The 519,230-nt window shown below is 44.7% G+C and overlaps 6 protein-coding genes, 1 non-coding gene and 5 pseudogenes across 20 annotated transcripts; 5 read left to right on the top strand and 7 right to left on the bottom strand.

Moving 5' to 3' along the window:
- The first annotated feature begins 51,229 nt into the window (after positions 1-51,229).
- SLC1A7 (solute carrier family 1 member 7) lies at positions 51,230-105,992 on the top strand. 3 transcript variants are annotated; one of them, XM_050803103.1, is made up of 11 exons: positions 51,230-51,553; positions 59,372-59,451; positions 78,764-78,979; positions 87,641-87,683; positions 89,850-90,072; positions 99,614-99,713; positions 100,380-100,613; positions 102,371-102,565; positions 103,241-103,375; positions 104,180-104,282; positions 104,950-105,992. In XM_050803103.1, exons 1-11 carry the CDS (start codon positions 51,377-51,379, stop codon positions 105,166-105,168), a joined length of 1,725 nt encoding a protein of 574 aa, XP_050659060.1. In that variant the 5' UTR covers positions 51,230-51,376; the 3' UTR covers positions 105,169-105,992. The 3 variants fall into 3 exon arrangements, with proteins under 3 accessions (XP_050659060.1, XP_050659053.1, XP_050659061.1); XM_050803096.1 differs by having other exon boundaries at positions 102,194-102,565; XM_050803104.1 differs by lacking the exon at positions 78,764-78,979 and having other exon boundaries at positions 104,931-105,992.
- A 1,718-nt stretch (positions 105,993-107,710) lies between these two features.
- On the bottom strand, positions 107,711-131,772 carry PODN (podocan). Of its 4 annotated transcripts, none has more exons than XR_007728605.1 (11): positions 131,531-131,772; positions 122,887-123,253; positions 121,438-121,531; positions 118,420-118,484; positions 117,119-117,228; positions 115,740-115,896; positions 115,408-115,523; positions 114,191-114,848; positions 112,335-112,518; positions 111,014-111,224; positions 107,711-108,695 (listed from the first exon to the last, which is right to left on the bottom strand). XR_007728605.1 is itself a non-coding variant. In XM_050803065.1 (11 exons), the coding sequence occupies exons 1-10, from the start codon at positions 131,683-131,685 to the stop codon at positions 111,041-111,043; spliced, it is 2,055 nt and encodes a 684-aa protein (XP_050659022.1). In that variant the 5' UTR covers positions 131,686-131,759; the 3' UTR covers positions 107,711-108,695; positions 111,014-111,040. The 4 variants fall into 4 exon arrangements, 3 of the variants coding, with proteins under 3 accessions (XP_050659022.1, XP_050659041.1, XP_050659029.1); XM_050803065.1 differs by having other exon boundaries at positions 112,335-112,483; positions 131,531-131,759; XM_050803084.1 differs by having other exon boundaries at positions 112,335-112,483; positions 131,623-131,695.
- LOC126951275 (HIG1 domain family member 1A, mitochondrial-like) lies at positions 119,700-119,978 on the top strand (annotated as a pseudogene).
- A 10,296-nt stretch (positions 131,773-142,068) lies between the features above and the next one.
- On the bottom strand, positions 142,069-266,183 carry SCP2 (sterol carrier protein 2). 4 transcript variants are annotated; one of them, XM_050803132.1, is made up of 16 exons: positions 265,960-266,183; positions 244,976-245,033; positions 237,586-237,657; positions 234,809-234,940; positions 230,957-231,021; positions 223,006-223,132; positions 212,631-212,694; positions 210,692-210,778; positions 209,132-209,282; positions 206,927-207,074; positions 200,153-200,260; positions 176,542-176,695; positions 165,790-165,892; positions 154,906-155,035; positions 145,709-145,788; positions 142,069-143,071 (listed from the first exon to the last, which is right to left on the bottom strand). In XM_050803132.1, exons 1-16 carry the CDS (start codon positions 266,026-266,028, stop codon positions 142,976-142,978), a joined length of 1,644 nt encoding a protein of 547 aa, XP_050659089.1. In that variant the 5' UTR covers positions 266,029-266,183; the 3' UTR covers positions 142,069-142,975. The 4 variants fall into 4 exon arrangements, with proteins under 4 accessions (XP_050659089.1, XP_050659094.1, XP_050659099.1 ...); XM_050803140.1 differs by lacking the exon at positions 154,906-155,035 and having other exon boundaries at positions 143,059-143,071; positions 265,960-266,141; XM_050803137.1 differs by lacking the exon at positions 154,906-155,035 and having other exon boundaries at positions 142,069-145,788; positions 265,960-266,141.
- Positions 190,437-199,661, bottom strand: LOC126962353 (tubulin beta chain-like; annotated as a pseudogene). Its single transcript, XR_007728668.1, has one exon. The product of XR_007728668.1 is annotated as a tubulin beta chain-like (transcript).
- A 251-nt stretch (positions 266,184-266,434) lies between the features above and the next one.
- ECHDC2 (enoyl-CoA hydratase domain containing 2) lies at positions 266,435-316,229 on the top strand. 3 transcript variants are annotated; one of them, XM_050803277.1, is made up of 12 exons: positions 266,435-266,653; positions 287,149-287,268; positions 290,445-290,673; positions 299,780-299,847; positions 299,928-300,015; positions 303,787-303,873; positions 305,112-305,201; positions 306,624-306,680; positions 306,879-307,066; positions 313,563-313,613; positions 314,984-315,031; positions 315,864-316,229. In XM_050803277.1, exons 1-12 carry the CDS (start codon positions 266,510-266,512, stop codon positions 315,939-315,941), a joined length of 1,248 nt encoding a protein of 415 aa, XP_050659234.1. In that variant the 5' UTR covers positions 266,435-266,509; the 3' UTR covers positions 315,942-316,229. The 3 variants fall into 3 exon arrangements, with proteins under 3 accessions (XP_050659234.1, XP_050659241.1, XP_050659224.1); XM_050803267.1 differs by having other exon boundaries at positions 266,556-266,653; positions 305,109-305,201; XM_050803284.1 differs by lacking the exon at positions 313,563-313,613 and having other exon boundaries at positions 305,109-305,201.
- On the top strand, positions 267,194-268,164 carry LOC126962603 (ATP synthase subunit ATP5MJ, mitochondrial-like; annotated as a pseudogene).
- A 1,653-nt stretch (positions 316,230-317,882) lies between the features above and the next one.
- ZYG11A (zyg-11 family member A, cell cycle regulator) lies at positions 317,883-379,204 on the bottom strand. Of its 3 annotated transcripts, XM_050803021.1 has the most exons (14): positions 378,967-379,204; positions 367,055-367,220; positions 359,854-360,605; positions 354,611-354,751; positions 351,173-351,349; positions 347,783-347,847; positions 346,403-346,502; positions 346,264-346,314; positions 335,449-335,610; positions 335,323-335,367; positions 331,738-331,932; positions 326,636-326,697; positions 325,192-325,289; positions 317,883-319,679 (listed from the first exon to the last, which is right to left on the bottom strand). In XM_050803021.1, the coding sequence occupies exons 1-14, from the start codon at positions 379,054-379,056 to the stop codon at positions 319,504-319,506; spliced, it is 2,280 nt and encodes a 759-aa protein (XP_050658978.1). In that variant the 5' UTR covers positions 379,057-379,204; the 3' UTR covers positions 317,883-319,503. The 3 variants fall into 3 exon arrangements, with proteins under 3 accessions (XP_050658978.1, XP_050658987.1, XP_050658997.1); XM_050803040.1 differs by lacking the exon at positions 326,636-326,697 and having other exon boundaries at positions 319,592-319,679; positions 378,967-379,144; XM_050803030.1 differs by lacking the exons at positions 331,738-331,932; positions 335,323-335,367 and having other exon boundaries at positions 378,967-379,144.
- Positions 379,205-397,984: 18,780 nt separating this feature from the next.
- On the bottom strand, positions 397,985-501,862 carry ZYG11B (zyg-11 family member B, cell cycle regulator). The gene is made up of 14 exons (XM_050803053.1): positions 501,632-501,862; positions 472,004-472,169; positions 455,868-456,622; positions 448,106-448,246; positions 442,423-442,599; positions 437,082-437,146; positions 431,315-431,414; positions 430,922-430,972; positions 425,857-426,018; positions 425,698-425,745; positions 412,520-412,717; positions 412,342-412,394; positions 409,256-409,353; positions 397,985-403,841 (listed from the first exon to the last, which is right to left on the bottom strand). The coding sequence occupies exons 1-14, from the start codon at positions 501,659-501,661 to the stop codon at positions 403,651-403,653; spliced, it is 2,235 nt and encodes a 744-aa protein (XP_050659010.1). The 5' UTR covers positions 501,662-501,862; the 3' UTR covers positions 397,985-403,650.
- LOC126944710 (U6 spliceosomal RNA) lies at positions 422,493-422,597 on the top strand. Its single transcript, XR_007722159.1, has one exon. It is a non-coding gene; the product is annotated as a U6 spliceosomal RNA (small nuclear RNA).
- On the bottom strand, positions 425,154-425,302 carry LOC126944366 (uncharacterized; annotated as a pseudogene).
- On the bottom strand, positions 474,142-474,295 carry LOC126944284 (uncharacterized; annotated as a pseudogene).
- Positions 501,863-519,230: the final 17,368 nt, after the last annotated feature.

The following is a 519,230-nucleotide window of genomic DNA, read 5'->3' as shown; positions in this document are numbered from 1 at the left end:
AGACACGCAATTATGCTGCCTGGCTTAAGCACAACAGAATTCCATTTTGGGAACAGAACTGCCCTTTAGCCCTGTTTGGGGCAGCCAAGTACATTCTGTCTGTTCCATAATTGGCTGAGCAGAGCCAGAAGCTGGAGCACACCAGAAAGAGTACTGGATTGGGAGTCAGGAGACCAGACTTTTAGTTTCAGCTCTTTCTTATCTAGTTAGGTGACGTCAGATTGAACAGGAAGATCACTAACCAGCTCTGGCACTCATTCAGTGGTGATCACAAATGCTTAACTCATTTCCCGTTTAGAAAAAAACAGTGCAGCTTACTGCCAGCACTTATTTCTCAGGGCAAATGGGAAATGTCTTAAGAACTAAGCATGAAATTCAGAAACACTGAATATTGAATCCTTCTCTCTTGAGGGGAGAAAAGGCCCAACTGGCCCAAGTCCAAAACACCAGTGCCATTTGCCTGTAGTGTATAAGACCAGAGGGAGAATATAAAACTCTTTCTGAAAAAGAGCAGTCTGCTCTGAATCCTAATCATTTTCAGAGCCTTGATACCTGAGGCAAATATCGAGATCTGTGTAGCGCTAAGGGAATCAGAGGACCAGGAAGAAATAGTGGGCCCAGTAGAAAAGCAGCAGCTCTGTTCTAGAGACAGAGGGCCAAAAAATTGAGCCCATTCAATCTAACAGCCAAAAGAGGGACTCGAACACCTTTGCTGTGTGCATGGCCAATAGGAGCAACTCTAAGCCTTTAGGCTGGTGTCCAAGGCCTTCTGAATTCTGACCCCCACCTACTTCTCCGATTCCCATCATGTCACCCCAAAATACTCTATGCCGGGGTGTCTAATCTTTTGGCTTCCCCGAGCCACACTGGAAGAAGAATTGTCTTGGGCCACACATAAAATACACTAACACTAATGATAGCTAATAAGCAAAAAAAAAAAAAGAAAAAAATATTGTAAACGTATCTCATATTTTAAGAAAGTTTACTAATTTGTGTTGGCCTCATTCAAAGTTGTCCTGAACTGTGGGTTGGACAATATTGCTCTATGCTGTAGTAACACTGAACCACTTCTCATTCCCATCCTTTTCCTTACTCTGTGACTTATTTATTTATTTATTTTAGCTGTCTCTGCTGCCTGGAATGTTCTTCCCATGCATCTCTGCCTAGTAAACTCTTACTCATCCTTCAAACCCTATTTCAAAACCCACAACCTCTATGAAGTCTTCCTCAATCCTCATCCATCTTCCTCACTGCAAGAATGAATCCCTCCCACTGGGATTTTACAGCACTTCTTACATTCATTTACAGTTATGTACATGAAACACAACTGTATTAGGGCTTTTAAAATGATCAGCTATTTAATTACCAATTCATGTCTCACAATAAATCTTGAGGTCTTCGGGCAGGGACCTTGTTTCCACTGTGTGTCCACTGTGTCTGGCACAGGCCTACTGTGGGGAGGTGCTTTGCCTCCTTTTCCTAGGGATGGCCCTGGGGTCTGGACCACATTAAGAATAACCATGAGCTGGTAGTCCAAAAAGACCATATATTGCTGTGTAAGGGTCAAGAAAATTCCTCTACTTAGAGAAAGATCCTGAAGAATACATTGTTTGTATTGAACTAATCCCCAGAGTTCTGCTTTGTTTTGAGTTAACTATGAAAAAGCAGTACATCATGGCCAGGTTAAAGTAATATTCATCTTTAAAATCAAAGTTCTGAAAAACAATGAACTTTAACTGGCTAGCAGTAGAGTTCACATTTCAACAAAAAAGAAGTCCAGTGCAGTAAGTATGACCAAAGAGAACAAATGTGAACACCCAAATATTTAAAGAAATGTCAGGAACTAGTACCTAGAGTTGGCCTGGCAGTCCCAAGTTCTCAGGTTCTATTGCAGCTTACCTGGACTAAACGGTGCTTGAAATGAGGAAATTCACAGGCAAGACCTTGAAAAGCCCTGCCTATTTAATGGGATTTGCTAAAATGAACTCTAACCCTTTTATAAATATTGAGTATGTGAGAAAGTATTTAAATGCAAAAAAGTGAAACCAGAGTATTAAAAAAAAAATGCTCTCCCTGCCCCATAAAGGAACTTTTAAATTTTACCTGTGGACACATTAGATATTTTAACTAAACTAATCAATGATAAATTCATGGTATGTGGGGAAAAAAATCTGTTCCTTTTAACTTTACAATGAATCTGATGTTTTGTTTTTGAAGCATTGCTCAGAACTGCTGGAGAAAAAGAACCAATGGACAGAGCATGAAGAGCTTATTGCTTGAAGGGTCTATGGGGAGTGACAAATACAGTGTACTTTTGAAGGATCCAGAGGACCAAATTTATGCATCTCAAACATGGTCCTGGTTATCTGAGCTGGCAAGTTTCTGGGCTCCTGGTTCCAAGGATGCAATGGAGAATAGGGGTTGGGGAGGAGGTAAAGACTTCACCCATAGCTAACATCTTCTGGGGAAGGGCCCTAGAGCAGGAAGGCCCTGCCCCTCTCTGGCCCGTCTGGCAGCAGATTCCTGACTTCTGCTGCACTCTTGTGTGCATTTAGTCTTCTGAATTGAGGAAGGCTAAGCTCGACTCCAGCACCCTCCAACTGTCACCATTTTCACTGTGGATTTTTCCTGTGGAGGCAGGCCTCACCCACCTAAAGTCCCAAGCCAGTAGCCAGGTAGAAAAAGGGAGGGCGACTTTCAAAACTCTAAAATAACAACCTGGTCCAGCCTCCTAGGTGTGATGGGATTATTGTAAAAGACCAGTTTCCAGTGGAAAGTGAAACATTGCTTCCTCACTGGGTCCTTAGGTTCCAGTTTTCTTTATGCCCCTTTGCCAATTTCATTGAAGGAAAGAACTTTATTGGGGCTGTGTGTGTGTGTGTGTGTGTGTGTGTGTGTTCTGGGTTAGTGAAAACTTCACCAAATTCAGCCACATAGAAACCCCAGTCAAAAAAATTTTAAGATTGTAGGAGAAATGGACAAATGATGACAAATGGAGCTGAAGTCAAGAGTTTGGTATTTTAGCTAGGCACGGTCCTAGTTACTTGGGAGGCTAAGGCAGGAGGATCGCTCGAGCCCAGGAGGATCCCTCAAATTTAAGGCTGCAGTGAGTGAGCTATGATCATGCTCCTCTAGCCCGAGTGGCAGAGTGAGACCCCATCTCACACACACACACACACACACACACACAGAACACAGGCAGATGATATGGTTTGGATCATGGGGGCAGATTTCCCCCTTGCTGTTCTCTTGATAGTGAGTAATTTTTCATGAGATCTGGTTGTTTAAAAGTGTTTAGCACCTCCTCCTTCACTCTCTCTTCTTCCTCCTCCAGTCATGTGAGATATGCCTGCTTCCCCTTCATCTTTTGCCATGATTGTAAGTTTCCTGAGGCCTCCTCAGCCATGCTTCCTGTACAGCCTGTGGAATCATGAGTCAATTTTTCTTTTCTTCTTTCTTTCTTTCTTTTTTTTTGTTTTTGATGTGGTCTCGCTGTCTTGCCCAGGCTGGAGTGCAGTGGTGTGATCTTGGCTCACTGCAACCTCTGCCTCCCAGGTTCAAGTGATTCTCCTGCCTCAGCCTCCTGAGTAGCTGGGATTGCAGGCGCAGGTCACCACATCTGGCTAATTTTTGTGTTTTTAGTAGAGACTGGGTTTCACCATGTTGGCCAGGCTGGTCTTGAACTCCTGACCTCAGGTGATCTGCCCACCTCAGCCTCCCAAAGTGCTGAGATTATAGGCATGAGCCACCATGTCTGGCTCTCTCTTTTCTTTATAAATTACCATGTCTCAGGTAGTTCTTTATAGCAATGTGAGAATGGGCTAATACAAGGGGACAAGATGATTATTCAGCCTCTTCACATATGAAAGGGGATGAAAAAGTCTGGCCTCCAGGGACCCTGGCTGTCTGACTGAGATGCCTCTTTCTACACTCCTGGAAAGCACTCCTTGGAGGAGAAGGGAACCCAGCTGGGGATGAGGATCTGAGCTGAGGTATCTGCCCCTTTTTTCCCCGTCCCCATCCCTCCTCATGTCGCCTAGCCCATTTCGTCAGGGACTAACTGATGATGGACTTGTTGTTTATTTATTTATTTTTATTAAGAGAGAGTCTCAGTCTATCACCCAGGCTGGAGTGCAGTAGTGTGATCTCAGCTCACTGCAACCTCCACCACCCAGGTTCAAGCGATTCTCGTGCCTCAGCCTCCTGAATAGCTGGGACTACAGGCATGTGCCACCAACCCAGCTAATTTTGGCTGGTCTTAAACTCTTGACCTCAGGTGATCTGCCTTCCTCGGCCTCCCAAAGTGCTGGGATTACAGGTATGAGCCAGTGCTCAGCCAAGACATGTTATTTAAAACAACAAGAACCTTTCCCCAGCAGTCTGCCTTGGTTGAGTTTCTGGATGGTTCTGTTGGCATAGCAGGTGGCATTACAGTTAGGTGTCATCCTGTACTGAGTATGCAAGCCCAAACCCATAGGCACCAATGGCAGGAAAGCCCCCACCTTCCAGGTTGGGCTGGCCAGCTCCCTTGTGGTGAGGATTCTGTGATCCATCTGGACGTAGGCTGAGATCAAGAAGGCTGTGTAATCAGCCCCCTTTAGAGCCAGCTCAGGTCTGCAGAGCAAACAATATCTGTGTAATTCCTGACCTGTGGGTAGAAAGAACAGAAGAAGATGTTGGATCTCCGGGGACTTCCCTCAGGAACCGGCCCCAGACTTCCTTTCCAGGATGATTTATCATTTCTCTCCTTCAAGACCCATTTCCTCTAGCCAGGCTGTCTTTTCACTCTCCCTGGAGTGTCACAAACTCTTGCTGGCTTCCAAAATGTGGGCATACTTTTCTCATCACCTGGATTACCCTTTCTATCTCCTTGCTTGTACAATTCTTACTTTCCTTTCAAGGCCTCCTTCTATCTGCCATTCCCCCGAGCCCTCCCTGACCATTGTGGCTCCCTCAGGAACTGCTTCCTCCTGTCACCTCAGGGCACTTCCCATCAGTCACCTTCATTTCCCACTCATCTGCATGGCAGTTCCTGAGACATCCTAACATCACAGACTGCATCAGGCCTGAATTCCTGCAGCGGAAGCTCACTTTTTGTGTGTATATCTTGTTATCCCCACTTGAGGGCAGTCCCTGGGGCTTCTCATACTTTCCCAGCGATGTACCCCCAGTGAGTGAGGAAAGGGGAAATGCTCCTTTGGGAGGGTCAAGGGCATAGTCCCTATGGCAGTGGTCCCCGACCTTTTTGGCACGAGGGACAATTTTTCCATAGACGGGGATGGTGGGTGGGGGGGTGGTTTCGGGATGAAGCTGTTTTGCCTCAGGTCATCGGGCGTTAGTTAGATTCTCACAAGGAGCTTGAACCAGGAGGTGGAGCTCAGGCAGTAATGCTGGCTCATGGCTCACCTCCTGCTGTGCGACCCAGATCCTAACACGCCACTGACAGGGGTCTGCAGCCCAGGGGTTAAGGACCCTTGTCATATGGAATGTCTGTGCAGCCACCAATTTTTATCTCTAAAATTAGTGAGGATTTTTTGGTTTTATGTCATAACATGTCTATGTTTGTTTTAACAGAAAAGTACTTCTTCAGGTTATATGAGCTTCAATAAGTTATTCCACCTCTCTGATCTTCAGCTTCCTTATCTGTAAAAGGGAGATGGTAGTCTTCACTTGACAGAATTTATGCTACACCTAACACAGGTCCTGACATCTGAAACACCAGTCACTGTAACTTGTTTTTCACACAGCTAAACCATAAGCAAAGTCTTCCCCACATATATGAGGATATATGAACGATGCTGCTGGTTGACTGACCCAGCCCATCCAAAACACTTCTCCTTAGCTACCTTCCAGCTGTAGGCGGCTGTGTGAAATGAGATGGGCACAGAATTCTGCTGGGTGTGGACTCCAGGAAAGCTTTTGTCTTCTTGATAGAGAGTGGCAGAGTCGGCTGGCAAGGCCCGGTTTTCCCCTTTGCCCTTCTTTCTTCTGCCTACCTGGAGGATGCTTGGTGATGCATTGCCATCTTGCAGCCTTTGGGCCACAAACCAACATGTCAAAGGTGACAGTGTGAAAAGACAGAGGGGCCTAGAACACTGACGATTGTGTAAAGCGGCTGCTGCTCTAGCCTACAAGTACCTTCCCCTGCCTTCTTGCCTGTGAGACAAATTATTTGATGTGTATCATCTCTGTCTATGTTATATGTTTAAGCCAAAGTTAATAGTAGCCAAACAGATTCCTCACTGATGCACTATCCCCCAAAGTATGAGACATTAAATAACTAAGTTTACACAGAGACAGTCCATGAAACATCAGACAAACCAAAGTGTGGTAAAGGAATCCATTTGTAAGCCATTATCAGTTCTCAAAGCGAGTCACAGTAATCAGAAGGCCAACTTTGAACTTGAGATAATCAGAGACAGTTGTCAGACGACAGAGGTAAAAATCAGATTAAACCTTCCCGTTCCTCTGTGAAGCGTGGGTGGAGTTGTTTATTAACTCTGCAGGGCAGTAGCTTGAGAATATGGCAGGACTAAGATGAGGTGGCCCTTTAAGGATGAGTGAGGTTGGAGCAAACTTGAAGCTTGAGAGGCGGAGCCAGGGGGAAGGCAGATATTAGAGAGAGGTGGAAATTAATTGATGGAGAAGAGGGAAATGAGGGGAATGAGTGGAGAAAGGGACATGCCTTTGAAACAGAGATGAAGGCAAGGATGGATTAGGATAACTTCCCCCACCCCTGCCGACTGCTCCAATATCTGTACTTCCATCGCTACTTTGCTTTCGTAACCTATCAGCTCTAAGACTGTGTTGGGAAAAGCTGGGAGCCCTTGATGGGTTCTTCTCAAAACTGTCTGAAAATTCCAGTGTTGAGACTCTGGCTCCTATTTCCATATCTGGGAATGTCGAGTTAATGATAACAGAGTTGTTGAACTCAGGGTCCCTTTATTTATTTTAAATGTATTTACTTACTTGGGAGGGGTTCTCACTCTGTCATGCAAGCTGGAGTGCAGTGGCCCAATCTCAGCACACCACAACCTCCGCCTCCCAGGCTCAAGCCATCCTCCCACCTCAGCCTCTAGAGCTTGGATCACAGGTGTGTGCCACCACGCCCAGCTAATTTTTTGTATTTTTGGTAGAGACAGGTTTTTGCCATATTGCCCAGGCTGGTCTCAAACTCCTGAGCCCAGGTAATACATCTACTTCAGCCTCCCAAAGTGCTGGGATTATAGGGATGAGCCACCGCGCCTGGCCTCAGGGTCCCTTTAAGGTCACACCAGTACACCCCACATGCCAACCAGGAGGGGTTACCCCACCCTTCCCAGTGTTCATATAGAATGTCTACCTTACAGGAGGCGGCCCAACACAGCAAAAGGAATGCCTGGTGTTGAGTCAGATAAACCAGAATTGCTCACATGCTTGTCATGTGACTGTAAATAAGTCAGTTCATTTCTGAGCCTCAGTTTCCTTTATTAGTAACATTGGACCAATGTTTATGCTGACTCCTTCTCAAGTTTGTTATACGAAAGGATTTTGCAAACTGCTACGTGCACATGAGAGTGTTTAAATTATTGCAAGAACCATGTCTTCCAAGTCCTGCCAAATCTACCTCCTTCATATCTGTCTCATTCCTTGACTGGGTTACTATGATAGTTTGTGACCACTTTCCCTGTTTCTAGCCTAGGTCTCCTGTAGCCCATTCTCCATCCTACTGTCAGTATAATATTTCTAAAACACAAACCTGGTAATAATAATAATAGTAACATAATAATGATAATGTTGAGGCTGAATGTTTGTTTTGTGTTTGCTATTTTCCAACATTCAGTCTTCTTAAAATCCTAGCATTCAGGATGAAAGTCAAACTCCTAACTTAGCAACCCTTCATGATCTTGTTCCTAATGTCTTCTCCAGCCTAGTTACTTACCCTTCCCTTGAGTGAACTCAAGTCTTTTCCAGCATGTTATGTTATTTTATGGCTCTTCTTATTGTTCTAACTTGGTTCTGTTCCTTCTTTAAACTCAGTCCTACCCTTACCTCCCACAGAGAAGCCTTCCTTGCCTGTGACCAACCAAGCTGGCTAAATCACCACACCCGCTGTCCTGGGCTCCCATGCAAGGCATCCCCTGCCCAACACTTGGCATATGCCCTGTCATTGCTGGTTTTTTTGTTTGTTCTCCTTGCCAAATTCACTGCCTGGCAGAGAATAGAAGCTCAACAAATATCACTGACTGAATGAATCAGAATTAGCTGGAGAGCAGAATTAGAAAGAATACAGCGCCTTAGGCCAGTGGTCTTCAGTCCTGGCTGAACACTAGAGTCATCTGGCTTGCCTATTAAAACTGTAAATGCCTGAGCTCCACCACTGGAAATTCTGATTCAGTAGATGGAGTGCAAGAGCAGAAAGCCCATACTTTATAAACCTCACTAGATCTTTTGAATGTGTAGCCTGGGTAAGACCACTGTTCTAGACCTTTGCTATTCAAAGAGTTCAATGAATTGGAATCACCTGGGAGCTTGTTAGACCTGTAGGATCTCAACCATCATCCTAGACCCGCTGAAACGGAATCCACAGATCAACAAGATCCCCAGCTGTTTCTTAGGTACATTAGAGTTTGAGAAACACTGGTCTAGTCCATTGGACTGGTACCTGCCTCATCCTAGCAACTAGCATCTGTCACTTTGTAATTTACAATGCACATTTCAAATAGTAAAAGAAAAGGCAGCTAAAAATTATTAACTGCCCACCCTGTGCTCTTCACTATATCTATGTCATTTCATTTAATCCTCATCTTTCCCATAGAATGTGATCTGAGTTAAGTGTTTGGGTCCCTCACACGCACATCACTGAGACACAGGCTGACTTTTTTCACTGCCACGTTCCCAAGTCCCCTCTCTTCACTGCCTCGTGTTGCCGTTGCCCACCAGCTTCTCCCTCAGCCTCGCCCATGCGTCTCAGTTTTTTATTGTCAGGTAGGACAGGGGACTGTGGGTGGGGCTGTTGTCTAAGAGTACGTACTTCAAAGGAGCCTGGATTTCTGAGGCCTCACAACAGTCCATAAAGCGTTGGAAATGTAAAAATAGCCCTACATCAGCACCAAGAGGTGTTGAGTCATTTCATCAGTGTAAAGTTTGTCTTGCCAGAGCTTGGATTGCTGGCTTATGTTAAAAAGCAGAAAATGGAGTCGTCCATGGGGAAGATTCTGGGCATGGAGGCTCAGTGGGCCACACCAATGTTAGGGAACCACTGGATTAACTTCTAAAAGGTCAGTCATATGGGGATAGGGATGCAACAGCTCAGATTCCAGACAACCACACCAACAGGATTCCAGAAACTCAACTAGAAACAGTTGGGTTGTAGCCCTGGTTGTCATACTCAGCTCTGGGATCCTGATGGAATGCCAACCATGCTTCTCTATAAAATATGGTTGAGTTATGGCATCTTAGATAAGAATCCATCTGCATCTCTGGAAAGGAAGGACAGTGGAGATGTGTGGGAGGCAAGTCACCCAGGTGCCGAGGCAGGAGCCCGAAGGCACAAGCTGTTCCAGTATAATAAAGAAAATATATAGAATAAGAATAGTTATACTTGAAATAGATTATAAATACGATTATATATGAATATTAATCATTAGTTTGTAGCATTACTCTTTATTCCAATATTATAATAATCTTTGTTCTACAATTATAACGTAGGAAAAACCAGGCCATACAGAGATAGGAGCTGAAGGGACACGGTGAGAAGTGACCAGAAGACAAGTGTGAGCCCTCTGTTACACCCGGACAGGGCCACTAGAAGGCTCCTTGGCCTAGTGGTAACGCCAGTGCCTGGGAAGGCGCTCATTACTTAGCAGACTTGGAAAGGAGTCTGCCTTTCCCCAGGGAAGTCAGAGAAGACTCTGCTCCACCACCTCTTGTGGAAGGCCTGACATCAGTCAAGACTGGCCACAGCCATCCAGAGGCCTAAATGTCTCCTTCTGTGCTTCTGATGCTGTGCTTCAGCGGTCACGCTCCTGGTCCACTTTCATGTTCCACCCTGTACACCTGGCTCCACCTTCTAGATAGCAGTAGCAGAAATAGTGAAAGTATTAAAGTCTTTGATCTCTCTGAGAAATACATAGAAGAAATAATGACGTAAACTGTCCCCTCTCTCCGCCTTGGCTGCCAAATAGGGAAGGACCCCCCTATCTGGTGGACACGTGACTCGCGCAACCATACCCATCATTGGAGACGACTCACACTCCTTACCCTGCCCTCTTGCCTTGTATACAATAAATAACAGCATGGCCAGGCATTCAGGGCCACTACCGGTCTCCGCGCCTTAGTGGTAGTGGTCCCCCGGGCCCAGCTGTTTTTTCTTCTATCTCTGTCTTGTGTCTTTATTTCTATGATCTCTCATCTCTGCACACGAAGAGAAAAACCCACAGGCCAGGTAGGACTGGACCCTACAGAGATGTATACAGAACAGGAGGAATGTGCTCTAACATGGGGCATGGAAGAAAAAAATCGTTGTCTTGTCAAGACCAGACCACTGAAACTGTGGCCTTCCTGGAGCTGCTGCTTCACTTCCAAGCACTCGCTCTGTGTCAGTTGCACAGGGATAAATATGGAACGTCGCACGGTCCTCAAATAGCAGGCAGATTCATAAACAATTATATGACAGTGCAATTTATGCAGCAATAGCAGCATGCCCAAGATGCTACCAAAGCACAGAGAAGGGATGCTGCTCCCAACAACCCCCTCAGTTATGCACACCAGGAACCCGGGAGCCAGCCTAGACTTCTCCCTCACTCCACACCCCTTGACAGTCTCCAGGTCCTCTTTATCAGAAATGCCTTTGGACTCTTCATCCCATCTTCCAAGGCCCTTGATGTCTATTGCTCCCTTATCACTTGTCAACTCTGTCTGGACCTCATGGCTTGCCCCAGTTACGGCCTCATTTCCCATCTTCTCCTTTCAACCAATTTCCCCCAACAACTGTTTGTACTTGCTGTCTGCAAACACTTAATTTCCATTCTCTGTTAAATCTGCTCCCTCAGCCTTGCACACCCACCACTCCACCAAAACTGCTCCAGTCTTCTACATTGCTAAACCCAGTGATTCTTATCTTCAGCTTACCTGACCTATCAAAATTTGATGCACACCTCCCTCCTCACAATGCCTTCCTCCCTTGAACTCCAGGATGCCATGTCCTTCTGGTTTTCTGCCTACCTTGCTGTCCACCTCCTCTCCATTATCTTTGTTGGTTCTTTCTCCTCTCCTTAACTTTCAATGAGCTCTCCTCTGAATGAGGCTTACAGATCCTACTGTCTAATACTGAATTCTTCATGCTCCCCTGAAAACTCATTCTTCCACAGCTTTTCTCCTCTAGGTAAAGAACAACTCCATTTTCCAGTTACTCAGACAAAAAAGTTAAAATCTTCCTGAATTTCTCTCTTTCTCTCCACCCCGTATACAAATCATCCGAAAATTCTGTTTGCTCTACCTTCAAAATACGTCCAGAATCAGATCACTTTTTATTACTTCTACCAGCATAACCTGGTTCAAACCATCATTGTATCTGTCGAAATGACTGCATTAATAAAAATGGCTACCATATATAGTGCTTACTGTGTGCCAGGCACTTCCCATGTGCTTTGCATATATTGATTCATTTACTCTTCACAACAGCTCCATAAGCTAGGTATCATTACACTATTACCCCCCACAATTTACAAAAGAGGAAACTGAAGGCCAGGGAGGCTGTGTAACTTGCCCAAGGTCACTCAGAGAATAAATAATAGAGTTGGTTTCCCTACTTCCACCCTGGGCCCCCATGCAGTCTATTCTCACACAGCAGCCAGAACAATCTGAACACAACATCAGTTACAGTGTGCTCCTTCTTTACTCAAAACCCTGTGATAGCTTCAAGTAAAACTAGGAACTTCAGTGCCTCTAATGTCCTGCACCGGGGTTGGCAAACTGTGATTTGCAGGCCATTCTGACCCATCACTCATTTTTGTAAGTAAAGTTTTGTTGAAACACAGCCATGCTTATTCTTTCACATTTGGGCTGTGGCTGTTTGCACACTACAGAGTTCAGCAGTTGCAAGAGAGATCCCGTGGTGCACAAAGTTTGAAATATTATGGTTACTGTCCGGCCCTCTATAGATAAGCTTTGCCAACCCCATCCTACACAGTTTGCCCCCCTACCCGCCATGTCTCTGATGTTGCCCCTGGCCCCCACCCTGCCTGCCTTGATTCTGCTCCAGCCACGCTGGCCTCCTTGCTTTTCCAAGATCTCACCAGGTACCCGCTCTGACCTCAGCCTCTGCCCTCACTGTTCTCTCTGCCTGGAAGGCCTTCCCTGGGACCTGGAATGCTTTCTTCCTTCACTCCCTTTAGGCCTTTTAATCCTCTTCTCACCAGGGCCTTCACTGATCACCTTATCCAAAATTGCACCCCTGCCCACGTTCTCTATCCTCCTTCCCTGCTTTATTTTTTTCCCGTTGCTTTTCATATTACCTGAAACACTATATATCGTATTATTTGTGTGTTTGTTGCCTGTCTCCCCCTAGTAGAGTGTAGGCTCCCAGAGGGCAGCAGTCTTTGTTTTGCTGTCTTACAGATCTCTAATGCCCAGAACAGTCGCTGGCACAGTGTGGGCATTCAGTAAGTATTTGTAGAATACATGAAAGGATAGGAGACGTCTTCAATAGTCTGCTAACTAGTTTCCCTGTCTTTGGTTTCTTCTCTCTTCTAGTCCAACATCCACCCTGCTACTGGTAATCTGTCTAAACACAGACCTGCCTGTCCTTCAGTGACCTCCACCCCTGCAGGAAAAAGGCTCCTTCTCATGGCATGTATGGCATTTTCCACCCAGCCCTAACCCTCCTCTCTAGCCCCAGCTCCACTTCCACTCCCCTCTCGGGACATAAGGAAAGAAGATGCAGAGCTGATGACTACCCCAAGATCACACTACTGGGAAGTGATGGAATTAGAATTTGAACCCAGACTGTCTTAGTCCCTAGTCCATGAGCCTAACCACCAATCAAAACAGCAGCTAAACACCCAACCTTTCACCAATACCTCGTGTCCTTCTGTGATGTTTTTGGCATTCTCTACTCTGTTCTCTGTGCCTGGAACATCGTCTTCCCTTTTCTCTGCTGTCCACTTCTGTGTATTCCTTTGGAAAACTCTCAAAATGTGACTCACAGGTCACCTCCTCTGGGAGCCTCCCTACACTTTACCTCCTCCCCTGGGCCCTGTCATGTCCAGATGTCCAGCATATGCCCAAATCCCAGCACTCACCACATGGCATGGAGGGGTCCCTATCGGCCCAATTTAAATGATAGGAATTAGAAATCGTGTGATACACGATACTAATAAAGTCTGACTTGACGCCTACAACTTTGGAATAATGCAACTCTCACCAATTAAATAAAAAGAAATTAAGGCTCACATCATTTCAAAGCCTCCTATCCAAGTCCATCGCAAATAGCGTTTACATTCTTGCCACACGGTGGCGCCACTTTAGCCGGTAAGTAGAACCCGACACTCCAGTCAGTGTTGTCTGAATGGGGGTGTTGTTTACACACACCGAGTGATTGTGGTGGCTTTTATTCAGGTTTTATGCTTTTAAATCTCTTTAAATATCTTGTAATAATGTCATTCATACATTCCATAAGCGGTAGTTCTATGACAGTGCTGAGAAACACTGCGGAAGATCAGTTAGGATGGAAGGGAGGTTGTATGTTGGATGTGATGAAACCTCATGGCATGCTCTACTGTTCAATGAGCAGGCAGCCCCCCACAAAATAAGAGATAATACTGAGAATATAGGAAGTACGGTGATAGATTGATGTTTCCCTAGAATATATTTATCTCTTTTTTTGTCAGCGAAGGCGATGGGGTCTCTCTCTGTTACCCAGGCTGGAGTGCAGTGGTATGATCACGGCTCACTGCAGCCTCGACTTCCCAGACTCAAGTGACCCTCCTGCCTCAGCCTCCTGAGTAGCTAGGTCCACAGGCACATGCCACCATGCTGGGCTAATTTTTTTATTTTTTGTAGAGACAAGGTCTCCCTAATATGCCCAGGCTGGCATCGAACTTCTGGGCTCAAGCAATCTGCCCACCTCAGCCTCCCAAAGTGCTGGGATAACAGGCATGAGCCATTGTGCCCCCCCAGAATGCATTTCCATAAGAAATATTCTTCAGAAGAAACGTGCACTGAATGACATGCACTTTGACTCTAGTCCTGCATGGTAAAGATTTGTTTTTCTTGCTTTCTCAGCCGTAAGCTGGGAGATTCCTAATGACCCGGCTACAGTTGAGCTGCTGTTTTGATTAGTGGTTAGGGTTATGGGCTAGAGTAAGGCAATCTGGGTTCAAATTCTAATTCTACCACTTCCAGTAGTGTGATCTTGGGCAAGTCATCAGCTCTGCATCTTATTTCCTTATGTGTAACATGGCCACAGAACCGCACTCAGCTCATGGGGTGCTGCTTGAGAGGTAAATGGAGCCAGTCTATGAGGGCTCAGCGCAGCGCTGGGACAGTGTCCGTGCTGGCTGGGCGTGAGCCATGCTTCCCTTCCGCAGTCACATTAACGCAGCTCACAGCTGAGCCAAACCCCCAGACAGGGAGGGTTCCCATCACCTAGAGAATTGTCTCGCCCTCCTCTCTTGTCCTTTCTGACTCGGAGCTAGTGTGCTGACTGTGCTCATCTCAGAAAACCAATATGGTATTCAGCTCCTTGCCAATCTCATTTTGAACTCTGTGGGGAAAGTTTTGCATTTTTCTGCAATAGTAGGAAAAGGCCATTATAGCTCTGGTGAATCAAGGCTGGCAAGATGTCGGCAAAGCCTTTGGGGACCTGTCTCTCCCCTTTGCCATGTCCACCTCTCCTTCCCTGGGCTGTTATGACCAACTCCTCACATCTCTGGAGACTTCACAAGGACCTGCTGCCTGACACATGGCACCCCGTGAGCCAGACTCAGAGTTCTCTCCTCCCCCCACCCCCAGTCAGAGCTCAGAGAGCGGGGCTCCCTGGAGACGCCCTTGCTCCTCCTCTTCGGGAGGCACTCTTGCCATCTTTGGGGAATAGGATATTTTAGGGACAAGTAAAAGGATGATAAAGGCTGGAAGAGGCTTATGGGGACACTGCTCCTCCCTCTTCTTGGAGTGCCATTGGCTAGTAAGATTTGAGATGGCCGATTTTGAGGGCTGAGGGTGGGGGTTGCTTCTGATTGCAAGACTCTGACCCAGAATCACTAAAGCAGCTGGGAAGGCCTGGAAAAGGGAGAACAGGAACGGATTATCAGGCTTCTCCAGAGAAACAGAAGCAATAGGATGTGTAGATATGAAGAGATTTATTATAAGGAACTGGCTCACATGACTGTGGAGGCTGGGAAGTCCCTCTTCCTGCCATCTGTAAGCTGGAGACCTGGGAGAGGCAGTGGTGTCACTCAGTCCAAGTCTGAAGGCCTAAGGACCAGGGCAGCCTATGATCCCAGTCTGAGGGCAGGAGAAGACAAATGTCCCAACTCAGGCAGCCAGGCAGAGGGCAAACTCTGCCTTCCTCTGCCTGTTTGTTCTATTCAGGCCCCAACAAATTGGATGGTGCCACCCACATTGGCAAGGGTTGTCTGCTTTACTCAGCCACCAATTCAAATGCCAATGTCATCCCAAAGCACTCTCACAGATGCACCCAGAAGTAAGCCAACTATCTGGGCACCCCATGGCCCAGTCAAGTTGACATGTAAAATTAACCATCCCAAGGAGGTTTATTCCTTAGAGCTTCATCTCTGCCAGGGTTCAGAACCTTTTCCCTTTTTTGCCATGGACCCTCTGTCCAGAAAGATTTTAGCTACCAAATTGTATTTTTAAAATAATCTCCTAATTTCATTTCTCCATTGCACACATGCACATGGGTGAGTGGGTAAACTGGAGAGGAGTGTGAGGGAGGATTGTCAGAGCAGAAGGTGAGACAGGAGGTACCAGCCTTCCACTGCTCTCGGATTCAGAGGTACTGGTGAGGCAGGATAAGGAAGGTTAGGAGGCCACACTGGCTTGTCCCCTGGTGTGAAGCCCAAAGCAGGCCTCACTTGTGCATCAGCACCTACCTGTAAGCAGTCCTACAGGCTACCGGCAGAGTGCCAGATGGTTGCAAGTTTCTGATACCTAGTACCACCGGGGAAAGAGAACAAAAGCCCCTTGTTCATGATGTGATGTACCTTCCCTGATCTCTAGCTAATCAGCACTAAAACCCCAAGAAACTATTAGCTACAAATTCCAGGCTTATGGGGGTGGGCTAAGGACTTCTCCAGGGTCTCATATGAGCAACTAGTCTCAAGGTTTAGTTTAGTGATTTTTCCTCATTTTAATAAACACACCCCTGGGTGATTTTCTGTGCTAGTGATAACATGCAATGCATGTGAGAGCATGTAGACGCTGAGTGCATACACCAACCACAGGTCAGCCTTTGCACTTGACCTCACCCGGATTTCAGGCATATGTATGTACAGCGCTCATAAAGGGAATTCCCTTGGGACACTGGGGGCTGTCTCTGCCTCTGAGCAGCCCGCTCTGCCTCTCAGGGTGTACTTTCACTTTGCAGTAAGCTTCTTAGACTGCTCTTACTTTGGACCCAACCCCAAATTCTTTTGTGTGGTGAAGTCAAGAATCTCAGTTGTCCCACCAGTGACACCAGCTTGGGTGATGCTCTCAAAAGGGCCCTGGAGACCTAGTCAGTTGCCCTTAACTCAGCCCCTAACTGGCTGTGTGACCTTGAGCAAGTCACTTCTTTCAGCCTCAATTTGGAAGCTGAGGAGGTCTGATAGCATCATCTCTGCAGCTTCAGATGAGGGTTCTCCCCTCCCGCTGCCATTCTGTCCCGTCTGCTATGCTCAAGTTCCTGAGAGACACCCAGTCTTTGTCTCTCCCATGGCTCCATCCTGCACAAAGTGGGCACTTGGTACATTATTTGATCAATGAGGCAATGATAAAAGGAGCTTCCATTTCTGCAGCATCTCCCATGGGCCAAGCACTGTACCAGGAACCTTTATGAATGTTGTGTCTAATTCTTACAGCACCTCAGGATAGGCATTTAAAACATTTTCTGCTGCAGGAAATTGAGTTGGTTTTATATCTACGTTAATAGTCTACTATTATCACTGATCTATGCAATGCTCTTCTCTTTTCTTGTTTTAATCTATACCCCCAACATTATGATTTATAGTAAGATTTTTTTTTTTGTTCTTCATCCATGGTTCCTGACACAGAGCTCCTAAAACACTTGTAATTTGCAATAAGAGTGCTAGGTGCATCTTCTGTTCTAATATTTTGTCTTTGACTCCAGTTTCTGACACAGAACTCCTAATCTGTTGGAATTTTCTGGGTGATAGGAGTGTCTTTTGTTCTAATTAGGTGACTCTTTTTTTTTGTTTGTTTGCTTGTTTTGAGATGGAGTCTTGCTCTGTTGCCCAGGTTGGAGTGCAGTGGCACGATCTTGGCTCACTGCAAGCTCCGCCACCTGGGTTCACGCCATTCTCCTGCCTCAGCCTCCCAAGTAGCTGGGACTACAGGCACCAGCCACCACATCTGGCTTTTTTTTTTTTTTTTTTTTTTTGTATTTTTTTTAGTAGAGACAGGGTTTCACCGTGTTAGCCAGGATGGTGTTGATCTCCTGACCTCGTGATCCGCTGGCCTCGGCCTCCCAAAGTGCTGGGATTACAGGTGTGAGCCACCGCACCAGGCGTACCCAACACTGTTTTGAAGAATTCTCCTTGCTACTCTGTGTGCATCTACACAGAATGGAAGAAGTCCATTGCTTCTGCCTGCTGTCCGGAATTCCACAGGCGCATCCACTGTGGTTGACTTTTCCATTCCCTGGTGGTGAAAACCTCCAGTATCTCCCCTGTCTGCTACCATAAACACCACCACGAAGAATACCCTTCTACACATCACCGTACACGCCTTCTGGGATATAATCCAAGAGCAAGATTGCTGGGTCCAAGGGCATGTACAATGTGGAGATTATGACCCCAATTTTAGAACTAGAGAAATGATGCTTAGATTACACAAACAGCACTTGGGGATTCATTTCCAGAATTTCCGCCTCCAGAATCTGTGCTAGTCCCAAGGTGTCAGCCCGCCTCTATGAATAACTAAATCTGGTCCCTTCAGTGCAACACTTAATTTCCTTGCTATGTAGACCTCACATCTCAATAATGAACTGAGATAAACTAAAGGGATTGTCTAGATATCTTGGCATGGCTGTGACTTGAGGAACTCTTGCTTCTTTGAATTATTGCCACTCTCTCACATGTTTTCAGCAGAACACAGTTACAAGCATGCCCCATGTCTATTGTCTTACTCCACTAACAACCCTATGATGTAGGAATGATCATCATTTCCATTTTACAGCGAAGGAAACAGAGGTTCAGTATCATTTATTTCGCTGTAAAGTGGCAGGGCTGAGAATCAAATGCAGGCCTCTGAATCTAAGTCTAATGTAATTTCCACCACTCCAGAGCTGGTAGCCCAGGAAAATAAACCTGTTCCCCATAGCCAGGCACTTGGATGAGATCACAAAAGCTCAGAACTTTGAGCCAGCTGTTTGCAAACCCTGTCTGCAGATGTTTGGCATTCAGCAGGGACAGCTCTGGCCAGGAAACGGAGAGAGCCCAGCTGGCACACAGAAGGGAGAGGGGCATGGTACCAGGGATGGCCCCCTGCACAGGCAGTCCCAGAGCTGCAGAGCTCCATGCTGCTGTCAGTGGGTGGCAGCAAGGCGCTGTGGCCTTTTCCAACGATGGGACTACCTGACTTCTCTCTCCTGGCTCTCGCCCCACACACTGAGAAACATTAGTGGTGGCAAGAGAGAAACCAATGCCCTCTGCTTTTAAAGTCTTCCCTGGCAAACCCCTCAAGTTGATTTTATTCCATTCTGTTCAGCTTACACAGCCCAGCATTTCACAAACACACTTCCATTAGACAAATATTAGCTCTCTACTCCGTGCCAGACAAGTACTCAGCAACTTGAGATTGTGAAATGACTAATTTCACGAACCATGAGTTACTAAGCAAGACACTTACACCCTGAGCCAATGATGATACGATGGTACCCGCCCCAAAGGTGGTTGCAGGGTAAGCACATGTGCAGCACAGTGCAGATGCTAGAGGAGCGGTATTTGGTAGTATTACTTGATGTAATAAAGGAAGAAAGTGGTAAATAGAAAATATGAAGGAGCACTGGGAAGGGAACAATGAGCTAGCTCTGGACAGAGCATGGAGGTGGCAGTAGATACCACTGAGTAGAGAGGCGGTATTCAGCTGCAGGATGAGATGTTCCTGGGGCAGAGGTGCAAGGCAGCAGAAGGAAGAATATGCATAAAATTAAGATGTTCCCTCCCTCTGCAAAGAGCCTTCACCAGGGCTTCTTTCCTCCCCTCTGTAACCTGGACGTGGTTGCACTTAATCTGTTTCCAAGCCTCTCTTTCCCCTAGATTCTGAGCTCCTTGAAACCTGGGACCACGTGTTCTGCCCTTAGCACAGGATTGTACACAGTCAACCCTTATTAGAGATTTTTTGGTGAATGAAATACACAGAGGTATAACAGAGCATGGGCTCTACAAGTAGCGGGGAAGGGTCTGCATGCCTGATGCATAGAGTAAATGCTGGGAATGAGAGGAATGAATGCTGAGAGTTAGACCGTCAAGGGTCCCGTGTGATGGGCTGGGGATTTCCATGGATGGCTCGGATTAAGGAGTAGCAGTGAGAAAGAGAGTAAATGTGGAAAGTGGGAAGGGTGGGCCACTACACAGATTGATGGGGACGGAAGCTGGAGGAAGAAGTCAAGGATAACACTTTGCTCCATCCTGAACTGGCTTCCTGCTCTTGAATAATTCGCCATGTCTGCCAAGAGGGCACAAACATTCATTCGAATGAGGCCCCACACATTCTGCTGGAATTGATTGGCTTTCATTTTGGCAGGGAAAGAGAGCCAACAGGATGTGTATCTATACCTAGAAAGAGAGAGGTCTATTTTAAGGAATTGGCTCGTGTGATTGTGGAGGTGCAAGTCAAAAGTCTGCAGGACAAGCCAGCAGCTGGAGACCCAGGGAAGAGCTACAGATCGAGCCCACAGTCAGCCTGCTGGCAGCACTGTTCTTGCTCAGAGGAGGTCAGTCTTTGTTCTTCAGCTTATTAGATGACACTCGCCCACGTCATGGAAAGCAATCTGGTTGACTCAAAATCCACCCATTTAAATGTTAATCTCTTCCAAAAACACTTTGACAGAAACATCCAGAAAAATGTTAGAATGTTTAACCAAAGATCTAGGCACCATGGCCAGGCAAGCTGACATATAAAATTAACCATCACAGCACTCTAAGAATTCAGCCACATCCCTCACACAGTCAGTTCATCTGCAGCTGATCTGCAAGCGTGCTTTCTCGCTCGCTCTCTCTCTGATATCTCTATACCCCAACAGAGTCACTATAGGGAAAATCAGGGGACCACCTGATACGGTTTGGCTGTGTCCCCACCCAATTCTCATCTTGAATTATAGTTCCCATAATCCCCACGTGTCATGGGGGGAGCTGGTGGGAGGTAATTGAATCTGGGGGTGGTTACCCCCATGCTGTTCTTGTGATAGTGAGTGATTTCTCACGAGATGTGATGGTTTTATAAGGGGCTTTCCCCCTTTGCTTGGCACTTCTTCCTGCCACCCTGTGAAGAAGGTGCCTGCTTTTCCTTTTCCTTCTGCCATGATTGTAAGTTTCCTGAGGCCTTCCCAGCAATACAGAACTGAGTCAATTAAATCTTTTTCCTGGCTGGGCGCTGTGGCTCACACCTGTAATCCCAGCACTTTGGGAGGCTGAGGCAGGCAGATCACCCGAGATCAGGAGTTTGAGACCAGCCTGACCAACATGGCGAAACCCTGTCTCTACTAAAAATACAAAAATCATCCGGACTTGGTGGCAGATGCCTGTAATCCCAGCTACTCAGGAGGCTGAGGCAGGAGAATTGCTTGAACCTGGGAGGTGGAGGTTGCAGTGAGCCAAGATCGCGCCACTGCACTCCAGTCTGGAGGATAGAGCGAGACTCTGCCTCCAAAAAAAAAAAAAAAAAAACTTTTTCCTTTATAAATTCACACCATCTCAAGCCGTATTTTGCCCACATGAGCCATGACACCCCATTTATCATTCTCCTCACATTCCCAGAGTCAGACACATCCGTAAGGCAGCAACTCACGAAAAACTCCTGAGAATGTGCAGGGAGCAAATCCTCTCCACTCCTGGGTCCCCTCAAGTTCCAGGGGAACATTAACGTGTGTCTCCTCGGCCAGGGATGGAAGGGCAGGGGCAGGGAGCCAACGGTATGTTCAAATGGTGTGGTTTAAAGAGAATTAAATACAGAGATTATTTATGAAGGTGTGGATAGGGTGCAGGGAAATCCACGTCCAGTGCAGTATCCCTGAGCTAGCTAGTAATGTAGGTTCTGTTACCACCCGCAGCTGCCATGACCAGAGCCACGGGACCTTGGCAGAAGGAAGCCCTGTAATAAATACCCACCCTCACTTTCCTCCTGCCTTCTTTGTCCTGTTACTGTTCCCCATCATCTGAATCCAACCAGAGGCATGGGTCTCAGGGGCCCATTGGTGTGTTTATAGCTCAGCTTCCCGGGACAGAGAGCCAAGCGGAGAGGGTGAAGAGGGAATGTGGAAGGCGACCCTGAAGCTATCTGGCCAGGCAGGGTAGAGGTCTCTTGACACTCACATCCAGAGCTCTTGCTCCTTCTCCAAACCCTCCCACCTGTCTCCAGCGCAGAGTCGAGCCTAGTGACAGGGGATGGGGAACTTGTTCTGCCTTTTCATTTCCTCCTTGAAATATCATCTTTCTTATACCTGTAGACCTAGACCAGGCAGCTTGCCCTTCAGAGCTGAGGATTTGCCATCTGTTTCAAGCTGGCTCATTTCTGGCATCTACCCCTGGGGCAAACGGTGGCCTCCAGGTCAGTCATCTCAAGTGTGTGTGTGTGTGTGCACGCATGTGGGTGTGAGTGTGTATGTGGGTGTTACAGTGTGTGTGTGAGTGTGTGTGAGTGATATTGTACGTGAGTGTGTGTGTGTGAGAGAAAGAGAGAGGAGGAGAGGGGAGAGGAAAACGGGAGGGGAGGAGAGGGGAGAGGAGAGGGAGGGGAGGAGAGGGGGGAGGAGAGGGAGGAGAGGGGAGAGGAGAGGGAGGGGAGGAGAGGGGAGAGGAGAGGGAGGGGAGGGAGGAGTAAGCAGGGGGAGAGGAGAGGGAGGATTCTGGTAAACTTCTAAAATAACGAATCCCAGAAAATGGTGAATGTTTACTGAATATTTGCTGTGCACCAAGCCCAGAACAGCTCCTTCAGCCCTCCCCTATCTCCATCAGTGATGTTATTTTTTTCCTACTTTACAGGCGAGGAAACTGACTTCAAGAGTCCAAATATCTTAGTGTTCTTGAGCCAAAGGTGTGAGTGAAGGAGATGTGGTCCCTGCCCTTGAGAAGCCGGCAGTCTTTCTGGGGAGACAGACGGGGAGCAGGTGAGCAGGTGCGCAGTGTGGTAAGTGCTGTCATGGATGGGTGAGATGCCATTCCATGCACAGGGGAGGGAACGATTTTATACCGGGGTATGTCCATGGGGACGTCACAAAAGAGGGGACATTTGTGTTTAGGCTTAAAGTCTTATTTGGGTCACTAGATGGACCTAGAGGGCACTCCGGGCAATGGCAAGAGCATGCAAAGACTCAGATAAGAAAGGGCATGGTGTTCTGGGAAAATGGTGAGAATTCCATTGTGGATGGAGCAAGAGGAAGAGGGAGGAGGGGAGGAAAAGCCGAGGGATGGAGGCAAGGAGAACAGTCTTGGCCTTTTATGTTAAAATAAATTCTCATTGCAGAATTCTTGCTGATGTGCAAATTTAAAATTTTATTCAAAACATCGGCTCTATAGTGATCAACCAAAGACCCACACTGGAAGTGTTAAGTAAATTTCATCTGTTCAGTCTGTCCAAACACAGCTATAAAAAGAGCTAAACAGGGCTTGTAAAGCATGTTTTGAATACTTAAAAAAAAAGTGGAGTCAGAAGAGCCTTTTGCAGTTTCTAGGAAGATTGACTGCTCTGTGTTTTAGGAGCGGTGCCTGCCACCTTGCATGGATAACTGAGCTGGAGGACCCTGCGCTTCCCGAACCTCGCAGGCAGAGCAGCCTCTCAGGAGCCCCTTCCGAGGCTTCCTCCTATGGGCATGCTGCTTTCTCATCACTGCTGCTGCTGACCTTTCTCCCCAGCAACCACCAACAGCCCGTTTATCCACAGTCTAAACAACCAAGAGAATCAAGGAACCCCACGGTGGGAGGATGAGAGCAGTCGGTACTCAATTTTGTGATCAGTAAATAGTTCAACAACAGTTCCCAGGTTGCATGTGACCCCACAACCAGCATTGTTTGACTTCTGCATCTTTTGTGTGGCTAGCCCTGTTCTGGGCACTCAAGACATTTCACAACAATATCTGTGAAGTTATAACATGCCATCTGCATTTTTAAGATGCATTATGGACCAGGAGTGGTGCTGGGAGTGCTTTGGGGGGCTGTGCTTTGGGAGGTTGAAGCGGGAGGATCACTTGAGGCCAGGCATTCCAGGCCAGCCCAGGCAACAGAGCCAGACCCCATCTCTACTAAATTTTTTTCTTTTAAATCAGCTGAGTGTGGTGGCACAAGCCTGCAGTCCCAACTATTTGGGAGGCTGAGGCAAGATGATCACTTGAGTCCAGGAGTTGGAGGCCACACTGAGCTGGGATAGTGACACTACACTATAGCCTGGACGACAGAGAGAGACTCCTACTTTAAAACAAACTAACTAACCAAACAAAAGAGAAGCATGATGGTGTGCCAGGGAGGGGTCTATTTGAAGGCATTTAGACCGGATTCAGCCAGTCAGAAAGTTCAATTAACCAAAAAATTCCATTTTCCAAAGAATTCAGAATAACTAGGAGTTCATTGGAATCTCCCTGAAGGTCCTTCTGGATTTATTCTCATGGACTTACCCTACGAGTGTGGAGCTGCAGCAACGTTCTTCACTTCTGGGAGGCACAGCAACCCCTGGCATCACCATGCTCTCTGGTCTCCAGGGATGGGGATGTGTGCGGCAGCTCAGGCTTAGGCCTCCTGGGATGCGCAGGCTGCTTGTAACAAGGGCCCAGCAATGGGTGCTGGAGGCTGAAACCTGTGCACATTCTTTTGTCTGAAAGTCATAATCAGCCAGGCATGTAAAGATGTTGTTCATAAGGGATTTATTCCAGCCTTGTATATTAGAGCAAAAAATCAGAAACAAACCAAATTTCCAACCCTCAAGGATTAGTCAACTAAACTGTGGAATAGTCGGGTAATGTACTATAAAGCAGCCACTAAAAAAGGTGTTGGGAAAATTTAATTATTCATCTAAAAACATGTTCGTAATAGGTTAAGTTAAAAAGCGGTATATACAATAGCTAGAATGTAGATGCAATCCAAGTGTCCATTGAGAGGTGAATGGGTAAGCAAAATGTGATCTATACATACAGTGGAATATTATTCAGACTTAAAAAGGAAGGAAATTCTTTTGTTTTTTTAGACAAGGTCTTATTCTGTTAACCAGGATAGAGTGCAGTGGTGTGATCTCAGCTCACTGCAGCCTCAGCCTCCCAGGCTCAAGTTATCCTCCCACCTCAGTCTCCTGAATAGCTGAGACCACAGGTGTATGCCGCCACACCCAGATAATTTTTGTGGGTTTTGTAGAGATGGGAGTTTCAACATGTTGCCCAGGCTGGTCTCGAACTCTTGGACTCAAGGGATCCTCCTACCTTGGCCTCCCAAAGTGGTCGGATTATAGGAGTGAACCACCATGCCTGGCCTTTTTTTTTTTTTAAATTAAGAGACAGGTTTTCACTCTGTCACCCAAGCTGGAGTGCAGTGGTGTGATCATAATTCACTGCAGCCTAAAAGGCAGGAAATCCTGATATATGCTACCACGTGGGGGAACTTTGAGGACATTGTGCTAAGTGAAATCCTCCAGCCACATAAGGACAAATATTTTATGATTCTACTTATATGAGCTAAATAGAGTGGTGGAATTCAGAGAAAGTAGAATGATAGTTGCCAGGGGCTGGGAGGAGGGAAAATGGGGAGTTATTGTTTAATAGATGCAGAGTTTCCATTGGAGAATATTTTTAAAGTTCTGGGCCAGGCACGGTGGCTCATGCCTGTAATCCCAGCACTTTGGAAGGCTGAGATGGGTGGATCACTTGAGGTCAGGAGTTTGAAACCAGCCTGGCCAACATGGTGAAACCCCATCTCTACTAAAAATACAGAAATTTGCCACGCATGATGGTGCACACCTGTAATCTCAGCTGCCTGGGAGGCTGAGACAGGAGAATCGCCTGAACCTGGGAGGCGGAGGTTGCAGTGGGCCGAGATCGTGCCATGGCACTCTAGCCTGGGCAACAGAATGAGACTTTGTCTCAAAAAATAAAATAAAAATAAAGTTCTGGAGATGGATAATGGTGATCGTTGCATAACAATTTGAATGCATTCAGTGCCACAGAACTGCATGCTTAAAAATGGATAAAATTGTAAATTGTAAATTTTATGGGAAAGTTTTTTTTTTTTTAATTTCACAAGGCCCTTTTTTTTTTTTTGAGAGAGGAAGTTTCACTCTGTTGCCCAGGCTGGAATGCAATGGCATGATCTCGGCTCACTGCAACCTCTGCCTCCTGGGTTCAAGCAATTCTCCTGCCTAGCCTCCTGAGTAGCAGGAATGACAGGCATGTACCATCACGCCCCGCTAATTTTTGTATTTTTTTAGTAGAGACGGGGTTTCACCATGTTGACCAGGCTGGTTTTGAACTCCTGACCTCAGGTGATTCACCTGCCTCGGCCTCCCAAACTGCTGGGATTACAGGCATGAGCCACCATGCCTGGCCCACAATGTATTTTTTAAATTGGCAATGATTTTATATATTTACAGGGTACAATGTAATGTTTTGATATATGTATACATTACAGAATGATTAAATCAACCTAATTAACATATCCATCATGTCACATATTTGCATGTGTGTAGTGTGAATTTGCTTCTTATTTTTATTTTTATTAGTGATGGGTACACTAGAAGCCCAATCCCCACCATATTGAGTTTTGCCCAGATATTGAACATTGTACACAACAGGGAATTTGTCAATCCTCCCCCACTTTGGAGTTCCTGCTGTCTATTATCTCCATCTGTATGTCCATGTGTACCCATTGAGAACATGGAATATTTGACTTTCTGCTTCTCAGTTAGTTCCTTAGGATAATGGCCTCCAGTTCCATTCATGTTGCGACAAAGGACATGATTTCATTCTTTTCATGGCTGCATAGTATTCCACAGTGTATATACTATATTTTCTTTATCCAATCAACCACTGGTAGACACTTGGGTTGGTTCCATGACTTTGCTATTTTTGTAAATGTGTATTTTACCCCAACAGAAAAGAAAAAAAACAATATGTATGTTTCTCCAAAACAAAAAATTTACACATAAAAAAATATTTGGGAATATGAACTAAAAAGTTATTTCCTGGGGTTGGATTATGGGGTATTTTCTTTTTTTCTTTCTTTCTTTTTCTTTTTTTTTTCTGAGATGGAGTTTTTGTCTTGTTGCCCAGGTTGGAGTGCAATGGTGCAATCTCAGCTCACTGCAACCTCCACCTCCCAGGTTCAAGCAATTCTCCTGCCTCAGCCTCCTGAGTAGCTGGGATTACAGGCACCCACCACCACACCCAGTTAATTTTTTTTTGTATTTTTAGTAGAGATGGGGTTTTACTATGTTGGCCGGCCTGGTCTCAAACTCTTGACCTCAGGTGATTCACCCACCTTTGCCTCCCACAGTGCTGGCATTACAGGTGTGAGCCACTGCACCCGGCCTATGGGGTATTTTCATTTACATTTTTCTTAGTTTTTGACAAAGAACATGTATTACTTGCAGTATTTACTTTCTTCATTGAAGGAGATAGGGCAAGATAGGCACAAACTGACTCAGCCTGTCCCCTAATGGGCAGTGGTTGGAGGCAAGAGTGCAGCACCACCTGCATGTGTCAAAACAACCTTCATTACTGGGCAGACACTGATTATCCCTGATGGGACCCCACCTGCCTGGACAGAGAGCCCACGCCCATTCTTCCACCTTTACTCGTGTGGACACTCAGACAACAGCAAGTCCATGGAGAACCACAGAAGCTGTGAAGTTTCCAGATCTCTCAGAAGTCTCACTACTGCCTTGCTCTTTTTCTATCCATTCTCTCCCTTATTCACCTGGACAACATTCATTCATAGAAACTCAGTCCAGCTGACACCTCCCCCGGGAAGCCTTCCCTGACCCTCTGAGCTATGTCTAGAGTCCCAAGCTCTCTCTGTGCAGAACATATCCCACAGACTGAGCTCCTGGAGGCAGGCCCAGAGCTCAGCAGCTATGCAGCCTCAGTGCCCAGCCCAACGCCCAGCCCAGGCAGGAGCTTGGGTTGGCTGAGCTGAACAGAAACTATCTTGTTCCTGAGATGTAGCTAGTTTCTTGATGGAGGTCATCCAGTGCTAGCAGCTCAGTTTCCAACTCCATTTTGAGAATTATGGCCAATAATTTGTTTTCCTAAAGCAAAAAGGTGAATCATAAATCTGAGTGGTTTTTGTTTGGAGGACTTTTTCTTTCTTTCTTTTTTTTTTCCTTTTTCAGACAGGGTCTTGCTCTGTCTTGTCACCCAGGCCGGAGTGCAGTGGTACAAACACAGCTCACTGCAGCCTTGACCTCCCTGATTCAATTTTTAGCCTTTAATGCTAATATCACAGTGGGTCATTGATTATTTTTAAGGGGAAAGGTAACTTTTTGGCAAGTGACTCATATCCACACACACCCCATATTTGAATTTCACTTGTCAGTGTTTCTTACCTGGACTTGAGCTGCTCAAGAGCTGGGAGCCCACCCACTGCACACCGCGTAGTAGGTCTTCACCTGTGTGCCAATCATTAGAGACACTGGGGTCCTGAAAGCTGCCGATGTTGCCCTGTTGCCATTGGCTTTCACTCTTTCTTGTGCTCTTGCCACATGCCAGGCATTGTTGTAGGTGCTGAGGAGGCAGCAGGGAACAAATCCTGCAAAACACGAGCCCACCCTTCCCACCAAACGACACTTACAATCTCTCACCTGAAGCTGGGCCCATGGCTTCACCCATTTTAAAGAAGAGAAAGAGAGAAAGGCGGGAAAGGCTGCACTGCAGGACGCTGAACAAGTGTGGATTAGGACCCAGAAGTCCTCAGTTTATTTTGAGCTTTCCAGCTGTGTGACTTTGGGAAATCTACTTGACCTGTAACTACCTCAATTTCCTTATTCGTAAACTAGGAATAATGATAATATCTAATAAGATGGAGAGGATTAAATTAAACATGTAAAGTGCTTAGACTAATGCCTGGTACATGGTAAACACTTAGTACAAATTACTATTTATTGCAGTTGCTGTTATTACTAACCCAGAGTAGGTCCTGTAACATCTCAGCTTTAGTTTCTTCTCCTGTAACCGGAACAATACTAACACCTCCCTCACAGGTAAAAGGCTAATGAGATGAAGCAGGTGAAAGCACTTTATCAACTAGGGGTATAAACCACGGATTCAAAGCCTCCAGCAGCAAGCCACTCAGGGAATCCAGATAGATGAGGGGTGGGAGGCAGAAGGTGGTCAGGAGTCATGAGGTTTGGGATCAGGAACAAGCAACTGACTCTCAGCTCCAGCACTTGTGGTCATGCAGATGTTTCCAATGAAGCCACAAATCCAGATTTTTATATAAGATCCCTAGTTTTTAAAAGTTGGCAACTAAGTCAAGTTTTTGTAAGTCACTTCGAGTGCCAGTCAAAACAAGGGTGCCGCCAATTCGTGACCTGTTAAAAACTTTTACAACTATTACTTAGTAAACCAAGGGGGAAAACTATGAACGTAGCTGATGCAATAACTCAACTGAAAAGCCGAGAAATAACTAACATTTGATTCTTCCAGTAGCCCTAAGACACAGGCATGAGCATCTCCATTTTACAGATGAGGTAACTGACCGGAGATGGGAGGTCACAGAATTGCTGAATGGCCAATGGGGCTGGATGCTGTGACTCTGTGACTCCCTAACCCAATCTTTTTTCACTCTGACTACACAGCATGATCACAGCACACTGTCACCTGAGCCCACAGGCCCCACAACTTCATTGCAGAACTAAAATGCAGTGGGGCCAGCATCCAGACTCATTGTCCTGCCCTGCTCCACAATGGGAAAAACCTACATGAAGACCATTAACACCAACACCAATGCATTTTTTTTTTTTGAGATAAGGTCTTGCTCTGTTACCCAAGTTGGAATGCAGTGGTAAAATCACAACTCCCCACAGGCTTGACCTCCTGGGCTTAAGAGATCCTCCTGCCTCGGCCTTCCAGGAAGCTGGGACTACAGATATGCACCACCATTCCCAGCTAATTTTTTGATTTTTTGTAGGGATGGGGTCTCACTATGTTACCTAGGTTGGTCTTAAACTTCTGAGCTCAAGCAATCCCCCTACTTCAACCTCACAAATTGCTGGGATTACAAGCGTGAGCCACCATGCCTGCTACGGGTTTTTGTGTTCCATCATTCAACATCTGAATTGGTCCTTGCCTAAAAGAACTGCTAGGCCATTAAGGTGTCTTTTCAGCAAGGCTTCCAGATCTGTAGGCAACTGAAAGAGAAAAGAGAGGGAAAGGACGTTAGGGTCTCCAGATCAAAAAGAGCCTCAGAACTAGTCCCCAAAGCAATGTACAAAAACACAGCAAGGTCTATATACTAATACACTCACTTTATATGCATAATCCAAACCATAAGTCTCTACATAGCTGTGGTTTAGTCCAGGGGCTCCCATCACCCTCAACTCAATACTGGGCCCCACCCCCAAACAATTCGCTCAAAACTGGGGATTTGATGGGGATATGGGTATGTTTTAAAAGCTCTCCAGCAGAGATCACTGATCTACTAAAGACTGAGAGAATTCATTCATTCACTTTATTCATTCAACAGCCCTTCCTTCCTTCTTCCCTTCCCTTCCCCTCCCTTCCCTTCCTTCCTTTCTTTCTCTCTTTCTTTTTTCGAGACAGAGTCTTGCTCTGTCGCTGAAACTGAAGTGCAGTGACGCCATCTCGGCTCACTGCAACCTCCACCTCCCGGGTTCAAGAGATTCCTCTGCCTCAGCCTCCTGAGTAGTTGGGATTACAGGCATGTACCACCATGCCCAGCTAATTTTTGTATTTTTAGTTGAGAAAAATACATGTTGGCCAGGCTGGTCTCGAATTCATGACCTCAAGTGATTCGCCCACCTCGGCCTCCCAAAGGTTACAGGTGTGAGCCACCATGCCTGGCCAAACAGCTATTTCTTGAGTACCTACTATGTGTCAGGCACAATATTAGTGTTGGAAATAGAGGGGAATATAAGACAATGTCCTTACCCTATTCTAGTTGGGGGAGAAAGTAAAAAAAAATAGCATAATTTTAGGTATAACATTAATTGTTATAAAGAAAAATAAAATAAGGAACTAGGGAATGACTGAGGAGCAGCTTATTTTATTGAACATTTTTAATGTTTTTTGAATTTATCTTATTTTTGAGTAGGTAATAGATTTGCAAGTTTTAAACAAATCAAAATAGAAAAGATGCACCCTGAGAAGACCTGCTCCAGCCTCTAACTCCATTCCATTTTCTGACCCAAACTTGGTTCCCTGACTGGCAGCATCAGCACCCCTGGGAACTTGTTAGAAATGCACATTTTTAGGCAGGCCATGGTGGTTCACACCTTTAATCCCAGAGCTTTGGGAGGCCAGAGTGGAAGGATTGCTCAAGCCCAGGAGTTTGAGCCTGCATCGGGCTATGATTGCGCCACTGCACTCCAGCCTGGGTGACAGAGCAAGATTCTGTCTTTAAAAAAAAAAAAAAAGAAAGAAAGAAAAAGGAAAAAAGAAAAGAAATGCAGGTTTTGGGGCTCCACTCCAGACCTACTGAATCACAAGCTGTAGGAGTGGGACCAGTGGTTTACACTTTAACAAGCCCCCACTGTGATGCTAATCCACGCTGAAGTTTGAGAACCGCTGCTCGTCTAATAAACACACATTCCTCTTAGTTTCTTATGTGTCTTTCCAGTACCAGTAACAAAGATGTTCATTCTTTGTTAAATACTGGTAACAAAGATGTTCATTCTTGTTTTCTCGTTTCTTACACAATTACTAACCTGCACCATAGTTTTATTATTTAATGTATGCTGGAGATCTTTCCATTTAAGTACAAAGTTTATTATTTTCTATACATTCCTATCATGTCATCGTGTGGATGTATCACAGACTAACCAATTCCCACTGAGTGATCGTAGCTTATTTCCATCTTTTGCTGTTACTATTTGCTATTATGGCAGTTGCTAACCTTGCACATGTGTCACTTTGTGCTTGAGCATATCAGAGGATGAAGTCCTAGATGGGAGATGTAGGATCAAAGGGTAAATAAACTTGGAAATGTCATCGATGTTGTCAAATTGCTGCTCCTTAAGGATTCCCATCTGCAATGAATAAGAGCATTTTGTTTCACCACAAACTTACCGACACAGTGTGTTGGGATTTTGCCAATCTGTGAGGTGAAAAGTTGTAGCCTAGTGTACTTTGTCTTGTTTTGTTTTGTTTTTGAGACAGGGTCTCACTTTGTCCCCACTGGAGCACAGTGGCATGATCACTGCTCACTGCAGCCTCGACATTCCAGACTCAAGAGATCCTTTCACCTTAGCCTCCCGAGTAGCTGGGACTGTGAGCACAAGTCACTGTGCCCGGTTAATATTTTATTTTTTGTGAAGATGAAGTCTCTCTCTGTTACCCAGGCTGGTCTTGAACTGCTGGATTAAAGCAATCCTACCACTTTGGCATCCCAAAGTGTTGGAATTACAGGTGTGAGCCACCTTGCCAAGCCACCTAGTGTAGTTTTGATCTATATTTATTGAATGAAGTTGCCCACCTTTGCATATGTTTAAGGCCATCTGTATTTCTTTGACTGTAAACTGCCCTTTTGTGTCTTTTGCTCTTTTTTCTGTTAGATTGATGTATTAGTTCATTGTCATGCTGCTAATAAAGACATACCTGAGACTGGGTAATTTATAAAGGAAAGAGTTTTAATTGACTCATAGTCCAGCATGGCGGGGGAAGCCTCAGGAAACTTACAATCATGGCAGAAGAGGAAGCAAACATGTCTTTCTTCACAAGGCAGTAGCAAGGAGAAGTGCCAAGCAAAAGGGGGGAAAGTCCCTTATAAAACCATCAGATCTCATGAGAACTCACTCACTGTCATGAGAACAGCATGAGGGTGACCACCTCCTTGATTAAATTACCTCCCACAACTCATGGGAATTATGGGAACTATAATACAATTCAAGATGAGATTTGGGTGGGGACACAGCCAATAATACAATTCAAGATGAGATTTGGGTGGGGACACAGCCAAACCACAGTAATTAATAATCTTGTATTTCTCTATTTCGAGAAGCTTTTTATATATTAAGGGAATTAATCCTTGGTGATATGAGCTGCAAAGAATTTTTCCCAGTTTGTCTCTTGTTTTTTGACTTCTGCTTAAGTAGTTTTTGTTTTGTTTTTTGAGATGGAGTCTCACTCTGTTGCCCAGGCTGGAGTGCAGTGGCATGATCTTGGCTCACTGCAACCTCTGCCTCTCAGGTTCAAGCAGTTCTCCTACCTGAGCCTCCCAAGTAGCTGTGATTACAGGCTTGCACCACCACACCCAGCTAATTTTTGTATTTTTAGTAGAGACGGGGTTTCACCATGTTGGTCAGGCTGGTCTCAAACTCCTGACCTCGTGATCCGCCCACCTTGGCCTCCCAAAGTGCTGGGATTACAGGCATGATCCACCATGCCTGGCTGCTTAAGTAGTTTTTTTAAATTTTGGTTTGACTTTTAATTTTTAATATTATTTTCTACCTAGAATTTAGTTCTTGAAAATCAGAATTTAGTAACTTATTCAAAATTTATTACAGGGCTGATCAGGGCCTATCAGAAGCAAATGACCAGGCCCCTTCCCTCAAGGAAAAGGCACCCATTTTTCCTTTCCCCTCTACTCCTCTCTGGGTGGGCACCTGCAACCAGGATGCCATGGTTCCCTGTGGACCAGCCACAGGCAGTGGAAATAGTCAGGTGGCTGGAGGAACACTAGGCTCTCCCCATACTAGCTTTATGGCCTCAGCTATGTGACCCCTGCCCTGTGGAATCTGAGTGAGCATGTGCACAACCCCACTGTGGCCCAGGGCTAGGTGCCTTCTTGCCTTCACAGGACAATACTCTCTGGCCCTGGACCTTTGGCCCAGGTCAGGCTTCCCACACCCCACGTGACTGGTAGCAACGATGCCTGGGCCCCTGCCCTGCTCAGAAGTCATTCAGATGTTCTCATTCTGCTTCAGGGTCCAGCAGACCTCTTTGGCCTCATCTCCAATCTCTGGCCTGAGCCCTCCACTTGGACTTGAGGGAGGGAACCAGCTTCTCTGCCTGTGGCCCTCAACTACCTTTTCTTCCTTTAATCCACCTTATGCATCCACTTTGAAAATTAGAGAAGGTAACAGATACCGAAAGAAAGTTCATTTTATCTGTAATATTTGTATACATATATTTACGTAGTATCCACTCTGTGTCAGGCACAAATAAAGTAGTATTTTTTTTGAGCTACATGTTTTCTCCTATAATTTTTCAATATAAATATTAATATATATCACTATACAGGTAGTTCCCAGCCTAGGATGGCTTGATGAAACCATTCTTTGACTTTATGATGGATTTGCAGAGCCGTAACCCCATCATAGGTAGCTGTAAATAATTATCTATAAAGGAAGAAATGTTTTTCTACAATGGAGCCAAGAATCCAATATACAGAAGAGTGTATAACTTTTTTATCCCCCAAAAGAATAAATTATTCTAATAACCAAACATTGATTTACAAGTGAAATTCTGGAAGGCAGCCCATTTGCAGATTTGTAACTGGGTTGGTGGTACATTTTCCATCTGCTGCTCAATGCTAAGCTCTGAGAAGGCAGAGGCCAAGTCCCCACAGTGCTCACAAAATACTTCTGGGAACAACTTACTAATGAAGGAATCATGGAGAAGGTGACCTAATCAAACGCTTTTTGTCCTTCAGTGCCCATGTATGTGCACATTCTGGTCCCCTGGTCTGGAGCCCCTCTCTGAACTCATTCTCAGAAGCCTGGGCCTGGAGCCACATCCTTGCGGCAGGGCCTCAGGCTGAGGGCCTTTTCACGTCCAGATCATGGCCTCTCTGCACTGTTGGTCCTGGGGCATCCAGAGTTCTTTACCATTAGAGTTCCCTCACCCGCTTCAGCTAGGGAGCCCCCTTTGACCGTGACACCCACCATGAGGCCAAGATAATCTTTACACTTTGGACCTTCTAGAAAGGGATAGAGAAAGAAAAGAGAAAATAAACTAATATTTACATTTTACATATTTGATCTTCAAACTCATCCCATTGAAGCTGGAGTCACATGAATCCTTATTGGAAGGATGAGGAAACAAAGGCGCAGAAAGGAAAAGGAATTTGCTGATGGTCACATCGCTAGTAGGGGCCCAGGTCTAGAAGAACAATCATAGTAACCGTAATGGCCTGCAATTCCTGAAAGCCTCCTAAGGCCAGAAACTGCTCAGTGTTCTTCATGTGTGATGCTGCCTCATGCTTGCGATTTCCCTGTGAAGGAGAAATTATCTGCACCAGCCCCACTAGTTACTGATGAGGAAACTGAGCTCCTGGGAGGTTAAGGGGCTTGCCCAATGTTGCCCTCTGGTAGAATGGTGGAGCAGGATTCATATGTGGGTCTCCATTGCTCCTGAGCCCACTGTGCCACCTCAATGTCCCCTCTGCCAATTACCAGGGTTCAGAGGAGAGTAGGAGACAAGGTGGCCACACCTCCTTCTCCTGCCCCCACCAGCTCTCCCAGCTGCGCAATGTGGGTCAAAAACTCTTCTCTACGGAGGTCAAGTTCTCTGGTTTTCCCTCAAACAAGGAGGGTAAAAAGAGCTGGGTTCAAATCCTGGCTCTGCTGCTTATTAGCTGAGTGCCCACGGGCAAGCCAGTTTTTCTAGGCCTGAGTGTTCTCATCTATAAAATGATGACAATAATACCTTCCTCATGGGGTCAAAGGACTTGCCACAAAATAGGTGCTGAATATGTGGGTTTTCTCTTGGTGCGTGGTTGAGACCACAGCCTTCATCCACACTGGAGGAGACTGTTACTGTCAGGATGCAGGTGTCTCCTCTCCTAGCCCAAGAAAGTTACTGAGCATCAACCAGTAGGGAGGAGGAGGTGCCCTTCCCTTGGGTGTCTGGGCAGGGAGAAGATCTCACCCGCATTTACCTGACAGGTCCAACTGCCTCTGAGTCTGTTTTGAATATGGGCTGTATATACTTCTCTACGGCGTTCAGGTGAAATTGCAGGAGAAGCTGGCAGGGGCACCAGTTTCTATGATTTACATTCCACATATGTGGAGGCAGAGTACCTTAAACAGGAGATCCAGGCCCCAAGACATTTCACATTCCTCTGGTACATAGAAATACTTCTTTTTGAATACAGAAGTTTCCTAGATGTGCCTGGCTTTGAATGGAAGACCATTCTGTCACGTTTTTGCTTTCTTATACCAAGTATCAACTAGTTTTACTAACCTGCTAAAAATTGGTAGTATTCTCTGGCATTCCAAGAAAAAGATGCTGCCTGCTCAATTAGGAAGTCTTCAGATTTATGTAAGGACGTGAGCCTCGCTGGGAAGGCAGGGGAAGGAGAGGTGCTATGCAGAGACACTAGGTTTTAGACAGTATTTATTACCTCACCAGGTCAACTCTTCCAAGTATACAGTCCCTGGACTTTCTCTCTGAAAGATACTACTATCAGGCAGAACAGACTTTTTAAATTTTAAATTTTATTTTATTGAGACAGGATCTCACTCTGGACTGGAGTACAGTGGCAAGATCACAGCACAGCTCACTGAAGCCTTGACTTTCTGGGCTGAAGCAATCCTCCTACCTCAGCCTCCCGAGTAGCTGGGACCACAGTCACACACTACCACGCCCAGCTCATTGTTGTATTTTTTATAGAGAGGGGGTTTTGCCATGTTGCCCAGGCTCGTCTCAAACTCCTGGGCTCGAGCCATCCTCCTGCCTTGGCCTCCCAAAGTGCTAGGATTATAGGCGTGAGCCAAGGCAACTGGCCCAGAATAGACTTCAAGGGAAAAAGTATTGTTAGAGATAAAGAGGTTCACTACATAATGATAAAATGATCAAATCACACGGAAAGCAGGTATGAAACTCAATTACACGACCTTAAAGTATATAAATTACAGCTCAAGAGAACTACAAATAGAAAAAGACAAATCCACTCTCAGAATGGTCAATTTTTTTTTTTTTTTGAGACGGAGGATGGCACCAAGCCATTCATGAGGTGCCCATCCCCATGACCCAGACAGCTCCCACTAGGCCCACCTCCAACTCCAACATTCGGGATCACATTTCAAACATGAGATTTGGAGGGGACAAATATCCAAACCATAACACAAGGTTTTCCAAAAATTGTGCTGGAACAATGGTTATCCTCATAAAAAAGATGAGCTGATTGATTTATTGCTTGAGATGAGGTTTTACTCTGTCACCCACGCTGGAATGCAGTAGCATGATCATAGCTCACTGCGACCTTGAACTCTTGGGCTCAAGCGATCCTCCTGCTTCAGCCTCCTGAGTAGTTAGGACTGCCAGCATGCACAACTACACCAGGCTACATTTCAAAATTTTTTTAGTAGAGATGGGGGTCTTACTATGTTGCCCAGGCTGGTCTCAGACTCCTGGCCTCAAGTCATCTTCCTGCCTCAACTCCCAAAGTGCTAGAATTATAGGTGTGAGCCATCACACCCAACCACAAAGGTGAATTAGATCCTTAACTTATACAACACAGAAAAATTAATTCAAAATGGATTGTAGACCTAAATTTAAGTGCTAAAACTATAAAACTTTTAGAAGAAAGTGCAGGAGAAACTCTTCCTGACCTCCAATTAAGCAGAGTTCTCAAATATGACATTAAAAGTATAATTCATAAATGAAAAAAAATCAATAAATTGGAGTTAATAAAAATTACATACTTTTATACTTTAAAAGTCACTATTAAGTAAATGAGAATGATAAGCCACAGACTGGGAATAAATATTTGCAAATCTTAATTCTGATAAAGGTTTTTTTTTTTTTTTTTTTTTTTGAGACGGAGTCTTTGCTCTGTCACCCAGGCTGGAGTGCAGTGGCGCGATCTCCGCTCACTGCAAGCTCTGCTTCCCGGGTTTACGCCATTCTCCTGCCTCAGCCTCCCAAGTAGCTGGGACTACAGGCGCCCGCTACCACACCCGGCTAATTTTTTGTATTTTTAGTAGAGACAGGGTTTCACTGTGTTAGCCAGGATGGTCTCGATCTCCTGACCTTGTGATCCACCCGTCTCGGCCTCCCGAAGTGCTGGGATTACAGGCGTGAGCCACCGCGCCCGGCCCTGATAAAGGTTTTTTATTTTATTTTATTTTATTTTATTTTATTTTATTGAGACAGAATCTTGCTCTGTTGCCCAGTCTGAAGGGCAGTGGCATGATCTTGGCTCACTTACAACCTCCCCCTCCCGAGTTCAAGTGATTCTCCTGCCTCAGCCTCCTGAGTAGCTGGGATTAGAGGCGCCTACCACCACACCTGGCTAATTTTTGCATTTTCAGTAGAGACAGGGTTTCACCATGTTGGCCAGGCTGGTCTCAAACCTCTAACCTCAGGTGATTCGCTGGTCTCGGACTTCCAAAGTGTGGGATTACAGGTGTGAGCCACTGCGCCTGGCTTTTAGTCGAGCCCCCAATTTTTAAAATAGGAAAAAGATTTGAGTAAACACTTCACCAAAGAAGATATATGAATGGTTAATATGCACATGAAAAGATGCTCAACACTGTTAGTCATCAGTAATATACAAATTAAAACCAAAATGAGATACCACTTTGTGCCCATTAGGACAGCTGTAATAAAGAACACAGACAATAATACCTGTGGGCAATGTTATGGAGAAATCAGAATCTTCATACACTGGTGGCAGGAGGGTAAAATGGTACGGCCACTTTGGAAAATAGCTTGGCAGTTTCTTAAAAAGGTAAACATAAATATATCAAGCAACCTAGTAATGGGACTCATGGGTAGCTACTCAAGATAAATGAAATATGTCTACAGAAAAGCTTTTGCATGAAGGTTCATAGCAGCATTTTCATAAAAGCCAAAATGTGAGTACAAATGTCCATCAATTGGTGAGTAGAAAAAAAAATGGGGCACGTCCATGCAATGTGGTGCCTACCATTCAATGCTACGATGGAGTAACTACTGATCCATGCTGCAAACATGGATGAGCCTAGAACATATGCAGAGTAAAATGAGGGGAAAAAAAGAACACAGACTGTGTGACTGCATTTTTATAAAATGACCAGAAGAGGCAAATCTATGGAGATGAAAAGCATATTAGTGATTGCCTGGGGTTGGGGATGGGAATGGGGATTGACTAAATGTGGGCATGAGGGGCTCTTGGGGATGTGGAAGTGTTCTGAAATTGGACTGTCATGATGATTGCACAACTCAGTAAACCTACTAAAAACTATTGAAATGTACACTTTGAAGGGGTAAATTATATGGTATGTAAATCATACCCCAATAAAGCTTGTTTATAAAAGGAACAAAAAAGCCTATGTTGGGAAGTTATGAAACATAAATAGTTATACATAATGCATAAAAATAAAAAAATTGAGCGGTGGCAAGCAGACAGCTACATGTACTGGGTTTCCTGGTGGCCCAGAGTTGTGGCTTACAGAAGAGATGAACTATGGTCTGAGGATAATATGAATTGGAAAGACTTCCAGGAGAATGAGGGCCTCCTCGACATCCTCCCAGGGATGGCTACTGTATTAGCCGTTCTCTCACTGCTATGAAGAAATACCTGAGACTGGGTAATTTACAAGGAAAAGAGGTTGAATTGGCTCACAGTTCTGCAGGCTGTACAGGAAGCATGGCAGCATCTGTTTCTGGGGAGGCCTCAGGATCCACCCACCTCAGCCTCCCAAAGTGCTGAGATTGCCGGGCCCATTTTTTATTTTGCACTAGAGATGGGCTCTCTAAAATATCTTAGTTGTAATTTTTTTTCCACATGCAGACCCTCCTAATCCATGCTTATCTTTTTTTCTTTCTAAAATTGTTAGTGACGGCAAATCTGTACAGGTGTGCAGCAACCTCAATTCTTGCGTCCTCAGAAGAAAGAATTTGGCCGAGGGGCACAAGGCCGAGGGAGAGACTGAGGCAAGTTTTAGAGTAGGAGTGAACGTTTATTAAAAAGCTTTAGGGCAGGAATGAAAGGAAGTAAAGTACACTCGGGAAAGAGCTTCCTAGGCAGCTTGAGAGATGAAGTGTGCCATTTCACCTTTGACTTGGGGTTATACATTTTGGCATGCCTCTGGGGTCTTGCGTCCCTTCTCCCCTGATTCTTCCCTTGGGCTGTCCCAAGGGAAGAAAGGAATTGAATCCTGGGACTAGAATATTTAGGGAAGAGGACAACATTGAGGGGGGAAAGAGGAAAAATAAGATTTGTTAGTTTTCCACTGTTTTTTAGTATGCCCAATTGATGAAATAAAATTTTCATTGTCTTACATAAAGCTTTGATGATTAACTAGAGGAATGCAGATATTGTAAAACTTTTTGTCAATTTTAAAAGTGCAATATAAAGCAATCATGTTTAAATAAAAATAATGATAATAATATTAAGAAGAAATCATGGCCAAGTTGTGTTTATTTCTGTTATACAAGATTGTTACAATGTTTTACAGTTATTTAATATAATTCACCACATTAATAAATTAAAAGAGAAAAATAATTTGTCAAAAATTTGACATCTGGCAGGGCACGGTAGCTCATGCCTATAATCCCAGCACATTGGGAGGCTAAGGTAGGTAGATCACTTGAGGCCAAGAGTGTAAGAGCAGCCTGGGCAACATAGTGAAACTCGTCTCTACAAAAATTAGCCAGGCGTGGTGGCGTGTGCCTGTAGTCCCAGCTACTTGGGAGGATGAGGTGGGAGGATAGCTGAGCCCAGGAGTTGGAGATTGCAGTAAGCTATGATCATGCCATTGTACTCCAGCCTCGGTGACAGAACGAGACCCTGTCTTAAAAAATAAAAATAAATAAAATAAAATTCAACATCAAAAAACCAAAAAGCAAAACCCCTTTTTAACAAAGTATGACTAAAAGAGAACATTCTTATTCTGATAAAGGGCATGGGCAAAAACCCCTATAGCAATGACAATGCTAATGGTAAAATGTTGAAAGCATTCCTCTTAAGATCAAGACCAAGACCTGAGTGCCTCACATCATGATTTTTATTCAGTTTTGTACTAGAGGACTCAGCCAGGGCTGTAACGTGAACAAACAAGCAAGCAAGCAACAAATAAAAAATAAATAAAATATATACATATATATATTTATATATTTTATTTATTTTTATATATGTATAATATACATATATAAAATATGGTGTAAGGATTGAAATGGAAGAAGCAAAGGTATTATTGTTTGCTGATGATATGCTTATTTACATAGAAAACCCCAAAGATTAAGAGAATATAGTCAGTCAACAGAATACAAAATCAAGGTGCAGGCAAGGCGTGGTTGCTCACACCTGTAATCCCAGCACTCTGGGAGGCCAATGTGGGCGGATCACGAGGTCAGGAGTTCAAGACCAGCCTGGCCAATATGGTGAAACCCCATCTCTACTACTAGTACAGAAATTAGCAGGACATGGTGGTGCATGCCTGTAGTCCCAGCTACTCGGGAGGCTGAGGCAGAAGAATCGCTTGAACCCAGGAGGCAGAGTTTGCACCGAGCCGAGATCAAGCCACTGCACTCCAGCCTGGGTAACAGAGTAAGACTTTGTCTCAAAAAAAAAAAAAAGAAAAGAAAAGAAAAGAAAAAAAAAGAAAAAAATCAAGGTGCAATAATCAATTTTATGTGTATACACTAGCAAAAAACAGAAAATGCAATAAAACAGAACACTATTTTAGTAGCATAAAAAATAAGATATATGAGAATAGATCTTTTAAAAGATATTCAACACTTTTAGGGAGCAAAATAAAACTATAGAAACAAGATCTAAATAAATTGAAAGATATGTTCACAAATTGGAAGAGTCAATATCATAAAGATGTGGATTCTCTCAAATTGATTTAAACGTTTCCATGCAATTACAATAAAAATCTCAATTTTTTTCTGGAACTTGACAAGTTTTCCTTTAAAATGTTTTATTGAAGACTAATACTTTCCTTCTCTCTCTTTTTTTTTTTTTTTAGGCGGAGTTTCGCTCTCGTTGCCCAAGCTGGAGTGTGGTGCAGTAGCGCCATCTCGGCTCACTGCAACCTCCGCCTCCCAGGTTTAAGTGATTCTCCTGCCTCAGCCTCCCAAGTAGCTGGGATTACAGGCATGCGCCACCATGCCCTGCTAATTTTTGTATTTTTAGTTGAGACAGAGTTTCACCATGTTTGTCAGGCTGGTCTCAAATGAATTCCTGACCTCAGGTAATCCACCAACCTCAGCCTCCCAAAGTGCTGGGATTACAGGCGTGAACCACCATGCCCAGCGAAGACTAACACATTCCTGAAGAAGACAAAGATAGGACTTGCCTTGCAAAGTATTAAAAATGATCATTAACTTATAGTGATCCAGACAGAGTGGTATTGACAAAGATATAGACAAACCAACCAATGGGAACCCAGAAACAGACCCAGACATACACAGAACTTGATTTTATTTCAGAGCAGCCATTTTAGTTTCAGGTGTAAGGATAGATTTTTCAATATGTGATACTAGGACAATTAGTAGATCTTAAAGAAAACAGGATATTAGACTCTTACATCAGTCTTTAACCAGGTTAGTTAATGACCTGTATGAGAAAAGGAAAAGTATACTACTCTTAGAAATTTACACAGAAGAATAACTTTACTGGAATGGGGAGGTTTTTAAAACAAGACAGAGACAAGTCATAACAAAAAAGATTCAGTTACATTAAAAGTTGTAACTTCTGCTTATCTAAAGACATAATAGATAAGTCATAAATAGGAAAACATATATAAACAATAGAGAGTTAATATGCAGATTACATAAAGAATATTTATGATATATATGAAAAGATAAACAACCCAATTAAAAATAGGTAAATGAACAGCAGTTTCACCAAAGAGGAGGCACAGATGACTCATAAACATAGTGCAATATATTCAGTCTTGGTAATCAGGGAAAGGCAAATTTTAACCACAGTAGAACACCATTTCACACCTAACAGATTGGCAAGAGTTAAAAATTAATCAATATCAAATGTCAGTAAGCATGTGGAACAATGGGAACTTACAGGTATTGTGAATGAACGTATTAGTTGGTAAAACTAATTTGGAAAACAGTTATTACCTACTAACTTTGACCATCTACATAATCTGTTGCCTAGCAATTCCATTGCTACGTATCTATCCTAGAGAAACTCTTGTACGTGTACGTTAGTATTCAAGAACGTTTATAGCAGCGTTGTTAAAATGATAGTCAAAAATTGGAAAAAACCCACAAATGTCCATAAACAGTAGATGACATATAAGATTCCATTCGTATCATGGAATTCTATATAGCAGAGAAGAAAATTAACATTGTTTCAACAACATTGATGAATCAACAACTCAACAACTGCATTGATGAATCTCAAGAGACAGGCTGGAGTGAAAAAAACATTCAGTAGCTGTGCCTTTATGATGGGCACCTATAATCTTGGCTACTCAGGAAGCTGAGGCAGGGCCCAGGAGCTAGCTGTGCAAGGGCCCAGGAGTTTGAGGCTATACTATGCTATGATCTCGTTGTGAATAGCCATTGCATTTCAGCTTAACATATCAAAATTCTGTCTCAAAAAAAAAAAAAAAAAAATCGATGTGATTTAGTTTACATAAATTCAAAAATAGGCAAAACTAATATATTAAAAGTTATCAAGAAAAGCAATGTAATGATAAAACACAACGGAATGATAAAGCACAATTGAATATTTGGGATTGTGGTTACTTTAGGGAGGCAAAACAGACAAAATTAAAACTCCTCTTTTAAATAATCAGCCCATGAGATGGTTAAGATTTACATTCTTAATAGTGGCCTCCCTGGATTTTATTGATTATAGTCTGGGGCTGGGGCCAAGGGAAGCACATGGCCCTCTGCCAGAGTGAAATTGCCCTGACCTAACCCCCTCCCAAGAGTCTGCATGCTGTCAGGAGGAAGGGGCAAAGCCAGCCTTACTCACCCTAACAGGAGTCAGACCCTGACCTTGACCTCTGGACTCCAGAGCTAATGGCTAAAGATTCTTAGCACTGTTGCCAAATTGTCTTCCTCAAGTACCACATTCACCATCAATCAATCAATGCATTAACAAGCCCTAGACTTAAGGAGTAAAGATGAGATTTAATTACAGTTCAGTGACAGCTCGCTTTTCTTTTTAGAGATGGGGTCTTGACCATGTACTTTTTTGGCCTTGCAGCCTCATTGTAGCTTCATGAAGGAAGGAGTCTTTGAGTTGAGAAAACTGAAGCTCTGAGAGGTTGACTTCCCAAGAGCTTTGGTGGCTGTGAGAGCCCAAACAAGAGAGAAGCAGTGGGCTGAGAAGCAGTGAGAAATCACCTGCACCACAGTCTGTTCTGTGCGCTCTGTGGGTGAGGCCCCAGGTGCCTGCTGCCACAAAGGGGCGAGGCAGACATCAGAGAAGACAAGCAACGAGGAACCTCAAGCCGCTGACCCTAAGTTCTAGAGCAACCTCACTGGAGATAAGATGTTAGGCATTTTACACAAGAAAGAACAGAAAACCAAGGTTTTACTAAGCAAGCCATGCCAAGAGCTGAGTGCCTGGGACAATGTACTAGATATTTTGCTGTGTCTGTCCCATGTATCCACTTTTCTAATTGCTACCACACACATCTACAGAGTTACCATAGAAGCAGCAACTGTAAATAATATGACCCTGCCCCCTGCCCCTACTGCTGCAGGTGATTGGTCTAAACTGGGCCAATCAGAACCTTCCCTGAGAACTGTGGCACTGGAGTGAAACAGAGCTGCTGGTGGCCATGCTTCCTCCCTGTGGACCAGAGCAGTAGTGGAGATGGGTTCATTAGAGAAAGAATAATGTAACACAAATGTCATCACCAAATGTAGGCTCTATAAAAGCAGGGATTGTTGTCTATTTCTGTTTATTACAGTATTCCAAGTGTCTAGAATATGCCTGGCACATAGTAATAATAATAGTAACATAGATAGATAGATAGATAGATAGATAGATAGATAGATAGATAGATAGATAGATAGATAGATAGATAGATGATGGATAGATAGATAGTGCCTACTACGATCAGACAACTGTCCTAAGCTTCATATATGTAATTCATTTGCTCCTTATAATAACCCTGTAAGGTAGAATATTATTATCCCCACACTCCATTTGAGAAAACTAAACTTGGGACACAGAGTAACTTTCCTACAGTTCCAAAAGGAGTAGGTGAAAGACCTAAGAGTCAAATCAAGTCATTTGGTTCCTGAGTTTGTGCTCTGAATCAATTCCTTATGCCACCTCTCAATATATATGTGTTGAATGAAGAATGAATGGACAAATCAGATATGTAGAAAGGAGAGCTGGTGCAAGAGATAATTCCATTAACAATCAAGTACCTTGTTCAGAGGGTCTTTGCAGCTCAGTTCTGCTCTTGTCCTTGGGTTCTGTGAAACTCATGCTCACCTGGTCTTATAAATTGGACCGGTTTCATGGTTCTACGCCCTGCCATGCTCAGAAGGGCCCCTGTGCTTGGTTTAATGCTCTGTTGTTACCATCACTAAATTCTTAATAATTTTATCTTTGAACTTGTGTCTTATAAACAAAGTATGATGGGACAATGGAGTATGCATGCAAACAGAGAAACCACGTCCAATACACATGCTGCCACTGGTCCTTGCCACTCCATCCTCATACAGCATGTGTGATGCCCCATAAGCACAGAATTCCAGTAAACTGGCAACACATGGGAGTTCAGTAAGACTCAAATAGATGTCAGGTAAGCGTGTTCTGTCTACAACTAAGTAAGCAGAGGCACTAACACTCATGAGAAGCCTCACTTTCTTCAAACCAGAACTTGTTTCAAACACAGGAAGAACAAAAAATTGCATTCTAAAAATGCAAACGACCAAGGAATCTTATGATATCCTTTCTTACTAGTGTTACTCACCTGCATTAGCCAACTACTTAAATACTGAAAATGATAACATCGACAGCAAGGGAATGAGAGGACCACCAGAGTTTCTTTTCTTTTCTGTTCTTCCTTACTCATCAGTGAGTCAAAGGTAGAGAGGACGAAAGGAATGGATATGCATTGAGAAGTGAAATAAAAACAGTTGGATTAGTTTTGTGCAGCATTTCCACCATCTGGTAAAAATGAAATACATACGCATGTATGAGCTGCGAAATACAAACTGTATAACTTTGGTGACTCTGCATGTGAGTTAAATGCTCTTATATTTGCATTTAAAACTGGCATTGCACAGTGAATGTAAAAATCAGGGGCCAGACACGGTGGCTCACGCTTGTAATCACAGCACTTTGGGAGGCCGAGATGGGCGGATCACTTGAAGTCAGGAGTTCAAGACCAGCCTGACCAACATGGCAAAACCCCATCTCTACTAAAAATACAAAAATTAGCGGGGTGTGGTGGTGTGCACCTGTAATTCCAGCTACTTAAGAGTCTGAGGCAGGAGATTCTCTTTAACCCGGGAGGTGGAGGTTGCAGTGAGCTGAGATCACGCCACTGCACTCCAGCCTGGGTGACAGAGTAAGACTCCGTCTCAAAAAAAAAAAAAAAAAAGATGAATGGTAAAGTTAATGCCAGTAATTTAAAATTGTTATTTTTATTTACTTAAGAATGACAAAATCACAAATAAAAAGCATCATGATAAGTTGAGAGAGAGAAACTGTGGAGGAAACAAAGCTATATATTTTAGTACATTTGATGCACTTTTTTTCCTGCTTTTTGAAAGAAGAACCCCACGTTCTTATTTTGCAGTGGACCCCACAAATTATATAGTCAGTCCTGCTTATAAATTCCCTTTTTACCAAAGCCAGCTTGATTTAGTTTCCTAGTATTTATTAATAAAAGTCCTAACTAATTTGGAAACCTAATCTGAACTGGCTGGAGGGTTTAACTTTATACTTTGTCCTAACTTTTATATGCAAATGAGAGGAAGTATGATGCAATGTAAAGGGCATGGGCTTTTACAGGCACCGAAAAGAGGCTCCGAGGGGTTCACTAATTTGGGCAAAGTCGCACAGCTTCCAAGCAAAAGGGCTGAGCTTTGCATTTGCTTCAGGGTGACTGTAGATAGTTCAGTAGAACTTTCTGTGATCATGGAAACGTTCTGTAACTGTGCTGTCCAACATGGCAGCTACTGGCCACATACGACTATTGAGCCCTTGAAATGTGGTTAGTGCAACTGAGGGACTGAATTCTAAACTATATAAATATTTTTTTGAGACAGGATCTCACACTGTTGCCCAGACTAGAGTGCAGTTCTATCACAGCTCACTGCAACTTCAAATTCCCAGGCTTCAAATGATCCTTCCACTTCAGCCTCTGAAGCACCTGAGACCACAGGCACACACCACCATGCCCAGTGAATTTTTAAAATTCTTTGTATAGGCAGAGTCTCTCCACATTGCCCAGGCTGGTCTCAAACTCCTGGGCTCAAGCCATCCTCCCACCTCAGCCTCCCAAAGTGCTGGGATTACAGGCACGAACCTCTGGGCCTGGTCCTATTTAATTTTGATTAATTTCAATTTAATTAGTGTAACTGATGCTATGTAATTGTGCTGCACAGACTTAGAGCGCCCAGGCTTGACTGACCCAGTGAATGTGGAGGGCTCCCCGGCTCCCTCTGGTCAGGGCCCTTCTAGGTGAAGGTGTCAGAGTACCCAGCCAGAGCCTGGTACACAGTCAGTGCTCAACACAGAGCGGCTGAGGGGCTTATGGGCACCCAGGCCTCATTTCCATTAAGTGACAGATCTAAACGGGGGGATGGAAGGGAAGAAGGAAGGTGTGTGTGTTCGCTGCCATCACAGAATCACTTTCCCCCATCCTCTGAGGCAAATGTGGGAAAGGACTAGCCCTCAGCGAGGTCAGGGCAGCCCCTTGGTGACTAAAGCTCACAGGAATCCACACCCAGCTGGATTTGTTGCCCAAAGAAAACCTTCCCAGAAGGGCCCAGCTTCCAGCGAGCTGGGAAGACGTGTCAGGGAGATTAAGGCGCCTCTGGTATGTCTCTGGAAAGCAGCCAACATACCCCGAGCTGTCGTCACGACAGACCCAGATGGGAGCTCACCCGGCCAGACCTAAATCATTCTGATACATGGTGGAAGGTGTGAGGCCCCAGCCCCGATGGCCACTGCAGCCCACCGATGCACTGCTAGCCCTGGGAGGCCCTGCTGTCACACCTCCGGCCTAAATCAGGCTGTCCTCTCCCCTCTCCCTTGACCAGCAAGCACCCCCTTCCCTGGCTTATTGAGGCCTCTGACTAAACCACATCTCGTCTCCTCTGGGAAGCCTTCCTATCCCCGCCTTCCCAGGCTGAGTTGGCCCCGCCTGTAGCCCTGGCGAATCATTAATCATTAATCGTTAGCAAATAAGTCAACCTCTGCTGCTCTCCCCACAGCATAACCCGAGCAGAGGGCCCCATGAAGGACAGCTCAACTGCACGCCACTTCCACAGGGTGAGGCAGCTGCACCTGTGACTTGGCGCTCATGCTTGCCACCACGATGTCTCTTCTCCGCCATAGCATCTCCGTCTGTGCAGCTCAAGCTTCCCCAGAAGCATCTCTCAGGCCACCTACTGCCCATTAGACAACTCCTTGCTCCTCAGGCTATTCCTAGCACCCCCCTGCCCCTGCCCCTGCCCCTGCCCCTGCCCCTGCCAATATACCCTCCAACTTTGAAGATTCTCCATCGAGGTGTCTTCAAATGACATGGTCACAAACAGAGATTTGATTTTATTTTCATAGATTCTTATTTCCTTGTCAGAGTCACTTAAAAGGGAGCTAGGTGAATCTTCAGCTGGCGACTGTGCAGGGCCTGAGTTAGAGTGAGAAAAAGAGAGGGTATTATATCTAGGGTAATCAGGGAAGGCTTCGAAGAAGAGGGGGATTTAACCTGTGACTTTAGTGACAAGGAAGGACATTCTAGGCCGAGGAAATAATACGGGCGAAGGTGCGGAAGCCTGAGACAGGATGCAGCATTCCAGGACCCTGCAGTGGTTTGGTGGCATAGGAGCTGGAGGGGTGACGGAAGGAGTAGGAGGTAATGCTGAAGAGGTGAGGAAAAGGGTGAAAGTGCCTTGCAGGGGAGCACAGACTCGATGCTGGAGGCTGGGGTTTCCCAGGCTTGTCCTCCAAACACCAGGCCCAGGGAGTTCTCTGCTCCAAAGGAGGGGTGGGATTCTCTGTTCTCCACGTGGAGACTTCCTGTGACACGGCTGCTGCTGCAAATGCTTTCACAGTAACTACCTGGGGCTATCTGCAAGGCACCGGGCCATGCTGTAACCATGGTGCGTGCAGCACTGTATGACCCACATCACAACCCTATGATCTAGGTACTGTTGCATTATCCCCATTTTACAGGGAAGTTAAGAAATGTTCTCAAGGTCACACAGCTAGTTGATGGTAGAGCTGAGGTTTTAACTCTAGCAATCTGACTTTGAGCTGTCTCAGAGGAAATAACCTGCTTAACTTTTTGTTTCATCCAGCATTTCCCAAACTTCCTTTTTATGTAATTATGGAAAAATCGTTTTGCACATCTAGTGACATTGTAAAAGGCAGTTGATTCTTTATCAATGGTAAGTTATTATAGGGTTCTGACCCAGGAGACTTGATTTGATTTGCAAATATTCTTAGTAAACTCATTATCAGTCACTTACATTTTAGTGTGAATTAGTCATTTCTTGGGGTCTCTCCACTTTCTTATAAGCTCCCTGAGGGCAGGGCAGGTACTGTTTGATTCACTGCTGTGTTCCTAGTACCCAGGAGGTGTGGCACTAAATGGTACTATAAGAACATTTGCGAGAATGAGTCGGAATTCTCCTGTTGAAGACTGTAGGAACAGTGGAAAGAAAGGTTGTAGTCTGGTAGGCAGGTAGTGGTAGTGTCAGCATGTGGGAGAGAGGAGTCAGTGATGGCTGTGGGGGATGTCCTGGGAATCGGAGTCATGGAGCCAGAGTAGAAAGCAAGACTCACCTATATCATGGCACAGGTAAAGGCCAGGTCTGGGCTGGGTGTGGTGGCTCATGCCTGCAGTCCCGACACTTTAGGAGGCCAAGATGGGAGGATTGTTTGAGCCCGGGAGTTGAGCAAAACACAAATCCAAACGTTTATTTTCTCTTCTAGGAAGTAACTAACCACCTGATTATTTGGAAAGTGAGGCATTTGTTGGAGTTGAAGGTGTAGCAAGAAACTTTTGGTTTTAAGAGTCAAAGTCAGAGAAAAAAACCTCTCAGACTTGTATTCACCCCCACCCCCCACCCCCAAGCTACTGCAAAGAGCAGGGGCTTTGGAAGATTGGTTTGTTGAAATGAAGTTCCTTAGACGAACGTACCTGGGCCCATTTCTCTCATTCTAAAAAAGGCAAGACTGAGATTCAGAGACGGCAAGGTCACAGAGCTGATTAAATTGGAATCAGAATCTTCCCAGTTGGGAGCTCCGTCCATGGCTTCAGAGCCTGTGCCCCAGTGCCCTCTCACCGCCTCTCCCCCACGCCCTGCCTTGGCCCTGTCCTCTTCATCCTCTGCCCGTCTCCTATGTCAGGAGGAGGAAGCCCCTGTGCGCACCCGACCCTTTACCTCCCACCCTCACTGCAGACTGCACTTCCCTCTCCCTGCCGCCTGCCGCCTGACTGCCCCTAATGAGATTACAAATCTCTGGTGAAATAGACGAGGGTTAATTCCCCCTGGCTTTACAGGACAGGGCAGGCCAGGCCACAAGAAATAGCAAAAAGACACTCTTTCTCCAAAGCACTAAGTGTGATAATGACCCTAAGAGTCTGTTCCCCTGTTCAGCACGCCAGGGTTCACACTGCGCTTCCAAATACCCTCTGGGTGGAATCTTGTACCAGCTCTAACAAAGTAGATGCTGTTATCATCTCTATTTTACAGATGGAGAAACTGAGGCACAGTGAGATGAAATGCTTGTCTGAGGTCACACAGCTAGTAAGTGGCAGAGCTGGGACCTGAATGCAAGTCTCTTGGGCTCTGTCATCTGTAAAAAATAATAGGTCCAGAGAGCCTGCAGGGTGCCCAGCACCAGGCTTGAAACAGCCCTGAAGCATCTATGTTTTGTTTCCCGGTGAGTGGCACAGCCCACCTTTGAACTCAGGTCCCCTGGACTCGAATCTACATTCCCCGCAATACTGCCAAGCACCCTTGAACCTACCTGCCTGCTCATGTGGTGGAAACAGACTGGCCTGGCCCCGACTTCTGACCTCTGTGACCATGGCCAAGGGACTGGCTCCTGGGGTCTCAGCCTCCCTTTCTGAAAAATGAAGGTGGAAACCCTGGGGTCTTTGGGACGATTCCCTATGATTAGCATAGGTAAGGCAGCCAGCACAGGCCTGGCCCACAGCACATGCACTCACTCACCTCAGTTTCTTTATCTGTAAAATGGTGATATTGATAGTACTTATTTCTTGGGATTGGTGTTAGGATTAAATATGCCAGTACATGTAACTTTCTTCTAGAATGGCACCTGGGGCACAGCAAATGCTTAATTAATGTAGAGGATAACTGATGTCTTACTGTCTTGTTTTCGATTCTTTCTGGAAGGAAGCGGGGTAAAGATCAAACCAAGCAAGCGAATGTTCCTCTTGTTCCTCCCAGTACCTGGCCCACTCAACTGTTTAAAAGGAACGCTTGGCTTTGAGGGCTGAACTCCCAGACCACGTGGTCTGCTCTAATTTCCCAGGCCCTAATCTGCTCCCAGCTCCTAATGATGCAGCTGGTAATAGGATTGTGGCTTCCCTCTAGGGCGGCCACACAGGCCTGGCCGTGGGGCTGGCGACTGGTGTTAAGCAACTCTGACCACCTGCCTACTGAGGGGCTAGAGCCCTCAGCCCAGACCCTGTGCCCCCGGCCGGCCTCTTGTGCATGGAATGGTGCTGTGCCCCTTGCCAGCAGGCCAGGCTTGCCATGGTGCTGCATGCCATCTTGGCGCGGGGGAGGGACGTGTGCAGGCGGAATGGACTACTCATCCTGTCTGTGCTGTCTGTCATTGTGGGCTGCCTCCTCGGCTTCTTCCTGAGGACCCGGCACCTCTCACCACAGGTCAGCCACCCGGAGCATCTCGGGGTCCCCGTCCAGGAGGGGTGTGTGGGCCTGAGGGATCTGGGGTCACATTCTCGTGTCACAGCTCCCTGGTGCCATGACAGTGTGTGAGTCCCTTTGCTCCTCTGGGTTCCGGTTTTCTCATCGGTAACATGGGTGTGATAAACACTTTGCAGGACTAGAGGGAAGAACCAGTCACGTGGCTGGGGAGTGATTACAAACCTAGCACCACCAGGTGAGAAGAGGCAAGGGTGCCTCACGACGACAAACACAGGGCCAAGAGTTGTGGCGGGGAAAGAGGGGGGTCTTGTGTGAGTTCAAACAGGCACCAGAGAACACCTAAAGGCTGCTCAAATGACAAGAGATCCAGGAAGGGCGCTCTAGGCAGAGGTGACAGCAGGTGCCAGGTGCAGGGGCCGGAGCACAGAGGCCAGCTGGCCCATAAGTCCCATTGCCATGCGTGGGCTTGCAACAACCATGAGATGCTTTTGGGCAGAAGAGCGACAGGCCAGTTGGAGCTTGGGAGACCCCTCAGGTGCTGAGTGGAGAGGGGATGGTATCAAGGCAGGCAGGGGGCCAAGTAAGGGGCAGCTTGAGGGAGACCTGGTAGTGCAGATAAAAGGGATAGACGTGAGAACTGTTTTCAAAAGGAGAAGCTTCAGGATGTGGGGGCTGATGGGATGTGGGCTGGGGGACAGGAAGGAGAGCCAGGTCCCAGGTTTCCAGCCTGTGTAACTGCCATGGGGAAGCTGCTTTGCCTGGGAAAGAGCCCCTTTCTCTGTCAGCCCCTACCTCTTACAGAAGAGGGAGGGACATTCCCATGGTGTTAAAGAAAAAATCCTCTGCCACTTGTGAAACTGGTAAGGAAGGTTGTATGCAGGACTATTGTGGTGGGGGTAGGTGTCAAGACCTCCTGGGGAGAGAGATGGGACCCAACCACAAAGACAACAAAGCCGGCTGGAGATTTACAGCCAGTGAACAGAGGGAGGGGGTCGGGGACAGCAAATGGCTGCAGGAGACATCAGGGTAGGGGGATTCTTGCTGAAGGCAGGCCAGGGTGACCAGACATTGATCTGGGATGGGGAATCTGATCCAGTATCAGGATGCTGAAGGGTGAAGGATCCTCACTAAACTGACTCGGCAGGACTTTTGCTACAGTTGGACTATGCAGGCCAAAGACAAGGCCCAAGGACAAAGCCCAGTGGAAAAGAGGGCTCAGAGGAGACTATCTAAAGTGTGGTCAAGGAGAGAGCCTTTGTCAATGGGCTCCTGGAAGAGTCCCTATTCCCAGAAAGTCCTCTTCCCTGCTCACTAAGGTCTAACGCCGTCTCTACAACTGGCGTCAGGCATGAGACTTTGTCTTCCATTAAAAGGAAAACATCCTGGAGAACTGAGCCACGACTATGGTGACCCTGTTAAGCCTCGAGCAGTTATTTAGAAAGAGGTGTGGACTCTGGAGGCAGAGAAACCCTGAACTTTGACTCTGCTAGCAAATGGCTGGGCAATATCCTCTCTCCTCCCTGGGCCTCAGTTTCCTTATCTGTAAAATGGGATATGGGGCAGTATATGTCTACTGGAATTGTTATGAGGAATAAACCAAGGATTCATTAGTGCCCAGCATACAGTAGGTGCTTACTACATGTTACTCCCCCTCTCTCCCTTATCTACCTGTTAAAGTCCTGTCTACATCAGGAACCATCTCATCTCCCATAGCTGATGAAAAGTAACTGTAACCCCACTGCTGGCCACCTGGCTTCAGAGCTGGCTATGTGGGTGTCTCTTTCTCCCACCAAGCTGCACACTGCTGAACAACATATGGGTTTGTTTGTTTGTTTTTAACCAAAACCTGAGCCTAGCCCTGTGTCAGGCACAGAGAGAACGCTCAACTATTTGCTGCATTAAACTGGCAATGGAACAAAAAATCTGCAATCTGTTCTCTTTAATTTTCCTCAGCAACAAAAATATATCTCCTGCAGGAAGATTATTTTGTGAAAACAAATTGGAATGCCTATTATTAAAAGCCAAACTCATCTGGGGCCTCCTTTGCCAAAGCTGCCTTTCCCATCTGTTTGGAAATGCAAATGTATTCCGGTCTGGATTAACCTGCCAGATAAATTGAAGGAAGGATGTAGAGGCTTAGAACAATTATTTGGCAGGAACTGGCTTTCTCAGCATCTTACTTTGAAATCTGGGATTTCTCTGTTTGATCTCTTTGCCTGTGACTCAGAAACTAAACCCTTCTTGTTTTGTAAGCTTATGCAACAGGCAAAAATCATAAACAATTTGGAAAATGGTAGAATGTTCTATTTGTGAAAAGAATTTACAAAATCACAGGATTTTGTCTTGGGATATGAGTATCTCATTTAAAAATACTGAGCATTTTGAGACTTCAGTTAAACCATGGTAAATTACAGTTGTATCCATTTTTTTCCCTCCTTCCTAGAATTCCACTAACATTTTAGTAATGGGATTTTTAAAAGATAAAACCACCAAGAATAAAGGGAATATAAAAGGAGACAGTTGAGAAAAGAAATCGAGAGGCTACAACAAATTAGACAATACGGAGGTGGGTGGAGCTTATGACCTTGTTCACAGAAAGCTGGAATCTTAGTCAGTCTGTGGAAGTCGATACCAAGCCAGTTTGCCTTGTAGACTCCAGAACATAAAAGAGCAAGATGCTGCACTAGGCAGGGTGAGGCTGGGGTTGAAAGCCCGGGCATGGTTTGGAATTTTGTAACCAGAGCAGTTAGACCCCTAGGGACCTTCCAGTTCAGTTGGGGAACTCATCCACCCATCTCCACCCCACTGCCTGCCCCGAAGAACCAGAAAAGCTGGACTTGGGGGTATTGGGCCACCCCTGTGTGTGCTGGGGAGAGGGCCATGCTGAGGTACCTACTTCAAACTAATTAGCAGACATTTTCATCTGAATGGGGTCCCCAGCACAGTTTCAGATCGCTGTCAGCTGAGCTTAGGCACCATGTCATTCCTCAGGCAAAGGCAGGAAGAGACTTCTCTCACTGAAGCCTCAGAGAAAAGATCTCTAAATTCTGCTATAAAGGAGACTCCTCTACCATCCCACACAGCCCCAGTGAAAAAGCCAGATCAGCACCTGTCGCCCTGCCCTGACAGCCGTCAGTTGACAAGCCCCACTCATATACGCAGAAGTTCAGCGCTTCAAACTTACATATGAGCTGAAAGCCACGCCACCAGCAACGTGAGGAGACTGCTAATGTGAAACAGAGTAAACGAAGAGAAAAGGGGGTCTCTAATGAGAAAAACAAAGAGAAAAGGGGGTCTCTAATGAAGCAGAGACAAGGCGGGGAGGAGAAGGAAGCTTTGTAAATCTCCTCTTAAGCTTTCCGCAGTGAAGATATAGTTACCGTACAACAGAGGGGATGCAAAAAGAAGGAACAATCAGAGAACAAAAAAGAATCTGGGGAAATTAAAAATAGAAGAACTAAGATAAAAATGTGAGTAGCTGCCCAATACACAGAAAGGATAAATACTCAAAGTGTTGGAGACCCTGAATACCCTGATTTGAACATTACACAGTGTATGTAACAATATACCAACTGTACCCCATAAATATGTAAAAATATTATATATTAATAGAAAAACTTTGGCTAGACCTGGTGGCTCACACCTGTAATCCTAGCACTTTGGGAGGCCAAGGCGGGTGGATTGCCTGAGCCCAGGAGTTCAAGACCAGCCTGGGAAACATGGCGTGAGACCCCCATCTCCAAAAAAAAACCCATTAATGTTAATAACTGGGATAAAGTTGTAGAAATCTCCCAGAAACTAGAACAAAAAGAAATGAAAATAGAAAAGAAAACATAAGAAAATTAGAATGTTCAATGTCCGGCTACCTAATGACCCTTTTAGAGAGAGAGCTAACAGAAGAAAAATAGAGGAGAAACAGTTTGCAGAGAATCTAAGCAGTTTCTCAGAAGTGAAAGGTAAGCATAGCACTGTCAATTTTGTTTAAAAAAGAAAGAAAACCCCATACTATGGCCCATCACCATGAAATTACCAAAAAGTGGAGATAAACAGATGATCTCTGGATGGTTCTGGTGGAATAAAACCAACATCATTTAAGGAACAGGAAATCAGAATAGCTTTGAACACCTTAAGCAAACTGGAAGCTAGAAAACAAACGAGAAACATCATCCAAACCTGAGGGGAAATTATTTCCAACGAAGTATCTCACATATGCTATTATCAGAGGTAAAGGTAGAATAAAGGCATTTTTACTCATGTAAGGACTCAGAAAAGTTTATCTCCCATCCACTATTACTCAGAAAGCTACCAAAGGAGATGTTTCAGCAAAACAGGGAAGTAAACCAAGAAGACAAGGGATCCCAGAAACACGGGGCCCTCTAAAGGATAAGTCCCAGAATGACAATCAAGAAGGGAACCATGACAAGCACTGGGCCTAGAGAGCAGTCAGTCCAAACTGGAGCAGGAAGGTGGAGAGCTCACGGACCAAGGTCCCAGGCAGGATAAAAGAGAGAGCAGAAAATACTATCTGCTTGAGAGAGCAGAAAATACTATCGTTAGGTAGTTTAGTAGACATGTTAAAATGTTTGGAAGAAATTAGTGGGTGATTCACAGAAAGCAAGACAAATAAAAATCAGTCAATTAACTGTAGGCTACAAGCAAGGAGGCATGGTTGTAGTACATTACTTGGCTCAACGGTAAGCACTATTTGACGATCAAAACATTGTAAATCTTGACTATTGATTTACCTAAAAATTGATATAAATATAATGGTGAAATAGGTGGAGAGAAAGGGAGTAAGAACTAAGTTTTCATCACTCATGGCAGGGAAGTTGATAGATGTCAAAATGATGAATCAAGAAATAGCATTATGACCATATTATCTAGAAATACTGATACTATGGGAAACAGCTAGAAGAATTGAGCGTGTTCACTACTGGTAAGTTGTGAGATAGGGATAGAGAGAGATAAGGAAAAAGCTGTCTTTTTATCAGTAGAGCACTGTTTTATTTATTTATTTATTTATTTATTTATTTATTTATATTTTTATTTTTTTAAGATAGAGTGTCCCTCTGTCGCCCAGGCTGGAGTGCAGTGGCGCGATCTCAGCTCACTGCAACCCCTGCCTCCCGGGTTCAAGCGAATCTTGTGCCTCAGCCTCCTGAGTAGCTGGGACTACAGACACACACCACCATGCCCAACTAATTTTTGTATTTTTAGTAGAGATGGGGTTTTGCCATGTTGGCTGGGCTGGTCTCAAACTCTTAACCTCAAGTGATCCACCTACCTTGGCGTCTCAAAGTGCTGGGATTACAGGCATGAGCCACTGAGCCTGACTATTAGAGCACTTTTAACGTAAAGAATACATGCGGGTGCCAGGCGCAGTGGCTCACGCCTATAATCCCAGCACTTTGGGAGGCTGAGCTGGGAGGACTGCTTGAGTCCAGGAGTTTGAGACCAGTCTCGGCAACGTAGTGAGACCCTGTCTCTACAAAGAATACAAAAATTAGCTGGGCTTGGTGGCACACATCTGTGGTCTCAGCTACTCGGGAGCCTGAGGTGTGAAGATTGCTTGAGCCCAGGAGGTGGAGGTTGCAGTGAGCCAAGATCGCACCACTGCACTCCTGCCTGGGTGACAGAACGAGGCCCTGTGTCAAAATATAAAAGAAAAAAAATATATATATATGTGGACTAAAGTTAATTAAAAATATATCGTTGGCAGGGTGTGTGGCTCACGCCTGTAATCCTAGCACTTTGGGAGGCTGAGGAGGGCGGATCACAAGGTCAGGAGATTGAGACCATCCTGGTCAACATGGTGAAACCCCGTCTCTACTAAAATACAAAAAATTAGCCGGGCATGGTGGCACATGTAGTCCCAGCTACTTGGGAGGCTGAGGCAGGGGAATTGCTTGAACCTGGGAGGCAGAGGTTGCAGTGAGCCAAGATGGCACCACTGCACTGCACTCCAGCCTGGCAACAGAGCAAGACTCTGTCTTAAAATATATATATGTATATATATATATATAGAGAGAGAGAGAGAGAGAGAGAGAAAGAGAGAGAGGGAGAGTCATGATGGGTATATTTCTTTAAAAAGCAGATTTTCTGGTGCATTGGAAATGGTAGCAGTACAGGACTAGGAGGCCTGATTCCTGGTCCTGTGCTGCGGTTAACATTGGGTGGGCCCGTCACCTCCCTTTTGCGGTTCAGCTTCCTCATCTATCACATGAGTGGGCTGGGCTAGAAGATCTCAAGAGTCCCCTCACAGCACCAACATTCGATGATTTGGAGGTTTTTAAAGCATCAGATCATTAACCAAGTATGTTTGGCTTTGGTTAAAAAAAAAAAAAAAAAAAGTTGCAAGTACAACAATTTAACTTGGATGATGTTTGAAAGTCCATTTGCCTGCCTCGCCCACAACCTCACCCTCTGAAGAAAGTGGCCCCACGCCAGAGTTGCCAGAGTAGCAAAACTGAATTAAGTTAAAAAATTTTTTAAAAACAGCACACCCAGATAAACTGGAGTTTCAGATAAACAGCAATTTTTTTTTTTTTTTTTTAAGTATAAGAATGAATTACATGTTGTTATCTGAAAGTCAGATTCAACTGGGCTTAGCAGCCCTTCTGCTTCAGGTATCAGGTCCTGGTCACGTGACTGTTACTTGGGCGACAGCTTATTGGGCAAGGAATTGGCTCCTTAGTCAAAGATCCGTGGACAGGCTGGAGCCAGCGGCCTAGGAAGGAGTCAGGCCTAAGAACTCTGCTAAAGGGGGCTGTTTCTACTGCATGGTGTCGTACCCGTTCAATCTGATCCTCTCTCTCAGCATTTTCGGGGAGAAGCGCTAGAGAATGGACCCAAAACAGATGGAGAAACTGACTTGCAAGAAGGCCATGGTCTGCTTAGGAGTGGGTCTCCTCACCAGCTAGGCTGGGGATTTCTCGGGGCAGGAACCCTGCCTAGTTCATGTTGGGGTGCTCACCATGATGCCTGGTGTGATGCGGGTTGAATGAACGCGTGAGCAGTACTCGGCTCTGTCCTCTCATCACTTGCCATCTGCTACACGAGAGAGATTTTATTCCATGGCTAGGCCAGATGCGTGGTGCAGATGGGAGGAGAGCTGTTATTCACAGGATTATCGAACATTTACTGTCATCCAGGCGCTGTGCTAAGTGCTTGCATGCATTCTCCCGTTTAAGTCCCCCAATGACCCAGTGAGGCAGAGTAGTCCCCCCTTATCCACTGTTTCACTTTCTATGATTTCAGTTACCAGTGGTCTGAAAATGGGTGAGAACAGTACTGTAAGCAATTTTAAGAGAGACCACATTCACATAAATTTTATTACAGTATCTTCTAATCGCTCCATTTGATTATTAGTTACTGTTAATCTCTTACTGTGTCTGATTTATGAATTACATTTTATCGTAGGTATGTACCTATAGGCAAAAAAACATCCATAGGTTCAGTCTCTGTGGTTTCAGGCATCCACTGGCAGTCTCGGAACACGTTCCCTGAGAATGAGTAGGGACTACTGTAGTTATTACCCTCATGTTATAGACGAGAAAAACACAAAAACTCAGAGTGGTCACAGAAGATGCTTAAGGCCACACAGCTTGTGGTGGATTGGTGGTGGTGGTGGGGGGGGGGGTGTTTACCAGGATTGGAACCCAGTTCTGTGGCTCCAAAGCCATTTCTTTCTCCATGGACTCTGCTGCCATGTGCTAGACAGGGGAGTCAGACGGGATAGTGCTTCAAAGACTGTGAAGAATGGAACCACTGTGCAGTCTACATCTCTTGCTATAACCCCAGTTCTTACTGTGTTTTCAGGAAATTAGTTACTTCCAGTTCCCTGGAGAGCTCCTGATGAGGATGCTGAAGATGATGATCCTTCCACTGGTGGTCTCCAGGTGAGAGCGGAGTTTCGGCCAGGCGGTCTGGAACCAGGAGGGGAGAGGATGGCTTCTGTTGCTGCCCTGCTCCTGCTGTGGGTGGCTGAACAGCAACCACAGGCCGTGGGAGGAGTGTGACTTCAGAGCCTTTATGGGTGGTGCTGTGGGCTGCTGGCTTCTGAGTCATTTAGTGGCCCCAGTTGTTGGTTCCATCCAGTAGAATTTTTCGTGGGCAGAACAGGTGATTTGGAGTCAAAGGACATGACATGACTCCAAGATAACTCAAGGCCAGGGAATTGAGGGATGACTTCCCAGAGGAGGGGCTGTTCATGGTGACGCAGCAAGGCCTGGAGAAAAGAGAACTAACTCTGATGATATTCCAGTGATCATATCCTGGCTCGGCTGTGTAACTTTGGACACATTATCTCACCTCTCTACGCCTCAGTTTCCTCATCTGTAAAATGGGAACAACACCACCTACTTTGAAGGGTTTTCATGAAGACTATGTGCTTGTGTATCTGAGCACTCAGGAGGTTGGGACTTGGGACAAGAGAGGGACAGTGGGAGATGAATTTGGAGGGTGAGCTCTTCCCCAGTCATGAAAGACCTTGAACACCAGGCTGAAGAATTCAGACCTCACCCAGTAGGGTGCGGGCCACAGAAATCATAGGAGATCACTTGGTCCCTTTCACTGATGTGCTAGGGTGACCTTGAGCAACCCTATCCCTGTCCAGGCTTTGAGTTTTCCAGATGTATAACGAGTGGCTGCTCCAGTTGGTGTCTAAGAACCTTTGCTCTGAGGCCATGAGAAATCTTCATCTTCCAGGACTCCTCTGCAGACAGGAAAGAGGATGAGCCTCTGCATGGGCTCTGCCTCCCGGCCTCCCTGCTGCTGAGCAGTGAGCCAGCTCCTCGGCCCTCTCCCCTTTGTGAAGTGGAGATAATCCCCAGGCCAAGGGCGCTTTGTATTTTCTGCACAGAGGCCTTTGCAAGCAGCATTTAAATCTCTCAGGACTCAGCCTTCAAGGCTCTGCTGAAATGCTACCTCCCTCAGGAAGCCTTCCCTGACTCCTCAACTCACTCTAGTGACTGTCTCCTCTTGCTACATCTTTGGAGTCATTCACTGAGCCAGTGCATCTGTCAGGGTCAGCAGTCCTGTATGTTGCTGAATCTGTATGACACGTCCGGTTCCTCCACATGGCCTCTCCACAGCCACGGGTGCAGCTGATTACTCTTGCCCTCATGAAATGCCCTTCCCTGTGGACTCACACTCTCCTAACTTTTTGCCTGCTTTCTGCCCATCCATCCTGGTCTCTCTCCTTCTACTCAATCTCCAAATGTTCAGTTTCTCCAGCCTTTTCTCATCTAATTTCATAGCTTTAATGTACCACCTACAAGCCCAATGCCCCCAGATGGAGATCTTCCCAGACCTCTCCTCTGAGCTCCACGCTTCATTAGCCAACTGCCTATTTGACATCTCCACTTGGATGTTTCACAAACATTTCAAGTTTTGTTTTGTTTGAGACAGGATCTTGCTCTGTCGCCCAGGCTAGAGTGCAGTGACACAATCTCAGCTTACTGCAGCCTTGGTTTCCTGGGTTCAAGTGATCCTCCCACCTCAGCCCCCCAAGTAACTGGGACCACAGGCGCGCATCACCACACCTGGTGACTTTTTTGTATTTTTTGTAGAGGCTGGGCCTCACCATGTTGCCCAGGCTAGTCTCAAACTCCTGAGCTCCAGCAATCCACCTGCCTCAGCCTCCCAAAGTGCTGGGATTATAGGCATGAGCCACCGTGCCCAGCCACACTTCAAGTTTAATGTCACCAACTTGAAGTTTTACACAGCAAACTGCCTCCTTTTCCTGTTTTCTTCTTGTCTGCAAATGGCAGCTCCATCACCCAGGTCTTCCATCAGGCCTGTCGTTGGCTATCCCCTTTCTCTCAACCCCACAGCCCCATCTGCAGCTCCAGCGGATTCTGCCTACTCAGTCGAAGAATGGAGCTTCCTCCCCACCCTACAGGCCAAGGCACTCTCTTCTCACATCCGGACTCCACTGTCACCTCACTGGTCTCCTCGCCTCACTTCTTGTCCCCTCCCATCCATTCCACCCAGTGGCTAGAAGGATCTCGAGAAAAGTAGATTGGGCCGTGCCCCTCATTTACCTTCAACGGCTTCCATGACATGTAGACTCAATCTGCAGACCATTAACCTGGTCTAGGAGGCCCTGCGTGATCTGCCCTGCCCATCCCACCTCATTCCGTGTCACACACTCCAGTCCCCACCAGCCTCGAGTTCCCTAAGCAGACCAAGCCCTTACCACCTCAGGGCCCCCACACATGCTGTTCCTTCCTCTGGAACACGCTTCCCCAACATCTTATACCTCTTCTTCCTCCTCTTTTTTTCCATCTCAACTTGCACATCATCTTCTTAGGAAGGCTGTCCCCACTATCCCCTTCACGCCACCCTGGCTCTCCCTCACTGTACCCTGTTCCTGTATCATATATTGTCATTCTACATGCATTCACTTGTTGATTAGTTTCTTTATCTCCCATTGGGCTGTCAGCTTTGCAAAGTTAACGAGGCTACTCTGCCTAGATTTAACTCTGTGTTGTCAGCACCTAGCCAAGTGCCAGGCACATAGTAGGTGCTTATTAATACTGATCAAGTGAATTAATGAATGGATCCAGCAATCATGCATTGTGCTTTCTGGACACTTGGCCCTGTGCTGGGTGCTACAGACACAGAGATGATGGAGAGATTGTCTGTCTCTGGAGAGACTATCTTATGGTGTCCACAGACTGCTGGGAAGACTGACAGGAACATAGACAATCACTGAACAGCTAAATAAGTGCACTGGTAGAGGAAGCTAGGACCCTTGGCAGCAGCTCTGTCTGCCCTTTCCTGCTGACTGTCCTAACTGCCTGGGCGTTGCCTCTCTCTCAGAACAGAAGCACCTTAGAGGCCGTTGTGTGGACCCTGGAATCACACAGCCTGGCCTTGCTATGTATTACCTGTGTGGCCTTGGACAAGGCACTCAAAACAAAACACAAAAATCCTGTTCAGAAGTCAGAGGCCTGGGTCCTCAACCTGCCTCCTCCACAAGCGATCATGCGATCTGAGGTGAGGCCCCAACCCTGGGCTTCTTTACCCAGCAACAAAGGCCCGTCCAGCTCTCCACTTTCTGGCTCTCAAATGCCTGGTCTCCCTCCACCAGACTCAGTGTTCTCTTGGCTGGAAATGCATGTGGTATTAAGTTGAGAAAAGCCAGGACGTGTTCATACATTTCATTTGTTTGTTATAGAGTTTGGACTGGTGCAGAGCAACCGTGTCACTGAGAAATGGAACTGCTTTAACATTTTCCTATGAAGGGAGAATTAAACCTTCATGGGGGAAATATGACGCATTTCTGAGCCCTAAAACCCCTCATTCCTGAACTCTCTCTCCTTTGGCCTCAAACTGGCCTATTATCCATGCTGGCCAGGAGTCCATCCACACTGTCCCCTGAGCTCTTGCTCTTGGCCAGCCCAGGGCTGGGTGTCCCTGCCTTTGAGGAACAGCCACTCTTGTGTGAGGTTGTTACTCAGCGCAGGGCAAAATCACCAGAGCCGCTTTGAAAAATTCAGATGTCAGGCCTGACCCTGAGCTGACTGAACCAGAACCCCAAAGGGTCCAAGCAGAGGTTTGCTTTCAGAGCTCCAAAAGTGTTCTGAGGATTTTAAACCTCCTGATTGTCCTGGGGTCAGACCTTCTGGCTCCACATCTTCGGAGCCCAGCAGGAGGCTGTGGTACTCCCATCCCCAGGGGCTCCACGCGGTGACCCAGGAAGGCAAGGTTTTCTGCAGTGTGACCTGGCTACAGGGCAGTGGCGGGAGGGCAGGGGTTACATTTGGGCTCACCAGCTTCCAGTTCTAACCACCTGCAGGTCTGGGCCTCAAAGCCTGGCTCCCATGACATCTGTTCCCACCTTCTCTCCAGGACAAACAACCACCCTTTCCCCACACCAAGCCCTGGAACGAGGCTGGTCACCCATTAGTCCCGCAGCATGCCACAGGGGTCTGTCTCCACACTCCTGTTCCTGCCCAGCCCCTGCCATGCACACCCTCTTTTCATTTAAAGTCTCACTCTGTATTCAAGACCTGTCTCAAGGTTCTGTGTGGGAAGTCCTTTCACCCCCCGCTGGTTGGTAAAATAGATGATGACCTGTCTCCAATGCTGACGCTGTGTGTGACCTACATGAGCTGAGTGTCGTTAGCTCAGTGACCTCGCGGTCGCAGCTGGCATGCCACACAATGGGGGACAGGCATTTTTTAGTCCACTAGTGACGTCTATGTGAGCAAACAAACTAACATCCCTATGTGGGAGAGGCACTCATCTCACTGAACAAGAAGTGCCCCTGTTGAGGGGTCAGGCCGGTGGCGTGGCCTGCTCTGTGGGCAGGGTCGTGTGCATCTTTGTTTTTGTCTGAGATCCCAGGAGGGGATCAGGTCATTGACTCCTCTGTCTTTCACACTGACCTCTGCCAGGTACTCAGCGTGACAGATTCGTTCAGAGGCTGGAGAGCTAAACAACAAGCAAAGGGAGGTGGTGAGGTGTAAAGAAGTGTGGGTGACTGCAAGGGTGGACGTGAGGGCTGAAAGGCCCCTGGGCTGCGATGGAGGGGTCATAGACACACCTTGCTCTGGAGAAGGGAGGCCCAGTGGGCGGGCAATGGGGCCAGGAGGGTTGGAGCCAAGTTCAGTCACTCTTCCCATAATCTGGCATCTTCCAGCTGTGGGCTCCTTTTTTCTAGAATTTCTCCGGCCCAGCCTCTGGCCCAAGTCCCTCCTCAGACAGGTGGGCTTCAGTCCAGCTGAGTGCAGCCCACGCTTGACCAGTGGTGGCTTCATCTGTCACAATGTGGCAGGGGAGCAGGCAGCATGGGCGAGGGTGGCTGAAATCTGCAAAGGCTACAGGGCAGGAACAGGGCTTTGGAGTCACTCTCTAGACGTGCAGACGTAAACAAGCCTTTTAGCATCTGAGCCTCAGTGTCCTTATCTATAAAGTGGGAATAATACCTCCCTCACAGGGTTATTATGAAAAGTAAATAAGAGAATGTACATGAAGACCCAGCATGGCTCCTGGTACATTATGGATGTCCCATGTTTTTCTTTCTTCTTTTTCCTTTTCTTTTTCTTTTTTTTTTTTGAGACAGAGTCTCACTGTGTTGCCTAGGCTGGAGTGCAGTGGTGTGATCTCAGCTCACTGCAGTCTCCGCCTCCCAGGTTCAAGCAATTCTCCTGCCTCAGCCGCCCAAGTAGCTGGGATTACAGGCGCGCACCACCACGACTGGCAAATTTTTGATTTCTTAGTAGAGACGGGGTTTCACCACGTTGGCCAGGCTGGTCTCAAACTCCTGACCTCAGGTGATCCACCCACCTCGGCCTCCCAAAGTGCTAGGATTACATACATGAGCCACCATGCCTGGCAGATGTCCCATGTTTTTATAACTTATTAAAGCATCACCAGGCTCCTCAGATGTGTCATGAATGCTCCCCCAGCCCGTGGCCACCTCTGTCCCTGCTCTCAGCAGGAAGCCCCTTGCATGGCCTCTTCCATCTTCATGGTTCTAATTAGCAGCGGCAGCTCACCTGTCCCCTGACCTGGAAAGCCACCCTTGACTGAAGCACACCCGGGTGCTCCCTCAACACCAGTACAGACCGTGCAGCATGCCCTGCTTCACTGGAGTCGTGCATACCTGCACACCCACAGGGCCTCCATGGGGGCACTGGCCAGGTCCCGCGCCTCTCCATGATGCACTCACCTGGCGCCCAGAGCCATTTCTTGTGCCATGGCAGTCAAAGCCTCCTTCTCTGTCATGAATTCCTATTCTTTTTCTTTTTTTTTTTTTTAAATTGAGACAGGGTCTCGCTGTCCTCAGGCTGAAGTGCAGTGGCATGACCACGGCTCACTGTAACTTTGAACTCCTGGCCTCAATCGATCCTCCCGACTTAGCCTCCCAAGGAGCTAGGACTACAGGCACACGCCACCATGCCCAGCTAATTTTTTTAAATTTTGGGTAGAGATGGGGATCTCACTATGTTGCCAAGGCTGGTCTCGAATTCCTGGGCTCGAGGAATCCTCCTGCCTTGGCCTTTCAAAGTGCTGGGATTACAGGCGTGAGCCACCGCACCTGGCCCAATTCCTATTCTTACTGCCTCTTGCTTTTCTCTGCCCTTCACTCCTACAACCAAGCAGCCTTCATCAACTTCCCATTCACATGAGCATTCCTTGCTCCAAGTAGTACCTTCAGCTGTCTCCTGGTCCTCTGTGTGTATATCTGTGTATTTGTTACCATTGCTGTGTAACAAATTATCACAAACTTAGTGACATAAACATACTTCATGGTTGCCTCAGTCCCTAGGTCAGCAGTCTGGGCAGGCTTGGCTGAGTCCTTAACTCAGAGTCTCAGGCTGCAATCGAGGTGTCCTCTGGCTCTGTTCTCATCCAGAGGCCCAACCAGGGAGAATCTGCCTCCGTGCTCCCTCAAGTATGGACAGAAGTGATTCCCCGTGGCTGCTGCCTGAGGGCCCAGCATTGACAGCTGTGCTGTGGAGCCACTCAGGTCCTAGAGGCTGCCTACAGCTCCCTGCCCAAGCCGTCTCCACAGGCGGCTCACAGCGTAGCACTATAGGTCATCGAGGCCAGCGGGAAGCCCTGTCCTCGCCAGTCTTCTGAGTCAAAGTCTTCTACCACATAACCACAGGGAGATATCCCACCACCTTGTCATGTTCTCATAGAAGTCACAGGCACTGCCACACTGGGGGAGGAGGATACACCAGGGCTCAGGTCGTCAGGGTCACCTGAGTGCGTGTCCACTTCCTTCTCTCTCCTAGATCCTTCCTTCTCTCTTCCTCTGTCCCCAGAGCAGCCAGATGTCTTTCGGAAGTCACTTCTGCTCACCTCTCTCCCTGGAGCCGGCTTGGGTTGGGTGGAGCCTCTGCTCAGCTTCTGTCCAAGTAGCTCATCAAGAAATTTCTTCTGAACAAGGACTGCTCCCTTACTGTAAAAGTAATTCTGAAGAATATAACTCTCTCCCTTTCATCTGATTTCTCATTGCCCCGTACAGGGCCTGCTACTGCCGGTGCCTGATCAATACATTTTCAATGAGTAAGAAGTGGCGGAGGGCAGCAGCAGCAGAGTTCAGGGAAAGCCTCACCACCAGCATTTGAATGGGCCCTGGAAGACAGTTAGGAGCTGACCTTTAAAGATGTTTTCATGTTTTAAAAAATTAGATAAAGCCCTGGCAACATAGTGAGACAGACCCCATCTCTACAAAAAAAAAAAAAAAAAAAAAAAAAAGCTTTTAAAATTAGCCAGGCATAATGGTGGGCACCTGTAGTCCTGGCTACTTGGGAGGCTGAGGTGGGAGGATTGCTTGAGCCCAGAAGGTTGAGGCTGCAGTGAGCCATGTTAATGCCATTGTACTCCAGTCTGGGCAGCAAAGCAAGACCTTGTCTCATAAAAAAAAAATTAGATAAGCAAATTACAAACATTTTGGATAACAGAGAAGAAATCATCCTCTCCACATTGCTAATTCTGCCACTGTGATTTCTTCTCCATAAAGTTTGTTCTTATTCTTTCTGGTGAATTCACCAGATGCAGGGTGAGGTCCTTGGCTGATGGGATCAGAAGCCCAACTGTCTGGGCCCCAGAGCGGGTTGGGTCTGTCCCCCGATGCTAATAAGGGGCAATCAAATATGACAAATACCCATTTATTCATTCCCAGAGATCAAGACACCTGCCAGCGAGGACAGTCATCTGCAGGGTCTGGCTAAGTCTCTCTATGGGCTCACCATGCAGGGAACCCACTGGTTAAATCTGCTTGCTAGTGGGTCCATTTAATTATTTAATTGTATAACCCAGTGTAACTCCAGGTTTGCCATTTTCAGTTTATTTCAGCCCTCCCCACCACCCCCGCCTTATAGTGGAGTCCCATCATGTGTGCATTTAACTTAAGTGAATTCAATTACATGTGCTCTGAAAAAGGGAGAAAATCATTTAAATGAGACAGGAGACTCCTCGTTCCAAGGGCTCTGCCCCAGGTGAGGGCCACGAGAGAGGAGGGCCTGAATTGCCTCCACTGGCCTCAGTGCCCGAGAACCTGCCACACAGTGAGCACCTCCCTGAAGCCAGGGAGTTTCCAGGGCCTGCAGAGGGGCGGTGTTTTAGATCAGGCCTCTAAGTGTATGCGGACGGTCTCATCTGGTGTTTGCTTAAAGAAACAGCAACCCACTGCAAGGCTGGAAGGAAAACTGTCTTGAATGAATGTACACAAAACTATACCTCCTGGACTCTATGGGCAACTTAAGAGATTTCCAAGGGCAAAATTAATTATACTTGGTTTTTGCTTTATTGAAACTGAATACACTGAATATGGTCCTACTCCCCTGTACAAGCAGGAAGCCCAGTGTCTCCCTCTGGAGGCCTCCACTCCATGGCCACAGTCAGCTTATTTCATTCAGTGGAAGCTTCTGGTGTAAACAGAGCCGGAACATGGGGTCCTGCCACCAGCTCTGCTGCTCTGGTTCCCTCCACGTGGTGGCCCTGTGGAACGCAGGTCCTTCGTGGTCTGGTGGAAGTCTGCACACTGCCCCTTGCACGTGCACAACGCTGCTCAGGCCACAGATGCCTCCAGACCCCTAGGTCACCCCAAGTCACCCCAAAGTGCTCGATAATTGTTCCTAAAGCAGCCTCAGTCATGTCCTGAGATCAGTTCCCTGGGAGTTGAGCCCCAATTCCCATTTCCCTCCTACTGGGTTCATTTTGGGGGCCTTGAGTGCCAGGCCATCTCGGCTGGGGGACTCTAGCGAACCCTGGTGCTAACTTCAAATCACAGGGAACCAGGGCTCAGGTCTTAGTCTTTTTCCTCTCAGAAGGCCCTGATCCTCTGGTGCAAATGGGCACAGTTTTCCATAACTCTGCAGATGTCAAATTCTCAAGGAGGGGGTTTCCATCAAACCACAACAGTACCTCCCTTCCCCGGACAGTGCTGCCTTCTCATCCGACATTTGCTGCTCAAAGATTCTTTGCAAAATAAAATTGCCTGCAGGGGAACTTGCTCTGTCCACCCACGAACAGAGAAGCCTTGGACAAAAATTAGAAAATTCTGCCTCACATTACATTAGTATAGGAACGAATCGTCTAGACAGGACCTGCACTGGGGTTTGCCCATGTGCAGGTCCTGTCTTCCCATGGGTTTGCCCTCCTCAGCTCTCTTCCATGTGCTGCCACAGTTCACTAACATCATGCCAACTACATCTTTATTTAGAAAAGTCAAGCCTTTAGGGCCTGGGGGCCTTACTTTCCCATTCTCCCCGCAGCAGGCCACTTGTCACTACCCCAATCCTTTTTGCTTTCAACATACAGTGTAACCCAAAAAGTATCTTCCACAAAAATAAATCTGTAGCCTGCTTGCTTTGGTTTTCCCCCAACATGATGCCATAAGAATTTCCACGCTGCACCTTCACCTTGGTGATCCTGTTTCACTGTCCCACTGGGGAGGCACAGAGTTTGCAAAGCGCCTTTCCTGTCACAAGACACTTGGGAGGCCGCTAGACTCCTGGGGGAGCTGCTCTGCCCCAGAACTGTGGGTTCATCTTGAGTTCACCCTCTTAGACTCAGCCATAAAATAGGCACAGTGCTGTCTGCTAATTTACAAAGCAGGTCCCAGCAGGTGCTGTGTGTGTGTGTTTGCGTGCGTGTGTGTTTGTGTGTGCGTGTGTGTGTGCGTGTGTGTGTGGCCCTTTATGGCCCCATTCCACTGAGGCTAGAGTTTGCACCTAACCTTGGGAAGTCAACTGAGCCTTGTTTTCACACATCCTCAGACAAGCTTGACACAAGGAATTAGGGGTAGGTCAGACCAGCATCTGGATCCAGCTAGAGCCTCCAATTCTCCGCTTGCTTTTTGCCAAACCCTTCTCTCCCCTCATTCTTCAGTTTCTTAAACCAGGCGTCGTTCAGGGGAAACTGAATCCATGTGTTTGTGATTCACTAGGGCTGCGCATGGTAGAGTGTTCTGTGAGCTCCACATCACAGCAAACACAGCCAAGTGTGGGTGTGGGTTTGTCTGTGAAGCTGTGTTGTGTGTGTGTGTGTGTGTTATATTGTGTATGTATTGTTTTCCTTCCTATTTCTTGTAAGGACTTTAAACTGATTTTTCTTAGAATTAGGAAATCATGTTTGGCCAAAGAAACTCAACACTCCCTTCTCCCCTTCCTGAGGAACTCTAGTTTGGCAGAAAATTCCCCAACACCCACATTCTAACTTATTGGAAATGGGCCTGGGCCAAGCAGCCGTCAAAGTCTGGTTTGGGAGCCAGTGTGCAGGGGGCTGCCCGGACTCCCCAGGACAGGCCATGAGTGGGAGGAGGCAGAGGAGCGGGTGGCCAGAGGGCCAAACCGGCACAGCCTGCGCTTCAGACGCTGCCCCCCGAGTCACGGGGCAGCCACAGTTCGGCGAGCTCCACGGAACCTTCTGGTGTGAGCCCTGGGACCTGCGTTTGGCCCTCCTGCCCAGTCAGATGATTTGCCTTACTCATCAAGAGGGGAAACGTGGCCCGCTGCGGGCTGCGGGTGGGGTCAGACCTCTAGCCTGGTGACTCCGAAAAACTCCCAGGCTGTATCCTGCACCACAGACTTCCACGCTCTCACTCCCTTCCAGTTAGAGAATTCCTGCTTGGCCTTCGAGGCTCTGTCCAGCTGTGCCCTCCTCTGGGAGGCCCAGCCCGATGCCCGGGGGGCTGGCCCTGCTCTGGCCGCTCAGTCACAGCCACCCCCACCCCCGGGTTGGTGTTGCTCTGCTGCAGGTCTCCCCACCTGCTGGCCAGAGTGCCATGAAGAACACAGACCCACCTCGTTCACTTCTGAGCCCCACAGCACCCAGAGCAAATGTTCAACACCGGGCAGGGTGAGCACCTATCTCAGAACCTGGGGAGGTGGGCGAGGTTTTATTGTGCTGCCGCCCTTCTCTGTGGAGAACCACCGCGCTGGAGAGAGGCCCACAGGATGGCCCCGCCCCCGCCCTGTCCGGGGCGGACTCCAGGGACCCTGCTGGTGCAGGGAGAGGAGACAGGAGACCTGAATTTCCCTGACTCCTGACGGTCTTTGCCACATGGGCAAGGAAGGGGTAAGAGGTTCAACTCACGTGGAGTTGGAAACTGGCCCTGGCCCTGATTACTTTAGGGAATGCAGCCTTCTTGGTGGGGAATGGTTGAGAATGGCTGGAAGTCTGACGGTGAGCTCTGAGGGCTGCAGCTGTGGCTCCTCCAGCTTTTGCTTTTGATCCAGTTCAAGCCTGTCATTTGCACAGGTCCCAGTGGAGCGCCCTCTTGGCACCCAGGCCTGGGAAGGAGGGACCTTCAGAGGACAGCAGGGCATGCCAGGGTAGCAGCACCCACTGCCCATGCTCTGAGCCCCGCCCTCTCTCCCACCTTCCCTCCATGGAAATCAAGGTGGAGGCAAAGAGGTTTGGTCCATGTGGCTCCAGAGGGCTGGCTGGGCCCAATGTGGCCCAATGCTCTTCCCCGGAGGCAGATTTCACTGTGACACCAGGAAGGACTTCCTAATAAGCATCACCAGCTCATAGTGGAGGGGCTGACTCAGAAGGTAGTGAGTTCTCTGTCCTCTGAGATATGCAAGCAGAGGTGGTGGAGGAATTTCTGCCCTTGGGAGGGGGTGCTGAGACCAGATGGCCCAGACTTTAGCTAAGTGGGAGTCTGGGCATGCTGCCTCAGACCTCAGGAGGAGTCGGCTTGAGCGTGGGGCTTTGGCAGAGCCATCTGGGAAGCATGACTTGGAGCTGGCGCTAATGGGCATGGTACTGGCTGTCAGCTGCTGGGCCTGCCTTCTGCTCAGGGGAAAGGAAGAGTAAGCCATGATGCTCAGGTGGACTGAAGGGACCCCTCTTGCCCACAAACCCCCAAAGCCTCCTTCCTGCGGCCTGTCTGGTGGACTTCCTGCAGCTGCATCCCAGGGCCAGCTGGGGAGAGCCTCTGCGGCTGGGTCAGCCGAGGCCAGAGCCCAAGGACTTGGCTGCAGGGCTTGGGGCTCCTCACTGTCCCTCAGGTCTTCCCAGTGCCAGGAGGTTGTGACTGGATGCTGTCATGCTAGCAGAGTAGGGCTTGAACCCACTTACTGTGTGACTTTAGCAAGTTGCTTGCACACCTCCAGTGACTGGGAGGTCACCACTTTTCAAGGTAGTTCCTGCCAGAGCAGGACAGCTCTGCCGAAAGTTATTCCTGGCGCTGAGCTGAGAGCCCTAGGGCTTTTCCCGTCGTCCCCAGCATTCCCAGGTCTGCTGTGCTCTGGACCACATAGCACCTGCCCTCCAGCCCCCCAGCTGCTCCCCCCAACCAGGCACGTGCCTCTGTCACCTGCTACCTACCCCAGCTGCCCTCTACAGGACACACACACCCCACCCCGTCCCTTTCCCAGTGAGTCAAGGCAGGTCTGCAGCAGCCTCCACCAGCCCCCAGGCTTCTGAAGCCACAGGCGGGGGGCCCACCAGCCCTTTGGCAGCCCCACGTCCCAGGTGACTCACTAGCTGGCAGCAAGCAAAACCCAAAGTCCCCTCCCCACGTGTGCAGCCACGGCTCGGCCTCCCCCTCCCACCCCGGTGTTTGTGCACTCCAAGCTGTGGAAGCCAAGTGTGGCCCAACACATGTCTGTGTTCAGGCTCATTGTGTCAGAATTGGCCCATGGTCCCAGCCTGCTGGGGTCTGCTTGGATTCCCAACTCCCTCATCCAACACATTAGCTGTTCCTCCCAGCTTCCTGTCCTCTACAAATCTGCTCCACATGCTGTCGGGGGCCTTGGCCAAGCCATTGATTAAAATGACCAGAAAGGAGAGGGCCAAAAGCAGAGTCCTGAGGCTCACCTCTAGACACCCATTTCTACTGCCCAGGACAGTCATTTGGCTCCTTGTCCCTTCACCAAGCTCCCATCTCTTCCCAGATTTCTGGTGCTAACTGTCTCGATGTCACACAGACACACAACGCCACGGGCATTCCCCTAAGCCCATCAGGGGGACCAAGGCTGGTACTGGTGATCTGTTTTCAGGAAACCTTCAATGGCTGCTCAGTCACCAGGGCACACAAGCCGTCCTTTTCAAGTCTGATCTAGAATGTCACCCTGGTTTAGCATCACACACATCAGCAACCCTGCACCCAGGCCTGTGCCACACCTTGGGTTCTGAGGACCTAGAGCCAAACTAGGTACACAGTTGGAGGAGTTCCAGTCTGCTGGGGCAGGTGGCCACAGACGACAGAGGAAATTCTAACAATTGAAATGCAGTGCATACTTATCACATGCCAGGCACCACTCCAAACCAAGGTTCGACCTCACAGCAAACCAGCATCATCCCCATTCATCCTCAGTGGAAACAGAGGCACACCAAGGCTCAGTTAAATGCCCAAGGTCTCCCAGCGAGTGAGGGATGCTTACTCACGAGAGCTTCCTTGTCTTGCCTAAGGGTTCAGGGAGGCCTTCAGAGGGCGGTGGTGCCTAAGTGGAGACTTCAGAGCTGAGCTGCGTCTAGAGGACAGGAAAGGAGAAGCAGGTGGGGACTGGGCTCCCGGCACTCCCTGCCAGCCCATCCTGTGCCAGGCACTGGGTCAGGCCCTGGGGATTCGGGTTGAGCCCACTGGCAGGGTGGTCCGTAACAAACTGGGAAGCACAGGTTGCCCTGGGGAAGTGGGTGAGATGACTGCAGTCAGGGAAGGCTTCCCAGAGGCAGTGATGTCTAAGCTGACCCAGGGTTGGGGACATTGGGCTGGGGTCAGGGAAGGGATGGTGGATGGAGAGTTCCAGGCGAGAGGAAAATCCGGTGCAAAGGTACTTCCAGGAGCAGAGTGGACGAGGAGGAGAATGGCCCAGCCACACTGGACCCAGGGCAGGGAAGGAGCTGGGATGGTTGCGGAGGGCAATGGGGAGTCACTGGAGGACTTAAAACTGGGGGAGAGGCACCCTGCAGCCGGCAGCCTGCAGGCTCTCTTGGCTCTCTCTGCAGGGAGGTGTGACTTCGACTTCGACTTCCTGGGGCGTGGTTTCTAATCCCTCACCTTTGCAACCAGCTCTTGGCAAATGGCAGAGCTGCTCAGCACCTCCCAGTGTGAGATGGGGTCAGGAGTCCCACCTTGGGGGTTGGGAGAACCAGGGGAGGGTCAGTCAGCGGCCTTTTTCTCCCTCCATGGGGAGCCTGGCAGCCACCGCCTCCCTTCCCCCACCCCTGCAAGGGGAACAATTACCAGATTGAGACAGGCTGGGCCTCCCCACTGCCTCTGCCGGTTAATGTCTCTAATCACTGCAATCTCTTGATCCACAATCCCTGGGCTCTGAGTGGTGGCCAGATGGTTTAGGAGGGAGTTCCAGGCCTCCAGACTCCCAGAGGCTCTTCCCTGGGGCCCTCAAACACCTCAGGTGCTCCCAGGAGCACCCAGCCAAGCCTGGAGTGGGAGAGAGGTGGTTGCCTATTCTCCCCTCACCATAAATCACAGAGCCACAAGGAATGTTTGAAGTCATCCTCATGGAACCCCCCACTCTATCTGGAAGCCTCCATCCAGTATCTCAACAGGTGGCTATCAAGGATCCACTTGGATGCCTCCAACAATGGGAAACTCCCCACCACAAATCTGAGGCTCATTACCACAGGCAGGCTGTGAACACTGAGATTGAACTAAAAAGGCTTTACATGGACTGAATCACATTAAAATCATAGTTGGCTGGGCTGGGTGGCTCACACCTGTAATCCCAGCACTTTGGGAGGTCAAGACAGGAAGATCATTTGGGCTCAGGAGTTCAAGACCAGATTGGGCATCATCAAGAGACCCCATCTCTACTAAAAATTTTAAAAAATTAGTCAGGCATGGTGTTGAGTGCCTATAGTCCCAGTTACTTGGGAGGCTGAGGTGGGAGAATCGTTTGAGCCTAGGAGGTCAAGGCTGCAGTGAGCCGTGATCGTGCCACTGAGCCCCAGCCTGGGCAACAGAGTGAAACCCTGTCTCAAAGAATTAATAAAAAATAAAATCATAGCCCAAACCAGATCTTTTCCCCCACCACCAGAGTCAAACCAGATCTGTACCACAGAGAGGCACTGTGGGAGGGGGAACGCCACAAGGTCCTGAACCAGAAATCCCTGTTCCAATCTTGACGCTATGGTTCACCAACTGGGGGGCCTCGCCAGTTGCCTCCACCTCCCTGTGCTCCATTTTCCACGTCTGTAACTCAGAACTATTGTATTGGGCTGTCCAATACAACAGCCATGAGTCAGAGGAGGCTACTGAGACCCAAAATGCGGGCAGTGCAACTGAGGAACTGAACTTTTAATTTTATTTAATTAATTTAAGTTAAAATTTGGAACCTGAAGTAGTATAATTTTTTTTTTTTAAACGGAGTTTCATTCTCGTTGCTCAGGCTGGAGTGCGACAGCACAGCCTCGGCTCACTGCAACCTCTGCCTCCCAGGTTCAAACGATTCTCCTGCCTCAGCCTCCCGAGAAGCTAGGATTACAGGCATGCGCCACCACACCCAGCTAATTTTGTATTTTTAGTAGATATGGGATTTCACCATGTGGGTCAGGCTGGTCCTGAACTCCTGACCTTAGGTGATCCACCCACCTAGGCCTCCCAAAGTGTTGGGATTATAGGCGTGAGCCACCGCTCCTGGCCTAAAAATTTTTATATTGATGACACATTGAAATGATAATATTTGGGATAAACGAGGTTAAATGATGTATTAAACTTAATTTCACCAAAAAACTAGTTTCACCTGTTTCTTTTCACTTTTTAATGTGACTACTAGAAAATTCTAAATTACAAATGTGGCTCGCAGTGGAACTCCACAGCGCCTCACTCGGAAGGTTGTTGAAGGATCCAGTGAGCTGGGTGTTCAGGTGTCTGGGGAACAGTAAAGTCCCAAAGAGATGATGGCTTCTGAGGCTGCTGGGTCCTCCGGGAGGTGTCTTCTCCATCACACAAGAAGACGGGCTCAATCTAGAAAGAATAGAGAATGTGAAGGACTATTCAAAACAAAATGAAAATTATTTATAACACCCAAAGATAACGGTTACATTTCCTATAGAGTTTGCTTGTTTCCGTGCCCGTCCGTGCGACCTGGTCTCCCACCACTACTGGGCACCAGCTGCAAGTTCTCAGAAAAGTCACCTTTAACAGCTTGGTCCTGAAGCCTGGGACCTTGAGGAGCCTCAGCAGGGAGGAACTCCTCAAAAAGCCAAAGGGCAGGGCCTTACACCTCCTTTCTGTGCCTGTGAGGGCTGTGGAAGCCAGGCCCTCTGCATGCCCAGCCCCCGTTCTTCTTGGCCTCTGCCCTCACCTGCCATGGCCCTGGCACTCTGGGGGAGGCTGACCTATGCTGCCAGTTGTCACCAGCAGTTCCCGCGGCTGTTCACCTCTCCCTTCCGCCATATGTGGGGAGGGAGGGAGGCTCCAGCACAGAACGACTTGGGTCCCAGGATTCTCTCCATTTCGTCCATGGGTGCTCTCCTGTCCAGAGCCAATGGGGGCCCCAGGGTGCAGTCAGGGGTCCCTCTCGCTCTGTCTAGAACCTACACTCCCTCCCACATCTCATTCTGTCCCTGAGTTGGCGCCACCCCTGTGTTAGGCTTCTTCTTCCCCGGAGGGGCCTTCTGAGGGGCTTTTATCCTTTTCTGAAATCCAGTCCTCACCTGCGCCCCACTCCATGCAATCCCTCAGACATGTCTATGTGCCTAGACCGCAAATCCAGAGGGGGTCCTCCATCCCAGGAGGTTCCAGGGCTCACTGCAGAGATGCAAACGATCTGGTAACTTGCTTTTCCACTTAGCGTTGATTTAGGAACATCCTTCCAGGGACATGACCCCTCCTGATGGTTGCTGTGCCATCCCTTTCTATCTAATCTGCATCGGTGAGTTCTTAGGTCGGGTGAGTTCTTAGGTTTTTGATCTTATAAATACTACTTCAGTGACCCTCCCAGTACACCATGTTTACTTTGATCTTCTCAAATCTAAGGAATTGTTAGTTTTCCGTTCTAGACATTCAGCAAATTCTGCCGCCTGAGTTGTGCTAAACGCCACAAGGCCACCCTATTCCTGAGCTCAGCCTATCTTCTCTATCCCTTCTATCACCAATCTGTCACCAATCCTCAGACATTACCTAAGCTCAGGCCACATCGAACAGCACGGTGTCTCACACTTTCCAGCCTCCCTTCTGCCTTCTGCTGTCTCACTGCCGGGCATGTCTGCCCCATCTCCAAATCCTCTCCCATTTCCAAGAGCCAGCTCAAATGCCACCTCCTCCAGGGAGCCCTTCTTGACTTCCCTAGCTTGAAGTGATTCCCTCTTCTCTGAATAAAGACAGCATTTCCTTGTGCCCCCTTCCCTTGTGGTTCTGATGCTCCCACATAGTCCAGGGGCCATTTGAGTGCACTTGTGGCCCAGTGTCCCTTTCCATCTCCCTCCCCATTCCCTGGCAGACTAGGAGCTCCTTGAGGTCAAGGACAGGTTCTGATTTCTTCCTGTGGGCACAGGGCATGGCACACAGTGGGCATGTGAGAAAGGTTTGAACACATATGAATGAAGGAGGACAGGCCTGGGTCTGGCCCTGAGTTCTGGCCCAGCCGGGCACTGCTCTCCTGTATGACCTCAGGCAGGGCCTGCTCTCGGGGACATGGCTTCCCTGTGGCCTGAGGCAGCTGGACCCCACTGTGGGGGTTCTGTCATGGTGGGAGGACTGTTTGGCCCTGGGGTTGATGCGCCGACCCTGCCTGGGATAATCTCTCTTGGATAATGATTGCAGGGCAGCCCCCATTTCCTCTGGCTGCACAATCCCATTATGAGCCCTTCAGGATTTATGTCTAAGACCCACCCTAAGCCCATCACTAACATATGGCATCCTGGCAGATGAGGATGAGCAGAGATTGTAAACACTCATTCATTCATTCATTCATTCACTCCTTCACTCAGCAGGTCTGCTTCCAAACTGCAGACCCAGCATTCAATCAGAACCTGGACAACCCTGGAGGCGCTTCCGGTAAACAGTTCACAGTTCAGTGAGGTGGGGACAGGGACAGTGGGAGGCACAAGGACTGTGGAACCAGAGAAGGAGGCTTCACTCAGCTTGGTGGTCAGAGAAGGCTTCCTGGAGGAGGGGACGCTCAAACTCTGTCTTACCAGAAGAGTAAGCCATTGTGCCAGCGAGCAGGCAGGGCAGGGCCCTCACAGGCAGTGGCTCCCGCTGCAGGAGGGGGCCGGTGTTCACGCTCAGCCCGGGGCTGGATGCTGCTGCACCGAATCTAATGATAAGAGGAGCGTGGCTGGGGATTATCTGCTCTTGTTTACATGATTAAAACCAGACAAATACTTCTTTATCTGAAAGAATGAAAGGGCTTTGGGGAAAAATCCTTTTGGCAACAAAGCAAAGCACAAGCATTTCCTTAATTAATCTCTCACGTCCCCCCGCCCCCCACCATCCCACACCCCCACAACAGCTGCAAGAAGAGTCGCTCTGGGGCTCCGGGGCTCCAGGACTTCGGGGCTGACCTGCACTGGCAGGCAGAGACCGAGGCCAGGGTGGCTGGGGGTGGAGAGGAGCTGAGAGGAGAGAGACCCACAGCCCTCTCAACATAGCCACCTATGACAGGGAACCTGGGCCCAGGCACAAACCCAAGATGGCCTCATTTTACAGATGGAGATCCTAAGGCCCAAAGATGGGGGAGTGACTTGCTTGCTGAGGCCACACAGCCAGTTGGCAGAGCTGGGACTAGGACCCGGGTCACCAGTCCCCAGCCCAGCGCTCTCACTCACTCCCTCATTAGCTGGTCCAGGGGCCTGCAGGAACCGCCTGCAGTGCCGTCCTCTCAGGACCCACAGGGAAGTCAGACCCGTCCCTCCTTTCACAGACAGACAGGCAGGGTCCTGATGGAGCAACCAGCGGCTGTGGGAGTCCTGGAATGGGCTCCTCACTTTGGGGGAGAGGCAGGTAGACCTCAGAGGTAGCCCGAGCTTGATCCTGCCTGGTGGGCAGGCGTTAGGAGAGTGAAGGAAGCTTCTAAGAGGACATCAAGCATGGGAAACGGCAGGTGCAGAGGTCTCAAGGCGCGGGGCCTGCACCCCAGGGCATGGGGCAGAAGGCAGAGCAGAAAGAGAGGCTGGAAGGAGCACAGGACTGGATTGTTGAAGGAACGGGGTTTCCTGGAGCACTGTGAGGCAGTTGGGCATAGCCAGGAGGGGCCGAGTGAGCAATGAGTGCCCAGCCAGGCCCTGGCCTCCCCACCACAGCCCCTGACCCCCTTGCCCTCCCAGCTTGATGTCCGGACTTGCCTCCCTGGATGCCAAGACCTCCAGCCGCCTGGGCGTCCTTACCGTGGCGTACTACCTGTGGACCACCTTCATGGCTGTCATCGTGGGCATCTTCATGGTCTCCATCATCCACCCAGGCGGCGCGGCCCAGAAGGAGACCACGGAGCAGAGTGGGAAGCCCATCATGAGCTCAGCCGATGCCCTGCTGGACCTCATCCGGTAACCATTGCCACCCACACCCCGCTCGGGAACGCCAGGCCCAAGCCTGCCCTGCCAGGGTCCCCAGAGGCCAGGACGGGGTGTAGGGATGGGGGTTGAGCTCCGGGCTGCCCACCGAGATCATGCTGCAGCGTCTGCCCCACCAGGCTGGAAGCACCTTGCAGGCAGGACAGGGTCTGCCCCTCTCTACCTGTGGCTGGGTGCAGAGCAGGCGTCTGTGAGCATTTGCTGATGCCCAGCCTGTAGGATGGGAGGCTGGCGGTTGTTGGCCCCTCCCTTTCTTTATTGGTCCTCTTTTCACAGATGAGGAAATGGGGCTCAAAAAGGTGCCATGACTTTTCCAGAGTCACCGGTAGGTAGGTAGTGGAGACAGGATTCAACCTAGGCCTGTCTGACTCCAAGGATGGTGCCGTTTGCCCTGCGGTGCCACCCGCTAGCCACGGCAGTACAGCTGACGTTGCTTCTCAGACCTAGGCTCCCTCTCCAGGGAAGCACTGCAGACCCAGCGGCACAGCCACCTTCCACTCCCCCTCCTTGGGTCCCCTGCAGGCCACCCCTGCTCCTCTCCTTCATGCATTCGCTCCCTCACCAGTGGAGCTCTGTGCCAGGCCCTGGACCAGGGGACTCAGAGCCAGCCCTTGCCCTGCAGGAGTGGTCAAACCCTGGAGCAGACAGGGACAACGTGGGGGCCTGGGGCTGCAATGGGGAAGCTGGGGCTGCCGCTGAGAGCAGGAAGCCACCGCCCTTCTAAGGGAGGGGAAGATGGGGAGGCAGGGAGGGCAGGCCCGGGGGCGACAGCTGTGCAAAGGTCCTGAGCTGCAGGGAACCGTGTGGGGGAGAAGGCATCGCACAATCAGTGTGACAGAGCAGAAGGGGTGAGAGGCGGGCAGAAACTCCTGCGGGAGAATCCAGGTGGGGACGGACCTCAAAGGGCACCGTGAACCAGGCCAAAAGTTAAGTTTTATCCTAAAGGCCACAGGAAATGGGTTTTACACAAAGGAGTGACATGATCCAATTCAGAAGATTCACTCTGACCAGGGGTCAGAGTTGTGGGAGAGGTTGGAGGGGAAGGCAGAGCCAGGGACAGAGCCAAGTGGTGGCACTGGGGATGGAAAAAGAGGCACATGGCAGGGCTGCTCAGGAGGGACCCTCAGCAGGAGGCGGGTGAGACAGAGGTGAGGTCTGCTGATCACCCAGCATGAAGGTTTCTGGCCCATGCATCCAGGTGGATGGTGGTGTGGTCACCAAGTGATGGATGGTCTGCAGCAGGAGCAGGCATCCTGGGGTAGGTGTCCACTGATGGTTGGCCAGTGGTTGTGACTCTCATGGAGGAGTCTAAGCTGGAGACAGAGGTTTGGAAATCACCAGGGAGAGGTGTTAGGTGCAACCCTAGTGGCAGAGGGGCTCTTGCAGGACAAGTGGTGAGAGAGCAGGGACTGGGATGGAGCCTGGGAAGCCCCACCCAGGAATGGTCTGCTGGGCTCCACAGGCTACCCCACTAAACCCACTCAGGGAACTCCTTCTAGGACTTCTCACTTTCCGATCAATTTCAGATCTAAGAAGTCTAGGCCTAACATTAAAACCCCAAACTCATGCAGTTTAACCCTGTCCTAGTCTTTTGGATCTGACTCAGACTGGGAAAGCTGCAGTGTGAAGAGGGTCGTGGTGAGTTCGTTTCTCTTTCCTGCTCTGCCTGCTCCCTGGTGAGAGGTGAGGGAGTTGGCCAGGACGGGTTGCCCAGACTGGGAGTGGGGTGAGCTGGAGCAGGTGCTCCCTGGTCATGTCTCTCCAAGAGTACTTCTGCGGGTTCTCTGGAGCCTCTTCTCTCTCTTGCATCTCTCACCTGCTGTCCCCTGGACTCAGGCAGTCTATTCCATCTGGCTACTTACAATGTCCTCCCTAGACTGGGGCTCTGGTTGACTCCTCTACTGGGGTCACCTCACCCCCTGGGTGACCCTGTTGGGTCATATCTGGCCCATGGGAAGCATACACAGCCCTATTAGAAGTGCTGGCCTTTCCCAGGGCCTTTGGACATGAGTCAGGCACCAGCCCCTACATTCCTCAAATCCTAAGAGACTCAAGCCAAGGTCTCTGAACAGTTCTCTTGGCTTGAGGTTGTGGAGAAGCATTCCTTTCCTCCCCCGTGGGGATAGATGCCCATACACAGGCTCCCACCCGCTCTCTAAAGAAACTCTCATTCCCTGTATCAGCTAGTTACTGCTGCATAACAAACCAACCCAACATTTATCAGCTTAAAACGACAGCCACAAGTCTACAGGTCAGCTGGAAAGTTCTGCTGATTTGGACTGAGCTCACTCACATGTCTGCAGGCAGCTGGTGGCTCAACTGGGGAACAGTTGGTCTAGGGGAATCTTGGCTGAGATGATTCAGCTGCACTCTTTGTGGTCTTTGTACTCCAGCAGGCCAGCCTAGATTTATTTCATGGTGGTGACAGGATTCCAGGAGAGAGCTAGCCCAGGCATTTTTTTTAATAACAAAGGTGGAGGAGCAAGAGAGGAAATCAAAACATGCAAATGTTTCTCAATCCTCTGCTTTCAGCAAGTCCACTAATATCCTCTTGGCCAAAGCAAGTCAGGTGGCCAAGTCCAGAGTCAAGGTGGGAAGGGACCACAATGTTACAAGGGAAATGGAGTCTACAAACCAAGGCCATCAATGCAATCAGTCTACCACTGCCTTCATTACTCCAGGAAAATCTTCAGCTTCTCTTTTACCCTTTAGAGTGTGTGATGAACTAAGGATCATGAAATGCTTGCCATGTTGTTCCTATTGCGTGGTTGTCACCTATAGAGTCTGGAGCCAGAAAGAGATCCAGGCAGGGTCTGTTCTGTGAGTGCTTACTTGGCCAGCGAGACTTCATCCAGTACCAGTGCTTTGAACACCTTCTGGACTCTGGCACTTCCGAATTCAGTCTCCGGCCTGGAAACCTCTCACCTGAGTTCCAGATTCTCACATAAAGTGTCTAGAGGCATCTCAAAATTAACAGGCCCAAGTTCAACTCTTGATTTTTTCATAAATCTGCCCTTTTCTCGCCCTGCCCATCTTGGTCTGACATCTCTCATTCTCTCATACCCTGCAGCCAGTTCCTCAGCAAATTTTACCTTGAAAATGAAATCCCAAGCCATGGCCCTTCCACCTCCCCTGCCACTCCCGCCATTGCCGCCCCTCCGGTGTCCGGCCTGGCCTCCGCTTCCTCTCTGCTTCCTGTGGTCTGTTCTCAGCACTGCAGCTACAGGCATCCTTTTCAAAACCTGCTCTCAACCCAGCACATGGCAACAAAATCGTAGCCTGCACTGCGGCTTACAGGCACTTGCTGACACACGTCAGCCTCTGACCTCCGCCCCGACTCTCCCCTTCCCTGCCCTGGCTCCAGCCCCACCTGCCTCGCTGTCCTTCCCATCTGGGTGCCATTGCCGCCTCTCTGGATGGCCCTCCCAGCAGAAAGCATGCAGCTCCTTCCCTCACTCCATTTACATCTCTCCTGGGTGTCGCCTCTCCTGGGGCCTCCGAGGCTCTGTCTCTCTGTTGTCTTCTCTTGCGTCACCTTTCCTCATAGCCTTTCTTAGTACCCAACATGATCACATCGATGTGTTTCTTTTCTTCCCACCTCCACTGGAATGTAACATGCCCTGTGAAGCCTGGCTCTTTAACCTCTGTTCCCTGCTGTATCCTGGAGTCTAGAACAGCACCTGGCACAGAGTGGGTGCACAGAGTTTGCTGAATGCACATGTGGGTTTCAGGTCATCAGTGGCGTTGGGGTCTGACCCCCAGGAGGAGCTGGAATGGTCCAGGGAGAACGTGCCCAGCAAGCAGGTGCAGAGGCCTAGGAGGGGCCTTGGCTCACGGCTGCACTGTGGGCTTTGCACAGCAGACAGAGCAGCGGCAAGCAGAGAGGCAGGAGGAGAACTGGGAGAGTGGATATCCTGGAAACCGAGGAAAGAGGAACTTCAAGAAACCTCGTTTCTGAGATCTGTTATTTCTAGGATGTGGTGATTCATGGTTTCTTGGATCTTAATGATTCAGAACGGCTTCTCCACGTGGTGGAAGGAGGTGTCGGTGCTGCCTGCCTCACCACTGCCTGCCCCTGCTCAGGGGCTGTGGGGCTCGGATCAAACACACATGCCACAGTCAAATGTTCCAGAGTGTTTCCTGCTCTTGGGTTGCTTTTCACGTGGTGAAAATGGATCCTGCTGCTTAGAACAGAAAATTGATCCTGCTGCTTAGAACCGCACCCCCTACCCCCCAGCGCTACCCCACCCGCTCTCAACCCTGAGGCAAGTTGTTCTGCAAAGCTGGGTGTTGGGCCTACGCTCTCACAGTTTCTTGGTCAGAGAGTGGGGCTGCAGGGAGAGAACACAGGCGTCCTGGGACAGGAAACCAGAACCTAGGAGACCTGTGGCCTCATCTCCACTCTGACAATAATAAGTCACTGTGTGACCCTGGGCAGGCCAGTTCCCCGCTCCAGGCCTCAGTTTCCCCAGTGATTTTCAAGCTCCCATCTAGCTCTGTGGTTCTGAAACACAAAGGCCTATGAGCCAGTGAAGAGGCTACAGGGCGTGAACCGAAGCTTCTGGAGGAGGGTTCTGGGAGATGAGGTTGAGAGGGCTGGGCAGAGTCCAACCTTGAAGACAGGAAGCCCAGGTTGAGGGGCTGGCTGTTAGGCTTTCGGAATGGGAAGCTGGTGGGTTTGGGAAGGATGGATTAGAGCAGGGTGGAGTGGACAGGTGAGCAGAGGCATGGATGGGGTGCCCTGGGAGGGGCACAGTCACTTCCGTTCCATTCAGCCCCCCTGTATTCAGCTGCTGCTCTGGGTGAAGACATTGTGCTGGGAGCTGGGGAGCAAGTACAAGTGCCCCTCACGCCCCCACCCCAGGGCTGCCCACCATCTCAGGACAGACGGACAAATGGGTGCACTGACGGTGACTCCTGATGCTCTGAGAGGCTGTGAAGGAGATGGGGACACTGGCAGTGAGGGACCAGGGGCCTCCTGACCCTTGCCCGGGCCCACAGCAGGTGTCTACCAGGCACTGAAGACTGAACAGAAACACAGATGACCAGGCAGAGAACTGAGAACCAGGGCAAGTGGGACAAATGAAAAGTGGGAGCCCACTGTGTGGGGACATAAGGCACACCTCAGGGGCAAAGATCTGCATCTATGTCTCAAAGATGATTCCAGAGGAACACAACGGGCCATGTCCCTGGATGACCCGCCAAGACAGGAATTCATTTTCCAGGGCTCCAGCGGGGGCTCCAGAACGCTGGCGCCTGCTCCCAGTGCAGCGCGCAAAACAGAAACCCAAGCAGAGCACTAAGCAGGGCTGGCCCCTTCTCTCTTTTTTTTTTTTTCCAATCTTATTAAAACACCACAGAGATTAAGTAATGACTGGGCTCTATTTATAGCTCCCAACTACCCTCTCAGGGATTGGAAGAAGCTTCCAGGAGCTGTGCTTGGGAAGGAACAATTCCCACCTTTAGGACTTGGTCTGGGGACATGTTATTAGGGGTGGGTTTGGAAGCATCTCGGTGAGAATTTGCAAGTAGCAGGGGAAGAGGGGAGCTGAGAGATGGACTCTGGCTCTGCCTGGAAAACGTGCAGAGAGGCACAGGGCAGAGTGTGTGGATATTTGATAGGCATGGCTATTAATGTCCCCAGGCACGTTCTGTGTTTTATGTAGCTGCCACCAGGAGCACAGACCTCATGGGACAAGCAGAAAAGTCTTCCCGTGAAGGCTCAAAGCCAAAAGAAAATGTACATTTCCCCATTTAATAATCAAAGGTATAATTCTTGATTAAAATCTGCAGGATAAATTCATTGGTTATTAGTATAAGAACACACTAGTCAGGACTTGCTTTTGGCTGCCAGATCAGCAGAGGCTTAAGTAAGGTAAAAGCTTGCATTTGCTCCTGAAGAGCAGTCCAGAAATGGGAGGTGGGCAGCTGGCAGTCGCCAGGGTCCCATGCCCCGCCCACCCGTGTGCTGTGCCATGCTTAGCACCTGGCTTTCATCTGAGTCTCATGGTCCACGAAGGTTGCTCAAACTTTAGCTATTATCTCCGTGTTCAAGGCATAAAAGAAGAAAGTTGGAGGAATGGACCAAAGGGTCCTGGCTGAATGGGCATCTCCTTAAGAGTTTTCCAGGAATCACCACCCAACAACTTTCACTCACTTCTTGATGGCCACCCCATTAGCAAGAGAATCAGGGTTTGATGGCAGTCCCATTTGGTCCCCACAATATAACAGGACTTCTATTAAGGAAGGATGGGAGAATGGAGACTGTGTAGGCAACCAGCTAACCCTGCCAGGGCCCACATTTAAAATGATTGTAACTGTAAAGGAAGTTGTAAATAAATGTCTATACAGGTACAAGTTCCATTTGGCTTCTTATGACCTTCCACATGTTCTCCATGTGTGTGTGAGCTGAGTCTTGAAAGATGGGAAGAGAGGAACTGAGGACAAGAGTGAGTAGGAGGCAACCCAGGTGGAGGCAGTGTGAGTGTGGGGCCGCAGGTTGGAGGAAGAGCAGGCACGCAACGGAAACCTCTTAGCAGATGCTAACCTCAGAGGTGGCATTTCTCACAGGACACAGTCCTAGAAGGGGACTGTGAAGACAAAGATATAAATGCTTTTAGAGAAAGGCTGCTGCCAGGACCACGTGAGGGTGCCCATCTCTCACCAAACCTCCCACACCGTGCACTGTCGTTTTAAAAATACTTTGTCAGTTTGACAGGTGGAAATATCTTGAATTTGTTGATGAAACTAAACATTTTAAAAAGCGTTTTTGGCCATTGCCTGGTCGTATCTTTCCATCATTTTCCTGTCGGATTTTTGTGGTCTATTGGTTTACGCAGCAAATATTTACTGAGTGCTTGGTATGTGCTGGGAACTCTTCCCGGGGCTGGAGACACAGCAGTGAACAAACACAGAGTTTCCGCCCTCCAGGGAGCTGATATTCTGATGAGAGGAGCTAGTGAAGGTAGAAACCAGGCCAAGATTTGTAAAAGCTCTTAGTAGATTTAAGATGGTAGTGCTTGGTCACGCAGTCTCTCCAGTTCGTCACTTGCTTTGTGGTTTTAGCTGTATTGCAATATGTCTCGGAGAGCTTCTCAAGCATTCAGCTTTGCATTTTAGCCTAGTTTTAGGTTTACGGAAAAGTTGTAGACCGTACAGAGAGATCCCACACGCCCTTCACCCGGCCTCCCCTGATGTTAGCGGCTTACATAACGAGGGTACATTTGTCAAAACTAAGAAATTAAATTGGTTCAACACTATTAACTAAGTTACGGATCTCGTTTGGATTTCATCAGTTTTTCCACGAATGTCCTTTTTCTCTGTTGCAGGATCCAATCCAGGATGCTATGTTGCGCTTCGGGATTTCTTTATTTTCATGTAGTAAAATCTATTGATTTATTGCTCATTTTGTTCTTAGAGAGTCATTTCCTATACTGAGACCTGATAAGATCTCAACCTGTATTTCTTCTAGCTTTTTATGGTTTCTTTTTCTTTCTTTCTTTCTTTTTTTGACAGAGTCTCACTCTGTCCCCAGGCTGGAATGCAGTGGTGTAAGCTCAGCTCCCTGCGACCTCCACCTCCCGGGTTCAAGCAATTCTCCTGCCTCAGCCTCTTGAGTAGCTGAGACTACAGCAAGCACCATCACACTCAGCTAATTATTGTATGTTTTAGTAGAGATGGGGTTTCGCCATATTGGCCAGGCTGGTCTCAAACTCCTGACCTCAGGTGATTTGCCTGCCTTGGCCTCCCAAAGTGCTGGGATTACAGGCGTGAACCACCATGCCCAGCTGGTTTCATTTTTCAAGGAATTATTTATTTCTTTAAATCATTTGGAATTCATTTTGGTGTAAGGATCTGACATCTATTTTTCCAAATAGTTGGTCAGCTACACAGTATTCTATAAAGAATCCTTCATTTCCTCACTGATTTGTGAAACAACTTTTATCAAGTATGAAACACTTAGATGTGCTAGGTTCTGTTTCTGGGCTACAGCTTCCCTTACACGGACTATTCCATTGACTGCTGTGTCAGTATCACAGTTTTGACAGTTATATCTTTACAGTTTTTTTATCTGGTAGGAAAGACTCCTCCACCTTTAGCTTTATAACAAAATATGTTACTAAGAATAACGAGCCCCCCTGTGTGAGAGGTCCCGTGTTGGGCCCCACAGATAGGACATGAACAACCAAGTCCCACCTGCAAGGCGGCCCCTATGTGGGGGAGGCAGACAGGTGAGCCAGCGACCGCACGGTGGTGTGGCGGAGTGGCAGTGACCCACACACAGAAGGGCCACAGGGTCTTGTGGGGCAGTCAGGGAGGGCTGGACAGAGGAAGAGGTGCTTGATCTGTGGTAGATTTGAGGAGTTCACCAGACAAGAGAGGCAGGCAGGGCATTCCAGGCGGAGGGAACAGTGTAGACAAATGCCTGGCTCTGGAAAGTATGTGGCACAGTCTGGGGGCGGCAGGTGCTGGTGGTGTGGAGTGTCCATGATGTAGGGGATGAGACCTCAGAGGAGGCTGGCCTGAGGAAGGCCTGACCACCAAGGGAGATGTTCAGATTACCCCAAGGACACGACCCCCAGGGCCCTCCTGTCCTGGGCTCTGGAATTTTTCAATTGCTGATTCTCTTCCCAGGAACATGTTCCCAGCCAACCTAGTAGAAGCCACATTCAAACAGGTGAGTGAGTCCATGGGCGGTGGAGGGGAGGGAAGGGGCAGCCGGCAGGAGGGCAGGCAGCAGGGCTAGTGGCATGGTTGGGACGTGACAGGTGTGCTGGTCAGTCACGCTGTCTTCTGGAGGTGGGATGCTAGAGGGGAGGGCACGTTGGGGATCCTTAGAGCCCCCCATGGCCACATCCCTGTCCTGGGTTCCATTTTTCATGATGAAAAAGTGTGGGGGTGGAGAGAAGCCTTCACTGAGTGCCTGCTCTGCTTACACATACACTCTCTCGCCCATCCTCACAGTAACTCGGCACTAGCCCCACTTCCTGATGAGGAAACTGAGGCTCCGAGGATTCAGTGATTTGCCCAAGGTTATACCACTAGTAAATAACAAAGCCAGTAGGTAAACCCAGGCCTATCTTCTTAGCCTGTCTTCTCTTTCCTTTTAAAGTAATCATTTCCCCCCAATGAGAATAATAATGATGTTCACTGTAGAAAATTAGGAAAATACTAAAAAATATAAAGTAGAAAATAAAAATCATCTGTAGTTCTAGTACATAGTCCCTGGTAGCAGACGGTATATTTCTAGTCTTTTTCCTCTATATATTTTAAAATAATATTATAATCATAGTGCATATACAGTTTTCATCTTGCTGTTTTTCACTTCCATTATATCATGAGCATTTTGCCCGGATATGAAATATTTCTTAAAAGTATACTGTTTAGTGATACTATAATGGCCTTTAATAAGGCTAGGCTGCCATTTATTTCCCATTCCCCCTTTCAGTGTTCCCTTAGGTTGTTTTCAAAGTTTTTCCTTTGTTGAAATTGTGGTGAATGTCCTTGTGCATCAGTCTTTGCCTGCCCTTTGAATAATTTCCAATTCTGTTTCCCTTTCTAAATTGTCAGCTGTTGGTTAAATCCAGAGTTTCCTGAACCCCTTTCCTTGGCTGGGCCCTACGTTGAGCCTGGGGACACAAGGAAGTGGCTGAGGGGTAGAGAGGAGGCTTCTGAATAGGGAGCTGTGAAAGCTTCGGCAAGTCGCTGCGTCTCTCCTGACATGTATGAAATAAACCAGATTGTGAAGGGGACCAAATCCTAAGCTAGGGAGTTTCTATTGTGACTGGGAATCATTGAGGGTATGAGAGATAAAGAGAAACAATGTTGCTCTACTTTGTAACTATCTGGAATGCCCTTTTTCTTTTGGCAAACTCCTACCCACCCTTCAGGACTCAAGTCAAATGTCCCCTTCTTCGTGAAGCTGTCTATCTCTTTCAGCCAATTAGTCACTCCCTCCCCAAGGCAGAAATCATGTCAGGTTCATTGTGTATCTCCAGCAACCAGCACAGAGTGTTCAACAGGATGATGATGATGATGATGATAATGATGATGATGATGATGATAATGGTAGCAGTAATGCTTCCATGGGGCTTAACATGTGCCAGGAACTGTTGTAAGCACTTTATATACATCGTCTCATTTCATCTCATGTGGTAGATGCTATCATGATCCATTTTACAGAGGAGCAAAAGGAAGCAGAGACTTCAGGTCTCATATGTTTCCTAGGTGGTTGGTCTTATCGATGCAGTGATGTCTGAGGGGAGAGGAAGCTCCCTTGTTGGGCTCCCAGTACCTGAGGGATGAGGGAGTGAGACCCATGAATGCTCTGGGGGCAGAGAGGGAAAGGTACGTGGCTCAGGAGGGTCATTTTCTCGTGCATGGGCTTCATCTCATCAACAAGGCTTGGGGCAGGCTATGCTTCTTCAAAGAGAAGGTCCAAGTTTCCACCTGGTGGGCGGCAGGGCCAGTGGGCCACCAGGTGGATGGATATTGGATGATTGGGAGGGGACAGATGGGCGGAGGAAGGGTTATCTGGGTGGATAAGGGGCTGGGTGGGCAGTTAAGAGGGACTCAGATGGGGTGATGAGGTGTAGAAGGGAGAAGAGGAATGAAGGCAGGAGGCAGCGTGGCTGGGTGGTGTGGTTGTAGAGGAAGGAGTTGCAGCTCTCTTTGGATAAAATATCAATAGCAATCCCTGCTCTGCCTGCTTCACAGGGTTACTGTCAATCAAATAGGATAGGAGTGGATACAAATGTGCCTTCAAGATGCTATTATTCTTGTCGTTAATATTAATAACAACCCTTGGCCCTGACTTCTCTCTGGGTGGGGTGTCACCCACCAGTACCGCACCAAGACCACCCCAGTTGTCAAGTCCCCCAAGGTGGCACCAGAGGAGGCCCCTCCTCGGCGAATCCTCATCTACGGGGTCCAGGAGGAGAATGGCTCTCGTGTGCAGAACTTCGCCCTGGACCTGACCCCACCGCCTGAGGTCATTTACAAGTCGGAGCCGGGCACCAGCGATGGCATGAACGTGCTGGGCATCGTCTTCTTCTCCGCCACCATGGGTACGTGCTGCCCACCTGCCGAGTGGTGCCATGGAGCTGGGCCCCCAGCCCCTCCCAGCAGCCTGCTCCTCCACCTCTTACTGAGGTCTGGGGAGAATGCTAGAGAGGTTTACTGTGAAAAACTGTAAACATTGATCAGCCCTGTTTATTTAAATCCCGCACCTCCCCACCCCACCCCAGAGTCTTCTCCCTGGCACCTCCCGCTCAGGCCTGTCTGGGCCATTTCTTAGGCCCACAGCTGGCATCCCTGCCACACCCTTCCTTTTGCTGCCCTCCTCTGGGATGCCAAGTCCCTCGCCTATGCAAGCTACTTGGAGGCCCGCGCCTTGGTTTTTAAATTTTGTGTTATTTTTCTTAAAGAGGGGTCCCAAATTATACAAGCTTCAGACCCCAAAAAGCCTGTGGAGATGTCCTGCCTGCCATCCCCGACTCCTCCACTGGGTTTTCTTGTCAAGGAAAAGACCTCACCATCCTCCTCATTCATGCAAAAACTCCGGGAGTGACTTTCTACCTCATCCTCTGCCTTGGCCCCCACTTTTGCATCCTGTCGGGTCTGCCCCCAAGGTCCCCTCCAAGCCACGTGTTTCCCACTACTCGGCATCACTGCCTGGGTCAAGGCCGTGTGGTCTCTTGCCTGGTTCCGGTGAAAGCTGCCTAGAAAGCTTTCAGGGCTGTCCCTGCTGGTGTCTCCTATTCAGGAGGTCACAAGTCTGATCGTGCTCTGCCCATTGCCCTGGAAAGGGACTGAACCCCTAGTGCCAGCTGAAGAGCCCTGTGAGACTGGCCCGTGTTCTCCTCTCAGCACAGCCCCGCCACTCACAGCCACTGCCTCCCTCAGCCCGACTGCTTTTGCCACTCCCCCTCCACGTTTGTTATCTTCAGGGTGCTCCCCACAAGCGCCATGCCCTCAGGAGAGCCCTCCCCAGACTAGGCCAAGTGCCCCAGGCTACACTGCCTGGTTATTCCGTAAGCACTAGACTAGATTGTGAGGATGCCATTGCTTGCTGTCTGCACAGCCACTACCAGCCCCGCGCAGGCAGATGGGCTTCTCGCCATCCACCCCAGAGCCCACTGCTGCCATGGCCAGAGCAGGCACTCAGCAGACCTGGTGGGGAGATGGGTGGGTGGCTGGATGACAATGGGTAATGGAGCTTTTCTCATCTGGGCCAAAATGCCAGGCGTGAAGAGGGGCCAGGGCCTCAGTGAGCCAAGTGTGTGAAACGACAACGTCTGAAAGTGCCTTTCAGCACATCTGACAAGCAGTCCCCAAACGCAGCCTTTCTCAGGGCCAGGAGCACAAGAAAAGGGCATCTACTGGCAGAGCAAAAGAACAGGAGACCCCTGGACTTAACTTACTGAGTGTTCACTGCGCATGTGTAACTGTCCGTGCATCCATGAACATTTGTGTGAGTGTACCAAGGTGGGGCATATGAGGGTACCGAGGCGGGGTGTGTGAGTGTACCAAGATAAAGAGTGTGAGTGTACCAAGGTGGGACATGTGAGTGTACCAAGACAAAGAATGTGAGTGTACCAAGGCGGGACGTGTGAGTGTACCAAGACAAAGAGTGTGAGTGTACTGTGGCGGGCGTGTGAGTGTACCCAGGCGGGGTGTGTATGTGTTCCAAGGTGGTGTGTGTGAGTGTACCAAGGTCAGGTGTGTGAGCATACCGAGGAAGTGTGTGTGAGTGTAGCAAGGCAGGTTGTGTGAGTATACCAAGGTGGGTTGTGTGAGTATACTGAGGCAGTGTGTGTGAGTGTACAAGGTGGTGTGTGTGGGTGTGTGTGGATGTATGAGTGTTCTGAGGTGGGGTGTATGAGTGTGCTGAGGTGGTGTATGTGAGTGTACCAAGGCAGGGGTGTGCGAGTGTACCGAGACAGGATGTGTGTGTATCAAGGCAGTGTGAGTGTACCGAGACAAGGTGTGTGAGTGTACTCAGACGGGGTGTGTGAATGTACTGAGATGGTGTGAGTATAACGAGGTGGTGAGGTGTGTGAATGTACAGAGGCATGGTTTCTGAGTGTACTGAGTTGGGGTGTGTGAGTGTACCAAGGTGGTGCGAGTGTACCGAGGTGGTGTGTGTGAGTGTACCGAGGCAGGATATGTGAGTGTACTGAGGTAGGGTAAGTGTACTGTGGCAGTGTGTGTGTGTACTGAGACAGGGTGTGTGCCAAGGTGAGGTGTGTGAGTGTAACGAGGAGGTGTGTGAGTGTACCGAGGTGGTGTGTGTGAGTGTACCAAGGCGGTTGAGTGTACCGAGGCAATGTGTGTGAGTGTACCAAGGTGGAGTGTGTGAGTGTACCGAGGTGGTGTTAGTGTACCGAGGCAAGGTGTATGAGTGTACCAAGGTGGTGTGAGTGTACTGGGGCAGTGTGAGTATACAGAGGCAATGGTTATGAGTGTACTGAGGTGGTATGTGTCAGTGTACCAAGGCAAAGTGAGGGTATAATGGCGGGGTGTGTGAGCGTATCAAGGCGAGGTGTGTGAGTATACCAAGGTGGTGTGAGTGAGTGTACCGAGGCAGTTGAGTGTACCAAGGTGAGGTGTGTGAGTGCATCGAGGGAGGGGTGAGTAGGGGTGTGTGAGTGTACTGAGGCAGGTTGTGTGAGTGTACCAAGGCAGGGGGTGTGTTTCGAGGCAGTGTGAGTGTAATGAGAGGTGGTGTGTGAGTGCATCGAGGTTGGGTAAGTGTACCGAGGCAGGGTGTGTGAGTGTACCAAGGCAGTGTGAATGTAATGAGGCAGAGTGAGTGTATCAAGGTGGTGTAGGTGTACCGAGGCAGTGTATGTGAGTGTAATGAGGTGGAGTGTGTAAGTGTACCAAGGTGGTGTGAGGGTACCAAGGCAGGGTGTGTGAGTGTACTGAGGCAGGGTGTTTGAGTGTACTGAGGCAGGTTGTGTGACTGTACCGAAGAAAGTTGTGTGAGTGTACCAAGGCAATGTGAGTATACCAAGGCGGTATGTGTGAGTGTACCAAGGCCAGTTATGTGAGTGTACTGAGGCGGTATGAGTGTACCAAAGCAGAGTCAGTGTACTGAGGTGGTGTGTGTGAGCGTACTGAGGCAGTATGTGTGAGTGTACCGAAGCAGTGTGTATGTGTGTACCAAGGTGGGGTGTGTGAGTGTACTGAGGTGGGCCATGTGAGTGTACCGAGGCAGGGTGTCTGAGTGTTCTGAGGCAGTTTGAGTGTAGCAAAGGGTGACGTGTAAGTGCATCAAGGCGGGATGAGTGTACCGAGGTGGGATATGTGAGTGTACTGAGGCGGTGTAAGTGTAACGAGGTGGAGTGTGTGAGTGTACCAAGGCAGTGTGACTGTATGAGTGTACCAAGGCAGGGTGTGTGAGTATAACGAGGCAGAGTGTGTAAGTGTGCCAAGGCAGTGTGAGGGTACCGAGGCAAGGTGTGTGAGTGTAATAAGGCAGTGTGTGTGAGTGTACCAAGGCAGTGTGAGTGTACCGAGGTGGGGTGTGTGAGTGTACCAAGGCAGGGTGTGTGAATGTAGCAAGGCAGGTTTTGTGAGTGTACAAGCGGCGTGTGTGTGTACCGAGACGGGGTGTGTGAGCCTGAGGCAGTGTGCGTGTACTGAGGTGGGGTGAGTATACTGAGGCGGGGCATGTGAGTGTACCGAGGTGGGGCGTGTGTGTGTATTGAGGCAGTGCATGTGAGTGTACAGAGGCAGGGTGTGAGTGTACCGAGATGTAGTGTGTGAGTGTACTGAGGCATGGTGAGTGTACCAAGGCAAACTGAGTGTACCAAGGCAGGGTGTGTGAGTGTACTAAAGCAAAATGTGTGAGTGTACCAAGACTGGGTGTGTGAGTGTACCGAGGCAGAGTGTATGAGTGTATTGAAGCGGGTTGTGGGAGTGTACCAAGGCAGGGTGTGTGAGTGTACCAAATTGGGGTGTGTGAGTAATGAGGCAGTGTGTGTGAGTATACAGAGGAGGTATGAGTGTACCAAGACGAAGTGAGTGTACAACAGAGGAGGTGTGAGTGTACCAAGACGAGGTGTGTGAGTGTAGCGAGATGGGGAGTGTGAGTGTACCGAGGCAGGGTGAGTGTACCAAGGCGGTGTGAGTGTACTGAGGCATTGTGAGTGTACTAAGGCGGTGTGTGTGTATGTACCGAGGTGTGGTGTGTGCATGAACCGAGATAGGTTGTGTGAGTGTACCAAGGAAAGTTGTGTGAGTGTACTGAGGCAATGTGAGTGTAACGAAGTGGGGTGTATGAGTGTATTGAGGTGGCGTGAGTGTACTGAGGCAGTGTGTGTGTGTACCAAGGTGGTGTGAGTGTAACGAGGTGGAGTGTGTGAGTGTACCAAAGCGGTGTGAGTGTACAGAGGCGGGGTGGGTGTGTGTACCAAGGCAGGCAATGTGAGTGTACCGAGGTAGGTTTTGTGAGTGTACCAAAGTGGAATGTGTGAGTGTACCAAGGCAGGGTGTTTGAGTGTACTGAGGTGGTGTGAGTGTAACGAGGCACTATGAGTGTACTGAGGTGTGGTGTGTGAATGTACCAAGGTGGGGTGAGCGTACCAAGGCGGGATGTGTGAGTGTACCAAGATAGGGTGTGTGAGTTTACCAAGGCATGCTGTGTGAGTGTACCAAGGTGGAGTGAGTGTACCGAAGTGGGCTGTGTGAGTGTACAAAGGCAGGTCATGTGAGTGTACCAAGGCATTGTGTGTGAGCGTACCGAGGCAGGGTGTGTGAGAGTACTGAGGAAAGTTGTATGAGTGTACTGAGGCAATGTGAGTGTAATGAAGCAGGGTGTGTGAGTGTATTGAGGTGGGATGAGTGTACTGAGGTGGCATGTGTGAGTGTCCTGAGGTGGTGTGAGTGTAAGGAGGTGGAGTGTGTGAGTGTACCAAAGTGATGTGAGTGTACAGAGGAGGGGTGGGTGAGTGTAACAAGGTGAGCAGTGTGAGTGTACCAAGGTGGGTTTTGTGAGTGTACCAAAGTGGAATGTGTGAGTGTACTGAGGCAGGGTGTTTGAGTGTATTGAGGCAGTGTGAGTGTACCAAGGCAGTGTGAGTGTACCAAGGTGTGGCATGTGAATGTACCAAGGTGAGGTGAGTATACCGAGGTGGGATGTGTGAGTGTACCGAGATGGGGTGTGTGAGTTTACTGAGGCATGCTGTGTGAGTGTACTGAGGTGGGGTGAGTGTACCGAGGTGGGGTGTGTGTGTGTACAAAGGCAGGGCATGTGAGTATACCAAGGTGGTGTGTGTGAGTGTACCGAGGTGAGTTTGTGAGTGTACCAAGGCAGTGTGTGTGAGTGTACCTAGGTGGGATGTGTGAGTGTACCAAGGTGGTGTGAGTGTACTGAGACGGGTGTGTGAGTGTACTGAGATGGGGTGTGTGAGTGTACCGAGACAGGGTGTGTGAGTGTACCAAGGCATGTTGTGTGTACTGAGGTGGGGTGAGTGTACCGAGGTGGGGTGTGTGTGTGTGTACAAAGGCAGGGCGTGTGAGTATACCGAGGTGGTGTGTGTGAGTGTACCAAGGCGAGTGTGTGAGTGTACCAAGGTGGTATGTGTGAGTGCACCTAGGCGGGATGTGTGAGTGTACCAAGGTGGTGTGAGTGTACTGAGATGGGGTGTGTGTGTACTGAGACTGTGAGTGTACCGAGTCAGTGTGTGTGAGTGTACAGAGGTACGGTTTGTGAGTGTCCTGAGGTGGGGTGTGTGAGTATATTGAGGCAAGGCATGTGAAAGTACCAATGTGGGGTGTGTGAGTACTGAGGAGGGTTGTGTGAGTGTACTGAGTCAGGTTGTGTGAGTGTACCAAGGCAGTGTGCATGTACTGAGGCAAGGTGTGTGAGTGTACCATGGCAGGGTGAGTGTACCAAAGCAGGGGTGTGTGAGTGTACCTAGGCAATGTGAGTGTACCAAAGCAAATCAGGTTGTGTAAGTGTACCAAGGCAGTGTGAGTGTACTAAGGTGGTGTGTGTGAGTGTACCTATGCAGAGTGTGTGAGTGTACCTAGGCGGGGTATGTGATTGCACCATGGTGTTGTGTGTGAATGTACCGAGGTGGGGTGTGTGAGTGTAATGAGGTGGGGTGTGTGCGTGTAACGAAGTGGGGTGTGAGAGTGTATTGAGGCAGCTAAGTGTACTGAGGAGAGTTGTGTGAGTGTACCAAGGCAAGTTGTGTGAATGTACTGAGGCGGAATGTGTGAGTGTACTGAGGTGGTTTGTGTGAGTGTACCAAGGCAGTGTGAGTGTACCGAGGCAGTGTGAGTGTACCGAGGCAGGGGTGATTGTATTGAGGTGGGGTGTGTGAGTGTACCGAGGTGGGTTGTGTGGGTGTACCAAGGTGGTGTGAGTGTAACAAGGCAGTCTGTATGCACGTATCACAGAGAAGTGAGTGTACTGAGGCGAGGTGTGTGAGTCTTGATGAGGCAGTGTGAGTGTAACAAGGCAGTGTGTGAGTGTACCAAGGCAGTGTAAGTGTACCGAGGCGGGGTGTGTGGGTGTACCGAGGAAAGGTGTGTGGGTGTACCAAGGCGGGGGTGTCTGAGTGAACCAAGGTGATGTGTGTGACTATGCCGAGGCAGTTGAGTGTACTGAGGAGAGTTATGTGAGTGTACCAAGGTGACTTGTGTGAGTGTACCGAGGTGGAGTGTGTGAGTGTACCAAGACAGTGTGTGCAATTGTAATGAAGCAAGGTGTATGAGTATACCAAGGCTCATACATGAGGCAGTTGAGTGTACTGAGGAGAGTTATGTGAGTGTACTGAGGTGGGGTGTGTGAGTGTACCAAGGCAAGGTGTGTGAGTGTACCTAAGCGGGATGTGAGTGTACTGAGACGGGATGAGTGTACTGAGAGAGTGTGAGTGTACTGAGTCAGTGTGTGTGAGTGTATGGATGTGTGGTTTGTGAGTGTACCGAGGCAGGGTGTGTGAGTGTATTGAGGCTAGGTGTGTGAAAGTACCGATGTGGAGCATGTGGGTATACCAAGGCAGTGTGTGTGAGTGTACCAAGGCAGGGTGAACGTACCGAGGTGGGGTGTGTGAGTGTAACAAGGTGGGGGTGTGTGAGTGTACCGAGGCAGTGTGAATGTACAGAGGTGGTTGAGTGTACCGAGGCGAGTTGTGTGAGTGTACCGAGGCAATGTGTGTGGATGTACTGAGGCAGTGTGACTGTACCAAGGCAGTTTGTGTGAGTGTACTGAGGCGGGTTGTGTGAGTGTACCGAAGCAGGTTGTGTGAGTGTACCGAGGCGGCGTGAGTGTACTGAGGCAGTGTGAGTGTACCGAGTTGGGGTGAATGTACCGAGGTGGGGTGTGTGAGTGTACTGAGGCGGTTGAGCGTACCGAGGTGAGTTGTGTGTGTGTACCAAGGCAGGGTGTGTGAGTGTATTGAGCCGGGGTGTGTGAGTGTACCGAGGCAGGTTGTGTGAGTGTACCGAGGCAGGTTGTGTGTAACGAGGCAGGGTGTCTGAGTGTATTGAGGCAGGGTGAGTGTACTGAGACAGGGTGAGTGTACCGAGGCGGGTTGTGTGAGTGCACTGAGGTAGTGTGAGTGTAACGAGGCGGAGTGTGTGAGTGCACCAAGGTGGTGTGAGTGTACCAAGGTGGGGTGTGTGAGTGTACCAAAGCAGTGTGTGGCTTAGTCTGTGTGTGCTCATGCCTTCATGTGCCCACATCTGCCAGTGCCTGTGTCTGTGTGCACGTGTGTCTCTGTGTCCCCGCATCAGCGTGTGCCTGGCCTGTCTGTGCCTGTGTCTGTGCGTGTGCACCTGCATCCCTGTGTTCCCCCATCAGCGTGCACCTGGCTTATGTGTGCCTGTGTCTATGTGCACCTGTGTCTGTGTGTGCTCACGCCTGTGTGTGCCCACATCTGCCTGTGCTCACGTCTGTGTGCAGCTGCATCCCTGCGTCCCTGCATCAGCGTGTGCCTGGTCTTTCTGTGCCTGTGTCTGTGTGCACCTGCTTCTGTGTGTGCCTGTGCCTGTCAATGCCCACATGTGCCAGTGCCTGTGCCTGTCAATGCCCACATGTGCCAGTGCCTGTGCCTGTCAATGCCCACATGTGCCAGTGCCTGTGCCTGTCAATGCCCACATGTGCCAGTGCCTGTGCCTGTTGGTGCAGATACCAGTGTCTGCCCACGTGTATGAGTGAGCACACTTGTACAGTGGCTCCGAGCAGGGCTTTCTTTGGTTCCCTCAACCCAGCCTCCTTTCCCCACCCTATCCCTGGGATGTGGCTGGTGCTAAGGTCCCGCTGGCCCTGCCGTGAGGGAGCCGCCTCATCACATCAGGGTTCCATGCACACTGGTTCCCAGCAGCCAGTCCTTGGATGCCCCTGGGAAAATCCAAATCGGCCTGAGGAGGGGCAGGAGCCTGGGGAGGGTGGAGCCAGCAGGGGAATCTGGCTCCACAACAGCCAGGCGGCAGGAAGACAGGTGGACAGGGGTAGGCCCAGGGTCACCTCCAACTCCAGCCTCTCCTACCCACCCTGGCAGGGCCCCCACCTCACCCCATTACCACAGGGTAGCTGCTCCAAGGACTGTGTGGCTCAGGCTTCTCAGGACAGGGAAAGAGCCCTTCTCTGGTGTCCCACAGGCCATGGTTTGAATCCCACCCTGCCTCCCTGGCTGAGCCCCAGCACCATGACAGTGGGCCTCATGAGGGCAGCTGCACAGGGTGCCCTGCTCCCCTCGTCGGTCTCACCAGGAGGCAGGGCAGCCACTCAGTCCGTGTTTCAGGACTGGCCTGATGGAGATCACCCCACAGAGCTGTTCCCACACCACCCTTTCCTGGTGTGTGCGAGCTGGGGAGGAAGGCCTGGAATGCCAGGGGAGGTACCAGGAGCATCAGGGAGGGCTTTTAGTCCTCACTCACCATTGATCACTGTGCATCTAACATGCTCCAGCTAAGGAGATGCAGTTCTTGCTCTCGCTGAGCTAACCTCGCAGAGGAGATGGGGAAAAACCCAGACAGTTATGTTGTAATAAGCCCTAAGAGGTGAGATACTGAAGAATAAGTGGGCGTTTGCAAAGGGGAGTGGGGATGGCTTCCAAGCTGTTTGGAGAGCGGGCAGCCAGTGCCTGGGGCATTGTAAACAGCCTGTGCAAAGGCCCTGAGGCAGTGAAGAGCTGGACTCCCTCCTTCCAGAAACTTAAAGAAGGCCAGTGGTGCCAGGGCACAGTGAGATGGGCAGGAGAAGGAGGGAGGGGCAGGCAGGGCCCACTGGAGTGGGGCTGAGGCATCAAGCTGGGTGAGGCAGTGGGGAGCTTGTCATGGCCTAAGTGAACAGCAAAGCCAGGGGTGCGCTTGGCAGGGAGCATTTTTATCTTGAGGAGATAACATTGGCCGCTTTGTGGAGGAAGGTGAGAGAGGAGGAAGACGTGAGAGCACTGTGGGGTCGATGGTGTAGTGGAGGAGGAGAGAGGGAGAGAGGGAGAGTGGGGGAGTGTTGGAGCATCAAGGCTGCTGGGAAGCCAGCCATGCTGAGACCCATGTGGGCCTGTGGGTCTGTCCCTGCTTTACCACAGTGTGGCTGCACCCCCGCATGGGGCATCCGTGACATGCTCTTGTGTCTGTGACCCGCAGGCATCATGCTGGGCCGCATGGGTGAGAGCGGGGCCCCCCTGGTCAGCTTCTGCCAGTGCCTCAATGAGTCGGTCATGAAGATTGTGGCAGTGGCTGTGTGGTAAGCCTCCTCATTTACCCACCTCACCCCCGCCAGCCCTGGGTGGATGGAGGGAAGACATAACCCCACCCTCTTCTCCCCTAAAGTGAGCAGAAAGCTGTGCCCAGGCTCAGCCCCGGGCCGGGGCCTCCAGAGCTACATGTGTTTCCATGGGTCCCCCAGCCCCAGCCAGGCCTGGCTCCGGCCCTGGGCCCCCTGCCCCTTCCAGCCTGGTCTAAGAGCTCAGCCTGGCTCTGTTGCTCTCCTGGGCTCAGTTTCTCCATCACGTGGAGACTTACCAGCTCAGCTTCTGCAGAAAGGAAAGCTGGCAGTGAGAACCAGCTGCTATTCCTTGGTCCAGAGTTCAGAGTTCAGGAGCTCAGTGGGGAACACAGAGGTCGGCCTGCGCAGGCGCACTGTGTAGGCTCTGGTGGTGTTGGGCCTGAATGGGGGCCTCCCGAAGGCAGGGCGGGGGAAGGAGTGGCAGAGGTTGACGGGGGCTGGGGCGGTGGAGGTAACGGCATGAAGGACGCCATATCTGAGCCTGGGCCGGGCACCTTGGCACAGTCTCGCTCTGTCCTCGCAGGAGCCCAAGGAGGCTCAGGGAGAAGGCGGCGCAGCGATGTGGGGCTGGGGCCGGGGTGTGTCTGCCCGCCTGGTTCCTGAGCCTGGCTGCCCCGCCCCCAGGTATTTCCCCTTCGGCATTGTGTTCCTCATCGCTGGCAAGATCCTGGAGATGGATGACCCCAGGGCCGTCGGCAAGAAGCTGGGCTTCTACTCGGTCACCGTTGTGTGCGGGCTGGTGCTCCACGGGCTCTTCATCCTGCCCCTGCTCTACTTCTTCATCACCAAGAAGAACCCCATCGTCTTCATCCGCGGCATCCTGCAGGCCCTGCTCATCGCGCTGGCCACCTCCTCCAGGTAGCCCCGGGGACGGACAGGACGGTGGGGAGCTGGGAGGGGCTGAGTCCTGTCCGTCTGGCCAGTCAGCATCTGTTCATAGCCACAGAACCACCAAAGCACCAGTGTGGCCCACCTCACAAACGCGGGGATGGCTGGTGCTAGGGTAACAAGACCGACGCGGGGTGGGAGGGTCGATCTTTCGGCCTCTGTCGAGGCCTCCCCCTCCCCGACGGCCCCAGTCCTCAAGCTCACTGAGTCCCCATGGGGGCAGCTTCCGAGCCAGGGCAGACAGACAATGCAGTGGATTCTGTGGGAAATCACATTAGCAATGCTGGCTTTTGCCCCACAAGGTGCTTCTCCTGCAGTCGGGCCCTGCGTTGCTCTAGGAGCTCGGCCTGTCCACTGCTGCTGGGATGTCCCGGCTGGGTGCCCTGTCACAACCTTGGCAGTGTTGCTAGATCTCAGGGACTTGAGCCATGGCTCTGTCACACACTCGCTGTGCCTGGGCATTGCTTTCCTCATGCACGAACTGGGGGAGATTCCAGCTTCCAGCTCACGGGTTTGCTGTGGAGGTTGAGCTCCTCCTTGCCAGGCTGGGCCAGGTGAGCCAACACTTGGCCTCAAGGATCCCAAACCGCAGCCCAGTGCAGAGACCTCGGGAATTTAGAGTTGTGCAAACCACGTCGTCGGTAGAGGGGGCAGGAAGGAAGTGGTCCCTCATGGAGCATTTAGTGCCGTGAAGGCAGGGTGGCTCTCCCCATGGCAAGTGTCTGAGCTCCACATTAAGGGAGTCACAGGAACTTAACCCACATCTTTCTGGCACTGAAGTCCTCACTCTTCCCTCCAGCCCTCACTTGGGCCTCAGCTTCCCCATCTGTAAAATGCCCTGCAGGCCTCTGTGCACAGCAGTCATATGACACCCACCCTTGGCAGCAGACGCACCTCCTGCAGGACTCAGGAGGAGCAGATCCCAGTGAAGAAAAGCCCAGGAGCCATTGCCAGGAACACCCTCCTGAGGATAGGGGGTCAGGGGGCAGGACAAAGCCCCAAACATGCCGGTTCCCATGCCAGGGGCCAAGCCTGCCAGAGCCAGCAGCCCCCTGGCCATCTCCTGCCAGCAGGAACCGCAGCCTCGAGCCCAACAGGTCTGGAGCTCCTGAGAGGCTCTGACGAGTAGAACCGGACTTCCAGGCAGAGGCCCAGGAGAGAGGAAGACTCGGGGGCCACACCGGACTGTGTTTTAGTCCCAGCACTGCCACTAGGAACTCTCATGACAAACATAGTAACAATAATAGCCATGGTCACCATTGACTGAGTGGGTACAACGGGCCAGGTGCTGTCCAAGCCTGTAGTCGTTTAATCCTCCTAGTAGCTCTGTGACCCCGGTCTTTTTGGGACAAAGATGCTAAGGCACAAGGTTCAGGAACTTGCCAGGGCCACTTGACAGGAGGCTGGAATCTAAGCCCAGGCAGCCTGGCCCAGGGCCCTGCTGCTCAGACTTCCATATCCCTCCGCACAGCAGTGTGACATGAGTCAGCCCCGCCCTCTGGGCGTCAGCTTCCTCATCTGTAAAATGCACCCAAACACCTCCCTCATAGGAAGAACCAAGTGAGAGCACTGCAGTGCCCGCGGTCCTTCCCTCCTGCCGCAGCAGCGCCGCAGGAGCACAAACACTCCTGGCGGGGTGGCTGCCTAGGGTGGGGTGAGCTTCCCAACGGAGGCCCTGGCCATCCTGGAAGAGGGTGCTGGGCAGACACCGGCCCCTCTAACCGTAGCTCAGCCACACTGCCCATCACCTTCAAGTGCCTGCTGGAGAACAACCACATTGACCGGCGCATCGCGCGCTTCGTGCTGCCCGTGGGTGCCACCATCAACATGGACGGCACTGCGCTCTATGAGGCCGTGGCCGCCATCTTCATCGCCCAGGTCAACAACTACGAGCTGGACTTTGGCCAGATCATCACCATCAGGTGCACCCTGACACCGCACCTGTGTGGATGGGGTGGGGGCTGGCGGCCTTGAGGATTCCCAGGCTCCGAGGCCTGAGGGGTCTCTGAGACAAGCAAACCTGGGCTCGGGGCATGGCAGGCAGAGGGCCAGGGCTGGGAGCTCCGAGCCTGGAGGACAGGCTGGGAGGGAGGGCATTGCTGGTGGGCACAGGGCAAGCAGAGGCCAGGCACAGGATTCAGGACCTCGGAGAGGAAGCCGGTGCGGCAGGAGCCAAGGAAGGGGAGCTGGGGTGGGGCTGAGGCTGACGGAGGCCTCACAGGCCAGCCAAGCACACAGGTCTGACCCTGGAGGCCAGGCCCCAGAGGGAGGCAGGCAGAGCCACGTGGTGGTCAATGAGTCCCTGGGCAGCTCCATAGCAATATAGCTTTCTGGAACCCACAGAGACACAGCTCCAGACACAGGTGTTTGCACATTCCCCAGGGGTTCTCCTGAGGCCAGGAATGGGGGTCCATGGGGCTGCAGGACTGTGAGGAGGGACTTGTCCCTGGGAGCTTCCTGGCGTGGCATTCCTACCCACCCCCCACCCCAAATGGCTGTCCCAGAAGCCCTGACACTCAACCTCTTCCTTGGAGCCAGACCCTGACAGTGCACCCCGCCCCTCCTGCTGCTCCTCTTCCCCTTCCCACCCCCTGCAGTATCACAGCCACTGCAGCCAGCATTGGAGCAGCCGGCATCCCCCAGGCCGGCCTCGTCACCATGGTCATCGTGCTCACCTCCGTGGGACTGCCCACCGATGACATCACCCTCATCATTGCCGTTGACTGGGCTCTGTGAGTGGACTTTATCTCCAGCTCTAGCACTTTGGGAGAGGCTGACTTCAGGGTCAGCAGGGATCAGGGTGAGGGGCTGAGTCCCTTCCCCAGGGTAGAAGGCTGGGGACTGCCCTGCTTGGCACCATGGGAGTGTGCTACTCATCAGCACAGGCCTGGCTGCATAGTTTGCGGAGTCCAGTGTTCAAAAATGAAAATGTGGAACCCAGTTCAAAAACTGTAAAGGCCAGGTATGATGACTCACGCCTATATGTCCCAGCACTTTGAGAGGCCAAGGCAGGAGGATTCCTTGAGCCCAGGAATTCAAGACCAGCCTGGGCAACATAGCAAGATCCCCATCTCTACTAAAAATTAGAAAAAAAAATTATCTGGGAGTGGTGACATGTGTCTGTAATCCCAGCTACTCGGGTGGCTGAGGCAAAAGAATTGCCTGAACCCGGGAGATGGAGGTTTCAGTGAGCCGAGATGGCGCCACTGCACTCCGGCCTGAGTGACAGAGTAAGACTCTGTCTCAAAAAACAAACAGCAAAAAAACTTAAAAAGAATTTCAAGACAGAAACAGCAGAGGATTAAACCAAGCCTGACACTTCTAAGCATGGGGACCTGCTGAACCCACAGCCACATGCCAAGAAACTGCTTCAATGGTGCCAAAGGGTGGGCTTGGGAGGAGCCAGGAAGCCATCTGGCTGCAGGCTCTGCACGACAGCTGGTCACCGGCTGTGCTGTGCTGTGGTGGGTTGAGCACTGCCCTCTTCCAGCTCCCCTTCAAGTGCCCACCACTCATCCCCCACCTTGGCTCACCAGGGACCGTTTCCGCACCATGATTAACGTGCTGGGTGATGCGCTGGCAGCGGGGATCATGGCCCACATATGTCGGAAGGATTTTGCTCGGGACACAGGCACTGAGGTGAGCGCAGTGAGGTCCAGAGGCTGCCAGGAGGGTGGAGCCAGGCGGGGTGGGCAGGGCACCAGATCTTCCACCAACCAGCTGGGCAGCCTCCAGCCAATCCCTCCCTCCATGCCTCTGGGCCTCGGTCTTCTCCTCTGTTACAGGGTGACTAATTCCTCTAACATCTATGTATTGAGCACCCGCTGTGGCTGGCGCTGATACAGACACAGGAGGAACAGTGGAACAAAATATGATAAAATTCCCCGCTCTCATGGAACTTACACTCTAGTGTAGGGATGGTCTGTCCAGTTTAGCCACGATGTGAGCATTGGTAGGTTTGTGCAGGCTGTGTGGGCTTCAGGCTCCTTCTACAGGCAAATGGAGAAGGCTGTACCCGCATCATGGGGAAGAAGCTGAGGTCAGGCAGGGGAGCCACTGATTCCCCAGCTGGACCCTGTGGATTAAGTCCCCTCCTCTACTAAGGCAGCTCTAGTGGGAGGCAGGACAGCTTGGGAACAGGAGCCCAGGGAGGCCGTGACCTGCCAAGGTCACACAGCATGTCTGCAGGAAAATCCATCTTGTGGTTCCTAGCCCTGAGCTCATTCTGCCCCACTGGCCCTCAGTCCTCCCTAGTGTCTAACCTTGTTCCCTCCTGCCGCTACCAAGGCCTGTTTCCCTTCACCAGAAACTGCTGCCCTGCGAGACCAAGCCAGTGAGCCTCCAGGAGATTGTGGCAGCCCAGCAGAATGGCTGTGTGAAGAGTGTGGCCGAGGCCTCCGAGCTCACCCTGGGCCCCACCTGCCCCCACCACATCCCCGTTCAAGTGGAGCAGGACGAGGAGCCGCCCGCTGTGAGTCTGGACCACTGCACCATCCAGATCAGTGAGCTGGAGACCAATGTCTGAGCCTGCGGAGCTGCAGGGGCAGGCGAGGCCTCCAGGGGCAGAGTCCTGAGGCAGGAACTCAACTCTCCAACCCTCCTGAGCAGCCGGCAGTGGCCAGGATCACACATTCTTCTCACCCTTGAGAGGTTGGAATTCACCCCGCTTGACAGAAAATGGATCTCAGAGAAGGGAAAGGCCGCATGGGGGAGCCCCAACCAGGGAGTGATGGGCCCGGCATTGCCCGAGGCCCCGCCATGACAGTTTCCCCCGTGTGCGCCCGGTGAGGGCAGCTGGCAGGGGTTATCCGGCCCCACTTTCTGGATGACAGAGCTGAGGCCCTGAGAGCTGAAAACACTTGTCCAAGGTCTCACGTTAAGGTCAAGACACTAACTCAAATCTTTCAAGCCCCACCTCTCCTCTTGGAGGACAGGGCATCCTGTAGCTGTGTCCAGACCCAGGCCCCACCCCATAACAGGTGGCCTCAGCCACATAGCTATCCCCAAGGGGAGCAGCCCAGGGCCGAGCCCTACTGCCTTCCCCAGGCCACAGTGCGTCCAGTCTCCTGTCCCACCACGTGTCTCTTGCAAAGCTCCTTGGATGTGGAGATAGATGTCTTTACTAGAGTTGAAAGGCCCCCGTGACACATCCAAGTCAACCTCCCACAGGATAGGTAGGCAAACCAGGACTCCGGGAGGGAGGTGCAGCCAGGATGCTCTGGTGGACCTGCCGATGGAGCCGTGGTGTCAGAACTCCCCAAAGGCCTGTGCATCCAAGTGGAGTCAGGTTTTCTATTCCTTTCTGTGTTTGCAAATTCAGTGTTGACTAAATAAAGTTATTTTGTTTTTTACTTCTTGTGGGCTTCAACACCTTATGCTAGCCAGCGAATATGATATTAGCTACTGGGCTATTAATACAGGCAGCCAGAGTGCAGACGGGCCTGTCTGGGCAGCCAGGATATGGACAGGCCTATGCAGGTGGCCAGAATCTAACAGGCTTGTCCAGGTAACTGGAGTATAGACAGGTCTGTCCAGGCTGCCAGTGTGGACAGGCCTGCCAGTGTGTGGGCAGCCAGAGTGCAGAGGAGCCTGTCCTGGTGGCTGCAGTAAGGACAGTCCTGTCTGAGCTGTCACATGCAGAAGACAGAGTACAAGCTAGCCTACCCAGGAGCCTGTCCCAATAACCACAGGGCAGCTGGGCGTTGTCCAGTGTGGACAGACCTCTCTGCCGTGGTCTAGACTCTGCTCTGCCGGCAGGGCCTTGAGATCGGTCCCCAAAGAAGAAACACATTTCCTTCCCAGTCTGGCTCCTTGTGGTGAGTGCTTTGCTTTAGAGAGGGGCGTGCCCAGGGACATTTCCAGATGGTCTCCCTCATTCTCCCACCCCAGGCTGCCTCCAGGAGGCCTGCAGGGCACGCAGAAGGGTCCTGGCCACACAGCCTGTTCCAGATACGCCCTGGGGAGAAGATACAGCTCCTGGGTCTGGAGGGGCTTGCACCATGATGCCCATGAAGACACTGAGTTCCAGGGAGGGGACAGGCCTCCCCCAGTTCACTAGCGTCAGGAGGGCACCTGCTCCCAGCGCCCCACTCCTGAACTCCTTCCGCCCTCCTCCCAGGGGCGGAGTCTGAGGAGTCTGGGAAGAGCATGACCCCAGGACACCTCCTCCCACTGCAGGGCTGGGGGCTGTAGGCCTCCATGAGAGCATCCTTCCTTCACTGAGGCCTCCTCACCTGGGAGAGGTCAGATGTCATACAATGAGTCATTCCACCTTCATGCGGACAGGCTTACCAGCCCCTTCTCGGTGTCACATCTCTGAGACTCCTTGAGCAATCGAGTCTGTCCCAGCACAAGGCAGGAGTCTGCTCTTTAGTGGACTTGGTAGGCGCATCCTCACACACCTCCAGCAGCAGGGAGGTCACCACTTCCCGGGCATCTCAATCCACCGTGGGGCAGCTCTGCCCATCAGAGGTTCTTCTTAGCTCAGAGCTGGGTACCACCTCCCAGTGGCTTCCTCTCCCATTCCCAGCTCTGCCCCCCCCTGGGGTGGGGAGCACACTGGGTGCATCTGTTAGCTCTTTCCTGGTAAGGTCTGCAGAGACCTGGGCCCCCACGTCAGCCCTGCTCCAGCTCCCAGGCCTGCCTCCAGTCCCCTGCTCTCCTCTAAGGGACAGAACCCACTGGTAACGCCCCCTCAGTGAAGATGACCCGTGACCCTCCAGGTGAGCCCTTAACAGGCCCAAAGCCCAGGAGGTCCTTTGCTTGGATGCTCCACCTCTGGGAATGCACAGTGAGCTCATAGGCCGTGTGTGCTGGTTCAGGCCTCACCTACTATTCCCAAGTGGGCCATCTGCACACACCTCCAGGCCCCATCACCGGGGGCTATGCCCTCTTCTCCCGGGATGCCTGCCCGTGCAGCTACTCTGCGGGCCCCAAGAACTGAACTTTCCACTGATGCCTGCTGGTCTGGCCGGGGCGCTGAGGGGCTTGTATCCTGCCCCCTCCACCTGGCACCAGCCCAGCACCTGGCAGGAAGCACGCACAGACATAGCCACAGGCTGCAGGGATAGGGATAATGCTTTTATATTAGTTTTTCTATAACAAGAAAAATCAGCTTTGAGATTTTTATCATTTTTTTCCTTAGAAAAGAATAAAAAATAAAGGCATCCGGAACTTCCCCCACGGGCCTGAAGAATAAAGGTGTCTCCTAGGTGCAGCTGGGCCCTTCCTCCCTGGCTCAGCCCAGCCCCATCGCCTCTGCTTCACTCCTGCTCCAAGGCCCAGCAGCACCCAAGGGGCTCTCCCGTCCTGCCTCCGCTGGGCTTACCCATTGGAAAAGTGCCTGTGTCCTGCCAGGGCGTGGCAGGGAAGGACTCTTAGCAGAGTGACTGTCCAGCACCTGGAGGAGCAGGATGGGCCAGGCCAGGCCAGCAGTCCTGAAGGCTCCTGTCCCCAAAGGGTGCGAAAGGAATAAAAGCCAGCTCTTGTGAGTTCCAGAGGGTGGCAGGCACCTGGCCACAGAGCATGGAGATACCCTTGTGTCTTCTCCAGGGAACGGACGGACAGATGGACAGGGCAGACGGCGAGCTGCTGTGGCTGATTCTGGCTGGGGCAAGAGCTGTCTGTGGCATAGGCTTTGGAGGGCTGTTTGCATATGACTTGTGCATGTGTGTGCGTGGTGTGTACACACACATACACATGTCAGCAGGGGGAGGGAGTGGGTGCCTGTGTGTGCTAGGGCAGGGGCAGACCCTTCCCTGCATGATTCAGAGGGTGTGGCAGTGGTAGTGGGTGTGTGGCAGAGACTGTGGTGGTTTGGAGGGCAGTGTGTAACGGGCTGTGTGTGGCTGAGCTGGGTGTGTGAGGGTGTGACGTGTGTGCACGTGTCTGGTGGTGGGACATGCTGCGGGAAGGGGTGGGGATATGAGACTGTCAGCCTGTGGCATGTGGGATGCCCGTGTGTCCAGCTGGGTGTGTCTGTGTGAGCACAGCCGAGTAGGGGGCTCAGCGCACCGGCGTGTGCTGCACAAAGGAGTCCGGCAGTTCATCGTCCTGCAGAACAAGTAAGAGAGTCAGGGGCTAGCTCAGGGCAAACCCGCCACCCCAAGCAGCCTGAGGGGGGCCTGCTGTGGGAGCCCTGCTGGAGGCGCTTTGGACAGGCCAGGCTACTGTGAGGAGGGAGGGAGCGTGGGCCCTGGGAGCCCAAAACCAGTGGGGCGCTCATGCCACAAGGCCCTTGGGTCCCACCAGCCACTCCCTGGGGCCTCTCCCAGAGCCCCACTCCATTGACCTGAGATGGAGCAGATTCTCACCCACCCCAGGACTCCATAGCCCCTCTCATGAGGGCTGTGGTGTCCTCACTGAATGGCCCGTCATCTTGTCGCCAACCCCAACTCTGTGTGAGGACAATGCCTCAGAGAACGGCTCCACCTTCATACTCCCGGGCTCTGGGAGCTGAGGAAGGTGACCCCCAAGCTCAGCCTCTTGCCAGTCCCTCCACACGTGTGGATACCCACCCCTGTGTACACTCTTCTCTCGCCATCAACTTGCGCCCCTCTCCCGGCTCCCTCTGTCACCCACCCAAGTGGCCCTCAATAGCCCCCTCTGGTTCCTCTTTGCCCCAGGCCCTACTTCAGTCAACACTCAACAGTGGCCCAGCAGCCCCTCCCACAGCTACGCCCTGGCCCTGTGACCCCCAGCCTGGCTCACTAGTCACCACCTCTCCTCTCTCCTCAGACCACACCATCGTTCCTGGCTCCTCTCCAACATCCTTCTCTGAGTCCCTGCCCACCAGCCCTCCTGTCTGCACCTCCTTCCTTACCCAGCCTGATCCCGGGACCCACGCCTGCAGCCAGCCTCCAGCCAACACACTCCCTTGTTCCTTGCCCTCCTGTCCTGAACTCTTGGCTGAAAACCCAGCTGTGGGTGGATCCACCTGTCCGTCTTCTCCATACCTGTGGTCTGCGGAGCACCTCCCTGCTGCACAGAGAAAACGGAAGACTGGAGGCATCCGGCTGACATGGCTTCACATCCGGCCACCAAGCTACCAACCTACCTGTGACAGCAGCCACCCTGCCCTCTGTCCCTCCTGCTAAAGCCAGCAACTTCTATCATTCCCACGGGGGCCCTCACAGTCAGCTCTTTCCTACATCGGTAACTCCCCCTCCAGGCCAGTCTCTTCCCACCAGCACCCAAGCCGGCCCCTTCCATTAAGAGGATGCGTGTGGAAGATGCATGTGTGCGTTGGGGCATCTTCCCAGAGCCCCTTACACAGGGCTTCCCTCGAGAGGCCTTTGCTTCCTGTGAGGCTCAGAAAATGAGCGCTTCCTGAACCTCACACCCCATTCCCACCTCTGCCCTCTCTCATCTCTCACAGCCAAACTTCTCAAAAGGCTTGTCTGCAGTGCCTGGACCCACTTCCTTTCCAGCCACTCTCCGCACCCCAGCTTCCCCTGTGGCTACAAAGTCACAGACAACCTCCAGGTGGAAAAATCCAGTGGGCACTCCACAATGCTCAGCCCCCTCAACCCCTCAGCAGCACTGACACAGCCAAGACCCCCACTTCTAGACAGGCCTGTGCATGCACGCATCATGTGTACGTGTGGGCAGGCAGGTGTGTACGTAAGGGCCTGCGTGTGTGGGTACGTATGGGTGTTTTGTGTGCATGTACTCACATGCATGTACACATGTGTGTGCAAGTATGTACATAGTCTAGGCCTGCAAGTATGTCATGGAGTACAAGCGTGTATGTGTGTCTGTGTGCATGAGTGTGGTGTGTGTATTCTGCCTGTGCATGGTTTGTGGATGTGTGTACATGTTGAGACGTGCGTGCACATGAATGTATGTGTGTTGGTGCATCCGTGTGCATTTGTGTGCATGTGCACTGTGTTACATACATGTGCAAACGCCCTCTGGCCATGGCAGTCTGGGGTTTTCCTACCTCTTTTCCTAACTTCTCTGTCTCAGTCTCCTCTCCCACGTTGCCTGCCCGCCTCACTCACTCTTTCACGGCAAGCTTCCCCAGCTCCCTGCAGCTTCAGTGATTGTTTCAAGGCTGACAATGCCTGGAGCCCTCTCTCCAGACCAGACCTCACTCCTGAGCCCAGACCCACATGTTCAGTGCCCCCCGGGCACTCCCTTGACAGCACCCACACCCTGGGTGAGAATCTTCTGGAAGATGTGGGCCTCCCGTAGGCGTCAATCTTTCACTCAGGGCCTGGTACATCCCAAGTGCTCTTATAAATTTGCTAAATGGGCAGATGAAGCAGAGGCCGGAGGGTGAAGAATGGACGGAAAGACCCCTATATCGGGATCAGGAAGGGGAAAGAGCAGTGAGCAGAAGTGTGTGCTGCCCCACACAGGCCACATACCTAGGTCACATCTGGGTCACCTTGTCACTATCTTGTTTCCTCTTCCTCTTCCTCCTCCTCCTCTTCCTCCTCCTCCTTTTCCTTCCCCAAGCGGCCACGGTCCTTGGAAACGTCACCAAACTCAAAGTTGCCTTCAATGTCCAAGACCTGCAGGTGCTTCAGCCTCCGGAAGGCGCTGTCCACCACGGAGCCCACAGCCAGCTTGTTAAACCTGTGGGAGCGTCAAGGCGGAGTCAGTGCCAGGAGCCCAACCCCCAAGGAACCCTCCCTTCCCCCAACTGGCCTCTCCAGAAGGTAACAGGGGAGGGAACGGCCCTCCTGGAAAGTGGTGCAGCAGGCGGGAAAGGCCAGGGCCTGAGAGCACGGTGCATGATGGAAGGTACAGGCTGGTCAGGGCAGCCGCAGCTTGGGGTGGGACTGGCACTGGGCCAGTCTCTGCAAAGTGAGGGGTCTCTCTCTGCACACAGTCTCACTGTTATTTTGGAAGCCACATCTTTGGGGGCTGTCTCTATGCCATCCCTGGCATTAACCCCAAGGCCTGAGGCTCCTGGGCCGCGGTAGCCAGGGGTCACCACAGTGCCTGATGTGGAGTGGCACACAGGCAAGGCCAGCGCTGAGCCGGGCCAGGGCCACACTCAGGGGTGGGAAGGTGGAGGCTGTGGCTCTGATCTCAGGCTCCTCACTCTCTGTGCTTCAGCTCCCCTGCAGATGCCTGAGGCACATGTCAAGCCATCCTGATGTCATCAAGCCCTGGGCCTTCTGGGCAACTAAGCTCCTGGGAGCACACACTGCTCTTCTCTGCCCTGTCTCCTTCTCTCTGATTTGGGGGCAGGGATTATGGGAAGTGCTGGGAAGAACCATCCTGGCTCTGCTGGATGGAAGCCCCTCATATCCTCAGGGAGCTGCATCCCTTGAATCATTCCAAATCTCCATCTCTTAGCCCCAGAACCCAGGGAGGACCTGAACATCTATCCCTGAGTGTGAGGCCCGGGCCTAGCCTGGATGACTGCAGACACGGCAGTCACCTGCGCTCTCAGGGCCTCAGCGCTCTCAGCTGCAAACCAGGAAGACGCTGTCCGGCATCCTTTCTGCCACAGTAACATTCACAACACCCGTGAGCACTGGTTTCTAACGCTTCCAAAGCCCTTTGACAAACCTAGGAACCACATCAGGCCTGGCCAGACTGTCCCCACCCTTGAGAGCTGAGCCGTGGTTACACAGTCAGCAGTGGAGCCAAGCTGTTCCCACGTGCATCAGCTGTCCCGCTGGAGCTGGGGCAGACCCCACGGGGGTGTGTACAGGGCCTCGAGTGGCCTCCTACCTGAGAAAGATCCCCTTGAGGTTGGGTGTGGAGTCGAAGGCATTGGCGGGCACCGCACTAATCTTGTTGTTCTGCAGGTATAGGTACTCAAGTGACTCGGGGAGCCCCTCGGGGATCTCTGTGAGCTGATTCCCGGCGATGTCCAGCAGCTGCAGGGGCGACCAAGGGAGTCAGGGACTCCCACCTGTGCAAAGCACTTAACAGCTTACAAAACTCCCACCAAGTCCCCAGCCTATCTAAATCTAACAACAACCCTGTGTGGAGGAGGGGGTGTCTATAACTATCCCCACTTACCAGATTGGGAAATAGAGGCTCAGAGAGGTTCAGTGATCTTTCCAAGATCACATAACCCGTAAAAGGCTGTAGCCGGGTGTGCCTGACTCCAAACCAGTATTCTAATTGATGAATGTCCTACCCAGCTTCTTGTGCCTTCCCACATAAACTCACAGCCAAGACGTTTGGGTGTCAGTCCTACCTCCTGACACACTTGTCATTCCCATTAGACTTTGTCATTCCCAAAGATCTCAAATGGGCAGAGCCCAGGGCTCCTCCAGACTCTGAATCTCGCCCCACTGGCCCTGGATGGGGCCGTGGCAGGTGCTCGGGTGGATCTGCTCATTTATGGACCTCAGGGGCCACATGTACAGAGGCCAGGAGCAAGGGCGTAAGACCCACAGTGACCCCAGCACAACAGCCAGGCCCCAGGCCGTTCTCCGATCATCACATGCCTGGCATCCAGGGGAGGACAGTCAGGGAAGTGGGTTCCCACAGGGAGCTGCTGAAGCCACTGGGCGGCCCCTAACCTGGAAGCACCCCACCTTCCCGCCCAGGTTCTCTGATGAGTTTCCTTTTTTTTTTTTTTTTTTTTAATTTGAGACAGGGTCTCGCTCTGTCATCCAGGATTGAGTGCAGTAGTGCGATCATAGCTCACTGCCAGCTCTATTTTCCCTAGGCTCAAGTGATCCTCCCACCTCAGCCTCCCAGGGTAAGTGGGAATACAGGTGCATGCCACTGCACCGGGCTAATTTTTTTTTTAATTTATTTTTTTGTAGAGACCAGGTCTCACTATGTTGCCCGGGCAGGCCTTGAACTCCTGGGCTCAAGTGATCCTCCTGCCTCGACCTCTCTAACTGCTGAGATTCAGGCATGAGCCAGCGTACAGAGTGGATTTCTCTTTCACCCACACTGGTTGAGTTGGGGGTTTTGTTACCAAAGTGAACTATGCGCCCAGGCATCCCTGCCTAATTCTGACCATGTGGTCACAGCAGCCACATCGACTGGCCAGCCCCAGAAAGCATGAGTAGATCCCCACCTCCAGCCCTCTGCAGACTGGTGAGGTGGGCCCACAGCTCAAGCTGGCCCCTCTACCTCCCATCCCAAGGCCCAGACTTCTCCACACACCTACTCCTGTGCCTGCAAAGGGGTGAGCTTGACTCTCCCATACATACCACCTAAACTGGCCCCTGGTCCCCCTGAGCCTGGGGCCCCTACCTGCAGCCATGACCTTCCTTGCCTCCACAGCCCTTCTCAAACCTGTATCTGCAGGTGGTGAGCTCAGCTTGGCCATAGCAGCTGTACTCTGCCCCTCACTCTTGTACCTGCAGGTGGGCTGGGCTCACCCTAGCATGCCAGCCACACCCTCTGCCTGACCCACCTTCTGCCTCCCCTAAGGCCTAGCTTCGCCCTAGCCAGCATCCCCACAGATACCTGAAGGTGAATGAGCTCAGTCTGGCCATACCAGCGGAACCTCCCTTACCACCCAGCCCTTCTCCTCACCCTTCAGACAGGTGGGCTCAGGGCAGCCATGCCAGTACCCCCCTCCATGGACATGGCCCAGCCTCCTCCCTTCCGCTTACCTGCAGATGGGCAAGGTCCACCCAGGCGCGGGGGCCCAGGGCCCGGCTGCGCAGTCGGTTGCTGGTGAGGTACAGCTCACGCAGCTGGGCCATGCCCGCCAGTGCCCCTCGTGCCAGGGCAGCCAGCTCATTGCGCTTGACCTTCAGCACATGGACATTTCGAGGCAGCCCAGGTGGCAGCGTGTGCAGCCGGTTGCCCGACAGGTCCAGCGAGCGCAGCAGGCGCAGCTTGCGGAAGGCGTCGCGGTGCACCTGCGGGCTGGTGATGCGGTTGTAGCTGAGGTTGAGCTCCTCCAGGAAGTAGGTGGTGGCAAAGTCTTCGCGGCCGATGCCTGTGATCTGGTTGTGCAGGATCATGAGGGTGCGCACGCGGCGAGGCAGGCCACTGGGCACGCGCTCCAGCGCGTTGTTGTACAGGTGCACCGTGTGCAACCGCTTGAGGCCCTGGAAGGCCCGCGGGTGGATGCCCTGCGCCTGCAGCTGGTTGCTGTGCAGCAGCAGGTACTCCAGGCTGCGGATGGGGGTCAGCACATCCGCGTCCACGCTCCGGATTGCGTTCTTCTCCAAGTGCAGCAGCACCAGGCTGCGCGGCAGCCCAGCTGGGACCCGAGACAGGTTGTTGCTGGACAGATCCAGGTACTCCAGGCTGGAGAGCTTCCTGGGGCAGGGAGGGAATTAAGACGGTTGGCAGGAGCCCACATTGTGCTCGTTTCCACCACGATTCCCAAGAGAAGCGGCTGGGGAATTGCCACTAGCTCCTCCCAGCTCTGCCGCTCACTGACTGTGGGCCCTCAGTCCTCGCTCCTCGGGTTGACTCAATGATATTCTGGTGTAGGAAGGATCCGGCATTTTCTGACACACAGGAGCTTACTTGAAGACCACCGTTTAACCTTTTGATAGCCTTTTATGGCTACCTTGATCCCTTATAAAAATGAAAATGTATTTGCCTTCAACAAGAATGCCCAAGTCTATATTTCGTACCAAGAAGCCAGCCTCTGCCAATGCTTCTTTATCTCACTGGAATCTCGGAAGGCCTTACTTCTGCATAGTTCTTGTTCCCAGGGACAGAAATGTCAACAGAGGCACAAGGCTTAAAGTTCCTTCTCCAGGGAAGGTGGGCAGGGGACGTGTGTGAGGGGCTGGGCTGGGTGGTTGGCCCTGAAGGAGCTTCCCGGGCCCCGTGGTCACGCCAAGGACCTGGTGAGACAAGGACTCACCAGAAGGTCTCATTGTCCAGACCCTCGTCAGTCAGGTAGTTGTTCTGCAGGTACAGCTCGCGCAGGCTGCTCAGCTCGCTGAAGGCCCCTGGGGGAATCTTCTCCAGCTTGTTGTTCTGGGGGATGAAGGGAAGGGAGGAGAGTGTGAGGAGGACTGAGGGCAAGGTCAGGGCCTCGGGATGAGGTGTGGAGAGGAGTCTGGGAAGCCACCAGGAAGGGACCCATGTGGGCACCTGTGCCCATGTGGGCCTGAGCTCTTCCCCTGCAGGCCCCCGCCCCAGTGCCCTGGCTGTGGGGTCTGCTGTGCCCCTCCTTACTTCTTCCCTGCCCACCTTGAGGTGCAGCTTGTACAAGGCAGGCGGCAGGTGCTTGGGCACGTGGCGCAGGAAGTTGCTGGACAGGATGAGGACCTCGACGTTGCTGGAGCCGTTGAACATGTTGTCCGGCAGCCCGGCGTCCGCCAGCTTGTTGTTGTGCAGGTACACAGACCTGCGGGTCGAGGCACAGGTCCTCACCCACCTGGGCTCCCTAGGCCCTGAGCCAGCTCACCTGGTGAGCCTCCAAACCCTTGCCCAGGCTGCTCTCCTTCCATCCAAACTCAAGAGTAGAGAGTCAGAAGGACCTCAGATGTTGCCTACATAGCCAACGGAACTAAGGACCAGAAGGAGGCCGTGCCCCACCACAGGTGGTCCCATAAGCTAGTGGGAGAAATAGGATTTCCTGACCCCTGGCAGAGGCTCCCCCACACCTTTCAAGGTCTCAGTGGACCCCTGACCCTTTCAGCCCTGGAGTCCTTGCCTGACTTGCGGCCCATTCATCCCTGCCTGTCAACCCCATGCAGCCTGGCTCTGAGTTCCTAGGACTTCCTAAACACAGGGCCTATCTCTGCCTGCCTCTTTGGCCCTAGTGCCAGCACAGGGTCTGTCTCAGAGGAGGTGACCCTCATCCATTCAGCAAATATATAGTGAATATATTATGTAATATAATATATTAAATATAGATATATACATATACATATATGAGGTATATAAATAAATAGATATACAAGATGCCAGAGCTGTTCTAGACTGAGGGCATAACAGTGGACATGACCAATGAGACAGACCCTGCCTTCGTGGAGCCAACATACTAGAAGGAGGGAAGATAAGGAACAAGGGTCATCTGTGACAGACACAGCTCAGTTTTGCTGTGTGGGCTCTCTTGCACCTCCATCTGTGGGATGGGGCCATGCACAGTGGCCCTGGGGTCCTCAGACAGATGGAGAGAGTCAGTGAGACGGCAAACGCAGGGACGGAAGGGCACTGGGGTTGTCCAGCCCCCAAACTATCCTGGGGGCGGCTCCCCAGCAGCCCCCCACCCCGCCAGCACCACCCTGCTCTCTCTCACACCTATGCCGCGGGGCGGTCGCTCCTCCCAGTGCAGCTCAGTGAAGGGCAGTTCTGCCTGTTGAAAGATGCTCCCCTCCCCCCCCAGGGTTGGGAAAGTGGGGACATCCTCACTGGTTCCCCACAATTCCTGTAGACCACACTCTCTGTCCTCGCCTCCTGGCCCAAGTTGTCCTCCTCTGTTAGGGCCCCTGGGTGTCCCTTCACCACAGCCCTGAGCACAGGGCCTCCTTCCAGGCCTGTCTCTGCCTCACATAGGATGGCCGCCTCCGCCTCAGCCCCTCCCCTTGCCCCAGCCCAAGCCCAGACCACCCCCGACCTCTGACCTCAAGTTTGGCTTCTGGCCAAAGGTGAGCCCATAGATCTTGGTGAGATAGTTGGCAGCAAAGTCCACACTGATCAGGGCGTTTGGCAGGAAGCGGGGTGCCAAGGTCAGCTGGGAAGGGAAGAGTTGGGGCCGAAAGAGCAATGGAGGAGCAGAGGCCAGCTGTGGGTCCCACTGTCTGCTCACCACCGGGTCCCCTTCACTGTGTCTCCCTGCAACCAGGCCATCTTTCTCAAATTGAAACCTGTCCCACCCCCTGCAGAAACAAAACCCAGACCTCTCTGGATCTCCTCAGCACTCAGCTTGGCATTCAAGGCCCTCAGGACTTGTCCCCTGCCCTGCCCGTCCTCCTGGGTTCATCCCAAGTGGATAAGAGGTAGAGGCGGGTGTGACTTTTATACCTGATCTTAGCCAAAAGGCCGAGAAGTGATAGGTGTGACTTTAAGGTTGCTCTGGCTGCTCCAAGAATTGGGGGCAAGTGAGGAGGCAAGTGTCAAGGTGAGGAATGGGGGTCAGTGCGGTAAGAGCTGAGGACCTCAATGGGATTAGACATGGTGAGGAAGCTCAGGGCCCAGAGGCACCATTTGTGGCTTGGACCAGTGGGGTCGTAGGTGGTTGGAGATGCCCCTTAAAAAGCTGGGAAGACAGAGGAGGACTGGGTCTGGGGACTATGGGCGGGAAGCTGTAGCTTCCTTCCACTGGACGTCTAGGGGAAATGTCAAGGAGGCAGGCAGATCTCTGAGTCTCAAGTCCAAGGAGTAGAAAGGGTTGGAGACAGCCACTGGACATGGCCATGATGCAGATGGGAGACGGAGTCTGGGAGGGCACAGGTAACCTCCAGAGAGTGGAGAGAGAGGAGGGGCTGGGACAGCGCTCTGGAGCATACCAAATATTTGGAACATGAATACCTTTGTGCCTTCACTCATGACGTTCCTTGTACTGCAGTGCCCCCCCTACCCTGGGGCCCCTGCCTAGAATCCTATTACCCTCCATGCCCCTGCTCAAATGCCATCTCCTCCAGGAAGCCCTCCAGGTATGACTTCCCCAGTGGGGACAAGCTCTTCCCCCTCTACACTCCTGTGGGCCTTGGCTTCTGTCTTCATGACCTGACACACTCTGATGTCCTGAGTTATAGGCATGGGGTCCGTGTCTTCCCCACCTCCAACCCGGGGCCATGTCTGAGCAGCAACAGGGACCCAGCAGCCAGTCTAGAAAGGCCCTGGTGAAAGTTCATGGAACTCAGGGAAGACAGTGCCTGGAGGACAGGGCAGCATACCCCCCACCCTGCCTCGAGCCCCTCACCTTGTTATTGGCCAAGTACAGGTAATTGAGGTTGGTCAGATGCTCAAACGCCTTCTCTGGGAGCCCTTCAAAGGACAGGCATCGGTCAGAGCCCTGGATGAAGGAGACGCTACAGGGAAGCATAGCAAGCACCCACCCTCCTCCACCAGCCACCTGCCAGGACTGGGGAGGCAAAGGCAGCTCAGATCCCCTCCCAAGCAGTTGGCGGGGCCCGCCCAGCCCTGTTCTTTCTCCTTGCTCACATGAGCCCAGGCTCAGAGGAGCAGGCAGTTACTGTCTACTGAGGGACTGACTCCTCACTCTGAGCGGGGATGAGCCCTGAGAGGTCAGGCCAGCAGCAGAGCACCCAGCCTGACCCTTTTCTGCCAGGAAGAAGTGCTCCCCTCTGGGAGAGCCCCAGAAGGTCAGAGCCCCGTCCACAGGCAGGTGGGCTGGGCCGGGAATGGCTCCACACAGGGTGGGGCTGCGGCTCTGGGCCTCCTCACCACCTGGCTCACCCCAGCTCCATCTGGCAGATGAGTCAGGACTCGGCTGCTGCCGGGAGCCCTGCCAGGCTGGCCTCTGACCCTCGTTTCCCGGCTCCAAGACCCCCAGATGCTGGACCTCACCCACTATCTAACAAGAGGGAACAGTTATATAAACTGGCATGTCTCTCCACGGAACACCCTGCTGCCGCTGTGTAAGATGACGGTCAACGAGAGGCTTTAGCAACGCGAGAGAGGCGGCCGAGCTGACGGCTAAGAGACGCAGAGCAGGCTGTGATATCATAGCATGTGTTCAGCCACGAGTTTAAAACACAAAGGAAAAAAGACCACCGGACTGTGGTGATGGCTGCCCCACTAACTACAACTCAGCCAATTGTACCTTTGAATTGGGTAAATCTTATGGTATATAAATGATACTTCAAGAAAGCTGCCTTTTAAAAAATGGAAACAAATACACCAAAATGTCAATAGTAGTTAATTCCAAGTGGCAAAATTAGGAGAAATTTTCTCTTTCCATTTTATTTTACAAAGTTTCTATCCCAATCAGATGTTATTTTCATGATCAGGAAAAACAAAATCTTTTTAAAATATGAGGACTCTACAACTCTTGGGTCCTAAAGGCCCTCGGAACCGAAGAACCTGCGACAAGGTTCCGGAAGCTCAGCTTCTCTGAAGCCTCTCCCTGTGCATCCCCCAGGTCTTAGAAACACCCGCCTGGGGCGCACAGGAGGGATCAGAAGCTGGTTGGCGTGTAAGAGGTTTTCTCACTCTAGAGAGATTCTTCAAGCAATCACTATGTCAACAGACACAGAGGTTTCCCAGTTTTCACATAATGAAGATCAGGGATCCAAACTTCTTCAGAAAGCTAGAGGCACCGTGTGTCCCATTGGAATGGCAGACTTTGCAGCCATTGTTGCATAAGGATTACACAAACTGAAGAGCAGGGGAAATATGAAAATGTCCCTTCATCTGATCCACATGCATGTGGCAGCCCAAGGCTTTGTTGTAGGAGCCATGACTGTTGGTATGGGCTAGTCCATGTATCAGGAATTCTGGGCAAATCCTAAGCTTTAGAAGGAGAGAGGCTCTCTTGGTCTTGTTGGAGGAGCTTGTTTTAGTTAGACAGCTTTTTTCTTTTTCTTTTTTTTTTTTGAGATGGAGCCTCGCTTTTATTGCCCAGACTGGAGTGCAACAGCAAGATCTCAGCTCACTGCACCCTCCACCTCCTGGGTTCAAATGATTTTCCTGCCTCAGCCTCCTGAGTAGCTCGGAGGCTGCTGAGTAAGCACTCGTCAGCACGCCAGGATAATTTTTTGTATTTTTAATAGAAACAGGGTTTCACCATGTTGGCCAGGCTGGTCTCGACCTCCTGACCTCAGGTGTTCCACCTGCCTTGGCCTCCCAAAGTGCTGGGATTACAGGCGTGAGCCACCACACCTGGCCTAGTTAGACATCTTGAAACACGTCACCTGAATGCACTTGATGATGTCCACTTTCTTAAACTGTTCAGATGAAATTAGTTGTAAAGAAGACAGGGACGTCTAGGGGAAATGTCAAGGAGGCAGGCAGACCTTTGAGTCTCAAGTGCAAGGAGTAGAAAGGGTTGGAGACACAAGGATGGGAGGGCACCGGGGTTGTCCAGGTAACCCTGACGTATTCCCAGTTTGCTACAGAATCTCATGTTTTGGATGTTATATAAGGGTCCTATTTTCCCCAGTTAATTTACCTTTTTTCTATCTGTCTTGTGGACTGGCTGGCTCTTTTAGAACTCTGTCCAAAAGTGCATGGAATATAACTTGTAAAGCCTCCCACAACTGATATTACCTATGTGTGTGTTTAAACCAAATTTAGAAAGCTTGCGATAGAATTGCACAGTAATAATATTTATTAAAGAATCACAATTGTAAACATGAAAATAACTTATGGATTCTAGTTTAGTTCTTTTGTAATTGCAGAATTATATTTTTGCTGCTGTTGTATTAGAATCATTTTGAAATGTCATCTTGAAATAGAATCATGTATTTTAACTCATGCAAAGGTAAGTGAACACTTTAAAAATGTGTGTGTTGCTTATTTTCTCCTTAAGAATTATAAACATTTAACTAAACAAATGACTTGTAATGGAATTGATGAATGACTTATGAGCATGCTGGTTTGGCCAGACAGTATACACAAACTTTCATGTACAGAATGTTATTACACTTGTGAAATTCTCTTGTCTAACCGGAATTTACATTCCATGGTGATAACATGGTATATGTATTGTTATTAAAGTAAGTGACTATGTCAAAAAAAAGAAGAAGAAGAAGAAGAAGAAAAATACCCGTGTGGTATTCAGGCAAGAAGAGGGAGCCCCTTGCCCGTGTGGAGCTGGTTCTCATGCAGCCCCACTGCTAGCCCGGCCCGGGCCTGCTCTCTTCCATCCACACCCCAAGATCCACAGGGCCAAGCTCTCCCCCGGGCACCCAGCATTGTTCAGGCCCCCAAGGCCCCACTCAGTGTCCCTGACCCTGGGCTCTGGGCGGCCCCTCACCTCGGGAAGTCAGGCGGTTGTTCTGCAGGTTCAGCGTCTCCAGCCGGTGCAGCCGGGAGAGCTCCTCAGGGTAGATCTTTTCCAGCTGGTTGTTCTAGGGGGTAGGGGGTTGCGAGGAGGCAGCATCAGCCTAGTGGGGTGTGCCCTGGACTCCATTCGTCACCCGTAGCTCCAGTCCTAGAATCCAGTCCACCTGCTGGGTGCCTCCCTTGGAATTCTCCCCCATGGCAGCAGACCCCCAGTGCCAGCTCTGGGCCAGGTCTGGATATGGGCTCTGGGGCACAGCAGTGACCACAACAGTTGTGTGGGTCCTGCCTTCAGGGAGCCCACACACGGACATCTATGGGCAGTTCAAACTCGACATGCTATCTCCTCCAGACCTGCTCCTGGAGCCTTCCCACTTCGTGACAGGCAGCCACAGCTGCTCCCCAAGTCAGAAACCACTTTTCCTTCCCCTCCTTGGCCCTGCAGTCCCCTTTCCCCTTGGAACACATGGAAAGCTGGGGCAGGTACCACCTCCTCCAGAAGCCTTCCTGGATTGGGTTGGGGCTGGATTAGGAGGCTGCTCTGGGCCCCACACACAGTCCTTCCATTTCCATCTGGTGCCTCTATCTGTTTAAGTCTCTGCCTCACCCACTGACTATAAGCACCCAAAGGGCAGGGAACGCCGAGCCCTGCCTCCATGCGCAGCCCCCACACAGGACCACAGGCCCAGTGCAGGCACTTGAGAGAGCTGGTGTGTGGATGAAAGAGCAAAGAAAGCGACAGTAAGAGCTGTGCTCAGCATGGTCCTTTCTCTCAGTGGCTGCCCTGGCCTTGGGCTACCACAGCTGCCAGCTCAGACCCACCAGTGTGGATGACGGAAGGCAAGTCACTCTCCCGCACCGGGCCTGATCGCCTCTGGGAATGGGTGCCGCAGCCCCTCCATCTCCCAAGGGCTGCTGGGCCACACAAGGCGAGGATGGGTGCGCCTGCACTCCACGGTGCTCCCGGTCTGGACACTGTGTCCCACCTCTCAAGGTTCCAAATTCTAGCCTGCCCCTTGGCTGGAGACAGCACTCCATCCTAGGAGGCCCCACAGTATTCTGTCAGGTCTACATTGCTCTGGGGTTTCCTGGCCTTGTAACGGTGGCTGTGCATTCAGAGGGTCAGCTGCTAGGCAAGTCTGCGTCCATTTTCAGACAGAGCCTGGCTCCACTTGGCCCAGCCCGGACGCTAAGTGAGCAAAGGGGGTTTTATTGTACTAACACAGTGCTCCGTGACTGGGACATCAGGAGGGGTGTCACCTGGTGCAGCCAGGGCGCCAGGAATCTGACCCTGTGGTTGGGAGTGGAGAGCCGCACATACTGGAGGTTCTGGTGAACAGGTTGCTGGGAACGTCGGGGTTCTGGGATGGGAGCCAAGGGTGTGTGGGCAGCCCCGTGACCACGGGTGCAACGCGGACCTCACCTGCAGAGACAGGTGGCTGGTGTGTTCAGGCAGGTCCCCCGGGAACTCACGCAGGTCGATGCCGCCACAGTCCACGACGCCCTCCTGGGAACAGGCACAGTCTCGGGGACAGCTGATCGCGGCTGGGCCAGGCCCAGGCTCCTCAGGGCTCAGGACCAGCACGGGCTCCTCCTCCGCAAATTCGTTCTCTTCAGGGCTCAGGCTGTGGCCGCCGCTTCGACCAAATCCTGGGGCTCTCATGGCAAGCACAGGTCCCAGGTGCAGCTGTGGCAGCAGCAGCAGCAGGAGCAGCAGCGCCCGGCTCTGGGCCATGGTGCCTGCAGGGGGTGCCGAGTCAGATGCGCCTGGGCGCCAGGGCTGACGGAACCTGTGAGATACAGTGGACACAATTGGGGCCCTTGAAAGTCATGACGGGGCCCTCCCGAGCACAAAGCAGGGCCCACTCTGGGCCGTCCTCAGAGCCCAGCCGATGACTGACTGCCACCCTCCGCACCTGCCCAACCCCCACCAGGCTGCCCTCCAGAGGCCGGGGACCAGGTAAAGCCCTGTCCTCTGGCAGGTCTGCAAAACCTTCTGCAGCCTTCATGCAGCAGGCTTGACCCTAAGGAGTCTGTACCCCTATTTCCTAGAAGGGGAAGCTGAGACAGGAGCTGGACTGTGCTGAGCCCTTGCTATCCTGGCACTGGTGGTGTGGGAAGACCCCGTGCCTCCTCCAGCAGCCACAGGCCATGGTGAGCCAGCACCGGCAAGGTGCGTCCCGGCTCTCCAGCTTGCCATTCTCAGGTCCTCCTGACTTGGTCCTGACTCTCTTCCAACTGTCCCCTTAATTGCCCCCAGTTCTACAGGACTATGGGATAGCTCCTCCCTCCAGGCCTGCCCCCAGTTCTGCAGGACTATGGGATAGCTCCTCCCTCCAGGCCTGCCCCCAGTTCTACAGGACTATGGGATAGCTCCTCCCTCCAGGCCTTTGCACATGCTGTTCCTTCTGCCTAGAATGCCCTTCCTCTCTCTTGTGCAATCAGCATTTTCTTTTCTAGGAACCAACTTCAGTGCTATGAACATGGGAAGAGGAGGAGCAGGAGGACACTGCGATGCCCTGGGGCTCCCCGTGACTGCGTTCACCCAGAGCTTAGCATTAGCTGGGTTGGGTTTTGAATAGCAAAGGTGTGTTCTTCCCACAGAGAGCTGTGAGCAACTCTCTGTGTCTGGACATAGGTCAAGCCCAGAGCCAGGCACAGAGAAAACATCAGTGACTACAGCTGCTGCTGCCCTCATGGCCTCCCAAGTCCCATTCCTGATGTGTATCCCCTCAGCTGCCCTCACCAGGGCTTGATGTGCTCAGTGACCACTGCCACCTGCCAGAGACCACTCCCAGGCATGGCCCCCGGGTCCAGCAAGGACGGGGCACAGGGGATGATCTCAGGCCCACAGAGGAAGGTGCTGGAAGATGTCATTGTCCCAGCAGTCCCGTGGCGTAGGCTTGGCTTCTGGTGGGTTCCTGGGTTCTCTTTACAGGGACTCAGACATCTCTGGGCTGTGATAAGACATGCTGGTAGCTCAGGTTCACTGACTCTCAGGTCCCACAAATCCCAGTTTGAGTCCCACCTCTGACTTGCTGAGCCTCAGTTTCCTTGTCTGTACAATGCAGATAATACATCTAAACACACAGCTTCTGTGGAGTAAGACGCAAAGCACCTGGCTTTTAGGTGATGAGGTGATAAGGTGATGCTATTAGGTGATGAGGAGCTGCTGTCACCACTGCAGCAATCACGCATAGGAACATGCGGCACTAAGTGAGCAGCAGGGACGGCGGCAAGGACCTGCTGGGGATGCCTCCAGCACGAGGGACATTCACTCCTGAGCTGAGTGGCCACAAGTCCTGGCTCAGGCTGAGCCTCTCTCCCCACCACCAGATCAGAAACCATGACCATAAAGCAGCTAGAAGGGTCTGGCAAGACCCTGGGCCTAGGAGGGTTTTGTAAACGGGGAGCTTGACAATGATGTTAATGTCTGGAGCTAGCGGCCACAGCTGCAACCTTTGCTCTGGCCTCAGCTCTGGCTCTTATGTGACTATAATTGTCTAAACCTCAGCTTTCTCCCCCATCCTTGGGTATGATAACAACACTATCCTTGTGGGAAGACCATGAGGGGTCAGTGAAATGCATGTACTGCACATAGTAAGTGCTCAATAAACGTTAGCTTTTCCTGCCACTCACTAATTGTCTGTTCCATGCGCATGGTCTGCACCCCTGCCACACCACTGCTCACTCCAGAATCCTCTGCTCCTGCTCCTTTTCCTTCCCTTGTCTAGATCTTGTAGATCTTGCTGGGCTTTTTTTTTTTTTTTTAAGACAAGACCTCACTCTGTCACCTAGGCTGGAGTGCAGTGGTGCAATCATAGCTCACTGTAACCTGAGCTGCTGGGCTGAAATGATCCTCCAGCCTCAGCCTCTCAAGCAACTGGGACTACAGGGGTATACCACCATGCCAGCCAAATTTTTAAATTTTATGTAGAGATGGGGTCTCTCTATGTTGCCCAGGTGGTCTCAAACTCATGACCTCAAGTGATCCTCCCAAAATGCTGAGATTACAGGCATGAGTCACTTCGCCTGGCCCTTCGTGTGTGCTTTCTGACCCAATCCCAGGCCCACCTCCTCCCAGAAGATGTTGCAGACATTGTAGCTGCCTCTGAGTTCCTGCTGCCCTGTGGTGGCTGTGGGATTTCAGATACCACTTTGCCTCACTTGGTGGCTCAGCCAGTTATCTGAAGTAAGGGCCCATGGTGCCTGGGCCTGTACTGGGCACTGGGACACAGGTGAGGTGGAAAAGATCCTTGTCCTCCATCTGGAGGGGGCAGCAGACCTTGGTACCAACAACCACTCCCCACCCAGACTGGGGGTGGGCGGGGCAGCATAAAAGGGGTCCCAAGGAGTAGGAGGTCCTAGAGGAGACAGGAGGGGTGGCAGCCAGGCTTGCTTGACCCTACAGATCCACATGGTTTATGGAGACTCAGGTCTCAGCCACTGGCCCAGCAAAGAACCAGGGAGCCCGGCACACCTGCAGCTTCCAGGCTCCAGGGATCAGTCGGTAGCAGCAAGTGGCACCCACAGCAGCCCAGCCCTATGCTGGCTCCGCCACACCCCTGCTGCCCCTGCCCCCTGCCCCAACACCGGTCTACAGACCATCATTCCCGCAGCACATTATAAACTCCACAGCTAGCTCAACAGCCGGCAGGCAGCCCCTTGCCCATCTGACCCCACTGCAGTCTGGTGTTCTGAGAGCGGGAGTGTGGGCACAGGCCTAGGCCCCAAATTCAATCAGGGCAGAAGGCCAAGGAGAAGAATCCAGGGGAAGGAACTCTGGTCTCACATATCCTGTACACGCACCAGGCAGGCTGTTCTGCCTCCTCGCCTTCTGTTTGGTGTCTGTAAAAATCTGTAAACTGTATCCATAAAAATATTGAATTTATATTAACATTGTGCACCATACTGAAAATGTTATCATCACCACTTTACAACTCAGGGAGCTGAGGCCCAGTGGGGTCAGCCAGTGAACAGCTGTTAAGTGGCAAAGCTGAGCTCCCAGCCCACATCACATCAACAATGCTACGCTGCTCTCCCCTAGGCCAAGCATGACGGGGAGCAGGGGACCCAGACAGAAGACTCAGCGTGGCTTCTGCCCTTCAGAGAGCCACAGCTGCACTGGCCACTCCATTAGCCACTGGCCACACGTGGCTACTGGGTACTTGAAATGTGGCTGGTCCACATAGAGATGCAAGTGTAAAATGTGGTGTCCGTGGATTTCAAAGACGTAGTACAAAAAATAATGTAGGATGCCTCATTAATATTAATATTAATGACATCAAATCCCATTTATTGTTATATTGATTACATGATAATATTTTGAACAGGTGAAATAAATGTTACCAGTTTCATTTTACTTTTTAAAATGTGGCTTCTGGCTAGATAAGGTGGGTCATGCCTGAAATCCCAGCACTTTGGGAGGCTGAGACAGGTAGATCACTTGAGCCCAGGAGTTTGAGACCAGCCTGGGCAAGATGGTGAAACCTCGTCTCTCCAAAAAATACAAAAAATTAGCCAGGTGAGGTGGCATGCACCTGTAGTCTCAGCTACTCAGGAGGCTGAGGCAGGAAGATCACCTGAGCCCAGGAGGTTGAGGCTGCAGTGAGCCGTGATCACACCCCCGCACTCTAGCTTGGGTAACAGAGTGAGACCCTGTCTCAAAAAGAAAAAAAAAATGGCCCCTCTAGAAAATGTTGCATTGCATATGTGACTTGCATTTATGGCTCACATTATATTTCTACTGGACAGTGCTGGTCTGCAGCTTTATGCATAAGCTGAGTATTATAATCCCATTCTAAGGGATGACTACCAGGCAAAAGGGAAAGGGTCATACAGGCAAGGGGGTCAGTGTGTGCAAAGGCCCAGAGGCAAGACAGTTCACACTCACGAGACTGCTATTTCATTTAATTCTCACAAGTAGCTCCCAACTCCATTTCTTAGACTAGTAAACAGAGGCTCGGAGCGGTAAAGTGACTCATCCAGGCTTACACAGCAGTCAGAGTTGGAACCCATGCCCTTCTGTCTCTAAAGCTCTCCACATGAGAAACACTCACGGCTGGCTGAGCTGCCCCTCTGTCCAGGGGTCTGAGTTCTTCCTCACCAGGTGGACTTCAAACTCCTGGAGACCAGGGAGCTCCCCTGCTCTTCCCCACACACCTCCCACACGGCTGGATACACAGAAGGGGCCTTAGGGGGCTTATCTTGCTCCATTCTTAGAAGAGCAAGGCGGGGTACAAATTAGCCAAGTGCCTGTGGGGTGTCTGGTGGGGGATAGGGACTGGGAGTGATACAAACAGGCACAGTTGCCACAACAAGCCCAGGCCACGAAGGAGAGATGTGAAGGCCAGGTTAGGGAGTGTGAGCCTTATCATTGGAAGATGAGGACCACTGAAGGGCAGGAGCGTGACACAGGGTGGACGTGAGGCTGTGCAATTGGGATGGGTGAGGGCTAAGGGGGCCTGACCCTGGCAGAGAGAGAGGTGCTGGACTGCAGGAATGGAGGGAGAGGTAGGAAGGACAGACAGGGCATGGAGAGTGGTCCCTCCAGCTTGGCCAGCCACTCTCAGGGCTGTGAGGTCCTGGGCAGGTCCAGCCCTACTTGCTGTGTGACCTTGGCCATACCACTGACCCATCTGCATCTAAATTTTCCTGCTTGTGGTTTTTTTTTTTTTTTTTTTTTTTTTTTTTGAGACAGAGTCTCACTCTGTTACCCAGGCTGGACTGCAGTAGCACAATCACAGCTAACGCAGCCTTGGGCTCCTGGGCTCAAGTGATCCTCCCACCTCAGCCTCCCGAGTAGCTGAAATTATAGGCATGTGCCACCACACCTGGCACCTGGCTAATTTTTTATTTTTTGAAATGGGGTCTCACTATGTTGCCCAGCCTGTTCTTGAACTTCTGGCCTCCTGCCTCGGCCTCCCAAAGTGCTGGGATTATAGGCATGAGCCACTGTACCCCGCCTTGCTCTTCTAAGAATGGAGCAAGATAAGCCCCCTAAGGCCACTTCTGTGTACCCAGCCGTGTGGGAGGTGTGTGGGGAAGAGCAGGGGAGCCCCCTGGTCTCCAGGAGTTTGAAGTCCACCTGGTGAGGAAGAACTCAGACCCCTGGACAGAGGGGCAGCTCAGCCAGCAGTGTTTCTCATGTGGAGAGCTTTAGAGACAGAAGGGCATGGGTTCCAATTCTGACTGCTGTGTAAGCCTGGATGAGTCACTTTACTGCTCCGAGCTTCAGTTTACTAGTCTAAGAAATGGAGTTGGGAGCTACTTGTGAGAATTAAATGAAATAGCAGGCTCAGCCTGTCACCGCTGGCACCAAGTAGGTGTGACATAGCAGGGGTTACTGTTACTGAGAAAGTAAGTGGGACCCACCGTCTCCTCCAACCCCCACCAGGGAACCAAACCTCAAGGCCCAAAGTGTGAGGTTAAGGTAGGACTAGAAGAAGGAAGGGAAAGGGAGACCCAAATCAAGAGGCAGATCCTCAGCCCCCAGCACTACCTTCCTTCTATACTCAAATTCCTTACAAATCGACTGCCCACCTGCTCGGTGCTGGGCCCCAAACAGCTGCATCTTATTGACTCTAATAGAAATCCTGGGACAACATGTTTGTCTTCCCATTCTGCAGATTTGGAGCTCAAGCAAAAAGGGCTGGCATTGTTGCCCATCCCTAAAAAGCTCCTGCTCAAATGCTCCCGCTCAGGGAGGCCTCTCCTGCCGCCTTGGCTGGGTTAGGGTGTTTCTGGGTGCTTCCACAGCAACCTTGGCCGGCTTTATCCTTCAAGTCTCAGCTGAGCCTGCCCTGTCTCCCCAAGCCTGGAGTGGATGCTGGGGAAATGTTTGCTGAATGAATGACTTTGTGAAAGGCAGAGTTGGAAAGGATCTTGAGATCTGCAATACGATCTGCTCTGACTCCCCCAGTTTGCAAATTAGTGTGTGAAAGCCAAGGCCAAGAGTAAAATGTGGGTCTTCTGACTCCTGCCCAGAGGCTTGAGTTGGCCTTGAAGACTGAGCAGGAGTTCTCCAAGTGGACAAAGTGGGAGAAACAGCCCTCTAAGCAGAGGCAGGGTGTGATCAAAAGGCAGGGGCGGGGCTAGAGGAGAGGGATGTGTGTTTAAGGAAGGGTCAACAGGGTGGGAGGCCTAGGTGGCCAAGGGCCTCCACAACCATGCTAGTGTTGGTGACAGGGACTCATTAAGGGTTCCAAGCAGGACACGATCAGCACTTTCATGTATGACTACACCAAGCCTAAAAGTGCCACCATTAGTAATCCCTTACCCTAGACTCAGGCAGAAGAGATAAAGTGTGCGCTCACAGATGACACGAAACACAGTCGTGTGACTCTGACACTTCTTAACTTGCACTCGAGGCTAGAGTAGACTGGGTCCTGGGCCCTAAGAGTGGACATGAGGGAGCAGAACCCCCAGACCAGTCCCCACGGGTCTTTCCCAGGGCAGTCCCCAGGCTCTTCTGAGTGACCTACCTCGGAATGCTGTGCACCTGCAGACCAGCCAGCCTCCTTGCTCACCATGAGCCCTCGCTGCCTTCCCACTGTGGAAGGTTTCTATACAAAGGAGGGATAGGGGACGGGACCACCCAGGGGCTCTCCCGGTTCACACCAGTGCCGCCTCTTGGAGCAGAGCAGACCACAGCTTCCCCTTCCCTGGCCAGCCGGTAATCCAAGGGCAGACAGGTCAGTAATTCACTCCAAGCGCTGGGGGCGCATCCTCCGCGCCTCCCGGACCAGGTCAGTCAGTGCCGCGCGCACCCGGGCCAGGGTGCTCGCCTCTTGCTGCCGCGCCTGCTCCTCTCCTAACCCTCCTCCCTCTCCTAACCCCAGCCCCCGAGGCTGCCAGGAGCCTCGCCGCCCCGCCACCACCTCCTCTTCCACCTGACGGCACGTCAGGTATTCCAACGCCACGATCTCATCCCCCGCCCCAGGCCGGGCTGTGGCTCGGGGACCTGGAACCTGGGGCTTCCGCTGCATTCGCAGAAAGGCGCGGACCTCGCTCCTAGCGCTTCGCGGACCCCCACCCCCTCCTCCGTCCAGTTGTACCGGCTGGGAAGCAGCCGAGTAGACAGACAGACGGACTCCAGGCCGCCAGTGGTTGGCACTAAGCTGTGGCGGCACAGTGGCCGGGGAAGCCGAGCCCCGGAGGGGACCCACCCGGCGGCCGACACGCCCTGGAGGCCAGATCTCTGCCCCTCTCCGGGCCTCAGTTTCTCTATCTGTAAAGAGGTGGAGGTTGGACTCGCTAGGGGGCCTGATGAGTCAACGTGGAAAGACGCGGGATACTCCGGGCCCAGGCTCTCCTGACAGGGGTCCCCGCCCCTACACAGTTCCACCTGCCCCCCACATTCCCTGTCGCCCGCCGGAGTCCTCCCACTCCAGCCCCCGCCCCCATCCGCCCTCAGATTCTTTCCAGATGTGCGCAGCGGGAGGGGCCTGGGGACGGGGACCTGCCTCTGCTCAGAGAGGAGAAGGCCCCTGCCTGAGTCCTGACTGCGCAGGGGTCGCACTCCAGAGGAGGAGATCTCCGGCCGTGCCCTCAGTGCAGGGTCCTACAGAGGGGGTGAGATGCGGCGGCTCCGCCCCAGGCAGCTGCTGGAGCCATCCGGAGAGGCGGGGAAGTCTGAGTGCGCTGCCCGGGCTCAGCCCCTGGACCCCCGGCCCACCCTGGCCGCCAGAGCCCTGTACCTGCTGCGCCCCGGCGCCGAGCCGCGCCCAGCCGGCCGAACGCGCTCCCCCAGGCTCAGCTGCGCTCCGCGGGCTCGGGGTCCTTCCATTCAAGTCAAGCAGGGCGCTCCGCGACGCAAGTTTTGTTGTGGGTTTTCTCCTCCCCGCCTCTCTCCCGCCCCCCTCCCCCACTCCCCACCCCCCCGCGAGCATCTGCTGGACGCCGGCCTCCTTCGGACACAGGCGTAGGGTCCCCCCAGGCGCGGGCAGGAGAAGGCCTGCCCCCTACCCGCGCGGGACTTGGCCTGGCCCCACTTTGCGGGGAGGCAGAGCAGTCTCACCGACCCCTCTTAGCCCCGGCCGCCGCACCACGCCCCCCCGAACCCCTACCCGGGAGACCGGGAAGGCGGGCTGTCTAGTCCACGACGCTTCCTAGTTCCCAGCCTTCCGCACTGGAACTGGACCCCCTTTAGGCCCCACACCTGAAAGAAGGGCTGGGAAGAGGGGTCCTTCGAGCCAGTGCCTCTGAGCTGTATCTGCCTCATTACAGAGGATGTTGCAACCGCTCCAGGCACGAGTACCTTTCCGTTCACTCTCCCACCCTGGGGTCCTGGGCCGTGGCTAATGGGGCCGTCAGCCAAGACCCTGCTGGGCCTCTTCCCGGAAAAGTTCCCCACGCTCCACCCCACCCTCCACTCCCATCCCTGTTGGCCCTGGGCCCACAGCCTGGTGAGCCTTGAAGAATGGTAAACTGGGCCGGAGTCGGGGGCATGCAGATCCCAGTCACAGAGAAACAGGGCGGGTGAACAGAGAGACCTCACGCCACCATATTGCTCCCAGGAGCTGCAAATGTTTCCAAGTAAAGGAGCATTAACTACTACCAGCTGAAGCAACACTGTTTGGCGCCAGGGGCTTCGGCGGTGGAACAGGCAATGGGGCTGGGCTTAGGTGGTACTTGGCACCTCCACTGTGTAGCAAGCCTCTTCTCCTTACCTGCTCTGGCCTGTGGGCAGGGCACCCACACCTGCCTCACCTGGCTGCCCTCCCACTGGAGAGGGAGAAGGATACATAAGTCACACGTGGGACCTCTTGCTCAACCTAACCCTGAATGAATGAATGAATGAATGGCCCCTGTAAAGCAGCTCCAGACCTTTCACTGGCTGGCACCCCCATGGCAGCCTCTGCTTATACCACATGCATGACGCCCGCTTATACCACATGCATGACGCCCTGCTTATACCACATGCATGACGCCCTGCTTATACCATATGCATGACGCTCTGCTTATACCATATGCATGACGCTCTGCTTATACCACATGCATGACGCCCTGCTTATACCATATGCATGATGCCCTGCTTATACCACATGCATGATGCCCTGCTTATACCACATGCATGATGCTCTGCTTCACAACTCTGCAAAGGAAGAACTGCTGCTGCTCCACTTTATAGAAAAGAGATGGCCTCAGAAAGGATACTTGACTGAGTAAAATGCCCATTCACTGGCAGAGCTGGGGTTTTGAACCCAGGTTTACCCTTCTCCACAGCCCAAATTCTTCCCATGATGGAAACAGGCAGGTAACTTGAGCAGGCAAATGTAGAGCCCGGATTTGAACCCAGGACTGTCTGTTTCCATTACACCAATAACTCAAGCACTTAGCAAGAATGGGGAGGGAAAATATTTTGCCTTCTTTGGCCTCAAATTCCAGTCCTTTCAGAGCTCAAACTTACAAGAGTTGGTATGATTCACAGAATTGGACCTGGACCAACACAGAGATGCATCTCGTGTCTTCTCCTGAACACTGAGCCTAGATTCAAGTAGAGCTAAAAGGACAGCATTCTACTAGCTTGAATACTTATGAACTAAAATTTTTAGGACAATGAGAGCCAGCACATATTGGGTGCCCAATAAGTGACAGGCAGCATCCTAAATCCTTAAAACATTTTAATCATCCTAACCCTGTGAGGAAGATATTCTCTATACCTTTAACTGCTAAGGCCAGGGTGTTTCAGGGGCCAGCTACACGGCACATCACACATCCAGTCCCCACCACCTCCCAGAGAAATAGGCTCTTCTGTGGAATGCTGAGCCAATGCCCACGTGTGCTTTGTGGTTGGCTGCTACTATGGACACAAGCTGCAGGAGGAATCATTTTGAGTGCCTCTAGTGTAACAATGGAGGCAATCTTGGTGCTCTAGAAGCAAATCCTCTTTCAGAAGGATTGTAAAGGCAGAGTTTGAAATTGAGGTTCCCTGAATCTACTTGTGCTGCTTCAGTTCCTTCATGCTGCCCCTCAATTTCAGCTCCTGTTTGATATTACTGAAGTACACAGTGTCAAGTACAACTTTAAGCTTGGAGCTGGGTTCAAATCCTAGCTAGGTTCAAATGAATATAAAAATAGTACCTACACCTCACAGTATGTCTAAATTGGAAAATGCAAGTATAGAACTTTACATAGTACCTGGCACATGGTAAGTGTTCAGTAAATGATAGCTATTACTACAAAACTATCACCCAGACCTGACCAAATAGCCAGGAAACATTATTAAAATAGAAATGGCAAGTGGCAAGAATTAAACAGTAACCTCTGCACTGCCCAGGACAAGTGCTTTCTAAATCAAAACAATAAGAAACAAGAACACTCCAAAGAGAAGGGAGGAAAGACATACATAGATACGGTAGAGAGAGCTAGGAGTAAAGAACATTCTAGAAGGCTCTCAGTGGGGTTTGATGATGGGAAACAGGAGACGAGGAACAATGAGCTCTTGTTATGCCTCATCATCAGAGAAGAAAATAATTCCTCCTACTTTGAGCTGAGGGCTGAAGACCTTATTAAGCAGTAGAGTCCCAAATAGCTATGGCAGCAGCTTGATTTTCTGGACATTTAAGGAATCCAATTACATGGTGGTGTTTGGGGTATATGAATTCCATCTGAAGGACCTTGATGAAAGGCAAGACTCATCAGGAAACAAGAAGAAAATAATGAAAAAAACTTCAGTCCAAGTCAAGTACACAAGGAGTCTCCTGGACTCCTATAACATCTCATACAGACTCTTTATTATTGGAACTTTCTTGCTGTTTTTCCTCTTTCTCCCACTGGATTGTGAGTCCTCCAGGGCAAGAATCTCATGTTCTGTAAGCTCTCCTCTCTCACTGTAAAATACCACTGTGATAGGCAGAATACCTCCCTACCCCGCCCCAAATATATCCACACCTTAATCCCTAAAACCTTTGAATTATGTTACATGATGAAAGGGACTTTGCAGATGTAACTAACGTTATGGACTTCAAAATAGGGAGTTTATTCTGGATTATCCTGGTGGGCCTAATCACATGAGCCCTAAAAAACAGAGAACTTTCTCTAGCTGGAGAGAGAGGAGATGAAACAGAAGAGGAGGTCAGAGACATTTGAAACATGAAAAGGACTTGACTAGCTTTAAAGATGAAGGGGGTCATAAGCTAGGGAATAAGGTAGCCTCTAGAAGGTGAAACACCCATAGGCTGCCAGGAAGAGTACAGGGACTTCAGTCCTGCAGCAGCATGAAACTGAATTCTGCCAGCATCTGAATGAACATGGGAGCAGAGCCATCTTCTAACCTGGAGCCTCCAGATAGGAGCCCAGGGCAGCAACACCTTGACTTCAGCCTTGTGAGACCCAGAGCAAAGAAACCAGTCAAACCCAACCAGACTTCTAGGCTACAGAACTGTGAGATAATAAATTTGTGATCACTACTTTGTGATCATTTGTTTCAGCAACAATAGAAAATAAAACAAACATGAATAACTAAAACTGGTACACACTTGCCCACACACCATTTCACTTGATCTTCACGGCAAACATGATGGTATTATTGCCCCCTTATTTTGGAAAAGTGATGCTCAGGGAGGATATGCAACTTGCTCAGGTGACCCAGCTAATGAGTGCTTGGGTCAGAATTCAAACTCAGTCTTCAGGTTCCAACTCCAGCGAGAGTTGTCTCCCACACTGCAGCCAGCCAACTAGCTATTACCTTAAGCTAAATAAAAGTGGATGGAAAAAAAGACAAAAAACAAACTCAGACTGCTTTCATACTACAAAAACTTGAAGCTTTTGAATTCTCATTTCTTTTGAAGACTGTTTCTTCCAAAGGTATGTCATGTTTCTTCCAAAGTAAGTTATGAACCAGTCAGGGTATAAACAAGTAAGCAAAAAGATCTCAAGTCTTCTCTCTAGCATATAGAAGAAAAAAAGATTTTGATCAACTGCAAAAGGAGAAATCCTCAAGAGCAGCTGTCAATGAAATACCACTTTCTCCTGTTCAGATGATCTTTCAGCCACTATTAAGGTACATCTCCCACAATGAAATGCCCCGTTTTTGCCATCTGGGTCTAGGAACAACTCTGTGGTTGGAGCTTCTAGTCCACTCATGAACGATTTTTATTGTCTGGAAATTCAATGGTATTCAGTCTGAAATTTATCTTTCTATATGTCTTTCCCTTACTTCTAATAACTAAGCAAAATAATTCTTCTCCCTCTTTGGTCTTTCCATCTCTTGAATATTCGTGAACTGATATCACACCCTGCGTCTTGGTATCATTTTGCCAAGCTTAAGGTTTCTTTCAGCCTGCATAGTCAGTTGTTCCTGTACTGTGTCTTCATGTCTAATTATTTTCTATTTCTGTTCTAATAAAGTGTCTAATCTTGAACAGAGTGCTCTGTACACAACAGAAGGTGCCATATTCTAAAAGGTGAATCACACAGCTTCCAGAGAGAAAAAAAACATCACTGGTAGTTGGTTAGACAACTACCTGAAATTTAAATAAACAGCAGACTACAATCAATTTCCCCCAATTCTACATAAAAGTTTATGGCCATAAATTCAGAAACAAAAAGGTCAAGCACTTACTACATGCTGCTGGTAACAGTACTGTGAATATTTACAAAATATTTAAATGAGCACGAATAGAATAGACCAAATGCACATGACTTTTTGCAATAAATTTTGGTTACATTTTTAAAAAATTATTTCCCCTAGAAGTCTGGCTAAAATTCCATACCAAATTAAACTTCCAGCCAAATGGAATCAGACTCCACATTTCTTAAGGGCCAGAAATCTGGTCCAATATTCTTTGTTCTTACCAAGAACTAAAGAGCTGTTTGTTTGCAGCAGTCTCCAGATAGATATAATATGAGACTGTTCCAGAAGATTTTGTAACTCTCTATTGAGAAAAACTCTAAAATTTGGCCAGATGTGGCTGTGGTTCCTAATAGCTCGTAAATATTTCAGGCCCCTCATTAGCTGTTTAGTACCATACCCAACATTCCTAATTCATATCAGTGTGGTCTCTAAACAAGCTTACTCCCACAGGGTAATTTGCCCAGAGGTACAATCTGGCTGATTACCATTTTTTTTGCTAGTCAATAACATCAAGTGACTTCTTTCTGTTCAAAAAGTAATCATGGCATGGGCAGCTAGAATTTAATCTTTGGCTAAAATGCAAACCTTCTGAAAGTCAAACTAAATAATTCTATATCCATTCACTTAAGTATAGAGACCATTAAATTTTAATGTTTCTTGAGGAAAACATAAGGATGTAAACAGTTAATAAAAGCAAATTGTCCTCATTCTGAAGCCAGCTGATTATGTGAACTCAAAAGATTATCACTGGCCGGGCGTGGTGGCTCACGCCTGTAATCCCAGCACTTTGGGGAGGCAGAAGGCGGGAAGATCACAAGATCAGGAGATCGAGACCATCCTGGCCAACATGCTGAAACCCCATCTCTACTAAAAAAAAAATACAAAAAATTAGCTGAGTGTGGTGTTGCATGCCTGTAGTCCCAGCTACCTGGGAGGCTGAGGCAGGGGAATTGCTTGAACCAGGGAGGTGGAGGTTGCAGTGAGCAGTGATCACGCCACTGCACTCCAGCCTGGTGACAGAGCGAGACTCCGTCTCAAAAAAAAAAAAAAAAAAAAAAAAGATTATCACAAAATGTTCTAATGAATAAATTTCATGTTACAAAAATTCCTTAAATAACATTTTGCAGCATCTAGTCAGAACCTACTATGTGCTTGACATATTACAGCTACAATTGCTCATCTTCCTAACAAGCAGGAAGGCAGACATTATGAGTCCCTTTTCACAGACGAAGAAACAGTCTCAGAGTCTTTCCTTATTATTAGCTCAAGGTGGTCCCAAAGTTGTGTAAGTGCCACAGGTAGAACCAAAACCCACATCTGATGGGCCCCAAAGTTTTCTCATTATACCAGGCTGTTCTAAATGTACTATTTTCTTTCTTTATTTTATTTTCTTTTCTTTTTTTTGAGACAGAGTCTCGCTTTGTCGCCCAAGTTGGAGTGCAGTGGCGCGATCTCGGCTCACTGCAACCTCCACCTTCTGGGTACAAGCGATTCTCCTGCCTCAGCCTCCTGAGTAGCTGGGACTACAGGCCGGTGCCACCATACCTGGCGAATGTTTTGTATTTTTAGTAGAGACGGGGTTTCATAATGTTAGCCTGGATGGTCTCGATGTCCTGACCTCACTATCTACCTGCCTCAGCCTCCCAGAGTGCTGGGATTACAGGCGTGAGCCAGTAAGCCTGGCCAAATGTACCATTTCCTGAGACTGCTAAAGTTTCAGAAGATAGAGCTGTTAATTGTAGGATTTAATTTCATATTTTTTTCCTAAGATGACATATATGGGGAAAACAGAGGGAACTTATATTTATATGTGATTGAACCTTTCACAAAGTATTTTATAATTTAAAATTAACATTAATGATCATTTTCTAACCCTTATTTGTCCGAGAAACAGTTATTGATGCTACTCTGGTGGACACTGCATTAATACTAGAGACACAGAGATGAGTAACAGAATTACTGCATTCAAGATGTATACAGTCTAATGAGAGTGACTGTAAAAAAAAAAAAAAAAAAAAAAAATTCAACAGTGTCCCTCCTTTGCAGAGGAAGAAACGAAAACTAAATGCTGGTGAGGCTTAAATGCCTTACCCTAACTTAGCTTCCAGGAGGCAGAGACAGGACTTTTTGACCTGAAATTCCTCAGTGACTCTTTTGTCATACCCCCACCTCTACATGGACTTAACATGCTAGTAATGCTTTCCATTATTTTTCCTTTACACATCCAACAAAAATTGTAGAAATCTGAGAGTGTGAATTCATCTGAAAAAGCACAGCAACAAGACTAACAATTTTAATGCAGAAAGAACCCACCAGGCAACTTTTTATTTATTTATTTAAGACAGGGTCTCACTCTTGTTGCCCAGGCTGGAGTGCAGTGGCAGCAATCTCCCGGCTCAAGAGATTCTCATGCCTCAGCCTCCCGAGTAGCTGGGATTACAGGTGTGTGCCACCACACCCGGCTAATTTTTAAATTTTTAATTAAGACGGGGTTTCACCATGTTGGCTAGGCTGGTCTTGAATTCCTGTCCTCATATGATCCGCCCACCTCGGGCTCCCAAAGTGCTGGGATTACAGGCGTGAGCCACAGCGCCCAGCTGCCACTTGGTTTTTAAAAACATAGTAAGACCATTAATAAACAGATTTTTCTTACTACTTCCAATTGTTTCAGTCTGAAATTGAAATTGAAAGATTGTTATGAGAAGCTGCAAATATTTTCAAAGAAAAATTAGGAAAAGTTAGGCTAAGGGAAAAATGTTTAATGTTCTCTTTCATCATCAGGGCTACAAAAAGTCTTTGTAATGGAGAATGCAATTCTGTGACTAGGCTCTCATCCTCAGAAAAGGTCCCTCTGTGAATATAAAATTGTTATTCGCCTATCTCCTTCATTCATTTAACAACAGTCAGCCAAGACTATGCTGGAGATCTCAAAATGGATGCATGAGAGGCAGTCCTTTCCTTTAAGAACCTCTCTACTGGCTGGGAGACTGAAACAAATGACCAGGAAGGAATGATTTGCTCTACAGGGTAACAAATGGGGACAGCTTCCTGAAAGCAAAGGTACCTAAGTAAGTCTTGAAGGATGAAGAGAATTTGCCAAGTGAACTGTGTGGTGGGGGGCAAGAGTGGGGAGGGACAGAATGGTGAGGGTGGGCGCAGAGAATAGCGTGTGCAAGATGACGCAGCTTAGACCTGAGTTAGCTAATGTGCTTGCTCTATATTTGTCACTTGGAAACTGAGCATATCACTACCAAATGGAACTCTTCTGTTCCTATTTTTCGTAGAACTTTATGAAACCAATTCCAATATAGTTTTATCCCTACTGCTCTACTGGTTTTTTTGTTTTGAAACTGATTTTGCAGTGGTCACCAGTGACTTTCATGTCACCAAATTTAACCAAGTAGACACTTTTCAGAGATCATCCTACCTGACCTCTCTATTGGGGTCAAGTGACATAGTTGGCCATTCCCATTTTGGCCATACTCTCTTCTTGGAGTTCTCCCTCTACCTCTCTGGCCCCTTGCCCTCCTCTACTAGACCTCAAAAAGCTGAAGTTCCTCAAGGATTACCCCAACCTTCCTTTTCCCCAACCCAGGTAATATCCATTCCTGTAGCTTTAAATTCAACCCATATATTCATGACTTCCAAGTGTGTATCTCCAAGATGACCTCACCTCTAAGCTTGTCAAATCCAACTGTCTCCTCAATATCTCTATTTGCAAATCTCCCAGGCATCTCCAAGTTAAAATTTCAAAAGCAGAGCTTATTTCAACTACTCCCCCTGAAACCTGCTTGTCTCACTGCCAGTCCAGTCACGATCCACCATTCGGCTGGCCCGTCACTAGAAGTCATTCTTGTCACCGCCCCCTTCCCCTGGCCCCCGACATTCAGTTACCAAGTTCTGTCAGCTCTACTTCTGCCTGTTTTTCCACATCTATCTCTACTGCTGACACCCTAGTCCAGGACGCCATCTTCTTGTACCCCAACATCCATTCTCCAGCCCTCTGCCACCAGTACATTCTCCACACACCAGCTACACTGTTAAATTATTTCATTCCCGTTTGCAGTCCTCTGGTGGTCATCATTTCTCTTCACCTATATTCCAACTCTAATTTCTCCTTCTGGTACATGTTAAGTTTCTGAAGTTAGGTGGGGCATGTGACTTTCTTTGGTCAAGGAGATGGGAGCAGAAGTGGTATGTATCACTTCAGGCAGAAGCTTTAAGAGCCAACATGCACTTCACCTTTTTCTCTTCATCTGCCATGATGGTCATGATGTTCCAGGTAGTGGCTACTCCATTAGTCTGGGTTCCAGACCTAGGATATGATGGCAAGACGAATATGTAGCCTAAGAAATAAACACCTGTAAAGCTATATTGTCAACAGCTCCTGACTTCACTAAGAATGAAATACAAAAAAAGCCTTACCATAATGAACAAATCCCAATGAAACTAGCTTCTGTGTATCTATCCAATCTGATCTCCGGCCTGTCCTTCCTGCTCACTATTCCACTCAGACTGGCCCCCTCGCAGTTTTTGGAACAAGTCAAGCCTGTTTCTACCCTTTCATGCAATGTTCTTTGCATGGTTTGCTCCTTCTTAACCTTCAGATCTCAGCTTAAAAATTACTTCCTCGAAGACATCTAACTACTTTATCAAGGTCCCTCACTATGACTGCTTATCACAGCACCCTAACCATTTCCTGCTGGGCACTTCATAGTCAATAATAATTGTCTCTTTGACTGTCTTCCCCATGTAAGCACCTTGAGAAAAAGAGCTGACTAGTATCTCCGGTGAGACTGTACCTTCTATATATGGTAGGCACTCAATAAATACCTGTTAAATGAACAAATGAAAGACTCCAGAAGTGGGACATAACACTACAAACATCATTATCACATATCCCAGGAATCACATATCTCAGGAGCAAGTGGTGCTGCTAATGGTGAGAAGAGCAAAGGAACTCACATGTACTGAATGACTACCCTCAACTAGCAACTGCTGTAGGTACTTTACGTGTTATCTCTCTAGCGTCTCATAATCCTAGGAGGCCAATATTAGTATCTCCACTTTATCAATCAGGCAACTGAGACTTGATCTCTTCAAGCAGCACAACTAGTAACGGCAGTTTTAACTCAAATTAAAACTTAATCTCCTTCCCCCAAACCATAATACCAGAAGGGGAAAAAAAATCAAACTATTTTATCACTAAGTACTTTTCTATCATGCACACAAATTACATCCTATATGAACATATTCCTACCCTGAGAACCAGTTTTTGTTTCTCCTTTTTGTTTTTGAGGTTTATCCTAAAGCCTATTTCAGGTATCTCTTGTTATGTGGGATAAGTGAGGACAGAATGAAGCAGCGAATCCAAACTACAGAGAAATCAGACATTTTGTTGAAACTCTTTTCTTGAAGTCTTTTTCTTCTCAGAGTAAGAAGCTACTATGATTAGGAAGTAGGTCTGTGTTCTGAATTCATTTTATGGAACTTGGGATCAACTTCTATTGGCTTAACGTATCCTCTTGCCCTACCACCAAATGCTGTTCTGCTGGTCACAGAACATGCAAAGCTAAATGGTCTTAGGAGACCTGATCCATAGTCCTGACTATATTAGCAAGGGCTCCAATCACCTAAACAAATGAAACCAGCTTGTTTTCTACCTCTGCCCACCTTTGGGTGAAGTAATGACAACAACAGCAAGGCGGGGCCTGGATAATTCCCAAACCATTCTACTGGGCTCTGAGGAAACTCACAGGGATTCGGAGCAGAAGGTACCTTTGGATCATCTACTTAAATCTCCTAACAGTTTAGCAAACGGGTCCAGGCAGGCAGTTATTTGTCTAAGAGAAGCAAGTCTCTTGGCTCCTAGTCAAGTGCTCTATCATACCACACTGCCTCCCCAGTCAAAAACTAGTGATTATGTCCAGATAACATTCAGTTTATAAATCCCCCAATGTTTCTCTTTATTCTGCATTATCTAGAGAACCCTGAGCAAGAAGAACACACATAATATAAATAAGAGAGGCCAGAAAAAGCTATTTTAATTTTCTATTAAACATTCTTCTCAAAGCATTATTTTATCCCATATCTCACTGAATTGTAAGAAATAACATTAGTATTAGAAAAACTAGGAAAAAAGATAAATGCAGATAATTAAACTTACATGAAAAAGGAAATTGTAACAAAGGACCGAGGACTTTATATATTTGAAGTGAGATTATAATTTGAAAACTGTGCATCTCAAAGCAAACTTTATTGTTCAATTATTCTTAATGATAGTGTTTTATGACTAATACACTGATTTTTCAAGAAGGAAACCCGTTTTAAAAATATTTTTGTTTTAAAAACAAGCCTGTGTGCAAGCTCTGATCATATTTATTTTGATTTGGGAAGAAAATACTGTTTCTGATAGCATGACATGCAAAATGTTTAGACTTTTTTCTTAATCTCACTAATTTCAAGAACTATTGAGAAATTGATTAAGGACATTAAGTGCACAACACTAATTACTGGCCAGCTGTTGGCATTGTGTTTCTTACTTAGTTCTCCCAAGGAAAACTCTTAAATTGAATCTTCAGCAGAATAATCCTTAAATATACTTTGTAAGCAAAACAAAAGCTTTTTTGTTTACATAGTTCTTTGGATTTTACTGTTCCTAATTTTATTCTGAAACTCAATTTTACCCCAGACCATAATTACCATATTAACTTTGTAATGCACAGTTGTATGCAATTCCGCAAAGCAGTAGTCTACCATCAGGCTCTATTCACCCAGAGCACAGGAAAAACAGGATTGGTCACACCCATTTAAAAACAAATCTATCCCACACTATTTGCCAATGTGTAGTTTCAGTCTAAATTCTGACAATGAAATGTATGGATATATATCTATATATCTCATCTTGATTTTCAAAGTAGCCAAAGGGAGTTCTTTAGAGCTTAGCGTTGCCTGGCTGAAGCTGAAGATTCTGTAACTTCATAGCCAGACCCATGTTGCCAGTGATTTTCAATTTCCCTTGAAAGAAGGCCTGTAAAGAAGAAAGAAAACTCATTACTCGGTGTTTTTAAGATTGCTGATGTTTCTATACTATCTAGCCGTGAGATCATTTATTTATCCAGGTCACATGACTTTCTCTAAAATATGAAACTTGGCTTTCTACAATAGATTTGGAACCAGATTCTTCCAAAGAATTTGAAAAGGCCACACTTTTCGCAGAGCAGCAGAAAGGAGCAGCCTTCCCAAATTTCTCATAGAAATTGAGCCTGTTTTTACCTGTCCTCCTCAAAGTGGGTTACTAGACTGATTCTGTTTTAAAACATTCCCGTAGGTGGGAAATACTAACTGAAATTTTTAGCAGGCTGCTGAGAGAAAAAGCATACACAAAAAACACAGAAACTCTTGGGGTTCAATCTAACGTGCATGTGGATGAAATGCCACCAATGATAAAGGACTTATCCCTACAGAGGACACAGAGCCTGCTGATAATGGGGTGCTTGTGTTACTCTTTGGCTCAATAAGAAGAATCAAACCAATCTGAAGTGCAGAGCCACAATTTGTTCCATTTAACAACTGCCTGGGATTAGATCACATGATGTTTGCTAAATTTACCATGTAACAAAATCCCAGGAAAACTTAAGAGAAATAGCAAAATTGGGAACACAGCATAATTTCCCTGCCATGATCTCAGTATTTTAACTGAATGTTTAAAACAAGGAAGGGCTAGATTTTAAAAAACGTTTCTGGTAGTCTTAGGTTTTTAACAGTACATTAAGAAGCTAGGAGCTCTTCTATATCATCCATGGGAATGTAAGGAGCTCTGTTTTTTCTGTACCTCCTGGTAGGGGTGACTAATTCTTTTTTTTCCCCCTCCTCTGTCTGGACAAACTAAATATGGCACAAAGCCTTCTGTCTGATGGCTTAAAGGTCAGGTGACTCAGAATACAATATATTGAACAAACATCATTAAAAAATACAGACCAGTAGTACAGGAGAAACTCACCACCTTTCCCCTTTGTAAGTTAACAAAGAAAATCACTTTTTATTTACTAACAATGGAGAAAACATGAATCTTCACCCTTTAGAGAGTCCATACATAAAGATGATTTCAGTCTGGCCCCTAGGTGTTCTTCATGTATGCTTGCTGCTGGAGTCAAACACTGAAATTAGAATTTCCACTGCATTTAACGATTTCCAGTCAAATCCTCTGGAAATCCTCTGAGCATAAGGGAAGTCCATTAGCACATTAATAGAAAGGTCTGCTATTTTTATCTTTAATTCCTTTGGGTGTTAACAGGTGCTGAAGGAAAATAAGCTGACACCTTGCCCCCAAAATGGGCAGTACAAAGATAAATTGAGAGAATGAAGGCAGCTGATGTGTGAAGTCTGAACAGCCTGCCAGAGCTGTGCATAGCATGTGCAGTGGGTGGGAAGCAGGATGACAGCCAGCTCCTATACTGGTGGCCTCTGTTCTGTCTAGATTTCTGGAGCGAGCTCAGTGGAAATGTCAGTGCCAATGGTGTGTATTCAGCGGAAACATCACAGATACAAATCTCACTTGCCATGGCATCAACTAAAATGTGCTTGGTTACTTAGAAAAAGCATTTTAAAAAAGCAAGTGGGAGTGAGATTTAGTTGTTTTATCCAATCTTGCAAATTACCAGAGAACCACAGGAATAAGACCTAAAACAAACCAGACTGAGACAACAAAAAAATTAAGTTACATTGGAAAGAAACATCTTAGTTTCTTTTTTAATGGAAAGCTCAGTATATCAAGTTGACAGAAAGCTCACTGTATCAAGTCCATTCAACACTGCAGCTGAAGAATCTAAGAGGACCCTTGACAATCTGGGGACTAGGAAAATCTATACAAGGCATAAACACATTCTAGACAAATGCAATTTAGTCCAACAGGTGTTTACAGAATACCTAAAAATGTCAGAGACTGTGCTAAATTCTGGAAACATAAAGACAAATAAGATGTGCTTTGATGCTTTGAGACACTGACAGTCTAACAGGGAAGAGAGAGAGGCATATTATGACTAACACAACACAACAGGCACTAAGCTGGCAGTCCAGTACGTGGCTCAGGAGAGGGACTGGTTACAGCTCCGCAGCAACTTGGAAAGAGGTCCTTGGAGATAACATCTGAGCTAACTTTGAAAGACAAATCATTTGTCAGGTAAGAACAGGTCAGGCAAAAAGAAGAACATGGGCAAATAAATAGAATGTAAAAGGTCATGCCTTTGTTCATGCCACCACTCCCTCCTGCTGGAACACTCCTACTTTCCACCTGGGCACTAAACTTAAGAGCTGCTTCCTCTGTGGGGCTCTCCCTGATGGCCCAGAGAGATATGGCTGCTCCTGCCTTCATCCTCCCCTGACCACAAGTCAGGTGTGGCACCTTGGATCTCTGGCTGCACTGACTCTTTTCCAGATCTGTGGATGCCCTGAGCGTGGGAACTATTTCTTATTCTTCTGGGCACTTCCAGCACACAAGACAGTGTCTGGCACATAGCTTGCTCCGCAGACATCTGTCACTTGTTTGGGGAACGCTGCAGAGTTTTGTGTGTCTGACCACTTTGCACTTTAGAGTCTGAGTCAGGAGATGGAGTAGAAAGGGCTGAAAACCTACCTACTAGCAGGATATAAGCTCCATCATACTTACCGACTGAGGATTCATTTTACCAGTCATTAAAGCCAGGAAGTCTGAGTCAGCCATTGTGATTGTGCAGTCAGCCTTCTTATCTAAAACAGATACACAGGAGAAGGAGAAAAGGAGGTGTTCAGTTTCACATATACATTTTTGTCAAAAGCCACTGACTGCAACAGAATTACAACCAGCACTGAGGCAGTATGGGGAAATGGGCACTCACATATACTTCTATGGCAGGCTGGTAAAATGTGACACAAACCACAAGCAATCCTGATATTTAACAAGATGGAATTGATTAAATAAATTATGGTATATTCAAATAGTCAGGTATGATATAAACCACAATAAGAAATGACATGGATCTGGATTTACTGACATAAAAAAATGTTCATGTTACATTATTCGTGATATTATTATATATGCCAGTTACAAAATAAACTGTATGATGCCATTTTTGCTTAAAAACAGAATTCAACTATATAAATATAGAAAAACATCTGTAAACTGAAGACACCAATATATTACTAATAGTAACTGTGACAGACTCTAAGGTGACCCTCCTGATGTACATCCCCTTCCTTCCAGTGTGAGCAGAACCTGTGACTTGCTTCTAGTTAACAGAATATGGCAAAGATAATGAGATGTCACTCTTGTGATTTTGTTACATTAAATGATTCCACCTTGCTAGCAGATTTGTTCTTGCTCTCCTGCTGACTCTGAATGACTTCACTGCTATGTTATGGACTTCCTATGGAGAGGGCTATGTGGCAGGGAACTGGCCATTAGGAGCTGAGGACCAGCTCTGGCCTATAGCCAGTAAAAGAGGAAAGCTATCATTCCCAAGGCCACAGGGAAATGAATTCTGCCAACAACCTGAATGAACTTGGACATGGATCCTTCCCCAGTGAAGCCTCCAGATGAGAGCCCAGCCTTGGCCAACACCTTGACTGTAGCCTTGTGTGACTCTATGCAGAGGACCCAGCCAAGCTGTCCTCAGCCTACTTATCCAAGGTAACTGTGGGCTAATAAATGTGTGCATTATTTTAAGCTACTAAGTTTGTGGCAATCTGTTATACCGTAATAGAAAATGAATACGGTTATCTAGATCGAGGGTTAACAAACTTTCTGTAATGGATCAGACACTAAATATTTTAGGCTTTGCAGGTCAGTAGGTCTCTATCACAACTACTCAATTCTGCCCTTTAGTGCAAAAGCAGCCATAGATAATATATAAACAAATGTTGGCTGTGTTCCAATAAAATTATTTTAAACAGGTGGCAGTCAGAGGAAGGAGAAGATACTTGCAACTCATATATCTCTGACAAAGAACTTGTATCCAGACTATATGAAGAACTCCTGTCGAAGGTACAGTGGATTATGGGAAAAAAAAACCAAAAAACTCCTACTCTCCTACTGCTCAACTAGAAAAGGTTAGACGATCCAAAATAAAAATGGGCAAATGACACATATAGGCATTATATAGAAGATCTCCAAATGGCCAAGAAACACATGAAACAGTGCTTCACTTCCTTAACCATCAGAAAATTCACATTAAAATCATGATGAGTGCCACATACCTACTAGAACAAATGGCTGAAATTTTAAAAAGAAAAAAAAAAGGCAATACCCAGCATTAGTGAGGAAGTGAAACAAATGAAAGGTCAACATAATATCAGAAAGACTGTAAAATGATACAGCCATTTTCGGAAAACACTCTGGAAGTTTCACATAAAGCTAAATATACACATACTACATGAACTAGCAATCCTATTCCTAGGTAGTCACCAAAGAAAAATGAAAACTTATGTCCACACAAAAACCTGCATGTGAATGCTTATAGTGGCTTTATTCATAACTGCCAAAAGCTGGAAAAAACCCAAATGTGCATCAACTGGTGAACGGGTAACCATTCAGCAGCAAAAAAGAACAAAACACTTGATGATCCATGCAACAACATGAATAAATTTCAGTGAAAGAAGGAGGCTCAAAAAGCTACATACTATATGATTTCACGGGTATGACTTCCTAGGGAAAGCAAAACTACAGGGAGAGAAATCAAACTAGTGGCTGAAAGGGCCTGAGGGGGCTGACTATAGAGGGACATGAGGACACTTTTGGGGGTAATGGAAACAGTCTGTCTGTATCTTGATTTCTGGTGATAGTTACACAACTGTATGCATTTGTCTAAATTCACAGAATTATACATCTGAAAAGGGTTGATTTTATTGTTTACTGTTAATTGTACATCAATTAGCCTGATTTAAAAAAAAGCTGGCAAGTACCAAGTACCGTCAAAAATGCAGAGGAACTAAAACTCTCATATAAGGTGGAAGGAAACGTAAAATAGTACATCCACACGAAAATCCTGTTTGGCTATCCTGTACTTTATCACCTAGCCCTGGGTACATGTCCAGTGGAAATAAGTACAACGGAAATGTCCACTAGAAGACATCTATAAGAATATTCATAACAACATTATTCATCAGGCCCCCAACTTGAAACAATGCAAAGATACATCAAATGCACTAGGAATGAATTCTGGGGTATTTGCATAGTAAACACAAACTATTGCCACATGCAACCATATGAATGAATCTTATGCTGTTGAATAAAAAAAGCCAGACCTAAAAAAGAGTAAATGTTATTGGTCTATAAATAAAATCAAGCTATGGTGATAGGATTCGAAATAATGGTTCGTTTTGGGAGTGAACAGTGAGAGCAGGCGGGCAGGAGGGAGGCTTCTGGAGTGCTGGCAACATTCTGTGTCTTAATCTTGGAGGTGTATTCATTTGTCAACATTCATCATGTGGTACACTCTGGAATTATGCCCTTACTACAGGCTAGACTTCAATAAAAATTTTACAAAACACAAAACGTAAAAACAGGTGGTAGGCTAGGTCTGCAGGGCATAATTTGCCAACTCCTAACCTGGACAGTGGAATTTTGGCAGGGTAGTTCTTCATTTTATTTGTCTATCTTTTCTAATTTTTTTTACATCAAGTGTATGCAATTTTAATAATACAAAGCTTTTAAAATATTAATTTTATTATCAAAGTGAAATAGTGGAAAAAAGACTGGACAACAAAGACTAATACCTCATTGTTAAATCAGCCGTGTCTACCTTGTCCAAATGAGAGGTTTCAAGTGCAAAAGGAAAAATTCACCAAGAAATCAACATTTTCAGCAGTCAACGTTTTAGGCAATCAATTAATATAACAATAGGATTCTAACAGTAGGCTCCTCCTCTCATTAAGAATTAGCTCAAATTAAACCTGGCCTCTCCCTGAAATGAAGTCACATTTTATTCACAGGGCACTGATCTGAAACTACTCTACTTATATGTGTATATGTTTTCTGTCTGTATTTGTCCAACAGAATGAAAACTTCAAGGGGCAGAGCCCTTGTCAGTGTTGATCACTGCTATATCCACAGGCCCTTGAAGAGTACTTGACACATAGGAAATCAATAAACAATTGTTGAATAAATTAATAGATTATGTGAATTTCAAAAGATGATCAAATTATGGCATAATAGCTAATCAGATAACCTGTACCTTAATAAAAGAGATGGAATAGAAGCCGGGCACAGTGGCTCACACCTGTAATCCCAGCATTTTGAGAGGCTGAGGTGGGCAGATCATCTGAGGTCAGGAGTTCAAGACTAGCCTGGCCAACATGGTGAAACTCTACCTCTACTAAAAATACACAAATTAGCCGAGCATGGTGGCGGGTGCCTGTAATCCCAGCTACTTGGGAGGCTGAGGCAGGAGAATCTCTTGAACCCAGGAGCGGAGGTTGCAGTGAGCTGAGATCGCACCATTGCACTCCAACCTGGGTAACAAGAGTGAGACTCCATCTCAAAAAAAAAAAGAAATAGAATAAACTGTTAAACCATAGTATGCCTCTGTTATTAAATAACTGAAACAAGATAGAAAAAAAGTTTTTATTATATGTCTTACAACTCAGGAATTGCCCCTAAAAAGACTGAGATTCAATGGTTATCCTAACTTAGCTGCTAACAAAATTTTCTCTTAAAACTGGAAAAAAGGTCTAAATCCTTAAAAAATAAACAAATTTACAGCCTAGAAAATCCAGTTCTCTTGCAGATATATAACATCAAAGAGCACGAGGTAAAAAACAAACTGAGATCGTTGGACCTGGTCCTAACAGTCCAAGAAAGGACTCTTGGTCATTGAAAGGGGGCTTCAGGAAGTAAAATCTGCTACTGCTACTGCTGTAATATCAGCATTTATTGAGCTCTCACTATGCTGAACACTTCAACATACCTGGTCTCATCTGATCTTTATAACAATCCTATAAGGGTCAGAGGGACCAAATAACTTGCCCAAGACCACATAGCTAGTAAGTAGCTGAGCTACATCTGAATGCAGATTCCTGTTGCCAAAGCTCATACTCCCTATTCCTATGCTCTATTGCTTCCTTTTGTTGTAGGAAGTATGTAAACATTCAACAGCTCAGTTTTAACTGTGCCTTCACTGATTTATCAGCATTTGATGAATCCCAGATGGTTTCCAAGTTTTCAAAGTCCTTTTGGGAGCCTTAGACAAACCTATATGTCTAAGCACAATTAATGTTTAACATGTGGTTGGGGAGGAAACAATGATTTACTGAGCACTTACTAGGTGCTCTATCTTCCTTATCTCATTTAATCCCCACAACAGTTCTACGGATACAAACTATTCTCATCATATTCTAGATAAGACCACTAGACTCAGGGAAGGTATATACCCTCTAAGTGACAGAGCCTAGATCTGAACCCAGTTTTGGGTGTTTCTAAAAGGCTATGCTCTTTCTAGTGTACCTTGGGGTTAGGAGACCCTGAAGCTTTCTGTATCATGCTGCCCATAAAGGGAGAAAGTTGAGAACTCAAGGTGCTGAAGGGGCAGAATAAAAGAATGAAGGAATAATATCTTATGCTAGATTAATCAAAGCTGGCTTCCTGGATATATGCTATATGAGTCGTTTCAAAGGAGATGAGGCAAAGGCAGAACTCGTGGAGGAGATACTAAAAGGTACCCAGGCAGCAAAAACAGATGATGGAAAATGCACAAAATCTAAAAATCCATAATATATTCATCTCAATAATCATTACCAAGCTCTTACAAAATACATTTAAGTAAATCTTACTTTGTTAACAATAAACAAACCCCCTAACATTATGTATATGCCAAATGAACTAGCAATTCTCCTTAAAATGCCGGTTGAAACTAGGACAGGTTATTAATGCTTTAATGTAGCTAATCTCTAACAAATAGCCATTTGTTGGTTGATGTAAAAGGAGCTGGCAATTTCCAGTGATGGCTTTTCTTGGTAAGTCTGTATTTCAGCACCACTCTTGGCTGCCAACAAGTGTCAGTTTCAGCAGAAATTATCCTGCCCCAGGGTAAGATCCCTTGGGGTCTGGGGTACAGCACCTAATGTGGGAAGAACATGGCAAGAACCTATCTGGAGGGAACACAGCTTTTCCAAAATCATTCAACAGCTTTCCATCAGCATATGATCTTTGATAACAAACCAACCCTATCAATCAACAACAACAAAATAGGAGAAGGAGAAATTTTTTTAAAACAACCTTAATATCAGTATGGAGATATCTAAATACAAAAGTAACATTAACCTTCAGTCATTAAAAAAAAAAGATCACAAATATAATTCCTGAAGTTCTTTCTATTTCTAAAAGCTGGAATCCAGATAAAGCCTTTAGCTTTTCTTTGTACACCACCTTAGAGTGGCGGCTCATAGAATGCAGTTATGATCATTTTTTTTGCCCATTCATTTTGGAAGGAAAAAAAGGGACTCTGTATAATTCAGGAACCTTCCACAACAAAGTCATGCTGCCCACACTAGACAGATGCCCTAACTACTGCTCAATTTTTCTTTCATTCATCTCTCATCAATCCCTTATTCAACCATGCACATTAACAGTACTCTTCACTTTTTCTCCACACTCCAAGCTCTATACTCTATTCCAGGAGCTTGCCGACCTCCTCTCCTCTCAAAATGCCCCTGAATATTTACCTGCCCTTTCAGAGAAAGAAGTTTCCATCCATCCCTTTTCACTAGAGGTAACCTTGCTTCCACCTGTGCTCCTGATGTCGTCCTTTCCAAAAGGACCTCCATCAAAAATGTGTCAGTAATAAAATTTCACCATTTTTGACAGACATGCTTCTTCCATACAATTCCCAGGTCCCATTACCTTCACCTCTAGTATCTCTGGCATCTACTCTCCCAACATTCACTTTTCCCACTGCCTGCACAAAGGCCGGCCATCCTCTCCGCTCACTTAGACAGTGGCAACATCTATCCTCCTGATGGCTCTCTCTGCTTCTGATCTCACCCCTTTCAATTCATCAGGTCTAATGTACCAGTTTCATCCTCTAAAACACAGCTCTGATTTCACTTTTCTATTTAGGAAGCTCTAATGCATATTAAAAAGCTTTGGTATACTGGTTATATACCAAATGACTTTCAAAGTTCCTATCATGGCATTTTTTTTTTTTTTTCTCAAAACAGAGTCTTGCTCTGTTGCCCAGGCTGGAGTGCAGTGGTGCCATCTCGGCTCACTGCAACTTCCGCCTCCTGGGTTCAAGCAATTCTCCTGCCTCAGCCTCCCAAGTAGCTGGGATTACTGGCATGCACCACTACACCCAGCTAATTTTTTGTATTTTTAGTACAGATGGGGTTTCACCATGTTGGCCAGGCTGGTCTCGAACTCCTGACCTTGTGATCCGCCCACCTCGGCCTCCCAAAGTGCTGGGATTACAGGTGTGAGCCACCTTGCCCAGCCCCTATCATGGCATTTTAAGCCCTCCAAAAAGCTGGTCCCAATCCATAGTGTTTCTAAATTACCCTAGGCTCTCTCCAACAAGAGAAGCATAACAGTACAGTACAGCTACCACTTACTGAATGCTTACTCGGAACCATTCATTCATTCTGTTGTCCATTTTTAAATTATTCATTTTTGAAGGCCTACCATGTGTCAGGTACATTCTAAGCACTGGGAATGCAGAGTATACCTCAGACAAAAAGCTCTGTCTTCAAGGAACTTACAATTCAAGTGAGAGAGATGGACAAAAAGAAAGTAAGTAAAATATTACATGGTATATCAGATAGTAATAAGTGCTATGGAGAAAAATAAGGCAGAAAAGGGCAATAGGGAATGGTAATGGGGGTATATATATATATATATTTTTTAGATGTAGTCTTGCTCTGTTGCCCAGGCTGGAGTGCAGTTGCGTGATCTTGGCTCACTGCAAGCTCCGCCTCCCAGGTTCACGCCATTCTCCTGCCTCAGCCTCCTGAGTAGCTGGAACTACAGGCACTCGCCACTACACCCAGCTAATTTTTTTGTATTTTTAGTAGAGATGGGGTTTCACTGTGGGGGTAAGATTTTAAAAAGGGTGGTTAGGGAGGGGCTCACTGAGAAGGTGAAATTTGAGCAAAGATCCAAAGGAAAGGAGGGAATAGGCCACAAGGATACCTGGGAGAAGGTAATTCTGGACAGGGAACAGAGAGTAGAAAAGTCCCCAACCAAGAGAATCCCACATTCATGCAATAGCAAAAAAGTCAGTGTTACTGGAGCCAAGTGAGCAAGGACATACATAGTAAGACAGTGAAAACTGGGGCCAGATCATACAGTACAATTTTAAGAACTTTGCTTTTACCTGCAGTGAGACAAAGCTATTGGATGCTTTTGGGCAGAGGAAGGTAACAATTCGGCAAGTTTTTAAATGATCACTCTGGCAGGTGTGCAGAGTAGTGGGCAAGAATAGAAGTAGGGAGACCAGATAAAACAATGATGCTGGCTTAGACCAGGGTGGTGGTGGCTACAGAGGAGGACAAGATGTGCCGATGTGTTAAACTGTGGAGTGTAAGAGAAAAAAAGTGGCCAGAGATGACTTCAAGGTTTTTAGACCAAGGAACCAGTAGGACACAGGAGCAATTTACCAAGAATGGGATAATAGCAAGAGGAGTACACACTTACAGGGGAGAAGAAGAAAGATCAGGAGTTCAGTTTCACATGTTAGCTCTGCGATACCTATTAGGTGTCCAAGTAAACTTGTCAGTTAAGCAGTTGGATATACACCTTGTAGTTCAGTGGCTGGGTCCACGCTAAAGACAGTCATTAGTGTAGAAACTGTTTTAAAGCATGGGACTAGATAAGATCCCCAAGGAATTAAGGCAAATAGAACTGAGCCTTGGAACACTCTAATGCTTAGAAATTTGAAGACAAAAAGAAACCATCAAGAGAGGCCGAGGAGGAACAGCCAGTAGGCAAGGAAAATGTATAAGTGTAATATTATGAGGGCTGGGAATTAACCACTGAATTTAGCAATGTGGTAGTCACTGGTGACCTTGACAGGAACAGTCCAGGGATAGCGATGAGGACAAAAGCTGACTAGAGTGAGTTCAAGAAAGATTTGGATGAGGATAACTGGCGATAGTGACTATAGACAGGTCTTCCAAGGCCACTAGCCATGCATTGGACCATGTGCTTTTTTTTTTTTTTTTTTTTTTTTTGAGACGGAGTCTCGCTCTGTCGCCCAGGCTGGAGTGCAGTGGCGCGATCTCGGCTCACTGCAAGCTCCGCTTCCCGGGTTCACGCCATTCTCCTGCCTCAGCCTCCCGAGTAGCTGGGACTACAGGCGCCCACAACCGCACCCGGCTAATTTTTTGTATTTTTAGTAGAGACGGGGTTTCACCGTGGTCTCGATCTCCTGACCTTGTGATCCGCCCGCCTCGGCCTCCCAAAGTGCTGGGATTACAGGCGTGAGCCACCGCGCCCAGCCTGGACCATGTGCTTTACAGGTTAATTAAGAGAGAATCCTCTTAATCTTCATACCAATCCTATGAAAAGGGGCCATTTATTAAGCCCATTTACAGAAGAGAAAACCGAGTCTCAGAAAAGTTAAATAACTTGTTCAAGGTCAGAATATGTGAATGGCATGGACGGGACTCCAACCCAAGTTTGCCTAATTCCAAAGCCTAAGATTGGCAACTCTGTGATGGAGCCTGCAAATCCTTGGGAGGAGGTGGCTTTGACCTCTTCCTGTTCCCTGGAATTCACTGGTTCTTTAACATTAAAAGCCAGTCCTTTAGGGGAACAGTAGAGCAGACCCCCATTTTCCCAGCTGACAGCCTTTGTAAACTTGTCAGTGCTCCTAGAAATGAAGTCATTCCCAAACTAACCTGAGTTAGGAAGTACTGATCCTTTGCCATTCTTCACATCCACCACCCAGGTGGCCTCTTTACCCCCAGGGCCATCTTTCACCTTGAAGGCAAAAATACCACCAATTTTCTTCACAAACTGTTCCCCTTCCTGGAAAGAAAAATAACACTGGGGTTACATTAAGTCCATTTCTCTGGCTTTCTCCTCAAGCAAATTCATGTTTAAATAGATACATGATATGAGTATCTGGGCCAGGGAGCAGTCCCCAAGGTCCTTTATGATCTTTTACCCAGAAAAGTCTGAAAGGCAAGCAGGCAACAACTCCCACATCTGCCAAGTCTTTTATTAAAAATAAATGTGGAATATATGTAAGGCTAGCTGTAAAACCAGCCATGGTGATCATTCCTGTAATCCCAGCACTTTGGGAGGCAGAGGTAGAGGGATCACTTGAGCCCAAGAATTGAAGGCCAGCCTGGGCAGCATAGTGAGATCTGGTCTCCACTAAAAATAAAAAAATTAACTAAGCATAGTGGGGCATGCCTGTGGTCCCACTTACTCAGGAGGCTGAAATGGGAGTATCACTTGAGCCCAGGAGTTTGAGGTTATGGTGAGCTATGATCATGTCACTGCACTCCAGCCTGGGCAACAAAGCAAAACCTTGTCTCAAAAAAAAACCAAAAAGGCCTTTTTAGATACAACTGGTATCTAAAAGGGAAGGAGGGACAGGGCAGCATTTTCTGCCAAAATAGCCCTCATATGTTCCAATAATTTGGGAAAGATTCACTCTGGCATTTCTAAATGTAAAGATCCCCACCTTCCCTTCTCTCTGTGTGTGTGTATACACATACATATAAATGACATATATATAAGCATATAAATGGTATCTATATAAACACATATAAATTTTATATATATATTGTTTTATTTTCTTTTTTTTTTTGAGACAAGGTCTCACTCTGTCACCCAGGCTGGAGGGCAGTGGCACAATCAGGGCTCACTGCAGGGTAAATCTCCAGCGCTCAGGTAATCCTTATACTTCAGCCTCCCCCAAGTAGTTGGGACTACAAGCATGTGCCACCACAACTGGTTAATTGAATGTGTGTGTGTGTTTATGTGTGTGTGTAGAGACAGGATCTGGATCTGTGTGTGTGTGTGTGTATGTGTGTGTATGTGTATAGAGACAGAATCTCCGTATGCTGCCCAGGCTGGTCTCAAACTCCTGGGCTCAAACAATCTTCCTGCCTCAGCCTCTCAAAGTGCTGGGATACAGGGGTTAGCTACCACAGCTAGCCTTACATATATTTTTGGTTCCTCGCAATCAGGACTTAAAGACAAGTGGTTCTGAAATCAAGGCCTTTTTTGTTCTTGTTGTTCAACTCATTTTCTCTATCAGTATAAAGAATTATATGAGTAATATACCATCCACCACTTGCTTTTGGATATTGGGGAAAGAAGCTGCCTAAATACAGAAAAAAAACCTTAGACCTATATCTCTGCAAGGGGGTTTCCCTTCTCCCTCACTTCCTCTTTTTTTTCCTTTCATTCCCAGTCTTTCCTTCCTGAAGCATTTATTGAGCCAAATATTGTTACAGGCACCAAGTATATAGAAATAGGAGTCAGAAAAGTAAGTAATAACAATACGCTATAATCACTACGACAATACACTGGGATCAAGGGAAACACGGGACTGCAGGAGCACAGAGGAGCAGCTAAGCCAGCTGGCAGGGTGAATAATGAAAGAATGACAACAACCTCACATATCTTGTTTAAAAAAAACATGAGCAACATAATAATTTTATTGAAAAAAAATTTTTAGAGAAGGAATATTTATTTCACTGTGGAAAAATTAGAAAATATCAACAAACAAGAAGAAAATACAAATCATTTGTAATTTATTATATTATTATTTTTTAGACAGTCTTGCCCTGTCACCCAGGCTGGAGTGCAGTAGCGCGATCTTGCCTCACTGCAACCTCTGCCTCCTGGGTTCGAGCGATTCTCTTGCCTCAGCCTCCCGTGTAGCTGGGACTACAGCACGTGCCACTATGCCCAGCTAATTTCTCGTATTTTTAGTAGAGACAGGGTTTCACTACGTTGGCCAGATGGTCTCGAACTCCTGACCTCAAGTGATCCACCTGCCTCAGCCTCCCAAAGTGCTAGGATTACAGGCGTGAGCTACAGCACCCGGCCAAAATCATTCATAATTTTATCACTCAAAGAAAATCATTTTGGATACATATATATGCAGAGAAAAAAAATGAGTTTTGTACCAAAAACAAGAATCTTTCTGTAAACAGAATAAGTAGATTACAAAATATGATCTCATTTAAGATATATATCTTTTAAATGGAATCTGTTTATATTAAACAGAGAAGATTATATATATATGTATCTTACATGGGATCTAATTATATCAAACAGAAAAGATTATATATATATGTCTCTTAAATGGGATCTGTTTAATTATATTAAACAGAAAAAGTAGATTACAAAACAATATGATCCCACTTAAGATATATATATAAGATTTATATATGATATATATGCTATATATATATTATATACATATATATTCAGGAAGGTCTAACAACTTGGCTAGGTTTGTAGAAGTACAAGGAAGAGCAAGAATTCAAACCTATTTTGATACCTAGATTTGGTGTTCTTAATTAGCAAAGTTTAATTCTAGGTATTTACCCTTAAATAAATGAGGCTCTGTAAAAATATTTAGATATGAGAATGTTATTCATAGCACTGTGATAAAAGCCAGAAGTTAGCATAAGCCTGAATAACAATTAACAGGGCACCGATTAAATAAAATATAGTATACATATGTCATATATAAACCTTTATATATATATATATCTTAAATGGGATCATATTGTTTTATAATCTACTTTTTTGTTTAATATAATTATCCTAATTACTATGTCACTAATATTCTACATAACTTTAAATGGTCACATATAGTCTTTAATTGTAAAAGTATACCATATTTTATTTAACCAATACCCTGTTGATTGTTATCAACAAGTTAGCCAAGTTATTAAAACTTTCTGAATCTCAGTTTGCTTTTTTTTGAGATGGAGTCTCGCTGTGTTGCCCAGGCTGGAGTGCAGTGGTGTGATATTGGCTCACTGCAAGCTCCACCTCCTGGGTTCACGCCATTCTCCTGCCTCAGCCTCCTGAGTAGCTGGGACTACAGGCGCCTGCCACCATGCCCAGCTAATTTTTTGTATTTGTGTATGAATCTCAGTTTTCTTATCTGTTAAATGGGAATAAAATAGTAACTACCCTTACAGACATGTATGAGAATTATGTAAATACCCACAACACACAGCATACTCAATGAATGTTAGCATTTTGTTGATGATGTTTTATTATATGATCTAGCTGCTATTTCTGTGCTAATATTATAGCTTTATAATACACTTTACTCTTTGACACAGCAAATCTCAATTATAATTCCTCTCTACCAAATATTCTTGGTTATTTTGTATTTTTTTTTTGGACACATTTTCCTTTATATGTACTTTACAATCACTTAGTTCTTCTCACAAAATGTTGTTGGAGTTGGATGGGGTTACATAAAATATACAGATCTGTTTAGGGGAGAGGTAGTATCTTTACAATATTAAGTCTTCCCATCCATGAATATAGTAAACCTTCACCTTTTCTTTAATGTCCTTTGGGAAAATGTTGTCTTTTTTTTCCCCAACATAGACTTCTGTACATTTCTTGATAAGTTTATTCTTAGGTATTTTATATTGTTTTTGTTAATAACACATCTTTGCATTACATTTTATGGCTAGGTTATTGCAAATATATAGAAAATATACTAATCTTCTAATGTTTATTTTGGAACTGGCTACCTGTTGAGTTCTCTTTAATTTCTAATAGCTTTTATTTCCTATCTTCTTTATTTCGGCCTTACATATTTGCAATAATTTACACACAAAATTCTTCCTTTTGGTATCATAATATTAATTTTTTTTTTTTTTTTTGAGACAGAGTCTCACTCTGTCGCCCAGGCTGGAGTGCAGTGGCACAATCTCGGCTCACTGCAAGCTCCGCCTCCCGGGTTCACACCATTCTCCTGCCTCAGCCTCCCAAGTAGCTGGGACTACAGGCACACGCCGCCACACTCGGCTAATTTTTTGTATTTTTAGTAGAGACGGGGTTTCACTGTGTTAGCCAGGATGGTCTTGATCTCCTGACCTCGTGATCCACCCGCCTCAGCCTCCCAAAGTGCTGAGATTACAGGCGTGAGCCACCGTGCCCAGCCTCATAATATTAATTATTTTAAGAAAGACTTAAGTGTTTACAATGTTCAGGCACTGTGATAAGTACCTGAAATACTCAAAACTGCCCCTGAGGAACTTACATAAACTGACATTAGATACTAACCTCTGTTTCTAAGTATGCAGAGAGCCTGGCCTAAGTTTACTATTTCTTTTTGTTGTGTTTTTGTTTTATAACAGCATTGAGACATAATTTATATCCTATAAAATTCATGCTTTTAAAGTATTCAATTCAGTGGTTGTTTTAGTATATTTAAGGTTGTACAACCAAAACCACTATCTAATTTTAGAGCATTCTTATTAACCCCCAAAAAAACTCACAACCGTTAGCAGTCATGTCCTGTCTCCTCTACCCCTCAGCCCCTGGCAACCACTAATCTACTTCCCAAATCTACAGATTTGCTTATTATGGACATTTCATATAAATGAAATCACACAATATATTTGTGACTGCTTCTTTCACTTAGCATGATGTTTCCAAGGTTTATCCACATTGATGCATACATGGATCAGTCTTTCAATCCTTTTTTTTTTTTTTTTTTTTTTTTGAAATGGAGTCAGTCTGTCACACAGGCTGGAGTGCAGTGGCATGTTTTGACTCACTGCAACCTCCTCCTCCTTGGTTCAAGTGATTCTCCCGCCTCGGCCTCCCAAGTAGCTGGGACTACAGGCATGCACCACCACGTGCCAAAAAAAGTACTAAAAGTTTTTGTGTTTTTAGTAGAGATGGGGTTTTACCATGTTGGCCTGGCTGGTCTCGAACTCCTGACCTCGAGTGATCCACCTACCTCGGCCTCCCAAAGTGCTGGGATTACAGGCATAAGCCACTGTGCCCGGCCTCCTTCAATCCTTTCTACGGCTAAATAATATTCCATTGTATGGGTGTAACATACTTTGTTTATGTATTCAGCAGTTGATGGTTGCTTCCATTTTTTCCTATTATGAATAATACTCCTACAGACATTTGTGTGCAAGTTTTTGTGTGAACACAGGCTCCTAATTTCTTTTGGTTACATATCTAGAAATCGAATTGCTAGGTCATAAGGTCATGTTTAATTTTTTAAGGCACTCCCAAAGTGGCTACATCATGTCACAATCCTACCAGCAATTAATGAGGGTTTCCAATTTCTCCACATCCTCACAAACAATTGTTATTGGCTTTTTTTATTTTAGTCATCCTACTGGGTATGTCAACCTTTTTTTTTTTTGAGATGAGTTTTGCTCAGGTTGGAGTGCTGTGGTGCAATCTCGGCTCACTGCAACATCTGCCTCCTGGGTTCAAGCGATTCTCCTGCCTCAGCCTCGTAAGTAGCTGGGATTACAGGCACACGCTACCACACGCAGCTAATTTTTTTGTATTGTTGGTAGAGATGGGGTTTCATCATGTGGCCAGGCTGGTCTTGAACTCCTGGCCTCAAGTGATCCACCCACCTCAGCCTCCCAAAGTGCTGGGAATACAGGCATGAGCCACTGTGCCCAGTATGTCAACCTTTTTCTTATATACAGGTAGATCCCCTGAGAGCCACCTGGAATCTTGGACATGGGTCTTAGGACAAAACACTTGTTTTGCCCTAAAATATTTAGTCAGGGACTACTTATCTCAATAGTCATGGAGGCATCTCTTACATATGAGTATCCTGAAATTAACTACCAGTATTTTCTAGTTAAACCAAGAAACAAAAATGACTGTCAGGTTTTTCTTTTAAGTGAAAAAGAAATGCTCTTATGTTGGCTTCCCTTAAAAGAGCTCACTTAAATTATTTTAACTGTAGAAAAAACTACTAACAACAATACTAATTATTTTGAGGGGCCTTCAAGTTTTTAATACTTTTGTATATATAATTTCTTTAATCTTCACAAAACCATACAAATAGTTGGGCAGACATTAATATTAGCTCATTAAGCAGAAAAAGCAATTGAGGCTCATAAAGATTAAGAATGCTTCTCCTCTATACTGCTGCCAAGTAGTACATCTAACACTAACATATCCATCTGGCACTCTCAGGCTTGAACTTCTTGGTGACTCCTCACAGTCAACAGGATGAAGTCTGTCTTTACATATTATCCTAGAGTCTTCAGATCTGAAGGATATTTGTCTGAACTCCAGCCACTTTCTCTTCCTCTTCATCTTTGAATTCCATGAACATGTTGAATTCCATGAACTTATGTGCCATGTGCTTGTATGCCTCCATGCCCTTACTCCTACCCCATCCCAGGACACTCACTTCTTCCTAGCCTCCACTCCCACCCCTGACCTCCTCATTCAAGTCTCAGCTCACATGCTAACTCTTTTGGGAAGGAGTCTCTATCTCCACCAGATACTTCGATGGCCCTCTGCACATAAACCCATGTTACTTTTTTCTGGAAATATTTTTCCATGTCTCTCGTCCCACTAAACTCTGTGTTCCCTGAGAGGCAGGGACATACGGCTAGTGGGTAGTACAACCAGAACTCAATCCCAGGTTGCTTTAATCCCAAATTCAATGCTACTTTCATTTGACCATACCACACTGAAACGGTAGGTCACACCAATATTTCTAAACTTTAGCCGATGACAGCAGAGCTGTATCTGCCACCATAAAATGAAGAAAGTTCAAAGTGTTCACATTCCTTAAAATCTTTTCTCTCAAGGTTCTGTGGAAATAATCTATGAGAGGGGGTTAATAACATTAGTGTGCTAGGCCACCTGAGAGGAAGACTTCCTTTAGGGCCAGAGGCCCATGAATGACTATTTCCAGGTGCATCCATGCCATCTGCTTGCACAGTGCCTCAGGAATACAGCTATGTGCAGACACCAACAAGTTACAGCAGGAAAACACCAGCAAACATTTAGAAATTCTACCTGCATACTTGAAGATAAATTCCTATAACCTTACTGCTTATCCTCCCACCTCCTTAAAATAGATAAGAGAATAATTTGCACTTGCTGTTACTTTTCAGAAACAACTGATCCTCTTATAAAATCACATCCCTTGGACAATAAAACATTTTCAATTGAAGTAGGGGAGTGAGAGAGGGTAAGGAAACTGATGAGGAGAGAGAGTTAAAAGGGAAAATAAAATACAGTTGTGAAATTGGAGATCATTAGTACTAAAAGTTCTGAGTGCCTCCTTGCTTGAAGAAAAGTACTTTTTTCTGAGTAGGCAAAAGGTTAAGGAGTAGGTCCTGTCACAGACTTAATAGGGACAAAAAAATTAAGACAAAATTCAAAGAAGGGCAATGGAGAATTGCTAACAAAGACAGAAGTGGAAATAAAATCTTTGGCCAGGCTGCCTTTGCTAATGCAGAAAATGCATGAATTGACAAAAGATTCCAAGACTTTAACTTTCTAGTGCTGCAAACACTTAGGAAACTGACAATCGTGGGAAGGAGAAAGAAACAAGGGAACAAGGTTGGTAGGGAGGTTATAGAGAAAAGAATAAAAATGGAGCAAGAGGCATACATTTGCAAGGCTAAAAGAATACTGTAAAATAAAAACCACTCTACTTTGTTAATCCCAGTAATGAAGTATTCAATGATTGATATACTGCCATACCTCACACTTCATAGTAGATAGTCTCTACATTAATTTATTTGATTTTTTTTTAGATGGAATAGGGTTGAAATAAATGAAGCAACTTGTCAGACACAACTATCCTATGTGTTCTTCTGCAGGAATATATTGGCAGCATTTTAAAAAACCAAAACTTTTAAGCTGAGACTTTATAGAGTGCAACTTCATTTTATAGGAACACTTATAATGAAAGAAGTTCAAGAAACAATGAGATATTTTTTCCTACTAGGTTGGCAAAGACTTTTTATTTTTATTTTATTTTATTTTACTTTTTTTGAGGTGGAGTCTCACTGTGTCACCCAGGCTGGAGTGCAGTGGCATGACCTCGGCTCACTGCAACCCCCGCCTTCTGGGTTCAAGCGATTCTCCTGCCTCAGCCTCCCTAGTAGCTGGGACTACAGGTGTGCGCCATCATGCCCGGCTAATTTTTGTGTTTTTAGCGGAGACAGGGTTTTGCTATGTTGGCCAGGTTGGTCTTGAACTCCTGATATCAGGTGATCCACCCGCCTCAGCCTCCCACAATGCTGGGATTACAGGGGTGAGTCACTGTGCCCGGCCCAAAGATTTTTAAAAACCAGCCAACACAGTATCAGAGGTGTGAAGTAAAAATAGTTACTCTCCAACATAGCAAGACCCCATCTTTACAAAAATAAAAGTAAATAAATTTTTTAAAATGAAAAAATAGTCACTCTCATGAATTGGTAATGTTTGTAAATTAGTACCCTCTTGCTGGTGTAGTTTGGCAATATGTATCAATATACAAAATGCACATAGCCAACCACTCAACAATTTTCCTCCTTTATTTATATTAAATTGATCATAGCTTAAATATGAGTGCAAAAGGATATTTATTACAGCACCGTTTTACTTGAAAATGTTAAATACAACCTGATATTCATCACAGGAAGCTATTTAAATTATGACAAATACATATGAATACATACTATGTATTAAAAATCAGGGTAAATGGCCAGGCACAGTGGCTCATGCCTGTAATCCTAGCACTTTGGGAGGCCAAGGCAGGCAGATCACGAGGTCAGGAGATAGAGACCTCCTGGCTAACATGGTGAAACCCTGTCTCTACTAAAAATAAAAAATTAGCTGGGTGTGGTGGCACGTGCCTGTAATCCCAGCTACTCGGGAGGCTGAGGCACGAGAATCGCTTGAACCAAGGAGGTGGTGGTTGCAGTGAGCCAAGATTGTGCCACTGAGCTCCAGCCTGGGTGACAGAGCGAGACTTTGTTTCAAAAAAAAAAAAAAAGAGGGTAAAGATTTAGATTATGGCCATGGAACATACTGTCCAAAGAAAAACACAGGTTATAAAACAGGTAGCCCCATGTGGATGCATCCCAAGATGGTTGCAGGACAGGTCTGCGGCTTCTAGGCCAATGGCTGGCCCTGCTCTCCCTCAGGATGGTTGTAGATTATAATGAAAGTCCTGGGAATGTTGGGTTCTTTCACAAGACACATCAGTTATATCACCTGTATTCCCATCCACAGTGCAATCATCTCATATATTAAGTAGTCCTTTGGCCTACAATAAGGGTTATGAGATAAGCACAATGTTTGCCTTTCATACCATGGCTCTAATGTGGTGAAATACAGTTTAAACATTCTATTTATTCCAGCCCACTTTGATCACCTTAATAGATGTGTAATTTGCATTGTGATTATGGCTGTAACCATGCCTTGTATGGTCTGAGATCTAAAATCAATAATGAAATACATCCAAGCAGAGGCTCATGACTATAATCCCAACACTTTGGGAGACCAAGGTGAAAGGATCACTTGAGCCCAGGGGCTCAAGGCTGCAGTGAGCCGTGATCATGCCACTGCACTCCCATTCTGGGAGACAAAGTGAGACTCTGTCTCAAAAAAAAAAAAGAAAGAGATCCCAAGATTCCTCTAAGTTTAAAACAATGAAATAAATATCAATTTTGCCTGGAGAGTTATTTTTAGATTGCCTTAGTATGACTATTACCTATCAAGAACTAATTATTGTACATAAAAAATAGATCAGCATATATAGTATAATAAAAAACAACAGGTGTTGTGGTGGGCGTGGTGGCTCACCCCTGTAATCCCAGCACTTTGGGAGGCCAAGGCGGGTGGATCACTTGAGGTCAGGAGTTCAAGACCAGCCTGGTCAACATGGTGAAACCCTGTCTCTACTAAAAATACAAAAATTAGACTGGCGTGGTGGTGGGCGCCTGTACTCCCAGCTACTCAGGAGGCAGAGGCACGAGAATTGCATGAACCCGGGAGGTGAAAGTTGCAGTGAGCCAAGATGGTACCACTGCACTCCAGCCTTGGTGACAGAGCAAGACCCTGTCTCAAAACAAAACAAAACAACAAAACAACAGGTATTATATGACCCTAGCTTAAAACTATAAGTTAATATACACAGAGAGAGATGTTTGAAAGAACGTTAACCACTGTTAACATTTCAGTAAACTCTGAGTGGCAGAATTTGGGGAGATTTTAAACTTTTGTTTAAAAGGTTAAAACAAAAGTATAGTATAAAATTTATATTATTCATAAACATACATTTCTGTATAGTATAAATTTTTTAAACTAGCATCATTTTTAAAACAAAAAATTTTTAACTACTTTAAGAAATCAAAACAATTTCTTTTTACAAAAAATTTTGATCTATGTACAAAAAAGGCTCGTTTTAAATATTATTCTTTGGAATGATTTTAAGTAAGACCTTTTTAATTCAAAGGAAATTATACCAAAATAAATTAGAATCCCTTTACATTTGAACTTTGCCCATAACTGAATAACCCTCTGACAAAGAGGACCTAGAAAAGAGCGACAATTTTAACAGTATTTATCATGGTTTTTTAAGCTCAAATCTGGAGATTTATACATTTCTGAAATGCATTTCTTTTAGAATTACAAGGAAGCCTTAATAGACACTCAGAAATCTAACTACACTCAATAGTTGAAAACATGATATAAATTTTCAATTGTACCACCTCGTGGCAACACCTGTGTCTGCTTCCTCTAGCCTCAAGGTCCTTCCTGGCAATATTTTACATAAATCTTACCTCTTCAAGTTTCTTCTCAATCTCCTTAAAGACAAGATTTGCCTTAAATCCATCACTTGCAGAGTTGGTTGGAGCCGCTTCAATTTGATGAGTTCTAAATGAACTGGGGGAAAGAAACCGTTTCAATTCATGGAGTCACATAGGTACTAGGTTTTTCAACATTTATAAGATAGTAATTTTCAAAATTTTCAAAAACCACAAGAACAGAGATGTTGCAAATCTTATCCAGAGGAAATCTTTAGTAAGCATATAAAATAATTAAGCTTGGCCAGGCGAGATGGCTCATGCCTGTAGTCCCTGCACTTTGGGAGGCTGAGGCAAGCGGATCACCTGAAATCAGGGGTTCAAGACCAGCCTGACCACCATGGAGAAACCCCGTCTCTACTAAAAACACAAAAATTAGCTGGGCATGCTGGTGCATGCCTGTAATCCCAGCTACTCAGGAGGCTGACGTAGGAGAATCACTTGAACCTAGGATGCGGAGGTTGCAGTGAACCGAGATCGCGCCATTGCACTCCATGCTGGGCAACAAGAGTGAAACTCCGTCACAAACAAACAATTAAGCTCTTCTTCCCATTTTTTCAACACATAATCAGCTCATTAGGAGCTAGAATTTTTTCTTGAAAATACAGTAAACCAAAGAAGCTACCTTCATGAATCTTACATGCTAGTGGAGGAGACAATTTAGAAACAAAAAAATAAATAACATAGTTATCTGGACACAGTGGCTCACACCTGTAATCCCAGCACTTTGGGAGGCCAAGGCAGACAGATCGCTTGAGCTCAGGAGTTTGAGACCAGCCTGGGCAACATGGCGCAACCTCAACTCTACAAAAAATACAAAAATTAGCCTGGTATGGTGGTGCCTGCCTGTAGTTCAGCTACTCAGGAGGCTGAGGTGGAAGGATCGCTTGAGCCTGGGTGATGGAACCAGACCATTTCTACATAAATAAGTAAGTTATTTATTAACTCTATTACGGTGGCATGTGCCTGTAGTGCCAGCTACTCAGGAGGCTAAAGCGGAAGGATCACCTGAGCCTGGGAGATAGAGGCTGCAGTGAGCTATGATCGCACTGCTGCACCCCAGTCTGGGTGAGAGAGTTAGACCCTGTCAAAAAAAAAAAAAAAACAGTGCTCCTTTCTCTTTCCCTTTTCCTTCTATCATTTCATACTTTTTTTTTCTCTGTTTCTCTCTCACAGGGACTCCGTTACCCAGGCTGGAGTGCAGTGGTCCAATCATAGCTTACTGTAACCTCAAACTCCTGGGCTCAGGCAATCTTGCCTCAACCTCCCGAGTAAGCTGGGACTACAGGCGCATGCCACCATGCCCAGCTAATTTTTAAGATTTTTTGTACAGACAGGGGCCTTGTTATGTTGCCCAGGCTGGTTTCAAACTCCAGGGCTCAATCAATCCTCCCACATAGGCCTCCCAAAGTGCTGAGATTACAGATGTAAGCCACCGTGCCTGGCCTCATTTCATAAATATTTAATGACTTCTTGCTACATGCCAAGCAAGACATTTCAAAACACTGGGGATATGACGGTGAACGGATCAGACCCAGTCTCTGCACTCACTGAGTTTATATTCTTCCAGTGGAGGAGAAAAAGAAGTGAACACAAAATAACTGCAAACTGTACCAAGTATTATGAAACGGAGGAGTAAGGTGACCATAGTTTACTATACATTTATATTTCTAAACAGCAAAAAAGAGAATAATTCAAAAGAGAATAATTCAAATGTTTCTAAAATAAAGACAAGACAAATATTTAAGGTGATGGATATCCCAAGTATACTGATTTGATCTTCACAAATTACATGAATGTATTAAATTATACTTGTACCCTGACACTATGTACATCAGTTATGCATCAATAAAAAATAATTTTAAATTAAAAAAAAAGGAACCTACTTTAGGAAGGACAGTCAAGGAATGACCTCTAAGACCTTATTAAAGGAAGAAAAGTAGCTAGCCATTCAAAGAGGAAACTGCAAAGATCCTGAGGGAGACAGGAGTATGTTAAAAGAAAGTTAAGTAAGACCAGAGTCTCTACAATACAGTAGGTGTGGGGAGAGTGACATGAAATGAAATTGGAGAACAAGGCAGGCCAAATGATGATGCAGGTAGGCCAAAGTAGGGAATTTGGAAATCCACAGAAATGGTAACAAGGAAGTGAAATTGTTTGATTTGTGATTATTCTTACAACAGTGTGCTGAATGAATGAGGATGGAGAGGAGCAAGAGGAGCGGGCACTAGTTAGGAGGCTGTTGGAATAATCCAGATAGGAGGTGATGGTGGCCTGGACTACAGAGGCAGTCTGCCAGTAGATAGAGAGTGGGGATAGATTCAAAATAGAAATAGAATCCACAAGCCTTGCTGTGGGGGTGAGGGAGATATAAAGAGGAAAGGGCAAGGATTACCCAGGCATTTGGCCTGAATAACTTGGTGATGGAAATGCCATTACTAAGACAAGGAGGAATGTGGTGGGAATAGAGGGGATCCAAGTTCTGTTTAAGGCACAGTAAGTATAATATCTTACAAAACAAGAAAGCCATTGGATATGAGAGTCTGGAGCTCCGTGGAGAGGGCCAGCTAGAGATAAAATGGAGTAATCAGCAGCATAGTGAAAGCATTTAAATCCCTGGGCAGGGACTGTAAGAGAATTATAGAGAAACAAGAGAGCCCTGGACAATGCCCTTTAGACCTCCAATACTCAGAAGCCAGGGACAGAAGGGAAAGAGCAGCCAGTGATGCGACAAGAAAACCAGAAGAGAATGGTGTCACAGGAGCCGGGAGCAAGATTTCAGGAAGGAGGGGCAAACTGTCAAATGCTGCCCGAAGGTCAAGTACCCACTAGATGTGGCACATGGAGAGTACAGATGACCTTGACAAAAGCAGTCTTCAGTGGGTGGAAGTCAGATTGTATAGTGAATTGAAGAGTGAACAGAAGAGGGAAATAGACACAGCGTGGCTCTTTTGAGACATTAGTTTTAGTGGAACAGTAAAATGAGGTGGTCTCTGGAAAGGAATGTGGTGGTATCAAGAGTTGTGGGTTTTTTTGTTTTTGTATTTTTTTTGGCGGGGAAGGATAAAGATGAAATCTTTATTTTGACTAATCTCTTAAAGAAATGTAGCATTTCTGGGCAGGCGTGGTAGCTCACGCCTGTAATTCCAGCACTTTGGGAGGCCAAGGTAGGTGGATCACCTGAGGTCAAGAGCTCGAGACCAGCCTGGCCAACATATTGAAACCCCGTCTCTACTAAAAATACAAAAATTAGCTGGGCATTGTGGTTTGCGCCTGTAATCCCAGCTACTCAGGAGTCTGAGGCATAAGCATTCGCTTGAACCCAGGAGACAACTGCACTCCAGCCTGGGCAACAGAGCAAGACTCTGTCTCAAAAAAAAAAGAAAGAAAGAAAGAAATGTAGCATTTCCTCCTGGATGTGGGCATATGAGAGTCCTGTAACTTTTAAAACATATTTTATTTTCCAATTTTTTATTGTGTTAAAATACACATAAAATTTACCATACTAACCATATTTAAGTGTTCAGTTTAGTAGTATTAAATACAGTCATAATGTTGTGCAATCATCACCACCTTTCATCTCCATAACTCTTTTCATCTTGCAAAACTGAAACTCTACCCATTAAAGAGTAACTCCCCACCTTCCCCTGCTTCCAACCCCTGGCAACCACTGTTCTACTTTCTGTCTCTATAATTTTGACTACTCTAGGTACTATGATTCTAAGTGGAATAATATAGTATTTGTCTTTTTGTGACTGACATATCACTTGGCATAATGTTCTCAAGGATCATCCATCCTGTAGCACATCAGGATTTTTAGAAAGGCTGGGTTTCATCTAAGATGAACAAATCAGAACAGGTATGCCTGATGATGGTGAGGAACCTGGAGCAAGGAGATGGAAGGAGAGAAATCTTGTAGCCTGTGACAGGACGAGGAGACTCAAGCCAAGAAAGAGGATCAGATGGGTGTAAGGTGTAGTGGGTCCGTAGGTCTTGGATGGAAGTTGAGGCAGTTTGGGTTTCATGGTTTCTATTTCTCAACAAAGCATAAGGCAAAGTAATCAGCAGAGAGTGAGGGTGAAAGGGAGGGTGTGGAGAGTCTAAATTGAAAAGACAGCCTACTAGAGGAATCATAATATATGAACAAGGAATGGAACCTTAGCTCTAGCAAGCAGATTCTGTGCAGTCCTCAGAGCACAGAATGCCACCTCACACCTCTATGCCTTTGCCACTGCTGCACCCTGGGTCCAGAATGCCTCCACCTTAGCAAACTCCATTTCTCCCTTCGAGACCCAGCCCATTCAGGAAACTCCTATTCTGTGAAACCCTACTAAATGTCAACAGCTTAAGAGCAGATACCATACTTTTTCTTAAAAAAAAAAAAAAAAAAAAAAAAATCTCTGTATTGCCAGTTCCCAGCAAATCGTAGGCATTAGTGAATAGTAACTGAATGGAACTGAAGTTACACTGAATTCTCCCTTGCCTAACTCCTAATTCCTTCCTGTTCCATTCAGAGCAGAATTATCTATGGTACACTATTTTGTCTTGGTCAAAAGTCTGAATATGTAACCTAAAATCAGGTAGCCACAACTAGTTCTCCACAAGCCAATTTCATTTCACTGGTCCAATTTTTCAGTCACTTTTAATCATCATTGTGCCCTTTTCCAAACTTGCCACGTCGTGCATGTTCCCAAAGGTCACAGATGTGTCTTTTATCTTGCTTGTTTTGAAAAGTTCATGAAGTTAGTGATTAACCAGCTTTTCATCCAGATTAAGATAAAAGTTAATATATCAAGTTTTATCAATATTTTCTGAAAACACCTCATTCCTTAAAATTTATATATGTGCCCTGCCCTAAGAAAACTGAATGTATCAAATTAAACTCAGAGAGTATTCACATTCACAAATGGATGTTCCTCATGATTTCTTTACATAAAAAGTTCTTTTATCAGAAACTAAATTCCAATTGGTTTTATTTTTTTTATTTGGTTTATATATGTTTCCTGGAATAAATCTAGTATATAAACATTGAAAGGAAACCTGAAGATAAAAACCAGCAAATATCTTACTTAGTATATGAATTCCCTCCATGATTCTTTAAAATTTTCATTCTAAGGCCTAAAACAGGCTCTGCTACAATGTCAAAGACTGAGAGCACAGAGTAGCCAGGAGAACAGAAGCACTGCACTCAGCTAGAACCTTGATTCCTACCACTCAAGGCTCTCTCTCCTTAGATAAGTTATTTTAACTCTGATCATCAATCTCATCTATAAACAGGAATACCTAATGTGTGGGATTTTTATGAGGATTAAAGAAAGAAGTACATGTGAAACACCTAGTGTGGTCCTGGCACACACCAGGCCCTCAAAAAGTGATTGTGAAAGAACTCTTACAACTCAATAATTAAAATACAAAGACTCCAATTTTCAAATGCCAAAGGATCTGAAAAGGCTTTTCTCCAAAGAAGATACGCAGATAGCCAATAAACATGAAAAGATACTGATCATCAATAGCCATCAGGGAAATGCAAAGCACAATGAAATACCACCTCACAACCACTAGGATGGCTAAAATTAAAAAGATAACAAGACGTAATGACAGAATGTGGAGAAATTGGAACCTTCAGCCATATAAAGGAATCAAGTACTGATATATGCCACAACATGGATGAATCTTGACAACATTATGCTAAATGAAAGAAGGTAGTCACCAAAGGCCATATAATGTATGATTTCATTTACATACAATGTCCATAACAGGCAAATCCATAGGGACAGAAAGTAGGTTAGTGTTTGCCAGAGACTGCAAGGAGGAATTACTAATGGGTACACACTTTCTCTTGAGGTGATGAAAACATTCTAAGATTAATTGCAGTAATGACTGCACAACTTTGTGATAGGCTAAAAACCACTGAACAGACACTTAAAATGTGTGAATTGTGGGCATGTGAATTAGGTCTTAATAAAGTTATTTGAAATAATTTTTTTTAAATGGTTGATGAGGCCAGGCATGGTGGCTTATGTCTATAACCCCAGCACTTTGGAAGTCCAAGGCAGGTGGATCACATCAGGCCAGGAGTTCAAGACCAGCCTGGAAAAAATGGCAAAATACCGTCTCTACTAAAAATACAAAAATTAGCTGGGCCTGGTGGCCTACAACTGTAGTCCCAGCTACTCGGGAGGCTGAGGCACAAGAATCGCTTGAAACCAGGAGGCAGAGGTTGTGGTGAGATGAGATCATACCACTGCATTACAGCCTGGGTGACAAGGCAAGACTCTGTCTCAAAAAAAAAAAAGAGAGAAAAGAAAGAAGAAAGAAAGAAAGAAAAGAAAAGAAAAGAAAAGAAAAGAAAGAAAGGAAAAGAAAAGAAAGAGAGAGAGAGAGACAAAGAAAGAGAAAGAAAGAAAGAAAGAAAGAAAGAAAGAAAGAAAGAAAGAAAGAAAGAAAGAAAGAAAGAAAGAAAGAAAAGAAAAGAAAAAGGCCGAGCTCGGTGGCTCATGCCTGTAATCCCAGCACTTTGGGAGGCCGAGGTGGGAGGATCACTTGAGGTCAGGAGTTCAAGACCAGCCTGGCCAACATGGGAAACCCCACCTCTACTAAAAATACAAAAATTAGCCAGCTAGGCCTAGTGGTGCGTGCCTGTAGTCCCAGCTACTCAAGAGGCTGAGGCAAGAGAATTGCTTGAACCCAGGAGGCAAAGGCTGCAGTGAGCCAAGATCGCACCACTGCACACTAGCCTGGGCGACACAGCAAGTCTCCGTCTCAAAAAAAAAAAAAAAAAAAAAAAAAGGTTGACGGCCAGGCATGGTGGCTCACGCCTGTTATCTCAGCACTTTGGGAGGCCAAGCCAGGTGGATCACTTGAGCCCAAGAGTTCAAGACCAACCTGAGCAACATGGCAAAACCCTACCTCTACAAAAAAAAATACCAAAATTAGCTGGGCATGACAGTGTGTGCCTGTGGTCCCAACTACTCAGGAGGTTGAGGTGGGAAGATTATCTGACCCTGGGGAGGTAGAGGCTGCAGTGACCCATGATAACATCACTGCAATCCAGCCTGGATGACAGAGTGAGACTCTATCTAAAAAAAACAGTGGTTGCTGTTATTCTTAGTGTTTGGGAAGATTATAAAGTCCTGCACTGTAATCAAACCTTCATCTCTAAAACTAAAATTTAACCAGTAATCAGTTTGTTCTGATTGGAGATGGTTGTACAGTACACATAAGTTTCAGGGAATATCAGGTTCATTTGTAATCAGCTACTCCCCATGACCTCAGAGCAGGCACATGGTTCCATCACACATAGAAATACAGCCCACAGAGTTGAGAGCTGGAAGACAAACAAAGAAACCTCATAGAGGTATGGTGGGAGATATGATAAGATCCTCTTTGGCCAAGCTGTGGGCTTCAATGAGTTGGATATGTTCCCCATTCTGTACTAAAAATTTAAGTTCATTTTTTCCTAAACCCCTAGGTAATATTTGTAATTAATAAATAAAACCATTTTCAGGCTGGGCACAGTGGCTCACATCTGTAACCCCAGCACTATGGGAGGCCAAGGTGGGCAGACTGCTTGACTCCAGGAATTTGAGACCAACCTAGGCAACACAGTGAAACTCTGTCTCTATAAAATTAAATTAAATTAAACTAAGATAGAACCATTTTTGACCTTTAACCAGTGACACGACTAGAGAAATAGGAAAGAAGAAAGGAAAATGCATTGGGAAATAAAAAACCAACAGTTTATTGAGCAACTACAATGTGTGGCAGATATTTTTAATTTGATATTTTCTGATCCCTAAAGTACGTATTTTCAGTATTTTCTAAATAAGGAAAAGGCTAAATTAATATGCTCAAAGCCAGTAGTGTGATCAAAAAGTTGATAAGGTGCTCTTCCCACTGATCAAAACTGTCTCTGATGGCACGGCGCAGTGGCTCACATCTGCAATCCCAGCACTTTGGGAGGCCGAGGCAGGTGGATCACTTGAGTTCAGGAGTTTGAGACCAGCCTGGACAACATGGCAAAACTCTGTCTCTACTAAAAATAAAAAAGTTAGCCAGGCATGGTAGCACACGCCTGTAATCTCAGCTACTCAGGAGGCTGAGGCACAAGAATCGCATGAACCCAGGAGGCGGAGGTTGCAGTGAGCCGAGACTGTGCCACTGCACTCCAGCCTGGATGACAGAGGGAGACTCCATCTCAAAAAAAAAAAAAAAAATCTGTCTCTGGTAACTCTAGTCTATAAAATTTAAAAAGTTGTCACATACAAGTGACATTTAACTAGTTTTATAAATTCCTCATTCTAACTGCTAACAAACTGGTGACTACATGAGTATGGAAACAGATATACATCACATTAAGATTATTATGTGCATTCCTTAAATATCTATTTTAAAACAAAACTAAAGTAATGCTTGTGTGTGCTACTGCGCTTGCTGAAAAGGCCTAGAAGTAATAATAACAAGCACACAGCTAACAGCCATTTGTGGTTTCCATATACCATTCTCTACTGAAAGGAACCAGGACTCAGAGAAATGACTGATCCTAGGGCTGAGGCTGGAAAGCACAAGATGAGCCTGGAATCTCTTCTTGTGCTAGAAAGTAAGGAACTACTAAAAGGAATCATAGGGAAAAACGAATCAACTTGATCAGGTTCCCACTGGCCAAATCAGGGGCATTTTGAAAATCAAAATAATTGATACCACTTTACTATAACCCAGTGAATACAATAAGAATTCATGAGTTTGTATGTATGTATATATAAATACATGAATAAATTTTGAAATGGAAGACAACGGAAAGTTCTTCCTTACAGAATAATGCCAGGTAAAAAGTAAAGAAAAAATGGTATCATCTCAAAGCATCTTGCTGCAAATTCTCATTAACTACAAAGAAAAGAACAGCAACTTTTCAGAGGAAAACATGGTAGATGCCACATTAAGTGAATAAAGCTAACACCACCAATATGGGTTAAACAACCTCATGCACCTCCAGATATAATGCACCTAGAAGGATACAACATCACTTCATGCTGCAAAAAATGTGTAATTTGAATCATTTCAAAACCATAATCCCACTTTGTCCCTCTACCCAGACACACACAAAATAATCTACTCTGTACCCACACAGCACAACCCCTTGTCAAACCTCCTTGTATTTTCAAATTTCTGTACCTATGTACAGACTTGGAATGCCCTTCTCCTGTACTTCTGCTGGGCAATCCTAGTCATCTCAGCTCAAATTTACTTTCTTCATAATAATTTCTTCCTCTGAGCTTCTACAGCATTTTGAAAAAGAGTACGTTGACTCTGTCTCAAAAAAAAAAAACCCATAAGAACTTAAGATTCAATATCTTTTATTCCAATTTAATAAACATATGAGAGATTCTAGGAACAAGAGATGTAAGTCACAGTCTTAGGCCTCAAGGATTTCATATAATAAAGGGAATTAAAAACTGGATATAGTGCAACCAAACCAACTAGATAGTACCCAAAAACGTACAAAGTGCTGTGGATATTCAAAGAGAGATGGTATTTGAGACGGGCTTTAAATTATAAGTCTTACAACAGAAATTGTATTCTGGGCAGAGAAAGAGGAGAGGACAAGAGAAGAGATCCAAGAGCTTACAGAAGAATATAATAGACTCAATAAAAGAAGTGTGTCTCCATGTATACATATGTAACAAACCTGCACATTGTGCACATGTACCCTACAACTTAGAGTATAATAAAAAAAAAAAAAGAGGTGTGTCTCATATCCTTTGTTGGAGAAACCAAAAAGTGTGAATAAATGATTAAATAATTACCAAGAATTTCAAAAAAGGGAGCCAATTAATGTCAAAAGCTACAGCAGGGTTAAAGAGAGTAAATAGGGAAAATAAAGACAAGGTTATTCAATTTCATTTAGATACTGGTGGCCTTACCTGACACTGACCTCAATGGTGAGGTAAAAAATTAGACTGTGAGGTATTCCAGCTTGAAAAAATAAAGGTGGCTCAACATAAAAGGGTCATCATGAACAACAACAATTAAGGCAAGGAAAAAAAAGAGATCTAAGGGAAGACCTGAACATGTATGCTGACAGAGGGAAAGGAGTCAATGGAAAGATAACCAAGTTACAGAAAGTGACTGGAAACAAAAGCAGGGAACAAGGAAAGCTGAGCCTTTGACATGAGGGGTGCTTTTTTCCTCTGGGGAGGAGGACTTCTCTGAGAGATGAGCAAGGGAGTTGAGGGATCCTGAGTGGGATGGGAAAGAAAGTGCCTGCAAATTGAGAAGCATGGGCAGTTGAAGGAGACGAAGAAAGTCAGCAAGAGACAAAAAGAATTCTAGCAGCAACGAGGGCTTATTAGCTGGACTCGGAAATACAAATTTGCAAAGATCCAATCAGCACATTTAGTGACTCCCTAAACCACCTCAGAAGCCTGGAAGGCCATGAGGGACCTGCCTAAATAACTCAGGTTGGGAGGGCCGAGATCCATACCTAGCCAGCTTAGGCTGGTTCAGTACTCTCGTGACTATCCTGGGTCCTTTTTCAACAGAATTCTCCTAAAGTTTGTTAAATTTAAAACCTGATGGCCACTTTTAAAGCCATGTTCTTAAAACAATCTAATGAGATACTTTTCCTTAAATACTAAAACAATAAAATAAGAAATTTTTACATGTAAAACATCATCAACTGTGAAAAGTCAGAAGGATTAATTGACACACAAAACTCAGAATGTCACTCACCTGGCGGCTTCCGGAAAACCCATCTTGTAGAGTGTTACAACCACAGCTCCTCCAAGGCCTAAATTATGCTGCAGAGCCACCTTTGCACCAGGAACTTGCCTCTTTCCGGCTTCCCCTCTCAGCTGCCAGCAGAGTTCTGCACACTGAGCAAGACCTAACAAATCGAACACAGAGCACTGAGTCTGTTGGATCAGAAAGCTGCTTCCACCAGCTTTCTCAAGCCAGAAAAGGGATGTTTGTGACTTTAAATTAAAGCATTTGATTAAGCCGAGACAACGTTTGTGTAAATAGTAACTTCTCTTAAAACACTGAAGGGTTTTGCAGCTAGTTATTTTCTCTCTAAATTTCTTTCCTGCACTCTTTCAACTTACTCAACCTGTCGTTTTCTGGCATGTTGAAAGACAAAACACTGAATCTACAATTCTCTAGTCCAGGGAAAATGGCATAAAAAAATGTAATTTTACAATTTTTAATGTATTAAAAGAAAATAAACAAGGATTTGGAAGTTCACATTCCCTAAAAAGTTTAGCTGGTATGGGAAATTTTTCCTATTATTTTCCTCCAAGTAGTTCCCAACAAGCCTGGCACGGTGGCTCAAGCCTGTAATCCCAGCACTTTGGTAGGCGGTGGATCACGAGGTCAGGAGATGGAGACCATCCTGGCTAACACGGGGAAACCCCGTCTCTACTAAAAACACACACACACACACACACACACACACACACACAAAGAATGAGTTGTTTTCCAGACCTATTCACAGCTACTCACAAGAAAAGTTCCGGATTCACAAGGATAACATTCTGTCCCCTGAATAATAAAATCAAAGATGTTTAGAGCTGAAAGGAACTTACTGATGTAAACACTGAGAAACACAAAGGTGAATGGTTACAAAGCAGGCTAATTCCAGAGGTGAGGTTAGAACCCAGGATTCTAGATGTACATTTGTTTGCCTTTCTATCGGACCAGCTATTAAAGGAGAGCTGGGTTAAGAATGTTCTATCAGGGCCGGGCGTGGGGGCTCACGCCTGTAATCCCAGCACTTTGAGAGGCTGAGGCGGGCAGATCACGAGGTCAGGAGATCGAGACCATCCTGGCTAACATGGTGAAACCCTATCTCTACTAAAAATAAAAAAAAAAAAAAGTAGCCGGGCCTGGTGGCAGGTGCCTCTAATTCCAGCTACATAGGAGGCTGAGGCAGGAGAATGGCGTGAACCCAGGAGGCGGAATTTGCGGTGAGCCGAGATCAGACCATTGCACTCCAGCCTGGGCCACAGAGCAAGACTCTATCTCAAAAAAAAAAAAAAAAAAAGAATGTTCTATCAGGATAGACTGATCTGCAGGTCTACTAGTTACAGTGCCTATTCTTCCAGGCACATCACCAGCCACAACTTCCAATTCCTGAGTACCTGTGACAATCTCCTGTATAAACTCCAACTTCCCCAAGAAATTTAACTGCTGCTTTTCATTTCTAAGCAGTGTCTATATATTTATAGACCAAGTATCTTAAACACTATTTTAAAATAGGTAGCTCCCAGCGTGGACAACATAGCAAGACCTCATCTCCACTAAAGATGAATTTATTTTATTTTATTTTATTTTATTTTATTTTATTGAGATGGAGTCTTGCTCTGTCACCCAGGCTAGAGTGCAGCGACACAATCTCAGCTCACTGCAACCTCCGCCTCCCAGGTTCCAGTGATTCTCCTGCCTCAGCCTCCCAAGTAGCTGGGACTCCAGGCGCACGCCACCACTCCCGGCTAATTTTTTTTTTAATTTTTCAGTAAAGAGGGGGTTTCACCATATTGGCCAGGCTGGTCTTGACCTCCTGACCTTGTGATCTGCCCACCTTGGCCTCCCAAAGTGCTGGGATTACAGGTGTAAGCCACCGCACCCTAGCCTAAAAATAAAAATTTTTTAAATCAGCCAGGCATGGGGACACGTATCTGTAGCCCTAGCTACTCAAGAGGCTGAGGAAGGAGGATGGCCTGAGCCCAGGAAGTCAAGGCTGCAGTGAGCTATAATCATGCCACTGCACTCCAGCAAGGCAAGATTATAGGGCGAGACCCTGTCTCAAAAAGAAAAGAGAGAGAGAGAAAAAAAAAAGGTAGCTCCACACCTGGTAATAGCTTTTTGAATTGTGAACATTTTAGAAATTAATGAGGAAGGCCAAACTGAAATGACTCTATTATACCCAAATTTGGGGGCAATCAGTTTTATTGGAAATCTGCTTTTATGAAAAGCCTAAATGAATATGTAAGACAAAAAATATTCAAACTGGTCTTAGATACACTGCTAGTTGTCTTCACAAAAGAATAGATGCAATTTACAACTATTTGAGAAAATACTCAAACTCGCCATTGATAAAAATCAAACAGATACCATTTTACACCAATCAAATTGGTAAGAATATTTAAAAATGGGAATAATCAATGCAGGGGAAACTATGGCAAGATAGTCACCTCCATGCAGAACTGGTCAAAGTTTAAACCAGGACAACCTTTTTGGAAAGCAACGTACAAAGTTATGAAGAGTCTTTAAAATGCCTTCAAAACCATTCCATGGAAATAATCAAATGTTGGGAAAGTTTTACACACAAAGCTATCTGTTCATCAGATTGTTATAACAGTGAAAATCTAGATAATCTAGAAGTGAAATAACCGGGGAATGGATAGATAGGTAGAGAGGGGCAAAGGGAGCAAGTTCTCCTTGGCCCTCTGAAGGTTTCCTGAAAAATCAACTTGTAAAAGTCAGATTAATTAGAGAAAGGGTATACAAATTTATTTACCGTGTATACATAGGAGCATTCAGAATAAAGACCCAAAGATACAGGGGAAATTGTCCATTTTATGCTTAAGTTCAACGAAGTATGGAACAGCCGTATAGAAATATGATTGGACAAAAAGTGTATGATCTAATGCTAATAGACTGAGTAGGGAAACCCAGCCAGGCCTGTCCATCTAGATTCCTCATGGCCTCTGTGAGCAGCATTCCTTTCTTCTGGGTGTGGGGCAGGTCCCTTTCTGGAATTGGGGTCTTACGACCTACAGTCAAACAAGATAGGTCAGACAATTTCTTTATGGCCAATTTTTACACAGAAAGGTGAAGGGAAGTTATAGTAGTATTCTAGGTTTTATGACTGGCTTTGGGGAAAAGGGGTTATGGCTTTCAAGATCTACCTTGAGGAAGAGGGATTCCAGTTTCTACGGCTGGCCTTGGTGGGGAGAATGGGACTGAGAGACAGGAGACCAGGAGAAGGCCAGAGAAAAATTTTTGCTTCTGAGGCTTTTACTCTGGTGTATGGTTTTCTAAGCCCTAACAGTGATGTAAATTATAAGCTAGATGTAAAGAGAAAAAGCAAGCTGTTTTTCCTCTCAGCATACTCACAGCACACTTCTGTAACCAGATGTTGGGAAGGTGAGGGGTTCCCCCAAATACCAAATCGATTCTTTTACAGACACCAATGAGGTATTCTGTAATTCATTTCAATTCTAACACTATTTACCTGGAGATAGTGTCAGATCCCATGGGTTGAGGGCTGAGTCCCACCAGGCTGTTCATAATTCAGATGCCAAATGCAAGTCCAGGCCACCTGTACTTCCAACCAACTGGTTACAAACCATCATCTTGCTGCAAACATTTCCTAATAAGATGTTGGTCAACCTTTTTACATGAAAGTAACTGACCTAGGACTCAGTTACATAGATAAGAGTATATAATCTGGTTGCTTCTAAAAATAAACCATTCGAACATGTATCAAGCACTCTACCAAATGTTAAAGATAACAGAGGATTCACAGTGTAATGTAAATATAAAGTGCTAACAAAGATAAGGACACTAAGCGCTATGAATAGCCACAGAATGGAAAAGCTATAGGGGATAACATTATGAGTTATTATCTGAGGTCTTTTCTTCCTTCTCCTTGAACCTATAAACCTTCCTATACTATCAAGACGGCCAAGTACAATAAAGTCATAATTCGGCTTTAGTTTCAAATTAGATATCTAAATGCTTTAACAAAAACAACATTAAAAAGCATGGTTTTCTACTATCAGAGCCTGAATTTTTGAAGAAGAAAAGGCTTGTTGAGTTTCAAAGAGCAAAAAGCTTTCATAGACACAGCATAGACTGAAGAATGTATATTTATAATAGAGCAGTTTTTCTCTCCAAAAGATATAAAATTTGTCGCATGTATCTGTGTGAAGAGACCACCCAACAGGCTTTGTGTGAGTAACAAGGCTGTTTATTTCACCTGGGTGCAAGCGGGCTGAGTCTGAAAAAGGCGTCAGCAAAGGGTGGTGGGAATATCGTTAGTTCTTACAGGTTTGGGATAGGCGGTGGAATTAGGAGCAATTTTTTGCAGGCAGGGGGTGGATCTCACAAAGTTCTCAAGGGCAGGGAGAATATTACAAACTACTTTTATTATTATTATTATACTTTAAGTTCTAGGGCACATGTAAGGGCGGGGAGAATATTACAAAGTACTTATTATTATTATACTTTAAGTTCTAGGGCACATGTGCACAATGTGCAGCTTCGTTACATATGTATACATGTGCCATGTTGGTGTGTTGCACCCATTAACTCGTCATTTACATTAGGTATATCTCCTAATGCTACCCCTACCCACTATCCCCAACCCATAACAGGCCCCGGTGTGTGATGTTCCACACCCTGTGTCCAAGTGTTCTCATTGTTCAATTCCCACTTATAAGTGAGAACATGCGGTGTTTGGTTTTCTGTCCTTGCAATAGTTTTCTCAGAATGATGGTTTCCAGCTTCATCCATGTCCCTACAGAGGACATGAACTCATCCTTTTTTATGGCTGCATAGTATTCCATGGTGTGTATGTGCCACATTTTCTTAATCCAGTCTATCATTGATGGACATTTGGGTTGGTTCCAAGTCTTTGCTATTGTGAATAGTGCCGCAATAAACATACATGTGCATGTGTCTTTATAACAGCATGATTTATACTACCTTGGATATATACTCAGTAATGGGATGGCTGGGTCAATGTTATTTCTAGTTCTAGATCCTTGAGGAATCGCCACACTGTCTTCCACAATGGTTGAACTAGTTTACAGTCCCACCAACAGTGTAAAAGTGTTCCTGTTTCTCCACATCCTCTCCAGCACCTGTTGTTTCCTGACTTTTTAATGATCACCATTCTAACTGATGTGAGATGGTATCTCATTGTGGTTTTGATTTGCATTTCTCTGATGGCCAGTGATGATGAGCATTTTTTCATGTGTCTGTTGGCTGCATAAATGTCTCCTTTTGAGAAGTGTCTGTTCACATCCTTTGACCACTTTTTGATGGGGTTGATTTTTTTCTGTAAATTTGTTTAAGTTCTTTGTAGATATTAGCCCTTTCTCAGATGGGTAGATTGTAAAAATTTTCTCCCATTCTGTAGGTTACCTGTTCACTCTGATGGTAGTTTCTTTTGCTGTGCAGAAGCTCTTTAGTTTAATTAGATCCCATTTGTCAATTTTGGCTTTCGTTGTCATTGCTTTTGGTGTCTTAGTCATGAAGTCCTTGCCCATTCCTATGGCCTGAATGGTATTGCCTAGGTTTTCTTCTAGGGTTTTTATGATTTTAGGTCTTACGTTTAAGTCTTTAACCCATCTTGAATTAATTTTTGTATAAGGTGTAAGGAAGGGATCCAGTTTCAGCTTTCTACATATGGCTAGCCAGTTTTCCCAGCACTATTTACTAAATAGGGAATCTTTCCCCATTTCTTGTTTTTGTCAGGTTTGTCAAAGATCAGATGGCTGTAGATGTGTGGTATTAATCCTGAGGGCTCTGCTCTGTTCCATTGGTCTATATCTCTGTTTTGGTACCAGTACCATGCTGTTTTGGTTACTGTAGCCTTGTAGTATAGTTTGAAGTCAGGTAGCACGATGCCTTCAGTTTTGTTCTTTTGGCTTAGGATTGTCTTGGAAATATAGGCTCTTTTTTGATTCCATATGATAGCTTGATGGGGATGGCATTGAGTCTATAAATTACCGTGGGCAGTATGGCCATTTTCATGATATTGATTCTTCCTATCCATGAACATGGAATGTTCTTCCATTTGTTTGTGTCCTTTTATTTCACTGGGCAGTGGTTTGTAGTTCTCCTTGAAGAGGTCCTTCACATCCCTTGTAAGTTGGATTCCTAGGTATTTTATTCTCTTTGAAGCAATTGTGAATGGGAGTTCACTCATGGTTTGGCTGTCTGTTATTGGTGTATAGGACTGCTTGTGATTTTTGCACATTGATTTTGTACACTGAGACTTTGCTGAAGTTGCTTATCAGCTTAAGGAGATTTTGGGCTGAGACGATGGGGTTTTCTAAATATACAATCATGTCATCTGCAAACAGGGACAATTTGACTTCCTCTTTTCCTAATTGAACACCCTTTCTTTCTTCCTCCTGCCTGATCTCCCTGGCCAGAACTTCCAACACTATGCTGAATAGGAGTGGTGAGAGAGGGCATTCCTGTCTTGTGCCAGTTTTCAAAGGGAATGCTTCCAGTTTTTGCCCATTCAGTATGATATTAGCTGTGGGTCTGTCATAAATAGCTCTTATTATTTTGAGATATGTCCCATCGATACCTAGTTATTGAGAGTTTTTAGCATGAAGGGTTGTTGAATTTTGTCAAAGGCCTTTTCTGCATCTATTGAGATAATCATGTGGCTTTTGTCTTTGGTTCTGTTTATATGATGGATTACGTTTATTGATTTGCGTATGTTGAACCAGCCTTGCATCCCAGGAATGAAGGCAAATTGATCGTGGTGGATAAGCTTTTTGATGTGCTGCTGGATTCAATTTGCCACTATTTTACTGAGGATTTTTGCACTGATGTTCATCAGGGATATTGGTCTAAAATTCTCCCTTTTTGCTGTGTCTCTGCCAGGCTTTGGTATCAGGATGATGCTGGCCTCACAAAATGAGTTAGGAAGGATTCCCTCTTTTTCTATTGATTGGAATAGTTTCAGAAGGAATGGTACCAGCTCCTCTTCGTACCTCTGGTAGAATTCAGCTGTGAATCCATCTGGTCCTGGACTTTTTTTGGTTGGTAGGCTATTAATTATTGCCTCAATTTCAGAGCCTGTTATTGGTCTATCCAGGGATTCAACTTCTTCCTGGTTTAGTCTTGGGAGGGTGTATGTGTGCAGGAATTTATCCATTTCTTCTAGACTTTCTAGTTTATTTGTGTAGAGGTGTTTATAGTATTCTCTGATGGTAGTTTGTATTTCTGTGGGATTGGTGGTGATAGCCCTCCCCTTTATCATTTTTTATTGAATCTATTTGATTCTTCTCTCTTCTTCTTTATTAATCTTGCTAGTGGTCTATCAATTTTGTTGATCTCTTCAAAAAAACAGCTCCTGGATTCACTGATTTTTTGAAGGGTTTTTTGTATCTCTATTTTCTTCAGTTCTGCTCTGATCTTGGTTATTTCTTGCCTTCTGCTAGCTTTTGAATGTGTTTGCTCTTGCTTCTCTAGTTCTTTTAATTGTGATGTTGGGGTGTCAATTTTAGATCTTTCCTGCTTTCTCTTGTGGGCATTTAGTGCTATAAATTTCCCTCTACACACTGCTTTAAGTGTGTCCCAGGGATTCTGGTAGGTTGTGTCTTTGTTCTCATTGGTTTCAAAGAACATCTTTATTTCTGTCTTCATTTTGTTATGTACCCAGCAGTCATTCAGGAGCAGGTTGTTCAGTTTCCATGTAGTTGAGTGGTTTTGAGTGAGTTTCTTAATCCTGAATTCTAGTTTGATTGCACTGTGGTCTGACAGACAGTTTGTTATAATTTCTGTTCTTTTACATTTGCTAAGGAGTGCTTTACTTCCAACTATGTGGTCAATTTTGGAATAAATGTGATGTGGTGCTGAGAAGAATGTATATTCTGTTGATTTGGGGTGGAGAGTTCTATTAGGTCTGCATTTGTAAGGCAGGCCCGGTGGTGACAAAATCTCTCAGCATTTGCTTGTCTGTAAAGGATTTTATTTCTCCTTCACTTATGAAGCTTAATTTGGCTGGATATGAAATTCTGGGTTGCAAATTCTTTTCTTTAAGAACGTTGAATATCGGCCCCCACTCTCTTCTGGCTTGGAGAGTTTCTGCCAAGAGATCTGCTGTTAGTCTGATGGGCTTCCCTTTGTGGGTAACCCGACCTTTTTCTCTGGCTGCCCTTAATATTTTTTCCTTCATTTCAACTTTGGTGAATCTGACAATGATGTGTCTTGCAGTTGCTCTTCTCGAGGAGTATCTTTGTGGAGTTCTCTGTATTTCCTGAATTTGAATGTTGGCCTGCCTTGCAAGGTTGGGGAAGTTCTCCTGGATAATATCCTGAAGAGTGTTTTCCAACTTGGTTCCATTCTCCCGTCACTTTCAGGTACACCAATCAGACGTAGATTTAGTCGTTTCACATAGTCCATATTTCTTGGAGGCTTTGTTTGTTTGTTTTTACTCTTTTTTCTCTAAACTTCACTTCTCACTTCATTTCATTCATTTGATCTTCAATCACTGATATCCTTTCTTCCACTTGATTGAACTGGTTACTGAAGCTTGAGTAAGCATCACATAGTTCTTGTGCCATGGTTTTCAGCTCCATCAGGTCATTTAAGGTCTTCTCTATGCTGTTTATTCTAGTTAGCCATTCATCTAATCTTTTTTCAAGGTATTTAGCTTCTTTGCAATGGGTTCGAACATCCTCCTTTAGCTTGGAGAAGTTTGTTATTACCAATCGTCTGAAGCCTTCTTCTCTTAACTCATCAAAGTCATTCTCCGTCCAGCTTTGTTCCATTGCTGGCGAGGAGCTGCGTTCCTTTGGAGGGAAGAGGCACTCTGATTTTTAGAATTTTCAGCTTTTCGGCTCTGGTTTCTCCCCATCTTTGTGGTTTTATCTACCTTTGGTCTTTGATGATGGTGACACACAGATGGGGTTTTGATGTGGATGTCCTTTCTGTTTGTTAATTTTCCTTCTAACAGTCAGGATCCTCAGCTGCAGGTCTTTTGGAGTTTGCTGGAGGTCCACTCCAGACCCTGTTTGCCTGGGTATCGCCAGCAGAGGCTGCAGAACAGCAAATATTGCAGAACAGTAAGTGTTGCTGCCTGATCCTTCCCCTAGAAGCTTCATCTCAGAAGGGTACCCTGCTGTATGAGGTGTTGGTTGACCTCTGCTGGGAGGTGTCTCCCAGTTAGGCTACTCAGGGGTCAGGGACCCACTTGAAGAGGCAGTCTCTTCGTTCTCAGATCTCAAAATCTATGCTGGGAGAACCACTACTCTCTTCAAAGCTGTCAGACAGGGACATTTAAGTCTGCAGAAATTTCTGCTGCCTTTTTTTCAGCTATGCCCTGCCCCCAGAGGTGGAGTCTACAGAGGTAGGCAGGCCTTGCTGAACTGTGGTGGGCTCCACTGAGTTTGAGCTTCCTGGCTGCTTTATTTACCTACTCAAGCCTCAGCAATGGCAGACGCCCCTTCCCAAGCCTCACTGCCACCTTGCAGTTCGATCTCAGACTGCTGCGCTAGCAGTGAACGAGGCTCTGTGGGCATGGGACCCTCGAAGCCAGGTGCGGGATATAATCTCCTGGTGTGCCATTTGCTAAGACCGTTGGAAAAGCACAGTATTCGGGTGGGAGTGTCCCGATTTTCCAGGTGCCATCTGTCACAGCTTCCCGTGGCTAGGAAAGGGAATTCCCCGACCCCTTGTGCTTCCTGGGTGAGGCGATACCCCGCCCTGCTTTGGCTCACACTCCATGGACTGCACCCACAGTCCGACAAGCCCCAGTGAGATGAACCTGGTACCTCAGGTGGAAATGCAGAAATCACCCGTCTTCTGCGTCACTCACACTGGGAGCTATAGACTGGAGCTGTTCCTATTCGGCCATCTTGGAACCTTTAAGGGCAGGGAGGGTATATTGTACAAAGTACATTCACAAGGGCAGGGGAATATCACAAAGTACATTAGCACAAGGGCGGGGAGGATGTATTGTCACAAAGTCAATTGATCAGTTAGAGTGGGGCAGGAACAGATCACAATGGTGGCATGTCATCAGTTAAGACAGGAACTGGCTATTTTCACTTCTTTTGTGTATCTTCAGTTGCTTCAGGCCATCTGGATGTATATGTGCAAGTCACAGGGGATATGATGGCTTAGCTTGGGCTTAGAGGCCTGACAAAATTATCTATCACATGTAAAATATATTTCAAAAACAAAAGTAAAATACAGTAGTGCCCTCACATCCATGGTTTCACTTTCCACAGTTTCAGTTACTCTCAGTCAATTACGGTCTAAAAATACTGAACAGAAAATGCCAGAAATAAACAATTCATAAGTTTTAAGTTGCATGCTGTTCTGAGTAGCATGATAAAATCTCACGCCATTTAGCCCCATCCCACCTGGGATGTGAATCATCCCTTTGCCCAGCATATCCAAGTGGTATATGCTACCCACCCATTAGTCAGTTAGTAACTATCTCTGTTACTAGAATGACTGTGATGGGTACTGCAGTGCTCATGTTCAAGTCATCCTTAGTTTACTTAATGATGGCCCCAAAGCGCAAGAGGAGTGAAGTAGCAATTCAGATGTGCATACAAGTGTTTCCTTTAAGTGAAAAGGTGGAAGTTCCCAACTTTAAGGGTAAAAAATGGTATGCTGAGGTTGCTAAGATCTATGGTAAGAATGAATCTTCTATCCACAAAATTGTGAAGAAAGAATAAGGGGCTGGGTGTGGTGACTCATGCCTGTAATCCCAGCTTTTTGGGAGGCCAAGGAGAGAGGACTGCTTGAGCCCAGGAGTTTGAGACCAGCCTGGGAAGCATAGGGAGACTCCACCTCTACAAAAGAAAAAATAAAATAAAATTAGCTGGGTGTGATGGTGTACACCTGTGGTCCCAGCTACTTGGGAGACTGAGGTGGGAGGATCATTCGAGCCCAGGAAGTAGAGACTTCAGTGAGCCATGTTTGCACCATGTCTGCATTGCACTTCAGCCTGGGCAACAGAGCAAGACTCTATCTCAAAAAAAGTAAAAGAAGGCATGATGGTTCATGCCTGTAATCCCAGCACTTTGGAAGACCGACATGGGTGGATCACTTTAGCCCAGGAGTTCGAGACCAGCCTAGGCAATATGGCGAAACCCCGTCTCTACCAATAATATAAAAAATTAGCCAGGTATGAAGGTGCGTGCCTGTAGTCCAAACTACTTGGAAGACTGAGATAGGAGAATCATCTGAGCCCAAGAAATCGAGGCTACAGTGAGCCGTGATCATGCCACTCCACTCCAGCCAGAGCAACAAAGTGAAACCTTGGTTTCAAAAATAAAAAAAAGAAAAGAAATAGAAATAGAAATTCAGGGCTTTCTCCTAGTTATCTCTAGCTAGTAACAGGTATCTAGGGTAGACACCATCTCCTGGGCTCCATTTGTCCTGGCACAAATAGAGTTTAATGATAAAATTTACCTCTCCTCACATTGCAGTGGTAAAAATGCAAAACTCTGGGCAATGGAAATAAGGATGGGTGTCCTGGAGGATATGATGAAAGGTAAAATAGAAACTTTGGTGAAAAGCTAATTAGCCCTTATTGACTTGCTGGCTTTTTAAGAGTTTATATTGGATTTAGGTCTTACCAGTCATCATCCTAGGATTTATTTTGGCAACCTCTTATAGAGTAGGAGAGCTAAGCCATGGTTTGATTTGAAAATGCTAGGTCCCTTGACTAAAATTCCACTTATTCTCATATCATTTTCACCCAAATTCTTAAGACCTAAGAAGTTTATAATGCCTTTAAAAGTACTGAAACATGTAAACAAAAATCACAGGATAGAATAATAATATATGTGTCATTAAAAACATCAAGAACTACGTGAATGCAGAAAGAGAAATAATTACTTCCCACAGGAGATCAGAGCATCTTATAATAGAATTGAAAAGGATCTATGAATTCATCAAATCTAAGGCCCAACAGATGGGCAAAATTCTCCTTACAACATTCCTATCAAGTTGTTACATGTATTTTTTGTGCACAGCCTCTGTGACAGGTAAATGCATGCTCTCAGGAGGCAACCTATTCCATTTTTGAGAAGCCATGTTAGAAAGTTCTATCTTGTATCCAGCCAAAATCTACCTTCCAATGAATTCTTCCTAATGATCCTAATTCTTCTCACATTAAACAAATGTATTCCCTTTGCTCCATGCCACGTTCTAGATGTTAAAGGAGCAATAACATATTCAACTATCCCTTTAAATATGCAATGTATTGTGCACTGTTCAAGGTAGAGAGACAAATGAAATATGAATCCTGACTTCATAGGCTCTTAAATAGGGAAGATTTTTTAAAGCTTATAAATAATTATAATATATACTATAAGCATAAATGTCAAAAGAAAAGTCCTGAGAAAGTATGGGAGTTCAAAAAAGGGAAAGATTAATTCAATCTATGGAAAAAATCAGTGAAACAGGAAGAGCTTCATAAGGTGGATAACATTTGAGAGAGCACTTGAAGATGGGCGTTTCCACTGAGGAAAGGACACTGAAGTACAGTATAATGGTTAAGACCCTGGATGCTAGGAATACATAGCCTGTGTTTGAATCTTAGCTTTGCCACTCTCTAGCCTGATGACTTCATGCAAATTATTTAAACTCTCCATGCCTCTATTTTCTTCTTTTGTAAAAGAGAAAAATCGATATGAAAATTGAATGCACTTGTACATGAAGTGTACTTAGAACAGTGTATTATTATTGAGAAAATAACAAAGGTAGAGTTTGTATAGGCAAGAAGGAATTAAACCTGTTTGGTAAAAGCAAACAGTTTGGTTTAAACACCCTTCCTCTTTCTGAATCTCCTTCCTCAAAACTCAAGTAGCTAGAAATGCTGGCAAAACACCTGGCATGTCATGGGATTTAGCAAATCTTCATGACCCTGCCATCCTCCCTTTCCTTTTTCTCCTCTTCATACTTCTGCTTTGTGCTTCTCCTATAGCACACTGCTTTGTATTATAATTGCTTATTTAAATATGTGAGTATTTGTATTCTTGTATTATCTGCCTCTTATACACTTCCTGAGGCTAGTAGTTACCTTCTATATCCTAACCCTAGCCCTCAAATCTGGCTATGAATGAGAAGCTCTGGGGGAACTTTGAAAAAATATAAATTGTTTAGGACCAACCCAGACCAAAGAGAATTTCTAAGGGTAGGACAGGAACATATATATATATAATCTTTTTTTTTTTTTTTTTGGAGACAAGGTCTGGCTCTACCACATAGGCTGGAGTGCAGCAACATGATCTCAGCTCACTGCAACCTCTGCCTACTGGGCTCAAGCTATCCTCCCACCCAAGTAGCTGGGACTACAGGTATGTGCCATCACTCCTGGCTAATTTTTGCATTTTTTGTAGAGACAGGGTTTCACCATCTTGCCCATGTTGGTCTCGAACTCCTCAGCTCAAGTGATCTGCCCGCCTCAGCCTCCCAAAATGCTGGGATTACAGGCGTGAGCCACCATACTCAGGCAGGAACATATATTTTTAAAAGCTTCAGGAGGCTCCGAATCGGTCTATGAGTAGACCTCATATTTGACAACCAGTGACCTACAGTACCTAATGATGAGGTGGGTGCACAGTAAGTCACTACTGAACTGATGTTGACTGAATAACAGAAGATCAGGACCTAACACTAGGTTGAAGCCTACTGGAAAGGCACAGAGGCCTTTCTTAAAGGCTTAAAAGGCCAGGCTGAACTATGACAAAAGGCCAAACTAAAAAAACCCACTTCTAGCTTCAAAGCAATCAATAATCCTTTGTCAGGAGCTTTATCTCAAAGGCACTTTCATGTCCTTTCAGTAGATTACAGATATTAATATGGATATTTTAAAAAGTAGAGATAGCTAAGAACAAACTAAAGTGAAATTTTACTTATTCTTTTTTTTTTTTTTTCCTGTAGAAACCAGGGTCTTGCTTTGTTGCCCAGGCTGGTCTCGAACTCTTGGCTTCAAGTCATCCTCCTGCCTTGGCCTCCCAAAGTGCTGCGATTATGGGCATGAGCCACCATGTCCAATCTTTATTCATTTAAAACAAGTGATCAGGCCAGGTGTGACAGCTCACACCTGTAATCCCAGCACTTTGGAAGGTGGATCACTTGAGGTCAGTAGTTCCAGGCTAGCCTGGCCAACATGGTGAAACCCCATCCCTACTAAAAATACAAAAATTAGCCGGGCATGGTGACGGGTCCCTGTAATCCCAGCTACTCTGGAGGCTGAGGCAGAAGAATCACTTGAACCTGGGAGGTGGAGGTTGCAGTGAGCTGAGATCACGCCACTGTACTCCAGCCTAGGCAACAGAGTAAAACTTCGTCTCAAAAAAAAAAAACAAAAAAAAACACAAGTGTTCAGTAAGTGTTGGACAGTATATGTAAAAGCACTTTGAAAACTGGAATAAAATATGACATTATTACCTGAACACTAATGTGTTTTTTGTAATATGACCACTGCAAAGTAATCAAAAAAAGCTCAGGTTTAATGTAATTTTCCTGATTGGAAATCTAAAAGGAATTAATGTTTTTAAACTGACAATGAACAAAAGAATACTCAATTCAAATGCTGAAAACTACAATTTTCTTCTATTATGGATAGTGTTATAGCAGCTAGAAACTTTCATCCAGATCTAAACAAAATCAGAAACCAGTATCATGAAGCTTTAATTTTAAAGCTAATTCCCCAATACTGAGTTCCCAACCAAAGCGGCACTGTCTTACAATTAAATTAATACCATTTACAGAAGAGAATCTTACACCCTCACCAAGCGTCTTAACATACTTTGGAACTTAACTTGACCATTTTCTGAGTCTCTTAGAATCCTATTGCAGTTTGTTATCCAAGTAACTAGAGAAAAAATGTTTAAGCTACTCATAACTGTCGTTGTGATATAAATTCAAGGAGTCTGAATTCTTTCTTGGGGCACATTACAGCTAATGGCCATGTGCCAGATTTATCAAAATATATCCAAATCCTCAATATGTAGCAAGGAAACATTTACTTTTCAATAATTCCTCATCCCTATTCAGACTACCACTCAAGTCATCAAGATTTATAAGTTTTTTCCCCACAAAATGCTACCCCATCACTAGACATAATATCTCAAAGATTAACAATAAAAGGAAAAATTTATCAACAGTGTAGACTCAAATGTTAGAAAGGGTTATCAAAGGATACTGCAGGAAATGCGAGTCTCTCTTTGAATATTTAAAAACTGAGTAAATTCTATCTTCCTGGGGTGTTTTAGGTTACCTTTTCAGTACCCAGGGAAGAAAAACAGATGACCTGTCAAGATTGGCAAATTTTTTAACATTTAAGAAAAAAATCCAATATTGACAAGACTGAAGGAAAGAGGCACTCTCGTACTCTGCTGTTGGAAACATACACTGATACAACCTTTTCTGAAGAAAAACTGGCAATCTCCACTAATTTTTAAATATATACTACCCTTTGACACAATGAGTCCACTGTTTGAAATTTATCCTATGGATATACCTGCAAAAGTATGGAAAGACACAGGTAGCTGGGACCATAGACATGCGCCACCACGCCTGACTAATTTTTGTATTTTTTGTAAAGACAGAGTTTCACCATGTTGCCCAGGCCGGTCTCAAACTCCTGGGCTCAAGCAATCCCCCCACCTCGGCCTCTTGGGTAGCTGGGACTACAGGTGTATGCTATTGCTCCCAGTTAATTTTTTAATATTTTGTAGAGACAAAGTCTTGCTTTGCTGCCCAGGCCGGTCTCAAACTCCTGGCTTCAAGCAATCCTCTCACCTCAGCCTCCCAAAGTACTGGGATTACAGGCATGAACTATTGCACTCAGCCTTTTCGACAGTTACTCATATGTATCTGTCCTATGACCCAGCAATTTCACTCCAAGTTATCAACACAAGAGAAATAAAAATATATGTCTCCAAATAGACTTGTATACAAACATTCATAGCAATTTTATTCATGTAGCCCTAAACAGGAAACAATTCAAATATCCATCCACAAGACAATGGATATGCAAACTGATATATTTCAACAATAAAATACTGCTTGGCAATAAAAAAGAACTAACTACTGATAAAAAGAAAAACTTGGATTAATTTTATAATCTGCTGAGTGAAAGAAGCCAAACACAAAAGAATACATACATGTGCTGTATGATTCCATTTATATGAAGTTCTAGGATCAGCAAAACTAATCTACCACAAGAGAAGTCAAACATCTCGGCCTGGTGGTGGTGGAGAGTGAGAGAGAAGTGTTTCAGGGAGGCCAGAGGATTGACTGGAAATAGACAGGCTAGAACTTTTGGTGGTAATAAAAATGTTCTTGATCTTGCTTTGGCTGGTTGCTACCTGGATATATATAATTTTCAAAAACAATTATCAATTTAAAGTGTATAATTCAGTGGTTTTTAGTATATTCTCAGAGTTGTGCAACTATCACCACAATCAATTTTAGGACATTTTCATCATCTCAAAAAGAAACTCCACACCTACCCCTTAGTTATCTCTCTCCTGTGTTCCCTAGTCCTAAGCAACCATTAATCTATTTTCTGTCTATATGGATTTGCCTATTCTGGACATGTCATAAAAATGGAATTTAAAAATGTTTTCAAGGTTCATCTATATTGTAGCATATTTCAGTACCTCATTCCTTTCATGGCCAAAAAATATTCCATAGTATAAATACACATTTTGGCCGGACACAGTGGCTCACACCTGGGAGGCCGAGGCGGGCAGATCATTTGAGGTCAGGAGTGTGAGACCAGCCTGGCCAACATAATGAAACCCCGTCTCTACTAAAAATATAAAAATTAGCTGGGCATGGTGGCAGGTGCCTGTAGTCCCAGATACTCAGGAGGCTGAGGCAGGAGAATCGCTTGAACCAGGGAGGCAGAGGTTGCAGTGAGCCAAGATTGCACCACTGCACTCTAGCCTCGGGGACAGAGTGAGACTGTCTCAAAAAAAATCTAAAAAAATAAAAATAAATATACCACATTTTGTTCATCAGTTGATGATAGACATCTGGTTTGTTTCCAGCTTTTGACAATGAATAATGCTGCTATAAACATTAGTGTACATGTTTTTGTGAGAACTGTGCATTTTTTTTCCAATTCCCATTTATTTTTGGCTCTTGGAGCAATGTCACCTTTTCAATATGAAAAAAAGAAACACGTTCAAAATAGAAATTTGAAGTGTAGGATAGAACAAAACCAAGTGTAAGGTGGAAAAAAACAATAGCAAAAGGAAGATAGGAGACGTTGCAAAAAGATGGAGGAGGGTTCTCCTTTCCTCTGGGGAATAACTCAAACACTGATGTGGCAGTATATACCATCCCAGATAAAGCCAGGGATGTTAATCCTCTTTGGGGGTTAAGAAAAGGTGGAGATTAGGAGGGCATTTCTGGAGGCCTAGGGACCAAGGCTGGTCTCTTTCCCTTCCTTGATCCCCTTAGGGGAAAGGGAGGAATTCAATGTGTGAGAGAGGCAGAGTCAGAGAGGGAAAGATTCCACTTGACAGAGTGGGGCAGACCTCTCCAAAGGGCAGAGCTTGGAGGGAGATTGAAAATGGAGAAAATACTGCTAATACCTCCCTTGAAGCTGAGAAATGGAAAATGGAAGTACCTGGAAATTATGACTTTAGTAGCCTGGATTTCCCTCTCCAAAACTTTTAGGATGGAAAATCCCATCCCCTTCCTTGTAGTGACTTCTACCTGCCACCTTCTACCATCTTTTGCTTTGGGCTTAGGATGGTGGCCATTATTCACGTGGGTTTCAAAACCCAGTGGGTTCTAAATGAGATCTGGATGAGACCCAGCTTCTTGCAGATTTTAAAAAGAGAGAAATATTAACTGGACAGATGGAAGGGATGGGCACCAGAAGGAAATACAGGGTTTCCCAGAGTGTCAGAAACCTAGGCTTCCCAGAGTAGAAAGAGAAAGGAAACATTCAACTAACAAGTACTTATTGAGTGCCTACTACATGCTAGGCACTGTTCTAGATCTAGATTTGTGTTTGAGGCAGCAAATACAAATTCTGAGATCTAGATTTGTGTTTGAAAAAAGAGAAAAGGGGCAGGTGAGTAAGATGGCTAAGGGAACTGAGAAGCCTGAGGTGATAGGGGCTCTGCCTTAGGCCTCCTCTTCAGCCTCCTCACTGAAATCCTCCTCCTCTTCAGTGGTGGCATCCTGGTACTGCTGATACTCAGAGATGAGGTTGTTCATGTTGCTCTCAGCCTTGGTGAACTCTCATCTCATCCATGCCCTCGCCTGTGTACCAGTGGAGGAAGGTCTTCCAGGGGAACACGGCAGTGAACTGCTCCAAGATGCACCTGAAGAGCTCCTGGATGGCCATGCTGTTGCCAATGAAGGTGACCGCCATCTTGAGGCCATGAGGTGGGATGTCACAGACAGCTGTCTTGATGTTGTTGGGGATCCATTCCACAAAGTAGCTGCTGTTCTGGTTCTGCACATTGAGCATCTGCTCATGGACATCCATCCACAAAGACAGCAGCCACAGTGAGATATAAGCTGTGGCAGGGGTCACAGGCAGCCATTATGTTCTTGGCATCAAAGACCTGCCAGGTGAGTTTGGGCACTGTGAGAGCTTGATGCTGCTGGCTTCCACAGCTGGTGAGAGGGCAAAGCCAGCCATGAAGTAGTGGAGACATGGGAAGGGCACCAGGTTGACTGCCAACTTGCGGATGTCATCATTGAGCTGGCCAGGGAAGTGGAGACAGGTGGTAACAATGCTTATGGTGGCTGAGAGAAGGTGGTTCAGGTGCCCATAGGTTGGTGTGGTCAGCTTCAAAGTATGGAAGCAGATGTCATAGAGGGCCTCGTTGTCAATGCAGTAGGTCTCATCAGTGTTCTCTACCAACTGATGGATGGAGAGGTGATGTTGTAGGGCTCGACCACGGTGTCAGATACTTTGGGTGGAGGCACCACACTAAAGATGTTCATGATGCAATCAGGGCACTCTTCTCGGATCTTGCTGATAAGGAGAGTACACATTCCAGAGCCCATTGAGTGGGTCAGCTGGAAGCCCTGCAGGCAGTCACAGCTCTCTGCGTCCTCCTGCACCACATCTATGACTGAATCAACCAGCTCGGCCCCCTCTATGTAGTGGCCTTTGGCCCAGTTGTTGCTTGCCCCAGACTGACCAAAAACAAAGTTGTCTGGTTTAAGCACCTGGCCAAAAGGGCCTGAGCTAGTAGAGTCCATGGTCCCAGGTTCTAGATCCACCAGGAGAGCACAAGGAACATATTTGCCATCTGTGGCTTCACTGCAGTACATGGAGATGCAGTCCAGCTGCAGGTCACTGTCCCCATGTTAGGTGCTGGTGGGGTCGATTTCACGTTCATCATTGATCACATCCCAGCACTTGGCATCCATCTGGTTGCCACACTGACCGGCCTGGATGTGCATGATTTCCCTCATGGTTAAAATTTATTTTAATTTTTTTGGTCACCTCTAGGTATGCACGGGGCAAGAATATATGTAATTTTTTTTCTCTGCTGGCTGCAGGCTGAAAGGATGGAACGCGCCCCAGAGGCTAGAGCAGCAAGGTGCAAACGTGGCAGCAGGAAGGTTCTGAGAAGCAGAACTGTGCATTTTATTGTATAAAAATTAGATCTAAATTTTAATAACAAATATAGATATGAAAAATTATATTGTTACTATAAGGCATGATTTCTGAGTGTTTCAGTGGATGGCAGAACAAAAATATCTAATAATGGCAATCAAGCAAATAATAATAAAAATGTGCTATTTCAGAGGAGAAAAAAGTTGTATGTCAACAAGAACAACTAAAATGAAATATCATATTCATCTCCTAATGAAACAGAGGTTTCCTATATGAATAAGGAAGCTGTCTGAAAGGAGGATTTAAGTCACTTCTTTACACACAAACTCAGTATAACTCTTAAAGGCTTCAGTGATTATACCACAGGAATATTTATTATCACCCGGACGTCTCCATGTCCCATTAGCAACAAAATCAACACGGAAGTATGATCTAATTCTTTTGAGGAATAAAGAAAACAGTTTAGTCTATTTACCAAAGGCAGAAAATAGTTTTTAAATAGTGTCTGTGTAGCATTGGGCACAACATTTACATAGAAATATGGTACCTTGAGGATGTCACACTAGAAAACAAATTTTCTTTACAAATTAAAGAACATTCTTTTCCGGAAAAGGTCAAAAATTATATCTTCATACTGTGATAAAAACAAGAGGTTTATTACTGGCAAATAAACAAACAAGAACTAGTTAAGTAGATCCATCATGGCTTCCTTTTGTGGAAATGTTGGGAAGAGAATTCTGGAAGTTATTGTGTTCCTACTCTTTTTGGGGGACTCTACCATATACTTTACATACATATATTTCCTCATTTAATCCACAGAACAGCCTTATAAGGTAGGTACTATATTCCCATTTCATAGAAAAGAAACTAGGATTAACTGGCTAAGCTACATACTAAAGAGAGTGAAGAGGCTAGGTTCACACCCAAGACTTCATTCATACAGAACGTGTACCTATAATTCAGGTACATCCCTTACATATATATCACTTTCCATTCATAGCCACTATTTCTAAAAGTGTATCTGCACTATTATTGCCACTTTCTCACTTATAATTCTTTCTGAATCTCATGTGCTTCCATGCAAAACACTTGTTCAAAATTGCTCCAGGATTGCCAACGACTTTGTAACAGCCAAATCCAAAGGACACTTTTCGTTCTTTATCTAACTTTTGTTGCCTGATCTCTTACTTTTGAAACACTCTCCTTCCTTGGCTAACTGAGCATTCCCTCTCATTATTCTTAAATGGTTCTTCTTCTCTACCTATACCCTTTGATGTCTACTAACGTTTAGGGTTTTATCCTTGATGTCTTGTGCTAGATTTCTTTTCAACTCCAGATTTCTATTTGGTTCTTTAATTTCCTTGCTTGATTTTGTTTGTTTGTTTGTTTTTGTTTTTTTCTCTGTTCCCCAGGCTGGAATGCTGGAATGCAGTGGCACAATCACAGTTCACTGCAGCTTTAACCTCCTGGGCTTAAGTGATCCTCCTGCCTCAGTCTCCCAAGTAGCTGGGATGACAGATGCATGCCACTACACTCAGCTAATTTTTTATTTTTAGTAGAGGGGAAGTCTCACTATGTTGCCTGGGCTAGTTTCAAATTCCTGGGTTCAAGCTATCCTCCCACCTTTGCCTCTCAAAGTGCTGGGATTACAGGTGTGACCCACTGTGCCTCGTTGTCTTTTTCATAATTTCTATTTATTAATATTCTCTATCTGGAGAAACATTGTTATCTTACTTTCCTTTAGTTCTTTATATATGGTTTCCTTTAATATATTTAAAATAGCTAGTTAAAGTCTTTGTCTAGTAAGTCCAATGTTTTGGCTTCCTTGGGGATAGTTTCTATTGACTGCTTTTTTTCCTAGGTATATAGGTCACCCTTTATTGTTTATCTGCATGTCTTTATGTTTTTTGTTGAAAACTGGACATTTTAAATAATATAATGTAGCTCCTCTAAAAATCAATCAAACTCTCCTCTTTCCCAGTTTGTTGTTGTTGTTGCTGTTTATTGTTGTGGTTATTTAGTGACTTTTCCAAGCTAATTCTATAAAGTCTGTAATCTTTGTCCCACATGGCCACTGAATTTTCTCTTCCCTCAGCTACTGACTAGATAGAGATGTCCTTAAATGACTGAACTAAAAAGTCTCCTGGTCTTTATTGGACCTCTAGCTGCATGATGTGGTCCTCAGCCAGGCATTTTACAATTCTACCTTAGCCTTTGCCTTTTGCTTGTGCAGAGCCCCAAGTTTAGCCAGAGGTGAGCTTAGGACCTTCTCAGGTCTTTCCTGAGCATGTACACAACTCTGACCTTATATATGCCATTAGCCTTCTAAAGTCTGGTATGTACATCTTACTCCCCAACTTTTCCTTTTAAGTTTTTTGTTATTTTGTTGTTTACCCCAATTGGCACCTGAGGTAGCTACTTTGTTGAACAGTTGTGGTTGATTGTTTTTGACAAGTGCCTCTAGGGAAAATACTCTTCGCACTGGGTGAGTTTTCAGTGAGGTGAAATAAAGACAAAGCTTTCAAGTGGGGTTTACCAGGACACCACCAGACAGGGCATATAATGACAGTTCTCTGAGGAAGGGGCTTTGAAAGAGCTCCAACTCTGTTCTGACTTGTTCAGTGCCAGCTAGGCTGCTAATTTTCACCATGACTGCAAGCTGTAGGTTTTCAAGGCTACTGTGGAGCTGCAGAAAGGGGGAGATGTTAAGGCAGGTGAAAATGCCACAGCTTGTTGCTCTCACAGAGATTATGCTCTTTGTTGTTGTTTTAAGCACCCCCCACCTCCACTCCCAACAGATTGTTGTAAATCCGGTTAATTTTTAAAGTTACAGAAAAAGTTGATCTTGACAATTTTTGCCAGTGTTCTCCAAACTTTTATAAAGGGCAAGATTTTTGGATGTTGTTATTTTGCCACTTCCCATAACATCACTGATCATCCCCGTAATTTTTAGATTTCTTTGAAAGATACTAGATTGTTTAAAGCAACAATAATAATAGTATATTGTGGGGGTTACAATATACTTAAGAGTAAGTGTATGGAAACAATAACACAAAAGATAGGAGAAGGTAAATAGATAGGCGGCTGTAAAAGTCTTACATTATGTACAAAATGGCATAACACACTATTTGAAGGTAGACAGTGATATATTAAAAATGCATGTTGTGGCCATGTGTGGCCCATGCTGGTAATCCCAGCACTCTGGGAGGCCGAAGCAGGTAGATTGCTTGAGGTCAGCAATTCAAGACCAGCCTGGCCAACATGGTGAAACCCCATCTCTACTAAAAAGAAAATACAAAAATTAGCTGGGCATGCTGGCACAAGCCTGTAGTCCCAGCTACTCGGGAGGCTGAGGCAGGAGAATGGCTTGAACCGAGGAGGCAGGGGTTGCAGTGAGCTGAAATTGTGCTACTTCTTTCCAGCCTGGGCAACAAAGCGAGACTCCATCTCAAAAAAAAAAGCAAAAGAAAGAAAGAAAAAAGGAACTACACGGTGAGGTTCCCTTTTTTATTTAAAATTTTGTATTAAAAAAAAAAGAAAAAGAAACTGCATTGTACAAGTTTGTCGTTTTATAATTAAGGAATTAAAAGTTAAAGTGATTGATAAAAATAGTTTCACACAGCCAGCCAGTCAACAGCAGAGCCATAGTAAAATTCTTACTTTATAAATTCTAGTCCCGTTGTCTCAAGAGAAAATAATTTCCATGCAATGTCAACCAAGTATACAACTACATATAAATAACATGCTCATTTCAAATGATTCTTATTTAGCAAGTCCAGTAAGATCTCTACTTGGAAACATCTTGAATTTAGTTTTAATTAATTCAAATTCTCATCAATTAATCAAGATTATTTAAGTGTGCTCTACTTAATGGAACATCAAAAATATTGCAGCTAAACAATCATGTAGAGCACCAGCTACCAAGTTCAAAGAATATAATATTTCATTCAAATGAAAGACTAATTCGTTCACACTTAAGGAAAAAATGATTTAAAAATGTATGAAATCTGTATGTAGTATTACCTGTAGCTCCTAGTGGGTGTCCCTTTGAAATCAGTCCACCACTAGGATTTATAACCCACTTTCCTCCATATGTATTATCTCCTCTATCAACCAGTGTTGCACCTTGTCCTATAGAAGAAAAAATAATATTTACAAACGTTAATAGTAACAATAGAACAAATGATATGCTTTTATAAGATTTCCATATAGCCAAGAATTTCTTGGAGCAAATATTTCTTAACAGTTCAAACTAACAACAATTTGACATAAGCACTTTCAAAAGTAATAAATACTTACAATTTCAGAACATTTCCTGTATGAAACAAAAGCTCCTATTAGTTCCATAGAGCTCTCTGCCTTCCAAAATTGCTCTAAATATGGTAGAGATTCAGAGAACTAGGAGAATAGAACTGAAATGGATATAATGCTATAACTAAAATAATTATGTCAGCTTTTTTGCCAAAATGCATAATTTTGCCAAAATGTGTTCTTTTCTATTTTCAACTGTACTGCTATATACTATATAAGTATTTTTAATAAATATGGAAAAACAGGAGAAAAAAGACACTTTCATAAAATGAAGACAAATGTCTGAAAACACTGTTGAGCCACAAAAGTAAGGTTAAAAAACAATTATTTCATGTGCTCGGTGGCTTCAATATTCCTGTCAATTTCCTGGTCATTTGGTCATTCTCCCAGATGGTTAAGAAGTAAATAAAAATGTATGTATTGTATAAAATTGTCTTCCACATCATATTTACGATAAAGTAATAAGATGTGGACACTCCAAATAATGACAATAATGATGGTGGTGATGCTGTCAAAGGTAGCGAATAGCTTTTGAGCACTCACTCTGGGTCAGGTCTTGTTCTAATTATTGTCTGTATACACAGTCAGCATCCACAAGTTCCACATCATGGATTCAACCATCCACAGATCAAAAATATTCAGAAGACGCCAGGCACCATGGCTGATGCCTGTAATCCCAGCACTTTGGGAGACCGAGGCAGGTAGATCACCTGAGGTCAGGAGTTCGAGACCAGCCTGGCCAACATGGTGAAACCCCATCTCTACTAAAAATACAAAAATTAGCCAGGCATGGTGGTGCACCCCTGTAATCCCAACTACTCAGGAGGCTGAGGCAGGAGAATCGCTTGAACCTGGGAGGCAGAGGTTGCAGTGAGTCAAGGTCGTACCATTGCACTCCAGCCTGGGTGACAAGAGCAAAACTCTGTCTCAAAAATACATATATATATATTCAGAAGAAAAAAATTACAAAAAGCAAAACTTCAATTTGTATGTGCTGAGTACTACATTGAATCCATGTGAATGAAGTGATGTGTAGTTATTATAAGTAATCTAGACATTATTTAAAGTATACGGGAGGATGTGCATAGGTTATATGCAAAAATTATGCCATTTTATATAAGCAACTTCCATGGATTTTGGTATCTGTGGGAGGTCTTAGAAACAACCCCCCACAGATACTGAGAGATGACCATATTTATATAATTTAATATTCAATCCTATGAAGTAGGTGCTATCATTCTCATTTCTGAGATGAGAAAACAGACAGAGATATTAAGAAATCAGCCAAGGCAACAGCAAGAGATCCAGGATTAATACTCAGGCACCCTGGCTCCACAGCCTGTGTTCTCAGCTAATATATTATATTGCCTTCAAAAACAAAAGTTCCTCTGTTGGTAAAATGAAATACACTAATCACAGGATTTTAGATGACTGACACTTCTAATTTGGCTTTAAATCTAAGTTATAGATAAAACCATTGGTTAAGGCATTCTCTCTTTTATTTTTTAGTATGTTTCTATCTTAGAAATTGCTCTGAGGTTGTAGTCATCAGAGATGAATCTATCTACTATTGCTACTTACAAACTGATAAATATTGTTTCTATAGCAAGTAATAGCAAACTAAACACAAGCTAACCCCTAAAAATGAATAATTCACTACACTTTTCCTATAATGTATACAATCTTGTAAAGTATTAAAAGATTCCAAAGGGAAGTTATCTTGAACTCATCAACTAAAAATATTCAGAGACTAAAGTACTGTAAATGAACACTCTCACCTAGCATAGATAGGAAAACAAATGCATATGCTTTTGGAAAACAATTATTATACCTGTTCTGTGCCAAAAACTAAACTAGGAACTTAAGGATACAACAGCGAACCAAATGAAAATCCTTACTATCATGGAGTTTAAGTTATTGTGGGGAGAGGGGTGAGGAAAAGACAGACAATAGGTAAAATAAGTAAAGAAATATGTAAAGTGGTGATAAATGCCAAGGGAAAAAAGAAAGCAAGAAAAGGGCATAGGACGCATTGAGACAAGGAAGATGGAGGTGAGTGATTTATATTTCAGACAAAGTGATTGGAGAAGGCTTCCACTGAGAAGGATATTAGTCAAAGACCTGAAGGGAGTGAGGAAGCAAATCATGTATAGTTGGAACAAAGGCCCTGAAACAGGAGCGAGCTTCCAGTGCTTGAAGAAGGAAGCCAATGTGGCTGCAGCAGAGTAGACGATTCAGAGAAAAGCAGAGGAAGTCAGAGATGGGAGTGGGGAGTAAGGAGGACAGATCACATTTGGCTTGTTCGTCTGAGTGAGTTGAGAAACTACTGGGTTTTGAATGAATGAATGAACTGATTTACTGCACATTCTAGCATCAGTCTAGAGAGACAAGGCAGAAGCAGGGAACCAGTTATAAGACTCCAACAATAATATAAATGAGAAACGATGCTGTTCTGCACTAGGCTGGCAGTGACAAAAGTGTGAGATGTGGTCATATTCTGGATGTATCTGAAGGTAGAGTCCATAGCCAATGGGACTTAGAGAGAGACTTAATGATGACTGTGAGAGAGAGAAAAGAATTCAAGCCTGATGGCTTCCAGTTTAAGCAGCAGAAGGATGGGGAAGACTGAGGGAGGAGAAAGATTGAAAAATATCCATCGCTCAATTTTGGACTTAGGTTTGAGATGCCTATGAGACATCCAAAGAAACCCCTAAAAAGCAGGCAGCTGGATTCTTGAGTCTAGAGGTTGGAGGAGCAGTTCAAGCAGGAGTATAAGTTTGAAAGTAATCATTTTGGCCGGGCGTAGTGGCTCACACTTGTAATCCCAGCACTTTGGGAGGCTGGGGTGGGTGGATCACCTGAGGTCAGGACCAGCCTGACCAACATGGTGAAACCATCTCTACTTAAAAAAAAAAAAAAAATGCAAGAATTAGCCAGGTGTGGTGACGCACCCCTATAATCGCAGCTACTCGGGAGGCTGAGGCAAGAGAAGCACCAGAACCTGGGAGGGGGAGGTTGCAGTTAGCTGAAATCTCACCATTGTGCTCCAGCCTGGGCAGCAACAGCAAAACTCTGTCTCGGAAAAAAAAAAAAGCCGGGGGTGGTGATTCACACCTACAATCCTGGCACTTTGGGAGGCCAAGGCAGGCAGATCACCTGCATTCAGGAGTTTGAGACCAACCTGGCCAGCATGGTGAAACCCCGTCTCTACTAAAAATACAAAATTAGCTGGGCATGGTGGCGCATGCCTGCAATCCCAGCTACACGGGAGGCTGAGGCAGGAGAATCACTTGAACCTAGGTGGTGGAGGTTGTGGTGAGCCAAGATCGCCCCATTGCACTCCAGCCTGGGCAACAAGAGAGAAACTCCGTCTCAAAGAAAAAAAAAAAGTAAGTAAGCAATCATTTTATATCTGTATCTATATAAAACATTTAACTTTGAGATTAAGTTCCATATTAGGCAGAATATGTTCACTACAGTTCATCTCTTGCATTGATTACAACTGAAAACACTGGATATAAAAATAAAAAATGTTTTAAAAACTACCTGAGGACTCTGAAAAGTAAATAAAAGCAGGGGGATTATAGAGCAAGTCAAAACTTGGAGAAGCCACTGCATAAGGGTGAGGTCCTGGTTGTCTTTTTTCTTTTTAGGCTCTCTCTCTCAACAGCTTTGCCCCAAGGTTGAGCACAGCCCTGGAACAGCATGGCAGCAGAAGCAGCAAAGGTAGCTAAAACTCTAACAGAAACCCCATCTTCCTAACCAAAGGAACTAGGAAAAGAAACCTCCGCAGGCTGGAGAGTAAGAGAAGAAGTCCACAGTGGAGTGAACCAGAGAAGAGGATCCCCTAATTCTGTGTACAGACCTGTACAAATCTCAGGCTCACTCTGATGTAGGCATACGTTTAGAGAGCTGAGCAAAGACTTTAACCACCACCCTCCGAAGGCAAGACAGAACTTATTGTCAGAACATACTGGCTTAAATGCTTGTTAAAACAAAAACCAACATTCTCCAAAGGATCTGTATAACGGGACGTTCACCCTGTCCAGGATACAATCCAAAATTATTTGCTACACAAAGAATCAGAAAATGTAACCAATACTCTCAAGGTAAAAGACAATCAATGATGCAAAACCTAAGAAAGCCCAGATTATGGAATTATTAAAGACTTTAAAACAGCCGTTAGAACTGCAAGGTAAAGAAAGCCCACTAGAAATGAAAAAAAAGATACAGGCTCTCAGCAGAGAAACAGAAACTATAAAATGAACCAAATGGAAATTTTAGAACTGAAAATACCATATTTGAAATAGAAAACTCACTAGAATGGTTTATGAGTAGAAAGAAGATGAAGGAGGAGTCAGTGAATTTAAAGATATATCAACACAAATTATCAAATGTGAAGAACAGAGAGAAAAGGGATTCAAAGTGAACAGTTTCAGGGACTTATGGGACAATATCCAAAAGTTTAATATATGCATCATTGGAAGCCCAGAAGAAGCAGAGAAAAAAATTGAAAATCCCAATATATAATATTATAAAGACATTTTCAGTTGAAGGAAAACTAAAGAGAATTCAGGCTAATTTTTTGCATATTTAGTAGAGGCAGGCTTTCACCATGTTAGCCAGGATGGTCTCAATCTCTGGACCTCCTGATCCACCTGCCTTGGCCTCCCGAAGTGCTGGGATTACAGGCGTGAGCCACCGTGCCCTGCCAACTGGGAGAGATTTACCCCCCAGAAGACATCTGGCAATATTTGGAGACATTTTATGGTTGTTACAACTGTGGGGGGTGGTGCTACTGGCATTTAGTAGATAAGAGGTGGGGATATTGCTGAATATCCTACCATACACAAGCTGTATCACAAGAATGATAGAGCTCAAATGTCAACAGTGCCAAGGTTGATAAACCATGCTCTATAGCAACCACTGGGATAAACAAAGAAGAAAAAACAAAGAGATATGGTGAAAAAAACAATAAGTTGAAATGGCAAACTAAAAATATTTAAATAATGCAAAAGCAGTCAAGAGGAGGGGCACAGAGGAACAAAAATTACAGGGTCAAATAGATAACAGATAATTAAATGACTAACCTAAATCCTACTATATCAATAATTACATTAATGATCTAAATCACTATTGTCTAACAGAAATATAATGCCCACACAATACTTTTAAATTTTCTAGTATATATTTTATTTAATTTATACATTATATATATATATAAAATATTTTCATTCAACATGCAATCAACATAAAAAAATTATCAGTGGGCCAGGTGGCTCATGCCTGTAACTCCAGCACTTTGGGAGGCTGAGGTGGGTAGATTGCTTGAGGCCAGGAGTTTGAGAACAGCCTGGGCAACATGGTGAAACCCTGTCTCTACTAAAATTACAAAAATTAGCTGGGCATGGTGGCATGTGCACCTGTAATCTCAGCTACTCAGGAGGCTGAGGCACAAGAATCGCTTGAACCCAGGAAGAAGTTGCAATGAGCCGAGATCACACCATTGCACTCCAGCCTGGGCAACAGAGCGAGACTCTGTCTCAAAAAAAAAAAAAAATTATTAATGAAATACTTTACATTATATTTTTCAATATTAAGTCTCCCAAACCCCATGTGTACTTCACACTTACAGCACACGTCAATTTGGACTAGCTACATTTCAAAGACTAAAGTATAGCTAGTGGCTATCATTATCAGCACAGGTTTCAACACTCCAGTTAAAAGGCAAAATTCAACAAAGTAGATTTAAAAAAATATATTATCGTGGCTGGGCGTGGTGGCTCACGCCTATAATCCCAGCACTTTGGGAGGCCTAGGTGAGTGAATCACCTGAGGTCAGGAGTTTGAGACCAGTCTGGCTAACATGGTGAAACCCTGTTTCTACTAAAAATACAAAAATTAGCCGGGCATGGTGGTGGGTGCCTGTAATCCAAGCTACATAAGAGGCTGAGGCAGAAGAATCACTTGAACCCAGGAGGTGGAGGTTGCAGTGAGCGGAGATTGCACCACTGCACTCCAGTCTGGGCTACAGAGAGAGAGTCTGTCTCAGAAAAATGAAAAAACAAAAAAAATTATTGCTTACATGCTGCCTATAAGAGATACACTTTAAATAAATTAACATAAATGGTTGAAAGCAAATGAATAAAAGCTCATGCAAAGAATAAGCATAAGAAAGATGGAGTAGCTATTTTGATCAGATAAAAGAGCCTTCTAGACAAATAATATAATCAGAATACAAATTATTTGGATACTCCATCATCTTAGTGTTGGTACTGCCTAATACCACAAGTTCTAAAAAGTCCACTACCAAAACACCTTACATTCACTTCCCACAGTGTGGCAGAGCCAATGTGAAGGGAAAAGCGAATAGTGAATTCTTTTATCTAATGGTCCAAAGTGCGAAGTGCGAAGCACTTCCTGAAGTGCAAGGAAGTTTTCTCAATGAAATTTACCAAATTAATCTGCCCTATTCAAAGATGTTACCTTCTGGACAGAGTCCCAATGCTTCATAAGTAAGGAGTTCGTTGGTAGAAAAGCAATCGTGAAGTTCTATTACGTCAATATCATTTGGTGTCAGGCCAGATTTCTCATAGCATTTTCTTGCAGCTTCTTTACTCATATCAAAGCCAACCTAAAACCAAAACCATATATAAATAAAGGGCACCAAAACTAGGCCTTTTAGACAAGTAGTTTAAGAGATTAATAGATGCATAACCTTAACAACTGATAATTGACCATATATATTGAAATCTTGGCCAGGTGCAGTGGCTCATGCCTATAATCCAAGCACTTTGGGAAGCTGAGGCAGGAGGATCGCTTGAGCCCAGGAGTTTGAGGCCAGCCTGGGCAACATTGGAAGATCCTGTCTTTACAAATAATTTAAAAATTAGCCCGGCGTGGTAGTATGTGCCTGTGGTCCCAGATACTCGGGAGGCTAAGCTGGGAGGATCGTTTGAGCCCAGGAGGTCAAGGCTGCAGTGAACCAGGATCACCCCACTCAATTCCAGCCTGGATGAAAGAGCAAGATTCTGTCTCAAAAAAAAAAAAAAAAAAAGAAGAAGAAAAGAAAGAGAGGAAAGGGAAAAGGAAAGAAAGGGAGGAAGGGAGGGAGGGAGGAATGGAGGGAAGGAGGGTCAGTCAATTGATTCTATATTACACAGAAAGTCCAAATAAAATAACATCTAGGAGAAGTATGTACATATTCAATTTTGTACTAAAAAATGACAGAATTTTTAAATAAAATATATTAAAAGGACCTAGAATTCCTCAGAGCATATCTTGTGCTAAGTTACAAAACCTCTGTCAAACTACAATGTATAGTTGTGATAAACAAGTTGCAGACATTTATTACCAGATCATTATGAGTCAGATACACTGAAAAATATGGGAGAATTTCTATATAAATTGACACAATCTTCTTTAGAAAATCATCTAGGATTCAAACCATTTTTCCAAAGTCCATGCTCCTAATATGTCTTTGGCCTCAAATGATAAAATAACTTTTCTTCAAGGAATAAAACTGTGAGGCCAGGCATGGTGGCTCATGCGTGTAATCCCAGCACTTTGGCACTTTCAAAGGCCAAGGCAGGTGGATCGCTTGAGTACAGGAGTAGAAGACCAGGCTGGGTAACATGGCAAAACACTGTCTTTACAAAAAAAAAAAATAATAATACAAAAATTTAGCCAGGTGTGGTGGCACGTGCCTGTAGTCCCACTTACTCTAGAGGCTGAAGTGCGAGGACTGCTTGAGCCTAGGAGGCAGAGGTTGCAGTGAGCTATGATCGCATCACCACACTCCAGCCTGGGCAACAAAGCAAGATCCTGTCTCAAAAAGAAAAAGAAATAAAACTGTGGTGTAATGAAAAACGTACTATAACCAGGAAACCTAAGTATAAATTCTACCTCTGCCACAATCTAACTGTGATCTTGGGCAGTTACAAAAACATTTGCCAATTCACAGTGTTGTTGTAAAATCATTCTGTAAACTATAATTTAGCATGCAATTTTGTGTATTGTGTGTATGTCTTCAAATATTCAACTAACTCTAGGTCTGAATTTTCATCTTTTTTACTTTTTCCATTTTGTACTCAATCTTTAATCAGAATTTTTTAAGTGGTGAGGGTCAAGAAAGTTCATTAAAATCATCTTTGTGGCCATATGTGGTGATTCACACTTATAATCCCAGCACTTTGGAAGGCTGAGGCAGGTGGATCACTTGAGCCAGGAGTTTAAGACCAGCCTGGGAAACATGGCAAAACCGTGTCTCTACAAAAAATATAAACATTAGCTGGCAGTGGTGGCATGTGCCTGTAGTCCCAGCTACTTGGGAGGCTGAAGTGGGAGGAGTGATTGAGCCTGGGATGTGGAAATTACAGTAAGCTGAGATCGCACTACTGCACTGCAGCCTGAGTGACAGAGTAAGACCCTGTCTAAAAAAAGAAAAGAAAAGAAGAGAAGAGAAGAGAAAAGAAAAGAAAAGGGACAACAAAACAAAATAATCTGTTTTTTCCCTTAACTCTGTAACATTGGAGTTCTAGGCATAGTCAACTTAAAATAATGATAAATAGCATGTCTAGTAAATTAAAAGTTATTATATAATAATGCATGGCTCTATCACAAGAAGCATGAGACTCTATCTTAAAAATAAAAAAAAATAAAAATAACAAATAAACAGAATCTCAGACATACCATTTTAATAACGCTCTTTTCTTCAAACGAGCTTGGCAAATCAGTCATCATTTCTTGTGCCAAAATTTCCACAGCTTTGGATTGCAAGCCATACTTCTGTACAAATGCTTCACTGGCCAAAATTGCTGCTGCAGCACCATCTGAAGTGGGACTAAGAGGAAGTAAAAACAGTTCTAGGAGTTCCTTGTATGTGAAAAGAAAGGCCAAATATACTTGCTGGTCAATGGATTGTCTTCTTTGTGATATCTACAGTTGTAAATCTCATGCTTCCCACCTAAGGACTGAACCTCTATCAAGAACTTAAATGTTGTCAATCACTACTTGGTATCTAAGAGTCCCAAAAAGTTCTTTTTTTTTTTTTTTTTGAGATGGAGTTTCGCTCTTGTTGCCTAGGCTGGAGTGCAATGATGTGATCTTGGCTCACCGAAATTGCAACCACCTCCTCCCGGGTTCAAGTGATTCTTCTGCCTCAGCCTCCTGAGTAGCTGAGATTGCAGGCATGCGTCACCATGCCCAGCTAATTTTGTATTTTCAGTAGAGACAGGGTTTCTCCATGTTGGTCAGGTTGGTCTCGAACTCCCGACCTTAGGTGATCTGCTCGCCTCGGCCTTCCAATGTGCTGGGATTACAGGCATGAGCTACCGCGCCCTGCCCCAAAAAGTTCTTATTGCAAAGAATCACCAATTTGCCTCTGGAGATGCATAAGGCATCTTCTGAGGAGTGAGTCCAAAAGGTTATTCCTATCCTAGTACAGACTGCCCCAGATCCAACTTTACTATCTCCAAATAACTCAGTCCTGAAATCCTTTTGGAAACTGGGAAAAGATAGATTGGGGATACTAAACCATCTGCTTTAGTTAAGACTCTCGATATCTTAAATAGATCTTTCTCTTACAGCAAATTGGGATGGAAGGTAGCAAACACAAGAAGCCCTCTGCGACTTCAGTTAGATTTTCTAAATGGGCAGACCCTCATATCACAACAAATAAAAGCTGACCCAACTTCTTTCTTTCCATCCCAGCCTGTATCTACAGGGCACAGCCAGGTGTTAACTGGGACACAGGCAGGAGCTAGGCAGTACTCACTCCATTGTCTAGGAGACAGATACTGTCAAGCACTTTGCAAGAAACAACTATTACCATCATTAGAGCTATGAATTTTTCCTTGTTTTACTTTTACTCATAGCTACTATTATAGAGTAGTATTTCCTGTAGTAGAAGTACATAGCAGGAAAAACAAAATGCTTTGGACTCCACTGGCCCCCTAAGCCACAGTTTAGTGAATAAATACAATTGAAATCACCAAAGTAGGTAGAAGTCATGCAAGAAGAAGTAAAACACATCATTTTCCAAGAGAAGAGGCAGTCTGTCTCCAGGCAGGAATAGGAAGTAAGGGTACTCTAGTGAAGTGACCCAGAGTGGGGACGTGGGATGGAGACGGCACTGGGAGGAGTTCTGTGAAAGCTCTGCCCAGATACAGAGCCTAAGGTTTAACCACAGCGGGGTGGCAGGAAGGGGAGCAGTTACTTCTCTCATTAAATGTTAAAATATATTTTTCTTACCAACATTGTAAGATAGTCAAAAAATCAAAAACTTTTTTAGATGCCATCACTTCATCTAAACTGTATTCATCTTGGAACTGGGAATACCTAAATACAAAATAAATATTAGTTACAGAATGTGAGATAGCAACTGTCATTTTTGTTGCAGAGTCAGAAACAGAATAATATGTAAGTGTTCTTTTCACAACCAAAAGATAGATTTTTATGAATAGCTATAAATGTCATCTGAATTGACCTTTTAAAAAATCCTAACTCTAAAAAATAGTATGTTTGATTTTTAAACATTTAGTCTTTGTCCTGCTTTCCTGGCTTGGAGCTTCCAGAGCCGCTGGAATTTCCTGAATGATAGAAGTCAGTGTTATGCTAATGAGGTCCCTTATAGTGGGCTTTGTTATCTTGAAAATGGAAGACTGACCACCAAAAGACCAACCACGTGACTACAGAGTTGAGACTTTTGAGCCAGCTCAACCTCTGAGAAGAAGAGAAGGCTGGAGATTGAGCTCAGTCACGTGGCCAGTGATTTAATCTAGCACGCCAATATAATGAAGCCCCAGTAAAAAATCTGGACATGGTGTTCAGCGGGGCTTCCTGATTGGTGAACATCTTGATGGATCCGGAGGATGACATGCCCTAACTCCATAGGCAAAAGGCAAGAAAGCTTTGCTTGGGATCCTCCGAGACCTCGCTCTATATGCCTCTTCATTTGGCTGTTTCTGATTTATATCCTTTATAGTAAAACTGTAAGTTTAAGTACTTGCCTGAGTTCTGTAAGTTGTTCTAGTGAATTATTGAACCTGAGGGAGTCATGGGAACCCCTAGATTTGTGGTCAGTTGGTCAAAAGTATGAGTGGCATGGGCAACCCACTTGCAGCTAATGTCTGACATATGAGCAGTCTTGTGGAGGACTGGGTCCTTAATTCATGGAGTTTGCATTAACTCCCAGATGCTTCGTGGTGGAATTGAGTTGCAATATACCCAGTTGGTGTTAGACCAGTTGGGGATTAAAACAGAATACCATATTTATGTTTCCTGGCAAATTATAGAATACTAGTTCCTTAAAAGCAAAATCAAATGACCTACAATTCAGCCAACTTTTGAGGTGATAACATTATACAAGTACATTAATTATGGCTAATGGAGCTTTTAAATAAATGTACAAAATAGCCAAGCGTGGTGGCTCACACCTGTAACCCCAGCACTTTGGGAGGCCAAGGTGGGCAGATCACCTGAGGTCAGGAGTTTGAGACCAGGCTGACCAACATGGCAACACCCCATCTCAACTAAAAATACAGGCTGGGTGCAGTGGCTCACGCCTGTAATCCCAGCACTTTGGGAGGCAGAGGCAGGTGGACCACAAGGTCAAAAGTTCAAGACCAGCCTGGCCAAGATGGTGAAACCCTGTCTCTGCTAAAAATATAAAAATTAGCCAGGTGCTGTGACAGGTGCCTGTAATTCCAGCTACTCGGGAGGCTGAGGCAGGAGAATCGCTTGAACCCAGAGGGCGGAGGTCGTAGTGAGCTGAGATCACGCCACTGCATTCCAACCTCGGTGACAGAATGAGACTGTGTCTTAAAAAAAAAAAAAAATAGCCGGGCATGGTGGTTCCTGTAGTCCCAGCTACAAGGGAGGTGGAGGTTGCAGTGAGCCAAGATCACGTCACTGCACTCCAGCCTGGGTGACACAGAGAGATTCTGTCTCAAAAACAAACAAACAAAAAAAGAATCATTAGCTTAAATAATATTCTAAATATACAGTGGCCAAAAACTGAAACGGAAAAATTGTCAAAAGTTTACTTGGGTATAAGCCTTTTGTAAGAAAAAAATAAAACATTCTAGTTAATATATTTGAGATCTTGGCATTTGCTTTTCAAGCATAAAGTTGCATATTACACAGTACGATAACCCAGATTTTCATTATTTCATGTCTCTGAAATACTTACGGGTTATTAACTGAATGTTTATGATTTTTCCATCCAATTTTTGCAAAGTGTTCAATTTTTGTTCCTGTAGAGAAAGCAAACATCTACCAGCGGGTGAATGTTTTTCTGCTGCTTATTAACAAATGTTGCAATGGTACTCAGTGTTCTGCTAAATATTTCCATGTTTTCCCTTTCATATATATCATCAGCATTAAAAACTTCAGCACTATTCCCTCAAAACAATTTTATTTATAATTAAATGTAGGCCTAATTAATGAACTGAATCAACTAATTGGTACACAAGATAAAAACAGTTCAAACTGATCTATTCTAATTAAAATAAGTAGGATCCAGTTTCAAAAATAAGAAAACACGGCCTAAACATACTCCAAAACATAGTGGTTTTAAGGCAGGAGAACACTGCCAGCAATTTCTCTAGGAATCTGTCAAATACCCTAGTACCCTAGACTGAGAGAATTTTACACAACTCGCACTCTCCAGGGCATGATAAAACATTTCATCTCTCTCCCTTTCCTTGTGATGAAACAGAAAAGTTTTTAGAAGAGTTATATCCTGATAAGAAATGCATATGCCTTTTAAATTCCTTAACAGAAAATTTAAATAATCATGTCAGGAAAACAAAAAAAAGTACAGTAATGAGGTAAAACATGCAAAAATAATTTTTTTTTACTACTTTTAAAAAGACTAAACAGAATAAAATAGGCTTTGAATTCTCATTTGGTGCTGTAAAGGCCAAAGAAAAAGAAAGCCACCAATGAGAGCTGATAATGTTATATTAATGGCACAGTAAAGTACAAAGTTCCCATGTCTGTTTTCTCTCTCTCTTCTCTATCAAGGAGGATGATCTTCAGAGCAAAAATGACATACACATAATTAAGCAAACCTTATCCAAATTCTAATAAAAAGAGAAGATAAATTCCACACTTGTGATCTTCTAACAATAAAAATAGTGATCAGGGCCAGGCGCGGGGGCTCACGCCTGTAACTCCAGCACTTCAGGAAGCCGAGATGGGTGGGTCATTTGAGGTCAGGAGTTCAAGACCAGACTAGCCACCATGGTGAGACTCCATCTCTAATAAAACTGCAAAAATTAGCCAGGCGTAGTAAAAATACAAAAATTAGCCAGGTATAGTGGCACAAGCCTGTCATCTCAGCTACTTGGGAGGCTGAGGCAGGAGAATCACTTGAACTAGGGAGACAGAGATTGCAGTGAGCTGAGATTGCACCACTGCACTCCAGCCTAGGTGACAGCGTGAGACTTCATCTCAAAAAAAGAATAGTGATCGGGAGGAAGCCAATAGGGGTTCAACAAGAATAAGACAAGTCAAATTATGTGTTATCTTTTCGTGACTGAATTGACTGGTAGATCAAAGAAAACATAGTATCTGGACAGCAGAAAGAAAATTAACGAAATTTCTCAAAACACCATTTTGGACAAGATAAGGAAATAGTATAGTGTGGGATTTTGGAGTGGGGGGTATTTTCATTTTTATCTTTTTGGTGTTACAAAAAAAAAAGAAGATTCTTCTGTCAAGTAAGTTTAGACTATGATTAAACAAAGCTAAATACATGTCTTTACTGTAAGACATTTGGAGCCTTTACTATTGCACTATGTGCATTATGACCATCTAGAAGAGGACTAAAATATGAAGCATTTCCCAATATTACACTCATGTGAAACAACAGGCATTAATTAATGCATTGACCTAGAGAAAAGTTTCTAGCACTAACTTCTAACCTCAGCTCTGGTCTTGTTAATATTTATATAACAAAGTAAGTAAGAAAAATAGAGGCTCTCTCACCAAACCTAAAGCTAGAAGGGACTGCTACAATGTTGAATTTCAACAAGGTCTATCAATAGGATGGATCGGAATATAAATTAAATGCTCAGTTCTATTCTTGAACTCCCACAACAACCTGCAAAAAGGCACAACAACTATGAGAAACCTCAAGCTCAGAGAGATTTCATAGTGTGATGTGACTAGCAGAATAGCTTACTTGGGATCACAGTACAGCAATTAGACTGGTTATGGGTTATGAAACACGTCTAATGAGAATAGTTCAGAGAAGAAATGAAATATAGGGTCAGTCTGGCTTCAGATATTTGAAGGGCTACAAGGTAAAAGAGGCTTTTTCTGTCATTCTCAGAAGACAAAAACAAGAGCATGGATGCAAACCATAGGTTGAGAGATTTGGGTTCAACATGAAAAAAGGGAACTGTAACAATTGGAATCTCCTAAAAATGGGATTGGTGGCCTCAGTTGGTGACAAATTCCTTGTTTTAGGAAGTACACATGCTTTATTGTCTCTATTAGATTTACAGGCAATCCATGCATAGATTGGTAGGAAGAAGGGTGGCTAAAACAGTAAAGTACCTGGCATAGTGTCTAACATAAGAGATGTTCAATAATGTTCATATTTTTTCTTCCTTTTTTTGTAACATGGGATCCAATTTATCAATAAAAGATAGCATCCCCTTGAAAAATATTCTGCCATTTACATATTTATTAAGCCTGGGCACTGATGAAGGGCTTATCGACTACTGATTCTGAATTGCCAATTAAGATTTTTGGCTATTCAAAGGCTATGCCTTTATGTAAAACTATTTTAATAGCCTATAATTTAATTATGACATCACAAAATCTGCTGGTTCTACAAATGATTTAAACTACTATAAGCTTTCTTACCTATTTATTTCTAGTGCACATTCACAATATTCACAAACAGCAATTTTAAATAACAATTTAAATTCTATAAAATTCTACAATTCATTTAGAAATCTGTTGAATGAAGAATAAAGAAACAACACCCCAAAATGATGGCCTCAGAAGCAAAAGTTTTTCACTGACCTTCTCCTACCCTCCTGTCTCTCAGGCCCATTCTCCCCTGAGGCTAACCATAGAAACTAGAATCCCCCTTCCCCAAGGTAGGTCATAGAAACCAGAACTCCTTTTCCCCAAAGCCAGTCATAAAACCTAGAAATATTACTTTAACTTCATCCACCTTTCTATGCAAAAACTGGTCATAAAGAAATTGTCTGACCTATCTTGTTTGACTGTAGGTCATAAGACCCCAATTCCAGAAAGAGTCCTGCCCCACACCCAGAAGGAAGGAATGCTGCTCACAGAGGCCATGAGGAACCTAGATGGACAGGCCTGGCTGGGTTTCCCCGCTCAGTCTATTAGTATTAGATCATACGCTTTTTGTCCAATCATATTTCTATACGGCTGTTCCATACTTTGTTGAACCTAAACACAAAAATGGACAATTTCCCATTTCTTTGAGTCTTCATTCTGAATGCTCCTGTGTACACACATTAAATAAATTCATATGCCTTTTCTCCTGTTAATCTGCCTCATGTCAGTGATTTTCAGTGAACCTTCAGAAGGTCAAGGCCCTTGTTCCCTACAATGACATTTCCATTAAGATAGTGTACACTTGTATTTCATATTTCAGACTAGAAAACTGTCCAATTATTCTAAGCAATGTAAAACTTGAGAAAATATATACACTTAAAAACACACCAGCAACAGGATTTCCAGCTGGTTGAAGAAAAATGGAGGCCGCCTAAATCTGTGTCTTTCTATAGCCTCTAAAACCAATACAGAATAACAAGAAAAAATAGCACAAATCATACTCTCAGCATAATTAGAAAATAGAAAATGCCAAATTTCAAAGTATCTGTAAGTTAAAAAAAAAAGAAAAAGAAAAGAAAAAATATATAAGCCCAAATCCCAGCCAACAATTGCTCACGTTTCTACACAAACCTTTAAGGGTACGAGGGCAGGCTGAGGAAACTGTGCAGAGAAGACGGGAGATAATGGCAGGCCAACAACTGCTCTAAACTACCAAGAAAAGAAAGGCCTCCTCCCCAAGTGTGAAAATACCAAGAAAGTATTCCTATAGATCAAACCATGACCATATGGAATGGGCTGAAAAACACAGGAGATCTGAGATGGGAATCTTAAAGGCATAGGTTCTGAGAAGAAAAAAAAAAAAAAAAAAAAAAAAGCAAAATGAAAGGGCAAGGTCCCTTTTGGTGCAATTGGGTAGTGAAAGAGAAAAGCAGCAAAAGAGGACATTTGTATGGTTCTACAAGACAAAAAAAGGACAAGGTACACCTGTAGTCCCAGCAACTCAGGACACTGAGGCAGGAGTATTGCCTGAGCCCAGGAGTTTGTGGCTATAGTGCACCATGATTGCACCTGAAGAGTCAGCCTGGGCAGTACTGCAAGACCCCATTCCACTACACTTACAGAAAAGGGCACCATAGTACTAAGAATCCCCCCAATCTACAAACAACACACTCAAATCACCAGGCAATAAAACTAGAAATTACTGATAAAATTAAAAGTCCATCTGGAAATTTAAAAAATATTTCCATGAAATAATTCTCGGGTAAAAAATGAAAATAGAAATGGAAATTATAGAACTTGTCAGAAAATAGTGATAATGAAAACACTACATATCAGAATCAATGTGATACATTTAACACAGTAATCAGGAAAATATATACCACCAACCATTTATTAATAAGAATAAATGACATAAGGATTATTATTAAGCAGTAAAAAGGAATGAGGTCCTAATACATGCTATGACATGAATGAACTGTGAAAATATACTAACTTAAAGAAGCCAGTCACAAAAGGTCACTTTTTTTCCCCTCTTTTTTTTTTTTTTTTGTTTTTTGAGACGGAGTCTAGCTCTGCCACCTAGGCTGGAGTACAGAGGTGCAATCTCGGCTCACTGCAACCTCCACCTCCCAGGCTCAAGCAACTCTCTTGCCTTAGTTAGCATCCTCAGTTGCTGGGATTACAGGCACACCCAACCACGCCCGGCTAATTTTTGTATTTTAGTAGAGATGGGGTTTTACCATGTTTGCCAAGCTGGTCTCGAACTCCAGACCTCAGGTGATCCCACCACCTCAGCCTCCCAAAATGCTGGGATTACAGGTGTGAGCCACTGTGCCTGGACTTTTTTTTTTAAAGAAAAAAAAACAGGGTCTCACTCTATCAACTAGGCTGGAATGCAGAGGTGTGACCTCGGCTTACTGCAGCCTCCTCCTTCCAGGCTCAAGCAGTCCTCCCACTTCAGCCTCCCAAGTAGCTGAGACTATAGGCATGTGCCACAGTGCCAGCTAACTTTTGTATTTTTCGTAGAGATGAGGTTTCACCATGTTGCCCAGGCTGGTCTTGAACTCCTGGGCTCAAGCGATCTACCTGCCTCAGCCTCCCAAAGTGCTGGAATTACAGGTGTGTAGCACCGTACCCAAAAGGCCACATATTGATTACATTTGACTCATGAACAACACAGGGTTAAGCTGCATGGGTCCACTATAAGGGGACTTTTTTCAATGACAGTTACATCAAATATGCCTGCCTCTTCCGTCTCCTCTTCCACTTCTTCTGCCTCTACCACCTGGAACAGCAAGACCAACCTTCCTCTTCCTCCTCAGCCTGCTCAATGAGAAAATGATGAAGAAGGCAACAAGGATGAAGATCTTTAAGATGATCACCTTCCACTTAATGAATAGTAACTATATTTTCTCTTCTTTATGATTTTAATAACATTTTTGTCTAATTAGATAAGTCAATTCAAATATTACAATGAGCAAAGAAGTAGTAATACCATCTCTTTTTGTAGATGATACAATATAGCTGCATATGTGGAAACCCCTATAAGTAAAATCAGTAATAAAACTAACTCAAAAATTAAAAACTTCAGTGAGATAGCAAGTCATAAGATTAATATATAAAAATCAATAGCCAGCCGGGCATGTGGCTCACACCTGTAATCCCAGCACTTTAGGAGGCAGAGGCAGGTAGATCACTTGAAGTCAGGAGTTCAAGACCAGCCTGGCCAACATGGTAAAACCCTGTCTCTAATTAAAAAAAAAAAATACAAAAATTAGCCAAGCTTGGTGATGCGCACCTGTAATCCCAGTTACTTGGGAGGCTGAGGCAGGAGAATCGCTTGAATCCAGGAGATGGAGGTTACAGTGAGCCAAGATCGCGCCATTACACTCCATCTTGGGCAACGGAGCGAGACTGCACGTTGGGGGGGGGAAAGATCAGTAGCCTTCATATACACAAGTAATGACAAGATTAAAGGATATAACACCAGTGAAAAGTCCATGTGCAATAGCAGCAACAAGGATGATTAAAGGAATTAAGGAAGGTATTTAGGCATAAGTTTAACAAGAAATAAAACACTTATATATGAAGAAAACCTTAAAACACTCCTGAAAGACACAAAGACAGAACTGAATAAATAAAAAGATAATCCCTGTTCTTTGACAGGACAACTCAGCCTCATAAATACATCAGTCCTCCCTAAATTAATTTAACAAGATTAATACAATCCCAGTAAAAATACCAATAACATTTGAGAGTAAAGTTCAAATGGAGAAAAAAATAACCAATGCACATAACCTATGCATAAATGGAGGCAAGAAAACACTGAAAAACTATGAGGGATCTTGGTCCAGAAAAAGATGTTCGTCAGATAACTGGTAAAACTTAGAATGAGGTCTGTAGATTATATAATAGTATCATATCAATATTAACTTCCCAATTTTGATCACTGTAGTGACTATGAAAGAACTGCAACTTACTCTCAAACATTTTTTTAATTAATTTTGTTGTTGTTGTTGTTTTGAGATGGAGTCTTGCTCTGTTGCCCAGGCTAGAGTGCAGTGGCACGATCTCGGCTCACTGCAACTTCTACCTCTTGGGTTCAAGCAATTCTCCTGCCTCAGCCTCCCGAGTAGCTGGGACTATAGGTGCGTACTACCATACTCAGCTAGTTTTTTGTATTTTTAGTAGAGACGGGGTTTCCCCATGTTGGCCAGGCTGGTCTCGAACTTCTGACCTCACGATCTGCCCACCTCGGCCTCCCAAAGTGCTGGGATTACAGGCGTGAGCCACAGCACCCAGCCTTACATTTTTAAATAATTACATAGTAATATAGATAAAATAATTCATTAAAACAACAAGCATGACCGGGCGTGGTGGCTCACGACTGTAATCCCAACACTTTGGGAGGCCAAGGTGGGTGGATCACGAGGTCAGGAGATCGAGACCACCCTGGCTCACACGGTGAAACCCGTCTCTACTAAAAATGCAAAAAATTAGCTGGGCATGGCAGCGGGCACCTGTAGTCCCAGCTACTTGGGAGGTTGAGGCAGGAGAATGGCGTGAACCCGGGAGGCGAAACTTGCAGTAAGCTGAGATTGCGCCACTGCACTCCAGCCTGAGCGACTGAGCGAGACTCCGTCTCAAAAAAAAAAAAAAAAAAAAAAAAAAAGCATGGCAAAATGTTAATTTTTAGAAAATCTAGAGTAAAAATATTAGGAATTCTTGTACTATTTTTGCAACATTCTTGTTCAGTCTGAAATTACTTCTAAACAAAATAGTTTTTAAAGTATATTACAACATACCTCTAAAAATGAAGCATATCATCTTTTAAAATTGACAAACCTGGGCTGGGCACGGTGACTCACGCCTGTAATCCCAGCACTTTGGGAGGCTGAGGCAGGCAGATCACGAGGTCAGGAGATCAAGACCACCCCAGCTAACACGGTGAAACTCCGTTTCTACTAAAAACACAAAAAATGCCGTGTGTGGTGGGCGGGTGCCTATAGTCCCAACTACTCAGGAGGCTGAGACAGGAGAATGGAGTGAACCTGGGAGGCAGCGCTTGCAGTGAGCTGAGATCGGGCCACTGCACTCCAGCCTGGGCAACAGAGTGAGACTCTGTTTCAAAAAAACTAAAGAAAAGAAAAAAAATTGACAAACCTTTCAAATGACAACAATAAACAAGTTTAATTTCAAATTATACTCTGGCCACATTCATTATCTAATTAATTTTAAATATTTATGATTTTTAAACAAAAATGCTATTATAATATTCAGTTTTCCTTCCCCTTCACCAAACAGGTCAAAAAAGAAAAAAGGAAAGCCAAGCACAAATGAAAATTCCAAGCAAAACATGTTTCCATACCTACAATACATGCTAACAAACATTACTGAATGTCCCTCTACTATGTACAGGAATGACAAGAAAATAAAAAGTTAATATACAGTAAAAACTTTTTATTATTTAAAATTAATACAGCTATCTGAGAAACAATGAAAAGAATGGAGGTTTTATAGTATGGCAGATTTGAGTGTGAAACCCTCTATCACCTACTAGAAGTTACTCAAATTCTCCAAGCTTCAGGTTCCTCATATGAAAAATAGGCGTACACTCACCTCTTAAAATAGTTGTTATATTTGGTATGTAAAATATCTAAGATGTGTGAGGCACGCAACAAAGAGCAGCTACTATTACTGGGAGAAAGGGCTGCACAAGAGCTTTAGAGTGAGACAGAAATAGAATGGAACATAGGCTCTCCTACTTATTGACCCTATGATCCTGGTCAAAAACTTTTCTGAATATCAGATTCTTCTGCTATAAAATCAGATAATAACACCTGCAATAATGGATTCTTGTGATAGCTGAATGAGATAACATACATATGGAAATTCACTCCTTCATTCAATAAATGTTTGTTGAGTATTTAAATATGCGAAGACTATAGAAGAGAAAGAAAAAAAAAAAAAAACTTCTTTCTGGTTAAATAACATGCCAAGTTCTGTGCTTGGCTGTGTATATCAAGGTAAACAAAGCAGACACGGCCCCTGCTTTCGTGGAGTTTATAGACTAATAAAGAAGACAAAAATTAAACAAGTAAAACCACATATGATAAATATATGAATATAAATAGTGCTAAGTGCTATGAAGGAAGCGATATGAAGCTATCTAAGAAAAAGAATAATAGGAGGGGCTACTTTGATTTGAATAGTCATGGAGGGTCTTTCTAAATTTTAAAGATGAATTAATTATGCAACACTGACTTGTGCCAGGCACTATTTTTTTTTTTTTTTTTTTCTTTTATACTTGGTTTAGCCAGGTACTATTCTAGGTTAACAATCAATGTGCAGGAAATAAGACAAATAAAAATCCACGCTTTTGTTGAACTTATATTCTGGTTGGAAGAGTCAATAAACAAGAATATATATACATATATATATATATATATATATATATCTCATGTTATATGGCACCTATAATTATCTGACATATATGTATGTGTCAGATATATGTCAGATTATTATAGGTGCCATATAAAATGATAAAGCAGAAGATAGTGAATAGGAAGTTCTGGGAAGGAGAGTGATGAAAGAAAGCAGAAGGTGGCTTTTAAATAAAGACCTGATGGAAGCAAGGGAGATGGCTCTGATGATCTTAGGATAGAGGCTAAAGCCCTACCTGAAATAAACCTTGGTGTGTATGAGGAACAGAAAGAAAAGATAGTGTGGTTGGAGCAGACTAGTGAAAGAAAAAATGGTGGGAGATAAGATCAGAGAGCTAATGAGGGTGGAGGGAATGATCATGTAGAAGCTCGTAGGCCATAAGAAGACATTTGGGTTTCAATCTTAGTGTGATGAGAAACAATGGAGAATTTTAAGCACAGGTGTGAAATGATCTGACATATTTTACAAGTATGGCTCTGGCTATAAAGTAGAGAATTGACTTTGGAGGTACACAAGCAGAAGTAGAGAAACCAGTTAGAACACTCCTAAATTTCAGGTACGAAATTATGCCACTACAGCAAAGGTAGCAAAAATGGTGAGAAATGGATATACTGAGAATACAGAGAAAAGTCTTGCTGATATATTGAATGTAGAGTATGAATAGCTTGATCTTTCACCTCGTCTTGGTTGACAAAATTTTAAGATCCTCAATTTATAGTCCATGACCAGTCATGGTAGCTCACGCCTGTAATCCTAACACTTTGGGAAGCCGAGACAGGTGGATCACTTGAGCTCAGGAGTTTGAGACCAGCCTGGGCAACATGGCAAAAAGCCATGTCTACCGAAAATACAAAAAATTAGCCGAACGTGGTAGTGCACATCTGTAGTCCCAGCTACTCGAGAGGCTGGGTGGAAGGATCACTTGAGCCTGGGAGGCGGAAGTTGCAGTGAGCCAAGATGGCACCACTGCACTCCAACCTGCATAACAGAGTGACACCCTCAGCTTGGAAAAAAAAAAAAGTTATAGTCCATGATTAAAGGAGACAAGATGTGTGTCATTTTTCCTATTTCAACTTCCTGCTATAGAGTACTCTAGGTACTTCCCATACCACAGTCTATATATAAACACTTTCTCTATGGCTAAGTTATATAAGAACTATTACTTCGATTTAATTCAAAAAACATTTTACATCTTATATATCCTGGCATCCTCCATAGTTCCTTAATAAATAACTGTCATTTCTTATCTCATGTATATAACTAGTAAGAAGCCTCAAAAGTTTTTTTTAACATACCATATTTTTCCATATGTTCTTTTCCAGCATACCCAAACATCTGAGGAGCAACTGGGTGTGCAGACAATCCATACTTATTGATCAGGACGTCAAGATGTTTATCAGTGGGAATGGTCCTATCTGAAAACTAAGAGAGGGGGGACAAAATTTCATAAGTAGCTGACATGATAAGTATCTCTTTCAAAACTACTACAGCTCTATTAAGACATTTATTTATTCTAAGCCCATAGTACACCAGAAATGGTCAATGTGAATAAAATCAGTTAGGACATGCGCCACAGGGAAACATGGGAAGAAGAAAAAATAATCAAGTGAGGAAAGAGGTATTAACTCTTTCAAGAAATATTTATTGGGCATCCAGTATGTGCCAGTAACTATTCCAGACATGAGAGAAAAAAGAGTGAACTAATAAGATAGACTTTGCTCACTGGCATTTACACTGGGGAGGGAGGAAGGTAAAAGGTGATGAGGACAATAATAAATAAAAATATTTATGACTCAGTAATGACTAATAAGAAAAGATTAGTATTAAATGATTAATATAAAAAAGAAAATAAATAAAATTTAAAATATAAATAACATTTATATTTCGTAATATAAAGCGATCCTCCTATCTCAGCTTCCCAAGTAGCTGGAAATACAGGCATGCACCACCATGCCCAACTAATTCTTTTGTATTTTTTTGAATAGCCGGGGTTTCACCATGTTGCCCAGGGTGGTCTTGAATTTCTGGTCTCAAGCAATCCTCCTGCCCTGCCTCCCAAAGTACTGGGATTACAGGCATGAGCCAGGGCACCTGGCTACAATATACTTCTTGGAGGAAGCAAACAACAAAAAACACTTCCTAGAGTTCTCATAACATTACAGTGAACAGATATATTACTTAAAAGTAGTCTGGGGATAAATTAAAGCTGTAACTATAAAACATAAAGCAACCACTAAAAGCAAAACAAAACAGCAGAGGTATAGTTAATACGCCTATAAGATAGATAAAATGAAATTATAAAAAATTCTCAATTAGGCCGGGCGCGGTGGCGCACGCCTGTAATCCCAGCACTTTGGGAGGCGGAGACGGGCGGATCACGAGGTCAGGAGATCAAGACCATCCTGGCTAACACGGTGAAACCCTGTCTCTACTAGAAAAATACAAAAAAACTAGCCGGGCGAGGTGGCGGGCGCCCGTAGTCCCAGCTACTCGGGAGGCTGAGGCAGGAGAATGGCGTAAACCCGGGAGGCGGAGCTTGCAGTGAGCTGAGATCCGGCCACTGCACTCCAGCCTGGGCAACACAGCGAGACTCCGTCTCAAAAAAAAAAAAAAAATTCTCAATTAACAGAAAAGAAGAAAAAAGAACAAAGAAGAGATTGAACAAAAAGAAAACAATCCGCAAATCAGTGGTGTCCAAGTAAATACTTAACAACAGGCTCACTGGGGCAGGATGCAGGGAGCCCTAATTGGTAGCATTTGCCAACTTTTGTGGTATAAAGTCTCCCACCATAGCCAGTTTGAATCTACTAACATGGCTGTCACTGAAACCAAACATGGGAGAAGATATCCTGCATAATCCGATCATGCAGGATAGTACAAGCTAGTAGGTATCGGTTTCAGCTAACTGCTAGTTTAAACTCAACCACATCAATCAGCACATCAAATGGGAAAGATATAAAAAGTCCAATTAAAAGGCAAATATTATTATATTGTTAAAAAGCAAGACCCCGCAATATGCTGTCTACAAAAACCCAATTCAAATATATAGACAAAAATAAGTAAAGGGATGGAAAAATACATACTATTCTAATTCTACTCAAAAGAAAGCTGGATTGGCTATGCTAATATCAAAGTAGATGTAAGATCAAAGAACTAATAACAAGGACTAAAGAGGATTATTTCATAATGACGAAGGAGTCAACTTACCAAGAGGATATAACAACCCTAAATGTTAATATATCTAATATCAGAGCTTCAAAATACATGAAACAGAAACTGAAGGAAATAGGCCGGGTGTGGTGGCTCACGCCTGTAATCTCAGCACTTTGGGAGGCAGAAGGCAGGCGGATCACTAGGTCAGGAGTTCAAGACCAGCCTCACCAACATGGTGAAACGCTACTAAAAATACAAAAATTAGCCAGACGTGGTGGTGCGCGCCTGTAATCCCAGCTATTCGGGAGGCTGAGGCAGGAGAATCACTTGAACCCAAGAGGTGGAGGTTGCAGTGAGCCAAGATCGTGCCATTGCACTCCAGCCTGGGTGACAGAGCGAGACTCCATCTTAAAAAAAAAAAAAAGAACTGAAGGAAATAGACAAATCTACAGATATAGCAGAGATTGCAATATTTCCCTCTCAATAACTGACAGAATAAGCAGACAAATCAGTAAGGTCATAAAAGACTTGACCAACCTTATCAGCCAATTTGACATAAGTAGCATTTATAGAACACTTCATCCACTAAGAACAAAGTACATACGCTTTTCAAGTGCACACATCATATTTTTCAAAATAAACCATACCCTGAGCCAAAAAACAAATCTCAAATAAAAAAATATAGGCCCAGCCTGGCAGTCCCCACCTGTAATCCCAGCACTTTGGGAGGCTGAGACAGGTGGATCACTTGAGTTCAGGAGTTCGAGACCAGCCTGGCCAACGTGGTGAACCCCATCTCTACTAAAAATACATAAATTAGCCAGGTGTGGTGGTGTGCACCTACAGTCCCAGCTATTCAGGAGGTTGAGGTGGAAGAACTGCTTGAACACAGGAGTTGAAGATTGCAGTGAGTCGAGATCACACCACTGCACTCCAGCCTGGGCGACAGAGTGAGACTCTGTCTTGGGAATAAATATATATATATATATATATGTATAACACACATACATACACACACATATATATGTATGTGTGTGTATATTGTGTGTGTGTGTGTCTATTGTGTATATATATATGTGTGTGTGTATATATATGCGTGTGTGTGTGTGTGTGTGTGTGTATAGTAGCCAGGCATGGTGGGTCATGCCAGCATGGGCAACATAGCAAGATTCCGTCTCTGCAAAAAATTAGCTGGGCATGGCTGATTTAAAATAAAGAATTAAACCCAAAGTAAGGAGAAGAAAGGAAACATCAAGAATGAGAGCAGATTGAAATAGAAAATGAGCAGAAAGAAAAAGAATGAGTAGAAATGAGCAGAATAAACTAGAAAAAAGAAGAATATAGGCCAGGCACCATGGCTCACACCTGTAATTCCAGCACTTTGAGAGGCCAGGTGGGTGGATCACGAGGTCAGGAGTTTGAGGCCAGCCTGGCCAACATGGTGAAACTCCGTCGCTACTAAAAATACAAAAATTAGCTGGGCGTGGTGGCAGGCACCTATAATCCCAGCTACTCAGGAGACTGAAGCAGAAGAATTGCTTGAACCCTGGAGGCAGAGGTTGCAGTGAGCCGAGATCATGCCATTGCACTCCAGCCTGGGCGACAGAGTGAGACTCTGTCTCAAAAAAAAAAAAAAAAAAAAAAAAAAAAAAAAAAAAAGAGTATATAGAAAATCAATGAAAACAAAAGCTGGTCCTTCTATTGTAAACTTTCTTTTTCCATGATCACTCTGACAACAAAAGATGACCATGGAAAAAGAGAGAAGATAAAAATTACCAACACCAGAAGAAGGGAGAAGACACATCCAAAGATCCTACATTAAAAAGATGGGAATAACATGAATGACTTTTTACCAATAAGGTTAACAATGTAGATGAACTGGACAAATTCCGTGAAGGACATAAACTATCAAAGCTCGCTTAAAAAAAGAAAAAATAGACAACCTGAATAGTAATATATTTACTGAAGAAACTAAACTTAGAAGATTGAAAACTTTCCCATAAAGAAATCACCAGACCATGATCAAAAGATAAGAATGCAAAAAAAAAAATTTTTTTTAATTAAAAATATTTTAGGGCTGGGCGCGGCGGCTCACGCCTGTAATCTCAGTACTTTGGGAGGCCAAGGCAGGCGGATCACCTGAGGCCGGGAGTTTGAGACAAGCCTGACCAACATGGAGAAACTCCATCTCTACTAAAAATACAAAATTAGCCAGGCGTGGTGGTGCATGCCTGTAATCCCAGCTACTCGGGAGGCTAAGGCAGGAGAATCGCTTGAACCTGGGAGGCGGAGGTTGCGGTGAGCCGAGATTGTGCCATTGCACTCCAGCTTGGGCAACAAGAGGGAAACTCCATCTTAAAAAAAAAAAAATTTAAAAGAAAAGAAACGAAGTCACCCAATCAAATGTGAACTGGTGAATTAGTGAATTCTACCAAAAATTTAAGAGAAAAAAATACCAATTTACATATAAACTATTCCAAAAAACAGAAGAGAAGAGAACACTTCCCAGCTATTCTATGAGGCCAGCATTATTCTCGTATTAAAACAAGCCTGGGTGTGGTGGCTCACACCTATAATCCCAAAACTTTGGGAAGCCAAGGTGAGCAGATCACTTGAGCCCTGAAGTTCAAGACCAACCTGCACAATGGAAAGAAAACAACAAACCAACACCCTTGCAGACATAAACACAAAAATCCTTAACAAAATTTTAACAAATCAGGCCAGGCGCGGTGGCTCACACCTGTAATCCCAACACTTTGGGAGACCCAGGCGGAAGGATTGCTCAAGCCCAGGAGCTTAAGACCAGCCTGGGCAACATAGGGAGAACCCATCACTTAAAAGAAAAAGATTAGCAAATCAAATCCAATAATATATAAAAAGGATAATATATCATGACCAAATACCAAACATTACCCTAGAATATCGGATAGACCAACAGTCAAATATCAACAAATATAATTCATCATATTAACAAACTAAAAAAGAATAACAAACAAAATAAGAACATCTCAATAGATATCTAAAAAGCTTGTGAAAAAACGTGGCTGGGCACGGTAGCTCACACCTGTAATCCCAGCACTTTAGGAGGCCGAGGCAGGTGGATCGCCTGAGGTCAGGAGTTTGAGACCAGCCTGGTCAACATGGTAAAACCCCGTCTCAACTAAAAGTACAAAACTCAGCCCAGCTTGGTGGTCGGCGCCTGTAATCCCAGTTACTTTGGAGGTTAAAGCAGGAGAATCACTTGAAACAGGGAGGCAGAGGTTGCAGTGAGCCAAGACCGTGCCACTGCACTCCATTTCAGCCTGGGAAACAGAGACTACATCTCAAAAAAAAAAAAAAAAAAAAAAAGGCGGGGGGTGTAAGGTCGTGCCTGGATTCATTATTTGCATGTGGATATCCAGTTGTCCCAGCACGACTTGTTGAAAAGATTATCTTTTTTCCATTATATTGCCTTTGCTTCTTTGTCAAAGATCGGTTGACTATATTTATGTAGGTCTATTTCTGAATGCTTTATTCTTTTCTATTTATCTATTTGTCTAATTTGTCTGAACTTTTTTGTCAATACCACACTGTCTTAATTACTGGAGCTTTAGGGTAAGTCTTGAAATTGAGTAGTGTCAGTCCTTCTGTTGAACTTGGGAGGGAGACCTGGTCTCAAAAAAAAAAAAAAAAAATAGGCAGAAGGAGGGACTTCTAATTTATATATATTTCCTTTTAATTATACTATGGGATTATGGATGGATTTTACTATTTTATAATTTTTAATAATTTTCAAATAAAAGTTACCAGGGCACATACCATTTACTGCTGAAAAAAACACGTATTTTTCATGTGTCATAAACATTATATATTCACTTACATAACCTTATTTCTCAGTCTTCTCCAGCTGCCACTCTAATCCAGACAGTTTTTTAAACTGTTCCCTGGGTGTATCATATTCATTCAGACACCCATGACTAGGCTCATGATGCCTTCTCTGACATCTAGGAAGAACACATTTCCCCTTATCCACTCCTAAATTATCCGATCTAACTTCTACCACTTTTCAAAGGTGTTCTTTAAAGGGGGAAACAACTTATTGATTTGAATGCCTATTAAGTGCCACTTTTGTGGTTTCTAAGAAATATTATCATATGTATTTAAGTTAATTTGGGGTAGAGGTTCTTTAACGTTTCAACAGAGAAAATGGGATCAGGTTGATCACATAAGTTAGATAATAGTATAATTTTAGATAACAGTAAAAAATTATCTTCAACTCATTTTCTTTTTTTTTTTTTGAAACAGAGTCTCAGGCCAGGCGCGGTGGCTCAAGCCTGTAATCCCAGCACTTTGGGAGGCGGAGACGGGCAGATCACGAGGTCAGGAGATCGAGACCATCCTGGCTAACACGGTGAAACCCCGTCTCTACTAAAAAATACAAAAAACTAGCCGGGCGAGGTGGCGGGCACCTGTAGTTCCAGCTACTCGGGAGGCTGAGGCAGGAGAATGGCGTGAACCTGGGAGGTGGAGCTTGCAGTGAGCTGAGATCCGGCCACTGCACTCCAGCCTGAGAGACAGAGCGAGACTCCGTCTCAAAAACAAAAAAAAAAAAAAAAGGAAACAGAGCCTCAGTCTGTCGCCCAGGCTGGAATGCAATGGCACATCTTGGCTCACCGCAACCTCCACCTCCTGGGCTCAGGCAAGTCTCCTGCCTCAGCCTCCCGAGTAGCTGCGATTACCAGCACACACCACCACACCCGGCTAATTTTTTGTATTTTTAGTAGAGATGGGTTTTGCCATGTTGGCCAGGCTGGTCTCGAACTTCTGGCCTCAAGTGATCCGCCCATCTCAGCCTCCCAAAGTGCTGGGATTACAGGCATGAGTGAATTTTTAATTTTCTTTCTTTCTTTTCTTTTCTATAAATTCCATTTAGGGTTTTTTTTTTTTCATGCCAATAATGTTCTTTTTTGTAGTTTCCTATAGCCTAAAGAGGTTTCCAAGCTGTCTTTTATTTCTCTAAACATAACAAACATGATTAAATCTGCATCCAATAAATCTAGTTTTGGCAGTCTTCAGAGATTACCTTTTACTGCTCCTTCTTTCTTTCGGTTCTCAATTGTGGTGCCTTGTTTCTTTAACACTTAAGGTTATCTTTAACTGCGTGTCCTTGAAATTTTACTTGAAGGGCTCTCAAAGCCTGGAAGAAGGGTGCTTTCTTCCAGAAGAAAATCTGGCTAGGTTACTACCATTCTGGAACTACTTTAGATTCAATTCATGGTTTGAGGTTTCCTGGACCACTCAGATAATGAGAATGTTGGCAGTGATCCCACATGTGGGCTAGTCTGTGATTTATTAACTCAATGAAAGGTTTTACTGGGTTTTTTATTCTCTTTTTTTTTTCTCCCCTGTTTTACTGGATGCCATGGTAACTCTCCCTATCATCTCATGGAAGTGGGCAGTTTTACTTCAGGTTCATCCTACCCAAAGAGTTTATCCTTACACAGTATCAATTTAATGTGGGTATTAAACTTCTGATCTTGGGAAGGTCTGAGCTTTGACTACTTCCCCTTTCATTCCAGGGGGCTGTCAAAATTGTGGCTCACAGCTGCCTGATCAGCAAAGATCTTCAAGGCAAAACTAGTTGCAAATGCTGATGTTAATTCTCTGGCATTCATCTGCACTTCCTCTCTCTTGCTAGTTCTTCAATACCTTTAGGATTTCTTTTTTCATATTCTATCCAAATATTTTAGTTGTCATCAGTGAGAGAACTGGCTCAAAAAACTTGGCTTGCCATTACCAGAATTAGAAGTCCCACATTTTATTAACTCTCTTCAATTTGTTGAATGAATTTCATTTATTGAATGTAATTCATTGATCAAAAAAATGAATAAATGAATGGCTTTCAAATTAAATAGATAAGTCAACTTCAAATTCAGTAATCTCATATCTTTGAACATCAGTTTCATCATTGGTAAAATAAACAGTTTGAACAAAATTATCTCTAAGATTCTTCACTATTCTAAACTACCAAGATCTATGCATACATATAAGTATCACCTTTCAACTTTTGGGTTATATTAGCTCATTTAGTAACTATGCCAAAATAACACTCACTTTTATTCCAAGGCTTCCCTTACTCATCTTCTCAAACCCAAGAGCCAAGACACATTCTGCCACACCTTAAAGGAAAATGTAATTATTTTGAAATTTCAAATTTCTAAACACCAACAAAATACCATTAAATACTTCAATTGAAATAAGTGCATCAAGTGAGAGCACAGTGGCTCAAACTTCTAGTCCCTAGTCCCATCAGTTTGGGAAATCAAAGCAGATGAATTGCTTGAGGCCAGGAGGTCAAGACCAGCCAGGGTAACATAGTAAGACTCTGTCTCTACAAAAATTTAAAAACTTAAAATGTTTGAAAAATCAGCTGAGTGTGGTGGTACACACCTGTAGTCCTAGTGACTTGGTAAGCTGAGGCAGGAGGTCACTTGAGCCCAGAAATTCTGTCTCTAAATAAATAAGCCAATTTACATAAAATGTAAAAACATACTATAATCCCACAAAGGTTTTTGTTGTTGTTGTTGTTTGTTTGCTTTTTTTTTTTTTGACACAAAGTTTCAGTCTGTCACCGAGGCTCACAGCTCACTGCAGCTTCAACCTCTCAGGCTCAAGCGATCCTCCCACCTCAGCTCTCTATTAGCTAGAGCTAATTTTTGTATTTTTTGTAGAGAAAGTTTTACCGTGTTACTTAGGCTGGTCTTGAGCTCCTGGGCTCAAGCAATCTGTCCACCCCAGCCTCCCAAGTGCTAGGATTACAGGCATAAGCCACTGTGCCCAGCACCACAAAGGTTTTTTTGGTTTTTGGTTTTTTTTGTTTTTTTTTTGAGACAGTATCTCACTCTGTCACCAAGGCTGAAGTGCAGCAATGCAATCATGGCTCACTGAAGCCTAGACCTCCTGGGCCCAAGCAATCTGCATGTAGCTGGGACCGCAGGCCTGTGGCACCACAACCAGTTTTCTTGCTTTTTTTTTTTTTTTTTTTTTTTTTTTTTTGTAGAGATGGAGTCTCACCATGTTGCCCAGGGTGGTCTCAAATTCCTGGGCGCAAGTGATCCACCCACCTCAGCTTCCCAAAGTGCTGGGATTACAGACATAAGCCACCAACCAGCCAAAGTTTTTAATAACAGAAAAATTACAGAGAAAATCTTTATATTCTTCTAGATAAGAGGAAAAATCGGGCTGGGCGTGGTGAATCACGCCTGTAATCCCAAAACTTTGGGAGGCCAAGGCAGATGTATCGCTTGAGACCAGGAGTTCGAGACCAGTCTGGGCAACATGGCAAGACCCCATCTCTACAAAATATACAAAAATTGGTCGGGTGTGGTGGCACACACCTATGATCCCAACTATTAATACTTAGGAGGCTGAAGTGAGAGGATCACCTGAGGCCAAGAGGCACAGGTTGCAGGGGCTGAGATCATGCTACCATACTGTTGCCTGGATGAGAGAGTGAGGCCCTGTCTCTAAAAAAAGAAAAGAGGAAAAATCAATAAGGTGCTTAATTCTTCTCTTGAGTCTCAATATGTTAATAAAATTTCGTGTTAATGTGGAAATATGTTTCAGTAATGAATATAAAAAGCTAATTTAGAATCACAGTTAGAAAAGCATTTAAAATTTGAAATTAAAAATTAAAAAATGAACCCAGTGAAAATCTCAAAAGAATTATTTTTGGAGAGAGGGGGCACCTAAAAATGATGCTGCTAAAGTTCAACTGAAGAGCCAAACATTCCTGCAGGAGCTGAATTAAAAAAAAAAAAAAAGACAGGATTGCCACATTTTTTCCTAAAAAAATAAAAGAAATATAATGTAACAGAAACAGGGACCACTAGCATTATCAAACAATATAAAGTTCCAATAATTAAAACGCTGGGTAGTGAAATAGTAATCAACAATCAAATCAGTGGAACAGAGAGAGGACCTAATAAAAAACCCTAGAATATATGGAAACATAGGATATGACACGTATACAAAAGAACTGAAAATACATGGCCACCAAAAAAAAAAAAGTATACACAATGTTTACAATGGCATTATCTTCGCCCTCCCCTGACCATTTTTAAAAGACAGTGTCTTGCTCTGTTGCCCAGGCTGGAGTATAGTGGCACAGTTATGACTGTGCAGTTATGACTGCAAACTGCAGCCTCAGTCTCGAGACTCAAGCGATCCTCCTGCCTCAGCCTCCCAAGAAGCCAGGATTACGGGTGCCATGCTCACTATGGCAGCATTATTCATAACAGCCAAAAAAAATAGAAACAATCCCTCAACTGATGGAAACCAAAAAAAAATACGCAAGCAACAATGTCTATCAACTGATAAACAGGTAGAAGAAATGTGGTATAGCCATCCTAGCACTTTGAGGGGCCAAGGCAGGAAGATCGCTTAAAGCTATTAGCTCGAGATCAGCCTCAGCAACATAGCAAGACCTCATTTCTACTTATTTTACTTTTTATTTTTCTTCTACATTTAAAAAACAGTCCATCTATTTTTTAATGTGATATATCCATACAATGGAATATTATTTGGCCATGAAAAGGAATTAAGTACTGATATATGCTGCAACATGAATAAACTGTAAAAACATTGTGTTAAGTGAAATAAACCACAAAAGGCCATGTATTGTACAATTCCATTTATATAAATATTCAGAATACGAAATTCCACAAAGAGAAAGTAAATTAGTGGTTTCTAGGGACTGAGGGAAGGAGAAAATGGAGAATGACTGCTAATGGGTACAGGGTTTCTTTCTGTGGTGATAAAACTGTTCTAATATGACCAGGTGTGATGGTTCACACCTGCAATCCCAGCACTTTGGGAGGCCAAGGTGGGCGGATCACTTGAGGTCAGGAGTTTGAGACCAGCCTGGCCAACATAGTGAAACCCCGTCTCTATTAAAAATACAAAAAAATTAGCCAGGCATGGTGGTGGGTACCTGTAATCCCAGCTACTCGGGAGGCTGAGGCAGGAGAATCACTTGAACCCGGGAGGTGGAGGTTGCAGTGAGGTGAGATCGCACAACTGCACTCCAGTCTGGGCAACAGAACAAGACTCACTCTCAAAAAAAAAAAAAAAGTTCTAATATTACATAGTGGTGATAGGTATACAATTCTGTGAATATACAAAAAACACTGAATTGTATACTTTTATGGTCTATAAATTATATCTTACAATGCCTTTTTAATTTTATCTTACTTTAATTTTTTTTTTTTTTTTTTTTTTTTTAGAGACAGAGTCTCACTGCGTTGCCCAGGCTAGAGTGCAGTGGTATGATCATATATCCTCCAGCCTCAGCCTCCTGAGTAGCTGGGACCACCACGCCTGGCTAATTTTTTTTTAATTTTGTGTAAACATAGGGTCTAACTACATTGCCCAGGGTGGTCTTGAACTCCTGGGCTCAAATGATGCTCTTGCCTTGGTCCCCCAAAGTGTTGAAATTACCAGTGTGAGCCACCATGCCTGGCTGATAAAGCCTTTTTTTTGTTTTTTTGTTTTTGTTTTTGTTTTTGTTTTGAGACAAGCTCTGGCTCTATCGCCCAAGCTGGAGTGCAGTGGTGCCATCTAGGCTCACTGCAATCTCTGTCTCCCAGGCTCAAGCCATCCTCCCACCTCAGCCTCCCAGGGAGCTGGGACTACAGATGCATGCCACCATACCCAGCTAATTTTTGTATTTTTTTGTAGAGACGGGGTTTTGTTACGTTGCTCAGAGCTAGTCTCGAATTCACAAGCTCAAACAATCCACCCACCTCGGCCTCCCAAAGTGCTGGGGTTACAAGCATAAGCCACCACACCCGGCCTGATATGGCCTTTTTTAAAACAAATACATTATAAAATAATTCCTCTGATGGTCGTGTGATTAAATGATTAAAATGGGGCAATATTTAAGTACACTAGACAAGCACTCCTTACCACCCTGAATCAGCTGGCGGGCCATAAACAAAGCAGTAGAACCAGTAGAGCAGTTATTGTTGACATTGATTATGGGAATTCCAGTCATTCCCAAACTGTGATAGATAGCCCTCTGCCCACAGGTAGAGTCACCTGAATAGAAAAACAAAAATTTTAATATGGAGAATCACGGAGCTGCAATGCAACATAATACTACATTATGTGTTTTTTTAATATTATACCTTTGCCAAGCATATAACACGTGCAAGACAATATCTTAGAAGCAGTTTTAACACTAACCATCATTTACTCTGCAAAAAAGACTGAAAACAGAATATATGTGCACTTTCTTTATATAATACAGAGGTAGAGAAGTAAAGAAATGATCAGCTAATAGAAAATGATTCCATCTGGCTAAGGCTATATGATAAAGAAAGCAATATTTCATAAACACCTAAATGTCGGATAAAAATCTTTAAACCTTGGTCAGGTGCGGTGGCTCACGCCTGTAATCCCAGCACTTTGGGAGGCCAAGGCGGGCAGATCACAAGATCAGGAGATCAAGACCATCCTGGCTAACACAGTGAAACTCCATCTCTACTAAAAATACAAAAAATTAGCCAGGTGTGGTGGCATGCACCTGTAATCCCAGCTACTTAGAAGGCTGAGGCAGAAGAATCACTTGAACTAGGAGGCAGAGGTTGCAGTGAGCCAAGATTGCACCACTGCACTCCAGCCTGGGTGACAGAGCGAGACTTGGTCTCAAATAAATAAATAAATAAATAAAATCTTTAAACCTATGACAGTGATTAAAAGCCATGATTTACTTTTCATATAAAGATTCCACAACTTCGAAAAGTTTAAAAGACCCTGCATGCCAAGGCATTCCAGGAAAACATGATCCATGTTAAATACATATGTGACTTCCTTTCCCAAGTGTAAAAAGTAGAGGTTCCTCTTCAAAGACTTTCCTCCCCATTTAATTAGGAATAGATAGTAACTTCTCTTAGAAGCAAAATATATTCAAAGACCTATGCTAACATTCTTAAATATCTGCTAGCCATGGTAAAGAAATCAATGTACTTTATGTTCTTAGTTCCCACTATTTAGCCTAAGTATTTGCCCTGGCATGCTTATACTGGTCCAAGCAAGCATTAGGTCATAACCTGTTCCTCTTCCTTATTTGAAGGTGTTTTTACGTTTCTTGGCATTCCACAAGTTACTTCCTCCTTCCTTTGTTCTCCTCTGCCTTTGCCTCTTTTAAAAAGTTCTAAGTTGCTAGCCAATCGAGACAATACAGAATGTGAGGTCCCGTTCCAGCCAATGGAACTGGACACAGCAGTAGGGTGGACACGTCAGGTTATAAATGATCCTGTCTCCTTTGTTTGGTGTACTCTCGTGGCAAAACTGCTGGCAAGTGTACCCTTTCTGCAGGAAGTAAAAGTGGCCTTGCTGAGTAAATTAAATTTATGTTCAAGTGCTATTTCTTTACAGCACCAAGGAACAAGCATTTCAAACACAAGTAACATGACCACCAAGGTAGACATGCTGGAGTAGTGTGATGGGAATATCTGAAGGTACAGGCTCCAGGAGTCTTCAGCAAAATCAGGAAAGTTAGGGATCTGCTTTTCAATAAATATATTCTGCATCCCTTTAACCCAGTATGTTTCCCTTCTAGAATTCTCTTGATATCTTGATATCTCAAAGAAATAAATCATATATATGCACAAATATTCATCTACAGTAACACCTACTATAGTATTTTAATAATACTGTATATATTCATAGTATTTTTATAATAACTAGAATTTAGAAAATATCATTACTACTTCTAAATAAGCTATAGTAGACCTTCAAGAGTAGAATATCATATAATCATATAAAATGATGTAGGGGTTCCCCCACACACCCCATCCCTTTGCCAAAAACAAAAAAAAATGTTGTTGGGGTTGGGGAAACAGAGAGATGTTAGTCAACTGGTACAAACTTTCAGTTATAAGATGAACAAGTTCTGTGGATCTAATGTACAGCATGGGTGGTAATTAATGTACTAATTAACTGGAGTGTGGTAATTATTACACAATATATACATAAATCATCTTATTTTATACCTTGAATATATTCAATCTTTATTTGACATTAAGTATTTTTTAAATGCTGTGAAGAGACTGGAACTTTTAAATATCCATTAAAAGGGGATTGGTAAAATAAATTAAAATACATTTATTCAATGAAACACTATGCTTTTTTTTTTTTTTTTGAGATAGAGTCTTGCTTTGTTGCCCAGGCTGGAGTGCAATCTCAGCTCACTGCAACCTCTGCCTCCTGGATTCAAGCGATTCTCGGGCTTCTCCCTCCTGAGTAGCTGGGACTACAGGTGCATTTTTTGTATTTTTAGTAGAGGAAGGGTTTCACCGTGTTCGCCAGATGATCTCGATCTCCTGACCTCGTGATCTGCCCGCCTCGGCCTCCCAAAGTGCTAGGATTATAGGCGTGAGCCACAATGCCTGGCCGTATTTTTAAAAAGACCAAAGAAGATCTTTACAGTATGATTTGGAATAGTCACCAAAAGAAAAATTACACTAGGTTGACACATAAGGGAAATATATAAATAGTGGTAATCCCCTTAAATCAGACTTTGAATTCTGAGGGATTTTTTCTTTTTTTTTTCAATGCAAATATAATTGAATGAATTCTGAGTTTTTGAGGGTTAAAATTGACAAATGTCTCTGTATTGTTTGTGTAGCTGCTGCTAGATTCAGGTAAAAAAAATTTAGAATACACAGTTTAATACATACCAAAAACATAGCCAACACATGCCTGGTCCACTGCTGAATAAGGGATCTGTGCATCAGCTAAAGCCTTCTGGCCTATAAAAACAAAAGGTTTTTATCAAAAAGTGCTTTAAGTATTTGTTTTAGGAGAGTAAAAATTAAGCTTAGAGTTTTCTCAAAGTAAACTACTCTATATAGTCTATGCTCAATTCAAATGACAAATCCTTCATCAAATCATCTCAGATCTCTAATTTCAAAAGTAATCATTTTTTCCTCTAAGCTACTGCATCACTTTTCCGTATCTCCTTTTTGGTACTTAACACTTTCTGTTATAACTTCACATCTATCTACATTAAATCTGAAGAGTCTTACAGCTCCTTAATGACACGGTCCTTGTCTTATTCATCCCTGTAGCTCCACTGCACATCTAGAGGGTAAAATGAGAAAGACTGTCATTACTGGGAGCAGACAGCACAAATGTGCTCATCTTACAAAGCCAAGATCAAGAGATGACTCTGTCTATGGAACAAGAAAGAGAGCTTAAGGATGCTATCAAAAGTGGCAGAAACAACTAGTGGATGAACTGAGAAAAATTATGTAAATAAATGAGAAAAATTATGTAAGTAAACTGGAAACAAGACAGTGAGGTTGAAAAAAAAGTGTGAGCTAAATCCTCATTTATGACAGTGAGAAAAAACAGACATCTAAAACTGACAAATCAAAAACTTGAGGAAGTATTTAGATAACCACCAGAAGAACTAAAGCAAAACAAGTTAAAAGAAGTTGTCCATGGGGGACAGTCCTGAGAATTACAAGCCACTCTTCCTTTTTTTTTTTTTTTTTTTTAAGGACAAGGTCTCTGTCTGTCACTGAAGTGCAGTGTTGTGATCCTAACTCACTGCAGTCTAACTCCTGGGCTTAAACGATCCTCCCACCTCGGCTTCCCAAAGTGAGGGGTAAAAGACATAAGTCACCACACCTGGCCCTGTATTCCTGTATTTTCTTTCTTTCTTTTTTGAGACAAAGTCTTGCTCTGTCGCCAGACTAGAGTACAAAGGCGCGATCTCGGCTCACTGCAACCTCCACCTCCCAGGTTCAAGTGATTCTCCTGCCTCAGCCTCCCAAGTAACTGGGATTACAGGCACCCACCACCATGCTACTTTTTGTATTTTTAGTAGAGAGGGGGTTTCGCTGTGTTGGCCAGGGTGGTCTCAAACTCCTGACCTCAAGTGATCCGCCTCCCTTGACCTCACAAGGTGCTGGAATTACAGGCGTGAGCCACCAAGCCCAGCCTCTTTTTTTTTTTAACCATATAAATGTATTTGAAAGATTTTTTTAATTCACAAACACACTAATTATAATAATCAATTATAATTTATAAAGTAATTGATTACAGAATTGGGTTAGTCAAACAATGAGTTATATTTTCCTGCTTAACGTATGGGCAAAAAATAAATGTCTTATAATAACGTTCACAAGACTATGTTGAGAAGAACATTCTCATATGTTGCCAATGAGACTCTAAGGGTGTAAATGCTGAAAATTAATTTGGCAAGAATCTTGGCTGACATGGTGGCTTACTGTACTTTGGGAGGCTGAAGTGGGAGGATCACTTGAGCCCAGGAGTTTGAGACCAGCCTGGGCAACATAGTGGGAACCCATCTCTACAAAAAATAAAAATTAGCCAGGTGTGGTAGCATACACCTGTGGTCCCAGGTACTTGGGAAGCTGAAGAGGGAGGATCACTTGAATCCTGGAGGTCAAGGCTACAGTGAGCCGTGATCTCACCACTGCACTCTAGCCTGGGCAACAGAGCCAGATGCTGTTTCAAACAAACAAAAAAAAGAGGCCAGGCATAGTGGCTCATTCCTGTAATCCTAGCACTTTGAGAGACCAAGGCAGGAGCATTCCTTGAGCCCAGGAGTTCAAGACCAACCTGGGCAACATGGGAAAACCCCGTCTCTACAAAAAAATACAAAAATTAAGGAGGCATGGTAGTGTGTGTCTGTGGTCCCAGCTACTTGGGAGGCTGAGGTAGAAGGATTGCTTGAGCCCAGGAGGTCAAGGCTGCTGTGAGCCATGATCACACTACTGCACTCCAGCCTAGGCAACAGAGGGAGACCATGTCTCAATTTAAAAAAAAGAAACTTAAAAATGATCATATTCACTATTCCTACGATTCTACTTCTAGGCTCTTTCCTCAAAAATAAACAGAGATTAGAACAAACATTTATTTAGCAAAATGTTAACTACAATTTTTCTAAAATATCAAAAACTTGGGAACCTAAATGTCCAACAAAAATAACAGCATATATATAAAATAATATATTATGCACAACTTAAACATTCTTTTCCAAACAATTTTTTTTTTTTTTTTTTTTGAGATAGACTCTCACTCTGTTGCCTAGGCTAGAGTATAGTGGTGCTAACTCAGCTCACTGCAAACTCCGCCTCCCGGGTTCACATCATTCTCCTGCCTCAGCCTCCCGAGTAGCTGGGACTACAGGTGCCCACCACCATGCCTGGCTAATTTTTTGTATTTTTAGTAGAGACGGAGTTTCACCGTGTTAGCCAGGATGGTCTCGAACTCTTGACCTCAGGTGATCTGCCCGCCTCAGCCTCCCAAAGTGCTGGGATTACAGGCATGAGCCACCATGCCTGGCCCTTTTCCAAACAATTTTAAGTAAAAGGGGAAATGCTCATGATAAAATCAATTTCAGAAATAAGGATACAAGCCGGGTGCGGTGGCGAGTGCCTGTAGTTCCAGCTGCTCAGGAGGACTGCCTGAGCCCAGGAGTTTGAGGTGGTATGCACTATGACTGGACCTGTGAATAGCCACTGCACTCTAGCCTGGGCAGCATAGTGAAATGTTGTCCTTAAAAATATATAAATATATAAATAAATAAATAGGATACAAAACTACAAATGTGATCCCATATAGCCATAGGGGGAAAATGCTAAAATAGAATAACACCAAGACACTAATAGTGATTAGGTCTGGGTCAAAATTTTGTTTTCTTTAGTACATAATTATTTGTTACAATAAAACACATGCATTGCTCTTATAATCAGTGGGAAAGAATGAGTTACAAAAAGGTATGTTTAGCTGGTACTCTGTACCTCCTTTAAATGATAACAGCAGGCCAGGCATGATGGCTCATGCCTGTAATCCTAGCACTTTGGGAGGCCGAGGCAGGTGGATCACCCAAGGTCAGGAGTTCAAAACCAGCCTGGACAACATGGCTAAACCCCATTTTTACTAAAAATACAAAAGTTAGCCAGGTGTGGTGGCAGGTGCCTGTAAATCCCAGCTACTCGGGAAGCTGAGGCAGGAGAATCACTTGAACCCAGCGGACAGAGGTTGCAGTGAGCTGTGACTAAGCCACTTCACTCTAGCCGGGGCCAAAGAGTGAAACTCCATCTCAAAAAAAAAAAAAAAAAAAATGCTAACAGCATGTTGTACCTTTCACAGTCTACTACTCACTGTCTCTCTAAACTTGCCTTATTTTCTCTACTAGATGGTAAGAACATTGAGATCAGTATATCACACCAATCTGAAACCTTCCCAGTGCCCAGGAGGCACTCACTATTTGCTGCACACTTTTTCCTAATGTCAGATTTTCTGTATAAGCTTTCAGATTAAAATAATTATTAAACAAAAATGTTAAAAGGATAAGAAAACAATGGAAGCACAGAAGTTAACTATCTGAAAATGTTTCAAGGAGTTCCATGGTTGCTATATCACTCAAGCACATGTCATGTGCATTTAGATGTAAAGGGGTCCCCAACCATTCTCTGAGGAAAAGGAGGATATAGGAATGTATAAAGAGTAGAAGTCCTTAAGTAATGGAAGTGACAGGACACAATTCTGCTGGTGTGCTCCCCTCCATTCTATGCATTTAGGAAATAACGGGAAAGAAAAGGGAGCAGAACCCCCTCCTATAAGCAGTCTGGAGAAGTGGGGTAAGACTTCTAAACCAATACCCCTGCCTCAACACCACAGTCTACAAATGAGTCCAGAGACAGCAAGTGCAAAAGCATCTACAGAATCTCAGGGATTTTTATCCCCAAGTTGTATTTGAATAAATGTTTGACGAAATGTGACTGATGTGGTCTGAAGGTGCTGTAGGTGAGATCTATGAGTGGAGTAATCCTTTGGCACTGCTCACTTCTTTACATAATTAGAATGGGGGAGTATTTTTAAGAGCAAAGCTAGGTTTTAAAAGTTTTAAGTTTTGTCCAGGTGCAGTGGCTCACACCTGTAATCCCACCATGGAAGGCCAAGGCAGGCGAATCACTCCAGCTCAGGAGTTCAAGACCAGCCTGGGAAACATGGTGAAACCCTGTCTCTACAATTTAATTTTAATAACTAAAAAAATAATAATAATAATAATAATAAATAGAAGTTTTAAGTTTTATCCCATATAAAAGTTCATTTATTAAAAGATATTTACTTTCCTAATGTTGCTTGCAAACACAGTATTAATAAGTAAGCTGAGTAAGTCAGACGGGCTTTTTTTTTTTTTTTTTTTTTTTTTTGAGAGACCTGGGCACTTAGTTGCCCAGGGTAGAGTACAGTGATGTGATCTCGGCTCACTGCAACCTCTGCCTCCCGGGTTCAAGCAATTCTCTTGCCTCAGCTTCCTAAGTAGATGAGACTGCAGGCACCCACCACCATGCCCAGCTCATTTTTGTATTTTTTAGTAGAAATGGGGTTTCACTATATGTTGGCCAGGCTGGTCTCGAACTCCTGACCTCAGGTGCTCTGCCCGCCTCGGTCTCCCAAAGTGTTGGGATTACAGGCATGAGTCACCATGCCTGGCCAGATTTCTTATTACTAGTCAATCCCCAAAGTTAATTTCAAACATCATAACTTTACCTCAATATTACCATTTTATAATCAAAATATTATATACACACTAAAGTAACTTCAAATTTTTTAATGAAATAAAAGAAATTGGTCAAAAAATATAGAGAAAACTGATCAAATTATCTCCCACTTAAGAGACAGGCAGAAGCTGTTTGGAGGCATCAGTTAAGAGGAGAACGTTTAACAACGCAGAAGATAAACATTAAGTGAATAGTGTCTGCCCTGAGAACCACTGCAATTAATCAAATCTCTTGAACCTTCGTTTTGGAGGACAGACATGCTCTGATTCCTTGTATAACATGTAAGTATTGAGTTGAATAATAAGAGTTGATGTTGAAGGAATGGTTAGAAAGAGAAAAAAGAAAACAAAAAAAAAGTTGAGGCAAAATCTAAATATATATGTACTGGATGCTTATGGTAATAAGCAGGAACATCTAAGGAATAAACACAGTAACTCCTTTTGGGTTGCCTGGCAACAAGGTAGCAGGAATTGAGTTGGGGACGCTCCCTAGGAAAAGGACTGTGCCTAACAACTTATGGGACGAAAGAGAAGGTCTCCAAGTGTTGACAGCAGGTATTTCCCAGAATTCTCCTAAACAACTGGCACCTAAGCTTAGAGTACTTGCCCCCAAACCAAAACATTTATTTAGGTGTTCCAGCAGCTGCTGCCCCTCTCTATCATCAGCACCACCTCTAGCTGGCAGAGTTCCACCCAAAGAAGGAGGGTAAGTAAGGAGGTCTCTATACCATGGCTAGTACAAAGCTGACTGCCCAAAATCAGCCAGTGGTAAAGCATCCAGGAAGCAACTGGTTATAAAAGCCACTCGTAAGCGTGTGCCCTCTACTGCAGTGGTGAAGAAGCCTCATCGTTACAGGCCTGGTACTGTGGCACTCGGTGAAATCAGACGTTATCAGAAGTCCACTAGGCTGATTCACACACCTCCCTTCCAGCATCTGGTGCAACAAATTGCTCAGGACTTAAAAACAGATTGGCACTTCCAGAGTGCAGCTATTGGTGCTTTGCAAAAGGTAAGTGAGGCCTATCTCGGCCTCTTTGAAGACACCAACCTGTGCACTAACCATGCCAAATGAGTAACAATTACACCAACAGACATCAAGCTAGCATACTATACATATGCAGAGAAGATGCTTAAGAACCCACTATGTCGGGAACCATTTCATTCTCAAAAACAAAAATATTCTTTCCTTCTTGTTAGTGGTAGTTCTCAACGTTAGATTTTTTTTTCCCATGGAGTCAAAAGGCATCTAAGTATATGATTGCAAGTGGAAAAATAGGGGACAGAAATCAAGTATTGGTAGTTTTTCCATTTTCATTTGTGTGTGAATTTGTACTATAACGGCAGGGATATAAAGAAGCCTGTTAGGCTGGGTGCAGTGGCTCACACCTGTAATCCCAGCACTTTGGGAGGCTGAGGCAGGTGGATCACCTGAGGTCAGGAGTTCGAGACCAGCCTGGCTAACATGGAGAAACCCTGTTTCTACTAAAAATACAAAAAAAATTAGCCAGGCGTAGTAGTGCGTGCCTGTAATCCCAGCTACTCGGGAGGCTGAGGCAAGAGAATCGCTTGAACCCGGGAGATGGAGGTTGCAGTGAACTGAGATCACGCCATTGCACTCCACCTTGGGCAACAAGAGCAAAACTCCATTTCAAATTTAAAAAAAAAAAAAAAAAAAAAAAAAAAGCCTGTTAAATTTTTCTGGCAATGCCAGCATTTAGATTTTTACAAAACAATTAAATTTCTTATTGATGGCAAAACAAATTATTTATATATATCATGTAAAGAAGCTCTCATGCTTGTCCCCTTTTTAAAAACAAAAGAGAGGTGGGGGAGAAGGAGAACAATGGATGCGGATCTCTCTGCTAGAACTCAGACCCACAGTGTAGCCAGATGCAGCCTGGTCGTGGCACGTCTCTAAAGAATGCCAAATGCTTAGAGAACCAGGACCCGTACACCTGTACATCTTTCTCCCTGTTGGTTCCACTCACACTAATATTCACCCGTCTTTTGCTCAAAAGTACTAATACTCATTAGAATAAACAATAACAAACTATAACACCTCCTTTAGTTGTGCAGTAACCTAGTGACAGAAAAAGAATTCTCTATGTTGGCTCAATGAAGTGAAGAAAACCACCATAATGGTATTTAATACATTTTGAATGTGATTATCCCTTTTCCAGGAAAGGAAGACACTAATTTTATTAGAACTCCTAAAGTTAACACCCACTAGAATGATGTTATCCCTTTTAATGACCCTACCTCTCTCTCCCACAGATCCCTTAACCACCTCAGCAAATATTTGGACAGCACATAAAATTGTAAGCCACTCTCTGCTCTGGCTATGTAGCTGCTAAGAATGCCCAAGCTCTTTTCCTTTGCAGTGAGTCACTAGGCATTTCTCTGCACAGGTTCTTCTCCCTTGACTGGGCTTCTTTTTGTGCTTGCAAGGCTGCCCCATCCATGAAATCAAGACAGATCACATAATAAACTATGAATGTTCAAAGATCTAAATGTTCTATGTTACCTGCTTCTCCTGCCAAGTCAGGGTAGTCTCTTGAATTCTCAGCTCCAGGCCTCACGAACTAGAGATACAGAAAGAGATAATAAATACAAACAAGTATAGTTACTTTTTTTTTTTTTTTTTTTTTGAGATGGAGTCTTGCTCTGTCACCCAGGCTGGAGTGCAGTGGCATGATCTCGGCTCACTACAACCTCCGCCTCCTGGGTTCAAGCCATTTTCCTGGTTCAGCCGCCCCAGTAGCTGGGATTACAGGTGCACACCACCATGCCCAGCTAATTTTTGTATCTTTAGTAGAGACAGGGTTTCACCATGTTGGCCAGGCTGGTCTCAAACTCCTGACCTCGTGATTCGCCCACCTCGGCCTCCCAAAGTGCTGGGATTACAGGCGTGAGTTACCACGCCCAGCCAAGTATAGTTATATTTTCTACACAATGAAAATCTATTCATTCACTACTCAAACAAAAAACACATTGAGCACTTCTTGTGTTCTTGGACTCTAATAATAAATAATACAAAATCCTTGCCCTCAGAGTGCTTCCTGTCTAACCTAAGACAGACAGTTACACTACAGTGTCAGAAGTACAGAATGTCTTGACAGAGACATCTACCCAGACTTGGAGGGAGGACAAGAAAGGCTTCCCAGAGAAACTGCCATTTAAATTAAGTCCTTATGGATGAGTAGCAGTTAGCACAGTGAAAGAGAAAGAAATTTTGGAGTAAAGGTCTAGAAGTGAGAGAATACAGCAGTTTTTTCTCTGTGGAAGAACTGTACATAATTTGGTACGACATAGGTTAAAGCACAAAGTAGAAAGTGTTAAGGATGGCTGGGTGTGGTGGTTCACGCCTGTAATCCCAGCACTTTGGGAGGCCGAAGCGGGCAGATCACTTGAAGTCAGGAGTTCAAGACCAGCCTGGCCAACATCGTGAAACCCTGTCTCTATTAAAAATACAAAAATTAGACAGGCATGGCGGTACACACCTGTGATCCCAGCTCCTCGGGAGGGGAGGCTGAGGCAGTAGAATCACTTGAAACAGGAGGCAGAGTTGCAGTGAGCCAAGAGAGCACCACTGTACTCCAGCCTGGATGACAGAACAAGACTCTGTCTCCAAAAAAAAAAAAAAAAAAGTAATATGAACACAAAAGTAACTTAGGTCCAAACAATGATAACAACTAATATTTATTGGGCACTTACTGTGGTATACATTGTGTTAAGCATTTCACATGTATTTACTCATTTAATCCTCACAATCATCCTAAAAGGTAGGTTCCATGCATTACAGATAAGAAAACTAGGACACAGAGAGATAAACAACTAACCCAGGGGCATAGAGCTAATAAGTAATAGAGTTGAAAGTTTAGTCTAGTTCTGGAACCAACTCACAAGGGACCCTTTATGCCCCGCAATGCCAGTCTGGGCTTTATCCTGAAGACAGTGTTTTTGTTTGTTTGTTTTTTGAGACAAGGTCTTGCTCTGTCACCCAGGCTGGAGTGCAGTGGTACGATCACAACTTACTGCAGCCTCAACCACCCTGACTCAAGCAATCCTCCCACCTTAGCTCCCCTTGCACCCACAGTAGCTGGGACTACAGGCACACACCACCACGCTAAGTTAATTTTTGTATTTTTTGTACAGATGGGGTTTGCCATGTTGCCCAGGTTGGTCTCAAACTCCTGGGCTCAAGTGATGCTCCTGCCTCAGCTTCCAAAGTGCTGCAATTACAGGTGTGAGCCACCATGCCCAGACAACAATGTTTTTTAAAATGAGACTGGAATAAAACAACAATTAGATACCACTATTTATTAAAACAGCAAAATTCCAAAACACTGACATCAAATGCTGACAAGGATATGGAGCATTAGGAAGTCTGGCAATTTCTTACAAAACTAAACATGTACAGGTTGGGCATGGTGGCACACATCTGTAATCTCACCACTTTGGGAAGCCGAGGTGGATGGATCATTTGAGGTCAGGTATTCGAGACCAGCCTGGTCAACATGGTGAAACCCTGTCTCTACTAAAAATACAAAAATTAGCTGGTCATGGTGGCCAGCACCTGTAATCTCAGCTATTCAGGAGGCTGAGGCAGGAAAACCCAGGAGGCAGAGGTTGCAGTGAGCCGAGATTGTGCCACTGCACTCCAGCCTGGGCAACAGAGCAAGACTCGGTTTCAATAAATAAATAAATGAAGCAACAATAAAGTACACACAATACACGTACAAATTAGCAATAGCACTCCTTGGCATTTACCCAAAGGAGCTGAAAAATTACATCCATATAAAAACCTACAAATGGACGTTTTTTGTTGTTGTTTTGTTTTGTTGAGATGGAGTCTCACTCTGTTGCCCAGGCTGGAGTACAGTGGTGTGATCATAGCTCACTGCAGCTTCAACTTCCCAGGCTCAAGCAATCCTCCCACCTCAGCCTCCTAAGTAACTGAGATCACAGGTGCTCATAATCATGCCTGGCTAATTTTTACATTTTTTTATAGAGATGGATCTCACTATGTTGCCCAGGCTGATCTCGAACTCCTGGGCTCAAGCAATCCTCCTGCCTCGGCCTCTCAAAGTGCTGAGATTACAGGCATGAGCCATTATGATAGAACCACACAGATGTTTATATTAGCTTTATTCATAACTGTCAAAACTTGGAGGCAATCAAGATGTTCTTCAGGAGGTAAATGGATAAACCATGGCACATCCAAACAATGGAATATTATTCAGTGCTAAACAGAAATGAGCTATCAAGCTATGAGAAAACATGGAGGAACCTTAAATAGATATCATATTAAGTGAAAGAAGCCAATCTTAAAAGACTACAAACTATGATTCCAAGTAAATGACACTCTGTAAAGGTAAAATTTATAGAGACAGTAAAAAGATCAGTGGTTGCCAGGAGCTGGTGGGAGAGAAGGATGAATATGTGTAACACAGAGGATTTTTAGGGCAGTGAAACTATTCTGTGTGATCCTATAATACTGGATACATGTCATTACACATTTGTCAAAATCCATAGATGCAAAATACCAAGAGTGAACCCTAAAGTAAATTATGGTCTCTGGGTGATAATGATGTGTTAATGTATGTTCATCATGACACAAAGGTATCACTCTGGATGTACCCTTGCTGATAGTGGGAGAGGCTATATATGGAGGAATGGGGGAAACACATGGGAAATCTCTGTACCTTGTACTCAATTTTGCTGTAAACCTAAAATTTCTCTTTTAAAATAGTCTAGTTTTAAAGAGAAAGAGACTGGGAATGATGAGACTTGCATTTTAGATCATCCTAGACACAATGTGGAGAAATGATGAAAGGAGTATGGCAGGAGGCAGTGAGACCAACTAGCATGATTCTGAAACAGGCCAAGTGAGGGCTAATACAGAAGCAAAAAAGATAGAAAGAGATAGACCTAAGAAATACAAGGGAAGTAAAATCTACTGAACTTGATGACTGATTAGGTAAGAGGTAGTGCCTTGCTGCTGAGTGATCATGCTAAAGCGAAACGACTTTGACTATTGTTTTGACTGCAAACCACAATAAAATACATTTTACAACCCAGTACACACATATATACATACCTAAGTGAAGCAAGACTTTCATGAAACAACGAGTGAGAGAGGCATAAGTCTCTCGTATTGACCCAAATTTACCTTTACAATTTTTAGTTTTTCCTTCCATCCACTCTCCTACGAGACTTAATAGTACAAAATGATTCTCTAGTTGAATGGGTATTTCTTCCTAATTCAGCCTCTAAAACTCTTTCAATATATTTTGATCAAATAGCCACTTTGATTGGGTTAGGACGTCAACGTATCACTAAAAAGAAGAAAATGACCATGCTAACTCCTTTACAACAGACAATCCAGTCAGCCACCCTGAACAACTTCTCTCCAGCGATCCAGGTCCGGCTCAACCTCTGCCTCCTCCTGATACTGATCCTTCTACCCTCTGTCACCCCACAGACTGTTAAAAACTATAAATATTGGGCCTATGTTCCTTTTCCTCCTCTTATTCGAGCCATGACATGGATGGACGCCCCTATCGAGGTCTATGTTAGTGATAGTATTTGGACACCTGGTTCTGTAGATGATCGTTGTCCCGCCCAACCTTCAGAAGAAGGAACCCCTTTCGATATCACTTTAGGTTTTAGGTATCCACCTTTGTGCCTGGGACCCACTAATGGATGTCTCTCATTAGATATTCAAACTTGGGCAGTCACACTACCATCTGGTCACTCTGTCCCTCCCTTAGGACACTTGGTATCAAGGCTCTCATTAAAACCTCTAAGGCAGATCAAAACAAGAATCACTGATTATATTCACATATCGCAATATAAGCCTTTAGGACCTGCGTGTCCTCTCAACTTGTCTTCACATGCTGACAAATTAATATGGAAGGATTGTATTAGTTCAGAAGGAATGGTGTTATTTAATTCTTCTCACTACACCACTGTTGATTGGGCTCCTAAAGGTCATATTACTAATGATTGCTCTCAGGGTCACAGAGATTGTCAACATTTTCTCTATGATATTACTTATCAAAAAAGTAGTGACAGCCCTCCCCTATTATATCGTAGATTAAACTCCTTTTTTCCTTTTAAGTGGAAAGGGGCAGGGGTTGCCCCTCCAAAGCCAAGGCTTGTTGTTCCCCACTTAGGAACTGAACATTCAGAATTATGGAGATTAACCATAGCTATGACTGGTATAAGAGTTTGGGCTGGAGAAAGTGTTATAAGTAAATCCACCTTGTCACCTCGAAAACTAAGACAACAGATTGATTTACACTACTATTTCTATACAGCCAAAAATATCACTATGGCAATCATCAAAAGGTCAATTCAAAGATGGGACAGTAAAGATTATGAGGACTTATACCCTCTCATTGCTAATGTTCCCCCACCACCTCTCGTACAACCTATTCCCCCCACTCCACATTCACAAAAACCAGTACCATCCCAAAACAAATATACTATCTATATGGAGTCCAACAAAACTATACCACTTAAAAGCTGTGTTAAACCACTATATATGTTATTAGTAGAAAAGATGCATATTAGTTCAAAAACCAACATAATTACCTGTGTTGTTACTTGTATACTTGTATTGACTCATCCTTTAAACAATATCATAGTATTTTAATAGTCAGAGCCAGAGAAGGTATTTGGCTCCCCGTAACCGTATTACATAGGCCTTGGGAATCTTCCCCTTCTATCCATGTTATTAACAATATTTTACAAAAAATTCTTTTTTTTTTTTTTTTTTTTTTTGAGACGGAGTCTCGCTCTGTCGCCCAGATTGGAGTGCAGTGGCCGGATCTCAGCTCACTGCAAGCTCCGCCTCCCGGGTTTACGCTATTCTCCTGCCTCAGCCTCCCGAGTAGCTGGGACTACAGGCGCCAGCGACCTCGCCCGGCTAGTTTTTTGTATTTTTTAGTAGAGACGGGGTTTCACCGTGTTAGCCAGGATGGTCTCGATCTCCTGACCTCGTGATCCGCCCGTCTCGGCCTCCCAAAGTGCTGGGATTACAGGCTTGAGCCACCGCGCCCGGCCTACAAAAAATTCTTAAAAGGAGTAAATGATTTATTTTTACATTAATTGCAGTAATAATGGGCTTGATTGTTGTTACTGCGACTGCTGCTACTGGTGGAGTTGCATTACATCACTCTATTCAAACTGTTCATTTTGTGGATAAATGGCAAAAAAAATTCTACTCGGATGTGGAATTCTCAGTCAGGTATTGATCAAAAATTGGCCAAATTAATGATCTAACACAAACTGTTACATGGATGGGAGATAGAATTATGAGTTTAGAACATAGATTACAGGCCGGGCGCGGTGGCTCAAGCCTGTAATCCCAGCACTTTGGGAGGCCGAGACGGGTGGATCACGAGGTCAGGAGATCGAGACCATCCTGGATAACACGGTGAAACCCCGTCTCTACTAAGAAATACAAAAAACTAGCCGGGCGAGGTGGCGGGCGCCTGTAGTCCCAGCTACTCGGGAGGCTGAGGCCGGAGAATGGCGTGAACCCGGGAGGCGGAGCTTGCAGTGAGCTGAGATCCGGCCACTGCACTCCAGCCTGGGCAACAGAGCAAGACTCCGTCTCAAAAAAAAAAAAAAAAAAAAAAAAAAAGAACATAGATTACAAATGCAATGTGATTGGAATACTTCTGATTTTTGTGTAACTCCATTTCAATATAATAAGTCTGTTCACAATTAGGAATCAGTAAAACGCCATTTACAAGGAAGAGAAGATAATTTAAGTTTAGACATAAGCAAGCTAAAAGAACAGATTTTAGAGGCCTCTCAAGCACACTTAACTGCTTTACCCGGTGCTGAAGTTTTAGACGCTATCCTTAAGGAGTTATCTGATCTCAACCCCATTCAATGAGTAAAATCTTTGGAAGGATCCACTGTCATTAATTTTGTTCTGTGTATAATTTGTGCTATTGGTTTATTGTTCATGTGTAAAATTAGAAAAAAATATTCTTCAATCCAATCGTAATCAGCACCAAGCTATGATTGCTATGGTTCATTTAAATCAGAGAAAAGGAGGAGATGTAGGGAGACCCCCTGAAACTATTGCTATGGAATAAAAGATGAAATGCTCCTGATTATTATGAACACAAAATGGCATGCAGGATTGTGTAAAGATAATGCCAGGCTGGACTGCCAGAATGAGCCATCAGTGCATGATGTGCTTCCCCCTGCAGAGAGCCTATGAACGGACGTGCAGTCAGGGAGGTTTTGCCTCACCAAGATTCCTATCCCAGAAAAGCAGATGTTCACAGCTCTGGGAATAGAATGCGACCCTTGTGGAGGGCCTATAAACAGACACATGGGGGGGCGCCTGTCCATATGGATAACATAGGGCTATAAACGCCCTCATCTTGCCACAGCTCTTCTAGGCCTCTTTAGGGTTAAGGCATACTCCCTTCTGAGAATTTCTGATCTAACTGGTTGTCTAGTTTCACGTCCTGTTACTATGGATTGTTTGTAACCAGCTCTTGCTGCAACTGTTACTGCTGATTAATAGCTTGCTAATCATAGGTAATGGAAAGACTGTGTTTCTGTTTTAAGGCTCTGTTAGAAATTACTGATGCACACACTATACTGTAAATTCTAATCTCTGTATACTGTACTTCTGCATACAGACATTATGTTAAAGAATTACTTCATCCCCATGTGACCATCTCACCTCATAATCAAATGATCCTAAATCCCTCACTAACCTACCCCCACCCTCACTAAACTTAATAATAAATGCTGGCATATCCAGTGCATTGTTGACACCACAGGACCAGAAGGCGGTGACCCCCCTGGACCCAGCTTTCACTATCTTGTATGTGTCTATTATTTTTCGACCTGCCAATCCACCTGGGAACAAAGAGAGAGCCCCACTGCATTGCGGGCTGTTGGCCAGATCCTGCAATAATGGACTTCATGGGCCTAGGTGAAGTCAGGCATTTCCTGCCCAAATGTTGCATTTCCCAAGACCACTCTGGCCTGCCATGCCCCCATCCTGTGCCTATAAAAACCCGAGACCCTAGCAGGCAAACACACAGGCGGCCAGACGTGGAGAGGAGCACATCAGTGGAAGAAGATGCAAGAGGCTGGTCATCGAAAGCACATCAAGAGGAGAATACTGGCAGAAGAGCACACCAACAGACACCGGCACACCGGCAGGCCATCTACCAGTGGGATGAGGCGGAGTTTGGCAGGGGCAGTCAGAGGAGAGCCCTGGCCACTAAGCAGCTGACTCCAGGGAAAAATCATCTCCCTTCTGGTTCCCCCATCTGCTGAGAGCTACTTCTATTCAATAAAACCTTGCACTCATTCTGCAAACCCATGTGTGATCCAATTCTTCTGGTACACCAAGGCAAGAAACCCCAGGATACAGAAATCCATCTGTTCTCGTGATAAGGGGGTCTAATTGAGCTGGTTAACACAAGCTGCCTATAGACTAAGAGAGTACCCTGTAGCACAGGCCCACTGGGGTTTCAGGAACTGTAAACATTCAGCCCTAGACACTGCTGTGGAGTCAGAGCCCCACAGCCTACCTGCCTATATGCTCCCCTAGAGGTTTGAACAGGGGGGCACTGAAGAAGTAAGCCACACACCCATAGCACACCCTGTGAGGTGGACAAGGGAACCTTTCCCATTTCAACAGTACTGTGCTAGACTCTTAACAAGCAATATCCATTAATGATTAAATTATCATCTGTATGGTGAAACTGCTCCACTTTCTAATTTCTTTCTTTTTTTTTTGTTTTGTTTTGTTTTGTTTGTTTTTGAGACAGAGTCTTGCTCTGTCATCCAGACTGGAGTACAGTGGCACAATCTCGGCTCACTGCAACCTCCATCTCCCAAGTTCAAGCAATTCTCCTGCCTCAGCCTCCCGAGTAGCTGGGATTACAGGTGCGCACCACGATGCCCAGCTATTTTTTTTTTGTATTTTTAGTAGAGATGGGGTTTCACCATGTTTGCTAGGCTGGTCTCGAACTCCTGACCTCAAATGATCCACCCACCTCAGCCTCTCAACGTGCTGGGATTAGAGGCATGAGCTACCGCATGTGGACTCCACTTTCTAATTTCTTACTGAAATCAAGGCAAGTTTTAAAAGGTTAGTCAAGCAAATAAACACATACAACATTATTCCTTCAAAATTAAAAGCAAATTTATGTGGAAACTACCAAATGTCCTTTAACAGTAGACTGGATAAACTTTGGTATATGACAAGGATCTTCTCCTTGAACAGACTCTAGCTAGATTCCTCTGAGCTCTCTTCTCTATTTGAACACATAGTTTCTAACAGCACAAGGCCACATCCCTAAAACAACCCTTGCCCAGCTTAAAGTGCTTGCCTGACAAAACTCTAGGCTGCCAAAACAATGTACTATTTGTTCCAGCCAACATCTGAGGATAGTCTCTGTCTCCCAGTCTCTGTGAGAGGACAGAATCCTAAATTAGGTAATTGCCAGTGAGGCAAAACAGCTGGCCTAGTCCATTTACACTCTTATTTTCTACTTCCCTGACTCTACTGAACCCTTGCTTGCTCTCTACCCCACTCCCTCATTTTTCCTTTAAACAAACACCCACTGACTTCTGCACAAATCAAAGTTGAGTTCAGTACCTGCTGAACTCTTTTCCCTATTGCAATACTTATTACTGATTCAAGTCAATCCTTACTACCTTAACGAGTGTCCAGCTTTATCTTTGATAATATTGTGTCCGGAATTTATTCCTTCCAGTGGGTTCTTGGTCTTGCTGACTTCAAGAATGAAGCCGCAGATCCTCGCGGTGAGTGTTACAGCTCTTAAAGATGGTGTATCCAGAGTTTCTTCCTTCAGATGTTCAGATGTGTCCGGAGTTTCTTCCTTCCAGTGGGTGCGTAGTCTTGCTGACTTCAGGAGTGAAGCTGCAGGCCTCTGCAGTGAGTGTTACAGCTCTTAAAGGTGGTGTGTCATGGAGTTGTTTGTTCCTCCCAGTGGGTTCGTGGTCTCGTTGACTTCAGGAATGAAGCTGCAGACCCTCACGACGAGTGTTAACAGCTCATAAAGGTAGTGCAGACCCAAAGAGTGAGCAGCAGCAAGATTTCTCATGAGGAGCAAAAGAACAAAGCTTCTACAGCATGTAAGAGGACCCCAGTGGGTTACCGCTGCTGGCTGGGGTGGTCAGCTTGTAGTTCCTTATTTGGCCCCACCCACATCCTGCTGATTGGTCCATTTTACAGAGAGCTGACTGGTTCATTTTACAGAGTGCTGATTGGTCCATTTTACAGAGTGCTGATTGGTGCGTTTACAATCCTTTAGTTAGACACAGAGAGCTGATTGGTGCGTTTTTACAGAGTGCTGATTGTTGCATATACAATCCTCTAGCTAGACAGAAAAGTTCTCCAAGTCCCCACTTGACCTAGGAAGTCTAGCTGGCTTCACCTCTCAATATATTCACACAATGGACTATGTTACATCAACAAAAATGAACAAATTATAATTATACATAAAATTATGGATGAATCTCACAAACATAATGTTGAACAAAAAAAGCCAGAATTAATCCAGCATATTAAAGGTCAGAAGTCAGAATAATGGTAACCCTTTGAAGGCAAGGGGTCAGTGGCTGGAAGAGGACACAAGAGGGCCTTCTGAGGTGCTAGTAATATTCTATTTATATTTTATTTTTTCATAAAAGAAATGCAAAAACAAAAAACAAAGACAAAAAGTACCACAAACTTTATAATAAAAACAGCAATCCTGTCTCACTACTCTGCACCCAGTAGTCTTTTTTTTTTTTTTTTTTTTTTTTTTTTGAGAGGGAGTCTCGCTTTGTCGCCCAGGCTGGAGTGCAGTGGCTGGATCTCAGCTCACTGCAAGTTCCGCCTCCCGGCTCCATGCCATTCTCCTGCCTCAACCTCTCGAGTAGCTGGGACTACAGCCGTCCGCCACCATGCCCAGCTAGTGTTTTGTATTTTTTTTTTTTTTTTTTTTTAGTAGAGACGGGGTTTCACCGTGTTAGCCAGGATGGTCTCGATCTCCTGACCTCGTGATCCACCCGTCTCGGCCTCCCAAAGTGCTGGGATTACAGGCTTGAGTCACTGCTCCCGGCCACCCAGTAGTCTTATTTGCTCCCAAAGCATCCACTTTCAATTCTTTCAGATATTTCTTGTTAGAAACTGACATGTTTCTAAATATTCTTATACTACTATTTCTTTCTTCATCAATTTAAGAAGTCATATCATAATCTCCTATGAAGACCAATGAGGATCAGGCCTTTTCTGCTACCCCACATATACATTAGTTTACATATCTCTTACCCTCCTTACATAGCAGAATCACAATTTGGTGTTAATTCTCAGTGTTTGCTTTATTAAATACATTTTTTTCAACTACTGGGCCAGTTGTCTACTTACGATTGCATTTCCTCACTGTACAATTTTTAGGATTTTTTTTTTCTGGAGTTAAATGCATATCCTAATAAATTGTTTTAAGGCAAAACCCTTGCTATCATCACCCAGATCAAGAAATAGAACTTTGTCTTCCACCCCAGAAACTCCTCCATGTACTCTGTCCCAATCTCAATCCCCACACTACCCCCAAAGTAATTACTATCCTGATTCTTACAGTAATTACTCTCTTGGAATATTTCATACTTTTATCACCCAAATATGCATCCAAAGACATTATAGTTTAGTATTGCCCATTTATAGAAAAGTCTTTTAATTCTCTTTTAATCTACAGGCTCCCCTCTACTACTTTCTTTTCCTTTCAAATGCAGTAGGACATGTCTGTTGAAGAACCCAAGCATTTGACCTACAGTTTCCCAGAGTCTGGATTTTGCAGACTGCCTACTCATGTAGTTGAATGTGTACTTCTGTTCTCTGTATTTCCTGTAAATTGGCAACTGGATCCAAAAGTTGATCATACATTCTATCCCTTTGACAAAACTACAGGTGGTAGTGTATTCTTTCATTAGGAAGCATATATCTGATTGTTTCTCTGTGTTGTTAGCAGTAGAAACTAGATCTAGCGATTCTCGAACTTCTTAGTTTCAGGACCCCTTTACACTCTTGAAGATTATTGAAAATGCCAAAGCGCTTTCGATTATTAAGGTTATATCTACTAATAGCTGTCATAATAGAACTTAAAACTAAAGACATTTTAAAAGATTTTCCAATTCATCAAAAACAATAAATCCATTACATGTTAACATAAATAATTTCTATGAAAAATAATTATATTTTCCAAAATAAAGTGGGAAGAATGGCATTGTTTTGCATTTCTGCAATTCTCTTTAATTCAGGAGACAGTTGAATTCTCATATCTGATTCTTCATTCGAATTTTAGCATTATGTTGTTTTAGTTGAAGTCTATGAAGTATACCATGTGACCTAACACAGATATGTAGTTGGAAAAGGGAAGAGTGTTGGAATTGTGGATATTCTTTTTTTTTTTTTTAAGATAGGGCCTCGCTCTGTCACCCAGGCTGCAGTACAGTGACATGAATGTAGCTCACTGCAGCCTCCAACTCCTAGGCTAGAGCAATCCTCCTGCCTCAGCCTCCTGGGTAGCTGGGACTACAGGCATACACTATTGCACCCAGCTGATTTTTTAATCTTTTGTAGAGACAGGGTCTTGCCACGTTGCACAGACTGGTCTCAAACTCCTGGGCTCAAGTGAGTCTTCCACCTCAGCCTCCCAGCTGCTGGGATTACAGACATGAGTCACTGGACCCAACTGAGTATGGACATTCCTTTTTTCTTCTTGAGAGAGGATGTTTCTTTTTTTTTTTTTTTTTTTTTTTTGACTGAGTCTAGCTAGCACTGTGGCTGAGGCTGAAGTGCTGTGACACAATCTCAGCTCAATACAACCTCCACCTCCTGGGTTCAAGTGATTCTCCTGCCTCAGCCTCTCAAGTAGCTGGGATTACAGGCGTCCACTACCACGCCTGGCTACTTTTTGTATTTTTAATAAAAATGGGGTTTCGGGGTTTTGCCATGTTGACCAGGCTGGTCTTGAATTTCTGACCTCAGGTAATCCACCCTCCTCGGCTTCTCAAAGTGCTAGGATTACACGCATGAGCCACCACGCCCGGCCAAGTAAAGGTTTCTTTTTTTCTTCTTTCTCCTTTTTTTTTTTTTTTTTTTTTTTTTTTGAGACAGAGTTTCTCTCTTGTTGCCCAGACTGGACTACAATGGCGCGATCTCGGATCACTGCAACCCCTGCCTCCCAGGTTCCTGTGATTCTCCTGCCTCAGCCTCCTGAGTAGCTGGGATTATAGGCACGCGCCACCACGCCTGGCTAATTTTTTGTATTTTTAGTAGAAACAGAGTTTTACCACATTAGCCAGGCTGGTCTCAAACTCCTAACCTCAGGTGATCCACCCACCTCGGCCTCTCAAAGTGCTGGGATTACAGGCGTGAGCCACTGCACCCAGGCCAAGGTTTCTTAAAGATTAGTTGGAATGTAGAATTTGAAATGGTATCAATGAACTTTTTATACTCTGTTATAATAAAATCATGTATTTGAATGTATAATAAAATCATGTATTTCAATGTATACATAAATGAGTGGATCATTATTTAAAGAATGCAGAACATCATCCATTGGTTTTCTGGAAAAACAGTGGCTTCAAGAGTTATATGGCCCTTTCAAATTTTGACTTTATATAATTCCAAAAACTCACCTTTGTTAGTATTACCCATCCCGTTTAAAAAATAATAATAAATTTTAAATAGTAGGAAGTTGTCAAGCAGATACAAGTTTTCTAAAATTCTAATTTTCACTTGAAAGCTCAAATTTTCTCATTAGAAGCAAACACTTTAGTTGTTTTCCTTGAAGTGACTGCTGACTTCATTCATTTTTGAGAAAATGTCTGTAAAATACTCAAGCATGAATTAACCATCACATGTGTGCCATTTGTTCTCTCAAGTAAAACGTGTTTCGTGAAAAAAGTAGTTGGTTTAGCTCACAATGCAAATCATCTCTTAAGGGTTGAGATTCAATAAAATTAACAAATGTTTTCTGCTTCATTGAGGTCTTAAGTGAAAATTAGTGCTTTTCTTTTTTCCTGTGAATGCATAAGTGCATAACAAATACAGTGACTACCAGTTTGGTGCCACTGCTTTGATTCATGCTAAGATGCCAACAGTGTTACCCACCATTGCTTTTGCACCATCAGTGTAAATGTCAACATACAATGAAAATCACAAATAATATCTTAGTATTGTTATGAATAGTCTTGATCTTTCAGGTCCCCTCAAATGGTCTCAGAGACTGCCCCCCAGGACTCCACAAACCATATTTTGAGAACCCCTGCTAGATCAATTCATTGGCAGCTGTCAAAAATGATGGTAATGTTCTGTCATTTCTTTTCCAGTTATTACTTAAATACATTTGATAGAAGACACTACTCCTCATCTACTATTTAATTATCCAATGATACAGTTCATACGGGAAAAACAACAAAAAATTTTCAAGACCATGAGTAGGTTCCCTATTATCCTCCAAAGACTATAATTAGTTTTTTAAAATATTATCACAAACTCATGTTTAAACATACTTGATGGGTTTGATTTTTTTCTTAATTTGTGATTTTTTCTTTTTTTAGTAGAGACAAGGTTTCGCCATATTGCCCAGGCTGGTCTCAAACTCCTGGGCTTAATTAAGCGATCCACCCGCCTCGGCCTCCCAAAGTGCTAGGATTACAGGCATGAGCCACTGTGCCCAGCTTGCTGGGTTTTAATCAACTGCAATTACTATCTTTTTTAAAGCTCAAATTTTCTCAACTTTGGTAAGTGAGAACTTCAGGTTGGCTCCTGAATCTTTTCAGCATCACTCAAATAGGCTTTGAAAACTTCTTTGCAATTAGGAGTGACAAAATATTCTAGACTTACGTTGTACATTTCCTGCCCCATGTGGAATCAGCAATTTCTGCAACCAGCCATTTCTTCTAGTAGAAAAAGACATTTTAAGACCACAATGGTATGGAGGTCACAGATTTGGTCATTATTTCTAAGCTTCTTCAGTGGACAGAGCCAGAAAAATATTTAAAGATGAAATGCTAATTAAAGTTTATATTAATATTTAAAGATGAAAAACTAAAGTTAACACTAGTACTTTTTCAGAATTATAGAATTTTTTTACCTATTCCCTTCTGCTTAATATCTGTATCTCTTTTCTTCAGAAATTCAGAATTATAGAATTTTCTACCTACTCCCTTCTGTATTACATCTGTATCTCTTTTCTTCTCCACCAAGAATCTTAATTCTCAAGCACCAGGGGATGAAGCAGAATTATATTTATTTATGTATTTTAAACTATGTTACACAAATAATAATATCATAACAATACTAATGCTAATGCTCAGTAACATAATTACTGATTTTAATTTGCATAACTCATGTATTTCATTTCATTTGCTTTTTATGTGCCTAACTCCAACTCTAATATACTCATCTCTAAAATCTCTCTTAAAACACGGTCAAAATGTTTTTTTCTAGAGACCTCCCTCCTGGAACCATCCAGAACATATTCCAAACTGAGTCATTGCACAGATGCCATCCTGGGGCTTTTCTCACTATTCTATGTTACCCTGTTTCCAGGATCCAGTATCTTCTTCCTTGGATTACTCCATTTTGGTGGACACATTCATTCTCTAATTAGCTTTGTGAGTAGGGACGTGTAAAAAGTAAATTTTTTAGTGCTTACATTAAAAACTTTTTTTTCTACCCTCAAATTTGGATTATTTATTATGGAATAGAATACTAGGATAAAAAATTTTACTTAAGAATTTTGAAGGCCGGGCGCGGTGGCTCAAGCCTGTAATCCCAGCACTTTGGGAGGCCGAGGCGGGCGGATCACAAGGTCAAGAGATCGAGACCACAGTGAAACCCCGTCTCTACTAAAAATACAAAAAATTAGCCGGGCGCGGTGGCGGGCGCCTGTAGTCCCAGCTACTCAGGAGGCTGAGGCAGGAGAATGGCGTGAACCCAGGAGGCGGAGCTTGCAGTGAGCCGAGATCGCGCCACTGCACTCCAGCCTGGGCAACAGCGTGACACTCCGTCTCAAAAAAAAAAAAAAAAAAAAAAAAAAAAAAAAAAAAAAGAATTTTGAAAGCATTATCCTGTCATTTGTAGCTTCCAAGGTTTCTGTTGAGAAATCTAATGCTATGGTGCTGATATTTCATGATAATGTGCCTTGATACGAGTTTTCTTTTTATTCATTGGATTGACTCTTCAAACTGAAAAATTCAGTTTGGAAACTTCTCCATATTTCTCTGATAATTTCCTACTTTCTATGTTCTCAGTTCTTTTTCTAGAACTCATTAACTAGACATTAGATCTTTTTTATTAATCATTTAATTTTATTTTCTCTCCTAATACCCATTTCTTTGTTCTTGCTCCATTTTCCAGATTTCCTTTACGTTATCTTCTATTGAATATTTTGTTTTGGTCAAAATATGTTTAATTTCCTAAGATCTCTTTCCTATATCTTTTTTTTTTAATAGCATTCAGTTCTTTTTTCAGCGATGTAATATTTTCACTTATCTCCCTGAAGTTGTTACAGTTTAGGTTTTCTTTTGTTCCCTAATTGTCTTCTGATCCCTCCTCCAAATTTTTTCCTTAGTATTTTGTTGTTTTTGAGTGGGGGGTTGACCATTGTCTTGTTGGAAATTTTCCTTGAATGTCTGGTGATCCTTGGCTATTTGTTCATAATTAAAACAATTAAACACCTGAAGGAAGCTCTCTGCATGAATGAAGTTTATCAACTGCTAATCTTCACCACAAGATGATGGAGTAGCAAGCTGGCTTCTCTCTGGAGCCATTTCAAATAATTTTCCAAATCTCTGCCAGCAAAGTAGTACATGTATGACTACCAGTGTTGCTTCTCACAGCTGGGAAGTACTACCCTTTAGCATGCAGAATTCAATTTAATTCCCTTTTTTTCAACTTGGGCCTAACAGCTCAGATGATTCTAGAGCCTCTGCATCTGTTCAGTTTTCCCAGAGAAAAAGTCTCCAATACTCTGCTAAGAAAAGGTAAAGTCACCTGGTGGTAAAAGAGATTGGGACCTAACTGTTCCTTAGAATAGTCTTTTTCTTCTTTCCCACCCTACCTGGCACCTAGTATATCCAAGTTTTGGGCCTTCTGGAGTTCTGCTGGGAGACTCAACCAGTATAACCCCTCTTCAGGAACTTAGGTAGTGGTCCCCCTGCTCTGAGTCAGTGACCACTTCTCCACCAACTTAAAATCTTCCAAAAATTTTCTGATATCTCTCAGCATTGTTTCCTCTCCTACTCACTTTGCCCTTGTGGATTAACATCATTTTCTTTCCTTATTGTTGCTTTAGTGGGATATGGAAAGCACCAACAGAGATAAATTCATGTTCTCAATCTGCCATGTTTAAACAAATATCTCAAATAATCTTATTTAAATTACTTGTTTATTCTTTTCTCCTCCAGATTAGACATTCCTTTAAAACAGGAACTTTGTTTTTCTCATTTTTGCATCTCTAGCATATAACCCATAGAATATTTACTGAATATATGTCTCAATGATAAATTATAACAGTAATATACGGTAGATTTCAAGTATACCGTATATTGGAATTTCAAGTATACCGTATATGGAAAGATTTCAAGTAAGGCAGTTCCAAAACTTAAAAGCTGCACCAAAATAAATTACTTAGTCCCTCTGAGCCTTAGAGTCAGATAATTGAATGGATATATAAAAATCCATTACATGCTGAAAATTAAATAAAATAACGTAATATTTTTCAAACTGAAATTTGTACTTATTAGATTATGACCAAATCAATTTAGTAGGTTGTGAGCAGCACTTTTTTTTTTTTTTTTTTTGAGACAGAGTCTCACTCCCATTACCCTGGCTGGAGTGTGGTGGCTCAAACAGGGCTCACTGCAGCCTCGACTTCCCAGGCTCAGGTGATCCTCCCACCTAAGCCTCCCGAGTGGTTGGGACTACAGATGTGTGCCACTAAGCCCACCTAATTTTTTGCATTTTTAGTAGAGATGGGGTTTTGCCAATAGTGCCCAGGCTGTTCTCAAATCCTGGGCTCAAGAGATACACCCGCCTTGCCCTCCTAAAGTGCTGAGATTTCAGGCATGAGCTACCACATCCAGCCAAGCAAATTTTTTTTTTTTTTTTAAGATATACCTTAGGGATACCAAGAGTTCATCACATGCAATAAGTGTTGCTTTAACAAATTGTTTCAGTTGTTATAAATAAGTTTTGTATGTGTTTACTGGATTGTGATGTAAGATGTTATTTCATGAAATTACCATACATAAAAGTACTAAAAAACTGAAGTGCTAAATTATATGTTCTGACTATAAGGGCACTAGAATTTCAAAAAAGGTGACTGGTGTACTGGAGTAGTCTGAGGAAGTTTTAAGAAGGTATGGGACTTGGACTAGTTCTTGAAAGATAAGTAGCATTTAAGTAAATGAAAAGAGGGTATATCTGGAGATAGGCAGCATAAGCAAAGGGTGTGGCTTGCTGTCAGTCAGATGGCAGCCATGACTAAGTTGTGTTAAAACCTGTTGACGGCCGGGTACGGTGGCTCACATCTGTAATCCCAGCACTTTGGGAGGCCAAGGTGGGTGGATCACGAGGTCTGCAGGTTGAGACCATCCTGGCTAACACGGTGAAACCCCGTCTCTACTAAAAAATACAAAAAATTAGCTGGGGGTGGTGGCGGGCACCTGTAGTCCCAGCTACTCGGGAAGCTGAGGCAGGAGAATGGCGTGAACCCGGGAGGCCGAGCTTGCAGTGAGCCGAGATCACGCCCCTGCACTCCAACCTGGGCAACAGAGCGAGACTCTGTCTCAAAAAAAAAACCAAAAAAACAAAAAAAAACAAAACCTGTTGATATCCACCATAGGAATTCCAACTCATTTCCTACAGTGAATAATAAAACCTTGTTAAGAGAACTTCATATTGTCAAATTCAGCTATTTAAATTGAGAAACATAACAGAGGAACCCCAACAGCTGAGATCTATCAATGGAACTTTAAAGTATTACCTAGGCTGGGCACTGTGGCTCATGCTGGTAATCCCAATATTTTGGGAGGCTGAAGCAGAGGAATCACTTGAGGCCAGGAGTTTAAGACCAGCCTGGCAAACACGATGAAACGCTGTTTCTACTAAAAATATAAAAATTAGCCAGGTGTGGTAGCACACACCTATAATCCCAGCTGGTCAGAAGGCTGAGGCACGAGAATTGCTTGAACCCAGGAGGCAGAGGTTACAGTGAGCTGAGACCGCACCACTGCACTCCATCCTGGGTGACACAGGAAGAATCTGTGTCAAAAAATAACATAAATAAAAATACAAACAGGAGCTAGACGTGATGGCACACACCTGTAATCCCACCTACTCGGGAGGCTGAGCAGAACCACTTGAACCTGGGAGGCAGAGGGTGCAGTGATCTGAGATCGCCCCACTGCACTCCAGACTAGAGGACAGAGTGAGACTCTGTCTCAAAAAATAAAAATAAAGTATTATGATAAATTGTAACAGTAATATATGGTAGAAATGAGACCCATCTAGTAGTAAGTAGTGAGACCCGTCTCTACAAAAAAAAAAAATTAATTAATTAGCCGGGTATGGTAGCATGCCTGTAGTCCTAGCTATTTGGGAGGATTGCTAGAGTCCACTAGTTCAAGGCTGCAGTGAGCTATGATTGCACCACTGCATTCCCATCTGGTTGACAGAGCAAAACCCTGTCTCCAAAAAAAAAAAGTGTTACAGTGTTGTCTAGTCAATATTTCTCCCTCCTCCATCAGCCTCTGCCCCACGGTCCAGAAGACCAGACCCACAGGAAAGTACACTGGCCAAACAGGCACATCATTAATGGCACTACCCAAACTCCTCACCCCTTCCCTCTGGACTGTAACACCTACCCCACCTCTCTACCTCCCAACTTGAGGAAAAAGGAACACATCTATTTCCCAAAGGTTTAGACAACTGTGCTTTTCCATACAGCACATATAATCAGACATTCAGCAGCCAGAGGAAGATTTGACTGCATTAACACCTTACTTCGAAAGATCTTACTGTCCACCTGTGATAGAAGCCTCCCCTTCTGTGAAACACTAGGATGATGTCCTTCTGCTTCATAAGGTATTGGTCCACTTTTCCATTTACATGGATATTTTTGGGTTTTGTTGAGACAAGGACTGACTCTACGGCCCAGGCTGGGGTGCAGTTGCATGATCTCGGCTCACTGAAACCTCCATCTCCCAGGCTCAAGCAATCCTCCCACCTCAGCCTCCTGAGTAGCTGGCGTGTGCTACCATGCCCAGCTAATTTTGGTATTTTTAATAGAAACGGGGTTTCACCATGTTGGCCAGGCTGGTATCGAACTCTTGACCTCAGGTGATCCACCCGCTTTGGCATCCCAAAGTGCTGGGATTACAGGCGTGAGCCACCGCTCCCAGCCTGTTTACATGTTGGACTGAATTGCATACGCTCAGCCCACTGGTAAAATAATAAACATTTTAGGACTGTTTTCTCAGAAATAGCACTCTCCCTAAGAACTCTTTCACAAAGCATATCCATTTAGGATTGTTCAGCTAACATTCACTGAGGGTCTTCAGGCATCAGGAACGATCAGGGTGAGGGGCACAGCAGCGAATAAGCCAGGTACCCAGTCTAGAGGAGCTGCCATGCTAAGGGGGCGCACAGACGCATACAGAGCTTCGGTACTGCCTAGTAAGCGTAAGTAGAGTTAAGTGTAAGACAGAGGTAAGCACAGTGCAAGGCTCTAGGGGAAAGTCAGGAGGATCCGAGGCGTCCTGGAGAAGATCCCATCTGAACGGATCCTTTCAGGATGCACAAAAGTTAACCAGGTGAAGACACACGGTACAAACAGAACAGAAGCAACAGAGGCATCAGACAACTGAGTCGGGGGAGAAACGAAAGGCAGTTTGGCATTCAGAGAGCATGCGGGCACTGAGGGGAAAACGGCCGTGGGAGCCTGCGGCGTCCGGGTCCCAAGCAGTCACTGGAGGGACAGAGGGAGGCCGGACTCTGCCACTTGGCCGAGGCGCTGGGCATCAGCAGCGTTTCTCCTCGCCATCCGCATCTGGAGCTGTCTCTACGAGGGCTCCTGTGGGGGCTGTTCCTGGGAGGGTCGAGCAGACGGCATTCACGACCTGCCTCCCTCCGGGGCAAGCCAGCCTACACACCTCGGGACTCCGCTCAGAATCTAAAGAGGTGAGATCCTTGGGTTATCTCGGGGCTGCTTCATGAACTCTGAGCAGAAGAAAAGGGAAGGAGGAAGCAGAAGGCCGCAGGAACCAGCCCGAGACGCTATGACCCCAGAGATTCCGCATATTACAAGCCACCAAGTCGCCACGCTGATGCCCCACGCGCGGAGCAGCCGAAGCTAGGAGACCGGAGGGGCAGAGAAACCCGGCACCCACCGCCCCCGAGCCTCAGCCGGCCAGCGGGGCCGCTGCTCGGTTTACCTTGGTCATGCCAACCCCCACCACGAAGACCCGGCGCAGGGGCGCAGGCTCCCACGGTGAAGAGGACATGGCTGCACCAGTGCGGGACGGGGGCCGGCGCGGCGGACGACTGCCGGGACTGACAGGCGCAGACTGCACCGGAGCTCCCCGAGGCCCCGAAGTCAGGGCCGCGGACCGCGACACAGGCGGGTGAGAGTGCGCGTGCGTGGGGGCGGGGCGGGGCGGGGAGCGGGGGCGGGGCGCGTCCTGTGGGGTGGGGAGCGTTCTGTAACCCTTGGCGGCAGCAGCACTAATTTGCGGACTTGGGCGTGGGACTGAGTCAGCCCGTCCCCATCTCTGAGCCTGTGCTTAGGTTCTGCACGGTGAGCAGGAGTGGGCCTGCAGTGGGGCCTAAGACTGAGAGGAGGAATTGGCGGGAAAGCGGACTGGTGAAAGGTGATCCTGAGGAGAGCCGTTGGGGTTCGTGTTGGAATTGGCCTGTGTCCTGTTAGCGGTGGCAGTTGAGAGTGAATTCATGAATTAAAACTAACAAGACACCAAGAAAGCGGGGATGGGCAGGATCTCACACATGAATACAATGTCTAAATCAAAAAATACAGGCTCCATAAGCAGCTGCCTGACCTTTTTTAATCTCGTGAACAAAAGTTCTCCGAAAAGGAATTTGGAAGACAGAGACTTTATTCCAGCAAACCGGGTAGAAACAGCCTTCCATGTTTGTTTGTTTGTTTGTTTGTGACGGAGTCTCGCTCTATCGCCCAGGCTGGAGTGCAATGCCGCGAACACGGCTCACTGCAGCCTCCACCTCCCGAGTTCAAGCAATCCTCCTGCCTCAACCTCCCGAGTATCTGGGATTACAGGCGCACGCCTCCATGCCTGGCTAATTTTTGTGTTTTTAGTAGAGATGGGGTTTTGCCATGTTGGCCAGGCTGGTCTGGAACTCCTGACCTCAGGTGATCTGCCCACCTCGGCCTCGAAAACTGGTGGGATTACAGGCGTGAGCCGCAGCTCCTGGCCCTCTGTTTATTTTATCTTATGTAAAAATGCAGATTCATTGAGCTAGACGAATGCATAAGTGACTATTTCTCTACCCCTCTCTCACATGTGAAGGCTGATCAAAGACTCAGAAGAACGCAACCGTTTGCCTCTTATCTACCCACATATTTTTAAAATTCATTCATCCTTCCCCAATATCTATAAAAACTGAAGCCCTCAAAATCATCTTTAGAGAAAGGCATGGACCTGTCTCCGGGTACGTCCTTAAAGTTGGCAAAATTAACTTCTAAATTAATTGAGATGTTTCATATACTTTTCGGTTTGCAGTATCAGCATGTAGAAAGGCTCTCCTAGAAGATTCTAAAGAGTGCTTCTTGGCTATTTGGCTAAGATCAAGTGTAGAAGATTCTAAGAAGCCGCTCTGTGCTTAGTAAAGAACTACTGAGCTAGGACTAGACCTACTTAGTAAAATCTGCTGGGCTTAGTGATGCATGCCTCTCCCATCTGCTCAGGTGGCTTCGGCGGAAGGATCACTTGAGCCTGGGAATTCAAGGCTACAAATGTGCTGTGATTACACCTCTGAATAGCCACTGCACTCCAGCTTGGGCAACATACCAAGACCATGTCTCTAAAAAACCAAACAAAACCAAAAAAAAGAAAAACAAACACAAGTCAGGGCACTGAGGTGTACAGTTGTTTCTTGAAACTGATGGGCTGATAAAGACAGCAGTATGATTCGTGGATCAAACAAAGTTACCAACTTAATAGAACAACAAGTCCTAAGGTCAAGATTGTTAGGTAACAAATGCTGGCGGTCCACTGGATATTGCTTTCAAAATAGGAGTCCATAGAGGGGCAGAGGGGATAGATAGTAATATAAAAGGTATTTGTTAATACCAAAAAGATTGAGAAAAAACACTTCCCTTTCCAATGTGGCGGACTAAATAATCCAAACATTTCCCACTATAAAACACAGACTTTTCTAAGTCATTGGATGTGGGGCTCTGGGGTAGCCTGAGCTGTTTGTCCCACACCAAGATGCTTCAAAACATTATTAAAAATGTTTGGATGCCTGTGAAGCCCTCTTATACCCAAGTTTGTCAGATTTGAGTGGGAATGGGGTTGATGAGCCTCATCATTTATAAAATCAGGAGTACTGATAAAATAAGTAAAATGTCGAAAGCTTCTGCACCTGCTTATGGTCATCATTAACCAGCTTCACTTAGAGTGCACATGAAATGAAACATTAGTTGGCTTGTGAATTTAAGCAAGCTATATTAGAAAGGAACCTGAAAAATCACTGTACACTTGTATAAGTACCACTTACTTTGTGGCATGAATAAGTGTACCAAAAAAAAAAAAAAAAAAAAAACCCACCCAGAAATGCTAGATAAAATACATCAAATATCCTTTTAAGCTGGGTGTGGTGGTATGCGACAGTAGTCCCATCTACTTGGGAAGCTGAGGCAGAAAGGCTGCTTGAGTCCAGGAGTTCAAGGCTGCAGTGAGCTATGATCATGCCTGTGAATAACCACTGCACTCCAGCCTGGACAGCATAGTAAGACCTTTTCTGTAAAAACAAAAAGACAAAAAGCAGCCAGGCACAGTGGTTTATGCCTGTAATCCCAGCACTTTGGGAGGCCAAAATGGGAGGATTGATTGAGCCCAAGAGTTCAAGACCAACCTGGGCAACATCTCTATCTCTAAAAAAAAGAAGAAAAAGAAGAAAAATCTTTTTAAATGGGTGGAGGCCAGGCATGCTGGCTCACACCTGTAATCCCAGCACTTTGGGAGGCTGAGGTGGGAGGATCACTTGAGGCCAGGAGTTTGAGACCAGCCTGGGCAACATAGGGAGGCCTCTGTCTCTACAAAAAAATTTAAAAATGAGCCGAGTGTGGTGGCCTACACCTGTAGTCCCAGGTACTTGGAAGACTGAGACAGGAGGATCCCCTGAGCCCAGGAGTCTGAGAGTGTAGTGAACTGATTGCGCCACTGTACTCCAACCTGGGCAACAGAGTGAGACCCTGTCTCAATAAAATAGAATAAAATAAATGCATGGAATATGGAAGAGGGAGGGTTTTTCTTTTAATCTTATACCCAACTATAGTTTGTATGTTTTGTTTTGTGTTTGTTTTTGTTTTTTTGAGACAGAATCTCACTCTGTTGCCGAGGTCAGAGTGCAGTGGCAATCTCACTCTGTTGCCGAGGTCAGAGTGCAGAGGTCAGAGTGCAGCGGCTCACTACAACCTCTGCCTCCTGGGTTCAAGTGATTCTTGTGCCTCAGCCTTCTGAGTAGCTGGGATTACAGGCACAGGCCACCATGCCTGGCTAATTTTTTGTATTTTTAGTGGAGATAGGATTTCACCATGTTGGCCAGGCTGGTCTTGAACTCCTGACCTCAGGTGACCCACCCACCTCAGCCTCCAATTACAGGCATGAGCCACCGGGCCTGGCTAGTTAGTATGTTTTGATTTTGTGTATATGTTAGTTTTTTATTTTTGCTAAGGCATGTTTTTAATTTTTTTTGTTGTACTTTGTTCTCATTTTCATTATTTTGAGTAAGTTATACTTAAAACAAAAATCAAGATTCAAAAAGTATAAAAGGGGCCAGGCATGGTGGTTCACACCTGTAATCCCAGCATTTTGGAAGGCCAAGGCAGGCAAATTGCTTGAGCTCAGGAGTTCGAGACCAACCTTGGCAACATGGCAAAACCCCATCTCTACAAGAAATACAAAAATTAGCCAATGTTGTGGCATGTACCTGTGGTCCCAGCTACTCAGGAGGGTGAGGTGGGAGGATCACCTAAGCCCGGGAGGCAGAGGCTGCAGTGAGCCAAGATACTGCCACTGCGCTCCAATCTGAGCAACAGCAACATCCTGCATCCAAAAAAGTGTAACAGGTCAAACTGTAAAACTTATCTCTCCTACTGCTATTCCCGGCCTCTCAGTTCTTCCCTATCCTTCCAAAGATGTTTTATGTAAATATAATCAAATATACACATGCATACTAATGTTATCTCCCTTGTTAACACAAATTTTCATTTTCTTTATTATTTCTTTTAATAGAGGTGGGGTTTTGCTATATTAGCTAGATTGGTCTTGAACTCCTGGCCTCAAGCAGTCCTCCTGCGTCAGCCTCCCAAAGTGCTAGGTTCATGAGCATGAGCCACCAGACCCGGCCAAATTTTAGCTTTCTTTACACACTATTCTGCATCTTGACTTTTTTCATATACCAATAGATTTTGAAGGTTTCATATCAATGCATAAAGAGCTTCCTGTGTTTTGTTATAGCTGCATAGTATTCAGATTATTGATGTATTTTTTTTTATTTTTTAAAGTAGAGATAGGGGCTTGCTATGTTTCCCGGGCTGGTTTCAAACTCCTGGCTTCCAGTGACCGACCTGCCTTGGCCTTCCAAAGTGCTGTTATAATAGGGTGAGCTACTACACACAGCCCCATAATTTATGTAACCAACCCTCTACTGATGGATATTAAGACTGTGATATAGTTTGGATGTTTGACCCCTCCAAATCTCATGTTGAAATATGATTCCCAATGTTGGAGGTGGGCCCTGTTGGGAGGTGATTGGATCATGGGAACAGATCCTTTGTGAATGGTTTAACGCCATCCCCTTGGTGATAAACTGGGACCTCACCCCCCTCAATTTCTTGTTCCTATTCTCTCCATGTGACATGCTGGATCCCTGTCACCTTCAGCCATGATTGTAAGCTTCCTGAGGCCTCAGCAGAAGCACCTGCTAGCACCATGTTTCCTGTAAAGCTTGCAGAACTATGAGCCCATTAAACCTCTTTAAAAATTACCCAACCTCAGATATTTCATTATAGCAATGCAAAAATGGCCTAATACAGATGCTTCCAATCTTTTGCTATTATAAACAATGCTGCAATGTACAGCCATGAACACATGTCATTTCACAGCTGTGTGGATTTATCCATAGGTTAAATTTCTAAAATTGGACTTTCCGGGGCAAGGAACTTGTGTATTTATAATTTTGATATAAATTACCAGTTGCTTTTCATTTAAAGACATTCACATCAGCAATGTGAGAGTGCTTTGTATATACTGTGTTTAAAACTAAGGAAAAAAACTTTTTTTAGATGGAGTTTCACTCATTGCCCAGCCTGGAGTGCAGTGGCGCGATCTCGGCTCACTGAACCTGTGCCTTCCGAGTTTAAGCGATTCTCCTGCCTCAGCCTCCCAAGTAACTGGGATTACAGGTGCCCACCACCATGCCCAGCTAATTTTTTTGTATGTTTAATAGAGACAGGGTTTCGTCATGTTGGCCAGCCTTGTCTTGAACTCCTGACTTCAGGTGATCTGCCCACTTCAGCCTCCCAAAGTGCTGGGATTACAGGCGTGAGCTACCATGCCTGGCCAATAAATTTTTTTTAATTCAGATTTTAGATCAGAAGAGATTAGTGAAGGAATATTTCTCATTAAAAACAGCAGGATTAGGCCAGGTGCAGTGGCTCACACCTGTAATCCCAACACTTTGGGAGTCCGAGGCAGGAGGATCACTTGAGCAGGAGTTCGAGACTAGCCTGGGCAACATAGCAAGACCTGGTCTCTACAAAAAATAAAAATAAATAAGCAAAGCATGGTGGCGTGTATCTATGGTCCCAGCTACTCAGGAGGCTGAGGTGGGAGAATCACTTGAGGTTGGGAGGTCGAGGCTTCAATGAGTTGAGATTGCACCAGTGCACTCCAGCCTGGGCAACAAAGTGAGACCTTATCTCAAAATAAATAAAAATTTTAAAACAGCAGAATGTTAAAAGGAGAAAAAATATTGATATTCCCTGTGGCCATATTGTCCCACTCTTGTCCCACTTCCCTTGCTCCTTTGCTAAGCTGCCTTGAAATCCCAGAAACAAAAATGCTATAGAGAAAAGAAGGCAGGAGCAACTTTGTTATCTTATTTATTTATTATTTATTTTTAGAAACGGGGTATTTCTGTTGCCCAGGCTGGCCCAAAACTCCCAGCCTCAAGAAATCCTCCCACCTCAGCCTCCTAATGTTATTTTATTATTTAATATTTATTTTTACTTTTGAGAAAGGGTATCACTCTGTTGTACAGGTTAGAGTGTGTGCTGTGATCGTAGCTCACTCAAAGTCCTGGGTTCAAGCGATTCTCCTGCCTCGACCTCTCAAGTAGCTGGGACTACAAGCATGAACCACCATGCCTGGCTAGTATTTATTTATTTGTTTATTTATTTATTTTTGAGATGGAGTCTCACTTTGTCACCCAGGATAGAGTGCAGTGGCATGACCTCAGCTCACTGCAACCTCCGCCTCCCGGGTTCAAGCGATTCTCCTGTCTTAGCCTCCCAAGTAGCTGGGATTACAGGTGCCCACCACCACGCCAGGCTAATTTTTTTTGTTGTTGTTGTTGTTTGAGATGGAGTCTCACTCTGTCACCCAGGCTGTAGTGAAGTGGCACGATCTCTGCTCAATGCAACCTCCGCCTCCTGGGGTTCAAGCAACTCTTCCTGCCTCAACCTTCTGAGTAGCTTGGATTACAGACACCTGCTGCCATGCCCAGCCCCACCCCACCCCACCCTTTTTTTTTTTTGAGATGGGGTCTTGCTCTGTCGCCAAGCTGGAGTGCAGTGGTGATCCTGGCTCACTACAACCTCTGATTCCCTAGTTCAAGCGATTCTCCTGCCTCAGCCTCCTGAGTAGCTGGGATTACAGGCATGCACCACCATGCCCAGCTAATTTTTGTATTTTTTAGTAGAGATGAGGTTTCACCATGTTGGCCAGGCTGGTCTTGAACTCCTGACCTCAAGTGATCCGCTTGCCTCCGCCTCCCAAAGTACTGAGATTCCAGGCATGAGCCACCACACCTGGCCAATTTTTTTTTTTTAATTTTTGGTAGAGATGAGGTCTTGCTGTGTTGCTCAGGCTGGTCTCAAACTCCTGGGTTCAAGCGATCCTCTCACCCTCTCACCTCAGCCTCCCAAAGTGCTGGAATTACAGTCCTGAGCCACCAAACCTGGCCTTTTATTTTACTTTAGATTTGGGGTCTCTCTGTGTTGCCCAGACTGGGCCTGAACTCCTGGGCTCAAGTAATCCTCCCACCTCAGCCTCCCAAGTAGGTGGGACTACAGGTGCCTGCTACTGTGCCTCACTTACTTTCTTGTTTTAAAAACCAGACACCAGACTTCCTCTTAGGAGAAGTACTTCTTTCAGGTAGCATATTAGTTTTCTAAAGCTGTCATAACAAAATACAATAAACTGGGGGACTTAAACAACAGAAATTTATTTTCTCACAATTCTGGAGGCTACATGTCCAAAATCATGGTGTTGGCAATGTTGGTTTCATCTGAGGCCTCTCTGTAGGCTTGTGGATGACTGTCTTCTCTCTGTCTTCACATGATGCTCCCTCTGTACCTATCCATGCTCAAATGTTTTCTTCCTCCTCCTCCTCCTCCTCCTCCTCCTCCTCCTCTTCCTCTTCTTTTCTTTGAGATGGAGTTTTGCTCTTGTTGCCCAGGCTGGAGTGCAATGGTGCAATCTCAGCTTATTGCAACCTCTGCCTCCCAGGTTCAAGCGATTATACTGCCTCAGCCTCCTGAGTAGCTGGGATTACAGGCACCCACCACCACACCCAGCTAATTTTTATATTTTTAGTAGAAACAGGGTTTCACCATGTTGGCCAGGCTGGTCTTGAACTCCTGACCTCAGGTAATCCACCCACCTTAGCCTCCCAAAGTGCTGAGATTATGAGTATGAGCTACCGTGCCCAGCCAACGTTTTCTTTTCTTTTTTTTTTTTTTTTTGAGACGGAGTCTCGCTCTGTCGCCCAGGCTGGAGTGCAGTGGTGTGATCTCAGCTCACTGCAAGCTCCACCTCCCGGGTTCACACCATTCTCCTGCCTCAGCCTTCCGAGTAGCTGGGACTACAGGCGCCCGCCATCATGCCCGGCTAATTTTTTGTATTTTTAGTAGAGACGGGGTTTTCACCATGTTAGCCAGGATGGTCTCGATCTCCTGACCTCGTGATCCGCCCGTCTCGGCCTCCCAAAGTGCTGGGATTACAGGTGTGAGCCACCATACCCGGCCTGTTTTCTTCTTTTAGGTACACCAGTCATACTGGACTAGGGCCTAACCTTATAATCTCATTTTTATTTAATTGCTTCTTTAAAGATCTCACCTCCAAATATAGTCACCTTCGGATGTACTGGGGGTTAGGACTTCAATGATGAATTTGGTGACAGGGAGGGACACAATTCAGCCTGTAACAGGTTAGCATTAACCTTTTTATTTTATATTATTTATTTTTTTGAGACAGGGTCTCATTCTGTCATCCAGGCTGGAGTGCAGTGGCATGATTTCGGCTCACTGCAGCCCTGACCTCCCAGATTCAAGTGATCTTCCCATCTCAGCATCCCAAGCAGCTGGGACTATAGGCGTGCACTGCCATGCTGGGCTAATTTTTAAATTTTTTTTGTAAAGACAAGGTCTCACTATATTGCCCAGGCTGATCTCAAACTCTTGGGCTCAAGCCATCCTCCCAGCTTGGTCTCACAAAGTGCTGGGATTACAGACGTGAGTCACAGCACCTGGTTTTATTAACCTCTTTAAAGTGCGAAATTAAATAAATTCAAACCTAAAGCTGTTGGACTCTAAATTATTTCAAGTCTTGAGAGAGATGTGGCTATGTGGCCTGAGTCTTGCAGCATGCAACTGCAACTTCTGCTTTTTTCCTGTAAATCATTAGGAAAAACCTTGTGGTGTCAAAGATGAGACTCCCTCAGAGCCTCCTCACAGAACCTTAAAGCACTCTTCCTTGGAATATAGCAAGCTATAAGCAATCAAATTACTGTAACATACATACTGGCCTTGTATGGAAAAATACTGTAACCCTGCTAAACCTCCCTGCTTCCACTACATAAGTAAAACCTTAATTCCCCCATTTTGGAGCACTGACCCCATTCCTTTGCAGCCTGTATTTCCTGGAGTGTTATTATCAAACTTTGTGCTCCAATAAACTCAATACTTAATATTTCTGAGTCTTATTATTTAAGGTTGACAAAAGTATGAGAGGTAAGGTCCCATAATTCCTCCCCAACCTTTCTGTAAAATTTATCACATGCAGCCTCATGTCCTTGATTCTTTAGGGAATGAAGGAATTGAAGTTGTGTCCAATAGGTTACAGAAAAGAGATATGGAGGGATGGCCAGGTGATCTATAATCTGAATTAATTCATTGGACCCAGGGACATAGAGTTGGAAGTGACCAGGACAGATACAGACCCCAATTATTAGCCAGCCATGGTGGTGCACACCTATAGTCCCAGCTATTCAGGAGGCTGAGGTGGTAAGATCACCTGAGCACAGGAGGTTGAGGCTGCAGTAAGCCATGATCATGCCACGCTGCACTCCAGCCTGGGTGACAGAGTGAGACCCTGTCTCAAAAGAATAATAATAATATCGAAGGACACAGGGAGGAACTCATAGTTTCCCATTAGATACAGGAAGGGGATTAGAGCTCAGTTTTGCTTAAATCGTAATGGACATAGGCCGGATGTGGTGGCTTATGCCTGTAATCCCAGCACTTTGAGAGGCCAAGGTGGGCAGATCACCTGACGTCAGTAGTTCAAGACCAGCCTGGCCAACATGGTGAAACCCTGTCTCTACAAAAAATACAAAAATTAGTTAGGCCTGGTGGCACATACCTGTAGTTTCAGCTACTTGGAAGGCTGAGGTGGGAGAATTGCTTGAACCAGGGAGGTGGAGGTTGCAGTGAGCTGAGATACTAAGCAACTATCTGTAACCTGATTGACCAGGGTATAAGTTCCTATAAACCATAAATGCTGAGAATTGCATCACGCGTGGCCTGGGGCCCTTAATGAGTCCCCTGATGTAGTTGGGATAAGACTGCCCTCATAAGGGGTTTAGACAACATTTCTCTCTGTTCTGGCAGTATCCACTTTCCTTCTGAATTCTCTTTAGCGCCTATTTTTATTAGTTCCTCTTTTTCAATAGAGGAGAAAATGGGAATTATGGTAGAAGGAGGGAAGTAGGGAGTTAAGTGAAAAATACACATTTCAGAAGACACAGCAGCCTGCTTGGCTGCCTGCTTGGCTACCTGATCTGCTGGGTTATTTCCTCAACTTTCAAAAGAAAGGTTTTTCTGGTGTCTGAGAACATGGACAATAGCTATTTCTTCCAAGCAACTGAAGACTATTCAGTACTTGTGTGATTAGCTCCTTGTGAACAAGGTCTTGATCTTTGCTATTAATGATACCTCATTCAGTCCAAATTTTCCCAAACATATGAGCCACTCCAAAGGCATACCTGGAATCTGTATAGATGGTTCCTTCCTGGTTTTGTAAGTACTTTAAGGCTTGGCTGAGTGCAAACAGCTCACACGTTTGAGCAGACCAACTGTTGGGCAATTTTCCTGACTCTATTTCTACGAGAGTTTCTCCATCAATCACTGAATACCCATTGTGTCTTTTTCCCCAATCACCCGGGAGAAACCATCTATGAATAAGTGCCATCCAGTCTGGAAGGGGGTTCCTCCTAGGTCTGGTCCAACCTTTGTGTGGCAATCAATTAAATCTAAACATGTGTGTTCCTTCCTTAGATTTGGATTCCCTGTTAGGAAACCTGCCGGGTTGAGTGAATTATCAGTGGTCAATGTTAAATCATCCTTTTCTAACAAAATGGCCTCATACTGTAAGATTCTCAAGTCACTAAGCCATCTCCCTGCTCTCTGGTTTAAGATAGTTCTAACTTGGTGAGGCGTGCTTACTGTCAATTTTCCCTCAGTGGTTAACTTTCTGCTTTCCTTGACTAGTATTGCCGTAGCCACGATGGACAGATGCATTGAGGCCATCCACAAGTGACTGGGTCTAAGACCTTTGATAGGAAGGCTACGGGCTGCCGATGGCCTTCGTGTTCTTGAGTCAGCACTCCTAAAGCTACCCCACTGTCCACATTAAGAAAAAGGTGGAATGGCTTTTCTAGGGAGGGTAAGGCTAAAACAGGGGCAGTTATGAGCCTTTCCTTCAGCCTCTGGACTTGAACAACTTCCTCAGAAGTCTACAGGATATGGTTAGGCTTCTCCTGGGCAAGTTTTTGATATAACAGTTTACTGTGCAGTGCATATGAGTCAATGCATAAGTGGCAGTATCCGACTAACCCTAAAAATTTCCTGAGTTCTTGTTTAGTTTGAGGCAAGGGTAAGGACACAATTCCCTCAATTCGTCCAGGCCCTATTCTTCATTTGCCTGCACTTCTTAAGTGGCCTAAATATTTAACTTTGGGCTCTACATACTGAAGCTTTCTTTTTGAGACTCGTAGCCCCTCAAACGGCAGATGGTTAAGAATACATGTAGAGAAGTCAGTTACCTTCCCTGTATCTTCACCAGATATAAGAATGTTGTCCATATACTGAAGAAGGCATATTTGTTCTGGGATGACAACTTTTTCTAGTACTTGTTCTAAAATTTGGCCAAAAAGATTAGAGGAGTCTGTGAACCCTTGGGGCAAGACTGTCCATTGGTATTATTGTTTCCACCCTGAGTAGGGATCCTCCCACTCAAAAGCAAATATATCTCGGCTATCTTCGGTAAGGGGACATGCCCAAAAAGCATCCTTCAAATCTATTACAGTAAACCATTGATGATTATATGGAATCTTGCTAAGAATGGTGTAAGGATTGGGGACAATGGGGTGGGTAGTCTGGACTATTTTGTTGGTAGCTCTAAGGTCCTATACTAGTCGGTATGACTTGTCTGATTTCTTGACTGGCCTTATTAGGGTGTTATAAGGGGACATACAGGGCTCAAGAAGCCTGTCCTTAATAAGGCCTTCAATCATAGGTCTCAACCCTATCCTGCCTTCTAGGGGAATAGGGTATTGCTTCTTTCTTACTACTTCTCCCGGGGTTTTTAGCTTGATGTGGATTGGAGGGACTTGGAATTTTCCTGGGTTTCCTTCTTTGGACCAGACATTAGGATTAATATATTTTTCACCTACAGTGGTGAGTAGGTTTAATGAGGTGAGGAATCCTCTTGGGCTGACTTGTAGACCTATACCCAACTTTAATATTAAATCCCTCCCCAGTAAATTAGTTCCTGCTTCAGGGATTAACAAGAACTGAATATAAGCTGAGCAATCCTGGTATCTAACTTGGGTGCTTTCTAAAATTTTTGCTCTAAATCCTTCCCCTTTTACTCCAGAGACTAAAAGTTCCTCTGAGGAGGAGACAACATTAGACGGGGGGAAACAGAGGAGCAAGCAGCCCCTGAATCGACTAAAAAGGTGATAAGCTCATGTTTAGGTCCCACCTCCAAATTTATCAAGGGCTCTTGGTGGGACTCAAGATAAAAGAGACAGAGCCCCTGAGCCCCCTATTCTTCCTGGAAAGTCATGAGTGGAAGGGCTTCTTTCTCCTTTCTTAGTTCAGGACAACCTCTCTTGAAGTGGCCTGTTCTTCCACATCTATAGCACCTATCTTGTCCTTCCTCCCTCTTAGTTCTGGGATTCTTTAACCCTGCTCCCCTATACTCTTTAGGGGGCCTGATACAAGGATCTTGGTCCTCCAGAGGGAGGCTGGGGTCTTTTAAAAGAGGGTTTGTACCCTTTACAGTTTCTGGCTCCCTGGAAACTGTCTAGAAGTACCTGGTTTGGGAGCCATCTGTTGGAAGGTGGAAAATATAAGGTGTTTTTCTTCATCCCTTTTCACGTACACTTTCTGAGCTTTCCTGAGAAGCTCACTTAGAGGACGGTCTTCCCAATTGTCTATCTTTTGTAACTTTTTTGAAATGTCTGGCCAACTTTTAGTGACAAATTGGAGTTTCAACATTCCTTGTCCAAGGGGATCATCCAAATTGAGGCCTGCATATTGCCTCATTTGCTCCCTCAGTCTGTCTAGGAATCTCATAGGCCATTCATCCTTTTCCTGTTGTATATAAAGCGCTTTAGAAAGATTTCGGGTTCGGGGTACTGATTCCAGAATTCCTTTTATTATCATCTCCCTTAGGTCCTGCATATTTTCCTTGTGATCTCCGTTATTGTTCCCCCGGCGGTCTCGGGCAGGGAATTTCTGGTCCGAGGTAGGAACGTTTTCACTGGGAGGGTGCTCACGTTCCCAAACTACCATAGCAGCCCTACATATGAATCATACTCCAAGATGGACATTAACTCGACCCAGGTGTATAACTGAGGTCCTAAGACTTGGTCAATTTGATCTGCCACTCCGTAAGGGTCATCTAGTAGCGGTTTGAGCTCCTTTTTAAAATTCCAGACTTCTGAACTGGTTAGGGGAACATTTGCAAAGCCAATGGTCCCCTCTCCTTGTGGTACCCCTTTCAAAGGGAAGAGGGTCAGGGCTGACCTCTTAGGTACGGAGGGAAATGGGAAATTCTGAATATCTTTTTTACATTGTCCTGCCTCATGCTGGAGTCCTTTTAGAGAGGGGTATTTAGGTTGGGAGGGAACAGGCTGATGGGATGGTAATTCCCAAGAGTCAGGGTTATAAAGAGAAGGGATAACGTGAGTAGAGGGGGAATTTGGAACAGGATCTGAGGCAGCAGTGGCTGTCTGAGGGGAAAGATTGGGGACGCTGAGTGGGGGAAGGTAGTCTAGGGGATCCCATGTGTTGGAGTCTTTGTTTTGTTTTGTTTTCTTTTCTTTGAGATGGAGTCTCGCCCAGACTGGAGTGCAGTGGCGCATCTCCACTCACTGCAAGCTCCGCCTCCCGGGTTCACACCATTCTCCTGCCTCAGCCTCCCGAGTAGCCCGGCTAATTTTTTTTGTATTTTTAGTAGAGTCGGGGTTTCACTGTGTGAGCCGGGATGGTCTTGATCTCCTGACCTCGTGATCCGCCCGCCTCGGCCTCCCAAAGTGCTGGGATTACAGGCATGAGCCACTGCGCCCGGCCGTGTTGGAGTCTTTAGGCATGAGAGCTAGCTCCTCTGACGTTTCATTTTGAGGTGCCAGACTGGGTTCTTCCCTCTTTGTTTTTAAGGGGAAAAGGAGGGCAGGTCCTTGCCTCCAACAAAAGGGATAGCCTAGTTCTTCTTGAGACACTGGACTTTTATCATTAACATATCGGATTAGAAGCTGACACATTACATCCTCATTCGACCCAAACTTTGGCGAGAAGATTAAGGGTTTGAGGATGGGTCCCTGAGTCCAAACCAAACAGCAGTATTTTATCATCTGTTGCTTTATCCTATGTTTAGTCCTTTCGTTATCCTTCCAGTGTTTTAGCATGAGACCTAGGGGGCTATCCCCAGGGATATCTTTGTTACCATCTTTATCCACCTTCCTCCCTGTCTTGCTTGGGGCATTTCCCATCTTGATGGTTTTGGGGTAAGGTTCAAGTTCCCTTACTGGAAACTTCTTGCCTTTTGGGGTGAGGCTCAGTTTCCCCACTAGAAATATCTTGCCTTTTCTACTACTGGAGGTTTGTGTGAGGTTCAATCCCCCCAGGTGGGGATGTCTCGCCTCTTTTTGACCTCTAAGCCACTCCAACCAAGGAATACTTCACCGCCCACCCCCACGGCTTTCTTACCTTAGTCCCAACCACCAAGGAAATACTTTACCAGCTCCCGCAGCTTCTTCTTCCTTGGTCTGTGCACAGAGTCGTTGCAGCAGTATGTGAGGATCCTTTAAGCTACATTGCTGGCCAGTTTTTTTTGTTTTTGTTTTTTTTGTTTTTCCCATGTTGCTGAGAGCTTGGGTTATTCCTTGCACTAGGTGGGTTCTGATTTCTCCCTGCTGAGGCCGCCACAAGGGGTGGGGCACATGCCTCCTCACGAGAAAGAACCAGACACCGCCCCTGGAGGGGAATGTATGTAATCACAGGCGAGCCCCCAAATTGTTACATATAAAGTTTCAGTGCCGCAAAAGAAATAGCACTCAAATATAAAACGTTGTTTTTAATTCTCAGCAAGGCAACATACTTCTATAGAAGGGTGCACCCTCACAGATGGAGCAATGTTGAGCACACACCTGGACAAGGAAGGGAAAGGGGTTCTTATCCCTAAGGTACGTGGCCCCTGCTGCTATGTCATTCCCCTATTGGCTAGGGTTAGACCACACAGGCTAAACTAATTCTGATTGGCTGATTTAAAGAGAGTGACGGGGTGAGTGCTTTGGCGGGAAAAAAAATGGTTATGCAGGGTGGCCAATGAGCCAGGGCAGAGCAGGTAGCAGGTAATTCAAATGAGTCAGGGTGGAGCAGGTAATTGGAATGAGTTAGGGTGGAGCAGGTGATTGAAATGAGTCAGGGTGGAGCAGGTGATCGGAATGAGTCAGGGTGGCGTAGTAATCGAAAAAGGTTGCTTTACAAGGAAGTTTAAAAGTATAAGGCAAGGAATTGAACATTGAACAGACTGACATATTAATTCTTTGAAGAGAAATTTAGAATTAATATTTAACACCCTGTCTCAAAAACAAAACAAATACAAACAAAAAACAACCTTAAAATGACTTCAGCAAGCTGGAGGATTTGGGTGATAATCCAAATAATAACTACTACTGTTACCAGTGAAGGGTCTTGACTACGAGTTGTCCAGGTTCTTGGCATGTTGAACAAATAATTGGGCAAAATGCACAAACAAAGCAATGGAAGACAAAATCATAGATTTATTGAAGTGAAAGTATACTCCACAGAGTGGGAGCAGGCTGGAGCAAGCAGCTCAAGAGCCCTGATTGCAAAATCTTCCGGGGTTTAAGTACCCTTTAGAGGTTTCCTGTTGGTTACACTCTATGTAAATGAAGACTTGGTAATATGGTTTTGCTGCGTCCCCACCCAAAATCTCACCTTGAATTGTAATAGTCCCCACGTGTCAAGGTCAGGACCAGGTGGATATAATTGAATCACGGAGGCAGCTTCCCCCATACTGTTCTTGTGATAGTGAATGAATTATCATGAGATCTGATAGTTTTATAAGGAGTTCCCCCACCCCACTTCACTCTGCACTTCTCCTTGGTGTCACCACGTGAAGGATGTGTTTGCTTCCCCTTCTGCCATGATTGAAAGTTTCCTGAGGCCTCCCCAACCCTGCAGAACTGTGAGTCAATTAAACTTCTTTCCTTTATAAACTACCCAGTCTCAGGTATTTATTCATAGTAGCATGAAAACGAACTAATACACTTGGCTCACAACCAATCAGCAGCTGAAGTGAAGTTACACCCTATGCAAATTAAGACTTAGCCTGTGACCAATTGGAGGTTGAAGTGATGGCTCCCTGTCTCCAGACCCTATTCTTCCTGCCTCACTAACAATAATTCAACATTTATGGTGACCCAGGCATGGTGCTAAGGATTTAATATACATTACTTAATCTTAGAGTCAAAATAACATTAAAGCTTTTTTTTTTTTTTTTGAGACAGAGTTTCGCTCCTTTTGCCCAGGCTGGAGTGCAATGGCGTGACCTCGGCTCACCACAACCTCTGCCTCCCAGGTTCAAGCGATTCTCCTGCCTCAACCCCATGAGTAGCTGGGATTACAGGCATGTGCCACCACACCTGGCTAATTTTGTATTTTTTTAGTAGAGACAGGGTTTCTCCATATTGGCCAGGCTGGTCTCGAACTCCCAACCTCAGGTGATCCGCCCGCCTCAGCCTCACAAAGTGCTGGGATTACAGGTGTGAGCCACCGTGCCCAGCCTAAAAATAACATTAAATTTAAGGAGCTATTGGAGTCGAATTTCCTGGAATCAAATTTAAACCCAATTACTTGCTAGTTGTTTGTCCTCGAGAAAGTTACGTCACCTTTCTGAGTCTTGGTTGCCCCTCATCTGTAAATCGGGATGATAATAATATCTACCCCATAGGATTGTCTAGCAAATGTGAAGTATAAGTGTTAACAATGGTGAGAATGTTGGTGAATCTTCCCAACTCTTGTCTCTGGAGTTGGTTTATTAACTCCATTTTGCAGATGAAGAAATGGGGTTCAGAGAAGTTAAGCAACTTGCCCAAGGACACATCACAAATAAGCAATAGAGCCAAGGCTTGGGCCAAAGGCTGACTGCCAGCAAAACCCACACTTTTAACCCTAAGTAAGAACTATGCCTTCTCCTTCCTGAACTTCATTGCTACCAGGATTGATAAATCTAAAGAAACAAAAATCACATCTTTGCTTTCAACCTCAACGTTTCCTTCTCTGTTTTCCCCTGGAGGTTACAAAGCCGTCATGTAAATAGGAATCCTGAAAGTTTACTTAAAAACCTAGAAGCACCAAGGTGATATGCAGATTAGCTCCCCCTCCCTGCATTCTTAAATGGCAGATTCAACCTTCTAAAGTCAGCTCCAGAATGCCTTTTTCACTTAAGGCTCCCCTTCTCTCGTTTTTCTCCAGGGCCCCAGATGACCTGTTGGCTAAGGACAGTAGTATAATTTTTCTGTTTTTTCTTTAGTTGCCTGTGTATTTAACGTAATGTCCAGGAAATCACTGCCAAATCCAATGTTGTGCTTTTATTGTTTTTTTTAATTGACACATAATAGTGAAATGAAACTGTAAATAAGACCCCAACATCTTCAGATGAGATGGACTTTCTGTGGCTGATAGACACCCAAATTAAGATAATAGGAACCCAGTGGCCATGGTGAGTGAGAGAAGGGCATTCATGCACTCTTTATTCTCAGAGAGGGCAGCTCCAAACAAATATCCTGTTTGCATCTCTGAGCTAAGAGGGTTCCTATAATTGGAGCTCAGACACTGTGACCTGAAAACTCCTCCCACTAGCCTGAAAGGAGCATCCAACAGGCACTCCTGGTTTTTGGACTTAGAAACTACCCACATGGTCTTACATTTAAGTCTTTAACCTACCTTCAGTTAATTTTTGTATATGGTGAAAGGAAGAGGTCCAGTTTCAATAAGCAAACCTAGGAAATACCATTCTGGATGTTGACCTTAGCAACAAATTTATGACTAAGCCCCCAAAAGCAATTGCAACAAAAACAAAAATTGACAAGTGGAACCCAGCTAAAACTAAAGAGCTTCTGCACAGCAAAATAAATTATCAATAGAATAAACAGACAACCTACAGAATGGGAAAAATATTCATAAACTATGCATCTGTCAAAGATCTAATATCAAGAATCTGTAAGAATGTTAATTCAAACAGAACACAAATAACTCCATTAAAAATGGGCAAAGGACACGAACAGACACTTCTCAAAAGAAGACATATAGAGAGCCGACAAATATATGAAAAAATGCTCAAAATCACTAATCATTAGATAAATGCAAAACCACATCTCACACCAGTCAGAATGGCTATTACTAAAAAGTCAAAAACATTGTATAAGTGAAAAGGGGACAAAAAAAGAAAAAAAAATCAATTAAATTTTTTGACACATATTTTTTTGAGACAGAGTTTCTCTCTGTCATCCAGGCTGGAGTGCAATGGTGTGATCTTGGCTTCCAGGCTCTAGTGATTCTCCTGCCTCAGCCTCGCAAGTAGCTGGGATTACAGGCATGCACCGTGCTCAGCTGATTTTTGTATTTTTAATAGAGATGGGGTTTGTCCACATTGGCCAGGCTGGTCTCGAGCTCCTGGTCTCGAGCTCCTGGCCTCAGGTGATCTGCCTGCCTCAGCCTCCCAAAGTGCTAGGAATACAGGCATGAGCCACCATGCCCAGCCAAAATTAAATTTTTTTGTTTAAGTCAAAAAGCAACAGATGCTAACAAAGTTGTGGAGAAAAGAGAACACTTATAGACTGTGGTGGGAATATAAATTAGTTCAGCCACTGTGGAAAGTGGCGTGGAGATTTCTCAGATAATTTAAGGCTGGGCACAGTGGCTCACACCTGTAACCCCAGCACGTTGGAAGGCAGAGATGGGCAGATCGCTTGAGCTCAGGAGTTTGAGACCAGCCTGGGCAACATGGTGAAACCCCATCTCTCCAGAAAAATATATTTTTTTAAATTAACCGGGTGTGATAGTGCATGCCTGTGGTCCCAGCTACTCGGGAGGCTGAGGTGGGAGGATCATTTGAGCCTGGGAGGCACAGGTTTCAGTGAGCCAAGATTGTACCACTGCACTCCAGCCATGAGACCCTGTCTCAAAAAGAAAAACAACAACAACAACAACAACAACAAAACAAAACAAAAAAACCTTAAAACAGAACTACCATTCCATTGTAAGTAATCCCAGTACTCAGTATATACCCAAAGGAAAATAAATCATTCTACCAAAAATACACATGCATTCATGTGTTCATTGCCATACTAGTCACAATAGTAAAACATGGAATCAACCAAGATGCCCATCAATGGTGGACTATAGGCCGGGCACGGTGGCTGAAGCCTGTAATCCCAGCACTTTGGGAGGCCGAGACGGGCGGATCACGAGGTCAGGAGATCGAGACCATCCTGGCTAACACGGTGAAACCCCGTCTCTACTAAAAAATACAAAAAACTAGCCGGGCGAGGTGGCGGGCGTCTGTGTTCCCAGCTACTCGGGAGGCTGAGGCAGGAGAATGGCGTAAACCCGGAAGGCGGAGCTTGCAGTGAGCTGAGATCCGGCCACTGCACTCCAGCCTGGGCCACAGAGCCAGACTCCTTCTCAAAAAAAAAAAAATGGTGGACTATATAAAGAAAATGTGGCCGGGCGCGGTGGCTCAAGCCTGTAATCCCAGCACTTTGGGAGTCCGAGACGGGCGGATCACGAGGTCAGGAGATCGAGACCATCCTGGCTAATATGGTGAAACCCCGTCTCTACTAAAAATACAAAAAACTAGCCGGGCGAGGTGGTGGGCGCCTGTAGTCCCAGCTACTCGGGAGGCTGAGGCAGGAGAATGGCGTAAACCCGGGAGGCGGAGCTTGCAGTGAGCTGAGATCCGGCCACTGCACTCCAGCCTGGGCGACAAAGCGAGACTCCGTCTCAAAAAAAAAAAAAAAAAAAAAAAAAAAAAGAAAATGTGATACATATATACACGATGGAACACTATGCCGCTATAAAAAAGAATGAACTCAATGTCTTTTGCAGTAATATGGATGCAGCTGGAGGCCATTATTGTGAGCAAACTAGCTCAGAAACAGAACCAAATACCGCATGCTCTCATTTATAAGTGGGAGCTAAACATTAAATACACATGGACACAAAGGTGGGAACAATAGACACTGGGGACTGCTTGAGTGGGGAAGATGGGAAGGGAGCGTAGGTTGGAAGGCTACCTATAAAGGTACTATGCTTACTACCTGGGTGATGGGATCTTGGTATACCAAGCCTCAGCAACACACAGTTTACCCATGTAACAACAACAAACTGCTCATGTACCCCTGGAGCCTAAAAGGAAAGTAGAAGAAGGAAACAAAGAAACTACCCAATCAGGACTCAGTTATTTTCAGCCAATGGGGACTGAAATTTAAATCCTTTATTTGCATACGTAGACCTATTTGAGAGCTACAGAGGAAACTTTTCCTGTTTAGGCCAGTTCCCCTCTTCTCCAGAATGTGGTGCAATTTACACCAGAGGCTGTGTCTCCCCAATCTGCAGATTGTTTTTGTTTTTTAAGAAAATAGTCCGGGTGCAGTGGCTCACACCTGTAATTCCAGCACTTTGGAAGGCCAAGGTCAGCAGATCACCTCAGGTCAAGAGTTTAAGACCAGCGTGGCCAACATGGTGAAACCCCGTCTCTACTAAAAATACAAAACTTAGCCAGGCATGGTGGTGTATGCCTGTATTCCTAGCTACTCAGGAGGCTGAGGCAGGAGAATCACTTGAAACCAGGAGACGGAAGGTGCAGCAAGCCAAGATTGTGCCACTGCACTCCAGCCTGGGCAACAAAACGAGACTGTCTCAAAAAAAAAAAAAAAAAAAAAAAAAAATGCTGGGCGCAGTGGCTCATGCCTGTAATCCCAGCACTTTGGGAGGCCAAGGCAGGTGGATCACAAGGTCAAGAGATCGAGACCATCCTGGCCAACATGGTGAAACCCCGCCTCTACTAAAAATACAAAAATTTGCTGGGCGTGGTGACGCACGCCTGTAGTCCCAGCTATTTGGGAGGCAGAGGCAGGAGAATCACTTGAACCTGGGAGGTGGAGGTTGCAGTGAGCCAAGATTGTGCCACTGAACTCCAGTCCGGATGACAGAGTGAGAATCCATCTCAAAAAAAAAAAAAAAAAAAAAAAAAAGAAAAGAAAGAAAGAAAATGAAGCTTTCTCTCTTTTTCCTCCACAGATCTTTTGTTAACATTTCTTGGCAGGGAAGATGGGATACAAAGTGGCCCCTAGCTCCTTCCAAGCATCATCTGGACGAATGCATCAGCACCTGCAAAAGCCCCTTGAGCTCAGTTGTCATCCCATGTACACTGGGGAGAAATCAGGTAAGCCCTCTCTGATCCAAGACCTCTGATTTTTAGGTGAAAGTCTTGGAGACTTTGTTTTCTTCAGAGAGCCTGACCCTATCTAGGGCCCTGCAGGAAATGCTCACACTTTGTGAGGTACACTCACATTTTTGCAGGGTGTGCTCATGCTTTGTGGGGTATGCTCATGTTTCTGATTTTGTAAGCATGTTCACATTTAAGGGCACTGGAAGGGATGCCTTCATTGGGTCAGTGCAGTGGGTAATCCATGTTCTAAGGGAACGGTCTCTAATCAGCCACCTTCTGATGCTCTGGTGGCTTTCATGTTAAACAAACAAACTCTGGAGAAATTCCTACTTTACTTAAGGCTTTGGATTAAATTAGCCCAGGAAAGTTCAAAGACATGCCAAGATATTTTCTGGAACTCCAGCTGGCTGCATATTATGGCCCATTCTTGTGTACATTTTTAAACTGATGGGCGACTTACATCAAGGAAAATTCAGAGTTCAAATCAGCAACCTGCAACTACAGAGTTAAAATGTGGAGTCTTCTAAGTTCTCTATCTCACTGTATTTTTCCCTGACTACTTTTAATCTGTTGACTTTTCTACTGATGTTGAGATAAAACTCACTGTTTATGGTATTACTAATCCCAGGCTACATGGAGATTTTGTTTTTCTTATGCAATTAAGCTGGTTCTAGTTAAAATGTAAACACTCAAAATTTAACCATAAACTCATTTGAAACTGAAGGGAAAAGAAGGGGCAAAAGAGGTTTTTAAAATCAAACTCCAGTGAAAATATGTGGGCTTACTAATTCACAAACACTCATTTATTTTTAAGTCAATTAATTTGGTGGTACCAAGAAGACACAATAGATTCTGATATGTTCATATATGTAAACAAATCTAGATACATACAAATAAAGACCTTATAGCTTTCAAAATTTTGGTCCCTCATTAGATGACCTATTGGAGCAAATAAAGTTTAGCCATAAATCAAGTCCCAATTTTATTTAAAAAAACAATTTGGATCCAACTGTCTTTTATAAACCAGTGAGTTTGTATCACTATCTCATGACTAAAATTCTTAAGTGAAAGATATAAGCTCTTTATTTGTATGTGTGTATGTATCTAGATGTGTTTACATATATGTACATATCAGTATCTATTTTGTCTACTTGGTACCACCAAATTGACTTGCAAATAAATAAGTGTTCCTAAATTAGTAAATCCAAATATTTTCCACGCTCTTGTTACTTAAGTAAATCTTTAATAAATAAGCTGGATTTTAAATTGTTGATAAAATAAAATGAAGACGTTTCAGAATTGAAATGTCTTCAGAATTGTCAGCATACATTTTTGCCTGGGTATAGTGGTTTAACGGTTTTATATTTGCCTTTGCTAGATATTTTAAGGTGTCAGAGTTTGGCACAAAGTTTATAAAACTATAAATCCAGCCCAAAATATAATAATTTTTGTTTGTGTGATTTTTTTATAATCAAGTCTAATTTAATATTGTTAGTTTAATGAAAACAGCTGAATCTTCTGAGTTATTGGCAAAATACCCAAGTATTCAACTTTAAGATTCTTACTTAAGTAAAAACCTGATATTAACAGGCTATAAAAGTGGTTAACCAGAAAACAACTTGAAATGATGACTAGTTTTGCCTAATATCTCAGTTGTTATAAATAATCTAGGTAAATTTTTAAAATTAAGTAAAAGTAAACAGAGCACCACAAATGTCTATATATAAACTTTCATGTAATTTGAAATCATAAGGTTATGCTAAATTAAATAATAGGGCTGGGTGCAGTGGTTCACAACTATAATCCCAGCACTTTGGGAGACTGAGGCAGAAGGATTGCTTGAGCCCAGGGAGTCAAGGCTGCAATGAGCCATGATAGTGCGACTGTGCTATCCTATCTACCCACTAGCCTGGGTGACAGAGTGAGACCCTGTCTCTTAAAACAAAACAAAACAGCAAGAAAAGATAAATTCAATGATCCTAACCCTTGCCTTTTCCTGTACATAAAATAACATTTGACAAGATTAATGATTATTCCTCTGTACTCTATTATCAGCTGTACTCTCAGACCAAAACTTTGAAAAGATTTTTCTCTAATGTAACTTCTGAGTACATTTGATGCAATTTCTGAGTACATGAAAAACCTCCATAACCTGTATATAAGCTGTGGGCTAAAACACGGCTTTGGAGCAGTCTGATCGAAACTCTCTACAAGACTCCTCCTGGTTTACAATCTTTAGTAAGATTGAATAAAATGAACCTTAATGCTTTCACCATTTGATGTTTTTAACCAACAGGCCAGGATTGTTAGTGGGTTTGGGATCTTTGACATGTCTCCCAAGTAGGAGATTGGGGAACACAGAGTATGCACTGAATACTTTTATTGATCTACCCTGAATGAACTAAACAAGGCTACTGCTGACCTCTGCAAAGGCAGTTTGGGTGGACAATGGGGTTAGAAGCCAGAGATTCACATTCACAAATATTTTTGTGAGCCAACTTATTGAGCACTAAATTGGGACTCAAGTTAAATTTACTTCCATTAAATTTGAGGCAACAGGCCTGGCACAGTGGCTCATCCCTGTAATCCCAGCACTTTGGGAGGCCGAGAAGGGCAGATCATTTGGGGTCAGGAGTTTGAGACCAGCCTGGCCAACATGGTGAAACCCTGCCTCTACTAAAAATACAAAAAAAATTAGCTGGGCCTGGTGGCGCGCGCTTGTAATCCCAGCTCCTCGGGAGGCTGAGGCAGGAGAATCGCTTGAACCTGGAGGCGGAGGTTGCAGTGAGCCAAGATCAAGCCACTGCACTCCAGCCTGGCCGACACAGTGAGACTCCGTCTCAAAAACAAAAACAAAATGAGGCGCAAACGGGAGGTGAGGCAGTGAAGTTCGCGAGTGCAGACACGCTCAAGGGACTCATTAAATGTCATTTCATTTAAAAAATGAAATTGAGCACATGTGCAAGCAAGGTTCACACCCCATTTAATCTTCACACCACCACGGGGTAGTCACTATTATCCCCATTTTACAAGATTAAAACACTGACGCTGGGAGATTGACAGGGTTACCCCAAATCACATGGAGGAGCTGGGCTTCCCCCCACCTCCTCTGCTCAAGTCTCCCTGTCCCCAAGAGGTGCGGACGGAGGCAACAGCCCCTTGGCCCATAGGTGGAGCAATTGACGAAGGCTTCGCCCGTCGCCGGAACTTCGAGCTCTCAGTGGGAGCCGAGACGGTGCAGGACCCAAGAAGCGCCTTCTTTCCCAGCCTGCGCCCCGATGCTGCGCGTCCTGTGCCTCCTGCGCCCCTGGAGGCCCCTTCGGGCCCGCGGCTGCGCTTCCGATGGTGCGGCCGGGGGCTCCGAGATCCAAGTGCGCGCCCTGGCGGGTCCGGACCAAGGTAAATGCGCCGTCCCGGGGCGCGCCCATGACGCGACTGGAACGAGGCCGGCCCAGAGGCAGCCGGGGGCGGGCAGGCGGGCTGCTCAGTGCGTTGAAGGATTCGATCTCCAGTCCCTCCATCCCAGTTCTAGGCGCCCCAAGCCGCTCCAGGCCCGAGAGGTGGGCGGCCGCCTTAGGGGCTCCGGACTGTAGCTGGGGGCAGGAGGCCTCTGGCAACCTTGGTCTCCTCAAAGGTCCTTTGGGGTCTTCCGACTGCGTGGAAGGGGAGCGGGGTCCGCACAGATAGGACTGGGCCCAGCGGCCCCCAGGCCAGGAGCTGTCAAGTGCGCGTCCCCCTCCCCCGCCAAGGGTCCTGGCCCGGTTCGGGGGTGGAAGCAGCGGAGCCAATCCCGGGAGGCTTGCGGCGACAGCTGGGAGCCCAGTGCGGCAGCGGGGCGGAGTGAGGAGGGTGCTTCTCCAGCTGCGCCCCTGCCCTGGGCCGCTAGCGAACTTTTGCGTCATCTGGCTCCAGGGAAAAGTTTGCTGCTTCTCCGTCTTTTGGCCAAGATCCAGAGTAGTATGGGGAGGGGGCGGTCAAAGTTCGCGGGTCACTGGCAGAAAACGCCTCCGATCGCCTGTTGCGTTTTTGTTGTTTGGACTTGTGGAGCATTCAGTGATGCTGAAAACGCTCCTCATTTGCTTCTCCTGTCTTGGGTCTCCTCCCCCGATCTCATCCCCTGTTCCCTGCGTTTGATACACAGATGGCATTGTACTGTACGTTTCGTTATATTGCTTCCTTTTTACTGGCTTAACACCAAGTTTGAAGGGGGGCTTTGCCATAAAATCCAGTTCCTTGCCCCCTGCTGTTGCCCACTGTTCCCAAGTGTGCATCTACTACCTTCAGTGGAAACGGACAGGCCACCTAGTGTCCCACTTGATGAGAATTTCCTTGACCAGGGGGGATTGCTGAACCTTATACCCCCAATCTCATGCTTAGTTCACTACCCAACTGGCAACAGCTCTTAAAACAGTCAAGATTAGTCAAGATTATTCTCCCCACTTACAGATTTAAAAACTGAGACACAGAAGGTTAAGTTATTTGAATCAGGTCTGATTTCAAAGCCTGTGTTCTCAACCATTAGGTAATCACTGGCTCTTCTAGTAATTCGGTGACTCAAAATACAGACTTGTACATCTGTAAATACAAAAGTATCATGGGTTAAAGACCTTTAGGCTCACTTGCAAATGTCGGGAATCATTTTATCCAAAACAGAATGACAGGGATCAGCAGATTAAGCCTCTGCCCCTGCCAGAGAGCACGAAGGGCAGGAAAAGTCAGTGAGAGAAGGAGAGACGGAAACCAAGATGACAGTGCGGAGGAGGCATGGGGACGAGATCACACACCGAGCCCTCCCAGGGAATGAGTTGGGGTCATTTGATGTTCACATTAGAAGCTGCGGGTTCTGCCTTCCACTGGGGCTGATGGCACCAGAGTACTGTTACATTTTACCTGCTGCCCTTGAACTTGAGGTTGGGTGGTGAACCACTCTTCACTGTTCTTAGCGGCTTTATTTCTCATACAGTCATGTATTGCTTAACAACGGGGCTCCATTCTGAGAAATGCATCATTAGGTGATGTGGTCATTGTGGGAGCATCACAGAGTGTACCTACACAATCCTAGATGGGATAGCCTACTGCACACCGAGGCTACGTGGCATATAGCCTGTTGCTCCTAGAATACAAACCTGGACAGCATGGGACTGGGCTGAATACTGTAGGCAGCTGTAACACAATGGTAAGTATTTATTTATCTGAACATAGAAAAGGCACAGTAAAAATACAGTCGAAAAGATTATTTAAATAGTACACCTGTATTGGGCAGTTACCATAATGGAACTTGCAGGACTAGAAGCTGCCCTGGGTGAGTCGGTGAGTGAATGTGAAGGCCTAGGACAGCAGGGACTGGTTTGGCACCAGGGACTGTTTTCATGGAAAACACACGGACTTGCAGGGGGACAGATGGTTTGGGGATGAAACTGTTCCACCTCAGATCATCAGGCATTAGATTCTCATAAGGAGCATGCAACAACCTAGATACCTCACATGCGCAGTTCACAATAGGGTTCATACTCCTATGAGACTCTGATGCCACCACTGATCTGATAGGAGGTGGAACTCAGGCGGTAATTCAAGCCATGGGGAGCTGCTGTAAACACAGATGAAGCTGCTCACCTCCTGTTGTGTGGCCCAGTTCCTAGCAGGCCACAGACTGGGATGGGTCCACAGCCCTGGGGGTTGGGGACACCTGGCCTAGGACATTACTGTACACTACTGTAAACTCTATAACACTGTACACCTAGGCTACAGTAAATTTACTTTACAAATGTTTCTTTCTTCAATAATAAATTAACCTTAGCTTACTCTGTTTTTACTTTATAAACTTAATTTTTTTCAACTTTTTGACTCTTTTGTAGTAACATTTTGCTTAAAACACACATTGTACAGCTGTACAAAAAAAATTTTTCTTTCTTTAGATCCTTATTTTATAAGCTTTTTAAAGTTTTAATTCTTAAACTTTTTTTTGTTAAAAACAAAAACATAAGCACACACACAAGCCTAGGCCTATCACTGTCTTCCGCCTCCACATCTTGTCCCACTGGAAGGTCTTCAGGGGCAATAACATGCATGGAGCTGTCATCTCCTATGATAATAATCAGGAACACCTACTGAAGGACCTGCCTGAGGCTGTGTTACACTGAACTTTTTTTTTTTTTTTTTTTAATAAGTAGGAGTACACTCAGCCAGGCCTGGTACAGTGGCTCACTTGGCTCACTCTTGTAATCCCAGCACTTTGAGAGGGTAAGTAAGGCGGGCAGATTGCTTGAGCCCAGGAGTTTGAGACCAGCCTGGGAAACATGGTGAAACCCCTTCTCTACAAAAAATACAAAAATTATCCAGGCATGGTTGTGCATACCTGTAGCCCCGCTACTCAGGAGGCTGAGGTGGGAGGATGGCTTGAGCTGGGGAGGTCAAGGCTGTCCGATATCAAGGATTCCTGATATTTGCAAGTGAGCCCAAAGTGACCCATGAGTGAGCCATGATCATGTTACTGCACTCCAGCCTGGGCAATAGAGTAAGACCCTGTCTCAAAAAAATTAAAAAGTAGGAGTACACTCTAAAATAATGGTAAACAATAATATTGTAACTATATAAACCCAAAACATAGTCATTTATTATTATTATCAAGTATTATGTTCTGGGCCTAATTGTATGTGCTGTGCTTTTGTACAACTGGTAACGCAGGCTAGTTTACATCAGCCTCACCACCAGCATTTGCGTGTTGCATTGCGCTATGATGCTACAGTGGCACCAGGCAATAGGAATTTTTCAGCTCCATTATAATCTGATGGGACTTATATGTCTTATACGTGGTCTGTAGCTGACCAACTAAAATATGCTGTGCATGACTGTAATTAATGGCTCTCCTTCAACTCCTTGGCTGGGCACTCAAGGTTTCTCCACCACAAGCTGACCTTTCCATCCTCCCTCCTCTACCCATGGGCTCATTTGAAGGTGCGTTACCTCTGTGTTTTGCTCTAGCTGTGCCCTGACTTGGCTCCTCTCCCTTCTTTTCTGCCTGTGGAAATCTTTTTGGAACTCCCTGCTCTGCTGCCCTCTCCCTGACACTGTCCTTTTATGCTTTGTGTTTCTGAACTTGTCTCCCTCCTAGGCTGTTGGCTCTTTGAGAGTGAGGATTGCCAGCTGGGTCCAGCTGTTATTTGAGCAAATCCTCTTTGCTTCCGGACGTCAGTTTCCCCTTCTGTATAGTAAAGGGTTGGTTGTTAAACCAGTTGTTCTCCATACTACCCTCCAGTGGTTTCCTTTTTTTTTTTTTCTTTGAGATGGTCTTGTTCTGTTGCCCAGGCTGGAGTGCGGTAGCGTGATCTCGGCCCACTGCAGCCTCCGCCTCCTGGGTTCAAGCGATTCTCGTGCCCCAGCCTCCCAAGTACCTAGGATTATAGGGATGTGCCACCATGCCTGGCTAATTTTTGTCTTTTTAGCAAAGATGGGGTTTCACCATGTTTGTCAGACTGGTCTTAAACTCCTGACCTCAGGTGATCCACCCTCCTCAGCCTCCCAAAGTGTTGGGATTACAGGTGTGAGCCACCACGCCCAACCCTTCCAGTGGTTTCTGTTGACTCCTACCCACACCACCTAGCCTGTGACCCAAGCCATCTGGACAGAAGTGATCCTAGGTCAGCTGCTCAGTGTTATGGTAGGTTCAGTAAGAGTGGGAAGGGTGCAGCATAGCCCCATCCCCGCTACTGGGGCTAGAAGGGCAATGTTCCCAGCATCGGGGCTAGGCTAAGAACACAGGACCTTGGCTGATTCCTCTCTATTTCTCCAGGACCTGGCATGTGGTAGTGCAAATTGAATGTTGCACAATTGAATGTTGGCAGCCAAAGACACCCTGCCTGGCTCCTGGGGGGCTCCCAGCTTAAAGTTCAGACACTGTATTAGGTCCGAGACTTGCCCTAGTATCTGGGCGTTTTACACAAACTCTGGCAAGATACTTATGTGCACTATCTCTTTTAATCCTAACAATAACCTTTTTATTATTTCTTACAGATCAGGAAATTGAAGTCCAGAAGGGTGAAGTGGTTTGCCCAAGGCCATGGGGCGGGGGTGTGGCTGACTTGTGGCTTGAGCTGAGGGCTGTAAGATTTGGCAGTCAGTATTGCGAGAGGGAGATGTAGGTGGAGACAGGAGATGAAGCTGAAAGATAAGAGTCAGCCAGAGAGAATGGAAGGAAAGAACAGGAAAGCAGAGAGAGGAGGGTCTGCCAGTCCCTGGACACCATGCCTTTATCAGCTTTCTATTACTACCTAACAAATGATCACAAACTTTGTTGCTCAAAGTCACACACACACTTAGCATTTTGTAGTTTCTGTATGTCAGAAGTCCAGGCACAACTTAGCAGAGTTCTCTGCTTCAGGTCTTGCCAGGCGGGGCTGCAGTCGGGAGTTGGCCACGCTTGATGGGAAAGATCTGCTTCCAAGGTCCTCAGGTTGCTGAGACCTGCATTCACCTCCTGGGGTTGTTGGACTGAAGTCCTATTTTCTTGCTGATTGTTGGCTGGGGGCCACCCTCAGCTCCTAGAGGTTGCCCGCAGTCCTTTGCTACTTGACGCGCTCCTTAGGCCCATGAGTTTCTCTAATAAGACAGAGCCTTTTATATACTATAACCAAATTACCGAAGTCACCTCACCTTTGCCAGATAACTTAACCTAATCTCGGGAGTGACCTTGTATAACCTTTGCTGTACACTATTGCTTAGAAGCAATTCACAGGTCCCACCCACATGCAAGGGAGGGGATTATTCAGGATGTAAACACGAGGGCCACTCTGGGGATCTTGGATCTAGACTGTTCTGAAGTTTGTGGGGGTCAGGGTCCTTGACTCCTCCAGATCTGGCATCTCTGTATCCACTGCAGTCTCTTCTCCAGAGTTGCCCCATTTTCTGTCCTGGAGCCCTGGAGCTGGAAGTGACCGGATGGCCATCTGCACACCTCTCTGGAGCCTCCAGACCTGCTGGGCTCTAAGAGCTCTTTGCAGGTTTCTGGGGAGGCTAAGGAAGTCCAGTTTGCCTGAATGTTACAGTTCTGCCCCTAGCCATAGTTCTGTAATTCCTGGCTGAAAACCCTGTCCCTCGACAGCCCTGAAGCTTTCACTGGCCCTTCTGTGTCTCCGATCAGCTTCCACTGAGAATGCCTACTTCATAAACACTGCTTGTTCACAGACAAAGCCGAGGACCCTGGGAGATAATAATAAGGGGTCTTTGAAGGCCAAAGGATTGGGGCCAGAGTGGGTGCAAGAGCCAGACTGTGGGGGCCTTGTGGTCGATATTAAGAAGTTGAACTTTATTTTGAGGAAAAGAAGGGGAAAGGGGAGGGACGTGGTCAGATTGGGGTAAGAAAGATGACTGTGACCCAAGTGTGGGAACGAATGTGTGTCTTGGGAGGCAGCAAGACTGAGGACTCGAGGGTCAGGTGGGTGATCCGAGGGATGCAGGAAAGAGCCTGTGCCAGGTTAATGGCTGTGAGAAGCGGTGTGAGCCAAGAGGCCTGAGATCTCTTCAAGAGGTTGGATTAGCAGGCCTCAGTGACAGTGCATTTTGTAGGTGAGGGAAGAGCAAGGTGACAGGATCAACTTCTGGGTTGATAGCAAGGTCATTGGCTCACCAATGGAGCAGGACATATCAGTTGAGATATCAAGTAGGCATTTGGCTATTCAGGCCTAGGGTGCAGAGGAGAGCTCTGGGCTCCTGGGCACACATGGGAGCCCTGGATGTACAGGAGGCAGGCGTGTGTGAGCTGTGGAAGGGAGGTCCCTCCTGCCTCTCCTGCCTCAGCTTATCCTGCTCTCCCTCCGCCTGAACTCCTCCAGTTCTGGAAGGCACCCTGCAGTCCCACACCTGGGCCCTCTTCTCTGCCGCTCCCTCTGCCTGCAACAGGCTCCTCTCCTGGACTGCCCCCTTCCCTGCACCTTGCCAATATGCATGCACACACACAGGCACTCGTGCACACACTCACATATGCACCCGTGCATGCACACTTACATGCACACATGCATTCTTACATCTTTTGCCTGGCCAGTTCCTACTCTCCTGTCAGCTCTCAGCTTAAAGGCCATTTTGTCCTCTGAGAACTCATTGCTGACCTTCTATACTAGGGCTCCCCTCTGCCCACTGGATGCCCCTTACTTGTTTGTCCTTTTTCTCCAAGTTCTCCTCACAAATAGTAATTGTTTAATGTCTGTCTCCCCCCCAGGCTGTAGGTTCCATGAGGACAGGCCCTGAGTCTGTCCTGGTCTCTGGAATCATGGTGTCCAGTAGAGGCCAGCACATGGCAAATATATAAATGTACAAATGAGCGAATGAAGAGAATCTGATTGGCCTTAAGGAACTTAGGCAATTAAAATAATTGGGCAGAAGACAAGCAGTGAAGGAGTGCAGAGGCATCACCTGAAAGGTAGAAGGAAGGAAAATGGGGGCCTGCCAAAGCCAAGGCGGGTATGTGTCATTATGCATCTGTCCAAACCCACAGAGCGTACACCGCCAAGAGTGAACCCCAGTGTACACTAGGGCCCCCAGGTGGTGACAGTGCATCCATGTAGGTTCGTCAGTTGCAACACATGTGCCTCTGGTCGGAGATGGGGATTGCGGAAGGGGCTGTGCCTGTGTAGGGACAGGGAGTATATATGTGCACTGTATTGAACTGTATTTTCCACTCCATTTTGCTGTGACCCTAAAACTGCTCTAAGAAAATAATCTATTTATAAATAAATATTATTCTAAGAAGCCAAAGCAGAAAATGATCAAGCGGAGTGTGTTACTGTCAGCAGAGGTTTTTGCCACCGCGAGGTTGAGGCGAGGAGAGAAACGTGTCCCTTGGTTAGTGATGTGGCTATATTCATCACTTTAATGAGAATAATGTCTGCTGAGTGATGGTGCTGGAACCTAGGTTGGAGAAGGTTTGAGTGAATGGAAGGTAAGAAAGTGACTAAATGAGTATAGAAAACTACCAAGAAGCTTGGCTGTTGCTGGTGAAAGTACATTACACAGGTGGGGCCAGAGTTACTGTCTTGTCAAACAGGACAGAACACCAAGCCTCTGTATTTAGTTGCTAACTTCTTATGACAGAGGATCACATTGATCTGTCCCCATGACTGTGCGGTTAGCAAAACCCAGGCTTTGAGAAACCCTATAGGTGAAATGCACCAGGCTCCTCCACAGATAATCTCTGAGGGAAAGACAGGGTCGTGGGGAGCACGTCAGGATTGTAACAGGACTTAAAAGACACATGGCAATTTTAGAAATTAGCAAATCTAAACTATGATACCTAAGGATGTACACCTGGGTGATAAAATTATAAAGAAATGGCCAAGCCTGGTGGCTCACGCCTGTAATCCCACCACTTTGGGAGACCGAGGTGGGTCAATCACCTGAGGTCAGGAGTTCGAGACCAGCCTGACCAACATGGAGAAACCCCGTCTCTACTAAAAATACAAAATTAGTCGGGCGTGGTGGCACATGCCTGTAATCCCAGCTACTCGGGAGGCTGAGGCAGGAGAATCACTTGAACCCAGGAGGCGGAGGTTGTGGTGAGCCAGGGCAACAAGAGCGAAACTCTGTCTCAAAAAAAAAAATTATAAAGAAATATACAGAGGTGATTACTGTAAGTCAAAGAGTTACTTATTCAGGGGGAAGGAGGGAGCTATGATTAAATCAGGGTGTGTGGTGAGGTTCCTGAGGTGGCTGGCACAGTTCTGTTTCTTGATTTGGGTGGTGGTTTTAAGAGTATTGGCCTTATAACTCCTCATAATCTAGAGGAAGAAGTCTGCTGTGAAGAAAAGATTAAGGCCGCGTGGTAGCTCACACCTGTAATCCCAGCACTTTGGGAGGCCGAGGCAGGCAGATTACTTGAGCTCAAGAGTTTGAAACCAGGCTGGGCGAGATGGTGAAACCTCGTCTCTACAAAAAAAACCCCACAAAAATTAGCCAGGGGTAGTGGCGCATGCTTATAGTCCCAGCTATTTCAGGGATTGAGGGAAGAGAATTGCTTGAGCCCAGGAGGTCGAGGCTGCAGTGAGCCATGTTAACACCACCGTACTCCAGCCTGGGTGACAGAGTTGAGACCCAGTCTAAAAAGAAAAAATGAAAAACTCTCCCCCCAAAAAAAGAAAAAAGAAAAGATTAATATGGAGGGAGGGAGTTGTAAAATTAAAGAAGGTGCATGGGTGCAGGTATGCTTGTGTGTGTGTCTGTCTAACAACGGCAGAAGCAGGCGAGGGCTACTGTGGTGGTCATTCTTCCCCTCCCCATTTTGCTCCACGGTTTACAAGCCCTTCCACTTTCTCTCTGAGGCAGAAAGAGCAAGGGGTTTTCCCTCCATTTTATGGTTGGGAAAATTGAGGCCTGCCTGAGTGTGACTTGTGCCAAGTCACTCTGGTCATCTAGGGCAGAGGCTGCCCAGAGCCCAGGCCTCCTGCCTCCAGTCCCCAGCCCACAGCCCAGGATTAGGCAGAGCCAGCTACTTGCCCATGGCTGCCCTGACTTCTTACAGGGATCACTGAGATTCTGATGAACAGACCTCGTGCCCGCAATGCCTTGGGGAACGTCTTCGTCAGTGAGGTAAGAAAGGGTGGGCGCCAGGGTGGGCTGGGGATGGGCTGGGGATGGGCTGGGAGGATCTAACTGGGTGTCCTCTGTAGCTGCTGGAAACTCTGGCCCAGCTGCGGGAGGACCGGCAAGTGCGTGTCCTGCTCTTCAGAAGTGGAGTGAAGGGTGTGTTCTGTGCAGGTAGGTTCTCTCTCCTGCCCCCATCCGGGCTCCGCGCGGTGCCCACCAGCCTCCAGGGGTTGGGGGAAGCCTCAGATCAGCTCCAGTATGGGACTCATTGTTGCCATCTGACAGATGTGAATGCAGACTCGGGGAGGAAAATTCCCTTGCCTAGGATCACATAGCTAGTAAGAGGTAGGATAGACTTTAGTTGGAACTTGGCCCCTCTAACCCTTAGATCCTAGTTATTTCGGCTATGCCATGCTTTGTTCTGACTCTTCACGGGGGAAATAAGAAAATGGAGTCCAAGACGGCTGCAGTGGCTCACGTCTGTAATCCCAGCACTGTGGGAGGCTGAGGCGGGTGGATCACTTGAGGCCCGAGTTAGAGACCAGCCTGGCCAACATGGTGAAACCCCTTCTCTACTAAAAAATACAAAAATTAGCTGGGTATGGTGGCAGGCACCTGTAGTCCCAGCTACTCAGGAGGCTGAGGCAGGAGAATCACTTGTACCTGGGAGGCAGAGGTTGCAGTGAGCCGAGATCACACCACTGCACTCCAGCCTGGGGGAAAAAAAAGAGAGAAAATGGAGCCCAAAGATGCTCATAAGGTCAGTGGCCAAGATGGAACTCTATGCCCCTTTGCCTACCAATAGGATCTTATTCCCTGTCACCAAAGCCTTCCACTGTCCCTGTGTCATTTGGTCCTCACAACTGGGCGAGCACCATGAACTTCCATTTTAGAGATTGGAGGAAAAATGCACACCAGGCCCACAAGAAGCAAGTCAGCTGCCAGTAGAGCTGAGCTGAGAACAAACTCTGGAGGGTGGCTGGGGAGGGGCCGACAGGGGCCACTGTGGATCAGGAGGGGACTGTGGAGGGATGGGAAAGGGGTAGCATGATGCTCAGGAGATTTCAAGGGGAGGTGGCTCAGCCCTTAGGTCTGAGCTGTCAGGGGCAGGGTGCCCAGCCTGGGGTCTGTGCTGACAAGTACACAGACCAGTCAGCTTGACCCAGCTGCTCTGCCTGAGGTCTTTACCCTACCCTGGCCTCTTCCTTTGGCTCCATCTCTGACCTCTGTGAAGGTCACGTCACACCTGCTCTCCCCCATTAGCTTCGCTCGTCACTCTCCCAGCTAAGCACAGAGAAGGAAGGGGCTGCATGAGGGTCAGGTCTGCCTCAACTAGCTCTAGAATTCCTGGGCTAGTTCCTGCCCCTCTCTGAGCCTCAGTTTCCCCATCTCTCACAGAAGGGCTGGAACTGATCAAAGACTTCCAAAGGCTCTCCCAGCTCTGACTTCCTGTAGCCTAGGACTGGAAGAGTCTATTTACCCCCTACTCCTGCTCACCCCTGCATCTGGCCTTGGAGCACCTCACCACGGTCACTCTTCCTGCCAAGGCGCTTGCCCACTTGCATGCCGCTGCGTCCTGTGCCCGCTTCTGTAAGAAATTGTGGTGAAATATAAATAACACAAAATTGACCATTTTAACTGTTTTTAAGTGTACAATTCAGAGTGGCATTAAGTACATTCACAATATTGTGCAATGTCACTGCTATCCACTCCCAGAAGTTCTTTATCATACCAAACAAACTCAGCCTGTTCAGACAGTGACTCCTTCCCCCTTCCCCTCCAGCCCAGGTAACCTCTGTGGGACTTAGTCTCTATGAATTTATCTATTCTAAATACCTCATACCAGTAGAATCATATCGTATTTGTTTTTTGGTGTCTGGCTTATTTTACTTAACATGTCCTCAAGGTTCCTCCAAGTTGTGGCAAATGTCAGAACTCCATTCCTTTTTACGGAGTAACATTCTATTGTAATGAGTAGCATTCTATTGTGTATATATCACATTTTGTTTACCCAATCATCTGTTGATAGATACTTGGGTTGTTTTCACCTTTGGCCACTACGAAGAATGTCCCCAAGAACATTGGTGTACAAGTACCGTCAGCCCTCCGCATCTGCGGGTTCCGCACGCACAGACTCAGCCAACCTCAGATTGAAGATGTTAATAACAAAAATAACAATGCAACAATAAAAAATAATACAGATAAAAACAACACAGTACAACAGTTTACATAGTATTTACATTGTATTAGAGATGATTTAGAGCAAGCTTGTCCAACCCTTGGCCTCTGGGCCACATGTGGCCCAAGACGGCCTTTAATGTGGCCCAACACAAATTTGTAAACTTTCGCCGGGCGCGGTGGCTTACGCCTGTATTCCCAGCACTTTGGGAGGCTGAGGCGGGCGGATCACGAGGTCAGGAGATCGAGACCATCCTGGCTAACACAGTGAAACCCCATCTCTACTAAAAATACAAAAAATTAGCCGGGCGTGGTGGTGCGTGCCTGTAATTCCAGCTACTCGGGAGGCTGAGGCAGGAGAATGGCGTGAACCCAGGAGGTGGAGCTTGCAGTGAGCCGAGATCGCGCCACTGCACTCCAGCCTGGGCGACAAAGCGAGACTCCTTCTCAAAAAAAAAAAAAAAATTTGTAAACTTTCTTAAGACATGAGTTTTTTTGGTGTTTTTTTTTTTTTTTAGCTCATCAGTTATCGTTAGTGTATTTTATGTGTAGCCCAAGACAATTCTTGCAATGTGGCCTAGGAAAGCCAAAAGATTGAACACCCCTGGCTTAGAGTATACAGGAGGATACATGAGCATAGGTCATATTGCAAATACTACAATATTTTATACAAGGGGCTTAAGCATCTGTGGATTTGGGTATCTGAGGGAGTCCCGGAACCAGTCCCCTACGGATAAGGAGAGACTATCTGTTTGAGTCCTTGCTTTCAACTCTTTTGGGTATATACTTAGGACTAGAATTGTGTGGTAATTCTGTTTAACTTTTTGGAACCCACCAGCAATGCACCAGGGTTCCATGTCTCCACATCCATGCCAACTTTTTGTTTGTTTTGAAAGCCATTCTAATAGATGTGAGGTAATATCTCATTGTGGTTTTGGTTTGCATTTTTCTAATGACGATGATATTGAGCAACTTTTCAAGTGCTTATTGACCATCTGTATATCTCCTCTGGAGAAATATCTATTCAAGACCTCGGCCTCCCAAAGTGCTGGGATTACAGGTGTGAGCCACTGTGCCTGGCCCTTTGCCCATTTTTGAATTGGATTGTTTTGTTGTTGAGTTGGAGGTGTTCTTTATATATCCTAGATATTAATCCTTTATCAGATACATGATTTACACATATTTTCTTCCATTCTGTGTGTTGTCTTTTCTTTTTTATTTTTTGAGACGGAGTCTCTCTGGTCACCCAGGCTGGAGTGCAGTTGGCGTGATCTTGGCTCACTGCAGCCTTCACCTCCTGGGTTCAAGTGATTCTCCTGACTGCCACCTGAGTAGCTGGGATTATAGGTGTCTGCCACCATGCCTGGCTGATTTTTGTATTTTTAGTGGAGACAGGGTTTCACCATGTTGGTCTTGAACTACTGACCTCAGGTGATGTACCTGCCTTGGCCTCCCAAAGTGCTAAGATTGCAAGCATGAGCCACTGCACCCAGCCATTTCTGTGGGTTGTCTTTGTATTCTGTTGATAGTGTCCTCTGATGCACAGAAGGTTTCTGTTTTGATGGAGTCCAGTTCACCTTTCTGCTGTCACACCCTCATTTGATGCTGCTCTTTTGCCTTGACTTCCTTGCCCGGGTTCCTGGTGTTTCTCCTTCCTCGCTGGCTGCCTGTCCTCAGGTCTTCTTTGCTGGATCCTTTAACCGCCTGGGATTCCGTAAAGTGCCATTTTCCTGAGGGCTGGTACCAACCCCTTGCCATCTGCAGGTGCAGACCTGAAGGAGCGGGAACAGATGAGTGAAGCAGAGGTGGGGGTGTTTGTCCAGCGACTCCGGGGCCTGATGAATGACATCGGTGAGGATCTGGGTGTGGGGTGGAGGAGGGGGTTTGGGGTCCCTGCCGATGACAGCCCCGCCACCCCACCAGCATCTAAGGAGAGTCTTCTTTCTGTTGGGAGTTCTGTGGGAAGACAGATGCCTCTCCCAGGGGGTTGGGGGAGGATGACAGAGGGCAATTCTCCCAGAGAAGGAGCTCTGGCTCTTCAGCTTTTGCGTCTACCCTCAGGGTTCAAGCCTGGCCATTCCAAAGCAAGTCAGTTTCCCCAAGCATGCTTTCAGGCTTTGACAACTGCTCTTCCCTTTGCCTGGGATACCCCTTCTTGGTTACTTGAACTTTTACTCATCCTTCAAGCCCCTTCAAGCCCCTGGAGGAGTATCTCCTCCTCCAGGAAGCCTTCCCAACCCACCCTCCGAGCTTCCTTTTATTGGAGCACTGATGATCCTGGGTCACTAATGCCTGATACACTTTGTCTTCCCCATGAGACTGAGCCCCATGGGAACAAGGGCTATGTCTGATTCATTCTGTGTTCCCAGTTCCTAGCACCCAGCACAGGGCTTGGCACACAGAAAGGCAGGTGCCAGGGAGGCCAGCAGATTAGGCCTACACAGGCATCATCCAGCCCATCCTCCCATTCCTGTTCCCTGGCTGATTCCATAACTTTCCCTAAAGGGAAAATTGGCTTCTAAGATAACCTGGCTGCGGGAAGCAGAGGTCGCAGTGAGCTGAGATTGTGCCACTGCACTCCAGCCTGGGCGACAACAGCAAGACTCCTCTCAAAAAAAAAAAAAAGAGGCCAGACACAGTGGCTCACTCCTGTAATCCCAGCACTTTGGGAGGCCGAGGCTGGCGGATCACGAGGTCAGGAGTTCAAGACCAACCTGGCCAACATGATGAAACCCTGTCTCTACTAAAAACAAACAAACAAAATTAGCCGGGTGTGGTGGCGCACCTCTGTAATCCCAGCTACTCAGGAGACTGAGGCAGGAGAATCGCTTGAACCTGGGAGGCAGAGGTTGCAGTGAGCCAAGATCGCACTACTGCACTCCAGCCTAGGTGACAGAGCAAGACTCCGTACCAAAAAAAAATTAAACAAATAAATAATAAGATAATCTGGCTGAGGCTCCATGTAATGTCCCCAGACCTGGGTCCACTGAGGCCTCTGTCCCAACCAGCTTTCCCTTCCCCAGCCTTGAGTCTCTGTCCTGGTCCCACCAGGGCCTCGAAGGCTGAGCCCTTCTTCCTCTCCACAGCAGCCTTCCCTGCACCCACCATTGCGGCTATGGATGGGTTTGCCTTGGGCGGAGGCCTGGAGCTTGCCCTGGCCTGTGACCTCCGAGTGGCAGGTACTGGGCCAGGACTGGGGGCAGAGGGTGGGGCTAGGGAGTTGGGGGTGAGTGCAACAGGGTGAGTCTGGGCACTCTGCAGTCAGCCACTGTTCTTGGCTTCAAACCAAAAGCAAAACTAAGGCAAGGCAGGGCACAGAGGGTGCTCAGGCAGAAGCTGCTTCCCCTCCTGGTACAGCCACTAACTGCTGTAGTATCTGTGACCTGTCAGAACCTGTTTCCTTCATTTTGGGAATATTTGACCAACCTCAGAGCAATTGCTCTCAGGAGCCAAGGAGGTCAAAGAGCAATGTCCAATCCTCCCATTCTGTCCAAGTCAGACTTATCTGCCATGTTTCAGAAACAGGTGAGCCCCAGGGATAGTTTGTCAATGGCTGAGTTCATCACAAAGGTGCCTGGGCAGGAATACTGGCACCAGCCAAATTTGCATTACTTGTTCTGAGCAATTGAGCTTTGTTTGAAGAGTGGGAGGAGACAAAGAAGATAACTGGATCATTTTTTCAGGTGACTGACCTGGTGATTAGGAGCAGCCTTCTTGGATGCAGTTAGGCAAAGTCTGAATGTCCTCTCTTCTCCCCCCACCTGCTCTCTCCTGCCACCCCAGGAGACATGTAAAAATGTGTAACTCCAGGCATGAAAGTCGCTTCTGTCTACACAATGCAGATCAAAGAGAAGGAACTGACCAGGTGTCCAGGCACCAAAATACCAGGCTGGTCTAGCCCCAACTCTGCTTCTCACATGCCCATGTTCAGGCGATTGACTCACATGGTTTGGGGAAGACTACGAGGGAGTCCATGTAAAACCCACTCCCTTCTGCCCACGTTCACATGGCCCATGCTGAGGGAATTCAGAAAAGGAGACAGACCTGGGGGCATGCGTCAGTCAAGGCAAGTTTCTTGAAGGAAGGAAGCAAAAACTCAGGACACGGACTGGAACAGTCAGGGCAATTTCAGGCTGTGACAAAGCTGGGAGAGACAACCGTAGCAGGAGCAGGAGTCACTGACACTCTAGGTCAGGCCAGGGCTAAGCCAGAGAACCTATTAATAGTAATCCACAAATCAGTATGGGGCACTCCTGGGAACTCTCTGCTCCCAGAGTCGTACCTTGCGTGATCTTTAGCAGCTCTCTGAAGCAGACAGAAGAGGGCCAGCCATCTTTCTTCCACCTTTGAGGCTTGGGAAGGGTGAGGGACTTGCTGGTGACACAACTCCACCAAAGGGGTGTGGTGAGATAAGGGCCTGGGCTCCTGACTTCTGGGCTAGGGCTCTTCCAAAGGCATAGTCTGGAGAGTCCTGGCTGTGGCCAGACCATGGGGGAAGTGGCTAGAGGGGCGAGTAGAGAGCAGAGGCAGGTGCGGTCCCAGGGATTAGCACTGAGGGACCGGATGGGGGAGGGAGGCCTCACTCTGTTCTATCTGAGCAGCTTCCTCGGCCATCATGGGACTGATTGAGACCACGCGAGGGCTCCTCCCGGGGGCAGGTAATTGGAACTACAGCACCTGCCCAAATCCACCCCATCAGGGTCCTTCGCTGCTTTCCTTTTTTGCCCTCTGTTCCGGGCTCTGCCCTCCTATCTGAACTCTGCTCCTCTGAGAAGTCTTGGCTGAGTCCCAGCCTGGGCCTTCTCTGGATTCCCACTTCCCATGCTGATTCACACCCTGCCCCTCCATCCTGGCAGGAGGGACTCAGAGGCTGCCACGCTGTCTGGGGGTGGCCCTGGCGAAGGAGCTCATCTTCACGGGCCGACGACTTAGTGGAACAGAGGCCCACGCACTGGGGCTGGTGAATCACGCTGTGGCCCAGAACGAGGAGGGTGACGCCGCCTACCACCGGGCACGAGCACTGGCCCAGGAGATCCTGCCCCAGGTGTGGTGACAGCTCGGCACCGCATGGAGGGCCGGAGTCATGGGGGAGGCAAGTGTCGGGCAGGGTGCCCCTTGGGCTGCACTTCCATTCACCCAGAGACATATGATTAGCCTTCTTCAGAGTTTAACGATCCAGTAAACACAAGTCAAATTTTAATTCTGAATTAAAATGTAATGTAAATGGAATTCCAAAGGAATGGAACCAAATGGGCTTGAAAGCCCTCCGAATGTAACACTGTCCAGTAGACCATTCTGAGATGAGATAAATGGTCTATACTTGTGCTTATCCAGTATGGGAGCCACTAGTCAAATGATTTAAATTAGAGAAAATGAGTGTAGTTCCTCATTCACACTAGCCACATTTCAAATGCTAATAGCCACATGTGGCTTGTGGCTACTATACTGTATAGCACAGCCTTAAACCCCAAAGACTGAAAAGCAAGATTCTAAAATGGATACAGAACTTCCAACCCATATTTCCTACCATACTGCCTGCTGGAGATATTCTTGAAATACAACATGCTGGACATGTATTAAGCTTTTTTTTTTTTTTGAAGAGACAGGGTCTCACTCTGTCATCGAGGCTGGAGTGCAGAGGTGCAATCATGGCTCACTGCAGTTTTAAACTCCTGGACTCAAGTGATCCTCCCGCCTCAGCCTCCCAAAGTGTTAGAATTACAAGCATGAACCACCGTGCCTGGCCAGGATTCATTTTTTAGCCAGATGTGGTAGTTTGAGCCTGTAATACCAGTTATTTGGGAAAAAGCATTGCTTGCACCCATGAATTTAAAGCTGCTACTGCAGCTCTGTGTAAGCTGATCATACCACTGCACTTCCAGCCTGGCCAACAAAGTGAAATCCCATTGCTAAAAACAAACAAAAAGCAAAAAAAAAACCAAAAAAACACCTTCATTAAAGAAATCCTCAAATAGCATGGGAGGGGGTGAGGGATAAAAGACTACACATTGGGTACAGTGTACCAAAATCTTAGAAATACCACTAAAGAACTTATCCATGTAACCAAAAGCCACCTGTTCCCTAAAATCTATTGAAATAAAAGAAAAAAATTAAAAAATCCTCAAATAATAACCTCTCAGCATGGTACCCCAAAAAGGTACTAGGGAGCAGGTTAGGCTCTGCCCAGGCACAACCCTACCAGCTGAGGGCCCAAAGCCCTCAGCAGGGATATCTGGGATCTGGCTGGCTGGGGTCTCCAAGGCCCTGTGAGGGTCTGCTGGCTTCTCCCAACTCTAAGGGGACCCAGGATAGAGGGGGTTGAGTAGAGGAAATCCCAAATTTCCATAAAGATTAAAAGTGGGCCGGGCGCGGTGGCTCAAGCCTGTAATCCCAGCACTTTGGGAGGCCGAGACGGGCGGATCACGAGGTCAGGAGATCGAGACCATCCTGGCTGACACGGTGAAACCCCGTCTCTACTTTAAAAATACAAAAAACTAGCCGGGCGAGGTGGCGGCGCCTGTAGTCCCAGCTACTTGGGAGGCTGAGGCAGGAGAATAGCTAAACCCGGGAGGCGGAGCTTGCAGTGAGCTGAGATCCGGCCACTGCACTCCAGCCTGGGCGGCAGAGCGAGACTCCGTCTCAAAAAAAAAAAAAAAAAAGATTAAAAGTGGCTGAAATGGAGCTAGGTTAGACTAATTTATAATAAATTTGTCTTAGCCTACAATGCTAGGTGCCTTAATACAGTGTCTCAACTCTTAGAACAATCCAGTTGAGTTGATTATCCCCATTTTATTTGTGAGAAAACCCATAAAAGTTCAGTGAGTTGCTCATCAAGATCACAAAGAGTGATTGCAGTATTAGAAAAAAAACAACACTGGTATTTTGGCATTTATTTTGCACAATACAGAATGCAATATAAAAAAGGTATTTTAAGAGAGTAAGCTAGGTGTGGTAGCTCACCCTGTAATCCCAACACTTTGGGAGGCTGAGGCAGGTGGATCACCTGAGGTCAGGAGTTCGAGACCAGCCTGGCCAACATGGTGAAACCCCGTCTCTACTAAAAATACAAAAATTAGCCGGGCATGGTGGCATGTGCCTGTAGTCCCAGCTATTTGGGAGGCTGAGACAGGAGAATCACTTGAACTCAGGAGGCGGAGGTTACAGTGAGCTGAGATCGTGCCACTGCACCCTAGCCTGGGCGACAAAGTGAGACTCTGTCTCAGAATAAAAAAAAAAAAAAAAGTAAAATATGTACAAAATTTTAAAAACTGAAACTAAATATTTAATGCATTTCAAATATAAACATTTACAAACATATCACAAAACAAAGTTAACCATACATCATTTTAATATTGATGTATATTGAATTAATCATACAAAAGTAACCATTTTGGCTTGGCATGGTGGCTCAAGCCTATAATCCCAGCACTTTGGGAGGTTGAGGCAGGAGGATTGCTTGAGACCAGGGGTTCTAGACCAGCCTGGGCAACATAGTGAGACCTCACTTGTATTAAAAAAGAAAAGAAGCTGGGCACAGTGGCTCATTGCTGTAATCCCAGCACTTTAGGAGGTCAAGACAGGCGGGTCACTTGATGCCAGGAGTTTGAGACCAGCCTGGCCAACATGGCAAAACCCCGTCTTTACTAAAATTATAAAATTTAGCTGGGCAAGATGGCTCATGCCTGTTAATTACAGCTACTCAGGAGGCTGAGGCATGAGAATCACTTGAGTCCGGCAGGTGAAGGTTGCAGTGAGCCGAGATCGTACCACTGCACTCCAGCCCAATTGACAGAGCAAGATTGTTAATAAAATAAAATAGTATAATTTTGAACAAAAATCCTTTCTTTCCTGTCTCTTAAATGTAAATAATCCTAATACTTCTTAAAACAGATCTTCTTTAATTTGGGGGTCAGGGACTATAGCTTTTTGAAAGCATTTGTCTTTTTTTTTTTAAGTTTCATCATATATAAATGAAGAGTCTGATGCTGTTGCCTAGACAATATTAATGCTGTCAGGTTTCTATTACACTTGGTTAGAAAGTCTCTGAACTAATACAGAACTCTGGGTCACTCAAGGGAATGGCTGATTGCAGCTTTCACACCTAGACCTGTAGACTATAGGGTTTGTCTTTTTGCATTAACTAAATAACAATCACAAAACAATTCAGATTTCCAAATATACTGAAATAATGGTACTATATAATTACTGATATTTTCAGTACTTAAAAGTAGCTTTGTATACCAAAACACCAGTCTACCAAAAACAAGTCCTGGCGTGAGTAATCCCACAGTTGAGACCTTCTGGGTCAACCTGAAAAACGAAACTTCAATTTCCACCTATGTTAGTGGGTGCTCAGAATAAAGGTTCCCAGATAGGTGGGAGCCAGGGATAGTGTAGATGGCCACCATCTAGTGGACAAATCACTCTGATAGGGTAGCAAATGGTTCCAGAGTTTTCTCAGCCCAGAAAAAAACTGTCAATATCCTCAGTTTGCATCAGATTTCTTTCTTAAATAGTAAATACACATTACACTTTGAGAAATGGATTCGGCTGTGTTTTTTAATTTTCTTTTTAGAGACAGGATCTTGCTCTGTTGCCCAGGCTGGAGTGCAGTGGCACGATCATAGCTCACTGCAGCCTTGAAGCCCTGGGCTCGAGCCATCCTTCCACCTCAGCCTCTGAATAGCTGGGACTACAGGTGCAAGCTACTGACTTGGCTAGAATTTGGCTGTTTTCACTCACAAACATATGTACATACTATTTTTAACTTTCTTTAATTAAAGGGTACTTTTTTTTTTTTTTTTTTGCCCAGGCTGGAGCACAGTGGCATGATCACAGCTCACTGGAGCATTGACCTCCCAGGCTCAAGTGATCCTTCCACCTAAGCCTCCTGAGTAGCTGAGACTACAGGTGCAAGTCACCACGCCCAGCTAATTTTTTATTTTTTGTAGAGATGGGATCTCACGGTGATGCCCAGGCTGGTCTCAAACTCTTTGGGCTCGAGCAATCCTCTGCCTCAGCCTCTCAAAGCCCTGTGATTACAGGCGTGAGCCACAGCACCTGGCTAAGATTACTTTATTGGGTAGTTACCTAAATAATCATTCATATGGCAAGCAAATCTAAAAGAACAGAGGAGTAAGAAGGGCATAAGGTAAAAATCAAAGGCAAGACGACCAGCTAGTCCTGGTTTACCTGTGGCTTTCCCAGTTTTAAAAGTGGAAGTCCCACATCCCAGTAACCCTTCAGTCACAAGCCAACCCAAACAGCCCTTCATTCCCCAATCCCTCTCTCCCCCCAGATCATCACTATTAAGCTTCCATACTCTTCCAGAAATTTCCATTGCATATGGAAGGACGTGTATTATGCACATATGCTTACATATTTAAATTAATTCCTTTTAATGACTTAGAGGACAAGAAATATCTTTCGAGGCTAATCTGGTTCTAACAAATTTTAAATATGCATAGTAAAGAATTCACACATGGAAGAATAGAAAACAAAACCTTCATTTTATATAACAAAACATTTATAAACCTTCATTTATAAAACAAAACAGCCGGGCGCGGTGGCTCAAGCCTGTAATCCCAGCACTTTGGGAGGCCGAGACGGGCAGATCACGAGGTCAGGAGATCGAGACCATCCTGGCTAACATGGTGAAACCCCGTCTCTACTAAAAAATACAAAAATCTAGCCGGGCGAGGTGGCGGGAGTCTGTAGTCCCAGCTACTTGGGAGGCTGAGGCAGGAGAATGGCTAAACCCGGGAGGCGGAGCTTGCAGTGAGCTGAGATCCGGCCACTGCACTCCAGCCTGGGCCACAGAGCCAGACTCCGTCTCCAAAAAAATAATAATAAAAAATAAATAAATAAATAAAACGAAACAAAGGTTTTGTTTTCTATTCTTCCCTACCCTTTTTTAGGGTACATTTAACCAGTACCCCAACACTAAACCTTTCTGTTGTTCCTATCTTTTTGCTACCACAAGACAGGTGGAGTTAATATAAAAGTGCCTACAGGAGCCACAGCTCTGAGAGAGCATGCACACCAGCATTTTTCCAGTTTTTGCCAAATTGCTCTCCTGAGGCATACTCTTTTACTTTTCTATCAATAATGTATGTAAATACTGGTTTCCCCAGTCTCGGCAGTAGTAGGCCTATTGCTATTTTAGTATTTGCTGGTCTGAGGTGAAAGGGCACAGTACCTCACTGTTTTGCCGTTCAAGCATGTAGCTGCTGGACATCCTTCATGTTCATATTTCTTTTCCGGTGAAGGACCTTTACATACGCTTTTGTAAATGGTTTAAAAGTTACTTTATACTAACATGTTTGTAAATCAAGGACATTCATCTGTCATAAGCATTATAATTCTTTTTCCCAGTTTTTTTTTTTTTTTCTAGACAGAGTCTCACTCTGTCACCCATGCTGAAGTGCAGTGGCCCAATCTCAGCTCACTGCAGCCTCTGCCTCGTGGGTTTAAGCATCCCGCCTCAGCCTCCCATATAGCTGGGATTACAGGGGCCCACCACTATACCCGGCTAATTTTTGTATTTTTATTAGACATGGGGTTTCGCCATGTTGGCCAGGCTGGTCTCAAACTCCTGACCTCAAGTGATCCACCCGCCTTGGCCTCCGAAAGTGTTGGGATTACAGGCGTGAGCCACCGCACCCAGCCGTTTTTCCCAGTTTTTTACTTTTGTCTTTCATTCACGGTGTTTTTCCCAATTGGAAGTTCTTCATTTTTATGTAGCTAGCTTTTTCATTTATAGTTTTTATGCTAATATACTTTAAAAATTGACTTTTCCTGAGCAAGTTTTAAACACTTCAAATAATATGATGTAAGGGGTAATTCCTCCTTGCCTGGAAGTGGGGCTGAGACTGGAGTGCTAGGGCTGGTGTGGAACCAAGGCCAGTGACAAAGCAGACACTGTTGCTTCTCTGTGGCTGTATTAAAATGCACCCACCCCCACCCCTGCACCGCCCAGCAGATCAGGATTTCAACTCAGCCCTGTCGACTGGAAAGCCCAAGCTCCTAACCCTGACTTTGTTTCACTCTGCTGGCGTAAAACCTGCTTACCACAGAGGCTGGCATTTGCTGAAATGAGGTTGAGGAAGTGGGAAAGCTGGCTGGGAGTCCAATCCAAGTCTCACCAATGATTGGATAAACACAGCCAAGTGCTTCACTTCCCTGCACTGCAATCTCCCAGCTGTAAAATGGGTGATCAGTGATGACACCAGCTGGAAGTGTGGGTAGCACCATTAGATGAGTCCGTGGGGAGGAAAGCACTTTATAAACTAGTTATGTTGTGCATGTTGGAAGGACACCTGAAACCCAGGTGTTCAGGGTCAAGGCTGGCTTATTTCATGATGGAAAAAGAACCTCAGCTAACAGGTTATAGGACTAACGCTAAAGAAACTACGTGTCAGTAGAATGGCTGGAACTAGACCCGGACATCTGCCTCCCTCCTTCAAAACAAAGCTGTGCACCTCAGACCTGCAACTATCAGCCTTGAGCCCCTCCTCAACCAAGACTTTGCTTTTCCCCAGGCCCCCATTGCTGTGCGGCTGGGCAAAGTAGCCATTGACCGAGGAATGGAGGTGAGAGCGTTTTGGGTTGGGACTTGGGGCCACTGAAGTTGGTCATGGCTGGGACGCAGTGCTTTCAGAGCTCAGACAGACTGACAGCACAGCTGGAAAGAACTCAGGAAGTGGACTCTTCTAACAGACTTTGACCTCACTCTCTACCCCAGTTTAACCATCTGCAAACTGGAAGTTTGGCCAGATGATATTATTGTTTACATTCTATCCTCATCTTTCTCCCCTGGAGAGAGGAGGAGATTGAGGTTCAGAAGGGGTAAATGACTTGCCCAAGGTCTCAGAGGAAGTGAGTAGGAAGAACCCGGGTCCGTGTGGTTCCCAGTCCATGCGGCAAGGTTTGTGCTGGCAGTCAGTAACGTGGCCTCAGGGCAGGGCTTGGGGTGATGCCTTGGGTGTGGCTGATCCATCTGCCCACCTCAACTCACCCATCCATTCACTCATCACATACTGAATCCAGACCAAAGCTGGCAATTGGGATACAGATAGATGAGTTAAACATGGTCACTGCCCCCAAGATGGGAGGGGGCAGCTACAGACACAAATCTAGGATAATGGCACCATGCTGACACCCCCAGAGAGGTTAGAGCTTTGTGGTCCATTATGATAGCCACGTGTGGCTTTTAAATTAAAAGTAAAATGCTCAATTTCTCCTTCCCACTAATCACAGTTCAAGTGCTTGACAGCCACATGTGGCTAGTGGCTACCATACTGGGCAGTGCTGGGTTAAAGAATATTTTCTACAGTTGGACTGTGGGAAGGATAAGAATTCCAGAGGAAAAGTATGAGCAAAGGCACAGAGGAGGATAAGCAAGCAGCTCGACCAGATGAGAGTGAGGGAAGAGGACTGTGTGCAAGTTCGAAGCACTGGCACTGGGCTGTCTGGGTTCAAAGACCTGCTCTTCCACATACTGTTGTGAACTTCAACAAACTATTTCACCTTTCTATGCCTCAGGTTTCTCAGCTGTAGAATAGGGACACTAACCCTTGCTGTGAAAATTAAGTTCACGCACACGGTACTTCTCTTAGAATGAGGCTTTTAAGTGCCAGTCAGTGAGCCCTAGAGGCTGGAGCAATTGCCAGGGGCGAGGTCATAAAGGTCCAGGAATTAACAGGGGTGACAGGAAGCGTGGTGAGGCAGCCAGATGGGAAGGAGGAACACTGAACTCCTCTGGCAAAATGTCTCAGTCTGTCTGGTTTCTCCCAGCACTGTTTTGTCATAGTTATGGTGTTCCTTCTCTAGGAAGGGAATTCCTTCTCATAGCTATCTCTGCTCACATAGAGATGTCTGTAGGTAACAGGGTGGGCTGGCTTCCAGTGTGGGTGAAGATGGACAAGGTCAGACCAATCCAGGGAGCACTTCTTTCTTGCAGGTGGACATTGCATCTGGGATGGCCATTGAAGGGATGTGCTATGCCCAGGTATGTAGCCCATGCCTGCTTGTTAACATAGGCTGGGCCAGGCTGGAGGGACTTTGTATAATACATGACCAATTTAGAAGGTTCCTCTCAACACAGTCTGACCGCATCCATCCTCCCGCATAAGTCACCTGGAGTGGCTTGAGGAGAGCCACAGTGCTTCTCTCTGGGACTTTTCCCTCAACCATCTAATGTATTGGGGTATATCCTGCCCACTTAATGCCGAGAATCACAGAACACAGGTCCTTAAGAGGAAGAAGCACTTCTTTTGCCTCTGTATCAGTTGCCACTGTAAAGGCCAGGCTGGAGTTGGGAGGTCAAGGGCTTGGTTGTAGCCTGCAAGCTGTGTTCAATGTAAGGGTGTACACTTGGGACTGACCTCTTAAATCTCTTACTCATGGGTGAGTAAAAAATGCTAATCTCCAGGTTAACAGATACCCAAAATACTCCTAAGGGGTGCTGGGACTTGGAGAAACTAGTGTGAACCTGGATTCAAAGCCAGATTTCTTACTGTAAAGAATTTTTCTTCTCTACTGAGCAGCCTCACGTCAGACACTGCAGAAGGCAGTGAGCTCTCTGGAGGCATGAAAGCATGAAAGCAGTGTGCGAGGGGAGGCTAATGCCGATGGGCCGCAGAGATACAAAGGCTGGCCTGTCTTCCCCAGGAGACAAAGCAGCCACGGAGGCTTACACCTTTGCATGCCTCAAGACCAGAGTCCAGAGACAATGGAAACACTCGGACCCTGGCTTTGTCATGGGCTGGACAAGCTTAAGCAACTCTTTCTGGGCCTCTGGCCCTGCTCCCCCAAAACTAGTATTTTGTACCTTGTTGCAGAACATTCCAACCCGGGACCGGCTAGAGGGCATGGCAGCCTTCAGGGAGAAGCGGCCCCCCACATTTGTTGGTGAATGACCCCCACTTTAACCTTCAGCTTGGGAGATGCATGCCCTGAAGAGCAGGATCCAGAAGGAAGATTTGTGGCCGGACTGCCTTCATTATTTCACCTCTCCAGGCTTCCGTTTCTTCACAAGGATGATGATGGAGATCAAATGACTGGCGTGATGCCTAGAACCAAGGTGCTGATCCTACCACCTACTGCTGCCTTCCTTAGCTTCACCCTGGCTAGAAATAATCACGAGAGTTGGGTTTGCTTTGGAAAATGCCTGTCTCTCTACTTGAATGATAAAGAATTAAATTAGATCTCTCTGAGTCTTGGTTTCATTGGCTCTCAGCCCCTGACCTCTCTCAGTTATCAGGCACTCACTCACTAGAGCTGTCAAAAGATTTTAAGGTACCCCTAGTTTCTTCCTGTGGACAACAGAGGTAATAAATAAACTCTGACATTGGTTGAACATGTGTCAGGAGTCAAACTGCAGATCCCAGTCTCTGCCAGTTACTTGCTGTATAACCTCGGACAAATTGTTTAAACGCTCGGGGCCTCAGCTTCCTCACCCACAAAACAAAACTTGTGAAGATTTAGCAAAATAAAAACACTTCATAGTCAATAAATACATTTTAATTGTTAACTTACAGTGTTTTTGTGAGAACCAAATGAAATCATCACTGTGAAACCCTTTGTAAACTATAGGGTGGCAGAAAAATCTTTTTATTTTTTGAGACAGGGTCTCACTCTGCCACCCAGGATCCAGGCTGGAGCGCAGTGGTGTGATCTCAGCTCACTGAAGCCTCCACTTCCCAGGCTCAAGTGATCCTCCCACCTCAGCCTCTGGAGTAGCTGGGACTATAGGCGTATACCACCATGCCCAGCTAATTTTTGTATTTTTTGTAGAGACAGGATTTCGCCATGTCACCCAGGCTGGTCTTGAACTACTAGGCTCAAGCAATTCACCCACCTAGGCCTCCAAAAGTGCTGGGATTACAGGTGTGTGCCACTACACCTAGCCTCCAGGAGACTCTTTCATAGCAGTTAGGAGCACTGAGAAGAAGGGGGCAACTAACTCTAATGGAAAGAAGGGAGGATCAGGAAATGGGCAAGTAACACTGGAATTGAAGCCTGAAGGATTAAGGAACATTTCAAGGACAGAAGAGAAAGTTTGACACAGCATGAGCAAAGGTGAGGAAGAGGTTGATACACTTAGAAAACCAAGAGCAGGCTGATACATAACCATACTGGTCCCAGTACCCCTCCCTCCTCTGGTACCAAGGCTACATCTTAAGCTATGGCCTTGCAGTCATCCTCCAACTGGATCTGAGCTCTGGCTAAGCTGAGCCTGGGCCTGGCCTAGAGTCACTAAACCATGGGCATGGATACAATGTAAATAACATTGCCGATTTCTGCAAAATACAAATGTGCTCCCAGGGTTATGCTTGCATCCTGGAAGGAAGAGTAACACAGGAGAGCCCAGGCCTTTACAGTCAGCACAAACCACACCAGCTATGACAACCCAGGAAACTCACCACCTTACTGAACTTCCTTTTTCTCATCTGTTAAGTGAGGAAAATAAAACTCACCTACCCATGAGGATTGTTGTGAATGACACAGAACTTGAAGGGATGTCTTGTACAGAATTGGACTTAACACACTGGTTCCCATAACACATCCTCACATCAGCATAAGCTAGCATCTGATAACAATGTTCTGAAGTGCTGGAACCCAGGTCAGGAAGATACCCTTTTGGAATCATGCAAGAGTGTGAAAAAATACAGTACAGTTTAAGGACTATGGAAGGAAGTAAGGTTACAAATTCTGCTTATCTGGTTGGACTCTGGTAATAGTTTGGAACATGGTTTAGAATAAGAATAAGCTTCTTCCTCATTTGAGGAACTAGAGTACATGGTACTCTAGTTAAGAATCTGAACCAAGCCAGCTAAAAGCACAAAAATCTAGTCTTAAAATGTGCTAATCAACAAAACCTTACTTTTATTTTCTGAAAAACTTAAACAGATAAATGACAAAACATGTTCATTAACAGTCAACAATAAGGCGAGGAAGGAATTCACACTCTATTCCTCAAAGCAGCTCCGCAGGGCTTGTGAAACAAGCTTCTGATACAGTTTATACTGTAGTTGAAGCTGGTTTCAGAAAAGCTTCATGCTGGGTAAGAAAACTCGGTGAACTCTTTGGCAAAGTCTCTTTCTGGCCTTTCCTCTTCTGCCAGTTTTGGTCATGGTCCCACCCAAATAAAATGGAGGGATTCAGATTTATCATTACATACAATCTTTCATCTAAACACTGCCTGCAAATGCGGAAGTCCCACCATGCCCTACAAGCTCACTCACATACACAGCATGTCATGTTCACATAACAGGAAACATGCCAAAGATAGACACCCAAAATTGTGGGAAAAAAAAAAAAAAAAAAAAAAAAAGGCCAGGTGCAGTGACTCACACCTGTAATCCCAGCACTTGGGGAAGCCAAGAAGGGCAGATCATGAGGTCAGGAGTTCGAGACCAGCCTGACGAATACGGTGAAACCCCGTCTCTACTAAAAAATGTAAAAATTAGCTGGACGTGATGGCATGTGCCTGTAGTCCCAGCTACTCAGGAGGCTGAGGCAGGAAAATTGCTGGAACCTGGGAGGCGGAGGTTGTAGTGAGCCGAGATAGAACCACTGCACTCCAGCCCGGGCGACACAGTGAGACTCCGTCACACACACACACAAAAAAGTAAAAGAATATATTTCTCTTTCCTCCACCCCTCTATTCTTTTGACATGAGGTCTCACTCTGTCATCCAGGATGGAGTGCAGTGGTGCAATCTCGGCTTACTGCAACCTCTGCCTCCTGGGCTCAAGTAGTCTTCCCACCTCAGCCTCCAAGTAGCTAGGAGTAAAGGTGCACACCACCACGCCCAGCTAGTTTTTGTATTTTTTGGTAGAGACGGAGTTTCGCTATGTTGGCAAGGCTGATCTTGAACTCCTGAAGTCAGACAATCCACCCGCCTAGGCCTCCCAAAGTGCTGGGATTACAGGCGTGAGCCACCACACCCGGCCACAGATAAATAAATAAATAAATTCTTTTTCCCCCTCTCCAACAGGGGTTCTGCCTTCTAAACACCACATTGTCAAGCATATGCTTCCCACGCTTTTCTCATAGCTTCACATGACGATAACAACTAAGGAAATTTAATATAAATATCAAAGTCTCCCTGTAGGTCTTTCTTTTCTCTTCTAGGGGAACAGGTCCTGCTCCCATGACAAGCTCCCAAAGTGAAAAAATTGTCCAGGGCTAGAGAAAAGTAACTGGCATAGCTGTTCCAACACAAGCTCCCAGGTCTTCCCAGAGTCCACAGTTTGAGTCTTCAAAATTGCTGCTGAAAGGCTGCAGAGTGAGTCCAACCTGACTTGGGATTATGGCTATCATACAAATCCAACCTTTTGTAACATATATAAATTCAACAATCAAAGGCCAATGAGACAGCCAACTCACAAACTCCAATGACAGCTGATGTGCAATTACTGCCAGGGCAGAACACCGGACACTGAGGAAGAGTGCAGACCTCTTAGTCCCTTAGGTTCAGAAGGGCATTTGACACAGAGTGGGCCTCTGATAATTCATGAAATGCATTCTGAAGCCGTTCAGAATGGAGGCTGCAATCTGCTGTGCTTGGGGAGCTGCCTCACTGTGCTCCTGGATATCACACAAAAGCTGCAATCCTTCTTCTTCAACTAACATTTTGCAGTATTTGCTGGCTGAAAGAAAATCAAGCAGAGACACTCCATGGACAACTGGCATTTTAAATATTCCCATGTCACCACATTCACCTTGCTGAAGAAAGAATACAAAGGTTTAAATGCTTTGGTCTAGGAATTAACAGATAAAATGAGTCAATCAATTCTAAAGCAGTACGTCAAAACTTAAATAATGCTTGGTTTGTATGAGATAAGAGTTGCTCATTTTGGTATGTTTGCTTCCAGAAAACTCTATCTTCAAGCATTTTTTTTTTTTTTTTTTGAGACAGAGTTTTACTCTTGTTGCCCAGGCTGGAGTGTAGTGGCGCAATCTCAGTTCACTGCAACCTCCACCTCCCAGGCTCAAGCAATTCTCCTGCCTCAGCCTCCCAAGTAGCTGAGATTATAGGCATGCGCCACCACACCTGGCTAATTTTTTTTGTATTTTTGATAGAGATGAGTTTCACCATGTTAGTCAGGCTGGTGTTTAACTCCTGACCTCAGGTGATCCACCCACCTCGGCCTCCCAAAATGTTGGGATTACAGGCGTGAGCCACTGCGCCTGGCCCAAACATCTTTAATCCTAGTTAAATGATGTTGAAAACACCAGATGTTAAATAAAATATAATTCATAAATGTTTTAATGCATAGATGAATGTACAAACTAAAGGAATGTTCCAGGAGCTGGAAACAAAGAGCACTTCAGCTAGTGTAAGCTAACCTGCAGCTAAGCCTGCGGCAGAAAGAAACTGGTGGTCTTAGTAATCAAGGCATTTAAATTTCAGCTTGCAGAGTTGGAGGCAAAATCCATACATAAAAGTAGACCCACAAAGGGCTAGATAAGAGAAGGGATAAGATACTGAAGCATCTGTGTCCTAGATGGGGCTGTAGGGGTATACGAGAGTAGGAGAGGAGAAATCTTCTCATGATCACAATCCCAAGTGGGTAATAAGGTTTGAATTTACACTACCTGAATGCTGCTGAGAAATTAATATAAAAAATCTAGCACAAGCCTAGGGAAACCTCTGGAGCACTTCACAGAAGCGAATACAAAACTGCCACAGGGACACGCCAATCCAGTCTAAAATGAATTCTCAGAAAAACAAGCCCTGATAAAGTTGACTTCACAATCCAAAACTGCCCCCACTCAACATAACACACATAATAAGATCAGATAAAGACTACAAAATAATTACTTTTAAAGAAGAAAAAAACAGGAATATCTGAAAAAGAAGCAAATAAAACATTCAGACATTTAAAAATGTATCACTGAAATTAAAGACTTAGTCCAAGAGCAGATTCAGACCCAGTTGGCCGGGTGCAGTGGCTCACGCCTGTAATCCCAGCACTTTGGGAGGCTGAGGTGGGTGAATCGCCTGAGGTCAGGAGTTTGAGACCAGCCTAGCCGACATGGTGAAGCCCCGTCTCTACTAAAAATACAAAAAAGTAGACGGGGATAGTGGTGGGCCTCTGTAATCCCAGCTACTCAGGAGGCTGAGGCAGGAGAGTCACTTGAACCCAGGAGGCAGAGGTTGCAGTGAGCTGAGACCATGCCACTACACTCCAGCCTGGGCAACAAGAGCGGAACTCTGTCTCAAAAAATAAATAAATAAATAAAAGAAAAAGATTTAGACCCAGTTAAAGAGAAATAGGCCAGACATAGTGGTTCATTCCTGTAATCCCAGTGCTTTAGGATGCCTGGGCAGGAGGATCAAGGCAATGTAGTGAGACCATGTCTGTACAAAAAAATAAAAAAATTAGCTGGGTGTGATGCTACATAGTCCCAGCTATTCAGGAGGCTGAAGTGGGAGAGTCACCTGAGCCCAGGAGGTTGAAGCTGCAGTGAGCTGTGACTGTGCCACTGCATTCCAGCCTGGGCAATAGAGTGAGACCCTGTTTAAAAAAAAGAAGAAAGAAAAAAAAATTACCTATCAAGAAATGATAATTAGGCTGACAGTAGACCCCAACAGCAATAGAAAATAATAAAAATGGCCAGGCGTCATGGCTCATGCCTGTAATCCCAGCACTCTGGGAGGCTGAGGCGAACATCTGAGGTCAGGAGTTTGAGACCCAGAATGGCCAACATGGTGAAACCCCGTCTCTACTAAAAAAAATAAAAAATTAGCTGGGTGTGGTGGTGCATGCCTGTAGTCCCAGCTACTCAAGAGGCTGAGGCAGGAGAATCCCTTGAACATGTGAGGCAGAGATCCCACCATTGCACTCCAGTCTGGGCGACAGAGACTCTGTCTCAAAAAAAAAAAAAGAAAACTAAAAATATTTTTTCTCCCAAATGCTAAAATAAAGTAACTATCTGGAATTCTACACCCAGTTATATTATTATTTAAGAGTAAGAATAGGGGTGGGGTGACAGATTTTGTCAGTAATACACCATCGAAATCTGAATCCAGAAAACGAGTGGTGGGGGTTAAAAAAAAAAAAAAGAAAGCAGGATGAGCAAAGAAAATGGTATTTAGCAAATTGAGGCCAGGCGTGGTGGCTCATGCCTGTAATCCAAGCACTTTGGGAGGCTGAGGTGGGCGGATCATGAGGTCAGGAGACAGAGACCATCCTGGCTAACACGGTGAAACCCCACCTCTACTAAAAATACAAAACAATTTAGCCAGGCATGGTGGTGGGCACCTGTAGTCCCAGCTACTCAGGAGGCTGAGGCAGGAGAATGGCGTGAACCCAGGAGGCAGAGCTTGCAGTGAGCTGAGATTGCGCCACTGCACTCCAGCCTGGGTGACAGAGCAAGACTCCACCTCAAAAAAAAAAAGAAAATTGTATTTAGCAAATTGAAATAAGCCTTGACTGTAAAACAGTAACAGCTAAACTATCTTTAAGGATATGAAAACAAGGTAGAAATGAAATATATTGATTAGTCATGTTCTTGGACAGAAATACTCATTTGTGGCTGGACGTGGTGGCTCATGCCTATAATCCCAGCACTTTGGGAGGCTGAGGTAGGAGGATCACTCAAGCCCAGGAGTTCACAACCAGCCAGTGCAACATAGTAAGACCCTGTCACTTTTTGTTTTGAAGTGGTTTTTTTTTTTTTTTTAATTTAAAAGAAAAAAAAACTAAATACATTTTTCTTTTTTTTTTTTTTTTTTTTTTTTTTTTTGAGACAGAGTCTCGCTATGTCGCCCAGGCTGGAGTGCAGTACATTTTTCTAAAGAAATACTCATTTGTCATAGAGATGGGAATTCTCTTTAGGTTGACTTATAACTCTAACATGATGCTGATAAAAATACCGTAAGGGTTGCTGTTTTGGGGGAGAACCCCAGGCATGGTGGTGTACACCCGTAGTCCCAGCTATTTGGGAGGCTGAGGTGACAGCATCACCTGAGCTGAGACTGCAGTGAGCTGTGATCAAGCCATTGCACTTCAGCCTGGGCAATGAAGTGAGACCCTGTCTCAAAAATAAAATAAATAAAATGAAAATAAAATAAAATAAAATAAATTTTAAAAATAAAATAAGATTCTTACCCTTCTAATTGTTGTGAAGATTAAATGATTTATTCATGAAGTGCTTACAACATTGCCTGGCACATAATAAGTACTCAACTGAATTCCAGTTGTAGTTAGTTTCTCCTGTTATAACTGTCTGAGTCTGTTTCAGGGCTATTCTGATCCAGTCATCTGCTATCTATTCATATGTCAGAACCACTCATGGCACCATTTTACAATGTTAAGAGAAGTCTACAGGCAAGCTCCTAAAAACCACATTTCTTTCCTTCTTTCTTATCTTAGAGACAGGAGTCTTGCTCTGTTCCCCAGGCTGGAAGTAGGCAGTTGCATGATCATGGCTTACTGTGGCCTTGAACTCCTGCACAAGTGATCCTCCTGTCTTGGCCTCCCAAAGTGCTGGGATTACAAGTGCAAGCCACCAGGCTGAGCCCATAAAAAACATTTTTCTGGCCAGGCACGGTGGCTCACGCCTGTAATTCCAACACTTTGGGAGGCCGAGGCGGGCAGATCACCTGAGGTCTGGAGTTTGAGACCAGCCTGGCGAACATGGTGAAACTCCATCTCTAACAAAAATATAAAAATTAGCCAGGTGTGGTGGTAGGCACCTGTTATCCCAGCTCTACTCGAGAGGCTGAGGCAGGAGAATTGCTTCAACCCAGGAGGCAGAGGTTGCAGTGAGCCAAGATAGCACCACTGCACTCCAGCCTGGGCAACAAGAGTGAAATTCTGTCTCAGAAACAAACAAACATACATTTTTCTTTGTTCTTTCCTGTTGATTCTGTCAGATAAACTTTAGAATAATTTTCAGATCCTCCATCTCCTACCTATTCATTTGAATTATATTACATTAATAAACTGAAAATAAATGACATCTATATGTCTAATAGGTCATTCCATCTTAGAAAATGGAATGCTCTTATAATTATTTCAGGCTTTTAAATTATCTCATAGTTTTCTGCATATGTCTCATTACTTGTTAAAGGCATTTTAAAATATTTTATGTTTTTGTTAATAATGTGAGTGGTGGTATACTTTCCCTTAATTATATTTTCTGATTTTTGCTGGCATTATAAAACCATTAGTTTTTATACACTTGCTTTACAGCTAGTCAACAAGCTAAACTTTTAATTCTAAAAGTTGTTTCTTGGGTTTCCTGTTATAAAATAATAGCTTATATCTCCTATAATACAATGAAAAATTGTATACCAATTCTCAACAAAAGATATCAACGGGAAATTCTCAAAGGGGATTGTATTTTTTTAAGACAGAGTACAGTGGCACTCTCATAGATCACTGCAGCCTCGAACTGCTGAGCTTAAGGGGTACTTCCACCTTGGCTTCACGAGTAGCTGCGACTATAGGTGCATGCCACGCATACCTGGCTAATTTTTTTTTAATGTAAAAAACATAGGTGGGGTCTTGCTATGTTGCCTCAGCTGGTCTCAAACTCCTGGCCTCAAGCGATCTCCTGCCTCGGCCTCCCAAAGTGCTGTAATCTCAGCACTTTGGGAGACACCTCACCTGGCCTCAAAAGGGATTTTAAATGGCAAAACATGCAAAAAATATTTAATGTGTTTGGGAAATAACCCCTGACTTCTGGCCTCCCAATCTCCCATAGACCATTACACAGAGGCAGGTCCATGTTTTACTAAAGGAAGAGTGTCAGCAATAAACTGTTGAGTGAAAAGACCAAGCTATAGGACAGCATGCACAGAATGAGCCCATTTTGTTAAAAACTATTCACATACACAGCACATACTAAATATAGCATGGACATAGAAAAGTATCTGGGAGATTATCAAATTATTAACGGTGCTTGTCTGTGGGGAATACAAGTAGGAGCAAACTTTTACCTTCTATTTTGCTTGCTATCTACCCTCAAATAGATTACTAATTCTGAAGCATTGTTTTAAGCTAGTAAGATCTTTTTTCAGTTTCTTTTTAAACATAGCTAAATGCAGAGGACAGAAGTAGACAATTTTTGCACATCCACCTTGAACTTAATCATTACACAGAAAAATAGCTGGAAAACTATTATGTTTTGAACATGTTGAATACATACGATTTTTACTGCAGACATGACACACAGCCCATAGTGCCCAGAGCTGAACCTCTGGTTGAGAGAAGTTGCCAAGGAGTGGGAAAAATGTCTTGAGAGATCTGAAACAAAAAAAAGTACAAAGATGTTAATCCAGAACTCAGGCCAGTGTTCAGGGATATAATAATTTATACTATATAATTAATATAATAATGTATATAATTTTCATGGCCGGGCACAGTGGCTCACGCCTGTAATCACAGCACTTTGGGAGGCCAAGGCAGGTGGATCACTTGAGCTCAGGAATTCAGGACCAGCCTGGGCAACAAACAAACAAACAAACTAACAAACTAAAAAATTAGCTGGCCCTGGTGGTCCACGCCTGTGGTGCCAAGTGGGAGGATTCTCAAGTGGGAGGATCACTTGAGCCTCGGAAGTCAAGGCTGCATTGAGATGTGATCCTGTCACTGCATTCCAGCTCCAGCCTGGGCAACAGAGCAAGACCCTGCCTCAAAGGGTTGAAAAAAAAAGAATTTTCAACATTTTCCCCACAGGGTCAACTCCTCCCTGTGACCGAGCATACAATGAAGCTATTATTTAAGAAATTGCATTCTGGGCTGGGCGCGGTGGCTCAAGCCTGTAATCCCAGCACTTTGGGAGGCCGAGACGGGTGGATCACAAGGTCAGGAGATTGAGACCATCCTGGCTAACCCAGTGAAACCTCGTCTCTACTAAAAAATACAAAAAACTAGCCGGGCGAGGTGGCGGGCGCCTGTAGTCCCAGCTACTCGGGAGGCTGAGGCAGGAGAATGGCGTGAACCCGGGAGGCGGAGCTTGCAGTGAGCTGAGATCCGGCCACTGCACTCCAGCCTGGGTGACAGAGCGAGACCCCGTCTCAAAAAAAAAAAAAAAAAAAAAAGAAATTGCATTCTGTACTGGACACTTTATACGTTCAATATCTCACTGCATCCTCAATCTTACATGCTGTCAGCCTCATTTTACAGACAAAGAAAACTGACTTTCTAGAAATGACTTTCCCAATATCACAGAGAAATAGGATTTGAACATAAGGCTAACTGACTCTAAACACGTCATCACTGTATCACTGAGTACAGCCTTTAAGAAAAGCACAACATTGGGCCAGGCATGGTGGCTTACACCTGTAATCCCAGCACTTTGGAAGGCCGAGGCGGGCAGATCATGAGGTCAGGAGACTGAGACCATCCTGGCTAACATAGTGAAATCCCATCTCTACTAAAAATACAAAAAATTAGCCAGGCGTGGTGGCAGATGCCTGTAGTCTCAGCTACTTGGGAGGCTGAGGCAGCAGAATGGCGTGAACCCGGGAGGCAGAGCTTCCAGTGAGCCAAGATCGCGCCACTGTACTCCAGCCTGAGGAACAGAGAGAGACTCTGTCTCAAAAAAAAAAAAAAAAAAGAAAAAGAAAAGCACAACATCATGAAATTACCTATAGGTCACCAATGCTGTCATCTTACAACTTGAACTTGGCCAATTCTGGATGGCTGCATGCTACTCCAAAAACAAGAGACAGAAACCAAGATTTGAATAATTCACCATTTACGACAAAATTTTTCAAAATCTGGGAATGACTGAACAAATTTAGATACACCTACTTGGCAAAATATCAATCACATAACGATTATATACACAGAGTATCTTAACAGTGTGGGAAAAACTATAAGAACAAGGGGCATCTGTTTAAAGATACTGGACTGAGCACACATTTATACCTCTACTCCCTCCATAATCCCATTAACAGAAAGTAAAACAAAGAATGATGCACATGGAAAAATGGTAACTGATTTAATACCTAGCACTTGGAAAGGTTAAAACACAAACCAGGCTGGACGCGGTGGCTCACGCCTGTAATCCCAGCACTTTGGGAGTAGAGGTCGCTTCTAAAAAAAAAAAAAAAATTAGTCGAGCGTGGTGGCAGGTGCCTGTAGTCCCAGTTACTAGGAAGGCTGAGGCAGGAGAATGGCGTGAACCCCGGGGGCGGAGCTTGCAGTCAGCCAAGATCGCACCACTGCACTCCAGCCTGGGTGACAGAGCAAGACTCTGTCTCAAAACAAAACAAAACACAAACCAATTTGAAGAGAACCCCTAAGAGACTTAAAAATTTGGCATATGAGGTACTTTCTGAAGTGAAATTACAGGTCGGGTTGAAAATAGGAGGACTGGGCCGGGCACGGTGGCTCATGCCTGTAATCTCAGCACTTTGGGAGGCCAAGGCGGGTAGACCACCTGGGGTCAGGAGTTCGAGACCGCCCTGGGAAACATGGTGAAACCCTGTCTCTACTAAAAAAAATAAAAATTAGCAGGGTATGGTAGCGTGTGCCTGTAATCCCAGCTACTCGGGAGACTGAGGCAGGAGACTCGCTTGAAGCTGGGAGACGGAGGTTGCAGTGAGCCGAGACGGCGCCACTGCACTGCACTGCAGCCTGGGCAACAGAGCAAGACTCCATCTTGGGGAAAAAAAAAAGAAAGAAAAAGAAAATAGGAAGACAGGTTCAAAGGATTAGGACTCCCAGATTTCTTCCATGATCCTTAATAAAAACATCTGGACTGGGCAACCGCATAAACAATTCAGGGTGGGAACACCATGCTAAAAACAGGGATGTGTCTGGAGTTAAAATCTAAATACTAAATGTTGAGATTCCCTGCCCCTCAACTCTCTTCTTTTACTAGGCTTTCAGACTATTGGCAATGAAGCTTATAATTTTTTTTTTTTTTTTGGAAGATGAAATTTCACTCTTATTGCCCAGGCTTGAGTGCGATGGCACGATCTCGGCTCACTGCAACCTCTGCTTCCCGAGTTCAAGCAATTATCCTGTCTCACCCTCCAAAGTAGCTGGGATTACAGGTGCCCACCACCATGGCTGGCTATATATATATTTTTAAAATTTTATTTATTGGCCAGGCGTGGTGGCTCACTCCTGTAATCCCAGCACTTTGGGAGGCCGAGGCAGGCAGATCACCTGAGGTCAGGAGTTCGAGACCAGCCTGGCCAACATGGTAAAACTCCATCTCTACTGAAAATACAAAATTAGCTGGGCATGGTGGTGCGTGCCTGTAGTCCCAGCTACTTGGGAAGCTGAGGCAAGAGAATCGCTTAACCCGGGAGCCGGAGGTTGCAGTGAGCTGAGATTGCGCCACTGCATTCCAGCCTGGGTGACAAGAGTGAGACTCCGTCTCAAAAACAAAAAATTATTTATTTTATTTATTCATTTATTTATTTTGGGGACAGAGTCTCGCTCTGCCACCCAGGCTGGAGTGCAGTGGCATGATCTCTGCTTACTGATGCCTTGGTCTCCCGGGTTCAAGCAATTCTGCCTCAGCCTCCCGTGTAGCTGAGATTATAGGCATGCACTAACATGCCCAGCTATTTTTTGTATTTTTAGAGGAGACGGGGTTTCACCATGATGGCCAGGCTGGTCTCAAACTCCTGACCTCAGGTGATCCACCCGCCTTGGCCTCCCAGCATGCTGGGACTACAGGCATGATCCACCGTACCCAGCCAAGCTTATAATTTGCACATAAAAGAAGTTTCTTCTCTAGGTAAGTTCCAACCAGTTTAGGACAAAAGATCTAAAAACACTACCACCAGGGAACACCTATTAAAAGATCAAATCTAGGCCAGGTGTGGTGGCTCATGCCTATAATCCCAGCACTATGAGGGCTGAGGTGGGTGGATCACCTGAAGTCAGGAGTTTGAGACAAGCCTGACTAAAATGGTGAAACCCCATCTCTACTAAAAAATATATATATACACATACACACACACACACACACACACACACATATATATTTATAATATATATACATATATATATATATAAAAAAACTAGCCAGGTGTGGTGGCAGGCACCTGTAACCCCAGCTATTTGGGAGGCGGAGGGATTCCTTGAACCCAGGAGGCAGAGGTGGCAGTGAGCTATGATTGTGCCATTGCACCCCAGCCTGGGCGACAGAGTAAGACATATTCTACCTGTCTGCAGTTTTCAATCAGTCCCACTCATAGCTGTCCCCACGGACAGCTCAGGACCACCATAACTTTAAGAAAATCTCTAACACAAAGGAACAAAATAAACAGCAAAAAAAAAAAGCAACTTGCAGGAAACAGAAGCCTTGGAGGAACAGGAAAACTTAAAAATTAGGCTGGGCATGATGGCTCCTGCGTGTAATCCCAGCACTTTTGGAGGCCGAGGTGGGCAGATCCCTTGAGGTCAGGAGTTTGCAACTAGCCTGGCCAAAATAGTGAAACCTTGTCACTACTAAAAATTAAAAAGTTAGCCAGGTGTGGTGGCGCAGCTGTAGTCCAGCGCCTTGGGAAGCTGAGGTGGGAGGATCACTTGAACCCAAGAGGTGGAGGATGCAATGAGCTGAGATCACACCACTGCACTCCAGCCCGGGCAATAGACCGAGACTCCATCTCAAAAAAAAGAAACAACCTTTTTTTTAAAAAATTGGTTGGGCATGGTGGCTCACACCTGTAATCCTAGCACTTCAGGAGGCCAAGGCAGGTGGATCACTTGAGGTCAGTTCTAGACCAGCTTGGCCAACATGGTGAAATCATCTCTACTAAAAACACAACAATTATTGTGTTTTTACAAGTATGCATTACCACACCTGTAATCCCAGCTACTTGGGAGGCTGAGGCAGGAGAATCACTTGAACCCAGGAGGCAGAGGTTGCAGTGAGCTGAGATTGCGCCACTGCACTCCAACCTGGACAACAGAGTCAGAGCCTGTCTCAAAAAAATAAAATAAAATTTTAAATTATCATTATTATGTTGAAAGAGATAAGAGAAAAATAGATATAGGACCTATGAAACAAAAACAGCATATTATATTTTTAGAAGAGGATTCAGAACAAAAAAGATAAATGAGATAGATATGAAAAGATGAGTCTGGGAAGGCCAACATTCCAGAAAAAAATGATTAAAGAAATGTCCCAGGGAGGAAAATGAGCTTCCTGACTGATAAGTACCCAACACAATATATGAAAATAAACCCACAAAAAATAAAAAAAATTAACAAAAAATTAAAAAAAAATCAAAATAAACCCACAAGGCAAGCCATTGTGATTTCTGAATACAGAGGACAAAGGACAAAAATCTTAAAGCTTAAAAAAAAATTGCACAGGAGTTCTCAACAGTGATCCTGACAAGTAAAAGACAATAGAGCAAACATTTTTAAATTCTGAAGGAAAAATATTTCAAAGCTAGAATTCTATACCCAGCCATTTGATCAATTAAATGTGAGGGTAAAATAAAGGCCTTTTTAAACAGGTATGGTCTCATTTTCATGACTCTCTTCTTAGGAAGCTACTGGAGAATATGATCCAACAAAAGGTGGGAGTAAACCAAGATACAGGGAGGCACATAAGCCAGGAAACACAGAATCCAACACGAGAGAGGCAAAGGGGGTCCCCCAGGATGATAGTAAAGGAATATCCGAGGATGACAGCAGTTCACCATATACGGTATACCAAACAAGCAGACCACATGGTAGGAACGCAAAGGCTCTGGGAAAGAAAATCCTGAGTAGGTGAAGTGTACAGAATATGTATGAAGATTTATACTTTGAGCACACACTTAGAAAGGCTGTGCATAGAAACAGTAAGAAAAAGAATCAGTTTCCCAAAGTGGGAAAATGAATTGATACATTCCTAAAGCGATAAAGTCAAGAACAGCGCATAATATGTTATTTAGAAATAAGGAAGTTGGCTAGGCGCGATGGCTCATGCCTGTATTCCCAGCACTTTGGGAGGCCGAGGTAGGCAGATCGCTTGAGCTCAGGAGTTTGAGAATAGCCTGACCAACGTGGCAAAACCCCATCTACAAAAAATACAAAAGTTAGCTGGTTGTGGTGGCACACACCTGTAGTCCCAGCTATTTGGGACATTGAGGTGGGAGGACCGCCTAAGCCTCAGAGGTTGAGGCTGCAGTGAGCTGTGAATTGTGCCACTGAGCTCCACCCTGGGAGACAGACCCTGTCTCAAAAAAAAAAAAAAAAACAACAAAATAAATAATTTTTTTAAAAAGCTGATGGGAAAGAGGACTGAAATAAGTCATATGCAACAAAATGTTAACAGAGATAGTTTTGGGTGGAAAGATATGGGTTAGTAATAAGTTTTTCTATATTTTTCCCACTTTATTTTTGAGACGGAGTCTCGCTCTGTTGCCCAGGCTGGAGTGCAGTGGCACGATCTCAGCTCACTGCAAGCTCCGCCTCCCGGGTTCACGCCATTCTCCTGCCTCAGCCTCCTGAGTAGCTGGGACTACAGGCGCCTGACACCACGCCCGGCTAATTTTTTGTATTTTTAGTAGAGATGGGGTTTCACCGTGTTAGCCAGGATGGTCTCCATCTCCTGACCTTGTGATCTGCCTGCCTCGGCCTCCCAAAGTGCTGGGATCACAGGCATGAGCCACCACGCCTAGCCTATTTTTCCCACTTTCTACAATCATATTATTATTATTTAGAAAACTACATTTTCTGTAATTAGAGATTACTCTGGATTTTGTAAAGAAGAATGTGGTTCCTGTACCAGATCTTGGAGAAGAGCACGCCTCTGGAAGTCACGGGATATCCAAAGCTGTCTGTCAGATGTCAGGTGGGCTATGATACCTGCAGCAAAATAGCTGACTTCCATTTCCCTGCTACAGAGTAAACTGTTGATATGCTTCAGCGCATCTTCGGTCACCAGCTTGGAAGAGAGCTCTCTGATTTCTGCTATGTTGTTCTACAGGTCAGATGGAGCAGAGAACCCCAGAGACGAGAAGGGAGGGGAGAATCAGGAATTGGCTTTTTTCACTTTCCTGCTTCTCAGGTCAGATACATCCAGAACACTTACTCCTGTACCCACCTCCGCCTCAAGCTAGCCTAAAGCCCACAATCCAACTCCGTTGATGAGGATGATCATTAACAACAGTCACTAAATAGGTACTTACTAAGTGCCAGGCACAGTACTAGATAAACAATTGTCTTTTTATCTATCTTATCTCATTTAATCTTTAAAATACTACTACAAAGAAATGTGACACTAAGCATGACAAACTTGTCACGTTCACACTGCTAATAACTGGATGAACTAGAGTACAAATCAAGGCCTAACTCAAATACTTAACATTACTGAAGGTCTGCTCAAGGTTACGTTATCTCTTAATAATAACAATGAAAGTCAGGCAGTATTTTCTTTATTTTATATGTTACACTAATTTTCTACGCTGTGTAACAAATTACCACAAACTTAGTGGCGTAAAACAATACGCATTTATGATTCCCTGGTTTCTGTGGGGCAGGAGTCTCGGCATGACTTAGCTAGACCCTCTTCTCTGAGATCTCACAGGGCTGCAATCAAAGTGCTGGCTGGGCTGCATTTTCACCTGGAGGCTCCACTCGGGGAGAGTTTACTGCCAGCCTCACTCAGACTGCTGGCAGAATTCATTTCCGGTGGCTGCAGGACTGAGTGATTCAGTTTCTCGCTGGAGGCCACGTTCAGCTCCTAGAAGCTGCCCCAAGTTCCTTAAACTGTGGGTTCCTCCCTCCTCCAACCACTTACTTCATGACTGTTTGCTCCGTCAGGGCCACAGAGAAAGAGTCCCTACAGTGGGCCTGCTAGCAGGACAGATTACATATATATAAGTATATAGCAACGTAATCATGGGAGTGATATCTTATCATCTCTGCCATATTCCCTTGGCTAGAATCAAGAAACAGGTCCTGCCCACACTCAAGGGTAGGGGATGTCAGTCTCAGGAGGCTGGAATCACTGGGAGAATCTGTCTATAAAAATGAAAAACCAAAGGTTTAATGAGGTGAAACAGTGAAAGTAAACACAGCAGTTTGTGTTAGTGTTAACTGCTGCTTCTGATGAACCATTCAGGAAAGCACACCCTAGACATGACTATATTGAGGCACATAGGACACTAAAGATTGAAGCAGATATCGAGATGTCCCCCGTGCCTGTTTTTCCCAAGACCAGCTATATCCCTCATCAACGCATGATTTCAGTGTTAAGTCTACCATGTTACCCCCTAACAAGACATTCTTAGCACAACTGACAGGGACACCACAGGTGAGTCCCAAGATTTTTCTTGTAAATCCTCACATTCTGGATCTCTCAAAAAAAAGAAAGAAAGAAAGTGGGCTGGGTGTGGTGGGTCACACCTGTAATTCCAGCACTTTGGGAGGCCGAGGCAGGCAGAGTGAAACCCTGTCTCTACTGAAAAAATACAAAAATCAGCCGGGCGTAGTGGTGCATGCCTGTAATCCCAGCTACTCGGGAGGCTGAGGTGGGAGAATCACTTGAACCCTGGAGGCAGAGGTTGCAATGAGCCAAGATCGCACCATTGCACTCCAGCCTGGGTGACAAGAGCAAGACAAAAAAGAAAAAAAAAAAGAAAAGTGGACAATCTTTTAGGTCAGCTAGTAAGACATGTAGAATTGTTTAGGATATATGAGGCATCAATTCAACTTTCTGGCATTATTTCCCATTCCTTTTCACCTTCCTACTTTTTCCCCAAATTCTAACCATTCCATTTTACAGTGTTCCTCAATGATTACACTTATTTATTACATTATAAATAATCTTCCCTAGCCAAAAATGACTTTGTCCCTGCTTTATACTTTTCCGTACCTTCCAGATTTCCAGTATTAATCATTTATTCCTCTCTGTGAGGCCTTTCACATCTACTTTGTTGTGAGTCCTGTATGTGTGAGATACATGAAGATAGGGCACAGTCCCTCCATGAGTTCAGGACCAAGGCTCCCAATGGACTCAGTGCCTCTCTTGCAGCACTCACTTGTCAGTTGTAAATCAGACACCTATTTGTACACATGTCTAACACTGCCTTCCCGAAGTTATGAGCAACATCACCTTGACATATTTCATGCATCTGTGTCTTTCCAATGCACACGGCATGGCAAAGTGAAGGTGCTTACTATATGTCTTTATTACTTATTGAAAAATCTTCACCTTTAGCTCTAGGAAACAAAGAAATGTCTCAATTGTAGAATACCTTGATTGAGAGGCAGTATATAAGTATCAACAAAGAAATTGCTAAAAAAATGGACTGCCTGGATAAAGCAGTATAGTAAACTGATTAGTATCAGAGGGTCTGGAGCCAGACTGCCTGAGTTGTGTTTTTTTTTTTTTTGTTTGAGCAGAGTTTCGTTCTTGTTGCCCAGGCTGGAGTACAGTGGCACGATCTTGGTTCACCTCAACCTCTACCTCCCAGGTTCAAGCGATTCTCCTGCCTCAGCCTCCCAAGTAGCTGGGATTACAGGCATGTGCTACCATGCCCAGCTAATTTTTGTATTTATTTTTAGTAGAGACAGGGTTTTGCCTTGTTGGCCAGGCTGGTCTTGAACTCCTGACCTCAGGTGATCCACCCACTTCGGCCTCCCAAAGTGCTGGGATTACAGGCATGAGCCACTGTGCCCGGCCGAGTTTGAGTTCTAATTAGGATAAACTGCATTTCTGAGACAGATTCTCTATGAAACGTGGATAACAGTATATGGTAGAATACAAAAATAACACAACCTTTCCTATCCCTGTATATACTCCCCATAGCAATGTGACTTTACTGCCTTTAATCTGGGTTTAAATATATAATCTGTGTTGTCCTATGAAACATTAGCAAGGTGACATAAGCAGAGGTTTAAAAAGCAGTTGGATAGTGGGGCCTGCCCTCTGAGACTGCCACGTGGAGAAGCCCGTGGACAAAAAGCCTGCCAGCTGGTAAGCAGCCCCAACTGTCAGACATGAGAGTCAGGCCTTCTTAGACCCTCCAGCCCCAGTCAAGCCACCAGATGACTGCAGTTACATAAGTGACCCCACATGAGACCAGACAGACCAGAAGAACTTTACAGCTGAGCTGAGCTCAAACTACTGACCCACAGATTCATAAGTAAATTAAACGGCTACTGTTTTAAGCCACTAAGCTATAGTTTGTTTACAACAATAGATAACTGATACACAATGGTATTTACTCTGTAGGACTAATGTAAAGAATAAATGAGTTTATACATGTAAATTGCTTACAATAGTGCCTAGCATACAGTAGGTACTATATAAGTGTTAGGTTTTGTTTTCAAGCAATTAAAATTAATTCAAAACAATTCACCTTACCAAAAGACCAAGTACTTTGCTTTGTATTGCTGACTCTGAAAACGTCTGTCAAAAAAATATATATATACAGGTTACTTTATCATGAAGAAAAGAACTTTACATATAAACTCAATCCTGTCTTCCCACCTCCAACACTTGGATGAAGATTTCCAATCCTTGATTTTCAATAAAGTGCTTGCAGGCAGCTGGAGACCCATCTGTAAGATTCCAAAGTGCTTTCAAAGTAAACAAGAGGGTGACATCATCTAAATTCTTAGTAGTCTTTTGCTTCACTATTGCTAGAAGTTCCTAAAAACCAAAGAGACAGGGAGTTAGATGCTGTAATGAATAATCAATTGCAGTATAAAGAAAGCAATGTTAAGATGCATCAAACCTCGGTTCTAAACCCAAGTTCTGCCACTTAGTAGCTTTGTGATCTATTTTCTTTCTATAAAATAAATTACAACTACTTTTTACAGTTTTTGTGAGGATTAAATGAAAAAAATTTAAGTTTAGTGAGCACTTAGTCCAGTTCTTGGTATATGGTCATTAAGTTCATAATCAAGTACATTATTAGCTATTCCATTATTTTTATTTAGAACACTTAGTCAACACCTTCTTTAAACCAAGTACAAAAAAAAAAAAGTGGGCCAGGCGCGGTGGCTCACGCCTATAATCCCAGCACTTTGGGAGGCCAAGGCAGGCGGATCACGAGGTCAGGAGATCGAGACCATCCTGACTAACACTGTGAAACCCCGTCTCTACTAAAAACACAAAAAAATTAGTCGGGCGTGGTGGCGGCGCCTGTAGTCCCAGCTACACGGGAGGCTGAGGCAGGAGAATGGCGTGAACCTGGGAGGCAGAGCTTGCAGTGAGCCGAGATCCCGCCACTGCACTCCAGCCTGGGCGACAGAGCGAGACTCCGTCTCAAAAAAAAAAAAGTTGGGGGGGTAGAAGTCAGACAAAAAAAAGTTGACTTTTTAAAATTAAATAAAAGAATTTTAAATTTTGGTTAATTATCTGATGGAAACACATAAAAGCCTAAAATTTAGGCTTTAGGAAGGGTGGGAGAAGGGAGACTCCATACAAAAATAATATGTAACTGAGACCAGAAGAAAAAGAGGATAAGGCCGGGCGCGGTGGCTCAAGCCTGTAATCCCAGCACTTTGGGAGGCCGAGATGGGCGGATCACGAGGTCAGGAGATCGAGACCATCCTGGCTAACACAATGAAACCCCGTCTCCACTAAAAATACAAAAAAATTAGCCGGGCGTGGTGGCGGCGCCTGTAGTCCCAGCTACTCGGGAGGCTGAGGCAGGAGAATGGCGGGAACCCGGGAGGCGGAGCTTGCAGTGAGCAGAGATCGCGCCACTGCACTCCAGCCTGGGCGACAGAGCGAGACTCCGCCTCAAAAAAAAAAAAAAAAAAAAAAGAAAGAAAAAGAGGATAAACCAGCCCAATAAGAAATGGGGACAGGGCCGGGCGCGGTGGCTCAAGCCTGTAATCCCAGCACTTTGGGAGGCCGAGACGGGCGGATCACAAGGTCAGGAGATCGAGACCATCCTGGCTAACACGGCGAAACCCCGTCTCTACTAAAAACACAAAAAATTAGCCGGGCGAGGTGGCGGCGCCTGTGGTCCCAGCTACTCGGGAGGCTGAGGCAGGAGAATGGCGGGAACCCGGGAGGCGGAGCTTGCAGTGAGCTGAGATCTGGCCACTGCACTCCAGCCTGGGCGACAGAGCGAGACTCCATCTCAAAAAAAAAAAAAAAAAAAAAAAAAGAAATGGGGACAGGCAGGAATGGGGCTCGGGGGAGAGGAGAGGAAGCACATGCCAGGCAAAGTTTGGGGCAGGAAAGTCTGCTGCTCTAAGCCACTGAGCAGGTCAGTGGGGCTAGAACACCAGGACAGCGTTCCATCACATGACCTCACATCTTGAAGAGGCCACTGGTTCACTTCAACAGACTGCAAAGTACCATTTGAGATCAACATTTCTAGAAAGAAGTCAAGCTAGTATTTACAGCCTCTTTCAATATCAGACTGTCATGCAAGAGGAAAAAGACAATTTTCACTTTAACCAGCTGATGAAAAGATACATAAAATATAACAAAGCACCAAACAAATCAGAATGTGTATTTTCAAGAAGAATGAGACCACCTCAAATATTCTGCCCAATCAGTTGAGAATGTGTCAAGAGACTTCATCACAAAAATAAATATGTGAAAGTCAAGAGGAGAAGAAAAGAGTGGCAGATGAGACGGGTGCACTCACCTAGGCAGCTAGTTAGATGAATGAGAGCAAGACCAGGAGCCGGGGAAGTGAGCCTGTCCCTGAGCGTATCACAGTGGCCAGGCCCTTGATCACACAATTTAGCTTAATGATACTCAAAATAACTATGCACTGTTACTACTATGACAGATGTCATTTTTTCAACTGAGACCCGTTTTCCAGATGAAAAATCTAAGACACAGAGGAGACTTATCCGTTGTCATATGACAAGTGCCTAGCCTGCTCGCTTTACCTGTACCTTATCTAGTCCTGTTACCCCTCCCAGCAACTTTATGTTCCTGGGATATGTTCCTCTATAACATTGTATGGCAAAACTCCTACCTGAGTTAAACGTAACTATCAGTTACTTCATACCTCCCAACATTCAACATATTAATGTTGAAAAAGACTGAGTTCACCTGGTCTCAATTTCAACATCTGCTCATAAATTTCAAAAGAGCACTTAACTGTATTTGTCAGTACTACTTTATTTCCTAATGAATTTTCTCCAAAGACTACTACTACTTCTCTCTCCTCAAACTTGAATCACCATCTTCTCACTCCCCTCATTTGATTTCTTCATCTTCTTTTTCATTGAGAAATACACCCACTCTTCCTAACAAAAGCTACCAACCTACTTGCACTTGCATCAATATACTCTGCCTTCCCTTCTGCTCCAATCTAAAGCCAACATCTTTACTTTTACTCTAAACCCAATTTCTGCACATACAGAGATTCAGCACCAAAATTATTTCCTTTTATTTTGCTTGTGGCACCAACTTCTCCCTCTTTAGAACTCTTCTCGTGGGCACAAAATATGTCTTAATGTAGTCGATCTTTTTAAAGACTAACCCCACCTCTGCTTTCCCTCTCATTAAATTATATCAAAAAGTTACATCCATTTCTCACCTCCCATTTGCTATTTCATCCTGCTCCAATCAGGTTTTGGCCTACCACCCCACTGAAATAAGCAAGTTGACTAATGACTTCCTCTCACCAAATCCAATGGTCAGCTCTGTCCTCATGTCACTCCACCACTCAGTAGTATTTGATATAATGGCCCAATTTTTCCTGAAACATTCCTCTTGGATTCTAAAACACCCTCTCTTGGTTTTGCTTCTAATGCACTTTGGATGCTCCTGCTCAATCTCCTTTTCTGGTTCATCCTCCCCCCGCCCCACCCCAGTAAACAGGCACATCTAGGAGAGACTGTAGGTTCAATTCCAGACTACCACAATAAAATAACAAATAGCAAGTTACACAAATTTGTTTTCCCACTGCCTACAAAAGCTATATTTACACTATAATGTAGTCTGCTAAGTATGCAATAGCACTATGTCTAAAAAACAATGTGGATACCCTTTTTTTTGAGACCGTCTCACTGTGTTGCCAAGGCTGGAGTACAGTGGCATGATCTCGGCTCACTTCAATATCCACTTCCCGGGTTCAAGGGATTCTCCTGCCTCAGCCTCCCAAGTAGCTGAGATTACAGGCTCGTGCCACCACGCCCGACTAGTTTTTGTATTTTTAGTAGAGATGGGGTTTCACCATGTTGGCCAGGCTGGTCTCAAACCCCTGACTTCACGTGATCCGCCCACCTCAGCCTCCTAAGGTGCTGGGCTTACAGCATGAGCCACCACACCCAGCCCAATGTAGATACTTTAATTTAAAAATATCTTATGGATGGGCGCAGCAGCTCACGCCTTTAATCATAGCACTTTGGGAGGCAGTGGCAGGAGAATTGCTTAAGCCCAGGAGCTCGAGACCAACCTGAGTGACGTGGCTAGACCCTATCTCTATCAGAAAAAATGTAAAATTTTATCTGGGTGTGGTGATATGCACCGGTGGCCCCACCTACTCAGGAGGCTGAGGCAGGAAGATCACTTGAGCCCAGGAGGTCGAAGCTGCAGTTGAGATGGGTCCCCACCACTGCACTCCAGCCTGGGTAACAGACTCTACCTTAAAAAATATGTATATATATAGATTAAAAATGCTAAATCACCTGAGCCTTCAGCAAGTGGTAATCTCTTTGCTGGTGGAGGGTCTTGCCTCAATGTTGATGGCTGCTGACTGATCAAGGTGGTGGCTGCTGGCAATTTCTTAAGATAGCAATGATGTTTGCCCCATCAATTGACCCTTCCTTTCAAGAAAGAACTTCTCTTTTTTTTTTTTTTTTTTGAGACGAAGTTTCGCTCTTGTTGCCCAGGATGGAGTGCAGTGGCACGATCTCGGCTCACTGCAACCTCTGCCTCCTGGGTTCAAGTGATTCTCCTGCCTCAGCCTCCTGAGCAGCTGGGATTACAGGCACACGCTACCACGCCTGGCTAATTTTTGTAGTTTTAGTAGAGACAGGGTTTCACCATGTTGGCCAGGCTGGTCTGGATTTCTTGACCTTGTGATCCGCCCTCCTCAGCCTCCCAAAGTGCTGGGATTACAGGCATGAACCACCGTGTAACTTCTTTCAAATTTGGAGTCAATCCTCTCAAACTCTGCTGCTGTCTCATCCAACTAGGTTTTTTTTGTTTTTTTTTTTTTTTTTGAGATGGAGTCTCGCTCTGTCGCCCAGGCTGGAGTGCAGTGGCCAGATCTCAGCTCACTGCAAGCTCCACCTCCCGGGTTTACACCATTCTCCCGCCTCAGCCTCCCGAGTAGCTGGGACTACAGGCGCCTGCCACCTCGCTGGCTAATTTTTTGTGTTTTTTTTTTGTAGTAGAGACGGGGTTTCACCATGTTAGCCAGGATGGTCTCGATCTCCTGACCTCATGATCCGCCCGTTTCAGCCTCCCAAAGTGCTGGGATTACAGGCTTGAGCCACCGCGCCCGGCCCCAACTAGGTTTATATAATAAGTCAAAGTCCTTTGTTGTCATTCAAACAATGTTCACAGAATCTTCACCAGAACTGGATTCCATCTCAAAGTACGTCTTTGCTCTTCCCTAACAAGCAATTCTTCATGTGTTAAAGTTTTAGATTGCAGCAATTCAGTCACATCTCCAGGATCCATTTATAATTTTAGTTCTCTTGGCATCTACAGTTACTCCTTCCACTAAAGAATTGGACCCATCAAAGTTATTCACAAGGGTTCCAACCAACTTCTGAACTCCTGGTAATGTTCATATTTTGACCTCCTCCCAAGAATCATGAATACTCTTTTTGTTTGTTTGTCTCTGTCACCCAGGCTGGAGTGCAATGGCACAATCACCGCTCACTGCAGCTTCAATCTCCTAGGGTTCCAGTGATCCTCCCATCTCAGCCTCCTAAGTAGCTGAGAGTACAAACGCATGCCACCATTCCTGGCTAATATTTTGTAGAGACAGGGTTTCGCCATATTGCCCAGGCTGGTCTCAAATTCCTGGCCTCAAGTAATCTGCTCCCCTTGGCCTCCCAAAGTGCTAGAATTACAGACACGAGCTACCGCTATGTATTTTCTTAATGGTATCTAGAATGGTGAATCCTTTCAAAAGGTTTTCAGTTTACTTTGTCCAAATTCGTCAAGGGAACCCCTATCTATGGCAGGTCTAGCCTTATAAAATGTTTCTTTTCTCTTTCTTTTCTTTTTTGAGACAGAGTCTCACTCTGTCACGACCCATGCTGAAGTACAGTGGCTCAATCTCGGCTCACTGCAACCTCCACTTCCCAGGTTCAAGCGATCCTCCCACCTCAGCCTCCTGAGTGGCTAGGATTACAGGCATGTGTCACCATGCCGGGCTAATTTTTTTGTATTTTTAATAGAGATGGGGTTTCACCATGTTGGCCAGGCCAGTCTGAAACTCCTGACCACAATGATCTGCCTGCCTCGGCCTCCCAAAATGCTGGGATTGCAGGTGTGAGCCACCACACCGGGCCACAAAATGTTTCTTAAATAATAAATAAATAATATAATTAATAAATAATAAATTACTAAATTACTCTCTGATCCATGGGCTGCAGAATGGATACTGTATAACAAGCAGGAAAATATTAACTTCCTTGCTTGTACATCTCCATCAGAACTCTTGGGTGGCTGGTGCATTATCAATGAGCAGTAACATTTTGAGAGAAATCTTGCCGGGTGTGGAGGTTCACACTTAAAATCCCAGCACTTTGAGAGGCCAAGGCGGGTGGATCACCTGAGGTCAGGAGTTCGAGATCAGCCTGGCCAACACGGTGAAACCCCATCTGTACTAAAAATTCAAACGGGGCCAGGTGCAGTGGCTCACGCCTGTAATCCCAGCACTTTGGGAGACCAAGGCGGGTGAATCACCTGAAGTCAGGAGTTCGAGACCAGCCTGGCCAACATGGTGAAACCTCATCTCTACTAAAGATACAAAAATATTAGCCGGGCATGGTGGCACACACCTGTAATCCCAGTTACTCGGAAGGCTGAGGCAGGAGAATGGCTTGAACTCAGGAGGTGCAGGTTACAGTGAGCCAAGATGGGGCCACTGCACTTCAGCCTTGGCGACAGAGGCAGACTCTGTCTCAAAAAAAAATTCAAACTGCCTTCTTGACATCTCAAGCATCTCAGTAATGAAAACATCCAAAATCACTCTTGATTTTTATTATTGATTTCATCTCTATTGTAAACAGACATACAAGCTAACAAAACAAAATAAACCTAACACTAGATATTAGATATTCATAAGCACAAGATTCCACCCGTAACAGCAATGCAAAAAGTAAAACCCTTAGAATAAATGTAAGAAGCATATAATAACATGACAAACACTTGAACATACTTCTGGAGGACATGAAAGACTTGAATAAACACACTCTTGTTCCAAGATAGGAGAAACTACAGGATGTCAATTTTTCTACATCAATCTATAATACAATCCCAAAGAAAATGGGTTTTTTCCCCTCAGAAACAGGAAGCCAATTCTGGTGTCTGCACAGAAAAAACAAATAGATAAGGATAACTGAAAGAAATCTGAGGACAGATCTTAAATATTTAAGTATTGATAAAGTTAGTGACCAGGCTGACCAAAATGGTAAAACCCCATCTCTACTAAAAATACAAAAATTGGCAGGATGTGGTGGCGCACGCCTATAATCCCAGCTACTCAGGAGACTGAGGCAGGAGAATCACTTGAACCAGGGACGCAGAGGTTGCAGTGAGCTGAGATGGTGCCACTGCACTTCCAGCCTGGCGACAGAGCGGGACTCCGTCTCAAAAAAAAAAAAAAAAAAAAAGAAAGAAAAAAGAAAAAAAAGAGATAAAAGTTAGTGAGTAGACAGACATGCAAATTAATGGAACAGAATAAAGTCCAAACATAGATATATACAGGGGAATTTAATATGATAAAGGTAGCATAAAGAGTGCAAAGGCAAGTAGAAACACAAAGAAGAAAACTTGAACTGACCCAACATCTCAAAACAATTCCAAAGGAAAAAAAGAAAGAACAGAAATCATAGGATTAAAAACGTGAGGAGGCTGAATGTGGCGGCTACCAACACAGCTACTCAAGAGGGTCGCTTGAGCCCAGGAGGATAAAGCTGCAATGAACCATGATCATACCACTTGCCACTACACACCAGCTTCAGCACACGATGAGATCAAGTCTCTCAAACAAAACAAAACAAAGAAATTTTTTAAATACTTCATGATAGAGGGAAATACTTTGCAGTGCGCCATCAATCCCAGATGCACAATAAAAGAGAATGAATTCAACTACATGAAAATAAAAAATTATTGCATCATAAAACATCCCATAAATGAATTAAAAATAAACAGCAAAATGGGAGAAAATACATGCATTCCAATATCATAGTCAAAGGCTTGTTTCCTTAATGTATAAAAAAATCCTGTAAAGTAGAAAAAAGCCACAGACAGTTTACAAAAAACATAAATGATTCGGCTGGGCATGGTGGCTCACTCCTGTAATCCCAGCACTTTGGGAGGCCGAGGTGGACGGATCACAAGGTCAGTTGGAGACCAGCCTGACCAACATAGTGAAACCCCGTCTCTACTAAAAATATAAAAATCAGCCAGTCATGGTGGTGCGCTCCTGTAATCCCAGCTACTCAGGAGGCTGAGGCAAGAGAATCGCTTGAACCCGGGAGGCAGAGGTTGCAGCGAGCTGAGACTGCACCACTGCATTCCAGCCTGGGCGACAGGGTGAGACTCCATCTCAAAAATAAATATATAAATAAATAACTCTTGAGGAAAAAGAAAAAAAGGCCAGTTGCGGTGGCTCAAACCTGTAATCCCAGCACTTTGGAAGGCCAAGATAGGAGAACCACTTGAGCCCAGGAATTTAAGACCAGCCTGGGCAACACAGCAAGACGTCACCTCTACAAGTAACTAAAAGAAATATATATATATATATATATATATGCCAGTCATTTGGTGGCATGCACCTGTGTCCCCAACTACTTGGGAGGCTAAGGTGGGAGGATCACTTGAGTCCAGGAAGTCGAGGCTGCAGTGAGCCATCATCATGCCACTGCACTCCAGCGTGGGCTACAAAGAGACCACACAGCTCAAAAAAAAAAAAAAAAAAAAAAAGATGGCTCAAATGCCATAAAAAAAAAGTACAAAAATATGCTGAGACATTAATGATAAAAATTCATATAACAGGCTGAGCGCAGCAGCTCAGACCTGTAAACCCAGCACTCTGGAAAGCTGAGTTGGGTGGATCACCTGAGGGTCAGGAGTTCAAGAACAGCCTGACCAACATAGTGAAACCCTGTCTCTACAAAAAATACAAAATTAGCCGGGCATGGTGGCACATGCCTGTAATCCCAGCTATTTGGGAGGCTGAGGCAGGAGAATTGCTTGAACCCAGGAGGCAGAGATTACAGTGGGCCGAGATCGTGCCATTGCACACTAGCCTGAGCGACAAGAGGAAAAAAATTCATATAATAAAATAAAAATAAAAAGTACAGAATAAAACAATGATTTTTTTTTTTTTTTTTGAGACAGTCTTACTCTGTCACCAGGCTGGAGTGCACCTGTGCGATCTCAGCTCACTGCAACCTCCACCTCCTGGGTTCAAACAATTCTCGTGCCTCAGTCTCCCACGTAGCTGGGATTACAGGCATGCACCACCACAACCATCTAATTTTTATATTTTTGTATTTTTAGTAGAGAGGGGGTTTCACCACATTGTCCAAGATGGTCTCGATCTCCTGACTTGTGATCCACCCGCCTCAGCCTCCCAAAGTGCTGGGAATACAGGCGTGAGCCACCACGCCCAGCCCAATGATATAAATTTTTTTTTTTTTTTTTTTTTTTTTGAGACAGAGTCTCGCTCTGTTGCCCAGGCTGGAGTGCAGTGGCCGGATCTCAGCTCACTGCAAGCTCCACCTCCCGGGTTTACACCATTCTTCTGCCTCAGCCTCCCGTGTAGCTGGGACTACAGGCGCCCGCCACCTCGCCCGGCTAGCTAGTTTTCCCCCCCCCCACGCCCCCCCCCCCCGCCCCCCCCCCCCCCCCCCCCCCCCCCCCCCCCCCCCCCCCCCCCCCCCCCCCCCCCCCCCCACCCCCCCCCCCCCCCCCCCCCCCCCCCCGCCCCCCCCCCCCCCCCGCCCCCCCCCCCCCGGACCCCCCCCCCTCGTATTTTTTAGTAGAGATGGGGTTTCACCGTGTTAGCCAGGATGGTCTTGATCTCCTGACCTTGTGATCCGCCCGTCTCGGCCTCCCAAAGTGCTGGGATTACAGGCTTGAGCCACCGCGCCCGGCCATGATATAAATTTTTTAGTGAACGATGTTAACATAATCATAACATAAATACTGATTAATGATTTATTTTAAATTGTGATATAAATTTGTTGGGGACTTGAGGAGGAAGTAATTTGTAGAAAGATATGTAGGAGAACTAAGTTCTTACCTACCGTAGTAGTAGCAAAATCAGTAACACCTAAAACTGCTCAATCAAGAAACTATAGTATAAGCATTTTTTTTTTTTTTTTTTTTTTTTTGAGGCGGAGTCTCGCTCTGTCGCCCAGGCTGGAGTGCAGTGGCGCGATCTCGGCTCACTGCAAGCTCCGCCTCCCGGGTTCCCGCCATTCTCCTGCCTCAGCCTCCCGAGTAGCTGGGACTACAGGCGCCCGCCACCACGCCCAGCTAATTTTTTTGTATTTTTAGTGGAGACGGGGTTTCATTGTGTTAGCCAGGATGGTCTCAATCTCCTGACCTCGTGATCCGCCCGTCTCGGCCTCCCAAAGTGCTGGGATTACAGGCTTGAGCCACCGCGCCCGGCCAGTATAAGCATTTTATTTAGAAATGTGGAGGTATGGCCAGGCGTGGTGGCTCATGCCTGTAATCCCTGCATTTTGGGATGCCTCGGCACGCAGATGACGAGGTCAGGAGTTCAAGACCAGCCTGTCCAACATGGTGAAACCCCATCTCTACTAAAAATACAAAAATTAGCCGGGTGTGGGATGCCTATAATCCCAGCTACTCAGGAGGGTGAGGCAGGAGAATCGCTTGAATCCGGGAGGCAGAGGTTGCAGTGAGCCGAGATCGCACCACTGCACTCCAGCCTGGGCGACAGAGTGAGACTCTGTCTCAAAAAAAAAAAAAAAAAAAAGATACGTAGAGGTATATATCAAAAGAAATAGCTACAAAATTAGAAAGTTTCTTCTGGGGAGAAAGTCTTTCAGATTTCTCACTTTAATAGGCCTTTTGGAATGATTTGATTTTTTTTTAAGCTACAATCATAAATTTGACTTTTTAAAAAAAAAAAAAAAGTTATGAACGTGATAAGGAACCTACCTTAACTGCCATGAAGAGCTCTTCAAGCTGTGCCATTTGCTCAGGTGAGAGCTGTAAGCAAACAGAAAGACTCAAGTGAACTATGGAACCTGTATAAAAACTAGAGAGACAGAAATCTTGCCTTTAAGAAATCACATACCTGCAGAGCTAGAATAGAGGTGACACTCACTGCCATTGTTTGCATCTTGGGGTTTTCATGCTTACAGAGCCATCTCATGACAAACTTGGCAGCATCAAACCTGAAAAGCAGTATTTATTTTTCTCACAACTATATAGAAAGTTTGTGAAACTACACAGAAGAAATCATTTGGCATTCTCCGAGTAATTCCATAACAAAAACAGTCCTGGACTTTTACATCCTCAACTATGAAAACCAAGAGCATTTGGCAGAGAGACCAGGCAGGGGATAGGAGAGTATGCAAATAAGAATGTGAGCAAAATACACAGAATTTACACAAAGATGAGCAAATCTAAGAAAAAATGTATTTATCATCCAGTTTCTACTACGAGGGGTCTGAAAAAGAAAGAGAATTTCCAGAGTGGTAGCAATTTGTAATCTGAGTAGCAGACAATGCTAAAATGCTGCAGCAAACATCACTCAGTTACAAAGTGACTGAGCCTAAATCTTGTATTCACAAATCAGGGGCTTTGCTCTTGTTAGCTTGTGCCTCATTTCTCTGCTCTTTTATGTCAGCTATTATAAATGTTTTAAAACTTGTGAATCTGAGAGACTGCTAAAGCCTCAAGGGAAATCCTTCTGCAATGGCTAGGATGATGATGATGATTTTCTAAATAATTAAAAAGTAAATTACTATTAAAATAATAATTACATAACAAAATGAATAAATTACTAATATTCTTTTTCTTTTTTTCTTTCTTTCTTTTTTTTTTTTTTTGAGATGGAGTCTCGCTCTGTCGCCCAGGCTGGAGTGCAATGGTGCGATCTTGGCTCACTGCAACCTCCGCCTCCGGGGTTCAAGCGATTCTCCTGCCTCAGCCTGCCAAGTAGCTGGGACTACAGGCGCATGCCACCATGCCCAGCTAATTTTTGTATTTTTAGTGGAGATGGGGTTTCACCATGTTGGCCAGGGTGATCTTGATCTCCTGACCTCGTGATCCACCCGCCTCGGCCTCCCAAAGTGCTGGGATTACAGGCGTGAGCCACTGCGCCCGGCCTATTACTAATATTCTTTAGAATAGCCTGTACTTTACAGACACTATCGTATCTAATGATGGTAAGAGGCATTATTTAACAAATGAGGAAACTTATAAGCAAAGATAATGAAAGGGCTAGATCTTAAGTCCAAGTATGTTTGGCTCTCGGAACCTGTTCTTACCCACTATCCTGTACTGGAATCACTTTAGGAGACATTTCAAGTAGGGTACTTCTAATCACTTCTATGTGGAAGAAGCTCAACAGAACCTTCTCTCCAAACACCTTATCCCAGCCTTAATCAGGCCCCTGCATTTAATAACCAAAGGCCAACACCCCAATCAAATGACCAAGTCTTATACTTGCCTGTCAAACGGAACATCCACAAGAATCCTGGAATTGGTTAAGGAGAGAAGACAATTCTTCTGTAACTTTTAGAGAATAAAGAAAAATAATTTTGAACAAATGTAACATTCCATTCTAAACAAAGATTCTATGTATTTGGAAGTAGTACCAGTGAGCTTTTCTTATTGAGAGCTCATAAGAAAAGCTCAAAAGCTCTTATTGAGAGCTCATAAGAAAATACCTGTCCCTATCCACAATTTTCATTTAATGCTATAACTGATGACTGTCATGAGGGAATGAAGACTGAGTAGGATTTTCCAACTTTAAAAGTAAGGTAGAAATAAATGAGGAAAACCACCTTCCTAATTGTATTTTTTTAAAAATCAACTCCCTTTACAAAGTACACATTTGAATTAGATTTCACAAATGTATACCACTGTGTAACCACTGCTACAATCAAGATTTAATACTTCTATCTCCCCAGAGAGTACCACTGTCCCCTCTTCCAGTCAGTCTCAACCCTGTAACCCTATCCTTGGAAAATTGCAATCATTATAGATTAGTTTTTTTAAGGTGTTATGCAAATGGAATCATGTGGTTCTGCTCTTCTGAGTTTGGCCTGTTTTGCTAAACATATAACATTTTTGAGTGTCATCTACACTGCAGATATCAGTACTTCATCTCTTTGTGTGCCAACCAGTGTTTCCCTAAATAGATTTGTTACAATGTATCTATTCGCCTGTTGTTGGACATTTGGTATGTTTCAAGTTTTTGGCAATTAAATAAAGGTACCATGAACATTCATGTAAATATCTTTATATGGATACATGCTTTCATTTATCTTCAATAAATACCTAGGAGTGGAATGACTAGGTAGTTTATAAAGTATATATTTAACTTCTAAAGAAACTACCAAACTGTTCAAATTCTTTGATCATTTTTATAACTGGTTTATTTGTACTGTATTGACAAGTTGAGTTCTTTAGATACTCTGAATGAAGTCGATTCTCATATATATAAAATGAACATGTTTCCCAGTCCATCATCTACCTTTTCATTTTTAAAAATGTGTTGGGGAGGGGGCCAGGCATGGTGGCTCACTCCTGTAATCCCAGCACTCTGGGAGGCCAAGGTAGGTGATCACCTGAGGTCAGCAGTTTGAAACCAGCCTGGCCAACATGGTGAAACCGCATCTATACTAAAAATACAAAATCAGCCAGGCATGGTGGCGTGCACCTGTAATCCCAGCTACTCGAGAGGCTGAAGCAGGAGGCAGAGGTTTCAGTGAGCCAAGATCATGCCACTGCACTCCAGCCTGGGCAACAGAGTGAGATTTCATCTCAAAAAAAATAATAAAAATGAAAATGTGTGTAGGCTAGGCACGGTGGCTCACGACTGTAATCCCAGCACTTTGGAAGGCCGAGGCGGGCAGATCATGAGGTCAGGAGATCGAGACCATCTTGGCTAACACAGTGAAATCCTATCTCTACTAAAAATACAAAAAAAAAAAAATTAGCTGGGCATGGTGGCGGGCGCCTGTAGTCCCAGCTACTTGGGAGGCTGAGGCAGGAGAATGGCATGAACCCAGGAGACGGAGATTGCAGTGAGGCAAGATCGCACCACTGCACTCCAGCCTAGGCAACAGAGCGAGACTCACCAAAAAAAAAAAAAAAAAAGGTGTGTGTATATACATGTGTGTGTGTGAGAAAGAACAGCTTTTAATTTTGATGAACTTTCATTTTTTTCTTTTATAATGTGCTTTTCATAACCTAAGATATCTTTACTTACCCCAAGGTCACAAATGTTTTCTCTTATGTTTTGTTAAAGTTTTATTCTTTTCTTTTTTGTCTGTCTGTTTTTGTAGGCCAGGCACAGGGTCTTGTTTAGACAAGGTTTTTGTTAGACAGGGTCTTGGCTTTGTTGCCCAGGCTGGAGTGTAGTGGCTCAGATCAAAGCTCACTGCAGCTTCCAACTCCAAGTAATCCTCCTACCTCAGTGTCCCGAGTAGCAAGGACTACAGATGCTTGCCACCATGCTCAGCCAATTTTTATTTTTTATTTTTAGTAAAAACTGGGTCTCGCTATGTTGCCCAGGCTGATCATAAACTCCCAGCCTCAAGTGAGCCTGCCCTCTTGGTCTCCCAAAGTGCTGGCATTATAGGAATGAGCCACTAAGCCCAGCCTTACTTTTATATTTAGATGTATGATTCAATTCAGCTTAATTTTCATGTGTAGGGTGAGGTAAAGGTCTAAACAATAAAGTGTTAATAGATGTTTCTGGGCAGTATGTTTATGAGAGATTTTAAAAATATTAACCTCAGGTTGGGAGCAATGGCTCACACCTGTAATACTGAGGTCTGGAGTTTGAGACCAGATGGACCAACATGGTAAAACCCCGTCTCTACTAAAAATACAAAAGAATTAACTGGCTGGGTATGGCGGCTCACACCTGTAATCTCAGCACTTTGGGAGGCCGAGGCGGGCAGATCACGAGGTCAGGAGATCAAGACCATTCTGGCTAACACGGTGAAACCCCGTCTCTACTAAAAATACAAAAAAAAAAAAAAAAAAAAAATTAACCAGGTGTGGTGGCGGGTGCCTATAGTCCCAGCTGCTGGAGAGGCTGAGGCAGCAGAATGGCGTGAACCTGGGAGGTGGAGCTTGCAGTGAGCCAAGATCGCGCCATGGCACTCCAGCCTGGGTGACACAGCAAGACTATCCCAAAAAAAAAAAAAAAAAGAATTAGCCAGCTGTGGTGGCATGCACATGTAGGCCCAGCTGAATCGCTTGAACCCGGGAGGCAGAGGTTGCAGTGAGCCGAGATCACACCACTGCACTCCAGCCTGGGCAACAAGAGTGAAAATCTCTCAAAAAAAAAAGAAAAAAGAAAAAGAAAATTTTAACCTCACTGCTTATCTATATTTCCTATTTTTTCTATAACAAACACAAACTCTTTTATCTATTCTCTTTCTCTAATAGGGCGAAAAACCAGAACTAAATAATATATTTTTCACCTATTTATCCTAAAGTTAAAAAACACAAATTGTCTGCCACACATGGTGGCTCACGAGGTCAGGAGTTTGAGACCAGCCTGACCAACATGGTGAAACCCATCTCTACTAAAAATACAAAAGTTAGCTGGGCGTGGTGGTGCACACCTGTAATCCCAGCTACTAAGGAGGCTGAGGCAGGAAAATTGCTTGAATCCGGGAGACAGAGGTCACAGTGAACCGAGATCATGCCACTGTACTCCAGCCTGGGTGACAAAGAGAGACTCTGTCTTTAAAACAAACAAACAACAAAAAAAAACCAAAAACAAACAGTGCCACTGCACTCTGGCCTGGGCAACAGAGCTTAGACTCTATATCAACAACAACAAAAAAAGCACAAACAAATATTCAATTGAAATTACCTGCTGGTAATGGGGGAAATTTTTCAGAGCCTTGAAAAGTAGACAGGTGACCTCTGACAACAGGCGAACAGGCATCCCCTTGGCCAGGCCCTGGCGTGTTAGGTTGAGAGCGCAAGCACTGGCTGTGAACTGCACTGGCAAATCCAACGGGTGATTCCTCATTCCTACAGCCACAAGCTGAAGATGAACTTGTTTTTAGTGCATATGATGCCACTAATATTCTCTATGCTGTCTTGTCCATGTTTTGGTTGGCAGAAATCTTCGTTTACTGGGACAGGAACAGATTTTCCCTACTCCAAGCATTTATTCTTTAGTACATCAGAGTATTACAGCAAAGCCTTCTAATCCAAATGGAGTCACTATCTGTGTGACTTTGGCCAAGTCACTTCCTTTCTCAAGACATCTGTTCCTTTATCTGTGAAATTAACTCAAAATCATTTATTGAGCCTCACTCCATACAAGCTACTGTGACAGGCGCTGCAGGGGACACAAACATGAGTGACAGCTACTCATTAGCATAAAGCCTTGTGAGAGTACTAACACTGTGAGAAATGCCAAAAAAATAAAATGGAAGAAAAGCACCATAAAAGACGCATCAATGAAGTGATGTCTGAGGACAGTAATTATGGAGAGAGTGGTCATTTCTGGGAGAGAATCAAAAGAACTCATTGAGAGAGCATATTTAGGCAGAGTCTCAGGATTTACACAGGAGGAGATAAATGTGGGGGCAGAATGGACAGGGTATTCCTAGGGAAAAGAAGCGTGATAAAGAAAAACAAAGTGGGCCGGGCGCGGTGGCTCAAGCCTGTAATCCCAGCACTTTGGAAGGCCGAGGCGGGTGGATCACGACGTCAGGAGATCAAGACCATCCTGGCTAACATGGTGAAACCCCGTCTCTACTAAAAATACAAAAAAAATAGCCGGGCGTGGTGGCGGGCGCCTGTAGTCCCAGCTACTCGGAGGCTGAGGCGGGAGAATGGCGTGAACCCGGGAGGTGGAACTTGCAGTGAGCCGAGATCGCGCCACTGCACTCCAGCCTGGGCGACACAGCGAGACTCCGTCTCAAAAAAAAAAAGAAAAAAGAAAAACAAAGTGGAAAAAAGGATGGGATAAATCCACCAACAGAGAAGAAGAATTTGAAACATGGTAAAACAAAACATTAGGTAACTTGAAGCTATACCGTGGAAGACCTCGAACACAAATGTAAAATGAAGGCATTGTTCCAAGCTTAGACCCCACCTGCTCTGCCATTCAGGGACACTGTGATCTGTTTCCTCTACTAGAGACAGACCTGGGATATACTTCTGCTATGGAAAATGACATTTTTTGTATATTGCTAAATTGATTTTTCAGTTTCATTAGATTGCCATCATCTGCAATTTAGAAATCCAGAAACCAGGCTGGGCGCGGTGGCTCAAGCCTGTAGTCCCAGAACTTTGGGAGGCCGAGGCGGGTGGATCACGAGGTCAGGAGATCAAGACTATCCTGGCTAACATGGTGAAACCCCGTCTCTACTAAAAATACAAAAAACTAGCCGGGCGTGGTGGCGGGCGCCTGTAGTCTCAGCTACTTGGGAGGCTGAGGCGGGAGAATGGCGTGAACCCGGGAGGCGGAGCTTGCAGTGAGCCGAGATCACGCCACTGCACTCCAGCCTGGGAGACACAGCGAGACTCTGTCTCAAAAAAAAAAAAAAAAAAAAAAAAAAATCCAGAAACCAAAAGAAATGTGATTTTCACAAAAATTATAGAATCTTAGCATGAAAAGAAATTTAGAACATCTAAATTCAGCCTAGGCAACATAGTAAGACCTCATCTTTATAGAAAAAACAAAAAAATAGCCAGGCATGGTGGGGCACGCCTATAGTCCCAGCTACTCAGGAGGCTGAGGCAGGAGGATCACTTGAGCCCAGGAGGTCAAGACTGCAGTTAGCTGAGACCATATCATGCCACTGTACTCCAGCCTGGGCAACAGAGTGAGACCCTGTCTCAAAGAACAACAACAAAAACAAACAAACAAAAACAGAAGAACATTTAATTCAATCTCTTCCTTACAGATGGAAAAAAAGGCCCAGAATTTTTTATTTATTTTTTCGAGTTGGGATCTTGCTTTGTTACCCAGGCTGGAGTATAGTGGCACCATCATAGCTTACTGTAGCAGCCTCAAATTCCTCAGCTCACAAAGTCCTCCAATGTCAGTCACCCAAGTAGCTGGGACTATAGGCATGTGCAACTATGCCCAGTTAATTTTTTTTTTTTTTTTTTGAGACAGAGTCTCACTCTGTCGCCCAGGCTGGAGTGCAGTGGCATCATCTCGGCTCACTGCAACCTCCGTCTCCTAAGTTCAAGTGATTCTCCTGACTTAGCCTCCCCAGTAGCTCGGATTACAGGCACCTGCCACCAAGCCTGGCTAATTTTTGTATTTTCAGTAGAGACGGGGTTCCACCATGTAGGCCAGGCTGGTCTCGAACTCCTGACCTCAGGTGATCTGCCCACCTCAGCCTCCCAAAAAGTGCTGGGATTACAGGTGTGAGCCATGGCGCCCAGCCAGAGCTATTTTTTTTTTTTCTAAATTTGTGTAGAGACAGGGTCTTACTAATGTTGATCAGGATGGTCTTGAACTCTTGGCCTCAGGAAATCCTCCCATCTGGGCCTCCCAACCAAAGTGGTGGGATTACAGGCATGAGCCACCACAGCTGACCCAGAGTTTTTCTTTATACATTATTGCTTTTGAGCTGTAAATAAAGTTAATCGCCCATGCTGTAAAAATATATATATATATTTTTTGAGTCTCGCTCTGTCACCAGGAGGGAGTGCAGTGGCGCGATCTCGGCTCACTGCAACCTCAAGCGATTCTCCTGCCTCAGTCTCCCAAGTAGCTGGGACTACAGGAGCGCGCCACCATGCCCAGCTAATTTTTCTATTGTATTTAGTAGAGATGGGGTTTCACTATGTTGGCCAGGATGGTCTCAATTTCTTGACCTCGTGATCCACCCGCTTCAGCCTCTCAAAGTGCTGGGGAAATATCCATATTTTTAAAGAATTGCAAAAAATTACAAATAATAAAAGAAAAGATTTTTCTTAAGACCTTTCATTGTTATGTTTCACTAAAAACAACTATGTTTCAAATAAACACATGTATAAAAGAAAAATAAATAACTGCAGTTTTCTTTCCCAAGCCACTTACCACATGATCCTATTAGTCCCTTACTTAAGACCAAATTTTAACTGTTTTGATTCAAATTTATTCCACATAAATCCAGATACTCAAAGCAAAAGACACTTTGTCAGCTAAGCTTAACATTCTTTTCTTTGCTCTATGAGAGCACTTGACTCACTATAGAATAAAGCATATAATTTATTATATTCAGTGTGGTTCATTAACAATTATTAATTGAACCAAGTTAAGAAGTAATAATAAAATGTTTCTTTCTTCAATTACCTTTAAAATAGCAGGCATGGTCACCTCCATTGAAAATGTCTCTGTGAATAGCCTGCAGAGGGCTTCCTTCATAAAACATGATCTGTTCCTGTATCGGCTCAGAGCTTCTGAAATCTGACTCATACTGGCTCCTCCAGCAACCTGAAAATAAAGACGTTACCAAATAGGTTTCACCATTCATTTTTAAGCACAGGGTTTTTGGGGCATCCAGTGTTTGAGACAATAACAGATGTTCAATGAAATGTTCCATGTGTTGGCCAGGTGCAGTGGCTCACGCCTGTAATTCCAGCACTTTGGGAGGCTAAGGCAGGTGGCTCACCTGAGGTCAGGAGTTAGAGACCAGCCTGAACAATATGGTAAAACCCCGTCTCTACTAAAATTACAGAAATTAGCCAGGCGTGGTGGCAGGCGCCTGTAGTCCCAGCTACATGACAAAATATGCTGAGAGAAATTAAAGATCTAAATAAATGCAGAGATATACTGGGTTCAAGAATCAGGAGACTAGCCGGGCGCGGTGGCTCAAGCCTGTAATCCCAGCACTTTGGGAGGCCGAGACGGGCGGATCACAAGGTCAGGAGATCGAGACCATCCTGGCTAACACGGTGAAACCCCGTCTCTACTAAAAAATACAAAAAACTAGCCGGGCGAGGTGGCGGGCGCCTGTGGTCCCAGCTACTCCGGAGGCTGAGGCAGGAGAATGGCGTAAACCCGGGAGGCGGAGCTTGCAGTGAGCTGAGATCCGGCCACTGCACTCCAGCCTGGGCAACAGAGCCAGACTCAGTCTCAAAAAAAAAAAAAAAAAAAAAAAAAAAGAATCAGGAGACTAGTGCCAGGCATGGTGGCTAATGCCTGTAATCCCAACACTTCGGAAGTCTGAGGCACAAGGGTTGCTTGAGCCTAGGACTATGAGATCAGCCTGGGCAACGTAGTGAGACCTCACCTCTATTTTTCAAAACAACAGGAGACTCAACGTTATTAAATGGCAATTTTCCTCAAACTGACCTATAGATTCAAGGCAATCCCAACTAAAATACCAGTAGTCCTTTTTGTAGATATTGACAAGTTGTTTTTATGATTCATATGGAAATACAAAGAACCTAGAATAACCAAAACAATTATGAAACAGAATAACATAGTTGAAGAAGTCACATTACCTAATTTCAAGACTTCATATAAAGTTAGAGTAATCAAGACAGTAGGCCGGGCGTGATGGCTCAGGCCTGTAATCCCAACACTTTGGGAGGCCAAGGCGGGCAGATCGCCTGAGGTCAGGAGTTCAAGACCAGCCTGGCCAACATGGTGAATCCTCATCTCTACTATGAAGTACAAAAATTAGCTAGGCGTGGTGGTGCATGCCTACAGTCCCAGTTACTTAGGAGGCTGAGCTAGGAGAATCACTTGAACCTGGGAGGTGGAGGTTGCAGTGAGCAGAGATCACACCACTGCACTCTAGCCTGAGTGACAGACCGAGATTCTGTCTCAGAAAAAAAAAAAAAATATATATATATATACACACACACACACACACACACACACACACACACACACACACACATATATATATAGTATTGGTGGAGATAGACAAACAGATAAAGGTGGCTCACGCCGATAATCCCAGCACTTTGGGTGGCCGAGGCAGGCGGACCATGAGGTCAGGAGATCGAGACTATCTTGGCTAACATGGTGAAACCCCATCTCTACTAAAAACACAAAAAACTGGCCAGGCATTGTGGTGGGCACCTGTAGTCCCAGCTACTTGGGAGGCTGAGGCAGGAGAATGGCGCGAACCCGGGAGGCAGAGCTTGCAGTGAATGGAGATCGTGCTACTGCACTCCAGCCTGGGTGACAGGGCGAGACTCCATCTCAAAAAAATAAATAAATAAAAATTAAAAAAAATAAAGAGCCCAGTAATAGACTCACACGTATACGGACACCCGATTTTCAACAAAGATGTCAAGTTAATCCAAGGGAGAAGAGATAATCCTTGGTGGTGAGCTAAGATAGGACCATTGCACTCCAGCCTGGGCGACAGAGCAGGACTTGACTGTCCCCAAAAAAATTTGGAGATCTCGGCTCACAGCAGAGGTTGCAGTGAGCCGAGATCGTGCCACTGCACTCCGTCCTGGACAATAGAGTGACTCTGTCTCAATAAAAAAATTAATTAATTAAAATACAACAATTGCTAATTTCAAATCAAAAGAATAAAATGTTAACACAACGAATGAGTATACAATCACTTTACTCTCTTCCCCTAGGAAGAACAAAGGAGGTATGATTATAAAGAAAGAATTCTTTTAAAACAATAGCTCTGGGCTGGGCGCGGTGGCTCAAGCCTGTAATCCCAGCACTTTGGGAGGCCGAGGCGGGTGGATCACGAGGTCAGGAGATCGAGACTATCCTGGCTAACATGGTGAAACCCCGTCTCTACTAAAAATACAAAAAACTAGCCGGGCGTGGTGGCGGGCGCCTGTAGTCTCAGCTACTTGGGAGGCTGAGGCGGGAGAATGGCGTGAACCCGGGAGGCGGAGCTTGCAGTGAGCCGAGATCACGCCACTGCACTCCAGCCTGGGAGACACAGAGACTCTGTCTCAAAAAAAAAAAAAAAAAAAAAAAAAAAAAATAGCTCTGGGCTGGGCACGGTGGCTCATGCCTGTAATCCCAGCGCTTTGGGAGCCCAAGGCGGGTGGATCACCTGAGGTCTGGGAGTTCAAGACCAGCCTGACTAGCATGGTGAAACTCTGCCTCTACTAAAAATACAAAAAAATTAGCCAGGTGTGGTGATGCACGCCTGTAATCCCAGCTACTCGGGAAGCTGAGGTAGGAGAATCACTTGAATCTAGGAGGCAGAGGTGGCAGTGAGCCGAGATTGCGCCATTGCACTCCACCTTGGGCAACAAGAGCAAAACTCTGTCTCCACAAAACAAAAAATAATAATAATAATAGCTCTGAACCTTGGCTCTACATTATAATTAGCTAGGAGTTTTTAAAATCCTGATGCCCAGGCCAAGTCCCAGACCAATTAAATCATAATCTCTGGGGGACAGGACACAGGGATCAGTAAAGCTCCCACAGTGATTACAATGTACATCTAAGGTAAAGAACCACTGTTTTAAAAATATATATTCCTAACCACATGTATTTAAATGTATGTTCAAAAGTAACACCATGAGCCAGGCACAGTGGCACATGACTATAGTTCCAGCTACTTGGGAGGCTGAGGCAGGAGGACTGCCTGAACCCAGGAGTTCTGGGCTGTAGTGTGCATGCCAATTGGGTATCCATACCAAGCCTGGCATCAATGTTAAGCTTCCAGGAGCAGGGGACCACCAGGTTGCCTAAGGAGAGGTGAACTGATCAAGGCCAGAAATGGAGGTCAAAACTCCCATGCTAATCAGTAGTGAGGTCATGCAACATAGTGACACCTTGCCTGTAAAAATATTAAAATTTTAATTTAAAATATTTTTAAATGAATAAAAAATGAATACCATGTGCATCTATAGACTTATCCCATCATCTCATCAATGCTCAATACTTTTCTCTTAGGTAATATTTTCTTTTTTCTTTTTTTGAGACAGAGTCTCACTGTCACCCAGGATGGAGAACAGTGGCACGACCTCAGCTCACTGCAACTTCTGCCTCCCAGGTTCAAGCGATTCTCCTGGCTCAGGCTCCTGAGTAGCTGGGATTACAGGGGGGCGCCACCACACCCAGCTAATTTTTGTATTTTTAGTAGAGACAGGGTTGGCTAGGCTGGTTTCGAACTCCTGATCTCAAGTGATCCACCAGCCTTGGCCTCTCAAAGTGCTGGGATTACAGGCGTGAGCCACCATGCCAGGCCATCTTAAGTAATCTTTCTAAAATTCCTTTTTGTTTCATGTAAATGTTCCAAAGAACAACAACAATAAAAACCCCAAAATGTAAAATTGCTTATCAATACTTCACACAAAAATGTTAGCCATGTTGATCACATACCTTATCCATTATATTCTGCTCTTCACAGAGCTAAAGAACACAAGTTTTAGAGTCATACTTTGGCACAGGTCCCCGCTCTACCACTTACTTAATAGTTCCATGATTTTGGGTAAGTAGCTAAACCTCCTGAAGCTTCCACTTTCCTCATCCATGTAAAATGGGAGGATGAAAGGAGAAAACCACATGCAGAGCATGGTGCCCCACTCCTGTAATCCCAGCACTTTGGAAGGCGGAGGTGGGCAGATCACCTGAGGTCAGGAGTTCGAGACCAGCCTGGCCAACATGGTGAAACCCTGTCTCTACTAAAAATAAAAAATTAGCTGGGCATGGTGGCAAGGAGCCGAGATGGTGCCACCGCACTCCACCCTGGGCAACAGAGGGATACTCTGTCGCAAAAAAAAAAAAAAAAAAAAAAAAAACAAAACAAAAAAAAAACGGTCCTGATTATCAAGCCAACATGGAGGCTGGGACTGTATCTTTTTTTTTTTTTTGAGACTGAGTTTCGCTTTTGGCCAGGCTGGAATGCGGTAGTGCAGTCTCAGCTAACTGCAACCTCCACCTCCCGGGTTCAAGCGATTCTCCTGCCTCAGCCTCCCAAGTAGCTGGGATTATAGGCGCCCGCCACCACACCAGGCTAATTTTTGTATTTTTAGTACAGACCAGGTTTCACCATGTTGGCCAGGCTGGCCTCGGACTCCTGACCTCAAGTGATCTGCCCGCCTCGGCCTCCCAAAGTGCTGGGATTACAGGCGTGAGCCACCGTGCTCAGCCTATATCTTAATATTATATTCTCACGTGTGGCTGGGCACGGTGGCTCACGCCTGTAATTCCAGCACTTTGGGAGGCCAAGGCAGGCAGATCACCTGAGGTCAGGAGTCTGAGACCAGCCTGACCAACATGAAGAAACCCAATCTCTATTAAAAATACAAAACTACCCAGGTGTGATGGCACATGCCTGTAATCCCAGCTACTCGGGAGGCAGAGGCAGGAGAATCGCTTGAACCCAGGAGGCGGAGGTTGCAGTGAGCCGAGATCGCACCATTGCACTCCAGCCTGGGCAACAAGAGCAAAACTCCATCTCAAAAAATAATAATATTCTCACAACCTACCACGTAGTAGGTGCACAATAATCGTTAATTATTAAATAAGCTGTTTAAAGATTTTTTTATCTGTCTCCGTAACCCTAATACCTGGTAAAAATTCTGGTCTATAGCACAAGTTTAATAATGTTCTAAACAAATGAAACAAAACTTATTTAGATAAGAACAAACCCTCAAGCCTTGCTTTGCAGTAAAGAAGTCAGAAGTGCCAGCATCCGTGGCCAATAGTCCCACAAATTGCATGGCAGGCCGCTGTTGTATAAATAGTTCTACAGCTTCATCAGTGATGCAACTGCCCCCAGAAATATCCAATGACACAACATTGGGCAGGATATCCTTCTGCTGTAGCAAATGAAAAGCTAGGTCTGATTTGAGTTGCCTGTGAACAGAAATATCAAGGTGAAGCAGACATGTAAGTCCTCTAATGACTGCAAGAATTTGTGGTTTGGTCATGCTCAGGCATTTTAGATAGTGCATTGTAAGAGACTTCAATCGATCCTTACAGGTAAGCAGTGCAGAAATATCAGTGACCAGAGTATTAGAGATATCTAAGCTTTCCAGTCTTGGTAACTGAGAAACATTAGCCAGGTCTTCAGTATGAAAACAAACATTAAAAACACTTAAAATGCGAAGACCAGTGAGCTGACTAAAGAACAGTAATCTTGAATTTTGAGGGATGCTTGTCGAGTCTAACAGGAGACACCGGAGGTTTTGCTGGATCCAGCTATTGCTGCAGAGTCCACTTATGATGTCTGGAACTGGGAGGTCAGCATGCACTGCAGTAGCGTTCAGTTCAATGAGCTTATGATGGCAGAAGGCTTTTATGAATGCAGCTGTAGAGATTTTAGCTTTTTGGATATTGACCAGCTTCAGTTTCATTTGGTTGCCTCGGAAAATGCTTGCTGTTCTGTCAGTCAGCTTGCCTATAAAAGAACCAGAACCAACTTGTAATGACGACTAGATCTCATGTCTTTCCAGGATAAAATGTGGCAAAGAAGACAGATGCTAATAATAACAATAATGACAACATTTACTGCTCTGTGCTAGCATTGTTCTAAACTCCTTTAGTAAGATTATTATCTCGGCCGGGCGCGGCGGCTCAAGCCTGTAATCCCAGCACTTTGGGAGGCCGAGACGGGCGGATCACGAGGTCAGGAGATCGAGACCATCCTGGCGAACACGGTGAAATCCCGTCTCTACTAAAAAGTACAAAAAAACTAGCTGGGCGAGGTGGCGGGCGCCTGTAGTCCCAGCTACTCATTGCTCAGGCACGAGAATTGCTTGAACCTGGGAGGGAGGCGGAACAGTGAGCCAAGTAGGTGCCACTGCACTCCAGCCTAAGAGACACAGACTAAGACTGTTGCTAACCAAAAAAAAAAGAAAGAAAAAAGAAAAATTTAGGCTGTGCACAGTGGCTTATGCTTGTAACCCCAGCACTTTGGGAGTCCCAGGCATGTGGACTGCTTGAGCCCAGGAGTTTAGAGAGCAGCCTGGGCAACATGGGGACACTCCGTCTCTACAAAAAAAAAATGTTGAATTAGCCAGGCATGGTAGTGCACACCTGTAGTCCCAGTTACTCAGGAGGCTGAGATAGGAGGATCACTTGGGCCCAGGAATTTGAAGTTACAGTAAACCATAATCACACCACTACAGTCCAGCCTGGGCGACAGAGTGAGACCCTGTCTCAAAAAAAATAAAATAGGCTGGATGCGGTGGCTCACACCTGTAATTGAAGCACTTTGGGAGGCTGAGGCAGGCAGATTAGTTGAGGTCAGGAGTTTGAGATCAGGAGTTCGAGACCAGCCTGGCCAACATGGTGAAACCCATTTTTACTAAAAATATAAAAAGTTGGCAAGGCGTGGTGGCAGGCCCCTGTAATCAAAGCGGGAGGCTGAGGCAGGAGAAATGCTTTAACTTGGGAGGCAGAGGTTGCAGTGAGCTAAGTCATGGCAGCGAGTTAAGATCACACCACGGCACTCCAGCCTGGGCAACAAGAGCAAAACTCTGTCTCAAAAAAATAAAAAATAAAAAAATAAAAACAGCAGCATTCAATGAGGTAGGAAGAAAATCAGGAAAATATGATGACTCAGCTGCCCAGAGAAAAGTGCAGGACACCAAGGGAGCAATTAGTAACATGATTCAGGAGTTTAGGATAACGGGCTGAGAACTCTGGGGAAGGACAGTAGAGGAGGTAAAATAAACCAAGGAAAATCACATAAGGAGTGTTCAGAGTGAGAAAAGTATCCAAGACAGGTCCTTAAGAAGCACAAAATACTTAAGGTGCAGATAGAAAAACAGAAGGAAATTGTGGAAGAGTAATCCAGGACACAAGAAAAAAAACAAAACAGAAAACTACTCTAAACCAGAAAGGTGAAGGAGAGTAATGACCACTAAAAGTCAAACCAACAAGAAACGCTGACAATTTTTTTTTTCACTTTTGTTGCCCAGGCAACCTCTGCCTCCCAGCTTCAAGCAATTCTCCTGACTCAGCCTCCCGAGTAGCTGGGATTACAGGCATGTGCTACCATGCCCAGCTAATTTTTGTATTTATTTTTAGTAGAGACAGGGTTTCTCCATGCTGGTCAAGCTGGTCTCAAACTCCTGACCTCAGGTGATCCACCCGCCTTGGCCTCCCAAAGTGCTGAGATTGGCGTGAGCCAATGCACCTGGCCAATTTTTTTTTTTTTTGAGACAGAGCCTTGCTCGGTCGCCCAGGCTGGAGTGCAGTGGCCGGATCTCAGCTCACTGCAAGCTCCACCTCCCGGGTTTACGCCATTCTCCTGCCTCAGCCTCCCGAGTAGCTGGGACTACAGGCACCCACCACCTCACCCGGCTAGTTTTTTGTGTTTTTTTTAGTAGAGACAGGGTTTCGCTGTGTTAGCCAGGATGGTCGATCTCCTGACCTCGTGATCCGCCCGTCTCGGCCTCTCAAAGTACTGGGATTACAGGCTTGAGCCACCGCGCCCGGCCCAATTTTTTTTTTTTTTTTGAGACGGAGTCTCGCTGTGTCGCCCAGGCTGGAGTGCAGTGGCAGGATCTCAACTCACTGCAAGCTCCGCCTCCCGGGTTCACGCCATTCTCCCGCCTCAGCCTCGTCTCAGCCTCCGAGTAGCTGGGACTACAGCTGCCGCCACCACGCCCGGCTAGTTTTTTGTATTTTTAGTAGAGACGGGGTTTCACCATGTTAGCCAGGATGGTCTCGATCTCCTGACCTCGTGATCCACCCGCCTCGGCCTCCCAAAGTGCTGGGATTACAGGCTTGAGCCACCCCGCCCGGCCTTTTTTTTTTTCCTTTTAAGAGACAGAGTCTCACTCCTGCCCAGGAATGCAGTGCAATGGCGTGATTATAGCTCACTATAGCCTCGAAAGCCTGGTTCCAAGCAGTCTTCCGGCCTAGACCTTCCAAAGTGCTGGGATTACAGGCATGAACCACCGTGCCCAGCCACTCCTGATAATTTAAGGGATCTAGGCAATGATCATCCACCTATGGCCGCCGCCATCACAAAAACAAACCAACCTTATCAATTCCCTGAAGAAAGCACATAGCACCACTCCAAGAGTTAAAAAAAAAAAAAAACCGACATGAACTTGATCAAGCATCTACCTCCAACGTTGAAATGACAGGATATACGGGGATTGGAGGAACACGTCAAAATCATAGCACTTATATGACAAAATACCTATTACAAGAAACTTTATGCAACAAATGATCAGTTTTATAATCTGGGGTTACAGGTGTGAGCCACCACATCCGGCCGTAGTTTCTGTATTTTTAGTACAGATGGGGTTTCACCATGTTGGCCAGGCTGGTCCCAAACTCCTGACCTCAAATGATCTGCCTGCCTCAGCCTCCCAAAGTGCTGGGATTACAGGCATGAGGCACTGTGCCTGGCCCATAATCAATTTCAGAACCTCAAAATTTCCATCACCTCAGAAAGAAACCTTGTGCCCGTTAAGATTTTACTTCCTTTTTCTCACATCCCTCCAGCCCTAAGCAACCACTAGTCTACTTTCCATCTCTATGGATTTGCCTGTTCTGAACATTTAATATAAATTAAATCATCCAATATGTGGTCTTGTGTGCCAAACTTTTTTCATTTAGCATGTTTTTAAGGCTCACATTGTGCAACATGTATATCTGTACTTGTTCCTTTTTATAGTCGCATATTCTACTGTATGGACATACCACATTGTATTTATCTGTTTTTCAGTTGATGGACATTTGTGTTGTTTTCACTTTTGGGCTATTATGAATAATATGGTACCATAAAGATATGTGTACACATTTTATTTTTAAACTTAAAAAAAATGTATTCCAAACTTTCTCTGCCCCATATGAATCTGCAGGAATGTGTAAAAGTTTCTATGTGGATATAAGTTTTCATTTCTCTGAGTGAAATTGCTGGATCAAATGGTAAATCGTTATCTTTTTGAGAACTGCCAGACTGTTGTTTGTGGCTGTGCTATTTTACATTCCCGCCAGCAGTGTCCAAGAGTTTCTCCACGTTCTCACCAAGACTCATCTGACATTTTGATAATAGCCATCCTAGTGGATGTGAAATAGTATCTGTTGGGCTTTTAATCTGCATTTCCCTAACGGTGTTGAGCAACTTGTCATGTGCTTATTGGCCATTTGTGTCTTTTTTTTTGAGACAGAGTCTCTGTTGCCCAGGCTGGAGTGCAGTGGCACGATCTCGGCTCACCACAACCTCCGCCTCCTGAGTTCAAGTGATTCTCCTGCCTCAGCCTTTATGCTACCATAAAGACATGTTTAAAATTTTAGTTTGTGTTATTCTAGAAACTTGTCCCTTTCGTGAAAGTTATCGAATTTATTGGCATACACTTGTTCACAGTATTCCTTTCTAATCCATTTCATTTCTATAAGGTTAGTAGTTGTGTTCCCTCTTTCATTTCTTTTGCATTTTATTTTTGATACATAATTGTACATATTTGGGGGTATAGTGTGCTATTTCTATATGCATATATATATTGTGATCATCAAATCAAGGTATTTAGTATATCCATGACCTTACCCATTTATCCTTTTTTTGTGGTGGGAACATTCAAAATCCTATCTATTTTGAAATATATAATACATTATTATTAATCATAGAAACCCTACTGTGTAATAGGCCACCGGAATTTATTCCTCCTATCTAACTCTAACTTTGTACCTGTTGAGTAATCTCTCCCTATTTCTCCTTTCTTCCCCTCTCCCCAGCCTCTGGTAACTACTATTCTATTCTTTTCTTCTATGAGATCAACTTCTTTAGATTCCGTGAGTGAGATCATGTGGTATTTATCTTTCTGTGCCTGGCTTATTTCACTTAACATAATGTCCTTCAAGTTCATTTATGTTGCCGCACATGACAGGATTTTATTTTTTTTTTATGGCTGAATAGTATTCTACTATGTGCATATTCCACATTTTCTTCATACATTCCTCCACTGATAGACACTTAGATTGATTCCATACCTTGGCTATTATGAAGAGTGCTGCAGTATATTTTTATACATTCATGACAAATCCTTTTCTTACCTTTTGATATTTCTATGCTACAAAGTTTGCGAGTTTTTTCAAATTGTTGCAAATCTCCAAAAAAAAACCTGCAGTATATTTACTGAAAAAGATTTGCATATGGGTGGATCTGTACAGTTCGAACTTGTGTTTTTCTCGGGAGACTGAGGTGGGAAAACTGCTTGAGCTGAGGTCAAGGCAGCAGTGAGCTATGATAGTGCCACTACACTCCAGCCTGGGCACCAGAGCAAGACCCCATCTCAAAAAAAAAACATTATCAAGCAGAATAAACAAAACAAAACTTAAAAAGCAGTAGCACATAAAAATGACCAAGTGGGATTTGTCCAAGGGATACAAGGTTGGTTTAACATGCAAAAAGCAATTATGTAATATACAATAAATAGGCCAGGCACAGTGGCTCATGCATGTAACTCTAGCACTTTGGGAAGCCATTGCACTACAGCCTGGGCAACAAGAACAAAACTGTCTCAAAAAAAAAAAGAGAAGCCAGGCACAGTGGTTCACGCCTGTAATCCCAGCACTTTGGGAGGCCAAGGCCGGTGGATCATGAGGTCAGGAGTTCGAGACCAGCCTGGCCAACATAGTGAAACACCGCCTCTGCTAAAAATACAAAAATTAGCTGGGCATGGTGGCAAGCGCCTACAGTCCCAGCTACTTGGGAGGCTGAGGCAGGAGAATCATTTGAGCTTGGGAGGAGGAGGTTGTGGTGAGCCGAGATCACGCCACTGCACTCCAGCCTGGGCAACAGAGACTCTGTCTCAAAACAAAACAAAACAAAACAAAACATAAATGGCCAATAAGCACATGAAAAGCTGCTCAACACTGTTAGTCACTAGGGAAATGCAAATTAAAAGCCCAACAGATACTATTTCACATCCACTAGGATGGCTATAATCAAAATGTCAGATGAGTCTTGGTGAGAACGTGGAGACACTCTTGGACACTGCTGGTGGGAATATCCATAGAGATGAAAAGTAGACTAGTGGTTGCTTAGGGCTAGAGGGATGTGGGAAAAAGGAAGTAAAATCTAACGGGCACAAGGTTTCTTTCTGAAGTGATGGAAATTTCGAGGTTCTAAAATTGATTATGGGCCAGGCACGGTGCCTCACACCGGACGTGATGGCTCACACCTGTAATCCCAAGTTATAAATAAATAAATAATAAAATGCCCTTTTTTTCCTTTCTGTTTTTAGTGGAGTTCTTTAAGCACAGCTACAATGGGAGGTAAGACTCATAACCATAATGAAAAGAATGGTAAACAAGACTATAGCAAGAGCATTTTGAAAAAGCTAGAGAGCAGGCCGGGCGTGGTGTCTCACGCCTGTAATCCCAGGACTTCGGGAGGCCAAGGCAGGCGGATCACCTGAAGTCAGGAGTTCGAGACCAGCCTGGCCAATGTGGTAAAACCCCGTCTCTACTAAAAATACAAAAATCAGCCAGGCATGGTGGTGGGCGCCTGTAATCCCAGCTACTTGGGAGGCTGAGGCAGGAGAATCGCTTGAACCCAGGAAGTGGAGGTTGCAGTGAGCCAAGATTGTGCCACTATACTCCAGTCTTGGTGACAAGAGCGAAACTCCATCCCCCAAAAAAAAGAAAGCTAGAGAGCAGATGGATAAGTGATAACTTAGTAAGTGAAGAGTGGAAAACCAAGTCAATAGCAGGGCTAGCCTAGAAGACAATTTCCATCATGGAATCCCAGAAAGAGTGAGTCTCAACTTCCAGACAAATGAAATGGAAATACTTTGTGAGAATCACAATAGGAACTGTGTGTGAAAGTGCTTTTCAAATAGTAAAGTACTGCAAGAGCTGACTTTAGAAAAGGCTTATCACTACCTTGCCAAGTCATCACCCTGAGAAATCGATCAGCTACTTCCTGAGGGAAACTCCAATGCTCCGGAAGGCACAGCGTTCCATCAGGTCTTTCAGAACATAGTTTCTCCAGGTTAGCAATCAGGACATTCAGGCAGATGTTGACCAAAGTGTAGGGAGATGCCTCTTCCTAGCAAACAAAACCCCAAACAAATTTTGTTAGAACACATCTGCAAAAATTCAACATAAAACTAGTCATGCCATACATATTCCATTTGATGAGGGTATGTGAAGAAACATCCTTCATACTCTAATAATGATTTATATGTAACGAAACCACCTCATTCCAACGTTAACTGAATGGAAAATTTAATCTGTTGTCTCTTCTGTTGTACAGCTGTCCCTCAAAACCTGCATGAGATTGGTTCCAGAACTCCCCGACCAGCATCTACAGATGCTCAAGTCCCCTTACATAAAATGGTGTAATGTTTGCATATAACCTATGCAGACATTCTCATACACTATAAATCATTTCTAAATTACTTATAAGCACTAATACAGTATAAATGCATTATACTGTATTGTTTACAGAATGACAAGAAAAAAGTCTGGACATGTTCAGTACAGATGCAGGTTTTTTCCCCCAAATATTTTCCATCCAAAGTTGGCTGAATTCACAGATACTGAACCCACAGTCAGAAAGAACATATTGTATCTTGAAAAACATTAAGTTCTTTTTTTCTTTTTTTTGAAACAGGGTCTCACTATCGCCTAGGCTGGAGTGCAGTGGCACAATCATAGCTGAATGCAGCTTTGACTTTCCCAGTCAGTTGATCCTTCCACCTTAGCCTCCTGAGTAACTGGGACTACAAGCTCATGCCACCACGCCCAGCTAATTTTTGTACATTTTATAGAGTCCCACTTTGTTGCCCAAGCTAGTCTCAAAACTCCTGGGCTCAAGAGATCCTCCCACCTTAGCCTCCCCAAGTGCTGGATTACAGGCATGAGCCACCGCACCTGGCCCCAATATTAAGTTCTCTTAATCCTTTACCTGTTCTGTGCTAGCCACTGAAAATACAGAGATGGGTAAGATACAGTTCTAGTCCCTTTAGAGTTAACATTTACTGAAGAATACAAACAAGAAATTGACAATTTCAGCGCAACATTTGGAACACTTCAAGCAGAGATCACATGGTCATTCATTCAACAAATATATATTCATTGATTATCATGTGTCTACTCCCAAAACTATTCACAACCTCAAACGGTGATACATTCAAGGTCCTATGAAAGTGTAAGAAACTGACAGGAAGGTGAGGCTACAAAGTCATGTACAGACTCATGATTTTTGGAATTACAATGGTATAAAGTAGAAACCATACTTGAAATTTTGAGTTTTGATCTCTTCCCGGGCTAGTGACATATAATATGATATTCTTTCAATGCTGGTCAGCAGAGTGAGCTGCAGCTCCCAGTCAGCCACACGATCACAAGGGTGAACAAATACTACTTGATATCTTCTTGAACACTATGCCTGCTAAACCATCAACAAGTGTCAGTGGGCTCCAATGTTTAGAAGGGCAACATTGGAGAGCAATAGGGCATTGAAGGGCAATAGTGACCCTATTGATGTAGCTTCTCCATCTAAATTAACTTTTAGTTCAATGCTTCAAACATTCTTCAGGCCCAGAGTGCTTTCAGCTGTATATGTTAACAGTGAGTACCCATATGATCACTGTTTTTCACTGTCAGTATCAATAAATTCCATGAGATATTCAACAATATAATGAAATGGGCTTTGTGCTGGATGATTTTGTTCAACTGTAGGCTAATGTAAGAGTTCTGAGCACATTTAAGGTAGGTCAGACTAACCTATATTTGGTAGGTTATGAGTATTAAATGCATTTTGAACTTAGAATATTTTAAATTCACAAGGGTTTTATTGGGACATAACCCTATCGTAAAGCAAAAAATGCTTTTCTCCTCTACAAAACAGGAAGGCTGGCCAAGCGTGGTAGCTGTTAATTCCTGCACTTTGGGAGGCCGAGGTGGGTGAGTCACTTGAGGTCATGAGTTTGAGACCAGGCTGGCCAACATAGCAAAACCCTGTTTTTACTAAAAATACAAAAATTAGCCAGGCATGGTAGCACATGCCTATCTATAGTCCCAGCTACTCAGGAGCCTTGAGGCAGGAGAATCCCTCGAACCCAGAAGGCTAGAGAGTGCAGTGAGCTGAGATAGCATCACTGCACTCCAGCATGGGTGACAGACGCCATGTCAAAAAAAAAAGGTGCTCTAAAATTAACTGTCGGGCAAGGTGCAGAGGCTCACTCCTGTAATCACACCACTCTGGGAAGATGAGGTGGGTGGATCATCTGAGTTCGAGACCAGCCTGGCCAACATGGTGAAACCCCGTCTTCACTAAAAATACAAAAATTGGCCAGGCACGGAGGCTCACACCTGTAATGCCAGCATTTTGGGAGGCCGAAGCAGTTGGATCATGAGGTCAGGAGTTTGAGACCAGCCTGGCCAACATAGTGAAACCCCGTCTCTAATAAAAATACGAAAAATTAGCCAAGGGTGGTGGCAGGCGCCTGTAATCCTAGCTACTGGGAAGGCAGAGGCAGGAGAATCACTTGAACCCGGGAGGCGGAGGTTGCAGCGAGCCACGATTGTGCCACTGCACACCAGCCCAGGTGACGGTGCGAGACTCCGTCACAAAAAAAAAAAAAAAAAAAAAAAAAAAAAATTAGGAAGGCACGGTGGCAGGAGCCTGTAATCCCAGCTACTCAGGAGGCTGAGGCAGCAGAATCACTTGAACAAGGGAGGTGGAGGTTGCAGTGAGCTGAGATCACACCACTGCACTCCAACCTGGGTGACAGAGTGAGACTACATCTCAAAAAATAAAAAATAAAATAAAATAAAAGTAATTAATTAATTAAAATAAATAATAAAATAAACTGTAGGCCAGGGATGGTGGCTCACACCTGTAATTCCAGCACTTTGGGAGGCAGAGGCGGGCTGATCACTTGAGGTTAGGAGTTCAAGACCAACCTGGTCAACATGTTGAAACCCCATCCCTACTAAAAATACAAAAATTAGCTGGGTGTGATGGCTCACGCCTGTAATCCCAGCTACTCGGGAGGCTGAGGCAGGAGAATCACTTGTACCCGGGAGGCAGAGGTTGTAGTGAGCCCAGATCGTGCCATTACACTCCAGCCTGGGTGACAGAGTGAGACCCTGTCTCAATAATAATAATAATAATAATAATAATAAATTGACTGTGGTAAGGTTACGCATCTATGAAAAGTCTCCTGGTCAGGCACAGTGGCTCACACGTGTAATCCCAGCATGAAAGGTCAAGACAGGTAGATCATGTGAGCTGAGGAGTTCAAGACCAGATGTGGAAACATGGCAAAACCCTGTCTCCACAAAAAATACAAAAAAATTAGTCGAAAGTGGTAGGGTGTGCCTGAGTCCCAGCTACCTGGGGGGGCTGAGGCAGGAGAATTGCTCCAGCCCAGGAGGTCAAGGCTGCAGTGAGGCAATGAGCCATGACTGCACCACTCCACTCCAGCCTAGGTGACAAAATGAGACCCTGTCTCAAAAAAAAAATATATATATATAAGTCTCTGAATTGCAAAATATATATAGACACTCAAAGTAGCATCCATAAAGTTCAGCTTACAATAAAATATCAGACATGAGAAGCAGGAAAAAAAAGTCAATAGAAAAAAATCCCAAAATAACTTTAATAACCTAACAGACAGGAATTTAAAACAGCTATTATAATTCACGGGTTTAAAACAGAACATGAACACAATAAGAGAACAAATATGGAAACACCAGAAAAACAGAAGATATGAAAAAGACCAAAAGGAAATGTCTAGAGTTGAAAAAATACACCAGGCCAGACACAGTGGCTCACGCCTGTAATCCCAAAGATTTTGGAGGCCGAGGTGGGCAGATCACAAGGTCGGGAGATCGAGACCATCCTGGCCAACACAGTAAAACCTCGCCTCTACTAAAAATACAAAAATTAGAAGCTGGGCGCAATGGCTCATGTCTGTAATCCCAGCATATTGGGGAAAAAAAAAAAAAAAAAAAAACAAAAAAAAAAAACACAGCAGATAGGATTATCAGCACATCAGAACTACAAAATAAGAGATCACTAAAGATGAAGTCAGGACAATAGAAATGACTCAAACTGAAACAGAAAAAGGCTGGGGAAAAAGTTGAAAACCATGGTGCCCCAATTAAGGCACTTCTTAACCGATCTTAAGCAGCCTATTAGAAATGTATAATTGAAACTCTAGGCCAGCATGGTGGTTCACGTCTGTAATCCCAGCACACTTGGAGGCCCAGGCAGGCAGATCACTTGAGGCCAGGAGTTCGAGACCAGTCTGGCCAACATGGTGAAACTCCATCTCTACTAAAAATACAAAAAAATTAGCTGGGCATGTTGGCACACACCTGTAAATCCCAGTTACTCAGGAGGCTGAGACATGAGAGTCCCTTGAGCCCAGGAGGCAGAAGGTTGCAGTGAGCGGAGATCGCGCCACTGCACTCCAGTCTGAGCGACAGAGCAAGACTTGGTCTCAAAAACAGTAAAGAGGCTGGGCACGGTGGCTCACGCCTGTAATCCCAGCACTTTGGGAGGCTGAAGTGGGCAGATCACAAGGTCAGGAGATTGAGATCATCCTGGCAAACATGGTGAAACTCCATCTCTACTAAAAATACAAAAATCAACTGGGTGTGGTGGCGTGTGCCTGTAATCCCAGTCCTAGCTACTCCGGAGGCTGAGGCAGGAGAATCTCTTGAACTAGGAAATCGGAGGTTGCAGTGAGGTGAGATCAAGCTAGGAAATCGGAGGTTGCAGTGAGGTGAGACTCCGTCTCAAAAAAAAAAGAAAAAAAAAAAAAAAGAAAAGAAAGAAAGAAAGAAAGAAACTCCAGAAGAGAGAAATGGGAAAGAATATTTTAACAAAAAATACTTAATAAGGACAATGTCCTATACTTGGAACCTACAAAATTGCTTTGTACCGGGCACGGTGGCTCACATCTGTAATGCCAGCACTTTGGAAGGCTGAGGCGGGTGGATCACAAGGTCAGGAGATCAAGACCACCATGGCTAACACAATGAAACCCCATCTCTACTAAAAATACAAAAAAATCTGCCGGGCATGGTGGCGGGCGCCTGTAGTCCCAGCTACTCGGGAGGCTGAGGCAGAAGGATGGTGTGAACCCAGGATGTGGAGCTTTCAGTGAGCCGAGATCACACCACTGCACTCCAGCCTGGGTGACAGAGCGAGACTTCATCTCAAAAAAAAAAAAATTGCTTTGTGGTTTAATATCTATTGAGTTATAGTTAATTAATTCACTGGGTGCAAATTTGATGTCTCTTTTTTTTTCTTTTAATTTTATTTATTTATTTATTTATTTATTTATTTATTTTATTTTTATTTTTTTTTTTTTTTTTTTGAGACGGAGTCTCGCTCTGTCGCCCAGGCTGGAGTGCACTGGCCGGATCTCAGCTCACTGCAAGCTCCGCCTCCCGGGTTTACGCCATTCTCCTGCCTCAGCCTCCCGAGTAGCTGGGACTACAGGCGCCCGCCACCTCGCCCGGCTAAGTTTTTGTATTTTTTTTAGTAGAGACGGGGTTTCACCGTGTCAGCCAGGATGGTCTCGATCTCCTGACCTCGTGATCCGCCCGTCTCGGCCTCCCAAAGTGCTGGGATTACAGGCTTGAGCCACCGCGCCCGGCCTTATTTTTATTTTTGAGACAGAGTCTAGCACTGTTGCCCAGGCTGGAGTGCAGTGGCATGATCTCAGCTCACTGCAACCTCCACTTCCCAGGTTCAAGTCATTCTCGTGCCTCAGCCTCCCACGTAGGTGGGACTACAGGCATTCGCCATCACATCTGGCTAATTTTTGTATGTTTGGTAGAGACAAGATTCTCCAGGCTGGTCTTGAACTCCTGGCCTCAGGTGATCCGCCCACCTCAGCCTCCCAAAGTGTGGAAGGCTGAGGTGGGAGGATTGCTTTAGATCAGAGCTCAAGACTGGCCTGGGCAACAAAGCAAGACCCAGTGTGTCTTTATGTCATTTTATTTTTTTAAGTTCAAATCAGATGCAAGATGCAAGACCCACTGATTTCGGAAGCAAAATAGACCAAAGCAGAATAAACAAACAAAAAAAGCACGATATGGGAAACTTCTAAAAACCAACAATGAGAAAAATCTTATGATGGGGGAATGGACACAGAAGGAAAAAAAAAAGTATGATCACTGAATTGTCATCAAAACAAAGCATGCCAGCCAGGTGCAGTGGTTCACACCTGTAATCCCATCACTTTTGGGAGGCCAAGGTAGGCGGATCACAAAGTCAGGAGTTTAAGACCCACCTGGCCAATATGGTGAAACCCCATCTCTACTAAAAATACAAAAATTAGCGGGGCATGGTGGCACATGCCTGTAGTCCCAGCTACTCAGAAGGCTGAGGCAGGAGAATTGCTTGAATCCGGGAGGCAGAGGTTGTAGTAAACCGAGATCGCGCCACTGCACTCCAGCCTGGAGACAGAGCGAGACTCTGTCTCAAGGAAAAAAACAACAAAGTACAATACAGGGGAAACGCTGTCAGATCCATGAAAACATCTTTCAAAAGTGAAAATGAAATATATTCTCAGATAAACAAAAGCAGAGACAGCTTGTTGCCAGCTCATATGCTATGAGAAATATTAAAAGTTCTTTAAGCTCCCCCCAAAAAAATGACCGGCTGGGCACGGTGACTCATGACTGTAATCCTAGCACTTTGGGAGGCTGAGGCAGGCAGATCACCTGAGGTCGGGAGTTCGAGACCAACCTGACCAACATGGAGAAACCCCGTCTCTACTAAAAATACAAAATTAGGCCAGGAACCATGGTTCACGCCTATAATCCCAGCACTTTGGGAGGCCGAGGTGGGCGGATCATAAGGTCAGGAATTCAAAACCAGCCTGATCAACATGGTGAAACCCGTCTCTACTAAAAACACAAAAATTAGCCAAGCATGGTGGTACGCACCTATAATCCCAGCTATTCAGGAGGCTGAGGTAGGAGAATCGCTTGAACCTGGGAGGTGGAGGCTGCAGTGAGCTGAGATCGTGCCACCGCACTCCAGCCTGGGCAACAAGAGCAAAACATCGTGTCAAAAAAAAAAAAAAAAAAACAAGAGGGATATCTGGGATCTAGAGAAAAAGAAGTACTGAAAACAGAAACATGTGGCTAAATATAAAACTTTTTTTTTTTCTTAATTCTGAATTTCTTTAACATAACTGATTGGTCAAAACAAAAATAAAAACAAAATACTGTGTAATTCTTAACATGGAGAAGTAAAATGCATTATTTCCATAGCACAAAGAATAAGATAAGAGCAAGGAAAATCAAAAAATATTGTTATAAGCAGTGAGGCCAGGCATGGTGGCTCACACCTGTAATCCCAGCGCTTTGGGAGGCCATGGCCAGTGGATCACTTGAGATCAGGAGTTCAAGACCAGCCTGGCCAACATGGTAAAACCCCATCTCTACTAAATACACAAAAATTAGCCAGGTGTGGCTGGGCATGGTGGCTTATACGCCTATAATCCCAGCATTTTGGGAGGCGGGCGGATCACGAGGTCAGGAGATCGAGACCATCCTGGCTAACACAGCGAAACCCCATCTCTTCTAAAAATACAACAACTTAGCCGGGTGTGGTGGTGGGCGCCTGTAGTCCCAGCTACTTGGGAGGCTGAGGCAGGAGAATGGCGTGAACCCGGGAGGCAGAGCTGGCAGTGAGGTGATCATGCCACTGCACTCTAGCCTGGGTGACAAAGCAAGACTCTGTCTCAAAAAAAAAAAAAAAAAAAAAAAATTAGCCAGTTGTGGTGGCGGGTTCCTGTAGTCCCAGCTACTCAGGAGGCTGAAGCAGGAGAATCACTTGAACCAGGGAGGTGGAGGTTGCAGTGAGCCAAGACTGCACCATTGCACTCCAGCCTGGGCAACAGACTGAAACACCATCTCAAAAAAAAAAAAAAAAAAAAAGTAAGAAACAGTATAGTGGTGGCATATACCTGTAATGTTAGCGCTTTGGGAGGCCAACGCAGGTAGATCGCTTGAGCCCAGGAGTGTGAGGCTGCATTGAGTTATGACCACGAGACTACACTACAGCCTGGGCAACAGAGCAAGACTTGGTCTCAATTAAAAAAAAAAAAAATTAAGTAGTATCTTTAAAAGTAAATATGAACAGACAAAGATGTAATTTTAAAGCCTAGCGATATGGCTCCCAAGCTTTTTGGTCCTTGTACCACTCTATACTCTTAAAAATTGGGTTACATCTATCAACATATACCACGTTAAAAATTAAATCTTAGCAATCTTTAAAATACACATTAATTCACTTAGGAAATATTAAAAACTCAGAGCATGTTAACATAGATAACATTTTCGATGGCTTGCCTGTAATCCTAGTACTTTGGGAGGCTGAGGTGGGTGGATCATGAGTTCAGGAGTTCGAGACCAACCTGGCCAACATAGTGAAACCCCATCTCTACTAAAAATACAAAAATTAGCTGGGAATGGTGGCGCACACCTGTAGTCCCAGCTACTTAGGAGGCTGAAGCAGGAGAATCACTTGAACCTGGGAGGCGGAGGAGGTTGTGGTGAGCCAAGATCACACCACTGCACTCCAGCCTGGGCAACAGAGCGAGACTCCGTTTCTATATATATATATATAAAATATATATAGAAAATATATATATATAAAATAAATTTAAAAAGCCACAATTTCCAAAAGAATTAAAAACTAGCTTAGTTGAGAACAGCAGCACTGTTTTACATTTTTGCAAATTTCATTGATAGGTGGGCTAAGTTTCATTGAAGAGATGGGATCTCTGGGATTCTGGAGGTGCTGGGGTCCACACTTTGAAAACAGCTACCTTTGAGTGACCATTAAAGGGTAAGAAGGAGAAAAGGAGAGAAAGAGAGAAAGGGAGAGAAAGAGAGAACTACTAAGTCAAAAGAGAACATGGTATTTTCTAAGTAATTCAAAAGAAAAGGAAAAAGCAAGACAAATGGAACATATATAGCAAAACACGGTAGACTTAAACCCAACAATACTGATAATTATATTTACTCCAATTAAATAGCACAGAATGGCCGGGCACGGTGGCTCACATCTGGAATCCCAGAACTTTGGGAGGCTGAAGCCAGGAGTTTGAGACTAGCCTGGGCAACACAGCAAGACTCAGCCTCTACAAAAAATAAAAAACAGCCAGGCATGGTGGTGCACACCTATAGTCCAGCTACTAGGGAGGCTGAGGAGGGAGAATGAGCTATGATCACAGACTGCACTCAAACCTAGGCAACAGAGTGAGACTCTCTCCTCCCCCCAAAAATCAATTTTAAGAATACATTTTTTAATTTAAAAAATTAAAATGTTTACTTTCCTGTCCTCTGTAAAAAAAAAAAAAAAAAAAATTCAAAAATAAAGGTTGGGTGCAGTGCATGCCTGTAATCCCAGCACTTTGGGTGGCCAAGGTGGGCAGGTCGCTTGAGGCCAGAAGTTCAGGACCAGCCTGGGCAACATGGTGAAACCCTGTCTCTGCAAAAATACCTGTCTCTACAAAAATACAAAAATTAGCCAGGCATGGCAGCATGCACTTGTAGTCCCAGCTACTCAGGAGGCTGAGGCGGGAGAATTGTTTGAACCCGGGAGGCAGAGGTTGCAGTGAGTCAAGAGTGTGCCACTGTACTCCAGCCTGAGTGACAGAGCGAGGCTCCATCTCCAAAAAAACAAAGCACAGACTCTTAGGCTACATACAAATGCAGGGCTGCTGTTTACAAGACACTCAATTTAAAACATAAAGACAGTTGTTAAACACTAGACACAGGGAACTGGAGTGACTACATCGTCAGAAAAATGAGGCTTTTGGACAAGAATATTGCTAGAGATCAAGATGGACATTTCTTAATGATAAAAAGAGTCAACTCATCAAGCAGAATTAACATTCCTAAATGCATATGAACTTACTAATAGATTCAAAATTCATGAAGCAAAAAATTGAAAGGATATGGGAGGCCAAGGCAAGAGGATTGCTTTAGCCCAGTTCAAAGACCAGCCTGGGCAACATAGGAAAACCACCATTTTAATTAAAAATAAAAAGTTAGAAGGATAAAAAGAAGGCATGGGCGTGGTGGCTCACGCCTGTAATCCCAGCACTTTGGGAGGCCAAGATGGGCGGATCAAGAGGTCAGGAGATCGAGACCATCCTGGCTAACACGGTGAAACCCGTCTCTACTAAAATACAAAAAAAATTAGCTGGGCGTGGTGGCGGGCGCCTGTAGTCCCAGATACTTGGGAGGCTGAGGCAGGAGAATGGCGTGAACCCGGGAGGCGGAGCTTGCAGTGAGCTAGCAGCCTGGTCGACAGAGGGAGACTCCGTCTAAAAAAAAAAAAAAAAACAAACAAACAAAAAAAACAAAAACAAGAAATCTTGTTTCGATTCCAAGCAGCAAAAAATGTGCTTGAGACGATGCTAGTACACACGTAAAAAAATCCAAGTTTTCCGTGAATTACAAATCCACAAATTATACAGCAACTTTTCTAAGTGAGTTCAAAAGAGCACAGGCTAGATCACTGCAGGGCAAAAAGTCTTTCAACAAGGCGTTAATATGTAAAGCACAACCTTAATCAGAGCATTTCCTTCTCTCCATAAACTTTGGGTCGAGCCTTGACCACTCAATCCCTCGAGTTCCCAAAGGGTGGCCCTTGGCGGGTTTTTTCCAAAGTGGGGTCGGAGGTCTGAACACCTGAGGTGAAATTCAAGTTCACGAGCAAGTCAACCCAATTTCAGAGCTCCCAACTTCCCCACATCGGTAAAATGAAGCCTAGCAAAGCCTACAAAAGACTAGGGGTTACTAGACTGCTTTAGAAAGGCTCGGTGGCTGACGCCTATAATCCCAGCACAATGGGAGGCCGAGGCGGGCGGAGCACGAGGTCTGGAGTTCGAGACCATCCCGGCCAACACGGTGAAACCCCGTTTCTACTAAAAATACAAAAAATGAGCCGGGCATGGTGGCACGCGCCTGTAGTCCCGGCTACTCGGGAGGCTGAGGCAGGAGAATCGCTTGAACCCGGGAGGCGGAGGTTGCAGTTGGCCCAGATTGAGACACTGCACTCCACAACAGAGCGAGACTCCATCTCAAAAAAAAAAAAAGAAAGGCGACACTTGACACACAGTAGGCGCTAAACACACATTCTTTGGGTTTGCATTTTGTTCAGAACTAAAAGTAACAGGCATTCGGCAAAGGCTGGGAATCGGACGGGGACGGGACCGGGGCGGGGACGGACGCGCGGAACTGAAAGAATCTGACTTCGGGTTCCAGTTCCCCCAGCCGGACTAACCTACTCGCCCGGCCCCGGGCCCAAAAGCCTCAGGTGGTAGTGGTCAAAAGGTCACCGCCTCCGCGGGGCGCCGCGTCCACAACACGCGTGGGGAAACGGTCAAGGTTTGGGGCGTTTGGGTTCACGACGGCAAAAACACCGTCCACCACGGGCCAAGCCGAGTGCCATGCCCTGCACCTACGTCTAAGCTCACAGCACCCTGCACTGGGGCGAGGAATCGTTTGAGGCTCGCCCGGGTCTCTGGGACTGGGCTCTCGCCGCGCCGCCTCAGGGCGCAAAGTCCACGCGCCTCGCCCCGCGCAGAAACGTCCCCCGCCCCGCGGCGCCCAGGCCGCCTCCCCAGCAACGCAACTCCGCGCTACGCCTGCGCCAGGAAAGGGCTCGGCATTTAGACCGCAGCCCCGGGCGGGCCACACTCCCCAGCAAGTGCCTCGGCAGCGTCCCAGGAGACTCGCCGTGCTTGCCGGGGTTGGACGTGGCGCCAGGTCCGCGTAGCAGCCCGCACCCCGGTGCTCACCTGTACCACGCAGCAGCCCAGGGCATCCTTCTGAGCTTCGGGAGGGACGATGTTCCGGGGCGTGTGGCCCGGGTGCAAGAAATGAACCATGGCGACCCCACTGGCGGGGTGTCAAGCAGAGAGCGGGCGTCGAGCCGGGGCCCGGATCCCGCGAGAACCAGGCGGGCGGCTGCCAGGACGCGCCCACCACGCCTGCGAGGCACACAGAGCTAGCGCCGCGCCCGGCCGGCGGGCTTTTGAAATGCCCGGCGAGTCGACGCGCACGCGGGGGTCGGCCAGCCGCAGACCCCACCCCCCGGGCGGCCTCCTAGCCCCACCCGCCCCCCGACACGCCGCCGCCTGGGCCAACCGTCCCCCTCCCGCCTTCCCAGCCTCCTCAGACCAACCTGCCATGGCCCAGCTGCTCACCCACTCCTCCCCAGCCCCGCGCCTCAGGGCTTGAGGGGACATTCCCCGAGGACCGGCTGTGTAGGTTTGGGGAATACTATATATATACACACACACACGTATATGCATACATATATATTCATTATTTCTATATATATATATTTTTTGAAGCTTTCATACATTAAAATATATATTTCAAAGACTGTGCCCCTAAAAATCTGGCAACAGCACCTCTCTAACAGTCCTCTCTGTTTCAACTCCTAGAGTCTCTGGATAAATCAAATATAAAACGAATACAAAATATTGGCAAGTATCTACCAAAAAAAGCTATTTAGCTTTCTTGTTACCTAAAAAGTACCTGAGAAGACCCTTATAACCTGCTCCAAGAAAGAAACCCTGAGAGACCCTTCTAACTTTCTCCAAGAAAGAAACTCCACAAGTTAGTACACATTAGCTAATTTCAGAGAAAACAATACCTGGAAAAGGAAAGTTCTCAAGAGCATGAGCCTTGGAGTTTGAATCCTGAATTAGAATGCCTGCTCAGCCGTCTACTGTTGGAGAACCTGGAGCAAGATTCTTGATGTCTTTGAAGCTCAACTTCCTCATCAGTAAATTGGAATGAGAATGCTTTATCTCACACGGTTAATGTAAGGATTAAATAATGTATGTAAAACATATCACAATGCTTGGCACATAGCAAGTCCTTGATAAGTGGCTTGAATTCAGATGTTAAAATTATTTTTAAGTACTTTGCCTAAAACTTTTCTTTCACATTTATTCTTTTATTTAATCCACTTACAAGAAGAAAAAGAAATCCTGTGTTGTAGGTATCATCCACATTTTACTCACACGGAAACTGAAGAACTGACAGGTTAAATAGACAACACGTTTTTTAGCCAGCTGATGAGTGGCCAACCTGGGAGACAAAATTGAGGTTCCTCACTGCAAGTCCGATCAATATGCATTTTTGTTTGTTTGTTTGTTTAGATGGAGTCTCACTCTGTTGCCCAGGCTGGAGTCAAGTGGCGCAATCTCAGCCCACTGCAACCTCCACCTCCTGGGTTCAAGTGATTCTCCTGCCTCAGCCTCCCAAGTAGCGGGGACTCCAGGCATGCGCCACCACGCCCGGCTAATTTTTGTATTTTTAGTAGAGGCGGCGTTTCACCATGTTGGCCAGGATGGTCCTCATGATCTGCTGGCCTCAGCCTCCCAAAATGTTGGGATTACAGGCGTGAGCCACCGTGCCCCGCCAATATGCTTTTGTTAACAGGTGTTCATGTTCTTGGTGTCTTGAACAAAGAATTGGACAAAATGCACAAACAAGGAAGGAATGAAGGAATTTATTGAAAATGAGGCCGGGCGCGGTGGCTCAAGCCTGTAATCTCAGCACTTTGGGAGGCCGAGACGGGCGGATCACAAGGTCAGGAGATCGAGACCATCCTGGCTAACACGGTGAAACCCCGTCTCTACTAAAAAATACAAAAAACTACCCGGGCAAGGTGGCGGGCGCTTATAGTCCCAGCTACTCGGGAGGCTGAGGCAGGAGAATGGCGTGAACCCGGGAGGCGGAGCTGGCAGTGAGCTGAGATCCGGCCACTGCACTCCAGCCTGGGTGACAGAGCGAGACTCCGTCTCAAAAAAAAAAAAAAAAAAGAAAATGAAAGTACACTCCATAATGCCACAATGTGGGAGTGGGCCCGAGCACTGGGGCTCAAAGGCCCCGTTACAGAATTTTTGGGAGTTTAAATACCCTCTACTTCGGGTATGCCCTATGTAATGAAGAGGATGAAGGAAAGTTACAAAGTCATTTCCTTGGGGTATGCCCAATGGAGAGGATATTTCTTTTACAGCTGAAGTGTGAATTTCAGCAATTTTAACTTTAATATAAAACCTGGTAAGTTATAAGGTTTGACTATTTCCAGCATAGCTAGAGGTGTGGCCAACTCCACATGTCCCAGGCCTTACCGAGCTAGAAAGCAGGCAAGTTAAACAGTTTTCAAAAGCCAAGGAAGCACTTTATGACCTTAAAGCATTTAGCAAACCTAATATTTGAACATAATTTTAACCACGTTTACATTTTGAAGACATTTGTATTTTATCAGTAATCTTTAAGCCCATCTTTATTTCCCAAAGATTACCCAAGTCACATGAACTAAAGGCATTGTTTTTCACTTTGCTGACAAAATATTTTATTTAAGCTCTTATTATTAAACCAATTAATTTAAAACCTAACACATGAGGCCAGGTATGGTGGTTTACGCCTGTAATCCCAGCACTGTGGGAGGCCAAGATGGGTGGATCACCTGAAGTCAGGAGTTCAAGACCAGCCTGGCCAACATGGTGAAACCCAATCTCTACTAAAAATACAAAAAAAAAAAAAAAAAATTACCTGGGCATTGTGGTGCATCCCTGTAATCCCAGCTATTTGGGAAGCTGAGCCAGGAGATTTGCTTGAACCCAGGAGGCAGAGGTTGCAGTGAGCTGAGATTGCACCATTGCACTCCAGTCTTATGACAAAGCGAGATTTTGTTGGAAAAAATAAAAATAAGTAAATAAAAGTGGCCAGGTGCAGTGGCTCACACCTGTAATCCCCACATTTTTGGAGGCCAAGGTGAGCAGATCACCTGAGCTCGGGGCTTGAGACCAGCCTGACCAAAATGGAGAAACCCCGTCTCTACTAAAAAAATAAAAATGAGCTGGGTATGGTGGCGTGCACCTGTAGTCCCAGCTACTCGGGAGGCTGAGGCTGGAGAATCCCTTGAACACAGGAGGCAGAGGTTGCAGTGAGTCGAGATGATGCCAGTGCACTCCAGCCTGGCGACAGAGTGAGACTCCCTTTATTAAAAAATAAATAAAAATTTAAAAATGGGCTTTGCTGTTTCTGTCACGGGCACAAGCGGTGGCCTGATTGTCAGTCTTCTCCCGGCATTTTTAAGGCCAGGAGCCAAGTGCTGCATCTGGGCAAATAACTTACAGAACGGTTTCGCTTTTAAAATTATTGTTGTTGGCCAGGTAGGGTGGCTCACTCCTGTAATCCCAGCACTGTGGGAGGCCAAGGTGCATGGATCACCTGAGGTCAGGAGTTCCCGACCAGCCTGGCCAACATGATGAAACCCTGTCTCTACTAAAAATACAACCATTAGCCAAGCATGGTGGCAGGCGCCTGTAATTCCAGCTACTTGGGAGGCTAAGGCAAGAGAATAACTTCAACCTGGGAGGTGGAGGTTGCAGTGAGCCAAGATCGTGCCATTGCACTCCAGCTTGGGCGACAAAAGGGAAACTGTCTCAAAAAATAAATAAATAAATAAAATCGGCTGGGCGCAGTGGCTCATGCCTGTAATCCCAGCACTTCGGGAGGCCGAGGTGGGTGGATCACCTGAGGTCAGGAGTTCAAAACCAGCCTGGCCAACATGGTGAAACTCTATCTCTACTAAAAATACAAAATTACCTGGGCTTGGTGGCAGATGCCTGTAATCCTAGCTACTCAGGAGGCTGAGGCAGGAGAATCTCTTAAATGTGGGAGGCAGAGGTTGCAGTGAGCCGAGATTGCGCCATTGCACTCCAGCCTGGGCAAAAGATCAAGACTCTGTCTCAAACAAAAATAAAAAATAAATAACAATAAATTTTAAAAATGAAATTATTGTTGTTATTATTTGGAGCAGAGGACAGTTGATCTAGTGCACCCTGTCCTGTGTCTTTTGATACTCTATGTTTAAGGAAAAAAACCAATTATGTGTTTTATTTTATGCATCAGTTTTGGAGGGCTTCCAGCTATCCCCTTTTCCTCATATTCTACTGAGATTATACAAAGCAGCATGTTGCCAGGTGTGGCGGCTCATGCCTGTAATCCCAGCCCTTAGGGCGACAGAGACAGGAGGATAGCTCGAGCCCAGGAGTACAAGACCTGCCTGGGCAATATAGCGAGACCCCATTCTCCACAAAAAGGAAAAAATAAAAATAAAAAAAAACAAAGCAGCATGTTTTCCACAGAGTAGAAAATCCAATGGCAAGATACTATGTAGGTTTGGGCTGGGTGCAGTGGTTCAAGCTTGTAATTAATCTCATTGGCAGGCTAAAGTGGGAGGAGTGCTTGAGTCCAGGAGTTTGATGCCAGCCTGGGCAACGTAGTGAGACCCCCTCCCGCAACTTTCTTTATTTTTATTTATTTATTTATTTTTTTTTTTGAGAGGGAGTCTCGCTGTGTCACCAGACTGGAGTGCAGTGGCGCGATCTCGGCTCACTGAAGCCTCCGCCTTCTGGGTTCAAACGATTCTCCTGCCTCAGCCTCCAGAATAGCTGGGATTACAGGCGTGCAACCATGCCCCCATGCCCAGCTAATTTTGTTTTGTTTTGTTTTTTGACAGAGTTTCGCTTTTGTTGCCCATGCTAGAGAGCAATGGCGCGATCTCGGCTCACTGCAACCTCCGCCTCTTGGGTTGAAGCGATTCTCCTGCCTCAGCCTCTCGAGTAGCTGGGATTACAGGCATCTGCCACCACGCCCAGCTAATTTTGTATTTTTGGTAGAGACAGGGTTTCTCCATGCTGGTCAGGCTGGTCTCCAACTCATGACCTCAGGTGATCCGCCCACCTGGCCCTCCCAAAGTGATGGGATTACAGGCGTGAGCCACCGAGCCCTGCCAGCCCACATCTTAAACAAAAATTAAGAAAAAAATAGTGTGGATGTTTAATCTACAAGTTGCTCTATTTGCTACCTGTGTGATTTGAGGCAAGTCATTTGACCTCAGTAGGCTTCCCCTCATCTGAAAAGTGGAGGATAATTATCTTCCCTACAAGACATTTTTGTTTTGTTTTGTTTTGTTTTTTTTGAGATGGAGTTTTGCTAAGTCTCCCAGGCTGGAGTGCAATGGCACCATCTCGGCTCACTGTAACCTCTGCCTCCTGCGTTCAAGCAATTCTCCTACCTCAGCCTCCCAAGTAGCTGGGATTATAGGGACCCGCCACCATGCCAGGGTAGTGTTTTGTTTTTTTTTTTTTGAGACAGAGTTTTGCTCTTGTCACCGGGGCGGGAATACAATGGCCCGATCTCAGCTCACTGCAACCTCCGCCTCCTGGGTTCAAGTGATTTGCATGCCTCGGACTCCCGAGTAGCTGGGATTACAAGCGCCTACCACCAAGCCTGGCTAATTTTTGTATTTTTAGCAGAGATGGGGTTTCGCCAAGTTGGTTAGGCTGGTCTCAAACTCCTGACCTCAGGTGATCCACCCGCCTTGGCCTCCCAAGGTGCTGGGATTACACAGCAGCCATAACGCCCGGCCCTTGCCTGACTAATTTTTGCATTTTTAGTAGAGACGGGGTTTCACCATGTTGGCCAGGCTGGTCTCAAATTCCTTATCTCAAGTGATTTATCCGCCTCGGCCTCCCAAAGTGCTGGGATTACAGGCATGAGCCACTGGGCCTGGCCTTAAATGGTTCCTTTTATAATATGTATTAATGTTCAGGGACAGGAGAGTTAAGGTTTGCTGTTGTTGTTGTTTTCTTATCTCTTAGATTTACATTCCGGTCTAGGAGACACTCTTCAGAGGCAATCCTTGACTGAGTCACTGCAAGATGAACTTATTTACTTTTTTTTTTTTTTTTTTTTTGAGACGGTGTTTCACTCTGTTGCCGAGGCTAGAGTGCAGTGGCATGATCTTGGCTGCAACCTCTTGCCTCCTGGGTTCAAGTGATTCTCCTATCTCTGCCTCCTGAGTAGATGGGATAATAGTCGTGAGTCACCACGCCCAGCTAATTTTTGTATTTTTAGTAGAGACAGAGTTTCACCATGTTGGCCAGGCTGGTCTTGAACTCCTGACCTCAGGTGAGCTGCCTGTCTCGGCCTCCCAAAGTGCTGGGATTACAAGTGTGAGCCTCCGAGCCTGGCATGCAAAATGATTTTAAACAGCTATCCTACTGAAATGAAAGCATAGGAGTCTTCATCTTCAACATCTGGCCACCGGCATCACCTCCCCAACCCTGCTCCAAAGACTGGCTTCTGGAAGCCGAGAGCTCTTATGACTACTCCACACTATGACTTGCTTTTTCATAAATTGGAGCCTGTATAAAGGCTGAATTTTGAGACTGCATTAGAGTCTTAAATTATAAGGGATGAAAACGATTAATGTGAATGCTCAAGGTTTCCACCCTTTGCTCCCACTTCTCAATTTGTGGAGTTATGCAGATAGACCAATTCACTGGACTTTTGTGATGTAGATTGACGCCGGACTAGAAGATAAGAGTGTCATCGGGAAAGAAAGGAACACTTCAGTTAAGAAGTGGCTAAGTCAATCAACATAACAAAAACTTCAAGTAGGGGAAAGGGAAGAATAAAGGATGGCTTTTCATTTTTAATTTATTTTTATTTATTATTATTTTTTTTTGAGACAGGGTCTCCCTCTGTCACCCAGGCCGGAGGCAGTGGTGGGATCTTGGCTCACTACAACGTTGACCTCTGGGTCCCAGAGCAATTCTCGTACCTCAGCCTCCAGAGTAGCTGGGATTACAGGCATGCACCACCATACCTGGCTAATTTTTGTATTTTTGGTAGAGACAGGGTTTCACCATGTTGGCCAGGTTGATCTAGAACTCCTGACCTCAAGTGATCCGTCTGCCTTGGCCTCCCAAAGTGCTGGGATTACAGGTATGAGCCACTGTGCCTGGCCTTTAATTCTCTTTTCTTTCCCCTTCCTTCCTTCCTTCCTTCCTTCCTTCCTTCCTTCCTTCCTTCCTTCCTTCCTTCCTCCCTCCCTCCCTCCCTCTCTCCCTCCCTCCCTTCTTTTTTTGTGATGGCTATGTACCACGTAGCTCAACAACTTGTTTGGTTCAATATTAGCTAAAGGAATTTTTCTTCCTATGCATGGCCCATAGTAACACCAGTATCTGAGAATGAAACCCCATGGAGAAGACATCTCTGAGAGTAGTAGAAACCAAGCCTTGGTCAGGTGCGGTGGCTCACGCCTGTAATCCCAGCACTTTGGGAGGCCAAGGTGGGCTGATCACAAGGTCAGGAGTTTGAGACCAGCCTGACTAACATGGAGAAACCCCGTCTCTACTAAAAATACAAAAATTAGCCTAGTATGGTGGCAAGTGCCTATAATCCCAGCTACTCAGGAGGCTGAGGCAGGAGAATCACTTGAATCCAGGAGGTGGAGGTTGCAGTGAGCTGAGATGGTCCCACTGCACTCCAGCCTGAGCAACAGAGCGAGACTCGGTCTCAAAAAAAAAAAAAAAAGAAACCAAGCCATGGTGGTATTTTTGAGATGTGGATCCAGTTCTCCAGGAAGCTCGACCTGCAGGTCAGTCACGTAACATGATGCATTTCTTCTCTTCTTCCTCCTCCTTTTCTTTATGCTTTTTTGTTAAGCCAGTTTTCCTTGTGTTGTCTTGTTGCTGCTGCTCTTAGTAACTGAGTCTCATTTGATACTTAAATGAAAGGACATTTACTATAATAAGTAATGAGAATCTTACCTATATTCAGATTTTCTTTTTTACAAGTTGTACATAATAATATTACTATATTTACAAGTTTGATATTAGGGTTCTTCAGAGAAACACTACTCTGTGTGTGTGTGTGTCTGTGTGTGTGTGTGTGTGTGCTGAACTGGCTCATTCGATTATGGAGGGTGGCAAGTCCAAAATATACAAGGTGGCGGGTGGGCTAAAGACTCTAGGAATTGCTGATATTGCAGTCCAAATAGTAGGTCATTTGCTGCAGAACTCTTTCCTGCTCGCAGAAGTCAGTATTTGTTTTCCTTAGACCCTCAACTGATGGGATGAGGCCCATCACATCCTGGAGAGCAAGTTACTTTACTCAGAGTCCACCAATTTAAATGTTAATCTCATCCAAAAACACCATCACTGGATCATCCAGAGTATTGTTTGATCAAATACTGGCATTGTGGCCCAGCCAAATTGACTCATGAATTTAGACATCACAAATATATAGTAATGATAGTGGCCAATTTTTCTTTTTAGCTCTTACTATTTGTTAGGTACAAGCATAATTTTTTTGTTTTTGTTTTTTATTTTGAGACAGTCTGTCACCCAGGCTGGAGTGCAGTGGCGCGATCTCGGCTCACTGCAACCACCACCTTCCAGGTTCAAGCGATTCTCTAGCCTCAGCCTCCCCAAGTAGCTGGGATTATAGGCGCTTGCCACCACACCCAGCTAATTTTTGTATTTTTAGTAGAGACGGGATTTCGCCATGCTGGCCAGGCTGGTCTCAAATTCCTGGCCTCAAGTGATCCGCCTGCCTTGGCCTCCCAAGGTGCTGGGATTACAAGGGTGAACGACCTGGCCTGGCCCTACAAGCGTAATTTTAATGAGTTCTCAAACAATCCTTTGATGTAGGTGCTGTTATTTTTACAAATGTGGAACTAACACTAACGGAAATAAACTTGTCTGAGGCCATATAGCTAATAGTAGAACCAGGACATGAACCTGGTTTGTGATTCCAAAACCCAGGCTCTTAAGAAACAAACCATATTGCCATTTCAAGTCTACCAGTCTGCCATGCTTTGGTCATTTTTGGCAGAATACTTTAGCAGCATAGGGAAAAGGTAACCGGAAAACACACCTTTTTAAATTTTTTCATTCAGGTTTATTAAGCTCTAACTGCTGAGAATGTGTTAAACTCAAGAGGTATCATGTGTTATCAAGAGGTAAGCACACTAAATATGACCTGAGGACTCCATACTTCTATATTTGAGTCCTTGGGGATGAACTATAACCTAGCTTAAGCGTCAGACAAGGCTGGGCGCGGTGGTTCAAAGTGCTGTAATCCCAGCACTTTGGGAGCCCAAGGTGGGCAGATCACCTGAGGTCAGGAGTTGAGGCCAGCCTGGCCAACATGTGGAAACCCCGTCTCTACTAAAAATATAAAAATTAGCCGGGCATGGTGGTGATCACCTGTAATCCCAGCTACTCGGGAGGCTGAAACAGGAGAATTCCTTGAACCTGGGAGGCAGAGGTTGCAGTGAGCAGAGATCACACCACTGCACTCCAGCCTGGACAACAGAGTGAGACTTCATCTCAAAAAAAAAAAAAAAATCATTGGGGCGCAGTGGCTCTTTGGGAGGCCGAGGTGGGCAGATCATGAGGTCAGGAGTTTGAGTCCAGTCTGGCCAACATAGTGAAACCCTGTCTCTAGTAAAAACACAAAAATTGCCGGGCACGGTGGCACATGCCTGTAGTCCCAGCTACTCGGGAGACTGAGGCAGGAGAATCTCCTGAACCCGGGAGGCGGAGGTTGTGGTGAGCCGAGATCACGTCCTGCCACCGCACTCCAGCCTGGGCAACAGAGCAAGACTCTGTCTCAAAAAAGAAAGAAAGAAAGAAAGAAAAGTAGACAACATTGAAAACCGAACTTAATAGTATGCACCTGTAACAATGGCTGAGTGTTGGCCAATCCTAGCGGGCATGCTTCAACCACTCATAGACTGCTGAATGTTCAAACTGCATTCAAATAAGGCAAACACCGAGTTACCGAGTTTTTTTTTTTTTTTTAGAGGAGTCTCCCTCTGTGGCTCAGGCTGGAGTGCTGGCGTGATCTCTGCTAACTCAAGCTCCGCCTCCTGGGCTCACACCATTCTCCTGCCTCAGCCTCCCGAGTAGCTGGGACTACAAGCACCCACCGCCATACCCGGCTAATTTTTTGTACTTTTAGTAGAGATGAGGTTTCACCGTGTTACAGGATGGTCTCGATCTCCTGACCTCGTGATCCGCCCACGGAGCATTGCTCTGTTGCCCAGACTAGAGTACAGTGGTGTGATCTTGGCTCACCATAACTTCTGCCTCTTGGGTTCAAGCTATTCTTCTGCCTCAGGCTTCCGAGTAGCTGGGACTACAGGCACCCACGACCTGGGTAATTTTTTTCATTTTTTATTTTTAGTAGAGATGGGGTTTCACCATGTTGGCCAGGCTGGTCTTGAATTCCTGACCTCAAGTGATCAGCCCGCCTTGGCCTCCCAAAGTGCTGGGATTACAGGCATGAGCCACCGCGCCGGGCCCAATCTCACTGTTTCTGTACCTCACTTCTGATTCCTGTATGCCACTTTACCTTTCTTTTTTTTTTTTTTTTTTGTTGAGACGGAGTCTTGCTCTGTCGCCCAGGCTGGAGTGCAGTGGCAGGATCTCAGCTCACTGCAAGCTCCGCCTCCCGGGTTTGCGCCATTCTCCTGCCTCAGCCTCCCAAGTAGCTGGGACTACAGGCGCCCGCCACCTCGCCCGGCTAGTTTTTTGTATTTTTTTTTTTTAGTAGAGACGGGGTTTCACTGTGTTAGCCAGGATGGTCTCAATCTCCTGACCTCGTGATCCGCCCGTCTCGGCCTCCCAAAGTGCTGGGATTACAGGCTTGAGCCACCGCGCCCGGCCACCTTTTTTATCTATACATTTGTTCTGATCACGCGGCACCCCAGGAGTCTCTGAATCTGCTGTGATTCTCGGGACTGCCTGATTCTCGAATGGTTCATTGCTCCATTAAACTCCTTTAAATTTAATTCAGCTGAAGTTTCTCTTTTATCAGATGGTGTCAGAAGTGGGTTCTGAAGTGGAGCTTCTAGTGACGCCCAGGAGTGCTGAGTGAACACGCAAGGTACCTGCAGGACCCACTTTTGTGTCCATGATCTCCCGGAGTGGCTGGGGATCGTAGCTAAGCTCCCTCTCAGATTTTGGAGCTCCATGGATTTGTGTTTGGAGCTCTCCGAGTTTCTTTGAGAAAACTTCTGATCCAAACTGGGTTTGGAGTTGCCACAGAAACTGGACTGGGTCCAGGAACAGGTTTGACCTGGGAATTAACTGGCTTGGATCAAGTTAGAGGCCTCTTACGTCTGGCTAGGTCAGAAAGGAACTAGTAGTAAGCAATAATATTGCAGGGGTTATAAAATGTGGCTTTTGAAATTCACATGGCCGGGCGCGGTGGCTCACGCCTGTAATCCCAGCACTTTGGGAGGCCGAGGCGGGCGGATCACGAGGTCAGAAGATCGAGACCATCCTGGCTAACACGGTGAAACCCCGTCTCTACTAAAAATGCAAAAAATTAGCCGGGCGAGGCGGCGGGCGCCTGTAGTCCCAGCTACTCGGGAGGCTGAGGCAGGAGAATGGCGTCAACCCGGGAGGCGGAGCTTGCAGTGAGCCGAGATCCCGCCACTGCACTCCAGCCCGGGCGACAGAGCGAGACTCCGTCTCAAAAAAAAAAAAAAAAAAAAAAAAAAAAAAGGAATTCACATGGATTTTTGGGTTCTGCCCTTTTGTTTCATTTTTCGTGCGTGCTTAAGTAGGGAAAAAAATCATTGACCAAGTTAATCAAGAGAACCTGAGTAGGCCGGGCGCAGTGGCTTACGTCTGTAATCCCAGCACTTTGGGAGGCCAAGGCGGGTGGATCATTAGGTCAGGAGTTCAAGACCAGCCTGGCCAACGTGGTGAAACCCCATCTCTACTAATAATACAAAAATTAGCCGGGCGTGGTGGTGTGTGCCTGTAATCCCAGCTACTTGGGAGGCAGAGGCAAAAGAATCACTTGAACCCAGGAGGTGGAGGTTGCAGTGAGCTGAGACCACGCCACTGCACTCCAGCCTGGCAACAGAGTGAGACTCCGTCTCAGAAAAAGAAAAAAAAAAAAAAAAAGAACCTGAGTAAAGTCAATATTTTAGGGAAAAATGGGAAAATGGGATCCTTAATTTCTGGAAAACTGAGTTCCTTTTGGCTTATACATTAAGCCTGGGAGGCAGTGAAGTCTTACAGAAATGGCAAAATCTTACTAAAGATAACTTACAGTGGAATGTTCCAAATGAACAACAATGCACTGCAGTACATTTAAACTTAAGGGCTCTCGGTCAAGCCCCTTTTGGCTAAGAACAGGTTTGGCACTACAGCATGTCAACTACTATTCTCTTTGGAATAATCTGCCTTGCACTCTTTGCTAATGGCTGTGCATGGCCATTAGGCATGTACAGGATCATGGGACAGGGGAGCGTTTTCCCCCCTAAAAGGGGAAATTTGACAGCTGATGAGACTGCTGGAAAAGATCCCTTTGCTACCGAGAAGCAGCCGCCTGAACTTTTCAGAGTCATTGTAATGGGTGAGTCTTTCTCTGGCTTCCCTGATCATTTCGCCTTCCCAACCCTGCCGCAGGCAATGCTTTTCTCTCTCTCTCCTTTCCCTTTCTTTTCTTTTTTACTTTTGGGATAGAGTCTTGCTCTATCACTCAGGCTGGATGGAGTGCAGTGGCAAGATCTCGGCTCACTGCAACCTCCGCCTCCCGGGTTCATGCAATTCTCCTACCTCAGCCAACTGAATAGCTGGGACTACAGGCGTGCGCCACCACATCCAGCTAATTTTTTGTATTTTAAGTAGAGACGGGGTTTCATCCTGTTGGTCAAGCTGGTCTTGAACTCCTGACCTGAAACAATCCACCCACCTTGGCCTCCGAAAATGCTGGGATTACAGGCATGAGCCACCACGCCTGGCCCGGCTCCTGGTTTTTTTTTTTTTCTTTGGTGAGACGGAGATTTACTCTTGTTGCCCAGGTTGGAGTGCAATGGCACAATCTTGGCTCACCACATCCTCTGCCTCCCAGGTTCAAGCGATTCTCCTGCCTCAGCCTTCCGAGTAGCTGGGATTACAGGCATGTGTCACCGTGCCCAACTAATTTTGTATTTTTAGTAGAGACAGGGTTTCACCATGTTGCCCAGGCTGATCTCGAACTCCTGACCTCAGGTGATCCGCCCACCTCAGCCTCCCAAAGTGCTGGGATTACAGGCGTGAGCCACTGTGCCTGGCCAGGCATTTCTTGCCAGTCAAATTTCTGGCTTCTCTCTCTCTGTGCAAATGGTTGAATGAATGGTAAAAATCACTGTTTGTCTCCATCTTGTTTTATGTCCTTAGGAGCTTGACCTTGTAACTATGTGGCAATACTTTCTCTTGGTCTTCGCCTTCCAGGGAACAGGAATTTTAGGGTTTATGTCATAGTTAGCTCTAAAAATTATCTTTTAACTAAAAGCCTTTGCAAGCTCAAAATTAACTACACTAAACTCCTGGGAAGGGGAAAAAGAAGACTGGCATGTGCTGTAGCTCAGTAGTCAAGGCTTTGCCTTTTCACACTAGCTCAATTCCCTGCTTAGGAAGTAAGTCCTGTCTGGTTTAATATCTGCATGACCTTCTCTAGTCTCTTCTCCACTGACTATCTTAAATCTTCCTTTCTCTGAGAACCTGGGAGGTTACCTTTGGTAAAGTTCAAAAGCCAGGAATATCAGCCTTTTGGCCTGGCTAAAATTGGGTAATAAGAAATTTTTTTTTTTTTTTTTTTTTTTTTTTTTTTTTTTGAGACTGAGTCTGGCTCTGTCGCCCAGGCTGGAGTGCAGTGGCCGGATCTCAGCTCACTGCAAGCTCCGCCTCCCGGGTTTACGCCATTCTCCTGCCTCAGCCTCCGGAGTAGCTGGGACCACAGGCGCCCGCCACCTCGCCCGGCTAGTTTTTTGTATTTTTTAGTAGAGACGGGGTTTCACCGTGTTAGCCAGGATGGTCTCGATCTCCTGACCTTGTGATCCGCCTGTCTCGGCCTCCCAAAGTGCTGGGATTACAGGCTTGAGCCACCGCGCCCGGCGGTAATAAGAAATTTTAAAAGAATTTTATGGCAGGGCGCGGTGGCTCAAGCCTGTAATCCCAGCACTTTGGGAGGCCGAGACGGGCGGATCACAAGGTCAGGAGATCGAGACCATCCTGGCTAACACGGTGAAACCCCGTCTCTACTAAAAAATACAAAAAACTAGCCGGGCGAGGTGGCGGGCGCCTGTGGTCCCAGCTACTCCGGAGGCTGAGGCAGGAGAATGGCGTAAACCCGGGAGGCGGAGCTTGCAGTGAGCTGAGATCCGGCCACTGCACTCCAGCCTGGGCGACAGAGCCAGACTCAGTCTCAAAAAAAAAAAAAAAAAAAAAACACAAAATAATTTTATTAAAGAGTACTATGGTTAAAAGCTTAATTAAAAGTGGATATTCAAGTTCTAACAGCCTGGACTCCTTGGGAAAAACAGGAGGCACCAGAGACCCCTTTCCTGGCCCTATTCTTCCAACGCCTGGCATTTTTGTTTACCATTTAAGTAAACTGCAGAAGAAAAAGGGGGAAGGGAAGGAAAGGAGACAGTCAGTTGGCCTCATGCTATCTTCACTGGGTCTTGTTTGGAAAGCTGAATCTCCTTGCTCTCTGAATAATGCTTTTTCCTTTTAAAAATTTTCAAGTTGGCCTGGCACTGTGGCTCACACCTGTAATCCCAGCACTTTGGCAGGCTGAGGTAGGCAGATCACCTGATGTCAGGAGTTCCAGATCAGCCTGGCCAACATGGTGAAACCCCATCTCTACTAAAAATACAAAAATTAGCCAGGTGTGGTGGTGCACACCTGTAATCCCAGCTACTTGGGAGGCTGAGGCAGGAGAATCTCTTGAACCCAGAAGGCAGAGGTTGCAGTGAGCCAAGATCGTGACATTGCACTCCAGCCTGGGCAACAAGAATGAAATTCCATCTCAAAAAACAAAAAAGAAAGAAAGAAAATTTCAAGTTATCATTTTGGCTAAATGACTGACTTACGGTACCTTAAGATTCTATTTTGTAACATCCAATGTTTTAAACCTTTGATGTTTATTTAACAAACTTTTCAAAATCAAGCTCTAGATTATCATGCTAAATCAGCCAATACTGAAATTGTTTAAATATACAATTTGAATGAGCTCCATGGTTTAAGTCAAATTACCTGTGATAACCCATTAGTTACCAGTGCCATGCACCTATATTGGAGAAACAACTGGTATTCAAGAGGACCTAAGTCCAGTGTTAAGCATGGACTCATGAAGAACCAGGACAGCCACCTTGTCTTTCCTGAGTCCTTAAGCTTTTGTTATTAAAGCTTCTGCATTCCATGATTCATCATGGAAAAGATAAAATAATCCAAATTATATTGATGCGGTGACTTACAAATTGTGGAAACAGTTTAAAACCAATGTTTGCTTCCATATTCCTGGGAAGACAATCAAAGCTTCAAGTGTATTTGTCTACCTGATGGGCCATTTAAACATTTATAAAGGGATTTCGTTGTATTGTCATTTTCTTTTTTTTTTTTTTTTTTTTGAGACGGAGTCTCGCTCTGTCGCCCAGGCTGGAGTGCAGCGGCGTGATCTCGGCTCACTGCAAGCTCTGCCTCCCGAGTTCACGCCATTCTCCTGCCTCAGCCTCCCGAGTAGCTGGGACTACAGGTGTCCGCCACCACGCCCAACTATTTTTGTGTTTTTAGTAGAGAGGAGGTTTCACCATGTTAGCCAGGATGGTCTTGATCTCCTGACCTCATGACCCACCCGCCTCGGCCTCCCAAAGTGTTGGGATTACAGGCGTGAGCCACTCGCCCAGCCTCTATTGTCATTTTCAATGCATGTTTTCTGGCTGTATAAAAGCTTTCACATGCATGAGGGCTAATATTATAATAGTAGATTATGCTACAGTGCATTTTCACCAGGTAAAGCAAGCTTTTTATAGGTCACCAAGGACAGACAATCCCTTCACAATCTAGAACCTGGAGATTAGATATTCTTTTATATATTTTATTTTTTGAGATGGAGTTTCACTCTTGTCGCCCAGGCTGGAGTGCAATGGCACAATCTCGGCTCATTGCAACTTTGCCTCCCGGGTTCAAGCGATTCTCCTGCCTCAGCCTCCTGATTAGCTGGGATTACAGGTGTGAGCCACCATGCCCAGCTAATTTTTGTATTTTTAGTAGAGATGGGGTTTCACCATGTTGGCCAGGCTGGTCTCAAACTCCTGATCTCAGGTGATCCACCTGCTTCGGCCTCCCAAAGTGCTGGTATTACAGAAGATTGGATCTTTTTTTTTTTTTTTTTTTTTTTTTGAGACGGAGTCTCGCTCTGCCGCCCAGGCTGGAGTGCAGTGGCCGGATCTCAGCTCACTGCAAGCTCCGCCTCCCGGGTTTACGCCATTCTCCTGCCTCAGCCTCCCGAGTAGCTGGAACTACAGGCGCCCGCCACCTTGCCCGGCTAGTTTTTTGTATTTTTTAGTAGAGACGGGGTTTCACCGTGTTAGCCAGGATGGTCTCGATCTCCTGACCTCGTGATCCGCCCGTCTCGGCCTCCCAAAGTGCTGGGATTACAGGCTTGAGCCACCGCACCCGGCCTTTTTTTTTTTTTTTTTTTTTTTTTTGAGACGGAGTTTCACTCTTGTTGCCCAGGCTGGAGTGCAATGGTGCAATCTCAGGTCACCGCAACCTCTGCCTCCCGGGTTCAAGCAATTCTCCTGCCTCAGCCTCCTGAGTAGCTGGGATTGCAGGCATGCGCCACCACGCCCAGCTGATCTTGTATTTTTAGTAGAGACAGGATTTCTCCATGTTGGTCAGGCTGGTCTTGAACTTCCGACCTCAGGTGATCCACCCACCTCGGCCTCCCAAAGTGATGGGATTACAGGCATGAACCATTGCGCCTGGCCTAGAAGACTGGATCTTCTGAGAACATCATAGAAAGACTGTCCTTGCTGTCCATACTACAGCAAAACTCTGGAGCCTTGAACCTTGGGTTCATAATCTCACAACTGAAAAGGGTCCTTCCACACTCCTGGAACAGCACACCCACTGGAACCCTTAAGGTAAAACTGACTAGAAACGTTTCTCCCCAGAAGATGATGGCATCCTTGATAGGAACAGCTTTTCCCAAGATCACAGATGAAGACCTCTACTATCATGAGACTCTCTTATCTTTGAATATTTTTTCCTTGCTTATGCTTCTATGAACAATAGAAATGAAAAGAGGGTCTGTTATGTGCACTTATAGGGTATACTTTTATTTGTGAAGGATTTTACAGGCGGCCTTTTACATGAATAACCTTATACTTTAATAGATAAGAGATGAAGGCCCAATGTAGGTGACAAACTTTAGTGGTACATATGTTGCCTCACAATCAGTCAAAACTCCTCTTAACCCACATCATGGATTAAAGAGAGCACTGCCAGGAGGCCTTCACTGTTCTACAAGGACATCATTTGTTAGGTCCTTTTTCCATGGTTTAGAATAGAAAAGGCAATAATTAGAAATGTCTCCCTCATAATAGGCTCTACAGCAAATGCTACTTTAAAGGCTATCGTTACACAACAGACTTTAAATTCTCTGTGAAAGTTACGCTAGGTTGGGTGCAGTGGCTCATGCCTGTAATCTCAGCACTTTGGGAGGCCAAGGCGGGTAGATCACCTCAAGGTCAGGAGTCCAAGACCAGCCTGGCCAACATGGTGAAGCCCTGTCTCTACTAAATATACAAAAGTTAGCCGGGCATGGTGGTGCATGCCTGTAATCTCAGCTACTAGGGAGGCTGAGGCAGAATCGCTTGAACCTTGGGAGGCAGAGGTTGCAGTGAGCCGAGATTGTGCCACTGCACTGCAGCCTGGGTGACAGAGTGAGACCCCAGCTCAAAAAAAAAAAAAAAGCATTGTAGTGCAGTCTGTCACTGACTTGCTATGTGACTTCAACCAACTCATTTTACCTTTTTTTTTTTTTTTTTTTTTTGGAGACAGGGTTTATTTCTGTCACCCAGGCTGGAGTACCTGACCTCCGAGGCTCAAACAATCCTCCTACCTCAGCCTCCCGAATACTCTGTAGACCTAATTTATTTATTTTTTGTAGAGATGAGGTCTTTGTTGCCCAGGCTGGTCTCAAACTCTTGGGCTCAAGCAATCCTCCCACCTCGGCCTCTCAAAGTGCTGGGATTACAGGTGTGAGCCATCATGCCCAGCCACACCTATTTTCTTTAACTATAAAATGAAGGTTCTGAAACTAAAATCACTAAGGATTCTTCCCAGCCACGGAGTCTTTATATTAATATAAGAATATAATGCTTCAGTTTTTAGGATCCCCCCTCACTAAGTGCACTTAAACAATATGTTATGCCAGTTAATTATCTCAATCTTTGTGTGAATGTCAACTCTTTTCTCCAGAAAGTCTTCTGGGACTGTCTAATGGGTGTCCAGTCTGGATTAGGTGTGGTCTCTCTCTACAGGTACTGAGGACTAGTCTGTAATATACTGTTATGCAATATTTATGTTTATTTAATAATTATTCCTTCTCCAGTAAATTTAAGTTCCCCGAAGTATTTATAAGTTACATAAGTTACAACACTTAAATAGTACTTAGCATAGGTATTTAAGGAAATTAATGTTCAAGGCTATCGCTGAGTGGGAAAAAAAAAACAAAAAAGGAAATGGATGATGTTCCAGTATTAAAAACGTCTGCAGGCGGGGCGTGGTGGCTCACACCTGTAATTTCAGCACTTTAGGAGATTGAAGCAAGAGGATAGTTTGAGGACAAGAGTTCAAGACCAGCCTGAGCAACATAGGGAGACCCCCATCTCTACAAAAAATTAAAAAATTAGCCGAGTGTGGTGGCATGCATCATGATCATGCCATTGCACTCCAGCCTGAGTGACAGAGTAAGACCCTGTCTCAAAAAATAAAATAAAAATAAAAACTTCTCCAGTAAAAGTAGCCTTTTTCAGAAAGCAGTCATTACAAGTGGATCACTAAGGAATTTGAAGTTTGCATTAATATTAACTTTTAAAGCCAAATGTCTAGAATAAAAGTAGACGAGACACACTTTACATAAAATTTATAACATTTATTTAGGCAAAAAAAAAAAAAAAAAATCCCAAAACGAAAATCTGTACACATAACATTAATAATTAAGTGATGTCCTGATTTAAAATATAGCATGATTCATTGTACAGAATACTCCCATTCATCTGGCCATAGTGAAAACAGTGCCTTCAGTCCAGATAATTGAGAGTCTTTGAAATATACACACTTTCCAATGAATTTTTTATATCCTTAGAAAGGAGTTAAACTGTTCTATCAGAATTCAAACAAAAGATAACTTTTCTCACACTCATAAGTCAGAGAGAATTTGACAGTGGGAATTCTACAGAAGTTAGGAATTTCTTAATTTTTATTGTTGCAGATAATCTGAGAGTATAAAGTTTTTAAGGAAAAACAATGCTCTTAAGATCCTGCTTTATTAAAGGGTCTCAGCTTTCATTAGCTAAGTAGCTTCTCCCTTCTAGGCTGCTTAAAATAAGCTTAAAAGGACCCAATTTGAACAGTTTTTCCCAAAATAAGTCCACAATTAAGCACATAATATTAATCAAGTAGATTTATGATTTCCCACAAAATAATTTTGACAAATTTGGATTCTGGAAATATTCTTAATAGCCATTCTGTCTAGCTGTAAAGTTACGCTGTGCTATCCAAAAGAGCTTTAGAGTCATGAAAAGCAGCGCTGATCTTTGCAAAATGTACCCCAAAAAACGGGGAGAGAGAAAAACAGGAAGAAAAGTCTCTTTCTTAGGCTACCAGTTAACAAAGTATCTTAGGTTAAGATTTGGAAACCAAAGAATGCATAATTAGGAGTGTACCATGTCATGCAAAGTCTATGAAATACTAAATAAGGTAAAACAATTACTCATTTAAAGCACAATGAGCAAATTTTCTTATCATACGGCTATTCTCATCACCGGACAAAGGTTGGTTTTGCATTATTCCAAAATAAAACAGTTTGTGAGTGAATACTGCAAATTAAAAACTGCCAATACACAGCAAATGATAAGGACTAAACATCCATTATCCACAAACTCATCTGAAACTGCTACCATGGATTTGAAAGGGAAACCAAAAGTTTGCAAACCTCTCTGGGAGCTGTGTCAAAGTTAGTATTCTGAAGCCCTAGCAATACAAAGTCCCCAAATAAGTAAAATACAGATAAAAGTGGAAGAGCCTACATCAGCTCAAAGTAACATACTTCCTTTAACTTATGCCTTCAGTTTAATAATACTGTTTATACCACTATAAACGTTGTATAATAACCAAATAATGTAAACATACCATTAGAGGGCAGGAGAGGGATGGGTTTCACCATATACGAAGAGTATAAGTTTGTTTTCCCTGCTACCTCTTTTCAACCCTGGGTGCTGCTGTACATTGTTCTTTGGGGGTAATGCATTTAAAAACACTAAGCTAAATCTCCGGTAAATTAACCTAATTTAGCACATAAAATATGTTTTCATTAAAATGTGCTCAAAAGGGATAGGAAGATGGCCCGATGTTATGTTGATGCATGGCATAATTAAAAACACAGCTAAGACCAGGCGCCATGGCTCATGCCTGTAATCCCAGCACTTTGGGAAGCTGAGGTGGGAAAATCACTTGAGGCCAGGAGTTCAAGACCAGCCTGGGCAACACAGTGAGACACCATCTCTCTATTTGTTTATTTTTTAAACACAGCCAAATAAGATGACTGGGGAGAAAACAGGTTAACACAAAAGGTCCCACCCGTAAGGGCAACTTCTTAAAGCTAGATATATAGAACTGATGGTTTTAAACATAAAACCTGACTATGTGGAAGTCTGCAAATGAAACATATCATGAAAACAAATTCCCATGCAGCTTTATTCACCTCCACCATTTGTAATCTACTTAAGGTGACTAGTGCCACTATAAGGCATTACTATCCTGGGGTGACAAGAGGCAATATTTATAGTCAATTTCTGACACTGGGGGTCTGATATGATTTTTTAAAATCCTAAACTAAGATCAGTAGCCATGGAGTCATTGGCTTGAGGGTAAACTAATCCCTTATACCACTTGATTTATTTTATTAATTAGTTAATAATGCAGTTAATTTTCAACTGCAAAAAGAAAAAATTATTTTGTGGAGTAGAAAGACCACAGCAATAATTACTTGATGCAAAAAATAAAATGCCTTAATTGTATTTGCTCAAATCTGTTGTTTTACTCAATGATACCAATATGTATTATTATAATCTATTTTTTAAAAATTTTCCTCATTATGCCCTAGAACATCACTATACTCTAAAAAGTCAAATTCCATTTCCTTTAGTAGATTTCCTTACTGTTGCTTGTGGACTGATGTAGTGATATTTTACATTGGAGCCCACCAATGATTTGAACAATGAGTGGTTCAACCCTAGTCTAAACTGTGCTTGAAATAGCACCTTTAAGCCACTGAGAGATAACGCTCAAAGGCACCAATAACAGTTACATTCTGGTCTACAGGAGCAAAAGGGAGGCCTTGTAGATTCTAACTATAGATACTGGCCACTTATGCCTCATAATTCCAATATATACATCCACTGTATTTTAGCCAGATTCAGGACCTTACAGACAATTCTGTGCCTTAATTCTATACACAATTTTAGGAACCATCCCAACTGCGAAGGCACTCAAATTTTTATGTATTTGGGATGTAAGAAATTATTTTGCTTTTAAGACTCAGAAATATCTGGCCACTACTGATGTTTACAAAGTAGGAAATTTAGCCTGTAGTTCCAGCTACTCCAGAGGCTGAGGAGGTAGGATCACATAAGCCCAAGAAGCTGCGGTGAGCTAAGATCGTGCCACTGCACTCCAGCCTAGGTGACAGAGTGAGACTCTGTCTCTACGAAAAGAAAAAAAGTAGGAAAGGCTCCTAAAATCTTAGTCTCTTAAAATCTTAGCTCACTGCAACCTCCACCTCCTGGGTTCAAGTGATTCTCGTGCCTCAGCCTCCTGAGTAGCTGGGACTATAGGCGCACAAAGCCACCATGCCCAGCTAATTTTTGTGTTTTTAACAGAGACAGGGTTTCACCACGTTGGCCAGGCTGGTCTCGAACTCCTGATCTCAAGTGATCCACCCGCCTTGGCCTCCCAAAATGCTGGGATTACAGGCAAGAGCCACTACGCCCACCCTTGCTTTTAAATATTTTGGATGCTTCATCTATTAAGAAGTTATTCTGAGTAAAGAAGAGATTTACTGTTTTCTGTACACTTTTAGCCATTTCTGAAAAAAAGTTTGTAGAGACAAAAACCTAGCATTAGCCTGTAAAGAAATATGCACTTTTGTCTTTAACAGCATAGAACAGAAACTTGAAGCCAAACTTCTTAAACAGGCTTTCCCTTAACTACACTAGATAAAAGACCTGGAAATGGTCAACATACCTAGCAATTTCTAAGCTACCACAGGCCATCTCATTTTCTTAACTTTGTCTTAGACATTAACATTCAGAAAAGGAAAAAAAAAAAACCTTTTAAAAGAATTCTGTATTTCGTCTGAAATAAACTTAGTCTGTGAAAATTTATCTTATACCTATAAAAATTCCTTAAGCCAATTAAGTCAGCATTAACCCAGTATTTAATATGGTTTTCAGTGACTCTAAATATCTACTTTCTTTTTTGAGTCAGAGTCTCGCTCTGTTGTCCAGGCGCCACCACACCCAGCTAATTTAAAAAAAAAAAAATTTTTTTTTTTAGGTAGAGATCAAGTCTCACTATGTTGCCCAGGCTGGTCTTGAACTTCTGGGCTCAAGCAATCCTCCTGCTTCAGCCTCCCAAAGTGCTGGGATTACAAGCATGAGCCACTGCATTTGGACCTAAATACCTACTTTCTTCTTTTTTTTTTTTTTTTTTTTTTGAGACGGAGTCTCGCTCTGTCACCCAGGCTGGAGTGCGGTGGCCGGATCTCTGCTCACTGCAAGCTCCGCCTCCCGGGTTTACGCCATTCTCCTGGCTCAGCCTCCCGAGTAGCTGGGACTACAGGCGCCCGCCACCTCGCCCGGCTAGTTTTTTGTACTTTTTAGTAGAGACGGGGTTTCACCGTGTTAGCCAGGATGGTCTCGATCTCCTGACCTCGTGATCCGCCCGTCTCGGCCTCCCAAAGTGCTGGGATTACAGGCTTGAGCCACCGCGCCTGGCCAATACCTACTTTCTTCTAACTCAATTTTCATTCACATGAAGAAACTCAAAAAAAATTCAAGTCTGATTATTGTGATAATGGTATAAAATGTTTGTCAAAAAATGTCATCAGTGAACTAACAAACTAGCTCCTTTCTAAATTAAAATGCTTCTGAATAATCATTATAATTTAAATATTCCATTTTAAATACCTATTGAAAACACTGGCCATCTATGAAAAAAAAATGTGGTTATCTGCGATTGTAGTAGATTGACCTTATTCACAAAATAAAATTTTAAATGAAAATTAAGTTTCTTGGTGACTTGCTATCTCCCAAGTGCTATTACTGATATAAGTGATTCTTTACTATACTGTATCAGATACTTTAAGGAAAGGTAATTGTCTAAAAAATAATCCATCAAAAATATGTGCTGTTATGCACTGTGAGTAGAGTCATTACATTTAACCACTTAAAGAGTTTAATTCTTTTCTTTCATTTTTGGCAGACGGGGACACTTTCTCCAACATGAACACATTAAGAAGATAGACATATTTTGAACAAGAGATTTTAACTTTTCATGGCAAAATTTACTGGTGTCAATTGTATTTTAACTGAGAGGTTAACACCATGTTGTTGACTCTATTCCACTGAACAAAAATGATTTTGAAATAGAGGAAAAGAATAGCCAGTTTTGACTGGCGATAATTTTTTAAAATCACATTTTCACAACAATACGACATAGGGAGATGTAGACAGTCTTTAACACAGAGTGCTGTAATATTTTATACTGTGGTGCTTGGGGAAATATTCCTAGAGAATAACCAGCAGTCTGTGCAGGAAGCAGCAGTCCACGCTTCTAGGTATAAATATGGAGAACAAGCTTCTGCTCACTGCCTCAAGAGAGGTAGACTCCTGAAGGGTAGCCTGTCTCATTTTAAAATCTACACCATGAAAGCAATTCCCAGTTCCTACACTCCGTTCTCCTTTCATAGTTTTTCTTTCTCATACATCTTTCCGCCAGCCATCCAGGCTCCTGCCAGTGATTAGCTTCCACAAGATGATCCACATTTCCCTTCTTTCACACTAAGAAGGACATCTTATAAAAGATACACAGATAGAGAAGAAAGCCATTTTATACAGAAGCAGTATAAAATTTACAACTGAAGCAGTGTCAGAAATCAGGTCAACAGCTTATGTGAAGCTGCAAATTGACTGGAAGGGACTCGAAAAGTCTGGCCTGAGGGTTCGTGCAAACTTTACCATAAAACTGTAGAATCTCAAGCACAAGTAAGTTCAAACACTGAAAGATGTGGAAAATTTCCTAAAAGGCAATGATAAAGGAAGAGACCCTTCTTGACTCATAAGTTAAAAATCACAAGACAAATTAGGGACTGTTCACATGGGCAGTACTATACATTACCAATCCCAAACTGATTTTATGACTCCGGTCATAGAAACCCCCAAAACATCACGGAGGGTAAGATATTCCAAATGGACCAATCACAAAAAGGATTCCTGTAATTCAATTATCCAATACTTATGGCTATCAATTTAGTCTGGCTTGGGGCTGTTTTTTACAGGGAGGTGGCCTCCCATGGCGCACAATGTGTTTTTCTAAGCTATCCAGAATGGCCACAGCAATCTGTTGGACATGGGGATCAGTATGTTCATGATCTTTGATGTTGTATAAATGCTGCAGTCCTCCTTCTTCAATCAGCATGCTGCAATACCTTGAAGCTGGAAAAAAAAAAAAACACCACAAAACAGGAGAAATAGCTTTTCTTAAAACACTTAAAATTATTCCACAAAAAAATGACTTCTAGGAGCCATTTTTTTTAGGTGTTTTGTTATTGATTACTAACATGTTACAGCTTGATAAAAACCTCTATACTGAGTTATGTCTACAGTGCAAGGCCTACACATTCAATCAATAAATAGCTAGCTTGCTTTTTCTAACCTCAAGACATACACAATCTGTATTAAAAAAAATAAAAACAATCTTAACTACCTTATCTTTGACCCAAAATCACAGGTAAGTGTTGTTATATTTTTATGCATTTCCTATGCTTTTTTTTTTTTTTTTTTTTGCTTTTTTTTTCAGACAGAGTCTTGCCCTGTTGCCCAGGCCCGAGTACAGTGGTGCAATCTCGACTCACTGCAGCCTCCACCTCTGGGGTTCAAGCAATTCTTGTGCCTCAGCCTCCCGAGTAGCTGGAAATACAGGCACACGCCACCACCCCTGGCTAATTTTTTTATTCTTAGTAGAGATGGGGTTTTACGATGTTGTGTAAACTGGTCTCAAACTCCTGCCCTCAAGCAATCCTCCCGCCTCAGCCTCCCAAAGTAATAGAATTACAAGGCATGACCCACAGTGCCAGGCTGCATTTCCTATGCTTTTTAAAAACCTAATGGCAGTCATACTGCACATACAATTTTTTAATTTTTGAAATATTTTCTTTGCCTTTTTTATTTTTTTTAAGACAGTCTCATTCTGTCACCCAGGCTGGGGTGATCATGGCTCATGCCCAGCGGTGTGATCATGGCTCACTGCAGCTTGCTGTGTTGCCCAGGCTGGAGTCCAATGGCACAATTTTGGCTCACTGCAACCTTTGCCTCCCGGGTTCAAGCAATTCTCTTTCCTCAGCCTCCTGGGTAGCTGGGACTGTGGGCACCAGCCACCACACTTGGCTAAATTTTTGTATTTTTGGTAGAGGCGGGGTTTTACGAGGCTGGCCAGGCCCGTCTCAAACTCCTGACCTTAAGTGATCTGCCTGCCTCAGCCTCCCAAAGTGCTGGGGTTACAGGTGTGAGCCACCACACCCAGCCAGGTTAAAACATTTTAATACAAATAGAAGTGAATTCCATTTAAATATAAACAAAATAAGCCCACAAGGTAGGAACCTAAAATATCTTGAGTTGGAGACCAAATATTCTAACATTCCCCAAATTACAGTACATTTTAGAAGAAATTATTTAGGGCTGTCATTCCATAGAGTAAAATCAAAATAACACTAATACCTAAAAGTATTGACAAAAATAAATACTTGTATGAAAATGAACTATTATTATTATTATTATTATTTTTTTTTTTCAGACAGAGTCTTGCTCTGTCGCCCAGGCTGGAGTGCAGTGGCGCGATCTCGGCTCACTGTAACCTCCACTTCCTGGTTCAAGTGATTCTCCTGCCTCAGCCTCCCAAGTAGCTGAGAGTACAGACGTGTGCCACAACACCCAGCTAATTTTTTGTATATTTAGTAGAGATGGGGTTTCACCGTGTTAGCCAGGATGGTCTCGATCTCCTGACCTTGTGATCCACCCGCCTTGGCCTCCCAAAGTGCTGGGATTACAGGCGTGAGCCACCACGCCCAGCCGAAAATGCACTATTATTTATTAATTATGTTTTATTTTCTCCTACTGAACTGTGAAAGGTCCATTCCTTGAGTCATCAGGAAAGGAACCTACAGATGAGAGACTGGGAATATTATCGGATCAACTGTTAAGAAACTCAGGAGTCCTCAGAACCTGTGGGTACAGTAAAAGGAAAAAGACTTTAGGGGAGAGACAGTTTAATGTGGCTAAAGAGGCAGTTTTCGATTCATGAGTGAACAACTCTGCTTCTGGGTAACTGAGGAGGAAGGGCCGGATAAGCCTCCAGGTGGAAGTTCAGGTGCGTACAAGGCAGCTTTCTCGGTCACATCCCATTCACCAAATTACTCTTCTCTATCTGACACAGAAGAGCTTTTACTGCATTGATTTTTTGTGGTATGCTGTGAGTTTTCATCAAAGAATACAAGAGAAGGAACCGGGCGCGGTGGTTCATGCCTGTAATTCCAGCACTTTGGGAGGCCAAGGCGGGCGAGTTCGAGACCAGCCTGGCCAACATAGCGAAACCCAGCCTCTACTAAAAATATAAAAATTAGCCAGGCACGGTGGCACGTGCCTGTAGTCCCAGCTACTCAGGAGGCTGAAGCAGGAGAATTGCTTGAATCTGGGAGGTGGAGGTTGTGGTGAGCTGAGATCGTGCCACTGTACTCCAGCCTGGGCAACAGAGCAAGACTCTGTCTCAAAAAGAAAAAAAAACCCAAGAGAAAATCTCACAAAATGTTACTACTTCTGCTATAAGGATATCGGTAAAAACAACTCTCCCATATCCTATATAAGACCCTTTATAGTTTGTCCCCTATTAATGTCCAATAGAAGAAATTTAATTCGTAGTTAACTGCTCATAAAAAGTTTACTCTCCCCTCCCTGTCTCCCCCGACAAGGATGTAGAACATTTTTTCTCTCTTATATGGAGAACCATGTCGCTTTTTACTTGCAGCAGAGCCACAAAAATCCCTATGCATGGCCTACAAGTCTACATTTGACTATTTTCCCTCTATCCTAGAATTTTTTTTTTTTTCTTTTTGAGACAGAGTCTCACTCTGTCACCCAGGCTGGAGTGCATGGTGCCATCACAGCTCATTGCAGCCTTGACTTTCCGGGCTCAGATGATGCTCCCACCTCAGCCTCCCAAGCAGCTGGGACTACCAGGAGCACACCACAACGCCCGGCTAATTTCTTTTTTTTTTTTTTTTTTTTTGAGACGGAGTCTTGCTCTGTCACCCAGGCTGGAGTGCAGTGGCCGGATCTCAGCTCACTGCAAGCTCCTCCTCTCGGGTTCACGCCATTCTCCTGCCTCAGCCTCCCCAGTAGCTGGGACTACAGGCGCCCGCCACTTCGCCCGGCTAGTTTTTTGTATTTTTTAGTAGAGACGGGGTTTCACCGTGTTAGCCAGGATGGTCTCGATCTCCTGACCTCGTGATCCGCCCGTCTCGGCCTCCCAAAGTGCTGGGATTACAGGCTTGAGCCACCGCGCCCGGCTTTTTTTTTTTTTTTTTTTTTTTTTTGATGGAGTCTCGCTCTGTCGCCCAGGCTGGAGTGCAGTGGCCGGATCTCAGCTCACTGCAAGCTCCGCCTCCTGGGTTCACGCCATTCTCCTGCCTCAGCCTCCCAAGTAGCTGGGACTACAGGCGCCTGCCACCTCGCCCGGCTAATTTTTTGTATTTTTTAGTAGAGACGGGGTTTCACCGTGTTAGCCAGGATGGTCTCGATCTCCTGACCTCGTGATCCGCCCATCTCGGCCTCCCAAAGTGCTGGGATTACAGGCTTGAGACACCGCACCCGGCCACGCCCGGCTAATTTCTTTTAAATCTTTTATAGAAACTAGGTTTCACCATGTTTCCCAGGCTGGTCTCAAACTCCTAGGCTCAAGTGATCCACTCACCTCAACTTCCCCAAATGCTGGGATTATAGGCATGAACCATTGTGCCCGGCCCCTGTAATTTTTGAAAAACTATTTTTCCTTACTTCTAATTAAAACTAAAAATAGGCCAGGCGCAGTGGCTTACACCTATAAGCCCAGCACTTTGGGAGGCCGAGGTCAGCAGATCACCTGAGGTCAGGGGTTCAAGATCAGGCCAGCCAAAATGGTGAAACCCTGTCTCTACTAAAAATACAAAAATTAGCCAGGTGTGGTGGTGCAGGCCTGTAGTCCCAGCTACTCTGGAGGTTGAGGCAGGAGAATCGCTTGAACCTGGGAGGTGGAGGGTGCAGTGAGCCAAGATTGTACCACTGCACTCCAGCCTGGGTGACAAAGTGAGTGAGACTCCATCTCAAAAAAAAAAAAAAAAAAAATATATATATATATATATATATACACACACACACACACACACACACTTTACTATTAAAGTGGTTCTGTGTATTTCTTGTGTCAAATCATTTGTGGAATGAGTTTATATTAATAACTAGGCCATGCTTGATGGCTGACGCCTGTAATGCCAGCACTTTGGGAGGAAGAGGCAGGCGGATCGCTTGAGCCTAGGAGTTTGAGACCACCGTGGCCAACACGATGAAACTCCGTCTCTACACACACACAAAAAAAAGGCAGGTATGGTGACATGCACTTGTAGTCCTAGCTACAAGCTGAGGCGGTAGGATTATCTGAGCCCCGACGTCAAAGCTATGGTGAGCTGTTACTATGCCACTGCACTCCAGCTCCAGTTTGATAAGAGAGAGACCCTGTCTCTAAATAAATAAATAAGAGTTGCATCGCAGCTTTGAAAGAATAATATAGAACCTGATTCAAACACTTTGCTTCTTCAGAAACCATGGGTGCTGGCAGCGACATCTTGAACAACAGAATTTTGGGTGAATGAGAATTGGGTACTGGAATGTACCATAAACAGTGGAACTACTTAAGACCTTTTACTCAACAAATGGACTCACTGTAGTCTCCTATCTCTAAATTCCTTGAGGTGAGAACCCTGTCTCATTCACCACTGTCATTCAGTGCCTAGTTACACCATGCTCATTCTAAAAGAATATCTTAAGTTGGCCGGGCATGGTGGCTCACACCTGCAATCCCAGCACTTTGGGAGGCCGAGGCGGGCGGATCACCTGAGGTCAGGAGTTCGAGACCAGCCTGGCCAACATGGTGAAACTCCATCTCTACTAAAAAAAAAAAAAAAAAAAAAAAAAAAAAAAAAAAAAAAAAAAGGCCAGGCGCGGTGGCTCACGCCTATAATCCCAGCACGCTGGGAGGCTGGGGCAGGCGGATCATGAGGTCAGATCGAGACCATCCTGGCTTACACAGTGAAACCCGGTCTCTACTAAAAATACAAAAAATTAGCCGGGCGTGGTGGTAGGCGCCTGTAGTCCCAGCTACTTGGGAGGCTGGGGCAGGAGAATGGCATGAACCCGGGATGCGGAGCTTGCAGTGAACCGAGACTGCGCCACTGCACTCCAGTCTGGGCGACAGAGCGACACTCCGCCTCAAAAAAAAAAAAAAAAAAAAAATTAGCGGGACATGGTGGCAGGTGCCTGATATCTCAGCTACTCAGGAGGCTAAGGCAGGAGAATCGCTTGAACCCAGGAGGCAGAGGTTGTAGTGAGCCGAGATCGCACCATTGCACTCCAGCCTGGGAACAAGAGTGAGACTTTGTCTCCAAAAAAAAAAGAATACCTTAAGTTTATAACCTAAGATTTCCTTATACTTTAAGTTAGTGTTCTTAAAAATCACTTTAATACACAATTTAGAAATATCTTTCCTGGGAAATGAGAATTTCACTTAAAGAAAAAAAACACAGCTCTCTTTTTTTGGTACATACGATTCTTGCTGCAGACATGCTGCATGGCCCAAACTGCCCATAGCTGGACTCCTGGTGTTGTGAAACATCCAAGTAATGGGAAAAATGGATTAAAGGACCTAAGGGTTCAAAAGAAAAGAATCAAAGTTACATCCCATACTTAGCGTAATTCCCTAAAGCAGTGATTCCTAAACTTTTCATTTTCAACATTTTATCCTATTATATTTAGACTAATATAAATGAGCTATAGAATATCTTTTCTTTGTCTTAACCATTTCAGAGAAGACTGCATTCAGACATGATTCAGTACAGAAGACGGAAGGTGATTAGAATATGGTACTAAAAGAGAAAAAATTTTTCCTAAAGCACCTTTTCAGTCTTTTTTTTTTTTTTTTTTGAGACGGAGTCTCGCTCTGTCACCCAGGCTGGAGTGCAGTGGCCGGATCTCAGCTCACTGCAAGCTCCGCCTCCCGGGTTTACGCCATTCTCCTGCCTCAGCCTCCGGAGTAGCTGGGACTACACGCGCCCGCCACCTCACCCGGCTATTTTTTTGTATTTTTTAGTAGAGACGGGGTTTCACCATGTTAGCCAGGATGGTTTCGATCTCCTGACCTCGTGATCCGCCCGTCTCAGCCTCCCAAAGTGCTGGGACTACAGGCTTGAGCCACCGCGCCCGGCACCTTTTCAGTCTTAAAGATACACATTTGAAGATAAGCAGTCCTTGGTTTGGAAACTAAGAAATACAGAAATTAGGTGATAACTAACTAGTAGAACACTATGAAAAAGGTGTATAATTATCCCTTCTATTTTCTACTGGTCAGAATAAAAATAGGTAGAACGTGCTGGGCGCGGTGGCTCACGCCTGTAATCCCAGCACTTTGGGAGGCTGAGGCGGGCAGATCAGGAAGGTAGGAGATCGAGACCATCCTGGCTAACACAGTGAAACCCTGTCTCTACTAAAATACAAAAAACTTAGCCAGGAGCGGCGGCGGGCGCCTGTAGTCCCAGCTACATGGAAGGCTGAGGCAGGAGAATGGCGTGAACCCGGGAGGCGAAGCTTGCAGGGAGCCGAAATCACACCACTGCATTCCGGCCTGGGCTACAGAGGGAGGCTCCGTCTCAGAAAAAACAAAAACAAAAACAAAAACAAAGGTAGAACATAAGTTGGGGAAGTAAAAAAATGTTGGCAACATCAGCATTTAAGAACCAAACAAAAAAAATAAGTTGAATAAAAATTAAATACTTCAGGTAATTAGTAATTTAATTATCAAGTTATCCAATTACAAAGAGGCATCCAGTATGCACTTTCTTTATTTTTGTTATTTATTTTTATCATTTATTTATTTATTTAGTTACTTACTTGAGACAGGGTCTCGCTCTGTTGCACAGGCTGGAGTGCAGTACAGCGATCTCAGCTCATTGCAGCCTGAACCTACCAGGCTCAAGCGATCCTCCCACCTCAGCCTCCCAAGCAGCTTGGACTACAAGGACGTGCCACCACAACTAGCTAATTTTTTATTTTTTGTAGAGACAGGGTCTCACTGTGTTGTCCAGGCTGGTCTCAAACACCTAAGCTCAAGTGATCTAACTGCCTTGGCCTTCCGAAGTGGTGGGACTACAGGTGCATGCCATCATGCCCAGGTCTTTTTATTTTTTAGTAGAGATGAGGTCTCATTATGATGCCTAGGCTAGTCTCCAACTCCTGAACTCAAGTGATACTACCACCTCAGTCTCTCAGAGTGTTGGGATTATAGGTGTGAGCCACCATGCCAGGCCCAGTATGCACTTTAATAAATTATTACAAACTGTTTCCCCAACCAAATCTGGTGTTATTCCTTTTTTTTTTTTTTAAAAGAGTCTCATTCTGTCACCCAGGCTGCAGTGCAGGGGCACCATCTTGGCTTATAGCAACGTCCACCTCCCAAGTTCAAGCGATCCTCATGCCTCAGCCTCCCAAGTAGCTGGAATTACAGGTGTGCACCACCATGCTCCACTAACGTTGTTTTTTCATTAGAGACAGGGGTTTCAACATGTTGGCCAAGCTGGTCTTGAACTCCTGGACTGAAGTGATCCACCCACCTCAGCCTCCCAAAGTGCTGGGATTACAGGCGTAAGCCACAACACCTGGCCAGAATCTGGTCGTCTTCTAATTCCTTCAATGTGTCATTTTATTTTAGACCTTCCTGCATTAATATGATGCTTTTTCTTCCTAAAAATCTCCTGCCTCTCCTTATCTTTCAACACTCAGGTCACAACTCACTTCCTCTAAAAGGTGTGTGTGTGTGTGTGTATTTACATTTGGAGTCTTGCTCTGTCACCCAGGCTGGAATGCAGTGATGCAGTCATAGCTCACTGCAGCCTCAAACTCCTGGGCTCAAGTGATCCTCCCACCTCAGTTTCCTGAGTACTGGGACTACAGGTACGTGCTACCCCACTCGGCTTCACCTTTAATTTCATAACATTCTATGGACATCTAGCATAACGGTATTTTATCTGATCCACATTTGATCTCCCTCACAAGGATATAAAATTCTTGTGTGCAGCCACCATGTCTTTGTTCATCTTTGAATTTCAAGAGCACAGAACAAATTCCTAGCACTTGTCTTCAATAAATGTGAAATGAAGGAAACATGAAGTATGATAGGTGGTAGAAAAAAGTCAAAATACTTTGCTTCTCTTAAAGCCAATACTTTTGGCTGGGTGTGGTGGCTCACGCCTGTAATCCCAGCACTTAGGGAGGCCCAGGCAGGCAGATCACTTGAGGTCAGGAGTTCAAGACCAGCCTGGCCAACATGGTGAAACCTCATCCCCACTAAAAATACAAAAATCAGCTGGGTGGGGCAGCGGGCGCCTGTAATCCCAGTTACCCAGGAGGCTGAGGCAGGGGAATTGCTTGAACATGGGAGGTGGAGGTTGCAGTGAGCCAAGATCATGCCACTGCACTCCAGCTGTGGTGATGGAGTGAAACTCTGTCTCAAAATAAATAAATAAATAACCAACCAATACTGAGGTGCCTGAGGGAAAACACATGCATCCAGTAGGAATGACTCTTAGGAATGATCTCTGGACTAGGTTACTGGTTTACTGTTAATTATGATACTAATTACCTGTATGCTACCATCTCGCACTCTGGAGTTGGCCATTTCAAAATAGCTGAATGCTAGAAGACAAAAGACACACAAGAAAGGATTACAATATTTATTTAGCACTGCATTATTTACTACATTATGAGGCTTTCATAGTTTAACCACTATGAATGTCTTTTGTTGGCACGAATGACCCTACCAAATCATCCAGCAGAGAATTCCTCTGGCTACGACTCAATGTCCAAGCTTGTTCACCTCTGGATATTAAATGGGCAATAATTCCAGCTGCAAAGTAACTGACTTCCACTTCCACACTGTGTAGAAGACTACTGATGTGGTCTATAAAATCTTTCCACATTAATTCAGAATGCAATTCTTGTACTTCAGCTATATTGTTCTGGAAAAAAAAAGAAGATATAAAAATTAATGTAATACGTAGAGTAAATGGTTAAGATAATGGTTTTTAGGCCCTGGACAACAGGCAATTCAGGAAGGTGAGAGAAAAGTATTTCCCTGAGAGAAAGTATTCAAATGAGGGCAGTTTACAGACTGCAATGAAGGTAAGAGGAAGCCAAAGAGAAAGTAGTAGTTTTGTTGAAACAGAGATCACAGTTCAGGGTGGTCAAGCAGCAAAACTCTGTAGAACGGAGTGCTGGAAAGGACAAAGCTCCACACTCAAAGACAGAGCACACATGACCTGCACCCCAAATCTCTGGCTGAGTAATGACAAGGATGAAACTCCAGGAGGCTAGAAAAGGAACTACCAGAAAGTCGTACATGAGGCTGGGCGCGGTGGCTCAAGCCTGTAATCCCAGCACTTTCGGAGGCCGAGACGGGCGGATCACGAGGTCAGGAGATCGAGACCATCCTGGCTAACACAGTGAAACCCCGTCTCTACTAAAAAATACAAAAAACTAGCCGGGCGAGGTGGCGGGCGCCTGTAGTCCCAGCTACTCAGGAGGCTGAGGCAGGATAATGGCGTAAATCCGGGAGGCGGAGCTTGCAGTGAGCTGAGATCCGGCCACTGCACTCCAGCCTGGGCGACAGAGCGAGACTCCGCCTCAAAAAAAAAAAAAAAAAAAAAAAAAAAAAGTAGTACATGAACAAATCCCAAAGTCACACGGGGATAGTAGTAGTTCACATTTCCACTAGCCAGACTCAAGAGACCTCATGATAAGCAAAGTATTTGATAGTAGTAGGGCTAAATTATATATGAGCCGTAAAGTCTGATAAGACGCCACTCTAACAAAACAAATAAACAGGACTGGGTGTGGTGGCTCATACCTGAGAGGTCAGGAGTTTAAGACCAGCCTGGCCAACATGGAGAAAGCCCGTCTCTACTAAATATACAAAAATTAGCCAGATGTGGTGGTGCACACCTGTAATCCCAGCTACTTGGGAGGCTGAGGCATGAAAATCACTTAAACCCAGGAGGCAGAGGTTACAGTGAGCTGAGATTGCACCACTGCACCCCAGCCTGGGAGACAAAATGAGATGCCATCTCAAAACAAACAAACCAAAAATGGCTGGGCACAGTGGCTCACGCCTATAATCCCAGCACTTTGAGAGGCTGAGGCAGGTGGATCACCTGAGGTCAGGAGTTCGAGACCATCCTGGTCAACATGGAGAAACCCCGTCTCTACTAAAAAAACAGAAAAATTAGCTGGGCGTGGTGTCATGTGCCTGTAATTCCAGCTACTTGGGAAGCTGAGGCAGGAGAATTGCTTGAACCTGGGAGGCGGAGGTTGCAGCGAGTGGAAATCGTGTCACTGCACTCTAGCCTGGGCAACAGAGCGAGACTCCATCTCACAAAAAATAAAAAATAAAATAAAATAACACATAAACAAGCTTTAAGAGGAGCAACTTGATCTGCAAGTAAATGCATGCAAGAACAAAGTATAAGACTCTTTAGGCCGGGCGCGGTGGCTCACGCCTGTAATCCCAGCACTTTGGGAGGCCGAGGCGGGCAGATCACAAGGTCAGGAGATCGAGACCACGGTGAAACCCCGTCTCTACTAAAAATACAAAAAAAAATTAGCCGGGCGCGGTGGCGGGCGCCTGTAGTCCCAGCTACTCAGGAGGCTGAGGCAGGAGAATGGCGTAAACCCAGGAGGCGGAGCTTGCAGTGAGCCGAGATCGCGCCACTGCACTCCAGCCTGGGCGACAGAGCGAGACTCCGTCTCAAAAAAAAAAAAAAAAAAAAAAAAAAAAGACTCTTTAGAGAAAAATAATACCTAGCAATCACCAATTTACATTTCACAAGGACCAGCATCCAATAAAAAAATTACCAGGCATACAAAGGGGCAGAAAAATATGATTCATAACCAGGAGAAAAATCAACCCATAGAAATGGACTAAAAAATAACAGAGATAATAGAATTAGCAGACAAGGACTTAAAGCAGCTATTATAAATATTATAAATATAATTCCAGATGAAATGCAGACATAAACATGAAGGCAGAAAATGAAGATATAAGAAAGACCTAAATGTAACTTATAGAAATAAAAAAAAGCTAAATATCTGAAAAGCAAAATATATTGGATGAGATTAACAGCAGATGAGATGCTTCCCGAAAAACAATCAGTGGACTAAACAACAGAGAAATAAAAAGCATCTATGGCAGGGCATGCTGGTTCACACCTGTAATCCCAGCACTTTGGGAGGTTGAGGTGGGAGGATCACTTCAGGCGAGGAGTTCAAAACCAACCTGGGCAACATAGGGAGACCCTGTCTCTAATCACACACACAAAAAGAAATACAAACCATCCAAATCAAAGTACAGAAGAAAAAATCAAACTGAGGAAAAAAGCCAATAGAGGAGTTTTGGGACCTGTGGGATAATGTTAAGTCTAACATGCTTATAACTGAAGTCATAGAAGAAGCAGAGAGTAGAGAGGGTATAAAAAAGGTATTTGAAGAAATAATGGCCAAAATTTTTGCAAAATGTGATAAAAATTATAAATCCAAAGATTCAACAGAAAAAAAGTGTCCACTTAGACTTCAATAGCCAACCAAAAATTTATCATTCAAAAAATCAAAAGCAAAATAAAAAACTTTGTTAGGTAAACACCACCAGAGTGAAAAGTCATTGCCAGCACACCTATAGGACAATAAATGTAAAAAAAGAATAGAACGAGAAATGTGAGTAAATATGAAAGATAAATTTCTCTTTTTCTTTTTTTTTTTTTTGAGATGGAGTCTTGCTCTGTCGCTTAGGCTGGAGTGCAATGGCAGGATCTTGGCTCACTGCAACCTCCACCTCCTGGATTCAAGTGATTCTCCAGCCTCAGCCTCCGAGTAGCTGGGATTACAGGCAGCCACCACCATGACCGGCTAATTTTTATATTTTTAGTAGAGATGGGGTTTCGCCATGTTGGCCAGGCTGGTCTCGAACTCCTGACCTCAGGTGATCTGCCCACCTTGGCCTCCCAAAGTGTTGGGATTACAGGCGTGAGCCACCGTGCCCAGCCAATTTCTCATTTTTAAATTGAGGATTGATGAGCACTCCTGCTTCTGGCCATGGTGGAGTAAAAACAGTCAGATTTAAACATCTGCCTGAAACAACTGAAAAATCCAAATAAACATGAAAAAACAATCTCAAGATACTGGCCACAAGCAATAAAGGACACTGACTCTTAGTGTCCTTTACTAGATGGAAAACAAAATGAGCTACTGCCTTGAAAAAGTTTCCAGGCGGTAGCACAGGGATACAGACCTGAAAGAGAGCTCAGTAGACTGAACAGAGTAGGAGATGAGGTGAACAGTCCACAGAAACGAAGGTAACTCACAGGACAGAACACCAGGGAGAAGAGAACTTGCAAACAAAGCGAGTCCAGCGATCTGCAGAGTCCCACTCCATTCAGCAGAGTAATGATAACAAAATGAACACAAGGAAGATACCTGAGGGCAGGAAAAGAACCATCTAAAGAGTCAGAGAAAAGTGTGTAGTGCTCACAGAGGGCTGCTTGTTCTCATCACCCAGCATAGAAAAACCTTTCATTCACAAGGCACTGGGTAGAGTCCTCAGGAATGTCTTGTTGCAGTAGTAGAGAATAATTAGCCCTAGCCTGACCACTGCTCTGGAACCTCCTAATAAATCATAAAAAGCAAGACCCACAGTGATCAAAATGTTTAAAAGTAAGTTAACTGCATCCCAGAACAAAGCTCAAGAATATTCATAGAAAAACAAAAATATTCAGCAACCAAGAAGGTAAAATTCACAAAGTCTGGCATTCAATCAAAAACTACCAAGCAGGATGGGAGAAAATATTTGCAAGTCATATATCTGGTAAGGGATTAATATCCAGAATATATAGAGAACTCTTAAAATACAACAACAAAAAACAAACAACCCAATTTAAAAATAGACAAAGGAATTGAATAGATATTTCTCCGAAGAAGATATACAAATGGCCTATAAACCCATAAAAATATACTCAACACCACTTATCATTAGAGAAATGCAAATAAAAACTACAAGATACTATCTCACACCCATTAGAATGGCTACTATTAAAAAAAAAAAACAGAAAATAACAAGCGGTGAGAGTGTGGAGAAATTGGAACCCTTGGACACTATTGGTGGGAATGCAAAACGGTACAGCTGCTGTGGAAAACAGTATGGTAGTTCTTCAAAATTTAAAAATAGAATTATCACATGATACAGTAATTCTATTTCTGGAACTATACCCCACAAAATTCAAAGTAGAGTCTTAAAGAGATATTTGTGACTGGGCACGGTGACTCATACTTGTAATCCCAGCACTTTGGGAGGCCGAGGCAGGCGAATCGCCTGAGGGGAGTTCGAGACCAGCCTGACCAACAGGGAGAAAACCCGTCTCTACTAAAAATACAAAATTAGCCAGGCATGGTGGCGCGTGCCTATAATCCCAGCTACTCAGGAAGGTTGAGGCAGAAGAATTGCTTGAACCCGGGAGGTGGAGGTTGTCGTGAGATATCTGTACACTCATCTTCATAGAAGCATTATTCACAATAGCAAAACCATGGAAGCAACCCGAGTATCCAACAAATGTATGGATAAGGAAAATGTGGTCTATATATACAATGAAAATTTTTTTTTCTTTTTTTGAGATGGAGTCTCGCTCTCACCCAGGCTGGAGCGCAGTGGCACAATCTCGGCTCACTGCAAGCTCTGCCTCCTGGGTTCACGCCATTCTCCTGCCTCAGCCTCCCGAGTAGCTGGGACCACAGGCGCCCGCCACCATGCCCGGCTAATTTTTTGTATTTTTAGTAGAGATGGGGTTTCACTGTGTTAGCCAGGATGGTCTCAATCTCCTGACCTCGTGATCCACCCACCTCGGCCTCCCAAAGTGCTGGGATTACAGGCGTGAGCCACCGCGCCCGGCCTATATATACAATGAAATTCTGACATACACTACAACATGGATGAACCATGAGGACAATACTGTAAGTGAAGTAAGCTAGTTACACAACAAATACTGTATGATTCCACTTACATGAAGTAGTTAAGGAGTTAAAATCATAGAGACAGAAAACAGAATGGTGGTTATGAGGGGCTGCAGAGAGTGGGGGAATGGAATAGTATTGTTTAATGGTTACAGACTTTCAGTTTTACAAGATGAAAACAGTTACAGAGATAAGTGGTAGTGATGGTTCTACAACATTATGAACATATTTATTACCACTGAACAATACACTTAAAAATGGTTAAGACGGTAAATTTTATGTTGTTTACCACAATTTAAAAAATAATAATTTTTTTAAAAAGTAAATTAAAACCTAAGCATGCCAAGTTTCATGAAAACGCGACTTATAATGAGGAGAAGAATCACTCGAAATTGACCCTGAACTGACATAGATACTAAGTAAAACTAGCCAATTAGGATAAAGAGTTATTAAAATTTTATTTCATATATTCAAAAAGTAGGAACACAGAAGATACAAAAAACACCTAAATTGAACTTGTAGGGATGAAAATGACAATGTCTAAGATGAAAAATTATACTAGATGGCATTATAGCAGATTAGATATTGCAGATGAAAAAAATTATTGAACTGAAGGCATAGCAAGGGAAACTATCCAAACTAAAACACACAGAATACAAAAGAACAAAAACATTAAAGAGCATCAGTAAGCTGTGGGACAATGTCAAGCAGCTTAATATGTGCAAATTAGAGTCTCCAAAGGACTCCAATGTGGGGAGAAGGGCTGCAAAATTTTTTTTAGGGAAATGGGCAGGTCACAGTAGCTTACTCCTATAAGCCCAGCACTTTGGGAGGGTAAGGTGGGAGAAGTGCTTGAGGCCAGGAGTTTAAGACCAGCCTGGAAAATACAGCAAGATCCCATCTGCACAAAAAAAATATTTTGAAGAAATAATGGCTAAAAACTTTCCAAACTTGATGAAAACTATAGACCTATATATCTGAGTAGCTCAATAAATCCCAAATATAGGAAACATGAAGTCAATTACATTAAGACACGTATAATCAAATATTCAAAATTGTTACTAATCTTAAATCATTTTTTTTCTTTTTTTTTTTTTTTTTTTTTTTTTTGAGACGGAGTCTCGCTCTGCCACCCAGGCTGGAGTGCAGTGGCCGGATCTCAGCTCACTGCAAGCTCCGCCTCCCGGGTTCACGCCATTCTCCTGCCTCAGCCTCCCAAGTAGCTGGGACTACAGGCGCCCGCCACCTCGCCCGGCTAGTTTTTTGTATTTTTTAGTAGAGACGGGGTTTCACCGTGTCATCCAGGATGGTCTCGATCTCCTGACCTCGTGATCCGCCCGTCTCGGCCTCCCAAAGTGCTGGGATTACAGGCTTGAGCCACCGCGCCCGGCCTTTTTTCTTTTTTTGAGATGGAGTTTCGCTCTTGTTGCCCAGGCTGGAGTGCAATGGCACAATCTCAGCTCACTGCAACCTCCGCCTCCTGGGTTCAAGGGATTCTCCTATCTCAACCTCCTAAGTAGCTGGGATTACAGGCATCTGCCACCATGCCCAGCTAATTTCTGTTACTTTTAGTAGAGACGGGGTTTTGCCATATTGGCCAGGCTGGTCTCAAACTCCTGACCTTAGGTGATCCACCCACCTTGGCCTCCCAAAGTGCTGGGATTACATGCGTGAGCCACCACTTCCAGCCAACTAATCTTAAATCTTAAAAGTAGCCAGAAGAAAAGAACATGTACATATGTAAGTACAAAGATAATGATGATATCAGATTTTTTATTAGAAAGAAGCAAGTCAGAAAGAAGCTAATCAGTATCTTTAAAGTAATGTCAATCTAGAATTATATACCTGATAAAAGTATCTTTCAAAAACAAAGTTAAGTAAAGATGTTTTCAGTCAGACAAAAGCTAAAGAATTCATCATCAGCAGATCCACACTGTAAGAAACATTAAAGGATGTCTTTTAGGCTGAAGAAAAATGACACCAGGCTGGACGTGGTGGTGCACACCTATGATCCCAGCACTTTGGGAGGCCAAGGTGGGTGGATCACTTGAGTTCAGGAGTTCAAGATCAGCCTGGGCAATATGGCGAAATCCCATCTCTACAAAAATTTAAACATTAGCTGGGCATGGTGGTGTGTACCTGTAGTTCCAACTACTCAGGAAGTTGAGGTGGGGTAATTGCTTTAGCCCAGGAGGTCGAGGCTGCAGTGAGCTGAGATCATGCCACTACACTCCAGCCTGGGTGACAGACTGACACCTTGTCTCGAAAAAAAAAAATTTACTCTTAGCAATTCTGAAGTGTACAATACATTATTAATTTAGGGATTATAGGTGTGAGCCACTGCACCCAGCCAAGAATAAATTTTAAATGCTCTCACTACAAAAACAGTAAGTATGTAAGGTGATGAGTATGTTAATTAGCTTGATTTAATCATTCCATGATGATTAAACACATACATCAAAACATTACATTGGGCCAGGACGGTGCCTCACACCTGTAATCCCAGCACTTTGGGAGGCCGAGTCGGGCAGATCACTTGAGGTCAGAAGTTCGTGAATAGTCTGGCCAACATGGTGAAACCCAGTCTCTACGAAAAAAAAAAAAAAAAAAAATGCCAGGCATGGTGGCACACATCTGTAACCCCAGCTACTCAGGCGGCTGAGGCAGGAGAAACGGTTGAACCCAGGAGGCGGAGGTTGCAGTGAGCTGAGACTGCACCACTGCCCTGCAGCCTGAGCGACAGAGCGAGACTCCGTCTCAAAAAAAAAAATGACAGCCGGGCGCGGGGGCTCACGCTTGTAATCCCAACACTTTAGGAGGCCGAGGTGGGAGGATCATGAGGTCAGGAGATTGAGGCCATCCTGGCTAATACAGTGAAACCCCGTCTCTACTAAAAATACAAAAAACTAGCCAGGCGTGGTGGTGGGCACCTGCAGTCCCAGCTACTTGGGAGGCTGAGGCAGGAGAATGGCGTGAACCCAGGAGGCGGAGCTTGCAGTAAGCTGAGATCGCACCACTGCACTCCAGCCTAGGAGACAGAGTGAGACCCCGTCACAAGAAAAAAAAAAATTGTACTCCACATACACAATTATTATTTTTTATTATTTAAAAAAAATAAAAAATCACAGGACATGTAAATGATCCAAATACCCCGAATAAAAAACAGCTATTTTCGAACTAGATAAAAAAGCAGTATGCAAGGTATATGCTATCTACAAGAAATACATTTTAAATATAAAGACAAATATAGGGTAAAAGTAAAAGGATAAAACAAGAAATACTATGCTAACACTAGACAAAAGAAAGTACAGATGGCTATATCAGTACCAAAGCAGACTTCAAAGTAGAGGATATTACCAGGGGTAAAGAAAGTCATTTGGTAATGTTAAAGGAGTCCATTAATCAGGAGGACATAATTCTAAATGTTTATACATCTAATAATAGAGTTTCAAAATACATGAAGAAAAAGCTGATAGAACTGTAAGGAGAAACATACATCTACAATTATAGTCAGAGATTTCAAAACTCCTTTGTCAATAATTGATAGAATGGGTAAAATTAGAAAATTAGTAAGGATGTGGTAGAGTTGTACAGTGTCAACTGTGACACTGTATAATCTAATTATTAATTAGTGTTAATTAATCAAGCTAATTAACAATCAGTGACCTGATTGTCATTTATAGAACACTATACCCAATAATAAGACCATACCCATTCCTCTCAAGTGTATATGGAATATTTACCAAAATAGACCATATCCTTGGCCATACACAAGTCTGAATAAATTCAGAAGGACTCTAACCAAACAAAGCATATTCTCTCACCATAAAGAATTAAATTAGAATAAATATCTCAAATTATTGAAACAATTTAATCACAAGGTAATAGAGAAAAATATGGAAGGAAACATATAAAGTTATATTAACATTAATAACTTTACGGAGATAAAAATGATGAAAGGTTGGAGACAGAGCCTTAAGGATGTTAAATACATTTTTGCACTGTTTCACTAGTTATAACAAACACGTATTCCTTTTGAAATTTAAAAATAGTATAGGTTTTTTTTGTTGTTTTTTTTTGAGATGGAATCTTTTTTTGTTGTTGTTGTTGTTTCAGGTTTTTTTGAGACAGAGTCTTGCTCTGTTGCCCAGGCTTGGAGTGCAGTGGCGCAATCTCGGCTCACTGCAGCCTCTGCCTCCTAGGTTCAAGCAATTCTCCTGCTTCAGCTTTCTGAGTAGTTGGGACAGGCATGTGCCACCACGCCTGGCTAATTTTTGTATTTTCAGTGGAAACGGGATTTCACCATGTTGGTTAGGCTGGTCTTGAACTCCTGACCACCTGTGATCCACCCACCTCAGCCTCCCTAAGTGCTGCGATTACAGGCGTGAGCTACTGCACCCGACCCACAAATACTTAAAATAAATTCCACCTTTCCATTTCAGGTGACCGGAGCCAACTTCTCTATCAAATAATCATATTAACCCTGAATAAAACAATCAAATGCTGTTATTTATTTAATAATTCCTCTATTGCTGGACATTTAGGTTGTTTTCCATTTTCTACCTTATATAATGAAGGCTACAACGAACAGATAGGTCCTCCTTAAATGGCAGTCCTCAGCTTTCCTAAAAATCCATCTCCTCACTGCTTGCATGTGGAAAACAAGCTCCAATTTACATTTTTTAACTCACTAATCTATGCCTTCCATAATCTAATTCATTGAGAGCAGATATCTGCTTTTGTGTGCTCGCTTGGCAGCATACATACTAAAATTGGAACGGTACAGTGAACATTAGCATGGCCCCTGTGCAGGGATACATGTAAATTTGTGAAGTGCTCCATTTTTTTTTTTTTTGAGACAGAGTTTCACTCTTGTTGCCCAGGCTGGAATGCAATGGCGCGATCTTGCCTCACAGCAACCTCCACCTTCTGGGTTCAAGTGATTCTCCTGCCTTAGCCTCTCGAACAGCTGGGATTACAGATATGCGCCTCTATACCCGGCTAATTTTGTATTTTTAGTAGCAACAAGATTTCTTCATTTGGTCACACTGGTCTCGAACTCCCGACCTCAGGTGATCCACCACCTCAGCCTCCCAAAGTGCTGGGATTACAGGCGTGAGCCACTGCACCTGACCAGTATTTTTTTTTAAAATAAAAAAGAAAATAAAATGGCTTTTGCCACATAGGCACTTTGCCTGTTGCAGCAATTTAAGCTGACAAAACATTTGATCTTTTACCTTTGTCTGAAAATCCTAGAGGGCTTACTTTAATCTATATGCAACATATTAAGACATATGTGATTTGTAAGCAGGTTTTTTTTTTTTTTTTTTTTTTGAGACAGTCTTGCTCTGTTGCCCAGACTGGAGTGCAATGGTACAATCTTGGCACACAGCAATCTCCGCCTCCCAGGTTCAAGTGATTCGCGTGCCTCAGCCTCCTGAGTAGCTGGGATTATAGCTGTGCACCAGCATATCTGGCTAACTTTTGTATTTTTAATAGACATGGGGTTTCACTATGTTGGGCAGGCTGGTCTCAAACTCCTGACCTCAGGGGATCCACCTGCCTCACCCTCCCAAAGTGCTGGGATTACAGGCATGAGCCACCGTGCCTGGCCTTCGTAAGCAGTCTTTAAGTAGTAATCATTAACTATCAAACACAGAATCTAAGAACACTTGTCAAAGGTTAATGACTTTTATTTTTAAGAGACCGGGTCTCACTCTACCACCCAAGCTGGTGTGCAGTGGGATGAGCATAGCTCACTGCAGCCCTCAAACTCCTAGGCTCAAGCGATCCTCCTGCTTGAGCTTCCCCACTAGCTGGGACTATAGGTGCATGTTACCATGTTCAGCTAATTTTCTTATTTTATTTTTTGTAGAGATCGGGTTGTGCTTCGTTGCCCAGGCTGGTCTCAAACTCCTAGGCTCAAGCAATTCTCTTACCTCATCCTTCCAAAGTGTTGGGATTAGAGGCATGAGTCACTGTGTCCAGCCTGATAACATTTTTTAATGAGATCTGTTTTTCTAATTATAAAAGTGAAACACGAGGCCAAGTGTGGTGGCTCATGCCTGTAATCCCAGCACTTTGGGAGGTCGAGGCAGGAAGACTGCTTCAGTCCAGGAATTTGAGACCAGCCTGGGCAACATGGCAAGACTGCAAATCTACAAAAATAAATAAATAAATAAGCTGGGCATCTGGAGGCTAAGGTGAGAAAACCGCTTGAGCCTGGCAGGTCGAGGCTGCAGTGAGCCATGATTGTACCACTGCACTCCACATGGACAACAGAGTGACAGACTCTATCTCAAAAATAAACAAAAAAAAAGTAAAACATGCTCAGTGTAAAACTTTGTACAATACCAAAAAATATAAAGAAGCATACACGTATAATATTTTTCTTTTTACTGTGGCAAAAATCTTTGTGTGTGTGTGTATACATATGTGTGTGTGTATATATATATATATAAATTAAAAAGTGTGGTTTTGCTTTTTTTTTTTTTTTTGAGATGGAATTTCGCTCTTATTGCCCAGACTGGAGTGTAATGGTGTGGTCTTGGCTCACTGCAACCTCAACCTCCCAGATTCAAGCAGTTCTCCTGCCTCAGCCTCCCAAGTAGCTGGGATTACAGGCACCTGCCCCCACGCCCGGCTAATTTTTGTGTTTTTAGTAGAGACGGGGTTTCACCATGTTGGCCAGCCTGTTCACGAACTCCTGACCTCAGGTGATCTGCCCACCTAGGCCTCTCAAATTTGTGGGGTTTTTTTTTTGAGACAGAGTCTTGCTCTGTTGCCCAGGCTGGAGTGCAGTGGTGTGATCTCGGCTCACTGCAAGCTCTGCCTCCTGGGTTCAAGCAATTCTCCTGCCTCAGCCTCCAGAGTAGCTGGGACTACAGGCGCGTGCCACCACGTCCCGCTAATTTTTTGTATTTTTAGTAGAGACGGGGTTTCACTGTGTTAGCCAGGATGGTCTTGATCTCCTGACCTCATGATATATTTTTAGTCTTTTTAAATTTAGTAATATTTATTTTCCAATGTCATTGTTTACAAGTATCATAGCAGCAACTTACTTTCTTTCTCTCTCTCTCTTTCTTTTTTTGTTCATTCACCTAGAAATTGTCAAAAATTGCCACTGCTGACCAGGCAGCTCATGCCTACATTCCCACCACTATGGGAGGCCAAGGTAGGAGGAGGACTGGTTGAGCTCAGGAGTTTGAGACCAGCCTGGGCAACATGGCAAAACCCCACCTTTACAAAAAGTACAAAAATTAGCTGGGCATTGTGGCACACGCCCATGGTCCCACCTACTAGGGAGACTGAGTTGGGGGAACTGCTTGAGCTCAGCAGGTTGAGGCTGCAGTGAGCTGTGATCACACCACGGCACTCCAGCCTGGGCAACAAAGTGAGACCCTGTCTCAAAAGAAAAAAAAAAAAAAAGAAAGAAAGAAATTGCCATTGAAGACCATATTTCAAGTCATCATGGCGAGGTATTGGGAATAGTTCTCAGCAATGACTGTGCCTTGGATAGACCTCATTGGCTATGATACTGCCACTGCAGAGCTGCAACTTTCTTTTTTTTTTTTTTTTTTTTTTTTTGAGACGGAGTCTTGCTCTGTAGCCCGGGCTGGAGTGCAGTGGCCGGATCTCAGCTCACTGCAAGCTCCGCCTCCCGGGTTTAGGCCATTCTCCTGCCTCAGCCTCCGGAGTAGCTGGGACTACAGGCGCCCGCCACCTCGCCCGGCTAGTTTTTTGTATTTTTAGTAGAGACGGGGTTTCACGGTGTTAGTCAGGATGGTCTCGATCTCCTGACCTCGTGATCCGCCCGTCTAGGCCTCCCAAAGTGCTGGGATTACAGGCTTGAGCCACCGCGCCCGGCCAGAGCTGCAACTTTCAATGTGTTACTTCAGACAGAAAATAAATACAGCTTGGAACTTAGCAGGAAGTGCGTATATCTTACCAAAAGTCCTAGAACTTTCTGCTGAATGGATGACTCAGTTGGGAAAGACTGTAAAAAGAAAGAGAAACTTATAATTACCTAAAGAACCAAATATAAAATAAATGCTAAAGTAAATAAATTAATAAATATCAAAACTGTAAGCTAAATTCCCATCCTAACCTCTAGAACCCTCATGAAGAGCTCTAACCCTTGGTTTTCAATAAAGTGTCTACAAGTGGTCGGGGATTCATCTGTGAGGTTCCAAAGTGCGCTCAAAGTAAATTTCAACGTAGTGTCCACTGAATTTTGATTGGTTTTCTGCTTCACTATTTGAAGAAGTTGCTGAAAAAAAAAAAAACACAGAATTAAGTTTTCATTTTTGGACTATTACAATTTGTGGTTATTAATAACCACAAGTCCATGAGGATTAGTTTCATGGCTTAAAGCATTTCCTATAAAGGTACTTATAACAAACAGCCCCTTAGACTGAACTTTTCTTTTTTTTTTTGAGACGGAGTCTCGCTCTGTCACCCAGGCTGGAGTGTAGTGGCCGGATCTCAGCTCACTGCAAGCTCTGCCTCCCGGGTTCACGCCATTCTCCTGCCTCAGCCTCTTGAGTAGCTGGGACTACAGGCGCCCGCCACCTCGCCCGGCTAGTTTTTTTGTATTTTTTAGTAGAGATGGGGTTTCACCGTGTTAGCCAGGATGGTCTCGATCTCCTGACCTCGTGATCCACCCGTCTCGGCCTCCCAAAGTGCTGGGATTACAGGCTTGAGCCACCGCGCCCGGCCTAGACTGAACTTTTCTTCAAGAAAAAAGTATAATATTTTCATAAATACTTCTACATTATTCTGGTCATACCTACAATGTAATCACCCATAAATAACACTTACAGGCAAAATGATTAAAACTTGGATCAACTATCTTACTCATTCAGTCACAGCATATACTTATTTTAGATTCTAGAATTAAAAAGGCAAAGGAAGAGAAGGGCAAATGAAGCTAACACTTACGAAGGATTAGCAAATTATATTCTATATTGTACTACTGTTATTCCCATTTTCTAGGAAAGTTGAGTCTGAGAAATATTAACTAATTTGTTCATAGTCAATTTAGTCAGAGAAAGTAAGAATAGGAAGACCTAAACTATTCAACTCTAAGTTTTCCTTAAGAAGCAAAAGAAAGGAAAAACTACATACAATGAAAAGAGAATTAAAGTCTATATTGACTATAAATAAGATAACAGCCCCTCCCTCCTCAGCCTATGCTGCAGTGCCTGTCTTGCTTTTTATTTTTCCCCCCTTCCCCTTCCCTTTTTATTTCCTTTTCCCCTTCCTCCCTTTCAAAAAACAAGATAATAGCTTTGAAATTCCAAGTGTAAATTAGTTCTATCACAGCTTTACCCTAAAAAATTTATGTTTGAAAAGTAAATGGTTTTAAAACTACATAAGGCATCCATAATTCAATTTTTAGATTATACTTTTGGAGGTAAAAAAGGAAGCTCTGCTAAAACAGATATAAGAAAACATTAATGAACATAATACTAGAGGCTATACACAATTCAGAAAAAAAATCTGAAGAAACACAAACACGTAGGTACAGTTAGGTAAGTTAATAGCATAGTAGCTAAGAGTGTGGCACTAGAAGAAATCTACCTGAGCTTAAATCTCTGCATCTGACTAACTGCACAACTTCATTTACCAGTTTAATTCTTTGTTTCCTCATCTGTAGATTGCAGGTGGTAATTAAGAGCAGGGGAGAAAAATCTGGTTATAATAATCATCACTATTATTACTGATTCCTTTTTTTGTTGTTTGTTTTGGGACAGAGTCTTGCTCTTTTGCCCAGGCTGGAGCGAAGTGGTGCAATCTCAGCTCACTGCAACCTCCGCCCCCTGGGTTCAAGTGATTCTCCTGCCTCAGCCTCCCAAGTAGCTGGGATTATAGGCACATGCCACCACACTGGCTACTTTTTGTATTTTTAGTAGAGATGGGGTTCCACCATGTTGGCCACACTGGTCTCGAACTCCTGACCTCAGATAATCCACCCACCTCAGCCTCCCAAAGTGCTAGGATTACAGGTATGAGCCACCGTGCCCGGCCTACTAATTCCTTCTTTAAGCTTGATTTCCTCCCAAAGCATGGATACATTTCCTTTAAAATCTTTGAAGATACCAAAATTACTGAGAAACATATATAGCAATAAGAGGCCATTTTTTAAAACTGTCACCTCTGAAAATAGTAAAATAAACAAAATGAGCATCTTTTTCTACTTATCTAATGTATATTATATTTAGTACTAGGTACTTAGCATATACTACCTTAATTAACCATTTTTCTTTTTTTTTTTTTCTTTCTTTTTTGACATGGGATCCCACTCTATTACTCAGGCTGGAGTACAGTGACACAATTATAGTTCACTGCAGACTCGAACTCCCAAGCTCAAGCAATCCTCTTGCTTCAACCTCCTGAGTAGCTGAGACTACAGGTGCATGCCACCATGCCCGGCTAATTTTTTTTTTTTTTTGGTTAGAGCCAGAATCTTGCTATGTTGACCATGCTGGTCTCAAATTCCTGGCTTTAGGTGATCCTCCCACCTCAGCCTCCCAAAGTGCTGGGATTACAAGCATGAGCTTTTCTTCTCATTTAATTTTCGTAATAAGTGTATTAAGTATTTTTTATCACCCCAAAGAAAACTGATTTGCCCAAAATACATGGCTAGTAAGAGACAGAATTGAGAATAAATCCAGATATGTCAGCTCCAGAATTCCCACTCTTTCCATTATTCCCAAATAGCCTTCTCTTTCTTTATAACATTATTTTGCTCTTTTTTTTTTTTTTTTTTTGAAAGCGAGTCTCACTCTTGCCCAGGCTGGAGTGCAGTGGCCCAATCTCGGCTCACTGCAACCTCCACCTCCCAGGTTCAAGTGATTCTCCTGCCTTAGTCTCCTGAGTGGCTGGGATTATAGGCCCATGCCCGGCTAATTTTTGTATTTTTAAGTAGAGATGGGGTTTCACCATGTTGGTCAGGCTGGTCTCGAACTCCTGACCTCGTGATCCGTCCACCTAAGCCTCCCAAATTACAAGCGTGAGCCACCGCACCCAGCTATTTTTTCCATTCTTTTTTTTTTTGAGACAGAGTCTCGCTGTGTTGCCCAGGCTGGAGTGCAGTGGCGCTATCTCAGCTCACTGCAAGCTCCGCCTCCCAGGTTCACGCCATTCTCCTGTCTCAGCCTCCCGAGTAGCTGGGACTACAGATGCCCGCCGCCACACCCGGCTAATTTTTTGTATTTTTAGTAGAGATGGGGTTTCACAGTGTTAGCCAGGATGGTCTCAATCTCCTGACCTCGTGATCCACCTGCCTCGGCCTCCGAAGGTGCTGGGATTACAGGTGTGAGCGCCTGGCCTATTTTTTTCATTCTTATCTCTATTATTATACTTTTTAGATTTTGTTACAACCATATCTACATAGCTGTTTTTTTTCTATTGTACTGTTTGTTATGGGTAGAATTTATAGATATAATTCAGTGTGAATTCTAATTACATAATTATAATTCAGTGTGAATTCCCTAACATCTTGTAAGGCAGCAAGTATCATTCATTTGATATCACGGGTACTCTATACATATTTATCAAATGAATGGTTTACTTTCTCATTATATACATAATTTACAAGTCATGGAAAAAGGGAGTCTCTTATTTGACTTTTCTATGTAGTATTACTATTCAAACACCTCATGCCAGGATTTTAACAGGCATGTTTAAATATACTTTTTGCCTCTAAGTCTTCCCTAAGACATTTTTTATATCTACTCCCTTTAAAGCTTTTTAAAGTCTTATTTCCTCAACTGATTATAAGCAAGCAAAATCGTATATCAGATATTTAAATTATCTGCTTCCGCAAAGCATAAAGCACAACCTTATGTGTGTAATAGAGTCTCTACATTTTCTATATAAATAACAAAAATCACAGAGTTTTACAATTAGATAGGTGTTTTGTTTTTTTCTGGAGATAGGGTCTTGCTCTGTGACCCAGGCTGGAGTGCAGTGGCGTCATTATGGCCAACTGCAACCCTGACCACTTGGGCTCAAGCAATTCTTCCACCTTAGCCTCCTGAGTAGCTGGGACCATAGACATGTGCTACCATGCCTGGCTAATTTTTAAATTATTTGTATAGACGGGGTCTCATTATATTGCCCAGGCTGGTCTTGAACTCCTGGGCTCAAGCAATCCTCCTGCCTCGGCCTCCCAAAATGCTGGGATTACAGGCATAACCACTGTGCCTGGTCTTAGATAGGATCTTAATACTTATGTGGACCCCAATGGTTCAAGTAATTTTCCCAAATTCGCAAAGTGAGTTTACAAGCTAGATCCTAGGTCATCTGACTCCTAGTTCAGGGTTTTTTCCATTTCTGTTAAGGAGTAAAGCTGCATATATGAAAATAAATAAATACACTTCTTTAGAAGTATCCAAAAAAAATTTTTTTTTGTTTTGTTTTGAGAAAGGGTCTCACTCTGTCACCCAGGCTGGAGTGCAGTGACACGATCACGGCTCACTGCAGCCTTGACCTCTTGGACTCAAGGGATCCTCCCACCTCAGCCTCTGGAGTAGCTGGAACCACAGGCATGCACCACAATGTCCAACTTTTTTTTTTTTTTTGGTAGAGAAGGGGTTCCATTCTATTGCCCAGACTGTTCTTAAACTCCTGGCCTCAAGTGACCCCCTCCTGCCTTGGCCTCCCAAACTGCTGGGATTACAGGTGTGAGTCACCACATGCCTGGTCACAGAAAGTTTTTATTAAAATATAAAATGTCGGCTGGGCGCGATGGCTCACGTCTGTAATCCCAGCACTTTGGGAGGCTGAGGCGGGTGGATCACGAAGTCAGGAGATCGAGACCATCCTGGCTAACATGGTGAAACCCCGTCTCTACTAAAAATACAAAAAAAAAAAAAAAAAAATTAGCCGGTCGTGGTGGCAGGCGCCTGTAGTCCCAGCTACTCAGGAGGCTGAGGCAGGAGAATGGCATGAACCCAGGAGGCAGAGCTTGCAGTGAGCCGAGATCGCACCACTGCACCCCAGCCTGGATGACAGTGCGAGACTCCATCTCAAAAAAAAAAAAAAAAAAAAAAAAAAAAATATATATATATATATATATATATATAATGTCAGAAAATATATAATACTGCCTGAAAATAATAAACATTAATATCTAGTAGCCTGCATGAAGGAGATTATAGACTTACCCTGACAATGAAGAGCTCAGTACCAAGCTGTGCAGTTTGTTCTGTAGAAAGCTGCAAGCAAGTAAAAAACAAATTCAATGTCCAAGAACTCACTAATGTGAGTTTAATATCATTCACTGTACCTGACTCCAAAAGTCAGACTAAAATCTCTGATCAACTTGGAATTCTGCCATATATCTGTTTTTGGGAGGCCTGCCTTGGCCTCCCAAAGTGCTGGGATTACAGGCGTGAATCACTGTGCCCAGCCAAATTCTGCAATATCGAATGTAGCTTGAATAAGTAGGTTGGCAGAGAGATTTACTAATCTTTCTGGCACACAGATTTTGGCGGGAAACAGTAAATGTAGTGAGAAACAGCTGCCTACAGAAAATTACTCATCAAGAGTTCAGGTACCTTGGCAGCCAGGATGGAAATGATAGCAACTGCCATCCTTTGCATGTTTTGATCCTCATGGTTGCAGAGCCACTGCATGACAAGCTTGGCTGCTTCAAACCTGAAAACACACAAAGGGTTTCATGAATTAATGATGGAGGCCAAGGCACAGTTTCAGAGTTCCAGCTAGGAACTGATGCTACAACTTAAATATGTGAAAAGGCAAGGGAAAATTCCTCTTAACTGGTAGAGAGTAACAATTACACTCAGTGCTTTAGAGATGATGCCATATTATTAATTCTGACAACATTTTGTAAAGAAAGAAGGGTTTGGAAAATATGATTCCAACTATCTGGCATTTCATCTTCTAGAATTATAACATATTTCTATTCTGTATTTCTAAATTATAGTGATTTCCATATTTTAGTTGTAATTTAAATATTTTCTGGGTTCCTCATAGCACCTAGCACAACAGAAACATTCATTCATTCATTCACAAACATATATTAAACTCTTGCTTTGTGCCAGATATTGTTCTTAGCGCTGGGGATAGAATAGTGAACAAAACAGAAAAATGTCCCTACTTTCATAAAGCTTACACTCTAGTGAGGAAGACAGGTAATAAATTGGATAAATAAGTAAAATGCATAGTATGGTTAGGTACTGACCATATGTTATGGAAAAAAATAAATAAAGCAGAAAAAGAGGATATGAAATGTTGAAATTTTATGTAGGGTGGCTACGGAAGGCCTCATTGAAACTTTTAAGGAAGTAAGAGAGATAACCATATGGGTATTTAGGGGACAAGCATTCCAGGCAGAGGGGAGGGGAAATACAACAGCCCTGAAGTGGGTATGGGCACAGAAATGTCAACAAATAGCATGGAGGTCAGTGAGGCCAAAGCAGAGAGAACAAGGGAAGAGTTCTGAGAGAAAAAGTCAGAGGTAATAGAGGCACCAGATCACATAGAGTCTAGTGTATTAGTCCATTCTTGCATTGCTATAAATAACTACCGGAGACTGGGTAATTTATAAAGAAAAGAAGTTTAATTGGCTCATGGTTCCACAGGCTGTAAGGAAGCACAGCTGGGAAGGCCTCAGGAAACTTGCAATCATGGTGGAAGGCGAGACTGGCACATCCTACATGGGTGAAAGAGATGGAAGGGCAAAGCCAGAGTTGCTACACACTTTTAAACGACCAGATCTCATGAGAACTCTATCACCAGACAGCAGTAGGAGATGATGCTAAACCATTAGAAAACACCCCCATGATCCAATCACCTCCCACCAGGCCCCACCTCCAGCACTGGGGATTACAATTCAACATGAGATCTGGGTGGGGTCACAGAGCCAAACCATATCATTAAGGAACTGGCTTCTACTCTGAATGAGAGGGAAAGTCATAGAAGGCTTCTGAGCAGGAATATGACATGAGCAGGACTACTCTATCACCTGTCTTTAGAATAAACTCCAAGAGGGCAATGACAGAAGCAGGAGAGTAGTCCTGAGCAGTAATTCAGGAGAGAAATCACTTTTAGTCTACTCCAAGTGGTAGAAACAGAAGTGAAGAGAAATGGTTGAATTCTAGATACATTTTGAAGATAGAGCTGGATTTGCCAAATAACTCAATGTGGGATACAAGGAGAAAAATCAAGATGAGGTCAAGGAATACATCTGATTATCTTACCCATAGTTTCATCCTTAAGACTCAGATCAAATATCACTGCCTTTGAGGTGGTTTCTTTGACATGTTTATCACTGCCTTCTTAGCTCCTTAGTACTTTAGGTACAGCTGTCAGAGATCCACAGTCATCTGCAGACTCACTTGAATCCCTATTTGGCCTGTGCACTCCTTGAGGGTGGGGACTATATATTCTATTTAGCCCTTTATGCCACACAATCAATACAGTGATCGAAATATAGTGTTTAATATATGTTGACTAAATGATTATTTTCAGGTAGATTACTACTCTACAACTTCCCTTAAAATTACTATTACCTTCTTTCTGTTTCCAAGGCCATTTCTGATTAGGCCCATTACTTGTATTCTTCTACAATATATTCCTAATTGGCTTCCCTGTCTCCACTGGTTTCCAATCAATGTGTGCCTGCACATTAGAAATAAATAAACCTCTGGCCAGGCACGATGGCTCACACCTGTAATCCCAGCACTTTGGGAGGCTGAGGCGGGTGGATCACAAGGTCAAGAGATAGAGACCATCCTGGCAAACATGGTGAAACCCGTCTCTAATGAAAACACAAAAAATCAGCTGGGGGTGGTGGTATATGCCTGTAGTCTCAGCTACTCAGGAGGCTGAGGCAGGAGAATCACTTGAACCCAGGAGGCGGAGGTTGCAGTGAGCTGAGATCACGCCACTGCACTCCAGCCTGGATGACAGAGCAAGACTCCATCCAAAAAAAAAAAAAAGAGAGGGAGGGAGGGAGGGAGGGAGGAAGGGAGGAAGGGAGGGAGGGAGGGAGGGAGGGAGGGAGGGAGGGAGGGAGGGAAGGAAGGAAACAAATAAACCTGTCTGAGGACTTAAGTATGATGTCACTCCCGTTCTCACAGCATTCTAGGACTTTAGCGTGGGGCCATATCAAGCTTTTTTCCTGCCTACCCTATGCTTTCTGCAAAGTGGATTGTTCATTAGTCTTCACACATGCCCACAAGTATGAGGTAACACAGGCTAGTGGTAAAGTGTAGAGATTCTCCAGTCAGTTCTGGGTTTGAATTCTAGTCCTACTTAATGTTAATGATAACAATAAAATAAAATAAAATTATTTTATCATGTGAGGCAATGTAGTCAAGTTGTTAAGAACATCATACACTTTGGAGTCAGCCTGGATTCAAATATCAGCTCTACCACTTATTAACTTTTTGTTTGTTTTTGAGAGGGAGTTTCACTCTTGTTGCCCAGGCTGGGGTGCAGTGGCACAATCTTGGCTCCCTGCAACCTCTGTCTCCTGGGTTCAAGCGATTCTCCTGCCTCAGCCTCCTGAGTAGCTAGGAGCTGCCATCACACCTGGCTAATTTTTTGTATTTTCAGTACAGACAGCATTTCACCATGTTGGCCAGGCTGCTCTACAACTCCTGACCTCAAGTGATCCACTTGTCTTGGCCTCACAAAGTGCTGGGATTACATGCATGAGCCACGCACCCGGTCTAACTTTGGGACTCTGACCAAATTCCTTAACCTCTCTGAACTTCAATATTCTTATCTGTAAAATAGTAATAAAAACTGATTCCAGACTGGGCGTGGTGGCTCACACCCGTAAAACAATTCAACCAGCTCTCATCTTCAAAGCAACATAGCATGGATGAAAAAATGGAGGACCTGGAGTCAGACTGAATTTAAATCTAGACTCTGCTACTTACTATCTTATTACCTCAGGCAAGTTACTAATCCTTTCTGTGTCTCTATTTCCTCATCTGAAAAATGAAGATCATAAGAGTAATGATTTCACAGGATTGTTCTGAGGACTGAATAAGCATACATAAAACACTTTGGCACAACGCCTGCCTGGCAGTAGTAAGTGCTTCATACATGTTAGTTTTTACCATTTTTATCTCAAGTGCCATAACAAACATGAAATCCTTAATGATCATCAGTCAGACAGAATCTTTCCTTCCTTGTGTGGGGGCCCAATGCATTTCATTAACACCTCTTCTATGAAAAATTATGTCTCATGTAATATTCATTCATTCATTCATCCATCAATCCATTAAATATCCACCCAGGCACTAGAGACAAAGTGATGAACCAATCATAGCCTCTGACCACAAAGAAGGTCAATTCTAGCACAGTACATTTGCTAGATGAGAGGTAGGCAAACTATACAGCCTGTGGATCTGGCTGCCTGTTTTGTAAAGTTCTGTTGGAACACAGCAATATCCATTTGCTTATATATTACCTATGGCTGCTTTTGAGGGACAACAGCAGAGTTAAAATAGCTGCAACAGAGACTCTATAGCCCATAGGCCTAGAGTATTTATAATCTAGCCCTTTAAGAATAAACATTAAGGAGTAGAATATAATCTTTAGGAGAGTGACTATGTCTTTCCTACCTAGACTTTGTTACAATGATGAGCACAGAGGTTCAATATTTCCAAAATAAAATTAGCAATCTACATGAGATATATGTAGTTATATTTTCATCCAAATTGCTTATTTCAAATAAAAAAATCACAGTAAAATTGCTGCTTGAAGGCCAGGCGTGGGGGCTTATGCCTGTAATCCCAGCACTTTGGGAGGCTGAGGTGGATGGATCAGCTGAGGTCAGGAGTTCAAGACCAGCCTGGCCAACAAGGTGAAACCCCATCTCTACCAAAAATACAAAAATTATCTGGGTATGATGGCACATGCCTGTAATCTCAGCTATTTGGGAGGCTAAAGCAGGAGAATCGCTTGAACCCGGATGGCAGAGGTTGCAGTGAGCTGAGATTGCACCATTGCACTCCAGCCTGGGCAACAAGAGTGAAACTCTGTCTCAAAAAAAATGAAATTGCTGCTGGAGAAACATACTTTTCATTAAATAATGAGGTATAAATTTCCTTTTCAAAATGCCATCATGAAAAAATTATATTTTAAGACCAGGCATGGTGGCTCATACCTGTAATCCCAGCACTTTGGGAGACCGAGGTGGGTGGATCACTTGAGGTCAGGAGTTTGAGACCTGCCTGGCCAACATGGTGAAATCTTGACTGTGCCAAAAAATACAAACATTGGCCCAGCGTGGTGGCACATGCCTGTAGTCCCAGCTACTCAGTTAGCTGAGGTAGGAGAATCACTTAAAACCAGGAGGAGGAGGTTGCAGTGAGCTCAGATTGCACCACTGCACTCCAGCCTGGGTGACAGAGTGAGACCCTGTCTCAAAAAAAAGAAAAAGAAAAATTATGTTTTAAAATAGTAAAATAAAAAAACACTTTTTAAGCTCCAAAATAACATCTTAGAAAATAAAGGTCCCCTTAATATTTAATGGAATCTAGATATATGGCCTCCCTTAACTGCTCCTTAAAAAGTTTCTTCCATAATTCAATACCAAATAATGATAAGAATAAGAGATATGTTACCAAAAAAAAAAAAAAAAAAAAAAAAAAAAAAAACACTGGACCTAGAATTAGAAGACCTACATCTTTTTTTTTTTTTTTTGAGACAGAATCTTGCCCTGTCACCCAGGCTGGAGTGCAATGGCATGATTTTGGCTCACTGCAACCTCCACCTCCCGGGTTCAAGTGATTCTCCTGCCTCAGTCTCCCGAGTAGCTGGGATTACAGGCATGCACCACCACACCCGGCAATTTTTTGTATCTTTAGTAGAGACAGGGTTTCACCAGGCTGGTCTCGAACTCCTGACCTGGGGATACTCCCGCCTTGGCCTCCCAAAGTGTTGGGATTATAGGCGTGAGCCACTGCACCCAGCCAGACCCGCATCTTTCTAACCTTGCGGTTATTAGTCACAAAGCCATAGTCAAAACAATCTCTATATATGTCTTAGTTTTTTTATCTTTTGAATGGGGATAATAATGCTCATAGCTTACAATATTATGTGGATATCTTGAAAACTATAACCAATATAAATTCCTAAGCAAAGGACAATGGGTCAATTTGCTATCATGAATGTCAAAGCACTAAATTAAAGAAAGTAGATTTAGCATTCTACAAAATAACCCTCAATTCTATCTACTCAATTAATCTTATAAAAGAGATATCCTAAAGGGTAAGAAATGATCCAAGACAGATTTCTAACATTCTGGTTTGCCCCACATTAAGTTCTAGAACTATCACTTGCCTGTTAAATGGAACATCTTGAAGGATCCGGTCACTGCAAAGTGAAAGGAGGCAATTCTTCTGTAACTAAAAAATCAAAGGAAGAAAAAAAATCCTAAATAAAATATCACTTTGTTATCTTTGAACCAAGGTAGCTTATATATATATATAAAGAAGACTGATGAAACACCAGTTATTTCTTTTTTTTTTTTTTTTTGAGACACAGTCTCGCTCTGTCACCCAGGCTGGAGTGCAGTGGCCGGATCTCAGCTCACTGCAAGCTCCGCCTCCCGGGTTTACGCCATTCTCCTGCCTCAGCCTCCCGAGTAGCTGGGACTACAGGCGCCCGCCACCTTGCCCAGCTAGTTTTTTGTATTTTTTAGTAGAGACGGGGTTTCACGGGGTTAGTCAGGATGGTCTCGATCTCCTGACCTCATGATCCGCCCATCTCGGCCTCCCAAAGTGCTGGGATTACAGGCTTGAGCCACCGCGCCCGGCCAACACCAGTTATTTCTTACAACCTTTATCTGCCCCCCTAGTATTGAAAGGCTCACTTCCAGGAGACCCATACAAATTTACTTGTACCTTTTTTTTTTCCTTTTCCATTAGATGAGAAATAGGGCAATAAATAGGATAACTACAGCTAATCTCCTTGTTTCTGGTGGCCTATGAAGTAACCTTGTCTTCTGTATTTTTTGAGGTACAGAGAATGACAAAAACAGTGGCTGAAAGTTTTACCTGTTGACATAGAATCAAAGAATATAGACGAGCCTGCTTGGAAGACTCTAACATAGAGTACACGGGGGGTAGTGCTCTACACATTGGCTTCTAAAGAGTGACTGATAGACTTGGCTCTATCTTTTAAACAAAGTTTAGACCAGCACAATTAAACAAGAGTAAATGAAAATAGGAATAATTACTTGACACAGTCAAGGTGCACCATCATAATAGAAAGGTGATTCAAGTTATTCCTGTGAAGCAAAATAAGAAAATAAGTGTGGGCTTAAAAAAAAAAAAAGTCATAGTATATATATACTACCAATTTTTTTTTATTTGGACACATGGCTTTGATATTTTTTAAAGGCTTTAGTGTACAACTGGAAGATTTCTTACCTAAAGAAGACTTAATGTAGGGAATTCAATCATAGAAGGCAAAAGTCAGATTAATGGGATATATACAGCTAGTCAAGAAATAGAAAAACATATAAAATGAACACCCTATTTGCTTCATGGAAGATGTAGAAAGATTACATAATAGAAGAAATGGCAGAGAAAAGGCAAAGTGGTAGTAAATCCCAGGTGAATGATACGGAATGGGTTAGGTACAAGTGTAATTAATTAAGAGGTTTCTCAGGAAGTTTTATATTCATCTCAGATGGTCAAGGTGCTAGGACAGACTCTGCTTGAGGATCCATTTACCTCCCCTAAAATATGAATCATAATCTGGCAGATTGATTAGTGGCATAACTTTCCTCCTTCACCATTTTTCTCCTCCCAAATAAACACAATAATTTGTACAGGATCCACAGAAGTAAGAAAGGCAATAATGCTATTCTAATTACCTCCGCTTAGAAAGCCCATCCCTCCTGTTCTTTTAGCTGGAAAACGCTTAATTTTGCTTCACAATTCAACTCAGGGCAGAGATATTACCTCATTGAGGAAGACTTCTTAATGTTTTTTGCTTGTTTGTTTTTGAGACAGGGTCTCGCTCTGTCACCCAGGCTGGAATGCAGCGGCACAATCATAGCTCACTGCAGGTTCAAACTCCTGGCGCTCACATGATCCTCTTGCTTCAGCCTCCCAAAGTGCTGGGATTAAAGGCAAGCCACAGTGTACAGCCTCTAATTTTCAAATTGTCCTAAGTGCCCCTCCTGGGCTCCCAACAGCACTTGTTTCTCTCAGTACTTGCTACACTATGCTACATTATGTGTTCCTATATCTGAATGCTTAGAACTCAGTACAGGTGCACACAGTCTGAATTCAACAAAGCGCTAACCTTAACTGAACTAATGGCTAAATTAATAACAGAAGATAAATTTCACCGACTGCACTTGAAAAGCACCACAGGCAGAAATGGAAAAGAGGAAGACTTCTGCTGTAGTCTTCAATTTCCGCCCAGCTAGAGTTTTGATTTTGGGGGCTACAGTCTGAACTATGCAAGTATTCAGGAATTTTCTTTAAATTTTTTTTTTGGTTTGTTTTTAAGGAATTCAATGTGGAATCAAAATTTCCTGTGCTGGCATTCATCAAATCTGGCCCTAATCTGGTCATCACTGGCCTCATCCTACACTGCCCTTCCTACACTCCAGTCACACGCAACTTGCCCTTCCTGGAATGCCTGCACATTCACATATAGGTCCACTGTTTTTCTGCTTTTCTCCATGGGAAATCTTTTTCATTTTTCAAGATGTGAGTCAATGTCACTTCCCCTTTGATATCCTGCCTGGTACCTTGTCCATACACCAATCCAGGTGGCAGAATTAATCATTCTCAAGTTTCTGTAGCACTTAGTTAAAATAGCTGAAGACAATTTACATAATAGTTTACTGTATTTGCATTTCCAACTAATAGGTGAGTTCCCAGGGTTTGTTTTTTTTTTTTTTAATTGAATTGTTTTTAAATGTTTTTACTAAATAAGAAATACAAAAAAAATTTACAAAATATATGTAGGCATAAGGCAGTGCTTCTCAAACTTTAATGTGTACACAAATCACTTGGAGATCTTTATAAAATGATTCTGTAAGTCTGGGCTCTCGAGATTCTGCCTTACTAACAAGCTTGTAGGGGATGCCAACACAGCTGGTTAGCAGAACACACTTTGAGTAGCAAGAGTGTAAGGAATAACAATACAGTGAATACTACCACTGTGTAGGTGTACCTACCACTCAGTTTCAGAAAAAGAATCTATTACCAATAGTACTATTAGCAAGCCCCATTTGGCCCCCTCTTTTCCCTCTCATTTCCCCTCAGAGGAACTACTAGTCTAAATTTTGTGTTTAACAGTCCCTTGCTTTTTATCAAAACATGTATTTATATTCCTAAATAATGTGCCATATAGTTTTGCAAGTTTCTGAACTGCAAGTAAATTGAATCACATGTATGTACTCTTCTGCATTTTTAATACCCAACTTGTAATTGAGATTGATCAAGGTTGTCATCTGGAATTGTAATTCATTCATCATTCACTGCTTTTAAGTATTCTGATGTGTGACTAAACACAGGCTGATGGACATTTGGTGTTTGGTGTTTCCAATTTGTTATCATTATACACAGTTACACAGTGCTACTGTGAACTTCTTTTTTTTTTTGAGATGGAGTTTCGCTCTTGTTGCCCAAGCTGGAGTTCAATGGTGCAATCTTGGCTCACTGCAACCTCCTCCTCCCAGGTTCAAGCAATTCTCCTGCCTCAGTCTCCAGAGTAGCTGGGATTATAGGCGTGTGCCACCACGCCCGGATAATTTTGTATTTTTAGTAGAGGTTTCTCCATGTTGGTCAGGCAGGTCTCAAACTCCTGACCTCATGTGATCTGCCCGCCTCGGCCTCCCAAAGTGCTGGGATTACAGGCGTGAGCCACCACGCCCGGCTCGAACATTCTTTTTTGTTTGTTTGTTTGTTTTGAGACAAGGTCTTGCTCTGTTGCACAGACTGGAGTGCAGTGGCTGAATCACAGCTCACTGCAGCCTTGAGTGCTTGGCTCAAACAATTCCTCCACATATGGATTTAAATGCTTTTAGGCATGTACTCTTTAGGCTCCTGAGTAGTTGGGACCACAGATGTGTGCCACCGTGCCGGGCTAATTTTTTTATTATTTGTAGAGACAGGGCCTCACTATGTTGCCCAGGTTGGTCTTGAACTCCTGGGCTCAAGTGATCCTCCTACTTCGGCCTCCCAAAGTGCTGGGATTACAGGCATGAGCCACCATGCCTGGCCTACTGTGAACATTGTTTTTAAAAATATATAACAGCTTTATTGAGATACAGTTCATGTACCATACAATTCACCTATTTAAAGTGTACAATTTGATGGATTCTAGTATAGTCACAGAGTTGTGCGACCATAACAATTTCATCATCCCAAACATTTTCATCACCCTAGAAGGAAACTCAATACCCAATACAGTGACTTCCCATTTCCCCCACCCCATTTCCTAACCTTATTTATTTTATATGCATCCTTTCTCATTTTTCCCTGATCAACTTTGCCAATGAGTTTTCAATATTATTAAATATGTTTGAAGAATCAATTCTTGGAATTATTGATCCTCTCTAAAATAATGGTATGTTCTTTATTTTATTAATTTTTACTTTCATCTTTGTTATTCCTTCCTTCTACCTTCTTTGGGCTTATTCTTTTGTTGTTTCTCTACCATAGGCAGACTTATTTATAGCTCCTTTTTAGTAAGAATGTATCTTTGGGGAGGAAGTCATAGCTTTATACTAGGAGTCTTCTGTCTGATGGGCTTCCAGAGGCCATGACAATCAAAGCCTAAATTTCATCTAGTTTGGCAACTGCCCTCAATGAGGGAAGCCGGCTTTAATGATCCACTCACCAATGTGGTTTGCCATTTTTACTTGGTTTTGGGCCTCTGAGTATTTTTTACTAACTTGCCAACTCAATGGTCAATTTCAAATGACCTAAAAAAAAAATTTTCAGGGCCGGGTGAGCAGGCTCACGCCTGTAATCCCAGCATTTTCGTAGGCTGAGGTGGGCAGATCACAAAGACAAGAGATTGAGACCATCCTGGCCAACATGTTGAAACCTCGTCTCTACTAAAAATACAAAAATGAGCTGGGTGTGGTGGCAGGCGCCTGTAATCCCAGCTACTCGGGAGGCTGAGGCAGGAGAATCGCTTGAACCTGGGAGGCGGAGGTTGCAGTGAGCTGAGATTGCGCCACTGCACTCCGGCCTGGCAACAGAGCAAGACTCCGCTTCAAAAAAAAAAAATTTAAGCAACATTTTTAGTATTCATCCTGATAGGTTACACCTTCTACCATACTGCTAGAAATGGAAAAGACACGTCTTAATCATTTCTGTATCCCAGCATTTGATAGTGCCTAGCCCAGAAGAGATCCTCTGTGCCTATCTGTTGAAATGATCACAAACTCAAGATCTAGGAGGAAGATGAGTTTTATATGGCTTGTACTAGGTCCCCCAATAAATGGATTTAGGTGATTTTAGCCATGGAATATACTCCTTTGGTGTCCACTTCTCTGTTTTCTTACACTCAGTCATACCACAGCCTCCAAAGGCATTTGAATTTGAAGCCTTGGTCTATTAAACTTGGTCTATTAAACTATTAAACTGTAGGAGATGAGTAGAAGACACTACAAGGACTATTTGAAAAGGAATTCACATAAGCTTACCTGCTGGTGATTGGGAAAATGTTCCATGGCTTTGAGTAGCAAATGGGTCACATCAGCCAGGAGTCGGACAGGCATTCCTGCAGCAAGATCCTGCTTGGTTAAGTTAAATACACAGGCGCTTGCAGCCAGTTGCACTGGCAAATTCATAGGGTGGTTTCTCATCCCAGTAACCACAAGCTGGAAAAAAAAAAGAGTCCTCTTAATTCACCTTATAAATACAAGCCCTCTTCACAGAGCAGCATTATTTTGTTGGTCTGTAGTAACTTCAAAGATGTCGTAAGTTTCTTTTACATCCTCATGTGCAAACAGCCTAGGATATAGCAAGTTACTCACAAATAGTTCCAGTCTACCTCATCAAGGCAGGTATTCAGCTATTCATATCTAGAGGTTTTCTGTAAAGCTAATAAATCTTTTCAACACAGGTCACTCATCTTTGTATTTCTTTTCTTTTTTTTTTTTTTTTTGAGACAGAGTCTCGCTCTGTCGCCCAGGCTGGAGTGCAGTGGCCGGATCTCAGCTCACTGCAAGCTCCTCCTCCCAGGTTCACGCCATTCTCCTGCCTCAGCCTCCCGAGGAGCTGGGACTACAGGCACCCGCCACCTCGCCCAGCTAGCTTTTTGTATTTTTTTTAGTAGAGACGGGGTTTCACCGTGTTAGCCAGGATGGTCTCGATCTCCTGACCTCGTGATCCACCCGTCTCGGCCTCCCAAAGTGCTGGGATTACAGGCTTAAGCCACTGCGCCTGGCCTGTATTTCTAAGACCTACTTATGGTGCCTGTTACATGGAAGGCAGTGAATAAATTCTCACTGACTTGAATAGAGCATAACTTCATTCTCAAATCTCAATCTTCAGTTCCTTGAGAACACTGCTGAGGTTAGAGTGCAATAAAATCCATTCACTTCCCCTGGCCTAGACAACTATTTCTCACTTTTTCCTCTGACCTCAAACCCCCAACGAATCCTTCCCATTCTTCACTATCAGCTGAAGATCTTGCTTTCAACTACACTAAGAAAACTGCCAGCCTGGGCAACACGGTGAAACCCCATCTGTATAAAACAGTGCAAAAATTTGCTGGGTGCCAGGAGCGGTGGCTCACACCTGTAATCCCAGGACTTTGGGAGGTCAAGGTGGGTGGATCACGAGGTCGGGAGATCGAGACCATCCTGCCTAACATGGTGAAACCCTGTCTCTACTAAAAATACAAAAAATTAGCCGGGTGTGGTGGCAGGCACCTGTAGTCCCAGCTACTTGAGAGGCTGAGGCAGGAGAATGGCGTGAACCTGGGAGGCAGAGCTTGCAGTGAGCCGAGATTGCACCACTGCACTAGAGCCTGGGCGACACAGTGAGACTCCATCTCAAAAAAGAAAAAAAAAGAAAGAAAGAAAGAAAAAACAAACACAGAAATTAGCTGGGCATGGTGGCGCATGCCCGTAATCCCAGCTACTTGGGTGGCTGAAGCAGGACAACTGCTTTAACCCAGGAGGCAGAGGTTGCAGTGAGCCAAGAGCACACCATTGCACTCAAGCCTGGGTGACAAAGGCGAAACTCCATCCTTCTCTCTCTCTCTGTCTCTATATATATATATATACACACACACACACACACGCGCGCGCGCGCGTATATATAAACACACACACACATACATATATGAAGCTGGGCATGGTAGTGCATGCCTATAGTCCCATCTACTTGAGAGGTGAGGTGGGAGGATCGCCTGAGCCCTGGGAGGCAGAGCCTGTAGTGAGTCATGGTTGTGCCACTGCGCTTCAGCTTGGGGGACAGAGTGAGACCCTGCCTCTAAGGAAAAGAGAAAAAAAAAAAAGAAAAGAAAAACTGAAGCAACCAGAAAAGAATTTCAGATTCTCATTACCACATGTATCCTACTTACCAGCATACGTATATATACATCACCTTCCTGCCTGCTACCATAAGGAATCTTTTGGGGTCCTTTGTAAAACAAATCCCTCCATGTATATGTTAGATCATTATTTTCTTGTCTACTGAAGGGAAGCTGTTCACCCCTCCTACTCCTATATCAATTTTTTATTCTGTACTGGATCATTCATATCAGGATATAAACAAGATACATTTTTCCTGTTAAAAAAAATCAAAACATTCCTCTTTTAATCTCACTTACTCAAACAATTACCATCTTTTTTCTTTGCTCTCCTTTGCAGCAAAATTCCCTATAAGAATTGCCTTGGCCAGGCATGGTGGCTCATGCCTGTAATCCCAGCACTTTGGGAGGCTGAGGCAGGTGGATCACTTGAGATCAGGAGTTCGAGACCAGCCTGGTCAACATGGTGAAACCTCGTTCGTCTCTACTAAAAATACAAAAATTAGCCGGGCATGGTGGCGGGTGCCTATAATCCCAGCTACTCGGGAGGCTGAGGCAGAAGAATCGCTTGAACATGGGAGGCGGAGGTTGCAGTGAGCTGAGATAGTGCCACTGCACTCCATCCTGGGCAATAGAGTGAGACTCAGTCTCAAAAAAAAAAAAAAAAGGAATTGCCTAGGCTAGGTGTAGTGGCTCATGCCTGTAATTACAGAACTCTGGGAGCTCAAGGCAGGAGGATCACTTGAGGTCAGGAATTCGAGACTAGCCTGGGCAACACAGCAAGAACCTCTCTCTACAAAAAATTTTTAAAAATTAGCTTGTGCAACATAGTGTGACCCTGTCTCTACAAAATTAGCCAGGTGTGGTTGCATGGGCCTGTAGTCCTAGCTACTCGGGAGGCTTAGGCAGGAGGATTGCTGGAGCCTAATAAATAAATAAATTTATTTATTTTTTAAAATTTTAAAAATTAGCCAGGTGTGATGGCACACACCTATAGTCCCAGATGTTTAGGAGGTTGAGGCAGAAGATTGCTTGAGCTCAAGAGTTTGAGGTTGCAGTGAGCTATGATCATGTACCACTGCACTCCAGCCTGGGCAATACAGCTAGATCCTGTATCTTTAAAAAAATAAAATAAAAGTGGCTCACTCCTATAATCCCAACACTCTGGGAGGCCAAGGCGGGAGAATCACTTGAGCCCAGGAATTTGAGACCAGCCTGGGCAACATAGTGGGTCTCCATCACTACAAAAAAAAAAAAAAAACCAATAATAATAACAAATGTTAAAATTCAGCCAGGCATGGTGTTATACGCTTGTAGTTCCAGCCACTCTGGAGGCTGAGGCAGGGGGATCATTTGAGCCCAGGAGGGAGGTCAAGGCTGCAATGAACCATGATCATGCCACTGCACTCCAGCATGGGTGACAGAGTAAGATGCTACCTCAATAAATAAATAAATAAATAAATAGCCTATATTCTTTCATTTATCTCCGAATCATTCTCTGAATGTCTGAATGAATATTTCAGATCAAGACTAGAGATCTAGTCCTTTGTTGCTCAGTTCACAGTAATCAAAACCAAAAAAAAAGATAATTCATATACGAAGTGCCAACATCCTCTGATATATATAAAAGGAGTGATAGGTGTTGGTGATAATATCCTAAGGACTAAAATGTTACTGGTTCCTACCCAAGCACCTCATTCTCAGAATTTAAGGTATGTAGGATGTCAAGTTGTGGCTCTGCCACTGACTTATTATTACTTAATGTCACAGAACCTCAATTTCATAATCTGTAAAACAGAAGATAAAACTCATCTCTTGGAATTGTGCCCACTAAACAAGGTGGCAAATATAATATAGTCCTATGCTCATTGGTTTTCAAAACTGAATGTGCATAAGAATTACCTTGGAATTATCTTGGGGGCTTATTAAAATGCAGATTCCTGTGCCTCATCTAGCCCTACTGAATCTAAATTTTGGGGGGTGGGGTTTACAAATATCTTTTTTTTTTTTTTTTTTCAGACAAGGTTTCACTCCTGTCACCCAGGTTGGAGTGTGGTAGCATGATCTCGGCTCACTGCAACCTCTGCCTCCCAGGCTCGAGCAACTCTCAGTTGCCTCAGTGAGGACACTGCCTCAGTGTCCCACGTAGCTGGCACTACAGGTGTGTGCCACCACACCTGGCTAATTTTTGTAGAGCTAGGGTTTTGCCATGTTGCCCAGGCTGGCCTTGAACTCCTGAGCTCAAGTGATCTGCCTGCGTTGGTTTCCCAAAGTACTGGGATTACAAGGGTGAGCCACCACGCCTGGTCACAAATATGCTTTTTAAATAAGCAATATCCTAGACTTGTAGTGGTCAAAGGACCACTTTTTTTTTTTTTTTTTTTTTTGAGAGTCTTGCTCTGTTGCTCAGGCTGGAGTGCAGTGGCATGATCTCGGCTCACCGTAACCTCGGCCTCCCAGGTTCCTCATGCCTCAGTCTCCTGAGTAGCTGGGATTACTGGCGTGCACTACCACGCTCGGCTAATTTTTTGTATTTTTAGTAGAGATGGGGTTTCGCCATGTTGGTCAGGGTGGTCTAGAACTCCTGGCCCCAGGTGACCTGCCTCAGCTTCCCAAAGTTATTATAGGTGTGAGCCACTGTGTCCTGGCCCAAAGGACCACATTTTGATAAATGTTGCCCTAAGCATTCAATAAAATTAAGAAATCTCCTTTCTTGCCCTTCAAAAGCTGTCTTGGTTAAAATAGCTGGGTGCTGTGATGTACACCTGTAGTCCTAGCTACTTGGGAGGCTGAGACAGGATTGCTTGAGCCCAGGAGTTTGAGGTCTGTGAACAGGCATTGCACTCTTGCCTGGGGAACACAGTAAGACCCTATGACTTAAAAAAAAAATTTTTTTAACTTAATTGGGGAGTAATGTAAATCAGTTAAGAATGCACAGTAGGTTCTAAACAGCATGGAAAAGTGCCTTGTGGAATTCCGATATCTGCTTGCTTTATTTCTCTCTTTCTTTTTTTGTATTTTTTAATACTTTTTGTAGAAATGGGGTTTTGCTATGTTGCTCAGGCTGGTCTCGAACTCTAGGGCTCAAGCTACCCATCTGTCTCAGCCTCCTGAAGTGCTGGGATTACAGGCATCAACTACCACACCTGGCCCAATATTGTATTTCTAAAAAAATCTATTTGGGAAACAACATAGGGTTAATATACAAAACAGTGTCCTGATCCCAGTCATATACTTTCATTTTCTACAGTAGCTGGTAACAAAATATCATGGTGGTCACTGGTTTTAGGTAGATAAATATGTACAAGACATTTATATGCTTAATGAGACTACTATAAAACTTCAATAACATTGTACAACTATATTCTCTCTCGTTTGTGGCTAATAATTGAAATCACACGTCATCAATCATATTATAAATAATAAAAAAAGACTAAATGCAAATTTTCTTTTTTTTTTTTTTTTTGAGACGGAGTCTTGCTCTGTCACCCAGGCTGGAGTGCAGTGGCCGGATCTCAGCTCACTGCAAGCTCCACCTCCCGGGTTTACACCATTCTCCTGCCTCAGCCTTCCAAGTAGCTGGGACTACAGGCGCCCGCCACCTCGCCTGGCTAGTTTTTTTTTTTTTTTATTTTTCAGTAGAGACGGAGTTTCACCGTGTTAGCCAGGATGGTCTCGATCTCCTGACCTCATGATCCGCCCGTCTCGGCCTCCCAAAGTGCTGGGATTACAGGCTTGAGCCACCGTGCCTGGCCCTAAATGCAAATTTTCACCAATTTTCTTCAAAAAATCATCTGCCCAGGGAAATCGTTTCAAAAATTTCATATCCAGTTTCTTATTCTTACCTTTAAAATTTCTGGCTTTGTTTTTTCCATCACATGAGTCAGACTAAAAAGATGAAATAGAGCTTCCCGAACAAAGAATGCCCGTTCACTGTAACGCTTCAGTGCTTCTGCAATCTGAGTTTCATTGGCTTCTCCAGACACCTGTGAACATAACCAGATTAGCTTTTAGAATTCTCTCTCTTTCTCTATCTAAATATCATTTGTGGCCAGGTGTGGTGGCTCATGCCTGTAATCCCAGTACTTTGGGAGGCCAAGGTGGGTGGATCATGTGAAGTCAGGAGTTCAAAACCACCCTAGCCAACATGGTGAAACCCCATCTCTACTAAAAATAAAAAAGTTAGCCAAGCGTGGTGGTGCACGCCTGTAATCGCAGCTACTCAGGAGGCTGAGGCAGAAGAATTGCTTGAACCGAGAAGGCGGAGGTTACAGTGAGCTGAGATCGTACCACTGCACTCCAGCCTGGGCAACACAGCAAGACACTGTCTCTAAATAAATAAATAAATATAATTTGTATACATGGCATCTAGGATAGTTATGTAAAGCTGGAATCAAATAAAAATGATTATACTTTCCAATCTATCCAGATTAGTCATCTTAAAAAGGTGTATTTTTCTTGAAGAGATGTATATTAGATAAACTCAGAACCTAGCATAAGACCATGGGTGAAATTTTCTGTATTATACCTAAAATAAATCCCAAGATATTTAACACTATTTATAAGGCCCTACCACTTGATGAGGATCCTATCTGCCTCTTACTCCTCTCCCCCAGCTCACAATGTTTTAGCTATATACCCCTTTTTTCCTCATCTTTCCGTAAGTCAAGCTTTTTCTCAGTAAAACACCACTCATACAATGTCCTCTCTGACTGAAAACTTCCTTTCTCTCTTTGCCTGACTAATTTCTACTCATTCTTCCTTATTCAAGTTAAGGACACTTTCTTAGAGAAGTCTTTTTGAGCCACTGATTTAAATTAGGTCCCCTGAAACATCTCTTTCATAGCTATCATAATCCCCCACTGGATTGATCTATTCACCATTGTACCCCAATAGCTAGCATTATGCTTGGCTCAGAATACGTACTCCATAAGTATTCATCAAATAAATGTATCCATTAATTTCTCCAGATTTATCATGCTCCTTTTCAGCACCAAGAGGTTCTGTTTAAACTTAAGTCTTTCTAGGGATTCCTAACATAAAAGTATTTTATTTTATTTTATTTTATTTTTATTTTTTTGAGATGGAGTCTTGCTCTGTTGCTCAGGCTGCAGTGCAGTGGCTCGATCTCAGCTCACTGCAAGCTCTGCCTCCCATGTTCACACCATTCTCCCGCCTCAGCCTCCTGAATAGCTGGGACTACAGGCACCCGCCACCACGCCCGGCTAACTTTTTGTATTTTTAGTAGAGACAGGGGGTTTCACCGTGTTGGCCAGGATGGTCTCGATCTCCTGAACTCATGATCCACCTGCCTCAGCCTCCCAAAGTGCTGGGATTACAGGTGTGAGCCACCACGCCCGGCCCAAAAGTATATTATTTTAAGATAATATATTTATCTTAAAATGTGGTTCATGTGCCACTGGGCAACCAAATATAGGTAACAGAAAGTGGCTCTTTATAAAAATAATCCAATTAGTAAGAGAAAAATAAATGATTAAAATATCACCATAATTCTGAGTGAATTGATAGATCTAGCTACTAAGTGTCAATAACTGCTAACATCACAGAAAGACAAACTACTAGATATTTATGTACCTCATAATGTAAGAATACAACACCTAAGGGTCTGGCCAAAGGGATAAAACGTTAAGTCTAATTAAGCCTCCAAATCCAGCTACCAATTTGCAGAAAATAAGAGAAAGATGCACCATTAGTATACAATCAGCAAAATCCAGGCTGGCAGAGTGGCTTATATCTGTAATCCCAGCATTTTCGGAGGCTGAGGCAGGAGGATCACTTTAAGCCCAGGAGTTCCAGACCAGCCTGGGCAACAAAGCAAGACCCTGTCTCTACAAAACAGCAACAAATACAATAAAATCCAGACTTAGGGAAACTCTACAAATCATAATGATAGATTCTTCAATAAACAAATTATAAGGAAAAGAAAGGGATGGAGGAGGAACCTATAAACTAAAAGATACTCAAAAGACATCAAATTGTTTTAAATGGGCAGATTATCCAGGTGCCTAAATAGTTGGGTCATAAAATTATGAAGAAATGAAAGGACATGGCCAGGTGTAGTGGCTCACACCTGTAATCCCACCACTTTGGGAGGCCGAAGTGAGCTTTGGGGTAGCTGACAAAGTTCTGTTACTTAACCTGAGTGATGGTTTCAAGTGTGTCCACTTTTATTTCAACTTAAGCTACATAATTATTTATCGTCTTTGTCTCTGTTTTATTTTACAATAAAGTTTTAAAAAATGCCAAAAAATGTCATTCAGAGAAACTATCTCATAATAAGGGGAAGATTTAGTCTTTTTTGGCAGTAACATTATACAGTGTGACACAAAAGTAATCAAATATTTTAAAAATATATTACTCAGTAACAAAGTTTTATATAAACATATAATATTCAGCCAGGCAAGATGGCTCATGCCTGTAATCCCAGCACTTTGGGAGGTAGAGGCAGGAGGATCACTTGAGCCCAGGAGTTCAAAACCAGCCTGGGGAACATAGTAATACCCTGTCTCTATAAAAGAAAATAAAAATCAGTTGCGTGTGACGGTGCATGCCTGTAATCCCAGCTACTTGGGAGACTGAAGTGGACTGCTTGAGCCCAGGAATTTGAGGCTGCAGTAAGCCATGACTGTGCCACAGCACTCCATGATGGGCAACAGAGTGAGACTCTTGATTATCAAAAAACAAAAAAGCCTATAATACTCACATTGGAATATGCAGCTTTGAGGAAATGAAGGGATGTATCATGGCTGACATTTCAACCATTAATAGGATATGCTACAAGAGTCTGAAATGAATTAGACTACAGTATTGATATGTGTCACATGACGCAAGGGCACATATTAAGAATTTCTGAGATTGTTGAAATAATAATAAAAGTTTCTTTACTTCCATTACTTCATGTCTTTTCTTTTTTTTTTCCTTTTTTTTTTTTTTTTTTTTTTGAGACGGAGTCTCGCTCTGTCGCCCAGGCTGGAGTGCAATGGCGCAATCTCGGCTCACTGCAAGCTCCGCCTCCCGGATTCACGCCATTCTCCTGCCTCAGCCTCCTGAGTAGCTGGGACTGCAGGCGCCCGCCACTACGCCCGGCTAATTTTTTTGTATTTTTAGTAGAGACGGGGTTTCACCGTGTCAGCCAGGATGGTCTCGATCTCCTGTCCTCGTGATCCGCCCGCCTCGGCCTCCCAAAGTGCTGGGATTACAGGCGTGAGCCACCGCGCCCAGCCCTTTTTTCCTTTTTTTTTGAGACACGGTCTCGCTCTGTCGCCCAGACTGGAGTGCAGCGGCAGGATCTCAGCTCACTGCAACCTCTACTTCCTGGGTTCAGGCAACTGTCATGCCTCAGCCTCCCGAGTAACTGGGGTTACAGGCACCTGCCACCACGTCCGGCTAATTTTTGTACTTTTAGTAGAGACGGGATTTCGCCACGTTGGCCAGGCTGCTCTCAAACTCCTGACCTCAAGTGATCAGCTGACCTTGGCCTCCTGAAGTTCTGGGATTACAGGCATGAGCCACCACGCCCGGCCTCCATTACTTTACTTCTTTAAATGCTTTTTAAACTTTCTATTCATGTATAACATATTTACACAAACTGGTTTGGACTACATATTCACATACACAAATGGGTATTTAATAAAATTTTTCAAAGTGTTCAGTTCATTGAATCACCCAGAACTTTTTCTTATAAATTCAAAAACAACACTGAAATGTGAAATGAGAAAAAACTGTAAGAGGGAAATATAAAATAATCTAAATCAGACTTTATTCTTCCTTTACCCACATTTGGTTGGTTCCAACAACTTTATAAATCTCTTAAGTGAAATATATTCTCAAGTTACCTTGAATATAAAATTAAAGAACTTTTGTTACTGGAAGAATGTTAAACACTCTAAGTCAATTGCTTTTTTTTTTTTTTTTTTTGAGACATGGTCTCTCTCTATTGTCCAGGGTGGAGTGCAGTGGCACAATCTCAGCTCACTGCAACCTCCACTTCCCGGGTTCAAATGATTCTCCTGCCTCAGCCTCCTAAGTAGGTGGGACAACAGGCGTCTGCCACCACGCCTGGCTAAATTTTTTTGTATTTTTAGTAGAGGCGGGGTTTTCACCATGTTGGCTAGGCTGCTCTCCAACTCTTGGCCTCAAGTGATCCGCACGCGTTGGCCTCCCAAAGTGCTGGGATTATAGGCGTGCTCTGAGCCAATTTTATTGCATATATATATGTTTTTTTTTTTTTTTTTTTTTTAGACAGAGTTTCGCCCTTGTTGTTCAGGCAGGAAATCAATGGCACGATCTCAGCTCACCACAACCTCCACCTCCCGGGTTCAAGAGATTCTCTTGCCTCAGCCTCCCAAGTAGCTGGGATTACAGGCATGCACCACCACGCCCAGCTAATTTTTTTTGGATTTTTAGTAGAGACTGGGTTACTCCATGTTGGTCAGGCTGGTCTCCAACTCCCAATCTCAGGTGCTCCGCCTGCCTTGGCTTCCCAAAGTGCTGGGGTTACAGGTGTCAGATGGGGTCTCACTATGTTGCTCAGGTTGGTCTCAAACTCCTGAGCTCAAGCAATCCTCCCACCTCGGCCTCTCAAAGTGCTGGGATTAAAGGCATGAGCCACTACGCCTGGCCAAAAAATAATTATGTACCTTCACTGCATGTTGATTACTGCAGTTTTTCAATACAGCAGTCTGACTTCAAGGGAGAGATCTAAGTTAAGACACAAATTTAGGAGTCATTGCATATAGATTTAAGGACTGAGGTACAGAACACTCCAACAGTCAGAGGCCTGGAAGATGAGGAAGAACCAACAAAGGAAACTGAGGCTCAGAAGCAAGACAAGTAGGAAAAAAAAAACAAGCAAGTATGATACCCAGGAAGCTAAGTTTTTTTTTTAAAGGTATCTCAGGGAAGAGCGAAAGATCAACTGTGTCAAATACCATTTTACTTTGGGTCAAATACAATGAAGACTAAGAACTAACATTGGGTTTAGCAGATTTTTGATGTTCTCATGAGTTGGGAGCCACAGCTTGGGAGATAATCCAAGTGGATTAGGTGGCCAACAAATATAAGAATTCTAGTTGTGGAGAAATGGAAGGTTCAGGAAACTGATGGTGACAGATGAGAAAACTGAGTAGGGAAATAGTGAGAAGAGAAAATCGAGTGCAGAAATACTGATGACAGAGCTGGAAATTCTATGGTAAGAAAGCCAGGCTAGGCTCAGGGGCTTACACCTGTAATCCCAAAAGTGGGAGGCCAAGGTGGGAGGATCACTGAGCGAGAACCCATCTTTACAAAAACAGTAAAAAAAAAAAAAAAAGGCCAGGCGTGGTGGCTCATGCCTGTAATCCCAGCACTTTGGGAGGCCAAAGCAGGCAGATCACCTAGGTCAGAAGTTCAAGACCAGCCCAGCTAACATGGTGAAACCCCATCTCTACCAAAAATACAAAAATCAGCTGCACATGGTAGCAGGCACCTGTAATCCCAGCCACTCAGGAGGCTGAGGCAGGTAATTCGCTGAAACCCAGGAGGTGGGGGTTTCAGCGAATTTCTGTGAGCTGAGATCGCGCCACTGCACTCCAGCCTGGGTGACTGAGCAAGACTCCATGTCAAAAAAAAAAAAAAATAGCCAGTTATGGTGGCACTTGCTTGTGGTCCCAGCTACTCAGGAGGCTAGGCCAGGAGGATCCACTCAAGCCCAGGAGACAGCGGCTGCATGAGCTTGTTCATGCCACTGTACTCCAGCCTGGGTAACAGGGCGAGACCCTGCCTCTGGAAAAAAAAAAAAAGTTATTTTAAAACAGTGATTCATAAGTTTGGCTGGACACTGCAGTCATCTTGAAGCTTTAAAAAATAGTGATGCCTGTGTCTCACCTCTCTTCCTAAAACAGTCTTTGCACATATTATTCTGTCTGCTGGGAATACTGTCTACTGAGCTACTCACCCTTAAGATCTCCACTCATTCATCAATTTCTCAGAGAAACCAGGCCGGGAGTGGTGGCTCATGCCTATAAACCTAGCACTTTGGAAGGCCAAAGCAGGTGAACTGCCTGAGCTCAGGAGTTCGAGACTAGCCTTGGCAACATGGTGAAACCCTGTCTCTCCTAAAATACAAAAACTTAGCCGGGTATGGCAGTGTGTGCCTGTAGTCCCAGCTACTTGGGAGGCTGAGGCAGGAGAATCACTTGAACTTGGGAGGCGGAGGTTGCAGTGAGCCAAGATCATGCCATTACACTCCAGCCTGGGTGACATCTTGATTCCATCTCCCAAAAAAAAAAAAAAAAAGTATTTATGGTTTAAAGCATATATCTATAAAAGTATATAAGTAAATAGGTATAAATATAAAAATGTATTTGTAATAATATAATCACCACTCCCATTAGGTTAAGCTACTTGGAGGCAGATCCTGTATCATTTTCTTTTCCTTTTTTTTTTTTTTTGAGATGGAGTCTCACTCTATCACCCAGGCTTGAGTGCAGTGGCACAATCTTGGCTCTCTGCAACTTCCGCCTCCTGGGTTCAAGAGATTCTCCTGCCTCAGGCTCCCGTGTAGCTGGGAATATAGGCACATGCCACCATGCCTGGCTAATTTTTGTATTTTTAGTAGAGACGGGGTTTCACCATGTTGGCCAAGCTGGTATCGAACTCTTGACCTCAAGTGACCTGCCTATCTCTGCCTCCCAAAGTGTTGGGATTACAGGTGTGAGCCACCACACCCAGCCTCATTTTCATTTTTGAATCCCAAGCTCTATCAAATCCAACTGATGTTTGTTAAACTAAATTTAAACCATTAGGCATAAGAAATCTTAGGAAAAGCAAAATTCTACCATTTCTACAGTAGAGATCTCCTTAGAATACTTGATCTCCCACTAGGTATTCAATTCAACAAGCGGTGTCCCCAGTTTCTCCGAAGTTATCCATTAAAAACAGTATATGTAGCTGGGCGCAGTGGCTCACGCCTGTAATCCCAGCACTTTGGGAGGCCAAGGCGGGCAGATCACAAGGTCAGGAGATCAAGACCATCCTGGCTAACACAGTGAAACCCTGTCTCTACTAAAAATACAAAAAATTAGCCGGGTGTGGTGGCAGGCACCTGTAGTCCCAGCTACTCGGGGGGCTAAGGCAGGAGAATGGTGTGAACCCGGGAGGCAGAGCTTGCAGTGAGCTGAGATGGCACCACTGCACTCCAGCCTCGGTGACAGAGTGAGACTCTGTCTCAAAAGACAAAAAAACAAAAAAAACAGTGTATGTAAATGGTTCAAAATATCTAAACATTATCATCGTAAGACAACCTATTGTTTATCCAGGACCTACTATGTGACTTGCACTTTACATAGATTATCATTAATCTTCAGAATTCTGCAAGGTAAGAATACCATGTATTCTACAAATAAGGAAATAAAAACTTGAAGTGACATCATAGCTTGTCCTGGGTCATGAAGCTGAAATTTTAATTAGGACTCTAAAACCTTTCAACTATATGAGGCCCTGTTTCATGAACATGTTCCATATATTATAGACATTCATCTTTAACGCAGTCTTATGCAACTAAGATATTGGTCAGCCTGACAGAATAATATATTTTTAAAGTCTAACCTTCAAATGTCCTTCGCCTGTGAGGAATTCAGAGTAACCAGCATCAGTAGCCAGCAAACCTACAAACTGCATGCTTGGACGTTGTTGTATAAAGGCTTCAACAGCTTTATCTGTCACGTGCTTTCTCCCAGAAACATCCAGAGAAACAAGGTTGGGTAGGATGTCTTTTTGTTCCAGTAAGCGAAGAGCTATGTCTGATGTAAACTGTTTATCATCTGAGATATCAAGATGATTCAGATGTTTGAGTTCCCGAACTACATCCAGTATCTGGGTGGTTGTCATTTTTAAACATTTCAAGTGGTGCATGGTTAGAGACTTGAGTCGGTCTTTGCAGGCCAGTAGAGCAGTGATGTCTGTGATCGAGGTGTTAGAAATATCCAAGCTCTCTAATCTTGGCAACGAGGCAACTTCAGCCAGGTCTTCATTGTAAAAGAGAACATTGGTGATGCTTAAAGCTCGAAGGCCAGAAAGCCGGCTAAAGCACCGCTCGTAAGGATCCTCGAGGGAGAGAGTTAATGAATTCAGCACCAGGCACTGGAGATTCTGCTGGATCCATTTGTTACTGCCAAGTCCACTGATAATGTCTGTAATCGTGATATCAGCATTCACACCTGTGGCATCAAGTTCCACTAACTTGTGATGGCAGAAGGCTTTCCGGAAAGCAACAGCAGAAATCTTTGCTTTGCGAATGCAGGCTCGCTTTAAGCGCATCTGGTTGCCCCTAAAAATACCCACAGTTCCATCATTCAGTAGACCTGTGGAAAAACAAGCAGCACTTTAACTTCAAAAAACAGCTAAAGAATAGCTAAAATTTCCATCACACTTTACATTTCCAAAGTGCTCCCACGTAACAGTATCTTGTCTGATAATCACAATTCATTTAGGTGAGAATATTATTGTTTACAACCTGTAGATGAGTAAACTGGGGCTCAGAGAGTGGCTTTCCAAGATCACAGGGCCAGCAAGTGGCAGAGTCAGGACTGTGGCAGACATTATTGATATCCACTAACATCTGGTTCTTACCTTACCAGACAGACAACTACATTTCCCAGCCCATCCCTGGAGTTAGCTGGAGCCATGTGCCTAGTTCTGGCCAATGGACTGTATGCTGAAGCACCTGAGAGCCAGTGCATGATTTTCCATGCTGTCTTTTCCTGCTATGACAAATGAGGAGCCTTCACGTTCTAGAGAGCATAGTTTTATGAGGAGGAACCCTCCATCAGTTTGGACCCTAGGGTAACCACGAAGCAGAATTCTCTATGGACTTGCAGAGTTATATACCACAAGTGAGGTAGAAACCTTGTGTTAAGGTATTTGATTTGTTAGCAATACATTTCTAGCCTATCCTTTAAATTCCCTTAACATATTATTATACAAACAAATATATATACATATAATATATTTAGCATGCACTTAATGCCTTGTAATTCATTAATAAACCACTAGCCAGATCTCAGACCTTATTAAAGTGATCTAGGCCTGGGAAACATAGCGAGACCCCATCTCTACAAAATAACTGAAAACGAGTTGGGCATAGTGGTGCATGCCTATAGTCCCAGCTACTAGGGAGGCTGAGATGGAAGGATCACTTGAGCCCAGGAGTTCGTGGTTATAGTGAGTACTGCACTCCAGCCTGGGTGACAGAGTGAGACCCTGTCTCTTAAAAAAAAAAAAACAACAACAACTAGTAGTTATAGCCCCTCCCTGGCAGATGAATGTAAATGAAGTCGACCCAGTAACCTCCTCGAAGTGCTTTCGAGATATACCTGTCTACCACAGTGTCACAAGCATATGATACTTTGGAGCCACATCAACAATATCACATATAAACTAAACAACACTGACTGTGAAAGAAGTAACAATCATGCCAAAAAAAGGTAGTCTAAGAACAGTCTGGGGTGAATGAGCAATTGAGGACAGGTAAATAAATAGCCTGAAGTCAAGAGAGGAACTCTAAGGTGGCACCTTAGCTGGCCCATACTCAAAATGTAGCTAGGCTGCCAGCCAGTCATCCTTAAATTAGAACTGAGGTATGTTTAAAAGGGAGCACTACTCTCTAATGAATTTTGCAGACTTAATTACAGTTACACAGTTAAAATCAAGAAAGGCCTTTGCAAAACTTGCCCAAGTGGACAAAAATGACTAATTACATATTAAGAACTCCATTATATTTTAGAGCTGCGCTGTCCAATACATAGTCACTAGCTACATACAGCTGGAGAGCACTTGAAAAGCAGGTGGTACAATGTGAGGTCAGCTACAAGTATAAAATATACACCAGATTGTGAAGATTTAATACAACAAAATAATGTAAAGTATCTCAATTTTTTATATTGACTACAGGTTGAAATGATCATTTTTTAATATATTGGGTTAAATAAAAATAACTAAAACTAGTTTCACTTGTTTCTTTTTATTTTTGTTTTTGTATGTGGCCACTGGTAAATTTAAAATTACATTTCTATTAAACACTGTGGTTCTAGAGACAGCCCTTCAAAGTACCTGAACTCTATTTCAGGGGAGTAAATTTCATGGTGGGGTCCATTCAGCAAATAGTTTATTAAACAATTACTATATGTCAAATATCCTAAATGTTGTAGATACAGAGAAAAATAAGATATGCCCCTATAATCAAAGGATTCATAATCCCATGGAGTAAAAAAGACACAAACAGCCATAACAAAATGAGATATTTGGTATACCAATGTCAAGTATAAGTACCACAAAAACAAAGAAAAGGAAGTAAACCATCACGAATGGAGATCTGGAAAAGATTTGATGGGAGAGGTGATCTTTGAGTAAGGCCTTTGAAGATGCTGGAAGAATTCAAAGATAGAGAAAGAAGGTTAGGAGGCCAGGTGCAGTGGCTCATGCCTGTAATCCTAGCATTTTAGGAGGCCGATGCGGATGGATCACATGAGGCCAGGAATTCGAGACCAGTCTAGCCAACATGACAAAACTTCATTTCTACTAAAAATGCAAAAATTAAACAGTTGTGGTGGTGCACGCCTGTAATACCAGCTATTTGGGAGGCTGAGGCAGAGAATCACTATGAACTTGGGAGGTGGAGGCTGCAGTGAGCCGAGATTGTGCCACTGCACTCCAGCCTGGGCGACAGAGTGAGACTCCATCTCAAAAAAAAAAAAAAAAAAAAAAAAAGAGAGAGAAAGAAGGTTAGGTATATTAAAGAAAGAATATACAACATAAGCAAAGTCTTAAAGATGTGAAAGCATATCACAGGGTTAGGAAATGGCAAGTAGTTCTTTCTATATTGCTTGAACATAAACAACTAGAGCCATAAGATGTGGTGCATTTCTGGGGATATAAGCATGCAAATGGGAGAGAAGAAATGAGGCTGAAGGTGAGCTGGAGCTTGATCACTCTGAAGGGTGAAGAGATGAAAGCAGATCAGCTAGGAACCTTGGGACCCATGGAACGATGCAGTAAAGTTCCTGGGTTTTTTCTGGTCATATATCCCAGATCTAAAGTTGAAGGAGCCAGCAGCCTGGAAACGTCAATGGGCACAGACAAAAAAGCTCCCCCAAAATCTACTCACTCTAGCCAATGTACCAGGAAAGGAGCAACTAGTAAGACAGCAAACAGCTAGTAGATAGTAACTGCTCTACCTCAGCCAAACATGACAGAAAAAACTGCGGCCCCACCCATGCCAGCAAGTGCCAATAGGGGCCTAGATTTCTACCCCTGCCAAGCTATAATTACTTCCCCCAATCTGCCCACAGGGGAGGTGTTAGAGAAGTCTGAGTAGAGACCAAGGATTTTTATTCCTGCTGGGTGGTAAGAACTATCCCCCACCATGATGTCAGTAGATACCATATGTGAAGCAAGCAGTGATGAAGTTCTCTATAGGAAGTCTAGTGGAAAGTCAGGACTTCCACAACTGCCCAACATTAATGAGGCCACCTCCTCCCAACATGGTGTCAGTAGAGGCCAACTGGGAAGCAGAAATGACATACCCATACGCCTTTCAGCTAGGGAAGTTATCAATAGAGTCCTAGTGGAGAGTCAGAATTCCAACCTCTGCATAGCCCTGCACCTTGGGTGTCAAGAGAAGCTAAGCGGGGAACCAGAAAGAACTTTTTTTTTTTTTTTTTTTTTTTTGAGACGGAGTCTTGCCCTGTGACCCAGGCTGGAGTGCAATGGCACTGATCTTGGCTCACTGCAACCTCCGCCCCCTGAGTTCAGACGATTCTCCTGCCTCAGCCTCCTGAGTAGCTGGGATTACAGGCACCCACAACCACACCCAGCTAATTTTTTGTATTTTTAGTAGACACTGGATTTCACCATGTTGGCCAGGATGGTCTCGATCTCCTGACTTTGTGATCCACACCCCCCTTGGCCTCCCAAAGTGCTGGGATTACAGGCATGAGCCACCATGCCCGGCCCAGAAAGAACATTAACCCTAATCTGGCTGGGCATGGTAGTTCATGTCTGTAATCCCAGCACTTTGGGAGGCTAAGGCGGGCAGATCACGAGGTCAGGAGATCGAGACCATCTCAGCCAACGTGGTGAAACACCATCTCTACTAAAACACAAAAAATTAGCCAGGCCTGGTGGTGCATGCCTTGTAATCCCAGCTACTTGGGAGGCTAAGGCAGGGAAATCACTTGATCCCAGGAGACGGAGGTTGCAGTGAGCTGAGATCGTGCTACTGCACTCCAGCCTGGCGACAGAGCAAGACTCCGTCTCAAACAAAAAATTAGCCAGGCATGGTGGTGCACACCTGTAATCTCAGCTACCATGGGGACCGAGGCAGGAGAATGGCATGAACCTGGAGGCGGAGGTTGCGATGAGCCCAGATTGCACCATTGCACTCCAGCCTGGGCAACAAGAGCAAAACTCCATCTCAAACATAACATAACGTAACATAACATAACATAAAATAAAATAACATAAACTAACAACAAAATATAAAATACAATAACATAAAATAACATACAATAACAACAAAATAACAAAATAAAATAACATAACACAAGAAAATAAAATAACAAAATAAAATAACATAAAATAACATACAACATAAAATAACAAAGTAAAATAAAATAAAAATAACATAAAATAAAATAACATAACATAAAATAAATAAAATAATCTTTTTTTTTTTGAGATGGAGTCTAGCTCTGTCGCCCAAGCTGGAGTGCAGTGGCAGATCTCAGTCTACTGCAAGCTCCGCCTCCTGGGTTTACCCCATTCTCCTGCCTCAGCCTCCCGAGCAGCTGGGACTACAGGCACACACTGCCACGCCCGGCTAATTTTTTGTATTTTTAGTAGAGACGGGATTTCGCCATGTTAGCCAGGATGGTCTCGATCTCCTGACCTCGTGATCTGCCTGCCTTGGCCTCCCAAAGTGCTGAGATTACAGGCGTGAGCCACCATGCCAGGCCTACAATTTTTTTTTTTTTTTTTTTTTTTGAGACGGAGTCTCGCTCTGTCGCCCAGGCTGAAGTGCAGTGGCGGGATCTTGGCTCACTGCAAGCTCCGCCTCCCAGGTTCACGCCATTCTCCTGCCTCAGCCTCCCGAGTAGCTGAGACTACAGGCGCCCGCCACCACGCCAGGCTAATTTTTTGTATTTTTAGTAGAGACGGGGTTTCACCGAGTTAGCCAGGATGGTCTCGATCTCCTTTGTGATCCACTCGCCTCGGCCTCCCAAAGTGCTGGGATTACAGGCTTGAGCCACTGCGCCCGGCCTATAAAATTTTTTAAAAAGAACATTAACCCCAATCTGGCAGTAACAAAGCAGTGCTCCTGCCTTCCACTGCTGGAGTGACGTCAGAGATTCAAACTAAAACAGAAAAGTCTCATATCACCTAAAATGTCCTAGTTTCAAAAAAAAATTACTCTGAATCATATTAAGAACCAGTAAGGCTTCAAACTGAAAAAGAGATAATCAATATATGCCAACAGTAAGGTAACAGAAATGTTAAAATTATTTGACAACGATTTTAAAGGAGCCATAATAAAATGCAATTAAATTTTCAAAAGTAAACAAAAATGCTTGAAAAAAATGAGTAAGAGGCCAGGTGCAGTGGCACTCTGGGAGGCCAAGGCAGGCAGACCATGAGGTCAGGAGTTCGAGACCAGCCTGACCAACATGGTGAAACCCCATTTCTACTAAAAATACAAAAATTAGCTGGGCATGGTGGCACATGCCTGTAGTCCCAGCTACTTGGGAGGCTGAGGCAAAAGAATGACTTGAACCTGGGAGGCGAGCATTGCAGTGAGCCGAGATCCGCCACTGCACTCCAGCCTAGGTGACAGAGCAAGATTCTCCGTCTCAAAAAAAAAAAAATTAGTAAGAAAAAAAATGAATAACAGAAAATCTCAGCAAGGCAAGAGAAGATACAAAGAAGAATCAAATAGAAATTTTAGAAGTGGGCCGGGCGCGGTGGCTCACGCCTGTAATCCCAGCACTTTCGGAGGCCAAGGCGGGCGGATCACGAGGTTAGGAGATCGAGACCATCCTGGCTAACACAGTGAAACTCCGTCTCTACTAAAAATACAAAAAATTAGCCAGGCGTGGTAGCGGGTGCCTGTAGTCCCAGCTACTCGGGAGGCTGAGGCAGAAGAATGGCATGAACCCGGGAGGCGGAGCTTGCAGTGAGCCGAGATTGCGCCACTGCACTCCAGTCTGGGCCACAGAGGGAGACTCCATCTCAAAAAAAAAAAAGAAATTTTAGAAGTGAAAAATACAATAATGCTTGGGGTCAACAGTAAAATAGAGAGCAGAGAAAAAAGATCAGTGAACTAGAAGATAAAACAATATAAATTACCTAATTTAAATAACAAGAACAGAATGGGAAGAAAACCGAAACCAAAAACCTAAAGCTGTATTTGCATCACTGGAATATCTCAAGGACAGGAGGAAGAGAGTGGGGTTGAAAAAGTACTTAAAGAAATAATGAGCAGGCACAGTGGCTCATGCTTACAATCCCAGTACTCTGGGAGGATGAGACAAGAGGCCAGGAGTTTGAGACCAGCTTGGGCAACATTGCAAGACTCCATCCCAACAACAAAAAATTTCAATCGGTCAGGCATGGTAGTGCATACCCGTAGTCCTAGCTACTCAGGAGGCTGAGGTGGAAAGATCGCTTGAGCCCAGGAGTTTGAGATTATAGCGAGCTATGATTGCACTCCACCTTGAAGGAAAGAGTAAGACCCTGACTGCGGGGTAAAAAAAAAAAAAAAAAAAAAAAAAAAAAAAAAAAAAAAAAAAAAAAAAAAAAAAAACTGAGTATGGTGGCTCATTCCTGTAATTGGGAGGCTGAGGTGGGAGGATTGTTTAGAGCCCAGGGGTTCAAGACCAGCCTGCACAACACAGAAAGACATCATCTCTATTACAAATTTTTTAAAATTAGTCAGATGGTGGCATGCACCTGTGGTCTCAGCTACTCAGGAGGCTGAGGCAGGAGGATTGCTTGAGTCCAGGAGTTTAAGGCTGCAGTGAGCTATGATCATGCCACTACACTCCAGCCTGGGAAATAGAATGAGACCTTGTCTCAAAAAATAAATTTTTTAATTAAAAAAAAAAAAAAAAGATAGGCTGGGTACAGTGGATCACGCCTAGAATCCTAGCACTTTGGGAGGCCAAGGCAGGAGGACTCCTTGAGGCCAGGGGTTCAAGACCAACCTGGCCAACATAGTGCAACTCCATCTCTATTTAAAAAAAAAAAAAAAAAAAAGATCACTCAGAAAAATTGGAAGCAGTGGTTTGCATGGAGTTAAGGGAATTTTATGACGGATGGCTTCAATTTTCTTACCAAGATAAATGGTGGAAAGTCTGAGAAGAGCAAAGAACATCTGAAGCTACTGTTAGGAACACTAGTTAACTGGGGAAATACTCCAGAATTCCTGGGCAGTGCCAAGGGGCCCACCTTTCTATTACTGACTTGCCTCCTTGTCATTCAGGTCTCAGTCTAGTATTACCACCTTAGAAGCTCCGATCATCCAAGTTAACACCTCCCTTCCTTTATTACTCTTCTTAAGAGAACAATGTTCTTTCTCTCTCAGAGAATCTGGCACAAGCTATAATTCTATATGTTTACTTCCTAACTGTGTCTCCCACTGAACTAAATGCTCCACGAAAGCAAGATTCATGTTGTGTTCATTGTCTTATTTAAATATTCACAGTAATCCCTGTGAGGGAGTTATAATTATCAACATTTTACAGATGAGGAATCTTAGACTTGCAGAGTCACTTGTCCAGGGTCAAATAGCAAATTAATGTTGGAACCAGGAATCAGACCTAGGGCTGATTTCTAGATCTCATGCTCTTTTCTTATTTTAAAAATATCTTGGCTGGGCACAGTAAATCACACCTATAATCCCAGCACTTTGAAAGGCTGAGGCAGGTGGATCACCTGAGGTCATGAGTTTGAGACCAGCCTGGTCAACATGGTGAAACCCTGTCTCTACTAAAAATACAAAAAAAAAAAAAAAAATTATCCAGGCATGGTGGTGCATGCCTGTAATTCCAGTTACTCAGGAGGCTGAGGCAGGAGAATCACTTGAACCTGGGAGGTGGAGGTTGCAGTAAGCCGAAATAGTGCCACTGTACTCTAGCCTAGCAACAGAGCAAGACTCCATCCCCAAAATAATAATAATAATAAAAAAAAGAATCAACATGCTCTAAATGATAACTCAAGGGCTTCTTTCAAGGAGTAAAATACAGATGCATAAATACAAGGATTGTGCCCCAAAGCATTTTTTCTTTCTTTCTGATTTAGGACAGACAGTTGAAGTGACCAGCAATGTGATCTACAAGTAAGTGGGGTGCTAGTCTGGGAGTGTAAGCTTTCAGTCACCTAGAAAGTCTATTTGGCTAGTCAAGGAAGCAATTCATAATGTTTCAGATTTTCAGTTTTATCCCAAACCAGAAGGCTGAATATGTCAAGATTTATAAATTTAGATTATATTGACAGTATGACACAGAAACATTATCATTAGATGGCAAAATTCTCACTCTGATTTCTAGCTCTTATGCCCACCTTTCCTGGAAAATTTTTAGCATGCAGACACAGATACAATGAGAAAAGACCATGACAAGAGAATCACAGACCCCGATAAGTAAAACTCTAGCACCAGATTTATTTTAATTAAGACTGCTACTGGCTGAGCACGGTGGTTCAAAACTATAATCCTAGTACTTTGGGTGGCTAAGGCAGGAGAATTGCTTGAGCCCAGCAGTTTGAGACCATCCTGGACAACGTAGTGAGACTCTGTCTCTACAAAAAAAATTTAAAAGTAGCCAAGATTACACCACAGCACTCCAGCCTGGGTAACAAAGCGAGACCCTGTCTCTTAAAATAAAAAATAATTATTAAAAAAACTGCTTTTATACCTATTACTTAAAGCAATCTACAGATTCAATGCAATTCCTATCAATATACCAATGACATTCTTCCCAGAAATAGAAAAAATATCTAAAAATCTGTACGGAACCACAAAAGACCCTGAATAACCCAAGCAATCCTGTGCAAAAGGAATAAACCTACAGGCATCATACTACCAGACTTCAAAATATAATATAAAGCTATAGTAACCAAAACAGCAAAGTACCAACATAAAAATAAACACATAGACCATACAGAAACAGAAGAGGAACCCTAGAAATTAATTCACATATCTATGATCAACTGATTTTTGACAAAGGCACCAATGACACTGACTGGGAAAAGAATAGTCTGTTCAATAAATGGTGCTGGGAAGGCTGGATATCCACAGGCAAAAGAATGAAATAGACCCCCCAGTCTCTCATCTTTACAAAAACCAACTCAAAATGAATCAGACTTAAATGTAAGACCCAAAACTATAAAACTACTAGAAGAAAATACAGCAGAGGGCCAGGCACAGTGGCTCACACCTGTAATCCCAGCACTTTGGGAGGCCAAGGTGGGCAGATCACCTGAGGTCAGGAGTTCAAGATCAGCCTGACCAACATGGTGAACCCCTGTCTCTACTAAAAATACAAAAATTAGCTGGACGTGGTGGAGGGCACCTGTAACTCCCAGCTACTTGGGAGGCTGAGGCAGGAGAATCGCTTGAACCTGGGAGGCGGAGGCTGTAGTGAGCTGAGATGGTGCCACCGCACGCCAGCCTGGGTGATAAGAGCAAAACTCGTCTCAAAAAAACAAACAAATGAAAAAAATAAAATATAGTGGAAACATTTCAGGACATTCATCTGAGAAGATTTTATGAACAAGACCTCAAAAGCACAGGCCAGGCATGGTGGCTCATGCCTGTAATTCTAGCACTTTGGGAGGCCAAGGCAGGAGGATCACTTGAGTTCAAGAGTTCAAGACCAGCTTGGGAACCATGGTAAGACCCTGCCTCTACAAAAAATTTAAAAAATTACCTGGGCATGGTGGTACATGCCTATAGTCTCAGCTAATTGGGAGGCTGAAGCAGGAGGATTGCTTGAGCCTGGGGGGTTAAGGCTGCAGTGCGCCATGATCACACTACTGTACTCCAGCCTGCGTAACAGAGTGAGACCCTGTCAAAAAAAAAAAGCACAGGCAACAAAAACAAACATAGACAAATGGGATTATATCAAGCTAAAAGCTTCTGCACAGCACAGCAAAGGAAACAATCAACAGAGTGGAAAGACAACCTATAGAATGGGAGAAAATATATGTCGACTATTTATCTCACAGGGGATTAATATCCAGAATATATAAGAAACTCAAACATCTCAACAGAAAAATAAACAATCCAATTTAAAAGTGGGCAAATGACCTGAATAGATATTTGTCAAAAGAAGACATACAAATGGCCAACAAATATATAAAGAAATGCTCAACATCACTAATCATCAAGGAAATGCAAATCAAAATGACAATGAGGTATTATATCACCTCAGGATGGCTATTAACAAAAGACAAAAAATAACAAATACTGGATGTAGAAAAGAGAACTCTTATACATTGTTGGTGGAGATGTAAACTAGTACAGCCTCTATGGAAAGCAGTATGAAGTTTCCTCAAAAAACTACAAATAGAACTACCATATCCAGCAATCCCACTACTTGACATTTATTCAAAGGAAAGGAAATCAGAATATCAAAGAGACATCTGTACCCCCGTGTTTACTGCAGCACTATTCACAATAGCAAGATGCAGAATCAATCTATGTGTCCAATAACAGATGAATGAATGAAGAACATGTGGTGTATATACATAATGGAATACCATACAGCCATCAAAAAGAATGAAATCCTGTCATTCACAGTAACATGGATGGAACTGGAGGACATTATGTTAAGTGAAATAAGCCAGGAGCATAAAGTTAAACATGGCATGTTCTCACTCATATGTGAAAGCTAAAAACAGTGATCTCACAGAAGTAAAAGTAGAACAGGTTAGTAGAGGCTGGCAACTTGTAGAGGGAAGAGGAGGACAGGCAGAAATTGATTAAAGGATACATAATTACAGCTAGACAGGAGGAGTCAGCTCTAGTGTTCTACACACTGTAGGATGACTACAGTTAACAATAATTCTTAGTTTCAAATAGCTAGAAGGAATGATAGTAAATATTTCCAATACAAATGTTTGAGATGATGAGTATGCTAATTACTCCAATCTTATCACTATACATTATATGTATTGAAGCATCATTACATATCCCATAAATATGTACAATTATTTTATGTCAATTTAAAAATTGGCCAGGGCCAGGCACAGTGGTTCACGCCTGTAATCCCAGCACTTTGGGAGACCAAGGCAGGTGGATCATTTGACGTCAGGAGTTCAAGACCAGCCTGGCCAACATGGTGAAACCCTGTCTCTACTAAAAATACACAAATTAGCTGGGCGTGGTGGAGGGCACCTGTAACTCCCAGCTACTTGGGAGGCTGAGCCAGGAGGATCAACTGAACCCAGGAAGCAGAGACTGCAGTGAGTCGAGACTGTACCACTGCATTCCAGCCTGAGCGACAGAGTGAGATTCCATCTCAAAAAAAAAAAGTAGGCCGGGCATGTTGGCTCATGCCTGTAATCTCAGTACTTTGGAAGCCTGAGGCAGGAGGCTAACTTGAGACCAGTAGTTGAAGACCAGCCTGGGGAACATGGCAAGACCCTGTCTCTACAAAAAATAAAAGAAGAAATAGAAAATTGTTTAACACATGCAAAAAAGACTGCTACTAATATCATTAATCCTTTGAATTGAGTAAATAAGTAAAAAATTTTAAATGTACATGTTAAACATTTTCTAGAATCAATATGCTGTTAGAAACAGTACGATATTACCAGTTTTTTGTTTTTGTTGTTTTGTTTTTTTGTTTTTTTGAGACACTGTCTCACCCTGTCGCCCAGGCTGGAGTGCAATGACGCAATCTTGGCTCACTGCAACCTCCACCTCCGTGTTTAAGCAATTATCCCTGCCTCAGCCTCCCGAGTAGCTGGGAGCACAGGCACCCGCCACCACACCGGGCTAATTTTTGTATTTTTAGTAGAGACAGGGTTTTGCCGTGTTGGCCAGGCTGGTCTCAAACTCCTGACCTCAGGTGATCTGCTTGCCTTGGCCTCCCAAAGTACTCGGATTATAGGTGTGAGCCACTGCCCTCGGCTGATATTACCAATTTTAAAAGTATCCACAAGGCTGGGAGCGGTGGCTCACTCCTGTAATCCCAGCACTTTGGAAGGACTAGGTGGTAGATCACTTGAGGTCAGTTCAGGACCAGCCTAGCAAACATGGTGAAATCCCATCTCTACTAAAAAAAAAATACAAAAATTAGCCAGGTGTAGTGGCATATGCCTGTAACCCCAGCTACTCCGGAGGCTGAGGCACGAGAACTGCTTGAACCTGGGAAGCAGAGGTTGCAGTGAGCCGAGATTGTGCCACTGCACTCCAGCCTGGGTGACAGAGCGAGACTCTGTCTCAAGAAAAAAATAATAACAGTAATAAATAAAAAATAAAAGTATCAATCGAACAACTGTTTTCTCAGTATGAATATTTTCAAACACAAAGAAAAATGTATAAAGCAACTTTTACAAATTGAGACAAGAACTGGCAACATGTTCTTTTGCATATTCTCAGTAGTATCAAATCTTGACTAAAGATGGATATGATTTGTATAAAGAGATTAACTAATTCAGAACCCTTCTTGATGAATAAAACAGGTAATCACACTGGGGTGAACACAATTAGGGGCAACAAGTTATTTTTCTGACCCTCAGTTTCCTTATCTGAAGGCAGTTTGAAAAGAAGAGATAGAAAATACATTTCAAGTGTGTAGCCTCTCCAAGACATTACTCTGAGGACAAATATTTAGTTAGACTTGCTTAAAACCCACTCCTATTATCTTATTCATATAAAGCATTTGCTATAGTGCCTGACATATAATAATAAGCATTCAATAAATGTTAGCTACTACTATTAGCTATCAGTAGTTACATTTCCAAAGGATAACTGAATCTGGCAAAGTTAAGGCCTTAGCATTTGTTCTTTTGATTTACAAGATGAGTTTTCTTTTTTAAATCTAACATACTGAGCACTGGCCGGATGCGGTGGCTCATGCCTATAATCCCAGCACTTTGGAAGTCCAAGGCAGGTGGATCACTGGAGGTCAGGAGTTTAAGATCAACCTGGCCAACATGGTGAAACCCTGTCTCTACTAAAAATACAAAAATTAGCTGGGTGTGGTGGTAGGTGCCTGTAGTACCAGCTACTCAGAAGGTTGAGGCAGGAGAATCGCTTGAACTCAGGGGGTGGAGGCTGCAGTGAGCTAAGATTGCACCACTGCACTCCAGCCTGGGCGACACAGCGAGACTCAATCTCAAAAAAATAAATAAATAATAATAATAATATACTAAGCATAATCATTAAATTGAGATTAGAAAGAAATGCTAGCACTGGCACAATCTCTTAAACGGTTGTACAGCTGTGTAAGGGACTTTTAACTTTAACATATATAATACAAAAATTTACCCTAGTTATTATGACAGGTTGGAAAAATTCAGAGAGACTGCAGGCATGAGGAACTTCGTGAAAAACAAGGAATGTAGAGGTCTTCTTCTTTCCTAAATTATCCCAAAATGCCTCAGTTACAGCCTCATTTCATCCTACTCTTCCTTGGAACACATTATTGGCACTTATACTTAATAGTTTTATACATATAAAGTCACAGCAAAAGTATAAACCACTATCTGGCATCCAGGAGCAGGGATACCTCCAATACAGGTGTAGGAAGGCTGTGTGGCACAGTGGGATGAGCATATATTTAAAGTTGGACAGACTTGCACATGAATTAGGACTCCACTATTTACTTGCAGTTTGACCCTCAGCAAGTTACTTCTCAACCTCAGTTTATCTGTATGTAAATGGGGATGATAATAGCTACCTTATAAAGTTTTTGCGAAAATTCCATGAAAATGTATGTAAAATGCCTGGCACATAGGCATTCAATAAATGACAGCTATTATTATTGCCAAATTTTTATTCTATTCTATAGCTGTGGACAAATCATATTCCATACTTGTGAATTTACCAACTGTAAAGATATAAAGGTGTATCTTAGCTTTTTTTTTGTTTGTTTGGTTTTTGGTTTTTGGTTTTTTTGTTTGTTTGAGACAGAGTCTCGCTCTGTCGCCCAGGCTGGAGTGCGGTGGCACAATCTCTGCTCACTGCAACCTCCACCTCCTGGGTTCAAGCGATTCTCCTGTCTCACCCTCCCGAGTAGCTGGGACTATAGGTGTGCACCACCACACCTGGCTAGTTTTTGTATTTTCAGTAGAGACGGGGTTTCACCATGTTGGTCAGGCTGGTCTCGAACTCCTGACCTCGTGATCCGCCTACCTCGGCCTCCCAAAGTGCTGGGATTACAGGTGTGAGCCACCGCGCCCAGCCAAGGTATATCTCTTTCAAATTAAAACTTGAAGTAACAAAAATACTCCATACATAAGCAAAACTACACAGATAAGAACTTCTCAATTGATTTTCAGAATTGGTTTTTGAAAATCAAAGTACTAAATTGGCTGTGATTTCCCATCTCAAAGGTCAAAATCAGAAATTAGTTTTTCCATAACAGTAATAATTCTCCCACTGTCAAAAGAAGATACAAGGGTTTTTTTGTGTTTGTTTGTTTTGAGACAGAGTCTCGTTCTGTCACCCCAACTGGAATGCGGTGGTACGATCTTGGCTCACTGCAACCTCTGCCTCCTGGGTTCAAGTGATTCTCCTGTCTCAGCCTCCCGAGTAGCTGGGATTATAGGCATGTATTGCCACATCCAGCTAATTTTTGTATTTTAGTAGAGACGGGGTTTCACCACCTTGGCCAGGCTGGTCTCGAACTCCTGACCTCAGGTGATCCACCTGCCTCGGCCTCCCAAAGTGCTGGGATTACAGGCACGAGCCATCACGCCCGGCCCGAGGTAAGATATTTTATACTGGCAAACCTCTAAATGGATACAAGTTATAGGAGTTATTTCTGACATGACTTCTCAGCTGTGCATGGTGGCTCATGCCTATAATCCCAGTACTTTGGGAGGCCAAGGATGGAAGATTACTTGAGGCAGGGAGTTTGAGGCCAGCCTTGGCAACAGAGTGAGACCTTATCCCTACAAAAATAAAAATAAAAAGATTAGCCAAGCTGTAGTTCCAGCTACTCAGGAGGCTGAATCAGATCACATAAACCCAGGAGCTTTGTGCCACTGCACTCCAGCCTGGGCAACAGAACAAGACCGTTTCTTAAAAAATTAAAAAAAAAAAAAGACGTTTCAAAGTCAAAAAAAAAAGGTTTGCCACATTAGAAATGAAAAACGTTGAAATTAGCCAGGCGTGGTGGCACAAGCCTGTGCTCCCAGCTACACGGGAGGCTGAGCTGGGAGGATCACTTGGGCCCAGGAGGTTGAGGCTGCAGTGAGTCATGTTTGCACCACTGCACTCCAGCCTGGGTAACAGAGTGAGACCCTGTCAAGGAAAAAAAAAAAAAAAAAAATGTTTATTCTAAATTACACAGTAAGAGGCAAGATAGGTAAAAATAAATGAATTCACAGTCCTGGAATCAGGCTCACGTGGCCTTCTTGGTTATTTCTAAGAAAATAATTAAATGGCTACTGTAGCACTTCAAAATCCAATCCAATTAACAGCACATAATTTTTGTTTCCTCTGTTTATTTTTTTACCATGAAAAGCCATGGTCCGAAGCAGTCGATCAGCCACCTCCTGTGGGAATACTCCAGGTTCCTGCAGACACAATGTTCCATCTTGTCTGGCTGAACAGAACTTCTCAAGGTGAGTAGTCAAGAAATTCAAGCAGATATCAAGTAGGGAATAGGGAGATGCCTCCTCCTTGGAGCCCAGGGAAAAATATAAAGGAAACACAAAAACCAACAAGTTAGTTTCCAGAAAAGCAGAGAACAAAACATTCATTTACTCATTCCACAAGTATTTCTTTAGTGTCTTATCACATGCTAGACACTGTGTAAGGCAGTAGAATACAATCTGTGATCCATGTTCTCAAGAAGCAATAGAAGAGAAACACTGAAACAAACATTTACATACAGTCCCTTTAGTATAGAAGACACACTTGGCACTAAGTAAGCACACAGCAGGGGGTTCTAATAAGTCAGGGATGGTGAATGGAAAACCTCAGAGCTTAGGAAGCTCGAAACCAACTAAAGCATCACAATATGCTGTTCAGACATGAGTACGAAGCTGAGAGAGCTGTTTTTTAAAAATAGGGTAGGGCTGAGGTGGGAGGATCACTTGAGGCCAGGAGTTCGAGACCAGCCTGGCCAACGTGGCGAAACCCCATCTCCACTACAAATACAAAAGTTAGCCAGGCATGGTGGTGGATGTCTGTAATTCCAGCTACTCAGGAGGCTGAGGGAGGAGAATCACTTGAACCCGAGAGGCGGAAGCTGCAGTGAGCTGAGGTTATGCCACTGCACTCCAGCCTAGGTGACAGAGTGAGGCTCTGTCTCAAAAAACAAACAAGGGCGGGTGTGGTGGCTCACGCCTATAATCCCAGCACTTTGGAGGCCGAGGCGGGTGGATCACCTGAGGTCAGGAGTTTGAGACCAGATTGACCAACATGGAGAAACCCCGTCTCTACTAAATACTAATACAAAATTAGCCAGGCATGGTGGCACATGCCTGTAATCCCAGTTACTTGGGAGGCTGAGGCAGAAGAATCGCTTAACCTGGGAAGCAGAGGTTGCAGTGAGCCGAGATCATGCCATTGCACTCTAGCCTGGGCAACAAGAGCGAAACTCCATCTCATAAAACAAACAAAAAAGACAAGCTTATCCTAAGATTCATATGGAAATGCAACACTTAGAATAGCCAAAACGATCTTGGAAAAGAAAAACAAAGTTGAAAGACTTTGATTACTATAGTAATCAAAACTGTATGGCACCAGCATAAGGATAGACACACAGATCAATGAACTAGAATTCAGAGTTCAGAAATAAACTCTTACATTCATGGTCAATTGATATTGACAAAAGTGCCAGGATAACTCAATGGGCTTGCTTTTTGGCCAGGAGCGGTGGCTCATACCTGCAATCCCAGCACTTTGGGAGGCCAAGGCAGGCGGATTATGAGGTCAGGAGATGGAGACCATCCTGGTTAACACAGTGAAACCCCATCTCTACTAAAAATACAAAAAAATTAGCCAGGCGTGGTGGCAGATGCCTGTGGTCCCAGCTACTCAGGAGGCTGAGGCCAGATAATGGCATGAATATGGGAGGCGGAGCTTGCAGTGAGCCGAGATCCTGCGACAGAGTGAGACTCCATCTCAAAAAAAAAAAAAAGAAAAAAGAAAAAAAAAGAATAGGCTTTTCAACAAAGGATGCTGGGACCACTGGACATCAACATACAAAAGAATAAAGACAGAGTCCTTCACACCATGTAGAAAAATTACCTCAAAATAGATCAAGGTCATAAATATAAGAGCTAAGATTGTTTCTCTTAGAAGAAAACATAGGTGTAAAAAGTTTAGGCTTTAGATTAGTAAAGTTTCTTAGATATGACACCAATGTATATCTATTAAACTTCATCAAAATTAAAAACTTTTGTGCTTCAAAGATCATCATACAGGAAGTGAAAACGGCACAGTGGCTAACACCTGTAATGCCAGAACTTTGAGAGGCTGAGGCAGGAATACTGCTTGAGCCCAGCAGTTTGAGACCAGTCTGAGGAACATGGTGAAACCCCGTCTCCACAAAAGATACAAAAATTACCCGGGTGTGGTGGTGCATGCCTGTAACCCCAGCTACTTGGGAGGCTGAGGCAGGAGAATTGCTTGAACCCACGAGGCGGAGGTTGCAGTGAGCCGAGATCACGCCACTGCACTCCAGCCTGGGTGACAAGAGGGAAACTCCCTCTCAAAAAATAAATAAATAAATAAATGTAAAATAAACCGATAAGAACAGATACTACACTTGATCTTAGCCAAAAGGCCGAGAAGTAGTCAAAGGTAGGCCGGGTGCGGTGGCTCATGCCTGTAATTCCAACACTTTGGGAGGCCAAGGAGGGTGGATCACCTGAGGTCAGGAGTTCGAGACCAGCCTGGCCAACACGGTGAATGCTGTCTCTACTAAAAATACAAAAATTAGCTGGGCGTGGTTGCAGGTGTCTGTAGTCCCAGCTACTTGGGAGGCTGAGGCAGGAGAATTGCTTGAATCCAGGAGGCGAGGGCTGCAGTGAGCCAGGATGGTGCCACTGCACTCCAGCCTGGGCAATAGAGCCAGACCCCATCTCAAAAACACAAATAAATAAATAAATAAAAGGCAAAGGGGCTGGGCACAGTGGCTCACACCTGTAATCCTTGGGAGGCCGAGGCAGGCAGTTCACCTAAGGTCAGGAGTTCGAGACCAGCCTGGCCAACATGCAGAAACCCCGTCTCTACTAAAAATACAAAATTAGCTGGGCATGGTGGTGCATGCCTGTAATCCCTGCTACTTGGGAGGCTGAGGCAGGAGAATTGCTTGAATCCAGGAGGCAGAGGCTGCGGTGAGCCGAGATTGCGCCTCTGGCCTGGGCAACAAGAGCAAAACTCTGTCTCAAAAAAAAAAAAAAAAAAAAAAAAATAGGCAGGTATGTTGGCAGATGCCTGTAATTTCAGACACTAGGGAGGCTAAGGCAGGAGAACTGCTTGACCCTGGGAGGTGGAGGTTGCAATAAGCCAAGATGGCACCATTGCACTCCAGCCTGGGTGACAGAGTGAGACTCTAAAAAAAAAAAAAAAAAAAAGGGAGAAAACACTGGAAACCTCATATATTGCTGGTGGAAATGAAAAATGTTGCAGCTGCCTTGGAAAACAGCTTAGAAATTTATTACAAAATTAAACAGAGTTACCAATATGACCTAGGAATTCTACTCCTAAATATATACCCAGAAATAAAAACATGCCCACACAAAATCTTGTATATGAATGTTTACAGAAGCATTGTTCATAACAGTTAAAAAGTGGTCTGAGGTTGGGCACGGTGGCTCACACCTGTAATTCTAGAAGTTTGGGAGGCCGAGGTGGATAGATCATGAGATCAGGCGTTCGAGACCAGCCTGACCAACTTGGTGAAACCCCGTCTCTCCTAAAAATATAAAAATTAGCTGGGTGTGGTGATGCACTTCTGTAATCCCAGCTACTCAGGAGACTGAAGCAAGAGAATCGCTTGAACATGGAAGGCGGAGGTTGCAGTAAGCTGAGATCACGCTGCTGCACTCCAGCCTGGGCGACATAGCGAGACTCTGTCTCCCCTCAAAAAAAAAAAAGTGGTCTGAATTGTTTTTACTCACAACACTGCTGACACCAAATTTCTGGGCTCTTCCCACGCCAACAACTAGTTCTGACACCAACTGGGTATCCTACAATTCAATTTGATTCTGACACTAACTACCCAGAATTAGCATAGCACTACAGTTTAGGCCACTGCCCCATTGCAGGTGCCAGCCGCAAGTCCCAGGTTTCCACCTGTACTTCTGAACAATGGACTATAAACTGTGGGATTCCAAGATCCCCTGAGGAGGGCCTCACGTTTGATTATCTGCTAATATGACTCACAGAACTCAGGAAGGCACTTCACTTACCATTAACTTCCAGGGAGGGGAGAGGGGCTCAAAGTTGTTGATAACCAATGGCCAGTGATTTAATCAATCATGCATATGTAGGCCTCCATAAAACCCCCCAAAAATGGGGTTTGGAAAGTATCCAGGATGCTGCACACACTGAAGTGCTGGGAGGGGGGTGTGCTGGAGAAGGCATGGAAGCTTCAAGCTCCTTCCCCCTAGGTTGCCCTAGGTATGTCTTCCATCTGGCTGTTCATCTGTATCCTTCAAAATATCCTTTGTAATAAAGTAAGTAAACTTTTTATGGGTTCTGTGAGCACTCTGGCAAATTATCAAACCCAGGGAGCGAGGTGTAGGAACCTCCAATTTGTAGCCAAGACTGACAGGTGTTGTGGTTAATCCAGAGACCTACTACCTGAATTGGCATCTGAGGGTGGCCGTCTTGTGGAAGTGAGCCGCTCACTTGTGAGGTCTATGCTAACGCTGTTTACCGTCAGAACTGAGGTAAATTTTAGGGCACCCAACTGATGTCTGCTGAAAATAGAATTGCTCTGTATTGGAAAAAAAAAAACACCACAGATCTGATCACAGAAGTGGTCTGTATTGAGAGTACAGTAGGAGAAAACAGTTTCTTTTCTCCCACTATATGGTTTGGTATCAAAAGTATTGAGAGTGGTGTGAATATAAAGGAGTATAAAGAAAGAAAAAATGTTTTTTCCTGTCATATGCCTTGGTCCTTCTGGCAACCAGCCCAGAAAGAAGCTATCTAGGGGCTCCCAGACACCAGTCAACTCATTAGCATACAAAAACTCTTTTCACTCCAGAGCTTCCAAGGGGTTTGGGAGCTAACGTGCAAGAAACAGGGTATGAAAACCAAATTTTTGGGGGGTGTTTTTTTTTTTGTGTTTTTGAGACAGAGTCTTGCTCTGTCACTCAGGCTGGAGTGCAGTGGTAATCTTGGCTCACTGCAAGCTCCACCTCACGGCAGGTTCCAGTGATTCTCCTGCCTCAGCCTCCAGAATAGCTGGGACTACAGGCGAATGCCACCACGCCCGGCTAATTTTTGTATTTTTGGTAGAGACAGGGTTTCACCATGTTGGCCAGGCTTGTCTCAAACTCCTGACCACAAGTGATCTGCCTGCCTCAGCCTCCCAAAGTGCTGGGATTACAGGTGTGAGCCACCACACCAGCTTTTTTTTTTTTTTTTTTTTTTTTTTTTAAACTATATCATAGTAGAAAAAACCCAAATATATCCATCAAAACTGATAAATGGGCAGGGTGGGATGGGGTGGGCATGGTGGCTCACACCTATAATCCCAGTACTTTGGGAGGATCACTTGGGCCCAGAAGTTCAAGACCAGCCTGGGCAACATGATGAAACCCCATCTCTACAAAAAACACAAAAATTAGCTGGGTGTGGTAGCCAGTATCTGTAGTCTTAGTTACTCGGGGGCTGAAGTGGGAGGTTGCAGTGAGTCGTGATGGTGTCACTGCATTCCAGCCTGGGTGACAGAGCAAGACTCTATTTCAAAAACAACAAAAACCAGGTGACTGGATAAACAAAATATAGTACAGCCCCACAACGGAATACTACTTAGCAAAACAGGAATGCTGATCAACATAAATGAGCCTTGAAAACATGCTGAGTGGAAGAAGCCAGTCACAAAAAGACCACATACTGTATGATCCCATTTGTATGAACTGTTCAGAAGAGGTAAATCTATAGAGACAGAAAGGAGATTATTGGTTGCTTAGGGTTAGGGGGAGGGTGGGTTAGAAGAAAATGGAAAGTGAATGCTAGTAGGCACAGGGCTTCTTTTTGGAGAGATGAAAATGCTCTAAAATTGATTGTGGCTATAGTTACACCACTCTGCATATATTAAAAACCACTGAACTGGGTACACTTTAATAGGTGAAATGCATGGTACGTGAATTATATCTCAATAAAGCTGTTATTAAAAATACTTGCCAGAGTCTGGCACGGTGGCTCACGCCTGTAATCCCAGCACTTTGAGAGGCCAAGGCAGGCAGATCACCTGAGGTCAGCGGTTCAAGATCAACCTGACCAACACTGTGAAACTCTGCCTCTACCAAAAATACAAAAATTAGCCAGGCATGGTGGCCCATGCCTGTAATCCCAGCTACTCGGCAGGCCGAGGCAGGAGAATCACTTGAACCTGGGAGGCGCAGGTTGCAGTGAGCTGAGATCGCGCCACTGCACTCCAGCCTGGGCAACAAGAGCAAAACTCCGTCTCAAAAAGAAAAAAAAAAAGTTGCTGGGGGCCAGGCAGAGTGGCTCACACTTGAAATCCCAGCATTGTGGGAGGCTGAGGCAGGAGAATCGCCTGAACCTGGGAGGCGGAGGTTGCAGTGAGCCAAGATTGTGCTACTGCTCTACAGCCTGGGTGACAGAGCAAGACTCCATCTCAAAACTAAACTAAACTAAAATAAATAGTTTAAACAAGTGAAACCACAAGACTAGAAATAAATACATCAAAATGTTAATGATAGTTAGAGGTCATCTTATCCAAACTCCTCATTTCAAAGATAAGGAAAAAGGTTAAAAACTACAGTGAACTGTACCTCAAATATGTTTCAATTCATGAGTTCATAATGACACAAAATAAAAACTAGTTATCTTTGAAGGACACCAGGGAAATATTAACTCTGTATTTTGAAAATTGAGAAGGATGGGCGTGGTGGCTCATGCCTGTAATCCCAGCAGTTTGGGAGGCTGAGGCAGACGGATCACCTGAGGTCGGGAGTTCAAGACCAGCCTGGCCAACATGGCGAAACCCCGTCTCTAATAAAAATACAAAAATTAGCCAAGTGTGGTGGCAACCCGGGAGGCGGAGGTTGCGGTAAGCCAAGATCGCGCCATTGCACTCCAGCCTGGGCAACAAGAGCGAAACTCCGTCTCAAAAATAAAATAAATAAATAAATAACACCACAAGATCACCAAGAAATTCCTGTTTGAACACTGGTTTCAAGTAATTCCCTCCTCTACTCCCCAGCAAGTTTAGTTTCTTCAGCTGTTACAAGTAAAAGTTGGAAAAAGAGAGACCAATAAAGTATAAACACTTTAGCAAGGTATTCGAAACATTTTCCTAGCTAGTTCCAATCTTCCTCTCTAGCCTTTCTCACTGTTCCCTTCTCCCTGCCCCAAACAAGCTACCTGCCAGATACACTAAACTGCATGTTTAAGCAACCTAGCCCTTACTGTTCCTTAAGTACTGTAACAGACATTTTCACACCTCAGGGCTTTGTTAGTCCTTTTATGGCAAAAATCTCACTCATCTTTCATTTTTTAAAAATTTATTTATGTATTTATTTTTTTTGGAGACAGTTTGGCACTTGTTGCCCAAGCTGGAGTGCAATGGCAAATCTCGGCTCACTGCAACCTCCACCTCCCGGGTTCATGCAATTCTCCACCTCAGCCTCCCAGGTACCTGGGATTACGGGCGCGTGGCACCACGCTCGACTAATTTTTTTGTATTTTTCGTAGAAACTGGGTTTCATCATGTTAGCCAGGCTGGTCTTGAACTGACCTCAGGCAATCCGCCCGCCTTAGCCTCCCAAAGTGCTGGGATTACAGGCGTGAGTCACCGTGCCCGGTCTTTTTTCTATTTTTATTTTTTGAGACGGAGGCTCACTCTGTTGCCCAGGGTGGAGTGCAGTGGTGCGATCTCAGCTCACTGCAACCTCCACCTCCCCGTTCAAGTGATTCTCCTGCCTCAGCCTCCCAAGTAGCTGGGATTACAGGCACGTGCACCACGCCCGGCTAATTTTTAGATTTTCAGTAGAGACAGCGTTTCTCTATGTTGGCCAAGCTGCTCTCGAATTCCCGACCTCAGGTGATCTGCCAGCCTCACCTCCCAAAGTGCTGGGATTACAGGCATGCGCCACCGTGCCCAGCCAGCCTCGTCTTTCAAAATTTGAAGCTCACTACTTCTGTGATGTCTTTCCTAATTTCTAAGGCAGAATTAATTTTATTCTGAGCACCTGAAAAATTAAATTGTACCATTAACAACAGCTACTGTGTACTGAATGACAACTGTGTGGTGTCAGCCACCAATCAATGTACTTCATAAATATTTTCAATCTTCAAAACAACTGTTTTGAACAAAAATAAACTGAGGCTCAGAAAGATTAATTTACAATCAGAGATAAAACAGCCAGTAGATGGCAGAGCAAGAATAAAAACCACAACAGCTATCTTTTACAAGGAATTTAGTATGTATCAGGTCCTGGTGCAGATCTCTTTCCATTTCTACATCCTGAGCCAAGCACAATTACATTATTGCATTTTAAAGATAAGGAAATTAAGGCTTAGGTAAAATCTCTTCCCCATATTCACATGGCCAATATATTGCTAAACCCCTACTTCAATACAAGAATGAAGCCAAAGCTTATATTTTAAGTTCTTAACTACTATACTAATATCATAATTATAATTATACAGCAATTATATGCTACTATATTGCTATGTGCTATATGCTATTAACTATGCTAAGTGCTTTACATATATAATTTCATGTATTTCTCATAAGAATTCTATAAATTAAATTCCATCAGTATCCAATCTATTCTACAGATAAGGACATTGAGGCTATGAGAGTTTAAGCAATTTGCTCAAGATTACAGAGCTAAGGATTAGAGTCAGGATTAGATCCCAGGCAATCTACTCTAGAGTTAAATCTGTGCTTTTACCACTACATACACTGCCCTTTATAACTGATTCCCAAGTTTTCTTTTACAATTCCATGTTACACCATGGTTATTTATGACTGTATCTGTTTACCCCACTTAGCCATGAACTCTTCAAGTAGAAGGAACTTATTAACCCTTCCGTTACCCCTGGAACCACATGCAGTCCCTGATTTTTACCTGTTATGAGAGAGAAAAAAAAAAAAAAAAGAATGAGTTCAAATTAAGAGAGTGGTAAAGAAACTTCCCCAGTGTCACATACTATAGAAAGTGGGGCCAAGATACAAATCCAGGTCTCTTAACAATGAAGTCCATACTTTTTCTCCTACACCATATCGTCTCTCAAACAGAACAATTATTAGTCCAGCTTTGAAATAAATGCCAAAATACAACTTGGGACTAACTAGTTACAGTGGCTCAGACAGGAGGTGATGATGCCATGGATTAGAGTAGCAATGACAATGGAAAAAAAATCAAAAGTGAAAAATATTTTGCAGAAAAGAATTGACGAAATGTAGTAAACAGTCAAACAAGAAATCAGTGCTGACTTTTTCTTAATACCCAGAACCTAGCATAATGTCTGGCACCCTAGGAGACAGGCAAGTTTTCTTTGAAAGGCCGATCAACATTCATACAACACATTTCTTACACACATTATATCATTTACCCCTCACAACTTTCTTGTAGAACTGCTGTAACAGACACCATTTTGTATATGAGGATACTGGAACTCAGAAACAATAATGTACCCAAGTTCATATATTTAGAATGTGGCAGAACTGAACCTTGAACCAATCTTCAATGCCAAATATCATGCCCTTTGTCTTACCCATAAGGCCTCTCAGATGGAGGGAAAGGATGGAGAGGGGAGTTAAGACCTTACTCTCCAAAAAAAAACCTCCAAAAATGAATCCAAGATTTAACCCAGATCAGTTAATTATGGTCAGAAGAGATAATGAAGCCCTGTAATTAACTACCTCAAGTACAGCAAGCAGCAGCAGAGTGACACAGTCCCTGAGCAATGGCTGAAAATATATTCTATAGCAAATAGGAAGAACAATTCCAGCCACACACACACACACACCCCCCCCCCAAAAAAAAAAAAAAGGTGGCCGATCTTTTTTTTTTTGGTTAATATAGTGTTTTTTTGCAACATGATATAAACCTGATAAAAGTGAATTTTTCAAGTAAAGTTTGCCCAGATTGGTCCTCTCAAATACTGCTGGTCAGAGTGTAAATTGGCACAAATTTTTCAGAAACTGGGGAAGTCCCTTTATCACTGTCCTAATTTGAACTCATTCTCTTTTTTGTTGTTCTAATAGGTAAATATCAGGGACTCTGCTGGGTTTGGGGGATATAGGAAGGGTTAATAATTCTGCTTGGTGTATCTGTGAACTCTATTCTACTTCATGATGTTTCCAGAAATGCAAATAAAGACTTTGAGTTATTTCAAAATGACTTTTTGGTTGCAGGATTGTGTTCCATGGATTATGACACTGCACTAAGACTAGACCACACAGGTCATAACTTAAAGAGATAAATATCCACCAGGCACAGTGGCTCACGCCTGTAATTCCAACACTTTCAAAGGCCAAGGCGGGCGGATCACAAGGTCAAGACCATCCTGGCTAACACAGTGAAACCCCGTCTCTACAAAAAAAATACGAAAAATTAGCTGGGCGTGGTGGCACGCACCTGTAGCTGCTACTTGGGAGGCTGAGGCAGGAGAATTGCTTGAACCTGGGAGGTGGAGGTTGCAGTGAACCAAGATCGCCTGCCACTGCACTCCAGTCTGGGCGACAGAGTGAGACTCCATCTTAAAAAAAAAAAAAAAAAAAGAGTTAAATATTCAAGTGATTCTCCCCTTGTTTGCACCACTGCACTCCAGCCTGGGCAACAAGAGTAAAACTCTGTCCAAAAAAAAAAACAGCCAGATGCAGTGGCTCGTACCTGTAATCCCATCACTTTGGGAGGCTGAGACGGGTGGATCGCTTGAGGTCAGGAGTTCAAGACCAGCCTGGCCAACATGGTGAAATCCCATCTCTACTAAAAATACAAAAATTAGCTGGGCATGGTGGCGGATGCCTGTAATCCCAGCGGCTCGGGTGGCTGAGGCAGGAGAATTGCTTGAACCGGGAGACGGAGCGTGCAGTGAGCCAAGATCACACTACTGCACTCCAGCCTGGGTGATGGATTGAGACTCCGTAACAAACAAAAAAAGAAAACCACCAGGTTAGAACCATGCCTTACACATTTCCGTATCCCCTACGCTTACAGAGTAAATGTTTCAGTGTCTACTGAGTGAGAAGTAAGTATGAATAAATGAACTACCTATAAGCAGATCCTCTGCTCTTGAACCACAGCTTGTTATAAAAGCAAGGCACACCAGGGAGCGTGGGGCAATGAAGACAAGGCAAAAAAGGAATCTCATACCATTAGCTCTTCCTAAACCTTCTCATGGCTTTCTTTTCATCTCTACCCTTCCTTCCCGCAACCCCCACTCCAGTTTGTATTGGTCTTCCTAAATGCTCCTGCCTTGAAGTATTTAGTCATTTACACAACACTCAATTAGAGGTATTCTCAGTAATTTCCCCAAGATTCAGTCAGTTATCTGTTTTGTTGGTTAGTTTGTTTTGTATATTAAAAGTTTCATTCTGTTAAGGAATTGCCAGAGCCATGGCAAAGAAGCATTTCAACATTCTGAGCACTTGCGGACTTCAGAATCTCTGAGTAATGAGGTTTATGTTTTGGTTAATCACAAGAAAAAATATTCTTTGTGAATTATGCTGGTAACAATGTCTTATAGTAAACAAAGCATATTCACATCCTGATTTTCACTTGATACTCACGATAACCTTACAAAGTAGAAGAAAAAGTATTAAAAATTTCATTTTACAGTTAAGAAAGCTGAGGCACAAAAATGACTTGACTTCTCTAGAAATATTGTAGTTAAGAACAACAGTAGAACTGAAGGTGAATTCTAGTGGTATCACACTGAGCAAATTATCTAGCTCTTCTGACACTCAGTTCTGTCCTATGTAGAGTGGGGATAATATTAGTACAGTCATGTGTTGCTTAACAATAGGAATACACTCTGAGAAATGTGTCATTAGGCAATTTCGTCATTGTGTGATCACAGAGTATACTTACACAAACCTAGGTAGTAGATAGGATGCAAAAACCTGTACAGCATGTTACTATACTGAATACTGCAGCCAACTGTAACAAAATGGTATTTGTCTATCTGAAAAATCTAAACAGAAAAAGTCTGGGCGCAGTGGCTCAAGCCTGTAATCTCAGCACTTTGAGAGGCTGAGGTGGGCAGATCACTTAAGGTCAGGAGTTTGAGACCAGCCTGGCCAACATGGTAAAACCCCATCTCTACTAAAAATACAAAAATTAGCTAGGTGTGGTGGCTTGCACCTGTAGTCCCAGCTACTGGGAAGGCTGAGGCTGCAGTGAGCTGAGATTGTGCCACTGCACTCCATCCTGGGTGACAGAGAAAGACTCCATCTCAAAAAAAAAAAAAAGAAAGAAAGAAAGAAAAGGTACAGTAAAACTAGGTATAAAAGATAAAAAATGGTCCACCTATAGACAGGACTTAACATAAATGGAGCTTGCAGGACTGGAAGGTACTCGGAATAAATCAGTTGAGTTAGTAATAGTGAATGTGAAGGCCCAGGACATTACTGCACACTATTGTAGACTACAAATACTTAGGTTACACTAAATTTATTTACATTTTTTTTCTTTTTTGGGGGTGGGGGCAGAGTCTATCATCCAGGCTGGAGTACAGTGGTGTGATCATAGCTCACTGCAGTCTCAATTTCCTGGAATCAAGCGATCCTCTCACCTTAGCCTCTGGAATAGGTGGGACTACAGGTGTGCACCAAAGCACCCAGCTAATGTTTTTTATTTTTAGTAAAGACAAGGTCTTGCTATGTTGTTGCCCAGGCTGGTCTCCAACTCCTGAGCAAACGTTTTCTTTCTTCAATAATAAATTAACATTATCTTACTGTAACTTTCTTAGCGATTCTGTGAACTTTAACTTTTTGATTTTTGAAGTAACAAAATATAAACAGTGTACAGCTATAAAAAAATATTATCTCTTTTATATCTTTTTTCTTTTTGTTTTTTTAGAGACAGGGTCTTGCTCTGTCATCCAGGCTGCAGTACAATAGCATAATCACAACTCACTGCAGCCTTGACTTCACAGGCTCAAAAGATCCTCCCACCTCAGCCTTCTGAGTAGCTGGGACTACGGGCACGTGCCATCATGTCTGGCTAATTTTTAATTTTTGTGTAGAGACGGGGTCTTACTATGTTGCTCAGGCTTGAACTCCTGGGCTCAAGTGATCCTCCTGCCTGAGCCTCCAAAGTGCTGGGGTTATAGGCGTGAGTCACCATGCCTGGCCTCTCAACTCGTAAGAATCAGGCTTAAGATGTCCTTCTCAAAAGCTTCCTAAGACTGATAATTCCTGTAACAGAACACAAGGGCTTTCACAGTGCTCCTTTACTGTGTCCTTGGGTGACTTTTTTCTAAAGATTGGGTCAGAAATCAGGTGGCTACAAAAATTACAAACTTGACAATTTAATGATAGAAACAGAATTTTTATGGACATCTTTCTAAAAGACCATGTAATACTATGATGAAGAGTGTAGGCTTGGGAGTCAGATTGCCTGGATTAAAATGCTACCTCTATCATTTACAAAACTACATAACCTTAGGCAGAGTACTTAATCTCCCTGAACCTCAGTTCATGATTGTAAAATGCACACAAGAGCAGTACCTATGTCACAGGATTGTTGTCAGATTAAATAAATTCTAAATGCAACACACTGAGAACAGTAACTGGCATATACTATCTGCTCAATAAATGTATTACCGCAGAGTATCAGCTGCATAGAAAAAAACCCTGCGTTTTCTTCACTACTGTATTCTTTTTTTTTTTTTTTTTTTTTTTTTTTTTTTTTTTTTTTTGAGACGGAGTCTGCCTCTGTCGCCCGGGCTGGAGTGCAGTGGCCGGATCTCAGCTCACTGCAAGCTCCGCCCCCCGGGTTTATGCCATTCTCCTGCCTCAGCATCCCGAGTAGCCGGGACTACAGGCGCCCGCCGCCTCGCCTGGCTAGTTTTTTGTATTTTTTAGTAGAGACGGGGCTTCACCGTGTTCGCCAGGATGGTCTCGATCTCCTGACCTCGTGATCCGCCCGTCTCGGCCTCCCAAAGTGCTGGGATTACAGGCTTGAGCCACCGCGCCCGGCCCACTACTGTATTCTTAGAGCCTAAAACAATGCCTATTACATAGTGGGCACTAAATGTTTATTGCATGAATAAATGAACAGTCAAGTACAAATTTATTGTTAAGTATAATTAAAATACTATTTGCCTCTAGAGAAAAAGACTACATATCCAGAGAGAAATATTAAGTCCCAAGTCTAGACTTCAGACCAAAGAATGAAACTGAAAGGCACTCAAATATCATTTGAGTTCACAGGTACCTATGAGAAATTGAGTTATTAGACATTTCTGACTCCTCATCCTAATATTTCATGGGAAATCTCCTGTTTGGGTTTTTAAAAAACTTTTTCTTTTCTTTTTTTTTGAGACGAAGTCTCACTCTTGTGCCCCAGGCTGGAGTGCAATGGCACGATCTCGGCTCACTGCAACCTCTACCTCTTCCGTTCAAGCATTTCCCCTGTCTCAGCCTCCCAAGTAGCTAGGATTACAGGCGCATGCCACCACACCTGGCAAAATTTTGTATTTTTAGTACAGATGGGGTTTCACCATGTTGGCCACGCTGATCTTGAACTCCTGACCTCAGGTGATCTGCCCACCTCAGCCTCCCAAAGTGCTGGGATTACACATGTGAGCCACCGCGCCCAGCCAAAACTGTTATTTTCTATTACTAATTCAACCAAGTCAGGCTTCCAGAAATAAACATCTATTATAACCTTAGATATGATCTAATCCCTTTACCCTCCCCCACCCCAATTGTAATCATTTTACAGATGAGGAGGAAGGTCAAGAAGACAGTACCAGCAGCGCGCAGTGGCTCACGCCTGTAATCCCAGCACTTTGGAAGGCCAAGGTGGGCGGATCACTTGAGGCCAGGAGTTGGAGCCCAGCCTGGCCAACATGGTGAAACCCCGCCTCTACTAAAAATACAAAAAATTAGCTGGGGGTGGTGGTGCACACCTGTAATCCAAGCTACTCAGGAGACTGAACCATGACAATTGCTTGAACCCAGGAGGCGGAGATTACAGTGAGCTGAGATCGTGCCACTTGCACCCCAGCCTGGGTGACAGAGACCTTGTCTCAAAAAAAAAAAAAAAAAAAAAACAGAAAAAAAAACAAAAAGAGGGTAGTACCAAGGGCATAGATCACAGATAATAGATAATATTGTTCTTAAGGGTTACAGATATATTGAACTATTTGCTATAAACTATGGAGAATTGTTTTTCTTTTTAAAAGAACACCAACTACTCTTTGGAGACTCCTAGATGCCAAATTGAAAAGCAAGTAAAGCAAGCTTCTTGCACATATCACTTCAAGGCTTGGCCACTATGGCAAGCGGATATGTGTTAAAGGGCAAAGGGGTAGAGTTCTACCTAAAAAAGATCAAGACCTGGAAAGCTACATAAATGCCCTCCTCTTCCATCTAAGGTCATGTGATAAAGCTATTCTAGGAAACAAAACAAAAATTCAGGTCAGTGGCCACTGAGCAGATCACAGGAATTGTCAATTCAAAGGATACTTTAGCATTATTTTCCTGTTACAGTAACCTGGAGTTTTGAAACATAATATGGTAAACAGAGAAGTGGGTTAATAATGGAAAGAACGCTGGGCTTACACAGTCAGTCCTGGTTCTGCTACTTACTAGCTGTGTGACCTTAGGAAAATCAATTAACTTCTCAGTTTCCTTATCTGAAAAATTGAAGCTAAACCTCTGACTATCCCACAAAATGGTAATGAGGAATAAATGGGATGTCCATGAAAATACCTTTAAAACAAGGGCCAGGAGCAGCGGCTCATGCCTGTAACACCAGCACGTTGGGAGGCCGAGGCAGGCAGATCACTTGACGTCAGGAGTTCAAGACCAGCGTGGCCAACATGGTGAAACCACATCTCTACTAAAAATAAAAAAATTAGCCAGGCATGGTGGTGGGCACCTGGGAGGCTGAGGCAGGAGAATCACTTGAACCTGGGAGGCAGAGGTGGTAGTGAACCAAGATCGTGCTACTGCACTCCAGCCAGAGCTTCAGAGCCAGACTCTCTCAAAAAAAAAAAAAAAAAAAAAAAAAAAAAAGGCCGGGCACGGTGGCTCAAGCCTGTAATCCCAGCACTTTGGGAGGACGAGACAGGCGGATCACGAGGTCAGGAGATCGAGACCATCCTGGCTAACACGGTGAAACCCCGTCTCTACTAAAAAATACAAAAAAACTAGCCGGGCGAGGTGGCGGGCGCCTATAGTCCCAACTACTCGGGAGGCTGAGGCAGGAGAATGGCGTGAACCCGGGAGGTGGAGCTTGCAGTGAGCTGAGATCTGGCCATTGCACTCCAGCCTGGGCGGCAGAGCAAGACTCCGTCTCAAAAAAAAAAAAAAAAAAAAAAAAATTAAAATAAATAAATAAAACAAAGCACTTTGGAAATTTAACTTAATTGAAATAAAAGGTCTCTGGTGTGAAAAGGTGGGTAATACATTCAGAGAGGTTAGAGCTCAACTTTACACAAAATTTAAGCCTATAAAAGCAGTTTGCCCAGATCCTGTAGTACTATAGCTAATAGAATGTATCTACTCTACTATAGTACTCGCCTTTAACTTGCTAGAATCTTACTACCTTTTCTTTAAGAGATGGAAGAATCACACAGAGGATTAATATAACCTTTTCATTTTACAAATTAAAAAATGGAGGCACAGAAAGTTAAAATGACTTGAGAAAGTTTACAGGGTCGGCTGAGCACTGTAGCTCGGGCTCACGCCTGTAATTCCAGCACTTTGGGAGGCTGAGGCAGGCAGATCATCTGAGGTCAAGAGTTCAAGACCCATTTGGCCAACGGTGAAACCCTGTCTCTACTAAAAATACAAAAATTAGCCAGGTGTGGTGGTGGATAACTGTAATTCCAGCTACTCGGGGGGCTGAGGCAGGAGAATCTCTTGACCCCGGGAGGCAGAGGTGGCAGTGAGCCAATATCGCGTCACTACACTCCAGCCTAGGTGATACAGTGAGACACTGTCTCAAAAAAAAAAAAAAAAAAAAAAAAAAAAAAAAAGGTTACAGGGCCTATGAAATGAAAATTACAAATGTTATATCACCAAGAATATTACAGCTTTAAAAAAAAAAAAAAGTCCTGGCCAGGCACGGTGGCTCACACCTGTAATCCCAGTACTTTGGGAGGCCGAGGTGGGCAGATCACCTGAGGTCGGGAGTTTGAGACCAACATGGAGAAACCCCGTCTCTACTAAAAATACAAAATTAGCCGGGTGTGGTGGCGCATGCCTGTAATCCCAGCTACTCAGGAGGCTGAGGCAGGAGAATCACTCGAACTTGGGAGGTGAGGTTGCAGGGAGGCAGTGGTTGCGGTGAGCCAAGATCACACCATTGCACTCCAGCCTTGACAACAAGAGCGAAACTCCATCTCAAAAAAAAAAAGTCCTTAGAAAAGAAAAATATGACATTGAATAGGCATTCAGACACTGGAAAGCTAAGAAAAACATTTATACAAAGGAGAACTGAAGATAACAAAACAGAAAAACAAAAGATCTTTATATAAAGCTATTAAGGCTGGGCGTGGTGGCTCATGCCTATAATCTCAGCACTTTGGCCAAGGCGGGTGGATCACTTGAGGTCAGGAGTTGGAGACTAGCCTGGCCAACATGGTGAAACCCGGACTCTACTAAAAAAGTACAAAAATTAGCTGGCATGGTGTCATGCACCTGTAATCCTAGCCACTTAGGAGACTGAGACAGGAGAATCACTTGAACCTGGGAGGCAGAGGCTGCAATGAGCCGAGATGCCACCACTGTACTCCAGCCTGGGCAATGTAGTGTGTGTGCCCTGGAGGCAGAGCTTGCAGTGAGCCCAGATCACGCCACTGCACTCCAGCCTGGGCGACAGAGCGAGACTCCATCTCAAAAAAAAAAAAAAAAAAAAGAAATAAGGCTAAAATAGTAAAAAAGATCAGATCATAAAGGTCCTAGTATACTATATAAAACACTTTCAGGCCAGGCGCAGTGGCTCACACCTATAATCCCAGAACTCTGGGAGGCCAAAGGGGGCAGATCACTTGAGGACAGGTGTTCAAGACCAGCCTGGCCAACATGGCAAAACCCCGTCTCTACTAAAAAATACAAAAATTAGCCAGGCATGGTGGCTCACACCTGTAATCCCAGCACTCTGGGAGGCTGAGGTGGCGGATAACCTGAGGTCAGTTCGAGACCAGCCTGGCCAACATGGTGAAACCTTGTCTCTACTAAAAATACAAAAATTAGCTGGGCATGGTGGCATGTGCCTGTAGTCCCAGTACTCAGGAGGCTGAGGCAGGAGAATTGCTTGAACCCAGGAGGTGGAGGTTGCAGTGAGCCGAGATGGTGCCACCGCACTCCAGCCTGGGTGACAGAGTGAGAATCCACCTCAAAAAAAAAAAAAAAAAAAAAAAATTAGCTGGGCGTGGTAGCACACGTCTGTGATACCAGTTACTCAGGGGGCTGAGGTGGGAGAATCACTTGATCCCGGGAGGTAGAGGTTCTAGTGAGCTGAGATCACGCCACTGCACTTCAGTCTAGGTGACAGAGCGAAACTCCATCTCAAACAAACGAACAAACAAATAAATAAAACACTTTCATTCAACAACTATTTGCTGAGTCCCTACTAAGTGCTAGACATCACCAAGTACACAGGATATGTATCTCTGCAGATTCACTGCTATCTATAAGAATGGCTGTTAGCTGAGTTGTGCAGTACAATCTGTATAGAACAACAGCCCTGTAAGACCACTGTAAACTAGAGGGCCGAAACTGCAGGCTCCACAAGGGTCTTAAGGAGTTCACAAACTCACATGCATATCAAGTACACTCTGTACACAATAATATCTTGATATTTTTAATGCATAATAGATGTTAGGTTTAACAGAGTATCATTTTAAAATATTACTGAATTCCTACCAGACCTGCTTTTTGGTTTTTTCCCCCCACAATTAATGTATTCTGAAAGTATGTTACTGTCCTGGCTCTCAAGGTTTTCAGTGTTAAAAAGGTATCTTCACAAGGTCTATTGTCTCAGACAACAGGGAGAAATTTAAAAATTCTGAGTAGGAAGACCAAGGCAGGCAGATCACTTGAGGTCAGGAATTCGAGACCAGCCTGACCAACACGGTGAAACCCCATCTCTACTAAAAATACAAAAATTAGCCAGGCGTGGCGGTGGGCGCCTGTAGTTTCAGCAATTCAGAAGGCTAAAGCAGGAGAATCACTTGAACCCAGGAGGCGGAGGTTGCAGTGAGCCGAGATTGCCCCACTGCAATCCAGCCTGGGTGACAGAGAGAGATTCCGTCTCAAAATAAAGAAAATTCTGAGTAGGAAGAGTGGCACGCCCCCAGTGTTCTTTTCTCATTCCACCCTTGCCTAGTTACTACAGAATTTATTTTTCTTTCATTTATGAGCCTGGAAAATCTTAATCACGATTACTTCGCGTGAGAATAGTACTTGTAGCATTAAGTTTGTCAAAGAAATACTTAAGTGCTGAAGACATATTCTTCTTCAAAGTGCTTTATAAAAGTGATCTGGACCAGGCACGGTGGCTCACGCCTGTAATCCCAACATTTTGAGAGGCCAAGGTGGGCGATCACCTGAGGTCGCGAGTTCAAGACAAGCCTGACCAACACGGAGAAACCCCATCTCTACCAAAAATACAAAAATTAGCTGGGCATGGTGGTGCATGCCTGTAATCCCAGCTACTCGGGAGGCTGAGGCAGGAAAATCGCTTGAATCCGAGAGGCAAAGGTTGCGCTGAGCCCAGATTGCACCACTGCACTCCAGCCTGGGCAACAAGAGCGAAACTCCGTCTCAAAATAAAAGAAAAAGAACAAGAAAATTGGTCAGAGTGTGTGTACAATTTTGTAGTTCTTGAACCCATACTGCCAAATCACTCTTTTTTTTTTTGAGCCAGAGTTTCACTCTTGTTGCCCAGGTTGGAGTGCAATGGCGCGATGTCGGCTCACTGCAACCTCCGCCTCCCAGGTTCAAGTGATTCTCCTGCCTCAGCCTTCTCAGTAGCCGGTATCACAGGCATACGCTACCACGCCCGGCTTTTTTTTTTTTTTTTTTTTTTTTTTTTTTTTTTTTTGAGATGGCGACAGATTGAGACTCTTTATTTATTTTTTTTTATTTTATTTTATTTATTTATTTATTTTTTGAGACGGAGTCTCCCTCTGTTGCCCAGGCTGGAGTGCAGTGGCCGGATCTCAGCTCACTGCAAGCTCCACCTCCCGGCTTCACGCCATTCTCCTGCCTCAGCCTCCCGAGTAGCTGGGACTACAGGCGCCCGCCACCTCGCCCGGCTAGTTTTTTGTATTTTTTAGTAGAGACGGGGTTTCACCGTGTTAGCCAGGATGGTCTCAATCTCCTGACCTCGTGATCCGCCTGTCTCGGCCTCCCAAAGTGCTGGGATTACAGGCTTGAGCCACCGCGCCCGGCCGAGACTCTTTAAAAAAAAAAAAAAAAATCTTTTATTCCATTGTTAATAATGACTATTTCTATCACTTATTAAATATACTTTTAAGAGCTAGTTCTGGCCGGGCGCGGTGGCTCAAGCCTGTAATCCCAGCACTTTGGGAGGCCGAGACGGGCGGATCACGAGGTCAGGAGATCAAGACCATCCTGGCTAACACGGTGAAACCCCGTCTCCACTAAAAAATACAAAAAACTAGCCAGGCGAGGTGGCAGGCGCCTGTAGTCCCAGCTACTCGGGAGGCTGAGGCAGGAGAATGGCGTAAACTTGGGCTGCGGAGCTTGCAGTGAGCTGAGATCCAGCCACTGCACTCCAGCTTGGGCGACAGAGCAAGACTCTGTCTCAAAAAAAAAAAAAAAAAAAAAAAAGAGCTAGTTCTAGGACCTATGAAAAAAGCAGTGTTTTAGCTGGCATTTCCCAATTCATCTATAGGCTCACATCATTACATTCAATATTGATATCTGCCGGGCTCATGGCTTGACATCCCAGCACTTTGAGGGGCTGAGGCAGGGGGATCACTTGAGCCCAGGAGTTTGAAACCAGCCTGGGCAACATAAACTAGACCCTACCTCTACAAAAACAAAAAAAATTAGCTGCGCATGCTGGCGTATGCCCGTGGTCCTAGCAACTCAGGAGGCTGAGGCAAGAGATCATCTAAGCCCAGGAGTTCATGATTATAGTGAGCTATGATTATGCCACTGTACTCCAGCCTGGGCCACAGAGCAAGACCCTGTCACTATGAAAAAACAAAAAATAAAAAAAAATTGATGCCTATTTCAATTTGTATATTTTTGAATATTTAATAATTATCTAAAATTTTCTCCTTTATAAAAATAGAATAGTTTGAGAGTATCCAAGAATTTATCTACTCAACATGTGTCAATTAGTGGGAATTAGGGGAATGGGTCATGATAACGTCATTCCATTGTTATAACTTAATCTGAACACTTAATACAGTAGCTTTTCTTCGTATAACAAACAGTTAAAGAAAAGAAATATAAGTACATTGATGATAAAAGAGTAAATTAGTACATTTATCTGAGCATGATTCTTAAATGACACATCAAGATATCTCTGATGGACTGACTGACTGATTGACAGTGTCTTGCTCTGTTGCCCAGGCTGGAGTACAGCGGTGCGAATCCTGCTCACTGCAGCTTCAACCTCCTAGGCTCAAGCAATCCTCCCACCTCAGCATTCCGCGTAGCTGGGACCCCAAACGTGCCCTCATATTTTTATTCTGTGTAGAGACAGGGTCTCACTATATTGTCCAGGCTGGTCTCGAACTCCTGGGCTCAAGCAATCCACCTGCCTTTGTCTCCCACAGTGTTGGGATTACAGATGTGGATTACAGGCATGAGCCACCATGCCCAGCCTCACAAAAACTATACAAAAAATACACTCTTGGAAATCATTAAGCATGACCTCTACAACAAACACATCTAATAAAAAAGAATAAAAACTAACATTCTATTTAAGAGATATTACTATTATTTTGAAATCAAGGGAACCTATAAAAGGTCTGATATACAAATTTTACCACAGAGTAAAATTTGATAAAAACTTTCTCAGTAACTTAATTTTACATAGAGAAATTCAATGCAAGATACTCTGAAAATGACTAGAATGATGATCCTACAGAGAACTAGCTGAGTCTTGTTTGTAAATTTTACTGAAATAGGAAATAATTCTGTCTTTGTATACAATTGCATCCATGCATGAGCTTTATCTAAGGAAAATAATCTCTTATGTTGAATTATTATATTACTTTTTTTTTTTTTTTTTTGAGACAGAGTTTCGCTCTTTTTGCCCAGGCTGGAGTGCAATGGCTTGATCTCGGCTCACCGCAACCTCCGCCCTGCCGGGTTCAAGTGATTCTCCTGCCTCAGCCCCTGGAGTAGCTGGGATTACAGGCGCCCGCCACCACACTCGGCTAGTTTTTGTATTTTGAGTAGAGACGGGGTTTCATCATGTTCGCCAGGAAGGTCTCAATCTTTTGACCTCGTGATCCATCTGCCTCGGCCTCCCAAAGTGCTAGGATTACAGGCGTGAGCCATCATATCCGGCCAAATTATTTAGAATTTTAGTCAGCTAATAAATTATATGTCTAATAGTAGGGGGAGATACAGAATGCCACTAGTGTTGATGTTTAATCTCTGTATACAATAATTTTTTTTTAAGCAAGAAGGAAATTTAGTAAGATTTCCTTCCTATTGTAGGACATTTCTCCACTTGTGCTTCTGAATGACTCTGATTCAAACTGGCATGAGACTGCTCAGACTTATGGTTCAAAAGTATAAGGTTGGAAGGGATTTCTATTTATTAATTCCCCCACACACATCCTTTTTCAAGTTTCAAGAACACATTTACTGATATTAATAATAACTTTCCATCTTTTTAGTTCAAAATGTCACTGTCATAAGAAAAAAATAGGCTAGCCGGGCGCGGTGGCTCAAGTCTGTAATCCCAGCACTTTGGGAGGCCGAGACGGGCGGATCACAAGTTCAGGAGATCGAGACCATCCTGGCTAACATGGTAAAACCCCGTCTCTACTAAAAAAATACAAAAAACTAGCCGGGCGAGGTGGCGGACGCCTGTAGTCCCAGCTACTCGGGAGGCTGAGGCGGGAGAATGGCGTCAACCCGGGAGGCGGAGCTTGCAGTGAGCTGAGATCCGGCCACTGCACTCCAGCCTGGGCGACAGAGCGAGACTCCGTCTCAAAAAAAAATTAAAAAAAAAATTTAAAAAAAAAAAAAAAGAAAAAAATAGGCTAGGCATGGTGGCTCCAGCCTGTAATCCCAGGACTTTGGGAGGCCAAAGTGGGCAGATCACATGAGCCCAGGAGTCTGAGAGCAGCCTGGGAAACATGGTGAAACCCCATCTCTACAAAAATACAAAAATTAGCCTGGCGTGGTACTGCATGCCCATAGTCCCAGCTGCTTAAGTTGGATGAGGTGGGAGGATGGCTTGGGCCTGGGAGGCTGTAACCACAGCAAGCCGTGGTTACACCACTGAACTCCAGCCTGGGTGACAGGGTGAGATGCTGTCTCAAAAATAAATAAATAAATAAATAAATAAATAAAAGCTATTAGTGTTGCTGCTTAACCATCCTATCTAAAATAGTTGCCCCCTCACACATACACATTATCACTTTATATCTTACCCTGGTTTATTTTTTCTTAGTATTTATTATATAACTATTGTCATTATACATTTATAATTTATTTATTGCATATCCCCTCCCTGTACCCCAAGTCTTTTTTTAACCTCTGTAATCACAGTGCCTAGAACATCACCTAGCCCTTAGAAGCTGGTCAAAAATCATCTCTTTATCAATGATTTTTACATTCTGGACATGGAAAGAGACTCTAATTAAATAATTATAGTAAGAAATATAAAATTACAGTTGTTATATATCCTATGAAAAAGTACTACATAATAAAGAAGGGAGTGACCTAGGTTTTTTGGATAGGGTTTCCCTGAGTTCCCTGAATTGAGAACTCCAGGATATGTTAGAGTTAGGCAGGCAACAGAGAGTTATCACCACAGGTCATTTGCATATGCTGCTCCTTCTATCTGGACATTTTTTTTTTTTTTTTTTTTTTGAGACGGAGTCTCACTCTGTTGCCCAAGCTGGAGCGCAGTGGCACAATCTCTGCTCACACTGTAGCTTCCACCTCTCGGGTTCAAACAATTCTCCTGCCTCAGCCTCCCGAGTAGCTGGGATTACAGGCGCCCGCCACCATGCCCAGCTTATTTTTGCATTTTTAGTGGAGACGGGGTTTCTCCATATTAGTCAGGCTGGTCTCGAACTCCTGACCTCAGGTGATCCACCCGCCTCGGCCTCCCAAAGTGCTGGGATTACAGGCGTGAACCACTGCACCCGGCCTATCTCAACTATTCTTTACATAACTCCTATAATTTAATCCCTCAGTTCTCTACTTGAAAGTAAGACCTCTGCAAAGTCACTCCTAACGATTCCATTATTCCACAACTTCTCTTTTCTTTTCTTTCTTTTTTTTAATTTTGATGAGGTCTCACTCTGTTGCCCAGGCTGGCGTGCAGTGGCATGATCATAACTCAATGCAGCCTCGAACTGCTGGGCTCAAGTGAGCCTCCCACCTCAGGCTCTAGAGCAGATGGTACTACAGGCATACACCACCATGCCCAGCTATCAACTTGTCCTTTTTCAGCAAACTCAAGATATATTAAAACTCTTCACATTTAAAATTACTCTATACAGGCTGATGCGATGGCTTGTGCCTGTAATCCTAGCACTTTGGGAAGCCAAAGTGGGAAGATCACTGGAGGCCAGGAGTTTGAGATCAGCCTGACCAACACAAGGAGATCTCTTCTTTACACAAAAATAAAAAATCAGCTGCATATAACAGAGCACACTTGAAATCCTAGCTTTACTTGGGAAGCTGAGCTGGAAGGACTGCTTGAGCCTAGGGTTTTGAGGCTGCAGTGAGCCATAATCATGCCATTGCACTCCAGTGTAGGCAGCAGAGCAAGACCCTATCTCAAAGTAAGTAAGCAAGCAAATAAATAAATAAATAAAACTGCTCTATATACATAAGATGAAAAATGCCAGAGGTCACATCTATTTTACTATCTGTGATTTCCCCAATGTCATCAACACTCCAAAAACATTGTTAGATTAATTAAAAGTAAGGACTATGTCTTAGACCAGTAGTTCTCAAATTGCGGTTCACAGACCAGCAGCATCAGCACTACACGGGTGTCGACAGAAATGCAAACTTTCAGAGTGGTTCATGTCTATAATTCCAGCACTCTCGGAGGCTGAGGCGGGAAGATCACTGGAGCCCAGGAGTTCGAGGCCAGCCTAGGCAACATGGCGAAACCCCACCTCTACAAAAAATATAAAAATTAGCCCGGTGTGATGGTGGGCACCTGTGGTCCCAGCTACGTGGGAGACTGAGGTGAAAGGATCGCTTGAGCCTGGGAAGTCAAGGCTGCAGTGAGCTGCGATCATGCCACTGCACTCCAGCTTAGGGACACAGCAAGACCCTGCCTCAAAAAAAAGAACTGCACTCAGGCCCTGCCCTCAGTTCACTGCAACCTCTGCCTCCCGGGTTCAAGTGATTCTCCTACCTCAGCCTCCAGAGTAGCTGGGATTACAGGCATATGCCACCACACTCAGCTAATTTTTGTATTTTTAGTAGACACGAGGTTTTGCCATGTTGGCCAGGCTGGTCTCGAACTCCTGACCTCAGGTGATCTGCCTGCCTTGGCCTCCCAAAGTGCTGGAATTATAGGTGTGAGCCATCATGCCCAATCAAGAATTCATCTTAAACATCTCAACTATTCAAATGCAACCTAATTAACATTTAACAAATGGCCGGGTGCGACAGCCTCGGCGACAGAGCGAGACTCCGTTTCAAAAAAAAAAAAAATTGGCCGGGCGCGGTGGCTCAAGCCTGTAATCCCAGCACTTTGGGAGGCCGAGACGGGCGGATCACGAGGTCAGGAGATCGAGACCATCCTGGCTAACACAATGAAACCCCATCTCCACTAAAAATACAAAAAAATTAGCCGGGCGTGGTGGCGGCGCCTGTAGTCCCAGCTACTCGGGAGGCTGAGGCAGGAGAATGGCGGGAACCCGGGAGGCGGAGCTTGCAGTGAGCCGAGATCGCGCCACTGCACTCCAGCCTGGGCGACAGAGTGAGACTCCGCCTCAAAAAAAAAAAAAAAAAAAAAAAAATTTAACAAATATAAAATACAAAGCTTTATAATAACCATTCATTCAACTGTATTTATTATCTACGAAAAATACTGCACTAGGAAAAGTAGCCTCTACTGATAATTCCTAGCTCAAAATAAGCTAATATTTTGCCTTCTCCTCACGTCTCCCATACATACACTGTTACTCTGTGTGTACATGTTTTAACCATCAAGGAAAAATCAAGTTAATTAGATGCAAAGTTTAAAACATAATCATGCCTAATATGTCTGCTGTGTTCTGAATGTTTCTGTCTCCCTAAATTCATATGTTGGAATCCTAATTCCCAAGGTAATGGTATGAGGAGGTGGGGCCTTTGGGAGGTGATTACATCACCAGTGTAGTGCCCACATGAATGGGATTAGTGCCCTTATAATAGAGGCCCCAGAGAGCCACCTGGCCCCTGCCACCATGTGTGAAAACAGTGAAAAGGTGACTCAGGAACAGCCCTCATGAAACACCAAATCTGCTGGGGAACTGATTTTGGACTTCCCAGCTTTCCGAACTCTGAGAAATAAATTTCTGTTGTTGACAAGCTACCTAGTTTATGGTATTTTGTTACAGTAGATTGAATGGGCTAAGACAATATCTTGCTTGCCTCATTTCCTACTACACATCTTCATTCTTGCATCCTTCCATGCTATATAATGGTAACACTACCTCCTACAATGCATCCTAATTCCTTCCTACTTTCTTTCTTTAAAAAAAAAAAAAAAAAAAAAATCCCTGTGAGGGCATCCTTTCTACTTGCTACTCATATTCATGAGGCATTCTTCCCCTTCCCAAAATGATCTATAAAAACCCTATTCAACTTTCAGGCCCAGCTCAAAGGACACTTTTGAATCCTAAATACCTCAAGCGGAGTTCATAACTCCTCCCTCTCATACATTCATTCTCAATGGAAGGGCCCCCACTTTCAAAAATCTAGCAATGTGATGTCTTAGGTAGGATGGCTCTTTATTCTGAAAAGTATATCATCATACCTCACTCAATATCATTTTTGCACCAAAATTAAGATTCTCTGCCCAGGCGTGATGGCTCATGCCTGTAATTCTAGCACTTTGGGAGGCCAAGGTGGGAGGATGGCTTAAATCCAGGAGGTCAAGACCAGACTGGGCAACACAGCGAGACTCCATTTCTACAAAAAGTTTTACAAATTAGTGGGGCGGCCGGGCGCGGTGGCTCAAGCCTGTAATCCCAGCACTTTGGGAGGCCGAGACGGGTGGATCACGAGGTCAGGAGATCGAGACCATCCTGGCTAACATGGTGAAACCCCGTCTCTACTAAAAAATACAAAAAACTAGCCGGGCGAGGTGGCGGGCGCCTGTAGTCCCAGATACTCCGGAGGGAGGCAGGAGAATGGCCTGAACCCGGGAGGCGGAGCTTGCAGTGAGCTGAGATCTCGCCACTGTACTCCAGCCTGGGCGACAGAGTGAGACTCCGTCTCAAAAAAAAAAAAAAAAAAAACAAATTAGTGGGGCATGGTAGTCCGTGCCTGTGGTACCAGCTACTTGTGAGGCTAAGGTGAGAAGATTGCTTGAGCCCAGGAGTTCAAGGCTGCAAAGAGCCATGATTGTGCCACTGCACTCCAGCCTGGGCCACAGAGCAAGATCATCTCCAAACAACGATTCTCAGACTCACTCTTTCTGTGTAATCCACTAGCTACCTCAAATTTCAATTTAAGTTTATACTAGTCAGGTGGCAAATGAGACCATAAAGTGAATCATTCAAGCACCTAGCTGGCCTAGGCACTTGGAATAATAAGTAAGGCACGGTTGCTACCTAGAACTTACATTCCACAGGGAGAAACAGGTTAGCATACAATAACAGTGTGTGAAAGTGAAGGAGACAGACACAGGGAAATGACAGACTAAAAATGCAGGAGCGAGTTAGGGAAAATTCATAGATTAAATAATTTAGGCCGGGCGCGGTGGCTCAAGCCTGTAATCCCAGCACTTTGGGAGGCCGAGACGGGCGGATCACGAGGTCAGGAGATCGAGACCATCCTGGCTAACACGGTGAAACCCCGTCTCTACTAAGAAATACAAAAAACTAGCTGGGCGAGGTGGCGGGCGCCTGTAGTCCCAGCTACCTGGGAGGCTGAGGCCGGAGAATGGCGTGAACCCGGGAGGCGGAGCTTGCAGTGAGCTGAGATCCGGCCACTGCACTCCAGCCTGGGCTACAGAGTGAGACTCCGTCTCAAAAAAAAAAAAAAATAAAATAAATAAATAAATAAATAAATAAATAATTTAATAGTACATCACTTTTCTAAAAAACAGATGGAGGGAAAAAAAGAAACTGACTAACCTCCTAGGGGAACATAATTATCAGGACTTAATTGTGCCTTATTCCTCCCAGAGACCAAAATTTAGCTTGTTGCATATGCTGGAGCAATGTTTTCAATAAATGTACAGCAAACCACTTATAACCCAACTCAACGAAAAAATCCAACTGAAGCCTCAACCTATTTTCAAACAGAAAGAAAATTTGCAAATATAAGGTTCTCCCAACTAAAGGCAGACAGAGCAAAACAAATGAACTCTTTAGAAGGTTTAAAGAGACAGTCACAACCTGCCAAGCTGATTGTCAGTCTTCAAATGCCCTTGGTCTCTGCCTCCAAATGAAAACAAATCATTTAAGTAATAATAGTCAAGTCTGTAAACAAGTATTTTTAAATTTCTCCAGCTGTACCTCCACATTAAAAGATGCTCAAAAAAAAAAAAAAAGAAAAAGAAACTCAAAACATTTTTTAGCTATTTCTGTCAAAAGACTAGATCTCTCCTGAGGTCACAGTATGCATGCTGGCCCTCACTTCATTGCTCTGTAACACACCACCACTCCGGTTTTGCAATGACACTAGTTAATAGGCTTCCAGGATCTCTTCAATACCTCCAAAAACGAAAAGGAAGAAGCAAGCCTACAAATCCCTATCTGCCCGACCTACAGCTCCCGGGAAGCAACAGTCCTCAAATTGTTACTGCTTAGACCCCTGAAGCCCGTAGAAGGAAATGGGGACAGCTGCGAAAGCGAACCGAGCGAGGACATCCGATAAGGGAAGAGGAAACCTGGATGGGAGAGGACGAAGGGGAGAAGGAACACGGAGAGGAGGGGGCAGTGGAGATAAAATGGTGAAGAGGGGTGAGAAGAGCAAGGAAGAGCAGCGAAAAATAGGGAGGAAAAGGGGGGGAAGTAAAATTCACATAAGGGAAAAAAAGGCAAAATGATAGAGGAGAAAGGAGGGAAGGGTTAGGGTTAAAGGACAAGGAGTGGGCGACAAAAGGAATGCGAAAAAGGCTGTCACTGGGAGTGATAAAAAGGATGTCATCGGGGAGAAGGGAGATTCAGTGGATGTCACCTAAAGGGGTTCACCCCAGCAGGTGAATGGGGGAGCACGGACAAGGAAGAGCTGGACACCGAGGGGGCGGTAACGAGGGAAAGAGGTAAAGGCAGGGAGCCCGAGGGGACACCAGAGACAAGGAGGGGCAAGCCCGCAGGGGCTAGCGCGGCGGGCGGGGGCTAGGGTGGCGGGCGGCTGCGGCTAGGGCAGGCCTTGCTCCCTCACCATGGCTGCGCCGGCCTGGTCCTCGGGCATGCAGCCTCCGTCCTGGGTGCGGCGGCGGGCCGGACCGGAGCCCGCCCCCAGGCTGAGCCGGCGCGGAGGCTCCAGGAGGCTCCGGCGAGCGGCCGCTCCGGGCTTGGCCCAGGCCTCGGCCTCCTTCCCTTAAGCTAGAAGTGTAGCAGCAGCAGCCGCAGCCGCAGCCGCAGCCGCAGCCCGAACCCGAGCGCAGACTCCGCCCCCGCGAGGACCCGCCCGGGCGCGCGAGCCCGCGCTTGGCCCCGCCTCCGCTCTCAATGCGCAGACTCAGCCGAGGGCTCCCGCCCCCCACCCCCCCACCCCGACCTGTAGTTTCTCCCCCTCCCAGACCCTTAAAGGAGCAACACACCCCTAAATCCTAGCCTCCCTTCAAAATATGAAGAGCTTTAAATATTACATTATGACAAGAGATTAGAGCACCGCTCGCTTAGGTCGCCTATAGACCCCTCTGTCACTCATCATCATTCTTTAAGATTTGGGCTTCTGGTTCACTGTCATTCATTACTACTATTGTCAAAATTCTTGGTGATTTCAAAATTCGCTTAATTCTTCCAATCCTCTGGCCTCGCAGATTCTTCTCTAGGGATCATTCTTGGCTCAGCCTCTCACTCTCATGCTCATACGAATAATTGTAACTTCTCTACAATCTTAATTTTAATCCTCTAACTCCCATCGCAACCTTCTTCCTTTCTTTTTTTCTTTTTCTTTTCTTTTTTTTTTTTTTTTTTTTTTTTTTTTTTTTTTTTGAGATGGAGTTTCGCTCTTGTTGCCCAGGCTGGAGTGCAGTGGTGCGATCTCGGCTCACTGCAACCTCCACCTCCCAGGTTCAAGTGATTCTCCTGCCTCAGCCTCCCGAGTAGCTGGGATTACAAACACCCGGCACCAAGCCTGGCTAATTTTTTTTTTTTTTTTTTTTTTTTTTTTTTTTTTTTTTTTTGAGACGGAGTCTTGCTCTGTCACCCAGGCTGGAGTGCAGTGGCCGGATCTCAGCTCACTGCAAGCTCCGCCTCCCGGGTTTACGCCATTCTCCTGCCTCAGCCTCCCGAGTAGCTGGGACTACAGGCGCCCGCCACCTCGCCCGGCTATTTTTTTGTATTTTTTAGTAGAGACGGGGTTTCACCGTGTTAGCCGGGATCGTCTCTCGATCTCCTGACCTCGTGATCCGCCCGTCTCGGCCTCCCAAAGTGCTGGGATTACAGGCTTGAGCCACCGCGCCCGGCCAATTTTTGTATTTTTAATAGAGGCGGGGTTTCACCATGTTGGCCAGGCTGGTCTCGAACTCCCGACCTCAGGTGATCCACCTGCCTCGGACTTCCAAAGTGCTGGGATTACAGGTGTGAGCCGTTGCGCCCGGCCACAACCTTCTTCCTTTCTAGCTCACTCCCTCTGATAATACTCCAACTCCAAAAACTTCAACTCCAAGACCCTAAATCCATTGATCCAACTACCTTTTCGCTATTCCTCCCCACACTGGCCTCATGTACTGACTTTCTTCCTGAAACAGCTTAGATTCTATTGTCCATCATGAAATGGAATCTAATAGAATCTAAGCTGTTTTGGTACATGAGGTACATGAAGTCGATTTCTTCAGTATTACCTTCATTTCTCTAGTCGTTTTCTGCTTTCTTTGTACTGACGGAACTCCAGCAATGGAGTGGGTGGAGAAAAAGCCAAAAGTGGTTGACTGACTCCCCGTAAATTTGAGATCATTATTGTCAAGGGGCCATAATGCATGGCCACCCTACCACATTTCTCCAGTTTCACATACTCTCCCACCTTGCTACATAACTATTTCAAGTCTCCTGTCTCTTCAAACCTCCAACACTTCCTCCCTCATCCTCATTTAGCTGATGATTTTGCTTCCAATTCATAAGAAAATCAAACAAACCAAAAAGAACATCTACAAGTTCCCAGCACCCACCATGACTTCCAACTAACCTGTAACTCTGCTTTGATACTCTCTGCCTTCCTTTCCTTACTGCAAGCGAATTATTTGTCTTTTAGCTAATGTCAAATCCTCCTCAGTTCTCAAGCATCTGTGCTAAAAGACCCAGGTTTTATCCCCAATCACAAAACTAAATTTCTGTAAAATTAATTACTAGAAAAAATTAAAATTTAAAAACAAGCATCCAAAATGCAAGCCCAGACTTTTTAAAACCTGCTTAACCATTTTAAAGTGGTATTAAATACATTCACATTGTTGTACAACCATCCCCATCAAGAACTCCAGAACTTATTTTTCTTTTATTTATTTATTTTTTGAGACAAGGTCTTACCGTGTCACCCATCAGGAGTACAGTGGCACAATCACGGCTCACTCAACCTCAAACTCCTGGGCTGAAGTAATCCTCCCACCTCAGCCTCCTAAGCAGCTAGGACTACAGGCACGTACCACCATGCCTGGCTAGTTATTTATTTATTTATTTATTGCAGAGACAAGGTCTCACTGTGTTGCCCAGGCTTGTCTCAAACTCCTAGACTCAAGTAATCCTCCTGCCACAGACTTCTAAAGTGCCGGGATTACGGTCGTGAGCCTATGTGCCAGGCCTCCAGAACTTTTTTATCTTGCAAAGCTGAAAGCTTGTACTCATTAAACAATAACTCCCCATTCCTAACTTCCCCCAATCCCCGGCCATCACTGTTCTGCTTTCTGTCTCTATTAATTTGACTATGCTAGGCAGAATTTTTATTATTAAATCCAGCACACATAAAATTTTTCTGTCAAATTGTTATAAAAGTTTCAAAATATTAATTCTGAATTGCTGTCACAAACTGGTGACAAACCATTTCTAGATGGTCACTAGTCCACTGATCACACTTTGAGAAGCTCAAGTACTAGATCTCATACCACATCACTTTCTCAAAGACACCTATCCAGCAATTCTTCCTCTCGCCTACATCACTATTTTTCTGTTATTACCTCTCATTGCTATAGCAACATGAATTTATTTCTTCCATCTTAAAACAATCAAACAAAAAACCCTCCCTTAGGTTGCAGTGAGCCGAGATCGTGCCACTGCACTCTAGCCTGGGCAACAGAGCGAGACTCCATCTCAAAAAAAAAAAAACCCTCTCTTGACTGGACTTGACCCCCACCCACTGCCCCATTTCTCCATTCTCTTTTCTGCAAAATGCTTCACAAAGGTGGCTTGTACATAGTCTCACTCTGTTGCTCAGACTGGAGTGCAGTGGTGCAATCTCAGCTCACTACAACCTCCGCCTCCTGGGTTCAAGTGATCCTCCCACTTCAGCCTCCCAAGTAGCTGGGACTACAGGCGTGTGCCACCATGTCCAACTAATTTTTGTATTTTTTCTAAAGATAGAGTTTCATCATGTTGCCTAGGCTGGTCTCGAACTCCTGAGCTCAAGCAATCTGCCTGCCTCAGTCTCCCAAAATACTGAGATTACAGGCATGAGCCACCTCGCCTGGCCTTGACATCCTTTTAATCATTTTCGGTGAGATCCTCTCTGGTTAAGCTTTTACCTCCTCCACTCCACTGAAATGCTCTTGTCAAGGTCACTAGTGGTGTCCATTTGCTGACACCAGTCAATTCTCAGTACTCCTGTTACTTGACCTACCAACATCGCTAAACACAGCTCATTACTTCCCCCTCCTTGGCTACCACGACATTCCACCCCCTTGGGTCTTCCATCTCACTGGCTGCTCCTAGTTTCTCCTTATTTCTCTGACCTCTAAATACTGTAGTACCCCAAGGCTCAATATTTAGACTTTTTATCTTTTCCATGTACACTCCTTCATAATCTTATCCCATCACGTTACTTTAAATATTATCTATGCTGTGATAACCCCAAAATTATATCTCTATTCTGAATTTCATACTTACATATCTAAATGCCAGCTAAACATCTCCCCTTATATGTCTAATAAGCTACAATTTTTCTTAGTAGTTACTCAATAGATTTCCCCTCAAGTAACACGGATAAGCCAATAAATACCAAAGAGAATACGACCGCCAATATTAGCTTAGACCAATCACGATTTACTCTCCGTCTGATCTGTGAGTTACTTTCCCTAAGGACTTGCTTGTAGTGGAGGAAAATAATCATTAAAAATTAGAGTTCTGGCCGGGTGCGGTGGCTCACGCCTGTAATCCCAGCGCTTTGGGAGGCCGAGGCGGGCGGATCACAAGGTCAGGAGATCGAGACCACGGTGAAACCCCGTCTCTACTAAAAATACAAAAAATTAGCCGGGCGCGGTTGTGGGCGCCTGTAGTCCCAGCTACTCGGGAGGCTGAGGCAGGAGAATGGCGTGAACCCGGGAGGCGGAGCTTGCAGTGAGCCGAGATCGCGCCACTGCACTCCAGCCTGGGCGACAGAGCGAGACTCCGTCTCAAAAAAAAAAAAAAAAAAAAATTAGAGTTCTAGGCTGGGTACAGTGGCTCAGGCCTGTAATCCCAGCAATTTAGGAGGCCGAGGCGGGTGGATCATGAGGTCAGGAGATGGAGACCAGCCTGGCCAACATGGTGAATCTCCATCTCTACTAAAAATACAAAAGAAATCAGCCAAGTTTAGTGGCACACACCTGTAGTCCCAGCTACTTGGGAGGCTGAGGCAGGAGAATCGCTTGAACCTGGCAAGCAGAAGTTGCAGTGAGCCGAGATCACTCCACTGCACTCCAACCTGGACGACAGAGAGAGACTCCTTCTCCAAAAAAAAAAAAAAAAAAAAAAAAAAAAAAAAATACAGTTCTAGCCAGCCAAGGTGGTTGACACTTGTAATCCCAGCACTTTGGGAGGCCAAGGCAGACAGACGGTTTGAGACCAAGAGTTTGAGACTAGCCTGGGCAAGATGGTAAAATTCCATCTCTACAAAAAAAAATACCAAAAAGTAGCTGGGCATGGTGGTAGTTTCGGCTACTCAAGAGACTGAGGTGGAAGGATCACCTGAGCCCTGGAGGTCTAGGCTGTAGTGAGGCATCGTCGCGCCACTGCACTCCAGCCTGTGTGACAGAGTAAGATCCTATCTCAAAAAAAAAAAAAAAAAAAAAAAAAAATCAGGGTTCTGCCATCAAGAAAGATTGGAGTCACAGTTGATTTGCTTGATTTGCAATCAATGAAGCACAAACGAAGGATCAAAAATAAATCCAAATTACCTAGGAACTTAGTATAATACTAAAGGTAGCATTTCAAGTCAGAAAGAGAAAGGTGGAATTATATTTGGTGTTAGAATAACTGGATAGACATCTAGAAAATTTTAACTTGGATTTACACTTCACGCTATTCACCAAGACAAATTTCAAATATATCAAAGATTAAAATGTAAAAAAGAAGACCAGGCGTGGTGGCTCACGCCTGTAATTCCAGCACTTTGGGAGGCCTAGGCAGGCAGATCACTTAAAGTCAGGATTTCGAGACCACCCTGGCAAAGATGGTGAAACCCCATCTCTACTGAAAATACAAAATTAGGCAGGGCGCAGTGGCTCCCAGCACTTTGGAAGGTCAAGGCGGGTGAATCACAAGATCAGGAGTTCAAGACCAGCCTGACCAAGATGGTGAAACCCCATCTCTATTAAAACTACAAAAATTAGCCAGGCGAGGTGGCAGGCACCTGTAATCCCAGCTACTCAGGTGGTAGAAACAGGAAAATCGCTTGAACCTGGGCGGCAGAGGTTGCAGTGAGCCAAGATCGAGCCACTGCACTCCAGCCTGGGTGACAGAGTGAGACTCCATCTCAAAATAAATAAATAAATAAACAAAATAAAAAAGAAGGAAGGAAACCATAACATACTGGAAGAAAGAACCATGGGAGAATTTTTTAGAATCTTAAAGCGAGGAAAATCTTTTTAAGTACAAAACAAGAGCTGGGCGCAGTGGCTCACACCTGTAATCCCAGGACTTTGGGAGGCTGAGGCGGGCAGATCACAATGTCAGGAGTTCAAGACCACCCTGGCCAACATGGCAAAACCTCGTGTCTACCAAAAATACAAAAATTAGCCGAGCATGGTGGTGGGTGCCTGTAATCCCAGCTACTCCAGAGGCTGAGGCAAAAGAATCCCTTGAAACCGGGAGGCGGAGGTTGCAGTGAGCTGAGATCGCACTCCTGCACTCCAGACTGGGCAAAAGAGGGAAACTCCATTTCAATAAATAAATAAATAAATAAGTACAAAACAAAACCAAGATGCCATGACAGAAAAGACTGATACATTCAGCTATGTAGAAATAAAAAATGTAAGGCAAAAGTCACCACAAGGAGAGTCAGACAACAAATGACTATATGTGTCTATATGTGACTATATGTGACTATATACACACACACACACACACACACACGCATTTCATATCATAGGAAAATGAATAATGTTCATATTTGTATTCAGAGCTGAAATCAGTAAGAACAAAACCCAAGGGGGAAAATGCACAAAAGATGTGAACTGATAGTTCAGAGAAAAAGAAATAGAAATGGCTCTTCAATGCTCACTCTTACTTATAATAAGATAAATGCAAATTAGAATTTCTTTGAAATTACCACTTCTTACCTATCAGATTGGCAGAGATTTATGACTGAGAAGATACCGTGTGGAAAGGCAGGGTGATGTTGAACAGGTATGTTCATATTTTGTTGGTGGGAGTGTGATTGGGATAACTTCTATGGAGGATAATTTAGCGGTGGCATTTATAACTTGCCTAAATGCACATTCCTTTTGACCCAGCCATTTCCCTTTTTTATTTCAGCAATTCCACTTTTAAAAGTTTAATTGATACACATGCTCAAGCCTTATTTGTAATAGCAAAAGACTGAAAACAATTTAATGTTTTATTTTCATTTTATTTATCTATTTTTAGAGACAAGGTCTCACTCTGTTGCCCAGGTTGGAGTGCAGTGGCCCAATCATCGTTCGCTGCATCCTTGAACTCTGGAGCTCAAGCCATCCTCCCACCTCAGCCTCCCAAGTAGTTGATACTATAGGCATGGTAGAAAAAAATGAAAAAAATTTAACTTTTTGTACAGACGGGGACCGGTCAATGTTGTCTAGGCTGGTCTCAAACTCCTGGCTTCAAGCAATCCATCTGTCTCAGCCTTCCAAAGCACTGGGATTTTGGGCATGAGCCACTGTACCTGGCTTAAATGTTTATTAATACAGACCTGGTTAAATAACAGTGTAGCTATACAATGCATACTCTACAGCCTTAAAAAAGATTGAGAAAGCTCTTTGTCCACTAATAGGGAAATAGCTTCAAGATCTATTGTTAAGTGAAAAAGCAATGCCCTAAATAGCGTGTATTGCAGGCTAATATTCCTGTAAGAAGTGATGGTAGTAATACCCATTCATAATTGCTTATATATGCATAAAATATCCCCAGAAGAATTTAACAGAAACTTACATCATTTCTGCAATGAAGAAAACTGGATGACCAGAGACAGGTAGGAGGGAGATTTTCATAGTATATAATCTTTTGTATCTTTTTGTTTATTTTTTATTTATTTTTACTTTTTTAAGACAGAGTCTCGTTCTGTCACCCAGGTTGGAGTGCGGTGGCGCAATCTCTACTCACTGCAACCTCCACCTCCCAGGTTCAAGTGATTCTCCTGCCACAGCCTCCCGAGTAGCTGGGACTACAGGTGCCGACCACCACATCTGGCTAATTTTTGTTTTTGTTTTTTGAGGCGGAGTCTCACTTTGTCACCCAGGCTGGAGGTTAGTGGCACAATCTCGGCTCACTGCAAACTGCTTCCCGGGTTCAGGCGATTCTCCTGCCTCAGCCTCTTGAGTAGCTGGGATTACAGGCGTGTGACACCATGCCCGCCTAATTTTTGTATTTTTAGCAGGGACAGGGTTTCACCATGTTAGCCAGGCTGGTCACAAACTCCTGACTTCAAGTGATCCACCTGCCTCAGTCTCCCAAAGTGCTGGGATTACAGGTGTGAACCACCGCACCCAACCTGATTTTTTTTTGAATCATGAAGATGTATTACTTATTTTTAAAGTAAATCAATAATTTTAAAAGTACTAATTTAGAGCCACTTATCCTACAAGTAAAAATAATTTTTACAATGAGGAATGCCTTTATTGATTTTCTAATTTTTTTTTTTTAAAGACAAGGTCTCGTTCTGTCACCCTGGCTGGAGTACAGTCGCACAATCATGGCTCACTGCAGCCTGAACCTCTTGGGCTCAAGCAATCCTCCTGCCTCAGTCTCCCGAATAACTCAGACTACAGGCACAAACTATCATGCTTGGCTAATGTAAAAAAAAGTTGTTGCTGGGCACGCTGGCTCAAGCCTATATCCCAGCACTTTGGGAGGCCAAGGAATGATGCAGATCACTTGAAGTCAGGAGTTTGAGACCAGCCTGGCCAACATGGTGAAACCCCATCTCTACTAAAAAATACAAAAAATAGCCAGGTGTGGTGGTAGGTGCCTGTAATCCTAGCTACTCAGGAGGCTGAGGCAGAAGAATCACTTGAACCCGGGGGGCGGAGGTTGCAGTGAGCTGAGATGGCACCACTGCACTCCAGCCTAGGCGACAGAGCAAAACTCCTTCTCAAAAAAAAAAAAAAAAAAAAAAAAATTAATGTTCTAATTTTAAGAGGGTCTGTACAGTTTTTTTTTTTTTAATTTTTGTTCAGTTAATTAGAATCAGGGAGCCAAGATTGTGCCCCTGCCCTCCAGCCTGGGTGATGGAGTGAGACCCTGTCTCAAAAAACAAACAACAACAACAAAGACTAAGGAGCACTGTACCAGGAGTCAGCATTGAATTCTAGTTCCTGGCTCTGATACTGGGGAGGTATGATTTAATGACCTTTAGGCTATCTGGCACCCTGAGATGCTGAGGCCTTGGACAAATCTTTCCTCTCCCTTTGGGGATAGGGGCTAGGTTTGATCATCTGTAAAATGTCCTGAGGGGGTAAGTGGTTTAATCTCTGTCACCCAGGCTGGAATGCAGTGGCATGACCTCAGCTCACTGCAACCTCCACTTCCTGGGTTCAAGCAATTCTTCCACCTCAGCTTCTCGAGTATCTGGGACTACAGGCATGCACCACCATGCCCGGCTAATTTTTGTCTTTTTAGTAGAGACGGGGTTTCGCCATGTTGGCCAGGCTTGTCTTGAACTCCTGGACTCAAGGGATCTGCCTGTCTCAGGCTCCCAAAGTGTTGGGATTACAGGCGTGAGCCACTGCACCTGGCCCCTAGTCTTGATTTGTTTAGGCAACTATGCCTCCAGGGTAGACAGGAAGTATCTAATATTTAACATGGGCCATAAGAATTCTGAGATATTAAGAGTATACATGGAAAGTCCTCTTGATGTGATGGCTCCAAAACCTCATAGGGGAGCTGGTAAGAACTCCTGACTATGGAATTAGGAATTATTATTATTATTTTATTTAGAGATGGAATCTTGCTCTGTCACTCAGGCTGGAGTGCAGTGGTGCGATCTTGGCTCACTGCAACCTCCACCTCCTGGGTTCAAATGATTCTCCTTCCTCAGCCTCCCAAGTAGCTGGGATTACAGGTGCACACCACCACACCTGGCTACTTTTTTTGTATTTTCAGTAGAGATGGGATTTCACCATGTTGGCCAGGCTGGTCTCGAACTCCTGACTTCAAGTGATCTGCCCACCTCAGCCTCCCAAAGTACTGAGATTACAGGCATGACTCACCACTCCCGGCTAATTTTTATATTTTTAGTAGAGGTGGGGTTTCACCATGTTGGCCAGGTTGGTCTTCAACTCCTGGCCTCAAGGGATCCACCTGCCTCAGCCTCCTAAAGTGCTAGGATTACAGGCATGAGCCACCATGCCAGCCTGGAATCAGAAATTATATCTCCAGAGAAGAAAAAGGTAGATTAAAAAGCAATTAAGTATCTTTTTGACCTGTCTTGATCAAAAGGAACAACAAATGAAAGTTTTGTACAGAGAGAAAACAAACTCTTTGGATGTATATGTATATGTATATGTATATGTATATGTATATGTGTACAGTGATGTAAACCACGCCTTCTTCTCTTTTTTTTGAGATGAAGTCTCTGTCACCCAGGCTGGAGTGCAGTGGCGTGATCTCAGCTCACTGCAACCTCCACCTCCCAGGTTCAAGAGATTCTGCTGCCTCAGCCTCCCAAGTAGCTGGGACTACAGGCACACGCCACCACGCCAAGCTAATTTTTGTATTTTTAGTAGAGACAGGGTGTCACCATATTGGCCATGCTGGTCTCGAACTCCTGACCTCGTGATCTGCCCGCCTCGGCTTCCCAAAGTGCTGGATTACAGGTGTGAGCCACCGTGCCCAGCCAAACCAGGCCTTCTTATGTGACTGATTAGGCTGACGCTAAGGTCTTCAGCAAAATTACATTTTACCATGCTCTGTCTTTTCTATAAATTACAAATCCTTCCTCTATTTTCCTTACCTTTTTTTTGGAGATAGGGTCTCACTCTGTCTCTCTCAAGCTAGAGTGCAATGGCATGATGACAACCCTCACTGCAGCCTCCACCTTCCAGACTCAAATGATCATCACACCTCAGTTTCCCAAGTAGTTGGTACTACAGACATGTGCTAACACGACCAGCTAATTTTTTTACTTTTTGTACAGACAGGGTCTCCCTATGTTGCCCAGGCTGGTCTTAAACTCCTGGGCTCAAGTGATTCTCCTGCCTTGGCCTCCCAAAGTGTTGGGATTACAGGCGTGAGCCACCACGCCCAGCAATTTACTGACTTTTAATGTAAATAAGGAAGGTTAACTTCTACAGCTTGTGAACTATGTTTCAGAAAATTACATAAATGTGCAAAACATATTTATTGTCAGAAAGAACATTAGTTTGAGAAATGTGCCTTCTATTATTCTTTTAATCTATAAATGACCTCTCTAGTATTAGCTTTTCCTTTTTTTTTTTTTTTTTTGGAGACATAGTCTCCCTCTGTATCCTAGGCTGGAGTACAGTGGTATGATCTCAGCTCACCGCAACCTCTGCCTCCTGGGTTCAAGCAATTCTCCTGCCTCAGCCTCCAGAGTAGCCGGGACTACAGGTGCATGCCACCATGCCCAGCTAATTTTTGTATTTTTAGTAGAGACGGGGTTTCACCATGTTGGCCAGGCTGGTCTTGAACTCCTCACCTTAAGTGATCCACCTGCTTCAGCCTCCCACAGTGTTAGGATAACAGGCATGAGCCACCACGCCCAGCTTTTTTTTTCCCTTTCCTCACCCCCCAAAACATAACGAAATCTCTGGAAGTGGAAAACAGTTTGGCAGTTCAGTCTGCTTTTACTCCCTGAAGTTGCTGGTTTTAGAATAAAGGTGGCTCCAGCTATTTCTGATTCAAACATCAAGGTGAACAGTATTCCACGGAATATGAAATTAAAGCCATTGGCCTCACATGGTGGCTCACGCCTGTAATCCTAGCACTTTGGGAGGCTGAGGTAGGTGAATTGCCTGAGCTCAGGAGTTCGAGACCAGCCTGGGCAATACAGTGAAACCCCCGTCTCTCCTAAAACACACACACACACACACATAAATTAGCTGGGTGTGGCGGCGTACGTCTGTAGTCCCAGTTACTTGGGGGGCTGAGGCAGAAGAATTGCTTGAACCTAGGAGGCAGAGGTGGTAGTGAGCAGAAATCACACCACTGCCCTCAGCCTGGGCGACAGAGCAAGACTCCATCTCTAAAAGAAAAAAAAAAGGAAATTAAAGCCCTTGGACACAGAGTTTGAAACTTTAGACCAAGGAGGGGAGCTGAAGGTTGCCCAAACTTCTGCTGTGGTTATGGAGAAATATGTGGCCAAAGTGGGCAAAGAACTGGCTACCAGGTGAAACATCCAAGTGTTAGGGTCATATTCTAAATCAACCATTTAAGGTTGCTATCACTCCCTCTTCATTGCTGTCATCAACTGAATACATTCATAGAAGACCTTGACACCTGACTCAATCTTCACTCTACTGCAATAATTGCCAAAGTGTGGGCCCCACCCTTGTTCCCAGGTGAGGCTTATTAGAAATGCAAATTATTGGGCCACCAAGACCAGCTGAATCAGAAACTCTGGGTGTAGGGCCCAGTAAACTGTGTGTGTGTGTGTGTGTGTATATGTGTGTGTGTGGTGTGTGTGTGTGTGTATATATGTGTGGGGGGTGTGTGTGGTGTGTGTGTATATGTGGTGTGTGTGTGTGTATGTGTGGGAGATGTGTGTGTGTGTGATGGGGTTTCGCTATGTAACCTAGGCTGGAGTGCAGAGACTATTCACAGGCATGATGTCACTGCTGCCCAGCCCAGGAGTTTTGGCCTCTTTTATTCCAACCTGGCAGTTCACCTTTCCTTGGGCAACCTGGTGGTCCTCTACTCCTGGGAGATCACCACACTGATGTTTAATTTAGTGCAGTCACCTGATTGACATAGCACACTAGAGCTCAGAATTCCTGTGCTCAAACGATTCTCCTGCCTCTGCCTCCCATGTAACTGGGACTACAGGTGCATGGCACTGCGTCCGGCTAAACTATATTTTAATATGTCTTCCAAGTGATTCTGACCTCCACTAAACTTTGAGAGCAACTGGGCTGTTACAATCCTACAACAACTTGGGTGACTTGAACATCCACCTCAATGACCCCTCAAGCTCTCTGGCCTCTCTGCTCCTTGACATCCTCAAATCTAATGAGTCTCCCTTTCACTTCAGCCACCCACTCCCATGGCTGGGCCCTAAACCTTGTCAAACTAAAAATTCTTTCATGTCTAAAGTCTGAAAATAAAGCCGGGCGTGGTGGCTCACGCCTGTAATCCCAGTACTTTGGGAGGCTGAGGTGGGCGGATCACAAGGTCAGGAGTTCGAGACCAGCCTGGCCAATGTGGTGAAACACCGTCTCTACTAAAAATACAAAAATTAGCCGGGTGTGGTGGCGGGCGCCTGTAGTCCAGTTACTTGGGAGGCTGAGGCAGAAGAATCACTTGAACCTGGGAGGTGGAGCTTGCAGCGAGCACCACTGCACTCCAGCCTGCGAGACAGAGTGAGACTCTCTCAAAAAAAAAAAAAAAAAAAAAAAGGCTGAAAATACTCTACACACTCATCACAATCTTTATCTTTGGACCACCTCCCTCTCTCTCTCTCTCTCTCTCTCTCTCTTTTTTTCAAGACAGAGTCTCACTGGGGCCCAGGCTAGAGAGAAGTGGCATGATTTGTGCTCACTACAACCTCTGCCTCCCAGGTTCAAGCGATTCTCCTGTCTCAGCCTCCCGAGTAGCTGGGACCACAGGCACGTACTACCACACCCAGTTAATTTTTGTATTTTTGGCAGAGACGGGGTTTCGCTGTGTTGGCCAGGCTGGCTCTACACATTTTCTTTTTTTTTTTTTTTTTTTTTTTTTTTTTTTTTTTTTTTTGAGACGGAGTCTTGCTGTGTCGCCCAGGCTGGAGTGCAGTGGCCGGATCTCAGCTCATTGCAAGCTCCGCCTCCCGGGTTTTTACGCCATTCTCCTGCCTCAGCCTCCCGAGTAGCTGGGACTACAGGCGCCCACCACCTCGCCCGGCTAGTTTTTTGTATTTTTTAGTAGAGACGGGGTTTCACCGTGTTAGCCAGGATGGTCTCGAACTCCTGACGTCGTGATCCGCCCGTCTCGGCCTCCCAAAGTGCTGGGATTACAGGCTTGAGCCACCGCGCCCGGCCGGCTCTACACATTTTCAACCCCAGGACGATACCCTCATAGTAATACAGTATTCAGGATAAGTGAAAGGTATAGCTTTTCTTTTAAAAGCAAGGGAAAAGCTATTGTGAAAGTGGAGAGGTAAAAGGTAAATTCTTAGGCAGATTAATGTTAAGAAAGAATATACACATCAGAGTTGTGAGAAGTGATTACCATAAAATTATTCATGCTTGTGTACCCTGTGGAAAATCTTCATGACCCTCCAGGGGGGGATGGGTTCCCCTGTTTGAAGCCTGAGCTTACAGCATTGCTGTTCTTTCCTCACGGGTCACTCTGGCGCGAATCTTTATAATTCACATGCCATAAAAAACTCAATATTTTAAGGTGTACAATTCAGTGACCCCTGGCAACCACTAATCTACATTCTATTTATGTGGATTTGCCTGTTCTGGATATATATGTGTGTGTGTGTGTGTGTGTGTGTGTCTCTCTCTCTCTCTCTCTTTCTATATATATATATATATATATTTTTTTTTTTTTTTTTTTTCCAAGATAGGAGCTCGCTCTGTTACCTAGGCTGGATTGCACTGGCATGACCAGGGCTCACTGCAGCCTTGACCTCCTGGGCTCAGGTGATCCTCCCACTTTAGTCTCTTGAGTAGCTGGGTCTACAGTTGTGCGGCACCATACCTAGCTAGTTTTTTGTGGTTTTTGTAGAGACAAGCTTTCGTCTTGTTTCCCAGGCTGGTCTTGAACTCCTGGGCTCAAGGGATCCTCCTGCCTGGGCCTCCCAAAGTGCTGGGATTAGCGCAGGGCTGATTCTGGATATTTAATATTAATGAAATTATACAATATGTTGCCTTTTGTATCTGACTTCTTTAATTTAGCATTATATTTTAAACATTCATTCATGTTGCAGTATGTATCAGAACTTCACTCCATTTTACAGCTAATATTCCATTGTATGGGGGTATCATATTTTGTTTATTCATTCATCAGATGATGGACATTTGGGGTGTTTCCAGTTTTGGCTACTATGGATAATGCTGCTATGAACATTGGTGGACAAGTTTTTATGCGAATGTTTACCTTCATGTCTCTTGGATATACACCTAGGAGTGGAATTGCTGGGTTAGGCAGTAACTCTTATTTTATTTTATTTTATTTTGAGACAGAGTTTCGGTTTGTCGCCCAGGCTGGAGTGCAGTGGCACAATCTCAGCTCACTACAACCTCTGCCTCCCAGGTTCAAGCGACTCTACTGCCTTAGCCTCCTGAGTAGCTGGGATTACAGGTGTGCACCACCACACCTGGCTAATTTTTGTAGTTTTAATAGAGACAGGTTTTCACCACGTTGGTCAGGCTGGTCTCAAACTCCTGACCTCGTGATCCACCCACCTTGGCCTCCCAAAATACTGGGATTATAGGTATGAGCCACCATGCCCTGCCAACTCTAACTTTTTAGTGAACTGCCAAACTGTTTTTCAAGACAGCTGTACCATTTTGCATTCCCAGTAGCAGTGTCTGAGAGTTCCAGTTTCTCCACATCCTCATCAACACTTGTTATTGTTCATCTTTTTTGTTATAATAATCCCAGTGGGTGCAAAATAGTATCTCACTGTGGTTTTAATTTGCATTTTCCTAATGAGTAATGATGTTGAGCATCTTTCAATGTGCTTAAAAGCTCTCTCAAGGCTCAAACCTTCAAACGATTCTCCTGCCTTAGCCTCCTGAGTAGCTGGGACTACAGGAATGTGCCACCACGCTCAGCTAATTTTTGTATTTTTAGTAGAGATGGGGTTTCACTGTGTTGGCCAGGATGGTCTCGATATCTTGACCTCGTGATCCACCTGCCTCAGACTCCCAAAGTGCTAGGATTACAGGCATGAGCCACCGTGCCCAGCCTCAGGAATTTTCAATGGCTCTACAACTCCTATAGAATAAGGGTCCCGCTTTTTTTTTTTTTTTTTTTTTTTTTTTTTTTTGAGGCAGTTTCCCTCTTGTCACCCAGGCTGGTGTGCAGTGGTGTAATATTGGCTCACTGCAACATTTGCCTCCCGGGTTCAAGCGATTCTCCTGTCTCAGCCTCCTGAGTAGCTGGGATTACAGGTGCATGCCACCACACCCAGCTAATTTTTTGTATTTTAGTAGAGATGGGGTTTCATCGTGTTGCCCAGGCTGGTCTTGAACTCCTGAGCTCAGGCAATCCACCCGCCTTGGCCTCCCAAAGTGCTGGGATTACAGGTGTGAGCCACTGTGCCTGGCCAAGGGCCACACTCTTAATTTGACAATTGAGGCACTTTCCCATCTGGCCTGTCTCTATGTTTTAGGCATCAACACTTTCACTCCATGTCTTCTGGCTCTGCTCTAGCTATACTGAATTACTTGTAGCTCTTGGAATATACAGTGCTACTTTAAACCTTTGTGTATTTGCTCATGGCTTTCTTTCCGCCAGGAAATCCTTTCTTGCTTTCTTCAAATGTGCCTTTACTTGCATTTACTAATAGATTGAGGCATCTCCTCCTCACAGCCTTTCCTGATCACCCTTCCATAATTAGGTTAATTGTCTTTCATGAGCTTCCCTCCAAAGAGTCTACTGTATTGGGGTTGTGCCTTTTGTTTGCCTTCCCAAATAGGTTAGGAGCTCCTCTGGAGCATTGACTGGATTTGATTTATCTCTCTCTTTTTTTTTTTTTTTTTTTTTTTTTTTTTTGAGACAGAGTCTTGCTCTGTCACCCAGGTTGGAGTGCAGTGGCGATCACAGCTCACTGCAAGCTCCGCCTCCCGGCTTCACGCCATTCTCCTGCCTCAGCGTCCTGAGTAAGCTGGGATTACAGGTGCCCACCACCACGCCCGGCTAGATTTCTCTCTCTCTTTAGGGCCCAGAACATGGCCCGACTGGAAGGAATTAACTTCATGGTATCCTGTTGTCCCTCAAATGCCCTCTGGCTCAGAACCTGCTTCATTTCCTCAAGAGAAGGCAAAGCCAGCTTACCTTTAGGCATCTTAACCCAGACCTTAGACAGAAAACCTTCCAGTTGCAAGAGTTTGTAATAGTAAAGACATTTTAAAAAGGAGCAATAAGGTAATATTTTACTCCTTAATATTAATCCATTTTATTTCATCTCACCAACTATGGGCATTGGGTTTCTTATTGTCAATATTTGTTATGCCTTATTATGGGCAGACACCTTCACTTTTATGTAATTATCTTATTGGAGGGGTGATATAGAGTACAGTACTTGTTAGGAGCATGGCTCTAGAGCAAGCCATTCTGCCCGGATTTCACTCCCAGCTCCACATTTACTAGCCATATGATCTTAGAGAAGTTACGTGACACATCTATGTGTCGATTTCTTTTTTTCTTTTCTTTTTTTTTTTGAGGTGGAGTCTCACTCTGTCTCCCAGGCTGTAGTGCAGAGGCACGATCTCGGCTCACTGCAACCTCCGCCTCCCAGGTTCAAGCGATTCTCCTGCCTCAGCCTCCAGAGTAGCTGGGATTACAGGCGCCTGCCATTGCTCCTGGCTAATTTTATTATTTTTAGTAGAGACAGGGTTTCACCATCTTGGCCAGGCTGGTCTTGAACTCCTGACCTCATGATCCACCTGCCTCAGCCTCCCAAAGTGCTGGGATTACAGGCATGAGTTACCACGCCCAGCTGTGTCCGTTTCTTTACGTACAAAATTGGTGTGATAATCTTCCTTAACTCATAGCATCTAGCAGATTAACTGAGTTACTATATATTTATGCTATTACATATATAAGGCTCTTAAAATAGGACCTGGCAAGGCCAGGCACAGTGGCTTAGTCATATAATCCCAGAACTTGGGAGGCCAAGGAGGGTGGATTACTTGAGGCCAGGAGTTCGAGACCAGCCTGGCCAATATGGCCAAACCCCGTCTCTACTAAAAATACAAAAATTAGTCAGGCGTTGTGGTGCACACTTGTAGTAGAGGCTGAGGCAGGAGAATTGCTTGGGCCTCCGA

Source organism: Macaca thibetana, chromosome 1 (genome assembly GCF_024542745.1).
Source record: "Macaca thibetana thibetana isolate TM-01 chromosome 1, ASM2454274v1, whole genome shotgun sequence".
Taxonomy (NCBI): domain Eukaryota; kingdom Metazoa; phylum Chordata; class Mammalia; order Primates; family Cercopithecidae; genus Macaca; species Macaca thibetana.
Note: the sequence above shows the minus strand (reverse complement) of the source record. Positions and strands in the feature narration are given on the sequence as shown.

Coding starts and splice junctions, on each gene's coding strand:
- SCP2 (XM_050803132.1), bottom strand. CDS start 266,028: ATGTCCTCTTCACCGTGGGAGCCTGCGCCCCTGCGCCGGGTCTTCGTG. Junction 165,893..176,541: donor GGTTTTCCGGAAGCCGCCAG/GTGAGTGACATT, acceptor TCTTTCCCCCAG/TTCATTTAGAACTCATCAAA. Junction 145,789..154,905: donor ATCAGTACTTCCTAACTCAG/GTTAGTTTGGGA, acceptor TATCTGTTTTAG/ATAAGAAGGCTGACTGCACA.
- ZYG11A (XM_050803021.1), bottom strand. CDS start 379,056: ATGGTTCATTTCTTGCACCCGGGCCACACGCCCCGGAACATCGTCCCT. Junction 360,606..367,054: donor CAGGGTGATGACTTGGCAAG/GTAGTGATAAGC, acceptor GTTCTTTTATAG/GCAAGCTGACTGACAGAACA. Junction 335,368..335,448: donor TCTTCATCCAAGTGTTGGAG/GTGGGAAGACAG, acceptor TTTTTTTGACAG/ACGTTTTCAGAGTCAGCAAT.
- PODN (XM_050803065.1), bottom strand. CDS start 131,685: ATGAGGCAGATACAGCTCAGAGGCACTGGCTCGAAGGACCCCTCTTCC. Junction 121,532..122,886: donor CCAGCCACCTGTCTCTGCAG/GTGAGGTCCGCG, acceptor CCTACCCCCTAG/AACAACCAGCTGGAAAAGAT. Junction 112,484..114,190: donor TGGACCTTGCCCATCTGCAG/GTAAGCGGAAGG, acceptor TCGCCCCTGCAG/CTGCTGGACATCGCCGGGAA.
- ECHDC2 (XM_050803277.1), top strand. CDS start 266,510: ATGGGCAGGATCTCACACATGAATACAATGTCTAAATCAAAAAATACA. Junction 290,674..299,779: donor CCTGGCGGGTCCGGACCAAG/GTAAATGCGCCG, acceptor GACTTCTTACAG/GGATCACTGAGATTCTGATG. Junction 307,067..313,562: donor CCCAGGAGATCCTGCCCCAG/GTGTGGTGACAG, acceptor GCTTTTCCCCAG/GCCCCCATTGCTGTGCGGCT.
- SLC1A7 (XM_050803096.1), top strand. CDS start 51,377: ATGGAATGGTGCTGTGCCCCTTGCCAGCAGGCCAGGCTTGCCATGGTG. Junction 87,684..89,849: donor TAGAAGCCACATTCAAACAG/GTGAGTGAGTCC, acceptor GTCACCCACCAG/TACCGCACCAAGACCACCCC. Junction 104,283..104,949: donor CTCGGGACACAGGCACTGAG/GTGAGCGCAGTG, acceptor TCCCTTCACCAG/AAACTGCTGCCCTGCGAGAC.
- ZYG11B (XM_050803053.1), bottom strand. CDS start 501,661: ATGCCCGAGGACCAGGCCGGCGCAGCCATG. Junction 472,170..501,631: donor ACCAGGCCGGCGCAGCCATG/GTGAGGGAGCAA, acceptor CTGGGCTCCAAG/GAGGAGGCATCTCCCTATTC. Junction 425,746..425,856: donor TCTTCATGAGGGTTCTAGAG/GTTAGGATGGGA, acceptor TTCTTTTTACAG/TCTTTCCCAACTGAGTCATC.